Raw genomic sequence first — 576,716 nt, forward strand, 5'->3', positions numbered from 1 at the left:
TACACAGCTCTTTGGAATGATGAAAGATGTATGAATAAAAGCTACCTTATTATGAGGATTTTTTTCAATTTTGGTGATGTAGCTGGAAGATAATGTACTGTCTGGAAGTCACTTGTATGAGTTCATCCACAAAATCCCTATTGTTCTCACAGTAAAGCAGCGGGAGAGGGTTTGTGTGGGTCACTATTGCTGGGTCCAGAGGGACCACTGATGGTCCTGTGTGAAGTGACCAAGCGCTGACCTAGTCTGAGGTGCTACTGGTGATAGTGACACACTGTTTTCCACAGTGACAGCAGAGGATTCAAAAGACTGGCTGTCCCCTCTCAATAGAGGTGGCTGAGAGAAGTCCCTGTGCTGAGATGGCCCTTCCTGGGTTTTCAAAGCAGCACAGTGTCATGCTGGAGACAAGGGCTCTGCTGTCCTTGTGGGATGGCCAGGATGTGCTAGAAGATCAGAGCAGATGTCTGTGAAGATGCTCAGCCCTCCCCACAAAAGCCCACTGTTCTGGAAGCACTTAGCACCTCTGACTCTGGCAGCTTGCCTGCCCCCAGCCTGAGTGTGGACAGCCTTGTAGGAAGTGAGATACAGTCCATGTTTCCACATAAAGGAGCAAAATCAGCCATACCAAGGCCATGAGCAGGGAACAATTTCTCCGTGCCAGTGGTGTGGCTGACCTGTCTGGTGTTACTCTATGAACTTGAGAAACTTGCTGATGCTTTTTGCATTCTGTAAACACTCTCCTGTGGAGGGGATACCAAGGGGAGAGAGAAGAGCTAATTACTCTGACTTTGTGTCTGCCCAATTTCCTCCCTGATTAAACAAGGCTGACACATGCCTTGCATGGAGATTAAAGCTACTTTGTCATGGAAAATTGTAATTAGGGCTGATCATCTAGTTTTGTAGAGGCTCCAATGAGCCCAGTGGCTGTTTGGTTTGACATGCATGGCAGAACCCTGAATATAGTGATAAATCTGACAGGCCTTTTAGCTGCTTAAAAAAAAAAGCAATGGCTAGATGTTTAGCTGGTTAAAAGGCAATGGCTAGATGTTGGACACTGCCTATTCCTTAGCTGTCAGAAGTGGTTTCGAGAAAGCAACATTTTAAAATTAGTGTTTCTACCTTTCTGGCCTATTTTCACCAATGAATCTGAGGAAGATGGATGTAAGTAAGGAATAAAATCTATAGGGACAGAGGTTAGCTTTTCCAAAGCAGTGCCACATACAAGGAAAATAAAAATAATGAGACTTAAGAAATATGATTATTTTTTTTTTAAAGGAAACAGTGCTGGGCTCACCCATGATGGCAAGTTATGATGGAATGGAGCTGAACCGAGGTCCCATACATGCCATGGGGCTGCATTCCTCATTCCTTCATCACCTGTGGTCTGGGAGCTGGCTTCCAGCACTGTGACAGCCTTTTCATGAAGGATCCTCAAGTTCTGGTCTCCAGTCAGGTTGTGACCCAGGAGGAGGATTCGTTTCTCATTTAAAGCTTCACAGGTTAAGCTTAGCTTGTCTCTCTCTAGATATGGGTCACAGCAGAACTCTGGAGTACACCACACACCAGGGAGTCCTGCAGAGACAGGATTGCTCACCTCTTTTGGGCTAGTGCTGGCTTTCCTCCTTTTTCCTTTCTTAGCAGCAGGTATGAAGGGACTGGCTGAATTGGTCTCTACCTTATGGATGAACATTTAGCACAAGAACACCTGCACCTGCCCAATGTAATTTTTTAAAAGCTGCCTGGAGTCTTCTGTGCCCTAGTGTTGGGCTCCATCACAGGTTGACTGTTAGCAAAGAAGATGCCTGTAGTGTACACAAAGCTTTGGGAAGAGAAGAAAGATGAGAGGACCTCCAGGGGAGGTTCAGGCTGGTTATTAAGAAAACTTTCTTTACTGAGAAAGTGGTGAAACACTGGAATAAGCTGCCCAGGGAAGTGGTGGAGTCACCGTCACTGGAGGTGTTCAAGGAACATGTGGACGAGGCATTGTGGGACATGGTTTAATGGGCATGGTGGTGTTAGTTGATGGTTGGACTTGATGATCTTACAGGTCTTTTCCAACCACAGTGATTCTGTGATTCTGTGACCTGCAAAACTGACAGCACTCACAAACTGCGAATGCCTTTCCCACATCTCCAACTCTTCAAAGCCAAGGTCTGGGCTCAATTGTATCAGCAACAGTCTCATCGCTGCCAAATATGGAGGGCATACCTCTTCTGTGTTCAGTGTGCTGCTACGTGGGTAGCAGCAGTGTTCCTTTTGTTATGTCATGGTGCTACTGACACCTGAGTGCTCTTCTGCTGTGACCTCCTATGCCCTTTTCAGAGCTGCTGCTTAGCAGCGTCCTGTTCCCCAGGAAGTGTGCCTCTGTTGTTCCCAGGCACGTGACCTTGTGTTTGTACACATAGATTCTCAATCAAAGGTGGGCTGCTTCTGTCAACCTCTGGCTTTGAGCAAGATGAGAGCGCAGGATAGGCCTAATGCTCATTGATTAAAAAAAAAAAAATAAATAGCACTCTTTTAAACTAGATTGCAGTGGCTCCTGACCTCACTGGGAGCAAAGTCCACTTCAAAAATCAAGCTCCAATGGAAGCTAAAATGAACACTTTGAAGTGTTCCTTTGCATCAAGTCTGTCTTCTCAATATAAAAGCGAGCCAAGAAAACAAGCAAGAGAAGTGTTTTAGGCTCCCATGCAGAAAGACAAGGAGTGCAATCTCCCTCTCATTTTCTCTTCTGATTAGGTTGTTCTGTTCAAGATGTAACATGGAGCCGACTTACAGCGAAGCAATTTCATTTTTCAGAGATTAGAAGGTCTGAACAGAGAGAACCATCAGAAATGGCAAGGTACCAAGTGAGACATACTGAGAATCAAATAAAACATAGGCTCCCTCACTTCCTGTGTGCTCAGTCCTCTACTCCTGCTGAAGTGAAATGGGATAGTATTGAAACACTGAAATACACTGGCCCTTTAAGCCCCAAACCGTGTGCTGAAGGGACTGAGCACTACACCTCAGCCTGATAGGTGAGTACTCCTCAGCATGCCAGGGCTCAGGGTTAAAGTGAATCCAGGAGCTGCCTGATGTACTTGTAAAATCAGCCCCTGTTCCAGTAAGGAATACAGTTCTGTGCTGTTTTATTAAGGAGAAAAGGAGAACCACAAGGTTTGTTGTAATGTTCCTAGTTAACAAAGTTCGAGGGTGAAAAAGGGCAATAGGAAAGGAATGACGATAAGAAATAACATGAGCAGCAGGTGTGACCTCCCAGGCCAACTGGGAGATACCTTGCAGGAGAACAAAAATGCTCACGTTAGACCAGGCTTTTCTTCAGATTGCTGAAGAGCTGTTTACTTGCTCTGCTGATTGCCTCTGGCCAATTTTAATCTTGAGAGTATGCCTGCCTTGTTCTATGCTTTGATCTCTTTCCTTCTGAGTCAAAACACAAAGATGTTATTAAGATAAATTAGTAAAGACAGCTCAGGAACTGGGTGGGAAATACTGATCATCATCTCCCCTGGAGATAAAGTAATCTCTATGCTCAATCAATTCAGCATAGGTAACAGTCCTGAATGACTGCTTTGAAACATGGGAAAACAATGGTGCTCTATGAATTGATTGTATTTGGCCTAATTATAGAAGACCTTTGGATAGGAGTACTTAGAAATAAATTGGAAGGAGTGCTAGAAATGTGTAGTGCTGAACAGGCTAGCATGAGCTGAGTAACATGCTGTAACATTAAATACTCTCTCTCTGTGCAGGCCTGGTTTCATTAAGGAGTGGAAGTGCTCTGGAGAAAAATGCTATATAAAGTCTAGTAAAGAAAAACACATGGGAGCGTCTGAATCATGTGGCAATGTTTGCATTTCAGAGCAGCTCTCAGGAATGATTTGGTTTTGAGCAAAATGAATGAACGGTGCAGTTTGGGCTTTTTGTGCATGCAGTATCTCTGTGCTGAGATAACAGACCCATTTGGGAGCACGTAGGTTAAGCTGGTTAACTTGAGCAGTTGGAGATGACAAATATCTTAAAAAGAGAAGATGAGTTCAGGAGTTATTCTAAAGAGAGAGAAGATTAATAGCATCAGGTATTTAGAAAATTCAGATAATAATTCCTCTAAGAAAGCTCTGACTTAGGCTCAGCCTAGTCATCATTCATATAACAGCTACACTTCTCAGTAATTTCTACTTCTAGAATAATCACTAATAGAAACAATCACCTATTGCCATAATTTCTCCTAGATGGTATAATACAGAATGCTTTGCATATTGCCTATTTACAAAGATCCGTGTAAATCTGAGCTATAAAATAGAGTAATTAAATGTACAGTTGCGGTGATTTTTATCATTTATGAAAGTCCATGAACATTAACGGTGCCTGCAGACCTGAAGGGCATACATCAGAAGCAGCATAAAACACCAGGGTACATTGCAGAAAACAGGACAGGATAGTATTCCAGTGCATATAGCAATGTTCATAACTTTGCATTGAGCCTACCAGAGAATCTAACCCTGTTAAACAAAAAAAAGTGTGTGTTTTTTTGGGTTGTGTTTTTTTCCTGTGGTTACTCCAAGACTCCACTTTGACCTGCAGGCCTGATGGGAAGCTGCTTTCCAAGTGTCAGTGGGTAGAAAGCCTAAGCATCTTTTGACAAGTACCTGCTTAGAAAAACTTGTATTGTAGGGAGTGGTGAGGTGTAATTGTGAATATAGGCACCTGTATTTTTGTTTTAGAGCGAAATAGAAATGACGGTGTAGTTGGGAGCTGGAATCAGTCAGGATAGGGGGAACCTGGAATCTGAGGAAATTCTCCCTGGAAGTCAATTAAATTGGACATGTTTGTGACCTTTAATTTTCAGTTAAACATAGCTGAATTTTCATTGGCTTCAAAGTTCTATTCAGACTGGTCTAAAATGAAGAATAAGTGAACTGAGCGCAAGCAGGATGTGTTTCTGAGGCATAGGAGTTGCTGTAAGAGCATGGTAGGGTTCTGCACAGCAGAAGCTAGTTTGAAACTAGCAAGGTCAGTACTAAGGGAAGAACAATAAAGGAGCTACAGCATGAAATATTATGATTTTCCCCTCCTTCCTCTTTTGTCCTAGGCTTTTCCCAGAAGGATGCTGATGAAAAGCACAGCATCCCAATGCTCACTTCCAGAATATGATTTGCTTGCAGTAGAAAATTGGAGTAAGGAAGGTATGGCACCTTCTTTCTTGCAGCTCATCCAGCCATACACACAGCACTTACTTCAAGTGACTGTTCACTGGGATCTAGAGTTCAGGGCTGATGCAGCATTACAGTGCAAGTTAAAAGGGTCCATGTCAGAAATGACAAAACTGGCTTGGAGGTGACTTTTATAGATAATAAAATATTAGCTTGCATTTAAATGGTACGTTTTACCTATAGGTGTTGAACTGCTTTGTCATAAGGTCTTAAGTGACAATACTGCCCCAGTTTGGCAGGAGGAAGATCAGCCCCAAGTGACAGATTACCAGTGACTTCCTCAAGGTCATGCAAGGAACTGCTAAAGAACCAGCAAGAGAACCCAGTTAAACTGGCTCCTAGGTCTAGGGGCCTATTTATGGCTCAATAGTAAGCCAGGTCTTGCTCCTGAAGAAACACTTTCCTGCATGCTCTTAGCTGGGCTAAAGTGTGTGGAAAAAACAGTTACCAGCAAAAGAAACCTTGTAAGTTTTTTTGTGGGTGGTTTCCACCCCCTGCCCCCCCCCCCCCCCCCTTTAAAGCAGGCCAACTTTCTTCAAGGTAGGAAGGAAACAGTAGAGTCACCAGCTAGCACAGTGGGGTCAGGATAGATACAGCTGTTACTAGTGGCAATGAGAAGTTAATTACTTCAGAGTAAAAATGAAGTGACTACGAAGAGGAGTCTGAATGAGCCAGTTCCCTTCTCTGGCTGTTTGTGAGGCATTGTGACAATGTGGTGGAGCTTTTCAAGGATGGACTACATTTGCAGGCTGTCATGCATCCAGACTTTGTGTATCCCTGTAGCTCAGTATTTACTGTATTCATGGTAGCACACATCATTGCGGTTGTTTCTAACAGGCCAGAGGTTTTGCAGGAGCTCTGTAAGGCCTCAGACCTTGAGGCTTTGTCTGGGCTTGTCTTGGCCTGTCTGGAGCTTTGCTTTAGCTTGTTTAGCTGCAACAGCAATTTCCTAACCACCAAGTGACTATTACACCATTTGTTCTACTTTTGCTTAGCTTTGTACAATTGTGTGAGATAACCATAATTTTTATCTAGCTGAGAGTAACGAGTAGTTATTTTATGTAGAATGAAGAATGTAGGACCCTAGCAAAATGATACAGCATAGAGGATTATAAACATGGTATCATAGCAGAGGCCTCAAAAGGAGAGCTACTGGATGCACTACAGAGGAGTACAGATATGAGATGCCGATTCAGGGCACGGATGATACTTGAGACCCCAGAGCTATCGACAGTGCATCAGTGGTCAATTACTAGTAGTTAACTAAAGGCAGACTTGGGAACTGGGTAAAACTGATTTTGGGGGTAACAAAGAGAACAAAGAGAAAGTATCCAGTGTATGTAAAACCTCATCTATAGTCTGAGGCCAGCCACCTTAGGATGCAGGTGGGCAGTGGAAAGATGAGCACAACAGTGGAGAAGGGGTAGGAACTAAGAGATGTGTGTAACAATTTCACCTGCATCATTATTGAGACTTAATAGCATTCTCTTTTTTTTTTTTTTCTTTTTCTATAACAATTAGATCAGGATTAGTAATTCAATGATCGTGAGTTAAAGTTTCAATTACAGTAACAATATGTTCCTGGCTTTGCTCATAAGTTGTGTTTCTTTGTCCATACCAGGATTTTGACTGTAACACTTTGAAGAAAGTGCATTCAAATGTCTTCCTAAAAAGATTGTCATCACACATTCAGAATACTCAGCAAAAAGCTATGGAGGTGAAATAGCTCAGAAATTCTCTAAAGTCAATACTGCATGTTTTCCTTAGGTATTTATTTACAGGAAAATGAATTGCTTGTTTGTTCTGTAGGAGGTGAAGCAATGTAATCAAATTCTGAAAAGGCATCCCTATGATTTAGCTGTTTCAGTCAAATATATATCTTTTACTCAGGATGTTTGTTACCAGTACTTCAGTAAGCTTTGCAAAACGTTATTTACACCATATGTTTTTGGGGGAAGGGAAGGTGAATGGACTGCTGGTTATTAAGAGAAAAGCTCTGAAGCTGTTTGCTATTGATTCATCCATTATATACAGTAAATATTTCATTCAGATATTTCATGAGGCTGTATCCAAACTATAATGCATTGTATTTTGTTTTGCATCATAACATGGATATGCTACAAGAAACTTGCAATAAAACAAGATTTATTGTTATTTTTAGAATATGATTTGAATCAAATGCCTTTGTAATGAAGTTTGGCACATGTACTGTGACTTTATTTTCCCTGAGCAAGTATGAATATTACCATACCTTATCATAAAACAAGCCTCTAATTAAAAACCATTTTATGTGTGATTTACAACAATATCTGGTGGATTTATAGGAATATGCCCTCATTTTCTACTCCAGTTTAAATATGCCTCTAAAAAATCTTCTAGTACATCAGTCAAATTTGCTGATAGTGAAATTTTCATTTCATGAATTTTAATGACAAATTTGATTCAATATAGTGAGGTCTCCATAACTGAGACTTTGGTTCTAATTCTGATAGTGCAGCTGTTGGTTATCAAGTAATTTTCCATTAAGATACAGCATGAAAATTTTACCACTGAGAAATATGCATTTTGAGCACCTCAGTACTCTGAGAAGTTGAGTTCTGGATTGATTTCTGATGTCTAACTTGCAAAGATCTTGTGATGTGAGATCCTTTTTCCGCATCAGACTTCCTCTTGCAAGCATCTTGGGTTTTGAGCTGCAGCTTAAATTTCTTGCCTGGATTATGGTAGCTGGCTTACCACTTTGTACTGCACTACTGGGACTTTGGCCCAGAGAAAGCAGGAGAAGCAGTGATGGGAGGAGATTTGGATTTACCATGCCTTTGCAAATTGCAGGATGGGACAAGTCAGTGTAAGCGCCCATAAAGATAAAAAAACAAGGTGAGACAGTAGCCAGCCATCATTACCCATTGCTGATGCTGCATAGGAAAATTTCATGAAAGACTGCACTGTGGTAGGTCGTATCAAAATACCTTGCATGAAATGAACCAGTGTCTTTTCTTCCTGCCTTCCCCTGCGGTACTTGTCTGATTGCCTCTGCAAATAGAGTTTATCAGCTCTTACCCAAATCCCATGTGCTGCCAACCTGGACCACAAAATGTAGCTGGAAACGAAGACGTCATTTGAGAAGTTCCAATTTTAATTTTTCTTTCTCTCTCCCCCCTTCCCCCGAAGGTTTATGTGACCTGCAGACATCTTCATGTCTGAAGTATATCTTCACAACATCGATGACCTTGCTGAATGCAAAGGAAAATATGAGTCCTCTACTTCTAAGCAGAGATGGCAGCTCCATAGGAAAGTAATTATGCTAAGGATCCGTGTGTGTACTCTGAAAAAGAACTCAACACATCCAATTAATAAGGTTAAACTATTTCTTTTTTTTTTGCAGTACTTACCATTTACTGCAAAAACCTACAGATGATCAAGTAATGACAGAAAATGTAGTTTAATAAAAGTATTGAAGCTACCTACAAGTTAAGAAAAAGCAGTTAATTTGTATTTTGTTGTCTGCTGTTCTTGATGGCATCCTCTCTATTGGACCACACCTCTCTCCCTCAGGCAGTGTCTGGTACCCTGTCACCTCTCTTTCTTGCTGAGCCACAGGACACTTCTGTTGGTGGGGCAGGAGCTGCATCTCCTTAAAGGCCTGCCCACACTTTAGCCTCGTATCACTGAATCAAAGGAACTTCTTCCAGTGTAATTGGTACTCACCCTACTCGCAGCCGTCCCATGACTTGTCAATCATGCTCGAGACTTGCGAGTGACTTCCAAGGCTACACAGGGGGCTCGAGGCGGTCCTTACCTGGAGGCTACAAAAAACCTCATTGGAGCCTCTAGCCTGCTCTATAGTTTTTTAGGTCAGATGCAGCTGTTCAGTGAGGTGCCCACAGCGTGGGGGCTGCAATACATAACCATCACAGATAGGGGTGTAGCTCTGGTGGGAAATCAGAGTCAAAATAACTGAGCCTCTTGTTGCTGTGTAAAAGTTGGCATTGTCTGAATCCCTTCTTCTGCCAGCTGACTTTGCTCTTTGGACTCCTGTTCTCTTTCCTCCTGCCCTGCCCCTCCCTCTGCCATGGGCAATATAAACAACTCAGTCCTGGCTCTTGTCAGTGGTAGCAGGAGAAAAGAGCTGCTCTTTCTACACAGACCAGCCGCAGTAGGACCATAAGGAAACAGAAAAGGCTGCCTCTTCCTTTTGTTCTGGGCATCCTGTGACAGCCTAGGATTGACTAAGCTGTTGCTTGTTGCTTGCTGTGTGCATCTATCTGGAAATGTGTCTGGGTAAAATTTTTCTGGTCTATCTTAAAATGGCAAAGGCTGGCAGCTTTTCTTGGTCTCAAACAGAAGCTGCATCCTCCTCCAGCATGTGTGTGCTTTTTGTCAAGGAATGTGGGCCCCCTTACTTGCCTGCCTTGTGAATTACCTGAAATACACAGTCAATGGATAGCACCTGTCAGCACATTTCACCAGACAGCTCCAGAGAAAAAAACAGTTTAAATAACCATCTCTCTCCCCAGTGCACCAGGAAAGAGCAATAAAAAACTGGAGATGAAAGACTATTGAATCCTTAGGACATTTCATCTCTTTCCTTGGGGCAAATGCAGGTCTCTTTCCTATAGTAAATACATTTCAAGCCATTCAGTTTAAAATTTATTTAGTGACAATACTTCTGAGGCTTCCCTGGAGAGCTTATTTTGTAATTTAATAGATGCCACTGTTGGGGATTCTTTTTTTGTTCTAATTTACTAAGCACTCAGTGGTTTTCATCTTTAAAGCACATTAGAGACATTAAATAGTCCATAGACAGTTACTGAGAGGTAGCTAAGCCGCCACCTCTCTCACCCTGAGCCTTTCTGTTAACAACTCTGTGGGAACTCCATTCAGCTTAACTCAAACATGTTTTTCTGCAGTTAAATGAGAATTTGTAGTATGGTAAAATGGCAGGTGAGACACAGAAATTTTTTTCTTTCTTGTGTTCTCATTTTAAATCATGTGCAACTTGCGCATCATTTCAGATTTTTCCTAACAGTCAGCCCTAATGATGTTTTTCTTTTGCCAGCTGCATCTCACTGTTCTTAGCTCTATCCCAAATAACAATTCTTCTTCCTTCACCTTTTGAGGTGTGTGAAGTGTGCTTGGTTAGCTGATGTGGCCTTGTCATTGTGGGGCTCAGCTCCCTCTCCTCATTCTGTTGTGCCTATTCTCCTTCTGAACTAGGCCATCTTCTCTGCTGACATCAAACTTGTCTGGCACCTCTGAAGACCAGCTTGTAGTCACATCTGTGTTTTCTCTCTCCTCCCAGCAGCAAAAGCTGCTTCATTGCCCAAGGCAGCTAGAAAAATTGCTGCTGACTCTCCTATGTGCCACTCTGTGTAGAATGGCAATTCCACTGCAGCTCGGAACAACCTCCATGCCTAAGCACGTGAGAAACTTATCAGAAGGACACAGGTCTTAGGAGATGACACCAGTTCCCATTAATGTCCCTATGGGAAGGAAAAAGTTGCAAAGAAACTCTTATGATTTATTGTCAACAGACTGAATGCCTTTTGTTAGCCTGTGTCTGAAATGCCCCAGAGCTGGCCTGGGGCCCTGCTAAATTGCCCTTGGCTAGCCTGTGTCATTGTATCTTCGCCCTGGCTGCTGGGCTGTAGGTGAGGAGACCAAGGTGGATGGGCATCTGCCCAGCTCTGTGCCCTCTGGGAGTCCATCTGTTTTCTGTGTGAACCTGGAGCCAGTGCCAACATGGAATTTAAAACAGATTGGTCAGAACTAAATATTTCAGGTCAGAAAGTCTGGGAGGCTGTTTGTGAGGGTCACGCGGTGGCCCTGTCTCCCCCCTTGGGCAGCTTAAACAGGGCCCCACACAAAAGCATCTATTACACTTGGCCACTCATGTTTGAGGGCATATATATATTTGGACTAGATTTTGACACAGAGATATTATAAAACAGCTCTTGACCGGGATAGTGGTCCTCTCTCTTCAAACAGCAGTTTGAGCGCTGCATGCTTTCAGGCAACAATTGCCTGTGCATTGCCTATGTGACTTGCCCTACATTTCTGCTACCTTGCAGTGTGTACACAGCTAAAAATAGCACTGGCCTTTTAACCATCACATTGCACACTGACCACCTACCTGATAGTAGGTAAACAACCGGCGCATGTAACTAGGAAAATCAAGGTGGTACTCAAAAGAGCATTTATCCGCTTTGTTTTCCTGGTAATTCCTCTTGTGGATTGGGCTGTCATTTTAAATGTAGCAAGTGACTGTGTATTCAGCTTGCACCACTCCAGATGGCAAGTTCACCTGTTTCGCATTTTATAATCTTGTATTTCAGGGCAGTATTTAAAACTGTTACCTTTTTAATAGTTAACTCCAGGACAGAATTACACACTGCCTCAAACCCAATAAATAGCTTCGAGGAGTATTTGCTATAGGACCTTGGCTTTTGAATGTTCTAGTCTGCCTCCTGTTTTCACTTGGGTTAGCCTGCACAGTACAGAGCCATATGTTACCCTGACACACCTGGCAGCGCAGAGCAGAGTTTAGCCTAATGTTGTATTTCAGGTCAGCCAGAAAACACAGTTTCAGTCACTGTCATAAACGTATTCAAGTCAAAGTCCGAAAGAAAAACCCTCTGTATATTTGGACTATTAGCTAATCTTCTCTGCTGAATGCCACAGAACGAAATACTGCCCACCAGCTTACTGACCATAAAACTGGCATTAGAATTTTGGGATGATGATTTTGGATGAAGGCCTGTATTCTGCACAGTTTCACTGATGGCACATGCCTTCTATTGGCACCTCCTCTGGGAGGTTTGCACTCCATTTCGGTTTTGTCAGCGAGATGAACGCCAGCCCTCCTGAGCATCATGAGTCCTGAGCCAGTATGTTCCCCTGACAAAATCCTTAAGTAAGGCTACAGTAGCTGTTGCAAATAGGCTCCCAGAAGCTATTCCATAGTGCCAACGCCTGGGAGCACGAATATCTGTCGTGGGTGAAAGTGATGGCACAGGACAGTTTTGTTGAAAAGTGTCAGAAGCAAGTGGGACATGTGGAGGTGCACCTCCCGGTCCAGTGCTGAAATGCACAACTGGACGGCATGAACAACACTGGGCATTTTACACATTATTCTCTTCGGTTTGGGGCTTACTGAACTCTCACTTCCATCCTTTGTCTTTCCTACTCTCAAAATCTGTGCAACCTGGCAACAAAGCTTCTTGGAGTAATTGGTTTACTTCAGTTGTTTACATTAGCAAACCTACTGAAAGCAAAACTACTGCAAGCAATCTTAAAATGGTCACAAAAAATTGGTTTTCAGTGTTGTTCTGATCTAGGGCAGGCAGTTTCTAGAGATATAAATCAAGGCACTGGAAGTAGCAGAAAATGTATAGGCAGGTGATCATTCAAATAAAATGCATGGTACATATAAAATGATCATAGCAAACTGTTTTGTTTGTATTCAATCTGTATGAATTTTACAATTAACTTTGTAATGTAAACAGGAAAATTGCAGTGTTTTGAATTTCTGTTAAAAGATGCCAGAACTAACGACCTGTCTGTTGCTCTGTGGTGCAGGGCTAGAAGGAGAATAGATGAAATTTTGCTCTCTCAAGGGACTTGACTTTGAATGTGCTTGCAGAATAGACAGTGGTAACAAATGTCCCCCAGGCGGTTTGGCCTGGCTATACCTCTTATTTTCTGGCACAATGTTAAGCATGTTTTTAAGTATGTATCTCTAAAGTATGCCTGCCCTGAGAAGAGCTGCTTTGCTTTTCCTGTCATTTACTTTAATTTTCTTCCCTATGTTTGGCATTCCTGGGAGGGAATAAAAGGGTTGAAATCACCACTACTTAAATTGAGTTTAGCAGTATTTACAAGTACTGTTATAACTAAATTATCCGGCCTTCCAACCAGAAAGGCTAGAAAAGGCTTAGAAAAGTCTCCCTGACACACCAGCTGGGACTGCTGAACTTCACTGAAGGAAGCACTGCAGATGCTTGACTGGGTCATATCTGTTTATCATGTCTGGTTTATCCTTTCCTGAGATAAACATCCTACACCAGCCAGTCTCTTTTCAAATAAAAGTGTGTCCGTGCCTCCAGTTGTTCTCCCTACCACCTCAGCATGTGGTCTAATCTCTGATCATAAAACCCAAAAGAAGTTAATGTAGGTATGAGCGGTATCAGTCAGTGTTCAAACCTGGACCATATCAAAGCTTGATAATCATGAAGACAGGTGTTTACAGGGCTCAACACAAATGAGATATTGAAATGGACACTTTGTGCTAATGTGATGATTGATAGCTAGTGAAGCATGAGAAATGAAGCTACATTTATACAGCACAAAACTGAAACGTTCCCATGAATCTTTAGACCTTTTGTCCTCCACAACCATGGACTGCCACGTAATAGATCTCAGATTTAATGAGAATCCTAAAAACAATCCCTAAAAGCCCACCCCCTCCACAGTACTTCAAGCTACAGAACGTTTCTGTAATACACAACAAAATAGCTCAATCAATATCCTGCAGGACCTACAAAGGGTCTGGAGAAAGAGGAAAGGACTAAAAAAACTAACACTTCTAGTACAAAGGCGCCCAAATTTCATGTGCTACATGAGCATAGCAATAGAACAGCAGAGATGAAGGGTATTGCCAGTGTGTTATATGAGGCATGCAACTTCAAGCATTCTGTTAATAATGTTTCTATTACATTTGGTATTGCAGCTTAAATTTAAGACCTAGATTTGCTCAGAAGGTCAGTATAAATAATTTAGAATATTTAGGGGAGTCATGAGAAAAGTATTTAGTAATTTTTTTAAAGACTATGCAGCAGTTTTATATTTGTTGCCTTGTTAATCCTTCATAAACTTGTTTTCATTAGCATTCTTTTTTATTGAATGCTAAGATTATTGCAAAATGAAGGTCATAACAAAAGTTTTATACCATACAAAATTGCAAAGCAACCCTGCTTATTGTGTGTGCTAATTACTGCCAAAACTCTACTGCACAGATGCCAATGAATAGCTAGCAAGACTATTGGAAAAACACCCTCACAGTCTGCCCAGGTAGACCTCAACATTGCATGTATGGGAAACTAGAGTGTCTGGGGGCTTCCCCATGGCTTGCGCGCAAGTTATTAGGGAGAAGTTTGAGAGAGATGAGAGGAGACAGACTTGACATCACAGAGCACAAAGCTGCCGTGCTCCCAGTGGACCTGGTTAGGATGGAGCATTTTCATCCCCAGAAGCCGAGTGTCCTGTTCAGTGTAAACAGTTGTGTTTTCATTCATTTCAAGCCCTCTGTGTTCCTCAGCTTTAACAGTTAATGAATAACTCTTAGTGAAGTCTATGCAACTTTTCCATGCTCCACCCAGGATTGGGGCCCCGTTATTCAGGAAGAAAATGCATTTATTCCCTCATTACTGGGTGGCCATCTACATACATACACATGTAGAAAGGCACGTGCCTTTTCTACATGGAGAAATTATAGAGGCTTGAACAAACTCCTATTAAAATCCATTTCATTAGAGTGACACAGCCCTCCTGGATGCATATAGACTAGTTAACACCTAGCTAATACTGATTTTTTGGATGTCAGTGACTAGATGAAGCAGGTAGTTTCCTGTCTTGCAGTAGTAGTGTGTGCATGAATTGATTTTTGTAAACCATATTGAAAACCTTTAATAGAATGTGTAATACCAATATATTATTTATGTACCTTTTGCTCTGAGAGTTAAAAACATAAAAATTTGCTGTAAGACCAAAGCTGTAGTAATTATGTAGCTTTTTAGCTTCTTAGAGGAAAAAAAAGGGTTTATTTGTTTTAATATCTATATAAACAGTAGAAAATGTGCTTGGATTGGTACAATTTGCACAGGAAACAGGGACAGTATAATGTTAGCTGGTTCTTAGCACTTGAACAGACTGAGGCATTCCTGAAATTAACATTCAATGTTTAAAATAAATTTAATTTAGCTGGTGCTAGGGATCTATAATGAATGCAAATTCTCTGATGAAATGTGGGCAGGTGTGGATGTTAGGAGGGAGCAAATGCAGTGATTTCCTTTTGGTGTGTGCAGTGCTTCCCTTCCTCCTCGCTCTGGGTGTGTGAGCCCATGGGAATCTGCGTTTGATGCTTTTATGTATGAGCTCTTCAACTTTGCTGGGGGGGGGCGGGGAGAGAGAGAGAATTATAGACAAGGAGTTCTTGCTGAAGGTAAAATATCATGGCCCTATTCGAGTACAAGTGCTTTTGCTTTTCTTTGTAAATCTCCTCCTGCGTTACTAGCTGCTGGCTTTGGCAGTCAGGCCACTTGCTGACCTTGGCCAGACACAAAATAACAGAGAAATTAAATGGCCTGCCCACAGTCAGAAAGCAGAGTGTCTCATTCCCAGAAAGTTCCTGCTCTTCAACCTCAAGACTGTTTTTCTTTTCCAAAGGCAGCTGCCTTCCTGCCTGGGCAAGAGATACGCCTACTTTGATGTTTACAGTCTAGAAAAAGGGGTGTTCAATCTGTGCTCAGACTGCTAGATTCTGCTGATGCTTTCTAATGGATCTGTGACAGGTGTTGAAGAAAATCGAAGTTATTATCACTAGACTGAACTGCACTGTACTGGAATCCTCAGTCCCCCTGGGAAGTTTTAAAGTCCCACATATTTAGAAAAGATGGAAAACCATTGTCTTGAGATCGTAATTTATAAAAGCTGGAATAATAGTTCTTATGAGGAAAACTCTGCTGAGTATGTGTGTCCCCCAGCTACCTCCTAATGCCACAAGAGGTTCAATTCTAGACACTTATTTATATAAATATTGACTGCTTCAATATTAACTATTTCAACCTTTGTAATTTAATATGATTAATATTTTTAGTAATTATTATTTGTTGCATAATCCAATATTGCAATCACATATTGATTAGAAATGCAATATTCTAGTGACAGATTAAATTCTGCATTCTTAGTGATGTGGCTTTGCTATGTCATAATATTACAGTGGCGAAATTTTACTTACTCTCCAAAACAAGCAGCTTTCTGTGTATTTCTGAAGCATGGTCAGCAGTCTTTCGTCTTTCTATTAAATTTTGCTTTTTAAAATTTGTACAGTCCCTAATCTGGGGAGTTTATACAGACCAGGACCCTTAGGAAGTAAATCTCTAGGCAGCCTCACAGACAATGAGGTAAAGTTGGGCAATGCTAATTTCTTTTGTTAAGAGGGAGATGTGTCAAGAAGGCAGCGATTCATTCTTTTACCCCAAACACTGTGTTTAAGTTTCTCGCATTCAGTTGCGTAATAAAATCTCCTCCTATAAAGCAGCACTAGCTTACCATCTCTTCCAGAAAAAGTGGCCGGAGTAGTCAGTGAATGCAGTAAATGGCTTAATTACTGTGAATGCTTTGAAAGTATTTTGAAAATTTTGGTGAATTTTTTTGTTTACAGGTTGGTTTTTAAAAGTTGCCTCTGTCAGTAGAGATCAGAGTAAGAAAATGAGTACAGACAGGCTTGACCCACAGAATCTGAAACAAAAATGCAGCCTTGAATGTCTGGGTTGTTTATATTCAGGGCTCCACATCATCCAGTCGTAGCGAGGGAGGGCAGACACCTGTTTGGGTTTCTTTCCAGATTTCCTTAAATATGAGAACAATTTTAGATCTGGGATTTTGGTTTGGGCCCATTTGCAGTTATGACTGTATACAGCTGTGGAAGAGGAGTGACAGAAAGGGGAAGGTTACACGGAGGAGTAATTATTCATAGCTACAATGCAGGAATAGACAGGGTGTTGGTAAGGTTGCTTAGCAGCTGTATTCACACAGTGCAAGCTCTGCTGTGTTTTCATCGAGGATCTAATGTGCTTTCTGTTAATAAACCTATTCATGGTGTATGAAGATGTATTTAAAGAGAGAACAGCTTACTGGGCTTTTCTCATAACTAAAGCACAGTCACTATCCACTTACTGCTATTCCTAATATTCAAACTGAAAGCAGACCTGACCACGTTAGCCTTCTTTTGAACCAGTGCTTCTTACAAGAGGCTACGTCTTACAGCTTTTGCTCTCACTGGCTGTCTTTCAATCTCGTAGCCTTGGTGGAAGGACTGATGGCCAGATCCAGGCCACTGGTGGCACTGATGTGACTAGCTGTGAGGTGCATGGCAATCTCCACCTGAGTGAAGCATTTGCTGCTCACTGTTGACCTGTGCTCCTCAGGACTCCTGCTTGAGAGGTGCTTAGAAGCAACCTATAGGAATCCTAAGCAGAGGTGTCTGTAGTGGTTTCTGTCCCCCGGCAGCCCATCCTATCCCTTCCATTTCTCCCTACTGCTACTTGTCTAGCAACTGCTCAACAACCATAGTTCACAGGTGCTGAGATAACTGGCACTGATTTAAACTGCCAAGCTGTAAAATGAAATGATGTATACCAGGAGCTGGCTCAGAAACTGCAAAGATGTCCAGGCAGCTGTGGGGCAGGAATCTTTGCTGTCCATCCTGCAGCAGCTGAACCATGCAGCAGGATGGGAACATTCAAGAAAGGAATGGAGCAGAGAACTGGGGCAGAGATTGGTTTGTAATTTCAGTCTCCCCATTTGAAAATAGGGCTAGCAATACCAGCAGGAATTTTAGGGATGGAAAGCCCTGTATTAAAACCACGTATCACTGTAGAACATCACACATAAGCAGCATATAGGCTGGGAGTAGGAAAAAGTTAGTGGTAAAATCACTAGCAAAATTAAGGTTAAGCTGTGTCTTCAGTTCTTCCATGTGTAGCTTTTCAAGGTTCTGATATATAATATTTTTCTCTTTTTCTCTTTGTTTAAAATGAGCTTTTTTTTCCTTTGTTGGCTCAGTTTCTGTGTGTGCATGGAACATTTAAGCGGCATGGAGGAGTCACAGAACAGCAGTAGGGAGGGATGGGCGGGTGACACATGCTGTTATTAATGATGTTTTTCTATATTACAATTCTAACAATAAAGATGACCGTTATCTTGCTTCTGTTGCTAGGTATAATGCATTCTGTGGTGTATAGAGCAGGCAATGGTTCTCCAGGGGAACTGGGCACAGCTCATCTACAGCCTCGATTACTGCTCTGAATATTGTGTATCCTCCTGTGTGGCATCATTGCTCAGTGTTCTTGTGCTGGCTGCACATCACCTGGGCTTTTCTTTATTTTTCCCACACACCGCCCACCAGAGAATAGGTCATACCCACCGGAAAGTGACATGAAAAATGATGCCACCTCCTCCTTCAAATATTAAGAAAAGCCGAGCAAGGAAACTAACTTTAAATCACGTAGGATGTAATTGCTCCCTTCTGCACTTTTAGCTGTCTCTTGTCTTCCACTGTTGTTTGCTACCCATGCAAGCTTTGGCAAGCAGGACCAGGAGAGGCTCTGGATGGGAGCGTGGACGGTGGATGTCTCTCTGTCTGTCATTGAACTCATCTGATGAGAAACATCACAGGGCAGAGAGGGTTGCCTGTGTCCGGGGTGTGTGGAGGAAAAGATACGTCTGATTATGGATCTACCCAGCAAAAACACTGCTCTGCTCTCCACGTGATACGAATCCCATCCAGGCTACTTGTCTTAACATCCCCTCTGCATCAGGAAATAATCTCCTAGACTACCCTGAAATGACTTGGTCTTAATTTAGTGACCCCAGCAACCTCTACAGTGGCAAGGGTAGGTCAAATGGGAAGATTTGTACATTAAGTTTCTCAGTTTCCCAATGCTCTCTCTACCAGGTATCTGCCCTGCTGGGGCCCAAGGCCTGGAATAAACATGTGGGGAAAATTTTAGGGAGTCTTTGCTACTGTCTATATTATGTATCACCGCTGAGACATGTTCAGAGGGTCCGGAAGTAGAATGTGTCTCTTTGCAGCTCATAGGATGTATTAATGAAGAGGGGTCAAAACAGGCAATTTTGGGGTTTGGGTTTGTTGTTTGGTTTGGGGTTTTTTTACAAAAATCTATTAAGAGTCTATTATTGGAGGCAAACCGCATTGTGAACTTAGTTTAATAAATATTTTATTTTGGAAGTCATCTTGCTATAGCAGATGCCACAGGCAGAGATCTTTCCTGGCTCACTTCCAGATGTTAAAATTAAGGGAAAATATGTATGTGCAGAGAAGAGTTTCAGAAGTTGCCACATTAAAAGCTGAAAACTGAGCATTTTTAACAATCTTCTCCCCAGTTAAAAATGAATATTCTACTTCGGCTCTGTTCTGCTGTACTTCACTCTTTGAGAAGCAAACTGCAGAATTGCTATGATGTGTTTTTTGTTTCAGGTAAGAAAGGACATGGGATGTGGCTGAGTGGTCATATCACAAGCCTAGTAAGGTGGATATCTGTCTTCTTTTGCCCACACTGCCACTATTCTTGTCCAGTTACTTCACCTTTCTGTGCCTCATCCTTTCCCATGTCTGGAGTCTTCGCTACTACTCTGTTACGGAAAAAGTCCCCACTTCCCATCAGTGGTAATGGTCAGGTTCCACTCTGAGGTCATTTTGACATGTTTCAATTTTTCCTTGCAAAAGGAAAATATTTACTTGTTTATTATCAGCTGCAAAGTCAAGGTTTTACTGTTCACAGAAATAAATGACTTATTATCAATGCAATTCTTTTTTCCAAAGCCTGAGGAAAACCACTTGTAATGGAAATTAGCAATGGTTATTACTGAAGAGGGGAACAAAATGTTTCCTTTTTAGTATCTGTCCTATTAATAGTTACCAAGAAATGTCAGGTGACAAAGTAGAAAAAGTAGATAACATCAAGTCATGTTTTAATCTTATTTAGTCCCTTGTAATGATGAACCAGAAGAGACCCTAATTATGCAGTTACATGACTTAAATAGTCTTGCTATTGTAGATAATTACATTTGCAGCATGCCTTGAAAGTGTTAGAGGAGTTATGGAGCTGATTCTAAACTAAATTTCTCATTTAATGCTTCCATACAGAGGCAGTGATACATCTCTGAAAATGTGTAATTAATTTCTCAAGTAGTGCTAACAACACTTTTTCAAGTTTAAGGTTATGGGTACTTCAGAGGTTGGTTGTGTCTGTCCTCACATTTTATTCAATTGGGGAAACAGAAAAGAAGTTTTTCATATGTCACCCAAAATGGAGCCAGTTCACCCAGCTGTTGTACCTGAAGAACTTAGTGTTTTCAACAAAATTACATTTTGTAGGCAGGACACTTCACCGATCTCTGGATTGCACTCAGAACTTAGTAATTTCCATCCCAATAATTAGGCAAAACAACAAATATGACTTTATATGATTTTATTTTGACCGTGGCAGAACAGTGATTTGTTGCTTCAGTACTGTCTTACTGGGAACCTCCTCTGCCTTTTGTGTATTGTAGAAAGGATGGAAGTGCTAATGCCTGAAAATTTAAGCAAATGTTTTCCTTCCAATTTTAGCTTTCTCTCCTAACACCCCTGAATATTTATCCGTTTTTATCTGTATAGCTTGAAATTACAGCAGTTGTTTAGCAATTATTGAATTGTATTTCCTGTTTTGCTCAGAAATCTTTTGCCATTTAACCTGTCTATATTGTATAAAAAGATCTTGGAATGCCAAGTATAATATGGAACTCAGAAATATAATGTATAATAAATGTTTAAAAGTGCCTAAGAAGCCATAGGATTTCAGCAGAAATACAGTGGGATACAATGAGAGGCTCATCTCCTTAGCTGAGTCTTGCTTTGTATTTTTTGTATATATTAGGAGTCGGTGTCAAATTACCTTCTTATGCATAGGAATTTGTTACAGAAGAAAAAAAATATTTTCAAAAAATGTCCTTTCAAAACTGTCCCTTGTGGATTGTACACACAGGGAAGTGAAAAATACATCCTTCTGCAAATGCCCCTTTATTGATTTTCTGATGGTAGCAACACCTCAAACTTCTAGTGGATTCAGAGCCAGGCTTTAGTCCTCCCTTTTCTGGCATGCCCAAAACATGGGTGAAACTGGCGGATCAGTATGAAACTCTACACCATCTGTTTTATTACAGTGAGCAATGCTAGGAAAAGGTCATAATCTGTATATATGCCTCATAACTCAGTGAGAAGAATGGATGCAATATTATCCCATGTATTTTTCTTCTATGTGGTGCTTTTCCTCACTGTGCCAAGTGCCTGCAGGTAAAAGAAAGTGACAGCATTGCAGGGAAAGCCAGTGAGATCTAAAGGCCACCACATTCCTGCTCTCATGAGGATGGTATTTAGTCACCATATTTGCTATTGCAAGTAAAGTACTTCCTTATTCTGTCCCTATTCACTTATTTAGCCCATTGAGCAGACCAATATGAGAGGCTGCACATCAGTATTCAAGACACATCACGACATGGGGAATCTGGAAGTGGGGCTTGGTTTGTTCCCTTTTAAATGGGATTGAAATTGCTGAGTATCTAGTTCTCACAGAGCCCTTTTGGTCAAGGGATCTCAAGGGTTTTCACAAAATTAACCACATTTACTGGGTTATAAACATCTGGTGAAAGAAAAGCAAACAGTTAACCATAGGCAGAGGTCCCATGAATAGGTCCCACTCTTGCTTTTTCCACTGGGCAGTGCTGCCTCTCACAAAGGTTGCACGCACCATTTCTTGTCTCACCAGGAGCTGCGGGAAGGAGCCTGTTGCACCAAGGAGTGGGGACAGCAAGTGCTTTCCCAGGGGCTGCAGGCTGTGTGGCCGTGCCAGCCCCCCTGTCCCGCTGGGGTCACTGCTGGAGGCAGCTGGGCGTGCACTTGCAGAGCAGGGATCTGCCAGGTGAGCGGGGCAGCCCAGGCCTCCCAAAACTGCCCCGCAGGCTTCCTGCATACCCAAGCTGCCATCTCTCTGCAGGTCACGTTATTAGCGGGATTGTGTTCAGGACTGTGAGACTTGCAGGCAGTTTCTTTTCCAAGAGGGTGTGATGAATTTGCAGTAGGGAACCTGTGGCAGTTAGTGCGTGGCAAGTGCTGTGCAAGGCTGGGGGCCAAGTGACTCAGGCAAGCTATTAATAGTCTCTGTTGAGAAGCTTATATTGCCTCAATAACACGGATCATTAATTTTGCTTTTTAATCATTAAGAAAATACCTTTGTTTGATGGAATGTTTGGGACAAAGTCAGATGTAAGAAATTTTTCTGCTTTTCTTACTCCTGTTGCATTAGCTATTAACTAAGTCACTAAGCTCTTTAACTAACCTCTTTCTTTTTGATAATTTAAAGCTGATGGAATGATTATATTTGTATGTATACAAATCAGTATGCTGCTAAATCATTATTTTGAGTTGTACATGAGAAATCTGGAGCAATAAAACACGTAATACAAACAAATTAAAAGAAGTGTTATGGGGATTTACCTAAGGCATTTATCCTCTCTGAATACCAGTTCCTAATGAAATTATGAGCAAATAAGTGGAATTTATTTCTGCTGCTAATGTTCATTATTGTCTCCCTTTTAAAAATATTCACTACAATATTATGTCTTCTCCTCAAGTTGACTCTCTCTCTACAAGGCCAGTAGATGATAGTTCTGTAGTTCTCTGCTCAGTGCCATTTTCCCTTTGTTCTCTCTCCTAAAAATCAAACAGTAAAATAAGCAGCTTCAGGCTGTGATTCAGAAAGGATGTAAGCAGGGCACTATGCACAAAAAATTCAAAGTGGCCTATGGATGGGTTTAAAATAGGAGGTGCACCTCTGGCTGTGTTCCTACCACCACCCCATGCAATGGACATAAATAGGCATTGGTGGCCAACCTACATCCTTATTTTGTCTTAGATGCAGGTGGTTGTGCAAGAGTCACTAACAATAGCAGGATTTACAGCTCGTCCCAAGGGTTTGTGTGCAGCAGCTGTGGTGCTTTGCCCACAGCTCTGAACCAGAGCAGCCAGGACTTGCGCCGCAGTCTCCACAAGCCTGCTGCTGCGAGCAGCACTCTATAGGAAAAAATGACCATGCTTATTTTTGTGTCTGTTGTGAATGATAGTCACTGCATCCAAAGATGCACAGATGGCAGCTGCGTATTCCCAGGGTTAGATGTCACCCTGAGCAGATATGAGTGAATGCCTCCCTGGAGACCCTCTCTGCTTCCCAACACAGTACAGGTGCCTTTTTCATGCCCTGATCCCCTGTTATGCTGACAACACCTGCTCTACCACTGCCTGTTTCTCACCTGGATCCCAGCCTGTTCCACCTACCAAGGTCTTCCTTGTGCCAGATTAAAAATGTCTTCCATATGTACTGAGCCCTGCACAGCTTTCTCAAAAAAGAACATCCTGCATTTAGGTAACTGAGGTTATTAATGTAGAAAATCAGTGCTGGTTTGTTATGTTCAGAGCCTTTTAACGTTATGTTCATTAAAATCTCATCATGGTGGATTTTTTCAGTAAAGTCTTTGAGAGGCTTTTTATATCAACAAACCCTAGAAAGCCTTTTTATATCAATATTAATCTTATGAAGTCCTTTTTAATATCAGCATAACTCCTGAAGGCTTTTTTAACCATAAAAAACTTATCAATGCAGTTTCTAAATTTATTATGAGCCGTAGAAAAGTAATAACCAAAGTACAAGCAAGCAGTGCATTGCAAAGTGTGAATTACAAAAACTGTTGCTGTCTTAATAACCTGAAACTCTAAAAAACACCAGTAATGTTGTTGTGAATCTTAAGTACAGCCCCAGAGAATGCAAAATGTAATATTATAGACAGAAAATGTCTGAACAGGGACACAACTGTTACAGGACAGGGATGAGTTTTCTTTGGCCTTGAGTAAGGGCTCACGCTCTCCCCACTGTGTAAACCAGCGAGAAGCACAGTGATGAGTAGGGTCCATTCATATGGTTCATGATTCTTCATAACCTCTTAAATTGGACTTTATCTTGCTGTTGTATTTACTATAGAATATGCTCCAGTGCTGACAGCAGTGCAGATGCAATTACAATACATCTACATCTTCCACTGCCTGTTCTGTTGCTGCTCTTAATTAGGCACTTTCCCAATGCAGTCTGGCAATGTACAGTTTTTGAAGTGGTAAATGAAATCATAGAATCACAGAATAGTTTAAATCAGAAGTGGGTCATCTAGTTCAACCTCTAGTCAAAGTGGGTCCAACTGGATCAGGACCTTATCCAGTGAAGTTTTCAGTATCTCCAGGGAAGGAATTTTTTTTTCTCAATTGTCTAATTGAGATTTTCCTTGAGCCTATCGCCTCTTGTCCCATCACTATTTGCCTCTGAGATGAGTCAGGCTCTGTTTTCTCTGTTGAACCTCTTAAGGCTGAACAAACCTAGCTCTCAGCCTCCCCTTGTTTGTGTTGAGCTCCAGTCCCCTGACCAATTTGGTGACCCCTCACCAGACTTCCATCAGGCAGGCAGCATGCAGAAAGCTTGATAATGCTATGAACAAGCGACATTAAACACTCCTGCATAGCAGAGACTACGGAAGGAAAGGTGGAAACTTACTGTTTCCAGGTTTCATAAAAACAGGAAGAAACTGTGGAGATGATACATTCAGACTAAGGGGTGGTGCTGTGGAAATTGAGTCAAATAACTTCTACTCTGCTCTGCAAGGACACCACTTATATCAACCACTGCCAGCGATTACCTAATTTGATTGTGAAGAAGAAAACAGAAGAGGTGTTTAAGGAGCTTCTGGAGGCCTCTTTGAAGCATGGGAGGGTGGCTTAGAAAGATGAGGAGTTCTTGAGATAAGAGAAGAGTAGGACAAGGGGGGCAGGACTGAATGGGGTACACACCAAATCTTGAGAGCTTTAAGATATATGCTCCCTGATCCACCAGTTTTGATGAAGCCTGAGATGCTTGTGTACAGTCTTGGGGTTACTAAAATGAATCTGGCTGCCACAGGGAGGTAATATGAATGTACAGGGATGTGCAATGGACAGTATGAACAGCCAGCCTGGGCTGCTGGGTGACATACTCCAAAGCTACTTTTGGCCTCCAAACTTCCCCCATTCAAACACAACACCAAAAGGATCACCAGCACCAGGATTAGAGCCTGGTGGGGGGCTCACCCTCCTTAGAGGGGAAATGTCTCCCTGTCAAACTCAGCCTCCTTGCACCCAACTATTGGGCTGTGACAGTGATGCTCAAGACCCCAGTCACCTCAAAGGGAAAAGATTTCTCCCATGGCCTCAGGTCAGCTGCAAGTCCAGCCAGAGCCTTCACCGCTCTTTCAGTGCCCTTTGCTCTGCTTGCACAATTCAGAATGTTTCGGACTCTATTTTGCACTTGTGACCCATGTGCTTTGATGGTGCTTTAAGGACAATACAGTCAGATTTTTATTTGCAGGCAAGCTTTGTTTTGCCAGCTGAGAGACTGCCTCTAATGTACATGACATGAGCCATGCATAGACAAGGAGCCAACCATGGCCTGCGGCCTTGGGCTTTCAAACAGACCTTGCACCAGGCTGCGCTGGTGGTTGACAGTGGTAGAAGTTCTCAAAATCAGGCAGTGCAAGTACCATGGGTTCCCCAGGTCTGTCATGCACAGCTGCCCCCATGGCTGATTGGCACGCACTGCTCTCACCAAAATTCACATGCTGCACAGCTGGGAAGGCCCCCATCCCTCCCCTCCGTGCTCATCTTCCCTGCCAGGTAGTCTCAAGCAGCATGTCAAAATCTTCCAGTTCCTTCTTCAAGGTAGCTGTAGATAAACATGTTCCTGATAGTTATCATTAAAGTGTGTTTAGGATGCTGAAAGTGCTCTGCAAGTCTTTGAGCCTCTGCCTGCTAGCTCTTAGCCCCACTCGCTCTCTGCAGCTGCTGCAGGAGACAGCATGCCATATTAATCCAAGGAAGGTATTGCTCAGCTGCCTCAAGCCTTCTGTGTAGTGCTGGCCATTTACTCCTAAAAGCAAACTCTGCTGTCCTCATGTTTGTATGGTAGTTGAACAGTTCTCCATGAGATGCAGCTGTCCTGTAAGTGTCCTTGGACTGGGTGGTAAAGCTCGTGCAGACTCTCCCAGGGTAAGAGACGGGATGATGAATATTCATGTTACTGGTTAGACTGGCAATCACACTCCCTTCTTCATCTTTCTTTTAATTTAGGGACTCGTTGAATACCCCTGATAATTCCAGTATCCAAAACATTTTTGGGACAAGACATGTTATCACTGGCCTCCAAGGGCAGGACCACTGCTGGAGGCAGTGACCTCTTCCCAGTTTAGAAACCCCATGACATTGTCCAGAGAATGAAGGAGCTAAAAGAGAAGCTCCAATGGACTTGCTTTCAGTGTCTGCCAGTTTGTAGAAGTGGCAGTTCAGGCCCTCTCTATTTGCAACCTTTACGGTTTCACCAGAAGAATTGCTCTTTCTATGTGGCCCAGAAATAGTTACTTTAGTTAGAGTATGTTGGTGGATTTTGAAGTATAAAAACTGACAATCAAATGGAAGGAATATTTCCTTTTTGCCTTGTGTGGGCTTCAGCATGTCTGAAACCTTGAGGGCCACATTTCGATTGCTGTCTATTTGGAATGGGAAATTTGCAGGGTTGCACTTCAGTAAAAATGTCCCAGTTGTGCATTTCTCCCTTTGCAAAGGGCAGAACCACCGCTGCTCTACATCTAGTGAAGCATGTTCCTTCTGCACACGGCACGTCTCTTAGCAGCTGGCTTATGGGCTTGTGTACATCAAAAAAACCCCAAACCACCTAACCATGTAAAAAAAATAACAACAGGTTGATTTTGTTAAAGGGAAAAAAAAAAAATCTTTAGTGGTTTTTCTTTCGCACTCTCCCCTAACTTTAACAGTTGTGTAGAGGTGTCCGGCTTGCAGCTTACTGTGCTGGTGCATGGGTTGTTCCCCACTGAGAAAGACCCATCCTTGCAATCAGAGCGAGATCTTGGGTTAGCACAGATGCAGCTCCATGCTTTCCCTAAAAGAGCCTGTAGGCACGACAAGGCATTGTGTAGTCTACCAGCTTGTGAAAAACCAGTTGTGAAGTCTCTGCCATGACATCTCTGTCAGTAAAAAAGTCAGCCCCCATTTTACAGCACAAAGCAGATTAACTGATCACTGAGATGTAGGTGGATTTTTGCCTCTTTGAGTTCATCTCAGCAACCACTAGGTACGAGAAAATCTGTGCAGTAGTTTGCATGGATGTTCCTGTAAAATTTACATTATTTTATTTGTCAAATAGTTTCCAGTCTCCCCCAGTTAAACTAGCATTATTACTGTGATACGTGTACTGCTTAAGAGATGAGGCTTTTTCCTATTTGATTCATGTAATTTTATTTCAGCTTCAAATTTTTAAACAAGTGCAATAAATTGTGACAAAGCGCAGTGTTCACTCAACATCTGGATGCTTTTGTATATTTCTTAGCTCATTATGATAATTAATACCAATTTATCATGTTTCTGAGATTTTTATAGGCCATCTACATTACTAACATTTCTGCCCTTCACTGGAACGAAGAATTTTTAAATCCTTTTTCCCAGCTAGGTTTACAGATATGTTAAAGGGTTTTATAAATGTTGGGATGACTTTGGCTCATTGTGAGCTCCCAAAAGCTGCCATGTGTTCCCGTGGGTGCTGTGTTCTGCAGCCCCTTGCCAGGGTCCCATTGCAGTATCTGCCTCCCTTCTCCCAGCAGTGGGGGCATCTCCAGCTGGCAGCTGTGCGGGGCTGCGCCAAACACTGCTGGGATTTTGTGCAGACTTAGGCACTTGAATTTGCTCTGTTCATCCTCTTACATCTGAGCATGAAGACAGCACTCTGAATGCAGAAAGGTCACCACTATTTGCAATTCCCTTTGAAACTAATTATTATTGCTGTTTTCTTAACTTCTATGCTCTTGTAGGAAGGACCTCATTGCAATGTTCTGCCTTTCAGAAGCTTGGATGAAACCATAAAACATATATATAAAAGGTTTTTGTAGAAAATGAAGCCTTGAGTCTGTGTTTTAAGCTGTTTGGTTGGAGTGGGGACACCTCTACACAGGTATTAAGGACTGCTTTCAGAAATAGTGCTTAACAAATAGTCGAGTCCCTGAACCTCTGTTGCTTAGTAGCTCAAGACAGATCCAGTACTGTCCTGTGAAAAGGTTCAGAAAGTGGACAAATCATGTCAGAAGTAGAGACTATAAGATTAAAGTCCTTGAAAACCTCATGAGGACTCTCCTTTTCCAGAAAACACAGTGAGATCACCTTGTTTTTGTCGTGCTATCCATTTTGACTGCTGTATGCCTGTTTTCTTGGTACTGTAAAATCCAGATTAGAGCTCTTAAGCTTATTACTAAAAATGAATAGCAAAGAAATACCTTACAAATACAAGTACTCCAGAAAATGATGGCTTTGTTTTCAAAGACAGGCCACGTGCATTTGTTTCCTGGAACATGTGCTCCATGCACACAAAGTGGACTGACTATGTGGACAAGGGCAAAATTAACCTTAGGGACAGTGATGTCCTGAAACAGGAGCCTAATGTTGGCTCTGTGAACTGTCCCATGATGGAGCATCTCTCCTCACTGGCATGTGGCTGTGATCCTGAGAGACCAGCCTCCCCAAGGAAAAACTACTATTTATGGATCCTTCTCTTAAAGTCAGTTGGGACTGTTGCTTTTCTCCTGTCTGACTTTTAGCGAGAGCTATGTAGAACATGTGCAGAGTTGTAGGATTACTACATATCCTTTACTTTAAGCCCGTCCCTTATTTTTGAAGTGTCCCTGAGGATGATTACTTCTTCCTTTTCCTATGAGTCATCACTGACTCAACCCAACTTTTGCAGAACTCTGATAAACATTATATTGATTAAGCCTTGTTTTCAGAGTAGAGAGACCCTGGGTCATAACAAAAACTAAAGAAAAATCTCAAAAATTCTTTTTTCTCCTGAAGCTGTCCTTAGACTTCACTGAAATGCACATCAGTGGGAAGGATGACCAACTTTGTGTTTCTGGTTTGACTATTAAACTTGTTATGAATAGCATTAATGAAATTGTACTCAGAGCAAAAAGACTTATGGAAGTGTTTTCTTTTAGCCTACAAATACTTGCCACACATGAACATTATATATTTTATTGCAAGATGGTTTGGAGGTACAGAAAAAGTTTTTTAAGTCCAATAATGTATAAGCTCCTTCTGGCCTGGCCTTTACGGTTCCCAGGTAGACAGCTCACCAGTGCTCTGTGGAAATTTTCATGCAAATTTAGCAGCTTTGTAAAAGAAGGATAATGAACTGTTACGAGCTGTTCTGTACTGGCAGGAGGAGCACTTTTAGCACTAAAGCTATAGAAGTGGGAAAGGATCTGAGCCCTGTTGTAGAGCTACACAGAAGTTTTCCCTTGTACCTTACCATACTGACCAGGACTGAATCACAGCGGAGACCTGAGGGGAAGAAACTTACAAATAAGCCTAATGTGAGGGGCTCACTAAGAATTTGCTGGAAGTCTGCAGTGTGAAGATTGAAGAGCCTGGTCAGAAAAAGATGAAGATCTGGGAATGATTGAGAGAAGTAGTGAGAGCAGTTCCTCTGGAGGGAGTTCTGATTTATGTTTGCTGAAGGCTGTTTCATGTTCCTAGCAATCCTGTTTGAAATAAAGTTGTATGTGCTGATCTCAAACCTCATGATTTACAGGTACGCACAAAGAGTGCGTCCTAAATTTCTCTGACTGTGTATGTATGTATGTTCTCCTGCCTATGAAACACAAAATGATACATTGGGATGAATGTACAGGAGAGCTGATGTCTACACAAAAGAATTACAGCTAGTATTATCTGAGTACTCCAACCTTTGTTAGCTAAAAAGATCCATCACATATATCATCACGGAGTAAATAGTAGCAGTGTAGGACACAACATTAGGGGCTTATTCACTCAACGTGCAGAGGTACAGAGCTGTCAAAGTGATCATCACCGAACTTTGTGCCCAAATATTGTTCCCGTATGCTTGGTTCTTTGAATTACATTCTTGCATGGACTGTGACTGTGATAATGACTGTGGTGGTTACATCCCATTAATAAGGAAATATACCCCCTTGCATCTAAAAAGATGCTTTGCAATTTATGATATGAATGATAATATGGTTTTGCATTAATCAGTAATGGCAGTGTATTGGGTTTGTGTGGCAATGTTTTGGTAGTGGGGGGGCTACAGGGGTGGCTTCTGTGAGAAGCTGCTAGAAACTTCCCCTATGTCTGATAGAGCCAATGCCAGCCGACTCCAAGACGGACCTGCCACTGGCTAAGGCTGAGCTAATCAGCAACAGTGGTAGCGCCTCTGTGATAACATATTTAAGAGGGGGGAGAAAAATTGGGAAACGGCAGCCAGGGAAGAGAGGAGTGAGAATATGTGAGAGAAACAACTCTGCAGACACCAAGGTCAGCGAAGAAGGAGGGGAGGAGGTGCTCCAGGCGCAGGAGCAGAGATTCCCCTGCAGCCCCTGGTGAAGACCATGGTGAGGCAGGTTGTGCCTCTGCAGCCTATGGAGGTCCACGGTGGAGCAGATATCCACCTGCAGCCCATGGAGGACCCCACACCGGAGCAGGTGGATGCCCGAAGGAGGCTGTGACCCTGTGGGAAGCCCACGCTGGAGCAGGCTCCTGGCAGGACCTGTCGACCCGTGGAGAGAGGAGCCCACGCTGGAGCAGGTTTGCTGGCAGGACTTGTGACCCTGCGGGGGACCCACGCTGGAGCAGTCTGTTCCTGAAGGACTGCACCCCATGGAAAGGACCCATGCTGGAGCAGTTCGTGAAGAACTGTAGCCCATGGGAAGGACCCATGTTGGAGAAGTTTGTGGAGAACTGTCTCCCGTGGGAGGGACCCCACGCTGGAGCAGGGGAAGAGTGTGGGGAGGAAGGAGCGGCAGAAACAATGTGTGATGAACTGACCGCAACCCCCATTCCCTGTCCCCCTGCGCCGTGTGGGGGGAAGAGGTAGAGAAAATGGGGAGCGAAGTTGAGCCCAGGAAGAAGGGAGGGGTGGGGGGAAGGTGTTTTTTTAAGATATGGTTTTATTTCTCATTATCCTACTCTGATTTGTTTGGTAATAAATTAAACTAATTTCCCCAAGTCAAGTCTGTTTTGCCCATGATGGTAATTGGTGAGTGATCTTCCTATGTCCTTGTCTCGACCTACTAGCCTTTCGTCATATTTTCTCTCCCCTGTCCAGCTGAGGAAGGGGAGTGAGCAAGAGGCTGTGTGGTGATTAGTTGCCGGTTGGGACTAAACTGCAACAGGCAGGAGGACTGTCAGATGAAAGACAGCTTGTAAATGCAGATTATAAAAATAATTTTACTTCTAAGAATAAAACTCTGGAAATAATTTTTTTATTTTGCTGCTAAAAACAACATCACAACTGGTGCAGAAGCAAGAAAAGTGCATTGCAGAACACCCGATGTCTCTGGATAACTGTAGGTCTTCATATAGCTATCACTTGATCATGACAGGAAACGAAATAGTATTATTTTCTAAGATTCATCCACATTTAAAATAATACAGTGGAAACTGGAGTTATTGCCAAAATAGATTCTTTATTTTTTTCAACTGAGAAAGCAATTAGAGAGTTCACTGAAAAATGCTTGCTTCCTTTTGTGGTCAATGATTTCTCAAACCATTAAATGTCAACATGTTTTTCATAGCTTTTTACTAAATAGTTGAAATGGAAATCATCCATTGTATGATTGTTTTTAAGACAACAATGAAGCTGGAGAAAGAGAATGAATATTTACTTCCACCCAGTTGCTTGTCTCCCATCATGAGAACATCCTATGGGCAACTCATCATTTGACCTTGAAAGCTTTGCATCAGAATTCTTCAATTGCTTTTCCTTAACTACTAAGGGAATTTTAGAATTACCAGGAGTTATTTTATTTTGTTAACATGAATGCATAGAAATGTTGAGGCATATCCCCTCTACACCCTGTAACTGAAAAGGTCTGAAATGGCTTTTGACTATGGAAGGTAGTCAGTGCATGTTAAGCAAAGATTTCCTGCCTGAGGTTTAAAAATTTTTAAAGAGTTATGTAAATAGAGATATTCATGAAGAGAATTAAGTACCTAAACACTATTTAAATTTATTTCACACTGTATTCAAAATGTTTCAGATACATCCTTAAAATAAGAGGCAACAGATCCCATATACCTCAAAGTTTTTGACTTAATGTGTTTAGTGAAGTATAATTTACTATGGTGAATAGACAATAGGAAGCCAAAGACCTGTGGGATGGTTCAATCACTTTTTTTGAAAAAAAGTAAATTCTTTAGGAAATGAGAGCAGGCACAGAAGGAGGTTTGTATGTGGAATATGGTGTGTTGAGGTTGAGTGGAATGTATGAGTCTGCGTTGCAAGACTTGTCTTAGAAAAAGGTGCAGTGTTTGATCTTTGAAGAATAACTATCTCAATATCAAAAAGCTCCCCAAAATTGTGGCACTTCTATAGGCTTTTGTGCCTCAAATGCAACAGCAGAAAACTTATTTTTCTTGTGTAAACAGAAGCACGTAGATTGCAGAAATCTGCTACATTTTGTTTTTAAGGCTGATCTTTCAATTAAACGATTTCACTTGTATGCATAAATGCTTTTATTAACTGATTTAAGAAAAAAGATATATTGAAATAAATAATATGTTAAAATAGATGTTAAGTGCAATTTTAAACAATGTTCAGCCCAACCGAACACTTTGTGTTGCGATTTCTGTACCATTTCTCCACAGGCACTACCTTTTTAGTGGATGTCACTTTGATAAAAAGAATGGAGTTAGATCTGAGGGCAGGGCATCCTTGTATTGTGTCTAGAAGGATAAAACCCCAGTTTCACGTTACCTAATGTAAAAAACTTAACAACTAAGGTATCTAGGCAGGCTCAGCCTAGGTCAATAGAGAAAGAACATCCTAGAGAGAGCTGAAGAGAGACACCATGTACCATAGCTCATGCTTTTCTGTAAATGGATAAAGCATGAACTGCTTCTCTGTATATTAAGAAGTTAATACACTACTATCTGTGAAATAAAGTTTGATTAGTATATATTAAGCTATTAAAAATGTGTATATAACTACCAGTTTTCCAGTTTAGTGGGAGGTAAAGAGTCCATCCAAACAGTTCAGAAAATCACAATGTAGTAGAAGATGCCCTCACAAGGAGGTTTAAGCTGAAAGTTGGTTTTGGCCAAGAAAAAAGGACATGTTTAAGCAGCCTTTACGTAAGGGAGAAAGATTAAGGTGTGCCTGGATGTCCTGCACTTGAAAGTAATATATTTATAGGAATATATTTTATAGCATTTGATCTTGTGGCATCACTAGCTGTTACATTCAGGTAATTTTCTTACCCTACTGGAGGGAGGGGCTGACATTGCAACAGATTCAACATGAAGAGTGGGCTAATTTTTCAGAAAGAAATACTCTCTCCCACACGACACAGCTGAAAACAGCAGTTACACAGGGCTAGGAGGGGAACAAAGAGCTACCAGAACCCAACAGATGCCAGGTTGGACAGGAACCAAGATCAGCGTAGTCCCAATCCGTGCTGTGATCTAGTACCAGATGCCTCAGAGGAAGGCACCAGAAAACAGCACATGACAAGTATGGGATACTTTCCACTCAGAAATGTCTCTTCCATTTGTGGTGGAAACTGCACATCTGTGTAGTTAGGAATCCCCTTAGCCACAGAAATAGGAGGGCTTCCAAATCATCTTGCCATTAGTTTGCGATAATGCCAGGTATTCTTTATCTAAAAAGCACAAGCCTTCTTCAAATTATCGCAAATTCTTGGCCACATCCTCTAAGCTTTCTCGTTAGCGGCACAAGAGAAGTCTAGCTGAAGCATCTATGGAAGGTCCAAGACACCATGCTTTTTTCAAAGAACAAAATGTAACATTTTCATAATGAAGCTAAGCCTGAAACAGCATGCATCAAGACAGAGAGTAATATTTTCAAGGAAAAAAGTCTTTTTTTCATATATGTATTCTTAATATCTCTTACCAAGCTTTGAATATTTGTTCAGATTTTGTTTGCCGTGACTTATGCAGCTCTATGCATGTTGTCAGTGATAACTGTGGTGACATTTAGGGGAAGCAGTTTCTTTTTCTCATGGATTTAATTCAGTTTTGAAGGCACTTACTTTCTTATGCAGGCGCTGGGATTGCTGGAACTTGTGTTGCTTAGACACATTCTATATTTAGTTTTTGTTGTTGCTGTGATATTCATAGTACTATGAAGAAGACATTTTTTTCCTAACCTTTGGACTTTTCAGATGTGTGTAGGTCTATAAGCACACACACGTATATATTATATAATAAACATATAATAGGCATTATATACATACATTATATAATGCATATGTATAACGTGCATAATATTTCCTAGAAAAAAGCATACTGGACATTTTATCAGGCTGTATTACAGACACCAGTTAAACAATGATTTTCAGCCCTTGTTTATTTCTATGTTTGAAACTTTTTTTGGAGGGAATCTGAAAAAGGACCATATTTCTTGAAGACTTATCTAACTCGTCATTTAGCCTCTATTTAGCATCAGGACTTGTGATTGTAAAGCCTTGCATTAAGGGCTACCTCCTGCCAGTAGCAGAAGCCATTCAGCATCCACTGAATTTGGTGGGAATTTAGGACCTTGCAAGAGTGACCCATAGTTATCACCTACCTTGGTTCCACACCACAAAACCACAAAACATGAGAGACCCTGTGGCTCGGCACAGGTTAATGTGAAAATTTCATAGAATCATAGAATAGTTTGGATTGGAAGGGACCTTTAAAGGTCATCTAGTCTAAACCCCCCTGCAATGAGCAGGGACATCTTTAACTACATCAGGTTGCTCAGAGCCCCGTTCAACCTGACCTTGAATGTTTCCAGGGATGGGGCATCTACCACCTCTCTGGGCAACCTGTTCCAGTGTTTCACCACCCTCATCGTGAAAAATTTCTTGCTCATATCTAGTCTAAATCTACCCTCTTTTAGTTTAAAACCATTACCCCTTGTCCTATGGCAACAGGCCCTGCTAAAAAGTCTGTTCCCATCTTTCTTATAAGCCCCCTTTAAGTATTGAAAGACCACAACAGGGTCTCTCTGGAGCCTTCTCTTCTCCAGGCTGAACAACCCCAACTCTCTCAGCCTTTCCTCATGGGAGAGGTGTTTCATCCCTCTGACCGCTTTTTGTGGTCCTCCTCTGGACCCACCCCAACAGGTTCATGTCTTCCCTGTACTGAGGACTCCAGAGCTGGCTGCAGTACTCCACATGGGGTCTCACCAGAGCAGAGTAGAGGGGCAGAATCACCTCTCTCGACCTGCTGGCCATGCTTTTTTTGATGCAGCCCAGGATACGGTTGGCTTTCTGGGCTGCGAGCACACGTCGTCGGCTCATATCCAGTTTTTCATCCAACAGAACCTCAAGCCCTTCTTGGCAGAGCTGCTGTCAATCCCTTCATCCCCCAGCCTGTATTGATACCGGGGCTTGCCTCCACCCAGGTGCAGGACCTTGCTTTGTTGAACCCCATGAACCTCATGGGCCCACTTCTCAAGCTTGTCCAGGTCCCTCTGGATGGCATCCCACCCCTCAGGTGTGTCAACCACACCACTCAGCTTGCTGTCATCTGCAAACTTGTTGAGGGTGCACTCGATCCCACTGTCTGTGTCATTGATGAAGATATTAAACAGTACTGATCCCAATATGGAACCCTGAGGGACACCACTTGTCACCAGTCTCCATCTGGACATTGAGCCGTTGACCATTACTCTCTGGATGCAACCATCCAACCAATTCCTTATCCACCAAATAGTCCATTATCAAATCCATATCTGTCCAATTTAGAGAGAAGGATGTGTGAAAGACCTTACAGAAGTCCAGGTAGATGACATCCGTAGCTCTTCCCTAGTCCACTGATGCAGTCACTCCATCATAGAGGGCCACTAGGTTGGTCAGGCAAGACTTACCCTTGGTGAAGCCAATTTGGAACTTTTCTGGTGATGGGTCAATAGAGGTCTGCTCTTTATGGAGATCAGAACTGGCCAATGTGTAGTGCTAAGTCTATATTGCCTTTGGAAGCTGGGGTTGAGACGAGGCTTGAGTTCACAGAGGGAAGGGGTTTGAATCATTTGCTTCCTTATTGCCCCTGGGGGGAGCTCAGGGGAGCCTGGAGAGCTGGTTGGGCTCGGTCCAGGCTGTAGATGCTATGCAAGTCATCACATAGGAAATTGAGCCCGGACCAACAGGATGGTGTAGTCATAACCTCACTTATTTCACGTTACACCATGCCACTAACCTTTGGGACTAAGTGTTTGCATTCACCAAAAAGATCAGGCAGGCTATTAAATTATTTTCATGTCTCAGTTTCATAACCCAGTGGTTATTTGGTTTTGAAATAGTACAAATACATCCCCTGCATATGCAATGATTAAGTGGTGAGGCAACTCAGAGGTGAGCAGCCCCACGTCACAGGGCCAGGCAAGGTACGGCCATCTCGCTGGTGGAAGGAAAAGCTCTAACTCAGCCCGGTGTCTGCTCTTTGGTGTGGGTTTTTTTATTCATGTGCAGAGATCACTGCTTTGGAGGTTATCTTAATTCTCTGGGAAGTAAAAGGGCTTTCATGGTCCATGTTGCCACACCACAGGGAACAGAAGTTTGGCAAGATGAGATCAACTGAATAGGGCTACAAAGATGATTAGGGGACTGGAACTTCTTTCTTATGAGGAAAGGCTGAGGGACTTGGGTCTTTTTAGTCTGGAGAAGAGAAGACTGAGGGGGGATCTTTTTAAAGCTTATAAATACTTCAGGGGTGGGTACCAGGAGCATGGGGCCAGTCTTTTTTCAGTGGTGCCCAGTGACAGGACGAGAGGTAACGGGCACAAACTTGGTCATAGAAAGTTCCATCTAAACATGAGGAGGAACTTCTTTCCTTTGAGGGTGGCAGAGCACTGGAACAAGCTGCCCAGAGAGGTTGTGGAGTCTCCTTCTCTGGAGATATTCAAAACTGACACGGATGCATTCCTGTGCAATCTGCTCTAGGTGAACCTGCTCTGGCAGGGGAGTTGGACGATCTCCAGAAGATCTCTGGATGATCTCCAGAGGTCCCTTCAAACCCCTATCATTCTGTGATTCTGAGATTCTGTAATGCCAGTGCCTGGGCAGGGGGGTGATCTGCAGGCTCCAGGGTGGACACAGTATGGGATACAAAATGATGGGGGCTTTCAGGCCTTTTATCTCTTGGCAGTTTCCCTGAAACAGCCTCAGTCATTTCAACATGAGCCTTTTAATTGTGCAGCTTGATTAACTGTCATACCTTTCTAGAGAAAAAATATATTTCTTTAAAAAAAAAACTGAATTAAAATCCACAAGAAAATTCCTTGTAAGTGTGAAATGCTGACAGATGATGCTATTTGGAGTCTGAAAGTCAACAGACATGTGCTCCGCTCTGCTGCCTGGAGTGAGATGGTCGTGTTGGGAAGGGTCAGGGTGCCTGCACTGGAGAGGGGGCTTGACTCCTCCCCTGCCCCACGAATAGTCGTCATGGCAGCTGCAGTGGGGTGGCTGCCTCCGTGCCCTCTCAGATGGGGCTGCACCCTGTGCCAGAAGGAAGGGTGGATGAGCTAAGGAGCCTGACACTGCCTGGCTGCAGCATGTTGCCTCTTCTCCCGCCATGTACCACAGACCTGGCACTGCTCGAGGCTGTCCTCGAAGGTGCTCTCATGCTCCTGCTCTCACGCTGAGATCAGGAGGCGAAGACCAGGCCAGTGCCCCAAACCATCTGTTGCTGTGACTGCTTCTCTGGTTTCATCAGCACAAAATCCCATGTGACGGCACCCTTCAGCCCTTCCCAAGACCCAGGACGCCTGTGCCTCCTGCGCTGCAGCCGGCCTTGATCCAACAGAGCTCTGCTCCTCAGGCTTCTCTTTTTTTTTTCTCATGGCAAATTACTGACATAGGAGATGCTGAATAATTCACTGGGTTGCCTGCAAACTTGATTAGAAATTAAAGATTAGCTAATTCCACATCATTTTGGTTTTCCTCATTGGTTACAGGATCTGGCCAAGCTGGTATAGGAGAGCAGGCAGGCTCCTGGGGTTGTGAGGGGACTTGGGTCGGGGTGGACTGTGCAGGAAGGACTGTGGACACTGGCAGGGTGCCTCATTGTACTGCTGTAGGAGCCTGTGGGTGTGCATCAAGCTCACAATGGAAATATTCTGGGTTAAAAAATGGACACAACTGTCTCCGGGATGGAGTGTTCTTTCAACCCTTGTCTTTTCATGGTTCCAGTTTAAGTGTGGTCCCACAGACACCCTGGCACAACTGAGAAGAAAGTGAGCTGCAGTGCAGAGGTGGGAAGGGGTAGGAACTTCCTAAGCCTGTTTTTTTTTCAAAAAACAGTGTATTGGGTAATTTTACCTCGGCCCAGGGGAATGGGTCAGTGTCAGATTCTGCAGCTTACATCAAGTCTCCTACTCTCTTATACTTTGCACAATCATTGACACTAATGTCAAATGAATATTAAATATTAGTGTAGTGTGTGGTTTAACTGATCATATAAGGGCAAATCAAACTAAAATCAGACCCAAAGTTACCTCCTCCCTCTTCCTGGCATCTTGTTCAGAAAAGTTAGTTTAGATGTTTTTTGGAGAGGTCGTCAAATCTTTACAGGTCTTGAAAAATGGAAGAATGGTAAAATCATTGTTGCTACGTAAGAGTTGTAGTATGGATCCTGAACTGGAGAGATGCTACTGCCTTCAGCTGATGGTGCCTTCATCTTCTCTTCTGTGCAAAGCAACAGCAACTTGCAAATAAATGTGAATGTTTATTTTCTCTTACCAAGAACAGATGGTCTACATTTCTACATTTCTAATGGCGAGGAAAGGGCCAAACAAATGACAGGGAAATTATTCATCTAGCAAAACTACTGGTCCAGACATGCTGGAATAGGAAATGGAGCTAGGAAAGACTGGGTACAGTGTCAGACTTGGGTTCAGGACAGAGACTGGTCTTTCGGGCTCTGGTTTATGGCCGATAAATACATGGTTCATCATAACGCACTTGACTAGTCTCTGTTTATTTCCAAGTGATAGTATGAGTCAAGAAAACAGCCTAAAAATTTACTTTTCCAGCACATTTTCCCCTACCAGGAGTCCTTGCAGTTGACAGGGATGTCTGCAATGGGTGAAGGCAATCTCTTAAGCTGTGGTTAGTGAGGGAGATGATGGCTCAGAAGACTTGCTCTGCCTTGAGCTGCAGCTCCGTCTGTGGGGAAGTTGAAGATGTGAAGTTGCTGATTAATGAAATTTTCAGCAAGAAATGCATCTCCAGCACAGATTCTTTAAAAAGCCCCAACATTTATTTATTCATTCCTTTACTATGTGATAATGTATGCAGTTAACATTGTACTTCAAAGGCACTTTCATGTTTTAAGGGAGAGGTGTCAAATAACGCTGTAGAGTGGTGTTTTTCCATCTGTTTGTACTGTGTTTGTTTTTATGTTGCTTTTTGTGGGGCTTTTTTTTTGTAATCCAAGCTATTTCTGAACTGATTATTTCAGAACTGTGGGATCTGTTGCTACATACTTTGTGTCTGTGGCGATTATTTGTCTGAATCCTTCTACTCTAGTAAAAAGCCAATGAAAAAGTCTCACCAGTAGCAAAATAAGTAGTGACCTTAGCTAACCTCTGCCAGTGGAGCAGCTCAGGGTGTAGCACACTCTCCATAGAGGACCTGGGGAAGGTGGGTACTGCACAATGCTGGTAGTGCTGTCACAAGGGGCTTGTAGTAAGTTTTTCATTATAACGCGAGCATCCCATAGTGATCTCTGTCCTTGGGAGAAGTCATCCCTTTCTGTGCTGTCTTCTTACAAATGCCCAGGAGGAGACTTTTACTTAATACTGATTATCTGTGACAGGGACCACAGGCTCTTAGCACTGTGGAAGCCTGCAAAGGACCTGTGAGGCAGGTGGTTAATTTTTCTGGCCTTCTCCTATGCCTGCGCCATGTCTGGGTCTGACATGCTCATGAAGATCTCTGGTGGTAGAGTCTTCCCTATATTTTCCCTATATTTTACTCTTGTACTGCTACAGAGTTTTTCCTCAGCTGTTCTCTAGATCTTCTATTCTTGCAAGTTAAGTCCATTTTTTTTTTGTCCAGCCCAACAAGGATTTGGAGAAAAGATTGTTCTCTTTCTCTTTGCAACATCACATCCTTTTACATTCTTGAAAGCTTTATTATGTTCCTCTCAGCCTTCTTTTTAGGGTAAATAATCCCACTTTATTCAGTCTTTCCTCATATGACGTGCTTTATCATTCCTGTTGCTCTGCCTGTTCACCTCCTGAATCATAGTGACCATGACCTTCTGCATCTTCAAGCTACAGTTCTGTTTTTATATTTTGAGTATGGTGGTGTCTTTTTCAGAACAGATAGGACATTGTTGATTCAAGTTCAGCTCTTGCTCTGCACTAATTCTTAGATCACTCCAACACAGTGGCTGTGTAACTAATGTTTTCCCATTTTGTATTTGTTAATGATCATTCCTGACTGGGTACGGTAACTTGCATTTGCCTTTAGAGAGGAGCACCTTTTTTTTTTTTTTAAGTGTATCTTCAATTTGTCAGGAAAGCTCTGAGCTTTGTCCTCCACTGCTAGGAGGATTGCAGAGTGTTGGGTTTAACCTCTCTGCAAATTAGTTAACATTGTTTGCCAGAGACCAGTACCTTGGGTATTTGGGAGACACTTCCGTTTCCCACTTGGAGAGGAGCTGACTACTTTTGTCCTGCCCAGCTGTGAATTTTTTTATACTGCTAAGATCCTTTGGGAATCTGCAGTGTGCCACATGGTAACTATTCACAAACTGCAAGCTATACTGTCTATTATTGCTAGTCACCACACTATTTACTAACCAAAGTGTCTTGCAATAGACCTTAGACAGTTACTTTACTGGCTAAAGATAGAAGTAAGTATCCTCCAGACAGCTGGAGACAACAGATGTCATCCTGAGGCAGGCACGTAAATCAGATCAGCTGAATCATCCTCTTGAAAATGCCTGTCCCTCTGAACTGACTTAAAAAAGAGCATGGGGTAACTGTCTCACACATAGTCGTGGCTCAGATGATCCCAGCCCATCTTTTTAGTGGTCATTTTACTCAGTGGAGTGAAAAGGGCTCATGAAGAACCTCATTTTCCACTGACCTGTGAAGAGGGCTGTCTTTCTGGTTGTGTTACCAAAATAAATGTAGTAAACTATCAACTATGGGAAACTGCTGCTGCCTTCTAAATCTGTGACTATAGACTTGAAATCAATGCATCTGTTAGTGCTCTTTACTCCAAAAAAAGGTGGTCTATTCAGTGGAAAGACCACTAAAGTATTTCTGTGGACTTCAGAGGGGACTCAGTCAGTATTCCAAAAGGTTTTTCAGCAGAGGAAAGGCACATGTTCAGACAAGGAGAAGAAATTGCTTCATGAGCACCATTAAATTTGGTTCTTTGATGGTTATTTGGTAAAAGCAAGTTGCATTAGTGTAGCTCACTCCTCTTGTTGATATTAACGTTCCGTGCATTTTCCTGGTGTGCATTCTGCACTTAGGAATGGAAGTTACTCTGAGTCAGTAACACCCTACTTAATGAACAGTTCTGATTTCAATGAAATGGTTCAGGAACTGTGTTAATGTGTATCGAATAATCCAATAATGCAATAATACCATAATTACAGAAGATATTTAATATGTGTGTGTGTGTGTGTGTATGAATCTCCCTCAGAGCCTCTCCTATATTCAGATTCTCTTGCCATCTGTAGTATTGTTGTGTTGGAGTAATCCTGCTGGGGAATGCTCAGACACTGCCTTACTGACAGTACACATTTTTCCTTGCTACTACACTCATTATTCACTGACCGTAGCAGCAGTAAGCCTTCCACCTAACACAGTTCACTAGAGACTCTTGTTTTCCTGTCATGATCAATTCCTCACGAGTCTAGAAGCTGCAAGGAGAGATGCTTTGAAATTTGGTTTTCTTTTTGTCAAAGGGAGTTGTGCCTACCCTATTCACAGCAGTCAGTATCAGCAAATTTCCAGACCTGTCTATATTGTTTCCAGTCCTCATTCTACTGGGAGATGTGAGACCCTGTGAAATGACAGAAATGAAAACGTCTATTTATAATAGTCATAAAGCTATATAAAAATAAAATGGCTTTGCAAGAGGATAACTGACTAATCAGAGGATAGAAAAACTCTCCACAGGGTAGACTGAAATTGTTCCCAAGCACTACTAATGTTACTATGTTTGTGTTTTGTTCTGTAGAGAGCTTAAAGACTCTGTGGCACAAGGTACTCTATAAATATAAGATGTTACCATTGATTTCTACAGGGATGAGGAATCAGTTGGCAAAACTTCATCTATCTTAACTATAAGATATTTCAAGCTGTTGTGTGTGAAGTGTAAAGGCTTGAATTTATTTGTTATCCAGTTCTTGCACAATGCTTGCAAAATGATCTTTGACCTTGAGAAACTCTGAGTTTGGGGTTTCCAACAAGACTGGTGGATATGCAGGTGGGATAGTTGTCCATGTGAAAACTTGCACTGTTCAGTACCTGATGATAAGATCATGTCATCAAGGAAAATTCACTGATATCTGACATCTTCATTTTCATGTTAAGCAATGAGGGAGAACATCAGCCCATACAGGTGATTAACCTTCCCTGCTCCCCAAAGGGCTGGCTGCTCACAAGCAAGGTCAAAGGCAGATGATAGCACAGCCTGAGAAAGCTGACTCTGTCACCACTTGAACTCTACTTGTAAGTAGATAAATGTGTGTTTGGGAATGCAATGTTTTTTATTATCCACTGAAGCGTGCATACTGTTCACATTTGTTCCTGGGCAACTGACTCTAGGTGGCCCTGCTTGATCAGGGTGGTTGGAATGGATGACCTCCAGAGATCCCTTCCAACCTCCACCCTTCTGTGACTCTGTGATTATACCTGAAAGCCACACAAACTCACTACAATTTTTCCCTGAATTGAGCTGAAAAGGGTTCTGACTCAAAGTCCTATAACTGTTTCTTCTGGCATCAGCCTGGTATTAGATTCCACTTTGCGTTGGCATGATGACAACGTGCACAGTGGGTAAGTGTCATGTTGCTTATGGCACCATAACTTTTACTAAACGTGTGACAAATGCAATGCAATATGAAATAATGCGAACCACATAGTACTTATCAGCTTAACAAGCTAAAACGTATTTGATGATGTTATCTGTACTTTTTACTTGTGCTTGTTCATTTGTAAAATTCAATCATTTGCAATTGGCCTGCCTGTTGTTAGTGTAAGTTGGTTCTGCTGAATATTGAACTTAATATAATTTAAGAGAGTTATTAAATATTACGCCTGGTCTATTAGTTTAATTTTAATGTGCTGGACATCTTCATAGAGAGCTTTGTCTTAGTGTCCATTACAAGGGAAGATCAGTTTCTAAGCAAGCTGTAGTGCTGCAAGCTACATTTTCTGAGAGAAAGAGAGAAAAACAGTTTAGGAAAATATACAGCTTGTCAATCCCTGCTTTTTCTAGTCTGTGATGTGAAGATCTTTCAAAGCCTGAACACATCACATATCAGTTGGTATAAACAGGTCATGCTACATGCCATGAATTTTAGATTGTGTGTCATTTTCATTTATTTTTCCTTATTTTGAGTAGCCTCCCTGAAGTTTAAGCATGAAAAAAAGCTAGTTGAAAAAGCCTAGTGGATTTATCACCCAGCAGGTATTCGGTGACAGCTCTTGCCACAGGGATTATAACTCTTCTCTTGTCACTTTCTCCTTGAGCGCAAGCTACACAGCCTGGGAATTTAAAACGCCAGCTAATGAGGGATTAGAAGCATGTAATTTTTAGAACCCTTGTACTGTCAGGAGAAAAAAATAATAGTAGGTTTCCTCTGTCATTCACGCCAACCTGATCTAAATTAGCTGGAGAGACTGCAGTGAAGGACACTTCAGTTTAAAACTCATGTCAACTACACGGCATTTCCTGGTCAACCTTTTTGTCTCCCGTGAGGAGTGGCAGGGCAAATTCAGCTCTAGAGGTGGCTGAGAGCAGACTTGATTGCTTTTTGGACTGCAGGCTGAGATGCAGCACAAGGTGTGGTGCGTGTGTGCACCACTGCGCTTGCTAATTGTGTGCTTTAGGCTCTTCCAATATAGAGCTTGTTAGTGGTAAGGACTGGAGATTGTGGCGTACGTGGTTTCAATTGATCTTAAAAAGGTCTTAGAGATGTGCCTTGCCAAACAGCAAAGGAGATGGCAAAAAGTAAAGGCAGAACAGATGGAAATCTGGCAGGGATGGATCCACAGTGGACATTGGGCCATAACCACCACCTCTGATGTTTGAAGAATGTGAAACCTGCTGGCCCTTTGGGACCAGCTAAAGGTTTTATCCCTTTTTCTTAGTGGTGAGATTAGTTTAATAATGTAGTCATAGCTTCAAAAGACTTCTTCTTCTCTCTCCCCATTCCCACTATCCTTTTCTGGGTCACTCACTGATCTTTCTGGTTTGTGCTATAGATAGAAGTGAGGGTTATCTTTTAGGACTAAACACTCAGCTGCAACAAGAAAAAAAAATGACACTGTATGCAAACTACCATTAGGTACTTTGAACTAAATGAAAAGGCTACATTACCAGACACCATACTCCTTTGGAATATTTTTCTGTCCTGTTTGAGTGTCTCAAATTGAAGGAAAAACTGGTTAAATTTTTTGGGAATTTTAGTTTCTAGGGGTTTTGGCAGACTTTGCTTTACCTTCACATCCCTCTTTAATAACTCACATAATTTCTTTTTGCCTTTTTTTGTAGCATTAGATCTCTTTGCCAAACTGACTGTCTGAAGAGAGTGTATCTGGCTACAGACTGTAGCGCAGAGCTCTTTCAGGCTTTCTTGTTTGTTTCTTAGCAAAGACCAGAACTGTTTTTTTTCTGAAGACTTTGACACGGTCTCTGGATGTGGTCTTTTATTCCAGAAAGTGCTTTTAATGATGAAGTTCCAGCGTGCCAGGTGTGAGGCTGGTCAGGATGCGACCTACATTGCATAGTGTTGGAACTGGTTGAAAAGGATGATTGCTGCTGTCCTTTTCCCCTCTTCTTTTTGGGGTGGAGCGTTCGAAAGTCCTTTCTGGGAACCTCATTTACAGTTTCAGTCTCTTCCTCCTCCTGTTCTTGTGACTGCTCTGCTGTAGAACAGGCTGCCTCTTCTGATTCTTTCTCCTGCTCCCTCTTAGGAGAAGCTTCTTCATCCCTTACTAAATGAGTTGATTCCGCTTCCATTGTTTCTTTTTAGTTATAGGGGTGACTGATAGAGCGCCTGGTTTAGCCACAGTGTCTGTTGGTTTGTTTTCCCTCTCTTCTCCCTGAGAGAGCTGCATAATATCGAGCAATGTTTGGTAGATACCGGCCAGGGCCCAGCACAGTGCAGTAAGTTGTGCGTCTTTGGAGTAGCCACAGCATTTTTTTTTTTACAAACATTCTACCACTTCATCAGGATCCTGTTGTTGTTCGGGAGTGAAGTTCCAGACCATTGAGGGTGAGAAGTTCTCTAGATACCTACCCATATTCTCCCACATGCCGTGCCACCCATGACCATACTCTCGTGGAGCCTGGGTCATATTCCTAAATTGCTTGTTAACCTTAGACAAAACCAAAGCAATATTTCTAAGAAATACTAATGGAAGTATTTTAACTACCCAAGGGTGTTCAAGATACTGAGAAGTTATTGTAACGAGGGAGACAACATCACAGAAGAAGGTAGCAAGGGTGCCGTTCTGTACTTCCTCCACAAAAAAACTCTCAGAGGAAGAAGTATAATGGTTAAGTATCTCCATGAGATGGTACCCGAAGTACAGTAATGGCTTCAGTACAGAGAACAAATACCAGATTAAGCTCAAGGTCAGTGTTTCAATAACAAATGTCCCAGGCAAAACATCACTAATCACTACAGAGCACAGCAAACTGGAAAAGCCAACACCAATCTTTAACAGGTATGGCAAAAAAAAGAGCATGGTGCAGATCAAATAAACTAATGTTGAGAACAGGTAAATCAATATCGTGACCTGTAACTTTTCACAGATAGAAATCCCTTCTAATATGTTCTGTTGAATCTGTTGTTATCTCAAACCCTTCAAGCCCCACGTTGGGTGCCAGAAAGGACATTCATGGTTTAGCCTCAGCCGGCACCTAAGCACCACACAGCCACTCGCTAACTGTCCCCCTGCCCCAGTGGGATGGGGGAGAGAATTGGAAAAGTAAAAGTGAGAAAGCTTGTGGGTTGATAAGAACAGTTTAATAAAGGAATTAAAATAAAATAATAATAATAATAATAAAGATAATAATAATAAAAATTGTAATGAAAAGGAAAATAACAACAGCAAACCCCAAAAAAATAAAAGCCAAGGAACACAAGTGATGCAAATGAAAACAATTGCTCACCACCCCCTGACTGATGCCCAGCCTGTTCCCAAGCAGCAGTCTCCCAGCCAGCTTTCTCCCTACTTTATATACTGAGCATGATACCATATGGTATGGGATATCCCTTTGGTCAGTTGGGGTCAGCTGTCCCGGCTGTGTCCCCTCCCAACTTCCCGTGCACCCCCAGCCTACTCGCTGGTGGGGTGGGGTGAGAAGCAGAAAAGGCCTTGACCCTATGTAAGCACTGCTCAGCATTAAGGAAAACATCCCTGCTTTATCAACATTGTTTCCAGCACAAATCCAAAACACAGCCCCATACTAGCTACTATGAAGAAAATTAACTCTATCCCAGCCCAAACCAGCACAACTAACTATGCTTCTGCTTTTGAAAACAGAGTCTAAGGCCTATGTTATTTCTTGCGTGTTTTCCCAGGGCTCTCTTTACAGGACTGATGCTAAAAGTTATGAAGAGGTTTAGACATAGTAAGAGTTAAAATGGATAAAAGCATGAAGATATGTTATTTTAAAAGAGCTCATCTTCCACTCTGGCAAAGAAGAGTGTTTTTAGCAAAGGAGCAAATGAAAAGGTCTAGTAGCAGTGGCAAGGGGCAAACCACTTTGACCTTGAATTCGTATATCACCCTTAATACCATGATTCAAGCAAGTAGGATAAATAACTCCATGCCCTTTGAACACAGACTGCTGTGCACAGTGGGTACTTTCCAGTAATGCGGTCATTCTGTCCAATCTCCCTAGAGACACAAAGACTTTGGGCAGAGCTCAAACCCTCTTACAAACACAGTCGAGACTCCTTCTTTGGTATTCATCTATTTTAGCTGACATCTGTACTAATTTATCTTTTTTAAAGTCTGTTCCACTGGACTGCTGCCTACATCTGGAGTGCGGAAAGGAGTTACGCAGGAGTGCTCTGAACAGATAGATAAGCAAGTGCAGTCACCAAAGGCAGAGCCCTTTTGACAACTTCAGCATTTCCAAGCACTGATTACTGACAGTGGCAATCATTTCTAATGTACTCCCTGCCTGTAGGTATTGACGTGTTTGTTCTGATTCTCAGCCTTTGTTTAGGGCTGATTATTGTGATCACTTTTCCTGTTTTACGTTTGCACATCAGCAGTTTAATTACAAAGACAGTTCTCTCTTAAATGTCAGCTTGCTATATTTTTGCTGTCCCTGTAGCCATTAACGCCTTTGTACTGATTCACCAGCACAGTTTTACACAGTAGACCTTGCTACCAACCTTGACGTCAATATTATTTGTCTATCTTATTTAAAACAGCAAGAAAGAAAAAGCGCTTCTGTTTTTCCTGCAATACAAAAATGTTTGTCTCATGTTTATGTATGTATGTTTACAGTTGTGTGTGAGGAAGATATATATTCATGAAAATGGGGGACATTTATTTTGATGAATGGCAGTATGCTGCTTAGTGATTCATCGGGTCACATCACATTGTCACTAAGCAACAAGATGTGATCTGACAACACTATGAATCCTTTTTTATGTGTTTACTGGTTTCTTAGAAGTGCAAGTATTTTTTGCCCTGACCACTAGTAATTAACTGTGAAATTCTATTTAATGCTTTTATTTTCACTGTTTCTGTGGTTGTTATTTAGACTGTCTTCAGTTTGTCATCATTGTCCTCATCTCAGATATCCCAGAAGGCAACAATCTCAGTTGCTCCAAGTGCGAATTACAGCTACGTGAAATTAAAAATACTGTCATTTTTATTATGTTAGGTTTTGTGCCCTTGTAGCTCTCATGACTTACACATCAATGCTAAGCAGTGACAGTCATTCACTGTGTCAATTTACTTCTCAAATGACAAAGATATTTTCAGCTTGGGTCATGGTTTATTAAGTAAAAATAACTGTGCTTTCATATGACCCAGACTGAAAAGGAACTAGTGACCCCAGTCAGTAGACGATGCAGGTAGCCAAAGATGCTACTCCTGTGATCCACTTGGTCCTTCTTCCAAGCCACCCTTTCTCAAAAGCTGGGAGATATTTTTCTGAGATGAGTATTTTCCTCTTCATACAAGCAACAGGCTATGTACTTTTTGGAGTGAACAGTTGACTCAGATGCTACTCAGCCTTCCGGGTGTCCTCCATGCCATCTGCAGGAACATCTTGTGACTCACAGGAGTGACTCCAAAGTACAGCCATCCATTGGCTTGAAATCTTTTGAAAATGGAGATCCCATAATGTGGATGATTTGGTAGGAAAGCTAATATAACTGTAACTTGCTTAGAAATTTCCAGTTGTCTGCCTCTGCCTTCCTCTGTGCTGTCCGGAGCGTCAGGACCACAGAAGTGCTGTTGTTCTGCAGTGGAGGGAGACCTGCATGGAGAAGCCCACCCGCTTTTCATAGCTCGTGGGTTTTATAGGATGCCCTTGGCTTTATGTCTTGTGTGGCAGGGAAAAATCGAGAAACAAAAGTGAATGCTTCATGTTTGGGGTCCACTTGGGTCACTTGGCCAGAAGACACTTGCTCATCTTAACTGAGGCTAAGAATAAGGTAAATATTAATTCCAGGTGGCATGCTGATGAACTGTGCATAGAATAGGGATGTGGCTAAAAATAGCATTGCTGCCTTCCAGTAAAAAAATGATTAATAAAAGTTTTGAAGGGCAGGAGTAACCATTAACTAAGCTGGCACCCTCCCAGTCTTTGCTTGCACAGTTCCATTATGGTGCAGTCTTGCGGGCTTTCTGAGCATTATTGGAATATAAATGTCACCTAAATCAGAAACAAATTAGGCAGCTCTTGCCTGCTTAAAAAGTAGAATCAGCTGTCCTAAAAGAAGAAAGAAAAACTCACTTGAAACCAGGGCAATTTCACATTTCTTTCAAAAGTGCAAACATTGGCATTGCCCTTAAACGGTGCTGTCTGCATGGGTGATGGGCAATATATTTGTATTAGAAGCTGCCAACATGATTTCAGTGCTGTGGTCTATACTACTTATCTTGCATACTCATGTGTGCCGCTGTGTGAAGCTGATCCACGTAAAGTGAGTCTGTGGTGCCTTTGTCACATCTCCCCCACCTTCTTGCAGCTGGGTCCGCTGTCGCAGGCTGTGAAGGCGAGGGATGGGGGCAACTGTCCTGAGCACAACTTGTGTTGTGGGGGAGCAAGGACCAGGCAGGGAGCACCATCAGCTCTGATGGGTGGCAAACCTGTCCTGCAGCCTCACTGACCCTGGTCTGAAAAGGTTAATAATTACAAGGTGGTTGATGTCATACCTTGCAGGGGAACAGTGTTGTGAGTGCGTCAAACAGCATGGTGTGGCAGCACTTTCCACATGCAGTCGCTGCCTCCTGGTCCTCCCCGCCCCCCCAGCAACATTTCAGGAGATGTCATTAGGATTTGGCTTCCTCAGTGCAGCACAAGCGAACAGCTTCTTGTGGGGAGGCGCCTGTTTTTATGCATCCCCTCCTGGAAAAACTGTCAATACAGAATCGCTTGTGGTGTCTCATGTCTTTTACAAGGTCGTCTTCACTGTACCATACCTCTCTGAAAAAAACAGGTAATAAATGTATTGGGTATGTAAGCCTTGCTACGCAGAGTGCTGTAAATCTCCCCACAGATCAGAGGGGAAATCTAGTGCAACAATGCTCAACTTGCCATAACCTCTCCTTCCTGCTTTCCCCACCTTCTCTTCTTTTAAAAGAAAAGAAGAAAAAAACAGATGAAAAGTGAAATCCTGACTTATTTTAAAACTCATTTTTTAAAATAGCTCCTTAGCCAGGCTCTGTTGGGCTTCATTTACCAAAGCCCTATATTGCTTATCCTTTCTCAATTTAGCCCACTGATTGAAAGTCTTCAAGGAAGTATAAACTGATATAATTTATATGCTATAAACTGATGCAATTTATATGCAGTAGGAAGCTCTAAGTTGTTCCATTATGGATTCACTCCTACATTTATCTCCAGAGTTCAGAATATACATCTCTGGGGGGAGGACGGGGAATCCAGACTTTGCTCTTTTACACCTGTAGTAGCTCAGAAAGGATTGGATGGGATTGGATTGGACTGGATTGAATGGGGTTGGACTGGACTGGATTGGATGGGATTGAGGGTACACAACCATCTTAAAATAGTAGGGTTTGTTCCGGAAAAGGAACAAGAATGCAGAAGCAGCCATGTCAGCTGTAATCCAGTTCAGTAAATGCCTGACTGATTGGTGATGCTGCCAGGTCACAACCCACTAATACCACACTTGGGAAGTGAGAAGAAAATTCTGGGTGCAGTCTTGGTTCCTGAGGCTCACTGTCTACATTGGTAATATTAAACCAGTGTCAGGCCACAGGCTCCAGCACCTGTAATCACCCATCCTGCTGTGCACAGTCCTTACCACCATTTTGGCCAGGGCCAACTTGCACTCTCTTAGGTCTAGATTTAGCATGGGCTAGGGATTATTCCCAACAGCCTGCTTGTCTGATATCACCTTATCATGGAGGCCAAGTGAGTTGTAGGGTGGCTGTGGGCTACCCAAGGGCCAAGGAAATGTCCCGCATGGATGCAGTTATGGTGTTGGGAGTGCACCTGGTTTCTTGGAATAATTTGCAGATTTCCTGTAATCACAAGTGTAACTGACTTCGGTTGCAAACTCCTCTACATTTTCTGTGTCTTACACACTGAAAATGGCTGTCACCACCCATCTTCCAAGAGGGAGCAGTGTTTTGATGAGCTGATTGCGCCAGGGGCAACAACAGCCATCGTGAAAGACAAGCAATCTGCCAAGCTCCTTCTTGGGCTTGATGGAGAAGATGTTTCTAGAAGACTTTTCAGCAATAGGTTTATACAAGGGTTTTTCTTTCTTTTGGGACTCCTCTAAAAGTTTTAATAAAATGTTCCTCCTGCAAACAGCTTTCTGGCCAGGCATGGAAGTTTCTAGCATATATTAAAAAGAATCAGTCAGTGGAGTTTTACCACTTCTCCTGGGGTTTTGTACTAAAGAGCATTGAAAAACATTTCAGAGGTAACAGCAGAAAAGAAAGAGATGGTCTATTTTGTTCAGCAGCAGAAAGAGCTGCATGAATCCCTCTGCCCTTGCTTCAGGCAGGACTGGTGCCTCTGTCCAAATTCACCCTGGAACAAAGCTTTCCTTCTGTCTGGACAATTTCAAACCTGTAGGGAGGAGGGTGAAATCAAGCAGATCAGCAAAGGACCATTACTGGATGAATAAGGCAATAGTGATTCCAATGTTTAAATTCTTTTAGCTGTCACCTATTCATCAAGTAGATGTGTTGGTCAGCCACCAACTGCTGCGTGCTGCCTATGGACACTTCTTGTCCAGGCGTGAAAGCAGCTTGCTCTGGGATTGCTAATTTGCAAAGGGTTTTCTGTGAAATATGTCACTGTGAATGACATATAGGGATTTTGAGGAAAATGTATCTATTTTAATCTAACTTTCTTGTCTTATTTTTGTGAGCTCAGAACCCTTTCACCTCTCTAATGTCACAGCATTTACTTGTGGTTATTCTTTATCCTGGAGGAACAAACCGATCAAAAGAGTCAGACTGAAGTCCCAAAGCTCTCTGTGCTGTTCTCAAATCTTTATGAATGCTAAATTGCCTCTCAGATGTATCACCTTACTGTTTCAGTTGCTAGGAAATATATTTTCATTTAATTTCTAAGAAGAAAAAATAGTTAATGGAGATTAATTAGATGAGACAGAAGCAATTAATTTAAACATCCAAGAATTCAGAGGTCTGTTAGAGCAAGGATGTTGGTTGTAGCTGATAACATTTTGTGAAGTTGCAATTAGGATAAGACAAAATGATACAAATTCAAAAAGATATTCTTCTTGAATCAGCAGGTAATTTTTTTAATACATACACAACTGTAAAAAAACTTTTTGATATAACCACTTAGGAGGGATGACTTCCCATCTCTTGCGTATGTGTGGACAACTATCCACAACCACATGCACTCCAATCCTTAGTGTTTGAGTCAAACTGTTTGTGTCAAACCCAGAGTTGCTTTTGCTACAGCCTCGAGCTTCCTAGGCTGTGCCCAGCAAGCCGCCAAGGGTGGCAAGATCTCAAGGGCTCAAAGGCTCTGCTTCCACACCTTGCCTTTAATAAGGAATGTGGTGGGGGAATAGTGCTGAGAGACGGACATGCTCCATGTCCTTCCCTACCCACCAAACCTGGTCATGAGGAAAGCCAGTGCTTTGGCCTGGGAGAGAGCAGCGCGGTCTGTAATGGCTCTCCCTCCACCACTGTCTTTTCCCAAAGGAGAGGCTTGGGCACAGCAGCACTGCAGTGCTACTTGTGCCTCTCCATTGATCCTGGTGGGTCTGAGGGGCAAGATGGGTCCTGCCAGTGTGGCCCCCCATGAGGTGTATATGAAGGCCAGTTAATCTGCCCTGATTAGCTTGGTTGTGAGTCCGAGGTTAGAAAAACCTCCTGCTGCAGGGTATCGTATTCTCATGGCAGTGTCTCCTTGGGGTGAGGAGGAAGCCATGCACCACTGAGTCTTGTTCCACTGTTGGTCTTGTGAGTATGTGCGTGAAACGAAACTGTATCAGTAACAAGCAACATTAATCTCTTTAATTTGTGTCTTTGCTTTGTGGAGTTAACAGGTGTATATTGTATTGAAAACCAGAGTATCTCAGTGACAGGAAGAGGGATGGAATCAGTTTTGCTGATGGTAGCTTAGCTTGGGATAGCTGGTACATTTATTGCCCCCAGATGTCTACACACTCCCAGTTCATGGATGTCTGACTGCTCAAAAGTCAGATTCAGAGCTCCTCAGGTTGGTATTTTAAGAGAAATCATCATTGATTTTGGATGTCTTCGTCCATAAATTTGAATCCTGAGAATCTGTTTCAGAAGAAACTCAGACATCCATGTGAGTGGAGCCAATAATTTTGACAGCCTTTCCAAACAGAGCTGTACTTGCTTGGCACTCAGAGCACATCCAATAGACCACTATAATAGAAGACAGATACATAAAGGAAAGAAATATGGATCAGGGTAGAATGCAGAAATTTGAAAAGGGTCAGTGACAGGGAGTGGTGGTGAAGTGCTACTGGGGTAACCACATGTCTCTGGAGGGCTGAATTTAAATCTTGCTTGGGTTCATCACAGGCTCTATTTGTCTGTGCGAAAAAATAGCTGACAAATACTGCCTAGCAAAGATCCAGAGTTGGAGTAGTAGGAGATTTGTAAGCTAAAAGTCCTGAGCACTGGCAAACTTCCATGGACACCCTCCTTGGTGCATACCTGGCACTTGCTAGTATTGGTATAGCAAATGGCCCGTCGCTGTGCCTCCCCCCTCAACCCAGGGAAAATGAATGGGGACTGGAACTAAATTCAAGTCTTATATGAACCAGTGAAAAACCTGAATCAGTCCAAACATAGAACTGGAGAAGGCAGTTTATCCCTGAAAGCATAGCTCATGTTTGAAGATAACTGTCGAGGTCTGGCAATAATTCATTCCCCCAACACTGGAAACGGGAGCCCTCAGTTGCTGGGTCTGAAAGGTTTGACAAAATGTTGCTCTGATGTCAAGGAGCAAGGCAGATTCCCCTCCCAGCTGCGTGACTGTTGATAGGAATGATTTGCTCTCTGTCATCTTTGAATGCTCGTTTTTCACCTTGTTGTATGAATATTTAGTTCTTTTAGTTCTGAGAGGGTACAAATTTGATATGAAAAAGAGGAGGGTAAAGTGATGGGGAAGGAAGTTTCTTCAGCATCTTGCATCTTCCACACACGGTCAGAAACTACTTGCTGTGCTGTACTGGGAGCTGTGAATTCCCCTTGCTGCATCATGGAAGCAGGAATTGGGAGTTCATGGTTCTTTTCTCCCTTGGCCTCAATTTCAGATGGAACTGGTTTGTTCTTAGGTTACTTAGAGCTAATTGATGTCTAAGGCGATGTCATGTGTAGGCTGTTTATTCCTAGAGGGTAGTAGGAGAAAAAGCCTATTGTGTATTAAGAACCTTTGACCTTCCAGATTTTTTAACATACATTCAATTTTTTTTTGCAAGTGCATATATATGATTTTAAAAGTAACAGAATGAATTTGCAACACTCCAAAGGATACTTTCATTTGTAATCTAAAAGGAAATACTTAATGTAAAACATGTTTGGTTTATATTTCTTCACAAGTAGAAGACATTACATATTTTCTGTTAAAAAACAGAGAAAAAGTAATTCAGAAACCCAAGATTTCAGCATGCTGCTTGCTTTATAAGCAATGCAATATTGGTAGTCAAACCATGCCATCCACAGCAAGCATCCACACCTCTCTTTTAAAGAAAGGGACATTGTTTTCTGTTGGCTTTTCTGAACAGTGCAGGAAGGGCAGATACTCATTGATTTCCCATGCCTACCTTCATATTCAGATTATTTGCTGATAACTCCCTTAAGATTTGGTTGAGGTTAGAGATAGCTTCAAATGTCTAACTGCTTTCCCAGAATTTACCCCCAAGGGTGGCTGGAAGTCTCAGTGCAGTAGTATGCCTTGAGGGCTTTCTTGCCTATTTCCTTGCAGATTAAGTTTGGCAGCATACACCAAGAACAGCCTTGGCATTTATGTCCTTGGCATTACTGATTTCAGTCCTAGCTTAAAAACAGAACTGAAATACTGTGGGAATATAAAAAGTTAGTAGGCTTTTCTCCTCCCTGCTGGGTGAAAAGATGTTGTCTCCCAGTCTGAGCATGCACAGCCCAGTAGTCTCTGTGGTCTGAAGCGAGGCTGGGGTGGTTAGGAGTCTCCTGTGTTCTTTGAAAAGCCCTCTAAACACATCAAGCTACACCATGATAAAGTGTGTGGTCAACCTCATACTGCTCTCCATAGGTCAACAAAGAAACTGTAAACTTCCAAAATTGCTGAGAAAGGATGGGCTTGCGGCAACGGTGATGCTCTCTGATGTGGCAGCTTTGAGTTTTCTCCTCTTTTAACAGGGACTTCATGTAAAACCACAGATAATTGCCTATGTAATTTACCTTTGGTAATTAATTTCTATAAATTTCATAGGCTTTAGTAGCCCACACACAAAATAGGAAAAAATAGTACTGCTTTTCTCCTGGCTTTTGTCTATTTTGCTAATTTAAATTGAAAGCCTTCAGAGCTGGGACCATCTTTGCTATTTATGTGTACATGGACTCTAATAAAGGGCTTACAGTCTCATCTGGGATGCAGAGACATTGCAGCACCACAAATATTTACCAATTATTTACAATAATTATTCCTTCATGGAGATGCACTGAAACATGGCAAAGACTATTCTGGGAAAGAAAAGCTTGCTATTAGTTGGCTGAATAGTTCGTACTGGCCTGCGTAACAGTGCAAAGTGGAATTATTTTGCTTTACACAATTGTTCTTGTAACTAAGGAAACTTCAGAGCAGCTGCTGACTTATTGTTAATTTGTTTGCTAGTTAAATTTTCTGGAAGCAACAAAGAAAATAAGTTTGGGGAAACCAGAAGATCAAACTGGGCACATTAATTATTTCTCTCTCTTTTCTTTATGACTGAGATACCCTGCATGCCTCAGCAAATTATTGTTGAAACATCTGAAGTATTAACATAAAAAACTTTAATTGAAAATATGTCTCCTGAGAATTTAAGTTCTTCAGCTGTGGGCTCAGACCTCCAAGATTTTCATACATATTGCTGAGGGCTAGTGCACTGGGACATACAATCTTCTGCAGTAGATGATGCAAGTAATTAATTATTATAAAAATTACCCCGTTGTCAGAGTCCCCTCCCCACTGAGCTTGGTAAAGCTCCAAAACAGATATGTTTTTGCCCCAAAGAACCTTCTTTTTATTAGTACAAAATATGTAAAGAGAGAGAAAGAGATGCCAAATCTGAGCAGAGCAATGAGGATAATTTTTCAGCGAATCCTCACAGTTTGTCTCCGTTATCTAATCTTTTCCAGTTTTTGTTTCTTCTTTATGCTTGGATTTTCTTAAAAAAGTGAGGCTTATGAAATCCTACCGGCTTCCCCTCAGTATGCCTGCCTACAATATCTCAAAGATACCACGTTTCTGAAAGTTTCAGGAGAACTGAGAAAGTCTGAGAAGAGCAGGGACCTAGTTTTTGTCCCCTGTAAAGAGAAAGGCAGGAACAAGAAAGAGAACCTCAGAATGTAGCTGTTGGGAAATTTACCATAAAAACATGTCTCAGAAAAGCTATGCATATTTGGGCTGGGTTTTTCAAAAGAGTTCAACAATACATCTGGACATGGAAATAAAAATGAAAACTCTTATTTTTTAATAATTAGAAACTCACTGGCCTATTTTTTTGGTCTTATTTTATTTTATTTAAGCTCATAAAAAGTTTGGATCCAATTTGGAGTGGAATTTTAAGGGCTGAACTCTGAAACTTTCAACAGGGTTCCCAGCAGGAGCAGCTGGGTTAAAAACTGTTGAAAACCCAGCTGTTTCAGATGACCAAATAGGTGCTGATCTGCTCTAAAAAGTCATTAAGATGACCAGATGTCCTCATTCATCTGGAATGCAGGTCATTGTCCTGGCAGCCCAAAGACTTTTCAAAGGCTGTTTTAAAGCAGATTTTCCCAATTTTCTCCCTCCAATCCTTAGGAGAAGAGCAAGCGATAGGCATCGGTTCCCAACTGGACACAACTGAAATGATCTCCATCATAAAATCTGGTTCAGGAAATATTTTCACAGTGGGACCTTTGATCTCACACAGAAGTCTCTCCCTCCAGATGTAACCAAGACCGAAGCCATGCCCTAGATGTCCCATTGATGTTTTTCTCTCTAATTCGTGTACTTTAGATGATTTCGTAATATCTGAAAACATACCAGTTGTCAGCCATCAAACGATGTTTTTATTAATTAAGTTCCTCAGGAATCAATACTAGCCATGCATCTAGACAACAATTTTATCAGCGTTCTGGAAGTAAACCACAAATAAAATTTAGGTGATTTGTGAAGTTCTACTGGTGAAAGCAGGTCAGCCACATTCAACAATGTGAAGTACTTGGTGTCTGCAGGAAAGGGTCACTCAAAAAACCTGTTTTCTTCTAGGAAATTCAAAGCTTTATAGTTAGAAATAAGAAATTTAGACCATTCCCTCTATATAAAAATAGGAGCTGTGAAAACATTGTGGAAATGATCAAACAGTTGTTAAGGTACAACACTGTGATGAAGAAGGCTAATGCAATTAACGAACATAGGACGGGGAATGGAAGAATGAGGAGGTGATTTTTGTTTTGCATGTGGCGTTATTGAGACTGATATGGGAAGGCTGCATCCTCTGGGCAGTATTCTTAGAGGATCTGCAAAACTGGAAAGCTCCAGAAAGGAGCATGAGGAAAGGACCAGGGGCTCCTTTCACTAGCTTCAGCAAGGGACATTTTGGCTAGTCCTAAGAAAATGGTTTTTTACAGTGGTGATGATCAAACACTGGTACAGGCTGCCTGGAGAAGTGTGGGATATCTGTCCTTTGAGATATTCAGACCTCAGCTGGACACAGCCCTGAGGAGTCTGCTCTCCCTTCGAAGGCCACCCTGGCTCAAGCAGGGGCTGGAAAAGGGACATTTGGGGTCCTTTCCGGTCACAACTCTTCTGTGACGCTATGGTGTGTAGCCTGCAAAAATGTTTTACACCGAGATAGGGCAAAGTTTTTGGACTCAGTATTTAACCAGCTTGTCTTAATGGTCAAGTGAGCGTATCTTCACTGGGAAAATACCTGGTGTCAAGGATGGGATTTGGTAGTATTCAGTTTTAACTTAAGGCACCCAAATTTAGGTGTTCACATCAGTGCCTGCATATAACCTTGCTATCACCAGTCATCACCAATGATAACAGAGGAGGTCTAGAAATGTAGGTCAAATGTGGATGTCTACTTGCAAGTGTTTAAAGTTTGCTGGGGTTAAATTCTACCCCAAAACAGTCCTCAATCTGGTAGAGACTTCAAAAGAGCTGTTGTGTGGAAGCTGAAGCCAGTTAAACTGGAAATAAGGAACACATTTTTAACAGGAAGGATGATTACCCCTTGGAGTCAGTTCACCATGTCTTATATCCTCAGCTCGAAACTGTACTGTTTTAGGAAAGAAATACATCAAACATTCAATAAATCAAACATTCTTGTTTGATAACAAGAATCAACACTGACACATGAGCTCAGAGGAGACAGTCTCATGGTTCCCTTTAGTCTGAACTTCTACATATCTAAGAGTGAAAACATTAGTTACTGTTGTCTTATACAACCAGAAGCACTAGGTTTTTGCAGCCAGCTCCAGCTCCTGTGTTGATGTTGTTAGCCAAACAACATCAATTAAAGACCTCCACCAGAAGAAGATGAACTAAATGAAATGGTCCCCTGCCCTCTCCACCTTGACGTAATTTGTCTGCTGTCCGGCACAAGAGGCTGTGACACATTTATGCCTGGTGGGAAATTTCATTCGAGTAGACAAATCGCTGTATGCAGTTATGACTTGCCTGTTTTACCAACAAACAGATATCTTGGATGTGGTGATTTGAAAGGTAAAAACATGGAGATTTCTGGCTAAGAAAGCACACTTTTCTGATCTGGCAAATGGTATTAACATCTTGGGTAAGATATTCAAACTTGTAACCAGAATATCCTCGCCTACCACATCCCCCTGAAACACAGATTACAAACACTTTAGAGCAGGGGCCACCCTTCTCAGTGTTGGTCCCACTTGCAGAATGGTGCTATCATAAATAATATTCACACTGGATGCAAATTTGTTGACTTCAAATGGCCAGACAGCCTTAACCACATGCTTTTTAGTCTAGTATTCTGACTCCGTTGGTGGCCAAAACCCAGCTTCATGGGAAGGTGTAAATTTTGTAATGTGCCCCACACAGGGAGGCATAAATTCTGTAAGTTTAACTTTCAATTCTGTAAGTTAAACTTGTGTCAGAGTCTCTTCTAAGTCTCAGTAATTTTGTAGGTGCCTTATGCCCTAGAGCATGATAACTCCTATCCCTTTAAAAAAAATTTTTCATCTAATATAGATATGGATATTCTCATTACTTCAATACACCTCTAATCTTATTATATTTTAAAAATCTAATAAATTATTTTCCTCCTTAACAACTTCTGCTGACAAATTCCCCAGTTTATTTATGATAAAGTATTTCTTATATCAATGCAAATGTGATGCCTTTCAGTGATATTAGAATGCCCCTTAATATTGATCTTGAAGGGAGTCCTGCTTTCCCTTCTCTTTTCCCTTCTTCTTTTTTTTTTTTTCCATTGGATATCTGCCAATATTCTGTCAAATGGTAGGATTTAGGCATGACAGACACCTTCAATAAAGTTCAGGGTTGGTGCTGTACGACCCCAGAGATGAAGCTGATTTAAACCTTCCTGTCTCATGCAGGTAAGGATATTTGTAACACCCAGCTCTCACAGGACACTTTTAATCAGCAGACCTTGGAGCACTTTACAAATGACTTTTTTGTCATCTCCTCTGTTTCTCTTTCATAGAAATTGAAATGCAGAGAAGTGAAGTGACAGAGTTTTCTAGGGGCAGATGTGGAATTAGAGCCCGCACTCCCTCAACACCTCTACCCTGAGCTGCCCACCTGACTTTTCTGCCTCCTGCCTTCTCTGAGCAATACCATCTATATTGCAGCAGCTTTCAGCCCAGTCATTATCAACTCATTATTTCCATTTTTTTAAATGAGTGGAGCTCAATTGCCCATTGCAGATCAGTACTGCATCCTAAATAATGTCCCTCTGCAAAATGGGTAACATCGCTATTGCACTGAAAGGATTGTTTTCTCCGAAACCAAAAGCTCCATTTGGGTGAGGTGGACAAATCCTGTTGGAAGGCAGCTCCCAGCACAAATGACAAAGCTCTGATCTAAAGCATCTAGTAGTTCATAATTATGGGAAATATCCCAATTTAATTCCAGCTATGTAGGAGTATGGGATGTTAACGAGACTAGTGAAGATAAGAAGGGTTACATTTAAGGGACAGAGCATAAGGTTTGGACTCAGACTATGCCTGGCTTTCTTTCCCGTTCTGCTTTTAACTTGTAGTGTAAATGTGAACCAGCCTTTTAACCTTCCTATAACTGTATTTTCACACTGAGGAAATGTGAATAATATTTCCAAAGTTTTAAGAAGCTCTTTGCAATCCTTCGCTTGTAAGGTATCAGAGGTCAGTACTTGTGTTTGTTGTTTGGTTGTATTTTTCCACAATGATCCATAGAGAAGCAGTGGGTAATGCAAGGCAGTTAATTCTCATAAATATGTAGCTCATAAATATCTAGAACCAAATAATAAAAGAAAGGTTCAGATTTATTGAAGACCACAGGAAAAATGGAACATGCTGCTGTTTTATATTTGGTGCACTTAGTTTAAAGGAAATGTGGCAGTTTAATTTGTGTGTATGAAGTATGCCTGACATTTTTTGTTCATTTTAAACTGTAGGAGATAAAAGAACGATATTTCTCTTTCTGCTGTTTTTGAAACTTCATTTTCCCAATTTTAGATGTGATGAACTAAGAAACACTGAAGCTATTTGCTAGAACCATTTTGTTTAGCTGCTCTTACAAAACTCCCATCACAATTCACAGGTTTTGTCTATTATGGAAATGTCATTAAAGTCTGTGAGCTTTAAAAAGCATCTGTACTTAAGAAGAAAAAGAAATATCATATAATAACAAATACAACAGCAAAGCACAAAATGGAAATGGTAGAGGTACATTACATACTCTGCAGTAATGTGCCATAGAGTTATGGCTTAATTTCCTGAGGATGAGCTGAAGTTCAACATTTTGAAGATAATTTACAGTTTTCTGTCATTTTTTCCAAGTAAAATCTTAAAAAAGTACCTATCAGGCTTACCAAAGATTGACTTGAAGGCTAGATATCTATAAAATTCCTTTTGCATTGTAGTCAGCGAACCAGGACAAGACTGAGAAAAACAAGTCCAAGAACTGTACACAAAGTGTGTACAAAGTGTGTTTAGCTTCAGTGATTACTGGGACTCTGAACCACTGTCATCACATTAATTGTTAACTTGGGTAAATACATTTCATACTACTTCAAAAATTAAAATGTTTATAGTGTCCTGTTGGACCTGCCCTAAATATTAAAATTCATAGGTAGTGTGTAGGGATGTATAGTGGGATCCTTCAGGATAGTTCAAGCCATGACTGAAGGGCTGTCTGGTTTGCTTTAGAGGCTGTGCACTTCAAGATCACTTTGGAAGTCCCTTGGCTGAGAGCAACATTTGCGTTGTAGAGTGCATGATGCCACATATGGACAGTCTGTTCCTAGTGCCATCACTGCAAGCTTTGCACTGATTTGGGTGGACGTAGGACTGGGGTCCTCAATGAGCTCATACAACACTTCGAGGAACAAATATTTTTGAATCAGTGCTTTGTGGGTGTTCTTTACTGCTACAAAATATACAAGTGCATTTGATTGTTATTTGCATGAACTGAAAGTGAAAATTAAGGTATTCTTTAAGACTCTGTCTTGTTTTCTCTCCTGGGTCAGCTGGAAAGCTCTTGCTGGTACTGGGGTGATAGCCACTGTGCCCAGACCTCAGGGACAGATGCCCAATGTACAGAAGGAGATGCTAATATATGGCTAGGGATATTGTCTGGGAAGCAGAAAACAGCTTGCAATGGTGGAAAAGCATATCATCCTGTTCTGAAACATTTCAACATAAAACTTTCCATACTTGAACTATATAGAAATTGCATATGCAGTAATTTTTACAGCAAGTACACTACAAGGAGAATGATAGATTCATCTTTTGATACCTAATTAACCACTAAGTTAAGAAATCCATGAAGACATAATAATGTGAAAAAATAACATTTCAATTTATACATACAGGGTGTCAGGACACAGCATATTGTAGCTGGTCCCCTCCAGTGTTAAAATCTGGAGTTTAGCCATTCAAAGAAGCAATTATGGTTTAGAAACTGTATACTGGTCAATTTTGCTTGGTCCATCCAGAATACCTAGGGACCTTCTTCATATGTGGTTGAACACTCTTGTGTATCTTCTTTATCATCTACAATTTTCTTTATTGGCAACTTTCTTGTAATCAGTGATGAAATAGTTAATAATTATCGTGTGTTACTTGTTATGTAAGTTTTTCCTTTGCTTCCTTTTATTTTGGTATAGCAAATATTGTTCTACTAGGAGATACAATGTGATTGTGAACAATTTTTTTTTTTCATTTCTAACAAACATTATTAGTATTGATTTACTAATTGTATACTGAATTTGGTCCAGTGAATTTACTACCATGGTGATTCTTGTTCCTTTTTGTTAGGAAATTTATTTCTTTTTTAATTCAACAGTTGAAAAAGTACTCTGATTGAAACCAGTAAATGAAAAAATAAATATATATGGTACTGAAAAATATTAAAAAACACAAGTATTTGGAACAAAGCAATGGAAGAACAATATGAATATACCACAGAAGCCAAATTTTCAAAACTTTTAACTGTATCTTATCATGAAGACTCAAAAATCCTTAAGGTATATTAGTGAAATGGACTCCCTGGTCACGTGGAGGAGCATATATGTGGAATACTTATGTTGGCAGCCCAGCTGGCCTGCCTTAGGTAGCCAGTTTTTTAAATTACTACACAACATCTCTCTAAATTACAGAAAAAAAAAAAGCCTCAACAGCTGAGGGTATCTCATCTTCACCCTTGAAAATGGCCGGAGCTCACTGTTAGAGGCAAAACCCATGAGACTGATAGCTTTGCAGCAGCCTGCACAGGTGAAATGTCTCGATGGACTGTGCTTTGAGGCTTGAGATTGTCCTAAAGATCTTATCCCTAGCATGATTATGGGTGCTTTTTTTCCCTTCAATATGTAATAATTTTAATTTCAGTTATGTAACATTTGTATGAGAAAATAAGAAGCCTCCTCAGCCTTGAGAGTTTTTTCCATGTTACATTTCCCTACTGCCCAGTTAGATAGTGATGTATGTGCAGTGGTCTGGTTTCCACTTGGTGCTGGGCAAGGTGGAAGAAGAGAGAACATTCAAAACTAAGACATTATGAAAAATGTGAAGCCTTGGGGGTTTATTCTTTAATTTGCGTGAACTTTCACTTTTGTTATTTTATGGCAAGCATGGAATAAATTTGTACTCTTATTAAAAGGAAACCTAATTCTAAGGTGAAATTGAAACAAATGCATTGACAAGAAGGTTGGTTTGGCCTGATCTTTTTAGAGTGAAAAGAGAACTGCATGCTGACTTCAATAGGCACTAGGTCAGGTTTTAAATATTTGTGACATTGAATTCTAACCTTGCTTTGTTTGCCATCCTTAATGCGGAAGGCTCCCAAGGATTTTTAGAGTTATGCTGTTACTTTTAATGTCTGCCCAGTTTTTCTAAGAAATATTTTCAACTACTTCCCACAATTTCACTTTTCAGTTTTCTTTAATTCATAATATATCTTGGAGGAATATTAAGGGAACTAGACAGGGATTAGGATTTCACTGTGGGCTCCAAAACCCAAAAAGATGGTTCTTTTGCCCAGGAGACTTGCAGTCCAAGTAAGAAGGACTAAAAGCACGTGACAGTGATCTATGAGATTTCTGTAATCCCATGAGAATCACACATTTCACTACTGCTGAACACTAGCATTAGCCTAACTGCATTCTGGAACAAAATGAGTTTCCCTTCTCATCTGTAGGACATGTAAATGACCTGTCTGAACATTTCTTGATTGTATTCTGCCCCACTGGATTACCTGGAGAAGCAACAATTTATCCTACAAGTCACTTTCATGTCAGGTGATTTTCTGATTTCTTCTCAGACATCAAGACACCAGATGAGAACTGGGGTCTTAAATTTAATCACTATCTGCCCTGGATGTCAAAGTTCCCTGAGGGCCTTGAAATGTTTTTGCTGGTCTTGGTGATTGCTCACCAGCTCTTTTAGAAAGAATTGGTTATGAATCTTATGCTCCCAAGATAGTAAGTAGATCCTTATAGTGCCCAGATGTGGTTTGTCTTCTTGTCCATGCTGACCACTGTTGCTTTTCCCAGTAGTCTTAAGCTTCAGGAGACACAAGCTGAAAGTCTCACCATACTAAGCCATGGTTACACCTGCATGAAGTCCAAGTTTATCAGAACTTGCAGGCCAAATTTCAAAAGCACTCAACACCATGAGACTGAGTGAAATCCAAAAGCATCACAAAAACGGTAACAAAAGTGATAACAGGAAGCTATTTCCACTAATGCTGTAATTTCTGGTATGAAGAGATGCTCTATTTTTCTCATCTCAGTCATCTTTCAGAATAGTTAATCAGGAGTTGGAAGAAGGATGTACACAGAGCCTAGTTTCAAATGTTTAGCTCTCTAATATCCTTGTCCCACGGACACTGAGCATTTTTATGCTTTCTGTGCAACATTTTTTCCAGCTCGAATCACAAAGCAATGGCAATTAGGCTTCACTATTGAATTTTCTCTTCTCCCACACTTGGGCACCAGCACAGAGTATGCAAAACAGAGAACGAAAAGCAGGAATTGTCTTGCTACTAATGGAGCAGGCAGGTGGTAACCCCACTTCCAGTTCCTAATGTGTATGGGTGATGGAGAAAGACTGTAATCATCTAAGTCAGAATAAAGTGCCTTTGCACAAACCAGTCTCTGAATGATGCAAAACGATGGTTGCTTGGCAATCTTTTTAAGCTTTTGATACTGCTAATTTGCTATGTATTTTTCACACAGCACCATTCTTAGATAATTACTGTAGCTGGTGCCATAGAAAGGAATCTTTAAATTGTATATATTAGATGGTTTTGCTAATGAGATTGCCTGCTAGCAATCTTCTTATTGTCCTGTGATGATTCCAAGTGATTGTTTCAGACTGTGAACATGATCTGAAAGCCTGGGAGTTATTGGATCAGAGTTCTGATTTTGGCAACAGCAAAAAATATTGCATGACATTATGTGAATGGCAAAAATCCACTGTGTTCCCATATAATTGGCTGTTCAGTGGAGAAATGACAAGAAACAATGCTTACCTCAAGCAGATCCTGTTAGACTGTATTACTGTAAAGGATGGTAAAAGTTCCTGCAGTCAAGCTGTGAGCATACACAGATGGTTATCTGGACAATTTATTAGTTGTCCTACAGAAGATACTGAGATCCTTGCTTTACTAGATAATTGTCACCTGAGCTACTGTTGCTTTGAAATTCCTCACCTGCCAAATGCTGCTATGGCTGACACACATACTTTTTTAAATAAACTTCATTTTTCACATTTTGTCTCTTGTCATATGCTTCCATCTCATTTTCCTTTCCATTTTGTCATCCAGATCTCAACTCCTCATCTCCTCTTTTTTCCTTTTCTCACACCTCTGTTTTTTCTCGTTGTCTTTCCCTCTTTTATATTGTTTTCATTCTTTTTTCCTTCACAGTATTTTGTCCTCTCTTTCTTTCTTGTCTTTCACCTTCTCTCTTTCTTCTTTCTACCACTACCTTCTCTCCCTCTTCTTTCTTTTACTCAGTATGTTAATAAAACATTTGACCATTTAAATATTTTCTGTCTCTGCTCTCCAGGCTTCTGAATTATTGCTATAGTTCTACCAAAACTTAATTACCACATCAAAGAGGAGCTGTCCTCATTTAGGCAGGATTTCAGCCTTTCCAAATTTTTTTTAACATGTTTGACCTAATTAGAAGGCACATTTAAAATTATACTTCTACAGAAGCAGGAGGAAATCGTACAAGTTGTTGCCACAATATTGAACATGTCTTACACAGAATTTGAGAAATACGAAAATGTCAGAAATTTTATTGAAAACATGTCCTTTATAAAAAACTTAGAAGTGAATTGTAGGTGTTGAAATAATACTGATGGTTAGATATAATAACATCCCATTTTTATGATAATAACACATACTTTCTCTATCGGGTAAATATGATCATTTTAATGTAATAAGCAATAATCTTGTGTGAAGACCTGTAATCACTACACTTTATGACAGCAAGCATTATTTTATGACCTACTTGCAACAAACCCGCTTTTTTCCATCACATACTTTTTATGGCTTCCTTGTTCCTAACGAGGTAAATTCACTTTCCACAGAGTCCACGTAAGAACTGTATATAATAAACTGGTGAGTGCTATGATTTCCCTTCTGTAAGTATAAGTTGTTACATTTTCCAGCTATTAAGTCTTTGTATGTAAGCTTGTGCTATAACCACTTATTATTTTAACTCCGGGTTTAAGCAGTGTGACCAGTACATAATCAGTACTTCAGGTCCCTTCCAGCCCCGTTTCTGAGATGGTGAGTCTACAGTTATTAAATCTTTGTTAAAATTAAGATTGGCAGTAAACTGAAACATTTTGACAGTCTCTCCTAGTAATCCGTACAATAATTCACTTAGGAAAACGGCAAATTCAAAACTGCATGGGAATTGTAATCAAGACTACACATCCTTCCGAAATGCATAGGGATACTCAGGCTGACAGTCGTAGCTTGTCTAGCACAAAGGAAAATTTCTTCTGCAGGCAGGAAACTCTCTGCTGTGTGTCATGTAAGAGAGCAGCATGTTGGGATCTCCCTGACCTTAAAAACTACAGACAGCAACTTCTGCTGGCTTAATTCTGTTGACTTGGATGGAGTTAAATGAGCAGAGAATTTATTACTGCATCCAGTTTCCTTAATCCCTAGGAACATGTGGATGCCTCAAAGGTATGTCTTAAGACTCCACAGCATATCTTTAGTGTATAAATAAGACAGGCTGCTGTGAGAGTGAAGTACCTTACCTGCTCCCTTCTGCAGCTGAGCTCCACAGGGCAGTAAGGATCCTGGCTTGCATATTTGCAAGTCTCTGAGATAATGACTTACAAAGCTGATATTTTTCAGACCTGTTTTAGTCTCTGCCTAGGATTCATTTGACCCTGCTATGAGAAAAAGGTAAAAAGAATTTTTTATTTTTTTTAATGAACAGTTCTATCTTTGAAATGGCTGAGAACCAAAGGTTGAATGTGGGAGAAAATTAGAACCAACTGAATAATGTTGTAAGTCTGCAAACACTAATTTTGAGTAGGCTACGTTAGAGTACATTGTCCATCATGCTTTCTACATGTACAATAACTTTTTAATAAAGAATGCCCTAAGAAGGTCATATTCAGAAGAAAGCCAGCCTGTGCTGTATATGTGTTCATAGCTGATTTAGCTGCATAGCAAATACGCACTTTGAATAGATGGAGATTATGAAGTTACAATGCACATTGCTTTCAGTGGTCACAGTAGGATCCCTGCGTCTTCCAATGTGCCAGATCAATAAATCAGAGATTGAATAAGCCTTATTGAATATGTTTCTTGGCTCTGGTTCATTTTCTCATGAAGTCCTCAGGCATCTGTTTACTGCCTCCAACTCAAGGGGGAGCAGACCGCTAACATGAAACAGAGCACTTTCATGCCAAATAGCCTGAAGCCAAATGGCTGTGGATTATGTATGGTATTCACAAGCAGAATACTGATTTCTTGAACGGTAAAACGTGACAGAAATGGGCCTTCATTTGACTGGGGCCTGCAGGTATAACAATAATTTAAGTGTGCAATAATGCATTTCAAGACAACATTTAAAGTGATGTGGAACTTACCATATAAATTTGGTTCTTTTCAGTTTTTCCTAGCTCTTTTTCCATGTGATGGCTGATGCAATGTATTTTCTGACTAAGGAAACCACTCCAGAAACGGCTGCTTCTTTGTGGTCTCATGTTTTATCTGTGATCACTGAGCTTGCTCTGTATCTTTCAGGATGAGAAGCAGTTAAGTTCTGGTTGTTATAATGAAGCAACCACTATTGACTAGTGGCTGTAGCTGTCTGTCCTGAGGTTGGAAGATCTTTGTCTTATTTTGGCATATAAATTATCATAATCTCCTCTATTCTTGGCCCCTTAGCACAAATGAGTGATATGTGAACTATATGTTCCCTTATGAGTAGCAACTTTCTGACCATCACACATGGCAGCAGGAGCACTAACAGAAACTACCCCCAAAAATATAGGCAGCAAAAATCCTGTAAATTCTTTAAAACCATCCTCCTCTTTTACTGTATAAGATGTATATCAATAAAGGCAGTCCCTCTGCTTGATAGTAGAGTGGCAGATTTTCCAAGAAGTACAGAGCACAACTAGATATCTCTCATTAAATACCATTACAAGAAATGGGTTTTTTTTGGCATCATTTTGTGCAGTAGCAGATTAGCTGTGGGAAGCAAGTTATGCAAGAAATGATACTGCATATTATGGGAGCCATTAAAGTAAATGGTGTTATTATTCCATTTATTTAAATGGGAAATTAGGATTGAGATAAACCATTAAGAGACTTTGCTTGCAGCAAACACACAGGGACACTTCTTTTAGAAACTAAGAATCTTGGACTGTTCCACATTTGGGAAACTAATGGTCATATATACTGGGTACCCTCATTTTGCATTGGCTCACCGTCAGTTGCAGATGCTTAGCAACCCTCAGTGAAGCATTACGTAGCTGTAAAAATGAGACCTTGTGCTCCAGAGATACGTTTGGGACATAAGTCTTTTCAGAGATGAGTCAAGCTATTCATGGAAGTTTCCAGGAATGAGTAATTTTTGATAGTGCGATAATCCTGGTTGCAGAGGCATCATGTTCACTCCTTGGATTTTAACAAATGCCAGTTGAGCAAAGTGGTTTGTGACCTTCCCAGAAGAGCTCACTTTGAAAGATACTGTCTTAAAATATAGCCTGTCTCACAGCGTGTTAAACTTATTAACCAGTATGAAAAAAAGAGATCTTTCAGTGTTGTGTGGATGGACCCTGGGAACAAACAGTGGATGTAACACCACAACAGAGATAGTTCTTAGGCATACAGGGCAGAATTTGTCATTGCTGCCAATTAAATCTTGAGTTTCTCCATAGTAAATATGAGACAATGCAATAGTATTTAAATAATTAATGCAATTGAATTCATTTTACAATAGCATTTCTACTATTTCTTGATTACTTGTAGTAAAGTAGCATCCATACACTAGAAGTGTACTGTGCTAGATACTGTGCAAACATGTGAGAAAAATTTCTTTCCTTTCATATATGCATTTTTTTTTATTGTTTGAACAGGAAAACAGATTGCTCAGAGAGCAAGTGGAATGTACCTCCCTGGAAGTATTCAAAACTCAACTGGACAAGGCCCTGTGCAACCTGCTCCCACTTTGAAGCCTTGAGCAGTGGGTCCAGAGGTCCCTTCCAACATAAGTATTGTATGATGCTACTCTATGCTCTGAGTTATAATTATACACTTCTATTGTAATCTAAAGGGCATATGAAAAAATACTTACAATGTATTGTGTTGCACAAAAGGTGTTTGAGGTGTGTAGGAAAAGAAGAAGAATCATGATTAGAACTCATTTTTCTATTTTCCTAGTGATACTTACCATATTCCTCAACTCCTCTCACAAACTCAGTTCTAGTCAGGCAGCACTAACTTTTACAGAATAAACTTCTTAAGGTGCAGAAAATAGAGCAAGCCCATGAAAAAAAATTCCTCTCAACCACCTCTCAGCTGCAGATGGAAGTTTTTCCTATTTGTGACCTTTGTTTTGCCACGTTTAGGGGTTTTTTTTTGTTCATTGAGGTTTGTTGACCACATGAATTTCCAACAAAATAAAATCAGGGAGAAGAGAAATATCCCCCTGACCTCAGGTATGATGATGTTCTCCTGCTGTGAGGCTGTGCCATGTCCCACAGATGCTTTCTGTGTGTGTTTGCACTAATTGGAAGGATCTGCTCTATTTGCATTCTCTTCACAAGGTCAGGGAGGCAAGACCACAGAAACATCAGACAATTAAGGATACTCTTGGATTTGAAATTGTTGTATCTCCCTGATAGGATACCAATAGTATTAGTTCTGCTTCCGTACCTGGCGGGTACTTGGTGCTGAATGTAGCCAAGAAAATACTGTACAATGCATGGAGAAGATTGCACTCTAAATATCTTTAGGACCATCAGGCTAGTTTTGTGTTAATTCCACAAATCTGTTTTCTGGACTGTTGAGGAAGAAACAGAAAGTAGGTATAGTGTGTGAAAAAAGTAATAAAAACCCTTCCACCACTTCTCAAACCAACTATTTTATTTTAGATTGCCAAAACACTGTTTTGCCATTATTTTTCTCTATTGCTTTGGGGAATAGAAAACCAACTTTTTAATGCCAACTATAGTTTTCATTGACTCTGTTGCAAGTTGAGAAAAACTCTACCAAGTTATTCTTTCTAGTAATTCTCTGTAGTGGAGCAGAGCCGGGAACAGCCCTTTTCTCAAGTGGGTTTGCAAGTCAAACAGTTGCAATGGAAGATATAGAAGCTTATACCCATTCACCATTACTAATGGGAGACTCCCGATCTCCCTTACGTGTTTCCCTACCTCCAGCAGATATACAGATGTGAAGTATGATGTTACACCTCCTCCAGGTCACTGGAAGCCATGGGCTTCACGCTGTTCCTAGTTCAGTCTTATAACAGTGTACCTCATGCCTATTTTACACCAGAGGAGAATCCATATTCTCTCTGAGTGAGGATATAGTTAAAGTTGCAAATATGAGACTTTTTTAGTGTTGTCTTTTTGCTGTTTCTCAAAATATTCCTCTTAATCACTTGCTTCATGCCAATAGTGACTATATTTAGTACCTTTTATTCCACATGGAAAGGAATTTATGGTTCCCACAGCCCTGCAACAGATGGCCAAAGTTTGCCAAAATGCTGGCAAATGCATTAGTTAGACTGGAATCAAATTTGTCTGCAAACACTATTTCTTTGCTATTATTTGTCACAGCCATGGTTTTTTAATGCTTTGATGCATTAGGGAAAAAAGCAAAACTGCAAAACATAATGTAAAACTCTTAAAAAATGCACAGATGCCATTTTAATCTCCAGTAAGTTTCCCCATTGTACATCCAAACAAAACTAAAGAGTTTACAGGAAATGTTTCTTGCTGTGTCTTAGCTACTGAAATTAATGGGACTGTAATACCATTCAGCTGCTTGAAAATGGAATTTATCTTATCATACTTTTTGGGTGTAAAGAAATGTATTAGGCAGAATATGTCTTGCAAAAAGCTTCCATTGTAATGAATGTGGTATTCATTATTTTTCCTAGACAAGTTTATTTTAGAAAAAGAAAATGAATACAAATGGGTTATTGAAAGTCATTTGTGAATTCACTCAATATTTTGAAAGGATAAGAAAAATGTCATGGCCATTGCCAGATAAAATGGATATCTTTAATATTACAGAGAGATGGTTATACAACACAGGCTGATCTCTTTTCTGTCCCTTACTACAATTTGCCAAGTTGCTGAGGACCTGCATTGTGGCTTTCTAACTCGTCTCAGTCATGGAGTGTGGCTCCTTTCTTCAGAAGTGCACTAATAAAAGACCTGTCTGCATTTCAGGTTCTGGTTGGCACAACACAGCCTTCGTTTTCACACACTTGCCTTTTATACAGGCACACAAGGAAGGGAGGGTATGGGATTTCTGTCTGTCACCTCAGTTTGAGCTTTGGTAGGTGGGAGGGAGAATACCTCATGGGCTGGAGGACAGCAGTTAGCTATTTGCTTCCTGGGAGAAGAGGGAAGATAGACCCCTTCCTAAGCCTTCTGCTCTGCGCAGAAGCTCACTGTGCAAGCTCACACACTTGCTCACAGTTTAAAATGCATTCCATCCCACATGTACAAAGGTGCAAAAATAAGGCGGGGGTGGGGGGCAGAATAAGAGGAGTGAGGAAAAGGTAAGGTAGTCAGAAAGTGGCAAAAGCCAATTTTCTGTAGGCAATTCATCTGATTAACATTTTTGCATGATTCTGTGGGAGTAAATGAGGACTTGGGTCCCAGTCGTGTAATACAAAGAATGTAAAGATGGTCCCTGACTGTTAGAGCTTCTTGATATGGGGCCTGCTTTGTGGTGTTGGGGTGAAAAGCTGTGCTTCAGCATAAATCTCTCTAGCAATTCTCACCTGTGTGCAGCCTTGAGAGGTGCAATGGCAGAACTGCATACATTAACCAATCTTCTGGTTCAGGACCATTAAGGTGAAGAAGAATCACTAGTTTATATGAATCAGAAAAAACCCCCATCATTTATTCTTTTGTCACTGAACAGAATGGGTCATGTGTAACAAAATCTAAGGAATGAGGCCATCAATTCACAACATCAGTGAAGGGGACGTGTGCCTTTGTAATGCTCCAGTGGCTGAGTCTAATGAAAAAAAACCAACCCCACCTTCAAAGCCCTCCAGCATTTAAAAGCATCTCCCTCACTCTTCTCCCAGAAGAACAGCTCCAACACAATGCTATTGCATATCCCAGGCAGGCTGCTCTCATCTTGTAAGAGGTGTCCCATAGGGTATAACAGGCACCCACAGCTGCTAAAGCAAGATTTGGAACTCACATATCCTTCCTTTTAGGTATGTATCTCATTTACTGGGTCATAGGGAGAGGTGATAGCTAGGTTGTATGTGGAAGATGGAGCACCTATGTTGTAGTTACTGCTTTGGCAAATGGAAATCTGTTTTACCAAAGTGGAACTGTTTCAACAAAGTAAGATATCTCAACGTTAGTCCCATCCTTTCTCCTGAAAATTCAGTAAAAAGCTATTCAGAAACTGCTCAGTATTTTGGTTAAAAAGCTTCTTAGATACTGGCCTCTAGGCTTATCTCCCTTTAACCATACCACTTTCCAATGTTGCTATTAATAAAGCATTCTTAAGATATCCAAACAGCTCTGTTTATGGGCCCCTTATGTTTGACAGAGGTCCTCTTTTTAATTACACACTTCCTATGTATTTTGACTTCATTTTGAGTGGTGGTGCATAGTAAAAGTTTGAAGTGGTGTGTACAAAATGTTACAACAGTAGGAACAGGCAAAAATGAGCTTCCTGTGAATGGTGTACTATTATCAGACATCAGCTCCACAGAACCCCACTGTGACTTAGAATCATAGAAGCATCACCTCATCCAACCCCCCCCCCCCCCACCATGGGCAGGGACATCTTCCACTAGATCAGGTTGCTCAAAGCCCTATCCAACCTGACTTTGAACACTTCCAGGGATGGGGTATCCACAACTTCTCCGGGAAACCTGTTCTAGTGTTTCACCACCCTCATCATAAAAAATTTCTTCCTTATATCCAACCTAAATCTACTCTCTTTCAGTTTAAAACCATTGCCTCTTGTCCTGTCACTACAGGCCCTTGTGAAATGTTTTTCTCCGTCTGCCTTAGAAGCCTCCTTCATACATTGAAAGGCTGCAGTAATGTCCTGCCAGTGCCTTCTCTGCTCTAAGCTGAACAACCCCAACTCTCTGTTTTTCTTCATAGGAGAGGTGTTCCAGCCCTCTGACCATTTCCGTGTTCCTCCTCTGGACTTGCTCTAACAGGTCCATGCCTGGTGTTGCTACATGATTCTTCCTTCTCTCTATCCTCCTTTGAAAACAACCGTCTCCAGGTCTACCATGATCTCCGCAGAGCCTTTCCTCCTGTGCGAAATATAGAGCTCAGCACATCCAGCTTAGTACTCCTTTCACAGCTCTGCCACCACAGGCTTCCAAGTGCACTGAGCTGCCAAGGGGCTGCTCCCATTGGCATCAACTGCCATGATGCATACTCTCCAGGTCTTGTGACGTGGTGGTATCTGTACAGCTGTTCAGTCCCATACCTCTTTTCCCCCTAAGAATTAGGGGACTGAATATGTTCTGCCACTGCTGAAATGATGGAATTCAAGAGGGCCATTGCTCAGCAGGGGTGCCAGGATTCCCCCTATAAAGGTGCTCTCCTATTCAACCTATTCTCTTGAATGTTAGGGAAAAGCTCTACAGCAATTACTACGCACACTGAGACATGGGAATGACATTTGATCTGTTTGTACATGAACAGAATTAAAGCCAGGACACGAACCATAAAGGTGATAGGGCCAAAGAGATGGTCCTGGTAATTTTATCTAAGTAACAGGAACCACACGACTTCTGAGCTACAGCTCAACTTGTAGAAAAACAAACTAGTCTAGATTTCACAATTGCCATTGATAGTGAACCCAGGCTTCAAACCTGAACAAACAGGTTTTCAATAGATAAAAATTCCATTATTTATTAGGGGAACTTGTCTAGAGTCAGCTTCCAGCAGCAATAAACCTCTTCTTTGCAAGATTCCCACTGCTGCATTGTTGTTGTCTGTGCAGATACTTAGACCGTGATCCAACCACCTTATAACTACTCTTTTCTTTCAGCTATGTAGTTTGAGATGCTTGAGTTTTTCACTCATTTTCTTGTCTTCTCATCCATTTGAATTTTCTCAAACTTTTTGCAGTTAGTCAGCTTCCTTCTTGGACTGCATACACCAGTCCAGAGCTGGATATTCCAGGAGCAGTTCTGGCAATGCCAAACACAGCAGAGAGCTCCCACCAGCTGGCAAGTTTTCTGGACACTGTGTTGGAGCTCAGCCCATTGGACTTTTACCTCCTTAGGTGTTCTCAGGTCTCATGATGCTGTAACATGACCTGTTATTATCACTTGCAGCAGCTATCACCTGTTAGCTGGGCACAGTTATTCAGGTTGTTATTTTTTTCTGTGAAGTACACCCCACCAGCTCAGCCCACTAGTAAGTGTCAGATCCAGTTGACACTGATGAAGAGGCTGATCTCCTGACTCCAGATCCATTTTTTCTTTGAGGAAAACATTTTGGTGTGTGTGATGTACTGCGAGCATTTTAGAAACTTGAGATGATCTATTATATTGCAATGTAGGAGTTTCCTCTCTCCCAGAGTATAGAGTGCCAACTCTTATATCTTTTATCATGAGATACATCGACATCTTCTCTTGTCAAGTTAGTGGGAAATGAGTCCTAGGCACTTTCAGATGCTCAGTGAAACAAACAAAATACAAGTAACAACTTTTTAAATGAAAGTAACAAGTTTCAGTTTTTGTCATTCTGGTACTGCATATCAGGTCATTTCAGATTTCTATCCATAGTAGTGCCAGGAGCAGTAACACCTGGAAGATCCTGCTAAACATGATGTTTGAACCATTTACATTTATTGGCATCACAGATTTAAGCCCTTCCAGCTTTATTCCTGCCCTGTCTATTTCTGATCAGGACACATCATGTTTCATGGAATTCCATGTGTAGGAAGTGTTCAGCTGAGATCTTAAACCCTAAATCCAACCATCTCATCATGATAAGATGAGGTAAGAACTTTCTCAGCTTTAGTTTTCATGGTTAAAGTGGGCTAATAGATGAGTTTTTGTAGTCAGGTACAGCTGCAAGGACGAGGGTTTCATTTCACATAATACTGGTTGTGTTCAGTTTATCCCGAAACACTTTGCAGTGTCACACTTTTGTGCAGTGCAATGCTGTAAGTGAAGGTGAATATTACAGCTCAGTAAAAGCTGGTAATTACTGTTTGTTTAGCCCTAGAAATGTCTGGATTATGGTCAGTCCTGAATGCATTCATTTCTAAAGCACATTCAGAGCTCCAAAGCAGCTGAAACTCCTAGTTTGGAAGTAGTCCTCTTGCCTGTTTGAGCTCTGGGGCCATAAATTGCACTTACCAAAGGACAATACAGGGTAGAATGATAGATGTTGGCTCATACCTAGAGAGCCATCCAAGCAATGGAACACATAGACACATCCATGTTTTTCCCCCTGTCACCTTGTGGCATTACATGCCAAGAGATGGTTGCCAACCCAAGAAAGTAATTAATCCTTAAATGATCACTTTTCCTTGCTTAGCACTTCATTCACAGGTTTTAAATGACACCCTACTTCACAACAAGTTGCAAATGGAATTTTCTTGAAGGGCTATATCTGTATCAGGAATTTAAAGAAAATAATTAGATTCTTGAATGTTTCAACTCCTCTTTGACTCATAACTTGGCATTCACAAGAAAAGCTAATGCAGAGTGGTTTACACTATTCCACAAAGAGATACAGGCACAAACTTGGTCATAGGAAGCTCCATCTAAACATGAGGAGGAACTTCTTTTCTTTGAGGGTGGCAGAGCACTGGAACAAGCTGCCCAGAGAGGTTGTGGAGTCTCCTTCTCTGGAGATATTCAAAACTGACACGGATGCATTCCTGTGCAATCTGCTCTAGGTGAACCTGCTCTAGCGGGGGGTTGGACTAGATGACCTCCAGAGGTCCCTTCCAATCCCTATCATTCTGTGATTCTGTGATCCCCAGAAGTTTATGCACAGTGTTTCCTCAAATTTCTCTATAGTAAGCAAGCTGGAATGATTGTTTACCTTTGAATAAGGATAGCAGATAGTCAGCACAGTCTTTGCACAGGATTCTTAAACAGCTTACTCTTTACTTACATGTTGGGGACAACATACTGACCAAAACAAAGATTTCCTCTCTTTACCTTCATTTGCCTTTCTCAGCCCGGTGATCTGCTGGCTGTTCCAAACTGGAAGAAAAAGAGAAATGAAATCACATTGGGAGGTAATGCAACAACCCTTATAGCTAGGGGAGAAGCAGTGACTATTACCTATCTTGTGCTCAGTGAATATTTGACTCAACCTTACATTCTTTCAAGCAAAGAAGGGAAATATGGTCTAGATAAAATGTCTGTGAAGTGAGTCCAAAAGTGTTTGGTTTATTCACAGAATCATTATCAGTTGTTCCCTGGCAAAGGAGAAGGAGGTAGCGACTGCTGTTCTGCAGTAGGTCTGCCCAGCAACTGACACTCTAATCAAAGGGATAATTGAGCGAAGGCCACATTTTTCATCTTGCAGATGATATCAAGCTTGGAGGGACTGCAAGGCTACCAGCGAACTGGCTCAGGCTTCAGAGTGATCCTGACAAATGTGTGAAAACCATCTGACCTTTCCCATCTCCACCAATTCAGTTCAACAGAGGCAGGCACAAGTTGTACATCTGACTGGGAACAAATGCAGGAATGGAGATGACTGATTTGGCAGCAGCTCTGCAGAAAGCAATCTGAGAATCACAGGGGATGAGAAGAAGAACATGAATCAGCATTATGCAAAAAAGGCAAACATCATATGGAGACGTATAAATAGGAGTCTTAAATATAGGCCAGTTAAAACAGTCCCCCTGCTCCACTTGGCACTTTCGAGGACTTAGCTGGCGTAAAGCTGTTCCTGGGTTTGTAATTACAAAAAAAGATTCAAGGATTTTTTTTTAAATCAAGAGATAAGAAAACTGAAAAGATAATACAAAATTAATGGAATTAAGCAGAATCAAAGGAGTTCAATGTATTAGCTCTTGATGCATGTCGTAATGATAAGGATAGTGAGCACTGGTAGGTAGTGTTGGCTGGGAGGTTGTGGAGTCTCTGTTATTGGATATTTTTAGAAATAGATTAGACAACCTGATGTTAGGCATCTAGCTTGTAGAAAAGGTGATCCGTCCTACCTTTCAGCAGGAGGATGGACTTCAGGGAGTATACATGCCTTCAGGAGCTTTCCCAGCTCTACCTCAACCTTTCTCTCATTTGGCACTGGATGAATGACACAGTACTGAGAACTGGGACATGTGGCTGGGAAGCAACAGCCAGAGACCTGGGTGTTTGAAGGGAGAACAGGAACAGTGTCAACACCTCTGTACTGGCCAGAAGGTGACAAGGACATGTGGAAAACATGAAAATGACTGCACATCCATGCCACATGTGGCCCCATTTTCTTATAAATAAGGAAAAAAAAAAATATGCCAGCTTGAAAATAAATTGCGTGATGTATATTGTCTTTTCTACTGCATCAGTAGTGCTGTAAAAGATAGACACAGGCTAATACCAAGACATTTTCTTCTGGGGCTTGACCTTAAATAACTCTAGGAGAACACATACAACAAGAGACGGCAAGATAAAAATTTAGCAACTCTCCAAATGCCACTTGCATTTCATAGTATGCAGAAAGTCTAAGTCTTCCAAAACCTTTCATATGCAGATTCACTTTTGTGCAAGGCCAGCAAGAAAATCACAAGCTCTCTTTATCCAGCCTGAGTGAAAGAAAAATGAATTTGACAGCTGGCCTTAAACACTTTCTCCTTGATGATTTAAAGAAAATGGAATCCATCTAAAGCTGTTGATTAATTCTTCAAATACAGATGGAGAGCAATACCTTGAAAATCTACCCCTCACAAGTATAATAAATGAATGCATGGAGGGGGGGAGGGCTTTCTTTTACAAGGTTTTCAAACAGCTCTTTTCAAAGGATATAATACCTATTTTCAATTACAGGATGACTTTATCTCTACAGTTCATGAAATGTAAGAGAAAAGCTTTATAGATTCTCATAAAGGTGATATGTACTACACAGACAGAGTCTAGACTTTGAGGAGTTACCATGGATCCAAGCTAAACAATCTCTTCCTTTTCATACAGTCCAAATAATTATCGGAGGCAAGAGGCTAGTCAACAGTGCAGACAAAATATCTTCTAAAATATATTTTAGTAGAATTTTGAAAGAATAGCAATAGCCATGGATTACAAGGCAGATTTCTAGAAAGTACCAGAATATTTCATTAAATAATTCTAACGTTTGTCAACGTATTTGGGGCTATTTAATCAGTATCTCTTTAGGGCTAGTTCCAGCACACAAGAATTTTTTACTGTTGTTATCAATAGTATGGGTTGTAGAGTTAACCAAACTAGAAGTTTAAGAATTCCTCTAAATTCTTACAACTGTATCAGAGTTTGCCACATAGTTATGTGGAAGCAAAACCGATCTCTTTACCAAGACTGAACTAAAATCTGCCCCTACTCTAAAAATATTGCAATAGATTTGGTGAAATGTAATATGTGTTTCTGTGTTTATATGTACCTTTAAAAGAGAGGACAGTAATAAGAATATTATTGAACACCCATATGTACACATTCTCTGTGCTATAAAATATCTGATTTAATCTAATTAAAGGAGAACACTACAATTAAAAAACCCCTCTTTCACTTCTTTTGAAACTGGCACATTTTCATTAAAATGAATGCAGTAGAAATGTACAATTTGCAGGAACTAATTTATCTTCTCTTTTTTATTTTTTGCAAAATCATAGGAGGCTTTTAAAAGTCATTTCCTCTGCAGAAAATAGGAAATAAAATACAGTAACTTTTATTGCATCTGGAGAATATAGTTTCCCCGACTGTGCCATTCAGTGGTAGTTACATGACTCTTCTAGACATGCTGACATAAAAAAACCCCACCAATTTTTGAAGGATGAAGAGAGAAATTTCAGGAATATATTTCTCAGGATGTCCACATTGAAGATTGCAGTATAAAAAACCCAATCTTTTTTTGAGCCATCATTTCTAACATCATGCGAGTAAAACGTACTAGCAAAGGAAAGAAGCAAGTCAAATATATTCTTCCAAGGCAGGGCACACTGTGCATGAAAATGAGATCATATATAAGCCCAACTCTTCCCATTCGGTGAAATATTGCTTTGGAGCTCTTTCAGAATATAAAGTATGGAGAAGTATATATAGCATTCAGATGCCCTCCAAGCAGAGGAAATCTTATTTTCCTTTGAAAATAGGGACTTCAATCAGCAGTGATTAACCCCCAGATAGAAATGAAATTGATATCCACATTCCACTAATTAAAATGGTTCATATGTGCTTGCACTACTGTTGCAGTCATTGTTCAGTAGAGGATCAGAAATGTCTCAGAGGAAGCTGCTGCTGGACACATCCCTCTGGTAGATGCTTCCACGCCTCAGTGCTTCTCTGTGCTGGTGAAGAAGAGGATTCCATGCCATTACACTGAGCAGGACATTGTGGACCACCTGTACAGGACCAGTGGGTGAGCTGAACTTGGGGTTCAGTTCCAGTTCATCCCATCTAGCAAATGACACTGGAAATGAAATCACGATTTGAACTGGCTGTCACCTAAGATACTATCTACGCCCTATAAGATAAGGTAAAGCACAAGTGGTTTCAGAAAACAACACCAGCTCCCCATGCTCCAGCCCCAGTAGCTAAAAAACAACTGGCTTCACCTAACATGATCTCCTGCCACTCTTACTGTAATTAGTTGGTGAATTTACACTAGTGATGGAGACCCAGGGGTGAAGTACATTCCTAGGCCAAGGCTCAGGACAAGATTTGTGCATCATTTAACTCCTTCCTTTAAATAGTATACAAGTGAGAATCAAAGAATCCATAATCTGTGTTTTACCTAGGTGGAGGGGTGCATTTCATTCAGTCAGAATTCAGAAATGTGTTGGTTGTGGCTGGGATACAGTTAATTTTCTTCATAGTAGCTAGTATGGGGCTGTGTTTTGGATTTGTGGTGTGAACAGTGTTGATAACACAGGGATGTTTTAGTTACTGCTGAGCAGTGCTCACACAGAGTCAAGGCCTTTTCTGCTTCTCACACCGCCCCACCAGCGAGTGGGCTGGGGGTGCACAAGGAGTTGGGAGGGGACACAGCCGGGACAGCTGACCCCGACTGACCAAAGGCATATCCCCTACTGCATGAGGTCATGCTCAGCATATAAAGCTGGCGAAAGAAGAAGGAGGGGGGGACATTCAAAGTAATGGCATTTGTCTTCCCAAGTAACCGTTACGTGTGATGGAGCCCTGCTTTCCTGGAGGTGGCTGAACACCTGCCTGCCCATGGGAAGCGGTGAATGAATTCCTTGTTTTGCTTTGCTTGCATGCACGGCTTTTGCTCAACCTATTAAACTGTCTTCATCTCAACCCATGAGTTTTCTCACTTTCACTCTTCTGATTCTCTCCCCCATCCCACCTGGGGGGAGTGAGTGAGCGGCTGCGTGGGGCTTAGTTGCTGGCTGGGGTTAAACCACAACAAGAAAGACGATGCACCGGTTAAAAAATGATCAAAAGACTGATGTCTGGTTGATGAAAGGGGATGGTAAAGGATAGAAAAATGCTATTCTTTACACTGAGTCTAAGAGTCTTAGTGTAAAGAATAAAAATAAATTTATAAGAGGCTAGGTAATAAATAATGAATGTTATAAACATGTTACATGGCTACAGAAAATCAGTATATTGTATTTTGGAAGACAGCAAACAATGTTTTTAAAGCAACCTATCAGGCCCCATAGTAAGCAATTGACTCTAAAGAAATAGTTTTGATCTACTTAAAACCATTTGTAATTTAATTTTTAATATAAAATATGACTAGAATAAAAGATTAACAGCATTATCTATGACTATATATGGTACAAACAATATAGTACATCTGAGAACAACTTTCATGTGTGTTAAAATGAAAGCTGGGTAGGAAATATTTGAAAAGTGTTCTTGCTTTGCTTCAGAATGAACCCTGGATCTTCTACCTTAATCAGACAGAAACCAAGCAGACAAAAGAATTTTAAGTATTGCAGTAGGGAAGGGCTTTCAGCTAGCATCAGTATGAAGACATTAATGTGAAGGTCAGGTGTTTCCGCAATACCAGGTACAAAAATCACATCTGTCATGATAGTTTGTAATGGGAAACAAAGCATAAACTTAGCAAATGTTCATTTATGGCAGTACAATTACAAAAGGTATTTTTGCAGCACTGAAGGAAAGCATGGGTGACCCTTCTCCACCAGGTATGAGGCTTCATTTTTTGTAATAAACTTTCCATGACAAATGTCATATTTAATTTCTGACTGGCTATATGTATTTTTCAGGGGGGAGTGGTTACGTTGCAAATGGATATATGATAATTCAAAGAGTGTGACTTACAGCTTGTTATACCCTTTGCGTAAGGCACATTGATATTTAGATTATGCTATCTACTCTTGTGCCTGGTCATACGAGATAACACAGTCGTTAAGCAAGTCACTTTTATTATCTTGCTACAGCATGCTCTTTTATTGCAATGGCATGCTTACTTAGTAATTTTGAATACCTGGAGAAAATCTGAAATGGCTGCACTCCAGTCGAGAGATAAAATATGTGGTGGCAAAAGCCTCATATTCTTACAGTTCATACAGTGTTTCTCTAGAATGTGTCAGTCACTTCCCTGTCAAGATGAAATACTTTTTCCTTCTTGAGTCCCTTCTCCATTCGTAGTCCTTTATATCTTTGGAATACCATGTTCTCAGGGTGTCTGCTGCCAAGTGTTTTTTCCTGTGTCTGGCTGCAGTCACAAGATGTAATCAGCTATCAAATGGGACAAGGCAGATCAGTGTTTGAATCTGCTCTGCCATATTCTGACCAGAGACATGACCTTTGGTTTCTTTTCCTATATGTTGGTGCTCTCGTCACATTGCATTTTTTTTTGGCAATGGCACTACACGTGCAATTTATGACCACCGGGCTGCAGAGCAAGCCTCATTTTCTCTCTTTCTTGTTTATAGATGAAAAACAACTCATCCCAGCACAGCTGGGTGAAAGGAGTACTTTCCTTGCAGGTAGAAAAAAGATCTTCAAGTCTTCAGGCAGAGTCCTGCACATCCAGAAATCTCATTCTACATTTCCCACAGCCAGATAAGTGAGCCAAGCCAGAAGACTGTTATGACTTAGTCTTCTCTAGCTCTTTGATTTTTTGATATGAAAATTCCATCTGTATCAAAGCTGGTATGTACATTTCCATAAAAAAGCTGTGGTTTTGATAAAGCTCAATTTTCTGACCAAAAATACTTTCTGTTGGAAAATATCCAACCTATCCTATAAAATACCATTTGGATGACACACTCACGAAGATAAAATCGCTCTAATAATAGCTTGGGGTTTAATACATATTTACCAGCAAGAAAGGCTAGTCTCCACAAAATTTCAGCAGTCATTTAAAGAAAGTTGTGCCTCATCCATCTGAACTTGTTTTTAAAGTAATCTTCTGAACTTAGATATTTAATGAGATCCTTTCTGCAGCATCTTTAGGGTCTTGAGCTCTGGAGACAAACCTCTGTTGGAAGCTTCTGATAACCACCACAACAACTTGTATTATTGTAGTGCTTTTAATCCCTTTCCAACGTTTCACATTCACATTGATGATGTCTTCACTCTCCCTTCCTCCCCCAGAGTGCCAAGAAAAACTTTCACTCTAGGTGAAAGTCAAGATAGTTATAGATTGGGGATTTTAAAGAAGCAATTAAAGAGTATAATAAGTATGGCAGACAGTATGTTAGCAACCAAAGTATTGTCAAGTTTTGGGGGGCTTAAAACCAAATTCTATCTTGTGTGAGAGAATCTGTAGGTAAAGTTGCAAATCTAAGCAAGGGAGAAAAAAAAGCACTGCTTTGCTGTATAATGGTAATCTCAAGTTATTACCACTTAGCACCAGTTTTATTGCCTGTGCTTTGAAATATGTCATGTGCTGAATTTCTTCCCTATCTTGTTGATGGCCATGTAACCTTCTCAGAAGTGAGAGGAATAGTAATGTTTGTAAACTTTTCTGAGACATGGTAACTACACTGTTCCTTTAGACCGTGTATATAACATACGTTGATTACTATAATTTTTTCCTTCTCTTACTGTATGCGAATCATAGCTTTTATTTACACTCCTGAGCCCACTAGCAAACATTTTTACTGCATCACCGATGTGCAGTTGTCCAGCTGGCCTGACAAGAACTTTTCTTCCACCTTCCTTCCATTGCAGTTCCAGGGACCATGAATCTCCTGGGTCTCATGTGTCCCAGTCTTATCCCTCCTGTCAACAAGCACCTGGGATTTTCATCCTTGGTGTTTCTGACGCTGAGAAATAGGGAGCTGGGAAGTTCAGTTGCTGTGTGCAGGTTGGCATCACACCATGTATCTTGGAGGGGAGCAGAGAAGGGTAAAGGGGTTACATCACAGAAATAACTGTGGCAGGTCTGTGGGTGTGGTGTCACCCCTTAGGAGGCAGCTGTGATCATAGAATCATAGAACCATTTAGGTTGGTAAGATCATTGAGTCCAACCATAAACCTAACACTGCCAAGTCCACCACTAAACCATGTCCCTGAGCACCACGTCTACATGTCTTTTAAACACCACTTCTCTGGGCAGCCTGTTCTAATGCTTGATAAACGTTTTGCTGAAGAAATTTTTTCTAATATCCAATCTAAACCTCCCCTGGTGCAACTTGAGGCCATTTTGCCTGGTAATATGAAGAATAACAGCAGGTTAAAAGCTGGAAAGAAAAGTTTGTAAGGACTTACATAGATGTTTATACCCATCTCAGAAATCTGCCCAGCATTTTGAGCATGGGCAGATGTGTCCTTTGAATATGAGGTGGTGGACCTCATCAAACACCAGTCGGGAAGGCTAGATGAGTTATGGAGATGTTTTACTGGTTATTGGTGCATGTGTAGATTTAAAAAAAAAAAAAAAAATCGGGCTAATTGCACTTTTAGCCATTTCCATGCTGCTGAAGAAAAGAGAAGAGAATAAAAGAGACTGACTCTTGTGCCTAGGGCTAAGTAGCACCATTTGGCTCAGGTCCACAGTGGTTATGGCTGCTCCCCTTTGTAGCAGATTTGTCTTGCAGAGAGTTGTCCAAAAGCAGAGCCAGAGAACAGCAATTAAACAGTGGGGTGATTAGGCAATGAGTGCGCAAGCACACCACAGCTCTCTTTTATTTACCAGTACAGTTGGACCTGTAGGTTAGGTTAGGACAAAGTAGGTCTGGCAGGACGATCCTTGTTTCATTCCCTATAAGGCTGCTGGATCATTTTACTCAAACAGTGGTCCTGCAGGTGACCAAAGCATTTCCCAGTTCCAAACAGGAATAGAAAATAAATCCTTTGCAAAAAAAGGTAATTTTTTAATGTTTCAGTCTCAGAAAAGAGAATTCCTTCTCTTTTACCAAGTTTGTAAATCCCATTTATTCTAATGTTTATTTTTCTTCTCCATAAGTTTGTCTTCTGCTTTTGGTCCCCCCCCCCATCCAACCTCTGTTTGTATGCATCTGGGGAGGGGTTACTGGAAAAAGTGGTGCATGTGAGAAAGGAGAGAATTGGTGGGATATTAGTCATATAATTTTTATTGCTTATGATTGAAAGAAGCAGGTTGCACGGCTGAAGCAGAAGAGCTGTGTGTTGAGGGGGAAGGCTTCGTTGTGGATGTACAATGGAACATTGTACATTTCCCTTGCCTTCTCCCTTTCCAGTGCTAGCCCCAGAGTTTGGGGCTAGGAATTTGCTTTGCAGGTCCTTATGTGTTGCCTCCCTGGTCCCTGGACTTGCTCCAGTACTGAGAGACTACTGGGGTCAAGCAGCTGTCCTGGGAGCAAGTGGTAGGTGAGAAGGGGTGGCCTTTCATTTAAGGGGTAACAATTTCACAGTTGCCATGGACCAAAAATACCCAGACAGACTGTTACTGCAGATCAGAGGACACTTGCTACCATCCAGAGACCTTCTCATGGATCCAAGCCCCCAGTTAACAGAGCATAAAAGTGTTTCTGTCAGTGAAGATGATTCCCATTTTGGAAGAGGCATAAGCTAAGCCACAGTTAACATAGTTTTATGTCTACACCCATAGCAGAACTTTTACCAATATTACTATTCCATAGTATGTTAAAGAGACTTTACTAAAAGGCTTCACTCTTTTTACACAGTTTTATTATACTATGGTATAGGTGAAGCTGACAAAAGACACTCCTTCCAGGTTACATATGTTTCACAGTAAAGAGCCTTCCTACCTTTTCTTTAAGGAATGGCCACCTGCTCATAAGTATTTAGCTGACATTTGCTGTTTAGAGAGGCTACTCTGCAGCACCATTCAGTACCGCTCATATACAGGTCCAATAAAACACCTGAGCAAAGTAAGCCTGGGCAGTGAATTGAGAACAAAAATGGAAATCCTTAACATAAGCTAAAGCAATAATGTAAAAGCACGTGCAAGGTGCTGCTGTGGAGTGTGATGTCCTTTCGTGAGACGGGTGGATGAAGTGATTGTGTTAAATATGGTATGGCCTGGGACTTAGGTGAGGAAGGGGAGCAGGGCAGGATGCAGCTGAGCAATGATATGTGTGAAATGAGATACCTGATCTCTTTTCATCGCTGTAAAAGAGGAGTTAGAAATCAAAAAATTTTGTGTTAGCCCTGGGAAGGCTACAGAGGGTAGTGTCAACACCTTGTTACAGGAAAACATGAAACGCCTCTCCAGTTAGGCCATGAGTGTGTAAGGGGTATGGCCTGAAGACAGTAAACCAGGCAGAGCCTTTGCCACCAAGCCAAGCCTGTCAGCATTTTTAAGAGACAGGAGCAGTGCTGCAATCTCTGGAGACCAGATCCACCGACCTCGAGGTCTTACAGTGTTGACTGCACCGACAGCTGTGAGACGGGTCTGGAGGATGGCCTTAGCCTTGGGAAGCACGTTTTCCCTGCAGCGTGAAATTTTGCTGAGCTTTTTTTGGAGATACCTGACACTCTTTGAAAAATCACCATTTTCCTGGTTTCATTTATGATCCTCTGGAAACTGCTGCTGGCCTGCTGAAATAATAATAGCAAACACGCCAAGACAAGTCTCGCACACTGCAGGCGTTGATACTCTGCCCTTACAGCACATCCACTGTAAGGGAACATCCAGAAAAGCCACTTCATACAGAAAGGAGACTCTCAGGAGACAATGAAAAAAAGGTACGAAAAATAAGTGGGTGTATTAGTAGATCATCTTCCTCAAAATTTTCAGCTTTTTAAGTTAAAAACTGATTTGAACTGAAGATAGAAATAACAAAGAGAAATGGACACAGATGCCTTCCTTTCAATGAACCTCTGTTTGTCAGCTGAAAGTCTGGCCTACAGGAATTTAAATGCTAAGTTAATTTAAAAAAATTACAAAATTAACTTTTCTTTGTATCTATGACTAAGCTACAGAATTTAGGCAGAAAAGTGCCATTTCAACCTTTGTGAGCATAAACTGCCCAAATGAACACCTGCTCTGACAGTATGACCCAAAATGTGTAGCTCACTCAACAGCTACCCCTTGGTACCTAACAGAGAAATTGGTCCAATAAATGTTGTTTCTCCCCCTCTGCAAAGAGTCCTTTCCTGTTTCAGCCAAAAGGAGCAATTGCTTGATGATGCCTAACTGTAGTGTATTTTTTTTTTATATCTAATAGATTTAAAACTCACTTACTGCTGTCTCCCATGAAGCATGTTTCGTAATGCCAGGGGTCTGCTTTTCTCTCTGTGGGTGGAACTGCCTCACTGTGTATATATAAAAGATTTTTTGCTACAAAGTTTTTTGCAATTTTAAAAAAAATAGGTTTAGATGAAGAATACATGCACCATGCTGGTAAGGGGGTACATTTTTCCAGCAATGAATGCATTTGAATGTAGTTACATGGACTCCAAAGCATTTTTTCAAGCTGAATTTTTGCATGGGTTACATTGTGGTCACATATAAAAGAGCACCGCAAATCAAAGTTTTACACTTGGAAAATGCTTACTTTAGATGCTCGTACCAAACAGTAGATTACCTTCGTACAGGCCTGAAAACTTTAGCGAATTAGCCTACTTAACTTTCTTAGATATAACTCAAACATACATATATCAAAGCTTAATCGATACCTCCTTCAGCCACAATTTGGGACTTTCCTCACAGCCATTGAGCAGACATACCAAACACTTTTTTTCTTAGAATCCCACAAATATTAATATTTTCTGAAGTTACCTGCTGGATGAAGAGAACTAAAACATTGATGTGTCAACATGTGTTGCTTAATCACTGTGGCGTATTTGTTATTCCTACATTCAGCTACGTGCATTACAATTGCTGCATAGCTCATCCTTCCTTATTATATTGCTCATTCTGCTTTGATTTGGAGCAGATATGACTCTGTAGTGGTGAATCAGTGTGGCTGGTGGAAATCTAATCACTGACCTTGAGAAAATTCAGAATAGTCTCATAAACAATCTCACAGAACTGAAGTCAGGACTTCCTGATTTGCCCCCGCCCTCTAAAGAAGAGGTTGTAAGTCCATCACTTAAAGAGGGCAATAAACCTAAAACATCTAACAGTCTGACTCCTGCTCAGGAAGAAGTATTAAGATCCTGACACTGTTAACAAATATTATCCTGTCTCTAATTTCACCCTGAGGATGGGCATCTTATTGCTCAAAAGATTAGACTTCCTGTGATTTCAGATGTGGGTAAAGCAAGGCCTTACATTAATTATGATAGCAGATGTATGATGTATAAGAATGTTATTAATGGCGTTAAGATAAAAATTTCTATCAGAGTACTAGTAGAGTGAGATTCAGTTTGAGATTCAGGCACCTGAATGTCTTCAACAAGAGATGGATGATGCAAAACCCACAGAGGTCCAACCATAGCAGACTGTGTAACTGGAGAGGTGAACAGCCACTATGGTCAGGAGGTCAGGATTCCCATCTTTACACATGGCATTGTGTACCACTCTGAATGTATGAAGGTATCCTGTTTGACTTCCAACTGCCGTTACAGGAGGATGTAGATGTCCCACATTCAGTTGCCCACGGGAAGGTGGATGGTGTCATTTGACCACCGTTGTGTCATGCCATAGAGTCACCATGTTGTCTACCCAAAGCTGATAGATATGGCACAGGATCTACAGGAGACCTGTGTTGTTTTTGAATATTAAGTGGAAGGCAGGTAGCCAAAAGTCATGTCAACTATATGTGGGCAGCTGAAATGAGCCCTCTGTGCAATATCGGCAACTCCCATGCAGACGTGCCAGACACCATGGGCTGCTGGGGATGGAACCAGACATACATGTTTGAGCAGGTGAATCTCTCCTTGGTGCTTACGTTAGGGTGAGCTGAATCACTCTCTAGGCTGCATGTATTACATTGGTTAGATCTCCTTGGACTGTCATGGGCTCAATTCTCTTACCTAAACATAGGCATCTTCTGAGATGCTCTAGGGTCCCTCAGACATTATGTGGAATTGCTGGGTAGGACGCAACTTCTGAAGTGAGAGACAGAGGTCTGACAGGGTACAGTGTCTACAATGACAAAAGATGCCTATGTTTAAGCTATTGAATTAGTTTCTCAGCTTACATACAGAAACCTGTAAGTAGACAACTACATTCAGGTGCCTTAATCCAAAGCTAAGTCCCACCTTTAGTTCATCAGTTTTGTTAATTGTGGAAGCCTACAGGCCAGATAATTTTTGCAGACGTCTGCCTCTTGCTCTCATAACTCTCGATATTTGAGGGATTACTGACTCCAAGCACTGCAGGAAACAACTACTGCTCCCCCAAGTTGTTCCTGACATCCCCCAGCTCAACTCCAGAGCCTATTTCGATGGCCCAGCTTGCTTAGCCTTGCCCAGTCCCACAGCTCAACTGAGCACAGGAATTCTCACAGAGGTTTCTTTGCTCAGAAATGGTAGATGTGTAAGGTAGACACAGCACAACACTGCACTGTGGAAACATAGCACTGATTTCAGCAATCTGAATCCATAGAATCAAAGTCCTCTTTACATACGTTTAATGAGCCCTTCACAGGTTATATCAAGCATCCTTTTATTAGCTACCATATTCTACTCTGCCTCTGTTATGCATTATCTAATTGGCTAATTATTTTTTCTATAAGGTAAACATCCAGGCAAGCTCCAGTCATTACCAGCAACATGTGTTTACTTTAGGCTATATATCTTTACGTGCCGTATGTGGATGTTTTCTGGTCTGCACATCATCCTCCCTACATGATATGCATCTTGTTTAGGCTTCTTAGTTCTTCAACAGACTGAAGACATCCCATGTATTAAGCTAGTATCTGACTGCTTATCAGACAGTCTCAAGCTTCTCATTTTTTAGCTGCCCAGCTATAAGCTTTAAATTCCATAACTGCAAGCCTTCATAGAATTGCTTTAGTCTCTGATGCTGGCCCACATACAGGACCTAGCAAGAACCTGCAAATATTCCTCCAGTCTTTCCATGGAGCCAGATCACTTGGATAGCTGTTGCTGTTAGAAACCTACAGACTGGTGACAGCCACTTTGCAGTGTGAAAGGTAAAAAGCTATTTCTTCAGTGTTCAAAAATTGTGGGAAAAGTACAGAAAAAAAAACCCCACCAGAAAAGAACCCAAAACTTACTATAGAAATTATCTGACTTTCAGTTTTTGAAGTAGTGCACTGATTCTTCTGGATAGCAGCTGTGAAGAAATGCTTAATGCAAAATGCTTTGGCTACTGGCCATGCATCTATGCTTTCATGTCTCAAAAGTGAAATTCCTTGCAGTAATCCTCAAGTTTCTTTCTTTTATTAGAAAGGTCTACTTTTCAAGACTGGACTGTTGCAGCATCCTCTATCTTGGCCTAATCCGGTTCAAATCCTCAACCACATTTGAAGAGGCAGACCCCAAACTATGCATACTTACTGTTTTGGTAATAAATGTCTTGACTTCCCAATAGTTTTGAGCTAATCTTGGAAACACAGAAATAAAGCCTTACTAGAGTAACTGAGAATAGCTCCCAAGTACATTTATGTGAGTATGAAACAGCACTAAAAGACTAAATGGCTTCTCAGTTGACCATATATCACATTTTAGTACTACACACTTCACACAGTACAGAGACTGTGTTTTTGTTATTCCATCAAAATTGATTTTGTATAATACAATAGTTGTGTTTATGAAAGAGCATCATATGCCTGTAGCCCTGAAAAATGTTTATGCATTTGCAGCCAGTGTTGCCTGTACATTTAGTAACGCAGCAGTGTAATGCAATATAGTTTAAATGACTAACTTACAAAGTTTCAGCTTCAGTTTAAAATTATATGTCTAAACTGCAGAAGAGTCATATAGGCAGAAAATCTTAAAAAGAATTAACACACTACAATAGTTCTTAAAACTATTCCTATTTCTTGGTGAGCCAGTCTTTGCTTTGCAGTAAAGGGGACGGATACTGGCATGAGCTGAAACCAACAAGAAATAAGGATCTGAACTAAGGTGTCATTCAACGGCTTATTGAAATACAGATTTAGCAAGCACTAACTTGTCCTGCTGTATGATTTTAGCAGGAGTAATTCTTACCAATTTACATACTGAAAGTGATCTAAAGATATGATGATAGAAGTAATTTTGCAGGATATTCTTCCCTGACTGAATTTAATGCATAAAAAAATTCAACTTTCATGTACATAAAACTCAGCATTGCATTTTCATTTTTTAATAGTAGTGCTTTTTATTTCCTCATTTAAGCCCCTGTGGATCTTTCTTTTAATAGAAGATGTGGCATTTTGCCAGAGGTTTTAAAATAGTAGGAATTTGAAGAGTGAAGAGAAATGCTTCAGCTGTGCCTGACCTGAAGAGATAGGATGACTGTATATGAAAAGTCGCCATACGTGTCTCTAGAGTGCTGTCAGCTCTAGACTGAGCCACAGGATTCAAGCTTTCGAGACATCCTGTGGAGACTGAGTGAAATTGATTTCAAAATTATAACAATGTATCACAAGTAGAAATTAAAATAGAAGTGAGAACAGTGAAATTATGTTTCTGCTCCTTTTCATACTGCATGGGAGGCCACAAACTGGGGTTTTCACAGTTGTGCACCTCTTAGGGTTGAGACCCAGTCCCTCCAGATCCCATCTAAATGGTTAAATCTGTTTCACCCCTGTGAGTGATCCAGTCCCTCTGTTTTCTTGGATTTTCTATCCTAAAAGTGCCAAAAATCATTAGGCAGCTCCCTGTTTGGTCTGTAACTTCCCTGGACACCCACCTTCACCTGTTCGTACAGGCTCAGGAGACTCTGGGGAGACAGGCATGTTTCTTCAACCACTGCAACCAGGGTTCGGTTCCTGCCAAACACAGGGTTGAAGTCTATGGCTCATGAGCTGCATGGCTAGAGTTGGCAAGAAGTACTCTTTTCTATTGTCTCTCCAACACCCCTGACTCTTCTCCCTCAGCTCTGGACCATTCTTGCCAGCCAAGCCCATGTCACCTGTCCAGGACACGAAGAGTGAAGCTGTACCCACCTCTTCACTATCTCCCTTCCTGGGAGAGAAGCCACTTCTTTTCCCTCCTCTTTTTGCCCATCCACTCTTCCACCAATTCAGAAGGCACTTCTGAAGACAGGGGGATCATCTACAAACTCTTGTCTCATCTTCTGAACAACAGGGAGGTGTTTGAGGCCTCCCAGAAGTAAAAGACAGCATTTCCAAGATGTCATTTCCAATGAAATGGTATTCCAAGGTGGTGTTTCAACTTTCTCACCATCTCCCATCACCTTCTGTGATTCAGGGGTTGAAATGGATTTACTGGTTCCCCTGAAGGAGGGTTTGCAAGACTGGGAAGGCTTTGTAGCCCTTGCCTTTCAGGTATGAGGAAGCATCCAGACACTACATGCCCCCTCCCAGGTTACAATGGGATTGTCCTCCTTGCGCTGCTGAATAAAATAGAAATTTTTAGGCTTGCCTTGAAGTTACTCCCCATCATCCTCCAAAGTAAGAGGGGCCAAAGGATTTGGAATTCCACTTTTCCTACAAGGGGATGTTCAGGATTTGTCCACTTCTTGGAGACATGGTTACAAGGGTAAAGAGAAAACAACTGGAGTTTAGGTTTCTAATTTCCCACCTCACATTAGATCCTATGACAGAACAAAGGAGAACAATTCAGAATCCTTTATGGGATAAAAAGAATTTGTCATACTTGAAACAGGAGATGACTAGAGTCCCCAGAATTCAAAAAAAGGCATTTCAGGTTCTCTACCAGCCTTTCCAACTACAAAAAAAAGTGGAGATGAAGAATGATTTGGTACTTACGGCTAGAATAGAGGATTTGACATCTTCGCAAGCATTCTTCAGCACTACACTAATTCATTACACCAGCAAGGATATTTTGGACCTGACGCCACCATGTTTCTAATTTCAATACAGTTAGTTACTAGCTGTCTTTAAAGTCATTCTGAATGTACAGTGAATGCATATAACTAGTGTGACCAAAAGAGAAAGAAAGAATAGGTATGGAAGGCTGCATTTTTTCAAGAAAATTGGACTCATAACTTCTTCTCTGAGAAAATTGAGGAAGAGATTATTTGCCTGGTAGGCTGTGATGTTCTGGCAAGGATGAAGAAGGTAAATCTAGAATGCTGTTGCACAGTTTTCCACGGGGAACAGCTATTCATCAGCAAGTGGAAGTAAAATATGACAGCTTAGCAGTTTGCATTTAACAGACAGAATAAAGAAGTAATATTGTTATGCAGTGATGGAAGTAGTAGAGAAAATACTTGAGTCTAATTCAGGTGGTGATTTTTTTAAGCAGTGTCCCCAACTGGTAGTGAGTACTTTTGTGTCTTGAGATGGAGTGCCGAGAGCGTAAATCTGTTATGCAAGGCTATTTTCAACTGATTGTATGCTTGTATGTGTTTGGAAATATACTTGTGAACAGAGAAGGGGCATTAAAACAGAAGATGTCTGTTTTAGGCACTGAAACAGCTTATTCTGCCATGGTGAGGAGCACAGATGCTACCAGTGTAAGGCTGCTAGCTCTTCTGCAGAGGTTTTACAATGAGGAAGGGGTTTTCTGCATTTAAGTCAATGCATGATGTGACCTCAGGGAAAGCTGTTAAATGAATCTAAAGAAGTAATAGAGTTACTTTACCTAAAATTATGTATCCCAGAAGACTCAGCCTCTTTGGGGTAGAAACAGAAATGCTCAGTCAGAACACTGTTGAATTTGATTGCATGCACTGACTGCATAGCAAGCAAAGAAAATCTCAACAGAGCCTAATGAAAATTATACTGACACTTACTGTATCCATTATACATATTATCAAAAGTTGAACATTCAGCAGTCACCAATACAAAGAAGGCTGAAAGGTAAATCCTGATCTGCCGACCTGGGGCAGAGTTGGAAGTGTGCTTGTTCAGTATCACAGACACAATGGAGCCATGCTTTGAACTCAAGGAGTAGTGAGGGAGACCTGAATGTCTGCAAGTGTTTGACTGACCTTTCTGCATGGTTAATATTGCACAGAGTTTGTTAGACTGCCTGTTAGAAAAAAAAAATATTGGCTCAGAGCAGTGGGTGATTGTGTTGTCCTAAAACATGAAAACAAGGTTTCTCTGTAAGAAAAAACCAAGCAATTGGAGGTCACAGTGCACACTTTCTGACATTTGCACAAAAAAAAAAAAAAAAAAAGTTTTTCATCTGCCAGACATACAGGTGAAGTGACAGCTTTGTGCCAGCAACTTATGGCCAGATTTCATCCCTCAAAAGAGGGCTGCTTGCTTCAGGAACACAGCCACTGTAGGCTTCCCGGGTAGTTTTTGGAGAAGGCAGCCACCTCCAGAAGTTGACAAAAAATGAAAGGGTTTAAGTTAAATGCCTACTTATAAGTGCTGTCTAAGTGTAAACAGGATTGATCTAGGTTTTAGTTAAAAATTACGAAATGAAAACAGAATGTATCAAGATATATTTTAAATCTTTTGTGTCCCCAGACACCCTTAAATGTCAGCAATGGGCTTAGTATCACTAATGCGCTGGTTTAGGCTAAGGTATTTCTTAGGCATGTCTCTACATCCCGGTTTTCAAAATACTTAGGCAGCGAGCTCCAGTGAAGGCATTACACTTCCACTGAAATCAGGTCAGTGCCGAAGAGGAGCCTGGCTCTTCACTCCTTGCACAGGGAGAACTGCAGCAACGCTGCTGATCTCCAGCTTCTGCAAGTAACTGCAGGTGATGCTAACACCTAGCTCTGCTGCTGCAACTCAAGTTGTCATTTACTTAGACTGTAATTAAATTTCAGCAGCTTGTCAGACTGTATAGCAAACTCACTCCTGGCAGCCGATGACCAGCCCTGGTGCTGGGCCTGCAATCCCCAACTCCCACCCCACAAACTTCATGCCCTGGGGAAGGGGTGTCAGTGGTCCCCTGGGCTGCTCAGAGCTTCATGCCTCTAACATGGGAATAAATTAAGGGAAGACTAACTGCAATACTGTACTCTACACCTTTGGTCTTTTCTGTAAAAACACCATAGAACAATGCCCCAAACTGAACCTAATCAGTGCAGAAAAGGTGGAAGTTCTAGAAACAGGCAAAGCGAACGCCCTGCCTGCACCTGCGAGGCACAAGAGCCCATCCTGCGTGCTAGAGGATCAGTGGCTCGTGGTTGGCACTTAAATCCATCAACTCATTATTAGTGATTACCTGTAATTTTCCTGTGAGGGTGTTTATTTTCTAAAAATAAAATGAAATTATCTAAATGCCTTCATTCTGTAGATAAACAACAACTTTTATCTCCTGGGAACATCTCTGTGTCCTTAACAGCCTGTCTAGTAGGTGTGTTTAAGTTAGGACTTCTTAGAAGTCCCAACTCGTGTTAGAGTCCACAGAACTGAACACCAGGGTTTTGCAATGTGTTGAGCCAGTTCTTGCTTCGCAGGTCAAACTGCTCTGTCCAAAGGAGACGAGAACAGCAGCCTGAGACTTGCCTTTAAAGAGAGGTCCATGCATCACACCCACACGGTCGGTTAAAAAGTGTAACTCCATAAACAAATTTAGCTCGATTTGCTTCCTCCCCATAAAGATCTGCGAAGCATTTCTAATTGGAACTTGTTTTGCATGCGGTAAACAACCAAAAACACCAACCTCCTACTCCAGAAAAGTGTTATTACTGGGAGGTGACAGTCCATGAATTACTGGGGGGGCAAGTGCACGATGTCCTTCGACAGTGAGTTTCTCTTTAATTACTGTTACGTTAGTGGGCGCAGCTGCGATGTCTCTTACCAAGGTACCACAAAAGAAATACTGGGTGAAGCAAAAATTTTTATTTCCTCGCCTTTCCGCCCCCCCCCCCCCCCCCCCCGCGAATCGCTCCCTCCCCTCGGCCCCGCCGCAGGCGCCGCTGCCCGCCGGCCCCCGGGCTCCCCGACGGCGGCACTGCGGGGCTGGAGGCGGCAAGGGGGCTACACGCAGCTCCCCAGAGGGGATGGATCCGGCCGTCGAGTCTCTCCGTGGGCTCCTCAGAAAAGCCGTTTCGGGGAAAGGGTGCAGGCAGCGGCGAGGGTCCCGCCTCCGAGGGGGGGCACCGGAGCCGCGGCGAGGTGTGTGCGGCCGGCGGAGCTGGCGGAGGGCTGCGGGGTCCGTCCTGCTGCCCGCGGACGGGGATCTCTGCCCTAAGGAGCCGGGGGTGACAGAGGCGACCCCAAAGGGGAGACAGGGTCCACCTCTCCCCCGAGGAGCCCCCGCCCGCTGCCGCCCTCTCCTCCCTGCCCGCCCCGTCTCACCCCCTGGATCCCGCCCCCGGAGGCCGCTCTCCCCGAGGGAGCCGGGCGGGAAGGATGCAGACGGCAGCTCCGAGGTAATTATTAATAGCCGTGCCCACCGGGGGGGTGGGGGGGGGTGGGAAGGGGCGAGGTGAGATAAAAGGGGGCAGCGGGGGGCTGGGAGGAGGGAACCGCCGTCGCGGAGCCCCGCCGGCAGCATGGCTCCCTCCGCGCCCTTGCCGCCGCCGCTGCTGCCGCCGCTGCTGCTGCTGCTGCTGGGGCGGCCGCTGCTCGGGGCGCCGGGGCAGGGCGCGGGCACCTGGTCCCGCTTCGCCCGGCTGCCCTACCCGCAGGACCAGCTCTTTCTCCACGACACCTTCCCCGACGGCTTCTTCTGGGGGGCGGGCAGCGCCGCCTACCAGACGGAGGGCGGCTGGCGCCAGGGCGGCAAAGGCGCCTCCGTCTGGGACAGCTTCGCCCACCGCCCAGCCATTGCGCCGGGGTCCGCCCCGCCGGGGCCGGCGGGCGGCGACGTGGCCAGCGACAGCTACAACAACCTCTTCCGCGACGCCGAGGGGCTGCGGCGCCTGGGGGTCTCCCACTACCGCTTCTCGCTGGCCTGGGCCCGGCTGCTGCCCAACGGCACGGCGCCCCTCAACCCCGCCGGGCTGGCCCACTACCGCCGGCTGCTGGGCCGCCTGCGGGAGCTGGGCATCGAGCCCGTCGTCACCCTCTACCACTGGGACCTGCCGCAGGGCCTGCAGGACGCCTTCGGCGGCTGGGCCAGCCCCGTCCTGCCCCAGCTCTTCCGCGACTACGCTGAGCTCTGCTTCCGGCACTTCGGCGGGCAAGTGCGCTACTGGCTGACCATGGACAACCCCTACGTGGTGGCCTGGCACGGCTACGGCACGGGGCGGCTGCCGCCTGGTGTGCGGGGTGGCCCACGCCTCGGCTACCAGGTGGCCCACCACCTGCTCCAGGTAATGGCGGGCGGCGGGAAGGGGCCCCGTTGGCTCCTCGGCCCCCAGGTTGTGCCAAGGGGAAGGGTGCGGAGTCTGCCTTCGGCCTGCCCTGTTGAGCGGAGCCATTCCCTGGTTGGCTGCCGGAGTGGAAACCGAATCGACGTGCCCGATGGAGTGTGGGCAGCTGCTTTAGGTGGGCAGCACCTTTAGGGCTAAAGGTGGCGAGGCTCCTAGATGGGAGGCAGGAACTTTGTATCTGAGGTTACTTCAAGTTGGTGGAAACACACGGAGTTAAAGCACTCTCTGTGTTCTACAGGAATGTTCGATCTTGCCCACAGTGCTTGCGAACACCGTTCTGGGTGGGTCAGTGGATACATTCAGCTCTGCCAGTCCAGCACTGGTTTACTGAGGTTACAGTGGAAATGCTTAATATGACTGTAAAGAGAATTCATGCATCTGACAAAAAAAATCTTACTGCGTTAATGGAGCTGGTAGAGGTGGCTGAAATGGCATACTGAGGGATTTTCTTGACACAGGATGGGGTTTTTTGGCAATGGGAACACTTTCTGGGAAAAAAGACCCTCTGCTCCCAAGCTAGTCTAGGAAGTGGCTTAAGTACTTTGCTATACATAATTTTTATGCAGTATATCTATATATGGTATGATATAATGTTTGCTGGAAGCAAACATTGTGGATTCTCAGCGAGAATTAAGCGAAAGCGTGTACAAATATTTCAGTGACAGGGGAAAGGATCCAGCCCGTCTAACTGGAATGGTGTGGCTGTTAAGGTGTGATCTATTGTACCTTAATACACGGTCACAAACTCTGCTAATGCCTGTCTGCTCAGTGTATGCTTACTGGCAGGAGTTATACCCTAATAAGTATCATACATGAGCTGTGAACAGCGAGAAAACATCCAACACATGTCCTGTTCAACTTTTTGCCACTTTCCTGTATTGCCTTTGCATTGTTTAGTGCTACAAATAAGTCAAGAGAAAATATAGGTGGGGAAGATGTGGGTAAAAATTGAGATTAAATTTCTGGTCCTGAAATCTTTGAACTCTTCGTTTAGTACCTTGGGGTGTACTTGGCCATGTTTCACACTGTGATTGTACAGTTCACTGAACTAAGTGAGTCTGCTTACGGGTAACGTTATTGCTAAATTTCAGCACTTGCAGGATTAGCCCCAAATTTTGCAGCAAGGCTTCATCACCTGTCAATGACCATTATGCTTTTCATACAGTCACTGAATAGTTGGCGGTGAGTTGTTTGCTATACTTTGCATAGTTATTCTGAAGGAAGTGGGGCTGCGCTCAAGGGGATGGGCTGCCGGCTCGGTGCCCAGGGCGCAGGAGCTGGGGAGCAGAAGCTCTGTTTCTCTGTCTTCCTACGGATACCATGCAAAAAAAAACATGATTAAAGCTGCAAATTTGAGCAGTCAGGTTGTCAGACCTTGGAATCCTTCAACTCCAAGGGTCGTAGGCTCACTGAGGTGGAGTTCTAACGTTGTCTGTCACTTTATTATTTTTTAAAGCCCCTTTTTGCTGTGCAAAACAGGTAGTTAATGAGTCAGTTCATATTCTGTGTGGTTCTCTCCTACGCCCTTTGTTGAATTTGTCACTTCAGACCTGAATTAATACAGGGCTCTGAGAACGACAAATAAAGATGAACACCTCTTTTGTCCTTGGCTTTTCCATAGTGCTGTCTGTCTTGAGTATTTATATCCCACATCCCCATAGCATCTGAGTGCCTCATAATTTCAAGCATATGCATGTTCTCATAAAAGCCCTATGGAGAAGGAAGATGCTTTTCTATTTAACAAATGAGAAACTGAGGCACAGACTTGCCTATGCCTTGTAAAAAGTATAATTAAACCAGGAAAGTCTACCAATACTTGGTTTAGTGACAGAACCTCAGGTTTAGTTTTGTCCTAGTGACTGTCATTCAGGGTTTTCACAATTAGTGGACTTTTCTTTTTACACAACAGTGTAAGGCAGCAAGGTATCATTTTTTCCACATTTTATGAATGAGGAACTGAAACACAGATGCAATTAAGACCCATAGTGTCCACTGATTGTTAGTCCCCTTTTCCTGGCATGTGATCTTTTTAGAATATTGGTTAGTTATATTATACTTTCAGCTCTTCTACAAGTCAGATCCCAAAATCTCAAATCACCTACAGAGGCAATAAGGGACATGCAGTTTGTGCAGAAGAGGTCCCATCCCTGACTTCTCCAGGTAGGAGTCTTTAGTAGAGTCAGGGATAGAGCCTGACTCTTCAGGACAGAGAAGTGAACTGCTTTAACACCGAGATCCTCCTTTTCCTTCTTACATCTCTGTAAGATGCACCTTTCAACTTGTGCAAGCAATGAAGTAGGAAGCTACAGAGTACGACAGCCTGATATCCATAGAGAAAGTGTATATAATCATGTAAGGAAAGATTAAGTATACTGTACATGGTAAAGAGTGAATTACATTTCCACATGCAAATTAAATTAGTCTCTTACGTAATTCTTGAGTGATTGACTTTGCAACTTGAATAATGTTCTTTAATGTGTGTCTGTGGGTTGCATATAATTTTGTAGGTGAGTTTGGTCAGCTGTTCTCAGGAGCACACGCAACCTTGATTTGGATCAGAAGGCTGTACAGTAGTACCGCTTCATCACATAACCTGGAGGATGTGTGCAGCACCGGCCAGTGTTGCCGGGAGATACAGTCCTCACAGACCCACCAGAAAAGTTGTGGTTGTATCATCCCACACAAAAAAACCCCTTTCAGCTACCTAACCTTTTTCTGCTTATGTTTTACATCATTACCCAAAAGGTCTGGTTGCAGGTTTCTTCCTAATACTTTTTCCTTCTCCGTGGCATACTTGTCGCTCTTTTTTTCCAGGGAAATTGAGCTTGCATATCGTGTTTGGTTTTTAAAAGATAAAGCATGTTGTCATAAATGTTTGATTCTTAGCAAATGAGCAGACTAACTCTTAATATGCATGTTTTCTGACTTTTTTTTCCTTATTTACAACATGCAGTTTGAAGCATCTTCTTTCTGCATTTGTTTAAACCAAAGACGCTCATAAGTGGAAAGCTTAATAGCTAGTGAAAGCTGATGTCTACTAACTTGTTTTACTGGATACTAATTACATTAAAAGACTAAATCATTTCCTTTAAGTTCTTTAAAATTCAACAGATATGCATGTGGATTTTGGGCTCTGTCTTTCTGAGTGAGTTATTTATTATCTGAATAAATAATCAAATAAGAGTTTCATTCAATTCAGGTTGTTCAGTTCAGGGCTGGTGAAAACAGGGCAATGATGTTTGATCTGAATAATGATGTTTAAATTTAGCTTGAACGGATTTCATCCTATTGTACTGAATTTTTTAATTACCTTTCATTTTTCTGAACTTCCACAAGTGAGTCATAACAGATGCTAAATGGACAGAGTAAGAGACACTTTTTATAAAGAGCACATAAAAACAGTGTAAAAAAAATTGTAAGAAAAAACATTTTATGGATGCATCCTTGGTTTGTTATTGAGGGATGTTGATCAGTATTCGGTGAAATCTTCACCCTTTTATACTATTTCCACTGACACTTGTCGCTGTTGATATGTCTAAGCCCTTCAAACATGGTAAGAAATGGAGGAGGCTGTACGTGTTTATTCACAAAATAAATTGAATAGATCAAGTATAGTTCATAAAAGTTGGCATTCTCTCGAGTCAACAGCCAGAAAATGTAATGCCAGCAATCTGTCATGTGTATGATGCATCTCTTTCTCCAGATAGGAGTTGAGAGGGGTCATTGTATTATGTTCTGGTTTTTGCAAATGCATTTTTTCATTACTGGTTCACAGTATATTGTCTGAGTTGAACATACTTGGATTTACTCAATATAAACAGCATTTGCAGAAACAGAAGAACACGTTGTTTCCCCAAAGAAGTGAGTGGAATTGCTGCCTGGAAACCAGTCACGTAGCAACAGACTGATTTCCCTTCCAAAACCCTTTCCAAAACAAAAGGTAAGTACTCTTTTTGTTGACCTTCAGTGCTAAACCTAATAAAGTATCAGTAATTGCAGCACAAGAGAATGGTCTTTTCTTTCAAAATTCAGACAGCCTTCAAACTTTCACTCAGTGCAAATGGAGTGATTCTGGATTTTCCTGAAAGTAACACGGCTCATCGTAGTTGTGAAGATACACAGACTTTTTAGAAAAAAGAAGGAATAATTTGAAGTAATTGTATTTTAAAGTCAAAGAACAAAGAAGAAATTGGTTCTGTTTTTGATTTTGAGTATCAGTTGGGTAGTATATACTTGCAAAGAATTTATTGTAGTAGTGATTACTCTAATCACTAATCATTTGAATCAGGTATCTTTTCAACAAACAAGTGCAGTCAAACCATACAGCAAATTCAGATCTGATGCTGCAGTTTTCTGTGCCAGTAGCTATGGATGGTTATACTATGTTCACAAATTATATTAAAAGCTATAGTGTACCTTTCTCAAGCTTTAATCATTAAAAGAAAAAAAAATAATTTGAGTTTCATTTTAAAATGTGATAAACAGAGGAGTTTGGATTTCAAGGGTGCTCATTTTATTAAAATTAGCTCCAGAGACAGAATATGTAACTTCCCCATTGCCATTTTTACCTGACTGCATATATATTTGCAAAAGCAATGTTGTTTTTGAATATTGTGCTGTAACAAAAAAGCAGTATGTTATCTTTACAGAGTACTTTGATCTTTAATTATAGAAATAATCAGGACTACGTGGAGAATAAGGTGTTATCATAAGAAAGTAAGAGTGGACTTCTCCCAAGTGTAGTGGTTCTATAACTTGAAAAGCTTTTTTTAGAGATTACAGGAAATCTTACTAAAACTTAACAGGCAGGACCTGGAAAAGCTGCACGGCTGACTGAAGTGGGATGGAAGCAGGATTTGTGTGTTCTCTGTGTGGAAGAGCATCAGGTCAAGCCTATAGGTATGTTAAGTCTCACCTCAGCTCTTTTGCTGTTCATTTATGAGGATGGGGATTTGTTAAGGGTCCATGTTCATTATGAGAATTTTAGTGCTTAGTAGTTGTGGTTTTCATAGCCGTGAATCTCTGTATTTAATTCTACAGGCTCTCCCAAATCTGTGTTGTCATATCTCATTTTAAGTGCCACGTGCCTGATTTTTAATTGTTGCAATAGCTGTTGCTGGAGGTACCTAGGTGATATTTCTGGTTCCTATCCAAGGTAATCTAGTATGCTTCCTTTTTAAATAGCATGCTTTTCATTTAAGATCAAAGTTTTTATTTAACATGTTGGGCAGGGCTCTGCTCAATGCCAGAAAGATAATGGCTACTGATTAACAACAGTTTGATACAGATAAGGGCATTTAGATAGGCAACACGAAATTCCTATCCTACAAAGTCTCACTGGGTACATGAGTGTAAAACTGTCTGCTCCTTGATACTCTTTCATTTCGCATTAATAAAACCTCATAAAGTATGAGACGTTCTTGGTTCTCCCGTTCAACCTCTTTCCTCAAGCAGAACAGATCCCGTATTTGTTACAGTTTCAGGGGATCTGAAGTGAAGCGTGTGGAAGGAATCGTGTTACCGTGCATTCTTTTGTATAACGAACTTTTCCAGTTTCCATTTCATCTTGCTTCTATGGAAAGGTTCCAGTACCTAAGGTAGTTGATGGGCATAATTCCTACCTGTACTTGAGGATATTGTTGGGACCTGAAAAATAAAGCCTAGCTTCAGTTTTTGCAGAGTGAAATGTATATTTTAATTTAAGATAGTTCACCATTTTTTAGTCTCTGCCTTTCCCTTTTGATTGAAGGCAAGGAGCTCTTAGAACTTTTCCCATGATAGGTCAAGTAGAAACCTCTATTCAGCAACCGTCAGCAGGTGAAAGCACAGAGAGAGTCTTTTCTGTTGAAAGTGTCGTCTTCTGTGAGGAAGAAACGCTCTGTAACATAAGAGGAAGTTGCTTCACTCATCACATGCCCACCTTCTAGAAGGTCAAATTCTGATCTCTCTTGCTTTGGTAGAAATTAAATCAGAATGGGACTCTGTCAGTTTCTTGGGCAAGTACCTTAGCTTAGTTCCTCACATTTATTAACTCTTTCTTTGAGTAACAGCATCTCTTCCCCAGGAACATCTCCTTCCCCTTCCTGGGGGACAAACATTTTTTTCCCTGTTTTTTAGTATTTCTTCAACTAGACGGAAGCAGTGAATATGTCTCTACAGCTGGTAGCCTATACCGTTGGCAAGCAGCAACCATTAGGACAGTGAATAGAGAGCACTGCAGGGTGTGGGCATTTGGAGATGTTGCATTTTAACTATTTTTGGGGACTATGACACATACCTTACTTACATTGGGAGGAGCAGGAAAGAATGGACAGGCACGTGCATGTAGATGCCTTGTAGTTTGCTTAGCTCTAGTTTGTGGTGTCTTGCGGTTTACAGTTTGTAGCTGGCAGAGTTTGAGGGCTGTTTGCTAATCCTTGCAACTGTGTGTGATTTGTCTGTTTGGTCGTTACTGATGAGCAGTTAAACTGCTGAACTTAATCTGAAGGTGCAAGGCTGATCTTGGCAAAGTTTTAAAAAAGCCAAGAAGCCAGTAATCAAAGTAGCCTGCTTGTAGAGACTTGTAAGTACACAGAAGTATACAGAAATGTACACAAGGACATTTTCTTCTTCCTTTCCATGATGGTAAAAATAAAGAAGAAGAAATTATGAAGAAGTGCTTCTGCAGAAGTAAGGGAATTGACCTCCATATACAATGGTGACAGGTTGTAGAAATTATAGGATGTGTGTTATTTATTTTAAGTACTAAATAAAAACTACTCATGCTTGAGTATTTGCCTGCCAAAGCTTGTAGAATAGCGTCTCAGGTAAAACTGAGAGTGCTGGTTTTAGATTAAGTCTGAGAATATGACAGAACAGAAGAATAAGGTTGTAGAAAACATGTCAGGATGTTTAGGAAATTACTGAAATGAAGACTGGACAGATCTCTGAGGGAGAAGGTGACCCATGGAATATGACCATGAATAAAACATGAAAGAAGAGACTGGCTTCTGGAAGAAGAACTGAATTACAGCACTTTAGAGAAAATGTGCCAGCAGAAAGAGAAGATGGGTTGTCAAGGAGGAAGAGTAACTAACTAAGCACAAGAGGAGAAAGAGATACTGGCCACAGCAAGGAGCTGGAGCCTTTGGTAAAATGGGATGAGTAGGAGACAAATGATAGCAAGGAAGGAGAAGAATTAGGTTCACACCAGTGCTCTCTATAAATACTCCGGGGTATGTATATCAAGGACAGGAAGAAAATTTAGAGTTAAAGGACAATATGCACACACAGAAAAAAGGATAACAAATCAGTATCAATAAAATTAGATTGGCTATTAGAAGTCATCGATAGCCCTTGGAGGAAAGAGTTTGTGGAATGGCCTTTCAATGTTAATGGTAGGAACAAAAATCTTATTTTAAGACAGCTAGAGCAGCTTAAGAAAAGAGACTTTTGGTGCATTTGGTGACAGTGGAGGTGGCAGGACTTGTAAACCTGTATTATTCTTCTTTGCTTGCAAATTCATAGCAGAATGATACCTGGCATGATTTAAACTCTGAGAATGTAGTTAAATGGGAGAAAAAATTAAATACTATCTGTATTAACAGTAAAGAGTTTGTTGAGAATATTAGTGGTAGCAACTTCTGGCTTGCTGTGACAGCTTCAACACTACCCTAAGAGTACAAAACACTTATAAGAAGCCTGGCCTGTTAAGTTTGCGGTATATCTCCCTGGAGATTTGGCAGGGAGGGGCCTTCTAGAAGCACGTATCTCCCTGGACATTTGGCAGGGCAGGTCCTTCTGGATGCACACTGGAGTAAGACAAAGCAATTTAAGAATCTCTGGGTTTGGACACATTGAATCACAATTGTGTTGCTTCATTTTTATGTGTTTAGTCTGAGAAAAGATAGCATTCTGTGTTACGGAGAACTGCAAAAGTTTAAAGTTTAGTTTTGTTTTGATTCTGAAGAAAAATCCATATTCTAAATTCTCCCAGTTACTGAAATCTTTACAGATGCTGTTTACAACAGCTGGTGTAGGAACCAAGGGACTGGGGCCATGGGTAGTTCCAGTGCCACTGGGCAGCCGGGGCTCTGTGACTTCTGCATGGTGGGAAGCACTGGGGTTTTTGCACATCTCAGGATCTGTCCAGCCTGGGATGCTGAAAGGCTGTGCAGTGCTGCAAGACACCCTGCGATGTGCTCTTCAGCAAGAAGGTGAGCTGACAGGGAGCCACAAAAATTTCCAGTGGACTGTCACTTCGATCTGCACGTGATAATTTTGTTACTTGCACTTTAGGTCTCATGATAACAGTTGAGCTTTAATTTCTGTTTTAGTCAGCACACCTCTAAAGACAGCTGAATGATTTAAAATAGGCCAGGAGAGATTATACTATGGAAATGCCTTGTTATTTTGTGAGTCCAAAAGTCAACCCAGGAATCCTTTTGTAGGTTAGTCAGTTTAATGCTCTTACTAAAGGCTAGAAAATGTTGGCACCACTGGGATTATATTTTACAAGCTATTTGCTTTACAGTTGGGAAGATAGTAGCATCTGTTTGTATTGATCCTGCTTCTAGAAAAGACATCAAATGGTCGGGTGGGGAGGGGGGACAGACTTGTAGCTGTTGGTCACACGTTCCATTAAGAGTTCACTGTGATTTTCCAATGCCTTTTCTCAGTCAGCTTTTTTCTTGTTCTTTTGAATATGTAGTAGCTCCACTGGATCAGTTGTTTTTCAAAGCTGAGGGCAAAGTTCACTCAATTTGTTTATTTAACTTTCAGCATTTTAAGGAATAATCTCATTTTTGCTGCAGGCACGGAACTGTTGAACATAGTTATTTAATTATTCTAACTATGGGTTCTTAACTCAAGTATATATGGAAATGGTAGAATTATGCAGCATTTTGTTTTCTTTTGAGAAAGTGGGTTGGGAATATATTGCATTGTCAGGCTGAGTGATTATTTTTTGTTTTGTATTTTGTAAGTAATAATAACATTTTGCTTCAAAATCAATTCAATAATTCTGGCCTCAGGTTTGAAATTTAAGTTCAACTGGCTCCCGACTGTACAGTGATGACATGTTTTTTGTGATACACTCATTTCATTCTTCATTTCTTTACCTGGCATAGTACAATGCTAACTTGGGTACAAGCGGTGTTTGCAGAGAGAAGGGCCACCACAACAAAATGGCCATCACCAGTTACGTATTCCATCAGGAGGTAAGATCCAGGCCAGAAGGAGTTGTAACAAAACATGAGGTGATAGGAAAGACGAGTATTAGGAAAACGGACAATGCATGAGGAGCTGGTGAGATGTGGGGGTGACTGGCCATAAGTGGGAATGCAGGAGCTGGATTTATGAGACAATACTTCATTTTTGTGTGTATATTTAGCATTGAAAATTAAACTTGACGTGAAATGAGATGGCCTGGAGTCTCCCAAAGATGAGTCGTTCTCTGGTTCATTTTTATTTATAAATGTCATATGAATTTTTTTTGAGGAAGCTGACTGGTGATTTAATGAAATCACAAACCATGCTTCACAGTGATGGAGCCTAATTCCAAGAGTCTGTCTTGGCTTATGCTGTTCCACTCACTGTCCTCACATTGCCACCAGCACTGGGAACGGGGGACGCAGTGAGCAGCCTGCAAAAGAAGAAAGGAGAGATGCTACATTAAGGCTGGGTTTCTCAAAGGAGCTTAAGGAAAATAAGTGAGAATTGAATTTTCCTTAAACTTTTTTGAGAATCCTGTCACTTTGAAGCAGTTAAGTAAAGTAGCAAGATGAACAGATGTATTCCTCTTCACTTTAAGAAAACGTGCATTCCCATATTCAAGTAGCACCCCTGCCATGTGACGTGTAAGACCTTGGAAGTGCACTGGAGGAGCTCTTCAACTCAATTGATCATGCTACTTTCCTTCCCAGCCACGGACATGCCTCTTGTTTTGAATAAGAAGGAAATATTGGGGTATACTAAGCAGGGCAAGGAACAGAGCTGCGGGAGTATGATTCAGCTGCAGTTTTGCATGTTAGTAATATGCTTGGTAGTATAAAAAATCCCTCTTTTTCTTCTTTATAGTCAGCTGTGATTACTACCCCCCTGTCATATCAGCTACCTTTTTCTCAGATTCCTAATACCTCCTGTTTTCGCAAAATAATATAATGTAATTAGAGCAAGTCAGAAAGATCTAAAACCTGTGAAACTGGAATTTGCCGATTCATTGAAATTAAAATATTTGAGAGAGACTTCAGTTTTCCAGAAAAAGTTAAGAACTAGGGGAAATAAAAATCAGTCATTTTATTTTTACTTTGTCATGGAAATTCTTGGTTTTCCATTTTGATGTGATACTGAAAAATTTCATTTTGATATAGTGAGTGAGTGAGTCATTTCACACACTGCCTTCTGTATTCTTTCATTGGATGAGTGCCCACTGCTTCCAATTGGGTCAGTTTACCCTTGTGAAATTGCTGTATAACCTGCTGCAATATAAGTGACTTCTGGAAGCTGCAGATTGATGCCTTTTATTCTTTGATGAAAGAAATAAAACAGTCTGAGAGCTGTCAGGACAGAATTCTTGCACCGTAGCGGTTACTCTCTGTCTCATATTTGTAGCTGCACTGCTTGTGCCACTTTTGTGAGAAACTGTAATTACTCAGTCATTTATCCTGCTCCTTTTTCCCATTTCTGTTAAAAAGAAAAGTGGTACTTGAAGGAGGTGGTTGCTTAAAAAGGGGAAAAATTCTAATAAAAGCAGCATCAAATTGGCACAGTCATTCTGAGTCTGGATGTTGGAACCAGCAAACTGTAGCACAGAGCAGCTCAGAAATTGCATTTTTCCATAGCCCAGCTTAGGGTAATGAATAGAGACCACTTCAGAATTGGTTGGTGGTGAAATGGTTATCAAAACAGCATTGTAGCGCTAAGCCATGAAAGGTGAGAACCCTGAACTACACCAGTCAGATCCCACTTTACCCAAGTTGGACTCTTCTGGAGAGCAATGTTTCCTGTATAACTGGTAATGTGGTAATGTGGAACAGGTTTCTAGAAACCAGAGAGGGTGAGCGTAGGTATGAATGAGATACTGGTGCTGCTGGCCTGTGGGATCTGGTTTTGGGGGCTCTAGACTGGTGGTCAGGAAGGAATTTATATTGTCAAGGAACAGTGATGTTTCTTGTTGGGCCTCTTTTTTCTGCCTCTCTGTGCTGTGGAAGCTGGCCAGGTTCCCAGGATCATTAAGGCATTGTACCTAAATAATTTGCCTTCTGTTGCAAGGGTTTAGGATTCTGATAATAATCTTTATTCTTTCCTTTTTATTCCTGTGGCCCATTGTGATGTTTGGAGCATTTTGGTGTTTTTTCTTGTTTTAAGGGTTTCGGGATTTGTTTTGTGGCTCATAATGCCATGAACATGGGAAAAAGGGGACATATAGTGGATATTATTGTGTAGTGCTTGAAGCTAAAAGCTTGCTACACTATTGCAGGCAACTAAACTTGATGGTCTATGTATCTCCATTTTTTTGCTGAGGGGCAGTTCATTTTGTGGGAGTGCTCCTGTGGGAATATTTTTAGGAATGAAGTGGGTATGGAAGAGTGAACTACAAAGAGAGCAAGGAATTGGAATGGGTCAAACATACATTTGAGCAGCATGTTCCCAATGTGGGAAAGGACCTGGAGGGTCTGGAAACAGACTTGTGGGGCACTAGCATTTTATAGACCCAAGACCACATAGAAATGCCTGACTGAGCTATTTAAACATCTAGGGGAAAAAGTTATACTGGGAGGTATACAAGACAAGGGAGTCAATTGGTATGTCAAATCCATAGAGTAATTTACGAAACTAAACAGTTAACTATCAGAGAACAAGGCTTCCTGTGACATGAACATTGACATTGGACATAAGATAGAAACAGTGGCAATGAAAACTGCCCAAAAAGTTGCCAGACAGACTCAGCTTTTTTGTTACATTACTGGTTGCGTAGTAACGCAATTTCAGATTTGGCTGGTGTGAGCTGCTGGTGCAAGCAGCTGAAGATTTTTCTCTGAAGCACCTTATTCTGGAACTACTTCAATGATAATGGGATGGGTTGGACAGCCTGACCCATTTCAGTGATTCTTGTATTCTACTACTATTCTTCTACAAGTGTAAGAAAATACTACTTTCTCAGTCCCCACATTATGTGTCTGGTAAGATTAATTATCGATCCCACCACTGAATAAGTCACTATTGTTTTGTGCAGTAACTATGCATAGGTTTGAGAAGCACCAGCCCAAAGCCTCAGTTTTGTGTCTCAAAATCTTTAAAGGTTAGAAGGTGGCCAGAAGACAGATAGGCAGTAGGTGTCACACTGGAGTGTGTCCAATGAAGCCACTGCAGTTCTGCACTGGTGGAATGACACTGCTGATGTAAATGCTGAAAAACAATATGTAGATTATTGGAACTATAGCATAAGGTTGTAGTTTGGATACAGATAAATACCTTGTGTAGCTGAAAAAATTGTCTTTGTTTTGCTGAATGTGAAATGGATGGGTTAGCTGAAGAGCAGTCTGTGAGATATACAAGTAATTTTTTTATTAGCTTGTCTCTTCCAGATCAAGGACACAGGAGAGCAAACGAGGAAAACCAGTATGACTAATCAAGGGTGGACATGACTGATACAGAAATGGTCTGTTTCCACATCATGGTGCTGCTAATAGGAGAGTTGGATGGGGATTAGAGCCTGCAGAGTCCCCACGTTCACCTCTGTGTATAGCGTGAAAATAATTTGTTGGTATTGGCACTGGGTACAACTGGGACAGTCTTCAACCTGCAAAGATTATCAATAACAAATTATATTTATCCAACAGCTGAAAAAACAATGTTAAACTACCCAGGGTTCATGTCCACCCTGAATTACAGCTGTCAGCAGCAGGCCATTTTGCTGGTTTGAGTGAGGCATGGAAAATTGTTCCTGCCCCACAGTTTAGCAGCATCATCGTGCTGTCTTCCAGGCAGTGTTTGCATCAGCTCTGAGACACAGTTTGGCGTCTGCTTGGCCTTTCAATAGTTGGCTTTTCAATAACCATTATAAAATGTGGTCTAGTGTAAAGATATTTCTCTTAAAGTGGTTTGGCAGCATTCCCAGTGATCCCAGAGGAAAGAGCAGCTAGGACTTGTTCTCCAGCTCTGAGCCAGCTGTCCACTGGGCTGACCAGGGGTGTAGCTGTGTGTACTTTGGCTCTGCACCACAAATAGCAAGTGAAGACATGGACTAAGCTGTCCTTAGCTGCCTGCAAGCCTTTGGCGTAGACACACATAATTTGAAGTGGTGGACCAGGAGCTCAAGAGACATACAACAGTGCTGTATCAGGGCTGGTGATGGCTGGATGAAGATGGAGGAATGCAATGCATGTGCTTTGATAGGTAGATGCTTCATTGCAGTAGAGCCATCTCCCTTGCAGGCTGTGGAAATAGACACGGGGGAGAGCAATCTCACTTGAGCTAATTTTAGACATGTTCAGCAGAGATATCTACGTTTAAGCTCACCATCCTAGGGTCCTTTTACAGGTAATGGAGAGAAGTGAACATGAGAGAAGGGAAGTCTCTCATCTTAAGACCAAAAAAAAAATTAATTGTCCCATTTCTGTCCGTGGGGTATAGACAAAACCTGTGGTGACAAACTCAAACCCAGACTTTGTGTAGACAGACTTTTACACCTAGTCAAATGAGGGTGGGGGGAGGTGAGGTAGATGGCAGAGGAAGGGAGTACTGAAGGGCTAGTTCAAAAATTGGCTTGAGATACTTTGTGTCCGTGTGACTTCTCAGATGGTGGACTCTGGCATAGGATCTGGATCATACACAAATTCTGCCTGAGTCTCACCTATTTCAGGCATGTAATATCTGTGGGGAAATCCTGTATCTCATGCTCTCCCGTGGTTTTCTTGAGCACTGAGCTGAGTCTTCTGACACAGTGAAGCAGCTGATGCATGTCAGTGCAGTTCCCCCCTGCAAGGGCAGTCACCAGCACCTGCTTGGTCCTGTAAAGCCAGAGGAAGCAAATAGCCATGGTTTCCCATCTAAAATCTCATGGGCATTGAGTAGCTCCGTCCTGTGGCTCTTCATTCCCTTTTGCCAGTCAGCTACCGCTGACCCACCATGACGGGTAAAGTATGCTGAAAGCATTTCATGCCTTTTCCAAAAATGTAAGGAGAGCAGTCCTTGGAAAATGTAGTTAAAAACATAAAAAAAAAATTTAAAACTTTAAAATTAACACAGTCTTTTTTCCCCTAGTTGGAACTGATATGCAAAAGGAAACCATATACTAGTTTCCACTATCTCCCTCTGTCTGGAAACAAAAAATGTTTCTTCCCTGTAGTGCCCTGTTATTTTCTCCAAGTTATTTATTGAAACACATTTCAATTTAGGTAATACAACATGTATTTACTGACTATGATAAGCAGAAAATTTAAAATATGAATTAAGTCTTAAAAATAAAAAGTCTAATTATTTTAAAACAAATCACATGATATCCTTCAATCGCCTAAGAAAAAGTAGCATAAGGAAAAACATACAGGTAGTGGGGAAGAAGGTAGGATTAAAAAAAATCTACTTCCAAAACCAATTAATGTTTTTTGTCTGATCTATCAAGAAGGGTGATCATGTTGAGCACTGGGATTCATAGGCAGGAAAGGTTAGATGAATGTAAGTAACTACAGGTGCAGTGGACAAAAAATACTATGAACTTACGGTATCGAAGTCAAGCCACACCCATCTGATAGCTTTCTGTGATAACTAATTGTCTAGAAAAAGAAAATATGATAAGCCTAATAAATCTGTATTTTCAGCTGGACGCTTGAAATGGTGGCACATGGGGAATTACTGTTTCAGTTTAGGAGGAAAGGAATTTTCAGCAGTAGGCAGGAAATTGCTAAAGCAAATATCACAATAAGTTGCACTGAAAGTAGAAGCATCAGGCTCAAGGGCAGTTCCTAGCTGAACTTTTTAATGTATTTTAACTCCCATGCTTTGGCACAGAGTAGGATTGCAGTAATTAGAGCATGAGCTGAACTTTAGGAAACATTGCCAGTGCAAAGGATAATCAGGATAATAAACAGATGAACAGAAAGACTCATAAAATTTTTTCCATAAGATAAGAACTTGCTGATCGCAGCACGACCATCAGATGCCAATATAATCCAGCTGTGACAAAGACAAATTTGTTTCCAGTCTGTATCAGCTGATGTTTCCAGTAGAGATGAGTAATTACCTCACTAGACCTGAGCAAGAACGCTGGGAGAGGATATACTTGCTGTCTATAAATAGATCAATGGTAGAAACAAATGAAGGAAAATAACTGTCTAAATCCAAGGAAGGTTTTGATGCAAGAACCGAAAGTGTTTAGACTGAATATGAATAAATTTAACCTGAAAATCAGGAAAAAAAAAGGAAACAGTTCATTAAGTGTGGTTCTGTAGTAGTCCTCCAGAGAGAATAGTCTGAACAAAATAGCTAGCCAATGTTAAAGTGAATCTGGACGATGGGATTGTGTCATATATATGCTGTGGCAGCAGGGGGTTGAACCTGATGCCCTTGAGGTTCTTCTTAATTTTATAAATCCAGTTTTCCTAATCACTGGCAGATAGTAGACACAGGATCATAAAGATGGTAATGACTTTTTTCAGTAAGGTATTTCTTGTATTTCTGTGAAAAACCTCTGAAGTCAGAATTCTGCTTACACGGTAATATGACTCTCAGTCTTCTGGAATATTGTATCATTTAACAAAGCATTTCCAGTGCCTTGCTCAGAAAGTTTCATACTTTTATGTGAAATCCTTTGTTGGGTCCACAATGAAAATATAGCAGTTGATGAGTCATCATCATGTAGGAACTTAGGGAGATTCACAATTGCAGGACTAACTCCTGGTTTACAGTAGAACAGGCTTGTGGAAGGACTCTGCTTTCATTCACATTTTTCTCCTGCATCACAGTCATCCCTGAAAGGAGGGATTATGGAGGCACTACTCTCAATGTAGCAATAAACTTCTCTTACTTTATATATATCTATTAAGTATATTTAATTAAACTGTGCTAAGCCATATACTTTAAATTGGAAAGGACCAATTAAAGACTTAAAGAGTGTGGTTCATCTCACTTTACTTTAAATGTTTGCATTGCACACATTTACATCTGAACTAGTTACATTATGCTCCCTGTGTGCTCAGTGGAGAGACTTTTAGGGCTTGCCAATGCGGAACAATTTTAGCCATCTACATTAGGGTAAGATAAATTGCAATGTAGTTTCTCCTGTTTCTCTCCATGGAGTATAAAAGAAATCTGGAGAAAACAGTTCAGTCCTTTTTACACAGCGAGTCATGAACTTCAGGAATTTATTGCCATAGCAGGTTCTGGAAGCAGGTTGTACCAGCAGACTCAAAAAGGGAGTAGGCAAATATGTGAACAGTGGGTCCATAAGCAGACACTAAACAAAACAGGCAGGAATGTACTCCCTAATATCCTCAGCAGAACAGTGTGGATGCCTGGGAAGTAGGAGGCTAGATCTCAGAAAGTGACGGGGCTCACTTGCTCTCTTAAAATAGCACTATGTCCTGCTGTTGCTATCAGAGGTAGTACTGGGCTGGATGGACTGTTGATCTGACTGAGCAGAGTATCCCTTTTGTCCTTATATACTGTCCCTGTATTTCCAAATGTGCCCAGTGGCTCATTTGGTAATAAACATCTAATGCATCTAATGCATTTAACTATAAATCATATCCTAATACTCTTGAATTATTTTATGTTTCAAAATATGTACATAAAATCTCTACTCTTTCTTCAGTATTACTTTCCAACATCTCTGCGTTCTTGGATTTCACTAGTATCAGGAAAGTGCTGATTTTGATTGCTATAGATGGAACCTTACTTTTTTTCCAAGTGCTCATTTCTACAGAGATTTTTTTTCTTCCCAGTAAGACAGTAAGAACTTGTGTATATGTCTCTTGCAGAGTATCTTAGCTTTTCTGTAAGAGCGTTCATGTGTAAAAGAGCTTCCAGTGAAAATCAAAGTTCTTTCTTCCTCCCTCCCTGCCTTCTTCCCTTTGTCTCAGCAAAACGCCTGGCTCTGCAAGCCCTTCAGATCCTGATTCAGACCAACAATTTGCTTTTTATTGGTGTTTGGGCAACTAGTTAATTATTGAACTGCCAGCTGCTCTGCTTCCTGTAGCATCAATTGAACCACAATTCCATGTAAGCTGTGTAATCTGTGAGTTTCTTAATATCTAAAGCGTCATCCTGATTTAATGTATCCTGTCTTAAATCCATTTTTTCAATATCCTTTGTATTACATACTCATTGAAGGTTGCATTGGCGTAGCTGTGGCTAATGAAAACCTTTTTCTCTAGGACAAAATGGCTGGACAGCGCTCTCAGTGCCTCATGCACCCTGTGGGATCTCTCAAAATGAAAGATTAATTTCCTGTTTGATTTTGTTAAAAACGCAAAACTCATGCTTTCGTAGTGTTAGGCTATTTAAGTGTGCATCTACGATAACATTACAGTACAAATCAGGAGTGGGTGTGCAACGTGAATCTCCTAATTGCCTCCATTTGCTGTACTATGGTTTGTAGACTGAAGTGGTTTTGGAGTACCGAGCTGGATTCTTTTTGGATGAAGATAACCTGGAAACTGCTCTGCAGGAGCACACCTCGTGTAATCCAGCTGCTAATTGGCTTCTGGTCCATGGGTTATTGCAGCTATTGGCTCCTCAGCGATACTGTTTGCTAAAGCACATGTAGGTACTATGGCTGGAAATTAAGCAGCTACATAATTATATTAGGCACAGGGGTACACTTAGTCTCCTTTTCCATCTAACAAGCCCAGAATATATGTAAGTCATCTGGCTGCTTACATGAACTTGTACTGGTCTAAAAATCAAAGACAGTATTTTAAAAAAATTCAGTCACTGGATTTATTGCTCTTCCTGTCCTGTATTTAAGGCTGAGATGTCTCTGATCAGACTGTTGTCTAGGAGTGGGGCTGTGACAAATACTGAGCCAGTTCACAAAAACCTCTGTGGCTCTGAGAGCATTTTGATGGATGTCTTAATGGAAAACTGTTGAAAATTTTAGCTATACCTGTATAGCTCTTTAGTCAATTACTTAGAAATGAGGCATCTCTCCAAACTCTTTACTTTGAACTGCTCTCCTTTAAAACAGGCAATATTTAAATGGTCTCACTGTTAGATATTGACCTAATTGCCATCATTGTATGTGGCCTCCTGACAACTGCTAACGTACCTACCCTCATGGTAACTGTGAAGCAGAGCAGCGTTACTTTCTGGCATATATATAGCTGGACATAGGAGGATGAAATGATGCCATTACAGGAAGTATGTGAACTTGCATTTCTGTTGTTCTAGCACATTTTGATTTTAAAACTGGGATTTCTCCCAGAATAAGTTATCTTTAAATTATTGAAAGCATTATTGTACTTTGATATTGGATATTTACAAATTACAATGTACTGGCAGAATTTCCAAAGACATGCTTATCCAGAAACAAATGCCAATCCCAGCCAAATTGCTTAAAACGTGTATCCGAAGCTGTGAGTTAACTGCTTTGTTAAGGTTTTAATTTCTCCTTATGTTTCTGTATCTATATTTAAAATGGCCAAGGAAAAAAATAAAGTTTTTAGCCATACCTGGAATCAGTAGGAAAAAGAAAAGGTGGATATACAGGCATTTCATTTTTTTAATATTCATAGTCCAATGATGACTCTCATTCATATATACAAATGTCTTGACATCACTGGCTTTATATTTTGTTGTAGAGCAATTTGAAGTTTAGTATTGCACTTTGAAATAGTAGACAAAAGATAAATTCTATAATTTTCCCCTTGTACCAGTTCCTTCAACTCAGACAGTATCTTTTAAAGACTTCATTCTCCAGCAGTGTTAGCCAAAGTGAAAATTATCTTTTGTAGGTTTCTTATGTAAAGAAAGCACAGTATCAAAGTTACTGTATCTTCTTCAAGAGACAACTATTTTCTCTCCAGAAGAAAATATGAACAGAGGACTGGCAAAGAGCTGTTTAAGGAAACCTGAAACATGCTAAGTTGTTCTTTTAAAAAATCACATGCTAGGCCTCCAGAACTGCTCATTACACTGCCAGAGTAAAGTCTAAACCTAACTGTGCTAAGTATGTTTAAAATTTGTCCAATCGACACAATATTTCTGAATACCTCAGTCTGTTATTATGATGTTCATTCTGGTCAAAAAGTGTCTAGTACTATGGTGGTGAGAGCACAGAAGCTGAAACAAGGATTGCTGAAAGAAGAGTAGTTAATTAGCATTTGCAACTGTATGTTTTAACCAACACATGCCCTTTTCTGTGTGGCTTAGACTAAACAATTACCCTGACAACACTCTTCCTTTTTTTTGCTGTTTTCTATTTTCTTTACATTTTCTTTTTATTTCTCTAAGGATTGGATAAAAGTTGTTTTAGGTCTTTTACTGTGGTTTCTTTTCTTGATTCCCAAGGCTGAGATTGCAGTACATTGATGTAGTAACCCCCCCTGTTCTATATTGCATCGTATAAAAATACAGGATATACTTTCAAAAAGGAAACAACTGTGGCTGGTATTTTTATATCAATGTTATTAACATTTAGCTTCCTAGCAACTCTGTTAAAACATTTATTCAATATTATGTCAGCAAACTAGTTGGATTCCTTGTATACAAACAGGTGAAACCCAGCTTAATTTCTACAGATAATCAACAATATGAAGATTGTGTTGATAAAGTAAGAATTAGATATTTAATTTTAAATGCTTTTTGTTTGTTGCAGTTTTCCGTTCTACAAGATTCCAACTTTAAACTCAAATGGTGCTTTTTATTTACGTTTGCAGACTACAAGAATAAAGCAGGAAAAATTTTATTTGTATGCTTTTGAGTTAACACTCATCTCTGTAGTAGAGCAATTTTATATCTACCATTAAACATGCATTTAGAAACAGACATAAAGGGACTTACTCATACCTCAAAAGTGTATTTTCATGGTTTCAGCACACTTTGGATGAGGTTCTAAATGTATTTCCCAAATCAAAGGAGATATAAATTGAATCCAGTTTAATCTGTGACTGCAGTATAGCCAAAAGCTAGTAGAAAAGACTGGATAAATACACATAAATCATCTTTGCCCCCGAAGAAATGTAAAGCTTCAAATTTTTTTCCCCCCATAAAATTGGATGCCCCATTTTGTCCCTCCATGTCTTGACTGAATTCATCACTCTGTTATTTGAGCCTTTAAAAATGTGGCACCCCAAGAGTTTCTCTTCCCCCAATGAATCTCATTTCCCCCATCTTTCCCTGCACTGGAATTTCTCTCTCCTCTTCAGGGTTCTGATTTGAACAGCTGCACGTTATCTTCTTGGTGGCTGCTGAGGAGTGTGGCGATTCCTCCAAACAAAGGTGTCTGACCAAAGTCTGCTTCCTCCAGTGGCTGTATCCCCACTGATGAGATGTGCCTTTGCTGAGTAACTGGTTTTAATTCCTCCTACAGTTTCCCAGATCTTCCTTTCATAGCCTAACATCATGGAAGCAATAACATCAAGGAAGAATTATGGCTACTAGTAACCATTGTATTAATTAAAACTTGCCAGTTAGCCTTATGGTTCCCTGTGCTTTTGCAAAGATGGGCAGATAACTGAGGCATCAAGACCGTTAGGTTATGAGTCATTCAGTTCTACTTGCCTTGTCCATCTACATGGGCCTATGATTCACTGTGTCCGCCTTTCAGCGGCTGTTGCTGGTGTAAGACTTCTGGAGTGAAAACGCCTAGCTTAGGTCCTCAGTTTCTCTGAATCTTTCCAGGATTTTAATATAGTCTTACATACACAGTATGTATATGTCCACATATATGTCCACAGTATATGTCCTTCTCACAGTCATAATTTCATACAATTGCAAGGCTACCTCTTTAGAAGCCACTAGGGCTAAAGAAGTTGCACACATAGACAAGCATGTACCATTTGAGAAGCCTAGAGTATCCTGCCTTGCCTCCAGCTGCCAGTCCAAAAGACACAGGTTTCCCACAGGTCTTGTGTTGTATCTGCCCATGCAGATGTCTTGAGAGCCCAGAACATCCCAAATGGTACTGGACGCCTGTTTAAGCAACTGAATCTTAGGTCACAAGTGGACATTAGCACCACTACTGACATCTAATGCTACGTGTCAGGATCTGGAGCGGCTTTCTGCTCCATAGGGATTCAGTTGCTTGAGCATAGATGTCTGTTGCCATTCATGTTGTGGAATGGCCGTGACATTTGCACTGGCTCACAGGTTTGACATAAGATTCACAGACGACCCATGCTCTTCTGTAGCAGCAGAATCAGGTTAGGCAGGATCTCTCTCAGACCTGAGTTGTCATTAGCATTGGGATTCAGTTGCCTAGAAGTAGGCCTGTAATATCATTTGGATAGAACCATACTACCACAGAGACGGCTTTATGCAAAAGTGGAGAAAAAAACAAGTCAGGCAATAGTTCCCTCCTCCCCTGATCATTGAGCAGTTTTGCAGCTAAAACAGACTCATGATCACCCAAAGCAGATCCCAGTAAGTCATGACTGCTGAGTCAAGATGAAGTTCATACGCATCCTGTAGCTTGGTATTAGCAATAGCAATAGTGTATGTACTGGGCTATAATCCCCTTTTTCATGAGTCTGCAAACTGTGAGCTATCACTCCTGAGTCTAGCAATGATGTTGTGAATCCTCCTATGGTGTCTATGGATCAGGACCAAGCAGTGGTTCTTCTTGGAGCTGTTAGCTCTTTCTTGCCTGGTACAGCCTCCTGATAAGCTGTATAGTTCTGAGGGTAGTCCACAGTTCGTTCTTCTAGGGTATAGATATTCCTCAACTTGCCTAGCACTTAGTACTCTTCTATTTGGTACAAATTATGAAGTATAAAAGTATAAGTAGGATTACAGCTACAGGATGTAGAGCCAAGTTCACAATCACTGCAGCTGAAGGGGACCACACAGAGGGATTCCCATCAAGAAGGACACCCTGCCTTCTCTATTGCAGTTGTTTGTGAGTAATTTGTTTGCTGTTGCAGCACACTGTAATCATTACTTTTGTGGCTTGTTTTACAACCAACTCGACTTCCAGTATTACAGTTGAATGCTTTATTATCTGCAACAATCACACAAAAGCTACTCCAAAAGTTACTGGATTAAAGTTAATTTAGTATACAGTTTCAGTGATTTTTGCAGCTTGAGCATTACTTGTAAAGGTGTATAATTGAAATCACATCCTTCAGTCGTTTCTGTTACATGCACACAAAACAACATTTCAGGCAGGTTATACACAATGAGATAGTTTGTAGTGATTGCTTTATATTGAGTACGCATGCAAACAGCTGCATCTCACATAAACAGTTGCAGACTGATTAGAAAAAGAAGGAAGAATTCCATATTCACATCTGGTCAAATTGTAATCTAAACAGTTGTCTGACGATTGAAAACTGATACCTTCACATATGTATTGCTTGTACTGATCAGCTGCTTTTTGCATCCATGTAGAGGGCTGACTGGAACTTTCCATCTTATTCTGTAGCCCGTTGTTATTGATGCACAGCTCTAATCTCAGAATGATTAAATTTAATAGCCAAGGTTATAGCAGAGTAAGCTCAGGTTATTATGTTGTGAGTGACATAGCTAGATTTGGGCATGAACAACCCAAATGTTTGGTTTTTAAAAAAAAATCTCTGTAGAGGTTACCTCACGCAAGTCCCCTTAATTCTGGGTTGCATTTGCCTGTGTTACAGCACAGAGCTCTGATACAGTAATTTTGTTTTGCCTTTGCTTAATGATGCTCAGCTTTGCCCTGTGCACACACGAGTCTTGTTGCGTGCCATTGTCTGTCTGACAGCCTGAAGTTTTTGCAGTCATTAAACAATGTTGCTTACTTGATATCATTATTTTTGTTTGATCCTCATTCATTTAGGGGCTGCTGTGGTGTCTGATCTCTGGCAGGTTGTAATATATCAGTTGCAGATACATTAACTGAATTTGTAATTCCTGTGCCAACTATGTAGGACCAAACACCTCCATATTACTCATTGGTACCCTGCACTGGTGGAGATTTCCTCGAATTCCTTCTTTGCTGTTGCTGCCCAGTGGCTCTTGTTTCTCACAGAGGAACTCATAATGGGAAAAGCTATCCACCAGCGCATTCATCCAGAAATACCTTCTGAAGCCATTTGGTGGGTAATACCCAGTCAAACCACCGCTGCTGTGGTGTTCTCATACCTCTGATTGGCATTACCTTGCAGTCATGTACCTGAGCAATGCAGCAGTTACTGTTTGTTGTGAGATTGATAAAGGACCTGTCAATTTATATTTGCAGCCATGAAGCTGTTATCTTTGGGTGCTGAAAAGGGAGTTGGTCTAGTTTATGTAGTAGAAACCTTTACTACAGTACATATTAAATAATTCTCTACCAATTGCTTAATGTCTTCTCCCAGAGGGGGCTGCCTTTCTGTTGTTCCAGCCTCTTCAAAGTGACTTTTCTTGTGAACAAATTGGATGAGATCCCCATGGTATGCTCTGGGGACCACCTATTGTTGTAGTTCATTCTTCTGCTGAGCCCACACTACTCTGTTGATACTCTTAAGTATGTTGAGCTTGGTAATTATGCCTTTCACCCACTCTGTAATTTCTGGGTCACCGTGTGAAGTCTCCCAGGAGGACTACATGCTCCTTTTTGTACAGGGTGAACTGACTGACGTTCCCTGGTTTTGTAATAACATGGCCTCTACTCCTTCTGGAGGGGTAACAAAGTGCAAATAAAGTCGCCATGCTGGAACAGCATCCCCAGTGGGGCTACCTATGCCAGCCTTTTTTGAATGTTGAAGAGGTCAGGTTTTGCCCTCATCTCCACTCCCATTGCTGCACCTTCTTCAACAACTTGGTTAAAGGCTTAATCATATCTGCAAACATGGATATAAAATCCTGGGGAAAAATAAACTCAGAAGAGATCTGAGCTCATGCAGACTTGTAGAGCAAGGAGCTTCCTATTAATTTTGCTCGCTGTTGATAAGGTGATCCGTCTACTCCTAAATATTTCACTCTTTCATGTACCACTTGACCTGTTCATCAATTCACTTAGAATTGTGCTCCCAAAGTTACAGCTTAGGCTTGTTTAATCAACTCCTTCAGTTCTGTTGGAGTCTGGCTGTGGGTTAATACATCATCTGTTCATGAAATTACATGGATTTGATCAGCCTCTGATAATTTTTCCTGCGTTTGGGTGATATGAATATTGCAAAAGGCTGAGGCACAGTGAAATCCTTGGGTGGTGGGTGCATATAAAGCAGGGCTGCTGCCCTGTATATGTAGGGGGATATTCTTCCCAGCTTTGCCCTGATAACAAGATCACAAAGACAGCATATGCTAAATCTGTTATGCCAAATTCCAGCATTTTTGCTACAACAGGTGTGGTTTATGGTGTAACAGCTTTCATTGCTCAAAAATCAACCGTTAGCCAGTAAATCTTGCTGTCTGCTTTTATGATAGGCCAGATTGGAACATCAGAAATTCCTGAATTTGTGCAATTATGTCTTGCTCCAGTAAGCTTTTCTCTGTGGTTTGGGGATATTTTCACTGGTTCTGTGGCTAATGGTCAGGACTCGTAAACACTTTGGCATGAATACTCCTGGAATCTCATTTCTTTTGGGACCATAGTTGACGAAAAATCTCTACCCATTCATCTCTAGGTGGCTTAAGAACTTCTGGGGGTTTTAGGGCAGCACATAAATGTACCTCAGGAATAATTTCTGTCTGCCTTTCTCTACTTGACAAACATTGGTTTGCCAAATCCAGTATCAGTTGATGTTCTTGTAATAATGGTATGGCAGGGATTTCTTGCTATCTTTCTCCTGGGAAACTCTCAGCATTAAGCTGCACACGGAATGTTCCAGTACATCTCCAGGAGCAGATACATGCTTCATTTGGGTCAATTTATTTTGAATTTACTGGTGTGCCCAGGATAAGATTCTGGGTTAGTCATTAACACTGGAGCACGGGGTTTCTACTCTGGGTGGTTTAAATACAGGGACAGGGAGATTGGGTAACCTGGGTTCTTCATTCTGTCATTTCCACTCAAAATCTTACATTGTCTTCAACATCTTTCCAAGCTGGGTTGTTGGTTTAGCTAGTTAGATTAGGCCCAGCATTTTTGTCACTTCCTTGTCCATTTGGCACACATATTGATGATGAGCTTTAGTTTTATTTGTGTTTACCTCTATCTCTTGTTAAGAATTTTTTTCTTCCTAACACACTATTTTGATTATATGGAGTCAGCCTTTTTTGTTTGTTTAGCTTCTGCCAGCTGCTCTGACACTTGCCAAAGGAGTTCTCATATGGTTCCACAATTTTTCCCTGGTATCAGACTACTATCCTGTCTGCGTACCCACTAAACCATCAGAAATACATTCTTTCTCTCTGTGAAACACCTGGGATAGGAAACATAGTTCAGCAGTGTGTAGAACAAGTATTTCCAAGTGGTATGTTGAGGGGGTGAATATGCACAGATGGGTGTTTCGCTTCCCTATATACATCTACCAGAAAAACAGGTGATGCATCAAACACAGAAAAATGGTTGGCATTAGTCACCTCTTCCACAATTTTTCCTCTTAAAGGTATTGGAAATGTTTGCCTTTTATATATTTATTTAGTTCTTTTGATTCTGTGTATAACCAAAAGTAGTTTCTTTTTTTAAACTGATGTCATTAAGAGCGTATACGTTACTGTGATTGTCCTCCTCACTCTATGACTTTTGAGAGCAATAGGTTTATTTGTCTTCTCTTTTGGCTTCTGCCTTAGCGCAGGGGAGAGCCGTGAGTTTGGGGGCTTTTGAAGCTCTGTTCTGTCGTTTGAGATCTTGCTGCAGGCAGTCCTCAGCTCCTTCCTCAGTTGTTTTGTTTCTTTCTCTACGCAGTTTGTACAAACCTTGATGAGATCAAAGGTTTGGAGCCATAATGGATGCCCTCTCCTCGCCAGTACTATTACAAATACTGTCTTCTCCATTTTTTATCATCCCTTTAGTATCAGTGCTCTGAGTGGGCATTATTTTATCAGCTTTATATATTCTACATATATATTTGATATATCAGTTTTATATGAGTTTTATGAGAGTTTTATATGCTTACCTTTTTTTTCTCACTACTGTTTCTAGCACCATGTTACTTCTCTCCAACCAGAGTGTGACTTAAAATCCATTAATGTCCCTTGTGCTTTTTGGGTTAATAATGCATTCAGTTGCCACAACCTTTACCACTGTTCCTGTTAAGGGTTCCTGCAAACTCATGGTGCTTTTTTCATCCTCCTTGTTCAGCACATTTGTCTGATGATTATCAACTCTTGCAAAATGGTGTTATTGTCTTGGTTTGTGCTGTTTACTACAGCTTGTGCAGTTCCGTGCGCTTGCTTTTGTGGATTACAACTAAGTTCTCCATGTCTTTTTCCCTTGTATCTTTTTTGCCAGTATTTTGTGTACTTGAATGTCAGCATGATTGGAGCCTGGCCTAGCCTCCAAGAGGTTCATGCTCTAGTAGAAGGCTTTTCAGGTCAGTCTCAGTTCTGGAGCTTTTATATGCTTATATAGCTTCAGCACACCCAAAACAATTTTGATAGCAATTATTATATCTTGGTCTGCCCCTAAATACTGCGTGAGCATTGTGTCCCAGATTCCAATCAGTCAAATCTTTTATCAGGGTCTATTTTAGCTCACTTCAGTACTGCAAGATTGTCTTTCAGCTTTAAATGACTCAAACTGCTCTGTACTTTTATCTTCTTTTTGTACTCTGTTTAAGAATCTCTCATATCTTTAATATTCACACGGGTCACAACATTCCTTGAACTATTTTTGTTCAGTTCCGTAATTAATCTTTTCTGTCAGAGGTAACGGAAAATGATTAAACACATCAAGTGTCTCAGAAGCACTTGTTGTCAGAAATAAAGCTATTTTTATCTTGTCTCCCATTGCTTCTCAAAGTCAAATGCCGCTCAATTCTTTTCCAGATGACCTTTAATTTTTCAGAGACTGTTACATCTCGGGAGACTTCAAACTGCTTTCCCAGCCCACTCTCTCTCAGTGCTTTGGTTTATTTGGACAGGATGTTGACTCCAGTGGTTGTGCCAGCCTGCCTGTCTGCTGAGTGGAGGGCAACAAGCGCTTCACTTTTCATCTCACTCTCATCTGGGCTTTAAAAACGGCTTGGGTGAATTGTGACCTAGAAGCTTTCCCCTTTGCCGTGCATGTGAATTGCTCAGATGCAGGTGATGACAAAAATGAGGTGAGATGAGTCCCCCCCGAAAGTGTACGCCTTTGTTTGCACAGCCTCTGATGGTGACAGTGGGATTTGCAGAGTGCACTGCACAGTCCAGCTGCCTTCCCTCTGACTGCCACGCCACAGGGTACCTGCCAAGCCAGTGGCCTTTCAAGGCAGGGTGAGTCTCAGGGAGGCTTAACTCAGGGCTTGTGCCATAATATCTAGGCTTTCTGTACTTCAAAGGAGAGGTTTCCTACAGCAGTCACCCGACACAATGAGATCAAAGGGCTTTTGGTTTCCTTCTGTCACATTGCGGTCACTTTGTGTCTCTCTGCTGCTTATATATCTGTGATAATGTTCATTTATGCTTATGCATATAGTATGTGAAAGTACAAGCCTTCCGAGACTTTCATCTGCTATAAAATTCAAAACCAAAGTGGAAAAATAACTCTTATCTGCTTCCTTATCTTTTGGGGTTTTTTTTTGTTTTTTCTTTCCATCTGCTAATATTTTTGGAGTACCTGCAATGCGTGTTGATGCCTGTGGCGTAGCTTTATGCTTTCAGGTTACATTGTCCTTTTTATTCTCGTGCTAGCAAAGCTCCTCTATTTTGCCTGTGATGGGGAGAAATGGTGTTTTAGCTAGCTGCTGTATCTCCAGACAAGTGTTTAACGCCATCTTTGATGCTTTTTCTGTAGAGGTGAGTATTATACCAAACAGAGGCATTGTTCTGGAGTTATTACACTGCCCTACAATTTAAGGTACCTGGTTTAATTTTTCTTCTTCTATGCATGTTGTAATATGTCTGTTCCCAGTTCTTAAAATAGGAATGATATTGCTTCCTGCTTTATGTATGGCAGGCATAAATTCATCTATGTTCATGAGGCATCAGTGTGTTACAATGACCAGCACAGCGTGGAAACCTAAATTGTACTGAGAAAGAAACTGGAACAAAACAGTGTAGTTCAGGTGTGTCATCGATACTTAAAGCTGTATTTGTAGCAAATTTTACATATAGTGGTTATAGACTGAAAAATGTTCACTTGGCATTCTATGTACCATTTACAAGCCGAATTCTGGTCCCAGGTTGCCGAGACTGGTCAAAAATACCAAATATATTGAACTGATTATCTGTGGTAATGTTGGCTAACAGACTCTAAAAAGAAAACTAGAAAAATATATATTTGGGAAGGAATTATAGAGGAAAAATGAAGTTACTACATGACTAACATTATCTATAGCAAAGTCCTGTGCTTTGTACCTGAAGATCTTATCTTACCAGTTTTGAAATATGGGAAAAAAGCAATTTCTAAATACTTGTAGCTGTTACTCAGTATTAAGATTATGATTTGCTTGTGAAAGAGAATGTTTGCCCAAAGACTGTGTGAGTAAAACCTTCTTGACTTTGGATCTAAGGTTACATGAAATGTGACATCCTTTGTTGTAGCTTTTGATTCAAATACTTGCTTTTGATGATACAGGGGAAAAAACACATTATATTTTTCCCCTTTTTGGTACAAGGCACATCCTGACTAATCATATACTAGACTTTCCCATGTCATTCCAATAATTATATCCATTTCAGAAGGGCTTTTGATGTAGGGCTGAATAATGACATTTTTGTTGGTGGTACATCGGCCTGGTTTCTAGTAATCAAAAGCCTTTGCACATCTTTTCCAATTAACTCTTCTCTTTGTATCGCTAAATGAGTTTCAGTAACACTTTTCTATTCGGTTTCATTAACATGCAAATAGAGAGTTAATACAGGATAGTTCATCTGAGCGTGGAGAGCAGGGTATTTGTGCAGTTTATTTGTGAAATGAATGGTATTATTATTGGTTCAGAAGACACACAACTTAAAATTGAGACAACTTGTTCTAGAGGAATGAACACAAATTATGGAATCATGATGTTCCCAATTATAATTCTTGATTTGCTCTTGTGAAGGTTATGCATCATGATAGATTTAAGTACTGAGAACTTGCAGAATGATACATATCAGTGCCAGACTCAGGAAGGTCTTAATGATCTTGGGCAGGATTTTAGAGGAGTAGTCAGGCAAATATCTGTGTATTACTAAATTGACTTCACCTAATCATTCTTGGACTATGTAGATCTGTCCTGCAATAGAGTAGGACTGTGTCAGATTGTGAAACCTGTTTGCCTGTGTTAAATTATTTCTGCTATCACTGTAGGAATTTCAACTTTGTAGGACTAGCCCATGCTACAGCATTGCAGGGGGCTTTTCTGCCTTGGAAATGTGTTTGACACATCATCAAGGCATTGATTTTGGCATTACTGACTTTGACTCACACAGAGATCTCTTTAAGGCTGATCAAACATGACCAATATCAAGAGTTTCGTGAGTTGAGTATAGGTAAAGCATGGTCCAAATAGGTGTATTGGGTGGGAAAGTCAGGGGAAGAAGAACATATCAACTTGAAAAACGAGACTGTGTCAGAGCCTGAAATATAAGTGAAGTACAGACATACAGATAGGCTTAGCTAAGGACAAATTACATCTTGAGCCTTTTTTTCATTTTCATGGTGATATAAAACTTCATTGTTTTCTTAGTGATGAAAGCACTTTAAGGGTAAGGTAAATGCTGTTTGAAAGCTTTCCTGACAGTCTATTCCTGAAAAATAGACACTAGTAATCACAGAGAGCACCCATCCTAATCCACAGCTTTCCCAATACCAGTTTAGCTCAAGTCTCAGTAGGTTCAATAATATAGGCTAGTATCCCCCAAAAAGGTGTCTAACAATACGTGCTACTCCCCGAATGCAAGTAATAAGGACAAGACTACCCAAATTCAGCAGCCTGCAGACCAGCATACAGGTTTTAGCAGTTAGTTCTGCTCATAACATGTGGGTGACTGCACAGCCCTTTCTAGAGCCAGTTTGTAACCAGCCTTTTTTAGTAAGGTTTTCCAGTCAAGTCAAGTGATCTGTCAGCACTACAGACCTGTCTGAGCTAACAAGGAGCAAAGTAAGACCCCTCAGCTCCTTGCAAAACCAGGGCATGGAGTCACCATGCTGTGTGACAGTAAAAGTACTGTAGTATTGTTTGCCATGATCTTAGCCCTAGTCAGCTGTGAAATAAAAATAAGTACCAACAGGTAAGTCACTGAGATCAGGAAGTAAGATTTCAGATAAATATAAAGGAACTGATGGTAGGTTGGTTCGTACTTGTTTTCTCTGCACGTGATCTGGGAGGCTGAACTCCCATTATATGTGATAGACATCTACAAGGTTTCCGTTGTCCCAGCAGAGGTAGAGTGTCATTTGAGCTACCCTACAATATTCTGCCTGGCTTCCAGTTGCTGCTTCAGAAGACCAAGGTCTCCCATTGGGTCGTCAGTCATGTCTGCCAGCCTCATTCAGGTAAAACATCTCAAAAAGGTCTAGGCACCTACATTGAATCCTACTGCTAATCCATACAGTTATTGGGACCTAGGTAGTGGTCCTGCTGAGTGTGACGATCCGGCTGCTGTACTGTACTGGGGAATCACTTGCTAGACTCCATTGAGTAGATTGACTTAGAGTGGGATCCCCTTAGTTCGGTATAAGTAGTGCCATGTGAGACTTCCCAGGCTATTTAGGACATCTGCATGGAAATGGCAGATGTGACCTAGGCCTGTATTGTTCTGGATTGGCAACTAGATGCCTGTGTTCAGGCAGCTGAGTGGAGACTGAGGTCTCCATTGCCTATAGTGGGAGCTTGGGCATCTCGCTCACATGTGGGCAGCAAAATATAAGGTGTCTTCAGCTCAAAACGAGTCCCACCCTAGGAGTGGGATTCATTTGCCTGAAGGTAGGTATAGGTGCAAATTATCATTCAACACATTCTGTAGTATCCTGGGTGTCTCTGTGGAGCTGAGATGTGAGTTAGGATTTATGGGAGACTCACAGCTTTCTGAAACTGTCTGGAATTCGGGCTGGAATACTCTGAAGTCTCTAAAACTGCATTAGACACCGAATTTTAGGCAAAGGAATTATGTCCCAGATTTCCAGAGGCTCTCTGCTTTGTCACTGGCTTTTCCAGCTTTATTTCTATGTGGTTTTGAACTACTTCATTAATTTATGTCCACAGAGCCTGTGGCCTTTGATGCACTATTTTCTATGTTTAGCTGTTTTTTTATGGAAATACTATAATTCCACTTCATGCACACTCCAGAGGACAGACATTTAAGTGGGCTTCTTCTCGCCTCTTTTTCATCTGTCCGTAGAACATGTCTTATCTAAACTTAGTAACAAGTTTTGTCTGTCACCAGTGGAGAGAGATGGACTCCCAAAGAGTGACTCACCCTGTGTATCTTAGACAACAGTATTCTCATTTTCTACAGAGGCAAACTAGATGACTTGCTTAGAAAGTAAAGTTGAATGAGATAATTCCACATTGCTACACTTCATATTTTGTCATTGCAACGAGGGAGTAAACAGCACCTCCTTACCTGTGTAGAGGGATAACCTGTGGGATTCCCTTCTTCCTTTCTTCATGGTAGAATCAAAGCTACTAAAATGCTGGAAGATCTCTCTCCACTAATAGGAATGGGGAGGGCTGAGAGTTATGGGACAAGTCCTCCACAGTCCTTGAGGGGCTCCATGGGTGGGCAGCGTACTTGCAAGTGCAGATGCGAAAGATGAAATTGTGTGTCTGAGAGTGTGCATGGTGGTATCTTAACATTTGAGACAGGAAATCTGGAGATGAGTCAGGTCCAACAGAGGAATAATCTATGGCACCTTTATGAGGGAAAATTTGGGTGTGCAAATTTGAGTTGGAAGTGGTGGCACATTTGTTCCCAATGGTATTTTTAAAATCATATTTAAAGTGTTGGGTGTGTAGCATTTTTGTCATGGTGCATAATGCCTTTTGTTCTTTCATCAGTGTAATGGAGCTTCAGCGTGAAGTAAAATTAAGCCTGTGCTTAGGTCAGCTCTCATTTTTGACATGAGACTTTGAAGTGGTTACTATATTTAGTTTCTCACTAGCATCAAAATCCATAGACAGATGGTAGGACTGCATCACATTTATTTGAGCTATTGATGTATTATAAATGAGAGCATGTACATTGAAGTTTGCAACTTCAGTACATGCACATACGTGTGTACTGTGATTCACAGTTTCCAAGAGTGTTCTCTTTGGATTTTGGTGACCACTCTAAAAGGGCATGAGTCTAGTCCTCTAGAGCTGGTGTCAGATCTGCACAGATGTTTTATATACCCCATGATGACTCAAAGGCAGCAGGCTTCTGTATGGGAGCAGCTGAACTGAGCCTTGATTATTGATCTTACCTTTAGGTGTCCTTCACTTCCAATTGTTTTTCTCCCAGCAGTGAGAATTAAATTCTGCAGGAACAGTAGAATGATATAATTCATTATTTTTCCTGGGTAATTAACAGTGTCTATGTCAAAAATGATTAATAATCTTAATTGCTTAATGTTCCTAGTAATGCTGGCAACTTGAAATCGTTGTCATTCAAAGCTCGAAGGTAAGAGTGTATGAAAAGGAAACTGTGAACAGTAGCTATCAATACATTTGAAAAGGAAACTGTGAACAGTAGCTATCAATACATTAATGATAGAATTTGCCAACATACCAACTGCATGGAGTGGAATTATAAGGCCTTCTATATGGCTTGTATTCCAGGGAGGGCTAAAAATGCATGTGACATTTTGATTAATGATCTGTCATATATATTAATCACACCTGTGACTTTGTGTGGCAAGAATGGAGGTTCATGTGATCACAGTACATATGAACAAATACTAACTGATAAGTCTCAAAATGCAAATGTAAATTGGGCATAGTTATTAAGTAGGCTTTATTCTAATGAATAGATCTCATATTTTTTACCCTTTTATCAATGACCTAGAAAAAAGCATTACAATTTCTACTAATGTGTAGATGACGAAAAGATGGGATGTTGATTCATAGAGCAGTTAAAATTCTTTGATAAGGTAGGTGCAAAGAAAAAATGTGCTTTAAATGGTGAAGGGCTCCGGAGATAAGGTAGTTTAGATGAGCATATGCTCACAGTGTAATGCTATGGCCACACAAGCAGAAATAGTGTATTAAATTGTCTCTGGTTTTATTGCTGTCAAGACTACCACTGGCATATTTTGTCCAATCCTGCTTTTGCAGTTTAAGACAGATGATGACAAATTGGAAAAGAATCAGAGGAGAGCAGTGACCATGGTTAGAGGGCTTGAAGCTATGCCTGAAGATAATACAAGGCTCCAGGAACTTAATCTATTTAGCTTTCAAAGGGAGCATCAAGAGACTGTTTCAACTGACTCTGTAAGACCACGGGAAAGAAATTCAATAGAAAAGATCTCCTCACAGTAACAGATAAAATTATACCGAGACAAGTGGTTGAAATCTGATGCTAGAAGTAAATAGCAAATTTTAATTAAACAAATGAAATTGAATTGTTGGAATAATTTTTCAGGAGCTGTGGTGAATTGTTTTTCACCAGACTTTTTTAAATCCAGATTGGTAGTTTTTCCTATACTGTGTGTTCTTGTTCAAAGAGGAATAAGTTGAAGGGTGTTTCTTTGTCTTTTATTGTTTGAGAGATCTGGCCAGTTTTTAAGAATAGACCTTCCTTCTTTATGTATCTGTAAATCTACAGATAAAGTGGTATTCCTATAACGAAAACATACTTTGAAACATGTTTAGTTAAATGCATTTTCATTTTCGTAAATACTGGAATTGTGTCTGAATTCAATAATAAAAGTTGATAAAGGTGTCTAGCTAACTACCAAATGTGTGTTCAGTGCCTGGAACAGTATGTCATGGAAAACAGAAATACTGTTTTCCCCAACCAACTAGCGATTTCTAGTTGATATATGGTACTAAAGAAAAGTTGTTAATTTAGGAGTTGTAAACTGTTGATGAATGAATAAGGCTAAGCCCTCAAATGCTGTGTTTATGTGGTTACTACGTGACACTGGACATCGGTACTTGAGACTAATTGTGTTACTTAAAATGGAATTTCAGGTACATTAATTACGGTCTTTCTTTTCAACAGGCCCATGCTAAAGTCTGGCATCTCTACAATGACCATTTTCGTCCAACTCAAAGAGGGAAAGTGTCCATTGCCCTTAGCTCCCACTGGATAAAACCGCAACGTATGACTGAAAAAAACATAAAAGAATGTCAAAAATCCCTTGATTTTGTGCTCGGCTGGTTTGCTAAGCCCATATTTATTGATGGTGACTATCCAGAGAGCATGAGGAGCAACCTCTCATCTCTATTGCCTGAATTCAGTGAAGTTGAGAAGAAGTATATTAAGGGAACAGCAGACTTTTTTGCTCTTTCTTTTGGAGCTACCCTGAGTTTCCAGCTCTTGGACTCTCATATGAAATTCCAGCAGTTGGAATCAATAAGCCTGAGGCAGCTCCTTTACTGGATAAGCAGTGAATATAACAACCCCCAAATATTCATTGTGGAGAACGGCTGGTTTGTTTCTGGTAGCACCAAGAGAGATGATGCCAAATATATTTACTATCTCAAAAAGTTCATTATGGAAACTTTAAAAGGTAGGACTGAGATTGTATTAATATGTGCTTGACAAAATCATAATGCAAAATAGCGTACAGAGACTTGTTAAAGAACCAGGCTGAAAACTGATTTTGATCTTTAACATTCATCTTGGCACTTGTGAAACGAGACTCCAAATCACTTTCCTGGGTTTGTTCTTCTTAGCTCTTGAAGACCCTTAATGTTTGGTGAGCTTGATGCTGCTGTCGTTGAAGTCAGTAGGAAAATTTCTGCTGTCTTTGGTGGGAGGAAGTGCAAAACATGTGTGAACTATACTTTCAATGGTCTTAAGGAAATTTACTGTGTTATTTATTAATAGTTGCTTTCCACATCTTAGGTGTATGAATGCATATGTACAAAATGTAAGAATACATATGTGGGAAGGTAAATACTATGCAACAGGAGATCCTCTGAAGAAAATATAAGGCAGAAAGAATACATTTTGAAATGAAAAATTGGAACCTTTTCATTCTGCATCTCAATGTTGCCCTTGCACAAATTTTTCATTGGTACAGCTCTGGACATCAATCACAATAATCTGAATTTACATCAGTTTAAGGGGATCTGTGTTTGAGATTATATGATATAAATTATTGAAATTGTTAACCTATTATTTTTTCCAAACAGTAAGAGAAATACATTATCTTATATGAAAGTTATTTTCTATTTTCCTGTTTCCTCGTGGCAAAACAGATTTTTTTCAATCCTAGTAGTCATCAGTAAGTTGTTGGGGTTCCCATTGCCACTATCATTGTCTTTTAATTTCTTAAGTTACAATTTAATAATTTATTTACTTGTCTACAGTTTACTGTTCTGGTTTTAAAAACAGTATTATTGTAGCTATTTGTTCAGATGAGATAGCCATTGTGTTACATTGCCATTTTTGTACAGAGGATGGGCAAAAATGGCTTTTATTTTATTCCCAGCACTCACGAAGATGCAGAGGTGTCCCACATTTGTTTCATCTACTATTCCAGAAACCTAATTATTGCAAATAAATTAAAAGGTGAATAAATACATGAGCCAGTGCATCCAAAATGGGAAGAATGGAATGCAAAACAGTTACTAACTGTTGCAAATACAGTATTACTAGTTTGTGCGAAGTCAGATGGAGAGCTCATCTTCATGAAGAGGTAATATTCCTGTTACCCATATTTCTGCTTAGTTTGTAAATTTCTGGACATATATACATGCATCTGCCTTTGAATCACAGCTGACTGGAAACAATCTTAATTTACAGACTTTCTTTCCTTTTAATGTGCCACTCAGTAAATAATAATAAAAGCAACAACAACAGTAATCTTGTCATATTAACTTAAGAATACTAGGACTTGGCTAAACTTTTTACAGAAAAAAAAAGCAGAGACAGACTGGATCTGCAGAAGGGACTATGATAATATCCCAGAGTCCTGAGGGAATTGGCTGATGTAGTTGCCAAGCCATTCTCCATGATATTTGAAAAGTCATGGCAGTCAGGTGAAGTCTCTGGTGACTGGGAAAAGGGAAACATTGCACCCATTTTTAAAAAGGGTAGAAAGGAGGACCCTGGGAACTACCAACCTGTCAGCCTCACCTCTGTGCCTGGGAAGATCATGGAACAGAACCTCCTCGTAGCTATGCTAAGGCACATGGAGGACCGGAAGGCTTCACCAAGGGCAAGTCTTGCCTGACCAACCTAGTGGCCTTCTATGATGGAGTGACTACATTAGTGGACAAGGGAAGAGCTATGGATGTCATCTATCTGGACTTCTGTAAGGATTTTAACGTGGTCCTCCCCAACATCCTTTTCTGTAAGTTGGAGGGATGAGTGAACTGTTCAGTGGATGAGGAATTGGTTGGATGGTCGCATCCAGAGGTCAATGGCTCAATGTCCAGATGGAGATCAGTGATGAGCGGTGTCCCTCAGGGGTCCGTATTGGGACCAATACTGTTTAATATCTTCATCAATGACACAGACAGTGGGATCGAGTGTACCCTCAGCAAGTTTGCAGATGACAGCAAGCTGAGTGGTGCAGTTGACACGCCTGAGGGATGGGATGCCATCCAGAGGGACCTGGACAAGCTTGAGAAGTGGGCCTATGTGAACCTCATGAGGTTCAACAAGGCCAAGTGCAAGGTCCTGCATCTGGGTCGGGGTAACTCCTGGTATCAATACAGGCTGGGGGATGAAGGGATTGACAGCAGCCCTGCAGAGAAGGACTTGAGGGTACTGTTTGATGAAAACCTGGGCATGGGCCGACAATGTGCGCTCACAGCCCAGAAGGCCAACCATATCCTAGGCTGCATCAAAAGAAGTGTGGCCAGCAGGTCAAGGGAGGGGATTCTGCCCCTCTACTCTGCTCTTGTGAGACCCCACCTGGAGTACTGCAGCCAGCTCTGGAGTCCTCAGTAAAGGGAAGACACAGACCTGTTGGAGCAGGTCCAGAGGAGGGCCACAAAAATGATCAGAGATGGAACACTTCTCCTGTGAGGAAAGGCTGAGAGTTGGGGTTGTTCAGCCTGGAGAAGAGAAGGCTCCAGGGAGACCCTGTTATGGCCTTTCAATATTTAAAGGGAGCTTATAAGAAAGATGGGGACAGACTTTTTAGCAGGGCCTGTTGCCATAGGACAAGGGGTAATGGTTTTAAACTAAAAGAGGGTAGATTCAGACTAGATATAAGGACGAAATTTTTCACGATGAGGGTGGTGAAACACTGGAACAGGTTGCCCAGAGAGGTGGTAGATGCCCCATCCCTGGAAACATTCAAGGTCAGGTTGGACGGGGCTCTGAGCAACCTGATGTAGCTGAAGATGTCCCTGCTCATTGCAGGGGGGTTTACACTAGATGACCTTTAAAGGTCCCTTCCAACCCAAACTATTCTGTGATTTTATGATTCTGTGATGAAAATTATTGCACCCAAATCTTCTGCCTGTTAGAATATGCAAAATCCAATGTAAATACCAAAGTTCTTTATGCAATACCTAGGGGAATTTAGTTGAGAAAGATCCACAAAAGGCATCATGTTGGCTGTGAGCAGTCTTGTTGGACAACATTAAAGACCAAGGACAAAGGCAGATGTTGTCTCTGTCAGAGACTTAGGAGAGGTCTATCCAGTGCAGTAAAGCACCGTAATGTAGAGATTTGTGAGCTAGTTACCACAAGATTCACTCCAGCAGTCATGGGGCAGTAAAATGGCATTGGAGCTATAGTACTGAGAAGCGAGGGTAATTAATTTAGACCCAGGGCCACAGAAATGTGGGTTTGCTGCTTCCTAGATCTGGCCAGTATCTTTGCCTGATTGTGTATATGCACTGTTTCAGACATAACTGCTTATTTCTATATCTACATTAACAAGTAAATGCAGCCCTGTTGAAGCAAGCCTGTAGAGTAAAAAGAGTTGGTGTTGAGGGCCTGGTGTCCCCACTGTGTGCATTCCTGAAGCCCATTTCTGAATTAATTTTGCCCCAAAGGAACCCAGGTCATGCATCCTGAGACCACTCTGTGATGTGAAACAATGTGTGATAAGGAGGGAGATGTGCTCAAAAGTGTGCTCCTGATTTCAGTTGAAGTGCTGATGTAGATGCTCATTCTGACACTGCATGCTGTAGAAAAGCTCTGTACATCTTTTCTCTTTTTTTTTTGGCTCTGGGAAAGGGTCTGTTTATTTGGGATTCACAGCCCTAAATCCTTTTACTAGTACTATTATTCATCTTTCTTTTTTTTTTTTTCCCAAATACCATTTAGGGTTGCATAGAGTAAATAGAGCTGTAATATAAAGTAGTTAAATATTAATTAGAGCTACTAATTGGTTGGACATGTCTTCTCACATGGGTGGGTATTTAACCACTTACTCTAGGGTCATATTCGCGTCCCTGCTCTGTCTCTGGTGCAACAAATAAATTGATTGTTCCTTGTAAAGTGGAGCATGTTGACCAGGAGGGCATGCAAGCTCCTCTGTGCCATGTTGATAAGCTGAGGGGTTAGGTCATTATCTGGGGAGTTAGCAGGTCTGAATTCAAAGAGTCTTAAGGAGAACAGGACCAGCCAGACCTCTGACCGAGCTATTCCCAGGCATGTCCAGAGGCAAAACATAGATCCTTGGGCACCTTCCACATGGAAGCAGGGGCTGCCGGCTTCACACACCTCACCTTCACACACTGGGGTTGGACAGCAGCTGAGCAGAGGGTTTTAAGGATCTGTATTTGATGCTTATGGGTCTGCCAATTTTCCTTGGACTATTTCTATACTAGTGAGCTAAACAGAGCGTGAGCTGAAGTGCTGTTTAATTTTTAACCCAATTCTGGCAGAGTTTTGGCCGGCACAGTAGCACACTTCTAGGCATGCTGTGGGGGGTTGCTCAGGTCAGGAGTTCTTTCCAGTAGGTAGTATGGACAAAGCCAAACAGTTTCAGAAGCAAGGACAGTTTAGGTTTCAGTCAGCCTGGCTTGCATACCAACAAACATACCAAAAAAGAGGGGAGATAGACAAAGGAAAAAGAAAAAGAAAAAAAAAAAGACAATAACTTTCATTGTGTTTTTTTCAGTATCATGCGATTCATGTGGGATACTGTGGTTGAAACTTCCAAACTTTTTGGAACTTCCAAAATTTTTTTGAGTTGCTTCTTTCATAGGTAACACTTAAAAGTTAATACATTTTTAAAGAAGGATTTGAGGAGAATTTTTATGAGGTGCTCAGGATGTGTGGGAGTGGTGTGTGATGACTTACAGAAGGATGGGATGCTATTCAAAGATAAAATCTCACTGAGACCAGTTCACAAAGTGGACCTGTATTGGCTTTTACTCTGCTGGTACAACAGATGTCATCATGGATGCATGCAGAGGTTAGAAAAATACTGGCATTTGCCAAACACAAAAGAATGATGCCTTTAGGAGGAGAAATATTCCATTTCCTTAGACATTTTCTCATGACCTTTGATAGAGACTGGGCCAAATTCACTGCTTATTTAACCGCAGTTCATTTAATTGATTCTAACAGGGTTACAATCAAGAATCCATGTGGTCCTTCATAACTGATTGTAATGAGGTACATTAATAAAACCAGGAAATGAGGATCTTGATATTCTGGTTGCCTGAAATAACGCTTTCAGTGTTACTAGGCTGGAAAATATTATGTTCAGTCAGTACCCAGTTGGGGTTGATGGAAGATGGTGAGTAATAAAGATAAACTCTGCTGGCTACAGAGCAAAACTCGAGTTCAAAAGAACATTTAAGAATGTGCTTAAATGCATTGCTGAATTAGGGTGGGTCTAATTATGTAATTAAAATAAGCATACTTTTTAGTGCTTTCCTGAAGTCAAGCCTTGACTAGGAACATTTTGCTGAATCTCAGTGTTTAATACAACTACAAGTGAGTATTATTTGAAATCTCAAAATAAAACCGTAAAGCTGGCAATACTAACAGATGCCAGTAGACCCTGATTTTAACCTACAAAGTGTGTGGTGATTCTTAAAAGCCAAAGAGTTGACCTAGAACGTATACAACTTTTTAGAAACCCTTAAATATTTAAGCTGGAAAATGCTATGCCATAAAAGATGTAAGAGACAGAATTATCAAATAAAGATGGTCTTCCTGCATTATCACTTCTACTTAAAATCTGTGGTCAGCACTCCAAAAGCGTTGTCAGGATTTTCTCAATATGTATTTGCAGTGGAAGGGAAGGATCAAAACGAGTATAACGTTTGTTTGCATACAGGGTAGTGCTGCATCAACGGCACTTAAGCTACCCGGAGTGAGCCGCAGTGCGTGCTTAGCAGAGTGCAGTGCAGCGCAGTTACTGGCTCAGTTACTGCAAACAGTTCAAGTGTAGCGTGCGCCGCTCCGAGGCTAAGGTTTGGCTTGCCTGATTAGCAGCACTGCTCAAACCACTGCTGCACTGCTTCTTTTTCTAAATCTGGCTTTTTTAAAGCCAAGCCAGGTATCTCTACTGCCTTGCACAGTGCGCCCATGCCCTGACAGCTGCCTGAGTGGAGTTGAAATCTTCCCTGAAATGGCTTTGAGGCAGGCCCTGACATACTTAGAATCATAGAATCATTTACACTGGAAAAGACCTTTAAGATCATCGAGTCCAACTGTAAAACTAACACTGCCTAGTCCACCACTAAACTTATCTGACCTATTGCATTGTTCTTACACATGAATGCCACAAACATTGCTGATACAGTGTAATCTACAGAGGAAAAATGAGCATTGCGGTAAGGTTGGTTTTGTTCTTTCCTCAGCCATCCGGTACGACGGAGTTAATGTGTTTGGCTACACAGTCTGGTCCCTCCTGGATGGCTTTGAATGGCACAGGGGATACAGCATTCGACGTGGATTGTTTTATGTTGATTTTCAAAGCCATGACAAGAAGTTGATGCCCAAATCTTCTGTCTTGTTCTATCAAAAGCTGATAGAAAAAAATGGCTTCCCACCTTTGCCTGAAAACCAGCCCATAGAAGGGATTTTTCCCTGTGGCTTTTCTTGGGGAATTGTTGACAACTACATTCAGGTGAGTCTGATGATAAAGCCGACAGGCTGTCCAGCCAGATCAGTGCACAAGTTCATATTGATAAATTTGCTGGATAGAGTGTCTTTGCCGATATATATTACCGCAGTGCTGCAAGGAGATGGGTACAAGGCTTTTGTGTCAAATGCTGTGTCTTTCAGTCTTCGCTAGACTTTCTGCGTGTGACAAAGGGGATCCAGTCAGATTGAGATACAATAAATAACATTTTAGAAAAACATACGGAAATTGAAAGCAGTCTGATGCTCATCTTCCCTGGACGTGTTATGTGATCAGTTACTGGAAGTCAGTCCTTTTTGAATGGAAGTTGATTAGATATGCTAAAGTGTATTTCCAAATGTCCTAGTCTATGAAATGGGAAATATTACTGCTTTTTTATGTCCATAATTTTAATGATAATATATTTGTCTGCTGTGATAATATATGTTTTAGAAAACTTCCTGAAAGCTCTTAAAGCTCCGGTGGCATGTTTCTACATCTTACGCATATACATTCTGGTAGCCTTGCTAGAGAGGTTTTGTGTTAAAAAAAGTAAACAATATGAGGTTTAGATTAAATTTCTGTATTCCTTTCTTGTCATTTTGTGCAGTACTGTGTCTGACTTTGAGGCTTCAGTGCCCCTGAACAGCACCTAGCTAGACCATGGATCCAGTTCATAGCTCTCACTCTTTATTTCAACTAGATCTGATACTTGAAAGGAGAACCTTTCAAATTTTAAGACTTCATAGCATGTGTAAAAATTGTAGCTTAGTTATGGTCTCTTTAACAGTTTGGCTCTGTAATTCTCAGATGCTGTTTTGGCTTTTAGGGCTTCTCTAACCACAGTAAAGAGGTGTAGTTAAATTCAACACTGAGACTGGATCCAAGAACAGAATGTTTAATTTAGATTTTCCACAAAGACGTAATCTTTCTTAAGGCTAGCATATAGGGGGCTTGTTGTTTTTTTTTTTTTTCTCGTTCCAAAAGTAAGATCTGACTTGGTTCTCTTGAAAAATCCTGCAACCTCCTTACCTGGTATACCGTTTCCCAAGAAATTGAACACTCATTATCCTCCTAGCTCCCAGATAGATTAAGAATTGGAAATGGAATTGCTGCCTTAAGGATCAATAACAGCTATAAAGTTGCAGAGTCAGACAGCCTAAGACAGTTAAAAAATCCCTCCCATCCCCAAAACCTTCAAAATGGAATATTTTCATTTCAAAAGGCCGTTCAAACATTTTGTGCTATAAGGCTTAGGTAGCATGATTTGTAGATGCATCACAGTGGAAAAACTCTTTTGACAGCATTGCCACAGTATTAGTGGCAATGCATGCTTTAGTAATCTACAAGGGACAATTCTCCAGAAAAGCAATTTCCCTCAGACATGCTGTTTTTTATTACTTTATTCTATAAGCACAGTACTGACCTCTCCGGAGAAAATAGCAACTGATTTTCAGCAGCTTCTTTATACAGTCTGCAGAGCCTCAGCTACAAGTTGAACACTGGTTGTAGGCTGACACCTGCTTTTCAAACAGAGGGCAGGACAAGGAAATCTGAACTCAGGGGGAACCTTGCACAAAAAAAAAATAACGGGGTGGGGGGAAGACAAATAAACACTTGTGGGACCAGTATCTTGTAGTTTGGATCTTTCTTGTAGGAGTTAGGCTAGAGATGATGAGATTTTACACTGTGCATTATTTTAAGTAACTCACTTTTCCATTTTCTAGTCTTTATTGTGTTTGCAATATTCTTCAAAAAGTGAAAGCATAATTCTGTGGGACCTTGAGAAGCTCGTCTTCTACTGTGTCCAGCATGTCACACAGGCAATTCCGACATCTGAAGCCCCAAAGACTTACGGGAAATGCATTAATTGTTGGAGTGACATATAGTGGGTTTATTCGGAGGCCCCAAAAAAAAGTGTTTCAGACATCAACAGCCTGCTGAAATAACTTAGAAATGAGTTCAGTATGAGTTAAATAAAAAAGGATGTCTTTATCAAGAGGAAAAATTTTGCTTGTCAACTGAATTCATGCTAAAAATCAAGTGCAGAGCATTACTCATCTTTCATCATAGTCAGGAAAAGAACTGAACACAGAAATGATGTTGCATTCATTATTTCTTTTACTGCGTTCAGGGAGTGGTCTTGAAACAGAAGCTACTGGGTAATTTACAACAGGCAGTCTCTCTGTAGGCCCTTTGGTATAGCTTCTTAATCTTGAAAGAAAAACATTTTAAAAATTACTGTAGTCTTTGCTGAAGATCTGCTTCTCTGGAGATCTGTTTCAGGTTTAATGCCTTATCCCTGAGCAATCCCTTGTTTCCCATACAGACTGGTGCAATATGGAGAAAATATAAACATGGTGACCATTAGCATAAGCTTGTTTGGAAAGCAGGATGAAAATGATACATAGATTTGATACTTTTCTGGCATCACATGTTAACAGAAGATTAATTCATTCACGTGAGCCAGAGATGTTATCGTATCAGAAATGCGAGAGAGGTGCTAAATGCAATGTTTTGACTTACAATACTCTTTTACTACCTTGTATCTGATGGTTATGATGTTCCCACCTGCCTGGAACAAACAGCTTGAATCTGGTATGTTTCTTATTCTACCTAGGTAGACACGACACCCGCCCAGTTTCTTGACTCTAATGTTTATGTGTGGGATGTTCACCAGACGAAGAAGCTTATTAAAGTGGATGGAGTTTCCACCTCCAGACGCAAACGTCACTGTGTTGACTTTGCTGCTATCAGGCTCCAGATCTCTCTTCTGCAGGAAATGCATGTCACACACTTTCATTTTTCACTGAAATGGTCCTTAATCCTTCCTTTAGGTAACCTTTCTCTAATCAACCACACACTTGTAAATTATTATCAATGTTTTGCTAGTGAACTTCTCAGAGTTAATATAACTCCTGTTGTTGCTTTATGGCAACCTGCGGCTGAGAATCAAGAGCTTCCAGTTTCCCTTGCCAAATATGGAGCTTGGGAAAACCCAGAAACCATTCAGGCTTTTGTTGAGTATGCCAAATTCTGCTTTACAAGTCTTGGGGACCATGTCAAATTTTGGATCACAATGAATGAACCATCTGTGAAAAACTTGACGTACACTGCAGGGCACAACCTGTTGAAAGCCCATGCAAAAGCATGGCATCTTTATGACAAAGAGTTCAGGAGATCTCAGAAGGGTAAAATATCTATAGCTCTGCAAGCTGACTGGGTGGAACCAGCTTGTCCCTTTTCCAGGAATGACCAAGAAGTTGCTGACAGAATTTTAGAGTTCGACATTGGCTGGCTTGCAGAGCCCATCTTTGGAAATGGTGACTACCCACAGGTGATGAGAGCATGGCTTCACCGAAGAAATAGTGTTGACCTGTATAATTTCCACTTGCCTTATTTCTCAGAAGGCGAAAAGAAGTTAATCCAGGGCTCTTTTGATTTTTTTGCCTTAAGTCACTACACTACTACCCTCGTGGGCTGGGAGAAAGAAGACGCACTAAAATATGACCACTATCTTGAAGCTCAAATGATCAATGACATCACATGGCTGCACTCCCCCAGCAGAGCTGCAGTAGTGCCCTGGGGACTGCGTAAATTGCTCAAGTGGGTTAAATCAAAGTATGGCAGTGTCCCAATTTATGTTATGGCTAATGGTATTGACGATGACCAGAATATGGTGCATGATAAGCTCCGAGTGTATTACATACAGAATTACATCAATGAAGCTTTAAAAGGTAAGGAACCATAGATGGTTTGTATGTCACAAGTCCCAATATTAGTATACAGTGTGTGATAGAGTATGTTTAACTTTAAAAAAAGAAATCGTATGTAGAATACTCCATAAATGAGATGTTACTACAGTGTAACAGATAGTTTTTCTTTTGATTTATGATTGATTGGTGTTCCTAAACATCAGGAAGACTGACCTTGCACATATTCTGCATAAGACAGCAGAAGAACTTTTTTGTGGATTCAAGAAATTTAAGTAGATGGTATGTGAATAGCTCCACATGTATTTAGTCAGATTTTCTTCTTATTGCACGTCTACTGTTGTTTTGCTTTGTTGCTTCTCTCCACTGATGTGCTTCAGGGCTGCATATGAGTTCTGTTCCTCAGCTGTCTCTGTATCTTATCCAACAGTGATCTTGGCTTTTCATAATAATTCAGCTACCTACCTCATTATGCCGTTTCCTGGACTCTGTCCTGCTGTTCAGAACCCAAACCAGTCGTCTTCTCTGTCTCAAAGGTTCATAAATTATAAGGCAAAAAAGAAGGCATTTTGAGTCATCCTGTCATACAACACATACTTTTTTTTTAGAAAAGCATAAGACCTGAGTGACGTAATTTTTTTGCTGATGAAGAATCTTCTACATCTCACTTTAAGCTGTTGCAGTGGCTAATTATTTACTGGTTTTATATATAAGTGTATATATAGATATATGAAAATCTTACTTCTAATATTAATTTTTTTAGCTTCAGCTTTATGCCATTTTATTGTGCATTTCCATGTATTTTACTTGTGTAGGTATTCACAAACAGAAAATAAGCTCTTGCTCATTTATCTGTTTGATCAATAGCACAGACAAAGCTCTTTGTGTCCCTTACTATAAAACATCATTTTGAAGCTTTCAATTATTAAGCTTTTTCTCATTTGCCAGCATTCTTCTTCAGAGGTTTAAATCCAGACCTGGACAGACTGTTCCTGCCACAGCCACACCTGTATCTCAGGCAGATGTAACGTAACCTCTTACCCTTTTACTCCTCTTCTGTACACCTAAGCAGCCCATTAGCCCTTTTGGCCGTGGCAGCAGGTTGGTTACACACACTCTGTGGTTATCTACTGAGATTTCAAACTTGGTTACAGATTCCTGCCCCCCAGGCAGAACTTCCTCTACCAAAGTACGGTCTGCTTGTTCTTTGACATCTTCACATTTGGTCATGTTCAAATGCCAGTTGCTTGCTTGTGCAAAGCTTGCTACACTAGCTAAATTATGTCCCTATTCTTTGTGTTATTTGCAGACTTTGTGAGAAATAGATTTACTTTTCTTTCAGGTTGCTGTTGTATTTAAGATCATTAAATATCACACACAGAACCACACAGAATCATTAAGGTTGGAAAAGACCTGTAAGATCATCAAGTCCAACCATCAACTAACACCACCATGCCCATTAAACCATGTCCCACAATGCCTCGTCCACACGTTCTTTGAACACCCGCAGGGATGGTGACTCCACCACTTCCCTGGGCAGTTTATTCCAGTGTCTCACCACTCTCTCAGTAAAGAAATGTTTCCTAATATCCAGCCTAAACCTCCCCTGGCGCAACTTGAGGCCATTTCCTCTTGTCCTATCGCTAGTCACTTGGGAGAAGAGACCAACACCCACCTCTCTGCAACCTCCTTTCAGGTAATTGTAGAGAGCGATAGGCTCTTAGGGCTAAAAGCCAATCTCCATGACCACAGTAGAAATACACCTGCTGTGACACTTACTTACCTGCAGTGACACTTACTTACCTAGTTCTATTTGAGACCAGTTGAAATCTGTTTATTACGGGCTCCCCTTGACCTTGTAACATTCTATTTGCTTGATCCAGACACCATATAATACCAAGTTAGTTGCCTTGTGAAGTTCTATTTATATTACATCAAACATCATTACTTTTATTGATCTGCTGATCTCATGAAAAAGTTGTCAAGTTAGTTTGAAAAGATTTATTTTTCATAAAGCTAAGCTGATCGGCATTAATCGTATATATTCCTGTAATTCTTATTTATCAAGCCTTACATAATCTATTCTACTCTTTTGCTAGGTAGTGAAGCATAGCTGGCAGTTCCATAATTTGCTAGGTCATCCTGCCCACTCTGTTAAGTATTGGCTTTGACTTCCTCCTCTGTAATTTCCACCTCTTTCACGAATTACTGAACATCAATATTAAGTGCCCAAGAGTGCCTTCTCCAGCATTTTGAAGCACTGGCTGCATGTTTTCTGCATCTATAGTTAAAAAATATGTCTTGGCTATATTTGCTTCTCTCCTTCCTACCACTTTAGACCGTAACAGTTCTTGGCACTTATGTTTTCAAAGCGTGTATGGATATAGGCTTTTCTCCCAGTTCCCATTAGCCAGAACACTTGCACATCCCCCTGTTTTTTACAGAACTTTGTCATTTGTACTGATCTGGTACCCGTCTTCCCCAATCACATCCTTCTCCTCTCTTCTATCCAGCCTGGAAATAGGTCCTATGTTTTTCAACTTAACCATCACATGTAAGCCATGTTTTCCTATCTTTCCACCTTCTTTGTCATAGATGAGTATGTCCCTGCCAACTTGCCCTAAAGCTCACTCTCCCACTTTTGACATCACACACTCCTCCATAGTGTTTGGTCCATCAGTAGTACCAGCTTTTTCATTCTCTTTTCATCTCCCGCTCTGGTATTGTGCTTTTGTCCATCTTGTCCTTACACAGGGAGCAAGCTCTTAACCTTGGCATCATGACTGATTCAGGTTTCTCCAAAACTTGCATTTTTTCTGCAAGACCCTGTGCAGTAACTGAGATGAATTACAGATCTTATGTCCTTACCACAGTGTCACACTGGAGAGGAATGAGAGGGGATTTGGTACATGTGTGCTCTTGCCTTAAAGTTCCTATTCTGCCTTCTTTCTCCAGCTGGTTTCAGGGACTGCACGTGGCAGCATTTATGTATGTGATGTTGCTCACCTGCATTGTTCCAGGGGAGCCGACAGGTTTGTGCAGATAAATGATTCCAGAATACAGTACAGGACCCTTTGGACTGAGGCTATATTTTTAAGTGCTTCATACACTGTTTAAGTACATCTTTGCCAATTGAAAACAAAGAACGGCAGTAACCATTTATGTAACACCGTTAAATCCACACGCGGTTTTACAAACACAAACTAATTATCCTGGGTAGCAGCTCTGTAAAAGGGCAGGTAAATATTATTTCATTTTACACATGAAAAGTAGGTTAGAGGTGCTAAATGTCTTGCGTGTGGCTGCAGAAAGAATTATTTTCAGAGATGTATGAAAATTCAGTAACTGTTAGCTTTCAGTCCTGTGTTCATCTGCTAGAAGTTGTTGCTTTGATTTGTTAAAAGTAGTGATTTTGAGAGATAAGTATTACAGTTTGTGTTTACTACTATGGATTGATGGGTTTGGTCAAATAGGACTGATGGCTCAAGGTTAATGCTCCAGCTGCTGGACCTTTTCTGGTAGCCAAGTTAGCAGAATGGATTGTGGACATGTTCTTAATAAAGACTAATCCAGGTCATCTTGGATCAGAAATCTGGGTCAATAATGAGAGAGGACTATGATCTGCATAACCTTTCCACTTGCACTGGTCATACCCCAGTACATGACCTTAGCACGGGCGTGTCTTTTTCTGGTGTCACCGTGCCTTTGCTAGTGAGAAGTGCAGCCTGATGTCCTCCGTTCCTCAGCCGTCCCCGTCAGGAGGTGCTCTGCAAGGGAGAAGGAGCAATCACAGAAACAGGTTGCAGAAATCCAGGTGCAGGAAAACCAAAACCTGTATTCTTTCGTACATAAAAAAGAGAGCCATCTTTTCATGATAGGTTCCATGCCGATCATTAAACACAGTCATGCAATCACAGCTGTGTTTACCAAGCACAAGGAAATAAATTGCAGGATACTCACAGATCACACTGTCTGGCAATGGCTGACAAATTCTTAGTTTTTATGACAAATACTTCATAGATGTACATGTACTTTACATTATTTTGGGGAAGAGAAGTGCAGATGTGGGTTTAACAACCCCCTGCCCCTGCTTTATGCAGTGGCATATGGTACTACTCTTGAATGCCAAACTGACATTTATTCATTTCTTCAACCCATTGTTTTCTTTTGCAGCTTACACCTTGGATGATGTTAACCTGCAAGGATATTTTGTCTATTCTTTTAATGACAAGACTGCTCCTAAATATGGTCTCTACAGTTATGTTGCAAATCAGTACGAACCAAAGCCTTCTATGAAACATTACAGAGAAATAATTGACAATAACGGTTTTCCTGGTCCTGAAACTCCTGAGTTGCTGTGCCCAGAAGAGATTGCCTCATGTCCTGAATGTCACTTCTTCCGAACCAGAAAATCATTATTAGCTTTTATCTCTTTCGTATTTGTTGCTTTTATTGTTACTATATTCTTCATTACTTACTACTCCAAGAGGGTAGAAGAAAGGTATAAATAGAGCTGCCCCTTTGAATACATAACTCACTGCCCTTTCTCTTGCATCCCCTTGGGAAATCTGAAATAAGAGCGCACAGTGTCATGATTGCTTCAGCACTAGGAAGGCATTTACATTGCCTGATACTGCAGGACTTTGACACTGAGAAGAGCTTGCTAGCATATGGCTTCCAGAAATTGTTTTCTCTGGTTTCGTACATTTGGTTTGTGACCAGTCCTTAATTCCTGTGGTTGGAGTTATCTCACAACTTTACCTGGGACCTTTTGCTGAGCAGATGCTTTCCCCTCCTTGGTTTTCCCTCGGTGAGTTGGACAGGTAAAACTATGCTTTGAAAACATGGAGTGAAGGAAGAGCCTGAATGTCAGATTCTTCAAGAGAAGATTGGGGAGCAACAAAATGGTTTACTTTTCCAAATTAGGGCTCAACGCTGATGTTGCATGATCAAAACCAACACCTGACTGAAGCAGGGAACGTGACTGAGCAGAGATGGAGAACTGCACAAAGCAGTGCCGGGGGAAAGGACACCCCCTTTCCTAAAGCAGGTGCAGAGGGAAGAACAGGGGGACACGAGTCTGTGCTGCTCAGAGCTCTTGGTAAATTAGTTAACTACCACTCAGGCTGCTGATGGCTGCATCTGACTTCAGGATGTCATTGGGGAACTTCAGCTAAAGGAACTGTGTCTTTTCCAGTGGGGAAGGCAGCAGGGGTATGTCCAGGGATTGCCGGGGTCATGCCATCTGATGGGAAGAGATGGGAAGGGTGAAGGGCCTTCTCTTTGATTTGCTCAGTAAAAAAGCAGAGAGCAGGAACTGGGATGTCCTTGCTGTCTCAGTTGTCAGAAAACGGGGTGCCTGACCCTGTGCCCTGTTGCCCTGTACCCATGGACACGGCAGGGCTGGGGCACCCCATTTCTGCACTTCTTGCAGCAAGTTGCACAGGGCTGGTACCCTGCTGCTGCCCAGCTACTTGCCTGCTGGACGCTTGTGGGTAATTTAGTAAGATGGTCTCAGCATGCTATTTGTGTTGAGTGTGAAGACTTTAAATCCCAGCATTTTGGTGTATTAATCCAGCACTTTATTGCTGCTTTTGCCAGGGTCTGAGATCTTGGCGCTGTTGCTCCAAGCTTCTTCCAGGTTGGCTTGGAGGGTCTCCTTTGCGCAACCGGATCTGGCCCTGGCAGCATTTCGTCCCAAAGTATTACTGAACGTCTGTGGGCCTCTCATTTTTCTCTTGGCTAGAAAAATTAGCAAAATATTAGCAACATTGCTTATTAGTAGGAATAGAGAGAGAGAATGGAAAAAAACCCCTGCATTATTTTGCCTGCCTTGTGAATCATTACATTAGGAGTGTCCTCGGTATAAAGCAGTGAGGTCATTTTTCTCCGCTCTCTAACTCTAGGCCTGCGTCGCCTTCAGCTGTAATTGTATTTTTATTGCTGTGTGAATAATGTCAGTCACTGGGAAGAATATTTTAAAGGAAATGTGCTCTGTGTTAATTAAGAATTATTTATCTACTAAAGCTGATTATGCTGTATTAAATGTGATGTTTATCTGCTAGATGACTAGTAGATGACTAAATGACCTCCCACGGTTCCTTTCAACCTGGATATTCTAGGATTCTGTGGTTCTATACTGTAAATTAAAACTTGCATATGAAATATGATTTTCATTTGTAACTTAAGATTATATTTTTTCTTAAATAATCTATAGAAATAGAAAAGACTTAGTATCTTATCATAAAGATTAATATATTTGTCCTCTAGTTCCAGTCTTAAAATGGTCTCTCTTTGCACTAATGTATATTTTGATTTCGAGAGTAAGGTGAAAAATTCAGGGTAATTGATGAAGTATTAAAAATATCTATAAAAATTATTTATAGACTGATAGGACTTGCTGAAGAAGAGCAAATTTTAAACTGCTGTATATTTATGCATTGGTGCCTGGCGCAGTGTGGATTACAAAGAAATAGCTCTCCCTAAATGTATGAAATGCCAAATGGCTTTCTCCATGGCATGGCAATGAATCACCTTGCAATACATTACTCCAGTAGTCAGTTGCCTTCACAGTACGTAACAAAAAGTGACATTCATTTAATATAAACTATAGCTATGTCATGCCCAACTTGTTTGTTATCTGTGTGCATGTATGTATGTTACAATTATTTTGCTGTTGGTAAAACAAAAAGAGTCTGGAGCTGATCTTTCTGAGAAGCTGAGCATACGTGCCTCCCCTGGGTTTGAGGGGGTTCAGGGGACCTGGGCAGGGCAAGTCCAGAAGAGCACGAGTGCCGTGCTGGTGGGCACTGACCCACCCTGACACTTCACTAACCATTAACCGTCCAGCGAGTTGCTGCCCTGTGCTATTAATGGCCCAGGCACAGCGCAATGTGAAACGGCAGTCTGAGCACGGAGGAGACGCTGCAGGCTCGTCCCGTAGAGGCTGGGTGATATGTAACCACCGACAGGCAGATGGCACCAGCTGGATATCTAATTTGTAGGTAAATTGGGATTTGTTGCTACGAAGCTGTATGGTCGCATCCATTCATGGTGCTGTGGCCCATAGAAATAATGCAGCCTTTGGCGCAATTCCCTTCAGAAGAGTTTTTAAATATCACTGCAGAGCAGCAACCAGCTCGAGCTGGGCACAGCAGTTGCCAAAGTCTTCTAAGCTGTCTGCCTGCAGTGCTGCCTGCGCACAGCAACGCATAGCTCTCGGTGAATGAATTGCACAGTGATGGGCCAGGGAAAAATACAGGCTGGTCTGATGGAGATAATGGTATGGTTTTGCCTCAGGAATCTGCTTCATTTTATGTAATCAGGGGCCAGAGCGAGCTTCTTGTCAATCTTCTTGGAAAAAATCAACCTCTACTAACAACAGAAAAGCCCTTGAATAGGCAAAGATTAGGTACCTGTCCAAGGAGAATTGTGGTGTGCTCATGCAAACTGATGCAGTAATCACCTCCTGCAATCAGGCCGTGGGATGTGGGGCACTTCTTCCATTCAATACCCACGTGTGAGCGATGATCTGGCACTTCCCCATCATCATCTGTGCATCTAGAGCAGAAATGCCGACAGTAGCAAGGACTTTGAGCGGAGGGGACTCCATACTCAGGCTGCAAAGAAAGCTCAGGGGAGGATGGTATTGTATTTTCTGAAGAGCAACTGGACTCTGCATGTGATGGATGTTAACATGCCGTATGATATGTAGACTAGTTTCTTGATTTTAACTGTGCTTCTAGAATGAAATATTGTTGCCAGTTTGCTCAATGCTTCAGATTAAACATGTTGTAAAATAAAAAAATTATATTTTTATTCAAAATATTTTTGTGATGTGAGTGCAACGCTTCTGTTTTATTTCTTGAAAAGATTGTGCAGCATGACTATGGGAAAGATGTTTTTGCTAAATGAAAGAACGAATGTTACATAGTTTTTATAACAATCTCAGAAATGAAATAAAGATACTGTGCGTAACAAATTGTAGCATAATCTTACTGTTTAATCTGTCCAATTTCTCTGTCTGCAACATGAAGTACAGAGTACATTAGGAGAGGCAGTTATGATAACTCTGCAAGAAGTTTGTGTTGCTGTTTGTTTTTCCAATGCCACATAAGTAACTAACTTTTGTTGGAGATTACTGGGGCCTGTGTCTAAACTGAGGTTTTTCCAACAGACCTAGGGCTTTGGAGGCGTTTTGGTTCTTTGCTTTTTTGTTGGTTGTTTTTTTAGAGTGACTATTGCTATTTAAAAAGCCTATGGAAGTAACCATACCAATATAAGAGTGTTTTGTTGCAATAGCTTATTCCACAGTAACACTGCAGTAAATTTAACAGCTCTTCTCTTCCAGCAGAGTTACTCACAGGCTTGAAGGATTTTGTCAGCGTAGTTGTGGCACTAAGCAGTCAGTTTGTGGCATCCTTGTTAAACATCCTAAGGAAAGTAAATGTCAAGGTTAAAGGAAGTGAGAGCAGAAGAGGACAGTGGCCATACAAGTGTCAGCATGTTTAAACACACAACTTGCCCTTTACTATTCTCCTTGTGTTGTATTCGTTTGCTTTTGAGTCACTTAGAGAACTTGATCTGTTCATTCTGCTTGCAAAAACCCCTTAGGTGAAAATGCCCTTATTCAGGGCGAAGCAGTCGGATTTAGGTGCTAGATTCCAGCTTCAGCTGAGAAAGTTCAGTCTTGTTCCTTCTTCACTCATGCCAAGCTGAGAAGAGGAGGCAAGGAAAAGAAAGGGGAAAGAAAGCTCTTCCCATCTTTGATGCGACACTCATGGATTGCCAAACCACTCTTTGCCAGCCGTCACAAGGCTACGGCTGGTGCTGGCCGGTTAAGCCTGCCCTTTTAAACAGATTGGAAAAAGAAGGAATAACGAGGTGAGGTGAAAGTGGCAGGGCCCAACATGTCAGAGGCTTTTATTTTGTTCTGTGAGTTGAACAGAAACGCCACTCTCTGTCAAACTGTTCCGAGAAAATTAACATCATTAAGAAACGAGAAAGTTGAAATAACAGCAGCCTACAGCCAAGACACTTGTGGGTGCTGACATTTTGCTGGCCATTATTTTGTGATGCTTTGTGTGTTTGTGAAGGAGTGGCAAAAGGGCCAGCGAGGCAGAGAGGCGCCAGGGGAAATACTAACAAGCAGGGCAGAAAAGCCACAGGCACAAGTGGATACGCGAGTTTCTCGCCCTGGGAGCTGTGGGAATAGTCCCCTGCCGTGGGGATGGGCCATGGGACTTTGAATATTCTTTGTTAACAAAAGAAAAAAAAAAATCTACTCTGAAAACTCCCTACCTCCCATATTTGTCCCCTAATGATAATACCTCCTACACGATGAATTTTACTGTCAAAAGCCTTTTCTTTGTTGCAAGAGTTACTCACAACACAACATGGTGAAGCATTGTTATCTGGTCCCAGCTCTCCTGAGCTCATCCAAATATCTTTCTGGCCTGAGACTGAGGAGGCCTATGGGCATCTGAGGTGTAGGACAGGTAGTCACTGTCACCAGCACGCTGATCAAAGCAGTGGGAATGACAGTGGTGATGTTTTCTAAATACTGCAAATTCATATCAAGTTGGATTTGTTTCTACTTTAGTTCTTTTCTATTAGTGGAAAGAGTTTCTTTCTTACTAAGAAAGTAACACAAAAGGGTTTTTTGGCAGGGAGGGATGAGTTTTAACTCTTCCCCCCTAACCTGGGATGCATAATGTACTTCTCACTGATTTTTTTCTGGCATCAGTCCTTGCAGGGAAGGAGAGGACCTGGGCAGCGTCTTCTCAGTCCCACCTCTTTGGCTCTCAGGAGCTGGAGGAGCCTCCAAGCCGGAGCTTCCCCCTGGGGCTGTGCCCTGCTGGGGTGCGCATCCCACCCAGAGCAGTGCTGAGCCCCAAGTGCCTCCTGAGCGGGATGTGCAGCGGGGCCCGGAGGAAAAGCAGCACCGACAGTGTGTCCCGGCGGGATGCTGGCTGAATAGGCGGCTTGGCTCTCTCAACAGCAAGCTGGTTGTTGCATTGCCGCCTTCTGCGCTCAGGGCTCTGTGACAGGCTTTCGGCAGCCCTGTAAAGAGCAGGGCTGCACAAACACACCACCTGACTGAAGAAATCTGATTTTCCTCCCGCTGGAGGGAACCACGAATTGGCCGAGTGTTTAGTTCAAGAGGTGTAACAGTATAAACTACCTGTGCCGTTAAGTTTTACGAGGTGACAAAGTTTTGTAGTTGACCTGGAGGCCATCAGACGCCCTGCCAGGAATGGGAGGGGAGCAAGCCGGCAAGGAGGGTTTCCCGGCAGGCTGCAGGGTCTCTGGTCAGGCCGGAGGGTGCCCCGAGGGGTGCAAGGCTGCAGCTCCTCCAGCCTGGGACAGGCATGATCCAGGGGCTTAGTGCTGCATGAAGAATGGAGCAGGGCCAGCTCCAGCTCTCTCACCACCTCTTCTTCCCTCTTCAGACACATACTTATTTACATTTGGGCTATGAAATGGGAAGCTAAATACCAAGGTATGACATAGGTATGCCAGAGCATATAGTTTATTTAGAAGACAAAATACTGTTTACAGACCTTACGGATGTTTTGTTGATGGTTATTACTTTACAGCAACCCTCTCACCTCCCTCTCTCCACTAGGATCAAATGGGTCTTACTTCCAAAAGCTGAAAAATAAATGCTCATAAAGTAAGCTGCCAGTGTTGCAGTCGTCTCTCCCAGCACTAGCCGAGCCTTTAAGTCCACTTCTGATGGAAGTTTGTGAGTTTTATATACATTTTTAACTCATTTTTCTGCCACATTGCTGCGGGATCTGTGAGCGGATATTGCCTTTCCTTGCACCTCGCAGCGGGAGGCGGCGGGGTCCTGCATTCGGCAGCATGTGGTTGGTCCTGCTTGGTATTCACAGGCACATTCCTCCAGCTCGTGATATATTATTATTGGGTTGGAAGAAAAATAATGCAACAAAGCCCTTATTATTTTCTCCTTTTATCTGTTTGGTCATATTAATGTGGGATAATCATTATATAAATGCACAGGAGATGCAGTCAAGGACACATTCGTTTTTAAAGTCCTCCAATGCTCTTGTAGTTCAGTCATTCATCTTCTGTCTTTAATTACAGCAAGTGATCTCAGAAGCACTTAAAAGATTAAATTACTCAATTTTTTGAAAAACTGAAATGCAATAACTGTATCTCTTTTCTGATAAATACCAGCGATTGCTGAAAAAGATTGTCCAAGGCAAGAAATACTGGGAGGCCAACGAGGCTGTATTGTAACATTTTGGCTTAGACCGATGATCCCCATTTAATTTGTCATTATTTGCAACCATTATTTTTATTTGCATTGATAATAACCACAAACTTCTCTGTTGCTGCCTGTGGTTTCAGCAGTGAGACGAATGTCACTGCTCAGCTATTTGCAAGTGTCCCAGCACCTCTTTGAGTGCAGAGAGAACCACACAAGACAACCAGATGATAACGCCAGCTCGAAAAGACATAAGGCCGTGGTTGCGCACCAGCCTGGCCAGGCAGTAAAGCCCATTCAAGGTCATGTTTGTGGATGGGGTTTGGTCTGGGTGTTTGGGAAGGGTATGTGAATAAAACATGTGGTGGCTCACTCCATGGTGGGGTGGGCTCACTGCTGGCGGGTTCACGTGTGCACTGATGCCATGCTGATGGGCAGTCTGGCTTGGGCTCTGCAACCTGGTGAGAAGCGGGAAAAGTGGCTTGCCAAAAGCCGGCTTGCCAAAAGCCAGCTCTGAAATAGTGCTCTCGCTGTCCCACGGCCCCGGGAGGGAGCTCTTGGTGTGCCCTGCACGTGGGCATTGCCACCAATGCTGCCACCATGCATCTGCAGCAACAGCGCTCGCCTTCCTCACCAGCAGCCCTCTTGCTCACCAGGGATCCCCAAATACAGACACTGAAGAATGGAAAATTTTTCCTAAATCAGCTTTTTTACCTCTTTTGCAAAGCACTAGGTGTGTGATGAGCACAACACCATGAGCCCGGGGAAGGGGCTGGTATCATCCCTCCTCCCTGGGCCAGGAGGAAAGGGACGTGACTCTTCAGGAAAAGAGAAATCATAGAATCATAGGATCTAGACTAAAGAGCTAAATCCAGGCTAAAGAGCTAAAATCCTGCACTTTATAGGTGCAGTTCTGAGTTCCCGTCCCCTTGGGAGCAGGCCAACAGTGAGCAAAACACTGGAGCAGCCGTGAATCCGGGGCGGTTAGCACTTACAGCTGTGGTGGGCTCCTCACTCGTGCTGGTTAGTGACAGCCAGCAGTGTGGCACATGGATGAGCGCTTGGTGTTGATAAACACACTCCCTGCTTTCAGCTAACCCCGTGGCAAGTCTCTAAACTGAAAGAGTCCGGAGGGAAAAAAGGGACTCACTGTTTGTGGTCAAGCCAGACTAGCTGTGGTGCTTCTGGTCCTACTGCTGTGAAGACCAAGCCCAGCTGGAGTTGGCGAGGTGCAGCGGGGCGGCCAAGTGGGCTGGCAGACCCTGGGCTGCTGCCCCGCTTGGGTTTGGGGTCAGGCTGCACACAGGCACCCAGCTAGCATCTGTCCCGCACGCGTGGCGGGGCACTGCTGGCCAGCAGATGCTGCTGAGAGGGTGACTGTTGTCTGCTCTGTCACCTGTGGTTCCCACGTTTATTTAATTAAAAAAAAAAAACCTAAGTAATCCGATATGTATCCTCTGAAGGAAAAGGAGTCATTCCAGCAAGGAGCGGGCCAGGCGAGGTCTGGGGAGGGACAGATGGCCCTGCGGCTAATTTGCTCCCATAAAATCGCAAGCTGTTGCAAATCCTCCCTGTAGCAAGTGCTTCAGCCATGTGTCTGTCTCAGAGCTGCTATGAGCAGGTGAAAGAGAAAGAGCAGAGTCTACAGTTCTAGGCTGAGTTTCCCTGGTGCTCTTTTGCAGAATTGAGTATTTTGATTAAGAAATAAGCCATAATCCTCTAGCTGGCTGCCAGCAGAGCTCCATGCAGCTGCTCTGTCCAAGCCCGGCACTCTCCTGCTGGAGCAGAAGCTCTTGCCACAGAACGAGGTATTTTCTCGTTAAAGCACAGTCACGGCCGGGACCCCATCCTGATCCTGTCTCTTTGCAAACTGCTGCCAATGAACCACACGCTGTGGTTCAAGTCTCTGCTGAAGGTAAAGAGCAGTTCACGGCATTCAAACCGTGGCTGCCTTTGGCCTTCCTGTCTTGCTGGGGCACACGCTCCCAGGGAGAGGATCGAAAGCCCCAACTTGTCGTTGCAGTGGGGCTGAGGAGCACAGGGCGGTGGTACAGGCTCTTGATTATTTTCCTGCTCTTGCTTTTCTGCCTCCTTGGAGGAGAGAAGCAGAAAAGATCTCTCCTCAGGTTGGAGTGTTGTCCCTAGTGTGGGGCATGGGATGTTTGCAGACTTGAGCCCTGGCAGGCTGGCAATACCTGACTCCCCCCGGTTGCAGCTGGGACTGGGATCATTGACTGCTTGGCCATGGCCACCCCACCCTGAAGACCGAACCCTGTGGCCTCCTGTGCAGCCTGGGCTGGGCGAGTGGGGTGCAGGCTGGAGCCCAGCCTGCAGATGGGCAGCGGTGGAAAACAGCTACCTGTGGGAGGTCGGTAGCAAGGTAGTGGTGTCGAGACCCTAGTTTCAGAGTCAAAGGGGTGGAAGGAGGTTAAGTGTCCAGGTTACTTTTTCTGTAAGAGATGCGAACCTTTATCAGAGGCATAGAGTCTCTGGGGTCTGGGTCCTGTTATGGATTAGAAAAGGTAGCTGGGAGTGTGTGAGACCTCCCCAACATGAGCCTATAAAAGACAGGCACATAGTTGTCTACAGTGTTGTAATATTTTCCTTGTTACTTACTCATTAACTCAGACCCACTGCTCTGCTCTGTGTTAGCCTTTGCGTTCCATGTACCTGTGTGTTTGCTGAGCTGAGCTTCTTGCACACTGAAGCAAGGGATCTGCTCTGCACCCATTGTGGCTGTTGGGGAAAATGTTGGCTTTCTACGTAGTATAGCTGAGTGATCCATGATGTTAAGGGTGACAGTTTAAACTGTACATTTTAGCAAGGTCCAAACACCCACCTTGTCCTGAATCTGGGGTTTGATGACCTGTATTCCTGGTTCTGGCACACCATGGCATGCAACTGCAGTTGTAACAATGTGATCTGCCAGGCCTGGCACAACCCCCAAGGGACTGTGAGCTGGTCATGACATTTAAGTGCTGCTTTCTGTCTGGCAAGGTCTGTGTTCGCTCCATGTCACTATTGAGCTGGAGCAGCAGTATCAGTTTTCATCCTCTCCGATTTGATTTGCAGGCTCCAGCAGTCTTCTGGATATTTCTTCCAATATTTTCATCTCACGGTCATTTCAGCATGTTCAGCCTGTGCTTTCGTCTAACAACTGCCTGCCATCTCTTAGGCATGCCACGATCCTCCAAGGCTCACAGTGATTCTGCAGAGCAACTGCATCAGAGGGATGCCTTGCTGGTGACTCCTGCAAGGCATTGTAAAGAGGATGGATGCCCAAGAATTCAACATTATAAAGACTGCACACACTAGGAGCTGAAACATCAGTGCTGTTAGAGTTAAGAGACTCTGTTTGCCCTGACATTGCTGCAGGTGAGTGGGAGGGAGGGATGGGAATGAGAGCACATTGCATCCTGTGTTTTTTTGCAAGAAAGGATGGACTTACACAGCTGACAATCTCTGCCATGGCAGAGAATTGGAGAACAGTGCTTCCTTTCAGTCCAAAGTTTAATACTGAGCTTTCCCTGAATGGTGAGACACAAAAGCTTATCCCCTCCTAGATGGTCTCTCATAGCTGACTCCCTGCTCAGCATCATGTTTTCTGAGACTCTGCTTCTTTTGATAATTCATGAGAGAGTTTGAGAGATACAGGCCCATCTAAAGGGACATTTATTCCATCTGTAGATACATGTAAGACAAACCACAGGAATCACTATCCTGCTGTTGCATCTTTTTCTCTTTTGCAGTGGCTTGATGGATTTGAGATCTCTGAAGTTTGATGATGTGAACCCAACATTCAGCATCCCAGGTCCACAGTCACTCTTAGGAACCCAGACTTAGATTATTAAAAAGAACATAGATGCAGAAACATGGTTGAATTCAGTGGGAGTCAGGGGCCTAAACACAATGGAGGACCTGAGTTTACCTTTCTCAAGCCAGCCACCCTAGCTTGATGGCTTCTTTGGAAAACGCAGTCTTTGCCATGAAGCTCTTGTATCCTTAAGGACACTACAGGATATATATAATGGACAACAATATAATTTTGGACCTAAAATCATTATTGAAGACCCATATCAGAACAGTTTAGTGTACAGCAGGGGCTTAAGTGTTCTCTGTTTCTTGTGCCAATGGATGAAATGAGCACACAAAGGAAACGTGATTCTTTAGTGTATGCAAATTTACTCAACTCTGCAATTATTTATTTACAATTAATGACTGATACCAACAGATGAGGTAAAAATATGAGGTATTGATATGAGTATAACATTTAAAAATGCAATTATCATAATGTATTCTCAATGGCAATGTAACAATACAAAATACTGTGGTAGCTGAATGGTAGACATGGCATAACGTGCATTTTAAAGAAATCTTATTTCATTGATACATGGCTTAGAGATGCCAGAAGCACATGACAGAGCTTCTGCAAGGGTAGGAGGACAACCCTACCTTGCTAATGGCGGCAGGTGGCACAGGGCCCCTTCCAGCTGAGCAACGACTTGTCAGACAGGATAAAACCACTGTCCAGGTTTTCCCTTCTTTTCCTTAAGAAATTATGTACTGTCAGAGAGCTGCTATTGCCAGGGCCAGAAATTCTGCGTCCATTAATACTGAGGCATAATTGTATTCATTTATGCAAACTAATGTAGCAGAAGTGCTCTAATTGCTCGTGTTTTGGAAAACAGCCGGCATGAAACCTGCCACCGTGGCTACAAGCATTTTGGGAGGAGGTGCTGCTTTCTGGGATGGTGGTCCTGCTGGAACCAGGGGACTGGCCTTGCTCCCAGGAAGGCTGGACGTGGGCAGTGGTCATGCCCTGCGGCTGGCTGGTGACTGCCAGACCTCAACACTACCATGTAAGGGTGTGAGTGCTCCTCTGTCTTTAAGACTTAAAAACATGCAATAGTTGCACATTGCAACGATTGTTGGCCGTAAACTCAAGGCAGGAGCTCATGGGCAGCCAACCTCCGTGATCCTGTGAGTTGTACAACAAAATGTGTGTGAGACAGCTCATGGAGGAAGACGACATTGACTTTTTTGGGGTCCTGCTGCTCCATGGGGACACCATGCCGGGTCACCCTGCCCCTGTCCACCCTGAGCTCCCACCGGCTTGCTTCCTCGGATTGCAGGGCCATCCCCCACCAGCACAGCCCTTACATGTATGCATGATGGCATGTGGGGTCATGCTCTAGCAGCAATTGAGGACTGCACATTGTCCGCCCCACAGCCCCCGTATGTGGGGCAGATTCAAAGCACTGGCTTTGAAGAGACTTCCCTGTTTACTGAATCAGGGCACAAAACTGTAGCTTCATGTAGGAAATGTATCCGGCGTAATTGATCTCATACTAAATCTTAGTGGATTTTCTTGGAAGGACTGAGCTAAAACATTGGCTATGAATGACTCAGATGGTTTATGGAGCAATAAATAAAGTCAAAGTGAACAAATGCGATTAATGAAGAACAGTATTAACAGGCTTGTACATTCTTATTGAATCATAGTGTAATATCATTTTTGGTCTTAGGTTAGTTAAAAACAAAACAGAACCCTGCCTCAAAGGTAACATCAACAAATTATTATTATTACTTTTAAAGCATTCTTCCATTAAGCAAAATAATAGGTCCCTGAAAATGAAATGACATAATAGGCTTAAATGGCTCCTACTCCTCATAGTCAGGGGCTAATCCTGCTCCCACCAATGCCTACAGAGGCAGGATCATGCAGATCAGTGCAACATAATATGAAAATGCTTGCTGTTACTATAAGAGCAATCTTTCCAAGCATAGTCTGCATTTAGTCTTTTAAATCTCCAAGATGTGTTTAAAAGCTTAAAAAAAGTTTAGTTATTTGTATAGTAAGAATACTAAAAGGCATGGTGTTCATCTGCATGTCTTTGTGTCCACTGGATGTGGAAAATCTGCTTTGGAGTTTCTTAACAATTAGCCATCTCTATGGGAGAAGGAAAGAACAACACAGAAACACTTACTCAGAACCTAATCAAAATGCTAAAAAAAAAAAAAAAAAAAAAAAAAAAGAAAAGAGATTTACAGCTTTATAACTTACCGGTCTGATTTCAGACACCTCAGTACACACAGCGTTATCTTGTACTCTCCAAGAATGAGCAGTTACTTTGAATGCTGCACATAATGAGGTTCTCTAGCGGCAGATATACCATTAATTAAGGCAATAGGTAAGTTTTCAACACCTTGTACTAAGAGTCACAAACTTTCTGCAGCTGAATATAAATGGCCTTCGAAATGCCTATCTCAGTTACATTTCCATGTATTTTATTTGGTGAAACTGATCCACCCCTCGTTTTTTTTAAACGTACAGTAATCTCCTTCCTCCTTAGTTCTTCTAATTCTTCCTACATCTATTTCTAGGTACCTTCTCACAGCATACACAAACATGAAACATATTTGAGAACAGGTGTTTCTGTTATCACACGGATTATGCCCGGTAGCCCTGTGATAATAGCAAACACAGCTTATGTAGCAGTGACACACTAAGAAACAAATGACAGATTCATTTAAGGTCCAACTGATGCAAGTGATTTGCACTGAGTTATATACAAAATAATTAATTTATACATATACATATATATAGATATCATATAGATAAATATATACATACTGTACATAATTTATTTACAATTAAAATATGCTTCTTAGAAGCCTTTAAATACCAGAGTTATGTAACACACAAGTAATGGCAATAGACTGATTTTAAAGTAATAATGGTAAAAGCTCTCTGAAGAAATGTTTACTTCAATAACTGAAATTAATACAGAAGGGATGTGGTGGGGGGGGAGGTAAGTCACCAGAATAAAAGAATTTTCCTATAAAATTCCTGTTTCACCTTTGTACAGACCCAGGTCTGGTCAGACTTCTGTAGCTTAAATAAGATCTTTGCTTTCAGCCTTCCTGTTCCCTGCCAGACCCCGATTCACGCTCACACGCTCCCAGGAACACTTCTTCAGATTTTCGTTTCTGGTCCCTCGGCAATCAGAGGCTGAAATGAGTTTCTGATCCTGGCAACTTCTGCTGCACACAGATGTCCAAAGCCTTTGTTGTACCACTCTGGGGAATGTCCTCTGAAGAAATGGGAAGACAATTATTGAGAAACTCAAATACTCAAGAAATATGCCCCGCAGGAACTGGCTTGCCATGCTTCCTACTCCCTCCTGCCCATGGTGGTAGTGGTGACTTCAAATACTTGTCATTGTAAGCGTACTCTGAAGTTCTCCCTTGCAGTAATCAAATAAGCAGATCTTATTTCTGTGATCACGTCATAACAGCAGTAGATGCTGAGCGGAGAAATAAGCTTGGTGGATAGAAAAAACTGCAGGAAGACTCCAAAGCAGCAAAGCTACATTGACCATATCCCCTGTTCCCAACACCTTCTCCCTCCCTGCCCTGCTGAACGGACATCTGCTTTTTGCAGGTGGGATACTCACTTTAGGTCAATTCTGCAGATATGGGTCAGTCTGGCTTTTCCTGAACCACATGGCTCTATCAAGTACTGAGAGTCCATCACGATGGCTCGCACAGCTCCCATAAGAGGAGCCTCTTCGTGCTCCACAGAGATGGCAACCAGCATGCACATCCCCTTTGGCAAATCAGTCCTCCATGTCCTGCAGCAACACATTCAAGATGGGATCACTTCAGTAATGAAACTTCTGGGCGTACAAGTAAGAACCTGAACTAAAGTCACAGTTTGCTTGTCTGCCTATCCTTATTGTTGCCTGCAATGCCACTGGACTGTCCTAGGAGTCCCTGGAGGGGTTTTGTGTTCCAAGTTTGTTGTCACTATTGCTCAAAACAGGCCACAGAAACTTATCAAGCTCAGATTTTAGAGCTAGATCCCCTCCTGTAAATGTATTAATGGTGAGTGCCATAATTTTGATAAGAACTGCTCAGAGGTTTGGGGATACATTGGTACCCAAGGAGGCAAATCAACCCTCAAAACTCCCACCTTCTGAAATGACTCAGGGAAAGATCTTGTAATCGATGTTATGCACATTATTTTCCTGAAGGACAATATCCATCTGATGCTGCTGTTGTCCCCCCACCCCAGTTGTGAGTCTGACCATGATGTGGAATGGCCACCCATCTATGTTACTGCAGGTGCCAGATGGAGAAGTTCTGCTTCTCCACACGAGCACTTTGTAACCATCATGTGTTACAGGGCATGATACAGCCTTTCACAGATAGACGGAAGTTTTGGAAAGGACAAAGTGAGCACAAGCTGTCCAATAAAGGCTGAAATGTTGGATTGCACCCATGCACATTTACAGAACAACAAATACAGTTTAGCACAGCAGAAATCCTCGCTACTACCCACACTGACTACTGAAACTCCAAGAACATGTTTCAAGGGCATCTGAATTAAAAAAAAAAGTGTCCTTTCATGACAGGCATTTATTTAATCAATGACATTAATGTACAATACTGTTGGTGGTGATAAGTATAAATGCAGCACATTTTACCAGGATGTTCTGCTGCTTATATCCACTCACACACAGCAGCTGAGAAAAGTCTCCTCAGGTGGCTGGTGGCAATTACATGATGGTCATTCACCACCACACACTCCAAGCAGCAATGGCAAAGTAGAGTCTTACATGGTTTATTTGTTCCAAAAGCCAAAGGCTAAAACTTCATGTTTACTCCTTTAGGAATGACAGTGAAGTTGAGGCTCCCTTTCTTTAGGTAGGCTTCAGTTTGCTACCAAGCAAACGTTTGAATCAACATCCTCGCCAACTATCCTAGAAGGACTGGTCAATAAGGCACCCACAAAGGCATCACTTATCCGTTTGCTTACTTCCTCCTCACTGTCACTCCAAAAAGAGACATCTCTTGGAAAGGTCCTCCTCCTTTCCAATGCCACATAGCAAAAATCAACAAGCTTTTTGCAGCCTCTGCTAACATAATCATGTGCTCATCTACCTCTTCTCCCAACAGGATCTATGCTCCGTGTTCTTTTCCCTTACAGGAGGAAAGGGGCATTTTCTGGACCATAGAACCACATTCTGTCTCACCGCTATTACACAACTATTGAGTAAATTTACTTGGGAAAAAGTAATTTAAGAGTGAAATTTCATGACCATGTCACCATATATGGCAGTTAGCCAATGGCAGGTAGCTGGTTTCTTATTACCCATGTGTTTCTTTTCACAAGCAGTCAGGTTTTGGGCTGCCTTGTTAAGATGTATTTTTACTTTGAGCTCTGTCAGTTATTTAATTTTTTCCCACTCTCCCAAGTTTCTAGCCTCTCTGACATGCTGCAGAAGTTTTCCACCAGGTTCAGGAGACCTAGACTTTAATATTTAACGTTTTGTTTTCTTGTTCTGTAAGCATTCTCTACATATTCTGGTGTCTCACATCTTTCTCGTCTGCCTTGAACCTCACAGGATAGATCTATGCTCTTTTCTATGCTGTGGGAAGAAATGAGAAATTCGCATTGTGCTGTGTAATGTGCATCTTCTTGCAATGGACTGTCTGAGACAGGGATTATGCTACCTTGGGAAGTATCATGTTTTAGCAGGTAAGCTGCTTTCAAGGACTGTTGGAGTTTGAACTCCAGCAGATAATTTTAACATTCTGCATTTTTCTTATATGAAATTGAGCTGTTATTCAACACAATGCAGGAAGATACTGACTTCAGAAGATTTTACATGTGTCTGTACAATAATAAAAAAGATGAGCTATCTTGGCAGATGAGACACATGGAGAGTAGGAAATCACACCTCAGATCTACTATGAAATGCTGAACCATCTACTGTGAATGCCTGCACAGTGCTTAGATGCGACTGTGTCATCTTAGTAAGTACGCGGCACTTACTTGGGCCGTTTGTGAAGTGGAAAACTATGTATCCCAGAGATTGCAGAAGATTTATGATTCCTATTCCTAGTTATACATATTTAGGCCAGTTACTGTACTTCCCTAAATACCTTACAGTAGTAAAAATGGATGTGGCACCTAACTTACAGAGATGCTGTGATACTTAACGAACATTAAACACTTGAGGAATCTTTAACAAAAAGCGATGCCTGTGCAGGGCAGCTGAGAGCCACGTCAGATCCCAGGCATATGAAACACCGCCCTTATCCTCTTACCATTAGAGTCTTCTCAAGGGACCCTAATCCCCTTGTTATGACTGGCAAATTCAAAAGAACCCCAAAAACAACAACCAAAAAAAACCATCTAAGTTTATCCTTTCACAGCCAAAAGTTTGATGGGGAAGGGAGAAATTGTCATCTGTTAAAATATATCAATTCATGTCCCCAGAGGTGAATTATAATTTCAGTGTTCCCTTCCCACCAATCTTAAGGTATCAAATTGACTGTGATATCGCTGGCTAACCTTGCTCTAGACTTAATAATAGAAATCAAAAGAGATAAACAACAGAATCTGACAGATCTGCCTGACGGCTGTTTTCAGCCCTTAAAAACCCACCAGGATTCAGTTTTATGATATGTATTTCAGCCCTTGGGGGTCATTCTGCCTGGGTTAGTGAAAAGAATGAGAACTCGATGGCAAGATTTTTCTTTTACTGATGTGACTGCACAGCAGGTCTTTAAAGAACATAAAACTCCATGAAACCTAATAGTGAACTAAGTGGCAAATAAGAGGACAGAATTACGGTCATCAAAACCTCCCCACCGCTCCCAGGCAATCTTCTTGGTGCTATGTGGAGGGCCAAATTTATGACTGGTTTAAGTCAATAATATTATAGAAGAAAATTAATTATAATTAATGAAAATTAAATTAAAAAAATAATTATGAAATAATTAATTTAGCCCTGTATACTGTGGGAAGGCAAAGGAAATAGAGTAATGGGAGAGCTGGTGTTTTCACATTATAAAGAACTTACAGAAAATATTTTTAAAATCTTTCCCCTAAGAGTTCCAATAATTCTTCCCTTATACTGACAATATCTGCATGTTATAATTCTCTAAGAGAATACTGAAGTCCATAGAAGGGATATACTATTCTAATTATTTTTTACAGCATTCATCTTTTTCCTTCAATCTTTGTTCCCTCTAATAGAATTCTGACTCACTGAACTATTTCCTTTGTCAAAACTGCTTAGTATTTCTCTGGCACATCATTTCAGTCAAAGAAAGCAGAGACCAAGAATGGGAATACACAAAATCATCCTGAAATAAATAACTGTAGGATTGACCCTGTAAGTGAAATATGTCAGCGGCTCCACAATAGCTCCTAGCAAGCAAAGGGCCAGGATTTCAAAGGCAGAAGGTGCATAAGAGGAATTTATTTTGTCTGTTCTGTACAGGCAGATAGACAACGGCAGAACTGGGACTGAATTTAGAATATTGATACACAGCTACACGTTTATTTGAGAGATGTCATCCCCTGGAAGACAGTCAGAATACATATCTACTCCCTCTTTCTGTTCATTTCCACACTAGGATTTTTATGGGTTAGCATTTCTCGGTCTACAAAGACTCCAACTGCAAATCTAAAATAACAACTTACATAGACACCATATAACAACCTTAGCTTAAAAGCATCACTATCTTCTCTACTAAACATTTGGCTCTTAAACATCAAACATTCCCCAGAGAACAGCAAAAGCAGTGGAAAAAACAATTGGGTTCTATTTGCACTGTTTTGACAACAAACAAAGCTAAGAGAGAACAGCAGCTATTATCAGACATCTGTTCTAAGGAAGAAATGATATTCATGGCCTCAGGAGTATGTGCTGCTCAGATTACATCAGAAAAAAAGGTCAGCATGCTCTAGGTGTACAATTTTAATTCAGTTTGAGAAATCAACACTGCTGCCCAAAAGCAGAGTTCTTGAAGCACAATTACACTGATGCAAAGGCTAAGATAAGACCAGATCTTCCTTGTATGCACTGCAGGAAGCAAAGGTACTGGAGAACTGCCCTTAGCTTACCTTAGAACGACAAAATCTCGGACGGGATGAGGAGCCATGCTGTTCAAAACATACTGGTAAACTTCTGTCTGCTTGTCCAGGCTCTCAACCACCTTCCACTGCAAGAAGTCCTCATCCCAGAGGTGACGTTCTCTCAGTACTCGGTTCAGGACAACTGATGGGGGGGCTTCCACTTCCACCGAGGCTTTCCAAAGCCTTAGGGGGTTCCCATCTCCAACCTGGAGTAAAGTAACAAAGAACATAAAACCCCATGATCTATATACATATGTTCAGCAGAGGATAACTGATGACAGAATCTTGGTATGGGTATCTGGCTTTAGCTTAGCGCATGCATATTTCCCCACTAACCATTACTATTAGTGCTATTGCTGCTGCTCTTCTGTACGTGAAAACATATGCATACTAGTCCTGGATGGCAAAATGAAGTGATACATTACTTCTGCTCTCACACCAGTATATATCTGGACCGGTTCCCATAGTGCCAGTAGAGTTGCTGTATTATTTCTGGTGTGACAGACACTTTTTCAACCCCAAGCATCCTAAGTGTAATGAAGAATATGTGTGTGTAGGAGTAAAAACAGATGAAAGGAAAGACCAAAACCCTGGGCTCAAACAAAGCTACCACCTTAGGCAATCTCATGCGCTAGCTGGGACTCAGTGTCAATTAACGCTCCTGGTTAATTGGTGGAAGAGCAGAACACATGTTGATTCAATTATTTGTCAGATACACAGATGTTTGCTCCTCAAAATAGCCACAAGGGAAGTATTGGGAAAATGCCTTTCGAAGAAGGAACACACAAACTGCTTGCTAACTCTTCCCAGCTCACGGCTCCTGTTACTTGTAACACCTCCACAGCATGCAATAAGGGGCATGGAAAGTGCTAGGCTACATAAAAGATGAATATCCTAAATTCCACACGTACAGCATTTCTGCATGGTTTTAGGGCTGTCATATTTCAGACAGCAAACAAGTTAACTCTAAGCACTGGATCTTGCAAGCCCTGCTTTTCTAACCTTTCCCTACCCTGACATCCTCACATACCAATGCTAGTGCTCCAGAAACCTCCAGCACCTCCCACAGACCCAGGACTGTGTCCCCAGAAACCCAACTCCCATTTTAAATGATTTTATGTTGTTATAATTCCTCCTCCCCAAAGCCCTCATCTCCCCCATCCTCCTGCCCTAGAGCCTCAGGGGCTCCCAATCCCCTCTGTAGTCTCACGTGCCCTTAACCCCAGACCTGTGCATGCCCCTATTCATTCCCTCCCCTCTCCCACACCCTACTCCCACCTGAGCCCTCTTACTCCCTCTCCAACCTCCTGCAGGCCCTCCCTGGAGAGGTCACTCACAGAAGCTGGCTACAAACCAGAGTAACTGTGATTTCTTTGCTCTAACAGGGGGGTTGCACTTTCCCAGATAGGGGCAATGCTGCCTCTGGGCCCTAAGACCCCCTGCCCTGTCACTGTCAAGATCTCACACTCCTCCCAGTGCCCTTCCCCTACCTTACTCATGTCACCCACCCCTATTCTACCCCTTCCTCTCGGTAGCCACTGCTGGTTTGCAGACCTCTGTTTTGCCATTGCATTTCCAGGAGTCCTGAACCCCACTGTCTACAAGGACCCTGCAGTACCCTGCTCCTGGCTGCAGTGGTCTGGCCTTCCCTGCAGAACTGATGGAGCCTGGAACAACTTCAGAAATTTTGATAAAGGTTGTAGATATTAAAAATCCACTGGAAACAAGGACAAGAGGATCAGGGATAAAACTGGCCATATGGCTGGCCTGGCTAAGAAAAGCAGCGGGCAGCCTGAAGAGGGTTTTTAAAACCTGTGATCTGACTGTGTTCTCCAAACTGCTGGCAAACAACAGGAGACAGTCAGAAACTTTGCCTGTCCCCCAGTCAAAGAGCTTACCCAGGTAATGTTACCTGTTATCAAACTCTCAGCTCCCTCTCTGGTTGCGTTGTTTGCTGTATCACTTTATCCATTTTGGAGACCTTAGTTTGCTTTGTGTGCCTTTTCCTGGAATCTCATATGTGAATTACTGTTATGTTACATTTTTTAACTGCTTTTAGTAGTCTTTTTTAAAAAAACGTGTGCCTCACCAGACAGAAGCGTATGTATTTAGCCATGCAACAAGTCAGGGTGCCCCATAGCTAGGCTGTATTTTGCTTTAGTTTCTTTACTGCTTCTTCCATGTCTCCCCAAATTACCTTTTTGTAGGCAAGTTCTGTGTTTTCTATACTGGAACACGTGACCCATCCTTTGAATTTCTCTTTTGCTTCTTTCTGGAGATTCTGCATGAGACTTTCCAGGTACATCTGATAGTTCCCTCCTTCCTCATCCACTTGTTTCCCAAGCTCGTCCAGGGTGGGAGAATGCACTTCTGCGTCGACGTAGGAGTTTCGGGACTGGGTGACCATATCGTGCGGGATCTGTGCCACAGAAGGGAGGGAAAACACACAGGGAAAACCTCCTGCTGAGAATTTCTCCTTAAGGCAATGGCTGATGGGCCATTCAGCATCCAATTGCAATGATCCTATGATCTGTAAAATGGATACCTATTCCTGTCTTTGCTTATTATGCAAGATGAGAAATCAAGGTAGTATAATGAAAGAGTTCAGGGCTCAGAATAGCACTACTCATGCAGAACTGTATTAGACTGACCAACTGTATGTCGATACACCTATGTTACTCCTCTAGCCCCCAGAAATGTTGCCTTATGCTTCTGGGGAAGAGAGATATGAGCATTATCTCTCCTCCACCTGCAGTGAAAGATGCAGGGAGACTACATCTCTCTCTGTAATTTTAACTTTACTGCATGACACACAGAAATAAAGTGTATCGACTCTTCTTTTTGAGATGAGTAAGTTTTAAATGAGGTGCTAAAAGCATTATAATAATATGAAATGTTAAACCAGCAGATTTTTATTTTAATTAGAGTAAAATTTCCTAATCCAGAAATTTGGGTTGAAAACTGCCACAGAGTAATTACCCTGCATTTTTAATATTGCGACTCTGAATGCTAGAAGGGAACAGTCATAAAGAAATGAGATAAATAAACTTTAGATGGAGCAAATTTACAAATAAGTGAGGCACCATCAATCTCTGAGCTAATACAACACAGAAAATGTAAGCACAAACATAAATACTTCAAAAGATGCTGCATTATGTGGCCATGAATAATGCCGTTTGAGTCTCTCACTCACCTCAAAAAGTTTGTTGCATTCCATTATCATGTGAGCAAGTCCCTGAGTAGCTGCCAGGTTTTCACTGAGGTCCTTCTGATCTGGCTTCCCTGTTGCATATTTTTTCTGTATTACTCTGTAATTGAATTCAGTGTCTCAGGTAAAAAGAGCTGAATCTTTTTAATATGACAGCAAACAGCAGCAGTATGTTCAGAACACCAGAGAGAAAATTCTATCTAGTTTTCATTTATCACAAAGACTGCTCAGACTGTTGGGCCTTTTTTAAAGGAAAAATGTTTACCTAAAATACTGTTGAGCCAAATGTAAAAGCAGGAAAGGTTATGCGTGTCCTACATTATGTGTTGTACATTTTGGAATGGACTTCTAACAGACATGATGTACAGTGGCTTATGTTATTACTGCCTAAAGCGCTTGCTCAGGTCCTGATTATACACATACATGACCAAGAATCTCAGTGTATTCTGAACCAGATGGGGGGAAAAAAAGTCAGAAGGGACATCAAGTTGGAACCACTAATGTTTAGCAGGGTCTATGCCCTGCTTAGCTTACGCTCACCATGCTACATGCCATCTTAGTGGGACCTGAAATATATTCAGTTTCCCAAGTGGCAGAATGTAGCCAGAAAATACAGCGTGAAAAACTACTCACTGAAAATCTACGTATTAAAAGCCTTTAAAACATGGTCAGTCTTTGACTTCAACCAGAGCAAAATCAGGCCCTTTCCCTTCACAGAACCCAACGTTACTTATGCAAAACTGACTACTGCCCCACCGAAATTTTGCATGGAAAGCAGGCACTGCATATTCACAACAGACAGCCAGAAATGCCTGCTGGGCTTGTGAAAACACCTTCTGTGCATGTACAAGTGTGCTTCTGGATCTGCAGCATGGACTTTCCCCTCTCACTGAAGCCATGCCCTGTGTAACATGTGCTGGAAAGCAGATGCTTTGGAAAATTTTATCCTGCATACCTTTAGAAACACTAAAAGCATCATTTTGTATTAAGGATATGATTATTTGTAGTGTTGAGAAGAAACTTACCTTGGTGAGCTTTCTTTCTTCACTATATTGAGATGAAAGAGAGAAGGGGCCAGACAAACAGCTATGTTCATAGGAGTCATCTGATTCTCCTCCACGGAGGTGACATCACTCAGGAAGCACAGCAGAGTCTGCAAAACCTCCCGGTTCTCATCGGACATCAGCATGATGGCTGCCTGCACCGCCTGCAGCCGCTGCTCCTTGGGGACGTCTGAGGAAAAGCCAGGGACGTTCAGGGGGATCAGTTTTAAGATCGGATAAGGAGCCAGGAACAAGCTAGGGTTAGCACAGGCATTCACACTCTGGGAATGGCTTTCTGAAGAGGCAGATGAGAGGGGATGAGGGGGCGATGACCAGCTGGTTGATGGAAAGCTGTGGTATTTGCTCCTCCATCAAGCACAGCTCGCCTAGCCAGTGTATGACATTTCTCTGCTTGTTTGAAAGGCTCTTCCCCAAGAAAGAGACTTAACTTCATTTAAAGTTTATGAAGGGAGAGTAGTACTCAGTACTCATATCTGTACTCGTACTCAGTGTACTCTCAGTACTGTACTCTGTACTCAGTGCCCCTGTACTCGGCACTGGTGAGGCCGCACCTCGAATCCTGTGTTCAGTTTTGGGCCCCTCTCTACAAGAAGGACATTGAGGTGCTGGAGCGTGTCCAGAGAAGGGCGACGAAGCTGGTGAGGGGTCTGGAGCACAAGTCTTATGAGGAGCGGCTGAGGGAACTGGGGCTGTTCAGTTTGGAGAAGAGGGAGCTGAGGGGAGACCTTATCGCTCTCTACAACTACCTGAAAGGGGGTTGCAGAGAGGTGGGTGTTGGTCTCTTCTCCCAAGTGACGAGTGACAGGACAAGAGGAAATGGCCTCAAGTTGCACCAGGGGAGGTTCAGGCTGGATATTAGGAAAAAGTTCTTTACTGAGAGAGTGGTGAAGCTTTGGAACAGGCTGCCCAGGGAGGTGGTGGAGTCACCATCACTGGAGGTGTTCAAGGAACGTGTGGACGTGGCATTGTGGGACATGGTTTAGTGGGCATGGTGGTGTTGGGTTGATGGTTGGACTTGATGATCTTATAGGTCTTTTCCAACTTTAATGATTCTGTGATCTTTAAACGGTATTTTTCAGGGTTTTTTGTCCCAGGGGAAGACAGTTCATAGAGAAGAAGACTGGTCAGCCCTTCAAGTCCTAGGTAAACATTAGGCAACTGAGAGTTTTAGGGAAATGGAGAAAGTTTCATGAACGCTATGCCATTTAGACTACTACACTAATTATGTCATCCCCAGTCCTCTGCATTACAGCAAATCAAGCCATTCTGGATATATGAAAAAGGTCCTGGATAGATGAAAATGATCTTCAGTGACCCCCAGAAAATCAGAAATCCCTTGCCAACACACTGAGAGAGGAAAAATCCTTCCTAACTTCACATTAATAATTTGTTAAACAGGATGAAGGGGAAGAAAAACTCCCAGCTACAGATTTATTTAATTGCAGACATTATGAAATACAATTGGTATCCCAGCAATTTGCAGCATTTTTCTTTCTGTGAAAGGAGTTTTGTCAGTACTGTCTAAAGCAGAAAAATATATTTGTTGTTGGTTACATGGAAAAAAGCCCACTGCTACTCATTCTTAATCCAAACATTGGTCTCCAGTGTCTACAGAGCCCATCTTTTCCTGTTCCCACCTTGGTTTAAACAGACCCGTCCTCAATGCTTTCTGAAATCCTTTAAAGTACTGGTGCAGTTCAAGAAAATCTTTCCTAGCACTTTTTTTCCTCTCCAATCAGTGTAAAGAAGAGTTTTTCAGACTTCCCACTGCAGTACCATGCAAGGTTACAGAGTCAGCCCATGCTTCTTGTTACAGCATTTTTTTGTTGGCTGGTAGCAATGTTTTGCTGTTCAGCCTTTTGGCTATTGAAAATCCTAATGCCAGGCTCCCGACTTGGAGATTGGGATTCCTACAGACCCAGTAACGCCAATGACAGTGAGATCTGCCATGTCTCTCTTCCTTTGGCAAGGGGGTAGTTTATTTGCAGTCTCTCCTATGGCAAGATAGGACATCCCCAATTTTCATCAAGCGATAGCTTAAAGGACATTTGTTTCCAAGGACATGTCGAACATGTCCTTCTAGTAGATAATCTCCTCCTTGGCCACTTCACTATGGGAACAATTGTGATTGCCATTTTATTAACACCAATGTTGCTTTTCTGAACAAGCTCGCTGATGTGTGCATAGGCAGACAAGACCTTCAACTTGTGAGCAGGAAAGAAGAGGGGGAAATGATGGTCTAGAGCTAGGCACCAACTGTTTCATTTCCCCTGTGTCCCAAAACATCATGTATGACCAAATCTACTGTGCTGTCTCTTATGTGCAGGATCACAGCATTTTTCTACCAGCTACAGACACTGTGATGTTAAACACATTAGTGACTATGTGCCACAGACAGATTTTTACAGTAAAGGGAGGCACAGAAGTAACTTAGATTCTTTAGCACTGGGATTATACAGTATTTAAAAATGGCTTTCTATTGTTTTGGCAGATGAAATGTCTGCAAGTGAAAAGACTAGACACACTTCTCTTTAGTGCTTCCAATTATTTGGCTGGGTACGCTTTTCTGTATCTGCCAGAGCACCAGCTGACTGGCCTTCATAATGGACATTGTCAGGAAAAAACTCTAAGTCCTCTGGCTTTTCAGTGTTTTCGTCATTGTTTGTTTTTCCCTCAGTCTGGAGAAAAGATACATGGTAATTTCCTGATTTACAGGGATTTTCATCATTCTGATGCATTTGAGTCTCAGATTTTGCTGAAGATTGCTTATACTGAAATGAAAAGAAGAAATCCTCTGTTTTTTTTCTTTCTCTATGAGATCTTTACACAGAAGCTGAGGATGTAAATGAAGGCAGCTTGTTGCTTGCAGGTACATTTTATTGACTATAATGAAAAGGCAAATAATCAAAAGTCACAGCAAAGAAAGGGACTGCACAGGCTCATGTTCTCATGGTCAAATACCACTTCTCCATGCCCAGAAGACTCACTTGTATTGAGATGTCTACATTAAATGGGACCACAGTTTAAAGAAATCTGACAAAAACATGAGTCTTCACACTTTTTATGTCCATGAAGCCTGTCCTTCTGGCTTCTTTCCGATTGTGAGGCTGATATTTTCAAAGCTTCTCAAGATTTGAACACTGTCTTTCCATTAAATTTGCTAGTATGCTGACACTGAAACCTTTAGGAAGTTCTAAAAAAATCTCTCAGTGAGAGATTTTGAGGGCAGAGGGGTTCTTTTATACATCTCAAAGGTTGAGCAGAAAGAATCCCGCTCAGTGTTAACATACAAAAATTATTTACAATATATTATTATCTAATATTATATAATTGTTTATAATAATGAAAATATTGCAACTTACATTGGTAGATGTGTAGAAAAGTCTCTCCTAGCTTACTTGTGAGGAGAGGTTCTGGCAAGTCCCTGAAAAATTGCTTTACCATGTCTGCCACATCATATGCCGACTGGTCTTCATAGCTGACGTTTTCTGGAGAGCTCTCATTCATCTGACGTAGGGCCTGGATTCGGGATTTCACTCCAGATTTTCGAAACAGACCCACCTAAAAAAGCACCATGTTGAATTGAGTTAAAAAAAATATTACATAAAGAATAAATATATAAAAAAATCTATTACAGGGGACTTAAATCATGATCAAAGCTTGGGTTGCTTATTTTAGTCTAGGCAAGAACATGAGAAACATGTGCAAATGGGATAGTCATGACTTGCCCACAGCCTTGTAGGCAAGTACGTGCTCTCAGGACAGGACTGTAAGAGTTAATAACGCTGCTGCTCTGTATCCCATCCTAGAGGGAGAGTTCAGAGTGCATGTGGTTTCCCTGCTGCCTGAAGAGTTTAAGCAAGATGCTCAGCTGATATAAATCAGCAGTGGCTTGCTTGGCTTGGGTGACTGTCTGTTGATTTACTCCAGCTGAGAATCTGGTTCCTCATGTTTATTTGGGTATATATTTTGAAGACTAACAAGAAAATATTATGCTCAGCTAAGTAATAAATGCTGTGGCAGAAGATTAGTACATCCTGGTAGAGCTTTAGAATCAAGACCAAATCTATTTTTTCCCCTTCCAGCTCTCTGCTTCCAACAGTTCCCCCAAATCCCACCGAAAACTCCAGTTCAAAAGCGGGGGCCACAGAGGGATTACTTGTGCAGTGTCACTAAGATACATTTTTATCCTGTCTGCTTTCTATTCTGAAGGAAGCGGTAATTCTTCAATTAATGCCTTCATGGCAGTGCTGCCCTTTTACGTCCTTCTTGACAGTGGAATTCCCCTGGGGCGAATTCCTGAGCCTCAACCACACTATTTATTCCCAAGTGAGTTTACAGTGTTTCATTTGCGAAGTGTTAGCGCTGTTTTCCTTCAGTTTTGCAGGGGAAAAGGTGAAATAGTGAGAAAGACCTATGAAAAAGCTGTATTTCAGGTTTGGAGTTATAGAATTCTGTTCCTCCATGCCCGCTGTCTCGCTGGTGGTCTGTTCAGTTTTCTGCATGGCATGGTCCACTAACAAAAATGTGTAGAGACAAGGAAATAATGGCCTTCCTCCCCTCACTTCTGCCAGGATAGAGTTCACCTAGGTCCCTCCTCTCCCTAGAACACTTACCATGCTCAGGAACACGGTATTTAGGACTTTTGTTAACTCGCGTATTAATGACACTAATATTATGCAACTCTTTGAGGGGATATATTTATTTATATGGAGATGAACTGCTACACTGCTGGCTGTGAGCAGCTCTTCTGCTATGTCTTCTTATTGATGAATTTAGCATTGCTCATGTGCTATATTTATGTGTAGGAAGTAGAGAAGTGGAGTGTGCTCTGTGTACATCCCAGTGCACTGTATTTCTGTTCACAGGTGAAGTTCTGCTCTTCGTTCTGACAAGAGAATACAAGAAAGAGCATCTGGCTTTTTTAATCTGGTTTTCCCTTTCCCTTTCTCTTCTTCTTTTTAAATCGCTTTTCCTCTTAGAAATGTGTGCTGAAGATGCAGAAGGACCCATGCTAATTCTATCCCAAAAATACACTTTTGGCCTGCGGTAGAAAAATGTGAAAGCGGAGGCTCAGTTCTCTGCTTTTGATGGAACGTGTCCTTGGTGGTATAAAGAACCTTTAAAAACTTCCAGCTAAGTCTGATTTGAGAGGTCAGATGTCAAATCTCACCTGCGCAATCTCCTGCTGCACATGACTGCTACTCTTGATCTTTGTTTTTGTTTAATGATATTTATCCTATTTCCCTTTTTCTTGGAAAAAATCATAATTAATTAAAAGAGGACAGTTCTTCACTTGATAGAAAAAGACGTTTTTGGCTCTGTTCTGCAATATTACAGGCTTATTCTGTAAATAAAATGGGACTATAAATCCAGTGATTTATCAGAGGTTAGTCTGGCCCAATCTCTTTATTATCCTCATTCTGTGGATCATCTGCCGTGCAAGTAGCCATATGATGCATGACAGAAATAAAGATGCAGTTGACAAAGGCGAAGGAGTTTCTATTTATTTCACAAGTTGAAACTGAATAATATATCCTACAAATAATGGTGAGGCTCCTCATACCATCTTAGACATTTCAGTGCCAGGAGGCAGACCTTAAGATGATTTAGAGCAACCTCTACTTCACCAACTGCATGCAGTAGAAGCTCTGATGCCTGTTCGGGACTCTAGACTGCCTTCTGCAGAGCACAGAAGAGACACATAAGCAAGATGCCGGGGGAGACTGGAGGCTGCTCAGACCTCTGGCCGGGCATTAGGAAACTTTGAATTAAGTGGGAACAAACGGAGTGACTGTAAAGCAGAAAAGCTGAATTGCCGAGAGGGTTTTGGCTTAGAAAGGTTTTTGGTGGAAAGATATTTTAAATGGTCCCGATCTGTACTCCTCCTCCTTCATTTTCTATTCAATATTTTCCCAATTCCACTCTGAGTGGAAACTCAAGCTGAGTTTAAATGGCCCTTCACATAGCTCTGATGCTTCCCAGCAACTAAACACTCCCTCTCGGAGCAGATATTTGTCTGAGAATGCCCATGGACACTCCTTTTGACCACCTCAAATCTCTCAAGAGCTTTTTCTTTCTCGTTGGTTTTACCCTCCCTTTTACTTTCTCCCCGATTTATCCCCCCTCTCTTTTCTCTTTCTTCCTATGGCTCTGCCACTTAGCTGACAAGCCCATCCCTATCCCCACATCTCCTGTTCCTCATACCTGGGCAAGTGTCTCCTCCTCCAATCCCATCGCTGATTGCAGGCTTGCTGCATCACTTGTCTTCTTACACTGGGTTTCCCCACTCAGTACACAAGCCCAGCTTACCCCAGCGATAACCAGGCATGTTCGCTACCGAGTGTATTGCTCCTAGTTGTCTCTATGCCTCTTCCCCTTCCATCCCCTATTAATACATTTCCAACAGGCTATTCCTCCCACCCCTCAACTCCCGTACGACATATAGTAGGGAGAACTCATCTCACCTCACTTTTGACACCCAGGAGTTAGATGTCAAGGTCTGCCCACTACAGGATCTCTGTACAGTCAATAGAGAGAAAGTACAGGAAGGGCCTGAGTCTCCCCACTGGCTGTAAAAGGAAACAGCTGTGATTCACAGCTAGGCATTTAATTTTTAGACTTCCATTTTGGGGAAGATGACTGTCACCAAACAAAACAACCTGAACAGCAACCAGAATGGTGATCAGAAAATGGAAAGATTCAGAACTGACCCTTTTTGTGTTTTCAGAGCTAGGAAAGCAGCAAAGTCTGCAGAGTAAAATGCTGGTTGCTCCTTTTGAACTTACAACTATCTAAAAGCACTTACGGAAGAGGTCATATGACATGAGGTCAGTAATAGCAGAGGACTGAACTCAATCAGCCAGGGTGTTTCTCCTAGTCCTATGTTCATAAAGATACATATCCTCATCCTTAGGGGAAGAACAGTAAAAATATGATTGGTATGTCCCTGCTTTGTAGCTAAAAGGAATCAAAAAGTCTGAAATACTTTGAGCATGAGGGTCTCCCAGCTGGCTTGTTGCAGCTAAGAACACTATAAAAGGAAACGTACCATAATGGCTTTGGCATTGAACCCCTGCTGACCTAACTCTATCTGGATATATCTGACTCTGTCAACAGAATACTTTGAATATTTTGCTGAGTTTGCTCTCTGTTCTTGGACTTTTCTTTCTTTGCTAAGTAAATAAAACCTTTTGTACCATTTCTTGTGAAATGGTGAATGCAGTTAACCCTCAGTGGCAACAGTCAAGCATAAGCAGTGCAGATATGGGTAGAAGCTGGGCGTCCTGAGCTCTGATTCAATAGACACAAAGATCGCAGGTCACTCCCTGAGGTAGGCTATCATATACAAATCAGCAGGACTGTTATAGCTACAAGAATTTAACAGATATTAGCTGGATACAAATCTCAAAATGGCAAACCATTAGTATTGGTGCCAGGTACCAAATCACCAGAGGAGATCTGGGCCCAACATGAGATATAAAAATCTTCAAATAATTCTGGCACTAAGTGCAGAAAGGTTCACCGTTGCTTGCTTAGGGTGGCTTTTCAGAAAATGTCAACCAAGACCCTGGAGTAAAGATCATACCTGATCTAGACAGTTGCTCCGTAAGTAGTGTAGTGCTTGCTGTATGCTCTGGGGAAGAGGCTGTCCTGTTCTCTGGACGTGAACTATCAGAGGCACACCAAAGACACTCTTGTCCTTGTAGTCAGGGACTTTCATCCTCTTCATGAACTTTGGCACAGACCTGAAAATTAACATGAGCAGCCTGCATGTAAATATTAGAGTATTTACACAGTCTCTCAAGTAACACTGCTGGCAGAAACTGGTAACTGGGGCCATGTCCTTTTTTATAAAGATGGTGAAATAATGTTTAATGCATAATACACGGACACTTTACAATCTGTATAACTGATGGATTTCTTGACAACTTTTATAAGTAGATGGCCTCTGGCTCTAAGATATGGCATAACAATCTGTTCTAGAAAAAAACTTTTACTATGCAGTTGTCATCCAGCTGAAGACAACATGGTTTAAAGCATGCATTAGGGACTCAAAGGAATGGCACAGCAAAGCATAGTGGAGAGGGTATCTGAAAGAAAAAGAGGTTCAGTCCTCTAACATGCTGAATGATTTTTATCCTACTAGTTACGTGATTTAGCATTTCTATTGACTAACAATTTACAGTAATAAGTGATGGCGGGAAATCCCTATGTGCCAGATTCATCCCTGGTGTTATATGATTTATTCTAGTTGAGTAATGTAAGTGAAGCTGATGAGCTTGCTTTCTTCCAAAAATGATGGTGAAAATAAGAACAAACCGGATTCCCTTTGTGGGAGTCATGACTGCAGTGGAATTAAAAAAAAAAAAAAAAAAGAAGGATGAATATGACCTGAATGTGACAAAGATTTTTCTCATCTGTGTGGGAAGGAGATAAAGCTTGGATTATATGACCTACTGAAGGACTACAGTATATAACTTTACAGCTATTTAGAGTCACAGAATCACAGAATCACAGAATCACTATGGTTGGAAAAGACCTGTAAGATCATCAAGTCCAACCATCAACTAACACCACCATGCCCACTAAACCATGTCCCACAATGCCACGTCCACACGTTCCTTGAACACCTCCAGGGATGGTGACTCCACCACTTCCCTGGGCAGTTTATTCCAGTGTCTCACCACTCTCTCAGTAAATAAATTTTTCCTAATATCCAGCCTAAACCTCCCCTGGTGCAACTTGAGGCCATTTCTTCTTGTCCTGTCACTAGTCACTTGGGAGAAGAGACCAACACCCACCTCTCTGCAACCCCCTTTCATGTAATTGTAGAGAGCGATGAGGTCTCCCCTCAGCCTCCTCTTCTCCAGACTGAACAACCCCAGTTCCCTCAGCCGCTCCTCATAAGACTTGTGTTCCAGACCCCTCACCAGCTTCATTGCCCTCCTCTGGACACGCTCCAGCACCTCAATGTCCTTCTTGTAGTGAGGGGCCCAAAACTGACCACAGGATTCGAGGTGCAAGAATCCCACTCTTATAAATCCTTAGAGACTGATTATACAAACTGAAGAAATATTTGCTAGGAGGGAAATCCTCTGTACAAACAGCAGGATCTAGAATTTGCTGTATTCTAATCTGCTTATTTGGAGTTGGTTAAGGTGAGACGCATTTCAGTACAGACATTGTCAGCTAGCCACAGGAAGCTGCACCAAAGGAGAACAAAGATCTGGGTGTTCATCTTATTGAATTTTAGCTCTCTAACGGACATTTAGAAAGAGTTAACAGTCCAGACTGCCTCTATTCAAACTGTGGAGCAAGGCATCTCTGGAGGGTAACCCAAACCCTGAGTCTTGGATAGAATGAGCTGCCTTTGGAGTTGCCTGTCTTTTTCCACTGACCACAGACAGCCGACCTGACTTGCTCAGATTAGATTTACAGCTTTTTGGACTGGCTGATGTCAGTGAGGTGAATCTCACATGTAGTCCCTTGTATCTGTTTTTCCATTTCTAAAGGGAAACCTGTCTTATCTAGCTCACAGCTGAATTTAGTGGGATTTTGGTGAAGTGGGATTAGTGGGATTTTGGTGAACATGGAAATTGCAGTGTAAGTGTCAAGTCATATTATTTTTGCACTCAGTGTCTCTGTGTATTAGGGAAAGTTTCTGTTATCCTTTTGATTATTTCTCAGATACTTACAATCTCTTAGCTATGCCCATTTCCATTCCAGTATACTTCAGTCTGTGTGGCCCATCAGGGTTCGTATACTATTAAATATGCAGATTTCTGTAGCTAGTTGCTACAGAAGGAGCCACATTGCCAGCATTCATGTCCATCTGCCCTTCACTCCACTCTCTGAGTGACCAGGTAGCTGTTACAGCTGCTACGGCTGCAAGCTCCCTCTAACGCAAGTCCAAGCCTAGGCTAAAGCTTACATCTTCTGATCTGCAGAGAAAAGTCCTGCAACTGTTTAAAGCACAAGCAAACCAATATCGAATACATAAAGTACCATCGGCAGCTGTTTCTTTTTGAATCACAAAACGAATTCTGGGGAAGACTTACTGTAAACAATTCCTACTTTTAATCACTCTCTCCTACTCCTGTTTATTTTTCTGGAACTGGAGTGTTGTTAGAGAGGCTAGGGTTGTCTCTCTGTTAGAGCACAGGAATGAAGTCAGATCTCCAGTTTCTATTTCTGACTTTGCCACTGAGTCACTAGGCAGCAATGGATTAAAGGGGACAGTTTAAAATTCTACAGCTGAAGTCAGTTGTTCCTCATAATTGCATTTACTGAATTTACTATCAGAATAACAGAATTAGGAGAATTTCTTGTAAAAATATCTCTCTTCCAGTTATCGATGGTACTCACCAGGTCCAGCCATGTTTGTTTGACATGGAGTATTTTTCCATGATGGCAGTGAGACGAAGCAGAGAGAATTTTTGCAGTAGATTCAGCTGGGCTGCTGACTGATTGCTGATGTGAAGTGATGCAATGGAGTGGCTCAGGCGATGAGAGATTTGGAAACTATGCCATCGTAATCGCCTTTAGCAAAGGAAACAACAGAAAAATCAGACAACTGCTTTAACTGGGCAAAAAAGATAGCAAAAAAGATAGTGCTGGGCAATATACAAAACATACATAAACATACACAAACATGCACACACACTTTATGGCTCGTGGTGTGTCAACTGAAAGAAAATGTACCTTGGAGGCAAATAAAACAATTTGCTCAATCTCTTCAATTTTGGAAATGCCCAAGCTTTGTTTTTTTTAATGTTAGATTCACAAGTGGGTGTGGGTCCCGTCCATGTACTCAGGGAAGCAGTGCTGCCTGCTATGCCCTTTAGCCCACACATTTCCAACTGTATGTGGGAGATCCAGATTCAAATGTTCTCTCCCTGACTCAGACTGGGATTTGATGCCTGGTCCCTCACCTCCCAGGGGACCGGCCTGACCACCAAGGTATTTGGAGATGAGGTTCTCCAAATATCTCTATTATTAAATACTGAAGGTTTTTTTTCAGAAGGGATTGAACCCTGCGTCTCCTTGGCAAGAGCTGTAACCACCAAGCTATTGAGCCACTCACGTCTTCTCTTTACTCCAATGCACTTTCTCTATATACTGGATACATAGGAAAAAACCTCATTTCAGTTTCTTGTTTTGCTAAACATGAGCTCTGGCTCAAATCCTAAAAACTTTGGCACAGCTCATTTACTCAGTAGTTTCCTTGAGTTCACTTGCTTGTGATGGTGGTGAGCAAGCACGGGCAGCAGTAAATCATGGCATGGAGGAATCCTTTGTGAGGACGTGACAAGACTGATGGCAGATCAGAAGATACAAGGTATTTTCTCACTGCTTTTGCGTGTAAAAGCCACCCTTGGCTCAACAGGAACTCATCCTTCTGGCTTAAAACAGGTTTGCAAACTATTAACAAAATCCCGCTTTTAACTTTTATTAAGAAGTTAATTGTATACCATCATTTCATCCCGTCACGTAAGGGACTGAGGCAGGGTAGGGAAATTCTCTTTGAGCACAAAGGGACACATTTTTAAAGCAGACCAGTGCATTAAAAAAGTGCACAAGGCTACTGATGCATAAATACTGGGGTGCATAACTTAGAAGACAAATTGAAAATGCATCCCACGACATATACAGGGTCCTACTAGGTAATCAATGGATCAAGAGAGAAAAAAAAGCCTTAGTTTGCTCTATTAAACCAATTCTCCATTGATTCCACGTAAGAATTTCCATAGCAGGATGTCCCTTCTCCCAAAGTCCCACCCTTCCCTAGGAAGTCCCCATCCCCATACAGGATGAGTGCAACTGTAATGGCACCCTGCACCTTCTGACTCCCAGGCTGAGAGCCTCTGCTTCATTATATCGTATTTCACGGTCTATGGATTTGTGTACAAAATTTTGCTACCTACCTGCTTGGCCTTGTGAGCGATGCTCCCACCCCAGAGTCTCTCCTGTCCCTAACACCGGTGGCTTCGGATTCATTCAGGGATGTTCCATCTCTGTCCATGTCACTCGGTGTGGTCCGGCCATCAGAGACAGAGTTTCCTTCAAAATCAAGAGTGATCTGTGTGGGCGACTGGAAAGGCAATGACGGACATTCCCTGACTGACACATCATCAACTGGCAGACCTGGCAACACATTCTTTGACCAGCCATCTACCACCTCCTGGAGTCCATTGACGTGTTGCAAAATGTCATCTAAATGAGGAAAAAGGACATCTTTCTCTAAGTCCAGGAGGTCCCCGGTACTAGCATACAAGTGGGAACCTGGCACATTGTCATAAATACTAATTCTGCTCTCTTTAGGACAGCAAGCCATCAATCCGGACTCTTTTGGAGTAGAGCAGTTCTGCTTTCCCAAAGAGATGCTGCCTGTCCTCCAGTTTACACTGTTACTGCTGTCTGTAGGAGACAGGCTTTCAATAGAAAGTGCCTTTGGGAAGGTCCCCGGCTTGTGATCCTTGGGAATATGCACAACCAAGTTCTCTTGGGAATGAAATTCATTTTTGTGGTTTTGGTCCACCACTTGCCGTAAGGCCGTTCCTGCCAGAACATCTAGGTCCTCCAGGTACATCCCACCTCTCTTGTTTGCTTCATGGCATTTGCGTTCCTTCAAACACGGTGTGCTCACCCCACTGCTGCTGTTTTCGGACTGACTGCTGTCACTGCTGGATTTGACGGAAAAGGAAGGTCCTCTTTTGACTGAATCTTGTCCTAAGTTTTGGAGATCACCGTTGACTATCTGTACACAGTGCATGTCTTTCAAGGACTTCGGCTCATACTGGAGAACAGGTCCACTTATTTCTAAAGGACCCGTTCTTCCCGAGCCTTTTAGTTTTCCATGCACACCTTTTGCTTTTAGTGTCTCCATGCGTTTTAGAAAGGTTTTTGCTTTGGTTCGTGTTGGTTTCTCATTCTTCAGGTTGTCCTTGGGGAACAGGGCAGTGTTTATCACAGTGGAGTCTTGCAGCAGTGTGCTTTCTACATCATTCTGGCCAGAGCAGTCGCAGGTCTCCCTGGCAGTGCTGCTGATGCCAGATTGACTCCTGTTGTCACTTCCCCCACTGCTCTCGCTGTGAATAGATGAGACCTCAGGTTCACTCAGATCTGTAAGGACGCTCTCGCTACTTGTTGTATTTTTCATTTTAATGTCCCCAGAAGATCCATGTCTGTCTGATCGGTGAAGCAAAGCATCAATGTCGTCCACCCGAGACCATCGTCTGCTGGTTCTTTGGAAAGTCCATTTATTACTGATAGCACACAGGTCTTCTTCATCTGAATCTTCACTCTGGAAAACAGCAAGTGGCACATGTTAAAAGAAGGTGCTTTTACTCGTTATTTGAATTAATGTGAGTGTGCTCCATGTGAGCAACAGGTGGTAAAGTCTCCCTGAACCTAGTTTATGAAAGATTGGTCATCAGTCCTTTCATAACAGCCTCTTTCATTTAATTGTAAAGACTGCAGCGAGCATCTTAACAAGTAAGGAATAAAAGCCTACTCTATCTTAGGCAGCTCATGAGTCCCATCAATGCTTCTTGGCTTATGTGGGGTGGATTGCCTGTGCACTGAACTATGTAGGACTGATGCCCATAGTGACTGTTTAGGAAAAAAAAGGGTTTTGAAAGGTCCAAGTAGAGGGATCCTGACTTGCAGGGATGGTGTTAAGATACACATGGTAAAGACTGGGAAGTAGCTGGGTACTACAGCTACGTGAGCCGTTTAAGAAACCAAGACAGCAAATATCTGGTTCTGCACTTAGTTTTGCAGGAGGACTAAGTAAACATCTATAAACTTCACAGACCAGGTACATCTAAGAAGATTTATGTTTCAGGAACATGACTACAGATAAATAGCCACGATGCTTAAAATAACAGTAAAAACCCAATATTTGGAGGTATCACTTAGGGTGGGTCTGAGTGCAGGCAAAGGAAGGCAGTGAAGGCAGCCGTGGAGGTGTGGGGAGGAGGAGCAGCCAGGAGGCTCAATCCTGGATGGGGCAGCATCTGCAGTTGAGGTGAGCTTTCCTATAGTGGCAACTACTATCTTCATTGCCTTTGCCATCAGAGGCACCCCTAACTTGACAACCTCCAGCCTGCCCCAGTGTCTCTGGCTTCCCCTGACCTCTCCCAAGGCAGCAGCAGCCCCACAGCCCTTCCTGGTCTCATCCCTCAGCCTGGGACACACAGAGTTGTGCTTGTGTTTAGGCAGCTCCAGGAGCTACTCTGCAATGCTGACAACATGCACCTTGAAAAAAATTCTCATCTGTTTGCTCAAACAAAAAAGATACATCTTCAGCATGAAGTGTGCAGTCAGTGTCGAACTCGCTATTCTCTAAGGATGCGAAGCCCACAGTTGCTAATGAGTATCCTTCCCTTGACTTTGAACTGGGTTTATACTGCGTTATTCTTGTACATTTGTTTTAAAGCAGAACAAACTAACTTCACCTACATGACATCCAAACAGCTCTTCACATTCTTGGAAGCAGTATGAAGGCAGTAAAATATGACAGGCTGTCAGACTAAAATGAGGTGCTAAACCAGAAAGACTATTTTGGGACTGGAAAAATTCTCATTTTAAGTGTCTATTATTAGAAGTACTTTTCTATGAAGTTTTGATGGTAAAGTTATCTCCCATCTCTGACTAGCTCTCTGCTGGCCTGTCTAATTGAAAAACATAAAACAAATTTTACCAGCACCCCCAAAATCTTAAATAATGCGAAACCTCAGAAGATGGAGATTGGAATCGGTAGTGTGCCAGGTCTCACTAATGCCATAAGCTTTTGCCAGTTTATCACTTCATGTCGGCCAGATGTTGTAGATAGTGTCCAAACCATAAAATAAAATATAGCTATGAAATTTTGGGTTTAGTCATTCCTCTTTTATCTGTTAACAATGAGGTGTGCAGTGCTCCTGCAGCTGATGTTAGTTCACAGGAATGAATGGACATCTTTTAGTTCTGCTGCTAGCTAGAGAGAAAAATTAAGCAGCTAGTGAAGTGGCAGGAAAGGGGCTAGAAAAGGCTAATACTGCTTTGGTCATTTTGTCTGCAGGGAAGAAATGGCATATCAGACAGCTGTACCTTCATTTTAGCTCGCAGTTGGCTGTAGGCATATACAGAGCATAGGACTGCACAGACTCAGGCACTTAAAAATCCATCTATTGTGGTCTTAGTAGTGCCACAAAGTGGATACTTTAAAAACCGCAAGGGTATGTACTTTTAAATATTTAGTAGTGGTAATTATATCTACAAAGCATACCACTGTTGAAGTGTTGATGACACCAGCCAATAGGATAAAAATGTATTTTTTTTATTTGCTGTACAACCCAATATGCCAAAGGGACCTTAAAGAAGATTCTTGGCTGACACAAATTCCTGTAGCTGCACTGACGTTACTGTATGAACTGACAGGATTTAGCCTGTATTTTCTACAAGCTGGAATTGATTAAAGTAGCCAAAGTGGTAGAGACATTGTGAAAAACACCAAGAGGAGAGCACAGAGTAAGAGACAGAAATAAACATAAATTCAGTGGTGAATATACTTTGAATCATTTTTAGAGGGAACTAAGTTTTAAGACTTTTTTTAAAGAAAGTAGAGATGACCAGAAATGGATATTGGTAGCAAACAAGTTTTGCGTCTAACCACAACAAAGATAAGATTACATTCTGCCCAAGAACCAGAAAATACAGAAGGTTTTTAGTGTCAAAATTTGCAGCTCAATAAAAAAAGGTTTAGTTTAGTTTTTTTAATTGGTAACGAAACATGCTTGTGTTTCATCAGAAGAAAAATCAGACAAATGAGATATCTGGATACTGAAATGCTGCCATGGTGACTCACTCCAAATCTGGCTGCACTGCGAATCCTGTGACATAATATGCTTTTCTTTTGATGGAATCAGTAGAAATTCTGGAAGCCACAAAATCCTGAATGACCCACTGTTCTTGTTAGATATCAGAGTGCCCTGACAAAGGAGACTGTCCTAAAAAAAGTGCAGAGAGCACTTTGCCAACTGACATGTCACCGGCTATGGGGACAGTGGATCAAGAGTAGGTCTGAAAGCAACGATTCGTCTTACACAGGTGGAGCAGACATCTTGGAGCAGTGACTGTATACTTCTACTGACCTAGGGTGAAATCAAGTGCACGGCTTTGGAGCATATTCAAAAGTCCATTTAATACCATTATGTTTGGAAAGATGAGAAGGGGCAAGTTTCTTGAGGAGTGACTGATAACATTTGCCAAAGAGAAAGAGGTTTTGATTCACAGATTTGTTACAGTTGATTTAAAATAGTACAGCTTTTTGACTGAGGGTGTACTTGCCTAAGATACAGAGGGATGCTAACAAAAGGCAAAAAGTGGGTTTATTTGCGGTGGAAATCTGCCACATTTTTCCAGCTGGGGGCAGGAATTCTCATAAATCGACAGCTGCAGAAGGCAGTTAATCCAAAGGCTAATCTCTGTCTGTCCAAATTGCTTACGGACGTCTTTGCAACACGTACACAAAAATTTCTGTATGCATCTCGATGAAGCCAAGGCAAAGAGAACAGCCCATAGCGTGAATGTATTGGGTAGGAGAGTGAGTGGTGGGGGACTCTCACCCTGTGCTGGCTTTCACAGTAACCTTGCCTGGCAGCTCGCTTGGCCATATTTTGATGAATCACTCAAGCAGCTGCGCTAGTCCTGTGCAAACCTGTTATGCTGAACCTCCAAAGCAAGTTGATTTTGCATTTCATTGTTCAGATCACCATAGAGACTATTAGGAAAGGCAGTATCTACAACAAAAAAGTTTACTTGATTCAGTGTTCAGTTCCAGACCCAATTTCCAGCTTTTACACTTGCATTTACATTTCCTTCTGTCAGCAGTCTCTCCTCCCTCTTCTTCTCTCCCCCACATTCTCTTCTACTTTCACTTTCTCTGTAACTGCCTCCTTCTCTGTATCAAATCTCCTTTGTCCCCTCTTTGTCTACATTTTTCTGTGCTCTGCTTCTCCCTGGCCTCATGCAGGTATGGACCCAACCAGCTTCTGTCCTCCTGACAGGGTACCAAGTAGGGCAGTCTCACTTCCTTAGCAAATTTATGGTCATCTGCAAGGAGAGCCGCTAAGGGCTTCAATCCATTCAGAACAGGGAGGAGTGGCAGAAAAAACTAATAAAAACAAAGATAACAAGAAAATCCTCCTTTTTTTAACCAAACATAATCAGACACTTAAAGAAGCAAGCAAGGAAGCATACAAATCTCACACCAAACCCAAAATACTTGTTGGAAGAGAAGAAGGACAGGAACTAAACAAAATTTCAAGAGGACAATCAGCGTTCACCTATATGTTGCTTTTTGTAATTCTGTCTCTTGTGCATCTCCAGTATCCCTGCATGAACACAAGTACACGAGCGCATGGCTGCAAACCAGACACCACTCCAAGCAGGTCAACGACACAATCGATTGAGTTAGTTTTTGCTGAAGGACCTCAGCCTCTTCCTATAGTGCCTACCTGCCCAAATCATAAAGTTATCGTGTAGTCAGGGAATTTTATTGTTCCTTCTCTCAGGTGTGATATGGCTGTTTGATGTGGAAAGTGGTGGCATTTATCAAAGACAAGAAAAATCCATCAGGTCTGAAGCAGTGAAGAGGTCCAGTGAATGGACAAAACACATGCTAAAGAGGCTACATACACAGCAGAACAAATGGGCACATGCAGAAGGCAGAATATCTGGACATTAAAACCATTCTTTGTTCAAGTTCCCTCAAACAGTGAATAGAGTATGAACAGACTGAATCTGCAAAGACACCATAAATGCAACTCTCAGAGGTAGGTTTTAAAAAGCATTAGACAAACACTCTAAGGGAGGAAAAACAGACACCAAGATTTCTCAGAGCCAACAACTACCATTGTATGCTACTGAAGGGCTGGGGGACTTTGTGACCAGAAAACCAAACATTCAACAGTTAATGCTGGACATGTTACAAAACTCTCAAAATCAATAGGGAGTTTCTGCAGACCTCGTCGAAACCTTTTAAGCTCAAATAATTCCCATGTTACACAGGAGCCTGTAGGGATGACAGAGTTTATTTTCATATACTTAACCATGAATAAGTCAGTACAAGAAATAAAGAAAAACTATTGTTTTTGTCTGAGCAGCTTCCATTTTTTCCCAAGCAGGATTTTCCATTGTGTACTCACATGGCATTGGCAAACAAGCCAGCGTAATGAAACCACACTGTCTTTTCACCCGCTAACTTGAATTGCACGTACGTGAAGTTTTAAGTACTGCGTGTGCCCTTTTAACACAGGTAGTATTGTTCCTGCTGTATTAGTCACAGTTTTTTTCTATTTTATTTATAATTTCAAGATTCAGCGATTCACATTATCATGTGTCCAGATAATGCTGGCACACATGTTCAAAGTCAAATACACTTAACCTACTTTTAAGACCATTACTGACTTAAAGGCTAAATTGGGGATGTCTTATCACAAAAGCCAGGGCAAAGCCAGCGCGTTTCATGAAGTTTCCTTACCTTTTTTCTTTGGAAGTTCACATCGAGTTTCATTGAGGCGCACTTGTTCAGTGTGTTCAGTCGTCTACAGGGCAAAGCAAATTCAAAAGATTAGCAGCCTCTGATTAAAGGGCATGACGTTTCATAAGTTCAAAAGCTTTTCTCTTATCTGCCTGTAGGATGCCAACTGCATACAACAGGCTTCAGAAACGATACTGATCATATTATTCCAGGCTATAAGACCACTGCGTTAAAAGGGAATCTTAGCTTCACATTAGTTGATAGCCAGGTTTTATACATTGCTTTTTTAATTCATAGACATTTAATTACTTAGCAAAGGAAACAGGTATAAACAAACACCTCTGATGGCTGGGGAAGTGACAAGAAAAGAAGGAGGTAAGTTGCCTTCTGCAGGACCTTAACAAAATTGGTCTAAAATGTGGATTTTAAAGCACTGGTGAAAGACAAAAGAAAAAGATGCAGTTCCTCACTTTAGGCAGTTAGCACCTGCTTTAAAAAGTTGACATGAAGAACTTCTAGCAGTTAGTTAAATGTTTCTCCACAGCCAATAGTTCCTTTCCCATACCTGTGGATCTTATAGACAGGTTAACACACCCAACATGTAACAAATACAACATCTTTAAATAAATATTTTTAGTTATTTTTGACCATGTTTGTAAGGATGTTATCAGGGACTGCTCCTTAAATCCAAGGCTATCCCATGACGATAGCGGGTTGAAATGACAATCTGATAAAGATGGGAAGTGAATGTGTGTGTGTGTGTGTGTGTGCGTGCACCCATGTGCAGAAACAGAGGACAAGAAAACGTGCTCTTTCAATAGAGAACATACCATGCTAATCATAACTGACGAGTTTTTACTTATACTTAAAGGTCCTGATTCATGAAACCATCCATCTTCTAAAAGCAGAGGCTCAGAGTTAAATATGTTTGATTTGGAACATTTTCCAGATTCAGGGCTGAATTTCAAAATAAAGAGAGGCAGAGTGAGAGCCATGTACCCACAACACTCTTCTGTAGGCTGCCTGCATCTCCTCTGTCTCTGCAGCAAGAGTTGCCCCTATTGCTTCTGGGTCTCAGGAAGAAGCTGCAAATCTCCAGAACTGATATCATTTGAAATGTGTGTGATAAGTTACAAGGACACATGAAAAAAAGTATCACATCAATAATATAATCTCTCACATAGCATGAGAACATTATGGCATTAACATATTCCTCCCCGGGACTTCTAGTATTAGAAATCCTTTCAAATTGCCACCACAAATAAAGAACCAGCCCACCAAATGTGGATCTTCTTTAAAAAAAATTCCCTCACGAAATATCACCTGCTCATTTGTAGATAAAATACTCCTCCTTAACTCAAGCCAATAAACCCCTTATGCCATTACCAGAAAAGCCCTGTGCTCATCATATTAATGCGAGTATAATGCATGCACAAGCACACCCTGCATGCATGATAGTAATGTTCTTGCAATAAATTTCAGGCTTTGTGGCTCTGTAGCTATATCTTCAGCCTTCTGCCCACAAATCCTCCTCCTCAGGGATTATATCTATTATTGCAAAGCTCATCTTTTGCCCAAACATGGAATTTCTCAACCCAAAGTTGAGTTTTCTTGGGACCCTGGGGCTGAATAATGTTTAGCACTTCTTTTGAGTGCAAAATGTTTAAATTTGCATATCGATATCAATTCCAAATATACAGTGGCACAGACACATTTTCCTGTCCTTGGAGACAGCGTCCTCCAAGAGGTGAACTGGAGGCTCAGAAAGGAGTCCCTGCTTCCCTGCATTAGCTGGCCTGTGCTGGAGGCACAAGTTTGTAGCCACATTTCCATACTGACATGCCGTTGTGTGCCACCTGAATGCTCGTAGCTGCATATCGGAATCAAGCTGCCGCCGGGTCCTCACACCTTTACATGGTGAGCGGCCAGACCAGGGACAGAGAAGTGCTCCCTGCTTCCTTGACCTAAATGTGTCCTGCGAGGCTGACCATGAGACAGGCGTCAGCTAGATTCACACCCAGAGGCTCAGAAATCCTGAGAAACCACTGCTTCCTTTCAAGCTGCTCATCCACTCTGTAAATCGAGCCATCAACTCCACCTCCCTCGTCCCTGCGAGAGCAGGCACTGAAGAAACTCTCCTGAGAAAGAGGGCTGCGGCGCAACCCCCTGTCTCCACAACAGCCCCTGGCAGTTGATCTCTGCAACTGCTTCCTCAATAGTGTATAAAAAACCTCTATACTTACTGCCTAATTGCAGTTGTTAAGGAGAAGAAGTAGAAGAAAACATTTTAAATACAGGGACCAGTGCTTCTTCCATTCACTATGGTGTCACTTGCCTTCTAAAATCCGAGGAGCAAGCCACGCACTTCAGGAGCGGGAAGACGAGGAAGCAACAGCCTGTGATGTACCCTTTGCCCTGTCTGCACCCGGGTACCTATGCATGTGTCCAGCTGACAGCAGAAAGTGCCGTGGCATTTCTATCAAGATAGGCTGCTTCTTCAGCATGGAAAGGTGCAGAAAACACGTGATCAAACCAACAAGACCGTCCAAAGCCATTGCTTTCCCACTAATGGCATTCGAGAGCGAGATTGTTTCAGCAGGGACTGAGAGGTCAGCTATATAAAAGTGAATATTATTGCTTAAACTGGAGACTTGGGAAGCCATGCCATTGTCCTGGCTGCTTTCTAACCTGGCTTTGCTATGAAGCACTCGCTCCATCAAAAACAAATGGGTGCCAGGGACTCAACCTCAGGTTTTAAATTCACCCATCTACAAAATATTGGCATGCTTTCCAGGGCTCTTCCAATGCTATGTAAAGATTTTCCAGTGAAATTAGAAAACTAATGATCATATTTGTGAGCCTGCCTGGTACTAACAACTCCAATCAAAGCCAGTCTGTTTCAACTTCCTATGCCTTGCTGATGTGCCAGCGGTGGCAGAAAGCTTTTCTCATCCGCTTAAAGTCGTTACATGACTGACAGCATTACTGTCAAGTCCTCTGCAAATCTTTCAAAAAACAAAAAATAAAAGTCTGGCTACAAAAGGCTGTCACTAATGTCCCAGTCGAAGTGAGAGAAGCACTACACTTTCACATCACTCCTTAAAAACATGGGAGAAGCCAGTCTGTAATGTTAACAAAACACAAAATCTGGACTTGAGAAAAGGCAGAAGAAAACACATTAAAAAAACACAAGAGACGTGGCAATATATAAAAACCAAATCATCCTGGCTGCATTTGAATGCTTGTCTGGAAAGCTGTGCAGTGGTCAGGGGAAGCCTGCAAAATATTCACTACAGCAAGTGCTTCGCTGATGTTAATTTTATTTCTTCTCCAGGCCATCACAGGTAAACACTACCTCTATGGTTTAACACTTATCTCTGTGGTGAAACATCATCTCTATGTTGAAAAGTGTCCCTTGAAATAATACTTAAACACCAATGGAGTGATTCAGCTGCCCAAACACAGATGTCTGGTGTTATTTTAGATCCCCCAGAGTACCAAGCCTGGCCTTCAGCTGCTGCAGGTCCTCTTGGTCTAGCCAGCCCGTAGAGAAGTCTGAGATATTTTAGGAGATCTGAGATGGCATTAGACACAGGTATTTAGGGCTCTGAATCCCAACCCCAGTGCTGTACTTATTAACCCTTATGATGGAAGTTTTTCAGAAGCAGGAAATCTCCGACTTTTGCACCCTGTACAGCACTAAGCAGTGTTTACAAATAAATACAAGCTTGTAGCAACGCAGGATCTGATTATCTGAAAAACCTCGTGGGTCATCTGTTTTCCTGCTTGAAGAGCCATCCAGATAATGGGAAGACAACTTCAAAGTAACTTGGAGCTCCATGCATTCCTCTGGACCTGTCTGCAGCCGCTTCCAAGCAGCTGGTGGGGAATGCAGCCAGGGGCACCAACCGGTGGTGCAGGAGGAGGCACCATGGGGAGGGCTGGCATGGACAGCACAGCGTCTCCTGCCTCTGCAGATCTACAAATGTCCTCTCTTATGCATCATGACCAGGCAAACACATTATATGGTTCCATAAACTCCTCTCTGAGGGAAACATGACACTGTTTCTTTGTTTTATCATTATTCCTAGCCAAGTTTAGGTGCTGCATGCACATGCCCCTAGCTGGCTTCTTCTAGTGCTGTGGAACTTGGGAAGAGGATATCTAGCTCCTCGTGCTGCACTCTGCTGAGGTCCGAACACTGAATAAGGGTCTTCCCAGTACCAGCAGGGCTGGTGTGCGAAGCTGGCACCAGCACGTCCCTGCTCCGCCAGTTTTGTGCATGAAGAGAATATACTGTTTTCCAGTCCTATCACTTTTTGTCATGGCTGCAACTGAATGAGTTACCTTATAGGCTACATGCTCACATGAGGTGAGTCAACTCTCCTTGAGGTCAGTCAGAGCCATTCCACTGCCTTCAGAGGCGGGCTTAACTCCTGAGAGCACCTAGAGCAATATAACTCAGCAGACAGTACTGACTATACAATCACCACTTCAAAACTCTAATGGTAGGACGTCCCATGTACAGTGACCTTTGAATTATTTACAAGCTATGTAAGAGACACTGGCTGTGGAAAAAGAGGCTGCTGGCTGCTTGGCACAGTTCAAATTTTAAGAACTTGGTTTAGGGACCTATGTATCAGATTGTTACATACTTCTTCTTTATATTCTTAGTCATTGCATTTACGTGAATACAAAAAGTGCAACATGGCTTGGCTTTTCCTTCTCACCCCCTTATCACAGTGGCCACAAAAGTTCCCAGAGCAGAGTTGGTTGCTGCTATTTTGGAAACGACACAGAGATCCAGCTATAAAATTTTCATGCCCAATTATTATTTTGGCAGGCTGACAGCGTTTGCCTGCAGATTGCATGGCAATTTTCTATTGTTCGTTACTCAATAAAATCTGAGTGGAATCTCTTGATAGATACGCCTCTAACCCAAAGGCCTCAGATTTTCTCTTTACTCTGCCAAATTTTCAAATGATATTGTAAACAGCAGGAGTGTTAGAATATTTCAAAAAGGTCACTGAAATCTTTTACATCAGGGAGTCTTAGGTTCTCTGACTAAAATACTACCAGCTGCCTTAAAAAAAGAAAAGATTCCTCTGCATTTGTACCTCATGTTGTCTTGTATACTGCAATGCCATAAGAGAACAGATTATAAAATGAGCTTGAGAGTCTGATTTCAATCCACAAAGCACAGAAATTCAGTGTTTATGCTAGAAACATTACCATTCAGAGCTAAAAGTCTGCTCAAACTGATTATCCACTCTGGCATTCCAGCTTTAAAATTATCCTCCAAATAAAAATGAGAACCCCAGTTTGTTCAGTACTACAGGCTGAATGCACTATTAGTCAGTGTGAAGGCTTGGTCATGCATAGCTTCGAGGGCAGTTTTGTGTGTTTGAAGAATGGAAGTTTGGCTCCCGACCTGGGAATTGGTGCATACAGAAATAATAACCAACCTTTTTTTTAACTTTGTATTTCATAAAAATGCATCACAGCCTGCGGCTCTCGTATGATATACTGGCATGCACCTTGTAGTAATGCCACCACAGAGCAAAGCAAGGGTAGAAAACCAGCCGCAGTGGTCAGCCGAGCTGTGAGGATTTCCAGTGCACTGGAAAACTTGGAAGATGTTGGTTTGATAGCTAATACAGTAACAAAGCTGGTACTGGGGGTAGTGGCTGGCACTGTTTGCTCTTTCTGATGAACCCAAATCTTGACATTTGGCACAATCGCTTCTTACAGGTCACTCTCAGCTAAAGGTTTGGAGCTGTTGAGTTACAGCAAATTAAATGTCTGCAATCTGAAAACATAACCTGTACATAATAATTCTATTTCTACCTGGCTAGTATATGAGGTGTTATTCCTCTTTTAGATCTAAACTCTTTAAAAACTCCCAACAAAAATTAAAGTCAACAGGTGTTGTCTTCTGAATAAAATAATTACAGAAAAAGTTACTAGACAGTCATCAAACCCTTTGTCTTTGAATAAAATAGTTTGGAAAGATCTGCGTCTATGCTTAGGTACTACAGGTCTCAGCAGTATCACTTGATTTAGGCTAATATAAAGCATTCTGTAACATAAGTGCATCTCTCCAGCTTCCAGTTTATTTTCCAAAACCTCATCTTTTAATAAAAGAGAAAATAACCCAGTCTCTAGCTTTTAAGCTCACAAAGAAATCCTCATATCACCCTATTGTAATTGTTGTAGGTGTATCTCTGAGTCTACAAAGAGGGCAGAGGAGCAAGAGGTGAGCTGTTGCCATTTCACTGTGTAGGTGTTGGATGCCTGGTGACCATGACTGAAGTACTACCATTGCTAATTACTTCTGAGAAGAAAGACTGGGGAGAGTCACAGAGCTATGCAATGACTGCACCTCACTGTTTGCTCTCAGGAGAAAGGGACAGAGACAGAGATCGTACTTGCACTTTTGAATCGTCCCTCAACTTTGTGGGAAAGGGCAGAGTGGAGAGATCTCAATCTCCTACCACTTCCCAAACTACAGCAAAGTATGTCTTTCACCATGCCAGACTGAAGCAGGGGGATGCACGTACGTGTGGGAAGAAGGTTTCTTGGGCATGGGCACAGCAATACCTCCCACCAAGCTGCGTACCGAACAGCAGTGGATCAAGCCTGCAGTTATTCTGCTCCCAGCATCCTTGAGAGCAATCACTCTCCAAGTGTGATCCAAGTCTTTCCTACTGATTTGTCTTCAGACACAAAGGCTACTACACAGAGAAGGAGAATATTCTGATACCCATAACCATAATAGACAAAATGAGAAGCAACAGGTCTCACTTGCAGCAAGGGAATTTTGGTAAAGCATTCTGACAGCTACACCCAGGAATTGCCCGGATCCTCCAGGAAGGAGGGCATAGCCCAGGATGGAGAGATGGACTAGATGAACTTTCTTCCAGCCCTATCTTGTATGATTCTCAGAAACTCTCTCTGCAGTCCTCCATCACAGACTCACTAATCCCTGCAATGCACAGTAGGATGTGCGGTGGAACAGCATGTACTCTCTGATGACTTTAGCCATGGTTGCAGAAGGGGAAATAGAGTTTTGTCCAATTATCTTGATGTTGGTGTTGTGAAAGCTTCCATAACATGTAATAAAGCCTGCTTGGTTAGGGGCCAGATGCTCCTTTGTCTTTGCTAAAGAGGAGAGGAGCAGAACCCAGCTTCAGCTGAGCACAGGAGAAAGAAGAGGGGAACAATGCCTCTGCAATGTGGTTTTGCAAAACTACCACAGAATTACTGCTTCTTGAGTCCTGGGGGACAGTACTTGAGCAATGCAATACGGTATATTCATCACAGGCAGAGTATAAAAAGCTAGATAAACAGCAAACACAAGCCTTCTGGGAGGCACAAACCAGTGATTAGTTGTAGCAGCTGTAGTACTGTGGGGTTCCGGTCTCACTTCTGTTACTGGTGCCAAAAGGAGAGCACCAAGGGAATCACAGCAGCATGAAAACCATGTCTGCTGCCAGAGAAAGTTCTTGCTGAATTCTGTGCAATGCAGTTTCATCTTTTCTGCTGTGCTTGGACATGAGAGTTATTCATGTGCAACTCAAATGTGACTCTCATTTATTCAGGGTTTGCTTGTACTACTGCTAGTTCTTTCTTAAAAGGCAGGTGTTTCAAATCCATTGGATTTGGGTCTTCTCAAATAATTTGATGTTTTCTATGAGTGTAGTGGGCCCTATTCCAGGATTTGCCATAAGCGAAATGAATTCAGAATGGTATCATTATAGATATAATTGCTTAATTCACGCGGACAAGCAAACATCTCTGCTGCTGCTTCTGCTGCTATGCTAACAATAACAAATCAGCTTATGTTTTTAAATTATCAGAAAAGAAACTTTAGGTGTTATTTACCTGCAAAGAGGTTCTACAAGGTCCTTGTCAAGAAAATCATGATCTTTCTTTACTGCAGCAATGTCAATGGGAAACTGGGAGTCTATAAAAGGAGACACAATATTAAGATAACTGCTTGCTATTCAAATGAAAATACATTATCTACGTCTAAAATGCTTTGCATGTGGTGCTTGCTCACCAAAATCTAGTATGACTGATTTCACTCAGCTCTGGTTCCCCTCCAGCTGTATCTGTGACCCTTTCAGTCACTTTATATTTTTTTTCTGTTAAAGTTATAGTTGAACGTCCTGCGCACCAAAGAGAGAGCTAGATTATTTAATTTTGGCTTTAATAAGATGCTCAATTGTTAGATGTTCTTTCTAGCGCCTTGCACAAACGAATGAGATCAGGGAATTACCAACACACTTTCTATATCCACATGAGCAACAAGGTTCTCCATTCCCATCACAGTGACTTAATGGGTTATTTGCTAGACAGACTTTTCCCATGAAACAGAAATGTTCTGCACTTTTTGCTTTTAATATGGGTCCCAGAGAGACAGAGACAGAAAAAATGAGCTGAATTATAACCCCAAACATTAGCTAAAAAGCCAGACTAGTGTGCTGGAAGCTGACATTTGTAATGAAAAGTGACATGGCTGCAACACATTAGTGGGCTCCGTAATGGTGGGACGGGTTCCAGCGCTGTGGCTGCTCTCCAGACTGCTCTGCCATGCTTAGGTACCGCAGCAGGACACTGGGATACAGGAACTGCAGCCAGCATTTTCAGACACTAGTGCTTAATACTGACATAATAGATGCCTGTAAAAAGGACCTTGTTTTCAGAGAAGCAGACTGTCTAGAGTGCATACTGACTGTACAGGAACTGTGGGAGTGCAGCACAGGTTGTTTTTTGGAGGGAACATCCCTTTGAGTCCGGCAGGCAGTGGGGTCTCCTTTCTCTGGGGGAGTTGGTATCTGAGATACTCCAGTTACAAGGCAGACACAAAAGTACTACTGGGCACCCAGGGACTGTGGTAGACACACATCTATGTCAGCTTTGGTCTGGCAGGCTTATTAGTCTTAGCTCCTTGCTGGGTTTAACAGAGCCCACCTGGCTGCTGTGGAGCCACCTGAACATCTCTGCATGGTGCTCCTAGTCCCCGGGCACCCGAGCAGCCTGTCAGGAGCCAGCAGCTGAGCCTTGTGGGACCTCACCTGGCCATCAGAAGCCATGGAGGTGTCCTCGGCATCACGCTCCCCACCGCCCTCAGCCCCACGTGAGGGGATGGATGGAGTCGGAGCTGGCTCTCAGCAGAGCTGGCTCTGACCTGCGAGGTTTCTCGGCCATTGCTCCATGCGTGGAGTTGCGCTGCCTCCAGACCCAAGCTGACCCTGGAAGGTGTCCAGCAGCATTTGGCGGAGCTGCGCTTCAGCTAATAAGCCCGAGTGGGCCTGAGCTGGCTCTGTGTCTCTGGCAGAGACAATATGCAGTTTGGGAAAAACGACAATCAGCTGCATATCCCTCTCAGCATTGGGCTAGGGCGAGCAGGAAAAACCCAGTCCCAGTCCCCAAACTGCTTCTGAACGCAGCAGCAGTGCAACCACTCGCCCCACCCTTGGGGACGCCACTTCCCCGGGCACAAACTTTACAGCTAGGAAGGGAACACGGCTATTTGCTTTGAGTTAGCACCAAAATACTGGCTTTTCTTGCTCTGCAAATGTAAAACACAGCTCAGATTATTCACTTTTGGTAACTTTGCAGAGTTTTAAATTTTATCTTCAGTAAGACTGAAATTTTCATCAACTTTCAGTGCTTTCAATCTTATTTTAGACACAGTTCAGGAAGTTTAAAAACAAAAAGACCTACGTATTTGGATTTTTTGTACTTGTTTTTGTTAACCTTTGAGAGTTACACAAACTATGTCCCTCTTTTTTTTTTTCTTCCCATGGCTATGAGAGCAAGAATCTTACTTTTCTTTAGGCACTCGTATGACTCCAGCAGCTGAGGCTTTGTGAAGCAGCCAGCCATGGCCATAACTCAGTCAAATGTAGAGTTGGCTGACTGCAAGCTCTCCTGGCAAGGGCCCAGTGCACTTTCAGTACCTCACAAAGAGGAGAAAAACCTACTTACCCTCATAGAACTGAGCATATTGGGGAAATCCAGCTGCACGTAACCAGTCACACGCTTCCTTTGCTTCGATTTCTGAGCAGAAAGAGAAAAGAAAGAAGTTCACACTTTGTGGTTTTGCATTAGAAGTTCTTTTAATTACAAGGAAATGGCAAAGATACTTGTCTGTTTGTTGCTTAAAAGTGCTGTCATCGCTCTGAAGTATTTTTTAATAGCATCAGAAAATAAAATAATCCCTCAAAGAAATCCCCCTGCCTCCACAGGACTCTGGGGTTTGCATAGCTGCTTGATGACCAGGATGAACTGTTAATCATCTCCATGCAGCAGGAGCAGTTGCTCAGCCAGGTTTGTGGTCTTGTGTCCTATCGTCCCCCAAGAGTAAGTTGTTGGGAGAGGTGAAGATGAAGCAGGGTGCAAATGAGGTGACAGGGAGCATGCACGGTGTTTTCTCCTGCTTTGACACTTCTTGCAGAGAAAAGTCGCACTTGAAAGCCACTGAAAGCTCTGCCAGGAAAACCCCAGTGCAGGTCTCATGTTACTGAAGGGACAATTGCACAGGTAGGATGCGCCTTCCTGCCTTTAGCCATCTGAACTCCATTATGCAGACTCCCTCCATAGTCAATAGAGAGACAGTTACTTCCAAAGGGTGATTCATTTCACCTTAAAGTCGTGTCTAAAATAGGTGGGATAAATCAACTACTGACAAAGCTTTTCTCTTGTGGCTGCTAACAGAGGGAAGATAAACAGCTACAGTATGTCTGTGCAGCTAAATAAAATAGATGCAGGCAGTAGCTTCAAGCACTGGACCCCAGACTGCTCACTCTTTAATTTTAATCCACTTCCAGGCCTGTTTTGGACTGTTTCAGTTATCTATCAGGACAAATCTTTTCTTGTGAAGGCTAGCACTAAGCAGTGAGGAAAGGAATCAGTCTGTTTTATCTTGTCCCTGCCTCTCCGCTATGTAGAAGTATGGACACAGCTGATGCTGGGCTAGGTTTCCCCTTTCAAACAGCTTTCACTGGGTAAGATGCATCCCACCCCTATGGAAGAGGTGGGGGAATCATCAGCTGGACAAGAGAATAGTCCCTCCTTATTTTGGGGGTGACAGTAGGAATAGGTGAGCGTGAGGGAATGGAAGAAAATCATGTTCAAGAGAGGCACTACATAAGACCTAAAGCTTTTTGCACAGGAGAGGCAGACCCACCCTGTGCAATCACTAAAGCAGCAGTAAATAAATGTCAGCCACACAAAAACAGAGGATAAATTCTGAAGTGTCTCCAGCAAAACAAACCTTGTGCACTCCAGCAGTCACACACACGGTTATGCATCCAACCTCTGAAATGACTGATGCATGTTGACAGTAGGGTACCTCAGTTTTTACCAAGCTCCATGGGCTCATTTTATGGAAAGCAGTGTGCCAGGTCTGGCTCTGCCCAGCACCCGTGCTGCCTGCATGTGCAGCTGCTCCCAGAGCAACTGGAGGAACAACTGAAAATAGAGGTTCACCCAGATAAATGCGGGTTGCTGAGGAAACCTGGGCAACATCTCCTTGCTGCCCAGATCTAGATCAGGATCTACCACTTCAACAGTTTTGGTTTACAAGATCAAAGTCAAAACACGTATCTGCACCTCTTACATTTGCAAAACGCTAAGGAATGGAGTGTGCAGGTGTTGAAGAAAGTAGACATTTTATGTTGCTTATTATTCAACCTGAATGAATGAGTCAAGTTTTGGCACATTTGTGGTTGTAAAATCTAGGCAGCCATAATACAAACCCCTAAATGTAAAACAAGCAGTGGAACTGGAAAAAGAAAATCAGGCTCAGTTGCTCTTTTGCATGTTCTCCTTTGCATGCGAAAAAAATTCCAGTTGTAAATCTGTTTTCTACTAAAATGCTTTTTTATAGATAGGAGATGCTGGTGTGAATTTTCCCCCATGTAATTCTGTTCAGATCACTCATTTTACCCCTAATGACTTTACCCACTGAAGCTCACCATAAAACCTGCTTTGAATATACTCTGCAGCATGTGACCCACACACCTTTCTGACCCTCTAAATACTGAGTCATGCCAGCAAATTTTGTTGCAGAAATCAAAATTCAATATACAAGGTCTACGTATCAGAAGCCCCATTTCCCACAGGTGATTAGACAGCCAGTAACAGCTCCACAATGGCTGCAATCATTAGCAATGCTGAAAAGGATTTACCACCAGGTCTTCATTTGCTTTGACATTAGTTCATGTCAAGGCCAAAAAAAGGAGTATGAAAGTACATTCAGTTCTTAACACTGCACAAAAGAATGAGCAGCTTACATAAAACGTGGCTCTCACTACTGCACATCTGTGTGCTGAACGCACATCTCTATTATGTTCCAGTGAGACTGAATATTTTTATTATATGCTTGGAAAAAAGACAAGTCTTTCTACTTTTTTCTTTTGCTTAATTCAATCTCATGAAACACAGATGAATCAATCCCATTTCAAAATGTATTTTACAACTCAGAACAGCTGTACGTACATTCTAGCTTCATCTGGCCTGGAAGCACAACTAACAGAGGCTGTGGGTGATGGAGAATGCTACCATTTAATGCTTTTATATGCTTATCATATTTCAATGTTTTTTGCAGTTGGCTGCTCAGAGGAGCTTGCTGAAGAATATTCCTGCAGTCCAAGTCAGATCTAAAAAATCTCAGGTTGCAATGGGGGAATAATTGCAGGGAATAACCAAGGGAATAAATCTCACCCATTGTTGGTTTTTTTTTTTTTCTTTTGTATGAGACTGTAACACACTGCAACCAGTCAAAAATAATTGATGGATTAACTTCTGCTTTCAAATCTTTGACTCCATCTCCTCCACAAAAGAATCTATTGGGACTATCCTCATTTTCTAAATGATCATCTCAAACAAACAGATTGCCCCTTGAATAAGATTTGTTAAGTCAGCTTTCAGGATACTGGGTCTCGGACATGTATCAGTCCCCAGCTCCCTCCCTTCTCTCTTTCCGTTTTGGTCTTATTCAGAGGACAGCAGAATGGGAGAAGTGCAATGTGCTGCTGGCCCAGCCAAAAATATGACTTTGCTCATACAAGTGTATTTCCACTAGCTAAAGACACCTGTTCCAGCTATTCCCCTCTTGACCACTCCTGCAGTTTAGGTGAAAAGGCACAACCAAAGATTCACTCCTCAGCAGACACCAAAGGTGACTTCTACTATCTCACTCTGGGTATGTAAACCAAATTATAGTTCAGATATACAGATTCTTTCATTACTGGATATTGTAATGCTTAAAACATAATTTTAGATACTCAGTTTAACCTTCTCTTTCTGTGACCATACTCTAATATTTGCTTTTTGATACTGGCTAGTTAAACATCAGTGAAGACTTCTTTAAGAAGGGATGAGTACAGTGCCAGAAAGACCTCGCTGAGGCTCTCAATGCAGGGTTGCAGAAATATTTTGGCAGTGTTGGTCTAGTTCCATTCCAACATCTACGCTAACACAGGGGTCTGAACCAGCCTGCAGTAGATGCACTGTCTTGGTGCAACTCTGAAGGACCTAGAAAACTACATGTGTTCACAGGTGACTCCAAGGTCAACAGCACAGAGAAGGGCTGTCACGCTGAGAAGAGTGATTTCAGAGAGGACATGGCTCGTAGTTTTGTGCTTAAGGCTGGCAGGAGCCACAGCTCCTCCCAGAAGCACATGAGCCACCACCGACCCACAATCAGCATTTCCCTTGGTGTGACCAAAATGCTGTTCACCCCAGTACACCTGATGGTGGGTTTGCGCTTATGCACTACTGCCCTGCTCTGCTGACTGAAAAAAAGTCAGGGATAATTTACCCACTGCTTTCCACTTGCTTGTACAGCAGTTAATGACAATCGTTAATTGTTAAGGCTAGATAATAATTCAGTCACAAACATTGACAGCCATCAATAAGTCTCACAGTACTTGAATTCTCAGGGTTTTTTCAGTTTTTACTTGAAGCTTGACAGGAAACAAGTTTCTCTTTCCCATTTCACTTTTCTACCAGTAGTGAGTTATAACTGAGATCCACACATGCAAAAGCCCTCCAGCCACATTGCTGGGGAGATCAGAGTGATGACCTCATGGCCTCCATATCCTGCTCATCTCCCAGCTCTTTTCAGGAGGTATGTCCGAATTCCCCTGCGCACAGACGTTGCTGCTGACCTTCCTTGCATCTTGCCCAAGAGGCTCCCCAGAAGTTGTCCCCTGCTTCACCGAAACCTTGCAGTGCCCATATGCGAGCAAGGACTTAAAGCCTTGTCACACAACTCTTCGATCAGCCAAGCTATCTTTTTTTTTTGTTTCTCCCCATGGGATTGTGTCTTAATCTTTCCTCCTAGAGTTGCCCCACTGTGTATTAAGTTAACTGTTTGTCAGAGACACTGATACGGTAGCACAAAACATATATCGCACAGTAGAGATTGAAGTGCAAATCACTGATCCATTTTTTTATTTATTTAGGATGTAAGTGGAGCAAAATAAGGAGGGAGAGGTTCACCCAGGAAATGTGACAGATGTTCAGAGCACAGCTGGGACTTGGCTTTGAGTCCATCTCTAGTGTTAAGAAGGTTTGAGCTTGTCTCCCACAGACCATGTGAGTGGTCTGGCTATTCTGGGGCTGAAATGGAGATGGTTCCTTGCAGTCTTTCTCTCTCTCCCAACATTTTCTCTGATTCTTCACAAACTGCTTTGACGGTGCCCAACACCAGAGGAAGACTCCAGCAGCCAGCTGCCACCAAAGGGGACATCCTGGCCTGCCTGCCCCTTGCCAGAGGGCTCCTTCTCCTGCTTTCCTTCATGCCACACTGGCTCCAGCTAACCCTTCAGAGATCTAGCTCAACCCTCTAAGCTGGCAGAAAACTAACCCCCCCCCCAAACTGGTAATGCTCTGCTGTTGCATTAGCAAGTTGACCCAGTCCTCTAAGGGTCCTGTTTAGTCCACATTAGCTGCATTTTAATGAGCCCAAGAAAACCAAACCACTGGGCAGTCCATCCTCACATGAAAAAGAACTGCCTAAAAAGTTCTTTGGAGAAAATTGCTGTCAAGAGAAAATCATGTAAGTAAATTAATTTTCTAGCTTGGGACCTTATCACTGTCCACGAATATTGGTGCTAAGACCTAGATACCACAGTCCTTTCCCTTTTCCTGTCTAGACATCAGCATTTTGTCTTGTTTCTGCCTTTCTGTCATTCTCCCCCTGTCTCTTCTATCTTCTGTTTTGGTGTTTCTCCCTTTTTTTTAAACTATATTTTTTATTTAAGATTCAGCTATCCCTTTGCACAATGCAGTGAAAGAAATAGCAACTAGAATAAATAAGGTACATAATTACCCCATTTATTGTGTTTATGTCAACTTTATGTGATAACCTCTATTATTCATCTGTCTGTAACAAATCACTGTTTATGCTCACTTTTTATTCCCCCTACATTGCTCACCACTTAAATCTAATTTACTGGGCTTAAGATAAAATATCTGGGAGTATTAGAGAAAATGATTAATCAAGTCATTGGAAAGTAATGTATTTTACTGTGCAGCCGCATCAGTGAGCTCCAGTGGCCATCACAAGCCGGGCTGTTAGGCAGAAGACGTCTCACTCTTGCAAGCGTTGTTTGGGAGTAGAGTAACAGCTTGGTTATAGCTCACAGGGTTTGCAGGTGGTTCGTCTGGTGTTATGCTTTTCATTTTTTGGTCCTTGTCTTACTCTCTCCTTCAAGAGGAGGAAAACTGTTGGGATGACATGGTTTGTACTGCATCTTCCAGAACAACATCTACCTGGCATTTTAGGGTCAGTTTGGAGGCTTAGCTCAACCCTGGGTTTAATAACACCTTTTACTCTCAGGAGCCACTGAGGACCTGTGTGAAAAGTGAACCAGAGAATACTACTGGGGAAGAAACATGGATTGTGTCTTAAACCTGAGGCATGCTCAAGGCAGCTGCAGAAACGGGAAAGTTTCAACCTTGCCTTGCAGGTCTTGATGCATCATCCCTTTTGCCCCATACACCTGTCATGTCACCAACAAGCCATGCCACCACCCAGATGTCTTCCCGGAATAGCACTCGTGAGGGCAGATGGGATCTGTGGGAAAGCTCAGTTCAGGCTGAAGCAGTTGAAGAACAGGTCCAGTGTGTTTCAGCTTCTTCTTGCAGCCCAGTGTGAGGTACTTCGATGACCCTCATTAGTCTCCTGCCCCTACATCCCATAGTCTTTAAGATATTTATCCATGTAACTCTTACTCTTATTTTACAAATGGGAATTTAAAGCACTTCAAAAATGCATAAGCAGGTTAGAGACAACATTGGTGGGAATTAGGTGCCTGACTCCTTTAACTGCCCATAAAAATATGGCTATGTCACTCCTCAGTTACTAATACCCTTAGAAATCTGGTCTGGACAGACCAAATCCCAAATTTCTGAAGTTCTTAGATACCTAAACCCATCACGCCATTGTCACCCAGCTACTACGTAACACCAAAGGCTTGTAGGTTTCCACTGAATGGCATTTGCAAAGCTACTTCGGAGCTAAGAAATTAGACTACAGTAGGGTAGAGGTCCTAAATTGTGGAAAACAGGAAAATATTTGTAAATATGAGAAGAGGTGACTTTCCAAGGTCACAGAGGAAATTCACAGCAAAACAAAAGCTCACATCTATAGCTTGCAAGGAGCAGGTTAATACCTTAACTAGATTATGGTCTTGCTTCACTACTGCAAGCAGGCTGGTGTAGATCATGGAAAAATACAAAGCTTCTCATATTCCCTAAGGAAAAAGTCCCATGCAATTTAATAAAGACAGATACAATTTTCTGTAATGTTTTCATGTTGCATTGTACCCACCAGAATTCTTTTAAGGGGAAAATTTATAGGGAATTTAAAGGGAATATTTATAGGATGGTATAAACTTTTGTGTAAAGGATATTGGTGTCTCTGAAATTATTTAGGCTTTTGGCACAATTTCCTGAGAACTCCATTTGAGGGAATGCTTTTAGGTAGGGGTGTAATGGTTTACCCCATTCCCTTCCACTCTATAGGACTTTTCCAGAAGAATTCCAATAATAATGCAAAGGTAATTGTACCATGCACCTGTGAAATTACCATTTATAGTACAAATATATCATAAAGAAAATAAAACATAAGCATATAATGAATTTCTATTATTTTACTACACGATGATGCATACCCTTCAATAAATCCTGATAATAAGGTTTTCAAAAGTGGAATTTCATTGGAATTATTTTATATCATGCCATATAATTACTATTAGAGGCAAGGTTATGTTTTGCAAGCAAGGAACAAATAAAGCTGTCAAAGTGTTATTTGAATAGACCTTAAGCTTTTGCAGAATATTGTGGTACCAGTAATAATACAATAAAATATGGACCTTTTAAACTACTGTGGCTGAATATAATTCAAATGTCAACAGTAAAAGATCCTTTCAAGCTCATGAGTAGTTTCTTTATCTGTAATTCTTTATACTTGGTGAATAATAGTCAGATGATGTCCATTCATGCTCTGACTTCTTAGAAAGGTTGAAAGTGAGAAGCATGATTATTTATGGACATGAAAAAAAATCTCATACGCTGACAGATGAAAAGATTGGGACTGTTTACCTTGGAGAGCAGATGAATAAGGAAGGGTTATGGTAAAAGGGTACAAAATCAGGGGTAATACAAAAATAGGAAATTGGGAACTTCTATTCACTATACCTTGCAGCACAAGGACAGGGAGATTAATGAAAAGGGAGGAATGAAAAAGAAGGAAGGCAGTCTGAACTGATAAAGTACTATTTTTTAAAGCAATCTACAAAATTCATTGCAAAAGGACACTGGGATCAGGAGATGAGTGGGCTCAATACTGAGCTGGAGTCTTATCTGACTACTCACTGCTACCACCACCGACTGGAAAAGGATTCTCCAGAACAGAATAAACGAAACCAAACTAAAGACAGCGTTATGAGATTATTTTTTCCCGGTTAGATGACCCCTTATATAGCTTTTCCTTCTGAGTTACTGACATTTCTATTGCTCAGAGATAGTCTGGGACTATATAAACTGTTTCTTTCAACCAGTATGACAATTGTTTTGCTCCCTACTATAAGCAAATTCTGCACAGCCCAGCTGGGAGACTTCTTGTCAGCCTTTTATCTTGAGCAAGGCTGCATTTCCAAGAAGAAAGAAGAAAGGTGTGTTATTCCGGCAAGAAGGTAGGAACCTAACTCCCCTTTGGGTGAAATAATGATGCTGAATTCCTTTTCTAAATTAATGGGATACTGCTAAAACTGGCAGGCCTGAAATTTATAGCAGGTTCACCAGGCATGAAACTTTACAGGTCTGGGAACACTGTGCCTGCATTAATATTTTTTACATCTAGATCTCATCGGAGCTAGGTGTATAACACAATGGTTTCACTCATGCTAATAACACGAAGGCAACTATGCAAATAGCATCTCAACAGCGAAACACTAAGAGTTGTGCGAAACACTAAGGGGAGACCTTTGTACGATGTGCTGCATCCCACAAGCTCTTTAAGCTGAGCGGTGACTTGCAGGAGCCATTGAAGCAGCCAGCACAACAAGCCAGCAGGGACACAGGGACACATAAAGACCTCAGGAGCAAGAAATAACCTAAGGGACTCCAAATTCAGAGTAATTAACCGCCCTTCCAGGCAACCATCACTGTCTGTAAGAGTCTTTAGCATACAATCAGTTCCCCAGGGAATTCTCCTATTATGTAGACTTCTAAGTAACTCCCTCTGCTGAGGTACAGGGTGTTCAGCACAATCAGGTACCTAAATATGGGCATGCAATGAGATTTGGACACCAAATAGTTGTCTTAACATTTGAAAGTCTCAGACATAACATTAATACCACAGCAAAGACATTTAATAGAGCCAACTGATGCTGAAGTGTCACATTCATGTTATATGGCTCAGCTACATGATAAAACCAAGTGATTCAGGTCCTCCTTTGAATGTCCTCTCCAGATATTTGGTTGCTGCTTATCATCATGATCATTTCTATTTACTGCTGGTTTCCCTTTCTCCTCATCTTTCTGTATCTTCCACTTCAAAGTCACTTAGAACTAACTCTCTGCCATTCATTTCTCTGACATTTTTGCTACCTGCTGTCCCACATGTCCACTCAGTTAATACAACCTTACTTGATGCTAGTTTGTTTCCTTTTCTTGCCATCTTCCTTTTAAATTCCTAAACTAGGATTTTAAATCCCTCCTAACCCAAAGAATCTCTCCCTATCTTCAAATATCACTTCAAAACCACTTTTCTTCTTAGCTTACAATTGATCTGTACAATGCAGCACTTTGTGATGACACTAATAAAACAATAGCTTGCATCCCACATCTCATCTTGAGGCACTTTAAATGGTTATAAAAACTGATGCGAAAGTTATATATAGGGATCACTTCATCCCTGGGTGAAATGCAGCTGTATTAGGATGAAATGTGGCAGCTGCATAAAAGAACGCTGCAGCAGTTTATGACAAGAAACAAGGAGAATACTTTATCCAGCTGAAACTACTAACGGGATTTATGAGATAGATAAAATTCAAATAATATATATATATCGTGAGCTGACAAGGACACCAGGCTCGCCTCCCTTAGTCTTAGGAAAAAATACTCTGGTATTGCTAATGGGCAGAAGTGACTAAGAGCTTGGTTCCCTTCACATCCTCTCCCTTCCCGATTAGGATTTATATTCCTTTTCTTGCATTCTGACAGCCCTTATGAGTCTTGGCTCATCACAGTCTCTGAGGACAGAGTACCACCCACCCATTCCCCAGTACCACGCTGCCCTTCCCACCTATTTGGCCTGCTGTTCAAAAGCTGAGCACCACTGACTTGAGAATTAACAGGGCTTTGATACATGAGCACCGTATGTCCACTGAAAAATGTGTTTGGATGAAGGTACGGAAAATGTGAGTCTTTAAGGGCTATAATATAAAATATATTGTATTTTTAATGTGGAAGGAACATTATCAACTAGGTAGAGAAGGGATAACAATCCCATCCCTTGGGATCTATTCCAAAACTTCTGGTGACTCATAGAGTCACTATGGGACAAAGTTTGAAAACAGACTCTCATTTTATGAGTTTCTGCTTTTGGGTTTCCAAGTTAAGAGATCTAGGTGGCATCTAAACTTCTACGTAACATGGACCAAAGAGTGGCCTGAAGACCAAAATAGTTGCTGAGCTCCTATTTAGAAAGGAAATGTTGAGTCCAGATGATGTTTAGAAAACCTTCAAGTGTGTGCTTACTTGCCACCCAGATTTGCTATAAAGCCATTTTTACAATGTTCCATGGACACTTCCATCACTGACAGATATAAATAATAAGCAGCGATTGAAACATTGCACCTACATGTATCTATTCATGTTATATGTTCATGTTACATATTCATGTTATATATCTTCTATTGGATCACTATTTTTGAAGAGTGAAAGAGCAAGTGAGTGGCCCACAGGCTGCAAAGCAGCTTTGCAGAAAAGGACCTGGGAGTCTGGTGGACACCAGCTAGAACATGAGCCAGCAATGTGCCCTTCTGGCAAAGAAGGCAGGCAGCATCCTGGGATGCATTAGGAGGCATGTTGCCAGTAGGTCAAGGGAGGTGATCCTCCCCCTCTTCTCAGCACTGGTGAGGCCACATCTGGTGTGCTGGGTCCAGTTCTGGGCTCCCCAGTAAAAGGAAGATACAGATTTACAGGAGTGAGTCCAGCACAGGGCTACGAAGATAATTAAGGGACTGGAGCATCTGACAGATGAGGAGAAGCTGAGAGAGCTGAGACTGTTCAGCCTAGGGAAGAGAAGTCTTGGGGGAATCTCATCTATGTGTATAAACATCTAAAGGGAGGGTGGAAAAAGGGCAGAGCCAGGATCTTCTCAGTAGTGCCCAGTGACAGGCAATGAGCACACACTGAAACACAGGAAGCTCTGTCTGAACGTCAGGAAATACTTTTTTACTGTGACGGTGACCGAGCACTGGTACATGGTGCTCAGGGAGGTGGTGGAGGCTTTGTCCTTGGAGATATTCAAAAGCCATCTGGACATGGTTCTAGGCAGCCGGCTGTAGGTGGCCTTGCTTGAGCGGGGCAATTGGACAAGATGACCTCCAGATGTGCCTTCCTATATCAACCATTCTGTGATTCTGTGACTATTTCAGGAAATGTGTAAAAATAACCCTAAACTGATCCAACAGCGAGGAGAAGAAAATCTCCACCAGCAACATCATACTTCTCCTAATGGAGAATTTCACATTAAGACTTGCTGTAAGCTCCTCTACACCCCTTTTCTTCTTGAGGAAGACTAGCACCATTGATTTTAGGACCCAGAGAGTCATAGGAAGGGTAAGCATAACACCAGGGAGAGGTGTAGCTAATAGGAAGCACATACGTATCAATTCCAACTGTACCACTACTGGAAACTTGCCATAACTTTATACTTGGAATTATAAGTGTTATTATCTTTGTACCTGGACTAACTCTTTGATTATATTGCTAATACTTTAATTACAGGAGCAGTAAATTCTTCGATCTGTACGCCAGGCATGTTTCTTCAGTTCACATAAATTGCACAAGGTGTTTTGTCTGGTACTCTGCCCTTGAGATCTGGTTTGAATTTGGATGCAGCAGATGGATCCCACTACATGCAGCTTGCAGCTACGCTCCGTCCTTGCAAGGTTTTGAAAAATGTCACCTCTTGTAAGGCTAGGGGACATTTGCAGACAGCTTGAATTCAAGCAGCATACAAGATGCACAAGGTCTCTGGAGTGGCCTGACATTCAGAGGGCTCCCAAGAGGATGTAGTGCTGGTCTGAGCATTAGTTTCAGCTCTTATGTGCACTCATAACTCCAATTAAAGACAGATATTTAAAGTCTCTGGAAGTCAGGGTTTTCAAGCTCCGTGTCCTAAACTGGAGGTCAAGTTTCAGACTTCAACGCCTCGCTTAATTTTTCCACAATACCCAACGTGGATTGCATGTGTGCAGTACTGAAGTTAATTGGTCAGACAGTAATTGGAGCTCGTCAGATGAAAGGCACTATGGAATGCAGGAGAATGCTTCATGTTATAATTTGCATGAAAATGTAAACAATACCCCAAAAGATAGGTGTTGTCATCGTAAACTTTCTCTCTGAATTATGCAGATAAGTAGAACAAAATGTAATTCCTTATCAACATATTAATTATTCTTTGATTATATCCTTCATGTGCTGTAGATGTTCAAACTACATGTGGGCAATCAGATATACATCAGAGAATCTCTACCCATCCGAGGTGGTCTTCATGCTGTGAATTTATATTAAACACTGAACATTAATATGAAACTAACTCCCCTTGGAGATAATACTTTGATCTATTAATAAAAAAGACTTCTCAGTTCTTGTTTATCATAAATTAAGATTAAAGAACTTTCTTTTGGAGTTCTGTGTGAGATGAGTAATTTGTAGTGCAAGAAACATCGTAAGATACAGCACATACAGAAGAGCTCAAATATTCAAGACAGAGTTCCTAATCCATGGCTTGTGCACAGTGAATGTAATGCAGTGTGCTGAGCTCCCACCTGGTGTTATCAGTATTATCTGCTGTTATCAGCTGATTAACACTACAAGCAGATCGGCCTTTAGATCTTACTCTTTCCTTATTAGTTCTTTCCATGAAAGGGCCTATTGAGAAAGATGTCCTATGTATTTCTTCTGAAAAAACTAAAGCCCAAACAGCAGAATGGCAGTTGTTCACACAGTTTGGAAGAAGTTGTCATCTACATACAAGCCAGTAACAGGAGGGCTGACGTTATCCTGAAAGTACAGGTAAGAGCTGTACCTACACACCCAGATGGCTTTTTCTGATTCAGAACCGTATCATAATTATTATCATTGAAGTATATCAGCATTATTAACACCATGCGTCAAGACTGCATTGAAAAATCATTTCTAAAATGAAGGTCAACATAATTTGTGGATATCTACTTGTTATTATTTCTGAGAGGATTAAACATCAAAGACCCATATCTGTTTAACGCTTTTTTCCACCTGCTATTTACTACAAGAATATTACTAATGAGAGCTGCCAGGATGTCTTCTTAGGACTGTATGAAGAAATGAAAAATCAGTAAATTAACACTAAGCACAAATACTATTTTCTTTGTCTGGATATTCTCAACTTGGTCCATCTTCCTGTTTGGAGTTAGACTGATAGTATGTCAGTGCCAGATGTGATGCGATAAGTTGGCTCTGCCATGAGCAGGTGTTGGACCAGACGATCTCCGTTGTTCGATGGTTCTACTACCTTTTGAAATTATTTCAGTGATTGAAGAAATAGCACATGTTTATGTAAAGAGGTTATTGTGAACTACATTTTCCCCTTTGCTTTGACTGTGCAGTGCTGTAAAAACAGTGGAGTAACATCAGTACGTTTCAGTGTGATCTGGTCCAGAGCCACTAATCACGTGGTTGCATGCTGATCTTTATAGAGTCACAAGAAAAACAAAGAGATTAAAGGGAACAATTGCTTACTGAAAAAAGAAAATCTTTCCTCACTCTGTCTTCACAAAGGCACCCATTTTTACAAAAGTGCCTTCCAAACACTTCTCTCCACTGCAAAACCAGTATTAAATGTGGGAAAGTCAAATTAAAGGTTCTTTTTTACAGTAGCAGTGGAGCTACTCTTCAGACAGTTTCCAACATCCATCACATGATGGAAATTTTGTTTAATTTTACTGAATAGATACAGATAACTTTCAATATTAAAGCGGTGAACTCAAAGGCCAGAATTTTAAGGATGTTTGTATTTCCTAACTGGTAGGGTGCAGATCTTTGAAGATGTTTGAAGTATTTAACTCTCATTTGCCTTCCCAAGCACCTTTGATTCTGATTCACCCGGTCCTGCCTTCTACTACTGGGTAGACATGAGCGATTAGGATTGCAGCACGTGGATATTCTGCACACTTTGGCACGTACACATCTAAACGCACTTCAAAAACACAAAGGGAAGGTTATAGAGCAAACAGTTTTACCAATGAACTGAAATGCTTTGGATATCTGAACTAAAATACTTCCAGGATTTTTCTTCACACAAATCATCGTTTTATTTTGTTCAGTCCCCTTTGCAATGAAAGCTGTAGTCCATACAGCTACAGAGCAACATACAGAACTCACGCTAAAGCAATTCCTACATGATAGCTGTACAAAAACATTTATTCGTTCATACTGGAGGGAGGGAAGAAGGAACAGACAACTTGGCTATGTTAGTACAGTTATTATTTTTAGCATTTTGGCTGAAGTCTCTAGTTTCCTTTCCATACTTTTTTTTATAGAAGGCCATGGGGGTTTTATGTGCTCCTTCAAGTAGAGAACAGACTTTTAATGTAGTGAAAATGCAGGTTTTCCATTATGCTGCTCACCTAGGTCTGTTTCCAGCTATTAAAACCGTTGTACAAAATAACTGTTCCCTATAACACAAAATTCTGCTATGGCAGAAATAACACTGGGTATCCATAGTACTGACACTTCTCATTTCCTTACCCTTGTTACACCACAGAGCAAATGGAAGCCAGATTCATAGGAACCCTGTAATTACTCAACAATAATCATTGCCAGCAATAAAGCAGAATTAGCAAAGAACTAATTAGTGAACCACCCAGGACTAACAACACTCTATGCTTTTTTACTGTTATTTTTAGCTACAAGCAGGAAAGATGTAAATTGCTCTTTTATCAAATAGCATGAAAGAGCTTAGGTAAGTTAGATGTTTGCAGTTATCACTCTATAAAGCTGGAGTCTGCCCTTCAGCTATGTGGCATATATTACCCTGGAAGAAGACAACAGGAAGACTGGAGACCTACCAGTGCCTGCTCCCTGCCGGCACAGGAAACTGGGTCATTGGGGTAGACAGCGGGAGACACCAAAGCTACTGAAGTACAAACCTACTATTTTCATGTCGGTGTCTCTAGCTGGATAACAGGAGGCAATACAGAAGGGTTGGCTCTGCAAATGTCAGTGAAATACAGTCCCTGGCACTTTTTAACTTGCTGGCTGAATTTCAGCTATTTCTTAATCTTCTAATAGTTGATGGGAAATCAGTTGGACAGTTTTAGTTGCCATCTCATGGACAGAATCCCTTTGCTCTGATTGCTGGAGAGCACATTCCCACTCGTCTGAATTATTACTTGCCTGACTGTGGGTAGAGATGGTTCAGTCAATACGCAGTGCTACCAGCTAGATATTCGGAAAGTAAATGACTAATTCCTTGCTCAGCCAGACTTCTGGTGGGAGATGAGACACATCACTTAACACTTATACTTCAATTAAAAAAGGGAAAAAAGTTCTTCCTTCCTTAGGAAGGAAAATTGTGAGACTCAATATGCTGAAGTGGGTACTATGCTCAAAAATATGCTCCAAGTAAATAAGGACCACACAACTACCTTGCATAAGGTGGTCTTCTTTCCTTTGCAACTTCAACAATCCGGTGGCGTCGATATCAGACAGGAAAGGTTTTTTGGTGCCTTTAAGGATTTGGTTCAGTCCTCAGCTATCTCTAGACTTACTTATTTCACAGGAGCATCTGGCCATAGACAGACACAAGACACTTGCCTCTCCAATGAGTATTTCCCACTTGGACTTATGAGTTGTCCTAAGCCATGACCTGATTCCTGATCATCTAGAAAGCATTCACCAGGAGATCAATGACTATAACTCCATGCTATAGTTTGAGGTCAGTTTAGTCCAAGAGAGAGGCTAGTGAAGTGAAAATAAACAAATAAAGATCATGGGTTTTTATAAAAACTGCGAAGAGTGTTGAAGTGCATACTTGAAATATTTCCTCTGAACTCTGCAGCGCTGCTGGCACGCTGCTGTTTCAGCGCTTGGTGCTTGTTCAACGTGTGCTACGTGGATGCACCAAGTACTGTGTACATACATTTGCCAAGCGGAATGACAGAAGTAATGTGACTATTTCTGAAAAATGAAGTGTTTATGGCTTGCTCAGTTTCAGAATATGTTTCATAATCTTCAGCACTCACAGTGTGTCACTCATGGGCTTGCAACATATTCCCTCTGAACAGAAGCCGCTTTGTGCTCACCACTGAAGAGTGCTGTGTGAGTGCCATACTGTATTTTGGCAGTAGCCATTAGAAGTAAATTTACAGAGGATTAAGGAGATGGAAGGCAGCATGCCTCGTACTGTAATTCTGCAGAGCATTAAAATACTGTTTAAAGACGAGATGAGAGATGGATGCTATTCAAAATCTTGGGGCCTGAGGTTCAATTTGTTGGGCAAAATTTCCGTTTAGTCTTTGGGAAAATAAATCCCTGAACAACAGCAGCTGCCCTTGCCCAGAAGGAGTGTGTGAAGACACCTCCCTCCTTTGGACGTCACCTCCAGCACGAGGTGGGAACCGTCCCCAGGGGCACAGGGCCACCTGGACCTGCTCCAGCTGGAAGCTCCCTGCTGGTGGCTGTGACACCTCCGGGATCAGCTTGGGGCCCTTCCCCATCTCCAGATGTGCTCCACGAAGAGCAGGACCCAGGGACTGCTCTGGCTTTATGTCCTCTCAAGGCCAGGAAAATGTGCTGAGGACATGACCCATTTTTGGCTGTCTGGTGATACAGTAATGGGATATACAGATAAACACAAAGATTGAACATTGGTTGCGTACGCTTTGAAGGAAGAGGCAAAGTACTTTATTTTCCAAGTCTAGCCTTTTTCTAGACTTGACCGTGGTCTGCACTTTTAAGAATCTGACATTTTTTGATGGTTTATTTCACTTCCAGATTTTGGCAGGGTCTAGCCTCAGATATGCCAGAAGTATGATGAGATAAGTTGTTCGCCAGACAGAAACAGAAGCAGAAAGCAGGCAGTTGCCTACAAAAGATGGTCTCTCCCACAGATTTCACTGTAAAAATGCCTGGCTCAGTTTTCCAAAGGAGAAGCCTAAATCTGACAATGAACTCTCCGCAAAATGGAAGTTAAAGATTTTAAATAACTATCTTAAGAGCTCACATGTTGCTCTGAAACCACTGGTTAAAACTGAACACATGATAGAGGTATTTTGCATTAGGAGATGGGCTGTATTTTGCAGTATTTTTTTACACTGTAATGGTTGCTAGAAATCCAGGACACATGGCAGCCTGTGGCTGCTGTATTATACTCCGAAAACTCAGTTAATACTAAGTAATCATACTCATGTACTGAAAATTACAGTTCTTTATTTTCTGGTAGAGCTTCATCTTTAAAGAAGACAAATAATAACCCAAACAAACCAGCCTGGACTCCACTGGTTTACCTGCACTAGAGAATGTGCAGGGAAGGCAACACTGCCAAAAGGTGAAAATTATAACTGTGATGCTCCACTGGCTGATGCTGATTTTGGGAACAGAGCTGAGGTTTTCATTAATCTTTCTGCAACTTCAAGCCAAAGCCAATTGATAAAAGTAGCCTCAAAACTGAGTTTACAAAGCTACTATATGTTTAATGCATTTCAAAGCATTCCCTTCTTTCATTGTTTACCGATCTGGCCTTTCCTCATCAGGGGTAGAGAAACATACTGAACACTTATCACCTGCAAGCTCGAATCCCCCTGGAAAGGACTTTTTCAGGAAAATGTTATTGTGGTGAAGACTTTCAGGGAGTGCTGGAGTTTTAAAGTTTCTCATGGTGTTTTGCATTTTTCTTCTAAATGAATGGGAAAAAACTCATCTGGCTTTCATTTGAATTCTCAATAGACTTTAGAAAGGAAATTCCAACCAGAAGTGTATTCCTACACCTAATATCTATGTGGGAACAATGCTGTATGCTTGTCTCAAACCAACAGCAGCCAGGAGAATTGGAGCTAAGGCTGGATCAGCAGCAGACCTGCTTGTTCCATGTAACGGTGAGCGTCTCAGGGGTTGGTTTTATAAACCAGGCTCAGTAGGACATATCAGAAGCTTAGCATTAAGCATATGTTTAAATATCTAGTTGACCTGTCTTCACAGCAGCCATTTTGTCATCCATGTAGAATATTTATTTATATACATGGGGATTTCTCGATATAAAGGGTGGGAATCATCTCACCTATATGCGACCTCATTGGAACTATTCATCCCAAGTGCTCCTGAAGGCTATGGAGAGAAAGAGGGACTTCCATGAAAATATTCATCTTATTTTAAAGTTAATGTCTAAAAGAAGTAAAATTGCTTGTGCCCAGAAAATGCTGATTCTTCTCTAGGGTCTATACAGAGAATTTGGGAGGAATGGGCATATAAAGCTAGAGATATTTCCAGTGAGATGAAATAAATTTTTCTTTGAGGCATCTCCTGTTAATGTACTGAGAGACTTAAGGTCTATAATTTCACCTATTTGCACCTGATTTTCACCATTTGCAGTGATGGGGTAAATGATCTGTATCCGTGTTTGCAAAGGGATTTGAGATTTATGTAGGAACATTCCTGTATAGGTGCTATGTGTTTACCACAAACAGCACGTATTTCCCACACAAAGCATGTCATTGAATTAGAGTTACTTGACCTCAAAATCCACTAATCTCAAACACAAGCAAGGAAGTAAGTACTTGAGTTGTTCACCCCATCTGTGTCTTATTCAACAGTTCACCTGCTGGTTTCCATAGGATATACATATATTTCACCTACCAGAACTAAGCTATGCTTCTCAAGATTTCCTCTGCAGTTGATACTATACATTCTTCCTATTCAGGTTTTCTTCAAGTATCTTAAGATACTTATAAACAACTCCAAGTACTTCTAATTTTTGGAATTTGCCAGAAGAATGTTTTTCTTTCCCTAAAAATGCGGACTGTCTCTAAACAAAGATGTTAGGTCAAAACACAGGGCCAGCATAGCTAGTTTTAAGTTAAAGTCAGGTGGAGGGTTGGTCTTCCCAGACCTCTCGAGGAGGTAAGCATCTCTACTTCCCGGCGCCCTAAGAGCACTGTTCCTAGCTCTCCTTAGATGTATCAAGTTAAGGGGTTGCTCAGTGCACCACGGAGACTAAAGCGTGAACGTGATGCTGGCAAAGCCTCACCAGAGGATTCTGATAATTGATGTGAAGACAGTATAACTCATCTGTAGATACATAAATCTGCACCTTGCTCACTGTATCGGTTTCCTACAACTGTTGTTGATTGCCTTCTTCCCTGCTCTCTACTTCTCTTTCAGTTTAGAAACTTTGGGAAGAAACTTCTAATAGCAATTTGTTTGTGCCATGCCTATTTGGCATGCTGCGCCGCACTATTACACAAATAAACAGGGAACACAATGTAACACCAGAGCAGCAGATTTAACTAAGATCCAATTGTACTTGATGCCATCTGGATGTGGGAAGAATGTTCCCTTGAATGAAAAATCTTCGACAGAAGAACAAGTTCACCCTTCACAAGTACGTACCATAACACAGAGACAATACACCATCTTTGACTTATGACTTCATCAGTAAGAAACTGGCCTAGCAATGGCATTTCTCCTCCAACAGGCAGACGTGCTCTCTATTACATTGTTCCTTCTGCACAGAACTGAATTTGGGGTATCCTTTAGAGCTAGTATGAAGCCACTGTTTGCTAGGAAGTGGTAACCTGTCTCCTATCACCTCTCAAATAAATTACCTCTGGCTGAACCACCAGTGTTAGGATGGGGGGAGGCTACTGGCTTTCGATTTAGATGATGAGACTGTAAGCAGCTAAAACAAATAGTTCCTATTTCCAGGTGCAATTTATTAATTTAGCTGTCTCATTTTTACTGTGTTCAGCTGACAGCCCGAGAGCCTGAGTAAATGCTTTGACTTGTAATACACAGTCACCTAAAAAATGAACCATGAGTTCTTTTCTCAAAAGACTTAAGGACAAACACATTTCCAACCCCAGGGCCTCTGAAGAGGAAATTCCTCAGGGAGAATATTGTTATTAGGTGACACTGAGCAAATACTTAAGCAGGAGTGATTGAAGCAGACTGTGTACCCTAAGGATTTAATGAGCAGCTTGGAGGAGTTGATGGCCTGAGGCATAGCCTCAGGTCATTAAACCTCAAATGGTTATTAATCCCCAGGAAATGCTTTCCATCAAGGTCATTAATGCTATTATAGAGTGGAAATTGAGGGCGTATTGAGAAATTAGCATGTAGTCTGTTTGCAGGAGAAATGCTCTCAGTAGGCATAGGCAGGTCATTTCCAGGAGGATGCTGCAGTGTCCACGAGCAACCCGGCTTGCCTGAACTTCCATGTCACTCTCTGCACCATTTCTAAGCTAAAAGTCACTCTTTTGCAGAGTGTCACTACAGGAACTTTGCCATGCATGAGCAGTTAAATTAGCAGCTCGGTGTAACTCCAAGGGGTAACAATAGTTGAAGTCCCTCCTGCTGAGTAGAGATTCCTTAGCATATGTTTTTAGGTCGGAGTCCTGCCCTGCTATTGCCTCTTTTTAGAATAAAAATAGGAAATCTGATTCAATTGATGTATAGACTGGTGACCACAGCATTTGACTGAAGGGTGAAACTGTACAGGTGTTAGGATCATTACCCTTTTCTGAGAGTTTTCTAGGATAAAGCTCTCCCTCCACCTCAATGACTTCAAGCAGAAATACCTGGAACCAAAACAAATATATCCACTGGCAACTGCGGTGTTAACACCAAGAGCCTGACCAGCAGGCAGGGAAGGGCAGGATATGGTGAGATCCCAGTTTGCGGCTTTCCTTTTGGACCCCTTCTCTGCATTGGGTGCCTCCTGAACGAAGCCTCAGCTTCACAGTCACTAATATTACCTTCCCATCAAGTATGGAAAATGCTGGTGCATGGATCCCATGACTTTTTATAAATAGGGTCTAGAGCGAGGCAGTTATTTGTTTGGTGCATTTTATGTAGCTAACAGTCAAGACTGGATGTCAGACTTAGTGATTTTTTTTTCCAGATTCTGCTGCTGGTTTATGCTTTGAATTGGGCAAATAAAATCCTGTAATTCTGTTAAATTATCTTTGTGCATCAGCTTTTCCTACATTAAAAGGGCTATAACCATACCTATCACAAGAGATATTTTGAGCGTTGAATTAGATCTATTTACAAGGGACCTGGAGATCTTTGGTTTCAAAACTATTATTTTATAATGATCAATGCTTGATTTTTAAGGCAATACAACAGACTGCAATCGCCTAAATCTGTTCCTTCTGCTCTAAACTAAGCAGGAAAACCAGAAAATCATTACATCGTAGGATCATTTTGTTTACACCCCGAGGATGATTTAGCACCCCAATTATGCAGCTGTCCAAATTAAGAGAAAAAATCTTTCTTTATCAAACATCCTGAAGAGATTTAGAAAGCAACAGTGTATTATACTAAGTAAAAAGAAAGAACAAAAGGACATCATGATCTATTTAATTCTTCTGACAATGTCTGCATTAAATGATCAATGCTCAGACATGCATTGCCATTTACTGTTTGATTAAGTGCCCTAACATTCACTGGCATCGCCCAGTGCATCCTTACTAAATGGAATTTATGCAAATGTTATTTCAATTACATGTCTCTACATAGGTGTCAGGAACACACCCATCTATGGGGAACCAGAGGGCAAATTCACTGTTTTTCTTTAGTCTGGTTGGTTTCCTGAGAGATATTCATTCAATGAAATTGTTAAATTACTGGAGTACAGAAAATATTTTAACAATTATATTAATAAAAAGATACCTTTGTATGATGACTACATAGTTTTTGCATGTATTTGGGTCCTTGATTTTGTGAAGCATGTAATATATATGTTCAGGCACTGATACTGTAAAAAGATGAAGTTACACTCTTAAGATCTAAAAAACGAAGCTATGCTTTTAAAATATAAATATAGCTGAATATTTCTAGAATGAAACTTTCACTTAATTTATGTTAGACAACATTCCAAATACCTGAAGAAGATCTGCATACATGTCACAGTACAGAAAATTTTACTTGGCAGTACTGGCTTAGACATGGCTGTGAAGCCATAAATCAGATAAAATAAGTATTTGGACACTAAATTATTTTTGGACCTGGAAAATTCCACTAATGCTGTATTTTTATAGCAGAATGTTCCTGTAACCTGGATTGCCATCAAGAGATACATTTAAAGTCAACTTCTGAAGAAAAGATGAATTTAAACTACTGCTTCAAGGGATTCAACTGTGTAGTTTAGTGCTGTCTTGAATAAGATTGCTTTCCTGATCAGGATTTTCAACAGATTTGTGTCATCAAAATCACTGCACCTAAGCATGTCTAACATTTACTTCCTTGCTTGTTTTGCTGGATTGTGCCATAAGGCATGCATCATACTATTTATATAAGAAATAGATGTGAAAAAAAAAACAAACCCACACACATCCTTGATCTCACCTGTATTTTCAACAAAACAGACAATTCCTTACTGCTGGGATCCTTTTCTCTTTCTTCTATTTTCATAAACATACCTCTTCTTTCTGACTCTCCAACTGTTTTTTTATTGTCTTGGTTTCCACACCTATCCCACTAATGCTCAGGATACTTCAGTGAGCCTCTGTCTAATTTCATTCCTCCATTTGCTTTGGTCACTGAGTTTAGGAAAATGTTGAACTCCACTGTCTGTGAAGGCAGTCACATTTCCTTCAGTAGATCTTACGCAAACATGGAATAAGGAATAACTTGATAATACCACCATCTGACTCATGTACTTTGGACTGATAATAACTGTAGCCACATCTTGTAAAATGACCAGTTTAAAACAAAAATCGATGGCTTTTTCTCCTCCCAAGAATGACCATGCTCATTTTCATCTTAAAAAGACTTCATCCAGGAAGTTAAAATTAACCACAGAAAATAAGACCAAAGTGGAGAGTGAAAGTTCTTCTAATCCATTCTCTGCTGAAAACTTCAGGACTAATATTTACTCTTCCTTAGAGCAATCCTGGATTCAGGACAACTCCGAAAAATATATACTCTGAGATACACCTGACCAAACAGGTTGCTTTGCTTTGAAACCGGCTAGGTGGCAAATTTACTGCTCTACGCTGTAGTAGGTGTTTCGATGATACAGTTCCAGCTCTGTTCTCAGATGGAGATGTTAACTCGAGCAGTGTTCAGCCACTGTGTCTGGAATGTACTGCTTACTTTTCCAGCCCTTGCATTTAACTACCTCTGGATTGCCACATCTGTAGCTATTCAGCAGAAACTCAGTAAACTTATCTTTTCCTGCAAACAGTATTTTATACTTCTGCTGTATTGCCATCTCAGCATCATTTACATCCTGGCTTACAGAAATGGTGGCATTTCATTCAATGCTGCTTTCCACGGTTTGTAAGGGGTGCTGGATGATAACCTCAGCTGCAGTGCCTGGATTAGACAACCCTCACAGAACCACAGAATCACAGAATCACTATGGTTGGAAAAGACCTGTAAGATCATCAAGTCCAACCAGCAACTAACACCACCATGCCCACTAGACCATGTCCCACAATGCCACGTCCACACGTTCCTTGAACACCTCCAGCGAGGGTGACTCCACCAATTCCCTGGGCAGCTTATTCCAGTGTCTCACCACTCTCTCAGTAAAGAAATTTTTCCTAATATACAGTCTGAACCTCCCCTGGTGCAACTTGAGGCCATTTCCTCTTGTCCTGTCGCTAGTCACTTGGGAGAAGAGACCAACACCCACCTCTCTGCAACCCCCTTTCAGGTAGTTGTAGAGAGCGATAAGGTCTCCCCTCAGCCTCCTTTTCTCCAAGGCTGAACAACCCCAGTTCCCTCAGCTGCTCCTCATAAGACTTGTGCTCCAGACCCCTCACCAGCTTCATTGCCCTCCTCTGGACACGCTCCAGCACCTCAATGTCCTTCTTGTAGTGAGGGGCCCAAAACTGAACACAGTATTTGAGGTGCGGCCTCACCAGCGCCGAGTACAGAGGCATGATCACCTCCCGACTCCTGCTGGCCACACCATTTCTGATACAGGCCAGGTTTCCTGGAGATTGTGGAAGATAACTTCCTGACACAGCTGGTAAGGGAGTCTACCAGGGGAGGTGCCCTGCTTGACCTGCTGTTTACGGACAGAAGAGGGTCTGGTGGGAGAAGTGAAGGTCGGGGTCCATCTTGGGCTTAGCGACCATGAAATGATAGAGTTCTCAATTCTTGGCCAAGTAAGGAGGGGGGTCAGCAAAACCACTACCATGGACTTCCGGAGGGCAGACTTTGGCCTGTTCAGGACACTGGTCGAGAGGGTCCCGTGGGAGATGGTCCTGAAGGGCAAATGGGTCCAGGAAGGCTGGGCCTTCTTCAAGAAGGAAATCTTGAAGGCGCAGGAGCAGGCAGTCCCAGTGTGCCGTAAGAAGAGCCGGCGGGGAAGACGACCGGCCTGGCTGAACAAGGAGCTTTTGCTGAGACTCAGGAAAAAAAGGAGAGTTTATCACCTTTGGAAGAAGGGGCAGACAACTAAAGAAGAATACAAGGACCTCGTTAGGTCGTGCAGAGAGGGAATTAGAAAGGCAAAAGCCCAGCTAGAGCTCAATCTGGCCACGGTTGTAAGGGATAACAAAAAATGTTTTCTCAAATAGATTAACCCTCACTTCTTCTGATGAATGCTAAAGAGCAGGTCTCTCCAAACTATCACAGATTTGTTTGGATCAGACGTCTGCACAACTGTGAGCTTCAGAAGGCAACACAGTGGATTCCAGGAAAGCAAAAATACCAGTGAAGGAAAAGCTAAGAATACACTTCGGATGAAACATGGAAGACAAAATTGCCAATTCCTCAAATAACATTTTTTATTTAACAGTATCCTGTTGGGGGCAAACTATGTAACTGCAGCGACTGTAAGTAACTGTGAGTACTCATGTCATGATAATGTGATGGATTATCATTAAAGTCTACTCTTAAGAGAACAATATTTGTGTCAGGCAACTACTGCTCTTCTAAATAGCCCATGGTTATCCTGTACAGGGCACAATGAACAAGAAGTGTGTCTGACCAGCCAGGAGTATGTTCTTTCAAATAAAGAAAATCTCCAAATTATAATCTTAGTGATAAATACCTCTCCAAAACAGTATTTCACAGCGAACATTTTTGCCAAACACCAGACACTCTCACTACTAGTAAATAACCTAAAGAGTACATTCCTATTTAGTAAGAATGAAAATATCAGAATTTAGCCCTAAAAGCTGTTGTATACAACAGCCTTACGAATAGTTCACAGAGAACGATGCCTGTTTTTCTCTGCTTCTGCAAAGAAAAATGCTCAGTCAAATATATACTTACTTATATATAACTGTTCAAAAAGATTGACAGGATTAGAAGAACCAAATCTATGTATAACTAAGTCTCTACTTTTAGCTGGTGTCTCTGCAATGCTCAGCATACGTAAAGTAGTAAAGAGCATTAATTAGTATTTCTTTGCTGTCATATTATTGTTTTTCTTCAATCTCAGAACCTGAGCAGTAACACTCCCCAATGACCTCCTAAAGCATCAATGCAGAAATCGCATGCCTCCTCACTGCCTGCTTTTTTCTATTTCCTTTCCCTTAAAATATTTCGAGGCTGAGGTAACAGCACACAGAAAAGATGGTATTTACTCCCTCTTCCAATGCAGACAGGTTTTGAAGCAATGCAGTAGGCCTATCCCAAAAAACCAGAGTTTGCTACATTTCAATTTGCACACGTTGAGTGTGAGCGTTACTGAAGGCAACTCCTGTACCACTAAATTGAGGCATATCTGCTTCCTAGCTTAACACCTATTGACTCCGTTTTATGCTTCAGTTTACAGTCTGTCTTGGTAGCTCACCCTATGTGCAATGAACAGAATCCAACTAGATTTTGCAGGGAATTGCATGAAAAAATCCCCAAATGTCCTCTACTATTGTTTCCCATTTTTCATGATAAGGAAGTTGTCATTGTGGTCAGAAAGGAGAGAAATACAGATGTCAAAAAAAACATTTAAAAAAGTAGTCTTAGGAAAAGCTGTTATTCAAGTGTCTGTTGGGGGGATCAGGTACAATTGCTCTGCTCCATTAATTTTTAATCACATCTGGCAACCGGCCTCAAAAGTCTCCAAGACTTTATGATGCCTTGGAAAAGGGCAAAACATTCTCCTCCATCATTTTGGAAGGCATCAGGGCATTAGTATCTGTAGTAAGTGTAAAGACCCTTCCAAAGCAGCCTTGAAGAGCTGTGCACTAATGGAGCTGCTCAAAGTATGGCAGTCAATCGTGAGACCAGTAGCACCAGCTCATTTTTATCACGACGATACCGTACCCCTAAGGCAAACATGGCTTTCAGGAGACGAAAAAATGAGAAAGGGCAGCATCACAAATGAGTCCCCAGGAATGTTCAGATGGAAGATCATCCTTCCTGAAATATAATACATAGGTTTACTGTGGGTTTTTACCTTGGAATTACCTAGGAATTTATTTCATGACTATTTCATCCATAACTCTGTAACATTTCTAAGATATTTAGATCCCTTCTGCCAGCCCCCCAAAATATAATTTTCCTTTGGAAATACCTGTAACAGCCACCAAGACTTAAAAGCACACAGTACTGGGCATCTACCTTGACTCCAAGCTGTGACATATGTAGGTGGTTGTTGCGTACATCAGAGGTGAGGTGCATGCTTTCACAGGACTCACAGGGACTCCTAGTTAGGGATGATTTCCTTTACTAAAAAGCACAACTGGGTATATTTAGAAACAATTTTAGTTTCCAACCTTATGTTTCTCCTAAAATCCTACATCCTAACCATAGTCAGAATCTTTTTCTAAAAAGCAGTCTCCAGACTGCCAAATCTTACTTCCAGGAATTATTTTTCTAGTATCATTGCTGCCTCCTGTCTCTGCCACTGTTTCCTCAGGTACGTGAATTTGACAATCTACACTACAAAAGCTTCCAGGAGCTCACTACGGTAACCTTACAGTCATCTCCTCCTTTCTCCATTTTGGACATTTGCACTAAAATACTTAAGTAGGGAGAGTAAATAATTCATCTGCAATGAGCACATGCTACCTTGAGACTACCAAGTCTCTTCCTCTCTTTAATAATTTTCTAAAGACGATGTTGATTCAAATAGGAAAATGTATACCTGCAACCAAATATAAAAGAGGTCCTGAAAGAATTATCGATTGGCCCACTGTAAAGACAAGACGGCTAAGGGGAAGACACATCAGAAATATTCAAATTTGGGCTCTTATTGAATATGCCCCTAATCTGAAGAAATTTTGATTCAAGGTAGGTACTGGTTCATGCCATCCCTTTTTTAAAACTCCTTCCATCCTTAGATTACAAGAGACTCTCTAAAGTATTTTGTGACTGGAGGTGAAAATGTACTCAGTGCTTTACCTGTTAAATTCCCTGCCCACCCATATTTCTTTCTGGATGAACACTCTGCTGCTTGGAAACCCCTCACATCCCTACCCACACCCAGAGAAGCTACATTTTCAAAAGCAAAGTTTAACTTCTGTCAAGTTTCTGAAGGAATAACATTAGCATTGCTTTCTTAATACTGTGCTCCTTTATTCAGGAGGATTACTTTTCTGCCAGTCTAGGAGATGAGCACTGAAGGGCTTTCAGATTAATGCTCAGGGCCTTCAGGTTAGATGTTTTTCCAGGAGTGCTCTGCCCCCTGAGGGCGTCCTGTGAGATAAGGATACCGCTCTGACAGCCCAAGATGGAGCTTTGCATTTGCTCCCTGAGGAGATCCAGATGGACTCTGCAGCGATATCCACCAGTGTGAAAACACACTAGAAGTCTCATTTGATAAATAATATATATTTATTCCTGTTCTCATGCAGAAACTATATGTCCTGCCGTGCAAACAGCAGAGTACACTCTCCCTGAGATTAACAGTTTGGGTCAAGCTTTTCAAGCAGAGATTTCTCTCCTGAAGTGTATGTGTACACAAGTCCTGCTTGGTCCAGGAGTTGGTGCATATAAATTGGCATGAACTGAGAATCATTTTGCACATGGAGTAAGACAGAGTTCCCCTCCCCAGTACAGTCTAATTCAGAACAGTCTTTGTAGGCTAGACACATCATACGTCGGGGTTAAAAACTTCCAAGTGATGGTGCATTTTAGGAAACTAAAGCAATGTAATGTTAGATTCCCACTCTGAACAGCTTCTCCCCACTGAGTACTGGCGGGACTGGGGAGACGCACATCGCCGGGCTGAAGCCAGTCTCTGGCCCCTACTCTCCTAACTCCCACTTGCAGAAGTGGTGACAGCACGAGAAGATCCGAAGCCAAGTGGACACTCTGAAGGTCTTTCCAAGTGTATTATGGTGAATCACCACAGACTGAAACAGAGAAATGATTATGCAGATTCAGACTGACGAAAAAATACCAGAACAGCTTTAGGAGGAAGCTGCCTGAGGTCTGAAAGCAAAGGATAAATAATCCTAAATTATAAACACTTTGGTGGGTTCCACATGCTAAATATTTTTGGCACTGTAATATATTAAATTTCTGTGACTTTTACTAAACAATTTGTGTCAATCTGATTTTCAAGAAGAAAATTAGTTTTCAAGAGTAGACAATAGCATCTCTAGATGCCTTCCTTGAACTGCCAGTAACTTAATTGCCCTTGGACAGTTCAAGACAAGCGCCAAATCAATGGAAAAAATTCCTGCCCATTCATAGTTAATATTTTTTTATTTATTTTTTTTAAAATATTCTGAAGAATAAACCATATGTGTGAGCCATATTTTTATAACTGTGGATGGGAAGACACAGAAGGAGATGGAAGGCTAAACACAGCATTCATGAACTTCTAATATTCTCCTTGACTGTAGATACATTTTAATATAGTTTGAGATGTTATATGCAAATTTATTTATCTTTTAAATGTTATTTAATACAAGGTACACAGAGTTAATAATACTTTTAAAGATGGCAAAGTAGGAGATGACCAAAATAACTGTCACTTTAGAGGTGCAATGAACTGATACAACTTTAGCCATCTATAAGCTGTATAGTTGTTTACTATGCTTGATAAGCTCAGACCAAATTCATCACTGGCTATCCATCTGCTGGCCTAGAATACATTACGGATGAACTGGCAGAGTGAGTCCCATATTTTCCTCATGATGAGTTGCTCAACAATTTTTCACTATAATAATTCAAAAGATTTTATGGCAAACCTAAAATTGTGTTCCTTTTATGTCTGTCTCCACAACACAACTCATAAAGCTTCACCTACTAATTTCCTCATACTGCTTTTAATTTCTGCTTGTGTTGCAGTGTATTTGTAGTAGCATTGCAGTGTATTTGTACTACTGCTTCCTAAGGAAATAATATTCACACCACCTGTCTCTCTGGAACACGTCCATGCACCCCAATATAATTTCAGAATCTATTGACCATTTTCAGTCAAATCTGACAGGGGGAGCCAGGTCTCAAAGATACTACGTTTTAGAAAAACTGGTGCTGGGTAGAGAAAAGCATACAAACTAGTATTCCAGTAAGGGAAAGGGCATGGTGGTGTTAGTTGATGGTTGGACTTGATGATCTTACAGGTCTTTTCCAACCATAGTGATTCTGTGATTCCATGATTTGTGGGGTGACCCACTATCCAGCTGAGAAGCAGCAGACAGTCGGCTGAAGACTGCACAACACTTTGCATCAGCCACAGCGTATGTACCACTTTCCCGACAAATATTTAAGGGATGGGAGAGAGATCTGGGGAGTGGCATGGAAGAGGGGAAGTAAGGACTTGGTTTCAGTGAGGTGGGGGGAAGGAATCCAAATCCATAGGAAACTAGGCTGCACTGATGCCAGTGCTCAGAAAGCAATTAATTTAGCTCAATTTTACAATATTCTCTAAGATGGGAATAAAGGTCAATCACTACTCATCGGTGGACAATTGGCTGCTCCAACTTTTGGCAGCTCCAGAATGACTCATACAAGGAATATATCACTGCTGCATTCTTCGCCAGTGTTGCAGGAGTGACTGCGTAATGTCCTGACAGCATACTGCCCTCACATTGTCCTCACAGCCCCGTCCCTCCCACCACTTCCTTCTTTAGAAACTTCAAGAGAAGAAGATGCTGAGGGGCTGTGGCACTGAGCTCTGCAGCCTACCTCTGCCCTGAACTATGTGCTTGCCCAGGTCCAAAAAAGCTCCTAAAAGAGTCATTTGCAAGAAAGGACTCCGGAGCACTGTATTTCCCAGTGCTACAGATCTACTAAGCTCCGGCACAAATGTCCCAGAAAAGACAACCAAAAATGAGGAAATAATCATGCCCATAGAAAGCTAACAAGCAGCCAGCCATTCCCTAAATACACATCAAGTCCAACATCACTGGAGACTCATCCTCTGTTCCACAAGCCATGTCACAACCAAAGGCTGTACAAAGCCCACCTTCTACCAATACTGGCCAAAAATATGTAATGCATCTACCAGAACAAAGCTTTTACTCAGCATTTTTTGTGGTGCAAAGGGAGAAATTTGCACAAGCGTTACTGTTATTTATACTTCATTACAAACCTCAGCCAAAATCAGAACCTTGTAACAGTCAGTGCTGCTCAAACGTTCAATGACAAATGAGCTGGTGCCTTACAGAGTTTACAGTTCTTACAAACAGGCAGAAAAGGAAATTATAAGAAACAAAAGCATGGAGACTTACGGATGGTCATCCTACGAAGGAAGGAATTTAGCTCTGCTGAGTTAAATGCAGTGTGAGCTCAGCCCACTCAGACCAAGTAGAGCCTAGGACCTCCGCTCTCTGGGGTGAGTGCTCTAATTCTTGGGTTATTGTGCAAGAGGAAGATAAGTCACATCCATCTTCAAATGAGTAAATAGATCCTAACTCCATGGAGATGCCAGCATTTATTTCCTATTCTTCCTCTGTATTCCCAATGGAAGAGGTATTTACTTGAATGAGGCGGACTGAATCACCCTTGGGTGGGTGGATGGACGGATGGAGAGGGAGAACGGATCTCCCTCCGCAGGTCTTCAGTAAGCAACTGCTGCTTTCCTTAGACTATATAAGGAATTTAAGCAGCTATGACAAGTGGACTGCACCATCTGTTTAACCCCGGGTACCCAGAAGTTTGAATTAAACGGACTGGGTTCTCCACAAGACACATGGCCTCTCTAGTAAATGCCAACATTTCTTGTTTTTTCAGACAAATGCCATAGTATTGCTAATTATAGTGGGCCTGACTTTCATCTGGAATAAATTAGTGTTGTTGCTGCCAAAGACTGGCCCAGAAAAACCATGTAAAACTGCAGGATCCTCGCAAGAAAATGAGGCTCTGTGTTAGGTGGAGCCTTGTTGCTAGGAAGGCCTGTTGTTGAATGGTTTAATCCAGAAGATTAAAACCATGATTTCACATTATGGTCTCTGACTTAGCATGGTAAATAGCCTTCAAAACCACAATCTAGTAACAGTGCCTTTGTCCCTGCTTGCCATCAACGCAGACTCTTTTCTCTTTCTTTTTTCCAAAGTTATCCACAAAAATATAACAGGATAAAACCAGAAACCAAGCGCTTTCTCAAAGGTAGAACATAATTTAATCTTTAAGACAGAGAACAGAAGAGCGTGGGTTTTCTCTGACTGTGGATTTGTAATTTCACTGAAGATAAATATTTAGATTACAACCAATGGGATATTTAATTGTCAGGAACTATTATATTTAAAGAAAGTGCTAGAGAGTTTCAGGCTTGTTTTCCTATGTGTGTTGACAACCCATTCCCATCATTTACACTCTGTATGACATATAAATACAATCACTGCTATGATTTGTAAATTGTTAATATTAAGACTGTAGGGATGGCTATGCTTTCAGTTCTACATAAAAAAGACAGCTTTTACATAAACATCTGGCTGAACTTCCATTACTTTCCCATCCGTATTTGTACTCCTCCTCCTTCTCCAAGGCCTCCCTATTTTTTTCTTGTTGCTCCCTGACTGATTTGATCTGGGAAGCTGCACACCCTGTGATACTCATAAAACATGAAACAAATAAACACAGAGGGAAAGGACAAAACCAAAAGCAGGAGGATATTTGGTAAATCTAACTATGTGGATCTCTCCAGCTGTGCACATAATCAGGCAATGGCACCATCTGAACCGAGACACGGTATCCCGCCTACCCTTTCCATCCTCTCCCCTGCTTGGTTTGTGTGAAAATGGAAGGTCCTCAGGTCAGGACCATGACTTCTCATAAGTGTGACCAGCGCTCACAGAAATAGGACAGGCGATGGGACAATTGGTTTGTTAAATGCTACTGTCCTAAGTCAGGAACTAACCCTTAGATCTGACAAACCCACAGTGGGTAGAACAAGAGTAAAAGATTCTTGAGTTTCAGGAGCTACTCTCAGTACTATTTCAGATTTACTTCTATTTGAGGATAAGTTTTCCATATCTCAGCTTATCTAAGTGTAAAATAAATTCTACAATAATGCTTAGTTCAAAGAGATCCTGCAAGTATTACTAATTGGGATTCGGAATCTCTGGAGGAAGACCACCATGCAGTATCTAATAACTCGAACTGCATAGACAGAGTCTCCCCTTGGTTACCAGTGAAGCTACAGATAATATACTAAGTTAACAGATACAGCAAAAGAACTTTAGTAAGAAATGCATGTATCAGTAGGTAAAGTATTTAATGACTTCGTCAGCATGCATTTGTCAAACATTGTTGGATTTTGTGTACAGCCATAAGAACACCTCCAAAAAGATCAAAAGAATGTTATTTCTCATATCAGAAAAATAATTTTACCCAGAGAATAAGAAAATGAAACCAATTCTCACAGAGAAAAATGAACTTGTAAGATGATGCAGCTCTGAAACAAATTACATATATTCTACTAATCAATAAAATACAGTTGCCAAGGCAACACTGACATCAGAAAGTGAAATACAGAGGTCCGTCTTACATAAACACATACACATACCAATATGTTATGTGAACTTCTGCAATCTAGCAGTGACTTCAAGGAAAAATATGTTTTTACAAAAGAACACATACTTTCCCAGGCTTGATAGATTCTTGTGTAAGAGCTTTTATGAGATTTTAGACAAGTTGTATTTTGTTTGGTAGTCTTTGTTCTTGTTCTTTTCTTACTGGAAACAAAGAAATGTTGGGAAAAAATTGCTTTCAATGAAAATTAATTCTTGCTATTAAAGTGACTTAAACCAGTGACAACTGGATGGGGGAAGAAACTCTACCAAAGCATTTGAATATTGATCCTGAACATAGTTAAAATTAAAAAGTTTGAATTTGTAGATCCTATTTGTATTATATTATGCAGATCTCAAGGGACAAATTCTGAGTACCGCGACTGCAAATAAGAAAGGATTTTTTTGCACAGTACTTACAATTCTCATTATATGTGTCTTTAACCTGAAGCCTCAGTTTTGCCGCCTTATTCAACAGCTATTATTATCCCACCGACCTGAGTGGAACGAATCACAGAGCAGGATGCTATTGAGCATGACTACAGGTGATGCAAGCCAGCCCCTTCTAATCTCTAATTTTGTAATTAATTTCAACAGTTCATTAAATTATTTCATAGCTCACTACCAGAGCCTCTCAGTACAAATGTAGGGTGCTGGTACAGGCTGCTTCTTTTGCTGCAGCTAAATAAAGCCCAGGTTTCCCAGTGATGTTCACAACTCCTTGCCACTTTTTGCAAAAACCATGGACAATACCTGCTGGTCACAGGATACCACCTCATGGCTCCCTAAATTACTGCTCATGTTTCACCCATCTGCGTGCTCAGCCACCTGGAGCTGCCAGATATTTTCCTAACTTGGATGCCATAGCAACCAGGGCTCAGGAATTAAGGCAGAACTATAGCTGTCTATTGAATTCACTCTGGAAGCTCGGGTGGGCAATATAAATGTAATATAAATAAATAATATGAAGCATGAGGGTGTTCGACTGCTGCCTTAAAGGTCTGCCAGCATGCTCATTATCAGTACTGGGCTTTTAAGACTCTATATTTCTGAAAGATGATTTTCAAAAAAATTTTTTAAATGAACTGGTTTAGCTCATTCAGCACCTAAGTTCACTGAAAAACTCCAATGGAGATATCCCACTGAGATCTGGGTCAGCCTCCCAGTTTTCAGTTTAGTTAAAAAGTGAAGTTAACTCATTATGCAGCTGTCTGAAATGTTCTTGTAATGACAAACTCGTGGTGTTTTTACAAAGAACTGAGAAAATGGGATGGTATTTTCAGGTGTGTATAAGCAATTACATTACGGTCCAAACAAAATAGTGTCTTCGTTGCTCATTGGGTTAAGTGATGAAAAGACTGACTATTATGTGTGATTACCTCTTCTATTAATTTGGATGTATAAATCAGACATGTTCCTACAGGCCTATGGAGATTTAATGCACTATGTAAGCACTAAATATTAACATACATCTATATTTTGAATTCAGTGGCTCAGAAGCACAAGAGACGTACACATCATTGCGCCTGTATCTACCACATTCGCTCTTGGTCATCTGTGTGGTGCATATTCCTGTAAACCGAATTAATACAACAGAGCTGCCCAAGTAGATCATTAGCCACTGGTGGAGGGATGTGACAAATTAACATCTCCTGAACTAACAATCTGCTAAACGCTCCTTCTCTGAGAAGTGAGGGCCCATGCCCTGCTCTAGGTGTACCAGCTGGGACACACAGACACAGGAGAGACACAGAGGGAAGGAGTAATGCCTGGATGCCATGCTCCGTTGCGCTGAATAAGAAGACACAGAGGTGCTTTTTGGAGTTGGGGTTTAGGGTGCAGGTATGGGGGCCCCAGGGACAGGGGCAGTAGAGAGTAGGTGCAAGCTCCAAATATTTCCCCAAAACTTATCCAGGTGGGACCATGTTGTGACTTTTCAACTGTCCATCAGTGCTCATGGCTGTCAAAGGATTGCCATTCATGGTTTTCACCCCTGTTCAAGCCTCCATGAGTGCTAAAGCTAATAGTACTCCTATTTTCCCCGAAGTCACCCCCAAATGGAAGGGCCATTTCATACAGAATAGGTTAAGACCAGCCTTCGCTCCTCCCAGCAGCGCTCCATGAAGACGCTCCAGCCACCAACGCCTTCTGCAGGACCACTGGTTCCCATTCACCTTCTGCCCAAATTGTTGGCTGCGTTGGCAGATTTCAAGAACTGAGATAGCCCTAACAAGTGATTTCACAAGACCTTCTATTTCATTTGCAATTCAGTAACTCAATTCCACCTTTAAAAGGCAGCTACCACTGTTTTTACTTGTAGGTTGAAGACCATCTCCACAGAAGTCCCCTCAATCAATCCTTTCCTTTGGCCTATAACATCCACAGATTTAACATGAGCTTTTACGTGATGCAGGATGTTTTACTGAGTCTACTTGCCTTCAAAAGCATCAATAAATCAACAAACCAGAGGTAATTAAGGAACAAAACAATGCTGAGGGCTTGATTTAAATACGCAAACCCCAGAACATTCAGGACTGAACCTCAGCCCATCCTGTCTGTCCCTCTGTGCAAAAATGTTCTTGAAACAGCGAGTGAGCTTAGCTCATCTGGATGTGTTTGGTGGATGGAAATGGAGTTTAATGTAGCTCCCCTGGCTTTTATCTGCTTAAATCATAATCCTATTATTATTTTAGCTTTACAATCACTTAATTAAAGCAACGTCCTAGCCAAAAAAAATTGCCTGGGTGGCCTGAATATTATACCCCCATATTTTTTATGAGGTGACCTTTCTGCTGAGTTCAAGAAACCATGCTTGAACACTAAATTTGGGTGGGAGTTTTGCTTGTGAGGATTACGAGTACATTACAAGCAAAGCCTACTTGATTTATGCATAATTTTTCACTGAAGGTACAAAACAAGTAGCCACGAACTTAATGCCATTTAATGCTAAAGGTTTTAAAGGGTCACACGAAGTCATCCTTTTTATGGGACAGCAAAAATGCATGATTCTAGCTCAGGGTTATAAATGAATAAGTAAAACACTTATGCATTGCATTCAGTTGGCCCCTACTCTGAACTCATTTAGTACGTAACAGCTGTGCTGTTGCCGCATGTCCTGCGCAGACATTCAGTGGGAGGTTTTATAATGTTCCACAGCCTACAGAGCTCTCTTCTTTTTTTTTTTAATCTAATTTTCTGTTTTTAACAATATCTGATAAGAAAACAAGAGGCAGCTGTAGCTCTACCACCCGGCCTATGCCTGTCATGTACTATATCGCAAAGTACAAAAGGACAAAATTTATTAAAAAATGGGATAATGTGCAACGTGTGTAAAACATGTTCTGACATATTTTACCTGTAAGAAGTAGCACACTCAGGAGGGCACTTTTGTGGTGGCCACATGAAGGATGTTTCCAGGTAATGAAGAGACTTAAGAGCTGATTAATAAAAATGTAGGAACTGTGCAGACAGTAGCCAAAATGGCTGGAGCCTGAGCACACCATCCTACAAATCCTTACAGAAAAGGAAGGACTGGGGGCTGGCAGTCCCCAAACGTGCTCCAAATTACCAGGAGAATGCAGTCCCATTGGAGGAAAAAACAAGTTTGCATCAGCTCAGACCATTTTTTTCCCATCCTGCCCAAATGCAAGGTTAAAGGGAGACACTGGACTTACACTGGATCTGTTTACCAGCAGTATATCATCAAGGGTCCTCTCAATGACGAAGACAGTTCCCCTCAAGGACTCCATGATAAAGGCAGATCTTCAAAAAAGTCACCACAGCACTAGATTTGCTCTGTGTTGTAGGGCAGCTCAGTGGCATACCCAAGGAAAAGAACCGGTACCTTCACCTGAAAACCATGACCCTAACCACTGCCCTCCTCAATTAGACCTACCAAAAAGCAGGAAAGGCTCAAACTCACTTAACCAACAGCAAAACTGGCTACCCCTCTGGGAGGGTCCCAACAAGAAACTGTTCTGTGGGAGGATAGCCAAAACATGTAGTGGCTGAAAAGGAGGCTAAGAAAATTAAGAAAGTAGAAAAGGTTATGATTAAGCTAAATTCCTGTAAACTTACAAATCGGAGGTCAACACATGAGTTACAAAGAGATGTCTGATAGCCGTAAGTACATCCTCAACAAACAGACACAGAAAATGAGTGTGCATCAAGACAGCATGATGAGCAGTGAAGCCAAAGAACCTGAGTGGGCTGAACAACACCGCAGGGCAATAGTACAGGATGCTGTTCAGAAGGGAGGTGATGCTGGGTTTATTCTTGGGATACTGTTTAAGCATAGTGCCAAATAGCTCCTATCGATCTGATAAAAATACTCGATAAATATATGAAGCTTCCTTGGAAGTTGGGGTAAAGTAGAAGACATTTCTTTCTTTCCCACTCTGTCAATGAAGAATGTCTTGACTGTACTTAAGTGGTTATGTCTGGGAAACTGGACGTGATGGGAGAGACACAATACCTTTCCCTTTCTCCAGGTTTGTTACATGACCCTGCATTGGACTTGGCATTGTAACTATTAGTAGAGGACCCTATGAAGAGATTGAAGGGAACAAAATGAAGTAGTATTGTCAATTAAAAAATCCATTTTCTCCCCATTTTTGTTAAACCTCAACACAGTAGCAGTGTACTGACTAGGAAACGTATCCTCCCGCTCTTTTTTCATCATATGAAAATGTTGGCACTGATTCCCTGCGACATGAAAGCAAATGTCTGTGGATATGCCTGGAATACAACAAGCGACTGTCATGCCGTGATGTGAGACTAATTGATTTGAAGGCAAACACCTTGACAGAAAGGCAGGCACAGCACACACAAAAATAACAGTAAAGTAAAGGAAAGACACTGATGTACAGCATATCCCTGTTGTCTCTACTGTGCTTGACAAGCTCTTTATTCCTTACAAATAAAGAAACACCAGGAATTGTGGCTATTTTAGTAACAAACGTCAGAAGAAAACTGTATCATCATCCTAGCGTACAGACCTCATGTGCCAAAGTGGGATGAGCTATTTCAGCAAGTCTTGCACACTGAAAACAGACTTTTCCTCCAGACCTTTCACAAATTCTTTCCCCCCTCTTCAACAACAGCACCCACCATCAGCCAAGCTACCAGCAGGCTACAGAGACCTGTACCCATTTCTGTCCATTCCCCTTCAGACGTCTGCAAATCATAATTTCCAAAATGTGCCTGGCGCTAGTGGAAGCAGAACGCGCAACTTTCAGCTCAGTGCGACCCAGAAAGAAGGAGCAAACCTCTGGCTGTGTGTAGTAACAAAAGCAGCAGCAGGATGTACTGGGCTGCCCAGCACGGTGTGGTCGCCTCAAAAGGTGCCAACAACCCTAATAAGAACAGGATGCTGGGATAATGTAAAGAATCCACTTCTTTTTTTCCCCAGTTGTCCCCACCATCAGTCACCATGCCCCCTCCCCCTAAGTAAATGAAATCAATCAGCAGGGATTTCTGTAAAATACATAAAACAGTCATCTTCCAGACTCTACCAGAAGATAAACGGTTCCAGACATTGGACTGCAGCCATTTTCCCACACATGCTACAGTGTTTTGTCATCCATATTGGGCCATAACAGTGAGTGGGTTTTGGTTTTGTTTTTTGTTTTTTTTCCTCAATCAGCAGCCAATGCTCATGCTCCTAACTCGTACATTAAAACCACTGCAACAAGAGTAATTTTTCTGTACAATTTGTAATAGAACAGTTTCGTTCCCAATAATACAGTCTGGGGTCTTGTACAGAACCTTGACACTTCTCTGCTACAGCTAATATCGCCTTATCACTCCCAGCTGGAGCTTCACAAACCTTTTTGGGATTAAAGCATATCACCCCAAATACGAGCCACTGAACTGAGACAAGCATGAAACTATCAGCAGTGCAAACCTTATCTGAGAACCTGCTAACAAGAAATAATAGGATTGCTTACAATATCTCACGTTGGCTTTTGTGCTAGTTTCAAAGAAGGCTACAAATACATGACAAAAGATGCATCACAATGTGAGTTTACAATTAATTTTAACGTATTTTAAAGCAAGTCCTTAATAATCTGTTAACATAAAATGCACTTTGGAAAGAACCATGGGGCTTTTTCATTATTAAGAAATGTGCAACCAAATTCTATCCTTAATTAAATCAGGAGTAATTTTATTAACTGCAGTAGACTTAAACCTGACTTACATCAGTGTAAGTGAGGGTAGGATTTAGCCCCGGGGTGTTTATACACTGTAGTTCCAGTTAGTTTAGATCTATTTGGGTGGGAACTCCTTTCCCCTTTCCAGAAAAAATATTCTTGCCTACCCTTTTTCACCTCGCAACTGGGGCCAAAGCAGTCTTTTCTTCTAAGATATTTTTCAGAAAGGTTATGAACAAATCTTATCCTCAACAGGAGATGACCTTATTCAACAAAACCACCCTCTGCAGTGATGGACACCAGCAGTTTTAAAGTTTGTTTACAAGTTTTTAAACAAGCCACCTCAAACAGATAAGCTTATTTACATCTTAAAAATAAATTTAAAAACTTTAAGTACAAGCTATTTTATAAAGGAGCAACTTATGTCTGTTTTCAAAGCTGAAAAGCCCTTCCAAACAGTACTAGCTTCTGTGTTAAACATCCCTGCTACAGTATAGAAACTTACTGTCCACAGATATCCTTGGGCTTCACTGTACCTTTGAACCAAAATCACTTTCTTCTGTACTTCATTTTCTGCTCTCTTGAAATCGGATTCCCAGTTTCTGGCAGATGGCTCCTCTGTCACCAAGCACTGCTTCCGCCTCCTTATCGCTGCCAGCTAATATTTCCCCGATGCTTAGCTGTTGTCTGTGGAGCTGTGCTCTACATCATTTCTACTCTGATCAATGCTCCGCTTGGTTTTAGGTTGGTTTCTAGTCCCGCCTCCTGCTCTTGAAGAAACGAAAACTCACAGCTGGATTTTCTATAAATCATCCCTTTTAGCAGTGGCTGAGCAAGTATGGCAAATACTACAGCTAAGACCTGCTGCTCTATTTGAAACTTCAAAAACAATTCTTCATCTTAATGATGCACACATGAAAGTTAATCATGTACTAAAATCACTAATAGTGAAAAATAGTGCCCAGATAATTGTGACCTTCAGGGCTTAGAAGCTGATTAATGTAATACAAAACTCCTCTCTGTTCCAGAGGGGGAATATGGTAAAACACACTGCCTTAGTGAACTGCTTTGTATAATGTTTTGCTTTGAAAAGGAGGTTGTCATTCTTACAAAGATAAATTTACATTTGCAATACAGAGCTTTTTGACAGACTAACCCAGCGTACATACTGTTTAGGCTAGCAGCCCTAAGCTTGAAAGAGCCTTTACCATCGTAGCAGCTCTTTTGAAGTGTGGGCAGGAAATACACTTTTATTTTCTGCACAGCACTGAATGCACTATACAGCACTGACCTCATTACCATGTTTAACAAAGCGTGGAGTATAAAAGCAAGGTGGTACCATAAAACCAGCGCTACGAACTTTGTTCCCATGAACAGGGCAAAACAGAGCTGAGTTTCTGTAAACTGTAAATAGTTTTAATCCTCCACCCTCCAGATCTTCTTAAGAAACTGTGCTGTGGGAATTAAAAAAGACTGGGCAGATCTGGATACAGTCTGAATGGGCTGCAAAATCCTGAGAGTCTTGAGTTTTTCTACAGTGAGAGACGCATCCCAGGGCTCTCTGCCCTCTGACCAATGGTTAAAGCTGTTTCCTTCTTCACTAACAGCTGATGGTGTCCTGGTGGCACATGGGGGTCCCCCGACCACTGCCCACAGCTGGTTCAGCTAGGGATTGCTGAAGAGCAGCCGAGCTGCTGCCGTAGGCTTGATCAAGGACCCCTCCAGTTTCAGCTCAGGGAAGGGTGCAAGAGCAGCATGTGCCGGGAGTGGCTTTTCCCCAGGTGTGCCGCTTGGCTCCCAGCGAACAAGGACCTGGGGGCTTCCCCGGCCAGCTGCTGGAGCTGGATGACTGCGTCACCAGTCTTGTATGAGTGGATCTTGACCCTTTTTGAAGTCTCTTCCGCTCAATCCTACTGTGTTCCAAAAACGTAGTGGAAAAACACGGAAAAAAGCACTTCTGGCTGCTTACATCAACTCTCTAATCACTTCACTACATGCCCTGCCATTCTCACAAGTTCAGTTTTTTCACACGATAGATGAATTCACAGGCTCTGTCAGATGTCGTTTAATCGTCTTTTTTTTTTTAAGCTAAAGAATTTCATCCATTTCGTGCTGAGGCTGGTCAGCCTTACTGCCCATCCCTGTACGTACTACTGCTCCCATAAGTGATGCAGTTAGCCCTTTAGTTCCGTGGTAGAAGCTGATGTTACAGCACCCGAGTTCAAGCCTTGTGCCCCATCTGTGACCACCATTTGTGGAAATGGGAAAATATTTTCATTTTCTTTGCTTACAATTCTGCAGACAGTAACTGAGGAGTGTCAGTTGTCATCTTGTGATCCAACAGCTCTCCACAACCACCACATGAACAGCCTGCACACAACAATTTGAGAACAACCATGCCAGACAAATTTTCGAATCGTTACTAGCCAAGCAGCCTAGAAGAAAGTGGTATGGATTAAGTAGCCAGGAATGCTCTGAGCCGAGGGCAGCACCGTTCTGATGCAGCTACTACTCTCTTGATCAGCAGCCATAAGACACGGGTCCTGGTCCCCCGTCCAAGCAGCTGTGACTCAAGATTTGAAGTGCTGCAATAACAGTGCTCTCCTGCAGATGCACTGGTTGATCAGTGCCAGTAACTTGATGATGGAGAGTGAAACAACCAGGGGAGAAGCACCATCCCTGCGCCCGATTCAAATATGTAATGGCAAATATAATTAATCTGCTTTCCAGATGCTGCTGTACATTCAATACTTATCAGCTGTCAAAAAACACGACTGATTAAAATTACTTTCTTGACCTTTAAAATGTACTTGAAAATCCATAAATGAGGCCAATCAGTGGTACACACCCATTTGAATAATAACAGAATTTTGACTCTCTAGCAAAGGCTGTAAGAGGAGATTAAAAGCTCAGTACCACAGTGTGACACGCACTATATGAACCTGGGATGGGAATCTTCCAAGGACTTTTACAGAGCATTTTGTCTACTGCCGGGAATAATGTTTATGGCACATAGGGCAAGATTTGCTCTTTCTCTGCCCTGAGACTGTTGACCATCATCTGAATAACACAAAAAAAAAGCCTGCTGCAGGTGAAAAGAAATATATTTACTCTACATCGTCCCCCATGTGCTTTGGTTCCAGGCAGTCCACTGTGTTCATTAGGGATGAATGGGAAGATCTGCTCCCACCACTAGTGAGCATTCAGTTCACAGGCTCAAACTAAATTAAATCCACAATAAAACAGCAGAATGTGGGAGCATAGATGTTGGTTTATCAGGACTGTTTCCTTCTGCAAATCTTCTCCTATTGGGCCACACTATATGCTAATTGTGAACACAGCCCTGCAGTAGCCCAGGATGGCTGAACACAAGATGGCCATGGAATCAGCTCAGGTCCTGGGAGCCAGATCATCTGCACTGCCCACCTGCAACCTATTTGCTGGTTCTCTCTCTGGCTCTGTTTTGGACCACTCCAGCTAACCTTCTGCTAAGCAGTGTGAACATGAGTCAGTCTACGTCACCTGGCCGTGGGATTCCTGACCTTTCTTGGCTTGGTAGTACAAATGTTGTCCCAGGGATGAAGGACAGTAGGATAGTTCCTCCTGCCACTGTTGTGCAGATACTGCAGCCCTCACTTCCCCCTCACCGGGAGATAGTCGTGACATCTGCCAAGACTGGACACCAGATCTGACTGCCATAAAAAATCAGAGAGCACTTCCCCAACTGTGACTCCATAGGTCAGGTACAAGAGGTCACCTGTTGCTAATTAGTCTCATTATCATTTAAGAAGGGCTTAGAAAATGTCATATGAAGTGAAAGACTTGGAGACCTACAGATTTATTCAATTGGTAGGATGATTCCCTTGCCCAGATGTTCAACAGGTAAGAAAGCTCTGCTGCGGAAGAGCTTAGAATGCCACACAGATCTTCATTTGGGCCTTCTGGCCTGTAGCTTCTCCCTCTGCTGACACTTGGGGAATCACCAGAAGAAACATGAGCAAACATTTTGGTGGGTGGACTTTTATCAGAGAAAAACCTTTTGCCTTGATATAAAGAGCTCCTTTGCAAGGAGCTAGGATTCCATCCAAGGACCATCAGCACTTACAGACCCTGTGATGAAAGTATGGGAGAGGGAGCAACCACAGACCTCTAAGGGCTCTGGTGAAAGTGTGCCCTGCCTTGTCCTTCAAAAAGCTGGATCATAAAATCACAGGACCTTGGGGTAATTCAGGTTGGAAAGGTCCCCAGGAGGTCTCAAGTCCCACAGTCCCTTTGGTCTTCTGGCCCTGCTGAAACACCAAGTTCACAAATAGTTTCAGCTCCCCATAACCGCACTGAGAGGAAAGGAGAAGGAATAAATTACTTGCCATTTCCCCCCAGCAGCTTGTAGATAGAAAAGCTTGACCTTCTCAATGTAACCAGGATGGCTACGCCTGCTTGGCCCTGGACTCTTTTCGGGAGTTGAATAAATTTAATGTGTCGAACTTTCTACCATGAGGCTGTTGGGGGAAAAGTTTTAATAGTTTAAAGGCACTCTGACTGCGGTGTATTTTCTTATAATGTGGTAAAAACCTTATTATTAAAAACCCTATATTTTGCATCTTAAAACTCTTAAGAACACATTATTTCTTCTTACTGTCAGAGTTTGCTTTGCTAAGATAGCATGCATGAGCTGCTAGACAGATTTGGAAACACTTTGAGCCCTTGAGAAGAAGCAACAGATACAAGGACATTGCTGGAAGGATGACCAAGATGAAGATACTCATCTAGCAAGATGAGCACTCGTGCCTCCCAACATCTCTTCCCCACCGCTGCTCTGCAGTCTTGCTCCTCTGGTGGTTATGAGCACCATTTTCAGCTGAAACTTATTCATGGGTGAGCTACACGATCCTTCAGCTCAAAGTCTGTTTTTCCCTCATTTGTGTTTACCCTCCAGTTGCAGGCAATGAGAGCAGTCTTGTTCTGCCTGCTGACAGGAGACTAAAACACAGCCACTGTTTCAGTCTCCTTTGACAAAATAAGCCATTTCGCCTCTACCATCTTTTATGAATCCACCAACACAAGTTAAACGGGGGCTGGATCATGGGGAACAAGAACCGAGCGCAGTATTGCAGACGGGCCACACGCACCATGTACTCACCTCTCCTGTGGAAATACGTCACCAGATAGAGCCGATGGCCGGGCTGCCTTGCCAGGCCACATTTTGGGGGCGACTTGCAATTATTCTCCAGTCTGCAAACACATTCAAGCCTTTGATCTCCTCCATTGCTCCCAACTGCCAGCCTCCCAGATTATGGCAGTATTTCCTGCTGCTATTCCCTAATCACGGTACCGTGCCACTGATAACCACCGTACAACTGCAAACCGACCTGCCCACAGAGGCAGGGCACACAGAGCCAGTGCTTGCCGCTTCCCTTTCATCCTGTTTTATTATTGCACGTCCTGCGCTAACCCTGGCAGATTCTGGAGGAAAACTCGAGGCAAAGGTTTTATTTTTTGCTACCAGGACCAGACAAACCCTGTCTTCAGGTTTCCCCTATAAACACACTCATATTCTTTCCTAAAGATTATGAAATTTTGAAAAGTTACAGAGAGGAGGGAACATAAAGTGCTGGGTAACATGGATATGCTTTTAGCAAAAAAAGACAAGGGGAAAGGAAAAATAATATCTGGGTTATTAATATCTGAAGCTCTGCATCAAAATGGATATTTCAAGGCAAAATCGAAAGAAAGAAGTTATTTGAAAACTTCCCATCTAAAGCAGAAAATCGTAATGATGGGGATTTTTTCCTGGGCAGTTTTCATGCAGTAGATACTCTTACCTAAGATTGCCATTTCTCAAAGGGATCCTGAACTATTTGTCATTCATTTACTATTGCGGTGGTTATGTAAACTAGGACAGTTGTACTATCTCCACCTGATGAGAAAGCCATACGCTTTTGCATTTTAATATAAAACATATTTTTTGAAGGATCCAAATATGTATTACCTAACTTATTTTTCAGGAAAACCTCTCTTATTTGTAATTGTTACTCATTTAGCTTTTGAGAGTCTTTCTCCTGCTGGAAAATCTCTGGAGTTTACATGGCATATCTCTGCGTCACATGTGTTCCCTTTAATAGCCAATATAAATGTTTTTCAACTCTAAACTCTACAGCTTGAGTCTCACTTATGAAAGTCAAGCAGCACCTCTCTGCTTTACTCATCACACAACTGCACGACTGCTGATCTACCCACTTGCCTTGCTGCAAAGCAGGGGCTCCCAGAGCCCACCCCAAAGCAGTTTGCTTTGGTTTGATGAAACCAGGTGATAAATCTCATCCTGAATCCCAACACTCTTCAGAAAGCTCTGTTCCCTGATATTTTTCCCTTCCCAGGGACCAGCAGTGCCATGCTTGATTCAGCAGCATCTCCTCCTTGCCTCTCCACTCCCGCAGGCTGGGACCTGGGAGAGCATGGCCATACGCTCCCGCTAAGGTGATCCTGTGGCACAAAGCATCTCCAGGGGCCTGAAAATGGCACTTACTGCACTTCAGTGACAGGAGCCCTGTTTAACATGAAGTTCAGTTCGTGTATGGCAGAGGCACGGTATTTCATTAGTTCGTTCAAACACTTCAAAGAGCTCAGAAATAAAAATTCTTGGAATTGCTGCATGAGTCAAACTTTTTAAAAAGTTTATATTAAAATATGAATCACTGGCTTGCTTCAGGGCAGGAAAAAAAATCTTGTTTTCAGCAAAAAGTTAACTGCGTGTCCTGAAAATCAGTAATTAAAAACACTACTAACAGAAAATAATCATCTGGAGTGCTACTTTTCTTCTGTACCTAAAAGGCTTAAAAAAGGACAGAGTAAGAGAGAGAAGTTCAGCATCAGCATTTGCCTCAAGATCGAATGCACCCAGGGACTGGCTCAGGATCCCTCCTGCAGGGAAACGAGAGCTAGGAAAGTTATGTTTGTTGCTGCAAAGAGAAGTTGGTTTTCTGAAGCCATACGCCTGCATCGTTTAAAATTACTTCAGTCACAAACCTGAAATGTCATCCCGAGGGACATCATAGCCATCGCTGTCACCCCCCGTGCACATGTCAGAGAGAAGTGCCACCACCCTGGGCAGAAAATGCAGCTGCTATTTGCAGTGCAACAATACCAGACTGGAAGCAAAGAATATGGCTTCTGAATTAAACAGCGGGAGTAATTTCTGCCGACAGGATGTAATTACTCCTCTTGTAAAAGAGCTGTGGAACACTTACTGGTTTCAAGCACTAATACCTATGGAAACAGAGCCTTCCCCAAATACCAAGCCAAGTGCTAGCTTACCGTTGGCTTGGAGAGCAGTAAATGGCCGAGAACACATCCCATACTGCCTAAAACTTCAACGGCCTCCTTCCAAATACTGCTTTAGCTGGACTGCTGAAGTTTCTGAAATCAGGTACAATCTGCCCAGGGTGAAATTTCTTCCATCTCCCACCAGAGCTCTAGTTAACGCACTGACTGTGCCACAGCCCTAAGGATAGATTTTCCACCATCATATCTCAATACCAGGTCTGTGCTATTTCAGGTAATTTATCTAACAAGACTACTGTATTCCCAAACACCCTGTTTAGGAGCAGGCAGGATCTGAGACTACGTGAAATATATCAAGGTAAATGCAGTAGGATATATGGCATCTCAAAGTTGACATGCTACTGATATTCATTTTTTTAAGGTCTGACCAAAATACATTTCCAGATCAGAAAGAAGAAGCAGCATGTAAATGCAGAAATGTTTTAATTATGGCCAGAACGCCCCCAGCATCCAAAAGTCTCTTCGTAAAAAGAGCGTTGCGTGAAGTATGCCAGGCCTTAAATACCCTATGGCAACTCAACTCTTACATTTATATGCAAAAATTCGTAACCATACTTACAAAAACAGACAAGCAGAACTCTCCACAAAGCAACCCTCCTGTTGCAAGATTTTTACTAGTTATAGTAGTGCAGCCTAGAGCTTGGGAGGAAAACAAGTGTCCCAGAACCTCCTCTTTCATTTCTACTAAAAATATGAAGTTTTCACAGCACATCCATATACCTAAGACCTCTAGCCTCCTGCAACGAAACCAACTCCAAACAAGGCTAGAAGGCTTACCTCACCTCTTGCAGATTATCATGCATTTCCCAGAGATTTTAAGGTGGGATTTGTTAAAATAAAGAAAGGTGCTGCTTATCACAGGAGAAGATTGTTTCTAAGCAACAGGAAAAGACAAAGTTTTTCTGTACAGCCCTGCCTCAAACATCAGCAGAAAAAAATGCTTACATGCTGACAATTCATCTGAGGAACTGCTCTGGAGCTTAACAGGCCGTAATCAAGACATCAAGGTTTTATTTTGAACCAGCACTTAGGGAACGGACATGAATTCTCGATGTTAGCGGTGCCAGTCAGTATGTGATTCTCCCATCCTCACACTGATAGAAGAGAAAGCAAAGGAGTCTGCTTTGTGACTATTGCACAGCATAAAATTTCTTTTTTAAAAACATAATGACTCTATTCGAGCAAAATTCAGCATGTTCGAGGTATGAAACCTCGTCTCCCTGACCCTTCAGAAACACAAAGAACTGATGTTTACTTTTTTGGTAAGTTAGGCTATTGACAAATTTGTTTTCTTTCATCACACATATGCATAAAAATCTTTACTAATCATATTGCTATCACCATGGTCCTCCAGATCTTTCAGCATGCTTTACAGTGGGAAAAAAAATGAAAGAAAATCAAAAGCTGGCAGTACGTTAGGCAGCTTTGGACAAAGAAAATGATGGATTCTCCCAAAGTAATTTCCTGCAAAGTGAGATTTGCTGTAAGGATCTTGATTATGTATGTCAGTGCTGGGAAGCTACCCGGACACGTAAGACTATCATTTACAGCTGATGCAGCCGAGACAGAGGCCACTACTGGGTTTTAGAAATTAAAAGCCTGAGTACAAGGGAACAGAGAGAGAAGGGATTTTTCAAAAGAGTCGGAGACAGTGAGATTTGATCTCATCCACCTCGCTCTACTACCTCCTAAGATGGTCCCAATTAGACATATTGTTGTGTACCAAAAGCATATATATGATGCCACACTCGGCCTTGTCCTCCTCTAACTCTCTTGGCAAAAGCAACAAAGACTTCCTAGCACAAAAAGGCCACACTGTGGTTTTGTTTTCAAACATCACTTCTAGGAAAAATGAGAGAATAAAAAAAAAACCTCTGCAAGATATTCTGTACCCAAGGACAAAGCTGAATGGTTCCATGTGAGTCATTTTCAATCTTTGCAGGCTTGGCATTTGTGGTATGGGCTCAGAAAAGTCATTACCAGTAATTTTGTCATTTCAAGTGTTTGTAACACATGAGAAATAAGTGCTTTTAAAATAAGAAGTCAGATCCTAACCACTTCAAGGACACTTACAGATCACCTTCCTACAACTTCAACCTAAAACCGTTTCACCATGTTTAAAAAATACTTTCAGCTGCTCTAAGTAAAGCAAGGCATCCAACATCTGACTTGAGACAGAAGTTTTCAAACAAAGATCAAATGCTACAAGAAGTGAGACATGATGAAGGAGATGATATGCTCCCTTCGTGTTCACTTGAAGGACTGCCTATTTTGTTGGATTAACCCGAAGTGAGCCTGGAGTCCAGTCATATCTTTTCTCTCTTCTTTGCTACAGCCAAGCAAAAACAAGGAGGAGAAAAGGTATCATGCATGCACGCATTTTTCAGGAAAGCTTTTATTAATTTTAAGTAATCTAAAGGATTTATTTCATGGTCAAAGGAATATTCATTCCTTTGTTCTTAGTGACATACGGGAACAGCTTGTCTGAACTCTGATGAAGAATTTATCTACGAGTTTCATTTTTATTTGCTGCATTTTAATGACTGCTGTTATAAACCAGTCTGAATAGGGAAGCTAAAAACAAGAATCAGGGTGTCTTTCAAGCACCCTTTTAGGTTTATAAGCAACAAAGCAGGCAGTGCGCTGTGATGGTCTGGGCAGTACCAGCAACCTAGAGTGTCTCCCCTCTCCCTTCCCAGCAGGACTATCTGACAGTACCATGGAAGAGACATGATGTTCTTTGAGTCTACACTAACCAATTTATCAAATAAAATTAAGGGTCAGGACTTCTATGAGCACATGAACAAATAAGTGTGATTCACAAGGGATTTCCCAGCAGTTTTTTCCATACACGTAATCTCTCTCCAATGCTGGTATTTTAGTGTCTTGTTCTGTGTGAAGCTGCACAATAACAGCCTTTCTGTTAGAAAGAGTGTTAAAAGTTTCTCCTTGACGCAGGCACATCTATTGATACAAACCCTAGAGGCACTGGTTGTGAAATCTCCGCACCTCTGTCAAATTAACCTGAAATCAGGCTCCAGATTTACTCAGGGTGTGAAGTGGAGACAGCGCACACAGACAGAGTGTTTGCATAAGCCTCGTTTCCATAGGGAACCGGGGAAAACATCTACTGGTTTAAAAAAAAAATAGTTTTCCATGGATTTATGTAGCGACTAAGAAGTCCTGCAGCTCTGGCCGTTGCCCGCTAGAGGCCGTGAAGCCCTTACGCCTGCCCTGGACCTGGCTGTCCGAACTCAGGAGATGAAGAATGGAAAACACCAAAAATGAGAATTTTTTTCTTCTGGCATTAAAATCTTAAAATCTCCTTCCTGGAGCAAGGCACCCCAGCCCTGGCAGGCCAGTGGGAGCAGCAGGACCTGCTGTGAGCAGCCAGCACTGCTCACCTGCAACTGGAAACCCAGGAGGAGGAGGAGGAGGTGGATGATGACGAGGAAGATGAGGAGTGTGCAGTGCAGCTGGCTGGAGGGAAGCTACTCCTCTGTGACAAGCCCAAGGTAAACAATGAGTAGTTAAACATAATGGGCCACTTTTAAAATCAGTTCTTCCTTTTGAACATCTCTCACTGGAGTGGGATTTAATGAGCGGAGTTTGCTGGAGAACTACAGCAACAAAGACACGTGCACAGAAACATCATGGTGAAGGCTGGCATGCGGAGAAGAAACCTGAGGATGTTTCTTGGTACGCCAAGAAAAACATAAGGATAGTATAAGCAAAAGAAGCAATACTGGCAGAAACTCGGTTCCTCCAGTTTTAACTGAGTCGAAACTGGGATTCGCTGGGTTACTCAGAGATCGTATCACACCCCTGTGTGAGAGACACAGTGAAATCGGCAAAAATTTGGAGATGAGACCTGCACAGAGCTGCGCCCTAAGGGAGAACATTAAACCCTGACATCCACAGGAGGCAAAGGAACACGGCCTCTACAGAGCCTAGGGCTGAAAATCAGAGTTAAATGTCTTCTTGCAAACTTAATTTGTTACAGGTTATCTAGAAACCTGCAAAGGGTCAATGCAGATCAGATTATTCCTTGCAGTTATGGATTGCTCTGCTTTCTGCAATGTTGAATTTCATCTGCCATTGTGCTGTTCATATACCTGTCTTAGTTATGTCCTGTTTAAGTCCCTTTATCCTCTGCCATCTGGATTAATTAAATACTTCTGTGTCTTCTGCAACCTCTGACATGTTTTCCACACTTTTGCCATAGATCATTAAACAGCATAACTATGTCACACGATTCCTAAAATGAAATTTCAGGGCAGCCCAGTAAAAACCAATGACCTTAATGAAAATGTGTATTTATTCCTCTTCCTTGTATTGCCCTCAAGTACTTGGCAACCCTCTGGTCATATGTTCTATTAAGATTTGGGGACTGTGGGTTTAAATCCCTTCTGGTTGGTGGGCAGATACCTCAAAGCATTAAGGTATTATGCAAAATGTGAGTGTCACTTTGTCCTTTGTTTTGCAAGAAACTAGCGATCAGGTAGTCTGTGCCCAAATATACAACTTGTGCAGCTCAGTGCGGAAGAGGATTTTGGCTTTTGCATTTCACAAGGGTACTTAGTGGTAGCTGTTGATAAGTACCTAGGTGTAGGAAAGAGTGTTTCAGTGGATGCCCCCTCACCTTGGTGGGCTGAGGCTGCCCACCCTCCGTGCGTGGGCTGACAGGGACCCTCCAGCTGCGGCGCTTGGCTTGTCCCCATGCAGCGTGCGGGGATGGCCACACTGGAGCTCACGCTGCGACTGCAGCTCCAGAGTGGGAGGCCCAAACCAGTGCACAGGGAAGCACTGTGCAAAGCAGTGCCTTGAGCTCTTCCTGGGACTGGTCCTTTACCAAAGGAGGCTAAATAAATATAAGACAGATGTGGCTGCATTCATGAAGAAGACAGTTTTTTGTTAGGAAGACAAAATTCTGTTGGTTTGTTAGCAAAAGAAAAATGTGGGAAGTGGCGTGAGCATCCTTCCACCTTACAAAGGAGACGGGGAGGGAGGGGAGTGCCCGGAGATGGGGAGGCACATCCCCTCCCCACACTTCCAGCCCCAGCTCTGCTGGGCATCACGCAGCTCCTCTGGCCGATACTCAAGGAGAAGCTGGGTCCTTATCTCTAACATGTTCCAGTTAGCAGGGAGCTCTGAGAGCAACCCCAGGTGTTCACACAGTCTCTAATCCCATTAGGGCTCTTTCAAAGCAAGTTTTTTTTATGGTGTCACAGAAGTTACACTTAATGGGTTTGCAGTTATTAGGCAGTTAGAAAAGTTATTTGCACTTTGCAATTTGCTGCCAGAAGTGTAGCGAGAGACAAGCACTGAAGTCCTTGTGAATCCCACAGCTGCTGTGACTTTTCCATGTGAGGAAGGAACAGTTGCTTGAGGCATTTTAGAGACATGCAAGAACACAGGAACAGTTTATTAATACTGGAAATGAATTTGCAACTACTGAGAGCAGATGGTCAGCTCGCACAGTGAATGAACCTTAAACCATCTAGACTTACACTACTACTGCAAACATTGAAACAGTACCAAATTCACAAAAAGAAATCCTATGTGCTCACAGTCAGAAGTCAGCTCAGATTTGGATCCTATATACAGTGGCTTAAATCCAGATAAAGCTGTCAATATTAAACTGAGGCGGTGGATTTACCCCAGAGTAAATGCCCTTTCTTTTTACTTGCATACATAACTCTCAGAGCAGTCAAAGATAAGCTAAAATAATAAGGACCTTAATAAAATAACTATATCAGCATCATTAATAAAGCTAGGAATCAAACTAATCCTCCTTTGTACCACTGCAACTCTGCTGTATCAGAGACGTGGCAGTAGCATTAACAAGAATGCAAATACAGAGCTGAAGTTACATGACTAAGTTTTTCATTAGTCTATAGTCTGTTAACAAAAAATAGCCATACACACATTGCTTTAAGAAATTTATCTGTGATGCACTCCAGAGCTTTTGAATTCTTTCCATACAAAAGCTGCTTGTAAAGACTGTGAAATAGCTTAATAGAGATGTGTATCTTGAAAGTACTCCTCAGTGCAGCTCATGGACAAATTAGAATTATTATTGCTATAGGCATGTAATAGTATGTATGTGCAAAGGGAAGGGCTTCCTTAGCACCATGTGCCTTTCAGCCTACATTTCAGCCTGCCAGCTCTTCATTTGCCTAAGCAAATGTAATTATTGAGAGGAAGAAGGGAGGCTATAAGCAAAGAGCTCTGTTCCATGGCTTTTTCTGCATGTGTCCAGGTAGTGAACTCCAATGGGTCGACCAGCCCCTGATAGGGCCATGCAGTCATCCTTCAGAATCTTCTTCCCTGGGACATAAAGTTTCAGCATCCCAGCTGAGTGCCTCCAGACTGCAAAGGTGAAGGATCATTAAGGTTAATTTGACCTGCAGTTTACAGGTCTTTGCGAATGGGTAAACAAGTGCTTGAATGTTGTGTGGCAGCCAAAGGCAGCTGGCAGGGAGAGTTGGGAAGTGCCAGATTTGCCAGTGCCTTGAGTAAGAAGGTAACTGCCCACTGGACTGCAGTAGAGCTCTGAAGACCAGCTGAAAGGTTGCAACAGCACTAATGTCAGAGACAAGACATATCTGATGGAAAAAAGGATGGCAATTGTATTTTCAGTAGGGGAAGGGATGTTGGTTTGGTAGCACTCATGATCAGTGCAACTTGCAGACCAAGGAATAGCGATAACTTAAGACAGATCCCTCCAATCCAGATCAACTGCTAAGAAAGCAGCTAAAGATTTTGCTTTGTTTTCCCTCACATAGCTGAAGGTGCATGAAATTTCACTTGCAAGCAGGATAGAATTTAAATTTTCAGGGATATACGTATGGCATAAAAGCTCAGGTTTACATTGCACAATCAACTTCATTCCCCTCTTAAGCCAGAAATCTGCATAGCAGGCCAGTTTGTTTCCAGATCATGATATAATTCAGCAATTTCATGGTCTGGCTTCATGGCACAAAGTACAAAAAGATGTTGATGCATGTGACAAACTTGTACTGCCAAAAGGCTATTCCTATACCTGCAGTTGAAGTGTTGTAGCCATTTTCAGAATTCTTTCCTTTACACTTCCATTTCTAACACTTGAGCTGGAAACCACAGGATACTTGAAGAGTCCTGCAGTGCCAGCTACGACATTGTTAAGACATTGGTATGTTGACTCAATACCTTAAAACTGCTTTAAAGTTTTCCAAACCCTTAAGAAAACAAAGTTTATACAAGAAGTTATTTTGACAGAATGTGATTTACATATGCATTGCCTTAGTATGTTGAAATTTAGTATTAAAAAACCTGTTGACTATAAAAGAATATTTCTAGCAATAGCTTAATAATCCTGGTTATTCTTGGAAACATTTTGCATTTCCCTGAAATTTATGTGATCCCACAACCATTTTAGTAGCCTACGCTATTGTATATGCCATGGCAATTCCACCCAGCATTGTGCAGAGACCTCCCAACTTTCTAAAAGCCTTTGGGTCCAATTCTGCAGTTCTTCTTGGCCATTATCAATTAAACTGAAATCCTTTTTCTTCAGCCAATATTCATCCCAATGTAGACTGATTAAATATATGGTAGCATTTGAAAACCGTTGTGATTTCTACTTGGACCTCTCCATCAGCAAAGAAAGATCTGGAGCAGACGCTGGCTTACATACTCAAGGATTTCAGATTTCCAGACACATTTCTAATTTTGTATAAACCTTTTTTTTTTTGTCCTTTCTAAATCTGACATTGCTCTTCATTAAGGGCTGGGATTTGGAAAAAAGCAGAAAATCCCATGGGATTGAAAACAACAGATGTTGTCTGTTTTAAGCTTCCTTTACTCCAAATCGCTGAATTTAGTGCTTTTAAGATTTTCCTGCCTCTCTTTTCAGAGGCCTGTGATTTGCTCTTTAAATGGAACGTATGTGAAAAGAGATTTTCAACTTAAAACGTAGCATTTTTCAGGGAAGTTACTGAAAACATACAAAAATATGACAGGACCAATATCAGGGCAGGAGCATTGCATATCCATACTGTGAGCCATAAACCCGACAAATTACCATCCCAGCAAATGGGAGGCACATGCCACGCACTTCCCACCCAAACACCCTCATGTTTCCTGCTCCTCTATTTCAACACTGCTGAACTGTCAAGCTTAAAACGCAGCATCGTGCCCCAAGACAATCACAAAGGGATTTTTAAGTTTTCCTTTGAAACAATTTTTTTTCCCCCCATAATCTGTAACTTTCTCACATCTTCTCACCTGCCCTCCATCACTGCAGATATGGCCAAAGAGCCCCTGCCCTTAGGAGGTAAAACTCATTCCTTCTTCAGGTGAGTGAACGCATCCTTCGAAATGATGCTGCGATCATGATGTCAGTGATTCCAAAAAGGACTGAGTGGAGAAATAGCTGTGTAATGCTGCGGAAAACAAACCCGAGTAATTTGATCCTTAGGGATATGTCAGGGGAATAATAATTAGGGATGGATGTTGGGGTCAGCTTTCACATCCTTTTTGAAAAAACTGAGAGCTTTCAAAAAACAGCCGCAGGAATTATTCAAAAAACAGCCACAGGAATTGGATAAGGTAATGGCATAGTGAGCAGAAGTAATTTCATCTATCTAGAAAAGAAGTTTGAGAAATAGTTTTATCAGAGTGCCGTGGTACCTGACAGTGAAGATCTCTTCATTCCAGGAAGAGAGCACAACAAGAATGTCTGGAATGGGAGGACAGACAAATTCAAATTAAAAGTAAAGTGTATGGTTTTCATACAAGAGAAGTTAACTCTAGATCAAACTACCAAGGAATGTGGTAGATTCTGCTTTTTTTTTTTTTTTTAATTTTTGTCTCCAAGGCAAGACAGGATGAGTTTTGAGGAAGGATGTTGAAGCTAAACAACCAAATTCTGTTCTCAACACAAGCCATGAGATAGACAGGAGGTCAGGCCAAATGAACTAATGGGTTTAAGCTTTACGAGGTCAAATCTTTGTATTAAGTGTAAGAAACTCTATGTTTACAGTGATTATAGCTGTGGCCATTAATAAAAATAATTGGAACTGACTACCCCTTTGATTTAATCAGATTTGCATTGGTGCAAGTTCATTGAATTGCAAATGGAAGAAATATTAAACCTCGTCTCTTCACAGATGGCAAGACTTTAACAATGCCTTCATAAAGCCTCAATTCATATTTTATGCCTTGACTTCCTCTTGTATCCCATTTTTTCACAACAGCAAATGCACTACAGAAGTAATAGAAGTTAAGCTCTAATACCTTTTTGTTGGTTGCCAAGCCTGAATGGATGCAAACATCAGTCCTTGGGGAATTAGTATGCCATTCATGTTCTTTTAGAAATAAAAATCTATTTTTAGTTTAGAAGAGAGGAAAAAAATACAGATTTTCTGGTCTTCAGTAAGGCCATCTCTGCTTGATATTCTGTCAAGCTTTTGTTTTTCCTGAGACTCATGAACGCTGCCATTATTTCTCACATTCTTCCATTTGCTCTGGGGTTGTTGAGCAGCTGGGAAGGGATGTGACTGCAGTATTTGCCACATGCAGGAGATGTAGCAGTTCAGTTTAATTGTCAGCAGGATCAAAAGTGATTTTTCTAAATTTTCTTCCAAACTGAAATTCAAACATATTCATCTTTCAGAAATACCAGGAAAAATGTGTTTGGCTCCAGCCTTTGCCAATGCCTCTTGATTTCCCATCTGAAGGACAAGGATGCAACAACACATTCTTTGGTATGAAATCAAGAGCCAAGTCATTGACAGCAGCAACACCAGCAGCAGCAGTCATGGACTCCGGGCTTGACAGTTTTGAGGTGTTTTAAGGTCACCTGTCTTAAGTCCATGGACTCAGAAGACCCACGTATAAACAGAAGTGCCCTGAGCTCCACATATGAAAGTTGTTGCCGTAATTTCCAGGCTCCTGACTAGGGCACAGGGGATCTGGAAACTTGACCCTGTACCAGCACAGGGGATCCTGAAGGCTCTGGCTCCCCCCACAGCCCACCAGCTATTGAAGGACTCTTTGGTTCATCAGAAATTTGTCAAATCTGGCATGCTTTCTCTAAATGTTTCAAACCCATTACATCACCATAAAAGTCCTGAGAAAGTTTAAGTTTGAGTGATTAGAAGACCAGTATGCCCAGTAATACTTTGGGGTGTGTGTTTGGACTGAGCTGCTGGGACAGCTGAGATGGCTGAGAAGTTGAGTAGCAAAGCAGAGGGGAAAAAGATTTCAAACTTGTGTTGAATCTGTGTACCTAGATTAGTGAGGAAGGAGAAGCACAGACCCAGGGATATGGTGGAATAGTACTGGCAATGGAACAGCAGCAGCTGAGGGGTCAGGGGAGAGAGGTGCACAAAATCACCTGGGATATCTGCTGATAAGGGACTTCAGCTAACCTGCGTATTTCCTATTTTCATTAATGACTAAGGAAATGCTCAAATACATGGCAGTTCAGCCAGTGGCTGCTATCTTGTTACTCAAAAGTGCCTATTAAATGTGGGGTACCAGGTAAACTGAAATTTGGAAAATTGTACAAAATCAAAAATATTGAAGTTTAGCACCTGCTAATGCACTCATTCCTGATGGCCATTCAGAAAGGATGTGTGAGCTTTGACACGTTCCTTCTTTTCAGCCTTTTGTTCTCAAATATAAAATTCATTGTCATAGCTCTGCAAATTTATTGACAGCTCTGACCTGTAAATCGCAAGCTGCTGCTGCTCTGAAATTCATGGTTTACTTCTTAGTCTAGACTATTTTATTTTCTGTGGAATATGAGACAGTTTTGGAAACAGAGCAATGTGCTGATGGTGATTTTGATTCTCTGACACCAGCTCCCAAGAAAATTTTGTGGAAACTGTATTTTTGCCTGACAATCCATGTGAAAAAAACACATCCTGTAAATCTCTGTAATTTAGCTTTATGAAAAGTACGCAAAGATTTCATAAACAGTAAGGGGAAAGCATAGTTGCAAAGAAACAGAATCAAAAGTATGTCCATCAGCTTTAACGCACTCATCTGGAGAAGTCTGCTACTGTGATAAAAGACGTAAAGATAACATGTCTTCAGGAAGCAGCAGCAAGTTGTATCCTTTCAGCCTGTTCCTGGGAAAACTCTGACGAGTGCAAAGAGAACAACTGTGAAACACTAAACATGCTGCTAATGCGCGAAGCCCTGTGTTCTGGGGAGAGAAGAGCATTCAGCAATAATTGAATCATCCAGGGCTGTGCTCAGTGGATACCCTAAGGTGATTATGTTCCGAATAGAAGCTTTCAGAATGTCATTTAGTAAATGAAAACAGAGTTGGATACCAGTAATAAACCAGTGCCCTCAAGCTACTCATTTTTTATAGCAACTTAATTGAAACATACAAATCATTGAATGCCTCCTGCCTAGGAAAGGGGGCAGCACTGAGACCAGAACCACAGACACTGAAATCAAGCAACAAAGTACGATTTTGCTTCCAGCAAAGAACAGTTTACTGATACAATTTTCTTTCTCTGGTGATAAATAGGAGTCTGTCATATTCTGAGTGCTGAACTGTATTCCCAGGATGGGTATAGAGCTGGGTACCAACTTGTCTTCAACTTTCCAGTTGCTGATGAACCCAGTAAAGTGAAACCAAGAGCAAAATTTAGTCTTCTCCTTCTTATTGTAACAAGAAAGCTGTTTTACACTGCATTAGCTCCACAATCACACGATTTCTACTAACTAATTTGCAAGAAGCAGGACTCTATTATCTTTAAGAAGCAAGTACACATTTAACTCGTACTATTGTCATTTAAATGACATATAACCATCGCATTTTGTATTCCTGACTTTTTAAATAGATTTAGTACTTTTTATTGTAAAACTCAAAGAAAACTTCAGCAAGATTTATTCCAAGTTTTTCAAATTAGTAGTACTTCTTGCAGAGAGATGCCCCTAACATAGCTGTTCTATTAAACTGCGAACCACAAGAACTAAATTGGCTTTGGAAATGTAGAACTGTAATTTTCCAAAGCCAAAGCTTAAGAGAAAAAGCATTTCTTTGGATGTAATAAATCATCAGTGAGAGTAAAATATGAAGGAAGCCTCTCTCTTCTTGAGAGCAGAGGACACTCCCTTCCTTTCTAATAACGTACTGTGAGATAGAAACCCCAGCCTGTCATTTTACACACTAACAGTTCAGCAGAGTGGTTGAGAAAGATTTGGACCTGAGTCTGAACATGAGTTTGGGCACTGACACTACTTGCTCAAACCTGAATTACATCATCCTGGGAGGGGCAAAGGCATTGGAGAACAACATCCTCAGCCTCCAAAGGCAAAGAACCACCGCTGGCCTACCTGTGCAGTCCTTCCTATCATACATTGCTTCACTCAGCAGTTTTGGCTGTGAGATTTCTACAATCTGAGCCTCCAGCCAGTGTCCCACACTCTTGTCCTGCCTATTCTCAGCCCTTTTTTCCATTGATGAAGACTAAGCATATCACACGACTGCAGCTACCAGAGGATTTTGCAGCCTGTCTCTTCCATACAAGAGAACTTCATAATTTTGCGCAGAAGATTAGTTAGTATTAGTTGCTTTGAAGATAATTGCTCAACAACAAACTCAGTTCTTAAACCTCATTTACATTTCCTAGTTCTGTCAAACTAGTGCCTTTGGGGCTGACACTTTCTGGGCTTACTCTCAGCCCAGAGGTGATTTTCATGCATGTAAATGTAAATTCAAACTGTTTACCTGTTCTCAAATCAGACACATATATGAGACAATTTTCCCTGGGAGCCGCATACAAAAAGCTCCGTAATTGCTCAGTATTAGAAAAATATTCCACAGATCTCGTTGAGCTGTAAGGAATATGCCAAGTTACAAGAAAATCTGGTTTCAGAGACATGAAGAAATGAAAGGAGAAATATAATTAGTGCAGAGTGACATTGAGCCACCTGATTTTCTCACTGGGGTCAGTGCAGGAAACTCCAGCGACACAGAGTACCCAAAGCAAGCAACTAATGTAAAGTCTGAGACACTCAGCTCGGTCCCCGGCCTCTCCCCTGGAGCTGTGACTGCCTCTGGCTCTGCTCAGGACCCCCTGAGTACTTGCATCTGCCCCAGCGTGTGGACAGCCTAAGCAGCATCTGTATCTGGGGGACGCCAAGCCCCATAAAGGTGCTCAGTCATCACATCGTGTCAGACAGTATTAATTACCCAAGTTTTCAACAATTCAGATCCCATCCTGATATATATATATAAGAAGACAGTTAAGACTTACAGGGAAAGTCTTTACTTTCCCTAAAAGGTGGGAGCTGGGGTGAAAACTCTGGTTTTATTCATTGCACAGCAAAGCCCTGACTGCGCGGTATGCTATCATTTGTTCACACTCAGGAGAGAGAGCCTTAACTTAATTATGGCAACTGGTGTGGGGAAATTAATGATCACTGAACACTGTAAAATAGAAATCAACACTTTTGTGTCTTTCCCAAATGGTCTATTGCTAGACAGATATTCATGGTTACATTTCTCTCATCCTGTGAATATTAATAAGGTAGCAAAGACTGGTTACATATATCAAAGCCTTGAAAACAAGGCTTATTGCTAATGCAGGTCCTCAGCAATAACATATTATAGCTACCAACCAACTGATTTGTGGGATGCTAAGTAATAGCTCTGGTATAATACAATCCTTCATTTTCTATTCTGATTCTTGTTTACTTCTGTCACCATTTATTAAAATACTGTCCTGCTATAATTAAAAAAGACAGGACAACAATAACCTTTAGTACCTCCTCGCCGTGATAAGCGAGATGCTTAAACAAGAGCTCAGACACTTGACAGACGAGTACAAATGGGGCTAAATTCACTCTGATGAGCTGTGTGACAGCTTCTTTCATGAATGAGGCACAACAGAGAGGCAGGTCATTAGAAATTACCCCGCAATGAGATGACTGGCATGTACAGCTTTTGCAATCCTATTAAGCTGTTGCCATCAAATGAAAGAACCTGCTCATTGCAGGGGTAGGGAAGAGATGTTGCATGGACCTGATGTGGTGGGCAACATGTGCCTGAGACACCACAATGGGGTAAATATGCCCAGTACCTCACACAGCCGGACTCTGGTCCTGATTCAGCCTCGGCAGTGATACAGGTCTTAAATGAATTTCCAGGCATAAAACTACTACAAAATGGAGTTAACGCTGAAAGCCTGTATCACTGAAATGGCATCTGTTCCGCTATGTTGTATCGTTACTTAATAAACCAGTGTTTACCTCTACCAGTGTAGAGGTAACAAATGGGTAAGCAACCCAAAGGGTTTAAAGGGTTTAAAGTGTACATTGTGGTACCACCTAACGCATGGGCCCCTTGGGTCCGGACACAGGACCCCAGTGGGAAAGAAGCCCCAGCTCACTTCAGCCTCTGACCAGGGACATCAGATGCTCCACATACAAGCTATTTGCTATGGTAGCGACGTCCTATATGAAAAGCATACAGGACGTAACTTCTGAATTTTTGCAGCAACAGGCTGGTTTTTAGATGCCCAAGAGCATCCATGGTGACCTGTGCGTGCGGGATTATCGGTCCAGGACTAGGCACTCCCAGTCAGCCCTGGGTGTGGGCTTTCCATAAGGCCATGAAGATGATCCTGCAGCATTACAGTAACATAATGAAGCAACTACACAATTATGACTAAGGTCCATTGGTATTTATGACCGAAGAATATTTTTGTCCCTACTACAGTGCAAAGTGGAGACAAATGTTATATGATAGTCTCATTTTACCATCTAATGCAATTATATACCGCTTCTTAACATGAGAAATCTAAATTTCCCACCAGACAATGTTTTAAATTTTTTAATTACTGAGTGGGGAAGAAACGCTGTGTATGTACACATCATAAGCCATATGTACATATCATGTGCCTCTGGCCTTGCTATGTTTTCAATTGCCGATAGTCATATCTTTCTTAGCATGTGCTCCTCCCGTCTGTTGTAACCAACTGTTGCCCCTAAGCCTACACTCAGCTTCCATCCTACGATGACTCACCCAGTTGCTCAACATAACCTCCTTTGTTTGGGTGGAACTACACGCAGTGCATAAAGATAAGGGTTAGAGCCACCACTGTAAGCTTTTTAAGGCAATAAATTTATTTTGTCAAATGTCTGTTGAAAGCCTGGAGCAATGGTGCTTCAGCTGCGGCTGTGATGCAAATAGCACTGTACCCTGAGCTGACATGGGCTGATTTAAGAGACTTACACACTGTGAGCAGATTTGAACTCCCCAAGCAATGCCAGAGCTCCTGGACAGATATGACACCATGAAATGTAAATAACGGCATTGCAAAAGAGGTCTGTGAACTGGCAAGTCAGACGTCCATGTCCATTAGGTGCAGGTTTCTAAGCAGATCCCACTGCCACAGCTGGATGGTTCCTTTAACTGAGCAGGCTCTTCTTGAACAAATACCGTTGTTATGTTTGAGGCCTTGTTTTGGGCTTTCTCTCACACTGCATTTGAAAACTAGGGGGAGGTTCCCATTTATAAGCTGAAATTCTCTTCTACCTATTATTATAAGCCAATTTTTAATTTAAAAACTTGCAGAAAATTATATGAAAGAGATCTAGTCCACAAAGACTTCTTCTAAGAATTTGTTTGTGCAATGTATATTTAGCCTGATTACCTAAGGGAATGCTGCTCACACAACCATGCTTTGCATGTTGGTCGGTCGGTCTGTCTGTCTGTGTCAGGCTCCTCATCTTTTGAACAAATTGGCTGGTTTGAAAGAGAGACAGATGGCTCAAAGGTATTAAGCTCTTACAAGTTTTGTGAAAATAAGCAGCAGGGTAATGGAAAGAGAGCCTCTTAGTGGCTCACTAAAGAAAAGGCTTCGGCACAAATTCGATCCTTACTAAGCCAAAGAAAATCCACACAAAGCTCAACCCCACCGTGCAAACTCACCACAAAGAAGCCTTTGCTGGATCTGGTGTTCATAAACTAGTTCATCTTACCTATTGCTATGCAAACATCATAATGTTTACTGTAGAAACAGCAAGTTAAATTTTTAATAAGGACACTGCTGAGGCAGCTAATATGCAATGCAATGATATTCATTAATAAGATACCCTAAGCCACGAGCCTTGCTGTACTTACACACTGCCTAACTTTGACATTGCATCTGAGAAAAGTATTATCGCAGCATTTAGGGCTCACATTAAGGTATTTGACATTGGCAAGTACATCTAACCCCACGCAGGAGGTTTGGCATTAAACAAATAGCACTCGGCACCAGCTGAACAGACCCTTGAACACTCCCCCCACAACATACACATTGTCCTACAAAGAGCGTAGGTAGAGAAAGTCTGCACTTGAATCTGACAAGAAGCTTTGATCAGACAAATTAGGCCAGGCTTTTATGCGGAGTTCCCGGCTCTACAAACGGTGTGTTTGATGGCAGCGTCCCTGCTGGAGACTCTACTTCCATTATCACCCACCGCTTGATGCTCAGCTTACAAAGGACACTCCACTTCCCCATTTTCTTACCGATTCTGCACCACTTAATTGCTACGAGAACACTTGAAATGTTGGTACTTTAGTGCTTACTTACTTTTTAATCAAATGTTATGACCCAGAACTATGCCAGTCTCTGAAGGCTTAGTTAAGAAAGAAGAGGCACAAACCTCTATGTAGAGCTTTTAGTCATATTTCAGTCTCATATAGGGACACATAAGCAGTAGAAAATAAACAAGATGCGAGACTGCAACATCACACAGCACTGCACTCCTCGCTATAGTGGTACTGAGGGGTGCCACTGGGATAACAGCCTGCAGGGCATCTCTCCTTTCTCTTTCTAGCCTACATGCAGATACAGCGATGAAAACTGCACTTTCTGGCTGCATCTGAAGACACTGAGCACACTGGCTCCTAACGGGCTTTGTAGGCACCACCATCTAGCCTTCAGTCAGCCAAATGTGCACTCTACCAACCAAACCAGCAATGCGATTTTCTTCTTCTGGTTGCTGTCATCCCAAGATGCAGTCTCATACACAACAGCAGCAGATAACTGCAGGCACTGACACTGGAAAGGTAATTATTCTCTGCAAAGCAAAAAGAGATTCCTTCTCCTCAAACAGGTAAATGCCAGATCTTCTGGTCATGTCAGCACCATGCACATTGCCAGCACATCCTCTCCTCCCTGCCTTTGTGGCCTCCTTATGTCTGCAATCCTTTGTATTGATGTGCTTCTCAAGGCAAACAAATAATGCCACCACCAGCTCAACAGAGCTGAACCAACTCTTTCTGAGGCAAATGCTATCTTACATACTAGCCATGTTTATCATCCGTGGGTCCTCTCTCAAATCCCCACAGGGACATGGCTCATTCAGTTTTGCACCAAGGCAGCCACTCATTAAAACCACTCTTTTAAACCTGTCATGATTTAGTGATGGCACCTAACTTCTGAGCTGGGATGATGTTCAAAACCTGCACCTGCACGGCTGCCTCTAGCTAACCTCAAGAGCCTTATGCAAAACTACTCGATGCATTCCTGGTCGTCTTAATCTCCATGACCGTGTAATCCCCTCACTGGTGTACTCCCTCCATGCCAGACATTCCTGTCTGCATGCAGCTGTGCCACAGGGATTGCAACAGGCAACAGCTGCCGCCCCGGCGGTCCTGTCAGTATACAGTGCTCGTGATCTCACCGTCCCTGTCTCGGGTCACAAACCATTTTGTAATACCCCACAAATATCTCCTACACTGTATCTACACCATGCTGCAAGGATGGCACAACCCACTGCAGAACAAGCCATCTCCTCGCGCCGGCTCTACACCTGGCCATAGCTACAACAGTCAGAAAGGAGGCGCATGCACAGCCAAAGGCCTTTCATTTACTGTGTTACCCAAAAGCTCAGTGGGGACAGCCACAGTGCCCCACAATAAACTGCCACACAATTTATTGAGGGGTCAAGCTGACAAGGTGCTAAGAGCCCCCCGGGATACACCTCCTGCAGTGTTGTCCTTAGGTGTCCACAGGGCAGAGCAGGATCTCCTGCATGGGTTTGAGCTGGGACATTCACCGGTGGAACTGGCAATAAACCTTGCAGGAGAGAGGAAGAAACAGATGACTGAGGGATGGCTTGTTGCTAAAGTGCTTCCAAAATACTCATGTGCAAGGTCAACAGTCAAGAGTTTCTTCCATAGGTGTGCTTCATCTTCTCTGTGATGCGTGGAAGAGTAATTCAGCGCATATTGAGCATATATGCTGTGTTTGTAGAGCTGAATCATGGCTTATTGCAAGTGTCTTGGAACATGTATGGGGTAGACTACAATCCTTAATTCAGTCTACCTTCTGTGAGCTTTAATTCCACATTTATTATTACAATGCCTGAATATCTAACATTATAGGACGATGCACTCAAAAGTAAGACATGACAGCATATGGTTCACAAGCAGCCATACTCCTACGGGTACGATCGCTTCTTGGACTGCATCAGGGCAAGGGCACATGAACAAGCTATGGACAAGAAACCACATTTGTCTAAAGCAAAAAGAACTGAGAACACCTTAAATGAAGTAAATCACCCTAACCCGAGGAAATGAGGAAATTTTCCTGCTGCCTGTCTGGTAGTGTCCCTGTAAAGTCAGGCTGTTGCTCAGAACAGCGCATGGCCACCCAAAGGGGCTTCCAGAGGCTCACCTTGAGTTCCCCTCTGCCAGGGAAGTTCTGTCAGTGCTGCCTTGCACCCAGTCCTGCTTCCCCAGCTGCCGGGGAATTTGTACTACAGCCCCCCCAAATGACACTAACTTGGGAACGTGTTATTTTTGCTCATGAATGTGTCTGCAGATGAGTGTTCATCTCTCTGATTTGTAAATGTGCAGCAAAGTAGGCTCCCATATATAAAACTGCATATTTTTAGCTACAGTGGATAATGAAAACATTCCAAATCTGTGATTTTTTAAAATGATCAGCTTATGGGCATATTTCCATTTCATTTTGTTTACAGAGTAGGGAGGCAGGAGGAGAAGAAAAAAAGAGGTGAATGGGGCAACTATATGAGCCAACTCTGTGCAACCAAATTAAAATATGCATAAACACTGAAATAAAATGTACATAAACTAAAAATAAATATGAAGATTTTGTTTAGACAGCTTCTTTTTATTGATCGATGATCTTATGCACAGCTAGAGTTCTGTCAAACATGTAAAAGCACATTGTTAGCATTCTTTGTAAGAAGATTTGGGAGAGGTAGCATGTGTGTAGTGTGATAAGGAAGGGGAAAATACCAAAATGAAAATGGCAGTTACAGAAAGTTATCTCCGTAGGCAGATGCAAAATATAGGGCCAAAATCTGTGTTGTTATTTCTTGTGGTAGAGAGTGATAAGGCAAGAAAGTAAAGCAAATAGAGGAGAAAAATCGGACTAGTAGAAAGATAAGCAATTAAATCAAGAGCTTAGACCCATTTTGAATTTCTGCATTTCCCAAGCATGCTCAAGAGCACTATGATATTACTAGCACATCGCAACCTGCTGATTCACATGAGCTCCCAATATATTTCTTTATGAATAATGCCAGGAGAATCTGTCTTTCCTCTGCCTAAGCACTGTGTGCTTTGCTTGTGCTGCTCTCTCTTGAAATGTCAACTTTACATTTCCAGTATCCATGAAGAAATTCTTAATAAAAAGATATGATTTGCATTTCAGAATGAGACCTTTAAATCCTTTAGCCCTGCCAGTTTCTAGGGAACTTTTGTTAAGAATGAGAGACCCTGTTTAATAACACCACTTTCCGATAGTAATCAAGAGAGTTGCAAACGTCAGTATACCACAGATAATAAAGGCAGTATAATCCAGGAAAATGAAAACAGGATTTTATTCTGCATTTTTGTACACAAATGTGGAACAAAAATTTTAAATTTGTTCTGTGCATAACCTTGCTGTGTTTTAATTAGATTTCCAACTAAGACACTTTGAAATGTCTATTAAAAGTAATTCTGCTGAGTTATGAAATAAGGACACATTAGAAATGTGCAAACAAATCCAATACACTGAGTTGCTTTCCTGTCTCTGTCTACATTGCTTATGTAGCTACAGGCCTAGTTTGCTTTTAATTCAGTAACACTGCTGATTGACAGTAAAAAGGAGCAGTCTCTTCCCTCGCTACATATTCTTACCATCTCCCTTGTAATAAAACCATACAAGCACAATCATTTATTTTCTTTTGGGCAAACAGCCTGATCCGAGTCATCCTGCAGTTGCACTTTTACCAGACTCAATCCAAGGGAGGGAAGTGGCCAGGGACAAACCCACCCCTTTTGGCAAGAACGTGCATTTCAGCTGGATTACGTGTTCAGTGACAGTGCCCAGCGCAGGGGGCTGAACAGAGAGCTGCTCACTTCTCCAGACCAGCACCCTGGTCACAGCCAGTACTGGAGGAACAAGCCCCCAGCCCTTCCCCTGCTCACTCTGAGACTCAAAGCCTGTCAGTACAAGAAGCTTCATTGAGGTGTTTAATGGAGATAATTTTGGCTATAGTTTCAGTTCAGTAACAAGATAGAGGTGTTATGTGCAGTAGTTTTTAAAAAAGGTCAGGGATTGCACGCAGGGTGCTCCATGCCAGCTACCTGCCCCGACCGGTACCGTCTTACTGACGTGCAGAGATGTTATGCACCCAAAAGCTGCCACATCCGTTCACCTTGCTACTGCCATACCAGTAGCTTTGCCAGTTCCTTTGGAGAGAGCTGTAGGTGAAATGCCCCATGACATAAATGGTATTATTTTAGTTACAGTATGCCTCTTGTATGTTTTTCTATTCTGGAAAGGCACTGTGAGCTAGCGTACTTGAACACAGCATTGAGGAATCTGGAATTGTAACTCTGGCTTCGCTGCTCTGTTGCCATCTATCCTCCATCAAAATCTCTGAGCTTTGCTGTGTCTGACTCCTGATCTTCGAATTGCAGTAACAGCTACAGATCCCATGTTACAGAGCTGCCACCAGTGTTTTCAAAGGGTGCTGAACACCCGTCACTTCTGCTTACCTCAAGAGTTTCAAATGGTCTGGGGAGGAGGGCCAGGGAGGTTCAAAAACTGCATCTTTAAAGTCACACTTTACTTTGAAAACACACACCACTACTTATAATAAATGGTAAGCTTAATTATTTCTGCTAGCCAGTGGGAACTCCTTCTAGTTTTTGATGTGGTACAAAGCATTCCAATAAAGAGGAGAGTCTAGTAAGGTTTTCTAGGTTTTCTAGATGCACAGTCACAGTGGACTCCTTATAATCTAAAGTCCTTCAGGCTTTTTTAGGTCAAAATCCTTTAAGCCAGTACTTCAGAGCTTCTTTTTTTTTATGAGTGACTTACTTTATTACTAAAGCCATCAATAGTGAAAACTGGTAAAACTATTTATCTGGCTAAGCTAATTCCTCCAGACCAACTACCTTGATCATAAAAAAGAAATCTGTGATGGCCTTTTAAATGTTTAATAGAAAGAATAAGTAAGTAAATTTTTTTATGCATTTGTTATCTGGGATTTTTATTTTTCCTCTACTGATAGGAACTGGAGCAGGGGATATAAAAAAAGGTAGGTAACAATAACTAGATGCTTATTTTTAGCTCCAAACTCTTCTGTTTTCATAGGAATAAAAACCCATGCAGATTCATTTTCTTATGTGTACATGCCTGCAGTAGACCTGCACATACTTGCCCTCATTTACCTGAGTCATATTTGTAACACTGGATAGGTAACGGCAGTTTAAATACAGGTCTCCATTGCTGCTGGCAAGAATAAGACTCAGAAGTCAGGGTGAAAAACAACTTCTGATTCAGCAGCCCTGGCTGGTTTTGGTAGACTCCTCTATCTCCTGCAGTAGTGACAGCAGTGGCCCACCTTGTATGTCTCCTTACCCCTCCTTTGCTTTATATTTGATCTCAGTTGTGGCTTCTTCAGCTGCTCTGCTGGCATGGCCCACCTCATGCTGTACATAGGAAGTAAGGATACTGGGAAGGGTGGAACAGACCTGCCGCTCCCGTGTTATCGCGCCCTGTATCTCTCCTTTGCCCCATATTTTCTTAAACTAATCTGCACCTCCTCAGGCTGGTATAAAACAATTTAATTCAAATGGCATCAACTCATTGGACTTGACTGAATACACATCAACAGCTTACCAAGACAAATCACAACTAAACAAGGCTGCTGAGTCAATTTATTTTTCTCTGCTTTCAGCATATTTTCCAATTTAAAGGCTGCAGAGGAACTGCAGGTAAGTTTCATTCAATGAATTATGGATACAATACAGAGCACCTTACAGAACTGGAAGGTTTACAGAAACTGACTCTGCAGCATAGCGCTTATGGCACAGATCAGTGAAGTTGGTCTGTGCTGACATATAGTTATTAATTTATATAAAACTGAAGAGGACAAGCGTTACAAGTGAGAAAGGTTTACCGTTACTTATGCCGTAGGAATGTGGGTAAGATCTTGAACTTGGGTCATTCATAGACATAGTATTAAGTACACCATAACCAATGGTCTGTTCTCTGGTGGTTGTTAGGGAAGGAGACAGATTAAGCAGGCTTGTCTTTTACTTTTGGGTAACATAGCATTCTTATAGCCAAACCAGGTAAGTGAACGATAGACAACATGGGTGACAACTGTCTGGACCACTAGTCTCACAGTTTGTGATGAGCAGTACAAAGTCCAGCTCGTGGCTGGTTACTAGCGGCATACTCCAGGGACTGATACTGGACTGATACTGTTTAATGTCTTTATTAACAACCTGGATGATGGAATAAAGTACACTATCAGCAAGTTTGTGGATGATACCAAACTGCGGAGAAGTGGTTGATATGCTGGAGGGCTGCTCTTCAAAGTGACCTTGACAGGCTGGAGAAATTGGCTGACAGGAATCTCATACCATTCAACACAGGTAAATGTAAAGTCCTGTAGCTGGGATGGAATAACCCTCTGCAACAGGGCAGGATGGGGCTAACCTTGAAGAAAAGAACTCCAAGGTCCTGGAGTTTGGACAACAAATTGAACATGAGTAGGCAGTGTGTCCTTGTGGCCAAGGAGGCCACCCTCATACTGGGCTAATGTGTTAGGAAGGATGCAGCCAGCAGATCAAGGCAAGTGATTGCTCCTCTCTAATCCCCACTCGTGAGACTCCTCTGCTCAGTTTGCAGTTCCCCAGTGCAAGAAAGTCATGGGCATACAGAGTAAGCCCTGCAGAGGGTCATCAGGATGGTCAAAGGGCTGAAGCACTTGACATAGAAGGAAAGACTGGCAGAGCTGGGTTTGTTCAACCTTAAGAAGAAAAGGCTAAGGCTAGGAAAGCTTATTGCTGTCTTCATCTACTTAACATGAAAGTGGATCCAGACTCTTTTTAGAGGTACACACTGTAGGATGAAAGGCAATCGAAACAAGCTGCAGCATTGTAAATCCAATTAGATAGAGGGGAAAAGAAAATTCACCGTGAGGGTGGTCAAATACTGGCACAAGTTGCCCAGAGAAGTTGTGGAAGTTGTGGTATATCAGTCCTTGGAGATACTCAGAACTAAACCTGACAAGGCCCTGAGCAATCTGATCTAGCTGTACCTGCTCTGAGCAGGGGTTGGACTAGATGAACCCCCAATGTCTCTTGAACATGAATTATTCTGTGATTCTGCAAAGTCTTTGGTCTTGATGCCTGGGAGGTTCTTGTTCACTGAAGTTTTGGAGGTTTTAATAAGCCTCAGTGAAGTAGACTGTTGTCAAAGCAGCAGTCATGGTTTCTGAACACCAGACTACACCCAGCTGTATTTCTTGTGATGCTACTGTGATGCTCCTGCACAGATTATTTGTCAGCAAACTATAGCTATCTTGTTCCAGCACAGTGTTTTTCTTTGCTGGGATCTGTTCAGGGATCTGAACTCTAGATGTCTGAGACAGCAAAGAAAAACATCCCTTACATAGCCAATGTGAAGACAGTATGTAACCATATGCGCACTCCCTGTTTTCTAGGAGTGAATGTCACCTGAGTCCTCCTTAAAACTAGAATTTGAACTGTATTTCAGTAGATTGTAATTGGATTAAAAACCAGATTGGGTGAAAACTCAAGTCCAAAAGTCAATAATCTTTTCAGTAAAATACAACTATGTGGAGTCTCATGCATATTTTTAATCCATATTGAAGAATTCCTTAAAAAGTCAAGAGTCCAGTCTGCTGAATGTAACACTTCCCTCCACATTAAACTTCAGAATCAAAACCGTCAAATCTCTATCACTCATGTCAACAAGAAAGGGTCTGAAATTGCCTTGGTGCCAATGACTAAACAAAGTATTTTACAGATCACCCGATACCTTTTGTACTTACTTTGACAGTGCAAAATTACAAGAGATCACGGAGAATATAAGGTAACAGAAAATGGAGATAATCACAAATTTTCCAGTTTGGAGAAGATGCAGGCTCTAGATATATTGACAAAGAATCTACCATACCTATGTGTCATTCTGCAGGACAATGAAGCATAAATGTTGCACATCTTTCTTGGTGTCTCAGATTCTGAAGAGTACATTAATGTCATTAAAAAACCAAACTCTACTAAATTATGCAATAATCGAAATGGCAACTTCTGATTTGACAACAGCCACTGCCATAAAGATCTCCACTTCTGCGAACAGAAGGACAACACGTAAAAGATAAAGGTTTCTGTTTAAATCAGCAAACTAATTTGTATCTTCTTCATTGTGATAAAGTTGTAGTAATTGTTACTCAAAGGCAGAAAGTAAAATTTTACATTTATACAAATGCTAAAACCATGACAACAGGGAATTTGTTTCTTTTCAATTAATTGTTAAAAAAGCACCACAGTTCAATATTTTAAATTCCTGCTCCATGCTATTTGCACCTCTTATGCGAAACATTGTGATTTTATGTAATTTTATTACAGCTTAAACAAAGATGTGAACCTAAATTCAGTATGAATGACATCAGTAGTTAAGTATCTAACAAGAAATGATCATCACTATAAATCTATTTTACATTTTACAATGATTGTTTAAGACAGCTGAGCCTCTCATGAGCTGAAAGAGTATGTCAGCATACAGCAGCTGCTGATAATAGCCAGCATGTGTTGGCAAGAGCTTTTTGTTTTCTGAAGATAATTAAAACTTGCTATACTTTTCCAGCTGCTACACAGTCAATAAGGAATACTTTTAAAAAATGGGTGGTCTATTTTTGATTCACTTTAAATGCACTGTGACCATCTCTACTGAACATTGCCTAAAGACAATTATTCCACGATTTCAGTTTTTCGTATGTTTTCTACAAAACAAACTATATGGCAATAGTTTAGATCAGAAAACGGTTAACTGTCAGCTTCAGGTGCTCAGGAGGAAGAAAGCATTGTAATAACAGAAATGTCTTACTGAATCAGAAAACATACGCATGCAACTACTTGCATTCTTATCATTAAAATTTTGTATAATCTGTATTCAGCTTGTATTTTAAAAGCTGCAGTCTCTCTTTATTGGGACCAGTGTGTTTTGAAAAACTTTCTGCTCTCAGAATCAGTCAGCTGGCACCATGGAGCTATAAAAAGCCCTGCCAGTGTGGGGAGTAAATGGCTCTGTAGAGCTACAATTAAAATGCCAGTAGTTTTATATTGGTCCTCATTAAAGTCTTAAGATGGTATATTTCCAGGATTTTAGACTACGGTCTTCCTCTAGTTCTCACATAACTTCATACACGGTGGCTGGTGAAGACTCTCTTCCTGCTTGTACAACAACTTTAGGCCCTATGCCCAACGAGAGTCCAACCGCAATGCAGTATTTTTCTTAACCAAAACGTCTTCTACAGAAGTGATCCAAAACACAACTTTCTAGGACAATGCAACTTCAAAGGTCTGAGCCATTTCTGATTAACATATAATTACTTGGTTAAAGTCAAGTAAGTGAATGGTTTCTTGAATAACCTGTGTGTGTTTAGATATGAAAAAATAACTGGTTTGAATCAAAGGCTCTGATGTCAGGGCATGACTCGTCCAAAATACCATTATTGTCAAGGAAGAAGGGAATGTTCCCAAATCAGGGCTATGATAAAGTAATATCCACTCTTTTTTCCATATTACACATTTTGCAGACTGCTGTTTGTAGAGCCAGTCCAGGCGAGAATGCCTTGAGCAACCCTGGCCAGTGGTCCTAATTGGAGGCTATCAGAGAGCTAATGAACAAAGCTTTCCGGAGACCACCTCCCCCAGTGCCAGAAAAGTGCAGACAGGAGTACTGTCAGAATAAAGCAAGACAGGATGGTGAAATAACAGTTGCATGGGGCAAAACTAGTGATTTCTATACTTTTTGAAATCTTAATTTCTATATAAATCAGTGAAATGACTACAGAATTATATTTATTCCACACTTCGAAGAGCTGACAGGATATTCTGTGGAAAGATGAGGGCTGATTGCTGGGTCCGGTACTGAGCAGCATTCTCTGCGCTCTGGGAGGATGCGACTGTTCTGGGTCATTGCAACTTCCACCAACGGTCAAGTGTTTAAATCTGTGTACTTAAAGTTCCTAGTGCCCTCAGAAATTTAATTTTTAGGCTTATAAAATTATATAAATATATCTATACAAAGATAGATAGATAGATAGATAGATAGATAGATAGATAGATAGATAAAACCAGGCAAACTTTGGCTGCTCAGCTTCTACACCAATAACCTGATATGATCTTATTCTGCTCTCATATAAGGCACGTGTCCACTTGATGTCTCATGTCCATGCACCTGAGCTCCATGCCCCAGAAAGCTTGGCTGCCAGCAGTGACAGAGCCATAGCAGTACTTCATGGGTGGGTTTTAGGACACTACTGGGCTCTAGGCCCCCCGCCGTGTGTCAGGAGTAGCCCCTGGACTAGCGACTGTGGGAGGCAGCAGTGTACAACAGGGCTCACAGGAGCATAAGTGACCCCTCCTCACAGCTCTCATTGCTGTTGGCTTTCCATGAGCACCTGAGGTACAAAGTGGTTTGCACTATCAGACTAAAAATATAATCCAAATAATGGAAAAGGTACCTAATTTCCCTCAACAATCGTCCAGTTCTCTCACCCAGCTTAACAACTCACCTGCGAATGTCAGAAGCCAGGTTACACCCTTGAAATATGGATCATCTGCTTTGTCAGTCTTAAAATAGACTTTCAGAACCCGATATTAGAGAAAATAAGTATTACGGAAAAAAAGTTTAATTTAATTTTTTTCTTAGCAACTGCAATTGTTTTCTCTTAAACTTCAGACGCCAGAACTAATGAATTGATCTTAAGATAAGAGGCCCCTTGAAATAATAAGACTTTCAGCAAATAACGCTGCCATTATGCACCAGGGAGCTGAAATGCTTATTATGTACTTCAGCGAAAACTCAAAAGAAACAAAGCGTTTGACATGACTGGCAGCAGCCCTGTCTAAAAATAGCTCCACATAAAAGAGAATTAAAATGTCACCAGAAATGTTATCCTTCCTTCAGAAGCTGCTGGTGAATAGATCTCTCTTGGTCTGAACAGACAAAGCCTCGTGCCTCATGTGCAAGTGCAAGGCCACCCCATCGCCTCACTCCGGCATCCGCGGCCCCTCGACGAGGATGTCAGGGCCATGAGCTGCTGGGGAAGGGTGGCCTGAAGTAGCTCTGAGATGAACCACAGCCACGCATTCCCTTAGGCAGCACCACTCGCACGATGTCTGAATGGCCATTGGCGGATGAAGACAGCTCTGGCTTTTGGCATGAAGTGCTGGATGAAGATGTAACAATCCTGGCCATTAATCACCACCAGTATTATTCGATCCAGGCTACATCACTCAGGCAGTGGTATGAAATGCAGCTTTTGCTCCAATGGCTCGGGTTTTGGCAGGGGTGTCTGGTTTTAATGCAGAATCAGCAGTTTGAATGATAAAGTGGTTTTGCACAAAGTATTCTGAATAATTTGGAAGGGACTTTTAAACCAGATATAGTCCGATGCTTGCTGAATTCAAAAGAAAAGAAACTCCTTTTAACTCTGGATAAGACCTAGGCAGACCGCCCCGCTTTTAATGAAGTGAAGCTGACAGAATGGCAGTTTTTAAAAGTCCTCAGAAATATATACAAATATAGCTGTAAAAATGAAAAGAAAAAGGAAAAAAATTAAAAGCCAAGGACTTACTGCCTCATCGTCTCTGCCAAGCATTAACTTTTGGATTTTACATTATCCCCCTCAGATAAATGCTTGCAGGAAGAGAAAGCCATTATCTTTGAAGTTACAAAATGATTAGATATTCAGGTGATGCCGACAGATGCAATTAAAGACACAAAACTTGGATTAATCCCACAGAACATTCAAGTTTGCCAAATATATTATGAAAAAGCCACATTGTGCAGCTCTGAGAGTCTTGTCCTGTCCAGACTCCCACTCCTATACCAGTTGGAGACTAGGAAAAACTAATCGTTCTGCCGCTTCCTGAAGCTAAAAGGCTGCAAAAGGACTGTGCCTGTCATACGAGTCCTACACTTGTGCGATGCCGGTGTTGATAGAGACACTTCTTCCTTCTCAAATCTAGAGTTGTCTCACATCTGTGGTCCCTTTCAAATCTTAGGTCCTTTGGAAGGATGCTCGATGATGCTGCAGTTATCAGGGCGAGCAATATGATCTAATTATTTGGAGTAGTCTTTGCAGGTTCTGATTTTACACAAATTTGGGATATTTATTTCAAAAGAAGAAGAAGGAGGTTGTGGTTAGCTAATATGAACTGTCTGCTGCACAGTATGAAATAATTAAAAAGACTGAAGTAGTTGGCTTTTTAACAGATTTTACTTCTGCACTTATGCAGGAATGGAAAGGCAGTTCAAAACAAGACACATTTACTTTTGCATACTTTCTTCAGAAACTTCAAAGCATTAAAATTGTATCACAGCAAGAAATTTTTACCTTTCTTGGGGTAAATACTACAGAAACATCAATGTTTAGATTTTTAGACCTGTGGAGCAAGGTTTCTCCTCACCTTCTGTGGCAGTGGAAAGAGTGGTTACATTTACACCACTCAATGAAAGACTGCCTGTTTCCTGATTTTTTTGACCAAGTGGCATTGCTTGGCTCATGTCCACATTACCTAGGACTAGTTCTCTCTCCCATAAACTTGCTCTGGGTTGAGCTAGCTGGAGAAGGCCAAAACAGAACCAGGGAGTCACCTGTTCAGTGGAGCAGCAGGTACTCCAATTTACCTCCCATCCCTCTTATTTAGCAGTACAGACATGCCCACTCAGACTTAGAGGGACATTTTACTGCCGTAAGCCTAGTACCAACACAGGAACATTATGTGTTAACACCTGACATCTTCAAGCAGGAGCTTGGGGATTATACAGATAATCCACACTGAAGTACTGGCCCTAAGGATGCATGTAGTAAGGAAGGGGAAAGAGTTGTTGGGGATCTAGAGAAAAACCACAGAGTTCAGGGCATGCTAGGAGGTTTGCAGAGGTGGCAGCTCCCTTGTAGAGAAGTGTTAGAGAAGACTAAAAGCTGTACTATCATCCTTGCTTCTGGACACATTTGGCAGTAAAAGCTGTACTGCAGCCTTTAAGGAAATGCCTTTCCTTAATGAGAGGGTGTCATATTTTCCTGCAAATGTAATTTCAAGAAGGAAGCTGAGAAATTGCCCAGAAAGATGGCAGGTTTGGGGGATGGGGGATGCTGCCGACTAAAGAGGAAAAGGGCTAGAATTAAACGTAGAGATTCCACTTTGAACTTACTGCTTTTTTCCATACTCCTAAACCACTCAAGTGATGGAGAATTAGAGATAAACACGACACAATCAATAAAGTAAACAAACCATGAATGACACTAGTGACACATAAAAGGGGAAAAAAGTCAGATACCCTTTAGGCCATTAAGACTAAATGAGAGAGACAACGGTAAATATATATACAGATTTTCCTTCCAAATCCTGAAAACTTTGCTCACACGGACAGACCTTCCTCCAACCACAATCCTATTAAAAGAGAGCACAACTATTGCCAAAGGCCTGTAGTATCTAGCTCATTAAAACAATACCAGTTGACATTATTAGGATTTATTATTTTGCTCCTTTAGTACAGCGGAAGATTCATCTGAGTAAGTTGCAGGGCTGAGTCCTTCTTTGGCAAAGGACTTTGAGTGCAAACCAAAACGTCTGGTATGTCCCAGCAAGGCAGCTTCCACACTTGGCAGATGGTATTTACTCAAGATGTACTGTCCAGCCCATATTTTAAACTAAGTTATTTCTTCAAGTTTGCCTAACTTATCATAAGGATAGAAACTTTTGCTCATCTGCAGGTGTATATTAGTCAAAACCCCACAAAGTCTGAAGCGTTATGGAGTGATTGTCTTCTCCCGGTAGAATTAACCTCCTCAGTCCTGTAACAGATGAGAGACGAAAAGCCACAACGTGTTTTCAGACTGAGTCACGCACATTCTTTTCAGCTAAGCCATAATGCTCCAAAGTTCTCTGAATCATGCTGTCTGCTCTTAAATAGCTTCTAAATAGTCCAGCTCAAGGTGCTCAAGCCCTCTTCTCCCCCACTGTATTACGGTGTACAATTAGTGTTGTGATGATTTGCTCTAGTAAGCTCAGCTGACCTGTTAAACTGAACCAGAGGGGAAACTCAACAGGCTTTTAAGCAAAAGCGCACACATGAGTATTTTACAACGCATGAAAATGAGGGTTTACGGACTTGCTCACATTCAAATACCTGTAAAATAAGTATAAATAAGAAATTACGCAACTAGCATATAGTGGATCAAACCCACAGGCCATATAATTCAGCATTTTACCCTCAAGAGCAGCTATTGCAAGGTATAACAAACTCAACTACAGACAACTGTTTAATAACGTAATAACTTAACTACGAAGGACCTGTTTTCGCAGTCCCTTCCATTAGAGGCTTAGGCACTAATCTAAATATATGTGATGCCCCATATGAAACAGCTCATATAATTGTTTAAATACAACCAAAAGTGTGAGAATATTGTATGATACAAGTAAGATAAAAACAATGGCTATGGCTAAGATGCTATCAATGACTTCATAGTGTTTGCATCTGAACCAAAATGGAGGGAAAAAAAGCCCATAAGGATCTATTGCCTAGAGAGAAAACCAGTATCTGGCTGGAACGTAAAACTGCAGGTTTTTTTAATTAACACTTATGGTGCTCAGGGCACAAATACTGTGCTTTATTTTCAGGGATTTATGTATAAATACAGACATAGGAGTCTCTCAGTAACAAAAGTGCTATGTACAGATTCTTTTAATTCATCTATTTTTGTGAGTAATTTCTATTTTATTCTGTTATGTAGCATTTTATACACCCCAATGTCTTACCACTACTTCTAAACTAAAAAAAAATATAATTATTATCACACTAATAATTCATTTATTGAGCACACATCCTGCATTTATTGGATTAAATGTCTTTTAACATTACTGGCTCTAATTATACAATAGGGTTAATGCGAAAATCAAAAATCTCCTCAGTGATCAACACAGAATATATATAGTACAACTACAGCTGTTCATTTCACCACAATTAATTTCAAAACAAAAATGTCTCAAGTTAAGATTTCACCTTGGCTGAAATCCTGCTTTCAGTGAAATAGAGAGCAAAAGTCCCCTAACTTATAAGAAGAGCCAAGATTTCCTTCTTGGTGTCCAACCTGCATGTGCCAGCAGAAGTGATACATAACACACAGATATTTCTTGATAATTTCAGCTTTTGAACCTCTTTGCCAGGTAGTGGCTCCAGACAAGGTTTCTCCCTCTCAAATGTCCTGTTGTCTATAAAGTACAACTTTGTTAAACTTCAGTTAGCTGGACTGGAATCTTTCGCACTACTATTTTTTGTTTGTTTGTTTGTTTTTTTAATAAACACACCTCAGGGCACTTAGAGTTTATAAATACCCGTCAGGATGTTCACATTTTTTGTGTCAAAGTTTCACACAAATACTTCCACCATTTCATAGTACAAGTTTAGAAAAAAATTATTTTTGAAGAAATCCTACAATTTAATTGAAAAACTCTAGTTTCGCCAAGTTTAGGGCTAAGGACTTGAGGAAAGAGAGTGTGTGAGGAAGGACAGATGATGGTGAAGAAGCTTCATCTGATGTAGGCTCTCAGTTTCTAATGGGCCTTCAGATACTGTAAGAAACACAGTTTTCACAGACTTAGTCAAGTCTTGGTGTTGTTTAACGGACCAAAAGATCCCTCTGCTACGAGCACATGCCTGCCCCACACGTGTCTGACACTGGAGAGTGTGACGGACCATGTCCCAGCTGAGGTCTGCAAGGCAGCTCTGCAGCCGAGGATGTTCCTCCTGGTGCCCCAGGCCACCCCGGCCCCAGACTCGTCCTCTCCTGCGCACCTGGGCTGGAGTGCAGACACGGGGCCACCGCAAGTGGAGGCACCAGGGGTCGAACAGGGACCACAAACTGCTACTGCCAGGAGTTACCCTACAAGCTCAACAGGCAGTAGATCACTGGCACTGGTCAGAAATGACCTAAGTGGGGGTGTTTGTATCATTACCACCAAGACTGAATCTTGTTGGTTAATCTTTTACTTTCCTGGATTCAGACATTGAGGTTTAACGATGTGTAGCTAAAGTGGTCAGCATTCAGAATGTGGGAAATGCTATGGTTCAGGTTGCCTGACCAACCATATTTTGTTCTCTTTGTATGTCTGAACAAAACCACAGTCTTTAATTATATAATTGTATCCCATTTCCCACTTCCAGGGATGGACAAGTACTCCGTACCTGTGTGCACATCCAGAATGTGATCCAGGCTTTTTTAATACAGACTATGACTGCAACATTTTCACTTACATGACTTCCAAGTTCTCCAAGTACATTACAGCTGTCTATTGCTGATACTTGGTTTGTTTCACATTAACAGTTGAAATTTAAAGTCACATAAAATGCACAATTTTTTGCCAAGTCACTCGCATCCCTCTGTAACACTTTCCACAAACTGTACTCATGCTTAGAAAAGAGAAGACTTAAACATGTTGAACTAGCTCCAAAGGGAAGACTGTAGACAAAAAAGAGCATTTGTTTGTACCTCTAATGCTCACTCAAACCAGACAAACACAGGTGACACAGAGGTAATGGTACTCATAAAACATCAAAACTGAACTAGCGACACATAAGAGTATAAAACATCTGCTGAGTGTTGAACAGAGAGTTTGCCTTGAAAAGTTATAATATGCTTTAAGATCGCTCCATCAAATGATTCTCTTCAGCTGATCTTGCCTGTGGACATGAACTGAGACAAATCACACAGCGCTGCTCACTGTGGGCAGGAATTTACTCACTGAGAATAGGAATTTGTCTTTTTTTCATTTATTTCTTCATATAATTTTCTTACTGAAAGTGCAGTCTAAGAATCAAATTCTACTGTGGATGAATGGGGAGATTTCTTTACTGATGATGCCTAGCTGTGCAGGGGCAGATGTGCCTTCATTCACCTTGACTTACATTCTACTTGTGCTGCACAGTCAACAATTTCAATTTAACATTTTCAGAGTATGGTCTTAATTCTTCATTTCTTTTTACCTACAGCTACTTTTTATATTTTCTGTTCTCCACTGAATTTAGCCATGTACTCTGAAAGAAATAACAACTTTGTGACTCATGTAATATAAATTCTTGAAAGTTACCACCTTATTTATTTAAAGAGAACATGAGTAATCATTAATGAATTCTCATACAGTTACTGCATACACAGTTTGAATAAACACCTCAGACCAAGCATGCTACACCCTGTTCCTTTATGCTGAGGCATGTGTCCCCTTCAGCGTGGAAACTAACGGGCTTATGGGGGAAAGGGAATCATCAAAAGATCACATTTTGAAAATACCTATTTAATATCAGACAGATAATTACTACTCGCATTCACAGGCCACCACATAATTCTGCCTCAAGGAGTCGGTGGCGTACATAAACCAAATATTTAGGACTTTCAAAGTATGATCTGATTAAAATAACAGTCTAGTTCCTTTCATTTCCCTTGTGGTGGTTTTCTTTTTAGAAATGATTAAATAGCATAATTCCTCTAATGATTCATTTAGTTTATTTTTAACTAACACCAAAAGAAAATACAAAGGAAAGCTTCTTCAGCAAATGTGTTTTTAAAGGAGGAAGAAAAGTTGTACTGCACAACGTGATAGAGTAATTTAGCATTGTTTGGAATAGTACATGCAGCTAGTGACTGAAAAAATAGAAGTATATGCAACACTGTGTATTACACTGCATTAGTGAACTAGATTCTTCTCCTGGAATGGAAGCTTTGACTGTAAATTGTATACATTGTGATTTTGTAAATCACTCCTTTCACTAAGGAAAAATATACCTGATGTAAAAACTTCAGTGTTTCCTACTGTAGGTGCCTCCAGTTGGAAAACCAGGAACTGAGAAATATCTGCACAAGCAGTAGAGAGCAGGTATCCAAACAAGCCCCAAGGCAGCTTAGCACTTAAAGATGTGGCAGATCTGTTTTCAGCAAAGCAATTAACCAGGCAGGATTCACCGTTCCAGCGATATTAAAATGCAGGCTGGATGTTTTTCTAAACATATGCTATAATTCAAACAATGATCAGATGGGGAGGTGCTAACACAAGAATTGGGGCAGCAGCATTCAAATGCATTGTCTTAATGGCCTTAAAATGTATGATTCAAGGACATATGAATTCAAGGAGACTAAATAGTGATTCACATGCTTCATTCAATTGGGTGACTGAAAGCAAGGTTTGGTTTTCATCTTGCATCTCCTGATATACTTTTCAATACATTCTCAATAAGCTGCTCTGTGGCACTCCGTTAGTAATGAATCCCACTTGCCAGTGGGGTAAAACTCACTCACCTCTAAAGGGACAGGCTGATTCCGCCATCCATATTATAGTACTCTTCCAGTACTCTCTGGGACTGGGACTGACTGCAATACCCTCACACCGCTTACAGTCTGAATAAGGCAGGCACAGAGTGAGACAGGCTCAGCCAGTGAACCCTCCTAAAAGTCTTGTCAGTCACTCTGATGGGTCTAGGGTTCCATCCAGAGTGTAAACTGGAGGTTCCAGATTGAGTTATACTAGCTAGACTTAGCTTTTTTAGTATTACTAACACAGCTATTGTAACAAAATTATTATTCTGTAGTTGGGGCACTGTGGAAAAAATGTGTACCTTGCCTATGATTTTCCACTAGATGTGTATATTCGTACATATGGACTCATACACGGACGTCAGCTTCTATTTGCACACATCATTTCGTTATTGCTAATGAACTGACACGTAGCCAACAGTGGACTCTGTCCCCAGTTTTCCATGAATAAAAGAAGTGAAGGAATCAAGAATGTACTCTTAGTGATCTGAAATACACAAATATTTCATATGCTGAACTGTAACATATATCACATCATCAAGGCGCTATACAAACATCACTTCCCACAGCTCTGTGTGGGACAGGTTGGAAAGCTGTGGCAGAGCAGCAGAGGTTATTCACCACAGACTGACCATCCATGCAACAAGCTGCAGGCAGAACAGTTACAGCTCAGAAACGCCTCCCTGTCCCACTACGCAACCTCTCAAAAGCCTCGGCACCGCTGGGTGGCTTTGGCAGCCCTGGCTGTCCTGGACAGCTGATGGGTTACAGATTACAAGAGGGAACGTTAAACAGCACCATGACAGGCAGAGGAGGTGTGTTAATCCATCTCATCCGCAACTGCTGCTTGAAAATTAAGTTGGTACGAGCACTGCACCCAAAACATTTTCAAATTAAGCTGGAGAGAAATAAATCAGCCTTTCTTTCCATTCAATCCAGGCTGTACACTGGGTACACAGAATGACATAATATCCTTCCTGAAATTACAGCTGCAGTGAGGACCAGTATCCTTCAAACACGACCAGTTCCTGAGACCGCCTTGCAAACAACTGTGTTTTCCTAATTGCCACAGAAACTATCTTTTTCATCTTTTTTAAAAGCTGGCCAAAGAATTATGTATTGTTTTCTTTATAAACACACAAAAAAATTTCATCACTATATCCCTGTACTTCTGACAGAGTTTGACAGCCACGGACATAATCTTACTGGAAAGCAACACACAGAAATAGCCACTCCATTTAACTGCTGCTGCTCAGAAGATCACAGCAATTTCTGTGATATTTGCCAGATATGACAGTAAATGATGTTAACTCTATGCCTGCCCCTAGTTAGCAGAATCAAACATCTTTTTGCAAGCTGTCAAAAAAGTGACTGTTATCTTCAGGATTTTTTTTTTTTTCATGGCAAATAGATGACATACTCTTTTTCTGCATGTAGGACCACATCCACTTCGTAAACCGGTATTCTTGGAAGCAGGATGCTATACAAAACTATGATCAATACAAAACTATGTATTGAGTTGCTTTTTAATCTGGAAAAATCCGTACAGTTGGCTTTTATTTTTTTATCTTTCCATTAACGATTCTGAAGATGATTTTAAATTGCACGCGCAGGCCAAAAGCTTTGTTCTGAGGCCAATGTGCATTTAGCATTAGTGCCGTAGATATATATTCAGAAAAACAAAATCAATACATCTGTAATGACTGCCTAGATAACTGCATAAGCAGCTGCAGAAAGCCAACTCAGCAGTTATTTTTAAGGACATGTGACAAGTTTTCTAATCTTCTGAGAGTTACACATGCTTGTTTCCAAAGCATGTTAGCCCAGCTGCCTTCTTCCAGCTGCTCTGGACTTCTGCTTTGCTTTCAACTGGATGATCATTTGTTTCTCTCTCTGCTTAACCACGGGCAGGTTTTACCTGTAGCAATCGGAGCAGAGTACTGGTGCCAGTAACAGCTCTGCCAGTCGGAAAAGACGAACTTCAGCACCTAAGCTACTGCATAGTTTATGATTAAAAGATAAATTAGTTAAACAGCTAATCATGCACTAGTTAGTGTTTGTCTCTTGGTTCCTGGTGTATGTGTGCATGTGTAGAAACAGAAAGGTATGAATGACTATTTCAAACTCTGACTCTAGCCAGAGTAGTTCAGAACAGAGACAGAAAAAGAGCCTGAAATATGAGGCATTAAAACCTGTTCTCCTACGAGAGAGGGGACCTGCAGACCCTGTGACAATGTCAAGCTAAGGAGCGCTTCTGCCAGTAACTCACCTTGCTGGATTTTCGTCAGTAGCTGGTGACGGGCGAGAATCCTGCTCATCCTGTAGGGAGGGCGCCTGGCGGTTTGATCGAATCGCAAGTACATCTCCTGGCCCTCAGGGGACACCGAGTTTAGGTAGTAACAGCCGGTGCCCGAAGTCCTGGGCACCTGCTTGAACATCTCTGCTCCTTTAAGATCACTCCCTCAGTCTCCGCTGTGGCTACTCCAGATTATAATCAGGGTAATGAAAGGAGGAGGCAACAAGCCCTAGGGAGCTGAAAAGAGCAAGCGCTTTAAAAGAAAAAGGAGTGCCAAAAGCTACAGCTCAGGATTCCTGCTTCTCCCACATGATCCGCGCGGGCCAATCGCTCCGAGTGCAGCCTGTGGAAGTGGAGCCTGCCGAAGCGGGACAGCCAGCCAGCCCCAGCCCCGGCAGCCCCCCGGGCGGAGGGAGCTTACCCAGCACGGAGGGGCTGCACCGGGCCGCGTCCAAAAGCAAGGAAGAAAAAGGTGAAGACACTCGGGAATGCCTGTTTTAGAGCATGCAGGGCAGTGGAAAACCTTTTCCTCCTCCGCTCCACGCCGCCCAGCTGTCGACTCATCTCTGGAGAAGATACCCTCGCTATTTTTCTAAAAATCATACCCCTGCTTGCCAAGAAGAAGTCCGTTTACGGAAAAGCTGTCTGAATCCCCAAAACCACACAGTACAACGAGCGCTGGAACAAATGAAGCCCTTGGGATGAAAAAAAAATCAACAACACCTAGCAGCAGGCACTCAGCAGTGAACAAAACCCAAGAGTCCCTAACACTAGCATCACTGAGAACTGGGCACAGCCTGGAAGAGGGGAAGAGGATGGAGAGATTCTCTGTTCTTCAGGTTCTTCACCATAACATCTATTGTTTTTTTTAACAGACAGAGGGGCATCTGTTTTCATTCAGTCTTACATATCAACCACTGAGTTTGCAAGCGGGCAGCAAATCAGAGTAAAAATACACTGAAAATGCCCTCTTAGTATGCCTGTCAATTAATTTTCCATTACATTTTAAAATACCAATATTTTTATTTCATGCACCCCTAGCATGAGCTGATTTCTAAGAGAGCAGAGCTCTTGCCAGGGAGTTTTGTGATCAAGACAGTTTCTGATACGAGCACCGCTGGCCCACGGGAAGCAATTTCACAGCCCTGGAGATCAATTTCATAGGATCACAAAACTGGAAGTGACGGTGACTCAGAAGGCTCTTCCACCCACCTGGCTGAACGGGCTTCCGCCGAAACCCATGTGCAGACAGCACGGCAGGGGAAGGCAGAGGTGAGGCAATGGGGTGGCCTGCCAGCATGGATCCTGCACAGCTCAGGAACCATGCTGCCACCTCCCAAATCCGTGCCCCTTCCCATGAGGCCAGTGTCAAGCTGGGGGACCGGGAGCCAACTGCTGCTGGAGTGGCTGCAAGCCCCAGGCAGAAGGGGCTCAACCCCCATCCCAACCCATGGGAGATCTTGACCTCCCCAGACTCCACTTGGACATCTGCTTGCGGTGACATTATTGCCTGCGTCCTCTTCTCCGGCCTTGAGGCCAACAATATGTCATGACATGCCTTCGTACGATGGAGCTCTCCTCCCACCCCCAGCCTGGATGAGGCTGCCCACCAGGGCAGGGCTGTGGAGTGGCATTGACTGGGACCTGCTGGCTTGCAAAGGACAGCGTCAGGCTAGCTTGCAAGGGCAGAGGTAGCCACCTAAATGTGGGGGGGAAAGGACAGTTGTCTCATTCACAATTATTCATTAAAATTTCACTCTGTGCAAACACCTTATGGCAGGGTTTTACTGCAATGCAATCTGTTCTCATTACACCTTATGAATTTTATTCCTAATCAGTGTGGGTCTTCTTTTGCAGTGCTGTAAAATAGAGAAATATAATTCCAGGCACTAGAAATTTAAAATTAATGGTCTAGACTGAAAGCCTCCATTACCTGTTATTACCATCCACAGCACCCGCAAGTCCTGTACTTGCTGGTTGTTGCTCCAGGCATGGCTGTATGGTCTTCTCTGAGACTCCCAGCAAGGACTTCAAACTCAAGACAAAAGAGGTGGCACCACTACCATCTATAGTCCCAAACAGGGCCACTCTCCTCCCTGCCTTGCTGTGCAAAGTAGAGAGACAGGATTGCTGCACAGATGTGAGTGGAGAGAGCCTGAGCAGCTTTGAAGGAATGGTTATCATTCCCACCCCAGCTTGCCAAGTCAATGTGTCAGTCACTCACCTGCTGTCTTTTGAAGAATAAATATCCCAAAGACACCCGAGTGTCAATGTTGTGCACAGTATTTATCCAAAGAGACATTACCACCATGCAGGAAAATTCTTATTTGATTAATCTACAGTCCTCCAATCTAATTCTACTTATAAAATGCTATTGCTACTGGAAAAAGCAATTACTAACATTTCATAGCACTCTGTTTAAATTTTCATACGGATTTCTTTTTCTGTTGGAAAATGCATTGACTTTTTCAGCTAATGGGATTCTGCATTCTTCCTTGCAATATTTCCAAAGACTAGGAAGCAGTTCAACAGAAATGTAATGCTTCAAAAGCCAGCTCAAAGGAACAAAAAACAAGGCAAGAGCCTGAGTAAGGTATTGATCAGGGAACAAGTCCATTAAGGGCTCAACGAGCCCACTTACATGTTTGTAACACAGAGCAAAGCACCAGCCCCGGTGCGCTGGTGGCTGCCTATCCTTCCCACGTACCCGCCAGAGGGTAAGCGACAGGGCAGAGCTGCCCTCCCGGCTTCCCCAGCACCACATCTCAGTAGTCATGAAGGGCAGAATGAGGAGCCTCCGTTGCAGGGTGATGACTTTCCCTTCCTCTCGGAACCAAGGGTCCGAACACAACTTCAGAGCCAGAGGGCTGCTCCGGGCTCAGCACTGCCGAGCGCTGCCTCTGCCGAGGCTGAATTCTTTGGCTTCCATCCAGCACTTACATAGTAGTCAAATAAAACAAGAAACAACAAGAGTTAGCTGATCTTGCAGTGCTCGTTTGAAAGCTCCTGTGCTTGAGGTTGCGCACAGTGGTGGAGAGAAGTAGTCCTCATTGCAAACTTCTAAAATGACTGTCTCCTCGTTCGGTGACTGCCTTGACACTCACTGCTTGTTTTCAAAAATGCGTCATTCAAATGCGGAAACCCCTTTGGCAGTCAATCTTTCAGACAAAAAGTACTACAGAAGCCTAAGCTGTTATATAACAGAGCTAATTAATATTTCAGTCTCAGTCTACAGACTGTTTCTGGAATAGTTAATAAAGCAACACTGAACTTCATGCTAATGCATCTCATAAAAGCACTTCAAGATGAAAGCTTCCCTGTGCATTTTACAAAGGCGGGGAAACTCCAGCACACACCTGAAATCGCTGCCTGTCATGACAGCAGCACAGCCCATGAGATGGAAACCGAACCCCACATTCCCATGTCGCAACTGATCCACACAGGAATGGAGATTCCTTCATAAAACCACAGCTGAAATTAGTGATTTTTTATCTGAATCAGAAATGTCCACACTTACATCTATAGTGTAACACCTATGTGTCACAGCTAGACATCTAACAGGACAAACGGTGATTTGATGGATACTGAAATTTTCTGGAAGATCAGGAAGCTTCACTTAAAGGTGTATTAATAAAGCACAGCACTACTGAAACCTGTGCAGTATTTATTAGTATAATTGACAAAGTCAACTCAATGATGCGTACTCTTCTGTGTATACATTCATAGACAGAACTGTAACACTGTTCATTGATTTTTACATCTCTCTTCCACCTTTTCTCCCCAAAATTGCATTTATTGTGAGGGAGAAAAAGTAAACTATTTGCAGAAAAAACTTGCGCCAGGCCTATCCATATACATGGAAGTATCACAAGGCAGTACTTGAGATCCACTTCCATTCACTGAGAGCGGGGTGCTGTAAACAGCTGGAGACAACAGCATGGTATACTCTAGAAATGCTAAAATATATCTGATAACAAACAATCCACTTACGACCAGCTTTTTTGAGCACAACAGTGTGAGCTCCTATACACCACCTTGGCCTTAGAGTATTAGTCATGTAGGCAGTGGGGTAGCTGAGGGTAAATTGAGATGAACAGCCCTTTCCCACTGGTATTCCCATATAGACATAGATATACATAACAGGACCACTTACTCATGTCTTATAATTCACCCCTCCTAAATAACTGTGAGACGGGTCCACGATGTCATACGTGGTGCAGAGTTCTTTGGGCTTGGAAGGAACCTGCAGTTCTCACATAGTAATCAGCCACTTGATCTTCCAGTCGTGATCCATTTCCCTTTTATTGTTAGTTGCACTTATCTTGTTATATCGCATCTAAAATTAAATGGCAACTTGATGGCTTCTCTTCATTTGAAAACACTGGTGCTATGAGAACAACACAGCTTCCTAACCACTGGAGGAGCACAGTTGTTATTAACATTAGTGACATGTAGTTAGAAGAAGCCGGAAACTCTTGTTTTCAAGTCATGAAGAAAAAAAAAACAGGTGTCTGCTTTTAACTTGTTGATCTCTGAATTCCCTTCTATAATACTGCAGGTAGAAGAATAGTTCAGTTTGCTGGATTATGGCCAAAACTTCAACATCCTATATCAGCAACATATCCTATATTGGAGTCCTACCCACATAGCTTATCCCTATCCTATCCACACATCTTATATTTCTTACCTGTATCTGCCTTTACAGATGCCTGCACAGCAGCTAATGTGTTAACAGCAGGCAATTCCTCCTTTCTCAAATTCAGGAAGAAAAAAAGTCATATGTGGGGAGCCCAGAGCTGTGTTTATGATGAGGCTTTCACTTACTTCACCTGTTTTGAATCCTGTCTCTGGGACCAGGACTTTTAAAAACAGAAGTTCATTGCTTGCTGTTTAGGAAAAATGTTTTATGTTTGAACGCAAATGTTTGTTTGAGAGCTGAGCTGGGATTACTACAGGCTGCAAACTCATTTATACAGGGCATGAAACAGCAGGGTCTCCAGAGCAGCCAGAAATGTTTCCCTCTGGCTCAGAGGCACTTTGACCATCTTCCTGAGGCCGTGCTGGGGTGCAGAGGCTCTGCAGCTCATCTGGGGCTGCCAGAAATCAGACTGGGGCAAAAGGAAAAGAGTTATGCAAGATTTTGACATCACCAGGAAGCAAGATGGAAGTGGCTAATAGCTGCACAGCATTACAACAGAGGATCATTTCACTAGAAAGCCCGATACTGATGAGTTCTGGAGGCAAGTCAGCTGCTATGTCAACTGTCTGATAGTGAATTTTAAAAATGAATACTGCTAAGCAAGGCTCAGAGACACCCTTAACAAACTTCAAACAAAGAGAAGAGGCTTCTGACTAGTACATTATACCTTTCTCCTCCGTTCTAGCATCCCCATTCCAGCACCAGAGGATTATCCATTTGCATTTTAAGTCCGACATGTTAAAGTGGATAGTACCAGTATAAAATGTACCTCCTGATTACAAAAGCATTAGTGGCCTGGCCAAACCGCAGAAGGCAAGCAGAGGATTAGAAATTATATGCAGGCTCAGTACAACAGTAGTGCATTCATGGGCACAAAGGATGGCAGAGGGAAGAGGGCAGCCGCCCAGGTAAACTTACAGAAATAAGGGCACATGCAAAAAGCTAAAAAGATGAGGGTCATGGCAAGAAAGCTGAAATGATTCCTCACATCAGTCCTCCTGTAGAGGAGCTCAGGGATGGCAAAGCAACAAAATTAATAGTAACAGATTTGAAAAAGGCTCCTCCAAGATCATCTACCATGAGATCATGAAGAAGCTCAGCTATCACGGAGAAAAAGGAAAAGGCCACTTGTCGCTTAATGGCTGCTTAAAGACAGGAAACAAAAGTAGTAATAAATATTCCATGTTCACAGTGGGGTGAGGTTCCCAGTGGACTCCCACAGAGATTAGTGCTGGAACCTGTTTTGTCCACTATCCATACATTATTTTTTTAGAGAGACTGAGTAGTGAGGTGGCAAAATGTAATGATGATACCAAATTAGTCTGGAAGTCAAAACAGAAATTGGTTGGAAACTGAAGGTTCTTACAATATTGATTGAGAAGGCATTAGAACTGTAGCTTTTGAGTGCTGATAAACGCACCCGAGAAAATGCACCCTAAAGGTACACAGTGCACAGCGCACAGTGATGGGATTTAATGGAGCTATTATCACTGAGGAAACAGATCTTGGACACGTTTATGAAAATCCAATACAAGTGCTCAGTAGGTACAAAAAAAGCAAAGAGGATTTTAAAACTCTTTAGAAAACTAATTGAGAGCAAACCAACAAACATCGTTATGCTATTACAAAGGTCTGCCCATCACTTGGCAATGCTGGGGTCCTTTCTTGCAGTGAATGAAGTTGGGAACAGTAAGTGAAATGATCATGGGGCATGTTCAAAATGAACAAATGTAAATATTTCTTCATATTTGCATAGCCAACTCCTGAAAGTCATTGTCAGAGGATTCTGTGGCTGCCAGAAGTTAGAAGAGTTAAAAAAAAGATTAGGTAAATTCCTGAAAGAAAAATCCAGTAAGGGCCATTAAGCACAAAATTCCAGCTTATGGCTCAGGACCTCCCTGAACCACATGAACGCAGGTAGGATATGTAACATAGACAGCATCACTACATGCTTATCCAAGTGTTATATTTTTCCCAAAATAGTTGCAATTGCCCACTGGCTGACGCATGATACTGGGTTGGATGGAGCTGTGGTCTCACCTTGAGTGGCCGGTCTGTATTCTTACATGAGCTAACCAGCCTGCGCCCACCGCGTGGACTATATAGAAGTGGGATCCTAACAGCATTGCTAGTGCATAAATGCATGAAAATAACCACTCCTGTGGTTTGTGGCTGGAGCCTGCGGAATAGCCAGTATTTCCCTGGACACAATCTCTCTATGCCCTCTTGGCACATTTGCTGGTGAAGTGTAAGCCGGTGGCCTGTTGGCCGCAATGACAGGCTCAGAGGATGTGACCTTCCCATCCCTTCTGCTCTCCCAGGGGCTTAGAAGGGACCAGGCATTCCTGGCCGGTGGGTAAAGTCATTGCAAGGCGTTGGTTGTTTTGTCTAGTGCCTGGCTGCTAATTTAGTCGTTATGGTCTCACTCCTGTTCAGTTTTAAACGTCACATTTTTTCTCAGTCAAACCACACCAGTATATGAATATAGACTGCACTGGCCTTAGCTGAACTCTTCCCAAGCCAAGAATAGCCAGCATCCTGCACTGTGAAGTCTCTAAAGACAGTGGCTCTCAACAGTAAATTTAAAAAAAAAAAAAAGCTGCATAGTAAAGAGAGGTCAAAATAGAAGTCAAAAGAGAGGAAGACATTTCAGGTGGCAGACCTCCTCTGCCAAAGCATTCGGAGAATATTATGACAGGAATGAGCTAAAAGTAGTTTCCATACCCTTAGTGCAACTCCATCTGCTAAATCTACACCCAAGTTCCTAAAACTAAACCCACAGGAACTGTGTAAATATATTTAAGTAGTGGTGGGCTAACACACATCCTAATCTCCCAGTCTCACTAACAAAGTGTTTGGATAACACAGTGATAACACAAGAAAGTATTTAGATAAACTTAGTTTCTTATGTTATCCAAATACATTGTAAATCCCTACTCAGCCCTACTGCTGGTGTCACTCTGAACCACAGGCAAACATTCCTATCTCAGCTGAAGGATCATGCCTTCACAGACTTCATGTGAGGGCTTTGCTATTTATTTTCTTTTCAACAGGACTCCAGTACCATGGTGATGAAATGGGCAAGAGAGGAAATACTCAGTTTTTGATCTGGTTTTGAGAGAGGGATTTTTTGTCTCTCCGTACTAAAGAGACAATGCCGAAGTTAGATTTTGTAAAATTAAAAAAAGCCTGACAAGACAGAACAGAATAGCTCTTGGCAACACTATTTCAAACACAGCAGCATGGGACTGGTGCATGGGAACATGAAGGTTATTTTGTCCAGAAATTCTCCAGGCTCCTTGAAATCAATGAATATTCATTGCATGATTTCAGTCTCTGATCCAGTGAGGCAGACCGACATGATGGTTAGGGCATGGGACTACCTGGCAGTGACTTGCTGTAAGTCTTCACGTAAGCTGTAAAACCTGTATCTGTACCAATTTCCTAACTGTTAACAGTAATCTTTGCCTTGCTTAACTACTTTGGTACCTATATGTAAAAAAAAAGAAAGATAATTTTGTAGACAGATTCATTTTCCATACAAGCAATACCAGTTCACTGGGGGCAGGCTAAAGTCTACTGTAACTGCATGAACCAAGCAGAAAATAAAATACCCTTCAAAATGGTCCTACACCTGTAGTGGGTTCCTTCAGATGAGACGCTTATTGCCTAAACTTGCAGAATGCCACAGATTTCCCAATATATTATTAAACACATTATCTGATCTTGTAAATACTGCATAACAAGGATGTAGTGTTTGTACGTGCGGCTCTACAGAGCAATATGCACTAACCAGTAAGTTGGGTCTTAACTCTAGGGCTGCACTGCAGCCTAGCATGCAAGGAAGTACTCTGCAGGATGCATATAAAGCATTTTGTTCACAGTTAAAATGTCTCCTTTTTTTCTACAGTTCCCAAGCCATCACCACCAAGACAGCCACGAGGTACAGCAGTGCCATCCCTTTGCTGGTTACTCTTCCTGGAGACCCAGGAAAGCTGAGGTTTTGGCTAATGCGTGGTGGGAGTTTGGGCTACATGGGGTGGCAAGTGTTCCCGGGAGGGATGCCCTCTGCAGAAGCTGCAGTGACCCTTTCTGCCTCCACCTCTCCCATCTCCGTGGTGAAGCAAACTGAATTAAGCCTTGTGGCACGCAGCATCCCTGGTGCAGTGCAGGACCATCTGGCCTGACATGTGGCAGTCCCGTGCTGTTCCTGCAAGGCCAAGTGAGGGCACTGAATCCAGCACAGAGCTGAGGTCTGTCCCCATGGCATCTGGGTATGTGCTTGCCCATGGTCTGGAGGGTTGCACATGACGTTTTCTTCCCTCGCCCAGATTACCAGCTTGGGCATCCCAGAACCAGAGCAAAGGCTCTCCATGGAAAGTAATATGGATGAGCAGTGAATTTGGTCACTAGCCCAGCTTTAAGGCTGACCCACCACGTCACTGCAAGTGTGACCAACACACTTGCACACTTAGCTGTCTGCATTATTTTAGCCATACTGGTACCCAAATGGCAACCTCACAAATAAAGAAGCCAGGGGAAATACGGGACATGTATGTGTCACTTATCCCTCACCTAAAGCTAGAATTTAGCATAATCTACATCAATTTCTCTGTACAGTACATTAATTGCCCTGTATGTCTGAAAGAGAACGCATGATGACCATAGCTTTTAATCCGAAATTATTATTTTTTTTCATATCAGAAGATTTAGGAGTATCAAACAGTTATAATTTTATTTAAAGCAAAACAATAATCCCTGGCAGACCTTCCACAATAAAGCAGGAGTGGAACAGTTTACAATATAAATAGATACTCATGAATTGGACAAGTCCCTGACCAGGATTTTCTGTCTCCCAGCAATCAACTGCTCTGCACACAACTTAAGCTTTTAATTTCTAGATTCTGTATTTATTTCTTTCACTTTTTTTTTAAACTCACAGTTTGCACGACACTATATAGACACTTTAGAGTTGATGTGTCTAACTGGATAAAGTAATTTTGGCCAACAAGCTGCAGGTGGTTTTTTTTTTACAGAGTGGAAGTCTGCCAAATAGCAGGAGCCCTGCAGAGGAAAGGGCTTCCCAGAGCTCCCTTGCCAGCCACCACACTGCTTCTCCTGAGAAAGTGCAAGCAGCCTACTCCTTCTGCCCCACAGCCTGCCTTTGGAAAATGCCTCCAGTGAGCAGGAAGGACCAGAGAGAGCCTAAAACCTGCAGCAACGCAGGCGGGGTGAATTATTCTCCAGCAGACACTCCCTCCTCCTCCCCCACTGCCCCCCACCCCCCCCCCCATCAGCTGTCCTGCCTTGGATCATATTCTCTTTCTCCACCTCTCCCCTCTCTAGCTCTGTACACCTACACACTCCCTTGCACATCCTCCTCCCTCCTCCAGCAACCACTTACCGAGGCTTCTTCTCCTCTGTTGATTCCCCCTCTGTTCAAAATAGGCAGACCAAGAGAGTTGGTTGATAAGGTCCATACCAGCCATGAATTTCTTTTTTTACTCTCTCAATTCCACCGTGATGAAAATATTGCCGTCTACCCTCTGTTTATCCTGGCACCCTATCAAGTCCCTCTACCAGGCTTCCTCCCTGTCCCACTTTCTGAACATACAGCTCTCTTTCAAATCAACTCCACTGTGTTCCTCATTTGTTGTTGTCTGCTTAAGGTGTTGCTCCATGTTTATGGAATGTAGTTTTACTGGAAAAATTCCTTGGCCAAAACCTTCAAAAGGAACTACTCATCTTGGGTCGATTTTCCATGACACTTGCAAAGCTCTGACTGTCGGGGAGTGTTGGTTTCCTCAGTCTGAACATAAGACCTCTTTGAAGTATCTCAAGTTGGGCAACTAAAAATTGCAGAACAGAAATTGCACCTGACCTTTGAAAACAGTTGGTCCTGTTTATGTTTGCTGATTTTTTTTCTCCTCTCTTTCAATTACACTTTGACAGGTAAGTGCTGTTCTCAGCTATAAGGAAACGAAATTAATGCAAAACTGGGTCCTGAAAAAAAGAGTTTCCAGGCCATGCTGCTGTGGAGGCCTTTTTCTCCACAGCGGAATTTGCTGATTACCCTGTAAATGTTCAGCATTTGCACTTTTGTGACTGAGATCAGAATTGGCTTTAAAGTACTTTGTATGTACTCTGTACTTGGATTGCAAAAGAATGAACCAGAGATTCGTGTATTTCAGTCTTTATTTTTCCTCCTTTTATGTCCTAAGGAACTTATGACAAATAATATACTCACTGGTTCCTAATATGTTACCAAACATAATAGGTTGGATGATAAATTAAAACCAAATGGAGTTCTGAACGTTTTGCTTTCAAACCACTAGTAAGTCCATATTGCTTTAAAAATAAACTTTGTTCCCACTTTGCTCAGACTAGTGAAAGTTCATGTGACAGGGAGGTAACTCTGGCCGTGACACCTGTGAATGATTTGAAAAAAACTTTTTAAAATAGCAATTGTGATGTGAGGGATTACACATCTCCAGAAGATTACAAACGGGAAACAGACTCTGTGTCTCACCAGTTTAGGTGTAGCTCAGCTAGGAAGTGCACAGTCACATCGTAAACCTCCCTCTTACTTTGTTCCTAATTGGCAGCCTTGTTAACAACATCAGCAAAGAACTATTTACTGAAGTCTGGAAGCTAAGAGGTCATACCATAAACTTGCCGTGTCCTTACACTCTTTCCTAAGTATGCACTAGCAGCTGTTGTGAAAAACAGGATACCTGAGGCTGACGGACTTTTGCTCTGACTGAGGACACTGTACCAAGTATAACAACACACATCAGATAACTAACTAGTAGTTTGAAAAGTGAACCTTAAAACACACTTTAAAGCATGCAGTACGAAATCTGCATGGCTGCTGCCATTGTTGCTTAGCTAAACCAGTTAGGGATCACAAATAAAATCACACAGCTTTTATTATGATAAATTTGGTATGTCTTCTAAAGATGCGTAATTCACAATCTGCCTCCCCAGAATAATCTGGAAATGGAGAAATATATTTATGCGAGGTTCAGGTACACTGGCTGGTTACTGTCGCAACATGTAACTTTAAGTGCACGTTCAAGTGCCACTGAAGTCACAGGCGCCTTGTCAGCTTCATCTCCTGCTCTGCTTACTTGAGCAGGTACCTTAAAACGAAGCCAGAGAAGCTATAAGCAGCAATCTCTAAAATTAAACTTCTGCAATGCTAGTGGCTCACTGATTTCCATATCAAATGCGCTCAGGTGGCAACTGAAGAGGTGGCTTTTTCCCTGCCTGTCACTGACACAGGCGGGTCTTTGGTGCTGTCATTTGGCTATGATTACGGAGAGAAATAAGCACCACCAGAGAGCAATTCATTCCCCTTGTCTCACACACCTATTTCAGGATGACAGCACTTGCTTTCAGAGGTACCTATTTCTGTCTTGACTGTAAAGGACCTCGTGTGACTAGCTCAATCCTTTTAGAAGGCATCCCCACCAGACTCCCTGCTTTCAAGTCAGGGCAGATGCTTTTCACCCTGTATGTTATTTATAACATGAATCAAGACTGTAGATAGAGTGTAACACAATGCCTGTACTCCGAGGACTAAATGAAAAATAAGTGGAAAAGGAATGAAGATTTCTTTTCTCAAGTATTTCTGTCAGTCGGTACAGCTTAGCTGACTTGGCTGCTACATTCTGATTTTGAGATCCAGCCTTGATCTGGTGATCAAGTTGAAACTGGGGCTGACAGGTACGTCAGTGGCTGTGCCACATACCTCAGGAAAGCCAGGGAAGTGCTGACATGGATTGTATTCCCACCTTCATCGGCAAGCCAAGTTTTAGGATGCTGTCCTTGTCTTTGTCTCCTTAGGATCCTTGTCTTTGTCTCTACCGTTTCACTAGCAGGGTCTGCATAGAGAAAGACTGAAAACTGCTATGTGCTAAGGAACCCAGGGAAGAATTAGATGTTAACTTTACAAGAATTACTGTATTCGACGACTTCCTACTGATTATTTCCTACTTATCTTGTTATTGGTGACTGTTTTGTCCCCTCAGATTGTGTGGGCATGTATGTTTTACTCAGGCATCTACTGGCAAAACTAATTGAGAGACACGACTTCTGGTGCAAAACAATGCCCTCTATTAAAAATATAAGTCATTAAATAAGAGCATCCATAAATAGAAAGGGTTGTAAAAACAAATGGGGAAAGCATCTGGTTTGCCACATCTTTGCACAATTTGCAGTAGCTAAATCTGGACCCAATTAATGACCTGTTTATTTTCCAAAATTTCAATAAAATGCCTTGGCAAAAACTTAATCTGTCTCTGGAGAACGTCTTATTTCCTTCCATATGTTGTCCGATCTGTCACAGCAATAAACTTCTTCCCAGTTTCAAGATCCCTAATGATTGCACCAACTGATCCTTTCCATAAAAGAAGAGATAATGGTTCCAGCCCTTTAAAAGTCATGATCCTCCCTTAAGAGAAAGCAACACGAAGGAGTGAAAAAGCGAGCGCTCTGCATCATAGCCTCTGCTGTGACCTAGAATCCAGAGATTTAAAAAACAGCTCTGTGAAGTCTGGTGTTCCTACCTACAATTCATCCCAGCTGTTTTATAATCCCTCTGAATTTGATAGTTTCTTTAAAATGCTGCCATGCCACGATTAATGTGTATGCATTGGCTTTGTAACACTTGTCCTGCTGTCCTTGTTGTTTAGGGCACCTTTAAAAGAAATAGCTTAGGCCATTTTGTAATTACATGTTTATGGTTTTGCATAAAACAAAACAGATGTTTCAGAGTCAATTTTATTTGGTGGTGTCTTGTCTATCCTAGATTCTGAAATGCATTTGATCTCTATTTGAATCAGATTAGGTATAGTATCCTCTATTTTATTATACATCAGAAATATGGATGTTCTGGTAACTTCCCATTTTTTATGAACTCATGCATCCTACCACACTGATTTAATAGATAATATTTTTAAAAATAATATGCTGTTGGTTTAGAGATTAAATGTAACAAAACAGGCAAGTCCACATGAGTCAAACACTTAACCATTTAAATTTACAAAGTATTTAAGTGCTCTGCTGAATTAAGGCCATAATCAAATTATCAGCTTTGTTCTGAAATAAAAGAACATGGAGCTGTTAGAGACATATATAGAGAGCAACTGTAATTACCAAAATACTCATTTGCCAAGCTGGTGTAAAACCATATCCTTTTGACTCTCTAGGAACTAATGCATCTTTATTTTCAGGAGTGATGGAGTGAATCAAGTGAGGATGATAAAAGCCGTCCTTATATCTGAATCCAGAGTGTTTCTGCTGATTTTGGAGAAGCTGCTCTTTGTTTTCCTAAATGTAACTGTCAGAAGAAAAATGGTCCAAATCTTTAACTGATAAGGAAGCTACAAGAGTTCTTCCCAGGAAAGAAACTAGGCAAAACCCCAAACACCTCACCATGTGGCAGAAATTCAGGTAGAGGTTCAGTGTACCTGTGTTGGTTATGCATGTTAATGGCAATTACTGACATTTTGAAAGATGACTGTGTCTTTTTGGCTATATAATTTCCCAGTCTGTTCAAAGGTAGCTGATGGGCTCAGTGCTGTCATGGGGCTTTGAAAATCACAACTGAGAAAAGTTATAGAAGATATGGTAAAGGTGGATGAAGTAATAAATAATACAGAAAAGAGGAATCAGTTGTCATTTTTACCTTCCTATGATACCAGAAATACAGTGATGTTCAGTAAAATTCTAAAGCTACAAATTAAAGTTTAAAAATTGAAGAAAAATAATGTGTGCCACGCACTGGTTTTACTTGAAAGTACATGATCTGAGTCACTAGTTATACTATTACACAGCAGTCCTCCTCCCATCAGTTTTCTTGTAACTATCAACTCCTCTAGTGCTTGTCCATATTGTACAGTTTTCTTCTATTTCTGCTGCTTTATTTAGAGAGCTATTCTGAAGATGTGCATTTACATTCTGTCAGACAGTGACTACCACAAATGGAAAATATTTTTATTTCCTGAAAAAAAGTGGTGCCGGCCTTTGCTGAAAATCCTCACTTCACTACATTTATAAAGACACCCTACCGTCTATGACTTTATTTATAATTCAAAACATTTATTGCATCAAGGCATAACTATTCTGCATTAAAAGCAGTCCTTGCTAAATTGCAAGTGAATATCATATACATACTCACCCACAGTATTTTAAATTCACTCATCACTCTTTTGTTTTGTGCCTTGAGACAGACAGAATTCCATATTTGTTTCTGAAGTAGCATTTGCAAGTTGGGATTGCTGCAAAATATTTGCTAAAAAAGAGTGTGAATAGTTCATGGACTTGTCATAATCCATCTGTTTGAGTCTATTAATGGGTGCATTCCCAGCTGTGGTCTTTCCAATGTCATAAATAAAAAGTTTCTTTCTTACTACAAATCCAATGGCTAAAATCTCCCTGTAAAATTGATTTATTTAGATAAAACCTGTCCTTACATTAAAGAGATCTCTTAAAATGAGCAAAACCATGAGATGCCAATTGCATATTCTTTCAGCAGCCAACTGACACATAAACTACTCACAGTCTCAAATAATTTACTACAGCATTATTACGGATAAGCTATGAAACAGTATGTCATTCAGATCAGGATCAGTGGGGCTCGGATGAGGAAACAGAGGTACATTTACCAAAGAAATGAGAGCCACATTGAAAATAACCTAAAAGTCGGGACAAATGCTCAGGTCCTCAAGTCCTCCATGGAGTGAATCCAAAATAAACTTACACATGTATGCAGTGCACTTTAGGGAAGTCCAAGATACGAACCAATGCAGAAGGCTCCTAAATATTTAGAAACTCTTTTTTCCAATGCTAAGTGTAATTCTTCAGTAGTTTGACTGAGAGAAGTATCATTTGTAACAGTTTTTACTTAGCTCTTTCGACATTCCCTCAAGTTATCCCCTTCCTGGAGCTGGAAGTTACCCTGAATTTCTTCCTGAATTGCAGTGATGGAAGTCCAAATACTTCAAGAAAGTAGTTTGGAAGTCCAATATTTCAAGAAACTCTTAGCTCAGATTCAAACAGATCTACATATGACATAAGGTATATTTGAACTATGCTTCTGTGCTAAAGGTAATTTCCCTTTAAATACTTTCTATAACAAAACCAATACTCCAATTCGTTGTGGTTTTTTAAAATCCTGCTGTATTAAATGACCTGTGAAGGTTCGGTGCCTTCTGCCTCATCACAGCCTGGAACATGAATCCCTCCTCCCCAGAAAACATACTGCTTAGCTTCCCAGGGCACCAGTGCCATTCATTTAGCTCTAGCAACAGAAGAAACCAATTATCCCCGCATTATTTTAAATCTGTGACAAGTAAAATTTGCAAAGTATTGACAGAATTAAGAAAGCTATTTTGGAGTTAATGAACTTATCTTGCTGCTAAAGAAATACAGATTAAACAATTTTTAGCTAAGCATAAATTTTAAATAGTAGTGGTTTTGAAACAGATTAGCAATCAAATTGTTACCACTTAAAGAAATACAATGATTATAAGTTTCAGTGCCTCCTCTTCCACTGTACTACAGCATGTTGCTAGATCTGTAAAAATGATCTCTGGGCACAAAAACTTCTCTATGGACTTACTGCTCAACAGCAACATATCTCAATGAAATTATCTGTTGAAATACAGTTCACTCTGATGACTGTATACAGCAGAATATGTTTTAATTTTGATTGGCATGCTTGCTGAAAGCATCTTAGGTTTTTAACTCTCAAGAATTTTGGTCTACTTCTACATTACTAAGTGTAGTAATTGCTGGAAATAATCTCAGGACACTGTGCCAACGGATGGAGAGTTGGTCTGTGCACACTGCTCCAGACTAGCACCCTGCAGGTGGGAGAGGCTGTATCTGCACTATATAGTTTTGGACCTTGTGTGATTACCTTGGGGTCCAAACACATAGTTTTTGGCCTGTTTTCTTGCTTTAAGTGACCCAAATAATGTAAGAGCTGTGTCACAGTCTCTCCATCTGGGGGTTTTATGGCATTAAACTGGGGGCATGTGTTGCACACCTCTGCATGTAGCATCAGGGCATGTGGAGGTGATAATGGTTTAGTGAGATGAGTACGACTTGCATAAACTCTACTGTAATTAAATGTGATTAAGTCCTGTTGCAAAAGCACAGAAAATAAAACTTCAAGGTGGCAGTCTACCCTTGAGGGACTTAGTATGCCTTGAATATTGTGCTATCCTAGTAAAACCAGTTATTGTGTCTAGTATTCTGTGATGCATGTTGTGTATACACACTAATTGATATTACTGTATGTAAATTACTGCCCTCTACTGGAATGACAGGCAGAGTATTTCACATTAAATTGTTTATTCCCTACATTAATTAAATTCATTTTTGGAGTTATGGGTTTTTCAGAACCAAGTGCCATGAATTGCAGGTGTTCCTGATCCCTCGTACCATAGTTACTTGCTGCACTCATACCTGTATACATTCAATCTTTGCTTATTTGCAGTATAAGCTGCACCAGGATGGTCTGATTGTCAAAATATTTTTATTTTTGTACTGTAAACAGGACATGCAAAGGAGCTACAGAAGTGTAGTGTTCTTGTGGATGCTCTAATGTAAGTCAAGGAGCCTGTTACACTGTCATACTTTTACGTCTGTAATAAACAAAAGAAACCATCACAAATTCTTTATTAATTAAAAAGAATATTCCCAAAACTAAATTTTGAAGAATCGTAAGACAGGCATCACTTCTTTAAAATCATGAGGCTGGCTTAAAACTATGACATTTTACAAAATACATTTTTAATGTTGTTTTCTGTCTTTTCAGACTCTGAAGTTCACATTTTCAAGCTTTTCTTTTCAAACTTGATATTAAAATATGCCTCAGTTGAAGTGAAAGCTGGGTTTCTCAATGAATTGTGACTCAAGGACATGATTTTTAAAGGAATGATGAAGTATAGCAGCACAGGAATTGGCCATGCTATGACAGAAAAACAAAAGAAATCAGGAAGAGCAAGACAGAACATCTGTCTCATAAGAAATGCAAGAAATAAATACAAAATACAGGAAGACAAACATAAGTCAAACCACTGCTGTGAAGTAAGGCCATTGCCTGGCAAGTATTCCACAAATCAAACTGTTAAGTCATCTGAGTTCTCAGAATCATTAAAAACATTACAATATGGGACATTTTTTAAGAGGTTTTTGCATTCAAACAATAAGTAGTAACACAAAATTCAGAACTGAGACTTCACTGATTCCTGAAACTAAACACCACATCCTACTGTAGCTGGGAAAGCAGAAGAGTAGGAGTCCAGTCTCCAGGGCCTTACTGAGTCCAGAAATTCCCCGTGTTTAGGAATTTCCTGGCCAGCCACCAACAAGGCTGTATTGATGGGAATTATTATGCTGTTCACTTAGCAAGTTTATCGTGGATTTAAATGTTCTATATAAATGTTCTGGCATAGTTAATATAAATAAAGTCACTTGCGTGGGGATATGAAAAGTGGTCTGTAGGATTACAGTCATACGAACAAATACAAAACACCTAATAGGAAAGAACTGAGAAGATACATAATTTAATATGCCATGACTGGTATTACGAAGCAATCTTGAGATGGAAAAACATCATTACAGTTTAATGTCAGACACATAAGTTAAGTATTTATATCAGTCTAAATAAGCTCCTATATATATCACAGAAAAATCTGAGTACCAATAAACACTTCTGTCTAAACGTATAGGAACTTAAACAATATTGTATTATATATACCGCTTCTGAAAAAATAGTACTATGATTTGTTTCCAATATTATGGTCTGCAAACATCAGCAATAATTACAATGCTTACAGGAATCCTCCATAAAGGCATGGTGTAGCATACTGACAAAGTATCAGCCTTCTTTGAGTCACATAGGAAACATCTACAGGTGGAATGAACTGAGGCCATGTATATGTGCGGAGAAATAAGGAGAAGTATTTGCTACTGAGAACTGAAAGAACATTGTGGATGCTCAAGGAACTGCGCAAAGTCAGTAGCAAAAAAAAAATTAAAAGAAAGCTGTACTATAAAAAGGACTGACATTAGAACTTTCTAGAAAAAAAATGTTTTTTTTCTAAAGATTAATGTGTCATTGAAATCAGTGAACAGCCAAGCTCCAGAAGGACTAAGACCTATCTAAATAGCTATCAAATAGAAACTGACTGATTCAAGTGGTACCCAGTCCTATTACCAGCACTGATTCCCCATTTTATCAGCAGTTTTGTATCTCATAACGTTAGGAAATTAAGTAATCAAAACTGAATTTCTCTTAGGAAAACAATCTCTGATATAGCGCTCTCTGATGGAAGCAGGACTTGTTCAAATACAGAATTTATGTATTAAATGTAAAACCAGAAGATGAATGTTGTTGTCGCCCCAGGAACCTCTGCTGCTCCTCCACAGTTGCTCCAAACCTTACACTGCAAACAGCAGCGGAGCCACGGGAGTGGGTATGAGAAAATTACATCTTTCTCTGGACTTTGAGACAGTGGGGAGTCCTCCATCACCCCCCTCCACAGTCTCATGCTGATACAGAAATACTTGGCAGGTCAAGCATATTGGTATTTTTGTAATTGTATTTCTGGAATTAACTTCTTGTTGCTGAGGGTCATGAGAACCCGGCAGCAGCAGAACTAACAATGGTGGTATTTTGCCACCATCGCCCCCTTTTCAGATTCAAACCGCTGGTGTTCAGGGAGTGTCTAAGGAAGGAGATGGAAATTACAGAATATTGACATAACATGCATGTGAAGAAGAGCATCTATCTATTTTAAAGAAATTCACCTTAAAAAAGTCCTAACATTAATATAGAATATGTAACATGATTAATATAATTTATGAGATCAATGACTACTTTTTTGGCTATTACATTTTCTTTAGAATTGATACAAGAGCAGGAAATTTCCTGGCATGCCTGACCAAGTGAATCACTCATAAGTCACTTTCTTTCTTCCCTGAAGCACTCCATCCCAGATAAAGAACATCTTTCATAACTTTTCTCCTTGACAAAGGACAGTCTTTTCCCATTGATGGGCTGGGTTAGGGGGGAATTTACGCATATACATCTTATCAACATACAGAAGAATCAGCATCTTGTACTTTCCAGTGCACTGGTGGGGACGCAGACTGTAACATCTCTGCTTTCTGAAAACATACATGTATCATTTTAAACCACAACATAAAAGTATGCCCACGAAACAGGCCACAACAAATACTAGATTCTTCACATGCACATCTCCCACACTCCCTAATGAAAACTGACCTGGCAAAATTATTTTATTAAAAATCCACTATTTTTTCAAATGGCTTTAATTAGATTAACATGCCGCATTTGCACTGTACATAAAGGTCTTAATTAAGAAGACATTTCAGTAATAGAATAATATCAAGATGCAGCAGGATTAAGGTTGGCCCCATATTGGGATTCCTACCTTTGCTCAGGGGTTCTCTGAGGACCGGGGAGCCTGGTACAAGTATTTCCTTTGGGCTCTCCTAACACTGACCTCAGGATACAACACACCAGAAATAATGAGTTCTGCTTCGCAGGCTACAAACCTGCAAAAGCAGTTTCTTAAAAATGTTTCATTTTAACTAAAAACTATGAGGCACCTATAGATTTGATGCTTCTTTAATTAGACTCCAGAAATATGGCTGCTCTTGCCTCCATACAGGCACAACAGAAAACTGTGCTAAAATTCATATCATTCTGGTTGTGACCACCAGTTTTTTAAGACCCACTTTTCTCTTCCATAATCCCCAGGATCAACAGATCAGCTGGGCTGGTGCCAGGAAGCATCATGTTACCAGAGGTGCAGTTACAAACTTAGGCTTAATCATTTGCACCCAATAAAACCACAATAACCCACAAACCAACCACAAGTTACTTTTGAGAGGAGAAGGGGCATTGCCTTGACGTCTTTGCCAAATATTGAATGTGGCAATTACTTTCTGCTGAACAAATTATACTCCATTTCCTACCCTACTTCAGCTAATGTTCAGTTTCACGTCTGACACAAATGCATTTCAGACACATTTGAAGACATACTTGTAGCTACAAATCCGTGTACAAGGTCTTCCTGAACAGTTAAGGATACCCAAGATAATGTTGTCTAAACCTTTCTGTTTAAAGATCTTAATTTTGGCTTCTTTAGACTAAATTTTTCTGTTAATCATGAGCCTGCCTCATGCTCCTGTTCAAATTTTTGGTGCTGCAGGTCATCCATTTCTAAGATAAAATTCGTCCATGGTATGTTGTCCTACTGTACGTTTACATGCTGCTTGATTCAGAAACTAGTGCTTCATCCTTTGAAACAAAAACCCGTAACCACACAGAGAAGGTTCAAGAGTCACTCTAGCATCAGTCTCTGAAAAATCTGTCCAAACTTGGCCAAGTTATAAAACTTTGAAATGTCAGCCTGAGCAAACCACTGGAGACTTGGTGGAAAACTTGCCCCCAAATTCCATTTGCCTGGAGCACAGCCAAGCCCAAAACAGGGTGGGCGCATCCGACATCCTTCCCCAAAATCACCCCAGGCAGTTGCTCCGGGAGAGCTCTGCAGCTAAGTAGGAGCTGCGACAGTGCTCAGGAGTATCCTGTCCTGTACTGCTGTCAGCAGTCTGGCAGTAGGGAGGACGTCAATGAATAGGTAAGAGGAGTTGTACCTGAAGAACTAGAGGAAATCAAATGGGGATATAATCTCTTCAAGAACACAGAACATACAAAGTATTGTGGAACATGAAGCTCACGTGAGAAGAGATTTGGCAAAAAGGCTGAGGGTGTATCTACACTGCAGACGCAGCAGTGGCAGCCTTACAGAGCAGAAATCCCGACAGCAATTGTGGATTGCTAAACCACAGCTAAAAGCTAAACCTAGGAAATTAGAGACAAAACTTTCTATTATTAGAAGAATGTTAAGGTCACAAAGTCAAGTGTTCAAACATCAGGAAGTCTCAGAATTGAAGTCACCTGTTTAATTCTAACTCAACCCTCCTCCCATCAGGCACTAGACAAAGTCTCAACCTCATCCGCACATGCACTTTCTTAGGATCCCATCTGATGATGGACAATGACCTAGTCATGTATCAGAGTCATGTACCCAACTAAGCCAGCTGCTGCAGGACTCCTGCTACATCTCTGGCAGACGCTGGAAGGCATGCAGGAAAGGGTGGGAGACAGCACACAGGAAAAAATCCTGTTTCTGAGACTATGCCAAGTAAATGGTGCCCCTGCGGTTCCATCCCTCTCTGTCTGGTTTTCAGCAAGTCACTTGAAACAAAATCTGACCAGACCGCCAGGAATTGCAAGTTGCTTATTCCCTGAGTGCAGTGCAATTAGATCCTGGAGGCTGATTTGCACAAGTGCTGTGCAACAGGAGTCACAAAGAGCCATAATTTGAATATTAAATTAGAAAATTCAAGTTCTAACACTCACAGTTATTGATACTCCTGAGTTCAATCTCACTGTGCCTCTGGTTCCTATCTGTAAAATAGGAACAACCTAACCTTACAGCTTCTAGGAATACAATTAAAACATTAACGGTACGAAGTATGCAAGACTCAGTAGACCTAAGCACCATGCTCTTGAGGGAATTTGTAGTTCTGTGCTCAGTCCAGGATTTGAGAAGGCTGCAGTACAGCAGGCTCTAGGTTAACAGGTTCAGCAATGGGGATCGTTAACTTTGTGCACTGAATGAGGCAGAAAAGCTCTGTGCAAAAAAGGGGATGTGATCATGTCATTAAAAGACAGTCCTACACTGCAAGTAGGCTGCATAACAAGGCAGCAACAGGCTTCCTTACCTCTGGTGTTTCCTGCCTTTGAAGTACTAAGCTTCAAACCTTAAATATACTCTTTGTGATTTTTTTTTTTAGTATATAGTAACTGAAAGAATGCCAGATAGAGGGTAGCACTTTTCACCTACATACAATGGTGAAATTCACAGAAACTCAGAATCACGTTAGGGTCATCACTTTTAAAGAATCTGTTAAATACGTAAGTCAAATTCCTAAAGCAATGGCTTTTGGCACAGCGGTTCAGAATTACATTAAACCAACAGTATTTTATGTAAGTTTTCAGACAAATATGTCCCCACTCCAACAAGAGAGTTAAAATTCTGGTACACTTCCAGATCAGTTTGTGAATCCCAGCTTAAACCATACGCATAGTGGGAACACAAACAGTGTAAACTATGTCTGCAAAAATTATGAAAAGCACAGAAAAACTAACGCTGGCATTTGTGGCACTGTAGCGGGTACACTCACTGTTTAAAAAACAAAACCCAGTCAGTGAATCAGAAAAAGTGACTAAGAATTGCTGGGCACCATAGATCCATCCTGAATAAAAGACAGTACAGAGGAGCCCTGTCCCAGGAGCACGCCGGGTGCCAGGCTGCTGCTGATCACCTCTGCTGTGAAGGGCGAGGGAGTATAGGAGCACCCGGTAGCAGTCTTTTTATGCACAGCTTACTTTCCACAGCAACCCAGCCATGCTGTCTGCCTCTTCGAGAGTGGCCGAGCCAAGGTTCAGCTCCTTGCTCCAGCTCACACACCCGCTGCCCAACCATGTCCTGCTGCCCTCTGCAGCAGCACATGGACATTGGGGCACAAACTCTTCCCGAGGAGCACTGGGGAAAGCCCTGAGCAACCTGCCCGGCTCCCAGTACTGATCCTGCTCTGAGCTGGAGGCTGGACTAGAGACCTCCCAGTGTCTCATCCAACCCCAATGATTATATCATTTTTATGAATTAAGCTGTCTTGTGCTTACTTTCTTTACAGGTATATGTTGGGCAACTGGTGTCTGAAACTTTAACAAACAGATTAAAAAGTAAAGTAGACCAAAAGAGTAACTATTTAAGTGCCTGCAAAGCTGTGATTACAATGACAGTTTAATCACAAGTCTTTATTTGGCTTGATAGTTGGAATATGACAGCACACTGATGGTTAAAACTGTGTTCTGTTTCAGTCATTGCTCTTAAACACTAGTTACCAGTTACCCTGCTGCTCTGGCTGTCAGTCAGGTGGAACCACAATGGCAACTTTGAGACAACAAAAAGGGAACTTGTACAACTATCTACCTGACTGACTGGGATTGGATCCATTGCGATGGAGGAGAAGCTGGTGTGGCAATCAGTAATTAAGGACACATTTAGATCAGCCTAAATTCCCTGCCTTCTCATTAACGATAGCTGGAAGAAGAGGCGTAGGAATGCAGCTATGGGGGCCAGGGGTACAAATAAATATAAAAACAAGAACAAAAATCCTAGAGATCTAAAAATCAGAACAAGAGAACATGTCTGGAATCAACAGATGTTATTTGTGTACACATTTTGTTCCATTGTCAGATAACTTATTTAATTAAAGGGCATGTTTATTAGTGTCTCACCAGCATATTATGAATAGCACTTAAATTATGGCAGTGCATAAACCCAGGACATTAGTATTCTATCCACCTTAAATAAAAAGTCTGACTCCATCAATTTTAATACCCAGTTGCTTTAAGAAGTTGGCTACAGCTTCATGGCAGCCTGCCCAGGTCCTTTGCTCAATCAAGCAATAGTTGTCTTTGACCAAAAAAGAAAAAAAAATAGCCAACAGTATCCTTGCTGAATGTCTGCTGGCATCTGCTATTAATATAGTAAGTAGATTATACATAAAGACAGATTAATGTTTTGGGTAACCATAACACTACAAAATTAGCTGGTTTAGTAATTCATTATTGAAGCTACCCACTTTAGATTCATTTTTTAAAAAAATAGCATGGAATTTTTAATTGTATGTACATACAAGCTAATGTGCTGTAGACACAGTTCAGAGACCTAGATCATAAACTATTTACCTCCGTATTATACAATACCAGCATGTCACAGTGCCTTAGGCAAGGTCACCAAACTCCTAACAATGCTGTAGGATGAGGCAGAGGAATCCATCTTTACAAATTAGTCTCCACTATACATGATTCTGCTCATAAATCTTGATGCATTGTTTTCCAGTATAATAATTCTACCTTGCACTTGCATGTACCCTCTAGATCTTTTAATTCATGAAGTATTTTGCAAATACAAATTAACGGTATGTTTGCATGCGTACACCGAATGTGCTGCTGCAATAGCAGTGCTCTAAATGTGACGTGACCTACTGGAGCACCCACCCTGCTCTGTGTCCTTCTGGTCTCCACCTGGGGATGGTAAGACTGCAGGAGCCCGATTTTCCAGAGCAATTAGGTGACTTAAAGTTATTAAAGAGCCTGAAACGAAAAAAAACGTTTTTCTTTGGGAGTTGCAGTCCTCCTCACGCACAAACCCTATGAGGAACCAACCTGGACCTGCAACTGACTTAGAAAACTAATCAGACAAGCAGGTGAGCCCGCTTTCCGGAAGCAAACTCAACCCTCTTGATTTCTGAGATACTCAGAAGGTGCCTCCGACGTGGGGCTACCTCCAGGTTCAGCCCTGAGCCCGACTGCGTGTGGCACCAACCCCACCGTGCCCACCAGGACCCGGGCAGGTGCTGCCTGCACGGGACTGGGGCGGGTCCGACCTTCCTGCACCCCGGGTCTTGCCTGCAGCCCGACCTGCCCGGCGACTGCCAACTGCATCCGTGCCGATAGCCGAGGCGGTGCCGGGGAGCTCCCCGGGCTGAAGCCCTGAGGTCTCCGCGCTCCGGCGCGGCGGCGGCAGCGGGGCAGGTGCCCCCAGGCGCCCCGGTCGTCCTCCGGGGCGTCCCCTCGGAGCGGGAAGCCCCCCGTGCCGCCGGGGCCGAGACGTCCCCCGGGGTCTCCCCTCAGACGGCCGCGGGCAGGTAGCGGCAGCCGCGGCGCGGCGGGACTGACCTGCGAGCCGCCGCTCCCGGACATTCCTCCACAGCAAGTCCCAGGCTTTGGCGGTGGAGTCCCGCAGCTGCTCGCTCAGCGACCTCCGGAGCAGCGCCTTGGCCGGGCGGCGCTGGCTGCTCATCCTCGGCGGCTCCGCATGCCGCCGCGGGCAGCCCCGCTCAGCGCCGGCGGCGGTTCCCCTCCGCGGGGACGGGCGGCGGCGGCCACACGGGGCCGCGGGGCAGCCCCGCTGCGCCGCAGCCCGCGTCACCGCCGCTCCGGGCGGGCGGCCCCTTCACCTGAGCGCCGCCCGGCACGCCGCCCGCCCCCGCCCCGGCCCCGGCCCCCGGGGCAGCAGCGTCGCCGCCAGCCTTCCTCAGCGTCCCGTCCCGCGCCTCGCCGCCCTCCTCGCTGCTTCCCTCCCCCGCGCCTCAGACCCCGCGGGGCGGGAAAGGTGCCCGGGGTCCGGCCCGGCTCCTGCCCCATAGGCGAGGCGGGTCGTCGGCCCCGCCTGAGGTCTCCCCCGCTGGTGCCCATGAGGGGCCGGCGGTGGGAAATGGCCGCCCCCGCTCTCAGGCCCGGCCGGGACCACGCGCCCCTCGGGCTCAGGCGCCGACGACGGCCCGGGCCGCCGCAGGCCTCGCGGCCCCGCGCCTGAATTTCGTGACCCTGCTTGTGCCCGAGACCCTGCATTTGGGAACTGTCCGGCCAAGCACTCCCCGGCCACCCTGCTGTCAGCGCCCATCTGTGGGCTGCCGCTCGCCGCCTGCCCCTGCCCGCCTCAGCGCGCCCAGGGCCACCGGCGCCGGCCAGGCTTCGTGCTCCCTGGACGGCAGGTCCATCCACAGGCCGGCCCCGCGCCCAGCTCTGCGGGAGCCCCGCTGCGAAGAGTCGGCATCCGCTGCTCCAGGGCGAGGTCACCCACCACGAGGTGACAGAAAACCTGGCTCACAGCGGGCCACCTTTTTCTCGGGAAGCTACAATAGGTGCTGCACCCATGCCGCGACTTTTGCCAAAAGAAATTATTTTTTTCCGAGCTCTCTATTTAGCAACTCTCCACTCGAGCTCAAGCCACAGTCCTCGCAACACAGCCTCTCCCCTTTCTTTCCCACTTTCTCTGTGTTCCACCCACTTACCTCCCACCTCCCTCCTCCAGCTTCATCCCTTCCACCCCCCCCCGCATCATCTTCTCCTCTCTAACAAGTTCTTACACTCCTAAAAGGTTTCAAAACTAAGCCCTGACAGCCACTTTTTGCACACATTTACAGACTAAAAGGAATCCTGATTCCTCCATCCCTAGACCAGCCAGAGAGAAACATCAGGGCCCTTATCCCATTTAGGAAACCAATTTTGGGTCTATGCTTCCTCTGCAATCTGGGAAATACTGTTGTAACAGTGACCCCTTCCCTATCCTGGCTACCCGCGGAGTGGATGGTTCCCAGCATGACTGTCAGCAGAAGGTCCAATAGCTGAGGACAACAGTGACTTAATTTCATTTAGTCACATACCATTACTTATCGCTTACTCTTTTTGCAGAGTATTCGTGATGTGCAATGAAGAGGCTGATGTTCCTGAAAGTGAGTGCCATACAATGAAACAGCTGAATACCCTGGTAAAGCAGTCATGTTAAACATTATTGATATCCCCATCTTGTTTAAATTAAAACAGTAGCTGCAATGTCAGCAATACCCATACAAGCTAAAAGCAAACAAATAGATGTTTTCCGTGTTACCACTCAGTTTTAATAACATCTTCTGCTTACTCTCTGATGTGAATTTGTTTTCCGTTGTCCCTGTTCTTAAAAGGTTCATCTTAAACCGTTCATCTTAAGCTACTCTACTTTATTTGATATAGAGGAGACGATGTGCTTGCCCAGAACTTGTGAAGATGTTGTATGTCACTCCTCCTCCTGCAATTCCAGCTACAGTATCCTCCAAATAACTGGACAAACTCTTATGAGAAAAGGGATGCTTTCCAGGGACGGATGCATCCAAGATCTGGAAGGGGGACAGCATAATTATGTAAATACTCCCACATCCCATGATCCAGAGCAAACACCTGCTGATGTTAATGGGAGAAGAGAGGATTACAGTTCCTACAACCAGCTCCTCTGCTCCGTAAATCTGCCTCTGACCTCTGCCTCACTTTATTTAATTCCGTATCAACACAGCCATTACCGGTACCTAAGACTTAACGATACTTGTTTTCTGCCATGGGCTCCTATCGGCTTGGAACCACGTAGAGATGATAAATTAGTTTCTGACATTGTACTCAACTGCCCTATAAAGATCAGCAGTGACACACAGTCTAGAGGTGAAATCATAAAATCAGTTTTGAAGGTTTTGTATCATACTGCTGTATCACTACCCGCAAACACCAGTCCATGTCAGCTAGTACTGTAACCTTCAACAGTGCTCTTCTGGCAGCCACATTCGAATGCACCCTCTTACCATGTCCAGCCTGTCTGGAAGATAGATCTCCCTTTCTTCAGTTGCTTTCTGTGATGGCCAGAATGTAGCGATATAACAAAAGATACTCTCTTCCCTTCTATACCATTTTTGAAGGTGTTACTTTATCAAAAATGTCCCTAGACTTCCAGGTTTACTGAAAGCAGCTAATTAGCAACGAGATACTAGCAATTGCTAATACCATGTTATCTCACTGCAGGTTACTAAGATAAATGCCAGTGATAACGCTCTATTTCATAATCTGCAGCAGAACAGAACTGGCAAGCCTAGACCGAACTCTGTGGCAGATACTGACAAAAAACTTACTAATTTCAGGTACTTGCCTTTATTGTGGAAAACTAAATCCAGCAGCAAGATCATATACTGCACTTTTCTCCCCAGAGAAAACAGTGCTATTGAGTAATGAGAAAGTATCTCATGCAGCAACCGGCCCTTTCCTATTTTATGCCTTTAATCATAGTCAGCTGTTCAGAAGTCAAGCTACCAACACAGGTATTTTTGATGTATTACACCTACTAGTAGCAGTTACAATAAGAGCTGTGCTACACAACCTGCTTGAAGAAAGGTATGTGGTAAGGACCATTCACAGGTCAAAGATGTTTCACTTCCTTTTAGGATGGTAGAAAGCATGAATAAGGTAAAGTTCTGGCCTCCCTCCATGCATTTGCATCTGTTGGTTAAGTGCATAAGTAGCCAACTGATCAGTGCTCTTGTCTACAGCTTGAAACATTTTGACATCCTGAAAACGACAGATAATGTTTCTGGGGGAAAGAAAAGGAAAGCACATTTTCCACAGAAACAGCAGTTTTCCTGCTTGATACTAGTCATGCCAAAACAGTCTGTTCAGAGTAATTGCAATAAAAACACTGTATACGATGAACAGAGAGGAGGAAATTCCCAGTTGCCTTAAAAGAAGCTGAACTATGATACTTGTCTTTTCTCATTGATAACAGAATATTGGCAGGAATGAAAGTGGTATTTCTCTGTCTTAAAATCTTGCAAGCATGTAAAACGTTGGGGGAAAATCTAAGCTAATTACACCCATGCTCTGATGCCATTGTGGCACAGAAGTCTGATGTTCTAATTATATATTTAGCAATTTATAGCTCCTCCCAATCACCATGGTAATTAAACGCCAAGTTAATTGATACTACACAATAATCTGGCCTCTAATTAGCAGTGTGTTTTTAATTTGTTACAGATTCCGTTATGCAGCCTGATCTAGTCCTAATAAAGTCACTGTAAAAACTCCTGTGCATTGGGTAAGAAGAGAATCAGGCCTAAGAAAAGAGAAAAATGACTACATCTTGGTTTGCCATTGGTAAATTACTGAAAGACTACGATAAAAGTACAACTTATTTCCTTTTTTTCCTCTAGTCCTTAATAATGGTGAGTCAGGATTTGTTGTTAGTTTAACCACTTCACAATATTTGTCTTCTTGTAGAAGAACAAAACAGGATATGTCTTGCAGAGGAAAATGTGAAAAGAGTACATCCTTGGTTACTGCGTGCTGTTTAGTGGACACAAGCTCTTGCACTTGTATCCCTTAAAAAGCAATAATAAAGCAAAAGAGGAAATTAATTTGTACTACAGGATCACTGATGCAGTCTAATGCTAATCAGTGCAATACCAAATTTTATAATACGTCCAATTCTTCAGGAATTGACTGTAAATTACTGAAGCTTCTTGACGTTCATTATACTCAAAATGGTGTTGCTGTGCTTTTGTAGCTTCAAATAGTAGCTCAGACAGCCTAGATATAAATACATCAAGTAGTATTTATAACTTTGGCAATGATCTTTATCTCTTTGGGGGTCCTAGAGCTCTGGAATTTGTTTTCTATCACAGGCTAAATGTCCTGAGTGTGATGTTGTAAGCCTGGGTTACCACTGGAAGGGAAGAAAAGATTTGAGGTTTTCCATTGCTTGTCTTCCTAATAGCAGACTGCAGTGAATTGCATACTAATTCTGTGGTTGAAGTTATGTGAAAAGCACCAAGGGCATATGAGTAGGTGTCCTCTTTGACATCTAAGTAAACAAACAAACATTTTGGATCGAGAAAAATAAGAATCATTGTGAACGAGGACAAAATGTTCCAGCTTGTTTCCCGGCACTCTCTCCTTGCTTGTTATTTACGTATGCAAATTATCATCATTTTAAGGTAGCTTTAATGAGGATCAATTATAATTTCACTGTTTCACTGTTTCCTGGTTTATCAAGAGATTGGCACCTATCTGTTCACCCTTCTCCATTTCAGCTTTCTGAAGCTCTGGGAAAGGATCGCTCTGGACTTTGCGAACAGCAGAGCACTGCTGGCTTTCATTAGTCGGGGCCAAATTCTTTCACTTTTGTTCACAGTGATTAATGCTGAAATAAACAGGACTTCTTGCAGTATTCGCTGTGAAAAGGCTCTAAGTATGCTCAGATACAGACTACAGTAACAAAGTATCTGCTGTTTGACTGTGCTCCCTCTCCCTTGCTAAAACTGGCATGAAAGGGATGGGGGGGAATTAAGCTTTTCTTCTGTTCATACAGAGGATGGTACTTCATTATTATTCTTATTAATAAACTGTATTATCAAAGCACTTAGAACCAGAAACTGGATGGAGCAAAAGTAGAATCTTTGCCCTCAGGAGATTACAAACTAAATATAAAACAAGACACCAGTGGAGAGAAGAGCCAATTGGGGTAGGAAGGGTGGAGTACAAGAGAACAATAAAACAATACTGGCCAGCATCGTAACTACTGGTGTTAGCACACCAGAATTAGTTTTTGGAAGCACTGACGCAAAGTGAGTTAGCAAGAGGGTCTCCAAGGAGGTTAATGTGGTATCTTTATATATTCAGAGGACCAACTCCCAAGAGTGAGGAGCAGCTTTAAAGAAAGCATGCAAATCTGTATTAGAAAACGTAATGAGTAGACAGTGAAAGCTAGCATCCTGTACAGTCTGTGGGAATCAAGCTTTTAATATTGAACAATGGTAGATAGGTAAGGGCCTTCAGCCTTAAGACAAGTAGCCTCCACTTCATGCAACATAAAGGCAGGATGAACTGCAATGAATAGTGACAGCAGAGAACTGCCAGAGTATTTGCAGTTGGGATGCACTGAAGTAGACCAGATGACATCTATCAAGGCAGAGTAAGTGAGAACAAAGATGAGATGGCAAACATGGGATGAAAGTTTTTCCAACCACAAATTGTCACCTGGAAAACTCCTGACAAAAAAAATCATTTCTTACAGAATAAAAATTAGAGAAAATGTCAGTTTTTCTGGAAAATAACTGCCATTTTCCTGGTTTTACCATGGAGCAGTATTTTTGCATTCTGGCCAGCCTTAACTTGGACTTTTCTCTCCATCTCACATCCTAGTTGTACCTAGCTCTTGCAGATTATTTCTTAATAACCCCTCTACTTCTCCCATCTTGTCTCCTTAACTCAGCCTAAGTTGTCACAGGAGAATGATGAACTCCAGGTGAAAGCACTCTGTGACAGGTAGGAGGATGCTCTGTTCTGTAAGAATGGTGAAAAATCACAGAACCACAGAATCGCTAAGGTTGGAAAAGACCTGTAAGATCATCAAGTCCAACCATCAACTAACACCACCATGCCCATTAAACCGTGTCCCACAATGCCTCGTCCACACGTACCTTGAACAAGTTTTTTTTCCTTGAACAAGTTTTTTTTCCTTGAACAAATGGGACAGGGAGGTAGCTGTGGCACAAATGACCATTGGGTGGATTACTGTCTGAGTAAACAGAGCACTTCTACTGAACAGTAGACAACAAAGCTGATACTTAAGCTGAAATTCTGAAGAACTGCAACCACAAAAGCCCTTGCACATTTCTCAGATAGCAGAGGAGAAGAATGGACAAAACAAACCAAGTGCCAATAAACTTTCACTTCCTTTCATAAGATGCTCTGTGGACGTCTTTAAAATATAGTATGTTGCAGATATGAAAGCTGGGGCTGGGCAAAACCGGTGACTGTAGAAACAGCCAATTCTTCAATGATTGGGCAACTGGGAAAGTGGAATACATTTTCTGTGTGTAGACATAGTGGTTTTTTACTAGAGCAGAGCTTGAAATTTTGAGGTGATTAAAGCCCTTGAAAAAGTGAGCAGCTGTGTTGAAAGAAGAAATGTCTCAGCACAGAATATTGTCCCTGTTCTTCTCATTCCAGCTTCTGGTGTCTGATTTTTCCTCTCCTTTTTAGTTGCTTGACAAAAATATATTATTCTAAACTACATCTTTCTTTGCTCTCAAAGTACTCATTTCCTTAATATTGTATTGGGACCTTGTCTAAACCAAGATATTTTTTTTTTCCAAACTTCCAACTGTTATTACCATCACAGTAAAAATAATTGAAACATTTGTATAAAAAAGCCTTGCAGCAGTCATTGGCAATTTAGCACACACCGTATCTGGATATTGGTTCAGAGACCTGGGAGCTTGTTCTTTTTTTTATAGCTGTTCTGGATTACACAGAAAAACATAATCAATCTTGAAAACAAGTTCTAACAACAATGCAACGGAATTGTTCCCAAAACTAATTTACTTATAAGAGTAAGAACTTTCTTCAGATACACAAATAAACACGAGCACATGCTTCTCTAGTAATCCGGCTACTGACTGATGGGAGCATATTGCCAAGTACCAATATATTGCAAGCTATGGATTTTTACAGAGCTTCCTTCATTACTGGTCATACAGCTACTATTTTTACTTATTGAACAAATTTTAAAAATATATATTTAATAGAATTGAAATGCAATGCTACTAGTGTTTTTGGATAGGAAATAAAGAATGTTGTGGCCAGTTGCAATAGGGGATAGGATTTCAGGTAGGCAGATTATAATGACCAGAATCAAAATTTGTCTCAGGCCCAAGCCAAGCCCTATTAGCCTAAAGAGTTGTACAGGATCTTGAATCATTAAGGCTGATTTTAAATTTCTTCTTGCTTCCACGGTAAAGAAGGACCAATCGGCTGTTCACAGTATTGTCTGAGTCTCATTCGAAGTGAAGGCTGGTGGCGATTCGATTGTAAGCATCATTCCCACAGCCCTGTTGGGAAGGTTTCCCAGCCGGCTCAGAGCCTGCCTAAGCCCACTCCATCACCCAGCTCTGGCATTACAGAACTCTCTGTTCCAGCAGGCTAAGTGGTACGGCTGTTCCTGTGAGTATAAAGGAGCTTAAGCTTAGGAAGAATGCTTGTTTCATGACATTTAACATATCTGGGTATTCCCACTGAGAAGCAGGATATTCATGCTGTGAAGAAGGGGCTGGACTAGGTGGATCTGCAGCTCTTTCTATCCAAAAATGTCTCTGTTGCTGTGAGAACATTTTGGTAGCATCAGGCAGCACCTGTATTCCATTAACTCCAAAAGCATTTCAGTGTTTACAGTAACCAGGAAATGTCAATGTCTGTGTTATATTAACAAGTCAGCAGTAACAACTGCAGTTTCAGTTTTTAGAGCTGAGCAGAGAACGGTTTACTGTGAGTCACTGAGAGTTTTACTTTTTTGGTTGAAACACGAACAGGCCTGTAGTACTGCCCTTGAAACCATTACAGAGAGCTTTGGAGAAAAAAAATATCAAAAGAAGTCCAATACTGCTTCAGTAATAGCTTCATATAATGAGGCAGGCAAAAGTATGGCTGTGAACTGCAAGTCTAAAAAATATTTGTGACACCAAATTTGTAGCTTCTTCAGCTTAGTTTTGCTTCCACTTTTTCTGCCTTTTGTATGTAAGTTGAGAAGGTTCACATAATGGCATAATTTCATTCAAGATTCAGTCTCTTGGAGAAAAAGCTTTGTTATGTTGTTATGTGGATGATACTACATCTATGCACAGAGGTAAGCTATAAGGTGTCACTGCATAGGCAGCAGACTTTATGAGAGCACTGATGTGCTGCTGTATAATTATAGTCTATATAAAATAATTCAACTGTGAGAAATTACATAGTCCACCATGCAAAGCATAACGTATTGTGGTCTTCCAAATAGACTCCAACTTCTGCATGCAAGAGGCAAAAAATCCGTGCTATACACCCATTTGCTTTTCACAGAACTCAGTTTTAATAGTGATATTAAATTATTATTATATAAATAGTAGCATCAAGCACCAGGGGAGAAAGCTAGAAAATACTAAGATATTTTTCTTTTCTCTTTTGGTATTGAAAGCAATACTTAGTAAAGCAACTTAATTCCCAAGAAAGGCAATAGCAGCGACTACTCTGTAGCTGGCCCAGCATACCAAAGGCAGCGAGAGCTTGAGGAGGTGTTTCCCCATCGCCTGCTGCTGTGTACAGCGATGTGGCCAGAATGATGACAGAAGTCACAGCCACTGCTCTCTACTGATAATGCACCACTCGCTTTCCAGAAAGGGCCATGTTGGTTATTTACTTGAAAAGTTGATTCCAGAAAGAACAGAGCAGGCTTCACCTCCCCCTTGTACTCCCTTGGAGCACTGTATTCTAGCTGGACTGACTACCCCTCTTATTATTAATAGACACTTCTGTGAGACTACACAAAAGAAATTCCCCTTGACTTCAATTAAGTGCCATGCAAATGAAGGGAGATAAGCATTCAGGACTGTTCAAGAAGGCAAGAAAAAGTTGTTATTTTGCTTGTATGTATCGCTGGTTCCAAAGTTCGTTTTCAGCGTTGCAACCGTTTCTAGTGAAATTAGTTCCTATGGATGATGCCAGAACACCTTTACGGTGCTGCAGATACAGATGTTGCTCATATTGTTTACTTACACTACTGTCATGCAGCTTTTTGACAGCACTACTGTCACTTCAACAGCTTTTTGTCATTTTGTGCTGAGATAAATCTGCTCAGTAGTAATTACCTGAGATTGTTCTACATTTCAGGGAATTTTTTTGAGTCATTTACATTACAAAAATCCATGTAAATTGCTTGGAGAGTAGGTGCTAAAGGGATTATAACTCAGCAGGATTTTATGCAGTGTTAGTTTTTCAGAAAGAAGATCAGTTAATTTACCTGACAGAAAATATTCATACTAAGTAATCCTTGATGTTAATTTGATCAAAATTATCAGATACATAGTTTCAGAGTTGAGGCCTTAAAAATATTTTAATGAATGTCACTGCTAAAGGGGAAAAAAGTGTAAGAAGTAAATCTGAAAACCAAAACCTAGTCTTCTTATGCCTCAAATTGGAGGCTATTCCAAATTTCTCCTCTGAAATGTTGCTAAATGGTTTTGCAGTGATCTAAAGTAGTTCATTGCTGTCAGTCAAGTCATACGTTATACCGTTTCATCCTCCTTTAGGACTTAAATAGATTTGGCTTTATCCTCCTCCCTCCTGTCCTATAGCTCATCTTTTATAGCTGGGCAGGATAAATGCAAAGTAGGTTGTATGTACTAGTAGGAAGTAACAGTAGGCTCTTACTCTACTTTGTACAAGTATAAATTACCCTTTTAATGCAGAATTGATGAAACTCAAGGTCTTCTCAATAATCACCAGGGACAGCCTCCTTTCCTATAAGAACTGCTCTAATCATTCTTTAAAAAAAAATCCCACAATTTAGACCAAACACTAATGACAATCTCACATTAATGGTGAAATTCTTGACTTGCTGAAGTAATTGTAAAAATTCCCTTCACTGAAAAATTTCATCCAGTGTGGGTACTTCCCTTTCCCTGCTTAGTCCCATCATGCTTCTTAAGAATATCTGAGCATAAAGCCCTCAGTCTCTTGCTGATTTGATGATCCTTGTTAATTGGGGAAACAGGTTGCAGCACATGAAGGTGCTACACGTTCTGTATCTTATGTTCATTGGATATCCCTATGACTTGAAGGTGAGTAGGATTTTAGTGCCACAACATTTTTCATTAGTTAAGTAAAATGATTGTATCTTCCCTGCATATCATCCTTCACTGACTTCTCTGAATGTTTCTTTTTGTAGACAGTTTTGTAATGTTGACAATGCTGGACGTCACTGTAATATAGTTCCTGAATTTATATGATGGCATTATAATAATAGCAATACTGTTCTTTATGGTTCATATAAATCAGCATTTTATTTGCTTTCACAACTAGCACAGCAAATTGAACAGCTGTTTTCACCAAGCTGTTTTAATTAAGCTATCCATAACATTGCCTAGGTATTTTTCCGAACTGGTAACACTTCATTAAGTATGCAGTATCAGTGAACGCTTCAGATCATTCCTGAGCATTACCTCACACTTAGGTAAATTGAAATCCCATCTGCTTTGAGGTTGTCAAATCACCTCCCTTTGGTGATTTGAATTTGTTTCTCAGAAATCTTTCTAATCTTTAGTACCCTAGGAAATCTTGAGTTTGCTACAGATTTTGCCATCTGTTCACTCACTTGTCAAGATAATGAAGCTTTAAATTATACTTGTCCTAGTAAAAATCTTTTAGGCAACCTATTATTAGCCTCTCTTCATTCCAAAAACTGACGAGTTTAATTTGGGTGTCTTTGGATCTTTTTATAAAGTTTATGTTTGATGACCAAAATTTCCTTCCCACACTGATTTTGCTCATTATGTTCTCTCTGTTTTGAAGATATCTGGAATATTAGTTTGGAAAGCCTAGATAAGTTTTATCTCTTCCTGTTTTCCTGTGCAAAAGCTGTTTCTCTTTTCTTTTACAGAGCCATACTGGATCCTACATCTGTATTCTCATCTGGGCGTATTATAACTTGCTTTGTTTTTTTCAGAAACATGTATTATAATTAACATGGGAAGCTGTAATTATTTTTGCTGCCCACAATGACTTCTTTTCACCTTTAAATATGGGTATCATTCTAGCTGCCTTGGACAGCTGAATCTGATGAGTGTATTCCAACACTTCCACTTTTAACTCCATTTCTTCATCTCTTATTTGCAAAGAGGACTCCAGAATGCACTCACATCCGGGCATTAAGTCTGGAAATACTCTGTCCAGGCACAAAAAATTCATTTTAAAAACTACATCCCTAAGTCTTACACCCTAAGTCACTGTCCGATTTTCAGAAGTGGGTACCACTCATCAGCCTGAAATCAGGTGATTTTTCTGAAAATCAGGTGATTTATTTAAAGGCATAAAGGAATCTGGAAGTTCAGCTTTTGGTCCTCAGTTTTAAAACCTTGCTTCTTACTACCCAGAAGGTTGGCTACTCCTCAGCCAGTCAAGGAGACATAACCCATGGGTGATGTCATGATAGTTCATGATAGGTCCATTAACCAGCAGAAGGAAAAGCAAGAAATTGTTTTCATTGCAAGGGTAGAGAGGGAATATTATGCCTGGCTTTAGAGAGTTTGCAGAGCTGTTTGCCCATTTCACTGTGAACCAAAGAGGACTAAGAAGCTCTGGAGAACATAAAGGTATGGGGTGGAGGCAACAGGAGAGGCAGAAGGAAGAGAAGGAAGGAAGGAAGACCACTGTAAGGCATCACGAGCAGAAGAGTAACCAGACTATAAAGTGGCAGTGCCTTTAAGAGGAAACCGAATAGTGAATGCAAATGGTAAGGAGGAAAACTAAAACTGGATTTTGCAAAGAAGGAAATGGAGAGAAAAAGAACAGAGGGAGGGGAGTCCAGAAGACTGTAAGAGGCAAAAACAGTAGGTAGGATATGTGCATGGTGTAGAGAAGTGTGCAGAGCAATGAACAAAGTGCTCTGGATACACTGTTGGCTGTTTGCACTGCTAGTCCAGGTTAACTGAATTAACTGAGTTGACCATAACTCTAAAATGCTTGGGTTTACACTTCATTCATTTTAACTTAATCTGTGAATCATAAATACTAATAAAATTTCAAAAGCAATAGGTGTAAGATTCCCATTCCTTGAATTTTAGGCACCCATTGTTAAAAGAGAACTGAGGTGGGAAGCTGGGAGGGAGAGGCATGTCCTTCAGGAGGTGACTCATTCCACCCAAAACCAGCTGCCTAGAAGAGGTGCTATAGCAGACCTGTGGAGGAGGACTTGATCCAGCTGAAGATGATGTTATACTCTGAAAATGCCACTCCCCCCATTGACAGAAGAGGTGCTCAGAAAGCCGTCTTAGACCGTAGGTAAAGCTTGAGGTAGCAACTCCATCTCATGTTTCCTGTTTCTGTGGACTTTTAATAGGATTTCAGTATTTAACCATTGTAGGCTTTGAAAATCTCAGGTTGAGCAAGTTTTAGTTTCACTCTAGTCTTTTTAAAAGTCTCTCATAGATTTAAAAGCACAGTCCTCATGATTCTCAATAGAACTTGTGTTCTGAAATCCTATGACTTATTTCTCCTTTTGTTCTTTTTTAACATAGGCTACCTTTTGATGTGGAGACACTCGAATTGTTTTGCTGTTGAATAACAACTTTTCTCTTGCTGTTACAGCTCCAGCTGTAAAACATGAACACCTTGTTGGATCACACTCCAGAAATCTGAAATGGGAATCCTGCCAAAGCTCAGGGCTTCCTTTTTGTTTTGACTGTTGCACTGCTCTTGCTTCTGTTAGTATCACATTCCTACCACTTGTGCTTTTCAGACACCTATGGCCAAACTCGTTCCCAGTGTAACTCCACTGAACTCAATGGAGCTGCAACAGAAGTGAATTTGTCTCAGTATGTCTGTAAATTAACCAGTCATTTAAGCTGGAGAGTGACATTGATAAGCAATAACAGCACAGGAGTGGTGAAAGGAAGATATCTCCTAGTTAGTTTTGGACAGTTGACACCAACTCCATTGTCAGATAAGTCTTACTGACTGTGGGAAAAGCCGAGTGGGAAAAGTCACACTCGCCGCCTGCTAACCGTAGGAGGAAAACAGATCTGGAATGCAGAGGAAATCTTGACATTATCTGTTCCCCCAACCCCTACCAGCCAGGCAATCAAAATAATTAGCTGAATATCAGCTGTCTCTGTTCCTGGCCCAAACAAATGTGCTTTCTTGACAAAGTTTTTGCTCACAGGAGAGGAGGCAAAGAGAAGGAGTCTAAAGTGGATAGGGGGAGTGTTTCCTGCCAAAAAACAGGAGCTACTTTTCTGTAACATTTAAAAGGATAACGATGAAATAAGCCTAGCGCTGTAGACAGAGGTGGCTCCGTGGTTTCCAAAGGACAGCGATGCATACTCAACAACCCTGCAGCCCTACACAACAGAACTCCAGTACTTCATCACTCCACTTGGCCTCTTCTGACATGTCAAGGACAGTTTGCCACAGACTTTGGTAAAAGAAGGATCAAACCCAAGGGAACAAAATTGCTGGAAAGGAATTCTGTGTGCCCATGCAAATTGTGTTGTGTAAAAGTAAAGTGTAGCCATTGCAAATGAACCCTTGAAGATTGAAGGTATTTCCTCCCCAGTGATCATAAGACACAGGGTCTATCAAGGAAGCACAATATACAATACTTACATCGATGTTCCATATAAACATCACAGCAAGTTAGAGGCACTCTCACATATTTCTGTATACACTCAGTTACTTACCTATGTGTAGCTTAATACTCTGGATATCATCTCTATATGGTCCTTGTTATGCTTTAAAGATTCCAAGGCTATGGGGCCATAGAAGAGGAGCACAGCAACAAAAGCCACAAATGAAAAGGTGTACTTTAAATTAAGTTACTGAATATTTTGAATTCTCCAGTACATCATCCAGCCTTTGATTGAAGATTTTTACAATGTGTTGGTGAGCAGACAAGAAAAGAAAGAGTGTGAAAAGCAGGGCTATCTTTATGTGCTATATGTTTATAAAATAAACAGATGCCAACATCAGCAGTCTGCTAGTGATGCCAGAGTACCTATGCCCTTGAGCCCAGTTTGCCTACTAAAAGACCCTGGAAATCCAAACTAGTGGCTTCTCTCGATGGAGGCCTGGTGTGGATAGTAAGGCAAGTACTGCTGGGAAAGGCTGTAAGGAAGACCACTCAGTTGTGGGATGTTGCAATGATTCCTTTCCATATTCCCTCTCCACTGCTTTGGGAAGCAGGCACAGTAGAAACAGTTCTCTGAATCTCTCCCTCCAATTTCTGCACCCCAGATCATTCTTTCTTTGGCAGGAGTGGACCACCAATACACTGGGCCTTAGCCACTCATTCTCTGATTTTTCTATACTAGGAAGCCTTGACCTGCTGCTGGCTGATACAATGCTAACAGCTCAAATGAGTGCCCTGGCAGGCATGAGCAGATACAGAGGCACTCCATACAACCACAGTGCTAATGTAAGCTCCTGGTGCTGAGCTCTGCATGAACAAAGGGCACAGCAAAGAGCACCCGGCAGGATGGGGACTGTAACCTGGACACCAATCAGCTCATGGACCAACATGCATAAAAATAAGCTCTTGACAAATGATTTGAATGATGAATTAGAAACAAATGTAAATGTTTTAACAGTCACCTTTCTGTATGAAGAACATCGATGAAAATATAAGGCTGTAAAAGGTTTGTGAGGGAAGAACTCCCATTCTGCCTTTATGGTGCTCAAAAGGACACTACTCCGCGCCTGAGGCCCATTGGCATTACATCAGTACAAACAATTTAAAAACAATAAATGACTTAATTAGCAATCCAAGTTAGTTGTAGTTTTAAGACTTTGCTAAAGAACTATATACATTTTATGAAATACAACGTTCCTGAGCTTTCCGTTTCCTCAGCCACTTAGAGTTGCTTGATTCTGAAATGCTGTGAAAAATCAAAGGCTTTTTTTTTCTTTACAGATATAAATAATTTTCTATACAGTTGTAAATACATCATTAAGAGAGTAATCCTACCCCCACCAAGTTGCCAGTGACTGCAATCAGTGCAGAATTAGGTTCTACAAAGGAGGAATCCTTAATATTCTACAGGATAAATCTGCAAGATTCTATGCTAGGATCAGTTTACTTCTCAGAATTAAGGCAATTTTAAAAGAAATTGATAATTATGGACTTGAAAATCATTCAACCAATCTAATAACTTCAGTAATACTTACAGATGGGCATTTTCCTGACTTTTAAAAGCAAGCTTTTCTCACTAGCAAGTGTTATCTTAGTGTTAATTACATACCATATGTAATCATATATTGCAATAAGGATTGAATTTAAAGTCAGGAGAAATACTTACACCCCTGGTAAGCTAAGAATTCCAGAAAATGGCAATTACTACTAAGCAATATACAATGACAATTGTAACTGTTCAAGTAAGTAAAAAAATACTATCAGTTGTAGTTCTTGGAATAAATGAACTTTTAATCAACTTTGCTTAAAAGTAAATTCAGCATTTCCTTTTACATTTCCACGTAGAAGTTATCCAAACATTGCACATGTCTCAGTCTGTCCTTCCTATTCATAAATTTGCAGGTAATACTAAAAACCTGCATGGAAATCAGGCAGACCTATGCCTTGCACAGAGTGTGCTGAGCAACTTCTTGACTATTTAATCATATTGCTTAATTTTAAACCATCATTGAATTGGTGCTTAAGTCAACTCTGATGTAAACCCATTAGCTTTCACAAGAATTACACCAGGGAAAAATTTGTCCTTTTGCTTTAAAATGAATTATCCTGCCATACATACTAGCCTTACATAACAGAATCTTCAGGAATCAAGAAAAATTCCAGCATAGGTATGTACCTAATATAAACAAAGTTCAAATAAAAGCCTAAAGCCATTACCTTCTCAGACCCCATGTCAAAAGCCAACACTTCACCAAGGCTGGAATAGCAATGTCAGATCCATTTAATAATAGCCATATATAAAGCAACTTTTTGGCCATCTGTTTTCTTGAACTTGCCTTTCTTATTGCTCTGCCTTCATAAAGACACAGAGCCAAAATCACAACTGGCAAATGCCGTTATAAGCAATGGAATTATACATGGGACGGCTTTGGCATGTCTTTTGTGTTCATATGCAGCTCCAGCCTCCTCCTATTGCTGCACTTCAGCTGTGGCTTGACAGCATGGCGGAAATTACTGATTCATTTTTGCCTTGTGCTGAGCGCTCAATAAATATCAGCACCTCTATGTGCATTTCTGTCATAGCAACTTGCTGGCTTGGACAGAATCTAATACAGAGAACAGGAAGGGCAGAGACTGGATGGTTTTCAGTTGAAAAGCTTGCTAAAGCAACTCTTCTGTTTTTTAAGAAGGTGCCCCTGTAGTTGACATTAATGCTACATGGCTCTTTGTCCTCCTCTAGTGGTCCCATTATATTTAGGGAGAAGCTTATGCAGTGATTACTTTCTTCAAGTCATTGTGGTTATTACTCAAGTGCAAGGTGTTGAGGCTCATGCCTAGAGATCGTGCATTCAATCCTAACACGAGCAGCAGTAAAGGGTTTCATCACTCTGGTGCTCATGGAAGTGGAAATGGTGTCACTAACCAGAGACAGTCACAGTTACACAGACGCTGTGTCGTTTTGTGCTGTGGCCATCACCTCTGAGCAGAGGTTGCATCATGGCAGGTTGTTCAATAGCATGAAACACTGGCATGGTCTGACTACGGTCCCACAAAAGGTCCTATGTTGCAAAAGGTCAGAAGCTGGCTGCTTCGTTCAATAGCTTTATTACCTCAATTAACTTACATTAAGCATATGTTCCAGCAAGAAGCATTCCTCTGTGTTTGCCTGTCTGACTTGCAAACAAAGAAACAGCGCAGAATCTGTCTTGTGTCCTGAGCCTTTCAGAGAGGAGCTACCTGTCACTCCAATAAAGCACAAAAACTCACAAGTTACTCCTTAGGAATTGATCCTAAATGGTTAAATAGCAAAAACTGAACCTAGAGTATTGTTACATGATGGAAAAGTTTTCTAACGGGGAACACTAAAATTGCTGGAACTGGTACCCATTAGAAATGCTTTCTGTGAAAACAAAAGGCTCCTACTGTATAGCTCATCCTTCCGTGTGTGTGTCTCTCTCAGAGCTGTAATGCTTAGTTAGCATTATAAAACACTAAAGATTTATTTTGCTACGTGCATCCTTTAAAATGTCTAACCTTCAAACCTTTGAAGCTATACCTTGCCCAGGAAATAAAATGCAAGGATATAGCTTGCATTGTGGCTATCAGAAGGGTCTGAGGGAAAGGTCTAATTGAAACAGAAAACAGGTATACTAGTTTTTTTTTATTATTCAGTGAAAAATTACCAGGCATTAGTTACTTTTGGAATAAATGTTAAATGCCAAAATGTGCCCTCTGCCATGGCTCTTGGAAAACCCCAGTTTAAAGAAAGTTGGTTGCTCTGATGCAATAGAGCTGGATATGGCTGTTTGTCCACAACCTGTGTCAGACATTTGTTCGGTCACAGAAGAAAATTATTCGAGAATCCTATGGCTCTGTGTCTGACCTTAGTTGCTGGAAGCCAACACCCCCTAATTCCAACAGAGGCAAAAATTTAGAGCAATTTATCAATTTGCATTAGATCGCCATTTACAGCAAGGTTCCTGTCATGTCTCAAGAGTAGTTACAAACCCAAGCTCATCTATCAGCTCTTTAGTGTTCAGCTTTCCTTAGGAGTCCAAGCTGTAAACAAAAATGAGTTAGGAAAAATGTTTATAATACCTTCACTCTGAAACCACCTATATTTTGTACAATTATTGACTAGATATTATTTTTAACATTTACCAGCATCTAGTACTTTCAATATTTTTCTTTCTTATTAAAAATGTTGACTGAAAATCAAAGTTACAGAAAGAACTATGAAGCTGGGAAATGGAAGGAGGTATTTAGAATGACACTGAATATTAGTATGTGTATAAAATGTCTTTATACATTACTGCTTCATTGTTTCAGAAGTTTCTTATATAAAATTCAGAGTATTCCTTAATAGATCAAGCTTTTGTCTATAATTCACCTACTAAACCAGTAAACATATGAGTTTTTAATCTACACCTGTGGTTTTTTTTTCAGAAACAGCAATATCCTGAGATACGTATAGTAAGGGTTCTCATTTTCCTCTTGCTTTTGAGAGCTGAGGATCACAGTTTGCCCTCAGCTGCTCCAATACATCAGTAGGAGCTGAGTAGCAAAGATTTGCCTTTTCAGAAGAACAAAGAAGGGGTCTGTTCTATCGTTTCTGATTATGAAAGGAACATAAAGGCAGGAAGAGGCAATCTTCACCGCCTAATTTTGGGAGCCAAACTGGCACCGCACAGAAGTTAGAACAGGAGCCAAATGAAAGGACCCTCTGATGCACTGATGGCAGGACAAGCACTAAGTCTACCTACTTCTAATTCGAGCAATACAGGGCTTAACTAGTTAACAGGCCAAGGACACCAAACAGCTGGGTTTATTCACTAGTTTACTTTCACTATACCACTGCTGAGGAAAACAGCCTGTTCATTTTTCAGTCCAAAGTAAGCATCTCCACTTCATGTTGGAAACATGCCAAAGTGACTCCACTCTGCTTTCTAGTAAATGCACGGGATCATTGGATGAGGATGTTTTATTTTCCCCAGTTATTTAAGGTCAGGTTCTCATCTTGGGTAAACTCTTGTAGCTGGAACTGGAGTAATGACAGCATGACACATGAGTACTACCTAGGTCTTGGGAGGGACCGGAGAATGTCTAACCCAGCTGCTGCTCCCCGCTGCAGAGGATGGGAGAAGGGGGCTCATGGCCACAGCCTCAGCTCCACCTCCAGCACACTTGCCATGCATCCATGGCAAGTGAAAGGCTGAAAGAGATCACCTTCTCCGTCTCCCCACAAGCAAGAGGAAAATCCCAGAACAGGTTATGGTTCTGTGAGCCACAGCCATTTCCTTGTTCACAGTGCGATTAACCTGTAATTCCTGCCCAGGGACTGCAGCAAAGGTAAAATATAAACATGAGCATAAAACGTTATATGACCAAGGAAACACAAAAATATGTAATCAGTGGGAACTACTGTACATGGGTTTGATCTTGCGATGAATCAAGCACCTGCAGTTTCTAACAAGAGCCAGATGGAGTTGCAGTTCCCTCTCAGTTCCCAGAATCAGGCCCTTTGTTGGCAGTTGTTCGTATACAGCTGCTATATAGCACAATTCTGGTTTCTTACACTATGGAGACCTCCTTGAAGTCAATTAGCATTCTGCCTGGACAAATATTGCAGGATCAGGCTATTCATTAAAGCCATGGGACCACAACTGCCTCTGAATTTTGTAATATATCAGTCAGGGATACACAATTATCTACAGAGTACTTCTGAAGTGTCCAAGGTCACATAAGGGTTTTATCGTATTACTGCAGTGCACCATCTTCCTTGCCAGCCCATTGCTGTTCTGCTACAGACTACATTACCATGCATCAGCAAATACACGAGCACGCTGCTATATTTAGTGTTTCATATATACCACTAAAATAGAGGATGTGTCAGCTTTTAATCTGACTTCAAATTTTTGTCAGCAAAGTAAAAGCTCATTTTCCCTACCAGTGATGAAGGGTGCTTTGTGTTAGTCATCTTGAGCAATGTGGTGATAACTTTAAAATACGTTAGGCAGCTAGAATGCTCAAGCTGAATAGAATGATTTTTACTAAGAGATAGTAAGGATGCATAGCATCAGTCAGCCAGGTTTTAGTAGTGACTACCACAGGCTATGTAAAAACCCAGAAGCAATCTGATGGCAAGAGGAGCAGCTAACCACCATGTTCTCTGTGGTACCACAGCAGACAATTAGGACCTCCTGGGTTACGAGTCCAGAATAGAGATAGGTGGTGCAGACTGGGTTTGGTGTTATGTACCTGGCAATATGAGAAGAAAAGCATTGACGATGATGACTTGAACAGAGTGGTCTATTGTATGGCAACGGGACTGAGGCAGTCCTATTAATGACATTGTTTATTCATGACAGCAGGAATGCAGTTTAATGGTTGGAACCACAGTTACCACTGGGATAGCCATGTTCATTCTCAAAGAAAGTAGGGTTCAGTGGATAAAGCTGCTGTTTTCACAGCCACAAAATAGGATATTTTTTACATATTCGTAAAACTTGCTTAATCATGCCATCACGTACAAGCTGTACAAGTGTGAATCGTCTTCCTGTCTACTGCTTCTACAGAAAGCCAACAGACAACTTGTTAACCTGCAGACCAAGGGTAAACCTGTCTACATGAAAACCAGCTTTTCCACTCCAAAGTGCTTATTCTCTCTTGCAACTGTCCCTTGCGCTTTGCTGACTACACCTTAAAGGGTGTGGGTGACACCACGGTTGCAACCTAAGTCTAACTCCTGGTAACGCCGCATTTACTTAGTAGCACACAATTATATAAACACAGAAATCTATACATTTCCAAGTCTTTGTGGAACCCCATTTCAGCGCAACCCAGGACTGTCCATCCCAGTGCCACGATGCTGCAGCAGGGCTGCTCTCCAGCTCTGCCATGGCCCTGCCCAGCCATAGGACCCACCCTGCAGACTGACATCCCATTCCATCCTTGGCCCATCCCTGTCCCTAGGGCCCTGCCTGGCCATCCTGGAGCCATGTCTGACCCTGTTCCCATGTCTGTCCTGGGTCCCCAGGGAACCAGCGGTTCATGCTGCACCCTGCTGCTATTAAAGAAAACAGAAAGCAGAACAAATTCATGCCTCTAGAGTAACATTTCACCATTATTTAATATTTTTTTCCTAATACACAATTTTTTTAATGGTCAGAACATTCTTATTTCCAGTGCATGCACCAGTACCAGTGTTATTACTTCTGGAAATAATGGTACTAGGCTTGTCTAGCATGTAGCAACACTGCCAGCAATACTGGTACTTCAAAAGAGGTTCCCCAGGAGGCCGGGGTGGTCTGTGCAGCTTTGTCTTTCCTTAGGACACATTTTGGGTATTCTGCTTAACATATTGCAAGGCACCCACTGCAAATCCAGGGAATGGAAGCCTCAAAGTATTGCATTTATTTGTAAAAAAAAAAAATACTGTAAAATAAAATGCAAGCAAGAGAGAGAACAACAGTCCAAAGGGCAAAGGTTTTTTCCCTCTCACACACCAATATGGTTTACGTGGAGAATGACTAGAAGCCAAGGACAGCCCGGCCCTGGGAAAGGGCTGTAGGAGCCCCTGCCCCTGGCTGTAGCAGCTCTTAGCTGCCCTGTGCGTCCCCAGCTCCTGCTGGGATGGGCTTAGAGGGGTCATCCCCATCTGAAATGGTTGATGCTGTATGGTGGGAGGGCAGGGTGCTGCCCCACTATGACCCACCAGTACTCCGGGAAATCACTCTTTTGGGCCTTGAGAGCTCTAGTGTGAGAGAGAGCTTTTCCCAAGAGAGAGATCAGTAGAAGAAATGACAAAATGGAATGAGAAAGAATAAGAGGTGATAATGTAAGAAAAAAGTGGTGCAGAAAACGAACTTGAGCAGAAGAGTGCTGTGTTCTGTACATGGCCAATACGGGCAGGACTGGTGTTCTTCTCATGTGAGAAATTCCAAAACTGAAAAAAACTTCTTATCCAGAAAGCAGAGAAAATATCAGAAATGTTTAGGAACTGCAAATCTGGAAGGAACCCTGTCCCTCAGTCCAAGACATAGATTTGGCCATTTTTTAAATTTAAATCACGTTTTCTTTTTTTTTTTTTAATGCTTGAACATAACAAATTTCAAAGCCAAAAGTTTCAAAGCCAAACAGAAATCAAAACTTCTCACTTTGAAAACTGTTAGGTCATTGCATGTCAAGACGTGCTCACCTATTTTACAGAAATTATTTGAAATAGAAATTAATGGATGCTAACCTTTTCCTGTAAAATGGTTCAGTTTGAAGAAATGGGCATTTTCTGCCAGAAACATTTTAATGATAAATTTATCACCAGGTCTATCATATGCTAGATTTCCATCATTAAAGTTCCACCTCAGTGACCAAACTGTGTCAGAAAATGACCTGTCATTCTTCTTTCATGTCTGCAGTTATCAAATTTTCAACCATCATGTTCTACTGTAAAGATGGGTGCTAAACTTTATCTCTTTTGGTGACAAAATCAATGTTATCATAAAAGTAAAACAATTCAAAAATTAATCTTAGTAAAAAATGGGAGCACTGCTAAAATAATCAGTTTTATTTAAAATTTATGTGCTTTCCTTTTCTTTACAAAGCAAGCCTTCAGTGTCACAGAGAGGTTTTGATCCAAGAAATGAAAACAATAAAAAACATTGCTAAAACAATCTCAAAATTGAAAGGATTTGTTTAGCTTTGGAAAAGCACAGGCATATGTTTCATTGGCAAATACCATCATGGAATAAACACACGTACAACTGATAAAGCAGAAAAAGTTAGTGTGCACAGAATTTGAATGAAAATACTTGTATTTATACTATGCTCAACAGCCTTGATGTTTTGTTGACCTGATGTTAAGTACACGAGGGTGAAATTGCTGATGGAGACCTGAGTTTTCTAGGCCAGGGTTGCTGGCATTTTGCTAAGTCAGCACGTTTGCCAGCAGAGCCATTGAATCATCAGTGACATTGACTGCAAAAGGCTTCATTCATCTGTTTCTAACATAGTTAAGGTGGCCCTTGGAAAGAACTGAGGATACAATCTAGAGCAGAGACAAATGCCACTCTGAGCAGGAAGAAATCACTGAGTTAGCAAACTGGCTTAAACTAGTCCTTCAGGCCAAAAAAAGATGCTAAGTCATCTAGGGACAGAGGGATAATTACAACAACAATGTCCAATTGCTTTCATCTTAATTGACACACACTACATACATATTGACTAACGAAACAGAAAAAGCAGTCAGAAATAGGTGACTCCAGAGGTCAGTTGTTTTATGACTGAGATATTTCTAGCTGGCAAAGGCTTTTGTGGGAATGAGGGTTCACTTATACTTTGAGGACATTTCTTTTTGCAAAACCATGGGGCTGTTATTAAATTTCAGTAACCCACATTCTGGGAAGCAGTTTCTTTTCTCTGTATTTCTTAATTGTGCTTCATTACAATTTAATAAGGACATTTACCCTCAATTAAGCAAATCATGCAAGCAGTTGCTTACTCCCCGTTGCAATGAATTGGTTTTGTCAAATGTGGGCTTAATTGCGTGTTAAGTATCTTGCTGAATCAGGATCTCTGTGTGTATCTGTCTATCCAAACCTTTCCTTAGCCCCTGGCATGCTAACGTACGTGGGGTTCAGGGTATCGGTGTCTTTAACTCCACTTACTGCTCTGATCTTGGTGCATCGCAGAACATCAGCTGTAACTAAATAATTTCTCCATAATGGTCAAACTCACCAATGCTGTTAATATTGACAACTGCATTACCTGGCTAGCGAGCTCATGCTAAGGAGTGATTCTGTCACCATGACTTAGCCACTGGGGACGAGGCCTGGGGGGGGTGTTACGTTTTTTGGAAGATGTGCCTCTGTAACGAGCCTCTTCACCAGACTCGGCTGCTGTGCGAGTGCTGAGCCAGAAAATGCACTCAGGTATGCTTCACCTTGACTCACCCTACGCCTGTCAGTGCCACAGTAAACCCTTCTGTCCCACTCTGACACCAATAACAAATACTTGGGTTTAGCCCTGTTATTTCAGAACTCACCTTGCAAGGTCTAAGTTGAAAGTTGCTGAATTATCAGCTTTCCTAAGAAACACGTAAATCCTACACCACTATGTCATGAACAACAGCATGGAAGTGATCGTAGCAACTGCACTAAATAACTTATATAATAGCAGAGATTCCCGTGGGTCCTCCATCAATGCACGCATGTCTACATAAGCCACCAAGAAACTTTCAAGAAGTAATGCAGTGTCTTACCTGCTTTTTCCTTACACAGCTTCGGCAACAGCACCTGTAAGAAATAAATTAATTTTTCTTTAATAATTATACATTTTGTTCCTTCAAATAAGTTTCATATTTCAGGATGACAATGTATGTCATTATTAATCATCACCATCTTACACAAGGCATAAAATCCAGAGCTCATCAATAAAAGTCATGGGGAATATCTAGTTTTGCTTGCGAAGGAAAACCTGGCGCCCATTCCCAAACCAGGTTCACCTGCCTTGCAGGGAGTAAGCTTAGGAGCAGTCTCTGGCACAAGCAGGTATGTGCTGCAAGGATACGTGAGGTCCAGAACACTGGAACATGCCTGAAAGTGTCTCACGATGCCGTTGGGGCTCCGGGAGACAGCATGCAGGCTGCTGGCGAGATGTGTGGGCAGCTGTACCGACAGGTGGGAAACAGAGGACACTGTGGCTACAGCAGCTCAGAGCCGTAGAGTGATGGTTCTTGTTCATCTGTGACCAGGAGAGGGTCCCTCTGTCTGAGGGATGTGGCCAAACTGACTTGCCATATATTCTTCATATTTTTCACCTCCCTGCTTCAGGTCTGCCATGCTAACTGAAATAGGTACTATTAACGTCATACTTGGACACAACTTTTGGTCCATCACTTTTCTCTTTAATAGCTTTCAGTGCCCAAATGAGGAGGTTGTTGACAGTGATTAAATGCATATCACCCATTCTCCTTTAATATGATAGAACCATCAACTCTCCTAGCAATACAGCCTGTAAATGAAACTAGCATAATGGATGAAACTACACCTGATTTTTTTTTTTAATTAAATAGAAGGCTGAACTGATTCTTCCAGATACCAGTGAACTCACAGGTGTGAAGTGCCCAGTCTGCAGCCAGATGAAAAGGCAGCCGCTCCTGTACCTTGCAGTAACATCCTCCCCGTTCTTATTACCTGCTTGTCCCCATATGGACAAACATCTGCACCTTTCCATCAGATGCACCAAGTGCTCCATTATCTCTTCAGTCAATATTGCCTCTGCAGCCTTGATAGGAATCTGTCTATAAAACCATGGTTTTTATTTACCTTTTATTTAGTGAATAATTTTACTGAGATATTGGAAAATTCCTCCTCTAAGCATGGAACTGAATAGGTTAAGCATCTCTCTTAATAATAGGAAAAACACAGCTAGACTGCAGTTGTTTTCCCTTCTGCAATGCAATTTCAGTGTAAAAAAGCCTCTTGCTCCATTTGAAAGTCTGCCTGAGCAGCAGCTGAAGTTAGCCTGTCTTTAGCCAGCAGGCACTAAGTGAGGTGGTCTCTTCTAGATGGGAAAATAACGAGTGGCTGAGTGCAAATCAGGTTTTGTTAATGGCAATCTGTAGCTTTGCTTTACCTCCAAGCCAAGGCCAATTCTGGCTCCTGCACACTGCTGTATGCTTGCCTGGACTGAATTGATTTATATAGATATCATCCAGGCTCCCTTTTGGTTTTTAGCTCAGTGATGGTGAAATGCCCACAGAGATTGGAGCTGAGCCCCCTTCCCCAGTGAGGGCCCACCAGTGCCAGGCTCTGTGGTACCTGCACAGACCCTCGTGCCAGATCTCTTCCACCCTTGCTCTTAGAGAGGCCGGAGGATTCACCTCCCCGTAGGTCTTCTACAGCCTATAGAAAGGGAGAATGTGTTTCTGATTTCCATCTGGCTGAAGAGGAAATTCAACTTATTTCCCAAGTCTTTATACACTGGCCTGTTCTGCAAAGAGTAAGGAGCAGAACTACAGCACTACAAGCCAAAATTTCTCCAGCAGCATCGCTTGAAAAGAGTCAGTGCTGAGCCCTCAGGAGAGGGCTCTAGCAGAAGCATCTCACTTCCATAGAGGAGTGGGAAACTCAGACACATGATGTGTCGATTGGCAAGGGACAGGCAGGTCCCACATCGGTGTGCCAGGTTTCTGGGACACCTTTCTGAGTGAAGAACATCATTCTGTCCCTCCACTGTGCAGCGAGCCGTGTTGTTCTCAATCACCCTGCTGGGGACAGGCACCTGATTTTTAGCATCATGACTCTGGCATAAGCACTCTGGAGGCGGGTGCCTAAATGGCCATACCGAATCTTGGGATAAGCACTTCCTGAAGAATACATAAACGATATGTGAATCAAAATAAATATGTCAATCCTGCTTGGATAGCTGGTTTCTGTGTTCTAGCACAGCCAGAAGGGCACCAGCTATTATAAAATCAAACCTGGGCTATGTTAACTTCCAAAATCTTTTTAGGATGCCATACAAAAAGGATGCAAATTGTTGCTGGAACAATCCCAAGTGGCAACAGAAAGCTGCCAACTAAAAGTGATTTATGGAAATAATAATGATAATGCACTATATGTATAACAAAATATATTTATTGGAGGACTAGCATCCCATTTGAGCAGCACGGCACCACCTAATCAAATATATAGAAACCATGGACCAAGAGAGTATAACTCTAGCCAAAAGGCTGCTGCAGCACCTGCTGCTATGAATAATAAAGAAATAATTTGCTTACAACTCCAGCTGTAGCAATTTTGCAAGTGGAAGTGTCAAACAGAAGCCAAAGACAAATACATTTTGCTGATATAACCATGTTTTATTTGCTGAAGCATGTAAACTAGCATGCAGAAACCAGAAATTTATTAGATACTGGGTCCATTTCTCCTGCCTCAGCAGTCCTGTGCCTCAGCGGGGCCATCTCACATTCACCTACGCAAGCACAGGTCCCCAAGAAGCCTGCCTGTGTGGCACCACCCTTTGCTTTATGATCAGAGCAGGATGAGCCAGTCTCGTGAATCAGGCAAGTCTACTCTCAGCGGCGGTGCAGCTAGTTCAAGAGAGAACTTGCAATAAACTGAAGCTCAGAGGGCTCATCTACACTGCTAAATAAAAGATGGCCATTGATGAGGCCAAAGCACCGTACCTGGGTTTGTCAACCTAACTCAGCAGGTCTGTCTTTGTTATGAACTGCTCTGAAGAGCTCTGCCTGGAGCAAGGCAGCTATTGGAAAGCGTGCCCTTAGCATTCAGGACAAGGGGACACTCGGTGCCACTTGGCCTCAGGCGAGGGACTGGTCCCTGGACCACATTTATATTGCCCTATAGACATAGCCTCCAAGTCCATAGTATTAAATTTATGGGTTCTGTACAGATGAACAAGATGCCCAGAGAATCTGTTAGAAATCATTACCTGAATCTGAACCCCATGGAGCAAGATGAAAATAACGTCTCTGTTCAACAGATATCTAAAACCAGGGACATCTTTAAGCATGTGAGTGATCCCATTAAAGCCACCTTTCACTTACAGAGCTGTGCATGTGAAAAAAGGTATTTGGGGCACAGAGCAAAGGAGGGGAGAAAGGCTGTGGATCTATCACGGGGAGGAAAGTGAATAAAGTGCATTTATAAAGAACCTGAAAGATTTTCCTGAAAGGCATTCTGTGTGGAAACAAATTACTCAAATGGACTCCTTGGATTAAGTGGAAGTGAAGGTAGAAGCAAAACACCAGCATTATAAACTCAACAGGCAAAATAAACATGCTCATCAAAAAATTGTTTCTCTGATGTATACATAATCTTTCATGGTTATAAGTGATCAGGGCATGGAACTCATCAAACAACTGGATTAAATGATTTAATAAAGTCCCAGTAAGCTTATTGTCACATAAAAGCTTTTTTCTGACACGGTAGATGAATATGAAATGGTTGACTTCAATAACTTCAAAACCTTTTTAATTTGGAACAGCACAGGGATTCTGCAATGCCAGCCAATCCCATAATATCATATACCATTTAAAAGAAAAAAAGAAGAGCATTTTGTATCCAAGTCTTTTGCTTCCCTCTTCCCCACCAACTCCTATTAGTTGTTAGCTATTTTACACTAATTTCAAATCTGCCCAAATCTGACACTGATATTTCAGAGTACCTGTCAAACTGTAATCATTCACTCTCAGGAAATCACACCCTTCAAAAAAAAAAAAAGGTAATGAGTGTATCTGTCCAGCATGCAAATAACTCTTCTGAATGTTTAATAAAAAGCCAGAGAATGTATTCAAAGTAGATATGGTATCAAAAATATCACTGCTATCAAATAAACCCTGGCATTTTGACAGGACTACTTGACATCTGCTGTTAATAAAAGAGGCTTTGGATTCTGCAAGCTTACGTTCTGCGGTGAGCAACCAGCAGCAAAACTCTGAAACACAACACTTCCTTCAGAGGAAAAAAGGATACATCTATACGACTTCTTACTGGTTAACTGACACAGAAGGAAAGCACTCTGAGCTGGAAAAGGTCCTGTAAAGTATAAAACTGAAAATCCTGCTGGTTTTTCATTCTAGCAATTTAATAATCTGCTAGGTTTTAATTAAAGCAACATATAGACAGTTCTAAAGGAGGAAACCAGAAATCCACATGCAAAACTCAGTCATCTGATTAGCAGGTTTATTAGATCCTTTCAGAAAGATGTTGACAGAAGGAAAGAAAATCCTAGTTGCTACTTCGAAATAAAATTCTACAGCCCAAAAGGGGAAGTAATATTATGACACTCAGCAATGTCAGCCTTAACTTGAAGTTGCCCGGCCCCAGCAATGAGATCTTCAGTCTGGATTACACTTGCAAGTTCCCTAGAGAGTGCTAGTCAGCCTGAGAATAATGGCAATATTGAAGTTATCCTGTAGAAAACACTGCTGAGACTGCTGTGTGAGAAATCTGATTTCTCTTCAGAGACTTGGCACCGATCTTCGGTACACGCTTGAAACCTCCGCTGGATTTATTTAGGTGCTTATGTTGTATCTTCAGGGGCTGACAACAGGGCTTATAATTTTCCTTTAAAATACAACCACTGCAGAGGTGTTCTTAGAGACCATGTTTAATATACAGCCTGAGCGTTATTAGAGAAGTCACTTGGGGCATGGAAGACAGACCTTGGTTGGATGGGATTCAGCCTCATACATGCTGCATCACAGCGTGTTGGCCACCTTGCCAGGTTAGAAAGTAGGGGGAAGAGGAAATTCTCATTTTTTTCCATTGAAGCTGAGCTATTGCACTGCAAACTATTCATGACTGATGGGGTCAAAGAAAGAAAGCAGGGTAAGCAGCTCCCCACTCAGCAGTTGAGCAAGTCCACTTGCCCGTTCACAAGAAGTGTGGCCAGCAGGTCGAGGGAGGTGATTCTCCCCCTCTACTCCACTCTCGTGAGACCCCACCTGGAGTACTGCATCCAGCTCTGGGGCCCCCAGCATAAGAAAGACATGGACCTGCTCGAGCGGGTCCAGAGGAGGGCCATGAAGATGATCAGGGGGCTGGAGCACCTCCTCTATGAGGACAGGCTGAGAGAGTTGGGGTTGTTTAGCTTAGACGAGAGAAGGCTCCAGGGACACCTTATAGCAGCCTTCCAGTACTTAAAGGGGGCCTACAGGGAAGATGGAGAAGGACTCTTTATCATGGAATGTAGAGAGAGGAAGAGGGGTAATGATTTTAAACTGAAAGAGGGTAGATTTAGATTAGGAAGAAATTTACTGTGAGGGTGGTGAGACACTGGAACTGAGAAGTTGTGGATGCCCCCTCCCTGGAAGTGTTCAAGGCCAGGCTGGATGAGGCTTTGAGCAATCTGATCTAGCGGAAGGTGTCCCTGCCCATGGCAGGAGGGTTGGAACCAGATGATCTTTAAGGTCTTTTCCAACTCAAACCATTCTATGATACTATTCTATTCTATGAAGTGGGGAAACTTGACTCCAGGTTGCCTTTTTTAGACTCTTTAATATTTGGAATAGGAAAACATTATTAAGAAATCAATGTTTTTATGCTGTTTTCATCATGGTATTTTAAAACAGTGTAAGATATTAAGAATATGCACAACACTGATCAACGCAATCTTGCTCCTCAAATGAACGTTAGCTTCATCAGTGGTATTTATTACAGGACTGGACAGAGCCCCCTTGCTGGACCCAAAGCCCAGGGTGCATTTATGAACCCTTCATCATCCAAACTGCGCAACTGCTGGGTCACCTGCAGTCAACTGCTCTGGGTCAACCGCTCTGTTTTGAACTGCTCCAATTAACTATCTACAAATTAAACCTCAGCGTAGTTTAAGACATTGAGGACCACTCCCAAATGGCAGAATGAAGGTAGATTCTGCTCTAGATCTGCTTCTTGCCACCCTGCGGAGTCCCTCCAGCACCATCTCTGCACCCTTTGTACCCTTAAACACCTCCTCGTACCATACTCTGTGGCGTGCAGCATGTGTCCATTCCCTAAAACCCTCACCTCGTGGCTTGCAGCACAACTTTCACTTCACCATGGGTACAAAAGATCCCATATGCAAAATAGTAATTGAGTCACAGGACCACAGGAGACCACAAAGAGCACAGTGGAGAGCCAGGGCCAAGTGCTACAGAGGATGGACATGCTCAGTCTGCTCTGCACGGTCCCTCAGCACTCTCTTTTGTACACACCTATACTAAACAATTTAACTTTAAAAATATTTTCCCTATGTTAGCTTATAGCACAGCTGCCATAGTGACAGATGGCTACTTCAGGTATCCTCAAATATAATAATGTTCCATATTTTTGAAGCTGTACAAATATGTAAAAAATAATTAATATTGTTCCAGTTACTGCAAAAAGGACATGTGTAGTCCAAATACGTATCAGCTTACTTGAAATTAATGGGTACATGTACCCCAGCAAAGCAGAGATTTGGCCGGTTTTATAAATGAACATTTATAAAACTTAATGCAACTTGAAAGGATTTCTAAGGCTCCTTCCCTCTTCTAGCGCAGCTCACTGAGATGTTTGCTGCTATCTAACCTGCACTCCAGTGTGTTGTTGAAAATGAACCGAACCGGTCATAAATGGCTCCAGTTCTGTAGAAGCACTGCAGACACAGTTTCCACAGACATTTTAAACCTCTGACACTTCATCTCATTTTCCTGAGAGCTGTGTAAAGTTTCAAGGGGTTGTCAAGAAAGGAATGTAAATAAAATAAACTGGGTTTCTCTGTAGCTGACATGGAGAAAGTCTAATTTAGGGATTCTAATTTATTTCTTTGCTTTAAATTGGCAAAATCATATAAATTGTCTTTTTCCTGGTTTCTCTGAGGATCTAGCATACAGAAGCTTTTAATCCTGTGCAAAGAAAATTGAAGTCTAATATTTTGTGATGACATTTCTAAAATAACCCTAAGGGATTCAAGCATCCAGAAGAATTCAGAGGACACAGAAATGTCTTTTGAAAACCCTAGACTTAATATGCTGAGTTGTATTCTAAAAAGATGAAATACTGTAAATATTGCCTACAGATATAAAAGCATATTTAATTATTGTGCACAGCTTTAAAGAACATTTAATGAACATTTGAAAATTATTTTCCCTAGTTGAATTGGCAAAATAAGACTTGTTTTTAAAATGCATTTTACTTTATTCTAAATATTTCTTTCAAATTTTACACCAGGAGCAGTGCTGGTTTGAAAAGCACTGACAAAGAAAGAAAGATTTATTCAGTTATTTTCTTCTGTTTGCTACAAATCTGTATCATCTATTCTGTCCATGTAGTATTGATAAAAGTCCAGAATGTAATGTGACATTTCATGTTGCTGTAGTTTTGAAAGCTTTGATCAAATAGAAAACTGGCTGAAAACTATTTTACAGTGAAAACTTTTGAATGACTTACTAAAGAAAAAGGTTTAGAGCAAGTGGAGCAGGGTGATAAGAAAGTCTCTAACAATGAAAACCATTTCAACAATGTTCAAAGTGAAATCAGAGGAAAACTAGCTGAAAGACTAATAGTAAAGGAACATGCATTTTAGTAACTGTAACTTATCATACTTAACTTTAAAAATGTATTATATTAACAGACCAGGGAGAATTTTAGTTCCAGCAGCTGCTAATATGATTTCAAAATGTCAAGCAAGTACGTCACTGGTGGTTATACCTAAATTTTTACTGAGGAGGATTTGGTTCCGACACATGAGGAGCAGCCACCTGCAGTGAGTGTTAGGGTGTGCCTCTACGGTATATGTTATGATATTAAATCAGTCCAGTTGCTCATTTTGCCATCAGATTGGAAGATGCCATTCATCACTGTGGCTCAGCTGGCCATGTCTATTCATCTTGCACCAGCACTGGCACTCATCTCAACAAATTGGAAACGAAAGCAGCAGAACATTAACTTTGTCCCAACAAAGTTTCTGCTGTTTAATTTGCTGCTTTCATCATGAGATCTCTGTTAAATTTCCTCTGTCTGACAGGTTGCTCTGATGCAAGTGCTTTGTTCAATATTCTGTAACATTGTTTTTTTGCTATCACCATTCTACATTACCTTTGCTTCTCCTGTCTTTTCCTCTATGGGATAACATGACACTATTTGCTATTCCGCAGTGGTCTTCACAGGTGGATGTTAACCTCCATCCTTCATGGATACTCTACCCAGCTATGACAGACGACTGACATTGCAAATGTTACAGGCAGTTTGAAGCAGCAGCCCTGGAGAGCTACCTATCTGGTCTCCTAAATTTGGCCCCAGTATGGCTATTTGAAATTTGAAAATGAAACTTTTCCTATTATTTAATGAATAGTGAAAAGCTACTGCGTGGAGAAGAGCCTCTTTGTCGCTGACTATGCCATACAACACATGCAGTTATGCTCAGATACCACCATTCACATTAGGGAAACAAAATGTTGCTGTGGATTGCAACTGATCCTCAAACCCCACAGAAAGATGAGAGCAATGATACCAGAATCAGTAGAAGTGGTAAGTTGGAGACTGCAATTACTGAGGAATTTTCCCACACCTGTTTTCCATTTAAAAATTCAATTGACACAACTTTTCAACAGAGAAAGCAAATCATCAAATAAAAAAGCAAATTATTGACATTGTTGAAATGTTTCTTTTTGACAGCTTTCAAAGACAAAATGCCTTTTTGTGTTTAAAATGTGTTTACTTTAAAATTTAACTAACTATGCTACATTAGATAAGAAATCCACAAAACCGTTGTTACCTGGTCTTGGCCTGTGATCTTGAATTAGATAAGGAAATTTACAAACTGACAAAACTTTTCACAGAACAGAAAAACTGATTCTACCAGTATCTCTATTTCAAATAATGAAAAAAGGACCCCAAGGTATCATAAAGTCAGATACTTTCTTCATTTTCAAAGATTTTATGATACCTGTGATTTTGGAGGCCACTGGAATTAATTTAGAAAATAGCTCTGATCAGTTAAAATTAAAATATTTTTCAGAAATGTAGATACTTAAACCTCCAGAATGTTATTTTGCTGTAGCATATCTAAGGTCATTTTCTTAAATTTTCAGGGATTCTAAATTATGTCCGTGGAAGTCCATGTTCTAACCAAAGAAGGTGTGACAACAGCTTATCTGTTGTCACTATTTTGCACTTTGTGGCCAGCTGGTTATACCTGCAAGACAGAATACAGACATCCCACTGCAGAAACAAATGTCCCTTGTCCCTTCAAGATGACCAGAGCAGCCAAACTGGTCTGGTCCCACCCAGCAAAACACAGTGGTGTATCCCGCTCTCTCTCACTTACACAAACTTCCCATACACTTTCCACTTTTTTGCTTTTAAATAGGCTTTTATAGTATTCAATATTTTAAAATCTAATTAAAATCTAACTTGACAGTTTGGTATTGTGTTCTTGCACAGTCAGGAGCAAAGCAGGTACAGGCAATCTCGAGCATTTAGCCAAGGGAACAGTTTGAGGAACACATAGCCAAGTTTGGTCTATGTGGTGTCCTGAATGTTCAGTTCATCCTGCCTAATTCCCAAATACCCACCCTCTGTGATCATACCCTTACAGGATACAGTTTTGCCACGACTCAGCAAATCTGATTCTGATAAAAAGAAAAAATGTTGTCTTTATGATGCTTTTACCTTTGGGAAGTCCCAGGAGCTCTTAGTCACTTTGAACTCTTGACTCTGCAGCAGGACTAACATCAACATGCTCAGAACTGTGCAAATATCAAATAATGCTCAGTCCTGCATTACGATAACCAGTTATGCTTCTGTATAAACAAAGACATGAATAAAAACTGGAGATAACATAGTTGTCACAATATATGTGAGGGGGTCAGGTGGAAATGTGATGGGGCAGGATGGGGCAGAGGTGGGAGGAAGAAAGACAAAAAGAAGAGCAATGACTGCCAAATGGAGATGAACAAAAGTGAGAAGCGAGAGCAGTCCCTGCTTTTTACAATCCTGGAACAATACAGTGAGTCACACATTGCTATCATTTTTACCCTCTTGAGTAGGAAGAAGTACTATATCTATTTTAAAGATAAAATGAAGTGGAAAAGGTACAAGAGGTCACACAACAACAAAGAGAGGCATGAAAGCTGGGGACTGCTATGGGAAATGAGTGACTTCTAAAGCAAACAGCAGTCAGCAGTAATCCCTGGTAGAACATGAAAACCAAGCCTTGTGAGCTCTGGCTAGAGCTGTGGTGTTATTTTAGCTTGGCCCAGAGTAGTACTTAGCTGGGAATTAACTTCAGACTGCCATCAGCAGCAGTTTGTTTGTTTTCACTATTGAGTGTCCACAGAAATGTTTCGTGATGGCTAGGCTCCAAATGGATATCAGGTATTCCCCTTCACACTCAGTAAAACTAATCGTAATATAACCTCAACCAAAAATGCACTTTTCCCAGTAAACTGGTGTATTAGCAAACAGTTAAAATCTTGGTCCACATTTTATGCTTTTTGAGGAGAAACAAAACAAAAGGAGTTTGTTTAGTGGTCAGTTTTCAGTAAAAGACAAAGTAGAGGAAAGTGAAGAATAAAGTATTTTATGCAAAAGAGTTATTGAAAATTACAGAAATTGTGCATAGCAGAAGCATTCTTCCTGAGAACACATGTGGGGAAATGTTAAGTAGCATTTCTGCTTCTTCTAGTGTCCCAGCAAAGGCTGATGCCCTTAGGAGAAGCAGAGATGCTGATTGGTTTGTATCTGGTAATTACTTTATAGATTTTAATCTTTATATGACATTTTGGTATTGGAAACCTGCTGTAAATCCTTTTCAATTTCTGATCAATTTTCTTTGATTGCCTGTGTGGTTTTGTCTTTGTTTATCAGTTTGCTTTTATGCCAGATTTATAGAAAAATCTTTCCCATGCTTTCTCCTATGTAAATGACAAGCTTTCCCTTTGGGAGGTTTCATAGCTTTCCCTTTCTAAGAAAGAACATAATGTCTTTCGGTATCATCAGCACCAGGTAAGGTGATGCCATCTACCTCACCACCTCACAGTAAACTCATGTAAGGCACTTCAGAAATGACCACTCCATTGCAAACTCTAGTGAAGCTCATAAAAAAATGAACCCTCACTCAACTGTGATATATATCAACTTATGTTGCTTCTTTTCAAAATGAACTCTTCAACACGTATAAATAAAGGACAATGAATTTGTGTGATGGTTGTAAAGTTAATATTTTAATAGAAAAGTATATATTTCCCTTTGCAGTGGGTTCACTGTCTCTTCTGCTGTCAGCAAATGTCCAGGTGCGATTCAGATAACTACTACGTAAACATCTAAACAACTTCGAAGCTCTGTGTTCCCAGCCATTTGCCCTACCTTCTGCCTTACCTGCCGAGATTACGCAGAACAGTATGCTCATGGTAAGAAAAGTTGGGTGAATTTATACTCCGTTAGGAGTTGAGAACCCCTTACGCATATGTGATCTAAGGACATGAGGGCTGTAATGTAGCAAAGGACCAACACACATGTATGGTTTGTAATTATTTAGACTAGGCATGCTTGATGTTACGCATATGCTTAAACCTAATTATTTTTATGCACTAACTGTGGTGTTGGGCCGCATTTGACTCAACTCAGTCTGGAGAGACTGGAGCTGGAAGCCTCCACTACCACACATAATGCATGAACCATAATCACCCCCTCTTCCCCTCCCCAAATAAGTATATACACATATATATACACGTATATATATGTGCCTCTGATTTACCCATCCTCCTAATTTTTTCCCTTCAAAAATTGCTGAGGTTCTGAGAGAGCAGAAATTTGTGTGCCCATATACTGAAGGTGCTGCTGGCTTAATCTGTGACCTCCAGCAAGTCAGTGCAGCACTGACTGAACAAAGGAATGGATGTTTTTCAGCTCGTCATGAGCTTCTCCACTCCTACAGTGACACTTGGATTACTGCTATCCAGACCAAACCCTTAATCGGTTTGGTCTCTAACTTCTGCATCTGTTTCACTACCACTATACATGTCTGCTGGTTTTGGCTGGGCTAGGGTTAATTTTCTTCATAGTAGCTAGTATGGGGCTGTGTTTTGGATTTGTGGTGCGAACAGCATTGATAACACAGGGATGTTTTAGTTGTTGCTGAGCAGTGCTTACACAGAGTCAAGGCCTTTTCTGCTTCTCACACCGTCCCATCAGCGAGTGGGCTGGGGGTGCACAAGGAGTTGGGAGGGGACACAGCCGGGACAGCTGACCCCGACTGACCAAAGGGATATCCCATACCATATGATGTCATGCTCAGTATATAAAGCTGGGGGAAGAAGAAGGAAGCGGGGGACATTCGAAGTAATGGCATTCCTCTTCCCAAGTAACCATTACGCGTGATGGAGCCCTGCTTTCCTGGAGATGGCTGAACACCTGCCTGCCCATGGGAAGGAGTGAATGAATTCCTTGTTTTGCTTTGCTTGCCTGCACGGCTTTTGCTTTACCTATTAAACTGTCTTTATCTCAACCCATGAGCTTTCTCACCTTTACTCTTCCGATTTTACTCTTTACTCTGCCCAGGGAAGTGGTGGAGTCACCCTCCCTGGGGGTATTCAAGGAACGTGTGGATGTAGCATTGTGGGACATGGTTTAATGGGCATGGTGGTGTTTTTTTGGTTGATGGTTGGACTTGATGATCTTACAGGTCTTTTCCAACCTTAGTGATTCCGTGATTCTGTGATTCTCTCCCCCATCCCACTCAGGGGAGTGAGTGAGCGGCTGGGTGGTGCCTAGTTGCCAGCTGGGACTAAACCACGACAACATGTCCAAAGCCTAACTGAAAGCCAGAAGTAAAAGTTGTTGGGATATCCACAACCATAACTATATTTTATAATTTACAATTTCTTGTCATACAGCTGTCATAAAATGTCTGTACAGAAGCATTAGCATCTTGACTTTTCTGCATCATACCATGTTTAAAATTATGGACAAAAATCATAATGAGATACTTAGTTGCCTGCACGCATCCTTCTCTTCCAACAGAAGAGTGCGAAGATCTGTTAGGGACTGCCTTGAATAGCCTAAAGCAGCTTCAAACTCATTTAAATATAGGTACTACTGACTCAAACTATTTTAAAGTAAAAAAAGACATACTTTACTTCTTAAAATAGGATAAAATAACTATAATCCCACAGAGGGGTTTTAAAATTGGCTTGTATTATTTCTCAGCTGTCATGGACAGCCAAAACAAATATATCCACAGAACTATCTCCATACCTTATGGTCCTATAAGATGACCTGATTTTATGCTTCTCTGCAATGCAGACAAACATTTCATTTCTCTTCCTTTTTTTTTTTTTTTTTTTTATTTTTGTAGCTAAGCACTATGACCTTCCTAAAAATATTCAAGGATTCTTTAGTGGAAAGCTCCACAATCTCCTTACAGTGTTACTGTTCTGGGTAGCTCAGTACGATCTCTGAACCGAATTTAAGACTACATAATTTAAAAAAAAGTGGTATTAGGCAAGTTTCAGACAATTAAAATACGAAGAAATATTTCATAGCATTGCCTAACATGTATGACAATATTTGTTGCATAATTTTTATACCGCTTACATGCATATCACAAACTACAACTAAACGCCGACAGAATTAATGAAGATTTTTCTATCACCTTGCATATCTTGTTGTCCTTAATCACTGTGAGGCAAATACAATCCTTCTCTGTTTTCCGTTTCATAATTCAAGTTAATAGCCACTGTTTGAAATTTGTTTTTATAGTTAGATTTAAGGCACTATTCATCTTTTGAGAAGCACTGATTTGACGAAAAACACCATTGCTTCAGCTGGTCTTAAATCAAGGTAGGTCTGATTTATATGAACTGAAAGTCAGGTCCAACAAGAATAAACTTTTAAAGTGAAAATTATTGCTGTCAACTCTGAAAATGGAAAAACCCAACAGTAAAGGATGCACCTACTGATCCACATCTATCCTCTGTATAGTTTTACTCACTCAGCCATAATGACTAAAAAAAATCCTAATTCACAACAAAACATCTGAACTCAGGAAGCGGCTATTGCTATCCTGTTTTTTAAAAGTATTTCCTAATTGGTGTATTCTAACGTTCCAGGAAGAATTAGAATGTGAAACATTCAAAAAGGGCCTCTCAGGGGGCAAAACCTACTAATTAATGCAAGTAAGGAATCTCAGCTTCCTACGTCCTCTGGCTGGGCTTCTGGACTATTGTCAAAAGGCACATCTGTCAACAACCTTGGTGGTGATACCAGCTGCTGGAAAACTGGATGCTGAGATGCCTCTCTACCTTTATAGCTTGAATTCTGTTTCAGCATGGAGATGTACATTTGATTAGTAATTGTTTTGTTATATTATTGGGGGGGTGATGGTGGCTATCCCAAAGTTTCATGCCTGTAAGATAACCAGCTCCCCACTCCTTGGGGACCTCCATGCTGTAGAGAGAACAATAGCTGCCAGCGTCACTTGCACACATGGATGGGGCAGAAGCTGCAGGACTTTTCACCAAAAATTCCATCTGAATAATCAGACTTGCTGGGGAGCACTTTGGATGTGACCAAGATAGCCACACTTCTGGAGACAATCGTGTGAAACAACCATGTGTGCGAGTACTTAAGTTGCCCGAGCATTAGTACGCTTTTATGGTAGATGGTGGAAAACACGTGGAATCAAATCATGTTTCCCTTTGCCACTTAAACCAAGAAAGTGGAAGAAGTTCTACCAAGACTTAGGTAGCTCTCTAAAGAATAAACAGAATAAAAATATAAAAAAGAAACAAAAGGAAGAATAAAAATGTAACACACCCAATTTGCTCTGTTACGGGACCTAAATGTCTTTCCAAGAAAAGGCCTGGAGGACAGCTCTGCTAGCAAGAGTGGCAGACAACAGAAGCATTAGTAGTGGATTTTCAGAGCAGATTTTAGTGGACTAGATTCTCAGCTGTGGTATATCCTAGGCAGATTTCCTACAAGACCCAGAAGTTGGAGCAATCATTTTGTACTTCATGGGGTAATGACATGACAAGAAAAGAGAGATGCCGCATTACTGCCATTCTGCTTCCTGCGCTCCAATTCATAGCGACATGTAGCTGAGGATGTGTCAGATGCAGTAGGACAGGACCTTTAAATAATTATGAGTTGCTGTTTAGCCACAGAAGCATGTAGCTTCATGCAATTGAGTTTTCAAAGGCCACTGGTGGCTTGACAGCTGATGGAAAAAGCCTGAGGTCCTTCTCCCAGGATTAGCTGTACCTCAAGACTGGTGGCTAGGTCTTGACTTAATCTAGGAGCTACCACACGCATGAGATCTTGAAGGAGACCATTAGATACCTAAAACATTCCTATGAGCTGCTAGAGATCTGCTGTGAATTAATTATAGAATGTCTGGAATTTTGATCTGCTTATTATTTAAGTTCTAATGTTGCATCCTTTACAGCAATAGCTGTGACTTAATGGCCACTTGCATTTTCATTCAGGGCCCTCCAGTATTTTTAGGCCATCTTTAAAACCCATCTGTCACTAGAAATACCTATTAATATTTTACTGCTGATGAAAAGAAGAAACATTCAATTAAAACATTGATTTAAAGAGCTAAGTGTTTATGCTAAACCAAATACAACAGCATAAAATCAGATACAAGGATGTACTTCATGACAGCATATTTTAGCTCACCAAGTATAACAGCCATGCACTGTGCCAAGTCTCCTTATCATATATATGACTGAAGCATGAGAACATGTCATTCTGGCCACATGATTTAAGAAGGGAGGAGAGGCCTTACCTATAAAGTAATTTGACTGTGAGTTTAAGGAATTATCGTTATTTCACTGACTTTTTTATATTTCAAGATCTTAGTATCCCTTTAGTCCGAATGCATAGCTATGCAAGCCCAATCAGGCAGCAAACACTGGGCGTACGTATTATCATGACACACTACCTGGAGTCCCTCTGGTCTTCATGCTAAACATTCTTAAGGCTCTTTATAGAAAACAGTCTGATTTCTTGCTGCATTTTCTCTACTACTTATTGCAATATTCACCTTCACTCTACACTAAATCTAATATAATTCAAACCTAATCTTAGGCAAACCTAAGCTCATTTTTGACTAAAATGCATTCTAGCAAGAACACTTCAATTTCAGTAAATAATCAGTCAGACAAATGACAATTCTAGAATGACTTTTATCTTAAACGGTTCTGGAGGAAAGAAAAGTGACTCAAATTACCTTCTACACAAGGGTTGTTCCACATTTGCTACCAGAACATACCCACCTCTCTGATCTCCAACAGTCTTAAAGTTTTAGACCCTGTGTTGTGATTTTGCAGTACACTACCTGCTAGCTTTTTGACAGTCATAGTGGTTTTGAGTACCTATTGAAAGCTTTTTCCATATAAGCTTAAAGCACCAATTCAAGACAGCAGTGTGAGAAAGGAGCAATTTACCACTAACATAGTGTTATTTTTTATTAATTATATTACAAAACACCACATGTTCAGGATGCAACCAGGAATGAGATCACTTTTGTATGGGAACGTACAATATATGAAAAAACTAGGTGAAAAACTATGCATATGTATGGGATGAAAAGACGATCCTTGCCTCAAAGACCTTACAGCCTACTTGAGACTTTCATTCTAGATGCTACAGTGAAGACAACATCTGACATCTGCAACTGTGAAGGGAACAGCATTGCTTAGCTGGGTGCCTGTTCTCAAAAGTGTAATCCAAGCTTGGATCTCAAGTGGATAGAGGATAAAGTGTGTAGGCAGGCACATGAGCTCCAGAGGGGACAAGGAGCTCAGAAACCCCCAGAGCTCAGCTTTTCACACCAGCCAGTTGTAGATATCTCTGCCAGGAGAGAGACTGTATGGATGGCTCTCAAGAACTGGAGTTGTCACCAGTACAGGACGCTCAGGTGCCTACTACAGATGCTTACCATTTCTGAACCAGTGCCAGCGCATAACGGATGCAAAAAAAGAGGTGGTCTTTTTCCTGCCATTAGTTCTGCTTCTAACAATGTTTGTAATTAAAACCTGAAACTTGCCATTTTGCATACACAAGGAAATATGTATTTACAGGTGATTTCAATAGGGAGCTAATTTTCCAAGATACTCTGTTTCAGCAGCCATTCTAGATCATAAAGCAAAATATTTTTAAGAAAAAAAAATGTAATGAATTCCTGGCAAGTTTTACATTCCCCTTTAAAAAAAATTACATACACCCTCCCTTCCTCCCTTCCCTCCAGCAAATACCATTCATGTTTAAGATTAGATTATTTTTCTCCTGATTCCTCTTTAGCTGCCAGAGCGTGACTCATTGTCAGATTGATTTAATTACAATTACAGACCTTGTTCTTCTGGTGTTACAAGCAAAAACTAGGAAACATAAAGGAAAAGGTCAATACAGAAAGACTCTACAAGCCAGGAGATGTTAAACAGTGCCACTAGTGATTACTGTTGATTTCAACTGGGTACTAGTTGCCTAATCTAAGATTTTTTACAATAATGCAACAGAAATCAGCTACGTTTTGCAGGTACCTACAAACCTGAAAGGTTATTTTTGCTTCTGTGCCACACATTACAATTTTTAGATCTTGGGCATAAGAGTGAAACAAGCATATAACAGTTTAATAAAAGGGACATTGCGTAGTTACTGTTAGCAGAATAATAAAGATCAGTTATCCATGTAACACAAGCATGTGTTATTTTGAAAGATTTATAAATTTGGTAGTAGAGGTAACTTAACATCAACTGTTCTTCTAAGACATTAGCCAAGTGGGAACATTTTTTCAAAAGATGTTTGCAAAGTTAATTTTTTTAATATTATTACCCTGGAGGTATTATAATGTAAGTCTAATGTTAAGTTATAGAGCAAGGCATATTGAACATACTGTGCAGTGTCTCAGCAATGGATATAGTTTATGATTATAATTTGAAGGTAAAAGTATACTTAGAAAGAGTTAAACTCTTTTTCTGAAAAGACCTATCTGTTGTTTGTCTTTAAGTTGCTTCTAGGCTTCCTAGAGAAGGTCGAGGCCACGGATCTTGCTTTGTCAGAAAGCTTATTTAGTATTAGTAACCAAGAGCATTAAACTTGTACCTTACTGTAATAACAGTAATAATTTTCATATTTTCATGTACTTCTCATTTTCAGAGAGAACCTAATTAGAGAGTAGGTATTTAACTGCACTATCCTAATCACTGCCTTAATCTAACAGCCTACATTATGCAGCTAAATATTTTACCCCTGAGAGTCTCCTCAATTTGTTCTGAGATGCTGACATGGTTGTAATAAAAAGCACAGCTACCTTAATGGTTTTGCAGGGGAAGCAATTAGTAAACCAGTAACATTTTGTATTTCAGAATCAATTAGCTCTGCTGGAGAAGTTCTACAAATACAATACTGATGCAGTAACACTTTGGAAAACGTTATTAATGCCAGAGAAGAAATAAATATAATTGGAATTAACAAAACAGGTTAAGTTGTTAGGGCTATTTACTGCTTAAATTTATTTACTATGTTTCATTCTGGGGGGAAAAAAAAAAGTAAGGCTTATAATTGCAGATAATAAGATTTTACCTTTTTTATTTTGGAGAAGAGATATTAAGTGTAACAAGTAACATTGTTTGTGAATGGTTAATTAAACAGATATAAATTTAAAGGGGCCTAGGAACATAAAGTGTGGATCACCTGAAAAACTCTGTACTGCAAAGGGACATCTCCTGGTATCTCGAACTCTTTTATCCACAGGGGCATGCCTGTTACAGAATGTGAGTGTCCTCAGCAGTGGCTAAGGCAGCTCCACAGAGGAGACTCAGTTCAAGAACAGAATAGGATAAATGAAAATGAGGAGTCGAGAGAAAATCAGAATTTCCCTTGCAACATTTTGGTCATAAATACTGAAAAATCAAAATAATGTAAGGTATAAAAAAAAGAACAAACCAATGTTGGAAATGTGTGATTAATTTTTATATTTAACTGAAAATAAATGCTTTTCTATTCCTAGTCATCAAGATGCTGGATTTTGGCATGTGGAACAGAACAATCTCTGAGTTAGTCTAACAGTACATTGCACGGGTGGTATTCATTTCATCTAGTAATAGGTGTCTACAATGCAAACAATTACAGCTGAGCCAAGCATTCTATATGGGGTACCAGCGATCTCACTAAACAAACTTCTAAACAGATCACTCTCTAACTGTGCCTGTTTTGGCCTTTGACTGGGATAACCATCATCCCTTACATGTAAAAAGTCAGAAAAATCAACATATGCATCTTGTAGAAACAGCATTTTCCACAGAACTGTAGTTGTGCAGCATTTGCCTTGTCTAACTGACAACGATGGAGAGCAAAATAAACTCCCCATGATCCAGGAGGAAGCAGTTAACGACCTGCTATGCCACCTGGACACTCCCAAGTCTATGGGGCCTGATGGCATCCACCCAAGGGTGCTGAGGGAGCTGGCGGAGGAGCTTGCCAAGCCGCTCTCCATCCTTTATCAACAGTCCTGGTTAACGGGGGAGGTCCCGGATGACTGGAGGATTGCCAATGTGACGCCCATCTACAAGAAGGGCCGGAAGGAGGATCCAGGGAACTACAGGCCTGTCAGCCTGACCTCGGTGCCGGGGAAGATTATGGAGAGGTTCATCTTGAGGGCACTCACAGGGCACGTGCAGGATAACCAAGGGATCAGGCCCAGCCAACACGGGTTCATGAAAGGCAGGTCCTGCTTGACCAACCTGATCTCCTTCTATGACCAGGTGACCCACCTAGTGGGTGAGGGGAAGGGTGTTGACGATGTCTACCTGGACTTTAGTAAAGCCTTCGACACTGTCTCCCACAGTATTCTCCTGGAGAAGCTGGCGACTCGAGGCTTAGACAGGTACACTCTTTGCTGGGTTAAAAACCGGCTGGATGGCCGAGCCCAGAGAGTTGTGGTGAATGGAGTGAAATCCAGCTGGCGGCTGGTCACAAGTGGAGTCCCCCAGGGCTCAGTTTTGGGGCCGGTCTTAATATATTTATTGATGATCTGGATGAGGGGATAGAGTGCACCCTCAGCAAGTTTGCAGATGACACCAAGTTGGGCGGGAGTGTTGATCTGCTCGAGGGTAGGAAGGCTCTGCAGAGGGATCTGGACAGGCTGGATCAATGGGCCGAGGCCAATTGTATGAGGTTCAACAAGGCCAAGTGCCGGGTCCTGCACTTGGGTCACAACAACCCCATGCAACGCTACAGGCTTGGGGACGAGTGGCTGGAAAGGTGCCTGGCACAAAAGGACCTTGGGGTGTTGACTGACAGCCGGCTGAATACGAGCCAGCAGTGTGCCCAGGTGGCCAAGAAGGCCAAAGGCATCCTGGCCTGTATCAGAAATAGTGTGGCCAGCAGGAGTAGGGAAGTGATCATGTCTCTGTACTCGGTGCTGGTGAGGCCGCACCTCGAATCCTGTGTTCAGTTTTGGGCCCCTCACTACAAGAAGGACATTGAGGTGCTGGAGCGTGTCCAGAGAAGGGCGACGAAGCTGGTGAGGGGTCTGGAACACAAGTCTTATGAGGAGTGGCTGAAGGAACTGGGGTTGTTCAGTCTGGAGAAGAGGAGGCTGAGGGGAGACCTTAACACCTTACTGCTCTCTAGAATTACCTGAAAGGGGGTTGCAGAGAGGTGGGTGTTGGTCTCTTCTCCCAAGTGACTAGCGACAGGACAAGAGGAAATGGCCTCAAGTTGCGCCAGGGGAGGTTCAGGCTGGATATTAGGAAAAATTTCTTTTCTGAGAGAGTGGTGAAACACTGGAATAAGCTGCCCAAGGAAGTGGTGGATTCACCATCACTGGAGGTGTTCAAGGAACGTGTGGATGTGGCATTGTGGGACATGGTTTAATGGGCACAGTGGTCTTGGTTGATGGTTGGACTTGATGATCTTACAGGTCTTTTCCAACCACAGTGATTCTGTGATTCTGTAATTTCCCGTGAATGTCTGCTGTGGTACTATCTGAGCTCTCTGCAGTACCGAGGTTTAGGGAAGGTACCTAATAATTGTGAAAAATTTGAACCAAACAAAAAATGTAACAGCCTCATATGAGGTGTGAATAATCTAAAAGACTATTCGAAAGTAGATGCTAATAGACAATACTGCTGAAGCTGAGTTGCTCTCTTCAGTGTAAATACATCTCAGTAAAAAATGTATGTTTGGTATCAAAGCTGCCTCCAAGGAGACTGTAAATGTTTGCGTAAGTTTTTCAAAACACTTTTATTTCCAACAGGCTGAAACTTAGGATTTGATTTATATAGCAGAGCCAACCCTTCTAAACATATTTACTGAATGCTCTACAAGTGAATTAGAGAGGAACCAACAGAAAAGATATTGAGAAGTAAGAGGTGATGCCTTGTAATGCAAACTGATATGATACAGTCTAATTAATAACCTATATACGTTGACACGCATTCTCTGTTGGTTGTGACGTACCGCCTGCAGGTCACTGGCCCCTGCTACTCAGATACTATCCCCCCAAGACTGTGCCCTCCTCATACATACCACTACTCCTCCCCTCTGTCCACCCTGTGCTGTCAGAAGGGTTCTCGTGGGTACGTCCGTCGCCTCTTCCAGCGAAAAGGCAGCGAGTTACCCAAGACCTACCATTAAAACCATTTCAGCTAACCCAGCTGAAAGAGGTTACAGCATCTTAAATGAGCAGCTCAAAAGCGAGACCCACGCAGTAGTAACTGGCCAGGTGGTGAAATGCAGGAGGATATGGAAACATTTGAAGCTGGGACAGCTTCTATTTCCTGAAGAAATGGAGCAGTGTGCGACTACGATAGCTCAATGACACCCCGCCCTCTGGCTTGCTCTAGCCAAAAGAAGCTGGTAAGATGTTAGCATACACACAGAGTGGAAAGGAGAATGACACTGATAACATGGTAATGTCTTTCTGTGAATTAGTGTGCAGCATCACGTAGGACATCATGGAAGCATTTTTGGTCATCTTCTCCCAGATGCAGAATCACAAACTTGGAGAGGGTTCACAGAGTGACCACTGAGACTTCTCAAAAATGATGGAGAGAGCCTGAAAAGAAAGGAATGGTCGCTCCTAGAAAGGAAATTAGCAGCGTGGGAGATGTTCAAAAGTGCATAAACAATAAAAGGTGTTTCAAGGAGTCTGTCTTAACTTCATTTGTAACTCCAGAACAAGGACGTCCAAACCCATGAATTTTAAAAATGGTAATAGGAAACAGTTTTTTCACAAAACAGGAATTTATACTGTGGCATACATTTGTACAGGAGTTTCTGAGACCAAGAGATTAGCAATAGGCAAAAGAACTCAGACACCTTTTTGGATATGAGAAATATCCAGATTTACTATTTTTCAAGCCTCTGGATTTTGGAAATGAAATGACTTGAATAAACCTATTTCCACACAGCAGCCAAGTTCTCAGGGTGGAGGATGAGACCCATACTGTTAGCAGCTTATTCCATGTAAGCCTACTCACCGGGTTGAGTACTGATGCTCTTCTTTGAAATTTCTGTTTCTGGCCACTCTGAAAAAAGACACTGTGGAGCTACGCCAAATGACAAGTCCTATGCCCACCAAAATGTCTAGCAAACATTCAAAGAGGAGTTAAATGTAACACTAGAAGATACTTTAAAGTTATCATTAATTATAACTGTTTTAAAGTAACAAATAACAGCTATGAGTGAAGCACCTTAATTTTCTTTGCCTTCATTATTCATTTCTTTACTTTCCTTAGTAGAAAACTCGAGATAATCTGGGCTGTGCAACACAACCCACTCATCAAACTAATTACAGTATAAATTTCTACTCAATTTGTTTAACTAAGCATTAGTTGGAAACTTTTTGGGAAACCCTTACCAACATAGTGAAAACCTTCCTTTATATAAATCATTTGAAAGAATATAAGAAAGGGAAGAAATCCATTGAAATTTAGCTCTTAGAAAGCTGATGAATAAGCTAATCTGTTACTGAGTGGTTCAATGTTCAATTGTTTAAAAATGGCATAGGAACAAAACCCCAGGATAATGCCATTGTTCTGAGCTATTTTCTTTTCTTAATTAGTCCTAATGCTATTTTATAAAACTATTCTCTTTTTCGTGTATCTTTGATCTCGAACACATAAATATGCGAAATAGATAAAGTAAGTACCACAAATAACTTCCAAAGTTAAAACTTGCACCTTACATTGGAATTGTGGTACTGAGTAAATTACTGAATTTAGGCTTCTTTTAGGATATAAATTGAATATGTTAATTTTATTCATCAAAAACAATGGCACAGTGCACATACATACAAAACCCACCAGAAATAAGGGAAGGTCACCGGGCTAATCACTTTGGCTTATTTCCCTTTTCTGTACTCCCATCTGCCTATTTTCTCTGCACTTTGTATTTAAAAGGAACAACTTGAACGTAGTTAGGCCAAAATTTGACCTACTTTTTTTGTTCATTTTAATTAATTTCTTTTTTTGGCAACAACTCTGTAATTTCCATACCTTTTACTTCACACACGGTTTCTCTTTAAAGCAAACTAAATAATGCCATGAGTCTGCCACCAATGAGAAAACAGTACACTACTGAATCGTCATCACCAGGGATGGATCTTTGCATTCAGACAGTGTCATATGCAGGATGGGTGTCTGTACACTGAGAAACAGGTCACCTTAAGCCCACATGAAATTAGTATTAGCAAGGCAGCAGATCAAACTAATAGAAACAGAAGAGCATAGTTCAAGAACATGGTTACTTGGAAGCGTGTTCTGTTCACATAATTTTGTGCAAATAGATTCACTTCACCTCATATTAAAATGCAGTACTTTGCTCTGAACCATCTCCTCCCAGGCCAGCACAGCCCACGTTACTTATTAATCAAAGATTGTGGAAAAGGAATTTTATCAGTAGTTGAGTACAATTGTTTGAGAGGAAAGAAAACAACCTTAAATACTGAAATCAAATCAAGTGCTACAAAAAGTACTCTGTTCTGGTATCAGTGATGCCAACTTTTGAAAAGGAATATTTAAAATTGCTCCAGGATGGAAATGGAGCCAAAACTGACTGCAGAAACAGACAAACCTGCCAACTCCTTACAACATATCTCAAGACCTAGTAACATGCCAACCTGCAAGTAAATTCCCGCAATTGCTCTCAGATCAGTTCAGGAGTGACTGGGACTCACGGGCCGCAACAGCTAGCGACCCACAAGGGCTTCACATGCTGGGATGAGCAATGAGGAACCCAAGCTAGAGACTGAAATTGCAAGAGATCCTGAATTACTGCTTTCTTCCCCAAACTTACCTCTCCACCCCGTTTTACTTTTTGGGGTGGGCACAGTATAAAAAAGGCTAACAGAGCTTTAACAAGGATTGAATACAGGACAAAGAGGAGATCATGTAGGCAGATTTAGCTGGAAAGGGAAAATAAATAATATATAAGCCAAATGTTCTGTAAAAGAACTGCTTTTAGATTTATGGGCCCCACTCAGAAATCACATCCCAGCACCAATGGAATTGTCTTTCCAGCCACTTCCCGTGCTTGGCAGATAAGATGCAGAGGGAAACAGCTTGGGTGCAGTTGCCAACCTAAATTTTGTGGGACCATGCCAAGCTACCCTAATCACATTCATACTGTCTTGCTTTAGCTTTCCGAGGTCTCTAAGAAGAAGCAGGTTTGCAAAGCAAGGTGGCCCGATGAAAACCAAAGGAACAGAGAGCCTGGAAACAGACTGGCTCTGGAGCAGAAGAGTTGGTATTTCCTGTTATTTCTGATGGATCGAAAGCAAACTCAGGATGTCATGTTAGATTTTCCACTAGTCTCCAGCTAGTCTGAGGCAGTTTAACTCACCTGCTTACACTTTCAGAGCTCTCGTGAGATAAGCTGATGGTGGCAAACTAAGTAATTGGTGCTGGATACAACTTTCAAACACAGGCACTAGTTTCATTTCTACCATTACTGGTGTAAAAAAGAGCCCAGCAGGTACTTTGAAGGGCATTGCACTATACAGATACATTCACATTTTCTACAAGCAGATGACAACCAGCTTGCCTGAAGGCTGTTGTGGTGGGTTCTGAAACCCTCTAGAGAAGAATTGCATGAGACCTCTGGATGAAAGGGAAGGACTGGACAGGACCTCCATCTCTTTTCCAGGCACGTGACTGAAACAGAGACTTAGACTCCCCCTCATTTATAATTCTGAAATTACATGAGATCTATCCCATTCGGGCAGTATGATACCAGATGAGGCAGAATAAAACAGCCTGGCTCTGCCAGAAGAAAGGGAGAGGGAATCCTAGAACCCTAATATCCTCAAATGGTTTGGGTTGGGAGGGACCTTCAAAGATCGTCTAGTCCAATCCCTTGTCACAGGCAGGGACATCTTTCACTACATGAAGCTGCTCAAACCCCTGTCCAACCTGAACTTGAACACTTCCAACACTTCAATCTCTTCCATCCTCCGCAGAGCCATACAGTTTCTGTCCCAGACAGCATGGTTTGGGAATTTGCTATTCTCTACTGGAGAAATGCTAATGAGCACAGCCTTTTATCTGAAACATTTAGATGTCTGGAGTTCTTGCCAATTTGTTTGTTTGTTTATAAAGAAATAAGACTGCTCCTCATACTGAGAAGTTGCAGCAGCAATTGGAGAGGCTGCTGTAGAGGAGAAGGAAGAGAAAATGTGAGTCACATTTGGCAGCATCTGTCATTATATATAGCAGAAGCTGCACTTAAGCCAGTGCTTGCTAAAGCTAATGAACTAACAGAAATACAGTCTTATCCATCAACATCACTGTATAGGTCAGAGCAGACAGATGCAGCATATCAATTTGACCTGGGATGCTGTCCCAAAAGACCTCAGAAGGGCTTCCACAGAATGATTCCAGTAACTCTAGAAAGGCCTGAGGTTATTTGAACTGAACAGCAGATGTAGGGATAGATGATATTCCTCTCACGTACAAAATGGATTGTCTCTGCTGGAAATGCCACTAGATATCAAAGGAGAGAAAGAGTGAAATCAAGGCTATCCTTTCCCTTCTTCCTGAGGCTGCAGCATGGGAGCTGGGGTGCAGGTCTGCAATCAGAAGCATCTTTGCCTTTGATCATGAAGGATTCAGTCACAATCTGGATCGCAATTCCGCCTGTAACTAGAGTCACAGACTGGGAGCCGGGCCAGAAAAAAAGGATCTACTTAAGAGAAAATTATAGCACTCCCCCTGGTGCTCCTTTCCTTTCCCAGGTACAAAGCCTAAACATTCAGAGAGGTTGCTTACCTATCACCTCTCTGGGCAACCTGTTCCAGTGTTTCACCACCCTCATGGTAAAAAATTTCTTCCTTATATCTAGTCTGAATCTACACTCTTTTAGTTTAACACCATTACCCCTTGTCCCATTGCTACAGGCCCTAGACTTGTGACTAGTGTCACAAGACATTAGTCACAGACTTGTGACTGAGTCAAAGCAGGCTGCAAAGCTGACTCACATAGTCACCGCAAGGCGTACTGCAGAAGAGAGTGCTTGTGATGCTCTCGTTCAGTGTCAGGTCACATCCACCCTGCACCTGCACCCAGGTGCTGCTGCGTAGCAGCAAGATGGCACAGGCTGCCAGGAACCCTGGACAACTTCAACCGATCTCATTCTGCCTGGACTGAAGTCACATTCAGAAAAAACGTTGGACCTACAGCTGCCCTGTGGTGCAGGCAGCCTGGAGGAAGCATTGCTGATGCCACTGGTGGCATCTGCCACCATTGATGCTCACAGTGAAAGCAGGTTTGGGATCTTCACCTCAACACGCTCAAGTTCTGCTTACATTTACTTCACGCTAGCTACCTCCAACAAATCTACGGTTAATTTAACTACATAAAACAAGTTTAGTTTTCTGGATGTCTGATTATCTGATCTATTTATCCACACACATATTTATGTCATCAATGGCATGTTTAGCAACCATACTTTCTTTACATCTATACACATATGTACGTATGCATGTATAAATGAGAAATATTTATGTCTCCTGGCCTCCCTTCCAGTTATGTAACTGTTAAGCTATGTATTCAGCTATTACCCCACTAAAACTGTTCTTCTGATCCTAGCTCAGTTACAGTTTGCTGCATCTTGTTTTCATTATTCTGCAAAATTAAGGCCATGGAGGACGAGAGCCGTGAGAAAACCATTTGTTCAATGAAGAACCCCATAAAATTGCAAAAATGTTTTATTGAACTCTTATGGTAGGAGCTATGCTCTTCTTTTAAGATAACAAAGGAAGTTTTCTCTCTCTCCCGATAGAATGCAATTCCATTTTTACACACACAGAAAGATATCAGAAATAGATGCTGGATTTCATGTTAATATAAATGTATCCCAAACCAATTAACCATTGTACTATGTCATAAATATAGTTCTGCTTTTATAAGTGTCATATCTTTTGCTGATGGAGTGCCAAAATCTCTTCTCAAACATTTAACTTCTAAGACAAATTGTCAGTATCCCCAGTGGCGTGTATTAATTTATAGGTGAGTGGAATCTTCATGGAATTACCAGCTGCTCTTCACATTTACATCTTTTGCCAAGATAATCTTTCATAATGTTTTCTTGAACCACTCAATTACATGGAAAAACCTCTGTGATGACTGGGCCTTGGCTCACCTTGCTCTCCTGTGGAACTATTATTAAAGCATAATTCTATGGGTTGGAAAAAATACATGGGGATATAAGAGTCATCTCTGAAATACTGGGCTCCTTGCACAAGGAACAGCAGGCTCTGCATAGGGGCATATCTCTCTAGCACATTTGCCAGTATTGTTATTAGTATTATCATATTAAGTATAGGCAAAACTATTATGTGAAGTACTTCGCATTCGACACATAAAAGATGCCCTATATTCCAAAAAGCTTTCCTTGTAAGTGTGAAAGAGACATGACACAACAGCATGCAAACAGGAGAGAACAAAGAATCATCACAACTGCGCTGGGTCGGTGCACTACTGTGTGCAGCACACAAGTGGCCCAACTCCCACCAAGTTTTTCAGAAACAGAGTTTTAACAAGGTTTTAAAAGGAAGATTGTCACTGAGCCCTGGCTGTTTACAAAGAATTTTTCTAAAGCATGAGGCACCACATAAGAGAAATCACAAAGGAACTTCCTTAAACCTAGGAATTCGGGATTTGGGAATGGAGAGCTGGAAGGTGTGGGAGTGTGCTAAGAAGAGAGTATGACAAGAAAGGAATAGGTTGTTAAGGAAGTTGCAAGTGAAAATAAAGCCCTTATATTTGATACAACAAGCAATGGAGGCATGGCTTGAGAAATGCAAAAAGAATATGGCTGAAGTGACGGATGAGGAAAATGATCTCTGCGGTAACATTTGGTAGATCTGAGCAGCAACACTGCTCCTTTCTCACACTGAGAAGCATTTAGCTCGGTGGCTCTGCTGAATCCGGAGGGATTACTTCTGTGAGTTATCAGTCTCCAGTGTCAGACAGAGCTCCATGAACTTCAGTGTGATTCCTGTTGAACTGCATTCACCGAAGCATTCAGTATTGGGTGATGCATGTCAAAAAGAGCATGAACCAGAGGAGAGAGAGAAACAAAAAATGATCACGGATCTAGAAAATGTGAAATGCAAGGAAAATTTGATGGAAATAGGATTGTTAATTTAGAAAAGAGTGGGCTGAAACATGAGAGCAGTTTTCAAACATATGCCATAAAGAGAAAGAAAATAATCTTTTTTCCACATCTGAGGAGGACAAGGGGAAATGAATTTAATGTGCAAGAAAACTTCAGACTACACTTCAAAGAAAACTTTCTAGCGCTAAAATATAGTGAAGCACTGGTTGCACAGTGAGATTGTGGGATCTCCATCATCAGAGGTCTTCAAGAATAAAGTACACAAACATCTCTCAGAAGTGGCTTAGATCTACCTGTGGCAAGGAAATGAAGCATATAGTTTACAGGAATCCCTTAAAGCCTTTTTATTTTCCTCTCTTATTCTATTAACCTTCAAATAACCAGTTTTAAATAAACCTGTAATACAAGCTATTCTTCATGACTTGATAAATACAATGAGATATTTATACCAGCCTTGAATTTTACATCTGTAACCTCTCTTAAAATACTGTTTCACTAGTCCAAATACTGTGCTGTGTTTTTTCAAGTGTATTTTGCTGATTAGAAAAGGAGTCAGTTAGAGATCTGAGACCTGAAATGGATCATTACTCTTCAGGTCTTTTTTTACAACTGCTTCGTACATTGACAATGGGAGATGCGACACAGAAGTTTTCCTTGCAATAGGGTAAGCAGCAAAGGTACAGTCCCTGAAAGGATAGGTAAGGAAAAGATTGTTACCTGGGATCAGTTTTGTCCCAGAGAGTAAAATGAAAAAAGTACCAGGATAACTCTCCAGCAAGATGAACCACCCCCATAGTAACCATTGCTGGTACAGAACTATCACCTTTCCTATAAATCAAGCCAAAACACATATACAATGTTATTTTAATTTTAAAATTACTTTTTAAAAGCTTAAAGACTACCTGGTTCCCAGTATGTTATGTTCCTATATAAGTATGGCTACAGTTAACGCAGAAATTAGGTTATTTCTTATAATCTTCAAATGCAGCTTTGCATTCAAATTCTGTGGGCACTGTAATATTTTCAAGCCTAATAATGAAGTTTCCTGGACAGTTGGAAGTGATTAACCTTTGTGATACTTCGAGATTTTAGTGAGGTTGAGGGACTGCAAAAAGCAAATACCAAAGGACTCAAATTTGGAAAACACTATTCCCATTCATGTCACCAAACTCACTACAGACACTTGAAAAGCAGTGATTAAAAATAGCTAGACTAGATGCATGTGTGTCAAGCTGCAAGTGTTCCCAGAGGATAATCACACAGATGTCCAAGCTTACACAACGGAAATTGCAAGGCAGGGTGCCTGCCACTAAAGAGACATTTTTCCTTCACACAGAAAATGGGAGACAGTCTTCAGAAAAATGCTGATGCCTTGTTCACACAGATTAAACGTTCAAGTCCCTAAGGGTCCTTATTCTAGCAAGAACTGTGAGATAAATAAAGACAGAGTATCTGAAAAGAAACAATTCTTCCAAAAAACCAAACCAGTATTATTGGAAATCTAAATACAAACAAATCGCAACTGAGGTCAGGATGCTGCTTTTAGTTCCCATGCCAAATCTTCCAAAATCAACATTGTGGTTTGGCTGTATGTTATCAATAACTGCTTGCCATGCATTCATACGACATGAGTCAGTGACACCCAGCTTCCTTCCTGCACTTCCTTTGGCTCTCAAACATAGCTCTGTACTCAAACTTAATTAGTAATGATGTCACACACCGGCCTCGCAAAGCAAGCCCTGCGCTAATGCAGGCAGAAGCCGACAAGTAGGTATGGGCACTCAAGCTGGTAATGTGGTTGGCTTTTGAGAGTCTGCCAGGGAAACACAGAAGAGCATTAAGTTATTGAAATCTGAATTCTAAAATAAATATTAATGCTGGCTAAATTTTTTAAAAGTGTCTGAATGACTGAATCTCTCTGCCCAATTTCCAAATGCACGGACGCAGCTGAGGAGTCTGTGTTAGCAAGCAATGTGGCTCAGACACCTCAATATTTATACTGGATATCCGCATAGTGAAAGTCTTTAGCGCTCAAATATTCTCATTTTAATAAAGAGCACCTGACATACTTTTGGGGGTTTTAAGAACCTCAGTTTATGTCCCAAATAGAAATTTTATGTCATTTCTTTGAAAAAACAGTAGATATCCTGGGAAGCTTGTTGGGACACCAGAAAATACAGGATGTACATTAGTAACTGTCTGTCTTTACCAGTCTGCAAGTCTCATTATTTTGGCAGGTGGGCAATGCTAAGCTGTAGTTGCTTTTTAAAAAAAAAAGCAAGTTAGTGATGAAGACATCAATACAGGCAGTTGCTTTAAGAGAGGAAAGGTATGCTTTCTGAATACTGACTTCCAAGCCACTTTGCTGAATGGATGTTGTTGTATGGACCAACTATTTATTACAGACATGTTTACCAGAGAAGTATAGCAAACATTAAATATAACATAAAAACAAAATAAAAAAAGCTGCATCACAATTTCTATTTCCGGAGACAGCTTTGAACTGACTTTGCTGCTGCTAAATGTTTTATACCAAAAGCTTTTTAGGTTCATAGCTCTTCGCAAACACAAAGTAAAAATAGATGTCTGCCCTTGAGTCTTAAGCCAACATAAAATATTTACAAGGATGGCATGACCACCAGCATGCTTCAGTCTCTGTAAGAAGTTGGAATTCCCCTGATAAGTGGAGCCTCTGTGAAGTGTTATCACACTATTTATATCAGGTGTTATAAATGAAATTCTTATACTGAGGTACATGTATCCAAAGAAAATGCAGCCCACTGAAACAATATTTTTACTGTTGATTTTCACACAAATTAACTTTTTTCCCCCACCTGCCAGAAAATTCTTTCTAATTGTTCTGCAATTATTTATTTCCCTGAAACAGCACATTAACTACACAGAAATAAGTTATTTTCCACTGTGAGTAAACTGGTTCCATGTCTATAAAATCATTTGCAGTGGAGTTAAAATGCTAAGAACTCTTGTTCAGAGTTTTCTGATGGATTAGGTGGATCTCAGTGGTGACCCATGAATATGTGAAGAAGCATGGAGAGGGAATGAACAAACTCTGTCAGATCTGTACAGATACGTGCAAAGCCAACCTGGATGTCTGTGTTATGTATTCCTACATCAGAATCCCATAACACCCCAATGGCTCTGGGTGATGTTAGCCAGATTAAAGTCATCAACACCAAATTGGGCAGGAGTTTTGATCTGCTTGAGCATAGAAAGGCTTTACAGAGGGATCTGGACAGGCTGGATGGATGGGCCGAGGCCAATTGGATGAGGTTCAACAAGGCCAAGTGCCGGGTCCTGCACTTGGGTCACAACAACCCCATGCAACGCTACAGGCTTGGGGACGAGTGGCTGGAAAGCTGCCCTGCAGAAAAGGACCTGGGGGTGTTGATTGACAGCCGGCTGAAGATGAGCCAGCAGTGTGCCCAGGTGGCCAAGAAGGCCAACGGCATCCTGGCCTGTTTCAGAAACAGTGTGGCCAGCAGGAGCAGGGAGGTGATCGTGCCTCTGTACTCGGCACTGGTGAGGCCGCACCTCAAATCCTGTGTTCAGTTTTGGGCCCCTCACTACAAGAAGGACATTGAGGTGCTGGAGCGTGTCCAGAGAAGGGCGACGGAGGTGGTGAGGGGTCTGGAGCACAAGTCTGATGAGGAGCGGCTGAGGGAACTGGGGTTGTTCAGTCTGGAGAAGAGGAGGCTGAGGGGAGACCTTATCGCTCTCTACAACTACCTGAAAGGGGGTTGCAGAGAGGTGGGTGTTGGCCTCTTCTCCCAAGTGACTAGTGACAGGACAAGAGGAAATGGACTCAAGTTGCACCAGGGGAGGTTTAGATTGGATACTAGGAAAAAGTTCTTCACTGAAAGGTTTGTCAGACACTGGAACAGGCTGCCCAGGGAGGTGGTTGAGTCGCCATCCCTGTAGGTATTTAAAAGAAGTGTGGATGAGGCACTTAGGGACATGGTTTAGTAGTGGACTTAGCAGGGCTAGGTTAACGGTTGGACTTGATGATCTTAAAGGTCTTTTCCTAACTAAATGATTCTATGATTCTATTATTTTATTCTATGATTCAGGGCATTATTTTTCAATATAAAAAGCAGCAAAATAGCACATTGACAAAATGTCAGCCAAATACATAGGAATAAAAGGCAGCCTGGGCTCATTCCCACACTGTGCAGCATTATCATCAGAAGTCTGGGGAGAGGAAACACTGAGAAAGGAAACTCAAAACCAAAAGTCATTAGGGTCATAACTCATATGCAAGACAAAGCAAAGTGTTTACTTTAAAAATCATTTAAAGTGAGATACACTTGAACATTTCTCCAGGGATAGCTGTCAGTCTCTGGCAAGTACTTAAACATCCATGCTCCTGGGATAAACTTTTTGTAGACAAAATGCTACCAATATTGATTAGAATGAGAAGGAGAACTTAATTAATTTTCAAAAACACATGATTTCTGAAAGTTCAGGCTAGTCAAGAAAAGAGGGATGATGTGCCAACTGCTCCAATGGACACTGTTAAATGATGTGGCCCTGTCTTTTAGGATTCGGTTAGAATTTAACAGGAGCAGAATTAGTGAGAAAATACATTATCCTGAGTCATTTTCTGCAGGGAAAACAAAACAAAATCCGAAGATAGCAAAAAAACAAGCCCCTAAATGCCCCTTTTTTTGCTCTTTCCTCTTCTCTATTCATTATGCACAAACTGCACAACTCCAAATAGTTCAAATAATTCAGAATCCAGAACCTGTTTTTCCCACCCTCAACTGCAACTCAGTCTTGTTCTGGATCTTCCCAGAAGGAAGGCCCACGACGGGTCTTCTCCTCACATAGCTCCCCTCAAAGCCCACTGGGAGTTTCCATAAAGGCAAATCTGCCAGGTATGTGGCACACACCATGCGACAGGGCCATTTCGTCATTCCTAGCAATCCGCTGCCCTTACTTATACCTAGAGGTGTCTATGGCTCCTCCCCAGTTATTTTCACCATATTGTTACCACTAAGACCTCCAAATTTCCTACACAGATTCCAGCTCTTCAGGCTGTCACTCTAAAACTCAACCTTTTTCGCACCTGAGGAATTGTGTAAACTGCTTTTCCCAGCCCATTTTCCACACAACTGCATCCTGCAGCAGATGTGGGAGCTGAACATCCTGATCATGATATGGTAAAATCTAATTGCATAGTTATAGCCACCTTAAACGGAAAGCCAAACTTTCATATGCCTAAGGGGAGTGGTTTAACAAATTTATATGCAGATGGAAGCATATTAAAAGCAAACAAGCTAGACATTGACAGAATAAATATTCCCATAATAAGTGTATAACAAGGAGCGAAGGTATAGCGTGCAAAGCAGACAGCTGATCTGTGCAACCAAATGTGCAGGTCCCAGCAGCCTCATTTAGGCTTGCCACTTTCTCTTTTTTAGACTATTTGGGTTCTCTAGACAATGAAAATAACAAAAAAGAAAAAATAAAGAGGAAAAAAGAGGAAAAAGAGAAAGAACAGGCAATTCTGGCAGATTAACTGCTGATCCAACTGAATGAGAACCGCCTGACATACACACTGGGAATCAGGATGCCCCAGGATCTGCTGTGTTGAAATACCTGCCACAAATACGTACTTTTCAGTCAAACCAGGGGAACTGTTACCCTTAAGAGCCTCAGCGGTGTGCTCCAGCTGAGTGAGGAATCTTCTTATTTGCCAGAGTCCTTGCTTTGCAGCCTTTGCAGACAGAGCAGGGTGTAAACTGGGAGGCTACTGGATGTCAACCATGTTATTGGCATGTTGAGTCACTAAAAAGTGCAACTACAGCAATTTTACCGGCACATCTGTCAACAGTACCCTAAATGCCTCAGGCAGCAGAGCTCAGGACTTGCCTCACTATAGAAAGTTTCAAGGAGTAAATGGTATTACAAAGAATGTTATTTTGTATATTCTGTGCTAGGTAGGAAGGAGCAAAGCAAGTGTTGATGGCAGCACAGCAGGGGAGACAGTCTTGTGACTGATGGTGCAGGACTAAAGATCAAAAGATCCAGTCGATCCTTTCAGTACTGTGAGAGACCTCATGTGGGATGTTGGGCAATCATTTGCATTCTGCCCTCCTGCCTTCCAGCTGCAAAATGAAGACAGTGAAGAACATGAAGTGTCCTTCTTGGGTCTGAAAACCTAAATACTCCAATCCACCTCTTTGCGTGTGGCCATTTTTCTCCTGACACAAAAAGCAGAGAATGCAAAAATTACACAGGCAGATGAAATGTATTATTACAGAAATGCCCATCAGGAAATGCTGGATGTGAACTCAGTCATGTTTTCAGAATGCTTTCAGGTCCCCACACTAAAATGCTAATCATCATTAGAATTTAGAGTTCGAAAGGTCTCATGAATGCTTTTGTACAATAAAAAGAATATAATTGTTCATTGATAAACGTACATTCAAGAAGCAGGGCAGGGTACACATTTTGTCCCCTTATTTCTTTCATGGTGATTTTTCAAAGCTATAGAAAATTTACAGCTGGTTTGCTGTAAAATTTGTTTTCAGCAAACAGTCTCTTCAAAATACTGAATATTTCAGACGTGCCATATGGTACATAATTTTTCTTCCCACATAATGACCCTGAGGTCTTCAGAGCTGGAGAATGTCTGATACCAGTAATTCATTCCAGAGCTAGGGTGACCTTTTTAATGTAATTGTTAATATCTTAGAGTAATACGTGTCTTAGGGGGAAAAAACCCTCCCAGTTTGATAAATGGCATATTCATAGTTGCTGTCAACCAACTAACCTCACTGTCCAGTTGTTAGTATTGTTAGGTAAAACATACTCATAGTAATGGTTCTTCTGTGTACTTACACAAAGCTAATTCTTACTGGAAGAAAATGAAGCACCTGTGACAGTGTAACCAGGAGATGGACTTGTTTAATATATGCATGTCTACCATGCATATGCACTTCCTATCAATGCCCACACCCCATGCCGCCCCCCCTTCCAGACTGGACCAGAGGATTTTGTTGTCAGAGGAGGCTGGACCTCCTCTAGTCCTTACTGCAGGCTTTTAGTTTAGTCTGAGAACATGCATTAAGCCATAGCATTCATCCCTACCATTGACTTTGTGAACCTCAGATGTGGTGAAAAATCAGAAAATTCATCTTGAACTTCAACCATGGTGGGCAAATTTGCTGGGAATGATGACTATTTACTTCTCAGATCACATCATGCTTACACCTGCTGTGAATAAACCAGAAGTACTTTCTCTGAGACCACTCCCAGGAAGCTCACGCAAACCAGGGACGGACACTCCTTGGACACCACCACCACAGCCACGGGGAAAAAGCTTGAGTCAGTCATTCCGCAACCACCTTTGTAAGACTCGCCATTAAAGATCAATCTTGTCCCATATGCAGTGACTGGGTAGGGACCTTGGCCACACACTTCCCAAGGAACTGTAACATAAAAAAGGCATTGTCCCAATGTACTTTGTGTGAGACAATCAACAAAACTCACCACACTCTGCTTTCCCACATCCTAAGAACAAATGAATGGCATTGCAGGAGGCTGCTGGACAGTGTGTGTGTGAAACACTTGCCAGCCAAGAAGAAGGGGGCCACAGGAACTCTGTGGGCTAACCAGGACTGTGGGGAGCAGGAAAACACTCTGATTTCCCAAGAGGCAAAAGCTATTCTTGCTGATGAGATTTCAATCAGTTCACAGGAGCTGGACCTCCACATCACAGAGCCATACACAGCTGGACAGTTGGGCACCAAGATCAGTCTCTCTCAGTATAAAAGAACAGGCCACCCAGTTGAGCATGATGAGTATATTCAAGCTAAATGTCCTAAGAACCACTCTCAAAGAGGTACATATAAAAACTAGTGGTCAGCAGAGAAGGTAGCACTTCTGATAGACCTTAATAAAAAAATTCCCTATGGAGAGAAATGTCAATAAATTGACTCAGAGCTACCTACCACCCAAAACTCCCAAAGAGATTATGACGAAAGGAGGCTCCTCAATTAAACAAAACCAACAACTGTGCAAACTTCCATCAACCCAGAACCAGACAGTCCTGACGCTGGGCTGAATCCCTGCTGTGAAACAAGGACTCAAAGACAAGTACTTGGTGAAGCTCCAGGTATGCCTTCAGAAAACAACACCCAAAGAAAGCAGGCAAGAAGTCCTTGAGGCTTTGGTACAGTTACAGCTTGAGGATTAAAACTCATTATAACCATTTATTGCCAAAACTTCTTTTTCTTTTCTTCATATCACCACAAGGGCTAGGACTGGAGTGGACAAGACACCCTCAATCACCCAAACCAGGTTTCCTGTGAAAAAGGGTTTGTTAAAAATATGGGGTTCATTCATACAGTGTTAGACGTCAAGTTTAAATTAGTTGTCTAAGTTCTCACTAAATTCACTCTGTGAACAGACTGAATGACTGGTTGAAAACCCGGTGCAACACATCAGAAAACAGTCTGTAAGAATATGAGGATTTGCATCTCAAAATGCTCAGACTATACAGACCAGAATCACCACTAGTCTAGAAAGACGTTTATGTCTGACATCAAAGCACAGTTGTGTTAGGGCTGCACAGCTTGAACAAGGAGTGAAGAATAATTTACAGAGCCAAAGCTATAGATAGTCATCTCATTAGGCAGATTATCTGAGCTGAAATTTCAAGAACCTTTGGTAAACTATTTTTATACATGAATCAAGGCCGACTCCATAAAAAAAACAGTGATCAAAAGAGGTCAAGGCTTCGGATTTCACACTGCATCCTGAACTGGTGTGTCAGCAGAGCGATGCTGAGCACTGACATGAGCTGTTCCCTCACTCGCTGCTGATGCAGAGGGAAGAGTGCCACCTGCTGAGTCACTCCTTATGCTTCTGCCTGTCCTTGCTTCTCTCTGTCCTGCTGACCACCTCTGATCCTCCTCTGGCGGTGGGGTATTTCAGATTGCTCCCAGACACCATGTGCCTGCCATCAACAAAGCTTCCTGCTGCACTGTAATTACTGAAGGGAGTGAGGAGGCATTCAGCCTGGGAAATTAAAAGAGAATAGGATTCCCTTTTTACTTACGCTGGGATAAAGCTAGCAGGAAATCTGAATCGGGCTGCAGATCTCTTGGGAATCACTGTCTGGCAGTAACTGCGTTTTGATGAATTTTATATTTATCTGTACAGAGATCCCTTGTATAGTAGGCACAACCATGGGTCAAGTTTGGTCAAATAACACAAACAAACTACAACAAATTTCTTAGGACATTCTAGGACTAAGGACATGCAGGCTACAGGAATGAATACCGTTAATAGGAAACATGTAACTTTTGCAACCATGATCGTGGAGAAGATGAAAGTGAATGCTAAGAAACAAGAGAGAGGTTCTCTGACTTTTTGTCTACCTGGTTATCTTCTTTGTTCCTCTTCTGTTCTTTCATTTCATCATTGTTATGAAGCTTTGCCTTTGTGCTGAGAAACAAGTGGCGTCCTTTCAACAGAAAATGTTAATGATTTACTCAGCTCTTGGATTTCTATACACTCAGAGTACTGCACATTCTTCAATATGGACCATCAAATTTGCAAGTCCACCTCCATCTGAAGTTCCTTTCAGTTATCCCTAGGTGGGCCATCACCATCACTGCACTATCCTCCTCTGAGTTCCAAATTATTTTATTTTTCTCTTTTCTTAGTACTGGTGATGGCTGGCTTATGAAGGATAGCATGCTGCTATCCGCTTCAGTGTCTATGGAACTCACCAGTCAATGTGCATTACAAAGAGCCCAGATTTTGCTACGGCCACAACTGCTAAAACTCTTTTTTTTTTTTCCAGACAAAACTGTAAGACATGTAACTAGTTCTGGACATGCTCAAATTAACATTTAGTGTGCAGGTCAAGACACTAGATGGAACAAGGAGTCTGGAAACCAGGACCTACAAGAAAAAGCTAGATGAACTAGACTGACCTGAGGAAGGAAGGCAGAAGGTAAAGAATATGAACATAACAACTTGTTCTGCGTATTGATGATGAACACAAGACGACATTTTACTGCAAGAAAGCACAGTAAAACTTTCAAATGATATGTGGGCTACTGAAACATATCATCTGAATGGGCTCTGTAGTCTGTCAATGGGGTCTTAAAAAAGAAGCTAGACAAACTTTTGTCAGGGTGACATAGGTATAGGTGACTCTGATTTGGTACAGGGGAATAGCTTAGAAGTCCTTCTGAGGTCTCTCAGACCATAGGTTGGTCCAGTTTCTCTCTGAGGCTGTGCCAACTCTGTTTCAGTCCAGATTCACAGTCCTAGATGCAAAGTCCCATTTGTTAGCTCGAGTTTTAAGACATGAAAGTACCTCTGGAAATTTTCAGTTCAATTTGCAGCATGCTGGCTAACCTACAACATTCTCAAGCTCTACTTTAATGGCTCATCTGAAAATCCACATTAGGACATTTTGCAATACAGAAGTTTCAGGCACTTTTATTTTCTGAGCACCTTGGTTTTGTATCAAGTGATTAGTCATTGTAACATTTAAGCCATGTAATGCCAATTTAAAGAAAGTCATAACTATGACACTTGGCTGCTTCAAATAATGTGTGACGTTTCTCCTACTGTGGATTATCAGCAGGCCCCATCTAGCAACTAGCAGTTCATCTCAAAATCACTACTTTATCGCTCTGTGTTCAGTTCTGGGAATTTACCAAACTGCCATCCAAATGGTAGCTACTTAGAAACCTCCTGCAAATAATTTTTCTGAAGTTGTACTTCCCTCCGTACACCAATAAATGATAGGAGAGAACTTCTTTTCTGAAGCTTTTGCCTGTTTTCCCATGTATACCTCAGGCGATTATAGCAGCAAGACTTCCATGTCTGAACTTTCTCCTGCCCAGAACAGGAAAAATTGGCTTCTGTAAAAATGAATGGGAAAATGGAAACACTGGAGAATATTAACCTACCTTCTCACCCTTGCTATGTGTTTTGTTGGGAAGAGCTTTTTGGTCTGGAGCTCCATGAGAGCAAGGGTGAAAGCTGCTGAGGAGCTGAGCTCTCACACTATAGCTAACGCATGGGGTGTAGAAGCCCTGCCCCTCATCAGGTTCTGGATGTGCTTCATGATTCTGGGTCACCGGGAGACTCGGGCAAGTACCACTGCCCCATAATTCCTGATTCCCATGGGACACATGCATGGGCTCCACTCTGGATAAGGGAGTAAGTCCTGTGTGGCACTGATCCCTCTGTAAAAGAGCTGAGGCTTCTGGAGAAGCTATTTAAACACGGTTCAGTGAGGCAACAGTGCCCGGGGACTGGCTGCTAGAACCATACAGCAAGCTACCTGTGTACAGGGAGATACTGTTAAAAAACCTAAAGTCCATCAAAACCATACACATACAATGTATATATACATAAAAGGTACATAAACACATATATACATGTATATATATAAAATATGCATCCAGATCTATCTTTTTCTTTTTTCGTTTTTTGAGGAAAAAGGAGTTACAGAAACTTGTAAGAAAAGTCCTGGGAAATGATTGGGTACACCTGAGAGAAAAAAAACCACAGAGCTGTCTGAAAAAGCTGCTCAAGTCAAGTAGAATCCTGAGCCTTCCCACACCTACCAGCTTTAGCGCACATCACTTACACAAAGGGCTGCATAATCCCATTTCAGTACTGTGAGATACCATACATGCCAGGACAAGGGGGTGACAGTTGGGCAAAGATGCCTCCGTCCAGCAGAAGCACAAGAGAAAGTTGTACCTTGAGAGGGATTATCTCTATTAGAGAGACGGGATGAATGATTTGCTATATTCATTTGCATAAAAAATGCTCTCCCTATGCATTGTGCTGGCCTCTGTCTCTGGTCTGTTATAGATGGAAGTCCCTTCTTCCCTAGCGTGGGAAACGGGAGAGAGCAGTCTACAAGCTCTCCAGAGCACAAAGAGCCTGGAGGCTTGTATTATGAGAGACCTTTGCACCTCTGCTTAAGTGGGACTAGGGGTCTGACTCTACCCAAGCTCCAAAGCACCACACAAGCACTTCTGCAGTCCAGGCAGGACACATTTTTAACTAGTAATGTTTGAATCTCTCTGCTTTCCTCTTGCCGTGAACAACTATTATAAAAGTCAAAGGCTCCAGCTCAATCATGTGTGCCATCTGATCAACATGCGACGTAGCCAAGAGAACCCTGCCTGAATAAGAATGACACAAGTCCCAAAACAGGGGCCAAGACGGTGAAAATGAGTAATAGCTACACTGGAAGAGAAATTACTTTGATAAAACTATACACATAGAACATATTCACTCATATTTTTTCACGCTCTTGTAATGAATATACTACTGGGCCAGAATAAGAGTAAGCAAAAACCTGACAGATAGGTAGACAGATAAGGTATGATTGTACATACCTCCCTGAAGAAAACTGCGCTCAACAAATCTCACAAACAATACAACAGACAGCCTGCTAGGGTCCAATCCAGCACACGCCTGCCAATCTCACCCATAGGAACTGGTGTACTCTTATCGCCTGTTCTTTTCTGTGGCTGCTACAAAACATAGTAGAAAATTGTACTGTCACCCAATTAAATAAACGATGTGCTGCATCTAAAAGCATGAGCCCAGCTGCTGGTATAAAATATGCAAACAGAAGAAAAGACAGATAAATTGTTTCCCTTTTGCACTTCATTGATTATAAAGTTAACTGTAGGGGAGTAAGGTTATCTCTCTTTACATTTGCACATGCATGGTATCATTTACTAGTATGGTTCCCGATCACCTCTTGTTACGTATTTATGGAGATTCTTATTTTGACAGCTTGCATATCCCACATCTACTGACAAAGAGTCAGGACATTTCAGTCTGTCCTTGAAAAGCAATGCATTTCTGAGGCCGTGTACTAACGCTGAAATATAAGTCAGCAATTTTAGTGTCTATGATTAATAAGATTGCATTATCATGAAATGGGATTGTGTTCCTGCTAACAGTCAGTGTTATCAGAAATAAAACACAAAACCCAGCATTTAAAATTACAATATAGTTTTTGCAAAAGAATGCAGCTAGAAGATCTGAAAATTAACATAACAACACATGCCATTCTAGAATATTGAATATTTCAATTCACATATGATAAATATGTCTATAAAAGCCAAGTAGCACATGTAGACTTTATTTGGGATGTATATGTTAATGAATCCATGCCTGCCTGCAGCTCTCATTTTGTCACTACAGCTGGACCTAGATGGCAAATCTCACTGAGTGAGCTTGGGACAGTTATGGTGAGACAGGGACTGGGCTGGCTCAGAAACGTGCTCACTCGATATATTTCATTGGCAGTCTCTGCTCACAGGGTTTTAGCAGAATCACCACCAAGCTCAGCTGCTCCGCTGCTATAGCCATCCCTGATGGACATGCTGGCTGCTCCTGCAAAGGTGGGTCACCTCTATTTCCCAACTGTTCCCATGGTCGCTAGCTCATTCAAAGCTTTTCTTACAATATAAACAGACGTTATCAGTCTGAACTACATAAATAGCCACGTAATGCAGAGCAATAAAAATAATCAATTTAGTCTCCTCCCAATACAGATTTGGACTTCGTACACCTTTTGAACTACATCAAATGAACTTTAGTCCAAAATGAGTTGGAAACTACCATTTTACTTTATATTGTATGCAAAAAAATGCATATAAATTTTCTTGCCCACATCCATCCAAGAATAATTAATTATTGTTAAACTATTTCTCAAAGCCATTTTATGAAGATAGAGAAGCTTTCTTTCCTTTCTTACACAGGTAACTCACTGAGCTTTTTTTAAAAAATACACAAATCCTGTCCCTTGCCTCCAAATATATAATCCTTATGAAAATTAAATTAAAATAATGAATCTGATGCAAAATACTGTGTAAAAAGGATATCATTATTGTTATTTAAAATTAAATAAATATTTTCATAGACTGAGTGATTTAACTGTAACAGTTCAAGTTAATATTAATTGCTGTATAGCTCTATTAGGATTATCATCTGCAGCTGACTTCAACATTTTTGTCAGGAAAAAAAAACAGAATTGCGCTAATAATTAAGAAAAAAAGCATGTTAAATATTTTATTTAAGGAATGTTGTGATATTTGCCAAACAAACTATCCCATAAATACTTTTCGGTCAGTTCTGAAACACACCACAATTTGCTCCTAAATGAATCAGAATGATCTAAAAGATTTCATTTCCTTGGAACTGACACTAACATCTCAAGAGTCTCATCAATCAAGACGACAGGGACTTTTCAGTCCATTTGGAGTTCAGGATTACTACCACCAAGAAATAAAACAACCCCTCCACTATCCAACCATCTGTATGTAGAATAGTTAAGGTGCAAGATGTTGGAGTCTCCTCACTGAAATACTTTGAGCAAAATTTAAAAGGTACATGGTACATCAGAATAAATAAGATGATCCATAAGTGTGCATTTGGAAAAGCTTTTTGGGCTGTATGTGTTTGGGACGACTTCCGTTTCTCTGGTCTGTTCTTGTACTAGTGAAGACAGGGCTGCTCAAACACACAAAAGAAGGAAAGTAAATTCCAAATAAAACAACCCCTTTTTAATTCTAATCAGATAAATGCAAAAGCAAAATTCCAAGGAGAAGCTGCAATAAAATTAACAGGTAACAGTCCTGTCCTCCCTCAAAAAAACATTTCCTAATAATATGATAGCATTTCTTACTATTATACATAAACACTGCAATGCCAAGTTTCAGTTTAAATTTTCTGAGCATTGTTAAAAGGTACCCATACCTCAAGATGCCATTTCTAAAAAGAAAAGGCAGTGGCCTACCAACTGGCCCTGTGACCTCTTTATGGTAATTTTAGATATAAAAACTCAGTAAGAATGTGTAATGAAACAGTTTGTTATTAGCTAGTGCTGATAAACACAATAATTGTACACTACTCACCTACCTTTTCTAATTCAGGGCCTCCTTCTGCCACCATCAGAACTGAACCCCTGAGACAGTCAGTCTTTGGCATCAATCCTGCAAATGCTACTCAGATACTCGATCTGCTCAGTGAGATGGATTTAGAGTTTGCTGTTTTGGCATATTTACATCTTCTTGATTCACAAAGCCTGATCGTATTTCCACTGAAGTTTCTGATCTGCAGGGATGGGCAGACTGAGAATTTAGACCCAGAATTTAGGACTGTTTAGAAGATGTATTAGACGAGATTTTAATCTGCTAGTTTTCCTTTCAGAAGTTTTTGCAAATTTATCCATTCATGTACAAAATATTTACATTGAGCAAAGCTAAAATTTATACTGAGCTTCCCCTGTTCTCCGAGGCTCATGATGGCATCATGATATCAGCGTAATACGTAAGCACAGTGTTGCCAGGTTCACAGGCAGCTTTGTGTGAAGGAGCTGACTGATGGGAGGAGGGACTAAAGACAGAAGGGAAAAAAGAAGGCTATGCTGGGCTCTTATGTTTGCAACCTCTCCTTGCCGGAAGCAGACTTTCTTTGGCCAGAGTGCTGTCAGCTGCACTAGAAACAAAGTGGATGAGAATGCCTGGAGTATTAGTTATCTATATTGGAATATATAGCTCTCACTGTTAAAAATGTGAAGGAAGGGAGGGAAGGGAGGGAAGGGAGGGAAGGAGCCATATGCCTTTCTCTCCCTCTTAGCCTCCTTGTTTTTTCCTGGAGCTGGTACAGGCTTTTCCTGGGACAATGAATTCCTCTACTACCAAGAAACTAGTTCATCTCAAAGTGGGGAAGATTCTGTCTTTCAGGAGCACTTGATTGTCTCAGAAATGCCTGCAAGTCTAGAGTGCTCCTGGGCAAGAAGGGTAATCTCCTCACCGTGTGGGCAGAGCAGGGGAAGAATGGAAACGCAGCCACCCTGTTCAGAGGTGAGAAAGTCCACCATAACAGTGTACAGCTGGAAGCAGAGTAGGTTACTTTACCTGACTATTTCACCATGCCTCTGTCCCAGCGGGATACTGGTCGTATTAAGTACCGAAAGCAAGAAGAAAAATTCTGGAAAGACGATGGTTCAGGCTACCTGCATCTATACCGAAGAGCTAACTTGCTGACATGATTAATATCAACATTAAGGATACACAGGACAGCAATTCGCATGACTAAATGACACGGTTTGAAATTTGTTTTTGCAAGAATGGGAACAATTGGAGTTAGCACTCTTTGTGAGGAAGGATGGTCTGGAGGCAAAAACACAGGCCTAGGGTTATGTGTAGGTTCTGCTCTTGACCATGCTGCAACCAACCAGTACGACTTGTAGAAAGTCAATGAGGACCTGATTTCTACAAAGATTTTTGCATCTCTTATCTGCCTGAGCTACGCTACTCATATAAGCAGCTGAAGTATAGACAGAAATCTTCAGCTCCAACAAAGCCAAATAATTGTGTCTTCAAGCACACCTTTTCTTTGAGAAAATGGAGCACTGAACACTAAGTCTCCCTCACTCAGGTCTAGGCGTCTTATTTCATCTTCTTGCACTTTGTGGGTTGTACAAAGTGGCCTGACAACAGAATGGGCAGAGTTTTCTCTGAGGTAAGAAATCTTTGCCCAGAGGTTTCACAAGTCTTCTCGGGGCTTTACTATCAACAGGGTCAGAATAAAGCATGATCTGCCCAATCTTCACCTAGGGAAACACACACTACTAGATAATGGACGTAACTGCTGCTGTAAATTGTACCGTGAACTGATAAATTCATGACTGCATTCAGCAATGATAGTGTGTGAAACTTATTTCAGAGCCAGGTTATATACACTTATCTTCTCATCTGCGATGTAAAATGAAGACTCTGCTTACATATTTCATGGAGAAATGAAGGATCAGCCTAAGGTTTGTAAACACTTCAAGATCCTCAAATTCCGAAAGACTGCTTAGTAGAAATACAAACTGTTATGAGTTGTCACATTTTAACTTCCTTCTGCACTGGATGTTGGCAGCTATTTGATAAAAGGCTTGTCACACACACCCACTAATGGAATAATCTCTGATTCCTGTTGGCCCAGGGGCAGCAATATTGAACAAGTAGTGCATGAGAAACACAACAAATTGATTTTCCTTCAGCTGTTTTTACTTCTGAATTTCTTTGGCCTCAAACAATGTCAGAAGGTCAGGCGGGCATCACACTGCCTACAGAGAGAGAATGACTACTATAGTCATAGTTTACGGTATTATTAGTTTTACATTTCTCAACAATGTCGGAAGATATCAGACATCTTTGGAACCTTTGCCCTAAACTCTGAGACACTGTATATAGCATCAAATAGCATTTCTCAGGAAAAAAAAAGAATAATATCTTCTTAAAAGAATCACAAACACTTTCCAGTCATGTGGGTTACAAGGCCCTGTTTAGCTTCCCATTTTCTGAATCAAGTAGCCTAGCACAGATAAACTGTAGTTCTACAGTTTAAGCTATCAGAAACTGGCACTGATGCTGAAAGAAGCAATTTACCCTGTCTCATCTCCAGCCACTCTGACCCTTTCTTGCACCAGCCTACATATTCATGTGGCTACGCAGTGAACCAGACTGAGAATCCAGGGTAAAACAAGCCCGAAACCTATAAAATTATTAATTTTAGCCCTCTTGGTTCAATGAACTCAAGCTATCTGTGGAACTAAAGCATGAGAACTCACAACTGTGCTCATCAGCTGTACTTAAAAATAAAACATAAAAGCATTCTTACCACAGATAAAGGAAAAAGCCCATTTTGTTACCAATATACAAAGTTTTGTTTCCTTACTAATTCACAGAATGCATACTGCAGAGTATATTGCGTTACCTGCAAGAACTAAAAGGTGTTTACTGATGGGATTTTTACACCACCTGGTATTAGACTCGTAAGTTAGACCATCCGGGTCTCAAAGTTTCCTCTGCTCAGTGCATGGAGAGGCAGGCACTGCCCATCAAATGCCAGACCGTAACTTACAGGCCATGGGAGGGATTTAGCTCACCCAGTTCTAAGCATGTATGACTCAGCCAGTCACTCCAGCCTCTTCGAATACGCAAACAACCAACATCAGTACTTTGGGGGCACAAAGCACTTCAACCAGGTGACCTACATTCAGGCAACGACTTCAGGGTGTGATGGATCTTGCTGTAGAAGTGCTTTTTTCTCCCCATTAATGGAATCTCTATGATGTAGACATGGACTTACAAATGCCAGCATTTGTCAGGTGAAACTTTGCTGTTTGTCTCTCCAGCACTTGACTTCCCCACCACCTTAGGTACATATCTCCTTTAGCACCTCACAAATAATGTTTCAGTGAAGCAACTTTTTGGGGGGAAGGAAGGAGGGGAGACATGACATGACACATCATTGCCCTAAAACCATGATTTTCACTTTTATTCTATCAAAATGTTGTAACAAGTGTGAGTCATCTTTTAAAGGCATATAAACAGAATACCTACTGTGACACAAGTTTGCCAAAGAAACCTTCAATGCACCTTTTAAGCTGTCAGCCTAGTTGGTGTCCATGAAAGTGTGCAGCTAACATCACTGCCTTGCACTGAGAATTGAACAACTGTGTCCTGCATAATTATCTGCGTATTATTCCTGAATTACAGCATCCCTGCTATTTCTAACATTGGTCTTCGCTATATTTGCTAATTTCAATACATTATGGAGTATTTGATTCTCTAAATGCCTGGGTATATGAGCTGCTGGGGAGTGGAGACAGATAAGCTCTTTTTGACCTCCTGACTCATAAAATATTGGAAGAGAAGAAAAACTAGCTCATCAAAATACAACGGGTTTGATTTATCTCTGTGTTACTCCCAAGTTATGTATTACACCACTCAGATCATGGGAGTTAAATGGATGCAACCTGGGTGTGACACAGAAGGAATTAGGCCTTTTGTCATTTGGATCTATCCCCTTTACTCTAATAAAAGTAACTTTGGCATGCCCTTTTTAAAAAATATGGAAAAGTCTGTATCTTAAGGAATAAGCAGTGAAAATTTGGGTATTGGAGAGGCATGACAGACTCAAGCAGACTGCATGCCTGAAGCTAGACATGGCTTTATTTGTATTTGCCTGAAATATAGCACATACACCAAAAGCAGCACTTTCAAGGAAGTAAAATGATCTTCTCTCCTGAATGAAATTTGCAAACACCCAGTTTCAACATTTACCTCTAATTTAAAGCACCGGCCAATTAAAAAAACAGCCCAGTAATTTCTAAAGAAATTCTGTGCCTCCAGTAGGTTTCTAGACTAGATGGTGCCCTAAGCAACAGGAGCACTTTCTGCATTACACTGCTGTTACTACAATATTACAAATGTTTGATACAATACATGGACTTACTGATGAAGATTCGTGGAACTGCTATTTATTGTACTAGTATTTCCTGAATTTCAACAGAAAGAGAAATGCAGACTTCAGAAAAGAAAAAAACCCAAAAGTTACTTTCTCTGCCTTCTCTCCTACACACTTCTAGCCAAACAACAGTATTATGGCAACATCACTTCAAAAATATTTACATAGTACTAGTGGGAAGGCAGTTAAGCAATGATACTTATACATGCCTGAACATTTGGCCAAGGTAAAAAACAAATAAAGTTAGCAAATATCTTACTTTTTACTGAATTCTACTATCTATTTCAACTAGAATAAGCGTCAAATCAGAACAAATGTTTGTGCTTTTGCAGAAATGGAAAACAGCAAACTTATTTTCTAAGGAAAGGAAATAGCTGGTGGGAAGACAATAATGTTTTCAATTAGTAAGCAAGTGGAGCCAACCTTCCAATTTCCATTTCAATGAACGGGAGTAGGCTCATTTAATGAAATACAGAATTTGTATGGTGGCATGTATATCATTCTTTGGTAGATGAACAGTATGACAGTTTTAAAGATACCTTTAACATAATAGACTTTGCTTTCATCAAAATTGCGTAGATAACTTGAAATAAGCACCTCATCAGGAGAAAGAGAACTGCTGAGCTACTGACTTAATGTGTAATTATTGCTATAATTGGCTTTGGGATCGCAGAAATGGAGGGTAGCATATGCAATGCCAATATTTGAAAATGCCTCTGAAGCTATTTGTGGAAGAGATGCTAGTAGGACTGATATGCATGGCAGAAAATTACCAGAAAGTATGCTTAACAGAATAAACACAGCAATAGTAACACAGGCTAACAGGGAAGCGTAAATGTGGCTTTTGGAGGCCATGTCTCAATAATCTAGACAAATTCTTTGAATGATCATGCAGATATGGGTGATTTGGCTGATACAATGTACTTCCATTTCAAAAAGCTTCTGAGGAGGTTATCTATCAGACTCTTAAATTATGCTGTCAAGGAGGAAAAACAAAAAAGATGTTAAGAAATAAAAATGTCTTTGCATTGCTAACTAAAACAACAACAAAAAAATGTTAGGAATAATTGGCTGCCTTCTTTTACAGTGGATGGATATTACCTGGCAGTCTTACAGATATATGTTGGATATACTCATAAATGATCTGGAATCACAGAATCACAGAATCACTAAGGTTGGAAAAGACCTGTGAGATCATCAAGTCCAACCTTAAAAAAAAAAAACAAACAAAAAAAACCCAAACCCACCAAACAAAAAAAAAAAAAAACACCAAAAAAACCCAAACACCCACAAACCACAAAACACACCACAACCCACACCAAAACAACCCACCCAACACCACACAGCACCATGCCCATCAAGCCACATCCCACAATGCCACATCCACACGCTCCTTGAATACCTCCAGGGAGGGTGACTCCACTACCTCCCTGGGCAGCCTGTTCCAGTGTTTCAGCACTCTCTCAGTAAAGAACCTTTTCCTAATATCCAGTCTGAATCTCCCCTGGCGCAACTTGAGGCCATTTCCTCTTGTCCTGTCACTAGTCACTTGGGAGAAGAGACCAACACCCACCTCTCTGCAACCCCCTTTCAGGTAATTCTAGAGAGCGATAAGGTCTCCCCTCAGCCTCCTCTTCTCCAGACTGAACAACCCCAGCTCCCTCAGCCGCTCCTCATAAGACTTGTGTTCCAGACCCCTCACCAGCTTCGTCGCCCTTCTCTGGACACGCTCCAGCACCTCAATGTCCTTCTTGTAGTGAGGGGAAATGGAGGAATAACAAGGGACAGAGATTTCTGATGATATTAAATTATAGAGATTAATAAAAACAAAAAATGACTGCCAATTGCTACAAGAGGACCTCATGATGCTGAATGAGCATAAGATAAACAGGTAGAGAAAATTCAATACCAATAAATACAGTCAGACACACTGAAGAAAAAACCCCAGTCCCAGGTATTCACTACTTCCTACAAGATTCCTAAGATTCATTTTTTTACAGTACAAGAAATACAGCCAAATAATAATCTAGTAGCAAATTTAGAACAAGAAAAAAGTGTTTTTTCACATACTCCACAGTTAAACTTTGGAACTCATTGCTACAAGATGCTGTGAATATCAAAAGAACAAATACATACAAAAGACACAACTAGCAGCAAAAAAGACCCTCGGGGGCTATTAACTGCAAAACGGCAATATAGTGTCTGGCTTCAATGTGTCTGCATGATAAATACCTCAAAGGAAGTTGAAATGGCATACTGCTTACCCTGTTCTTACACTTCTTTCCTGAACATCCAAAGTTGGCCACTGCCAAAGAAAGGATACTGGACTAGAAGTACCTTTGATTCAATCCAATGCAGCCATTTTTACGTTGTCTGATGATCACAGACGCTGCTGTCACCCAAGTAATTTACAACTGAGAGGCAAAACCATCTGCATTTTTGAACCAAGACACTGATCCTAAAATAGCTTACTTTTACATGTGTAAATATAACAACATTTGGCTATTGATGAAGTGAATCAAAAACTTTTGGGGAAACCCTCTGATAGGTTTTAACAGACCTCAATTGCAGACTACAGCATCACCTTGTAAAAAAAGAAACAAAATAAATGTTGCTATTATCAATTAGAAGTAGGGCTTAACTACCTCCAGAGCTGAACATTTCTGCTTACAGAGAATGCAGGGTGGAATCCACCCTGAAGTGGGCCTAACCAACAGCCAAATTAAAAATCCCAAGAGACTAATTCTAAAATAAGCAATAAAGAAGAAGATGCAGAGGTTGATCTGATGCCTGGAATCCATCACATCTAACCTCCAGATGAGATTAATTACTCTTTAAAAATAGCTGTTTCTTTCCATTGTGTATAAAGGCAGTCCAAGTGACCTGTTCAGATCTAGAAGTTGTCACTAAAGTTATCTAACATCAGATTAGATGAATCCCACAGCCCTGGAGTCTCACTGAAGACCGACTTAACTTTTATCTGTACCTCTTTTGCAAACCAAACTCCTCTGTACAGGGCAATATTTGCAGAACAAATTACTTCGAAGAAACGCAAGGACAATTTTAACGATAAATAATAAATCTTGAGGTTACTGAACCTGAGAGTCAGAGAATCTTGTAAATACACTGTAGCTACTCACATCGGTTTTAGGTCGTGCTCCAGTTGACACTGGGTATGGTAAACAGTCTAGATCCTGGTATTCTGCTCTTCTATTTTTCCAATATCCCTTTCCTTGATGATCTCCATAAAAGCCTGTCTCCACTTGAACAGGGAACTGTAAAAGAATTTTTAAAACTCTGTAAATAAAGGCAAGTCATAAATATTTTTAATGTGAACTGCAAGATAAAAGCATTGGAATTTTATCTTGTTAAAGCTTTTTTTCTCTGCTGTAAGGTAAAAATTTGGCCTCAATCTTTTATCTTAAAACCACCTGCTGCATCATTTTTACATTTTGCTAAGTTAGACATCCAGATATTATGTGAAGTGGTTTCCTTAACAGCTAGTACACACAACTGGAGAACTAATAAACACTAGTATACCTTCCTAAATATCAAGGAACTGAATCACCTCTACCTTAGAAAGAAACATGGTTTTATTCAAATTATTTAAAACTATCTTTTCACTTTATTTCATGTTTGTTTTTCTAACTTAAAACAGAGACCCTGCAATTTCCTGTTTTCGAATCACAGACACTGAACTTTCCAAATCCACTTTTCCTTGTCCCCCAAACCTGGGGAGATCTCACTCAATTGCTCTGCTCCCACACCATTTTTTAAAAGATGCATGTCCTAACTCTGGGCCCACATGTACGCGGCCACACTGAGTTCAGTGCCAGGAAGAGACCAACAACATTCCCCCACGTATCCTGGTTTGCCTCAAAAGAACAACGAGGTGTGCAAGCAAGGAACAAGCTGTGCTGCAATCTAGCAGGATCCATGCTGGGAACAATCAGGGAACTAGGATCATGGGTGCACTGCAGAGCAGTCCCAAGCTGTTGGGTACAATCAATCAAAATCAGCCCATTTTCTGGCTGCTCCCCTTCACAAGAGGACAAATTTGCTGCTGGTCTTTAACAGCAACTGCCTAGTTCCCAGTTAGTATATTTTTGGGGCTGTAAATTGAGGAGGCTTTGCAAAGTTGACAAAAGAATCAGTATGTGGCCCAAAAAAGTTTGATGATAATATGCTATTGCAAAAGAATTAAGAGAATGTGTAAGTTAAAGACAAAATTTTGTTCAATGAAAGTCATATCTCTAATAGAAGACAGGGTAATTATAATCAAACAGGATTTCTGTATCACTATCCATGAATGATAAAGGACTAAAAAAAAACCAAGTGTGATTCTCATTCTTCAGATCTGCTGGTTTTTCCGTACTGAAACTGAGTACTAGACATCAAATGGCAATGAAGCAGATACATTAAACAACACTGAAAAACACTGTTTACAGTAAGACCGTTTTATCTCTGCTATCTCATTTACAAAGTACCTCCTTCTACATTGCTAGGAAAGACTTTTTTTCCATAGGAAAGGTACAGGTTTTAGAGGAGCAGTACTATTAATTGCAGTTTTCTGAAGCTAGCAGTTTTGTTGTTAGTACATTCAGATAGCCCAGCTTTTTGTAGTTATAGCATGTATTTATAGCATTGGTGAGAGAATGTTTCAGAAAATAATTTGATGCCAGGTTTTTTTTTTTTATACCTTTTCTGAATCAGATATGGAGTCATCCAGCCACTGCTACTGCACAGTGCTATTTCCCAATTAAAAAATGACCAGCAGTAACTTGCAGTTTACAGAGAAGACTGACCAAGGGAAGTTAAACCTCTTAGCATTTTTTTAGAAGTTATTATGTTTTGGAAAATACCTTAAATTTGTTCACCAAAATACTACAAGACCCCCTACTCTAACCCAGTAAGTCCCATAACATTTATTCACCCAGTCCATTTTCATTAAACTAGCAAATAATCAGACTTCTTCCTGCAAAATTTTTGTCCAGTGGAATATTATTAATGACAGATATCTTCACAACATGAAAATGTAAAGAATAATAAAATATTAAAGAGTTACTTCCATAAAGAGATGAAAAAATCCTTAGTAGAAAACTGACTGGTTCAACCCAGTGATTAAATTACAGAATGTATCCCCGAGTCACAGCATCTGCCATACAAAAGAAATACTCTGTCATCTGTTAAAAATTGCCCACACCCTCAAGAGACCAGTTTTCAGAGCAGCAGCTCCACCAAACATGTTGCCACTCATACAGTAGTCACCTACTTTTGAGACCTTGGATCTACAAGTTGGCTTTGCATCTGTGAGCACTTCACCCCAAATCCTTTTCAATCATAATTTCTTGTGTCAGTTCCCAGTTTACATAATCAAAGTAGGATAAAAACATATGAAGAACCCATAAGCGGTTCATCATTTTATAGAAGCCAAATTTACACAGTTACTAGTAAACATATGTCTGAGATAGATCTTCTTCCTATTCAAGTTTCATTGTGAGTGACAAGAATAAAATGTTTGGTATGTGTGCAACAAATTACAAGCTATAATGAGAAATATGGACCAAATGGGATGAACTGATAGAAGATAAATTACTCATACAACTTGTATGAAAACAAGAGTTTGTTCATTTTTTCCGCTGCAACTGTCATTTTGAGATTTTTAAAATCTGTTTCTTCACAGCAAACTCATGGACAGATTTAGGAGGATGTATTTTGCTGCTTTGACTATACGGGAAGCCTAAGGTCAACCCATTTTTGAAGGCAAATTATTCTTAAATGTTTAAATTAGGGTAGATGATTCCCTTGTTCAGAAATGGTTTGACTACAAACACCTCTGCAGGAGACAGCAAAGGGCGTCCCATCATCAGTCCCACAACAGATTGTCCCTGACTCTTTTCTTGCTCTGATCTTGCTGGTCTCATCGGGAAGACCTTTGTGTTAAATGACCTCTCCAGCTCCTGTAGTGAAATTGGCTTTTTGAGGTTTAAAGGACATTTCCAGTCTGTCAAATAAGGCCACAATAAAAATATGGCTGATTCACATTATCTTTGCCTGTCCATAGACAATTAAAATGAAGCAAGCTCTCCTGCTTCAGAATGGGAAGAAGACGTGACCTGATAAAGAGGAGTGTAACTGCTCAAATATCATAGTGAGGAAAATGGTAATTATGGCACTGATGTTAGAAACATCCTTGAAATCTTTTTGGACTTATCCAAACAGATGCAACTATTGGTAAGGGAAACAAGTGTGCCAAGACCAGTGAGACTGGCTTGGAGGTAGGTTTTATCTGTGTATTAAGCATGACCAGCTCTGTATGGCTAGCACAGGCTTTTGGTGGGGGAATATGCCCCAGGAAGAAGGCTGTGCCTGAAGTCCTGGCCTCTGTACTCAGATGTCTTGCCACTAGGCTTCAGCAAGTGCAAGCACTTGGAATGCTGGTGTTGGCATTCTCTGTGCAACCACTTTTGATGATGTTGTCCTTATGTATCAAAGGGCATTTGAAAACATTGTCTATTTGGATTTGTTTTTCTGCTGTCTACATGCTACATGCCCTTCATTGAATGCTCCAGCAATAGATTTGAAGTCCAGTGTCCTATGATGTTCAAGTCATCATGGAGAAAGAATGATGCCTAACCAAATCATGGTTTTTGCCTTAGTACAATAGGCACAGCCATAAAATCACAGGCGTTTGAATCACTGGTTACCAAAACCAGACTGCCTCACAACGGGAAGTGCTCAAACTCTGATGGCTTGGATTTCACTTTCAGGCAGAAAAGCAGACTACACTACCACAGCATTTTGACAGAAGACATTGAGCAGTCTCCTACAAGAAGACAGAACACTGTCCATTAATAGACAAGTTAATGATGAAATTAATTCAGTTGGACAGACCTGGTTCTGACTTGCTGACGTATACAATAAGAAAGAAACGAGACACAGTCATGGCCACTCCATTACTACCACTCTCTTTGCAGAATATGAAAATGCATACTGCAAAGCCCAACACCAAGATGCAAGATTCTGAATGTCTCACCTTGAGAGACACGAACATTTACACTGCGATCTGCACAGACATTTACTTAAAGAATTTACTTTTACAAAATGAAGCAGCATTGAAACAGCAGCAATGGCAAAATCATTCAAACAAGCTCACCTTCTGGGAATTTCAAGCCAGCACTAACATTCAGAGCTGCAAATCCAAACAACTCTATCTTAAGAACTGACTTTAATCATAGCCTAAAGCAGAGAACAAACACTCCTACTTCTCACGCTGTTCACTCTCCAGTTACTTGCTTCTGTAAAAAACCTTGCTTATTCAAAAATTACAAAACTAATATCATTGCTCCTTAATCCCATTTGCCCTCAAAATAAAAGCTTGAGAAACTGCATGTCACAACTGATGACACCTGCCACCACGAAATATTCTTAACTAGAGGAATGCAGCTCTAAATCAAATATACAGATAAAATAAACAAATATTAATTCAACTCTTAATGAAGATACATAGTGTCTCTCTTGCTGCTATGTCTTTAAATAAATATAACAAGTGTAAACAAGGTAGCACTGGAACTTCAAATTAACAATACTCTACCCTGAAAAACTATCAAATGCAATCATCTGGATTCAAATTCCCCTCTAAAAAAGGTGTTTAATGATTTTAAGCCATAATGACAGAAAACTTACAAGTTTCATCCTATGACATTTCTGTTTATTTGGCCGTTAGTTGTCTAAGCAGTTAATGAGATTTTGTTATTATTGAGTGAAACACCGTAACTTACTTCATCCTTGAACCTGAGCTCCTCAGCCTATCCAGAAACACAACCAGTTCTGAAAACCATGGCTTGATGACGATCTGATAGCTAAGTGCTAGAAAACATATCATACGACACACATTCTTACCAGTTGTTTGTGCCTTTTGGTAGAAGGAGTACTGGAGGGAAAAGAGCCAGCACTCAGAGCTTCTTCAATATCTAAATTCAACTGTTCCAATTTCTTCATAAGACATGACATAGAGTCTGACCATTCAGATCCTTTTTCTGGTTGGGTCTAAAAGAAATCAAACATATATGAAGTCTTAAAACATTCAAGCTTTTTGTAACTTGAAGACTCCCATTTTTCTTCTAGCCCTCAAGCAAAAAGCTGACCAACTCTTTCCCTGTCCTTGGGTAACTTTCACCATTTAGAAAGCTTCAATTATCACTCCAATCCTGATGACACATACTCATAGCTGTTCTTCATACTCAAATGATCACACTCCTCTTCTGTATATCTGAATGGCTTTCTAACACTTCATCTTGGGTGAACTACTGCCAGCTCAAGCTAAGCACAAGCAACACCAAAACCAAAGTAACTTTAATGTCTCCTTCTTAAGCCACTTCTATGTCAGCATCTCTCCACTGACTGCTTGTTGTCAATAAAAATAAGAACATTGAAGGTCATCATGTGCACTGTATTTTGTTCCTAACTATAACTCCAGACTACATCAAGTCTTGCAGCTTTCTTCTGCCCATCCATTGGGAATACTTTACTGGTCTCAAATGCTTTCTGTTTTCATGGATGTATCTTCCCCTTTTATCTGAACTGCTTCACTGTATAATGAAAACATTAATCCATTGTAGTGCAACTGCCAAAACTACTTTTCTTGTTCCTTAGTTTCCTCAAAGTCCTTTCCAGTGACTCCCCTGAAGCATATTCTCATGGCAGTCACTGTGAATGCTGCTGCATTATGCCTCATTTTCCTCATTCAAATCACCTCTGAAGATTCACAAGAGAAATACAGTTGCACTGACCTCCCTGTCATCACGGGCAGCTACAACTCCCCAGACTAGTCTCTATCCTGAAGCTACTTCAGTTCTTTCATCTGTCTTACTTTCACAAACAATACGTACCTTTGCACAGAGGACAATTTCACAGCAAACAATTCTAACGGACTGAGCATATAAACAGTAATAGTGTGTTGCCATCCTGCCAAAATCCTAAGAGCATCATACCAATACTCCACAATACCTAGGGGAGCTAGATGAATGTTGTTATTATTCTTACCTGTTAAACTTTTATGGTGATTATGTTTCCTTATGAGATTTTTACAAGTGGGACAGAGAGATAATTGTAATTTGCTTGCTATCATAGAAAAAAGCTTTAGAAATAGAATCCAGAAGGCTCACTCCAGTATTACACTGACGTATATTTTTACTAATGGAATTGCTCATCTTCACCACAGTAACTAAGAATAAGGCCCCAGCTCGTCAGACATCTGGTCCCATATTACCAGCAGAAGCATGTTCCCTTCAGAGGGGCTAGTATTATCCTTGTAAGAATTGTTTTGAAACACAGAAAATTAAATATCTGGTCTTAGTTTTCCAAACCGTTATCTGGAATTTCCCAAATTTTTATAACCTCTGAGTATTTTTCCTGAAAAGCTGTTAAAAGTGCTAAGCTGTATTTCAACTCTGTAGCTATTAAAATTATTTAAACAGATTCTTTGATTACTTCCCATTGTCATCCCAAACATTTTAAAGTAAAATATAGGAAATACAGGATGTTCCACAGAAAGTGAGTATCAAAAGACAATGCTCATGTTGAATCCTTTCTGAGTGAGATGATCTTACACAGGAAGTGTGCATGTTGATAAATGTCTACGACACTCATTTCTAGACACAGGAAAGATTCTACATTTTTCTGTAGTTATCCTTCCTCATGTATGGATCTTTCCAATACTAAAGAATGCTCAAGAAAACCAACAACAAGGAAAAAACCACATAACCCAACCCAAATTCCAGCAACAATGAATGTAGAAAGTCCGTCAAAATCTAATAGGAAGATTTTAGTTCTCAACACAGTTAAGCTGCAATTTAAGAAAAAGGAGCTGTAAGAATGTGCTTTCTTACTGATTAGTGGTAAACAATTCTGAGGCAACAATTACGTACAGAAATGAGTAAAATGTGTTTGATTTCAGTGAGTTATGCAAAAATTGTACTTGCCAGGTGACAAACATTGAAGGTTACAAAAGAAGTTAGGATTTTTGAGTTTAATGAAAAGTAGGAGAGATTTACACTAGTGCGAACGGTCTGTTTTCTGTTCCATGACAGAAAAGAGCACTTCGGGGGCTGGAGGAGTGTCTCTAATTTAGCATTTTCCATAGAAAATGGAAAGATGAAAATGCACGGAGACTTTAAGAAAGGCTTCCAAATATTTCTGATGAAGACACTCCAAATGCATGTACTAATGCACATATATGGTATAGAGTTACAGTAAAAAATACAGCTCCATGCATTGGGAGGCATGCTTTCCCTTTATCTCAATAAATATTTACCTACTGGAACAATACTTCCAGCATTCACCAACACTCTGCAATACATCTGTACAAGCCAAACCCCCTTATTTTTATAAATTCCTTGTTTTACTTTAATGGAACTCAAACCACAGTCATTCCTTAAAAATACAAGTCCTGAAGAGTTTCCCCAAACTATAACTCTCCTAGCTTTCTCCACTCAGTTCTGTCTTTTTTAGTTCAGTAAGACTCTACATTGTGTCATTAAGGGGGTGACGAGAAAGATGGGTTTTCATTATCCTTCAAGATAAAGCCAAATGGACCTAGTTAACAAATGCTATTCACTAATTGGAAATTTGGCACAAAAGTGCCATTTGGAACAAATGCTGATTGGCTACATATTTCAGAGGTTGCCTGAAATTCCTGCCGAACAGCAAAAACATGATGCTACTTACATTCAAAAATATACAGCCTGCACAGTAGGACTTCTAACCAGTGAATAAACTCTGCCTAAGCCATTCACAAGGAACACAGCTCCCCAGTGTTCAGCCCTAGGAACTAGGTTTGATGCTATCAAAGTGCTCAGAAGAGCTGAGTATCAGTGTATCCTGCCCATAGCAACTGCAAAGGCAGTAGGGTCAGAGCATCTTAGGAAGCTTTTGGGTCTTGCCCTTCAGGAGGAAAAAAAATCTCACTCTAAATTATCTAAGAATCATGGTCTGCTTTATTAATCGTTTTTTCCCTCAAAAGGTGTACAGGGAAAACACTTGTTTCCATATACTCTCAAGGTCTCCTTTTTTTGTTGGAGCTGCAGTCATTCAGCAATACATAGGAATACTGTTATCTTTTGAAGAACCTGAAAAGCTTAGAGAGAGAAGTACATTACAGGAACACTTCTTCTATGTTACCTCAGAATATAGAATCATAGAATCATTTAGGTTGGAAAAGACACTTAAGATCATCAAGTCTGTTAACCTAGCACTGCCAAGTCCACCACTAAACCATGTCCCCAAGCGCCTCATCCACATGTCTTTTAAATACTTCCAGGGATGGTAACTCAACCACTTCCCCGGTCAGCCTGTTCCAATGCTTGACAACCTTTTCAGTGAGGAAGTTTTTCTTAATATCCAATCTAAACCTTCCCTGGTGCAACTTGAGGCCGTTTCCTTTCATCCTATCCCAGACAGATGAGCAGTAGCAGAAAGTGAGACCAAAGAATCCCTTGTCAAACAAATCTTTCAAGGTGGAGCAACCTTGTCTACGAACACCACGTCATACATTAGGCAGAGAATGACATATTGGCCTTCAAAGTGAACTCATTTGCCATATGGTTTTCTCAAGTCCTATACACTCAGGTTAGATAAAAAAGAATAAAAATACCATAAAACAGAAGTATCATCCTCTGTGCTAAATATAAATTTAAGTGGTATGCACTTCCTTAAACTTAAAGCAGTTACAAATGCTGCTATTATGCTTCAGATAGTTATTGTATATTAAGAACTAACCCAACTATTTAATATTTACTAAGACACATTTAGCAATCAGTCAAACATAAAATTTACTTGTAGGTTGCTACTTTCTACAGCAACCACAGCTTGTTTTAGAACAGCAACCTTAATGTTTTTGTTACATGTACACATTCATTTCCAGATTCTGTGTTCACTTACATAGCTGAAATTTCATTACTACCAATAACAAATTACAGAGGTAAAATAGGGCACAAGATTATGGCCCATCACCTAAACAATTACTTGCTCTTTCCTTAGATTGCGAAGTAAATACATTCCAGACATGCAACTATTTGTGCCTTTTGGACCAAAGTCTTCTGCACCCTGTTTTTCAGCTTTCAAGTGTTCTTCACTAATCTTATTCAGCAAAAACATCTGTGATAAAAGGCATATTTGTTTCAATGTTTTGCCCATGAAGCTTACTGCAATAGGCATAATAGCTGCCAGCAAATCTAAATTTAAACTGAAAGAATGTGGCAGAAATGAACAAGTCCATATAGAACACTCAGAGGTCAGGGTTAACCTCACTGCCAGACCTCATCCTATACTGGAAGCAGAAAAGCTTCCAAGTGAAGGGTTATGAGAAAATTACACAACTCTAAATTTATCTGATAACTTGTAGCTTTCACTTCAGAAACTTTCAATAGGTCCAATTGTTCTGATAATTAATGTATTGTAAAACTTTGAGTGATAAATTACTAACCTCCAAATAAAAAAAATACCAATGCTATTTAACCCTCCTCCCTAATATTAAATTGGTTTAGGTAAAATTCTCTCTGATGTACAGCTTAGATCCATAAAGAATGATTTTGTGGAAATATTTCAGAGACCAAATATCGTATTTTGCTCTTGCAGCACTAATGGGGCTCCTCTGTTCTCAAAAGAAGCTCTGTGTAAAAGAAGGTCTCTCAGCCACGGGTGGTTTTGCCTGTTGGGCCTGGGGGAGGAAGCCAGATTGGTTCCTTATACAAAATCCTTCTGAAAAAAAGTATTTAGAATACAAAGAACTCTTTCATTCTCAAAATAGATTTATGCGTGCCTTCTATATTGAAGATAAAATATTTCAAACGGAATTTTCCCTCACATCCCACTATAGTGTTGCTTAAATATTTACAGAGCTTTTAGATGGATGACTAACTTGTGGCACCTTCCTCCTGGAAAGCAGGTACAGTAAACTCTGCAGTCAGCAACCTTTCCACTTCTAAGAACTGTACTGCTATCTATCTGAAATGATCAAGGAAAGTCTCCTCAATCTCTCAAGTCAGCAGGCAAAACCATGTGCATAGCTAGGTTGCTGGGAAAGAGAAAGGTCTTCAGGGACATCGCATAAAATTCAGAGCAATCTGGATCCTTCTGATCCCCAAAACATGGAAGCATTCACTTATGATGGGCTATTAGGATCTCAGCAGTTTTCCCAAAGAAAAGGTACAGAAATACTAATATGAAGATGGCGTTAATTTAATAGGTTTTAAAGGAAATGCCTTTTCCAGGATGAGCCCTTTCCCCCCAAACCTAGGATATTTACACTTCTTAAATACATCTGTGTATGGAGCTTCATTTTTCCTTCCTGTCCAGTTACCTTCTCCTTTGCACTTTCCTGCCTGAGGGTGTGCAGCCCCAAGCTACTGATTTCTTCAAACAGGTTTTCAGAAGTGACACAAGCTGTAACTGAATGAACCCAATGAAACCTTCTAAGTGTTTGATGCTCCAAAGCAAATTAAACTGATTTTTAAACATGCTTAAGGTTGTTTCTGGCTTTTCTCCATTTCCCCTCATAGTGCCACCACATAACTGACTTCATCTTCTTTCACTAAGCTTAACCGTGCATTTCTATAACCTACATGTTTGTGCTTTAGTAAACCACTAGCTATGTCTTTGAGGATTAATACAGTACAATATAGAAAAATATTGTGGAAATGCTAACTTCAAGACATAGAACAATAAGGATATACACTTGGGATTTTTTTTATGATTAAAAGGTGCACAACATGGGAGAAAAGGGAACGCAAAGATGTGGTACCATGAGAAAATAACGTAACACAACACTTACCTCATTTCATATATTTGACTATTTGACTTTTTAAAGGCAAACTCATACCAGTTCAGAAATAGACTCAATTACTTTTTACAACAGCTTTTAATCTCTCAGACAGTGAATTGGTAAATTTGGCCTTTAATTTGCAATCAACACATTGATCTTGCACAGTGATAATGTCCATCGTATACAAGAAAGCAGAATCCTGAAGTCCCATCTCTCTTTCAAGTGTTCCTGCATCAATTCTTAAGGACTATTGGTCTAAGCTAGGCAGGACAGGAGCCCTGGTACCAAGAGAGTCTTCCAAATATTAGTTTATGGAAATGCTTCCCAGATGAAGAAGCCCGAGCTAATTTCTGGGACTGAAAGCCATAAGCTGTACCAGCATGGTGCTTCATTCAAGACAAGAGAGAGAGATTGGAAAGGGAAAAGAAATGGATTTTGTTGAAGAAAAGGTGTGGGGCAAAATGCTTTGGAAAACAAGTGCACATTACTGCAGAAGTTTTAAAGTGCAGTAGCCCATTGCCACAGCCAGCCTAGTATGAAAATTCTGTGGCAGGTTTGTTTTGTTTCTAGTAAAAGCAACTAATATCGTATTGGACTTCTCATTTGAAAAATGACAACTTAAAAAGGCATGTAGTTGGTTTTAACATCAAATTGTAACTTGGTTTTGCTCCAATGATTAAAAATCCCCTTTTTGATTTTCCCAGTTCACAATGCCTACAGCAATTCTCCACCTTCTAACAAATTATGATGTCAAGCAACACCGAATTTCACAAACAGGCTGTCTGACAAGCCTATACTGCCGAGACACGCTACAGAACTGGCACCCAAATGGCCAGACAAGCTGTCTTAATTGACATCTGCTCCGATTTCAGCACACAAATTATCCTCTTGGGTTATCCCATCTTCAGCTGCTTCAGAATGGATGCCAGCTCATCATTTATCTATTCTACCATTTCCTCCATCTTGTGAGGTAGAAGAAGTGAACTGTGCTTCTTGTATCCCAAACACCTGCTCTAAGCAGCGAATTCCTAACGCCATCCACTTGCATTCGGTTTGGCACCGTCTGCAACAGTGTTTGTACCTGCACATCACAATTAGCGAGCGTGAATGTCAAAATAGTTTACACACATAGGTATTAAGATGCATTAAACTTCTCCACCAAAAATTACTAACTTCAAAATACAGTAACTCTTACCATGACTACCTTGGAAAACGTAACTAACCTGTGCCTGTTTACAGAGGGTATCTTCCTGCAGTGCTTGTTGACTAAGCAATGGTGTGTTTCAGACTGGGTTTCACAAAAGCTGAGAGGTCTCATGCCACTAAAGCAACAAAAAATTACATACTGGAACAGGTAACTTACAGCTCATTCTCCCCAGTGTGTTCAGTTGCACCTATAGACTATCTTTTGAGATTGGATAAGGCTTAATCTGTTTTCTTAAAAAAGGTTTATCTCTTTGTAAAAACATTGTGGTTAGAGCCATCCAGGACATAGAAAAGCTGGGCTCAGCTTCATCTTTGGCCTAATGCATTTTATATCAGCTCTCCCATCATTTTAAAAATCAGCAGGAAGAAGAAAAATGGCATCACTTTAGCACTGAGTACAAGTGGCTGTGCAGGAAGTTCCTCCTCTCCTTCTTCCCAAAGAGGAAACAAGCATGAAAATCTGCTTTACCAGATGTGGCACCTACTTTGAGGGGAACAGATCAGAATAGTTTTGCCAAGTTTTAGCCAGCAACTATGCTCTACAAAGTAGATAAACACTTTGATAAGACTAGTGTATTGGTCTTCCTAGTCCTACAAGCAGGACTTCATCACCAGGCTACACATCTGAGTTGCTTCCATTACATGTTGTTTCTCTTATTTGTCCAACAAATCTTGAATTATTTTTGCACAGGCAAAGCTACAAGAGGACAACCTATGCCCGTAAAAACTTACCATCAGAAATTCTTCTGGAAAGTAGAAAACATAGACTAATGTCTTTCAAACAGTTGAGAAAGCTGAATTCTTCTCTTTTGGGGAAGATAAACCACTAAATTATGGAAAATGGTAATACAGCACCTCTTTCTTTTACAAAGAGAGCAGCAGCCCCCATTGCATTTTGTGGAAACCTTCATCCTCAGGATATACATGCAGGCTCTGTGTCCACCAAAGTGACTCAAGAGCAACCAGTCCCACCTGTGTGCTGCCTCCCAGTCAAGGTTAGCTTCAAGCTATAAGCATCAAGCTGTTGGTCTTAGAATGAATTGTACAATTTTGACACACGCAGGAAAAAAGCAAGCAGGAGATCTTAAATTGAGAAAACATCCCAGAAAGTAACAAAACCAATGCCTGGCTAGCCTAATAGCCAGTCTCAGATAGTGGTCAGCAGCTGATGCCTGAAGAAAGGGTGAAAGAACTGGGCAATAATAACCTGGTATTTCACACCGGATGCTCTCCAACTTTTCAGTACCACAAGCTGCAAGTTGTACCACAACAGTAGCCATTAAGCAGCAAACTAAACAGGACTTTCATGCCAAGCAACCAAATTCTGCCCGTGTCCTAGATTCTTCTGGATTTGATCCAAACACTAAAAATTCAGTGCAGTTCTGGATGAATTCTCAGATCATAACCAACAAAACCATGACAAGGGCAGCTCTTCAGTTATGACATTTTGACTTAGACATGCACACTACAAAACGCTGCGAAGTCCACTGCTTCATCTGAAACCTCCATCTTCTATTAAACAACGTGCATAGCCTGATGGAGCTCCAACAGAAGTAACACACTATTCTGAGTTCTTCTGTGGTAATGTTTGAGGTCTTTGGTAAAGAAATGGTCTAGTCTAAATACTAGACCATGATAGTAAATAAATACTCTAGTTTGATCTAGGTCTTCCAAGACAAATGCAAACTAGGTCATGCTGCATCTTAACACAATGAGTAAGGAGAAAAAAATTTCTTCTCCAAAGCATAAATGACTGCTACCTTAGCAGTTTTAAATGCTACAAGATTTAAAGCTCTAATGCTGTGCTTGCATGCTACATACAGCTCCTTCTTATGCTATACTAGTAAAAGAAGAAAATCTTTATGCATATTTGCTTCTTTCTCACCAGATCCTTGTTCTCGTTCTTCTTCTGTTCTATGTGGGAATGAGAACATATTTCTCCTATATTGAAAGTGATTTTCATTTAGAAGAGTGCAGGGAAGACAAATACCCATGTGGAGTCCACAGAGGCCTCCCCTGGTGACATGACCTTGCTGGACACAAATGTGTATGTAGTAAACTACACCCCTACTGGCTCTAAGTAAAGGAAAATGAGTGTGACTGATGGACACAACACAGTCTTTGCTGGAGACTAGTAGCAAAAAAGTAACATGAAGAAGAAAACTGTTACAGCAGATAAAAGGATAGTGATAGGATGATGCAAAAAATGATTTTGTGACCCATGTAACATTCAGGAGGTCCCAGACACAAACCCTACAAAGGGTAAAGCAAACTTTGGGAAAAGGCGTTCAAAAGCCCTAGAGGAAAAGCTACTAATAGGCTTTTCTGCAGTGTAAAGCACTGGAGCCTCGAGAGGAAGCACTAGTGCCTTACTCTCACTGCTGGACTCAGAACAAAGGAAGCTGTGTGGCATGCCCCAATTTGGAGCCGGGGCAGCACTACCCCACCCTGAGCAACACGAGCCAACATGGGTGCCCTCCCCGGCTCACCTGTTGGGGTGTAGCTGTGGACAGCACATAACTGTCAGCAGGTCATCAGTGCGTGCTGTGTTTCACTTATTTTAACAGCTGAAGTAGGGTTATGCTTAGCATTAATAAAACAGTAACTGAAATTGGTAAAGCAATAATCTTACCTAATATAGTAGTTGAACTAAGCAAGGATTTGTCTGCTTCCTTGGCACACCACCACCCATGCTAATCAGACAACTGTCAGAGTGCACCTTGATGAAAGTTGGTGCTCAGTGTGTAGGCAAAGGGCACTACAGGTACCGAGAGCTGCGAGCCAATCCCTGCCTGCCAGCGCCAATCTAACACACAAGTTGAGTCCTTTTTCTAAAAATACCAATATCGATGTTTCCTTGAAGAACTCTGGAGCAGATTCTAAAGATTAAGATGGTAAAGGATAGAGACAGAGGTCTAGTAATAGCTGGCAAGTTTCTAAATGTAAATATAGAACCTGTCTTGCAACACTAAGGGCCAGAATACTTTAAAAAAAAAAATCTCTGTGTAGGTAACTATAACCTTAACACTTTTCTTCTTAAAATACCAATGTTCTTATGTACCTAACTTTCAGTTATTTTAATCTTAAAAAATCATATATACAGAATTTCCAAGAAAACTGGTAATAGAGATTGTCTCCATGTATTATGGAACTTAAGCTATTCACTAGTTTCTGAGTAAGTCATACAGTGCTTCTTTGGTGCCTACATTACATACAAAAACATAACTCACAAAAACACTATCTATAAATACAAAACTGGTAAAAGCACTGCAATACTATAATTACATTTAGGACAAACTACCAAAAAAACCTCTGCACAGGGTAAAAAGGATACTCTTTCCAAGATTCACTAGCATTCATGGAGTTCTGTCAAACTTGACGTTCATTGTTCCCTCCCCAAAGGTTACTGCAATCTACTATTAAGAAAAAAAATTAACGTTAGCAATCCACTTCTAAACACAAATCAGAAATTAATGGAGAAAATAAAGAGTGAAAGGCACCTTCTGGAACTGAAGAGTACTCAAGGACAAAGAAGAGAAAGCTTGGCAGAAGGAAAGATATTTTTGGTGGCTAAGAATAGGTGGTGATGGGGAAAAGGATGGAACATGAATTATGAGCGAACAAGAGAATAGCAGATAATTGAAATAATGTAAACCTTCTAAATTATATCCTGAACTGATTTTCATCAAGCTAACAATAAAGAGAGGACATTAATCCCAGGCCCAGAAAAGTAATTAGGCACGATTCCCAGATCTTTGCTGGAAGTTTGACACCCAAGTGTCCAGGTTTAACTACTAGGCTTCAGTATTATTCAAAAATAAGTTAAATGCAATCTATGGATTTGCTGAGAATTAAGTCTTTATTGATATATTTAAACGCATTTTAAAAAATCCATTACTCTATTAACCACTCTTGAAACTTTTAGAGCAACAAAAGAAACAAGAGTTATATATCTCATATCGCCGAAATTATTTAAAAAAGCTTATAAAATATAAAAACCATGTATCTTTTTCTTCAAGAAATTATAATGGTTAAAACATCCCTGTATTATTTCACACTACCTAGCTTCATGCCAAGTTATGCTTATCTGTTAAACTAAAATAACAAAGAACACTTTGTGAAAAGTTAGTTTGTGTATAATGCTTCCCGCCCTCCCCGCCAACAAGAACCTGGACTAAGTTTCCCCATATTATACCAATATAATACCACAGAAGTCCTTGTGGTTGTCCCAGTGTAACACAGACCTGCAAGAATGCCTGGGTATAACCACACCAAATTAAAGGCAGCACATACTTTAATTTATGTTTATTTTATGGCAGGCACACTCGTAACATCACATCAGAGTGAAGAAACTTCATTTTGAAACAGCAGTGCTCACAGCAGCAAAGAACCCCGGGATTTTGGACGCAAGACAGTAGAACCATCCAGTAAAAGGCACCACACAAAGGCTTTTTCCTCCAAAAATCATACAGCAGAGAAAGAACAAAGAAAGGTTTTCTCCACTTAGGTCTAAAAAGCAATTTGTTAACATTGTGATCTCCAGGCCACCAGATTTCACCCAGAACCCTGGATTATTAATTATTTAGCCCAAATAATTTGTTTGGCAGTAGCATACTTTATAAAAAAGTGTTGCTTTTTCCCATCCTTCACTTGGGGAAGATTTCTTTCACCAAAAAAATCACGAACCAGGTTGTGCTGTCTCCACACCCTCGTGCTCAAGGGCACTGCACAATGCCACCCGCACCGAGGCCGTGGTGGCACCGCTGAGGCGCACGAAGGCCAGGCCCATCCTGACAGCGCGTACAGCGCGGCCTAGCCCGGCCCTGGTTCCCCGGGCCAAGGCAGAGGCCGGCACGTCCTGCCGAGCGGGGCTGAGGGGAGGCGCCGGCAGGGCTCGCGCTCCCCGCTGCCGCCCTTCCCCCGGCAAGGGCGGGCGGGTTCACGCCACATTTCGAAGCTGACGTGCCCCTTCCCGCTGCGGCGGCGGCCTCCTCGGCCATTTGGCACGGGCGTCCGTGAGGCAGCCGGCGAGCGCCCTGGGTCCCCCCGGCTCCGCCGCCATGCTCGGAGCGGCCGCGGGGGAAGAGGAGGTGCAGCCCTGGAGCTGGCTGCGGGAAAGGAGACGGCGCCTCCCTGAAGAGGGGGCGGAGGAGCGGCTGATGGGGCGCAGGCCCCGCTGAGCGGCTTCCCGCCCTCCCCGCCAACAATGGCCACGGCGCGGCCGTGCGCGCGCCCAAGGGCCCCCAGCCTGAGCCCGCCCTTTCCAGGAGCTCGCGCCAGCTGGGGGAGGGGAGGGGGGAGGAGAGGGGCGGGCGGGGCCCCCGCCTCGGCCAGCGCCCCGAGGTGCGCGCGCAGCGCCGCCAGCTTCCTCTTTTCTTTCCGCTCCCCGCCCCTGCCAGAGCGCGCGCGCGCCACTGTGACGTCCCCGGCGGACGGAGCCGGCAGGGGAGGGCGGGCGGTGGCCGCCGGCTCGCGGGGCAGCAGCGCCACCTGGCGGGCAGCGCTGTGCGGCGGCGCCCGCGGCCCGAGAGCGCGCCCTAACGTCCCGGGAGGGAAGGGCGCTCCCGCCGAGGGGCTCAGCGGCGGCTGGGTGGGCGGCTGGGAGATGCGGGGCCGCTGGGTGAGGGCACGGGGAGCCAGCTCTGCCTTGCCCATGGCCCCCTCCGCGCCCCGCCCCGGCAGCTGTTGGCCTGGGGGCCGCCCTCAGAGGCTCTCTGAGGAGAACCGCCGTGCCGGCCGCGCTCCAGTCAACAGGGAGCCGTTCCTCCAGAGGGCGAGGGTGAGCACAGGAGCCGCCTCCCGCCGGCCCTGCGGGAGCGGTCGAGCCGTCCCCATTGTCTTCAGGGCCGCCGGGGGCCGCGGCCTGAACGCCTCCAGGGGCGGCTGTGAGGAGCCGCCGGGGTGCCCGCGCCGTGAGGGGGACGCCGCGCTGCCCCCTGCCTCGCTCCTTCCCCGGCAGCCCCCCCCCGTGCTCTGTCTTAGTACAAAAACTGTCACAACTGGGGCCGGCTTAGCTCCTTCGTAAAAGGACTCTTCCACAGGGCTGTGCCTCAGTTTGCCCAGTATGAAAGAGCATTTCAGCTAGGAAGACCTGCTTCATGCAGAGCTAAGCGTGCGGAGCCTACTACTGATGCCTTACCTGCACATCTAAGCAGAGGTAGACAATGCTTGAAAGTAATCTAAAGAGAATCTAATTTTCAGAAATATTCCTGCAACTGCACATAGTGGTAGCAAGTTGCTGCTTCTACAGTCAAAGCTACAATTACAGCACTTAAAAATGGCTGCCTGGATGTCTAAATACTTACATACACACATTTCTGAACCATAAGGTTCTACATGGACAATCTGCCCTTCTGTCATACCTGACATATCAGAATAAATTGCACTGACTCTGTTGAGACTGATTCTGTTCACCCTCAGGAAAAGAATTATGTTAAATCTGAGATTTGATTAAATTGCCTTGATTTCAATAGTTTTAATGAATTATAGGAACTTCATGGATAATGTCAGATAGTTACAAATATAAAATTTACCCAAATTCTCAAAGCTAGGCAACACTGGATGTCAGAGGCACACGACTAAAATCATACTTGTGTTTGAACCATTTGATTGTACCTCAGTTTGCCTTGGGACAGTTGATTACTTTTGTTAGTGGTGAGACAGCCTGAGCTCCGCTCTGACATTTGAACACAAAAGGAGACTTCAGACAAGAGAGAAAATTCTTCAAACTCCTCGATTTCAGCATAGCTCAAGAGAATAATGTCTAAAATTAAGCATTTCCGAAAGCATTTAAGATTTCCGTATTTGATTTGACATATTAAAATGAGCCTGAGTGGGCAGATTTGGACAGTCTCATTTTTTGATCTTTCTGGTGATATGAAAAGGTTTTTCTTCAAAGTTCATTACATTTCAGGGCATGAAAGGGAAGGATATGGGGAGGGCAGGAGGGAGGAAGACTGGAAATCCTGCATGCCAAAGTCAGGCTGTAATCACCGTTCCTTTAATTACCAAGAGTGAAGTCTGGCAAAGCATCAGATCCAGATTTGGAGGATCAGCCTCCTACCTTGACATCACGGCACTCAGGAGAAACTGGTAGAACAGGGAATCAAGGCTCTGAAGCCTGAAGTTGAATCATGTTACAGTACAGCTCCTAGTGCCAAGGGAACTTCATTTTAATTGTAGTCCTTTGTCTTTTGGTTCAATACAAATACTAATAAATAAAACTCCAATCTCTGTTCTTCCTTAATAAATAAACATATTGGACCATATCAGTTGAAATATTTTTAAATACCTTTTAAAAATCAGTTCTCTTAATTTTTCCTTCAGGATGGTCTAGTTTAATTTACTTTTTGTAATAGCCCTTTCCTAAGTGTTCATTATTGAAATTTATAGTTTTAATTAAAATGCTAAATGTATTTTTTTCTCTGAGTTTCTTCCCTTATATTTTAATGGTACGTATATGTAAAGTAATTATACTTGAAGTAATTCTTTCATATTGTCTCTCTCTTTTTTTTTTTTTTTCTTTTTTTTTTTTTCCTTGGTGTTTTAAGAGAACAAAGTCGTACTGTTCTGTCTTGGTGCTTGCTCAACTGCTGTGACATTTCCCCCACAACATGTGAGTATTTTAGATAGTTTCAAGCCAGTTTGTAAAATGGGAAGAAATATCAGAGAGATCAAACTTCAAAGTTTAATCAAAATTTGTGTCTGGACAGACACAAGAGACTCGGATGACGGCCCACTATTAGCTAAGGATGAGATATCAGCCCATACAATTTCTGAGCAGCCGCCGACGAGCACATGTGTGTTAACTGGCCAGGCAGTGAAAAGATACAACTAAAGCACATCCTGTCTCTTGCCAGAAGTTTTTTGTTTCTTGCCAGGGGGTTTGGGGAGATTCTGGGGAAAGAGAAATAGGGGAGACATGGGCAGGTGTGGAGAAAATAGCGGGAGGTGGAAACCAGAGACAATGCGAGAATGCTGGGAGAGGACTGGAATATGGTGGAAAAACACTGAGAGGTGGGGAATGGATCAGGGAGCAGGAGGTGCTGAAAGGTGTGAGCCAGGAGGCCGTAGGAAAGCAGGATGCATTAGTTCTGCAGAATGTCAGTGTGGTAATCTTAAATCTGAAAAACACTTTGGAACAATTCTTTACTTTTCGGAGATAACCATCATGGGGTGATTAGCTGAATTCTGTAGAAACAGTAGGACAATAAATTTTCACTTCCTACCCTGAGACACTTGATTTTATAAATGACATTTTTTTCTGTCATGAAGGGCAATTAGTCCCTGATCAAGAAATCGAAGAAAAATACATTGTGAGGGAGGTGATGGGTTGTTCAGTTCTTATTCAATGATTTTATAGGATTTGTGTCACTCATCTCACATGCTGTTATATTTTTTCATAAGGAGGAAAGGGTTTTCTCAACAGCTTCTGTTTAGGTGTCAGCCCTGCCAAGTTGCTCCTCGCAGAGCCTCGATGCATTCAATGGACTTCGTTAGAAGCCCATCTCTAGTGGCTAAGGATCAAGACAAGGATGTAGTTAGTTCCTTTCTGAATGTCAGTCAGGGGGAAGAGTATTGCGTTAAGAACAGACACATAAAAGAAAATAATTATCTTATGTGGCAAAACTGCAGCAGATAAGTACATCATTGAAAATCTTTTCTGGGAAAAAAGTCATTAGGAGTGAGGAAGTAAACTAAAGATGTCTGCAACTAAAGATACAGTTTAACACAAATAGTAAATTATTTTTTTTTTTAAGTTTTGAATTGGCCAAAGTTAAAGGGAGGTGGGAGTAAGTCTGAGTATGCTGTTTAAATCAGAAATATCGTTATACTTGGTTACTAGATAAAACTAGCTCCAGGGATTATTTATAGTACATGTACATTGTTCAGTTTTAATGTTTTGTATCCCCTGTTTTGAGAGGGCTTATGAGTTACAGCATTTCAATTATAAGAAGCTTGTCAAAATGACATAAGGATACTGATCATAGCAACAAATAAATCTCCTTGTGTAAATTTTTGGAAGTGAGAGAGATGAGTGAAGAGGCACAGTTTTCTTTTCATTGTCTAAGTCTCTTAAATGCCTGCACTTAATCAGATGGGATCTCCCTCTGGAGCTCTTCAAAGACACCAACGTCTTCTCCTCTGACTGTATAAGGAATTTATGTGCTTCATTTGACAGACTGCTTTCTCTATAATGTGGAAACTGGATACATTCCCTAACACCCAGATCCAGATAATATTCTGCTCATGTCTTAACTCTGTATTGAGGCAAGACCTGGTGTGCACCATCTCCACTCCCACTCCCTCTTGTCTTCCTCTCGCATCCCTCATTTCTCTGGGAAGAAAATTAAACTATGAGAGCAGCAAGCCTACTCCACCAGGCCCAGTGGATGATCAGGAACCATAGATATTTAAATATCTAAATTTTCGATGAAAATTAATTGCCTAAATTATAGAGATCAGATTTCACACACACACACCCACCGCTAAAACCAGCAAAAGCTTTCAACCTGGAGAAGCGTATAGTCTTATACATGAAGTTTTGAACAGGCCACAGGCTCTATCAGTGACACTTCTTGCAAGTCACTTCTCTGTGTTTCTGGATTTTTTTTTCACCACCCTTTGTTTGGTAAACTGAGATATATGTTCCTGCTACCTGCCTATGCTAAAAGCCACAATATCAGGCATGCTACTGTAATACTCTGCTGTAGGTTATGCTCTTTCTTTTTCCTTTAAACAGTAAGAATACTCATGGCAAATGCAGAAACTAAGAAGCTGAAGGAATTACGTAGAGTTCAAATGCTGAATGTAAGATCATCACCTGATGCACAAGAACAATCATCTGTCTGTGCATGCATATGCTCTTTATTATATCCCTTATTAATTTATGTAGTAAGTATTTTGTCTTATATTTTGAATTGTTAATGCTAGTTATCTGCTTAAAGCTTTCAGAATTTTAACTACTTTTCTTCTTTCAGAGATCAGAAACACATAAATACCATGTGACTGATAAAAACAACTTTCAGAAACTTAACTAGTCATGGTATTTGTAATTCCTAATGGTATTTGTAAACAGCTGAAGCCTTGTCTTGCTGGGAAAAAAACAAAAAACGTAACGGTGAAGTATGTGGAAATGTATTATTACAGCATAATGTTGACTTGCGTATTTTGCTCCCCTTGGACATCTTACTTTATGAAGACTCTTTCATGGCTTTTTTAATCATAAAATGAGAAACAGAATAGTGATTACAGATTTTAGCATGTGCTTTTTGTCTTGGGAAAAAGATAGCTCCGTTAAAAACCATAAAACACATTCTGTTAAACAAATCAGCTTGATCTCAATTTTGAAGAAAAGTTGCCTTGATAGATAGCCTTAGGCATCATTCTTGGAGAAAAAGAATAATTTCTGTATCCCCAGAGCATGTAAACATCTTGCTTATACCATATAAATATTTCTGTATAACAGAAAGTTTGGAGATTGTGGCCTACTGCTCAAAAAATCTGTCTTATTTTAAGAGTATGATGGTCACTAAACAACAATGACTACTGTTACCAGAACCTTAAGGCTCAGACAAATTCCCTGTGCCCTTGCTTCAGACATCTTCTGTTGGAATGAGCGGGGTTGAGAGAGAGGTGGTCTGTAGCAGCTGCTTTTATAACCTACAGGAGTTTTGCAAATCTTCAAGACACAAATGCACTAAAGATGTTCTGAGGCAAGTGAAGCTGTAAGCATGAGCCTGTCCCAGCGTTTGCACTGTCAAGCTGAGGTTTAGCCTACCCATTATTGACTTCCAGTTTTAATATACATTATATTTTGAGTACTTTAGTGTTATTTGCACTTGCCTGGCTCTTTGTGAAGTACAATAACTGAAAACATTCGAAAATTCTGTTTATCTATGTTAAGGTATTTGGTAAGATTTATTTATATTTAGAAAAGTAATGGTTATTAGAAAGAACAGGAAAGCATTATTGTTTGGAATTACTCAGAGAATTATAAGAAAGAGAAAAAAAATGGCTGTGGGATGATTATCAGCAGTGATATTTTCTATTCACAAATATTTCGGTTCCCTGTGATAGGAAATATTTTAGCAAAACCCCATCGACCACAATAATCCAAATAAAAAGATCTATTGACATAACTCTGGCAAATAACCGAAAACAAACAATTCCTAGCCTAATTCAAGGCGGCTAGGACTTCAGCTAGTTCCTCCAATTATCTGCCTCTAACAAGGTTTAAAAAGTGTATTTTGAAATGCAAGAGACTTAACAATAGAAATAATAAGCAAAATCTTCCTAGCAAAACCCAGCATAATGTAGAATTGCAAGATTTGCGTGTTTAAAAGGCATATCTAGATACCCTCGCGGAGAAGGCTTTATGTGCTGCTTTCGCATTTCGGCTATAGCCAAACATTCTGGGATAAAAGTTGGAAGGATCATAGTTTGTATTTTAATAGTTTGTTTTAATGTAACACTTGAGGAACTTAAAAAAGTGACAAGCTCTCCCGCTTGCTCTCCAATCCTGCTCACCTCTGTATAGTCCTGTCGTGATATTGCCACCTTTTTCTAAAAAAACCCCAACAACATGGGGAGATGGGCTAGAGCACACTTAGAGTGAGAATGTGCATAAACTGATTAATAAATAGTTTAGCCCTGCGGGAAAAAAACTGAGTAGACAATGTAGAAACCAGCCTTGTTGCAACCCCCCCGATATATGTTTAAATTTAAAATTTAATATGCCGAAGTGATAGCAATTTCCTTTGGAATCTAAGTGATTTTTTTAAAATTTAATTGATATTTGTCAATTCATCAAACTTGAATTACTTTTCAAAGACAGCTTAATTTTGACAACCTTCCTCTGGGGAAAATACCTTTACCTGCCAGTTAAGCTATACAAGCTCCTTAGTAGCCCACCTAGCAAGCTGCTGGAGGCTCCTAACACATCACACACAGGCTGAGGAATTATTCACTGTCATGGAGAATTTTGAATCTTTGGGGAGTTTTTTTCTGAAGTGGAGTGACCCCAAACTTAAAAATAATTACTTCCTTTGCAACACTGAATGCTTTTATTTGCCATGACATACCTAGGAGGTTTTTCTGGGGTATATACAGCCAATTTTAAATTGGATGCATAAGCTAAATTTTCCCTCTTAATTTTGTCTAGTTTTCAACCTCATACTTGCTGCTTTTACACATTCATTCTAATTTGCATTGGAATGAAATGCTGAATGTCCTGAGCTGCTTGTGTGACCACTCCTTAGCATTTGCAACCATTTGAACACAATTTCCAAATAAGAAAAGAACACCTATCAAGAAGGTCTAGCCTTTTTTAGCTTAGATATCTGCATTCCATTTAATGCAACTTAAACTCATCTTCCTAAGAACTTTATACAAAATGGAAACATTGAACAGAAGAGAAGGTGATCTGAGATAAAAACTGTAAATGTATGCATTCCAACTTATAGCAATTCTTACTATTGTAGAGTTTGCTGTTATTTATTGTTTGTATTCATGGTAAATTCTTTTATTTAAAAAAGTTTTATATGAGAACATTGAAGTGGCAATTTCAGAGTTTGCTGTCTGTCATTCACATGCAAAGTGCAGGCTTTGTCATGTCTGAAAAGTTTGGTTTCAAAAGCATTTTCTGAGACTGTATAATGCACTTTGGCCTTCACTTCAGAAAGAACTGAGTTTGTCCCTGCTTGCTTGGAATACTGGGGGTTTCCCACTAAGGCTTTTTAAACCTGTTTCTTTCTTTTAGCATTCCTTTTCTTTTTTTTTATTTACTTCAGTGCCATTATATGTCCCCCAAGATAAGACTAAAACCATTAAGTCCTTACAAGGCTTGAACAATTCAAAATAGTACGTGATCTATACTATACAAAACACAAAATGGACGGCTATCTTGCTAGCCCTCTTGCATAAGAGCTACATGATAGTATTCCAACTTCATTTCAAAAAAAACAAGGTCTGTGGAATATTTTTATCTTCCAGGGGTAATCTTTTTTAGTTTAATCATCTTTCATCTCCCAAACATGATTTTTTCCATATATCTGTATCTATAGTTATTTGTAATATCTGAGTAAACTCTGATAACACAGCAGATAAAAGTATAGCTTGAGACGAACTCTGAGAGTCCAGATCCTTAGTTCCACAAATACTCGGTACTCCGCTTTCTGTCAGTACAGGCACTGACCTTGGTCAGGCATGTTGTTAATAAAAAGCAGCTTATTGCTGACTGCTCACTTTTTATTGCTATCTTGGCCAGCCTGTGTATTCTTTCTTCTAGTTATTGGCTTTGCATACTTTTATCTTGGTCTTGATGTATGATGTACTTATAGAATGGAATACATACAAGTTGCAGTGTTACATTGTCTTATTTCTTGGCAGGTTTAGCAGCTTTTCTGACATTTTAATGTAAGTAAATCAGTCCCTGACTAACTGCAAAGGCTTTTGCCATAGCACAAAACCATCATTACATAGCTACTGAAATTTCACCATTATACTGTTAGAATAGGAACAATAAATACTAACTGCAAAACTTACAATAGATTATACAGCATATCACTAAATACTTCATCACAAAGATTAGATTAAGGACAGACAATGTTTATCTGAATATACAGTATAAATAAGCTGTTAAATCTTTGACACTAAAACATTACCTATTCCAGACCCGATTTTTGAAACATTGGATTAAAAGTCTAAATGTCAGAGAATTTCAGAATCCATAGAAAGCACAGATAAAGAGAGCCCAGTAATACAATCCAAAAGTCTGGTGAGATTTTACTGAAGTTAATTTCTGGAAGAAAAATATTTCAGATGAAGTATTTGGCCTCAATGTCCTGTCTGTTTTATTTCTGGAGAACTCCAGGCTAATTCAGAGGAGGTTTCCCTTCACTGCACTGCAAAAGTCTTAGCTCTGAGATAATTCAAAACTGGGCAGTACTTTTAATTTGGACAAAAACTTGGATAGGTAAGAGCAGTCTATTTGCATTTTTATTAAAATGTAAAATACTCCATAGTTAGAGTGATTGTTAAGAAGAGTCTTGAGGGTGACAACATTCTCTCCTACAGAAAATAACCACGCAAGAATGTCATAAAATGAAATCTCAGATCCATCATCCTAAAACTTCTATGAAGGTCACTACATTGGAAAAAAGTTTTTATGTTTCTCCAAATTTTTTTCAAACATGGACCTCAGTGTTTGCACAGATAGCTGGTTATATGATAGCTGGTTATATGTCAGTACCAAAATGATCATAGATCCCTGGGCATGTCAAATCATATGACTGAGTCTGTGGTCCCATGGTACTACCAAGGAAATATGTCCATTGCGATACCAGGCTAACATTATTTTATCGGAATTTCACACAAAGAACGACCAAGGGATCCTAGGTATATCACTAGAATCTGATTTTATTAACTGGTCTTATGCTACCTAGGAAGAATATTCAAAAGCACCTAAATGCCTTATAGGAAGTGGCACAAACTCTCAGTGGGACTTTTGTGTGTGTGAGGAAATTTGTAACTAATTTTTCTTACTTCCTACTCAAGAACTTTGCCATATTATGAAATATACTTTCAAGGTTGTTAATTCAGTAACATTCTGTTACTTTTTTCTACACTGCAGTTCTATTGCTGGACTTGAAAAACATACCAAATCCTCACCTATCATCCAAACAAGCTTGAAAATGTGACCCAACCCCATCCCCTCACCTTTTGCGCAAGTTTCCAGTCTCACAAGTTGTTCTGCTTACTGCCCATCCCACAGTTTATCCAGAATCTCCATCTGCACTTTGAAGGAATATCTTAATTTCAATGGTAAGCAGATTAACAGATTTCTACATGTTTCTTCTGGTTCCCCGTACCTAAGACCTAGTCTGTAATTCTCGCAGGTGCCTATTCCCATGCTTTGACAGAGGAATGTAGTTCATCAGAGCATTGAATTAGACAGGGCTTATTTTCTGTTTACTTTTGCTCTACTTCTGTAGAAATAGGTGAAACACTTGAATGGCCTCACATTGCACAGGTTCCAGATATTTTCAAATATTTGTAAAGAAGAATCTTGTATGATGAATACTTTTCCCTTTTAGTATAATACACCAATTATGTTAACTATTTATTCTCCTAAAGCTTTAAAGATAAATATAAACCACGCAGTAATACTTTTGAACAGGCTAAAGTAGGAGTTCCCAAAATGTTGTTTGTGGGACCTCTTAATGTACATGTGGGACCACAATGAGGCTGTGCAACAAAATTTGTTGGCAGCACAGTATCTCCTCAGTAGGATAGCTACAGCTAGGATGGGCAGCATAAAAACTTTGTCAGACCCTGGTAGCAGATAGTTGCACTTTGGAAACTGCTAGCCTAAATATCTTTCATAATGTTATGAAAACTACTTAAGGGCCAAAGTTTTACACATTAACTTGAATAGCCCGAGGGTTTGACACTGTGCAATGTAACTCAATAATCTCACCTTCTGTAATTTCATATTACTTAATCCAGCACCAAAATGAAATATACTTTGTAAATTTTCTGAAGGAGTTTGAACGTCAAAGTGAGTTGTCTTTTTTACTAGTTATCTGATTTTCTTTATTATTTTGTCCTGGAATTTTAAATTTCTCAGAATCTCAATATATAGGTAACATAGACCATAGAGTATACATTTTTGGAGAGTGATGGTATTCTGCAGCACAAATTATTTCAAACTGCATAAAGGGTCAGCTGCAAAAAAGCCCTCTGAATTTTTTGAGTGCTAGTCCACCCATCACATGGAGGTTTGTTTATCAGCTTTGCTTTTGAAAAAGGATAGATGTTGTCCCCTCATATTATTACTTCAGGAGGATTTTGGCAGAGCCCAAGCTGGGACTGCTGACAATAGTTTATAGGATACTTCTTACAAAACCAGAGTGCATATGTTTTCTCCAGTCTTAACCCAGAAGCCATTGATGCCTGCTGAAGACTATCTCATGATTTGAAAGACAGGTATCTGCTGATGGCAAGAAAGTGCATCTTTTCTGGGGGCACATACATATTAATTTTTTAATTCTCTAGCAATGAACAACGAGTCACACATGTTTATTAATGCATGCATGCAAGTAGCGTGCAAGTACACTGAAGAGATAAGAGACAGTCATATTGATAGTATCTACATGTTTTCCTATGTGATTCCAATATACCAATTCTCTTCAATATGATCTTTCAGCATCTCCTTAAGTTACTATTCCTGACTTTACTGTTATTTTCCAAAGTGCCTATAATTCCACAGTAGGAACAGCCACGCAGGTAATTTCCACAGAAGTAAGATGCAAATTTGAATTTACTGCTCCCTCCATTCACAGTAAGTAGGACACAACAAATGCCATATCCTAATGGGAAATGGTTACATTATTAGGAATAGTGAGATTAGAGACAAGTGCACTCTATACAAAATGCTATGTTAATTGTTAGTCCCTCAAATTTGTGAAATTAATAAAATACTCTTTCTTTTAACTTAATAGTTAAAGTCCCTAAGCCAACATCTATCTGACTTTATTATTAAGAGCTGATTGTGCTTATTTATTGACTGATTATAATGCATCATTGCTAAAGTAATTAGCTGTTCTCCAACTCCTTTTCCAAGCAGGTAGAAAACAAGCATAAACGCTAGAAACTTTGCAAAGTTCAACTCACCGTGTCTCCACCTATCAGCTCTGGAGAATGTACAACTGAAATATAGAAAGTGCAAATCTCACAGACACACAAAGGAAATTAGAATGTACAAAGCTCAGTGCATCACTCCTGTCTTAGACAAGTCATTTCCCATTTCCCTCCCCTTAACTTCCTACTCTGTTCTCCCTGGGTATTGTTATTTCACCAGTCGGCTCTCCTACCTGGGTAGACATCCCATGTCTGCAGAAGATGAACAAAAAGGAGATGATAACAGTTTGCAACCATTCTCCTCCTCTAGTTTTGGAGTCTCAGTTTCATAGGGTGAAGAGAAGAGTAAACTTCCAAAGTATGGGAGGAATGGGAGAAGGAATTTGTGCTTCACTCTAATATGTTCTTTACTAGTTTTTCCTCTTATACAACTGAATTACAGAAGAAGAAACTATTTCAGGGCAATTTTCAGATGACTTAAATTCCACCCAAGTTCCAGTGCCTCATTAATGAAAACAGCGAAGTACCTCTCAGAAAAGTGCTTCAGAGTGGCACTGAGCAGGAATACAAGAGGTACAAGGATTTAGCAGAGTTTAAGCCATCCAAATATAAGGTGAGAAGCTTACTTTGGCAGGCCCAGTTACTGATCATAGTTGTAGGCTTGACTGCTGCTCTGTTTTGATTATTTAAATTGAATGAACTCAATCTAATCTGAATAAAGCAAATTCATTGTCAAAGACTTAAAACTTTCTGATTCCTTTCTCATTGGGTATGATTATTTGATTAAAATATTTACAAGCCACACAATAGAATACATATTTTTCAAGGAATCATAAGTAACTTCAAAGACTATGGCTTTGAATAATTTTTTGTGGATTTATCTCTCCCTGCATGTCTTGTCTATTTATCTTGTCTTGCTCCTTTGGTGAACTTCTGGTGTTTGTGAATAGAAGAATGAAAACACATGCCAGAAGCAGACAAAATGTAGGACAGATGCTATGGAAACTTCTGTATTACATCTCAGCAAATTATTGCAGCCTGAATCTGAACTCTCGTGATCTAAGCTGATACAATGATTATCAAACTTGTCACTCAGTAATGATTGTATAATAAGGATAAAATTTACCTAATTGTAGTACAAGGATGGAACAAGGAAATTAATGAAAATAAGTGAATAATCAAGGAAAGAGAAACTGGAAAGACAGATCATCCATCTTCCTTCCAGTAAAGGACTGTTTTCTGTAACCATGTCCAGAGTTCAGCTGGCTTAGCTTTAAATGTCAAAAGCAATGGAACTCTCACAAATCCCCTTTAGAACACTACAGTTTTACTTAAAACAAAGATTTACTCACGGTGAAAGGTGATGGCACAGCTACCCCATTAACACTACCCAGTGCTGTACACAGAGACTGGGTCTCCTGACATTGTACTGGCCACTCCCATGATGGTCCAGCCTCGTTCAAAAGTCTTTGAGTTTACAGTCTGAAGGCCAAATCCTGACAAAGATATTCATTGTGAATACTACCTTAATTACCTAAATTATCTGCTTGGGTCATCTTGTCTCCGTTACTCCTAGGGAGTGGTATCTCACTCTTTGTTTGACCCAGCTGAACAAGGCAACATTCAATGCAAATATTAGACCATCAGCGTCTGGCTTTAAACCAACAAGCAGGTTTGGTTTAGATCTTCCTAAATGTGTTGAAAGAGGCATGATGTAAATCTGTGTGAAACTTGAGGTCTCCCAGGTTCCTGTGTAAGGGTTAGCAGATTTGATGCTCTGGACCTGACACGCTGCTCACCAGCTTACACAGCAGAGATGGCAGAGTGCACAGGAAAATAGTATGACAGAGGCTTCCTTAATGGATTCCTCCTGAATTAGGAAGGACTCTTGTTTCTTTAAGGACAATTACTTTTCTAGGATTCTCCTGGAAGTTACACCTATATGCAACACTTGCCTACAGTTAATTCTTCAACCTTTCCAGATATTTTAGAGGTGACCTTGTTTCATCAAGCAGCAGCTCTAAGGAGTCCTTTGGAGAACTTTGAATGTCCAGTGGGGAGAGATACCCAGTATGTGGTCCTGGTGCAGATGCCGGGAGGCTGCAGAGGGGCTGCTGGAGCACCTAGCACGTCCTGATGGTTAGCTTTAAGGAGTTCCTTTCCAGCCCGTGGGCTTCCTGGCTTGCCTCCGTCTCTCTGGTACAATAGAGGAAGCTGTGACAACTCACTCAGATGCCCTAAATAAAGTCAACAGTGACAGAAACCTTTTTGGCTTTTATAATAGCTAAGATGGGCACCCCAAAGAGATGCTTTGAAACTGTCCCAGAGAGGATTTCCAGTTTGCTGCTGTGTTGGTAAGACTATGCTTGCCTTCCTGCAGCAGCCAACAACATTAGCAGGATTTCTGCAGTCACAGAGGTGAGGGAAGATCCATGATGATTCACTTTGTCAAGGGTATGATTTCATAATACTTCTTTTTGCCTAATACCTGTCAAAAATCTTCAATTTTTTACTTGACTGAAATGCTATTCCTGGAAGTAACACATATTGTTTTGAGACTGTGTAAGGATAGGATAAGATTACTGATGTAAAGTTTTATTGCAGTTCCTGCTTAAATATGGTTATCAGCTGGGTCCTGTTCAGTACAGTTTGCAGAAATGGCAGGCTAGAAAAATGTTATGTTTCAGAAGCTATTCTGAATAATTTATTGCCACTGCATACTGAGCTGGCTGCATGCACAAAGAGAATATGTAGTTTAATATGAAGACTTGAAGTAAAGCAAGCAAGGAAGAATGGCTCAAGATACCACTTCAGAATTGCTGAGAAAACCTCTGAACAGAACAAAAAGCACAATCATAAATAATATTAGAAGGGCATGAGTCATGTGAAAAAAAATCCCATTCAAGATAAAAGGGGAGTTTTCCAAGGAAGGTGGGCAGAGAAGACAAATCTATAATGAGGGCAGAGAAACTCACTGGTGGTGCTGTCTTAGCAATGATGTCACCTAGATCACCATCCCCAAATGAGAAATAACATTAACAATATTTCAGACATGTATATAGACTTGGTTTTAAATCTTCAAAATCTTGTTTCCCCAGTTGAAATAAATGTTATTTTTAATTTAAGAGCTCTATTTGGGCATTAAATGTACCACTGATTACAGACTCCTGACAAGGAAAAAAAGGTTGCCAAATTTAGATTTGATGAGAAAGCAGAGGAAATCTATGTGGTCTAAGGGTGGAAACTCAGGGACCACACTGAATTCATAAATTGAACAGAAGTGTTATTTATCTTGTACCACTCAGAACAGGCAGATGCTGTATGCTGTATGCCTTTGGAAAAAAAGAAAGAGCGGTTTTTTAATGGGCACCATTGTATGAATTGTTTTCAGCAGGGTTTCTTCCGCTTGTAACAGACTTGGCAGCATACACAAGTTGTATTTTTTCCATCTTCCCTCTACTTGTTTACTGTTCAGTGTACTTGGAGATTTGTCTCTGCTTACTAATTGGACTAAAACAAGAAGTTCAACAATTATCACTTAAGTGTGTGTAACAACTATTGAAGAGATTTGGACACTGGCTTTGCTCATCGTGACTGCCTGCAAGGGCCAGTGCTCCCCAGCCTGGAGAAGGTGACAGCCTTTCCTCCTTTCTATACATAAAATAGGAGATTTGCAGTCAGTAACAAGTACGTTTACTTAGGAATGTCCCTGCAGGGTAGATCGTAATCACTATTTCACTGTGAACTCTAGCAGCAAGGATTTAGCCAGGATCTCTGTCAGGGTGCTATGTGTGATAGCCTGTGTCTGTATGGCCGAGGTGATTTGTTTGTTACACTATTTTCAAGTCTAAGGCTTAGCAGTAATGGTTGATTTTGACAACATTTTTATGCCATGCTGTCTTTATTTAGTTAATTTCTTTCCACTAGAAAGACATTTTTCCACAGCCCCATTTTAAAGTAATAGAAATAAGTAACTTGACAATGACAAACATTTGCTTCAACCAGAGTCATCAGGGGAGTTTTTAGTCTGAAAAGTAATGCATGACTGCTGCTAAAATTTGAGAGACAAGATAATCCTTTTTTTTAATTCTTGGAGGCTTTCCTAGAATGATACATACTTATTTACATAGAAAAAAAAATCAAAACCAGGACTGCATCATTGCATCTGTACAGTTTTTGAAATGTTTTGACATATTCACTGAGATTTACTAGGTAATTTCACATGCTTGTCTGGCAATTTATAATCCATTATTTTGCACTACAAGCTGCATCCTTGAGTTTATTTTACAGCATAGACATAAAGTACACTAAATGACAACAGCCCCTGGCCTCTCCCTTTTATCTATGGGAATGACCTTCAGTAAACAGAATCCAAGGGATGTTGCTCATGCATTTTGATATATATTTATATTAATGTTTCTGAGTAAATGAGGAGGCAAGCCTTGGCTTAGGGTAGAGTAACAATACAATTATTTAATAAACCATGTGTCCCAAGAATCTCTCAGGGTCAGTGTTGCATCAAAAGGTGCACTGTTTTAGAACCATCTTTGGGCCTTGGTTTTCTAATATTAGCTGCTGAGAAAAAATTGTAACAATCTGGATTATTTCTCTGTGAGCTGATGGGTTTCCGCAGTAAAGTTGGAATATGTATGAAATACAGCACAAAACTCCCACTCAGTTAAGGGCAGAATTAGTCCCCCAAAATTGGACATAGATTAGTATTAAAGGAGAGAAGTAATTAAGTATTGTATACCATAATTTTGATGTTAATATGGGTATTATAGTCCAAATTCTACTTACTTTCATTTAATCAGAAATCAATGAAGCAACTCTGTGTTATAAGCACTAGAAGTAAAAGGAGAACTGCAGACAGAGAAAAATAAAACACACTCGGTAAAAGACTAGGACTCCACCCTGATTTTCAGGGCTTAGAGAAGATTTACGTGGAAAATAACTTTTAAAAGCTGGAGGAGAAGAGAGAGGAAGGAAAGGTATGCCTGACCTGCAGTTTAAGATTAATTTGTGCTGCAAGGTCAGGAACGCTGGAATTTTAAGGGTTTGTTTTGCCCACTATTTGGAGTCACTTCATATTTTTGTACTAGAGCTGAACTTCTCCAACGATAAACATTTTTAGCTCCAGGCATTTGGTTTGTCACCAGCTGGGAGGAGGGGGAAAGCCTTACTTATTCTCCAGACTAGGGAGAACTCACTTGGAAAGCTTCTGTTCCTCCAGTTCCAAAAAACACAGCTAATTTACTCAACCCTTTTTTTCTGGAAAGGTTATAGTTGGATGATTCTTGTTACAAAGTATTTTTTATTTTGTCCTAAATCTTCTTGTGCTTTCATTTTGGACCTTGGTCTATAAAGCATCATGATGTGTACCAGTACAGATACAAAAAAATCTATTTGTTTTATTTTCACAGAATCACAGAATGACAGGGGTTGGAAGGGACCTCTGGAGATCATCTAGTCCAACCCCCCAGCCAGAGCAAGTTCACCTAGAGCAGATTGCACAGGAATGCATCCGTGTGAGTTTTGAATATCTCCAGAGAAGGAGACTCCACAACCTCTCTGGGCAGCTTGTTCCTGTGCTCTGCCACCCTCAAAGGAAAGAAGTTCCTTCCCATGTTTAGATGGAACTTCCTATGACCAAGTTTGTGCCCGTTACCTCTTGTCCTGTCACTGGGCACCACTGAAAAAAAACTGGCCCCATCCTCATGGCACCCACCCCTTAAGTATTTATAAGCTTTAAAAAGATCCCCCCTCAGTCTTCTCCAGACTAAAAAGACCCAAGTCCCTCAGCCTTTCCTCATAAGAAAGAAGTTCCAGTCCCCTAATCATCTTTGTAGCCCTATTTTATTATAGACCAGATTGTGACCTGTCCTCCATATTATTTTAGTGAAATAAGAGTACAGAAAATACTGTTATTTAGAGGAAGCAGCGCTGGGGGTTACATGGCACAGCGCTACAGTGCCACTGCACTAAAAAGGGCCATTTTTCAGCATGAAGAAATATACTTTGCTCTCAGAGTAAACCTGAGCTCTATCCCTTTGGAATAGTCCATAGACTCAGGGAATATATGCTGTACATGGCATGATATATGATCTTGTAGGGGCAGGGGAAACTGAGCCAATGTTCCCATTTTAAAAATTAAGGGAAAACAGAAAACCAAAGTTTGAAGTTCAGGCTAATAGAAGTGTGGCCAATCTGAAGTAATAGATTTGTCCTCTGTAAAAACCTAGTATACTTTTACTGTAGGTTTATATTCTTAATTATGCAGTTAACATTAATTATCACTGTATAACAATTTGCATAACTACTCCTCCTCTTGTAACCAACCTTAAATGATGCCACTTATTTAAAATGCACTTGGAACAGAAGAGTAGCTTGTATTACCTCCAGCTCCATGTGGTTTTCTTCCTTGTCATGGTCCTTCAATTCCTTTTCAGAGTGATCATCGCAGTCTTCTAAATGACAAATGTGTTGATATTTAGTAAGTTCGTGTTTAGCTTGCCTTCTTTGAGAAACATTCCTTCTATGGAGACCGTTGAAAAATGCCTCATACAGTGGCAGTTCTGTAAACACATCATCATCATCTCTACCATCTGCTTCTTCCTCTTCAGATGAAAAATCTTCTGCTTCTCCCGCCTCACAAATATGGAGTTTAGTATTAGCTTCATGTGATAAAAATTCAAAATCAGAAAATGTGATAGCACTTGGTTTGTGTTTTATGACTCTGATCCCATAACTCCTTTCTGGTTTCTTGTCTGAATTTTTTCCTGTAAGGACTGGCCATTCTTCGTGTGAGGGAAGGTTTAAAGGATCTTTCTGTGGCTTGTGCCTTGCAGAACAGAGTAATTCTTCACAAAGGTGCCTTGTCTCAGACTGATCAGTGGCACTGACACACCCTGCAGCTGTGCCAGGTTGCAGGGATGTCTCATTGTGGTCTAATAAGAATGACGCAGACAGTAAACTCAACTCAGGCTCCAGAAAAAGATTCTGACATTCAGATGGACTTGCCTGTTTTTCTATCTTTCTTTGGTATTCTTCATACTTTGCTTCCTTTGGAGTTCCCAGGCACTTGGCAGATGTAAGATAAGGTGAGCCCTGTTCTTCTTCATAGATGTTAGTTTCCATTCCAATGAGTTTCATCCATCAGAGATCAAAATTACTTCATTGTTGGTTTTCTTAAGAAACATAGCTCCACATATGTAGCCAGAAAATGTCTTCTTATTTTTCCAAAACTATGATCACACAATCATTATTAATGCCTGGATTCTCATACAAAATATCTGAATCCTCTCTGCTCCTGAAAATTAAAAAAAAAAAAAAATTATTGATGGTAATACGCTTGCATCAGCAAAAGTAATCCGGAAACGTGAAATTCCTGTATCAAAGTTACTTAAAGGTCTCTTCAAAACAATTTGATGTATGCGGATTAAATGAACTTAGAACATAAGAACCTTGACTTGTTTACCTTAGAGACTAGGAAAGAACTGGCAAAAGCAGAAATGGTTTTTAAATATTGACTTTATGTTGATTATTGACATAATGGTTCAGAATCATTCAAAGTGATGTTAGCTATAAGCTTGTTATCAAAACATGCCTCTGTTCACTATACTTTTATTGTCTGTTAAATAATTGAAAACTTTTACACTGTTTTGATAAAGCTAGTGAAGTGTCATAGGGAAGAGCAAGGAGCCAAAGTAATCAACAGAAAAGAAAGAAGATTTCAATATAGGTATAATTTTCTGTCTCTCGGCTTCTGTGAATTGTCAATGCAGTCCAGAACCTGTCCATTTCCAATAAATTTGCAAAGCAAAAAGAGAAGGCTAAAAATACAGAGAGCTTCAGTGCTACATCAGAGTTGGCCATGTCTGGTTTAAATCAGTCTTAACTTCTGTGCTTACATCTAGGCTGTGCACCTCCAACACACGGGAAGAAGAGAGCAGCTGAAGAACCAATCTTGCATCACTGAATAGCTTACATCCACCCATATATGTAATTTACTTTTTGTGACAGATTGAATATTGATAGTATTTATTTTAATGATTGTTTCAGTACTCCATCTGTGAGAGAGCGAAGCAGAACAGAAGCTTTTAAAAATAAAAAGAGAAGCTTAAGCCTTTGATGTATGTGGCAAACCTGTCAGTGATGAGGAAGACATGTCAGAAGGCAGCACTGTGATTGTCAAAGTGGGAAGCAAGCAAAGTAAGATGCTGGCATGGGACCTGCCTCTCACTGCACGTGCCATAAACTGAGCAATGCACACCAGCTAGGCATATTTTAGTGCCAGTTAGTGTATATTTTAGTGTTATAGACATACATTTGGTAACAGAAAGAATACTGGTACACATACAGAAAATTTGGAATTATTATATTACCTTTGTCATTTGAACTGCAGCTGTAAAAGGTGTGAGCATGCAGGTGCACACTGTTTAGCTAGACTTCCTCTCAGCTATTGCTAGCTATTTAAAAGTCAGACATCATTGTAAGCAACTGTCTAGCCTCCTGCTGGAGTCAGTGGAGAGAGAAAAATGCTTCCGGAAGGTAAATGCTCTCACTTATCTTGGATACCTTTTTGACAAGGGATGAGCCTCCCTCCTGGCATGACTGCCTTATCCAAAACTATGGAAGAAGTCTAGTCAAAAAGCTTACACTGATCACCCAACTTTTAGAGGGACAAATAAAGGCAAGAAGAATCTCACCCCATATCTTTGTTACACAACAATAATAGATTACATTGTCTACATGTGAATAAGAAACCTACTTTTGAAGCCCTTCTTTTCTCAGCTTCAGGTTAGCCATCTACACAGCAATGACTTCACTTTCAGGAGTGCCAAACACCCTTGGTTATCCCTACCATTAAGTGAAGTAATTGAGCACAGTGTCTTTGAAAAAGCAAACACATTTCCACATTTGTAGAGAATGATTGGAATAACTAACATTTCACATAATATTTTGTACAATTTGGGCAGAGTGCAAAAGCCTCCTGCCATTTCAGGTGAATATTGAGTATTATCTGTGCTTCCCTATGAGTCATGACCTTTGTTTTTCAGTCCCTGGCCCCCTCTGATATAAGGCATGCTGCTAGCACCCACACTTTCACCATGCAGACCAAGGTATAAGTGGAGAAGATTCACCTAGAAGACTCCCCAAAAGGCAGCAAAAGAGCTTTGGCCTGGCTGCCCACACCAGCCTGTTGCCATCAGGTGAGAGGATGGGTTGTGTTCACCAGCCATTGCTGCTGGTGGCTGCCCTGTTCCTCACCTGTTGGCAGTTCCAGAAGAAGTAACAATGCTCAGGTCTCCAGGTCTACCCCACAGGCTCTCTTTCACAGCTTCACCTTTTCCTATTGTCACTCTTCCCTTTCTGGCAGAAATTGTCCATCCTTGGCCTGTTCCCTGGACCCTCTTTAGTTCTGGTAATGCTGTCAAGCAGGCTCTGCTGTGATGACACCTGCAGGAATACAGCTCTGTGTTCACAGGACCATCTTTGCTGTAGCAAACCCAAAATATAGCAAAAAATGCTCCAGAAGAAGCTACAGAAATTCTAAAGTAGGCAAGCATGGGATAAGTGAATTACATATTTTTTATTTCTAATATTTTAGCACAATGCTTTAGACTCCAAAACATGAATTATCATCCCTGCAAAAATTTGTATTTTTCATTATCTCTGTATATTCTTAGCATTTAAAATAAAGGTCTAGCTTCTTTTAAAATTTTCCTAAGTTCTTTCTCTCAAATGATTTCCAATTTTACAGGATGTGGCGTGAAGATATAATTTTTAGAGTTTAATTACAAAAGGCATGAAAAAGATTTTCCATTTGTTAGATTTGCTTACTCTATTGGACTCTCTCTTTTTTTGATTTTTCCTGTGATGAGACTGGAACAAAGAAAGTATGCAAGAGCAGGCTGGTTTTGTGCAAGTATGGCAAGAAATCTCTGAAGAGGAAGTAGTAAGAAGTGAGAGTGTGAGTTTACCCTTACTCATCCTGTGGAACACACCTCTTTACTCAATCTAGCAGTAACTGGGAAAAAAAAACCCCTTACACAAAATATCAAATTCCGTATTTTATAAAGAGTTACACATAGACATTTATAGCTCCTAAAAATGGAGCATTTTTGGCAGAGCTGTGGATTGGGAAATCCTGCCCATAAACCTCAGAGAGGTCTGAACATTCAGAGCTAAATCTGTACATGTCGTAAAAGGCCTGTAACACAGCCCTGCAAAATAAGATAATTCTCACCATGATTCTGAATGTATGCACTTACAAGTTCTGAAAAATAATAATCTTTCTGGGAAAGGTCTTCAAGACTTTATAAATAGGGAAATTACTTTCATGTGCATACGTAATTCTAAATATGTACTGTAGCATTAGCTCTACTGGTAGGCGCTGGTGTAGGTAAAGATGTTGTTGAATAATAAAAGTCTCTTGGGTATATGTGTGGTTTTTTCCAGCTAGAAGGGAAATCTGGGGGCTACCACAGCTAACTGTCCAACCAAAGCTGACTCCAAAACAGCTTAAGAAAGAGCACAAAAGAAGATACACAGGATTATTTTTTTTAAGCTAAAATGTGAAATGCATAACTGGGTGTAACAACTTCAGCTTTTTACACACATGACTTTCAAACTTACAACCTGAATTTTATTTTCTAAGGAAAGCTCCTTACAAATCAGCAATAAATTAATACTGATTTGTGATACAGCTAGTGAAATGCTATGGAAGGAAAGTTCTTACATGGTCTGGCACAAGCAAATGCGTATGTGCAGAATCACAGATAAATTTTTATGTATCGTTCTCTATTGGCTTGATTCTCCTTTGCCCAGATGACTAAAATTTACATTAAAATTCACCAAAATTTGCACAGAGATCACACAAAAGGCATGTATCAGCCTTAAGCATTCAACAGGAGGATTTTATAGAGACTTTAATATTCATAAACTCATTTCTATTTTCTTGAGTCAGTACAAGGAGGATTATTTTCTGGGGCAAATGATTATGCTTTATTTCGTAGGGTTACTATAATAGCAAGTCACCTAAACTAACTTTTCAAACATTGCTTAAATTAGTGCCTTTCAATTCCCATTATGTATTTTGGCATTACAGAGCATGTGAACATGTGGAATTTTCTTACTTCTTTAAATTAAATTTAAACTTGAACTGACATAGTAAACCAGCAAATCAAGTCCTGATCTTGGCTGGAACAGTACACCACTGATCTAAAATAATTTTTTACCCCTCAGCCCCTAATGCATTTGTTTCCCTTTCACAATGACTTTGCTTAATATTTCCCATTGACTTAAACAATCTTCCCCTCAAAAATTAAGCAAACAAGCTAAGAGAATGTGAGACACACAGACTAAGAGCAAATTAGGAGATTAGGATTTTTTTTCCTGATGATAATTTTACCTGTTTTGTAAGGTAACCCCATATTTTTCAATTCAGTTAATTTCCATAAGCGTAACAACAGGAACTCAGTTAGTAGCCAAAAGATCCTCCAAGCGTTGGGGCAGAACAGAAAAAGAAGTGAGCAGATCCTTAACAAAAGGCATTTCAGCTTGCTTGCTGCACAAGAACTCTGTCAATAGAAGTATGTGTGAGAATCCCTGGGGCGAAAACAGCCTTCTGCAAGCACTGGCCAAATTATTCACAGAAAAAGACAGGAAAAAAAGGAAAGGGAAGAAAAAAAATAAAAAGAGAGAGTGAGAGCATGCTTCACAGGAACACCAGGGACTTCTAAAAATACAGTGTGACCTCATTCTTCACGTTATGCCAGACCTTAACATTGTGCTTTGCTTTATCACCTGGAGCACCTGGAGTCAGGTTCCCACTGCACACACTCGACTTTGGATGCTGTCAGGTTTTGAAAAGGTAGGCTGTGAAATGCCTTTTGATGTAGTATAAAGCCAGTATAAAGGAACACCAGAATTAGCTTTCCATGTCACTCGCAAATTCTAATTATTGTTTGCCTATGTTTCTTCAAGACCTACATTTGCTGCCAGGGCTTCATGAGTCTTCTCTTTTATATGTATTAATAGGATCATACCTTGCAGACAGACTTCTGCATACGCTGCAAAGTGTAGCTATAGCGTAGATTACTGGACATGTGAGATTCTGAGTGCAATTATAAATCAGTTATTTGCAAATCTAGCCTGGAAAGGAAAAGGATGAATTGTCATTGCAAATATGGGGTGAGAAGACTCTGAGTTATAGTTTAATTTTGGAAGTGTTTTTCTGTTTTGCTTTTGATTAGAGCAAACAGCAAAAATCGAAAATCTGCAATAGCCTTCTGCTCATGTAATGGGTCTTGCATGCTAGTAGTAGTAGCTTACATTTTTCACCTTGAGGTATCCAGGCACAGATATTTGGCACAGATGCTGCCAAATCTACGTCCCTCCTGACTCATTTCAGTGAGTGAGGGAGGCGGCACTTAGATGCTGATTTCTCTTGCACCTCGTGCACCTGATTGCCTTCGCTGGAGTTAAACAGCACTTTAGTCAGCAAAGAATTTGGCATATTTATGGATGAGTCACTCAGCAAATGAAGCCACATCTTGAGGCAACCATTTTACTGGAATTACTTTATATGACAGTTTAGTGAAGCTTGTCTCAACTTAGAAGTGTTTATTATCCCAGGACAGCTGTACTACCAAGCCTCTCCTTTAGCTTTGCCATGTCTGTCCCCGCCTCCACCATGGCAGAAGCTCATTTTACATTGCCAAGGAAAGTAAAATATCTTCTCAAATACAATAAACTACAATGAAAAAGAGACAGTTTGCTAATTTATCTGTGCTTACATTCATGTTTGCCTTAGGTGCAGCTGTTGGTCACAGATGTGCTGTTTTCCAACCATCATCTTAACTAACGCAGCTATGTCAGCAATTTATTTACAGCTGGACCTTCTTGCAATATATAAGAGGGAAAGACTCTGCTCCAGGAGGGATCATTGATACATTTTGTGTGATTAGCTGAGCCTGAGGTTGAGTTTAATCCAGCCAAGGCACTAACATCCTGCCAGTGTGCTGACTCAATTGTGTTTCGGTGTAAACCACCATTCTTAATAGCACTGTTATTGTCACCTTACCACCATGTGGGAACAGTGGTTTAATTGCAAATAGGGTGAGAAAATACCCTCTGTAATACAACTATTGCCATTTCTGAGAACTTAGGTCCATGGGCAATATTTAGTCCTAGTTAGTTTACAGAAAGTGGGCCTTGACTTTGCAAATCATTCTGCTCTGTGCAGCCCATGAATAGTGTGGTTATGATCGTGAGCAAAATCAAACAGCAGGAATGTGTGAGCACCAGTACAGCGAAGGATTAGACAAGGTTCTTCACACTTGGAAAAGTCTCACACTTGCATACCTGATTGCATCCTTTCAAAAGAAGGTACCGAAAAGGAGTCAGATACAAATGGGGAACTGAGGATATATGTCTTTCAGCATGTCTCTGAGAACATGAATGAAGCATCTTTAAAGAATAAGATTTGGCTTTCCTTCTGCCACTAGGCTTCTTTTAGCATTGCATTCAATGTATTGCTTTTGTATTCCCTGTTTTGCCTTACATATTTTGTCTTGCACCTATGAAATGCAGCATCAAGCTCCTGATGAGGTATTGGCCCGAGGTTGTTCAACTACATGCTTTTAGAAGACAATTTCAAGTGATTTAAGATTACAGTCTGAACTACTTAAGAAATCAAACCTGATGTGAAGTTGCTGAAAATCCTAATACTCATGGGAAAGAAGGGGTGAAAGGGGTGTGTGTGTGCATATGTATTTACCTAAAATCTGTGGTATTAAATGAAAACCAGAATTTTTTTATATATTGCCCCAGAATACTTTGGCTTTGTTTTTATATGAACGGTGCAATCAACATGAAACAGGAAGAGTGGCCAGTCATACACAGACACTGTTCATAAATAGAGGCCCCAAAAAGAAGCAACACCTAATAAATATTTTTAAAATAGCACTGGATAAACCACATAGGAAAAAAAAAAAAAAGTCTGTCTCCCTTTAAGTTGAGGATCTTGGCATTGGTAAGATTCTAGCTCTTCATCTAAGCAGCCAGTCCAAACCAAAGTCAGGAAACAGCCGTTCTGCAAGCAAAGACACACAGGTATGAGCTGCTTCTCCCTCCGGTTTAAATACTACCACTGTTTCTTCAGCCTGTAAAGTGAATTCCATTACATATGTTCAAGGGATGCTCAATGGACTGCTTGGAAATTAATCTTAATTTTGCACAAGAGGAAAGAGGCTGGAAGGAATGGTTTTCTCATATTGAAGGATATCTATATTAAGATGGATGGCTTAAGGGTCATATTCACATCTTTTCTTTTCAAGCTCACGAAGCTCACTTTGGGTGGCTTCCAAAACTGCATGCAACCTCTGCTGAACCTGTGACACCCACCAGCAGCCAAAGACACTGGACAAAGGCAGTTATTTTGGCATTTCGTAGGGGCAGAGACTGGTATAAATCTGTGTTTATTGTATGGTTCGTAATTCCTTAAGAATGAAAGAAATTAAGTTCTTTAAAGTTATTTCCTTCTTTGAAGAAGGAAAACATATCACTGCCTCGGGTGCCTTCATGAGAAGGTATCAATTCATATTAATTTCACTTATAATCATTATTATCCACCGTCTGCATATAAGGAACTGGACATTTGCGTCTACTGTGAGCACACAGCCAGAAGAGGAGATGTAAACAGGAATCCAAGTTTTTTTATTGCTAAAGCCACGTCTTCATCACATCTCATCTTCCATCCATAAGAATTGTTTTGTTTGATTTACTAATTGTCATGATTGAATTTACATAAAGAACATAAGAGACGGAGGCTTCAACGGGCATCATGACTGAAGATCAGCACTTATTTTAATAGGCTGAACTCTTCTTGCTAATTCTATTTATAGAGAAGAGCTGCATTTCATTAGAAATGTCCATCCTTTTCCCCTTGAACTGGGCTCTCTTAAACAGGGATAAACCAATGATCTTGACCAAACCACCACCCCCCAAGCCCTTGATTTTCCCAGAATCTATTAAATTCCCCCAACAGCTCCAACAACCTTCAGTAACTCCTTAGTGCCCTGCTTTTGCTTCAAGCTTCCCTCACACCAGCAAGTTAAATTTCAGTCCTGATCCTACTCTTCAAAGCCATTTCCATGCCTTGACTCTTGCTTCAGTTCTCTCTGACCTTGCAGTCTGTGGCCATGCCCACCGCAGGGGTGAAAGCCTGGCACTGGGGAGAGAGGCTTCCCAGCAGCTGCCAACATCTGCTGCACTCAGCTCATGAGAAACCACAATAAAAACAAATCTTTCTTGCTGTTTTCTGAGCAAAGTATAAACAAAAAAATAACTCACAGGACACTGGTGTTTGGGTAAGAACAGGCTCTGCCGAAATTCCCAGCTAGTCGGAAACCAGCCAGCCTGGGGAGCTGGAAGCAGCCGGACCGTGGTAGCTGCTGAACCCTGCACAATTTTTTATTAATCCTGCTTACAGGATTGGGCTGTTTCTGATAACCTGAACCAGCTCACTGAATATCTGAAGGAAAAATAGGGAAAAATTCAATTGCTTAAACACAGGCTTCTAGTGCCTTGTGAGGCATCCCAGACTACCCCAGCCAGCCTTCAGCTGCAGCTCAGAGGTATGAACCTCCTCCAACTCCCCTGACATATCTACTGTGTGGATGTCGTAGGATGGCAGGGTATCTCAAAGGGCACTGCCAGGCACACGCAGGTAGGCACTTGTTTAGGCCAATGAATTGTACCTTCAGTTTACTTAGCAGGCTATTCAAAGAATTTAACTTCAGGCACTTAATTTTGGTGACTAATTTAGGATTCTTAGGTAAGAATCACAGAATCACTAAGGTTGGAAAAGACCTGTAAGATCATCAAGTCCAACCTAAAAGAGCCTCAGCCTCTCCTTTGCCTATATAAGAAGTCTATGTTCTTAATGGGCGCACCTAAATTCAGCTGGCATAAGTACTGTACTGCTTAAAAAAGAAAGTATGTACGTGTCTCCTGATTAAGCAAAGAAGTTCCTGTAGGAAGCCAAATTGATCAAAATTGCCAGCAGCTCTCTGCTGTGTAAGGACCTGTATCTGTGCTGCAGTACCTTATTATGGAAAGTTTCAAGGCTAGATCAGAACATACTCAGAAAACAAACGAGAACAAGTCCTTCAGTGCCATGTGTATTAAATCAGTTTGTAGCATTTCGGCTCCCCAGTTTGTACTCCTATCAATCTTTTAAAGTTTCTGCAGTGTTTTGGCAACACCCTACATTTCTCAGTTGAAATATGCTGCTTAATGCAAGACTGGTAAACAGCTTGAATAGGCAGGGCTTTGATTTATGAACTGCATCAATATGGTAATGAGGATGTTGGCTGGGCAATTAGTTTTAAATTGTATAAGCTCACACTAGCTCTTGTTATTATGAGTACAAAGGTTTGTCAAAACACCTCTGAGTTCAGTATTTCAGAATCCTCTGGTGTGTTTATACCTATTAGACCAGAACTGCAGCAAATTAAAGCCTCTGCTACACCTTCTGAATCTAATATCACTAAACCATTTGTATGAAAATGTCGGCAGTAAATAGATGCATCCATTTAAAATGCTACTTTGCGGGTATTTTTTCTTTCATTCCAAGATGGGCTTTGGACTCCAGCAATGTCTTTATCACCCTCTCTAATCAGTGTCTGTAATGAATGCTAAAGAAATGGTGACCCCTGCAATAAATGCCTATTACTACAAAGGCCATGCTGGAGGGCCGACTCCTCCTCTCAGGACCTGCTGGTTGCATGAGATATAAATGGCAGCAAGGGAGGACTGTGCCAGCCACAATGAAGATAAATAATTTCAGAGGGAGCAAAAGTTATTCTGGAGGAACCTCTTGTGATCCCTATCTGTATGTGTGATAAGGCCAAGGCGAATCCTGCTCAATCAGTTTTGGTCAAGCAATATTTTTTGGTAAAAGAACTCTTCCCTCAAAACCAACATATTTTTGATGGATGACCCAATGCATTTTTGTTTAATCTGAAAAAAAGAAATTCATTTATGTTGAGGGATATTTCCTCCTTTTGATTAATCTATTTAATTTTTCTGAGCTTTCAGCAGAAAGAAGTGTTCAAATATAAAGTGTTCAGATGAGTATTTCAGTGTTTTCAACCTTTCTATCTCTTGCTTCCCCATGAGATTTTTTTTGTATTATTAAGTATTCAGTTAATTTGACAGAAACTCACCGTTCTTTTGAATTCTTCTTTTTTTGGGGTAAGTTTATGGTTTGTTTTTTTCCCAAATATACCAGGCAAAATCAAAACACCCAGCAATACTTTAGTGACAGCTGCTTTAGAGGTGTCCAAACCTTTATTTATGTACAGAAGGAAGTGTTTCTTAAGCCAAGGTGCATATTTGAGGCCTGAATAGCTATTTTGAACAAACTTCCTGTTTGCTTTTCTGCTTTTTTTTTGCCTCGCCTTTTTGAGAGCTTCCAATAATTAGTTACACTCATCTGTTTTCCAGTTTCAGTTCTTAAATTCCAGATTTCTATTTACTGAGATTTCTTGTTGTGTTTGCTAAATTAAAGACACTTACGGTATCAGATGATCTTTTTCCTATAGAAGGGCTCTTTCTAGACTTTTTGTCAAATAACAGCTCTCCTTTTTGGATAAACTCACGCAACTAAACATTTCAAATGGTGTAAAAAATGTAGTCTAAAAATATCTAAACTAGCTTTAACCTTACTGCTTCGGGTCTGACAAATAATAAAGCAGTGGAGCTAAGGCATACTGCTGTCATACACCTTTTTTGAGCTAACTCAAGAGATCTTTACGTGGCATCTTCAATGAATGTATGTCAAGTTTAGAGGACATTTTCGAAGCTCTCCTCTGGACCTTCCATAAGTTTGGTTTCTTATAGTATAAATTTCTCCTGTGAGACTTCCTCAGATTTTCTCTACCCATGATGTCTTTCCTCTATGCAGAATAAAACTGCTTTCGGCATGACTTTGTGCAGTAAAGCAGCAAATAACCACCCCGTCATGAAAAACTGTGCAATCCACTAGTGGATGCTGCTAGAAATTTTAAAGGGTCTACTACACCTGAAGTGTAGTCCATAAATAAAGAATGAGCTGGGTATTTTTTTCCAGAAAGAAATTTGGAGTAGAAAAAAATATCTGAAACTCTCACTTTACGTACAGACTGAAAAGTATATGAAGCAAAAGTGCAGGAAATATATTTCTTAACTTCTTCTATCTTTCCTTTCCTACATAAGCCATTTCTTTCCAACCTTTAATAAATAAAACCAAAAGATAAGTAGAAATCCTAATCAAAGGGGATGTCCAATGCCTGGCAGGATGAAGTTCACACAGAACATAAAATTCAATTAATCTGATTCCCATGGAAACACAGTATTGATGCAAACTCTGTTACAGAGCCCTTTAAAAAAGCAGAATGGTTATTTCCAGGTTCTGTGCAGTATAGAAGCATTCAACCAAACGGTCAACACTCTCCTCTTTCTAGCCAAGGGCCTCTGCAGCTCTATTCAAACATATTAACCCCTAAGAGAGGTGGTATCTTTCATCCTCTCTTTTACAAGTACAAAGTGTGTTGTGTTAACGTAAGAGAGATTTTCTTTCCTTCAGAGTGCTGCAGATGAATCGTTAATTCAGACATCAGAAAGGAGCAAAAGTAGTCAGTTTTTTTCACTTGAGACAAGACTAGTTGCCCTGACTGAGCTTTAGAAGTGCCAGAAATTCAGTTTCACTCTTTGTTTATTAAAAATGCCAGTGTGTTCATTTGTGCATATTGCACATACTTTTATAGAGACTCTATTATGGTTCAGGATGCCTGTACCATCATAGCATGAGTTAAAGATCTGTCAGCAAATGAGTTTTTTGTGGGTATAAAACTCAGTCACTGTAAACCATACCAGGCTAAAGTGTTGGTGTATATTTGTCATGCTAGATATAGAATCTTTTTTAACAATGAGGAATAATCACCACATTGGTAATTTTTAGTGAAAAAGCAGAAAAACAAGTAAATGTGTATATTTGACAGTTTCATTAGCTTCCTCTCCCTTCCTGTCAGTACCCTAATGCTCCATATAGTTTAAGGCCAACATTTGCGGTATTTTCGTCACAAAATGTCTTAAGAGGGCTTGATCTTCAAAAAGCCATGGGCCTCTCCTTTTCTAAAATATCAGCCACTTCTGAAGTCTGCCTCTCCAAAGGGATCCTTTGTATAATGATAAACATTCTGATTTCAAAACATCAAGCTCTCTTTGGCTGGTTTCTAAAACATGTTTTAGTCCCCACTATTCTTAAGAGAAGCTTAAAAATTGCAAGAGACTGTAACTAATGCAATCTTGGCTCCCTGAGCCAAAGCGATGACAGGGCGAAGCAGTTCTATGAAATACGGCCTTCCCTGTACACTTCAGCCAGGCACAACTTGCAAACCACCCACGCCAGGAAGAATGGCAGGGACAAGAAACGAGCAATGTCACCGCCGCCGGCCACCCGCACCAGGGCACTTACTGCTGACAGGTTTCTCGCTGCCACCTCTCTCTTTCTTTAAACTGCAGTAAATGAACACTCTTCGTGCTTTTTGGTGGTGGGGAAACAGGGAATTCACCTTGTTCATCTTTCATCACTGCAAGTTGTGTGAACGTGTGGCGGTGCCTGCAGCCACAAAGGCACTGTGTGTTATTAGCCATAGGGCTGCATTGCTTTAGTCAAGCCCTGCTTTGCAAGATGATGCCCAAAAGCAGTGAAAAGTGGAGTTTCTCTCAGGCTTTCTCGGAGAAAATAGAGAAATGTAGGAAACAGCAAAACAATTGTGCTAAGTGGGAAATTAGCTGTGCCATTGCCCAAAAACTTACATCCTCAGGGCTTCAACAAGCCCTGGAACAGCCACGCACTGAGCTCAGAAAACAGGTTGCACACTAAGAAATAAATGGGCAAATGAGGATTTGTATTTATTTAAAATTTCTGTTGCTCTAGCAGATGAAAATTAACTACGTTGGTCAGGGTCAGATTGTGTACAGATATGCAGAAAATTATAACACCTTCCTTAAATTGTTTATATTCACAACTTACAGAATATGGGCACATACGCGAATACACGACAACTCTGCTTATTAGAGAGTCTGGGACGTACTCCACATGTGTTTGTTATAATGCACTACTGTCATCATCCCTTTAGATCATCAGGAGGGCTGTGATTTTAGATTCTTCGGCGTTCCCATTACACTGAGAGATTGACAAGTCCGAGACCAAGAGTTGCCTACACACCTTCATCTTGTTCCCATTGAAAATGTATATTATAACACAGTTTTTAATTACGTGATCCTACAGTTTTGTAGCCTGTGGTTTCCTGCTTCATCCTGCACATGAGACAGGTGACCAAGGAGGTGTCGATATAGGAAGGGCAACGATAAAACAAGACACGCTAATTTTTGACTACATGCTGTGATAAGTAATTAGTGTTGTTTTAGCACGCTTCTGTGTGAGATATTCATGTGTATTTGTGTAATTGTGCAAAAGGCCAAGTTTCCCTTTAGTTTTAATACAGTACCTACCTGACAGCATCTCATTTTTAGTGAATTCTTGTCATAGATACCCTTCAGTTAAGTAAAGAAATGTTAACTTACATAAACAATTCCAAAGATATTTGAAAGTGTCCTAAACAAACACTACACCATTGAGGGTACAGGCAAGTAGAAGGTTTTTACGAGGTTCTACCTGAGATATTGTTGAGTTTCCTTTTCTCAGAGCAAGATGTAGAGTGCTGGTGAGTTTATCTGCTCTGTGTTTACTGCTACAAAGCTCCCTCACCACTCTCCATTTGCCTATACAACACAGAACAACACAGAACCTATACAAAACAGAACAGCAATGTCCACCATTAATTTGCACCAACCAACCTCCAGGCTGAAGACAGTGTCAGTATTCTGGGTGCCCAAAATAACTCTTTCAGTTGCGAACTTCCACCTATGCAAGTAAGATAAAACGCTGGCCTACTAACTTCCAGGATTTGCTTTGGGAGAGTTTTTACATAGTGGCGTCAGTCAGACACTGCATATGGAAGTTCTACTTCAGAGACAGTTTAAGTGCTACTGTAGAAATGCCCACCAAACTGAGGAAGTTGTATTTTAAGGGGTAACTAGTATTGAGAAGAGAACTGGGAAGGGTCCCTCAAACGTGTGTACTATGTTCATAGATGGCAGTGGCAACTAGTTACATACTGCCCGGTATAAATGTTCTTTACCAAACACCATTTTATCTCAAATTAACATTTGTGTGGCAAGATTTCCATTTACTTTGATGGGTACTTCACCAGGTAATTAAAGACATAAAATGCCGCCAATTTCAAGATTTTCAAAATTCTCATTTTGCATTTGCTTCAAGAAGACTTTTTAGCTTTATTTTGTGCAGCATCTTCTGTGTGGGTTGTGCCCCATTAGCACATATTTGAGGAGCTCATGCTAAACAGAAGACAACTGAAGATAAGCAGTCACATATTTGCATGCCTGTTGTTACAAATTCAGCAACGCTGTAAGCGCCTCTTACTCTGTAACAGCTAGTATGACACCTAGGAATTTCTAAACACACGGTACTTCTACATTTAACCTGGAACAGTGGCGGAGGCTGAATTAAATGTTTTTTCCTCTCCCAAAAGATACATGGCAAATCACTTCCCATAAAAGTGCGGAGGAGCTTAGAAATCCCTTGAAGAAGCACCTGACAGACAGAAGCGTTTCTGCCCTGGGGAACTGGCTGGGGCAGCAGAGATAACCTGGCCACTAGTGATGCAGAGAGAGAAGGCAAACACCTTCAGAAGCTGAATTACGGGTGAAAGATGAAGCATTGTATGCTAGGTGTGCTGTAAAACTGAGTGTTCCTTGGAGTTAACTGGAGGTTTTCCAATGTGCTGTTTTTGAAGCCTCTTCATTGGCTCCTGTGCATCTCCCTTGATACTCTTCACCCTCTCACCCAGGCTAAAAACCTTTCAAATTGAAAACATTGCCTCTAGAAATTCAGCAAATCTAAACATAACGATCTTGCAGAGTAAGTTCAAATAGCCTGCTACATTGAAATGAATGTCTGGTTTTAGAGCTTAATTTATGCTGTCATTTCTTCTGATATTTGCTAAACATTAGCTTTCCCTCTCTTGCAATGTTGTTTTTCTACAAACTAGAGCACTGTAGACATTACAGGTAAGCATGTACTGAATACTGGAAGGGACTGAGACCTAGAAACATTACTGGGCTGAAGATACCACAGCTGAGTATCTAACAAAGTTAGCTGAAGCGGGAATTGCAACTGTCTTCCTTCTATCAAAGTAACTTCACATCTTGAGAATAAAAAAGAGACTTTTAAAGGAACTGTTTGGAGAGGAAGAGCATAAATGCAGCCATTATTCAGTAACACGTCTGCCAACTTACCAAAAACTTCCGTTTCATAGGCCAGTAGAAGATACTGAGCCATAGGATTTGTATACCTTTTCTATCAGTCCTTTGCAGCCTCTGGAAAGCTTTTTTCTGTATGATCACCATTATTAAGCTGTACTTTTCTACCCCTACTCTGCCTAACAGCGATAATGGTCTCTGCTCAAGGGAAGGTTAAAGGCCAGAAAGGTGAAGCTATTATGGTAGAAAGGGTTATGGCAGTAAGAGTTGTAACCAGATGTCTGTCTGCTACAGAGGCATGAAAAATCATGGAGTCAGAATAAAAGAGAGAGATCAAAACACAAAGGAAATGATTCCAAAGCCGCCCCCAACAAAATCTAGTTGTTCAGCTCCATCTGCCCAAGGCTTGTCCTCTGCCAGAGACTTCTCTGCCAGTCCTTAGCACCCCATTCCCACTTACTTCCCCCTTCACATTCCCTGCATGCCCATTTGTCCTACCTATGCCAAACACAAACACGTAGGTACTCCTGATGCTCCCCGTCTCTTGACGGATGCTCTGCAGTGAATGATACCTTGCACGCAGGGACACGACTGTCTTTGTAGCCTTGGATGGGCAGGCAAGAGAGAGCTGCCCCACTGCACGGTCCATGACCTCCCATCGGCTGTAGAAGCACGGCTCTCAGGGCAGCCTGCGGGCAGGGAGGAGGCAGCCCAGGCAGCTCTGCCTTCTGGCAAGCCCAGGCAGCTCTGCCTTTTGGCAAGGCAAGCTGTCTGACTCTGGTGGTGCCTCCAGCATGCATTTGTAAGCTTATTGTACGTGAACAACGCATCTGGTATTAGGCCTTTTGTGTCAGTATCTTGACTTGTAAAGTGAGGATCAAGATTAAAGGAAAGGACCTGATTAAAGGAAAGGACCAGAATTGGCTAGTACAGCAAGAGAGGGATTTGGGCAGGGCTCACATGGACCGAAATGAAGGCTCGCTTTTCCAGAGAGCTGGAAATGCTTTAGATTTAGGGTGAAGGTTGGTATTTTTAAGCTATATGTTACTCTGAGTGATCTGACCCCTTACTGGCACTGGTCAGAGAATGGGTGAGCTCAGACTGTAGTTACCTCTGGAGCCATAACTGAGCCCAGCTTAGAAAGACTGAGGCTCAGTGTCACAAATAAACTGCAAAAATCAAATAAGTGGGAGCAAGGAGCAGGGCCTGGGACTCTCCCTTCCTGGGGAAGTTCCTCTCACAACAGGCCAAAGACCCCAGTACCGTCTTGCTTGCCAGCTTTTGCCCTGTAAATCTCATCTCCGTTTCAGCAGGGTGTTTGATGCTGGCGGGAGAACTGAGCCATACAAGATTCTGTTGCAGCCTGATGGCTGATGGATTTCCCTGAAAAGTAGGAGCAGTATTTCAGATTGAGAGTCTAGAAAGCAAATGTGCCAGCTCCTGGGCAATCAATGAGAAGCCTCTTCTGCTGCTGCCATTAGAGCATCATCTCTTCTGGGTTAATGGATCCATCTGCCATAAATGCCATTAAGCAGAAAAATCTGTTCCCAGGAACAGGTCCTGCTTTACAGCCTGGGGTACTAAGCACAAGTCATTATGAGGGTCTTGCCATGGGATGGGTCAGGAGGGTGTGGAGGGGAGTGCAACATCCCAAGCTCCCACACTTTTACAGGACTGTGAGTGAGCCAAGGCCACAGTTGCTGCCGGCCTTCAGTCTTTTTGCTAACCAGGCCTGGGTTTCCATACCAGGCAAGCCAGAAGGTCCGTATTTAGATTTAAACCAGAACAGAAGCCAACATATAGGCAGCACAGGTGAACCTGGGGGTCAAAAGGGAGGATATGTAGAAGCTGATTTAATCAGTACGCATACAAGCACAATAAAAAGATACTGCATCTGAACAAGAAAGAAACTGCAGAAAAAGATCAAAAGAGTAACAGTAAAATACTGGAAGCATATTTCTCCACAGCCTGGTAAAATCACTGAATTTCAGTACTAACAGCTAAAATGTAGTGAGATAAAAACGGAAAAGTAAAAAGTCTTCTTAAAGCAAAAATTCAGAAATGCTGATTAGATGCAAAGATGGCTCACATGCAGCACTTTGGATTTAGCTGGCATGCATAAGGAGCTTCCCTATTAAAAGGAGCTAAAAATTTGCCAATGCCAGAGGGCTATTACCACAGAAGAGTTGCTTTAGCCCCAAAATGGTGTTTTCTAACAATGCTCTGCCTCCTGATCAGGGAAGACCAAAGCTGACTCAGAGAAGAGTTGGAACTCTGCCCAGAGGAATAATATGAATCATCTAAACCACTCTTACAGCTCCCTCTGTCAATTTACTAAAAGCATCATATCTGCAGTTGGATCTGTGTTTTAGAAAAAGTGCCTAAGGCGGGATTTTTTTGTGCCGCTATGTCAATAGCTTAAAAGATCCAGAATGTGTTTGATAGTAGGGGATTAAAAAATATCACTAGAATTCTCAAAATATAATTCTTGCTTTCTCTGGATAACATCTTACAGAAAGACATGCCTCAAAAAACATGATTTTAAAATGATGAAATCTCTGCTTCTTCACTGCCTCTTTCCATGACTTTTCCTTTGACTCAAAGGAGTTATGCCAATATAAAAAATGTTATTTATATTGCAGTAGAGTCAGGGTGCTGTAGAAAGAATCGGTTCTTTACTGTGCAAAGTGCAGTAAATTCACAGGAATGAGTCCCCGCTCAAGGAACTCGGAGCCTATACCTCTGAACATGACATGACACAAATAACTATGGAAAGCACAAACAACCGTACAGAAGGTGGGTCGTGATGAGCGTATATAAACACAAATATTGGCCAGCCAGCCCGCAGAGGCTCATGAGGCTTGATGAAGGCTGTAGAAATACTGATACATCACAGAATGCTAATTTTACAGTCACATAAGGGTTCATTTGTAAAAAGCATTAAAAAGCATTTTAAAAAAGCATAAAAGCATGACTGAGTTTTGCCTCAGTACTAAAAAGACATTAGAATGCTGTGGGGTTTTTTGGCACCTAAATTCAGATGGAATCCAGAAGCAAAGGATAATTAAAAAATACAGGTGAAAATATTTTCAGTGATCTTATTGGAAGACCACTTAGCTAGTTGCTGGCTTTATGCTTTCTTTATAGAAGTTTGACTGGAATTGTTTTACTCATCCAAACTACTTCAGCCATCTAAAATAAGTATTTTTAAAGTGCTGATAGGTCAATGCAACCCCACAGTTTTCTGTTGTGCACTTAGTATCGTTCTTTCTTCTAAGTGGATTATCAGTCTATTTTGATGATTAATGGACCATTTATTCTCAGCCAGAAATTAATTAAAACCCATTCATTCAAATGACGGTAATTCCAGCTACTCAAGGCCATTTTCCATGTTTTTCCAAGATTTCATAAAGTATTAAAAAAATAAATACTCTATCACAGCCATGGGGAAAAGACCATGTAGGAAACAAGAGAAGTGAGATGTGTATATAATTTTTAGAACATTTTGCACCTTACAATTTCTGGAATTAAATTTTACATCAAATTTCAAGACAAAAGCCTGTGCATTTTACACTTCATCTTAAGTAATGCGTTGCTAAAAACAGGATTGATTTTTACCCCCAGAGGCTTTTGTGAAGTAATGCTCAGTCTGTCACCATGTTTACTCTTAAAAAAAAATTTAACATCCTGGAGAACTGCTCTCCGGAGAGGTGCAGCTTGTTTTAGCAAAATAAGTCCCCAACAAACTTCTTTTGCTAGCATAACATAAAGTAATTTCCTGAGTGAAATAAGCTATACAGGCAAAGGGAACTGTTTGCTGTAATAACTGAATTTAGAATGTCTTCCATGAGAAATCTCTTTGTCAGAGATGCGATCTCCTCTATTAGCTACTCTGCTCTTTCTTAATGCGGTGGTATCAGATGATACCACACCAAAGAACAACAACAACAACAACAACAAAGGATTAAACGTAGTTGGTGGTTTGCTCCAAATGACTGACTGAATCAGAGCAAAATAGATTGCTGAGGTGTGTCTTCTGCTGAGGCTCAGTCTTAGTTTGTCATGTTTATGGCTGTGCCATCTAGTTGTATTTTGTTAAAGTTGATTAATATAACTAGATCTTATAGATATATCATCTAATAAAGCAATCCACAGCAGTACTCTGAACTTTTTGTAAAAAATGTCATTGCTGCATTATTCATTTTATTGACCAGTGCACCCAGGGAATTAATCAATATCTGAGCTGCAAAATAAAATAAAAAGTATTAGGTTTTTTAGTATAGCTAGAAGACTCAGCTGAGGAAAGATGTGAGGAGATGGGATGGAAGCAAAACTAAAGCTCCTCAAAGATGTTTTGTTAAAAAATTGTTCTTTTCATTAAACTGTGAGCAAAACAAAAACTCACCTATTTGAAGTAGGAAAAATTTAGAAGTGTTGAAAGTGAGTTCATGTTTGTGTACCATATGTGTACACATGTTTGTGTACTCTGACATGCTGTAGTATGGCATTATAATAGGTCAAATACTCTAGTTCTTCTTCTATTTTTGAATTAATAGGGAAGTATTTTACCAGCATTAATAAAATGCTTTTTCTGAAATAACAGAAAATAATTTGAAACTATGGAAAAAAATAGTTTTTAATAGTAATTCTTTCAGGAATCCCTGTTTTGAAGAAATTAACAAAGTTTTTTCCATCCTGAGCTGCAGTGAAATATATTTTAAAATGCTAAAATTTCTAGCAGGATATAAACTATGATTTCTGTTATGCACAGTCCAAACCCTAGAGAAAATAGTCTCTGCTCTAGAAAATTCACAAAAATTGGCAAAATTGATTAAGGAGGATTATTAACCTCATTTTAAAGATCATTATTTCTGTCATAGACACTGGTCTAAACATATACAGACGAAAAAAATTGAAGCTAGTAGAAGGCAGCCTCAGTTTTACTTACTGAAGCTGTCTTGGGATAGAAGTGGCAAGGAAAGCCCTGGAGAAGATAAAACTGTTGAGTTTGGGTGGGTACAATTCTGGTAACTGGGATAAATGTTTCATAAAGTTGTGACCATAACTTGTGAGAGGACCCCAGGAGCCCAACCAGCCACCCAAGACTTACTCCATAATCCAGGGTTAGGAATAGGGCCTGTTAGGCACAGTCCATGTGACCAGTTCTCAACGTTTTTCTCAACATGAGCTGTATGTTAGAAGAGTCTGTCACTCTCCAGGGACAGCAGAAGGAGCATAGGATGACCACTATAGATAGGTTATCTTTGCTGCCCAGATGAATCTCACCAGGACTATCCAGGCCAAAAACCACACTCTATCAGGAGAGACCCAAAGAGGTCTCCTGGGAGCGTCTGGTTTAGCTAGGAGCATCCTCATTGCTAGAGGGGACTAGCACAGTGCTCTGACGTGCTGTGGGAAGCAACCAAAGTCTCAGTACTTCACAGCAGGGACCTTTGAAGGATGCAGCAGTTCTAGGCATGTCCCATCCCCAATTAATCTACATGTGCTATAGACTTGGGATTAGTCTATGTAACTTGTTAATAGGATGTTTCCCAGCCCTAATAGGATGTTTCCAGCCTTTCAGTACCTGAAGGGGGCCTACAAGAAAGCTGGAGAGGGAATTTTCACAAGGGCATGTAGTGATAGGACAAGGGGTGATGGCTTTAAACTGAAAGAGGGTAGATTTAGATTAGATATAAGAAACAAATTCTTCACCATGAGCGTGGTGAGGCACTGGAACAGGCTGCCCAGAGAAGCTGTGGATGCCCCAACCCTGGAAGTGTTCAAGGCCAGGTTGGAGGGGGCTTTGAGCAATCTGGTCTAGTGGAAGGTGTCCCTGCCCTTGGCAGGGGGGTTGGACTAGATGATCTTTAAGGTCCCTTCCAAACCAAACCATTCTATGATTCTATGATTCCCATCAAAAAAAAAAAAAAAAAAGCGCAGCACGTGCACGGAGTTATTGGCAGAAAGAACTGCTGCCTTACCTGTTATTTTCTTGCACTTCTGGTGGAGTAAATAAACCAACTCTAAACATTGTTTAGGAAACATGCAGCACGAATGTAGATTGTCTAAAATAATAAACTGTTTATTGGTGCCCCATAAGTCCAACTTAAATCTCACATTAACCCTTTATCTCAGTAACTTTTTCACCAGCATATGATTTAGTGATTGGAAATGGGTGAAAACAAAGCTACTCAGCTTGCACAGGGGCAGACCAATGTCCCAGTTGCCTCCACGTGTCCTGATATTTTTCAGAGTCAGAAGCACCAGCTGAAACTGGGACTTCTCCTGCACAAACTGATTCAAAAACCTAAAAGCAAACCATTGCAAATTAGTGGAGAGACACCATTTTTTTTTTTAAGAGAGCCTAATTTCATGCTTCACATGCTGTACTCAGTTTCCAAATTAGATCTTTTATTTTCCCCTACTATATAAACATGAAAAGGGTGAATGAGGTGGAATGCCCATTTATGCCAGTACCGTATTACTATTTTTGATGTCACAGAGACCTTACTTTTCACCTGCCAGAAGTTCATCAGAATTGCGCAGTATTTGTTGTGTTCTTCAGCAGCACCAGAGCATAGAGGGAATCAGGCCATTTTGCAAGACCTACAATACTATGTACATAAACCTTCAAAGCATTTCATGAAAAAAATAGTTACATATTTCTTACCGTTAGCCTTTAAATATTGCTTCTATTTTTAACCCCTGGAAGCTTAGCTTTGAAGAACCGCCCCCCCTGCCCCAAATAGCATAGTAGATTGAAACACCAAACAACGCCGAAAAAGAACAAGTTGTGACTGACAAGAACCATCAGCAGGGCAACCTGATCACACTGCAACAGTAATAAATAGGTTGTTACATCTACTACTAGTTTCCACTACCTTGTTTGCCAGATTATTACATACACATAGTAGCCTTCTGCTGAGAGAAATACACTTCCATTTCAGCCCATGACCTCATATTTTACCTTTTTGCTATAGATTCAGACCTAGTTCTGCGTTCGCCCCCTTAGGTACTTGTACACTGTAATTAAATCCTATCTCACCTGCTCCTTTTTCACGGCCCAACATGTTAAGGTCTTGGAGCCATTTCTTCAGAAGACATATTCTCCCATCTCCTAAATTAGACTTGTTCCCTGGACCCCTTCCAAACCTTCCTTAGGGAATGCACCAAATTACAAACCTCTTGAAAGATTTAGAGGTCCAGCGGGGCTGCACGTGGTGCAATAATTGGGGGAGGCTGGCTTTAAAGGATATGGCTGAGCAGGTTCAAGTCAATGGAAGTTCAGCCCGTGGAGAGATTAGAGAGGATCAAGGCTTAACAGTCTGAATGCTGTATGTGACCTAAAGACGTTAGCAGGGATTCAAGTAGTGTCTGTTCAAATCCTAAATCTAGGGCTAACTTTGATTTATCTGTGTGCATTTTAATACCAGGTGTAAATACTTACGGCTGTGGGGAAGCCCATGGAGTAATTGCAATTTCCTCTAAGTGGTGCATAGCTGGAGGGAGACACCTGAGTGTGTATAAGATGCTGCAGGGAAGGAGGACAGCAAGGGTCCCTGCCCCAGAGGATGTGGGGAAGCAGTGAGGTAGGAGCAGCTCTGGAAGCTGCTGGATTCCCATCCTGCCCAGGAGACTGCCTAGAGCTGCCAGACCCTGTCCTCCAAAACTGCTGGCAGGGGAGAGAGGGGGACCAGAGCTGGAGCACCAGCACCCCCACCTCCTCACCCCCAGCCACGCTGGGGAAGTGCGGAGGGCTCTGCTCCCCGGCTGGCTTGGCCGGCTGCAGGAGGCTGGACTGCTGCCCGTCCCACCTGGCAGGCACTGTGCTGCAGGTCTGTGCCTCCAGAGCTGGCATAAAACAGCTCCGTGGGATGCCTGAATGCAACGAATACATCACATAAATAATCCGTAAGTGTAATTTGTCCTGAAAGCGAAAGAAATGTTCTGTTTAACTGTGCCTGGTTGTTCAGTGATTGCAGCGAGTGCAGTGACAGTCACTATGATGGATTGTGTTCTGCTGAATAGTCTCTTAATAACAGCTGTGTGACAACTCATAAATGACATTTCTCATATACAACACCTGATAATGTCAGCTTCACTACGCAAATACACCCATTTCTCTAAGTCTTCCAGATATCTGGAGAGCCATGTCTGCCTAAAAAGCAAAACCATTTTTGTGCTATTTGTCAGAAGACTTTGCACTTTGTTTTCCACAGAAAATGGTGATGTCCTTTCTGTGTCATAGGATAGTCCTAATCCCAACAGGAATATAAAACTTTAAATAAAAAATAACAGTAGGAAAGAAGATCACAGTATTTGCCCATTTGTTCCATGTAAATGGGTCTATAAAAGGAAATTATTTTTAAAAAGCAATACTGAAAATTTTTCAGGGAGTGGGTCAGGAAATTCTGAAACATGTTACTCAAAGGCCTTTTCTGTAAGAGATGGACTCGTAGGGCTAGACAGCACATTTCAAAAAAACCGTGGAGCTCCGTGAATATCAAGGGTAGGACTGTTTCTTAAAACCCTCCAGTGTATACTCTGCTAGGGATCCCTATAAAATATGTGTAAAATCTAATATTTTGTGTGTCAGTCATGCCTCCTCTATAAAAGACCCTGGCTAGTCTTGTTTAGTCTTTATCTGACAAGCCTATACTCAAACTTCTACAATCACTCCTTTCTTCTATCTTTTATTACACATCTTTCTGTGGTTTTCTTTTTTTAATTTTGTCTCCTTCCTTTATATTATAGGTGGGATGAAGAAATACAGTGTAAATCAATACCTGTAGAGTATTTCCTTCCAGAACCCACACTGAAATGCTGTTCATTTACCCATGGTCTCTTATACTTGGCAACCGGCTAACAACACGATTTTTAAAACATTAAGGGAAAAAGTTCAGGTACTGAAACAAAGTCCAGTTAGTGGGATTAATGTTAAAGGGTTAATGTCTTTGCAAGGGATTATAATGTTCACAATACCAGAACTGGCTTTATTTACGTTAGACAAACTGGGAGGGAACTGCTGAAACCTCCAGCACGAGTGGCAGCCATCGATGGTTGTTTGTCATACAACACAACCACAGACAACAGACTACAAATGTCTTGTGAGAAATGGACCTTGTCTGAAGGAGCTTGCAATTTAAACATGCAAAACAAGAGGCTGGAGGAAAAAGAGTCACAAAACTCAAAGTCAGGCAGCAGGTGTGTGATAAAGTCAGCAATTGCATAGATCCTGTTCCCATTTGGTTTCATTGAAGGACTCCAAGTCTTAGTTTATTCTCAGAACAGTACAAGCAGAGAAGTGGCAAATTAAGGCAGCCAATGTCATTATCACTATATCTAAAAAGTGTTAAAATGCAACTGAAGATTTTTTTTCATGATTTAAATGAGTTTTAAACAGGCCTTCAAATAGGCTCTGCAAGGCTACCTAGCAAGTGGGTGGCAAATCCAGGAGTACAGTTTAGGAAACCCAGACTGGGTTACAGCCCATGCTGCTGGTGAATCGGTCTCACCGCCACCTTCTTAACCTAGTCTTTCACTGCTCCCTCCAACTTAAATGCAGGATTCGAAAGGAGAGCACAATGATTGCATGCTACATTGATGTAAAGCTTTCTCCTCTCATTTTCTAAAACTACATTTTCATTTTTATTTGTTAAAAGACAATATTTAAATAATTTATTTTAACAAACAAGAAAATGTGTTCTGTTAAAATATTCCTACAGTGTATGTATGGCCTGTTTAAATAACCTTTTTCCCCATCTTCTCTGTAATCAGAGTATTTGAATTCTAATGCAACACATTCATGCTAGAACCTGATTATATCCCAGAGCTACAATTCTGAGTGGCATCAGTCCATGGTATCTGACGGTATTTGCCAAAAACATGTCAGGACTCCCCTATAGTTCAAATCACCCCATAAATTCTACACTTACACAACATCGGTGACCTCATACTCAAAGCATGCCTTAATGATCAAGCAAGTGGAAACGTTCAGTGAATACATTGAATGTTTGACATTGTTATCAGTGGGTGTTCCCTGGGTCTCTTGTGAAACAATCCCAAGATTAACGCAAGGCCAAGAAGTGTCAGCCAAGTGAAACCCTTAAAAGTTACTTAAGAAATTTAAATAGACAACAGTATTTTTCTATGCTAAAGTTCAGCAAAATATTTCTTAAGAGAAGTACTGGCAAAACAAAAATTTATTTTTTGAACAATGAATTATCTTTACTGCTTTGACTTATTTTCTTTTAAGTTATTTCTACTGACATTATGAAGCTGGGAGAAGTATGCCAGCCTCAAGAGGAGTTCTGAGAAATTAAAGATTTAAAAGTCTACAAAATCTTTGATAAAATCCATTATAAAAATGATGCTTAATATAGATAACTATTTCAGCCTTTCAACCTCTCTAAATCTAGCCTTAGACATACTCCCAAAGAAAAAAAGGTCGATTCCAAAAAGCAGAGCACAGTGCCCCTTCTACAGTGCATGAAGGACTTGGCTACTTCTGCTGATTTCCATGTCAGCAGAAGGCATTGACATGCTGTAGCAACATAGCAGAGGGAGAAAGGAATAGAATCAGAAAGAAAACCAGATTTTTTTATTCTTTTTATTACTCTTTCCTCCCCTTTAGAAACGTACTGACTTTACATGGGTGCTTTCCCATGCTGAGCATCAAGTGACATCCTACATCAGACCTATGGTGCAGTCTTTTAGGCCCACACAGACTGCGGTGTCTATCCACACGGCCTCAATGGCCTGAACAGCAGATAAAAGAAGAAACATTTAACAATTTCATGTCACAACCATCATGCTTAGCATTGCCTTTCCTTTGTAGTCTTGTTAAGAATTAAACCCTGACCCTGTAAATATTATACACACCTGATTATGTACCTGATTAGCCTTCTGAAGTGAATGGGACAACTCAAATGCTTTAAGTATATGTACAAAGGATATACAGGGCAAGGTCTGAGTTTGGAAACTTCAGCTTAATATATCTCGTATACATACAGAGACATAAAAGAGACATTAAAAAAAAAGTCCCATAGCTAAACCTATCAACAGCAAGAAGTGCAAAACTGATTTCCTGACTTGCTGGCTGGCACTCAGTCAAAAGCATCGCCTAGTTACCTTTGCATGAAACGATTTCCATCAAATAATTCACATTCATAAACCAAGGAACATAAATGGAACACTACAAATGACAGATTTGTGATGGCCTGAGCTGAAAGGAACTTACTGCCTAGGATTACAGGTACCTGTATGACCCTACAAGTTGGCTATAATCCTGTTCAAGGTGGTGGTAAAAATGATGGATTACAATCACATGTATGTGCGCTACATTACTAAGTAATGAGCTGCACTGTACTACATGTTTTGCCTCCAGGAACATCTACTTATGTCATTCTTTTTAGTCGTCTTTTTGCAGCAGAACATCATAGTTTGATAACCAACATCTTTGGTTTCAAGAGTGTAGTATTGTGCCAAATCTTTAGTCTCAATTACTGTGTGTAAAATGAAATATTTACAACAAAATAGTCCAAAGATTCTGCAGACAAAAAAAAATAATCCAGTATGAACATTCATTAGCAGAAGTTTCCCACTTTCCCTCCTTACCTCTGAATTCAAAACCTCGCCGTGTCAATGAGCACATTCACAAGGAAACACATGTGAGAGCAAAAGCAGTGCAATACCCCTCCCAACAGCATCTGTGTTCTCAGCTCTGTCGTAACTCTTGCGTGGCGTTAAACTAATCTGATGGCCTGACTTTCAACAGTGTCTAAATGCCTAAGGAAATAGAAAATCATTTAAAGGGATGTACCAAGCACCTAAACAAATTAAGATTGTCCCATTTGCTTGTACACTTCAGGAATGAACTTGCAAACCCTGGTGGTGAGGGAAAGCTTTAAGGTCTTCCTTCGGAAAAGAGCTGAGCCTCAACCGAGAAATGAGTGGGCTGACATTTGTTCTTGGGCTGGATCCCACGGCACTGAAGAGGCGTTATGAGCATCCTCATGCAGTTCTCTGGCCTAAGGTAGTTTCTTTATTCCTCATCAAAGCTTATTTTCATTTTAATCACAGATTTTTTCAACTTAGGGACTTCACATGGATAGCACCTTACTGGAATAAGTGATACCAGCCTTTTTGTGATAGATGATGGCTCAGCAATGATTTTTAATATGGGTAAAAGGCTGTATTACAATAAACAGAAAATATGTTTATCCTATTACAGCTAATGCCAAGGATAAAATCCTCTGTGACTCCTCCGTGCACACACAAACCAGACGCTGACAGGCCCAGCTGCAGGCCTCATTTTACCAGTTTATCCATTTCGTCCTCAGTGAGTAATTGCATCTTGTCTTGTTTCTAATCTAATTCCATCCATTACCCAAGATGGATAATTTCCAGGGATGCAGTACAGGGGCGGAAACGTCTGCAAAGAATAAAAACTGTGCAAATCTATTTTCTGATATATGCAGCCTACAACTCTTCTGCCTACACTTCTTCCATCTGAGTAGGTCTGCATGTGCAGAGAAGAGGAAAATGAAAGGCATAAGCCACTATCTGAATATCCAACATTTATGCACCCCACATGGCAAAAGTGAGAGTATAGCCTGCCGTTGGTGATGGCATGCTAAGAACACTGCCTATAGCATGAACCTATAGATGAACTCACACTCTTTGCCTGTCCATGCCTCTGTTTCTTGCCTTGTGTTAGATGGGAAGCTTATTCAGGCAGCCGTCACCTTTTTGTTGTGTGCCCGTATGGCAGCCGAAACAGTCCTATGCCAAAAGGTAGCACAAGCTAAAATGCCTCTGTGTAAAAAGGACATCTATTAGGTCATTGTTTACATGAGGTAAAGCAGACGAGCAGGATCAAATTGCCCACTTCTGGAGAGTCACAGGTCTTCTCTCTTCAGCACTCATCTCTCCCCATTTTTGTCCCTACAAAGCCATCTGGGGACAGAAGGGGACTTCTCAGTAAATGCCCTCCATCACAGCATCTCAAAATTCAACCCAGTGTTTTAACTGGGTAGCGACTTCATTTGGACATGAACCTGAGGGAGAAAAAGGTAAGATAAGTCCTTGTCTCCAGGAAAAGAGCAAAATGAAAAAGCAAGGAGTCCTCTTTTCCAAAGGCGTAAATCAGCCTTTTAAACTCACAGCCCCAAGGGAACTGCACATGCTATCCATAAAATCAGACTGTTTATGAAATTGGATGTTTGTTTAATTCATCGGAGTTCATGTGCCTGGCTCATCATAAATCTTAATATGTAAATCACCCAACTACATAGATTTCAGCACGTTCAGAGTTCACACTGATATCCATACATAAGACATTAAAGAATTCCTGGTTTAGTCATTAGCACTGTTTTAAAGGGTATTTACACAGTCAGAAACGTGTCTCCTGCTCCTGGTCCTTCACCAGTGGCCTCAAACCCTGCGAGATGAAGGTGGGTTTAGGGCCCTGGGGCTGCACTCCAGCTGTGAGCCTGGGTGCCAGTATGGACCCTACTGCCCTCTCCCCAGCCAGGGGGGACACAGAGCTCTAAACCATGCCCATGCAGTGCTTGTGCTTTAAGCCCACATCACATTTTGGGTCCCTCAGGAGACTCATTTGGGCATTTAGGTCCCTCCCTGCCGATTTCTGACTCACAGAGGGGCTCTGGTGGCTAGCAGCACCAAGGGCATCGAGCAGATACACATCTCTGGGCTGCAAGGAGGATCACGTAGACATGGGAAAATTTAAGGTATCACTGCCTCAGCTAATAGATGGTCTGAACTGGTCTCTTCGAGTTTGCAGCTCAAGTCCAACCCCGGAGCCCATGTCAGGCACCAAAGCAGACAGCAGAGTGCATTTTTAACACAGAGTTCATCATGCCAGTTTATGTGTTTTAAGGCTGTCAGAGCCAGGGTGCTTTTGAGCTCATTTATCTCACAGAAGGCAGCACCATGATGGAGCATAAAACCACACCACTGACACAAAAGCAGACTGAAGTTAATTTAAAAACAAAGCTAAACATCTGCTCCAAGAACCAGCTCTCTAATGCATAGATGGGAGCACTAAAGTTTGAAACATTACAACGTGTTTAACTAGTACCACACCAGCTGTTAGACATTTTTGGCAATGGTGCAGATATTATCTGGCAAGTTGTCTTGAGCAGCTGACAAGAATGAAGAGTGACAGATATAAGGAACAGAAAATGCCAACCATATGGCATGAATATTATGCTAATGTTTCAGGTGTCAAGCAGTAGTCGCTTGTGTTTAATTTGAGTGCACAAAATTTATATGGATTTTAATGATTACACAATGTTATACACAATTACATTTACATCTCCGTATTGTTACAACTGTAATTTTGCCATTTAACAGTAACAGACACTGCACTAAATTTGTCCACTTAGGAGCAATGTTGTTATCTTTATGGCTTTAATAACACATTTCCACCTCACAGGTGTAATATTTACTCCTAAAACAGTGCCACTGCAGTCAATGCATACGCTTGTAATCCAGTCTGCAAGACATCGCTGGCTGATGCTGTAGTGTTAGGTTGTTTGGTAAATGCTAACAGCCCACGAGAACTGCAGCAGCCAAGCTATTTGTGGGTATGTCTCCACAAAAATCAACAATGCTGATTTGATGCCCAAACCTCTTCATGCTGCTGCTGGTATTGTGTTTACTGTGCGTTTTCAAAGAAGGGGTCAGCCCCTGCCCTGACCGGGAGGGAGGCCTCATGTCAGACTGGGTGTCTGAGCTTCAGGCAGTGAAGAGGAGCCCCACAGGCAGCTCAGCTCTGCCAGGTTTCACGAAGGGACCTGCTGCTAAGCTTTTTTACAGACCACGCGCCACGTCAGAAATTGATTTTCTCCCTAAGAAGTGGAAATAGCAAAGCCCGGTGCCATAAAACTGTGTGTCTCACTTGCTCTGCGTCTTGCACTTGAAGAAGCTTAGATCACCTTCACATCTCTGATGACAAAGGGAAACGAGAAGCAGCCTGAAGTGCTGGGATTGTCAATAGCTGGCTCACATAGACAAGGCATAAAAACATCTGTTAGGTGAGAGCCGACTTGTCTGACGGTTCATTTTGGGCTGAGGCTGCCTCTCCATCATGGCATAAAGTAGTGCGTAGCGTGTGTGACACCTGCACTGAGGCACGGGGCAGTGGTCTGACTGACTGCAAAGAAGGCCAGCACTACCCCTTGCGTCCATTTTACAGAAGGAATGAAAAAAGAAATAAAAAAAGAAGGATAGGGATGTTAAGTAGGCAACACAACGTGGAAAACACTCAGTGACTGTTTTTTCATGATCATAAAAAGGCTTGTGCTGGTAATAAATGTCAGTTCAGGAACCAGCCCTCTTTCAAGGAGCTGGAGAAAACAACAACCACTAATTCACTCTGGCAACAGCAGAAAATTTCAAACTCATGAGTTGATGGATGGCAGCAGGGAATTCATGGAAAATTCTGAATCAAACAGCAGCAAAGCTCCTACTGGAGATGAGGAACCAGGTGCTGGTGGACCACTTTGCCAGGAGAATGGACTTGATGCAGAGGTTGTTTACTTGACTTTATTTGCATCCATGTAAAAGAATGAAGTGGTGTAAAATCTTTTAAACACATTTGTGGGGAGAGTCTCCACTCCTCATGGCATTATATGGTGACAGTATCATGCAGATACAATGAGCATCACCTGAACTGTGTTATGAAGAGTCAGACAAACACACACAGCAACTGGCGGAGCACGCCTGGGAAAGATGCAGGTGGAGCTGGGAAGTCTGGACACTCCCCGTCTCTGAGTGGAAGAGAGGCATTCCTTCATTTTGCAAACACTCCTGGATGTTTTTGTGATTCAGCTCTTTGCTGTGCTCTTGAACTACACTGAAGATTGAGTAGATAGAAAATGTCTGCCTGGACCCCCCTGCCACAGTTGCAGTGTTAATATTAAGCTAATGGCAGATATATTTGCTTTAGCTGGAGTAAGCACTTTCTGTCATGAAAGCACCACAAGACAGCTCAGATGTTGCAAGATGAAGCCTGAATATTTGCCTGGAGATAAAAGTCGTGCCATTCTCTGGCGAGTTCCTCATTACAGAAGCTCGCTGAAGCGCAGGTTGCCCCCTGCGTGGCTCTCACTGTGCCCTTGCTGGCCTGCCAACGTTTCCATTGCCCTTAGACGCAGCTCACGCTTTCCAGGTTCTTTGGGAGCAGCATCTTCTGCTTCTTCTAGCAGGCCTTGGAGTCGGAGAGTCTCCTGTAAGACTTTGAACCCCACTAGGGCCCTGCAATTTACTACCTACCTGTCACCCTAATATCATCTCAGCATGTCTGCCTACTCTTGACTGCTCTACTGGTACTCCTATCAGCAGAGAGAGGCAGTATTTTTCCCTGTTTTTCTAAAGGGCATAACCAAGTATTTTCATAAGCACAGTCTGGCTTTTTCCTCTTTGAAAATCTTTGGGACAAGCCTGCATCTCATTTTTCTTTCCTATATAGAGTTTCGCACTTCGCGAGAGTTAGCTTACAATGTTTTCAAAGCAATATTCAATGTATAATTCATATTAACACAGGACTGATGCTAGTCCACACACCCAACTTTCAGGTTAAGCTCTGGAAACTGCATTTTTGTATGTAGACAACAGCTCTGGTCATAGTGCCAAGCACAATAGCAATTACAAAAAGGAGGAAAAACATTGCACTCCAATTATCCCTTAACTGCTGCAAAGGCAAAGCAAGGGTAGTGTTTAGGCATAGCCAGAAGTGAGATCCAAGCCCTGTAAGTGAAGGTAGGATGCAGCTGTGCCATAGTATGTCTCTGTGCTTTCAGTTTAGTACATTGTCGGTCTTTCTTACTGTCGCACCAAAGATATCTTGCATCTATATCTAGGACTGCAATTGTGTTCAATTACCTGTTTTATCTTGCTCTGAAAAGGCATGAAGCCATCCGATCTCAGTTTGGAGGTGATAACCAACAACTCTGCTGGTAGCAATGACTGTCAGGTCAATGGTGAAAAAACAATGGAAAGAAAATAATTTCAGAAGCACAGCAGAAGCAGTGATCTGCGTGGGCACCACTGCAGCTGCAGCGCCCGTGCGGAGGAGGCAGAGATGTGCAGCCTGGCACGCTCTGCCTGATTTCAGGCCACGGGCAGAGGCATGGCGAAGCAGGAACATGCCATCCCCTGCACAGCCCCTGGCAAGGAGGTCGTGGAGGAGCAGCAGACGGCAGAGCTCAGTGTGGACAGGGGCGGGCAGGAGCCAAGGGATGCGAGCGCTGCTGCTCCCTGCCCTGGTACTTACTCTTGGGCTGCCTTTGGGAATGCATTTCACATCTCTGGGTTTCTGTTCCTCCTCCCACCTTTTGTTTGTGATCTTTCTGGAGCAGGATCGTGTCCTAATACATGTTTATACAGTGACTAGCACGATGAGGCCCTGATCTTGCTTGAGGCCTCTAGGCATGACTGTAATACAAACGATAAATCATCATCATAAAACAGGACTGCACAGATCCATAGCTTCTGTCATAACTCACGGCTGAAGTGTCAGCAGCTCACAGACACATGGCAAGGTCAGGGAGACCATGAAGGGCCAGAAGCAGTGAATCCACACAGAAGAGAGGAGATGCTGAATGGCTTTGAAATATTTTTAATATCTGTCAGTGTTATACCCGTGTCTGTTCACAGCTGATTTCCTTTATTGATGCCACCTCCTGACTGCAGCGATGTGGCCAGGAAAAGGATTGAGCCACATATCACAGCAGAAGGCGATGGTGGTCACTAGAGTGCAGCCTGCAAGAAAACGTGCATGTACAGTTAGCAGGTGCTTCCCACCCATGGCTTTTGTGCTGCACTGTCCTCTAAGCTGCACTGAGTGCACCAAGCAGGCAACCAAGCTTCAGCAAAAGCATTTCTTTGTCCTTTTATTACTTATGGAGGTCTACAGACCCTTATTTGTATCTCTTGTCTTTTTCCCCTCTGTCCCATGGAAGAAAGCTGTGTGGATATCTCATGCAGAAGACTTCAGCAGCTCTGGAGACTCTCCCTCCCACCCATGAGTCAGCTCAGATGTACACAAGGCATCGCTGGCCAGGGAACCGCTTCCCTAGCAGGCCTTCCTGGGCAGCCTCCAGGCACATGGCTAAATTCCCCAACAGACCCATCGTTGCTCAAATTGGCACCAGTCAACATGCTTTGCAGAAGCTGTCATCACACTCTAGGGTTACACATTTTTTCAGTGTCCCCTAACCTGTAGAGGCAAGGAGCTTGGGAGACCCGGAGCATAACAGGAAAGAGTTCGCTGCAGGAATGTAAGGAGCTGACGGTACAGAACCCAACAGTTATGTCCATTCAAAGCAAGTCAAGTAAGCATACAAATACCTTTAAATCATTATATCTGGCAAGAAGCCACACTGTGTCTTCAAATAAAGTGTGATGCTTTGAGAAAATGTAGTTTCAGTGAGCTGAATATCAGATGAAGAAGCACTAGGGAAAGTTCAAGCTGTATTTAATGGAAAAATATTTTGTTCTTGATGAACTGAAAGATTTATACTATTCCTGTCATTAGCATCACATCTTCCGGATAACAATGACCAGTCTCTTCCTTATTCCTGAGATTTGAAGTTTCAAAATATTTTTAAATGTTTCAAAAGAAATTTAGTCTTTAAAGACTTCCCTGCTGTAGGCTGCTGAAGGCTAGACTGTCTGTCATGTTGGTTTGATGGCTTACACAACAGGGAATACCGTCTTATTCCCAGTTATGACTGGATGCTTCTTTAGTGACTCCTGTTTGCCAGATGACATCATTTGTTACACCGACAATTACAATAAGAAGGGTTTTTTTCAGAATTCATCTTCTAAAAATTTAAGATTTGGTATTGAGTACTCTAAAGGAAAGCAGGTTATTATCCAATTATATTGCCAAAATCATGCATACTATTGAAGGAAAGAAATCAGTCCCAGATTCAGATCCTGGTGTATCAGCAATGCAGAATAACTCCTCTTACTCTATCTTTGTGGAGTAGATCTCCATAATTGGGACAAATAGCTTTGGCAGAGCTGACAGCGTAAATCCGATGAACACATAGAATTAAAACAACGGAGCAAGACGGAGAAAAGTAGGAAGGGCTGAGAAGTGACATCAAATAAAGGAGATGTGAAACAGATGTGTTCGAACCTGGGTGAGAATGTGCTTTGGGATAAATGAAACAGACAACAGCGCAAGAGGCAGTTTTCCCTGGAGAGCTACCCGGTAGTAAAATGCTTTAAAGAAGAATTAATTCAGAGAATATACCATATTCGATATGATAATTCATGCATTAGGCACTGAGAGAGAAAAGCCAGCACAGAAAAAGATCCAGAGGAAGAAAAGGACAAAAAATGTTAAAGCAACTGGAAGGCAGACAGAAAACAGAAGTTTTGAGAATGTGCAGGAACCAGACTTGGGAAGGCTGGACACCACCTGAAGGCAAAAGGCACCTCAGTCTTCCTAAAGAAAGTAATTAAAATAATTTGGACTGCCCTGCAGTACAATGTAAGTGGGCTACTGACATGCTTAACGTTAGATGCAATGCCACTAAAATGTTGCTTGGACATTCTTGCCCCGCATTTTACTGCTGCCATGGCAATGCAACAACCTGCAAAGCATGACCAAAAGGGTCCTCCCTCCACAAGGCATCACCAAAAGGGTCCTCTCTCTAGGCTGACTATGCCTGTTATCTTGCTCTATAAAGGCCAGATCCTGGTAATGGTAGGTCAGCATCCCATCCTCATTGCAACATTCAGACACCCTCTGAACTACCTCATTTAAATCCATACAAAACAAAGCTGTTTGCATCCTGGTTTCAAAAGATCACCTTGTCATCCTCTCTCATCCTCCCCACAGACACGGATTTGTGGTCCTCCCTGTAAGGTCCTTCCCTTTGAGCTCACCTTTTCTATCAAATCTTACAGCTTATGAGACTGACTATTCCTCACTTTGCCCAGCTAACAGCAGCAGATCAACTTCCAGTCTATCATCTGCCTCTCTTGCTTTCCTTCCACTCACATGTAAAGTTGACCTAGTAAACTTTAAACATGGTTTTTAATATAGTCAAAAACTTCAAATATAGTTAACTTTTAATTTTTAATATAGCTAACTTAGAAAACTCATCTTCAAAATCTCTCCCTGAAACCTACTTCTGTTGTGGTGCCCTGCAGCTCACGCTCATGTGACAGTGGTTAGGTAAATGTGGACTTTTGTTTCTACTTCTGCTTTCTACTTCTTCTGCTTCTACCTCTTGTTTTTTCTTGCCACCATCTCATCTCTCCAACCCCCAGTGCAGGTAAGTGTGGATCAAGGTGGGGCTGTGAAGCCATCTGACTGTCAGTGCAGTCACTGTACCACGAAGAAAAGTGTTCCTAACACAGAAAGTCTTCACTGCAGGCAGGGCTAGGGACTATTTGCTCTCATTACCATCACCTCCAGGAAGGCTAGGAGACATGTGTTGGATCAGTGTAATAGCTCTGACCTCCGTTTGCCCTTTGTCTTTCCAGCTATAGAGACCCACCCTGATCTTTCATTAACGTAATAATAAACCCACCAGATGTTTTGTTTTCCCACCTCCAGGCAGCTGCAGAACCTTCCCTGACCAGCCATAAGCCCTGGAGTCCCTGGAGTCCTAACGCTTGGGAAACCTGCTAAGCGGTCTTGGTTTGCAATCTGTGAAAAGCAGCGTTTTCCCTCGTACTCTGTGCCTTTCAGCTCACTTAATCTGGGATCAGCAGCAGGGGGAGACGATATGGGCTGAACTCATGGCAAAGGAATGCAACGGAGAGAATGGCAGTGGCAGAGGAACAAACCAGATACTAGGTTATTTCATTCCTCAGCTGTATAATTCGATATTTTAGATGAAGACTAGCATTAGTTACCCTTCCTGTTCTGAATCCAGTGTTTCTGTTTCCTTACTGCGCTGGCCTGCAAGGCTTGGGGTCCTCAGAAGGCTTTTCTTGGCTGTCTCGGCTCTACAAGTGTTGACACTGACTCAGCCCTAGAGCTGTTAGCCAAATAACAGCAAAGGCTGGCCTCCTTGACTAACTTGGCCAGAGACACCTCGTGTGCAGGAAAGAAGAGATGTGGGATTTACTTATGGGTGCAGCTCTACCAGGAGAATCAGGCACATGGTCTCTAACATTTTTGCATGCTTTCTAAGCCCTGCCAAACTTCTGCAGAGTTTCCTATTGCAGTTCTGTCCCCTTCGTGTCTCCTGGAGGAAAGACATGGAGCTGGCCAGAGCGTGGAGAATAATATTCCCCCAGCTCACAGTCACATTGCCTGAGACTGCCTCCAGCAGGCAACCTCATGGAGAAAGGGGGAAAGGGACTGGGAGTCAGTCACTCCCACTTACACCAGAGCTACATCCCCACTGACAGGTGTGGCCTGATTTCCATCATTTTCTCAGCAGTTTGGAGGGTCGTCATCAGATGGGATTGCTGGCCAGATCACGCGTGGGTGCTGCGGTTCTGCAGTGCACTCGGAGGCTCAGCACCAGGAGTTCCCCATCCTTGCTCCCGCTGAGGTCGGGGCAGAGTCCCCATCAGCTGCCACACACACAAGGACATGACCCTGAAAGCACAACTTTTTAAATGTTTTGGAGGAACAAAGATTGCTGCCAGAGACTTTGAGGTAATCTAAATCTTAGGTGAGGATGAAAACTCTGTCAAGCTAGCTTCAAAGAAAGATTTAGTTTGGCCATATCTTTACTCTGGGGATTGATTAAAAGAAGAAAAGTTTCAGTGACTAATTTCTACAAGGTCTGAAGCATAGCAGGTTATTAAACACACAACCCAACAGCTCCAGAATCTGACGGAGACATTGCTCTCCCTCAGCATTTGGTAATAGAGTATTTCAGATGATTAAACAGCTATGAAAGTCAGAGTCTTTGCTAAGTAGATGGATACCAGCATTATTGCAAAGGTAATTATAGATGTCTATCAAAAATTCTTGACCCAAAATATTTATTCTCAGACTGAAGCTAATATGCTGGTCTCAGTTGAAAAGACAATATTTTAGCCACTATTAAAAGGTTTCCACTTTGCTCTACTGTAGTGGCTTTCAATTACAACCAGTTTCAAGGTGTATGTTTTCAGATTGAATATTTCTTTTTTCAAGGTAAATTCTCAGCAGCTGTCACATGAAACTATTTCTTCCATTAATCATGATCTTATGCCTTTTTGGCAGCATAGGTATCTGCATTTTTAGGTTGTTTATTTCTTTTGCTCCTTCACAGGCGTTAGACAGTTATGATATCTGTACCTCTCTGAAGTTGCAGAGTGGTAAGAAAGGGTCAGAGGAACAGTAAACAGTGTTAGGGACGCTTGCAAAAAAACACTACAGAAGAGTCCTGCATGCACAAAATCATTCATTTGCTTCTTTGCTGCTATTTCAGCCTGTCTTTTTTTCTGCTGATCTTTTAGATTCTTTACTCCTTCCCTGTGAGGGCCATTAGAAAACCAGGGTATTTTGTTGTATCTTGCATACACAGCTATGTTAGCTAATCCACAGACTGCAGAAAAGAAGTTCTTTGCATCAGTAAATTATCCCATTATCACAGAGGAGCATGCAGCAGAGCTTGTATTTACACTGAAGCGAGTTCAGTTCTACCTCTGATTATTTTTGCCTGGTTTATAAAAATGTAATAGATGCTCATTTTCATTTAGTTGAGCCAACACACATCATACAGAAATGCCCATGTCTGCTTTGCTTTGCATTTCTTGATGTCGTCTCCTATGTCTGCTTTACCAACCCCACCTGCTGCCTCAATACATTTTTTCCTCTATGAAACCCTCTCTTGAGGACTCACTCCTATTGTAAAAACAGCGAGATATTAAAGGGCAATGGCTCAACTGTAGAGCAATAAAAGATATTTTAAATATATACAAAGAAAACATGTTACTGCATTCATCTCCTACCATTTGGGCAGCCCTGCATTTCTCAGACAAAATATTTCCAAGAAGCTGGGAGCTTCTGGGTATATGTGTACAGCACCCAGGCTGGAGGAAGAGCCCTGAAGAACAGCACGCTCCTGCTGCAGATGTGGCTGCCTCTACCACCTGCAGCTCCAGCATCACCATCCGTGGGGTAAAGGACAGCCCATGCTCATCCTACCTATAAAATGCAGCATAGAGATGGCTGTGACCACAGCTACGTGGGCAGCTTAACCTGCTCTTATGTTGTTAAGAAACGCCCTCACAGATTTCATGTCCACACATAGTAAAACACACGTAAAGAACGGGTGCCAGACCCTGAGCTCCAACCCTCCAGAAAGATCCACCATGGTCAAGAGAGGATTGCTGGTCTACTCTATCATGCTGATGAGTTGTAGTCATAGTAGTCATATCAAAACCACGAGCAGGACTGTCCCTTAGTTACCCCTTATTCACAGGAAGATCAGTCTCACAAGCTAACTTCAAATAAAGGATATTCAGCAGGATGCACGTGGGATGCCTGCACAGTCGGAGGAGGTTGTTGCACCACGGATGCAAGCACGGAGTGCGTTACAAATGACTGAAAGCTGTAGAGCTTGTAGCACACCTGCATAAGTACTTGAGTGTACAGGATCCAGCAGGTTTTGGAGGCTACTACAACACATATTAAACTACTTATTCTTCTGCATTTAAATATGGTTGCCAGGTAGGTTCAAGCCAGAAATTTGTATCAAAAGCTCAATTTATATGACCAAGTTCAAGGAGCCTCGTATCTTCTTTTTTTTTTTTTTTTATTACCAGCCATGGAAAGAAACCCTAGCTGCTAAACATTTGCTTACGTTTTCAAGGCGCTTATACTTCATGCTGTGGTTGGATCTAGGGTTTCGGTTTATTCCCATTTCTAGTGAAGTTTGAGTGCAATAAAGAGTATTTTAACCTCTATTTACTGCACTGACCATCAGCTAGCTAGATCTTTTATTTCTACTGTCAGTGACAGTAAGAAATTGGTGACAAAAATGACTGTTGTGGTTGTAACTGCGGTGTTATTTATAAACAGCTAGATGCAGAAAAAATGCAATTTAAATTTCATTGTGAGCAATATTCACGCCTAGAGCTCCCTAATGCACAATTCATAGCTGCTTAAATTGCAGTCATTACTTTCATACTGCAATACTGTTTGTCATGATAAAGGAAGATTACTTTTCTGTAAATTACTCCTTCAAGATTAGTTAATTTACATTTGCAAGGGGTATGGAGCAGCATCTCAATTCCATGGAGATGTTTCTCAGAAGCATTTGGCAATTTAAGGTTTCGGGGAAAAAGTAAATGGAAGTCAACTTCAAAATGTAAAAAAGGGACAGCGCATCCCAAGGTCTTTGTACCCCAATGAAAAGCAGCAATGAAGAGTAGATATATCACTTCCACACTGCCAACTTCAAAGGTGCAAAAAATTGTATCGAGGACCTGGAAGAGGCATGCTCCTCTCTGCTTCAGTACTGAGCAGCTAAGCTGGTGGCATTTGAAATCACTGCTCCTGACTACACGTGAGCTGTGCGTGCAAATAATCTATATAAAACATCCTACCCTTTGGCATACCCTTCTGCTAACATCTCTATGTTTGTTTAATCCATGTTGGGATGGAGATAGCAAGAGCTGAAAACATGAGGAGGAATGTTATTTTTACTTACTTGCTTGGAAATTCTCAGTGAGTTTTAGCATGCCTGACTTGGATGCTCACCTGAGGCATCACAGCTCCTGATCCTAGCAGCATAAATTAAGGTGTTGAAGTTTGGTGCCCGAATTCGTTGCAGGGGCGATGGAGTAATTGAGTGCAATGATGCCTGAGGGACAACACAGCGCTCTTCCACCAAGACCGAGAAGCTGCTTCAGGAAGGAGTGCTGGAGCATTCCCTGGGATCCCTCTCACTAAAGCCAGGGGCGGCGTGGGAGGGAGAAGCGACGTGCCTCCTGCAGCCTGTGCAATGCTCCCGGGGGTGAGGGCACTTGCGGACGTGGCAAGACACGGTTCTGTCGCTCCCCAGCCCACAGGGATTCACACCCACATGTTCCAGACAGAGAGAGTAACATTTTCTCTTTCCTCGGGGGAAATTGTGGAAAGGCCTTTGGAAAACACAGTGCTCAAGTGAGGGCTCAGATTTAGCACGGCGAGTGGGCAGGGTTACAACCTACCTCTGCCCTGCAGCCAGGCAGAGTTGCTTAAAGCACCTTGAAGCTGAGGTCACAGGTATTTTTTTGTGAGTCAAGCAGAACCGGTGGAGTGCAGACACACTGTGTAGGTGTACTGCCATGGACTATATGTAGCTGGCACAGCGGGGCTTAACCTCTAGGTATTATTGCAATTAAAATGATGAAATACCAAAAGCGCAGGCATCCTTAACACTGACGCTTGTGTTCAGGCACGTCGGACTATGCTGATACCAATATCCCAATCCTATACTGGCATCACAGCTCTGTTGGCGTTTTGCAATGTTTTAAATTTTAACCCCTGCCAAATTCCAGCAAATACAGTCACAGTCCTCCTTGCCGATATTGCTCTCTTGATACAACAAGGGGTAGAGTATCCTTATCTTTCTTCTCCAGCCTGAGCTGCGTGCGGTTGCTGTTGCTGTGCTTTGGTGCAGAATGTTTCGAAGGCAGAAATTACAAAGGAGGGAGTTCTCTGAAGAGTTTATGAAGTGTTTGAGGGCACCTTAATTATATGTTATTTCTGTTCCCATTAGGTTCAGTGGATTTGCAATGCCGCTTAACCCAAAATTGGACTCTGCTCCAGCCACCCATTAAAAACTTCACAAAGTGGTTAAAAATCATGAATGTTTATGTTGCCTTTAATTATTTTCCATTTCAGCTGCCTGGATTTTCTTTTGAGATGCTTTTTCTTGGTTAACATCAAGGCTAGAATCCTACCTTGCACAAAAGGTAGATCCACATTTGTTTCCAAGAATGAGTGTTTTAATTAGGTGGGCCTAAATTCTGCCGGCTAATAAAGATAGGTATGAAGACATGAAGGTAGGTGTAAAGATATAAAGGTATAAAGATATGTATCAAGGTATAAAGATATAGATTGGAATTTTTAAAGTTTCAGCTTGAGATGATGACAGACAATATCCAAAATTATTTTCAGACTTTTTTTCTTTGGCTAAACTCCGAAATATTAGAGTCAGTCCCACTGGTTTGCTCACAACTTAGATCTTTAAATGCCTCCTGTTTAAAATACACTTAATTCCTCCATTTGTATCACCGCAATAATAGGCCAGGGAAAAGGCTCTTAGCCCTTTATTCATAGAGGGACAGACATATCTTAAACCATAGCAGTTGCTGGTTCTGTATGATATGTAAACCGTTGAAAAATGTAGGGGTTTTTGTGATGGCCAGATACGCCCTTCACACCACTGCAATTTCAGGACATAATGCAGTGGCACTGAAACAGCTGGGGTTTAAACATTGAAAAATCCAGTTGTGATTGTAAAGGTTTTGGGATCAATTGCGTTTAGGATCCCTCTAATTTATCTGGATAGAGCCGGAGAGCTCGTGGTCTGGGTTGCTCAGCAGTGCACCTCCCTCCCGCCCTGCACATCCCCCTTACCAGTGCGTGAACCCAAATGATGCTCCTACCTTTGACACATGGATACACCTTTTTTCTGAGAACCCACAACCAGCAATTTAATTAAAGTAATTTAATTTGTCTTCAAAACATTGTATTATGCATTAATTAAGGTAACTTAATTTGTCTTCAAAACAGAGTATTATTCATTCACCCTAAGGCACGAAACACATAGCACAAAGGGTAGAAAACAACATCAGAGGTACATGACTCTTACTCATACCCTCATCTTTCCCCTTGCCAGCTTTTGTGCTTTCTCATTTTCAGCTTCAAGAGGCATTTGTGTAGTATTAGCACGAGTCTGTTTTTTCAGTGCTTTCCCTTGCCCTGTAACGCCCTTCCTTTCACACATTGCTTCTGGACAGCTTCTCTCAGGTGACTCAAAGGCCCCAATTTCACAAAGATTTTATGAGATTGTAGTGTGATACTTCTCAGGCCTGAAAAAACAGTGATATTAGCAGTGTTGCAGCCAAGGTGCTATCTCTTATGTCCACAAACCTCCTTGAATTTGTGGACTCTTTTGTATGTGCTAAGCCACTGCTTCTCCTCTTCTGCTTGATCCCTTTCATAACCCTTACTGACTAACTGCACGACAAATATCCCCATCTCACAAAGGCGTATGTGGAAGCAGAATATTAATTTTAAAAATAAAAATATCAGGCACATTTTTCCAGTTTCCTAGTGGAACTACTTATTCCAAAATAACAGCCTGTGACACATTCTTGTCATCAGCACCAGATGCAACAGAATGCTAAATACTTATAAAAGGTATGATTTTAGAAAACTTTAAAATTTTGATAAAATATTATATATCTTTATAAAAGTTTTGTAATTAGGCTGCATACAACATATGAATATTTTGTGTTACAGGTAAACCTTGTGCCCATACAGACAGAATTTAGTAAGTTATTTTGGACTAATAGAGTGCTGTTGTTGAGAACATGCCCACATAGCACAAAAATATCTGGGTAACGATAAAAAGTACTTCAAAAGAAACTATTTCAGCTGCAGTTCAGCTGTGCCTTAGCTTCATCTAATCCCCACTTCAGTGGTAGATATGACCACACTTCATTCCAGGAACTTGTGAAGCACCAAAGAAGAACAGGCACCCCCCTGCCTGTTGGCTTCATTTGTGGTTTTTTCTTGGTGATGCTGAATGTTTAGAGACTTGAGTGTCCCTGGAAGTCCACACAGCAGGTAGCACTTGTAATGAACTCCTTAAAATCTGAACATACCACGTTTTTGTTTCCCGTTCAGAGTAACCAGGAAACCAGCCTCACCCCAGACCCTATGCAGAGTCCTCCCCTTAAGATCCTTTAGTAGCTTTGGCTTTTCCAACTAGCAGAGATGAATTGCTATTGGTAAAAATATCACAGAATTCAGTTCTTTAGCTGCAGCCAGAGAGGTATAAACCAGCCATTTCTGACCAGCAGTAGCAGTATGAGCTGGCTCTCCCATCTGAAACACAGCCAACTTACGCCTTTGGGATGAATTTCAGGAGACAGGACAGAGTCTGCAGATAGCCACACAAAGCCTCTCCTCTATTTAGGGCAGCAGCTCTGGACTGTCCTAGCATGCAGAACAGGGAAATCAAAGCGGTCGTAAGGAAGCCCCACCTATAGTACAAAATAATCCCATTAGTCTCTCCACGACAAAGACCTGGGAGTTATTTTGCTGGATACGTGGCCATGGGAACAGTGTCGTTATCATCACCAGAGACGGAAACAGAACTTTCTCTAGGAATGGGGAAGCAGCTTCCAGGAGGTCCCAGAGTATCACAGAGAGCAGCACTTTCACTGCAAGAAGCCAAGCTTCCTAAAACAACATCACCAGTAAAGAACAACAGAAACCTTAAAGTTATCAGGGAAAACCTAAAATCTTTCTGAGCAGGAGGAAAGAAAATAGAGTAACACATGCACTTCATTGCTTGACGTATATGTCAAAGGGTTAGACAAGGTATGATGGCAAATAGTTGGATTTAGCACCTTTCTGCAAAACCATGCGTAGTTTGAAAAGACATAACTGAAGTTGGTGGAATAAAAGTGAGACTGTGCTGTTTAATCTTTTCTTTTGGAAGAAGCTGCAGGTGAAGGCACAACTGGAAGCTGGCAGGACCACACCATCCTTCTGCTAGCATACACGCACAACTGCAGTAGCTCTTCGTTTACCTCCTTGCCCAGCCTGGCAGGTATGCCAGCTGTGTGTATGGAGCCACATTCCAGCTCCGGTCACGCTGGAACGAATCCAGGGTCATGTCATTGACTTCAGTGAAGTTATTCTTTATTCACACTTGCCTAGCTGAGAATCTGGCCCATTCTATCTAGGTAGCAATAGAGAAAAGACTGCCAAATTAAGGCAACAAGAAGAACCAGAATATGTCACATGAAAAGGAAACATTTTATGTTATAAGGATTATAGAGGCCCTTTAGTTTAAGGACTTTATCAGCATTTAAAAGCCACTGAAAAGCATTTCTGTATGTGCCTAGATTATTTTTTTTAACTCTCATTTGCTATTTTAGAAAATGGAAAGAAAATTGACTGATTTTAACATTATTGAAATAAAAATACTGCCATTTTTTCAACACAGAACACTAATTCATTTTACATTTATTAGCAGTTTGGGTTAAGACATCTTCCATTTAGGATTTCCTCCACATCAATTAAGAAGGCCTCTCTAGTTGAAATATATTGAGTTTCATTTTTTTCTCTGTGGGAGCATTTTTCTGTCAGTGCCAAATTCAGCTTTGGGAAAAACACTGTGTTTTGCTCTGCTGGACAAATCCAGAGTGTCCCTGCTGTAGTGACCAACGAAACATAGAGGAAAGGAATGAAGGTAAGGGAAATTTATCATCACTGTATTATTTCCAATAAGTTCAGATTCACTCAGGCCATGGCTTGATGATACTCTAAATCTGACTTTAGAGGTCCCAGTGCTGTAACAAAAACTCCGCAACCAATGATGTAAGGGTAGCAAAATGGTACAGATTTACTCTAGCAGTTCATTTGTTAAAGAAATATTGACATTTACTTTGTACCAGGCAATGGACTGAATTGCCTCATCGCAGTTGTACAAAGTTGGTATACATTCCATGCCATGTGCTCTGACTAATTCAGCAGAAATGCACTTGTATGCCCACACCTCACCTGGATGCTGTTTGTGTTGCTGCGTGATCTGGAGGTGCCCCGACGGAAAATGAGTGGTGGTGGATCCACCGGGGATGGGATTTCTGCCACACTTAGTTAGCAATAACACGCCACTGATTTTTCTTTTCATATCACCTTTGGATTTCACCTGGGTCCACCAGAATATAAAAGTATAAACTGGTGCAATGCACTTGCCAAGGCACAGAAATGTGAAGTTGCTTGCTTTCTAAGGAAAATATATGTTAAATTGGGAAGGGTGTTGGATTGTTTTGCGTAGGTAGAGAGAGATGTGGAACAATCCAGACAGGATTAGAAACAATTTCTTTTTTTAAAGCATGTATCTCAGCTTTTACTAATATCTAAGTGCATCAAGAAAAGTTTCAACATATAGCTCTTTTCACTCAAGATGGTATATAAAATAGCATCCTCGGGTGACAGGTCATCCTAGACGATCCTGGACAGTTCCCATAGGAAAGCAAAAATATCACAAGCTTGGAGTTGCAAACTGCCTGCTCAGGTTTGGACTTCTGACCTGGACATTGGCCCCTAGAGCTCTCCCACAGAAAACCATTTCATCATTCCTATTCAGACACATGCAAGAAAGAGCAGGTTATTAATGTTTCAGCTACAAGAATGATCATTCTGTGCACTAGTAAGTGCTATGTATCTGTTAAAATTATTTCTATAAATCTGCATCATAGTGGACAATATTCTCTTAAACTAATTTCCCGTAATCATCATTAATTGGTCAGCTTGCCAACACCTGGTACCAACAGATTTTTCATCTAGAGAGTACAGTGCCACATAATGGCAACAGCAGGTTTTAACCTAATCCCTCTCCATACACAAGCAAACATCAAACGACGCCCGTGACAAAGACACGCAGACCAGCCTGACATTTGCTGATAACTCCCAGGAGATTCTCCCTCAGCACAACTAGTCCTGCTCAAACACATTTTCCAGTGGAAAAGATAATTTGAAACCATTTCTAGCCACACTAATTGCATTCACTGAAAAGAGCATCCTCCTCCTCCTCAGTACACATTTATTAGTCCAGCCGCAAATGCAGCTAACACTTTGTGAAGTTTTCCAAAGCAGTAATTATTTCATCTTATGAGAATTCGCAACAGCTTACTTGATAATGAAAAGTTATTATGCAGATATATATACTTCATGCAAAGTTGCACACACACACAAAAAAAGGTAAAAAAAAAAAAAGTAGGCGTTTAAAACTGATGTTTAAATTCCACTCACAGTTTTGAAGTCTAAGCATAAAACTTCGTACTTTGCAGCTGTAGCTCCAAGCTGTCTGGAAAGATAATGCAGTCCATCAGATATCCTGGTTTTGTTTTCTTGCATAAAAATATCATCTGTCATAGGCACAGGAGCTGACTTCAAGGCCCGGCCCCTTCTGCGGAGCACACCAATCGGGAGACCTTGGGAGCACATGTGGAAAGCCGCTCGCTGGTCACAGGCAGCATATGCTCTGCGGGACCCAGGTGCCAGACGAATGTGGGTGTCAGCGAAACACGGGGCCGGGGGTGCCCTAGCCGGGGGTGCCCTAGCCGGGGGTGCCCGGCCCCAAGCCCAGCCGCGGGAGGCGAAATGGAGGGCTGGCGGGGGAGCGTGACCTCGGCCACGGGAGCAAAGGCTGAGCCTTTCACAGACCGCATCAGTGCCACTGGCCCTGCAAAACCAGAGCCTGAGGCCAAGAACTGTGCTTTGCTCCTTTTGGCCTTATTCTTTACTGTTTTAATAAAAGCCATCTTCTTTACCATTGTGTTAAATGCTTCTTCACTTTTTTTCCTAGTTGCTATTCTAACCCCGTTTATGGCTTTTTATTCCAAATCTCATCCCTGCAAAACCATGCCTGTGGAAAAGTCCTGGGCGCTGCCAGCCCCTTGTAACAGGAGGGCTAGCAGTGCTCTGGACTCAGCGGGTCAGCCTTGTCTGGGTTTTCCTCCTTTTCCCCAAAAGCTCACCCTCTCCCCCCGCCGCAGGGCCAGCTGCCCTCAGGCTCTCCGCCGTGTAAGCTCCCCACGCGCTGCTTTGCTCCGCACCTGTCAGTCAGAGAGGTCGTTTTCTTCTTGCATCTGTTTAACCCGATGACATGCTCAGAAACCGTATTTAGAGACGTACGCCCACAGCTTTCTGGCTCGCTGCATGCCCAGCCCTCGCATAGAACCAGGGGTGAGAAAAACGCATGTACGTTAACGCGGGTTGAAAGTGCAGCAGTAACTCAGTGCACGAAGTCAAAAATCAGACCGTACATAGGTGAGCAGGATGAATAAACATCTGTAGATTTGTTTTCACTCCTGAAAGCATACTTGCAAGTCACAACATGCTGGGAAGGGAAACCAGTAAACACACCAGTGCGAAAGCCGTGCCTTTTCGAGCTGAATTACGAGACCTAAAGGCCTTCCCATCTTGCACCTCATAAGCTCAGTGCTGGCTTTATTAATTCAGAGTAGTAGTGTTATTTGATCAAATAGCTTTACTTTCACAGACACGGTGCGGGTTAGAGTGGACTGGCTGTAATAAAAAATGCTAGCTGTAGTCTGTGAATAACTTCCTGGCTTAATTAAATTAATTTTGCTTCTAAATTCTAGCTTAGTGGATTAGTAAGTCACTAGAGGCTCATTTTACAATGCTTTTCCTATGGCGGATATAATCAGGCTGGTTAAAAACTTCAACAAAGCTCCTTTTTCCACCCCCAGAACCCACCGGTTTCTCAGAGGAAAAATTCCCGCAGAAACACACTGAGACAGGACGGACTTCGGTCAGTGAAATGAGTTCCCGCTGGTTTCACGGTGGAATTTCCCATTTCCAGAGGCCGAGGCCAGTGTGCCCTGAGCAGGAAATAACTCTCCGTTAGTAAGAGCCAAGAGCTGTAGTGGAAGTAATTTCTTTTATCGGCCGCCGGTGGCGTGGGGAGGAGCAAGAGGGACCGTCTTTGGGGTGTGTAAGGTCTTTTTAAGATCTGCAACAAGGAGCAGACTTGTTCCCACTTCCCAGCTGGGAACATTTTGTTCAGAGGTTTCCGAGCTGGGAGCGGCCAGGGCAAGGCTGGCCAGAGGTTCTCCTGCCTGATCCGGATCCCGTGCCCGGGGCTGAGCAGGGGGTTGGAGCTGGGTCAGCCTGCCTGGCTCTCCCTGGGGCTGTGCCTCGCAGCACAGTGGGACAAACCTTCACCCTCTTTTGCTGCTGAAGAAGATGCACCACCCAGCAGCACTTTGGAGGGAGAGGCAGAGGAAAAAAATGTTAAGCCTTGTAAAACGGTTATTTCCGCCGAGTCTGAGACCTTGCTGGGGCGATGCAGAGGAACCCAAGGAGAAACCTCCCCTGTATAGCCAGGGGATCAGACCACGGGCTCTGTTACCCCAACATCCTCACTGGCTTTCCACAAGCTTTAAAAGGGTCTGGCTTCATTGTTCCTTTTGTGGTCCCATGCAAGGTGAAACCTCCAAAAGAGGCAGTTCTGCCCCATCCATCCTCATACCCACCCAGCAGTGACAAGCGGCACTGCAAGTCTGCACTGGCACACCTGTGACCTGCCTTAATCTTCCACGTGTCGGTACCAGTCGTAGCCATGGAGGGGGTGGCACAGCTGGCCAAAATTCGCATTGGGCCTGGGAAACTCAGCCTGCCAACCTCTGTTCAACACACAGCCAAGCCAGCCCTTGAAAGCTAAGCATATATGCATTAATGGCTGAGATTTAACAAGTCACCTTACCACAGCAGTTCAAGATGAACAGTCCTGTCATCTTTCTCAGCCTATTTACTTACCAACATATCACGGCTCCCCGCAGGACATGTGTGGCATCTATTAATTCCCAGGTCTATTACATCTCACTGGCAAGCCTTTTTCCTCAACTCTCAGCATATATTTTTTTCCTCTCCCTTTAGTACTGATTATGCCTGACTGTGTCACACTAAATTCCTGTCCTCGGTATTTACAGCCTGCAAATATTTGTAGACTTATCACATCGCCTGTGAGCCACCGCTTCACCAAGCTCTATGTATTTTTTTCCTCATTAATCAGTTCCTCCAACCCCTCTATTTTTGCTGCTTTTTCCTGTAGAGTTTACAGGTTTTGTTTATTTTTAAAAGATGGCAGCTCTTTTCTTTAAACAAGGGCAATAGCTGGATGAAAATAAAGGCATATTAAGGGGAGTTTAAGGCAAATTTATATTTGAGCTGACCAACTCTAAACTTCACATTTGTTTTATTTGTCACATTTGTTTGGATGACTAGGGTTTTATTGAAACCTTGACGTTGCAAACTTTTGCATTCTCTTTTGTCAAACACATAATTCACTGTCTTGGATAAATCCATTGACTTGCACGAAGGCACCTGGACATGCAGGTAAATGTGTATGCCAACAGTTGTATGGTTGCAGCCTCAGGATGAGACCTTCAGAGGTCCCTGGGAATCCAGTCTGCACCGTTGCCAGAGAGGTGGGATCTCTGCAGATGAAACGTGGGGCCCAGGAGGGGCTTCAGCCCTGCCTGAAATACCAGTCACAGGCAGCGATTTAGGAGCAGGCTGCTGGGTCAGTGGTCAGCTGAGAAGGTCGGTACCCGCAGCAGCCTCTCTGTCTCTGTATCTCCCCTACGCTACCCCACGGCCAAAGTGCAAACAGGCATCTGAGTGAAGAGAACCATGTTGCAACATCCTGTGAACACAACATGCGTCTCTCCAACCTTTGCCACCAGATGCTGCGTGGTTGCCTATGGCACAAATAGTAATTTACTCTGCTAAAGATCCCACTGGAATCTCCTATACTTACTAAGGCTTAGTGGGAACTGAAGGAGAAAAAAATAATCCCCAGACAGTTTAAATAACATTTGATTATTCATGGGAGCAGCAGGGGAATGTTAAAATTCTCCTGGGTTTGTTGGGAGCCTCTGGCATTGCCCAAAACTGCTGTTGTCCAACCGCCCCTTTTGCTTGGATGCTCCTAAATCCAGAATGTAACTTTAGATATGGGAAATTCCTGCATAGACGATGGATGAAGAATCAGAGGACAATTTGGGGCTGCCCTCTGGTGCCCTCTGCCTCTCTCCATCAGGGGCTGTTTCCTTTGGGCCCCAGTCTGTCTGTGCAATGCAGGGGCCGGAGAGAATGAGGTCTGTAATTTTATTCTAGTTATATTAGGGCTTCTTTTTATTCACATCAACTACAGTAAGCTGGAGCAGTGCTGCTGATATCACTTCACTGCAGTGTTTCCATTAAGACTGCTTTACTGTTCAAAGGCAAACAAAAGCAACCTAAACAAATGCAAGATAAAGGCAACAAAATAAGTGCTTTAACAATGATAGATAGCTGCCTTTGCAATAATTTGCATGGTCTTGTGGTTTAGGTCTGTTTTATGGTCCTTTTAATTTAATGAAATGTCTGGCATGCTTTCAGTGTTTTTTTCAGCTCTTGAAATGACTGATAGACAGAGTGTTTCACCAAAAAACCTCATAGCAATGATTTTTAATAATACCTGAATTGAATTCAATCCAATCACGTTGCTCTAGAACGATTTCTTTAAGACTCTGAAAATGGGCAAAACCAAATTTCTACCTAAAATTCATCATAACTCATACCAAGAAAAGTCAAGAATGCCTTCTGGCTGGTCTGATTAACAGCTAGTATCTCATATACTGATACCAGGATCATAAATACATTTTCAGAGAATTTCAGTTAGTAACTAGAAGTATCACCCAGCTCAGAAATTAATTCTAAAAAATAAACATAATTAACTGCTGAACTCCATTTTTTCCCCAGAAACTAAGGTCTACGTTGTGGTTTAAAAGATTTTCATTTTTTCAGTAAGGTTAGCAGGTTTCAGCCCCATAAAAACAGTACTTTGAGAAAGAATCCAAATATTCTAGACTGAACTTCTGAGGGCAACTGTTTATATAAATCCGCTCAACCGGCTCCCCTCAACAATACAGCACTTGTAAATGTGATAGCACCGTCCACTTTCCATTAATATGCAGCTATCAGTTGGTGAGTCACACTATAAAGCATTTAACAACTGTTCTCATAAATACCACACACCATCTGTTAACTGAATCAAAAGGCTACATGCCAATTTTACTTTTGGATAGAAAGGTCTGTTTTAAAATTACTCCAGCAGTCTCAGGGCATACAGATATTGTAAAAAATGAGTATAGAGACATGTCATTCCACCCAATTCCCAAAGACAACAGCTGAGAAAGAAAATATTTTTATCCAGTGGGATACTTTGACATTTCACCATTTGTTCTCATTGCAAGTCGGAACTACAGGACTTGAAATTTTCTTTATTCATGGCAGGAAATACTAGCCTGATTTTTTTAAAATCCTTAGGAAAGATGTCTACATTACGTTTCTTACTAACTTATATTAGAATGAAGTGTTCTGATGTGGCCAAAATACAAAAAAAAGTTTTTATCTGAGTTTGTTAGAGTGGCCTGAGATACTTCATTTCACAGTACTACTTCAGTTTAAGATTCCATGTGGTGACAACGGCATGTCACCTTACAGGAATGCTAGCTCATGCCATCATCCCATCCCTCAGGCTGGACACTGATAAGGTCACATCTTCTCTAACACAACGGGGCACAGAAGTCCCCTGATGCAGCTCACTCAGGTTAAGTTATGGGAGAGTTAACGAGAGGAAGCTTTGAGCATTGTAACTGCATAGGCAACCATTGCACAGTTGGAATTCAATTTCTATAAAACTCAGATAACTCAAACTACTATGAGGTTTATTGTCCTGATACAGAAAGCAAGGACATTTTAGTGGGGAAGGGTTTAAATGCCTAAAAGATTATTAATTAGTCTAATGAAATGTACTTGTCATAACACGCTTCTCTGCTACCCATACATTTTTGAGTTTTTGTTTTTCAGATATAAACCAATTATTATCTACCCCCTTTCACCGAAGCTGCCTCCAGTCAGTTACAGAGTCCGAACTTAAAGTGGCTATACTCCAGAGGTCATAGTGGGAGGGAGGAACAGTAGAGATGATGGAGGGACCAAAAGTGACTGAAACATCACATGGAGAGCTGGAGGTGAAGGGTCATTATAGTGTGTGGGCCCAAGGGAGTGGATCTGCAAGAGGTAAGCAGGAATAAATCAGTATTTAGACTGTAAAAATAAAATCCTACCAAATTATGTATATCTCCTTTTCTCAAGTGGATGCTAGAAAAAACATTCAGAGAGGTTTCCCTGGGCACAGTTTTAGAACAAGGGCTACAAACTCCAGAGAGAGAAGAACATAAGTCTGTCCTGCTCAGAGGTAACTGTGAATTTCAAAGAGCAAATGTTGCCTTTTAAGACCAAGCAAAAAACTTTACCTCCTAAATGCCCTTCTTTCTCCATCCTCACTCTGTCAGCTGGCTATAGCACTATCCTATTTCTGAAGATCAGATTGACATGGAACAAGGTATTTCACAGATTTACATCTAAAAGCCTTCTACATCCCCCAAACACCAATGTTGGCCTTGAGATGTCAACCCCATCGGGTTTGAATAATTTTGCAAGGCAATGGCACTGTTTTCCAAAACCAGATGCTTTAAAAAAAAATACTGAAGTACTGAAAGCTCACAATGAACCCTGCAAAGAAATACAAAATGGAAGCAACTTCCCTCCATAGTGACAGATGCTCTGTCACTGGTGATAAGATCTTTCTTGAATTATAAAACTCCAGGCGGCAACATTCTTGGATGTTTCTTTTCTGCACTACTCTTGATGGTTGTGTTTTTCTGATCCACAAAAGCAGCAATACACATTCTGGCTTATTTGAGATTGGTGGTTCTAGCAGTAAGAATGAATATAAGGTCTAAGAGATCATACTGTGCAACCATGAAAAAATGGGACAGCCCTTTCGTTCTCAGACAATTTTTGCACAGGGTAAAGCTCTTAGAAATGAAAGTGGGGGAGGATACAGAAGAGAAAGATACCCTGTTTCTTCCCTGTCTAATCACAAGTTATACTGAAAGCAGAGGTGAGAGAAAGTGACTACACAGGGTCTACCAAAACAGGGCCCGAACATCTGTGAGGTCCATACTGCAGCAGTTCTCCACCACCTCTGGAGGGCTCTTACTATTATTCTTTATATTCCATGATCTACTATTATTCATTATCCCATTTTATGTAGTGTTCCTGCTTCTTACAACACCAGCATCTGTATCTAGCAGAAACAATCTGGAAAGTAACTATATTTAAAAAAATCACTTGAATCAATTTGATTTATGAAGCTCTGTTTCCATTCATCTCCTCCTTCATCTTCTCTGTCCTAGAGGAAATGAGTCACTGTTCCCTGTCATGCCTCCACATACCAGTTTCCACACAACAGAACAGCTCTGACCCTTCAAACTCCCTGCCAACCTAGGCCTTCTTGGGGACAGACTTTTAGCTTGGTGCTTAGCTTCCTTCAAGCCTGTGCTGGTTTTGGCTGGGATGGGGTTAACTTTCTTCATAGCAGCTAGTATGGGGCTGTGTTTTGGATTGTATGGGGCTGTGTTTTGGATTTGGGCTGGAAACAATGTTGATAAAGCAGGAATGTTTTAGTTACTGCTGAGCAGGGCTCACACAGCACCAAGGCCTTTTCTGCTCCTCACTCCACCCCACCAGCGAGTGGGCTGGGGGTGCACGGGAAGTTGGGAGGGAACACAGCCGGGACAGCTGACCCCAACTGACCAAAGGGATATTCCAGACCATATGACATCATGCTCAGTATATAAAGCCGGGGGAGGAAGAAGGAAGGTGGGGACATTCGGAGTAATGGCGTTTGTCTTCCCGAGCAACCGCTACGCGTGATAGAGCCCTGCTTCCCTGCAGATAGCTGAACACCTGCCTGCCGACGGGAAGTGGTGAATTAATTCCTTCTTTCGCTTTGCTTCTCCGTGCAGTGTTCTTTTGCTCTACCTATTAAACTGTTTTTATCTCAGCCCACGAGTTTTCTCACTTTTACTCTTCTGGTTCTCTCCCCCACCCCACCTGGGGGGAGTGAGTGAGCGGCTGTGTAGTGATTAGTTGCCAGCTGGGCTTAAACCACGACAAAGCCCCACTCACAGAGCAAGAGTTGAGTTGAATTCCGGAGTTTAATCACTGAGCCCTAGGTTGCTACTCGTGCACTCCCTGAAGAGCAAGGGCCCCAGCCACATATCTTCATTCTTAGAGCTAGACTTCTAATCCTATCACAGAATCAAACAAAATTTGAAATTCTCAATTCTGGATGTAAAATTAAAATCTCCTTGTTCTACAAGTATTTTAAAAACACTGAATGTGCCAGATCAGTCTCAGTCTCATCATCAGTATGCATACTGTGAGCAACACGTTGTCTTGCCATGGTCTGGGCAGAGCTGAACTACCTCTGCCTTTGATTCAGACAAAAGAAGGGAAAGTGGATGCCTTAGGAGTGTGCCAGGTCTAGGTTCATGTGCTATGCTTGCCAAGGTCATATGGCTTTCTGGTTTTGGCACAAGAGTGTGGCATGCTCTTTCTTTTTGCCAAGTGGACACATCTTGGCAATGGCACATTTCAGGCTTGTGTGTGCTTGCAATATACAGGGAAAATATACTGCCCCAACACCCTCCATGACTACTGAAGGAATAATAATAATAATCTTCATTTTCTTGCCAGAGGAGCATTCTTAGGGAGATATCATAGGCTCACAGAAATGTTGGTTGGAAGGGACCTCTGGAGGTTCAACCTGCAGCTCAAAGCAGAACTATTGCCAGCGCTTGGTCAGGTTAGCCATGCTTTTTCTAGTTGAGTTTTCAAGACCCGTTCCAATGATGGAGATTCCACCACCGCTCTCATTAGTCTCTCAAATGGTTTCCTTAACTCCAGCCTGAATCTCTCAAGACACAATCTGTGGCCATGGCATCTTCTGCAACCGGGCCTCTCCCACTTCCAAGAAATAGTTGATTCTGTAGTCTTTGTAATACCCCTTTGCATAGTTGTAGGCTGCTATTTGATCACCTCCTGGCCTCCTCTTCATCCCAGGCACCTCAGCATCTCCTTCAGGTAATGTGCTTTAGGCCCAAAACCAGACACTATTGCAGATGGGCCAGTGTCAAGCAGAGGGGATAGTAACACCCACTATGCTGGCCATGGTTCTTGCAAAGGAGCTGAGGAAGCAGTCTGCCTCATCTGTGATGAAAGCACACTGTTGGCTCATATTCAACCTGGCACCTGGATCCTTAGGTTCTTTTCACTGGGGCCAGCCTGCTACTCAGCCAGTTGTTTCCAGCCTGTACTGGTGTAGAGGTTATTCTGCCATACATGCAGGGCTTTGCCCTTTGCCTGGCTGAAGGAGAAGTGGATAGTTCATAGTATTTCTGTTGGCCCCGTCCTCAAGTTTCTCAAGATCACGCTGAACTGAAGCACACCAGTCAACATCAGCCGTACCCCTGGTTTGCAGATTTGCTAAGGGTGCATTTGGGTGTCGTCATTGAGGTAGTTATGAACATGTTGAACAAAATAGGCCCTATGCCAACCCCTAAGGTACTCTGTGTGTTACAAGACTGCAGCTGAGCATCAAGCCACCACTGATTACTCCTCACGAGCCCAGTGGTGCAGCCCAGTCTTCTCTTCCAGCCCGTATATATGTCCTCAGCTTCTGAGTGAGAACGTCACGGGTATCAAAAGCCTCACTAAAGTCAAGCTATAGCACACCCACCACATTCCCCTCATAAAAAAAGAGAGAGGATAACATGACACAATGAGACGTGTTTAAGACTGAGGAGTCTGTACTATAGTGCCAGCACAGTTTTTCTGAACAAGGCGATTCAGGCACTAGAGGCAATATACTCTGTTAACACAATGTTCCCCAAAAGTGAAATGACTCTGCTTAGGAAAAAACTGTGGAGGGGGGAAAATCTCTAATATGACTGTTTTGCTGCTGATGTCTTCATTACACAGGGCATGTGCAGGACAACCAAGGGATCAGGCCCAGCCAGCACGGGTTGATGAAAGGCAGGTCCTGCTTGACCAACCTGATCTCCTTCTATGACCAGGTGACCCGCCTAGTGGGTGAGGGAAAGGCTGTGGATGTTGTCTACTTGGACTTTAGTAAAGCCTTCAACACTGTCTCTCACAGCATTCTCCTGGAGAAGCTGGCAACTTGAGGCTTAGACAGGTGCACTCTTTGCTGGGTAAAACACTGGCTGGATGGCCGAGCCCAGAGAGTGGTGGTGAATGGAGTTAAATCCAGTTGGCAGCCGGTCACAAGTGGTGTCCCCCAGGGCTCAGTATTGGGGCCAGTCTTCTTTAATATCTTTATCAGTGATCTGGATGAGGGGATCGTGTGCACCCTCAGTAAGTTTGCAGATGACACCAAGTTGGGAGGGAGTGTCGATCTGCTCGAGGGTAGGAAGGCTCTAGAGAGGGATCTGGACAGGCTGGATGGATGGGCCGAGGCCAATTGTATGAGGTTCAACAAGGCCAAGTGCCGGGTCCTGCACTTGGGTCACAACAACCCCATGCAACGCTACAGGCTTGGGGACGAGTGGCTGGAAAGCTGCCCTGCAGAAAAGGACCTCGGGGTGTTGATGATAGCCGGCCGAATATGAGCCAGCAGTGTGCCCAGGTGGCCAAGAAGGCCAACGGCATCCTGGCCTGTATCAGAAATAGTGTGGCCAGCAGGAGTAGGGAGGTGATTGTGCCCCTGTACTCAGTGCTGGTGAGGCCGCACCTCGAATCCTGTGTTCAGTTTTGGGCCCCTCACTACAAGAAAGACATTGAGGTGCTGGAGTGTGTCCAGAGAAGGGCAACGAAGCTGGTGAGGGGTCTGGAGCACAAGTCTTATGAGGAGCGGCTGAGGGAACTGGGGTTGTTCAGTCTGCAGAAGGGAAGGCTGAGGGGAGACCTTATCGCTCTCTACAATTACATGAAAGGGGGTTGCAGAGAGATGGGTGTTGGTCTCTTCTCCCAAGTGACTAGTGACAGGATAAGAGGAAATGGCCTCAAGTTGCGCCAGGGGAGGTTCAGGCTAGATATTAGGAAAAATTTCTTTACTGAGAGGGTGGTGAAGCATTGGAACAGGCTGCCCAGGGAAGTGGTGGAGTCACCATCACTGGAGGTGTTCAAGGAACGTGTGGACGTGGCATTGCGGGACATGGTTTAGTGGGCATGGTGGTGTTGGGTTGATGGTTGGACTTGATGATCTTACAGGTCTTTTCCAACCTTAATAATTCTGTGATTCTGTGATTAGCTTAAGTCTCCTTTGGCTCCAGCACTGTGCTGCATAAACATATTCGAAGAGTTGAGTATTAGCTTTTCAATTCACCTCCAATTCGCATATTGTGAAGTTTTATGTTAGTCATTTCAGAGCCAATTTTCAGAATTGAACATGTAGTGCTATCCACAGACTTCAACTAGAATTATGGAGGCTTAGTATCTCTGTAAAAGCTGCAAAACTGAGCCTTATCTTATGGATGAGCAGAAAATAAAAGTTTAAAAAGATATGTAAGCTGGCTACTAATTTGAACAGTTTAAAATCCTCTGAAATTCAATGCTTATGTCAAACTGCCAACAAAACCAACAAAACTGAGATGAAAATTAAAACCTCCAAAATTTAACCAGAAGATATCTATTCCCCAGAAGAGTGAAAACTGTGCTTTAGCTTTCAGTCCATACACTATTGTAGAAGAGGGACTCTAAAAGCATCTACAGAGGCTTTTACATCTTTATAACTGCGCAGTGTCATTATCTTCAGATCACATCCTCAGTGACACCCATGCAGGAATCTGAACATTAATGATGGGAACATAATATGGAGATTCAGGTGTTTCCTGGGGTCTGATCTGTGATGTGGAAAGAGGAGAGAAAGGCTTGATTGTAGGGTCCTTGGTGAATGTGAAGGACTGGCATTCAAGAAGAGAAACAGAAGAAATTACGTAGAGAGGCTAATGAGGGACCCTTAGGTGGAAATCCGTGATACTAAACATTCAGGGACAGTCAAAGTCATGGGAGTGTACTACTTGTACACATGTACATGCCTGAATGCTGTAGTCTTTTTTATGAAGTACCACCTTAACTTGGAATGCAAAAGTGGGTGGCAGGATGCATCAAAATTCATGATATATTATTTGAACTTTACAATCATACTGAAGAACTTCATTACCAACATACACTCAATTTTTGTTTCAACTGTATTTTCAACATTATTACTGCAGGCTGCTTTTGTCAATATAGTGGCATTTATGGAATCCAATAGATGGTAAAACAGAAATGGCATCATCATTAACATCGTCTTTCCTCGCAAGTAGGGAACATGTTGTGCACAGCTCTTTCCAGTGTCCTCACAGGATAAGATCACAGAAAATACAAGCAATTTTTTCCTTCAACTAGAGAAAGCATTTCACAAGAAGACCGTGCACACTGTCACACTGGTGTTAAAACCAGACTGAGGCGGTCATAAGAATAAGCAATGCTATTGAGTGAGAGAGAAAAGCTGCTTTGTTCTTAACATATTTCCTTTTATTTGCCAGAATGCCACAGCAATCTCAAACTTTCTCTGTATTTCTTTGAAGCAATGTTGTCAGCAACGGCTACTGCAGTCATTTTTTACCATACAAGACCTCGTACCACACTTGTACAGGTTAGCACTATTTTTATTTGCATGCATATGAATTACTGGCGCATGTAGTGGTGACAACAGCATCATTCCAATGTGTGCCTCACTTCACTGAACTGATACTGAAATACTCAAGAAATAGCTAAGAGTTGGGCATGCAGAATTTGTTAGAAAGTACGGAGCACTAAACACAAAGAGGGGAGAAAATTTTCGAAGAGAACCAGAAGCAACAAACAATGGGTTTCTCTTTTCCAGTATGTAGCTTAAAACTGTAGACCACTGACCTTATTACAGTACAATTCAGACCTCTTAGTAATGTGTTATTTCATGTACAGAGTAATGTCTGTTGGACACAGCCTATTACTTGTAGTAAAATTGATGTGCAAAGAGGGGATGCTCAGAGAAATGTGGAGCAAGAGATGTTCAGTTCTCACTCAGATACACAATGAGCAGCAACCACAGTAGCCTACTTGGTAATCCAATCAACCTTATTAACTACAAGATTGCTGCATCCTCCAATCTCCTGAAATAGTCTCCTGCAGCCTCATTATAATAAGAGACCTGCTAGATTTGTAGAAAAAGTGGATGTTTTATCTTCTTTAAACATAGTCCAAGAGCTGCTTTCCATGTACAATCTCTCTCTTGCTCTCTGAGATACCATCTTTGTAATGTTTCTGGCGTCCCGATATTAGATATGTATGTACAAGGGACCTTTGAGATATCACAAATTCTTTAATGTGTCCTCATTACAGCCAAGAAGTCTTGGAGAAAAGCCAATGGATAAGTGAGAAATGCAGAAAGTAAAATACATAGTCCAGCTTGGGTAAAAAAGATGAATACTGTGTTTTAAATGGGATGTATCACACCTGTATGAGATGATACCAAAATATTTCATTTTGGAGAGGAGTGGTGAGCTCAGCTTTATGGGGATGGAAAGAGATAGCTAGACCCTTAGTCTACAGAACAGATCTTCTGGGTCTATTTCTCTTCCCACTGGAGAATTGCAAACATGAAGGAAGCATTCAGCCCAGATTTTATGACATCTGCTCAAGAGAATGTCTTTCGATGAGGCACCAAGAAGAGATCGCACAGTATCGCAACACATACCAATCCTCTGAGCGCGCAGCATTTAATCTTTTCTTGCATAGGGAAGCACAAGATAGCCATCCCTGGAGATGCTGTTCTCACCAGGCATCTCTTCTGGTATAGCAGGCGTGCAAGCACCACAGTGCTGTTTAGTTCACCTTGTCATATGTAGCACAAGGTTCAGTGAGAGCCTCAGGCACCTCAAGTGTGGCTACTGAATTAATTTGCCATAAATACAAGAGCACCACCTTGTGATACCTGAATCACAGTGTGCCAACTGGAGAAAGAGAGTGGCAGGAGTGAGTGGGCTCCTGTCCATTCCTGAGGGTCCTCTGCCTCCCGGAGTCAGCATCATGCAAACCTGGATGTGCTCCCTCTTCATTGTTTACTGCTTTAGCAATATGAAAGACCACAGAGAGAAATGTGGAACAACGTACCACTGATATTTGAGTTGGGGAAAGATGTAGTACAGCTAATATTTTCTGGTGTGCATGTCTGGAAGCAGAACAACTTCCAGTGCAAGTAATGTTATACATCCATCCAAAAGGATGCGGCATTAGTAGTAGTAAATCAGCTGGCTATAGCTACAGCCACTAACTAAATGCCCATACAGCACAACAGCATATAGGATTTATTAAATTAGACTGCTGTAAACCAGGTAAAATCTTAGGCTAGGGCAACAGATATATTTTTCTGGGTTTTCTAGTGTAAGACTGGTTAGACAGCACAGTCTTGCTCTGCAGAGTTGATCAGCCTTTGTCTTTTGCTCTCTCTTCAGTAGGAGCATTAAAACTGTCAGCCCCAAGTTACAGCTCCAGGTCCTAGTGAAAAAACTTCATATGAGACAAAAAAGGAAGCTACTTTCTAATTTTTATAAAGCAGCACATATATATATATTTTTATAGCTAAATTCCTATTGCTGTTGGGAATTTTAAAAAAGTTTGTAGAAGCTGAGGGTGCTTGTCTGGTAAATAAGGTGTAAAGGTCATATATAAAATGCAAAACAGTGCCTAGATGCTATCTGAAACAATATTCTGGGATAACAAAAATCTGGTGTCAGAATCATGTTTGCAAAAGAAAGAGTTTGGCAAAGCAACTTAAGAAGTCCTGAGATACTGGCTTAAAATTTTAATGTTGTTCGACATATAGCTGTGGTCAAATCAATGCAAGCTTTGGAAGTGCTGGATAAATTTAAATCCTGTCCTGTAATTGTGTTAGGAATATGAAGCAATATAGACAATTTTAAAACATCACCTCCTACTCATTTACATAGCAAAATGAGATACCATTTGAATCCTTGCCATATTTTTGAAACAAGACATTTTTATAAATTTAAATAATTTAGGAAAAGATTCCAAAAGCCTTTAGGTGCCTATGGCATAGCTCAAGCAGAATTTAGATGCCTGAATTCAAGTGAGTGAGTCACAAAAAATCTGCCTGTGGAATGCATACCTGAAAGGCACCTAAGCTGTCATCAGTAAAGTTATTTAGGCACCTGAAGTACTTCTAATGCCTATTCCCAGCGGCTTTCTTATCTTGGATGAGAGGAGTGTCTCAGCAGATATTTTGTTTCATGGTGTGTTTAGGCATTCTCAAACTAGTTCTTCGGATGCCTACAATCCTTTGTAGATCAGGGATGGTTACACAATGGCTAGCCTGTACCAACCCCGCTGAGCTCAGCATAAAGCGGAGAGTTCATACACCTATTACTCCAAAAGCATTTGAATGAACATCCCTGTGGGATGATGTCTGTCACTTGCACTACGTAAAAGGTGAGGAACAGTATCACTACTGCTAGGCATCTTCTTTTAAAAAAGTAAACGAGTAATTCATACCCAAGCAGCAACTGAAGTGGCTAAGAGGCACTTCAGAGCTGTAAATCCCTCTCTCTCATAGGCACCTTAATCCCAGAGAGAGGGAATTTCAGACATATCCCTTGTTTCAGCATTTTCTCTGCATCACTTTGCTTGGCACCCTGGCTGTTGTAAATCCCACAGCCTGGTGCCTGACTCTTTCCCTCAGCTGTATGGGACAGTTAGGTGAGTAACTCAGGACTGCAAATTTCTGCCTCTGAGCTGGGCCCTGGGAGGTCGGGTTAGATGTCCTCAGACTCTGTGCATCTGCGCTTTTATGACTTTTCTTTTTCATCCTAACATATGTAATTGTAAACCCTGATTCTGGCAGCCACTTCTCCAGAAATGCTAAATAAAGAAAAGACTTCTTGTATTGCCATTCATTCTCTGAGAGAGTTTTGGAGGCCTTATAAAATGTCAATATGCATGAAATTTTGCAATCAAAGGAATGATCTGAAACTTTGTGTTCTTATTTAAAAAAAAAAAAAAGAAGAACTTTTGAAGCACAGCCCTTTTAAGAATGAAAGACCCTAAATAAAGCACCCTAGATCACAGCAATCTTACTGAGTATTCCTGCTGCTATACTGAAAATGTCCTTATGAGTGTGAAATCATTGCTAGGATGTTTTTAGTAAAGAATAGTATATTAGACAGCATGGCAGTGTTGTCTGTAAATGTGAAATACTCTAAACATAGATCAACACTGCAACCAGCAATACAGGAACTGGGGCTACAGCGAGAGCCAAACATCGTGGAGCATCTCTGTATGTCAGTATCTTGGCACTATGGCTGGGAAAGACCAAGTGGACTTGCCACTCTGCAGACCCACAGTATGTGATATATGCAGCGAAAGGACAAAAAAAAAAAGGGCAGCTTGCATCTGTCATCTGACCACCTTAGGGCTGAAGGTTTTTTCCCTTTCGGAATTAAAATAACAGCTAATAGAAGAACATACCCAGAAATGTGATTAAAAATAGCATATCCATAACAGACAATTTAAACAAGTTTTTAACGCTGTAAATAAATAAGTTCACATCAGTTGGCCAAATGTTTTCTTTACATGAAAATGCATTAAAAGGATTGTGCTTGTGCTCCAAAACATAACCTATGGAAAATGTTCATCTGTTGAGGGCAAGATGAGAGAGACAGTAAAATGAAGGTCATTATTTCTTTAGGTATCTACTGTAAACAGCCAGGCACCTGGTAGATACTTGTTTTTCTCTGTGCTTAGAATGTACTATCACTGAATGAAGGAATAAATTTCTTTATGATTAACAGAAGTACCAGAACACTAATTTCCTATCAATCAGTCTTCTGTGCCTTTACATTTTTTAACTGAGCAACCCCAGCCCTCCCATGTCTTTGTAATATCTTCCCACAGACTCCCTAGTGCTGCCACATGCTCATGATCCTCCCCGCATTTCCCAGTTCCTCTCCTGCTTCTAACTCCTGGATGGGCAGGGATTTGCTCAGGCCAAACACCATGGGCACCTGCAGAGCCAACACCACTGCATTTCTCCCAGTGAGGGAAGGAAGGAAGGAGAGGAGCTATTTTTCTCTTTTTCTGCATTGATTTTAATGAAACTGGTGGGAACTTATTTAACATTGAGATGCTTCTTTGTCAAATCTGGCCAGAACTGGCTGGAGGAGACATATCTGTGGGCTGGCATTTAAAGAAGAAAGTATATGATTGCTGGTTAGTTGCAGTATCTTTGAAAACTGATACGCTATCGATAACCTAGGTAGCTGTCTTGTCTCATTTTGTTCAGTGTGGTGTCCATTGCTGCTATAAATCTGAGCGTGTGTGGTGCTGTTCCCTTTTCACATTGTTTCCACTGTTTGTTTTGGGATATTTCCCTGCTATGGGCCCGTCTACAGAAACTCAAACCCACCCCAGTGGCAGATGTCCAGCAGCAGCCTCCTGTTCCACACTCTCTCAAAGCCCACAGTCCCAACCGATCCCCTCGGTGGTACTACTGCTGTCTGGGCAATCATGCACTGCCCCATCCTCCTGATAAGTGACTTCAACAAGTCTGGGGACAGAGGTTGAAATTAAAGTTGCAGTTAACTTCAGCTATGGCACAAAACCAGCTTCCACCAGTACTTTAAATACTACGCTAATTATAACTCTGTGTAGATCTGCCTCCCAGTTGCAGTTTCTAGAGCTCTTTACTGCCATTAATGCTCACAAATATTTAGCAGTAATAACCCGCCAGAAATGTCAAAGCCAGGAAGTAAAATGCTACACCCACAATTCTTTGTGCATTATATTTCACTTTCACTAAAGCATAACAAACCAGAGAAAATAGCCTCAGAAAAGTTCATTCAGCCAGTTAGAGAAAGATGTGATTTTTTTGTGTATGATACTGGCTTACATATGTATCCATTTTTTCTGCCTGACCTTTTCCAGATCAGCCTCTGTTGTTTAGAAAATAAGCTGTCTTTGATTCATGCCGGATTTCCACCCAGCATCAAAGGGGTTTGCATACAGGGATCAGGAGATCAAAGGTGCTGATAATCTCCTGAAATCTGCTTGGTTGTGCCAGTCAAACTAATAGACTGGTAAGAGTTAGCTTCGATAATTATTATGTTGAAGAAAACAGTGAGTTTGGGAAGTTTTACTTGCAACGTTCATTGCCATTCACAGTTTTGAGAGAGGCTAGTTTGCTAAATATCCCCAATTATCCTAACTCTCACTTGAATTCTGTCCTTTAGCAACTGATGCTACATTTCACTTCTTTTTCAAAAAGTGAATTTGCAAGCGAGGAAATGTTTGCAGTATCTAAACTCTCAGTCCGTCAAGGCTTGAACAGATGAACAATTCATGAACTGAAACTACATGATATAACAACTCAACTATTTATTGACTTGATGAAGCAAAGCTTGTTACTAACAATAGCCTATTCAGACCAACCTTTCTTTTCTGATCAACACACTAAACCAAGAAACTGTTTGGAATTCTGTTTTTTTTAAATACAGATGAATCTGGTTTAGTTCGCATCATAGATGGGAAACATTTTCTGGTTTATTCTTCAGATAATTTTGAGCTTAAAGTTTTCCTTTTAAAATACTTCTGCAGCTTTCCTTAGAGAAGGATATTCCAGACCTACAGAAAATACTTTACATTGATTCATATTCTCCATCAGCTTGCTCATTTCAAGGTTATAACAAAGTTCATCCCAAAATGATGTCAATAATTTATGGCAGTAAACATCTGTGTTCCTAATACACTGAATAGTTCATAATGCACATGACTCATATTTAAATCATTCATTCCAAGTCTTTGAATTGTCAAGTGGAAAACAAGAAGAATGGAACAAAACTACTGCAGTGTTTTAAGAGCAAATCAAATTTGAAAAGCTGTGATATTCCGAATAATCTCATAATCATTTAAAACAGTATGCAGCAACAGCAAAAAAGCAGTAATTGGGCATCATGTTGTAAATTGTGCTGTAATCCATGTTAGATTCTCAGTGATGCTGGAATAGCATGTCTTTAAATATGAGAAACATGTCAGCTGGAAGAAAACAAGTATCAGTCAATACTGATACAAATTTTGACCTCCTGATTTCACTAGCAAAACGGGAAAAAATGCTGTAATCACTGCATTAGAGAAGAACAATGCACTGAATTTATAGCAGCTTAATATCTCCTATGGATGTAGGTTTTTAATGCAAAGCAGACACTGAACTTCTTTGCATGATTAAGAGGCATTTTGTGATGGATGCAGCTGCATAAACTAAGAGCATTCAGCCAAATGTCTCAGGAGGTCAGTGCTGCAGAAACATGTTTTTATTTGGGTAGGAAGCCATTATACATTTGGTAAAAAAGCTTTGAGGCTCTTGATTTCCATTTAATTTGAGTATTTAGGCACTTAATGCAAAAGCAGAGCCGCTCCAACAGGAAGGATTGGTGCATAGCCATAAGAAAGCTCGAGGTACTCCAGAAGGGAGAAAATTCAGTTGGGAGATCCCAGTACAATCTCACTGGAATAAATGAGTTGTCCAAGAAAATTATATCGAAGTTTTTACTTTGTCAGCAGTCTAACTTCATTACAAGCCTCTAGATTACCCTTAGGTGGGAACTACTTTAGTCTTTCTTGTGGGACTTGGTTGGTTTTGTATGACATATCTAAACAGACATGGAAACACAAGGGTGAGTGTCAGGATGCATCTCTAGCCCAGTGGGTTGGATGACCTCCTGGAAATCTGCTGCCCTGCGTTCTCAGTAACGTTTCCATGTGAAATCATGTCATCGGGAGCGGGAGACTGCTTTCTCCTTCCCTCTTGCCACACTCAGTTGGCTGGGATACTAGTCCAGAGTATGGGAAGATTTAACTTGGCCCCCACACCCAACGTTGAGCCCTGAAACCTCTGGGTAAATTCAGCCCAGCTGAGGTGATATGAGCGGCTCCCATCCTGTGAGGCTGGTTTCTTGGATGGCCTTGCAGAGGTTGGTTAGTGGGTCCCAAAGGCCAGCCAACCTGCTGGCTGCCTTAGCTGCAGAGGGGAGCTTCGATGGCTCCTGGGCAGCCTGTGGGCAACGCTGCTGTGCCAGGCACTGATGGTGCTTTGAGATCTCAGCTGTGGACAGAGTCTCAGCACTGAGTCCTGGGGCAGGTACCTCTGTGGGGAGGCAGGCGTACGGTGCTGGGATTGCTGTGCACTCCGGATGGCAAGGGCTTGCTAGACAATTGCCCTGCCTGCCTGGATACTGTGCTTGGGTAAGGGGAGTCCGCTGGGAAACAAAAAGCCATGTGCAGCTCAAGGCTCCTCTAAGTAGTCACCAAGGACAGACAAGCCATAGGGTGCCTTGCTGTATCTGCTGCTCTGACATCCAAGGTCAGCCAGGAAACCTCCGCTAACAGTCCCTAAATGTGAACACGGAAAGGCTAGAGGCACCATCTCCCAGAAGATTGCTGGGATTAGTTCTCTTACTCATTCAAGGGATCAATTCTTGTGATTATCTCCTCTACAGCTCCAGCTTTTTGATGTGGGATTGCACATATTTTGTGAGGAAGATCTTTATACTTCAAATTAGCAATTGTGATATACACATTCCTTTAAATACAGCATATAGTTTTTGAGATCTTGTAATTAGACACATTTTATAAAATAGAACATAGGAATGCTGTTATTTGTAAATGGGTATTGCAAAGAATATGCAGGTACCAAGGAGAACACATTGCTACTGCAGATCCTGTACCAAATATTATATAGACATAAAACTCCCTAGAAGTATCTTTTCAAATTATTATTGTTTTCTGCCTTCATCAGTTCATGAAAGCTCAAAAGAGCTAACTAAATTTCTTTTGAAAGGAATTACAAATTCTGAAGACTCAATAAATACAACAGTATTCCCAGCAGAACATTTTTATATTGTGCTAGACAAGGATGAAGATGCATTTCCTGTAAACTTTGTTATGAAAAAGACAGCTCAGAGACTACAATTTAATTATTAAGATATAACAAGTCATCTGGGGAAATTGCTAGATTGGCAGCTTTTAAAAGAGTTTACAAAGTGATTTTACAGAAAAAAACGAAAGGGGTTTTTTTGGTCTAGGGTACTTTTTGCTATGGAAGCTTAGAAGTTTATGTGGAAAGGAAAGTTTGTCAATATTTTAAAACAGGAAACAAAAAAAATATTAAAAAATAAAAGCCAGATATGAGGCAGTAGAAGTATGCCACTTCACAAAAACAGAGGAGTCCTTTCACAAGCAGGTATTTGTTCTTCCCTTATTGTATGGATAACATTTATAACAAATTCTATACCACAGTGTTTGCTAACGTGAAGAACTAATAGTAGAAATTATCACTCTCTCAGCCTTTGAAAAAATTACTGAGGAGTGAGTTTATCTTCAATGGTATTTCTGTATAAATAGCCTTGCTGATTTTTCTAGCCTAATCATTTAATAGCTTTCCATGTTCCTACAGTATTTACTTTATTATCAAAATAAGCAAGCTAACCCTTGATCTTATTTTCTCTTTGAATTCAGAATAACATTTTTTCCATTGTGTTTTTCTAGTTTAATGCTGGTGAAATTCCATTGAATTTATGGGCAGCTACTCTGCTATAAAATTGATATAGTAGAGTATTAAGCTTTTCTACTCAGTTTTTCTTTTATCACCTCAGATAAATAAGACCTTTTATAGAAATACACTCTATTTTTTATAAGAGCTCCCACTTGTCTAGTTTGTTGTTCAGAAGCTTTTGCAGATGTTTATCCAAAGTTGGATATATGGTTGTTCACTCCACATGGACAGATAAATAAAATGCCACCAATTTCCTTTATCCCCCAAATTCACTTCTGTTCTTCAAAACGTGCAGATACTTCTCGGCTTTGCATCACACCCTAAAGGTAACTTTGGAAGATGCATGTCACTGGCCAGAGTTACCAGCTCACCTTGCAAGAGTTGTCCAGGTCTTTGCAACACCACAATTATGTGCTTTAGTTATAAGAGGTCTTCTAAGAGGCACCAGTATGAAACCAACAGATTTTCTTCATTGCATCCCTCCAGATACCAACAGCACTTTTTGCTCAAATGAATGAAGTGGCAATCAACTGGCATTCAGACAAACTCCAAGTTTGCTGACTTTTTCATAACGGTGCCATGGGCAGACGCGACGAAGGCACAGTCACGAGGCCCATCAGCCTACTAGAGATGCTGCTCTCAAGTCTTGTCGTTAAACTCCTGTTTCCCATCTTCTGCACTGTGGCTTCAGATGTCTGATGACCCAGAGGAGTAACAATATAAAACCCAGTCATGTCTAGAGAGAACCACAGCCATCACCTGGGTCACATCAGCAAGGGAAGCATAGTATACCACTTAGGAATAATTTTGCTCCTTTATTGCAATGAGAGGAGTATTATGTCATCTGGCCAAATCCCTTTATTGGTGTCATCAACAGGTGTGGAGGGATCAGAAATTATGACCTTTTCAACATAGCTACAACCAGCCATCCTCAAGAAAAGATGTGATGTAGGAGTGGCAACAGCAGCTTTTCAAAACCCCTGCAGGTTCTTGATTTGGAGACAATCAAGATCGTGCTGGAACCTCTGTGGCACCTCAAAGTAGCCCCAAGTCATGCTGGGCTTTTTGTCTATCAGTGGCTTTGCCCTTACACAAGCAGCTTGCCTATGCAGCCAGCCAAGAAAACCTCCTAGCAGCTCTGCGCCATCAAAGTAGCACAAAGTAGCCAGAGTGTCCTGCTGCGTGAGGCAGTGACCCCCTGGCCTGCCCAGATACAGTTTTGGAAAGATCTGATACACTCATTACTCACATGATACGCATGACTCATTCTGAGTACAATATAGCAAGTGTTACTCCATACTGGGATTCCTGACACTGTAGTAAACAGAATGTTATAATAAATCTTCTTTGGCAATAGCCTGTGTCTCTTTTAGTGACAGTATCACCATTAAAGCTACGTCTGCAGGTTTAACCTCTCTGGCTGCTCTTTTTAGGCTGGCAGTCTTTTCTGAAGTCCGTTTCCTTCCTTGCTATGTTATCACTTATTACTGACAATGGGCAAATGGCTCAAACATTTGCAAACAAACATCATAAGACCGTCCCCACCCTGAAGAGAATGCAGTCTACTTTGGATACAGACAAATTAATCATTTATTCTGAAACTTTGGTTTCTTTACCAAACCTTTACCCCCACTGGTGCGCAGCCAGCAGTGCCAGACCTGTACAGTGGGAGCAGAGCAAACCTCAGCCCGACCTATGGAGCAGGAAGGGATATTGCTGCAGTCCCAGCCTCGCACCACGGACTGATTTTCTCACCTGAAGGGCGGTCAATGGGAAATGTATGAGCAGTGAAGGAAGAAAGACCCCAAGATTTTCCCCTACCACCTGCACTCTGTGTTGTGTTGGGCCTCTGAGTCTTACATTTCCGATGCACAGTACCCTGGCTGTAACGGCAACGGTGGAAGAGTCTTCTCCCCCGTTCCCCCTTAGCTTACCCATTAAGGTGATCACATCCAAGATGGAAGCTGCAGAGCCAAACCTTTTAGGGCACAGTGCACCCAGAACTAGGGCTCCTGTCTCCTGATCCCATGCTCAGGTGCACCCTGTCAAAGACAAGGGGATGGCATCAACTCTGCTAGGGTTTTGAATAGGTCCACATAGTTCCTAGGTCAGCTATAAGCTAATCACAGGGAAGAAATGGCTGTTGCAATGCCCTAAGGGCTAGAGACTAGAGGACAGCCAGGATTGCTGCTTGGGACTTACGAACAATGCCCCGGCCTTTTCCAAATTCAAGAGATCAGGATCTGTCCCTGATGGCATTTCACACTGAAACTGCTTCTGTTTTAATATTCTCACCATAAGCCAGAATGAATGCCTCGATATAGAAAATAACTTGTTTTCTCAAAATCTGGCCATGCTGACCTAGTGATGTGATCTTCCCCAAAACAAAAGGCATCTCTAAATAACTCAGACTTTGTGAGGAATTCAGAGTGAACCACAGGTGAAACCTATTACTTTAAACTTCCATATTAGCAGAGAAAGATATTGGCAGGGAAAAATAAAATAAACCTCCCTATAAACTTGTAGTTCGAAACCTTTTTTAGATAGCTGGCTTAACTTTCAAACAAGTTTTATAAGAAGAGCAAATAAACTCAAAATATTTGATGGTAACCGTCCAAAATGCTTGGAGTTTTTGACATGCTTTCACATGTACTTCTTGGCTGCTATAAGCAGCAGGTTAGTGTCTGCGTGAGTTTCTCCTGTCTGTTGCCCTTCTGAGTCCCCAGGAGGCAAAGGCTCTTCATATCGGCCTTCCTGAAGGTCACATTTGCTCCTGCTCGCATGTTCTGCAAATGCACAGCTCAGTTTCGTTATCAGTCAAGACAGGGACATTGGTAAATGTACATGTTTTACAACACCAGATGAGCTGTTATTATTCTGTTACTATATTGAGATTTACTCTCTCTGTGTCCTAACTAATCAATCCACTTATAAATTCTTTTCTGTCTTCAGCTACTGTGATTTTAAAACTATGTAGCCCATTTGGATTTCCTGTATACTCTCAAGAAAATAAAATCCAATGTTATTTACAGGAGGGTTTGAACCCTTATCCTGGACTCATGTGCTCATGTAAAGCTTTTTTCCTCTTTTTTCCTTCATGCCTTTGCCCTTTAACAACTTTCTACTTATGACTGCACAAATATTACGCTTTCACTAGGGCCACTGCTTGTGCAGACTCAGTAGTTCAACCATTCAAATGGTACATACAAAAGCAAGAAGTGATGCAAATGCTTACACCTGCAACCCGCAGGTGCGGGTAGGAGCAACTGAAATTTTAGGCATGCATAAGTTGAGGCCAGTGTTGGCAGAACAGGTCCCACTCCTCACAGTAGCTGTTACATTTACATATTCTGACAAGCTTCTGGCAGTAGGCAGCTGAAAGTGATGAGCTGTCTCAACAGATTAAAATTAAATTCTATTGAAGAAAACAACATACAAAAATTATGTTTCTGTATAATCTGTGTGATTAAATGTTACTTGTTTCAAAGCTAATGTTTCTGTCACTTTCAATTACAGCTTTTGGAAGCTTTATTCTGCATCATTTAATCTCTTTAAATAACTCTCCTGTTCAGCTTTCTTATAGGGATTGGTGCACTTAGTATGAATATTACACTCCTACTACCTCCTACAATAACATCGCTGACTCTAATTTAGAATTACGTTAATTATACCTGGTCTCCCCTAACGCCTGGAAGTTGAAAAAAGAAAAAGAACAAAATCAAATGGAGTCACACTCTGGAACTTTTTTACTGGTCAAGTTATATTGAGCAGGCTCACATCACTTTTCTGTGATGAGCAGATGAAAATTCAGTAATTTCTAAATAGTGACAGACATTTCTTGTTGGAGAATGGTTTTCGAAGCATCCCAATTTTTTGTTATTAACTATTCCAAAAGCTGAAGCGTTGAACAAATTTTTCATTTGGTTTTACCATTTTCAGGATTTCAGACGAACACTGAAATTGAGTTAAATTGTAACGGGGTTAAAGAAATTACAACTTGTTCAACTAGTTTGAAACTGTTGACGTAAACGAAGTTAGACAAAAATTCCTGTTTTGTTGAAAGAAGAGCCTTTGAATCAAGAGCAATATAAAAACTGCTCTCCATGTCTACATTTGGCTGAATATTTTTCCTTTATTAGTCTAAGGAAATTATGATTTATGTGCAAAAAGGAAGCTACACTTGCAATTAATGAGTAAGCGGAAGAAAGCGGGGGAGGGAGCTTTGCTAGCAAAAACAGGGGGTTGTCACCAAGCGCTGCTCTCCAAGGCGAGCTCTGCCACCTCCTGGGCTGCCGCCGCTTACAGGGCAGAGCCCGGAGCTGGGGGGGAGCGCAGAACAGCCCGTAGGAGAGTACAAAACAGTATAGGGAGAAATAGGTCTGAAAAAAAAAAAATTTAAAATAAACCGTAGAAATAATTTCGTTAACATGAGGGCTTTGAATCACAGTTCTTAAAATTCAGCCCTCATTATAAAGGAAAGCATGTCATCAGGGCAGCAAGGCATATTTTTCTAGCTGATTTTTCCAATTGGTATTTCCAGATAGTAGCTTTTTAACCATCACGAGATACTGTGCAGCTATTCAGTGTTTGTATTACTGGCTCTGGGAGTGTTTTTCAGCTCCCGGTTCCAGGTACAAGCTCCATACATGTCCCAGATCCCTGCAGGAACACCACCTGCTGTGCTCCAGCCACAGACCCCAGCACCCTGACTCGCAGGTAAATGAATCTATACAGACCCCAAAGCATCACAGATTGCACCCTGGCAGGCAATGCTAGATACAGCCATAGTTCAGCTTTGTGACCTAGATATACCTCTTTTAGAGCTGTCATTTTTTAACGGAAGTTCACAGAACTATGCAAATCATTGATTTTTCAATTTGCTGACCTAAACAGAAACCTGAGTTACAAACAAACAAGAAAAATAGATTTTTTCATGTCAAATGAGAAGCGGGAAAAACAGTTTGGTTCAACCAACAAAATTTCTTTGACCGAAAAGAATAATCACTAAGCAGTTGAAAATACAGGCTCAGTGATTTCAAGCTGAGAACGTTATTTAGTGAATGTTTCCTTTTTAGAAATGCTGTGCCGCTTTGGTTTTTCTTGCATTTTCAGGAAGGAATAAAACTACTAACAAATTGAGGCAAAATCAGCAAATTCTTTCAGTTGTCCCCAATTTTTGCACGCTCCTTATTCAACAGCTCTACTCAAGGTTTTCGACCTGAGATCCTAATTGTGAACTAGTAGCACCAAACTGGGCAGGACTGCTTGAGAAGTGCGGGGAGACCCCTCGTTATACAGCAGTTCCAGCGTTATCTCACGTCTCTGGCTTCCTGACCTTGATCAGGTACAAATATGTGATCCATCACTGAAACAAATTACTAAGCCTTGCAGTGGAGAAAGTCTCTGCCTTGTAGAATGTGGCAGACACTCAAACAATGATGTCATCTTGTGACATAAATACAGCTGTTCTCCTCACATATATGCTATTTTAGCCATGTCATCTAACCAACAGTTTGCATGTAAAGTATCAGAGGAGGAACAAAAAGATTGTTAATATTTGATTTAATCAATTGAACTGAAAAGCCACGAAAAATAAGAAAGAGGAGGATGTCTGTGAAAATGCCACATTTACGTGGATAAATTTTTGCATTACAGAGTTTGACCATTCTTAGCTAAACAAACATGCTCAGCTCTTAAAGGAAGTGGTTCCTTTGTTATTTCTCTGTGACAAAACTAAAAAAAAAAAAAAAAAAAAAGATTGAGCTGGAAGAAAATTATCAGATATATCCATATGGCTTTGATCGCATTTCCAAAGTAAGCTGAGTACTTAAAACATCACGTGCTTTCAGGAATTGTAACTACTTTTTATAAGATAAATCTCTGAATTTCTAGAACTTGACAAATTGTTAATGAAAACAAGGAGCTAAATGAGATGTGTACAAAAGCTATGGTTCAATTTTGTTTCTCAAGTGACCGAGCACATAGACAAATCTACCTAAATTGCTGGAAGTCACTGTTATAGAGTTAAAAATAAGGAGGAAAAAAATGTGTATTTCAATAGATTTTAAGCAGTACACTAGGAACAATGTTTATATATTATATATTTTTAAAATGATAAATGAATCAAATATACTGCAGCATCAGAGATTCCAGGTGACTGCTGTTGTAGCTGCTTTTGTATTGAAGGCATATACAATAGTTAAATAGATTAACAATAGTTAAAGAGTAGCAGTAGATAGGTAGATAAGGAAGATGTCATTCTACTTCATTTATTGATAAATCATATGCTACAATCATATTTCCTTGACAGGGGCTAGAAACTAGCCATACTTCTATGATGATCCAAAAAAGGAAACTATTATTCTACTAAATGTTTTTCAATGAGCAGTGATTTTTTTAATAAAATCGTCATACAAATTCCTGACGTAATCCAGATTTTACTGTGGGGAGTTTACATGACAGTTCCTTACATTGATTTTTACTTTTATGATGTTCATTCAATAGTATCAGATTGATGACATGGTGTGGAAGCAAAAAAAATCAAGTAAGTAGCCTGGATGAGGGATGCAGATATCTTGTTTACTATTAACCAATGGCAGCAAGACCAGAAGTCTCTAAAGTGATGAAGCAGAAAGTTAAAGATCTTCTGTAGGAGCTGACAAAAACTTATAATTTGATTCCATGTGATGCAGAAAAAAGAACATTCCTGAAGAAAGCTGAGCTCTTTTCTTTTCCGGGACCATTAGCAGAGCATTTATTATACATAGGACTACCAGTGATATTTTTAATAAGCACTACACACTGCATTTGTAGTCACTTAGATTTAAACCAGGGAAATAATCTGACCCTGCTAGCTCACCAGATACATAGAAACAGCAGGCAATACAGTTTAGTTCTCCCTCTGCATTCCGTCAGCTGTTGTGTGACTCCTACCTTTCTCACTGAGGAAGGACTGGCTGCTCTAAAAAATATGATGTGTCACTGGACCCTTTGAAATGTGGTCAGTACTCACCAAGACTATCGTAACGGTCATATCATAATGAGATTATTTTAATCTTGGAAGCAGAAGCACAGCAAGGCAGATTATTTGCATCTTTTCAGGGTAGTTTAGGACCAGGAGCAACCTAGCTCGAAATTACTGAAATTCAGTATTTCTATGGTCGTTTTAAAAAGACCTTCCCTTGGTTGTTGACAAGAATCCACATCATAAAACCCTCCCCGAATCATACAAGTCCAATACCTTAGTCCACAGAGAGGACAGCAAAGCAATACAGGAAAGGAACTCAAAGGGCCCACAACACACTGCCTTCTCCAATTTTTAAGAGGGTCTACTCAGTTTGGCTTGGCAATGCTTGCAAGAGGTAAGGCAGAGACTAGAGGAACACGCACAGTTGCAGCTAGATTTGCAACACCTTACCTATGGGGAAATGACCTGATGATTCAGGCCAGTGCAATAAAATCTCCTGCTGCTTTGTCCTACGTGTCCTACTTGAGTTTTTGTTAGCATGCGAATTCAGCCACAGTAAGAAGCTGCTCATGCTGCTTATTATTTTTGTGTTGGCCATGGTTAGAAAACATCCACTTCCTGATTTTTTTACAAGCAATTATTTATTTTTTAAAATAAAAAAAGCATTTTAGATTATTTTTAAACAAAAACAAACCTGTGAGTATGTCAGTAGCAGCAACTATAGCAGAAGGACCTAATTTGTTTTTCTCATCCAGAGCCTCATGCAGTGTCATTTTTCTTTTTCACATCCCTGTGCTGTTCAAAACACCAGTTTGAACACAGCTCATAGGGCTTACAAATGTGCTTTCCTTCAGAGTCTGGTATGTATTCTCCTGAGGCTCTCAGACAATTACAGTAAAAAATAGAAGCATCAATTGCAATCTTTCCACACAGCATGGTATTACTCCTGCTGAGGTTTTAATTTGTCCTGAGACTGTACATATCAGCAGTTTTTCAAAATTACATTATAAACTGGTATTTCATTCGGCCTAAAATTCAGCTTATTTTCTTGTTGTACCAAGGTTTCCCAGACAATGAAATCACCGTGGTTCCCAGGCTCATGGGCAATGGGACTTGGGATTTAAGGATTCAAGAGTTGCCCAGATTGGTAATTATGGAACCTTGCCAGGCCAGGGCGGCAGCAAGGGGCTAAGGACCTTCCTCTGCACAAAACACTACCACCTCGCAGAGGAAGCAGCAGAAAGCATTAGCGTTAGCCTACGAGACTTTATATCCTAGAATATGGGGGAAGAGAACTGCATGGAAACTGGTGGAAGAAAGGATGGAAAAAATCTCCCACCTGTATCTCTGTACTTTGCTATCTTGTCTAAGTCCAATTTTTCAAAGCCATCTCCTGTTCCCCGCAAAATCAGTGGGACTTCTCTACTTACAATGACACACAAACTGCTTGAAACAACATCCATTCAAATCAGTGGGAAAATTTGAATTTACATAGATTTGCATTAGATTGTACCTTCACATTAGTTTTTAAGAAAATGAAGAATCCCTTTTCTACTGAAGTGGGACGTATTTATCAAATACAGCTAAAAATCATAGTCCAAATGAATCACTAATGCAAGTTAATGATAGTGATTCTAAGCAGGACCTGAATGAAGAAAGCCGCATCATGCAATATAATCATAAAAGCTGGGAAAAGTTACATTGTTGGTTTTCTTCAAATAATTTTTCTGTACTCTGTCTTCTATGTGATTTTCAAGAAGTTTTACAGAGCAATATTGAAAGGTTCCACAGGTTTCACTGAGAAGTGATATCACTAACTTTTCTAATATTGAGTATTTGACTACAGTAACAAGGTTTCTAAGGCTATACGTTGTTAATGCAGACATTTTAAAATCCAGGAGTTCCTTATATGACATATAAAAATCAAAGATGACATTCAGCTAGATAAGGAATAAAGCATCATTTAAATGGAACACACTTTGAAACAGAACAAAAAAGCCCAAGAGCTGCTCTAAATTACTTTTAAATAGGAAAAATAACCCTTATTACTTCCTTAACTTTTATCTTCCACTTAATACCTTCAAAATATTTCTATATAACCTTGTAAGTAATTTTTACAATGCTGACAAAGTGCAACTTTTGCTAATTGCATCTGGCCTCCTTCTTGGCAATCCTAATACAGAGATGACTGAATTGCAGAGTAAGTTATTCTGTCATGCCTGTGTATTTCTTAGTTACCTACAAAATAATTCCAATGTTTAAGAAAGATAGATAGGTTTCTAAATTAGAAAGGCAAGAGATCAACAGATCAAATCCTCTTTAGAACTCTGATCAGTATCCAATATTGCAGGATGAAGAAAAAGCCCTGTTCTTAACCATCCACCTATTTATCAGTTACTGCATGTGAAGAAAGACATTCTTTCTGATCTTTACAGGCAATCTGCTTATTCTTTGATGTATAAGATTGTCAAAACCCTATTTTTACCTTATTTCATAAATTTAATAGGAAATAATTAGGTTTACATAAATAATTCATCCACAGTATTTGATTGTTGGAAACAAACAAACTTTGGACAATCCCTTTATTCTGAAATCACAGGATGACTGACACCAGCATGTACAATAGGGGAACAGAGAGCATTGTATTATATTGATGAATGATGTCAAGGACATGCACCATATGGTGTTCAATGATAAACAGAAGTTGGAAAAAAAAATGGGAGAGGAAACCAATGACTCTTTACCTGAGGGTGCTTCTGTAACATTTAGAACAGCTGTATGACCAAGAATGAGTATTCCACACTAGCAAATATGTTGTAAAGTTAGTAAGATTTTAAATGTAGTAAATCAAAGTTTGTACATTATAGACAAAATCCTAAACCTATGGAAATCAGCAGCAAAACAACCATTTCCTTCATTATGATAAAATTTCCCAGTATTTCTATAATGATTTAATAATTAAAGCTTTTGATAGTACCGAAAACTTTAACAGTGTCAGCTTTTAAACTTGCATATCTGACTTTTCTCAGAGGTTGACTACGGATACAGTATGGGCTTCACAGGTATCCAAGCAGCTATTACAGTAAAGCTGATCAGCTGCCCTCTGGAATCAGTGGAAGGTCTCGGAATTGTTTTGACAACCACCAGTTTGCTGAAAGAGTAGTGTACCTCCTAGAACCAAATTAAGACTTTAGATGTCTTTTAGAAATAGATGAAAATTTCTATTATAAATAGAAGCAAATTTTCTGGTTGCATCTTTAGTATTAACAAGTTTAGATATGGTACAATACACAAGATAGGCCCAGTGATATGGTCCTGAATGTACCTCCACGTCTATGTCTTTGTCTTCTTACACAGTCTTAAACATCTAAGAAAACCCTTCCTTGATCTTTTAGATACCTTGTTCTAAGGCACTTCTCCTGCAATGCCTATAGAAGCTTGTGAGTTTACACTTGTATCAATGCTTAAATAAATCTTCCTATGTGATATTGCTATAACTCATTTACCCTGATCATGTCCTCTCCTTGCTGTTTATTAGTTCCATTTGTTATGTCGCATTTGAAATTAGATTGGGAGATATTTGGGGAAGGAATCATTAGCAGGTTGCAATCAGAACTCTAATTATGTTGCTACTGGAGGGTGCTGAGGAAGCCATAGCTGAGTGAACAGATGTACTCATTTTTAATAGGGGAAGTCATGTCATAGTAAATTACTGCTCCATTTTCTAGAATATGAGCCAACTGAAGGACTTGCAGGTAAAAAGTGGTAACAGAACTGAAACTGAAAAGGCATGACATGTCTGACATACTAAGCGCAGACACTTTATGCTTCTGCTCAGACACTGCACACTGCTGCAGAATGCAAATAGACCCAAGACTTCTTCCACCAGTTACCAACAAAGCAGCAGAAAGGCAGAGTTTCTGGAAAAGATAAACAAGGTGCTGACAGGAAAAGGTACAAGAGAAAGGAAGTGTTTATTGCCTGGCAATGTTAAAGAATCACGGTAGCTTTTTCTGGGGGCAAGATAATTTACCAGCAGAGGCACTAATGGCCTAAAAAGCCGAATTTCTGTTTCCTAGAAGAAATAGTCTGCTCTGGCTGAGTGGAAGAATGACAGAAAAGATAGAGAAGCTAATTAAGAGCTTACTAAGCTAAGTAGGAAGTTTAAAATGACTAAAGGACCTAGGTTTGTAGGCCCTGAATAAATACATATGACTTGATCCTGTCTGGACTAAATCCCCACATAAAACAGTGGAAAAACATGAACACTCCAAGCTGCAGACAGACACCGTATATCTGAGTTCACTAGACACATGCACAGTGATGGGGATGAGACTGAAGATAAATGTGGGAGAACACAGCAGCTGGACCAGACAACTCTAGCTCAGTATCCTGTCACTCGCAGCAGCCAAAGATGCACAGGACAGAGTAGAAAAGCAGGGCAAATATAGAGTGAAAATTTCTCCGGACATTCTCACAGCCTTCAACAATTATGTTCCAGGGGCTCTCTGCGCCAGATGTAGCTTCCATAAATTTAGTAAACATTACAGATTTTTCTTCTGTGAGTTTATGCGACCTCCTCCCTGAACTCATGTAAACTTTTAGCCTCCACAGTATCCTGTGGCAAGGACTTCTACAGCGTAACTATGCCCTGAATGAAGAACCACATTCTTCTCCTGTTTTGAACCTGTCAAGTGCTACTTTGAGTTCATGCCCTTGGTTCCCACAAGCAGCATAAGCAATCAGCCTCCTGTGCTCAAGGTTTTCCAGGAGGCAGTCAGCATGACCGGTCAGTGAGTACTGAAGCTAGGACCAGGAAGTCATACAACACTCATGCTTCTTTATACTGGTAAGTGAGAAAGGCCAAGGAATGCACGTCAGCACTGTATCACTGGTCATCTACACTACCCAAGACTAAGCATGTTCCTGGCACAATTTTGGCCCATCCTCACTAATGCTTTCTAAGCCAATGCCAAAGCACGCTCTGGAGAACAGCACGTGCTAGGGATTGTTCCTAACAGGCAGCATGGAGAAGACTGCATCACATCTGGCTTCCTCGCCCTTACCCAGTCCTCCAGCACTACGCTAGCAGGCCCTTCATCCTCCAATACACGCCATATGCACCCATGTCATACCCCGGGATATGTCATGCATATGTTCAGTGTTGTGCTATGAAAACTTCACTCTGGTGGGATGCAAATCAGCCCTCACATTATATCAGACACTCAAGATGGAAAAAAACAACATAAAAAATAGTTGTTACGTCTTAGACGCTCTCCATGGGGACCAGAAGAGATTGAGGGCCAAGTGTTACGTAGTCTGTAGGCGAGACACACCAAAGTCTGTATCACTCAGCTTCAGGCCCAGAGAATGGTCCCTAAACCTAGTTTGATTTAGTAGCACACATACAGCCTTAGTTTACGTCTATAGTGATATACCACACAGGGCCAGGGCCCATATCATTAAACTGTTTACATGATCCTTGGCATGATTTTGGCTTGGGCCAATGAATACTCACTCCAAGGGAAACCTGGGTGTTGCCTGGGGAATAGCAAAGGGCAGGAGCTATTCTCAGTAGGCCCCATGGATGGGAACAAACATTTTGGTGTCCTCCATAACATTTGGTGACAGCCTGCCTCATTAACAGAGAATGGTCACTCTCTGGTTTTATTTACTAGTACAGGTGTTTGTTGTGATTAGTAAGTAAAGGACACTTGCACAAATAGAACTGTACAAGTTTATGTAGCCTTTCAGACATGATCTGCAATGTAGTATGTCTACAGCACTCAAGTGGAACCCATTGGCCAGGTCCAAAAAGATGTGCTAGCACACAAAGAGGCAAGATATGCTGCTCTTGCTCTTTACCTCTTCACCTCTTTCTATAAAGCTTGTTAGCTTATCTTTTATGTACGAAGAACTCATCTCAGTCCTGACCTCTGATACAGACTTCTAATTAGCCACCACACGAGGATATTACAAATTGCTAAAAGGAAAGATGCCTAAGTGCAGAGAATGTAATAGAAAAAGAACAGGTTCCAGAAAGGAAAATTTTGTAGGATGCAGCAAAAGTGACAGTCTGTGCACATGTACTTTGAATGCTACTCACAGCCATACGATCCCTGTAAACAATTGCCTTAATGAACAGCTGTTTAGAAACAGGGAAGTCCCTTATCACCCAGATCAGAAGCTATGAAATAGAGGCCATTTATAAAACTATCAAGAGTGGTCTTAGGTCTCTACATGGAAATGAAATGAAGTTGAGGACAGGGCAGCAACAATAGCTCTAATGCATCATTCTGACAATGTGGCTCCACAAGATTTTGAACTGACTGGAGGTGGCACAAGCATGGTCTTGCCAACCCCTTACACCCAGCTGACTCTACAGCAGGAATTCCAGGAATCTAGACTGGTGAAAAATAATGGCTTTTATTGCCCATTTAGCTCACTAAACCAGCTTTTAATGGAATTAGATGAGCACAGTAACAGAAAAGGGTAAAGGGTAGAAAGTTGTGGAGGGGAGAGAAAGAAGCATGGCAAGCCACAACTTAGGCCATTTAAAAATGTTATAAAGTGCTAGCTTATACAACTTGTTTCTCTATAACAAAACTCAGTGCTGTCACATACATGCAGCTAGAAAACAATCCATAAATTTTAATAGCTGCACATCTGAAGGATGAACTTAATGGTTTTTCAAGGCCTGCATATCCTGATGGTTTAGGTTGATTCTTCCTGATGACAGACACCTGAGGCAAAATGAAACAAGCTAACAGCTTTGCCATGAATACAGCAAATTATTCATATGAACTCAGTCCTACTTGCACTAAAGTTTTAAAAAAGAGGCTCTTCACCCAGTTGAAGATGAGTTCTTCTCTTCACTGTAAGGAACTGTAAATTCAGACACCTATCTGAAGAAGTAGAAGCACAAAAAAAGATGAAGAGAATGCAAAATATTTACTTAATCTATTATGTCTAATGACAAGTTATTCTTGATTTTTTTTCTCTTAATTTCCACAGCATAGCAGTCTGTTCCTCAAGGTGAGTTTAACATTTAATGCTGGGTTCTGCATTGCCTACTTTAACAAAACCCACTAATTTTGAAGTGTCCTTGCCTAAGAAAGATAAGAACCACAGGATTGATCAGAAGAGCTTATGACACAGTTTTCCTTTTTGTCCGACAATAAGAAAAGCAGCAGTTTTTGTCACTATAGAGCTGTAACACTGGAGAACAGGAAGTCAATCATCTAATCTCGGCTGGTAAAGCTTTTCAGCACAAGGAGCTCTGGGACTGTGGTTCATTCCAATCCACATCAATAGCAATACAGCTGTATGAAGATGCATCAATACTAATAGCTTTTCATAGTAGGTATTGCTCTGTGGTAATTCTCCAAGACCACTGTTATGTAATAGTGTTATGTGCACAAGTCTACTGTTACTAAAGGCAGATAAATCTGTGGTAAACATTTTCCAAACCAAATTTCTATTCCTGATTTCTTTTGTCATTGCACACTGGACATTTTAATGTATAAACCCAGGAAGTGCAGCATGATGTAGCATGTTTTGTTGTTATAGATATGTTTATAACAGAAACACATTTACATCGAGAGTATGAGAATACACTGCTTTTAACTGAAAAGGGAAGTGGGAGTATAAATTGTTGTTTGTCATACACCCTACCTTATTTTTCATCCAGATTACAGAGAACTGTTCCCATCTCAGTAAGCAGATTCCACCTACATACATATGAACAGGGCTGGCCTCAGATTAGCTAGTAAATCTGAGTAAACCTCCAATGAGTTTACTGACTGACTAAAACATGAAAAGTCAAAAGATTAGCAAACTGTACTGAAACTGACAGTGAACTTCAGATGAAAGGTCTTCTGAAAGTGAAGAGTCTCAGGAGAAAATTAGGACAGTCAAAAGCTTCAGTATGTCCATTGATCCAATAAAAATGGAATCACTCTACAAGGGAAAAGACACATTAAGACATAAGAAAGACTGATGAGGCCTGAAAAACAGAGATCCTTCAAACATAATTTGATAATTTTATAGGAGATGAAATTATGGTAGTCAAGCTCTGAAATATGACTGGATTCATAAAACACAGTATGTGCTATAGAATCTTCAAGTTTCAGTAAAAGTATGGAAAACACGGTTAGGGACAACCAATGTGTTCTGCCAATGGCACAGCATAGATACAGGTTTGGGTAACATCAGATTATAGCAACTTTCTTCATAGGAATGCAATGGAAATCTGATTTTTATGTCCCACATTTATTATCATCTTTGGAAATACACCAAGATGTGTTCAGAGGTGTCTGGATTTCATTTATTAATATTCTATGAATTCAAAGGAGCTGGGCTATTTATCATCTGGAGGAAAGTTAAAAAAAAAAATTAAATTTTTAGATGCTAGAAATCTAGAAAACATCTATTATCTTATCCACATTAGGTAGAATATTACAGGCAGAGCTAGCTAGGAATTTTTTAATGTAACTTCTTTCCTGTATAGTCATCTGACTTTTTGCTAAAATGTATTATTTTTCATTAATTTTTCATTGTAAAAGTAGCTTAAGTCAATAAAAACATTTCTAGTTCCAGTACTGGTGAGAATGGAAGCAAAGAACCCGACATTTCAAAATACTCCATAGTCCTTCATCAACGACATCTATCCTTGCCCAGAAAGAGACAAAAAATGTCATATGTCAACATCTTCACAAAATTAATTCCAGGTCAAGCACCAATATATGTTCATATATTTAAATATCTGACAGCATGTCATTCTTTAAAGAGCTTCATTATTAGTTTCCATACAGAACTTGTGTGTCTTATTTAGAATACACCCAGAAAAGAATATTGAATATTTCTTAACTTACTGAGTCAGTTTCAGAATACCTTTAAATTCAAGTCTGCAATCCTAAGTGGACAAGAGCTTCCTTTGTTCCCGTTCTTCTGTTATTGCAAAATGCAGGCTGATGGAAAATGAAGAACATGGCTATATCTTTTAGTCAGTGACCTTGTAAATCTCAGGAGGGAAAACCTAAATTACGAAAGAAATAGCCTGTATTTTTTATCAAAACCTTCAGCAGAAAATAATAATGTATTCTACATAGCTGTAGTTCATCTGAAGAATGGATCTGTAACTCTACATGTCCCCAGATGGGTGTTTGAATTTATGTTCAGAATATTGAAAAAATTTCAACTGTCTCCCTAGGTTTTTCTATCATGACTAACTGTGCTGCTTGAATATGTGGTTGGACAATTCCTAATGGTAGAAATAAAAGGTTTTAGGTTTGCACAGCTATGCACAATTGAGGCCACAGAGGCCTAAGAACAGCAAAACTTATCTCCTTTTCTTCTAATTCTCCAGGTGCACTAGAGACTAGGGAAGCTGAGCAGGGTCTGGCCCTTAGCAGCAGGACTTGGAACATGAAGAAGTAATAATTAAATCAGAACAGTTTATAATGCTGCCAGGTGTCCTAAGTGACTGAAAATGTGATATTTTTGCCTTTTTTTTTAAATACACCTATTTCTTTTCATCTTTCCACTTCTTTGGTAAAGGGCTTTTGCTTAATTTTATCCAGGTGGGCAAATGTACAAAAGCTTTTGCAGTAATGACTGATGGACAGGATGTATCCTCCAATTAAATGTTATCTCTGTAGCCTTTTCCAGAATACACTTTTGGTGGTTGTGAAAATGTATCTTCTTATATCTTTTTAGTTTGCCTCACCCTTGCATGGAAAACTTCTATGATATTTTTATTACTTTAATTTTCCAGACTAAATAAAGGATTGTAAGATAAACCACTAGACTCTTGAAGAACTAGGATTTCATGGTTTTACATCTCTTATAAAGAAGCAGCTTCTCCAGTGCTGCAAATCTGTATGGGATATATTTATTTTAGATTTTTATTTGGCTATCATCATTAATGTTGTTTTTTCTGCTGTCATATTCAATCTGCATGACATTAGCATGTCACCAATAGAACAGATGTCACTTTATTAACGTCTTTTTTTTTACTTTTTTTTTTTTTTTTTAATTGTAATCAGTGATCTGGTCTTTCTTGATGTGTTACAATTTACTTTCAGCATTATAGGCGCTCTGATGGGGACAGGGTGATATAACATAGAGTGACAGCCAACAGAGCGGCAATAATCTGCTAAAATATTTGAAACTGAAAAGAAAAATCTATCTTGCTCAGCCAAGCAGCCTGAAGGATCAAAGGATGCCAAACAGTCTTCCATCTGAAAAACACAAGTTGTTGTACAACAAAATGGTACTTGGATTTGTTCATGGCTACTTGGATTGCTAGCAGCAATCACGCTGTAAAGACATTTCGGAGGTCAGTATAATAACACTCTCATTTGTTCTAACACTGTTTCAATAATCAGTTTAAAACTGGTTAAAAACTATACATATATATATTTAAATACTGGACTCCGGTCTTACAATTTTACTTCAATTTGGGTATAAGATGAAGCTTCTTTTATAGTGCCTGACATTGTGTCACTTTCTCCTAACATGGCTGCTGGCTGTAAGAGGCTCAAAATGCCATTTGTAGTTAAAATCTCTATTTTCAGATACATTGTCTAGTTTATTCAAGCAGAGAAGTAATTTTACCTTTTGACCTTTCTGCTGGACTGAACAAAATGAGTGAAAACATATTTTAACACTCCCTATATTTGAGTGAATTGCGACTGCAGCTGAAATTGCCACAGTCTCCTGTACTATTCACGTTAATCTATTTGTAATACACTTGGCCAAACCATTCCATTTTAGATATTTACTTCTTTTTGTTTAGATTTATAGTGAAGTTAAAAAATTAATGAAGTAGAAAATCAAGGAGTTCTAGAGCATTTTAATCAGATATAAAGTACCACAACTGCAATGCTTCATGCAGGCCCAGGTTTTAAAATAAGATTTTTACTTAAAAAACTAATTTTGTTCATCTGCTTGATTACTTTATTTTGTAAGGAATAGTTTAACTGAAAGCTTAAGTGTAAGCCCATGCTTAAACGCATTGCTGAGGTAGGGCACAACCAACATTTTCTCCTCAGGATAACAAGAAATCTTATGGAAGTTTAATGACCTAATAATAAAAAGAGCTTAGGGCCCATTTAGAGATGCGACATGTCCTCAATCCTCCTTGATTTCTTCATGAGCTGAAAATATCTACAAACCTACTGGACTGAGTCCTACCTGCTTAAGTCTGACTTCATCCAAAAAGGACTTGTTTTCACTGGTACCTTCGAAAGCCTGGAGTATCTATCAGAGCACTTGCTGGAAGCTGGCATGCATTAGTAAAAACAGTATCTCTGGGGACTGGAAAAACTGAGTAGGTTATAAGAAGTTATCACAGAAGTTGCAATTAAGTTAATCATGACATTGATAGACAGAAGATGAGTAGCATATCACTCAGAAATTATTAAAAAGTCAGGCAAATGAGCAAACGATCTGAAAAAGCTTAAAAAGGCTAGTCATAAATATAGCTAACCAAAGAGAATACCAAAGGAATTAATGGTCAAATTCAGAGATTACTCTGAAGAACAGCAGGTGCTGAGTGGAGAGAACAGCCACAAATGAGTAACTGTAGACCCAGAAAATGTAAATTTAGATAGTGGCAGAGGAACAGGTCACTCTGTGGTGCTAAGTAGAACAAAGGGACTCGACGGTAAGCACTGGGCAAGATAATGCTGCTGCAGCTTTCACAGACACAATCATGTACAAGGGCAATGCTAACAAAGCAGTACAAGGTGAATTTGCTAATTTATGGCAATCTGCAAATAAAACTGATTCATGAGTGTCTGAGAGGAATGTAACTATTTCGGATAAACAGGTAACATGGTACTAACTGATGTGCTCTTTCTTTGCCCCCACCAGGTTTATGTGACCTTTATGAGTAACTTGAATGTCTAGGTTAATGAAGCTATTACCTGCATTATGGCTTTCTGACTATGTGAAAAAATGTGAACACAGAGCTGAAAAAATATCAACAGTCACATGAACTTTTCATATAATTGTATTTTATTCACAGAAATCATGTAAGTAAAAAAAGTAGACTGATGCATTTTAGCCTATTCATGCGTATAGTCATGTTTTATTACTTTACAAAATTCTTCTACTTTCAAATAGTATCATTTGTGCATGATGCCTCATTTATTAGGGCTATAACACAAGGAATCAAAATGAGAATGTCTCTATTACACACACAGTCTGTATATAATTCTGTGTATACATATTCTGCATGTATATACAGAAGCCAGACACATAGACGGAGCTTGCAAATTCACAGTGTGATACATAGATTATGGGCAACCCATTGATTCATAATGAGGCTGTGAGTCCAGGATGACACCAAAACAAAGAACCTAAGTGCCATATGTTCCCCTGACACAGAAAACCGGCCTCTTTTTGCTGGCCATCTGTAGAGGTCAAGAGGTTGAAGGCACGCGGATGAACCTCATCACAGGCAGGGCGGGCAGAGGCCATGCCTACCTAAAGGGCTCTTTACTGTCAGCCCCTTGGGGCGTTGGGCCATGCCAACGGCTGCTCACCTCAGATCCCACCTCCCTCGCCTAACATGCCTCCTGCCAGGAGGTCAGCCCGCACCGCTCGCGCGCCGTCGCCAGCATGCCCCCGCCGCCACCACCGCTCGCGTGCAGTATCTGCGTATGACTTGTATAAACAAAAGCAGAGTTAAGATTAGTAAAAATACTAAGTTTGCCACAAATAGGAAGAGACCCGCTGCTGTAAGCAGGCAGCAGCAGGCCCTGGCGCTGGTGCTAGCACTGCTGCTGCTCCCTGGCCCTGCCGTGTGCATCCCCAGCGCCATGACGGTTTCACCTGTACGCATGTAAGAACGCAAGGCCCCGTCACTAAACGCAGTGGCAGGTGCTGCCCCCCGGTAGCACGAGCTTTGCAACGTCACACACAAAACCTGCCAGGGCACAGTGGGTAAAAATGTCATTTGGGAGGGGGCGAAAAAATCCCCAAAGCTGGCGAGGGACCGAGCGGGCGGCAGGGACCCCCACGGCCGGGTCGGGCCGGGCTGAGGCGCGGCCGCCGCAGGGGCGGGGCAGCAGCGCGCTTCCGCACCCTCCGCGGACGCCGCTGAAGCTTGTCCCTCGGCGGCCGCCGTACCGGCTGCTCCTCCCGCCGCTGTGTGGCGGGGCTGCGCGCGCGCCGGGGCTGCGGCGGCTGGCGCGCGCTTTTCAACCGCCATGAGCCTGTGGGTGGACAAGTACCGGCCCGGCTCCCTCGGCAAGCTGGACTACCACCGCGAGCAGGCGGCGCAGCTCCGCAACCTGGTGAGGGGGCGCCCGGGCCCGCCGTGCGGCCCTCGCGGCCTCCCTGGCGGGCTCTGCTCGGTGCCGCTGCGGCCTTCCAGCCGTGGCGGCGGGGGCCGCCTGAGGCGAGCCCGCCACCGGGCCCCTCTCCTCCCCGCAGCGGGGATCCTCCAGGAGTCGGCATTCCGCGGCTCACAAGCTGCGTCTGAGGGTCTGCAGGGCGGGGCTTGGGAGCTTGCCCTTGGTGCAGGCCCTAGCCTTCGGAGGAGCTTCCCTGCGGGGCGTCGCCGGTGGGAAAGTGGTCCGCTGGCATGGTGCCCCGTTCGGGAGCACGGCCTTTACCCTAAGGAAAAGGCTGCGAGGAAATAGGTGGCTTGACTTTTTCAGGAGTGATGTGCGTCTGTGCTTCCTGCTGGTTTGGGCTGAGAATGGTCGATATCTCTGAGAATAGGGCTTACCTTGTTTACTGAAAGTTAGCTGAAGTTTTTAAGGTGAGCAGCTGGGAATGAAAGTCAGGACTATGTAATTGCTTGGATGTTAAAGGACTGCGTCCCCTGCCAGATGTGCTGATTTCACTAGAGGACTGGATTGATTCACTCTTCCAGTGTTTCTCTACGACTCTTATATCTCACTAATGTAAATTCTGACTGGGGGGTTTACTCAGATGTTCTCCAGGTCATGCTTTTTAGCTTTGCAAGAAACAAACTCCTGACTTAATTTAAATAGAGGCTATCTATTACTTGTTTGCCCAGATTCAGGGTGTGCAAATGAAACAACAAAGTAATTATACACATGTAGAATTACATATATATATCTGCTTTAAAGTTTGTTTTAATCCTTTTTACTGTGTGTTTATTGCAGTTTTCACTCTGGAAACCCTATAAAGCATGTAAATGCTGGGGTGGCTTTTTTTTATTGGTTTTTGGGTTTGTTTTGGTTTGGGTTTTTTGAGGTGTGAGGTGTTTGGAGTTGAATGAGTTACATATGATCTTCAGGAAAATATGATGTTCTGTAGGAAATACTGCTGCAGGAAAGGAATTCAGCTGTTTAATTCTAGGTACTACGTTGTGACTGAGCTGGAAAAGTCATTCTTTGTAAACTTGGGTGAGAATGGAAGGATGAATACTGTCTTATAAGGAAAATATCATTGTAGCTAACTAATCGTTTTGCTTTGTGTTCAGGTTCAGTGTGGTGACTTCCCTCATCTATTGGTGTATGGACCATCAGGAGCTGGAAAAAAGACAAGAATAATGTGTTTGTTAAGGGAACTATATGGTGCAGGAGTGGAAAAACTAAGGATTGAGCATCAGAGTATAACGGTAAAAAAATAAATCTCCCATCTGCTGCGAAGTAGTGTGGATATTTATATACTAATGTATTTCTGTTGTGAGGCCTTTATATAAATTAAGTGATTTATTTTGCACTCAGTATCTCAAGCTCTTTTATGTAATTAAACAGGCTATTTTGGTTACGTGAACAAATACTTTTGCCAGATGTTCTTGTTGCTTAGGTCTTCATGGGTGGAAGTATGGGGGGTTTTCTGTTGTTTTATGTGGCTGGTTCATTTTTTTTGTGGTTTGGGTTGTTTTATTTTTGGAGATCGGTTTGGACAATACCATGTATATCTCAATTAGATGTGTAGACTTTCATTTGTCTGTAAAAATAACCCTTATTCTTAAAATTATTAGCACTGCTTTTTGCATGTGTGGAAGTTTTAACTTGTTTTCTCATTCCCATAGTGATAATTTCAACATTAGCAAAAAAAAACCCCAAAACCTCTATCTGCCTTGGTCTTAGGCATTTAATTATTTATTGTTAAAAGGTTATATTGTCCATTGAAAATCCTTGTTATGGAAGGCTCAACCAGCAAGGCGTTATCAGGCTTTATCGATAAGGAGGTTATTTAATGCTTGCTTTTTAATTCTCGGTAGTGGAACAAATACAATACTTGGACTGGATGATAGAAATATAGGATATATTTAACAGTTCAAACCCAAATTCAGTGGTGCTATAAATACTAGTGTTTTCTTTAAACAAAGTATAGACTTGAAATCCTTTGCCAAGAGAAGTAAACAGCTTCTTCATGCTTGTCCAGAGGTTTGTCCCTCCGAAGAAAACTTTTGAAGGGAAAAGTATAGCTTATTTTGAACTGCTGATTCCAATAACAAGATCTCTTGTTACAAAACTCAATAACCAGAGTATGCAGTAATATGCACTGTGTGTTCCTATAATAATCATTACTGTTATTATTTTACAGGCTGGATGATGTGTCAGTACTCCTCCTTTGGAGGTGGGGTTGGAGGGTAGGAGATGCATAAGTCTAGTGTCTCAGCAGTTCTTTGATCTCTGAGACTTTTGGTTTGCCTGTGGCCTAGCCAGTTGTAATCTGCAAGATAAATTTTTGCATCAGATTTTTAGAACACTCTTTCTGAAATTTAATACATTTGCTTTCTACATAGGCACCTTCTAAAAAGAAAATTGAAATTAGTACCATTGCAAGTAATTATCACCTTGAGGTTAACCCAAGGTAAGTGTACAGTAAAAATGTCCCACTTCAAATATAAGCCACTGGTCATATTGCCAGTGGTTTCAACCTGGGTATATAAGGGCCTGATTGCCCAATTTATTGCCTGAGCAAATTAGATAATGGTTTATGGGTTTGGACTGCAGGTTGGGGCAGGGTGAGAATTTGTAATTGAACAGCTCTAAATGAACAAAAATTTGGATTGCTGTAATGTTCTGCTTAACTAGCCACGTAAGCGTGCTGATGTTGAGGACTGGGTAACAGAAACAATTCTGGATTCATAGATTTAACCATTTAAGTTGAAATTGAGAACTTTTATTGGAACTAACACCCCCATATTGTTAGTTCTCTCGCAAATACAAAAATAAAGTGATTTGAAAGTAAGCGAGGTTTACCCAGTAACTCTTAAAATAAGAGTTTAGAGCACGGGAAGGAACACCACCACAAAATACTGGGAATCCTGTTACGAGTGAGGTCAGATGTTGATTTAAACGACAGAAGCTATAATGGTGTACTGTATGTCTTCTTTGACAGTTGTGAAATGGCTGGTGATAGCTCACTGACCCAAAGTAAATACTTGTATTTACCTGAAACCCTGTAATGTGGGTTTAAATCACATCAGAATAAATGTCATTGTGCGCTGGGAGGCTTTGTTTATGTTGGCTTTGTTGTCTGGTTTGCAATTATAAGACAATGTGTATCTTGAAGTAACTTTAAACTTTGTGCTTATTCCTAAACTTTTTCTCATGTTGCTCTGCACTTTAGAAGCTATTCTCATGTACAATGTCTCCTTTAAAAGCTTGTTCTGCAGCTAATCTCTGTGTATTGATTAATGAATATCTGCTGATATTCTAATACAGACCCAAGTAATTAAAGCTCAGACTTTTATTGGTAATTAATTGTTTGAATATGTCATTTTGGTGATATAAAATGTTTGACCATTCAATCTTCTGCTCTGATAACCTAATACTACTAATACTTCTTCTGTTACTCTCCATAGAGTACTTTTACCTTGAAAAACATAAAATAATTATATTTTACGTTAAATATAAAAATCCTGAAAGTGTAGAACTGCTGTATTGGTTACTGTATATAATAGTGGTGCTGAGTTTTGATTAAGAATTAATATATTGATCCATAGGCTTTAAGTGATCAAGTGATTGTCATGTTTATGTCTGACCAGACAGTGAACCTGCACATGCTGTGCTGCCGTCTGTGAAGTTTGATTGAATTACAATACTGTGAAATCATGTTGTGCATCTTGAGTAACATGGAACATGATAAATAGCTAACAGGGAAAGGAAATTAACTTCTAGGAAGGACTCTGCAGACATTGAATTTACTATGGAACTTCATTAGATAGAGCTGTTCTTTTTCATACAATCATTTAGGTTGGAAAAGACCTTTAAGATCATCAATTCCAACTGTAAACCTAACACTGCCAAGTCCACCACTAAACCATGTCCCTAAGTGCCTCATTAACATGTCTTTTAAATACCTCCAGGGATGGTGAACTCAACCACCTCCCTGGGCAGCCTGTTCCAGTGCCTGACAACCCTTTCAGTGAAGAACTTTTTCCTAATATCCAATCTAAACCTCCCCTGGTGCAACTTGAGCCCCTTTCCTCTTGTCCTATCACTTGTCACTTAGGTGGGTGCTGGCCTCTTCTCCGCTCTGCAACCTCCTTTCAGGTAGTTGTAGAGAGCAATAAGGTCTCCCCTGAGCCTCCTTTTCTCCAGGCTAAACAACCCCAGTTCCCTCAGCTGCTCCTCATAAGACTTGTGCTCCAGACCCCTCACCAGCTTCATTGTCTTTCTCTGGACACGCTCCAGCACCTCAATGTCTTTCTTGTAGTGAGTGGCCCAAAACTGACCACAGTATTTGAGGTGTGGCCTCACCAGCACTGAGTACAGGGGCACAATCACTTCCCTACTCCTGCTGGCCACGCTGTTTCCTCCAAAAGGAGGATATCCTCCAAAAGGAGGGTATTGTCTGAATTCCAAAGCGTTGTCTGCTGGTCACTTGAGTAGCTTGGGTAGATGCTTTAAAATGGGTTCTTCTGAGTAAGTGGGTAATGAAAGAATAAGGAACAATAAAAATTAAATGTCTGTGTGTTAACTGCCTTTGTTCATTGTTTTCCTGGAATGTTTGGTGTGGTCGCATGATATCAAGGATGATCTTCCACCATGAACTTATAACTCCGGGTTCTCTGTTACTGCAGAGAGTGATTTATCTTTAAATGTTAGGAAACTTTTTTAAACATTTTCCATTTCCAGAAACTGACCTAGTTCATAAGTAGAACCTGCTTGTTTTGTTTTGCTTCTTGGTTTTTTGCACTGTAATCACAGGTCTTCTCCCTTGCTGAAGGACAGATTTCTGCAGTCAAAGTCAGCGTAGCCGGTTCAGCAGATTGTGAACTGTTGAGCTAATCTTCTTCTGTAGGTTCTGCTGCCTTCTCCTTGGCAAGAATAGGAAGGTCTGTTTGAGTGGTGACTAGAACAGGACAGACAAATGCCTTTTTCATTTGCTTGCCAGTGAAATACTGCAGAGCTACTGCTGCCTCTGTGGAGGCAGTAGTCTGGGAGTGCTAAAGATTGTGGGGTTTTTCCCTTCTTTTTCTTTGCTTTTTCAGTAATCTAGCTTCCAAGTAAGTCCCCAGTGGCTGTCAAATCTGAGTCAAGCTGGCTGAGCTGCTAACCTGGGGACTGAAAAAGCTGTGGTGTGTTACTCTAGGGGATAGAAAGGAGAAGAGGCAGGAAGGAAATCTAATATTTCCCCATGTTTTCCTGCCTTCTAAGAGGAAAAATGTTAACCATCTGTGCTGTAATAGTATCTGAGTATCAATCTTTTACTAGTGACTCTTAACATCACTGTGTCTGCCATTCAGGTTTACGTTAAGCATATAGGTTGTTCATAGCATGACATTTAGTTTTCAGGGGAAAAAATCTTATGCATTTACATCAGTCCTTGCAGTCATGCATCCTATTATGTGGTTAGACTGAATTTTTCTTCCCATAATGGGTAAAAATGTTCACATTACGTGTCTCTGCCCAGAACGCAAGTAACAAAAGTTTAGGTTTCTCATACCAGAAAAATAAGTTCTATTTTAAAGAGTTAATAAAACATTTGACAATGATTTCACTACTTCCCAATACAGTGCTACTAATCCAGCTGTGTCTGCATAAGCTTTGGGTTGTTTCTATTATTGGGAAGGTCACTTTCAACAAAGTATGTGTGGTGAGCTTAATTCTAACCTCAACAGCTTCTGAATTCTATTGGCCTTCTTGCTTAGTCAGTTGACCAAGGGACTGCTTAGGAGGATGTATTTTATATGCAGTATAAAGTTGTTGTTTTAAAACAAGTTTTATTCAAACTCCTGGTACAGTGATGCAGGAAACAATGACCGTGTAGTAATTCAGGAACTTTTGAAGACAGTAGCACAATCCCAACAGCTTGAGACAAGTACTCAACGAGATTTTAAAGGTGAGTAAAAACAGTTAAAACTAGTCAAAGTACTTTTTAAACTTGTTTTTTCAGAGGTTTCAGCTGTTTTGTTTGTTTGTGTGTATTGCATGACGGCTTACATGAACCTTTCCAAAATTAAACAACCTCCCATTTTTCTTCCACTGTGGAAATATCTTGAGTAGTTAAATACTCAGTATGATGTTCTCTTGTGTTGGTTTCTGAGGAGGACAGGGTGTAGTTGCATCACTGTGGCTGGGCAGGGGGAGCTGGGATTCTTGCTGTCTTTTCCCAAGTCTACCATTGAAATGCACTGTAACTTAGTTTAATGATCTACAGTAGTAGTTGAGTTATGAGCTACTGGGGCTTAATGTTGAGTTGAGGGGCAGGATAACTTTATGGAAAACGGTGCTGTGTAAGTTAGGTGTTAGCCCCTTAGTTGTAGCGTTTTGGGGATAAGGTATCTTAAGCAGAAAGTCTAGAAGCATTTTATCCATAGTCTACAGAAGGACACTGGGCAAGAAAATGAAGAAGGCTTTCATTGAGTCTACCAAGACACATGTTGCTACAGCTGGCTTATTTTTCCTTCCCATGACTAAATTGAAAGCAAAATCAGAACTATATAACAAGAGATTGAAGGAGGAGGAAATCTTGACAAATAGGGTAGAGCAGAAACTAGTTGAAAATGGTTATGGATTTAGTATTTTGTCTCATTTTCCTCACTGTTCTCAGGAAATACTATATTCCACCTAAGCTGCTAGTCACTGATTTGGCTCTACCATTTATTGATGTACATATCCTTACTTGGAAGTGCATGGTATGACTGCAGCTGTATCTGGTAAGCTGTCTGGTCTCCTTAGGCTGTGTATATAACAAGAAGAGAAATGGGAGAAAAGTAATGGGGTGACTTGTTCCTCCAGGCTGTTCTCACTGGACCATTCAGAGTACTGAAATGAGCCATCTATGAGTTGCCTGTGGAGGAACCTGCAGAAGGTAGATGGTCAGGTTAGCTGCTTCATATTAGGTGTCTCCTGGTTGTTCTGAAGCATGAAGATGATCAGGGGGCTGGAGCACCTCCCCCATGAGGACAGGCTGAGAGAGTTGGGGCTCTTCAGCCTGGAGAAGAGAAGACTCTGGGGAGACCTTATAGCAGCCTTTCAGTACCTGAAAGGGGCCTACAAGAAGGCTGGAGAGGGACTTTTTACAAGGGCATGTACTGATAGAACAAGGGGTAATGGCTTTAAACTGAAAGAGGGTAGATTTAGATTAGATACAAAGAAGAAATGCTTCACTGTGAGGCACAGGAACAGGTTACTGAGAGAAGCTGTGGATGCCCCAACCCTGGAAGTGTTCAAGGCTGGGTTAGACAGGGCTTTGAGCAACCTGGTCTAATGGAAGGTGTCCCTGCTTATGGCAGGGGGTTGGAACTAGATGATCTTCAAGGTCCCTTCCAACCCAAACCATTCTGTGATTTTTTTTTTTTTTTTTTTTTTTGAAATATGTTTTTCTTTATAAGACCGTGGAAAGGTGCTGCAGCTACAATGACAGCTTTCTACTGCTCCTTTGTTAAGCTAAGACATTGGCTTTTATATATAAACGTATAAAATGTATTGAGGGGAGTCTTCAAGAAATTTTTGCTTTTTTGGTATGTCCTTATGCCATAAATCATTTTGCATTTCTTGCTTAAATTCCTTTAAAAAGTTACTGTACTTATTTTAAAAAGTTACTGTACTAATTATCAAAGTGAAAGCTTCTACACCTACCTGGATTATTTCTTGGCACTGAAGTGTTGCAGGCCCTGCTCTGAAGAAATTGACGTTCCAGGATATGAATATACGGTGTGAAGGAGCAGAAGACTATACAGTCAAAAAGGCACACAGGTTATCTTAATCTTTATTTTCCTGCCTGTGGAACCATGCTGCCTTTTTCTGCTTGCATCATTTATTTTGGTATTATTGCTTGTATATCGAAGTATTCATTTTCTTAGAGAGATTTGATATTAATAAAAAAATCCTGCTATTTTTAATCCTTTTGCAGTGGTGCTGTTAACAGAAGTCGACAAACTCACTAAAGATGCTCAGCATGCTTTGCGAAGAACAATGGAGAAGTACATGGCAACCTGCAGATTGATTCTGTGCTGCAACTCCATGTCAAAAATTATAGGACCTATTCAAAGCAGATGCCTGGCTGTACGAGTACCGGCTCCCAGCATTGAAGATGTATGTTGAAACAGAAGCAAAAATAAGTTATTTAAAACTTCTTACTAGATAAGTTCTTGCTGTGGACTTAAGAAATACTTTACTTCCACAAAGTGACCTGTTTTTTTTTTTTTGTGGTGGGTGACTTGTCAAGCATGTCTCATGAAAGACTGGTCCATCTCTGGTCCAAAAATGTTCCAAACAGGAGAACCTGTAGATACTAAACTGTTTGTTAAGTGTTGCACTCCCTGCTCTCTGTTTCCTGTCTAGATCTGCCATGTCTTGTCCAGTGTGTGTAAGAAAGAAGGCCTGACTCTTCCTCAGGAACTGGCTCAAAGGCTTGCAGAGAAATCTGGCAGGAATCTTCGGAAAGCACTACTTATGTGTGAGTCCTGCAGAGTACAACAGTAAGTCACTGCTAAAATGTAATGTATATTATACTCTGACACATAAATGAACTTCTGACACCTTGTTAGAATAAGTGACAGTTTGCTTTGATTTTAATTTTTAAAAATATTATTATGTAGGTATCCTTTTACTGCTGATCAAGACATCCCTGAGATGGACTGGGAAGTTTATTTGAGAGAAACTGCAAATGCTATAGTCGGTCAACAGACACCACAAAGGTGGGTGAATACACTTGCTTGCAGCTATAAATTATGTTTTTGCTATACTCTTAAACCTTAAAAAAAATGTCATCTTTACTTTAGTTATATGTGATTTTTCTGGCATTTCTACTGGAGCTGGTACTTTGCAGCCAGAGGAAGTGAGCTTTAAAATTACCAGAGGAGGCTGAATGAGCTTCAGGAACTGAAACAATTGTTGGTTTTCTCTGAAGCTTTGTAATAAAAAGTGAGCATAAGCTTAATTGCATGTTGTGCTGTCTGTCTTTTGCGGGGGGGGGGGGTGGGGTGGGATGTTTGGGGGTTTTTGTTTGTTTTTATTAAGGCTTCTCTTTCACTTTCTTTAGCATAACTCACCTTTGTAAAAGAACTGGAAATGAGAAATCATTGCTTTTTTTTAAGCACATTAGGAGATGCCCCCTTATCCATCTTGGTGTCATATACACAGCCTGATCCTTTTAGTCTGTTCCATATATTACATGAGATGTCACTTAAGTTTTTGTATTTAATTTAAATGCTTGTAGCCTCTGACCTCCTGATATCAGAAGTTGAGAATTGATAACTGTGTCACTTTCTGCCACCTAATCATCTCGCCCCCTCTTGTAAACAAAGAAGACAGAAAAGCAGTGTAAATTAATCTTCTCGCTCTAATAAATTTTGTGGTGTCTTCTCACTGATCTTAAGCATGAATAATAATTTCGATATGAAGAGGAATTAAAAGGAGACAAGCCTGAGACAAATTCTGATAGCCTTGTAGCTTCTAGATTAACTAAGACCATTGTAGCTAGAGTATATGTAACTTATCTTACTGTTTTGAATAAAAGGTGATATGTAGCATTTGAATTGAAACTGACTGACTTGTGCAATGCTTTCGGGTTTAAAATAACACACAAACCCAAAAACAGAAAAAAAGCTTTGCTTGGGTTGACTTTTTTTCCTGCAGCATATTTCACAAATAGTGAAAACACATTAGTATGCTTTGGGGACATACTTCTGATATTTTGTGGTGTCTTTCTAATAGGCTTTTAGAGGTCCGTGGACGGCTTTATGAACTCCTGACACACTGCATTCCTCCTGAGATTATAATGAAGGTAATTCGGCTATCTACCTCTTAATGTGTTATAAATATTAATGCTATGACCATCTCAATGGTCAAAAAACCCACACCAAAACATCACAAATTATCCAAATATTGATGAAAAGCTGTGTCCTTTCCAAATAGACATGAGTGACCAAAGGATACTTTTCTCTTGTATTTCTTTCTGCTGGAGTAACCAAAATAGTCCATGTTATTGCTTTGAAGCAGTAACTAAAGACCTTGTTTCTGCAAACACAGATACATAGCATTCACTGCTCATGAGCCTCAGTCGATTTAATATTAGACTGTTTACTTAGGTACATGTCTAAATATATTTAGGCATGATGGTTTTGAGTTGTGTAGACTTCCGAGACAGGAACATTCTGTTCTCTAATTTGGAAAATGTAAATGTCTATTTTTGTTGCAGGCTTCCTTGTTCACACCTCTGTTGAATGGTTTACTAACATTTGTTCTGTGATCACGGAACAGCAGTATCATAGCTGAGTAAAAACAAAGGAGGACATGCTTTGTCCCCCTGAAGACTTCTCAGGCCAGTTTCTGTATTGAAGCATAGACGTATTTGATGCGCTAATTTTGATATGGTTTGTTTTCTTTTGTGAAAGTTTTGTTGTTATAAGTTCAATATTTGCTATGTCCTAGTGGAGAGGCTTGCTAAAGGATGCTAGACCAGTAGGTCTCTTAAAAGACAGAAGTCATCTTGGGAGAAAAAAGCAAATGGGACGTACATGTTTTTATTTTAGGGGGGATGAAAGGATGCTGAAGAAAACTAGAGCAGAAAAAAGATTAAAGCTAACGTTTGCAACTTACCCTAGGTGGACTTTTCTATCAGACATGATTACAAGATAATAAATTTCTTTTCACAAAAACTGATTTCTGCTTTCTGATAGTTTTGGTAGTTAGACATTTCTTTAACCTTCCTTATGGTAAGTTAGTGGATCCTGCATTGCCCTGTTTGAGGACTGTTGTCGTCAGGCCAAAGTTGGATGTTCTCTACCCACTCCTTCATAAACTTGAAATGGCCTAGAGATAATTCTCACTTAACCTGACAGTTTTAATAGAGATGGATTTGCAATGATTTTATTGCTGTCTTGGATCTAAAATAACGCATTTTTGGTTTTTGTAATAACTAAAGTATTGTTGTGAAGTATCTTGTGTGTGTCTACACTACATAAATATAAACAGATATACGTAAATTTTAAATAAGCCCTTTCCTTGTTATTTATTAATGTTGTTTCTCTTTGTGCTCAATGCTGTTGAGATAGAAAGTGTATTAAAATCACTTCCTATCTTGGTAAAAATTCTCCCCAGGGCCATGTGCCTGCATGCAGTAGAGGTTATAGTATTTGGATATGAGCTTAATTAATTTTCTTTATTAAGGTATAAGTAGTTCCAATACATGATTTTTTTTTTTTTCCATCTAAGAACACAATAGGTAACACCTATTTTGACATTAGGAATTTATCTTGAAAGAAGGTTCTGAAAAGACATGTTTCCATGAATCGAGTTCTGTCAAATAGGTGGTGTAATGATTCTTGAATGTCTTTTCTGTTGGACTCATGAGTGACCTATTGGTCATAGCTTGGCTATTTTCAGAGAAATGAAGTTATCCTTTAAAAAAATACATAATTTTTCAAATACTGTCCTGTTTTCTCCCCTTTAAGGGCCTCCTGACAGAACTTCTAAATAACTGTGATGGACAACTGAAAGGAGAAGTTGCACAGATGGCAGCCTTCTATGAACACCGCCTGCAACTGGGCACCAAAGCCATTTATCATCTGGAAGCATTTGTAGCAAAGTTTATGGCAATTTACAAGAAGTTTATGGAGGATGGACTAGATGACATGATGTTCTAACTCCGATGCCCAAAGTCGTACACAGAATGTTGTGTCATGATGCCAGTAATGTTGCAGATGTTGTTCACTTGTCCATGCTTGATTTGCATGTGGGTCTAGTTCAAAGTTAAATTTTATTTTGCTATTAATATAAACCACAGTGAACTAAAGAACAATGTTTGTTCAGTTTTAGAAACCAGATGGATTGTTCTTTAGATCGATACAAAATACATTAGCCTTTCAGAAAGACAAGACGTTGCCTTGGAGGATGTGTAAGATCATAGATGCTTTGCAGTATTTGTAAGCTGACATTAAAGAAGAGAGAACATGGATGCTGTGTGCTTGCTTTTTGATTGTTTATGGGCAAGGCTGTAAGCAAAAGATGTTTCTTCCATGTTGTGGTAAGTTCCAGTTTGAACATGTATGTTCTGCCTACTGATTTACATATCTCACCGTTTGTCTGGCTTTTATTTTAGCTACACTGTTTTCCCACAATGTGCATAATGCTGTTCAGGTAAAGACTGTTCCTTTGACTGTGGTTTAACCAAGGGTTGAGGTTTGAACTTTTAACAATTATTCTTTCACTGCTTAGACTGATATGTGACATTTTTAAAATGGCAAAATAAATTGTAAAAATATGACCAACAACTGAAATGCTGAATTAGTGTTTTACACTGTCTGTGACTACCTAGGTATGTGCATTCATTTGCTTTGATGTAGACTGTCTTTCAGAAAAGTGGGATAACAACCACCATTGTAAGACTGAAGGGAGCCACTGAAGTTTAAAAAAACACATACCACCACCAACAACAAAACCCTAACTCTCAAAATACTAAAAAACCCAACCACCACCACCACCTCTGCCACTTCATGCTGCAAGTCTTTCACGTTATGCCCACGTACTATAGTACCCTAAAAATGACTGAATTCATGCTCTTTGTTACTTCACTCTGCTAATTTAGGCTATTACTAGATAGTGTTTGAAGATAAAGTGAATTAAATACTGTTCTCCCCCCCTTTTTTTTTTAGCAGGGAAGGGTTTAGTATTTGGGGATTTCTGTCTCAGACCTAGTTATGCATAATGGCAGTTTTTTGGAAGCTAGGGCACTCCCTCTAGTAATTGATAAAGAAAGAATTCACTAGTTATTACTAACTGTCATCCCCTTTAATCCTTGAAGAGGTAGTGTCACTGCTGTTCTCAGGAACTTCACCATCCCACAGCTTGCCTTCAGATTCATTCTCAGTAAGACCTCAACTGGTCTCCTTAAAACTGAGGAAGTCTAGAAGATGGATTTTTTTTTTCTATTTTTTTTTTTCTTTTCTTCCATCTGCTCTTGTCACCCAAATCCACAGCACTGGTAGCTTGTCAGAGTGTGAGTGTCTTGATTGTCAGATAGCCTAGAAAACCATTAAATTAGTCTGTGAAAGTGGAAATAAGTACTTAAATCCATTACAATGAAGAGCGCAAGAATGGCAGAGGGGGCATAATTGCATGTGCGAATTGCCCGCTCTTTCGGGAGCCTAGTCTTATCTACTCACTTTTAAAAGCTGAACAAACTTTACCATTTGCCTACAAGTGTAGTGTGATGAAGCAAAAGTGTGAGTTCAAAAGGTAATGAAACACTCCCCATATCCCTCCCCACCCCCCCAAAAAAAAACCAACCCCAAAACTAATGTAGGAGAAGAGGAATGTATGTAGGCATTTGTGAAATACAGTTGAAATGCACAGGGGCAGTATTGATGCGGAGGGTGGGGAGGCAGGAGCTGGATGGTAGGTTTGTCAGCTGGAGGAGGCAGAGGAGCAGCTTGCTGTTTGTTTCAAAAGATCTCAGCAGCTTTGTCTAAGAGACTGAAACCCCAACATAAATCTCTCTGTAAGTATTCTTGCTGCCTCTTCTTGAAGTTTCATTTTTATCATTTTCTACCTGGGATGAATCAAGAATAGTCAAGGATGGAAAAATGGGATAATGACCAGGGATCGCTGACAGGGGAAATGGCTATCACTGTTCCCGAAAGCCAGCATTTCCCCCTGCTGATCCTGCTCCTGCCTCTTTGTCTTCCACAGTCTAGAACACACAAATTTAAACACATGGGACTTATGAGTATCTCATACGTCTCTGCACACATTCTTCCTTCCTACAGTAATTTTTAAGGCAATTTTGCCTTAGTATCCATAACAGGTTTGCCAGGGAAGTGGTCATGACACCAAGCCTGTCAGAGTTCAAGGAGCATCTGGATGACACTCTTAGTCATATGGTTTAGTTTTAGGTTGTCCTGCAAGGAGCAGGGAGTTGGACTCAACGACCCTTATGGGTCCCTTCCAACCTGACAGATTCTATGATAGTGACCAGTAAGTGTTGTGCTTTTTTGGGAACATTTTAAGAGGCTGCTAGCCACCTTGGATGTGGCTCCCCCTCCCTTTTGGGTAGCTGTTGCACTTGCTTAGAGGCAATGTGGCACAGAACTGAGCTCCCGGGCTGTGCTGGAGGATGCAGGGGCCATAAATGCCCAACCCTCGTGCTGTGCGCTGACAAATGAGGCTGATGGGAATGTATGAGCAGGTGGCTGTCAGAAACAAAAAGGAGTTTTCTGCCATTTTTTCCCCTCCTGAGGCTACCATGTAACCCGTTTACCAGAAAAGCAGAACCTTAGCCTGGTAAGCAAGGGTGTCCCGGGCTGGGCACAGGCTGCCTCCACAGTCTGCATGCACGCAGCCCAGTGACAGTGCTGTACTGGACCTACGCTGAGCACTGCACACCTGCTTCACAAGTCAAGTGGGAGAAGCAGTGCAGATAGACTTTTAAACACTGAATAGCACAGGATCAACCTCTAGATGATCCATTTCTTCAGCTGATTTCATCTTTTGAGACCTGCTTAGAATTGCTTGAATTGCACGCTGAGAGGCTTATCCTTGCTTTCATCCAGCATCACCTCCTGCTAGTTCCAAATCAAAACTCCAAGCTGCTCCCACCCTGGTGGGACTTAAGCCCTGAACAAGTCTAAGAGGTTGCAGAGGAGTCAGCTTCACGCTAGCACAGAAAGCCAGAGGTGAAACTTATTTTAAAAAAATGATCAAGAAACTAAAGGCAGCAACTACTTTAGGTAAAACTTCCTCTGCTCTGCAAAGATCAGCTGTGCAAAGGGCGAGTCATGCATTCAGACTTTATTCCCTGTTTCTGAAGTCCAAATGTTAACTTCTGTGGGAAACGTAATTTTTAAAATTACATTATTTTTAGACATCCATGGTAAGCAATTCTACTTGAGCATTAATCATAATAAACATATTGGAAGATTATTTTTAAAATGTATTTTGTTAAATAAATTCATACGAGCAAAGCTGACATGAGGAATGTCCCCTTCTCTACCAAAGAAGTACCCTGATTATCGCAGGCTAGAAGGTAAGGCAGATAAGAGTTCATTATCACAAATTTTCCTTCCAGTGCAGGGAATTCAAGATTATTACAGTTCATTGATACAAAATAATAGCTGTAATTTATCTTGTTGGAAAGAGGTTTGCTATGCCTGAGCAGCCTTTAATCCTTCTTGCTTAACATTTTTTGCCTGCGCTAACAATTAGTGCTGTATAAATTTGTTGCATTTGGATCAATGACCCAAACCAAACCCCAGAGTTGTAGTCTGCTAAACAAAAGTTGTCTTAACGTGACAGTGAAATGTGCTTCTAGTTCTTGAAGGCCAAAATCCTTCTTGTGATCTTTATATTTCATAAGAAAGGAAGGAATGTAAATACGTAAGCATGCAAAAGAAATTAACCTCTATTGCCGAATGTGCCCTGCAGGCTAATCAATAGTATGTCGTGCAAGTTGCATGTCAGGAATTAGTTGCACATCACAAAATGACCAAGATTAAAAGAGTTTGCCATTAACATCAATACACTGGGGAACTGACTCAGAATTTTCTCTGTTATCAAAATTGAAATTATTTTCTGTCCAAATTAACTAGGACAACTGGGGCCTAACCCAGTATTTTTTTTTAAAAGCAGTGGCTGCTTTGTTTTTCTGAAAATTGAGCCTATTAGCAGTTAAACATTCCTACTTTTTTCTACAGATTTTTTTCTACAGTTGTGAACAGCGTATGTGCTGAACTTCTGGAAAAAAGTGTATACTCTGTTTCACCAGTCCTGGAGCTAGTAAATATTGTCCCAATCATTTGAGCATTAGGTGGTATTTCAGTGGGGATGGGTTTGGCATCTCTTATATAGGAGTGAGACATAAACTAATACAAGCAGAAGGAGCCTGAAGCACGTAACTTCATCACTGACACCACTGGCCCACCTGCATTTTTCCTAGCAGAGGTGCTGGGGCACCCATCACCACCTCTGTCCTGTCACCTTCTTGGAGCTGATCTTCATCCCTGTCCTAAGACATGGAGTAGGTGTTAGTCTTTCACCATGGAGCCTGTCTTAGGAACAAGATGCTATGAGATGTCATCTAAAATGCTGGGCAACAGCTGAGGTTGCTGTCCTCTGCTTCCCTGCAGTAACGCAGCAGTGGGAGCATCCTTGCTGCCACACCACAGTCCTCTGTCAAAATCAGTCCTGGTCCAGTAGCGATGTGTGTGGGTAGCTCGGCAAGACAGGAGTATGGGCAGCTTGGAGGAACCTCTGTTTTGCTGTGTCAAGGGGAACCTATGCCTTTGATACAATGAGGTACTATATCAGAAACATGTCCCTGATAGTCCTTTAAGTGACATTCAGCTCTTAATCAAAATTACAACTTCTTAGCCCATGGAAGTCCTGCAGCTACTTTTAACTCTTTCTCAGGGAACATCTCAGAGAACTTAGTCAATCACTGTTACTGTTTTTCTACAAACCTCTCAGTGTTACTCCCAAAGTAGTTTCATGCCATGATAACTGCTGGAGTGCAGGTTCCTAGCTCCACCTTGTGTGTGCTTTCTTCTGCCCAGGGTCCCTTCAAACCATGCCTGCGCTGCCCTTGAGATTTCTCCTCCTTTCTCCTTCTTCAGGTCCGCTTCTCACCTGGTTTGCAAAGAGGCTGGAATACCTGAAATTAATTTCCAAGAATGAAGGTGGGTGGAAACAGCAAAAGTCAGTTTGAGAGTGGCTGGAGACAGGCAGAGGTCAACTACCAGAAACATGAAGACAAGGCAGGGGGTGGCTTTAGACACTTGAAGGACAGCTGCAAGGGAGATATGTCTCTGCCTGGGACCCATCTACCCATATCTACAAATATTCTTTGTAGGAGGTGAGCAAGGCTCATGCTTTTCCAAACGGTGGAGTAGAGCTCCGTAGTGCAAAGCTGGAGCACTCAGCCAGAAGTGGGAGAGCTGGATTCTGCACTTACTCCATCTAAAGAGATTTAAATTAGGGTGATTCACTTTGTTTCCAATTAATAGGTTTATTTTAATATTACTTATTAATGCATTTTACAGTTACCTAGCAGTGCATTTAGGAGGGAAGTTAGAGGTTAAAAATAGCTGTCAAAATTCTGCCTCCTCCATGATGGAAATAATTTCTATTGTGTATCAGTGGTTAAGCTGCTTGATGGTGTCCCTGCCTTTCCCACCCAACCTTTCATTTGAAGCCCCTGCGAGATTTGCTGAATCCTTGGTCTGCACAGCTGCATTTGAGGGAAACAGGAACAATGGAATCTCTTAACATAGTAGTAAAAGGGCAAATTATAATTTCTGAAAATGATGGTCAGTGAACTAGGCACTGCCTAATGTTTGTAATTCAAATCCAGCTCTCTCACCTGCCTTCCCCATCAGCCCATGGGGTTGGCAGGGCTCAGGAGGGAGCAACTCCGCCTCTTTCATTGATGTGGTCCACTGCAGCCGAGGTTCATGGGCTAGAAGGAGAGCAAGCAAAAGAGCCTGGCTTGGTATGTGAAAAGGCACTTGGGAGAGGACGATTGCTGGGATATATCTGTGGATATTGAAAGAAACAAGAACAGAAAAAGAAAAGACAGTTTCTGCATGTTTCCCTGCCCTAAAATACAGGATCCTCAGGTAGCCCCAGCACTTCTCCTCCCCGAAGCTCCAGGCTGCTTTGTCCATCAAACCGTCCTGCTTTACAGCCACCAATGCCCAAGTCCTCCTGCCTGGCACAATGCTTCCCAACCCAGAGCGGCTGTCTTCTATTCCCTGGTGTCCCAGAGCTCCTTTTTAACAAGGACACCCCAAATTCAGTAGCTGTAATCCTCCGACCAGTCTTAAATCTTCCTACTCTTAAACTTCCTTACACCTCCTTTTCTGCCAGTCTGGCACTAAAGTTGCCCCTTTTTGCCCCCAGGCTCCAATATGTACCTGTTCTCCTTCCCATCTCTTTGGCTGTGGCCGGCAAGGCTTGCCTGGGATAACAGTTCATCAGTAACCTTTCCTGTGAAAGACAGGGTCTGCCTCCTGCCTCTGGTGCTGTAGGTTGGAAGGGATGTCTGGAGGTCACCTTGTCCAGTCCTCTGCTCCCAGCAGGTCCAGCCACACCGGGTTGCTCAGCCCCCACCAGTTGAGCTTTCAGTATCTCCAAGGTCACAGAATCCACCATCCCTCTGGGCAGCTCTTTTCACTGCCCTCACAGGGAAAATAGTTCCCTAATTTTCTAATTTCTAAAAATTTCCTTTACACATTTGAGCTCAGACAGGAGATCCCCACTCAGCTATGTTGGCCTTTTCCCACATCTGCTCAACTTTCTGCATGTGAAATGGAGCGTTTCTCTGCTTGGGAAGTTATGCTCCAACACGTAGTAGTAGATCATCAGGCTGCAGTAGAAGACATTTTCAATTTTTATTTACAAAGCTGTGTAGAGTCACCTGAATATGGTGGTGAAGGGAAAGTGCTCCTGGGGAAAAAAAAAAAAAGCTGCTGGGCTCTATCAGTAGGAAGCTTGCATTTTACTAGCCAGACTGGTTTTGTAGAAGGTGCCCTTTCTGTTCAGGTTTCCATAAAGGCTCTATGGGAACTCTGGCAAGGCTTACTGTTAAAAGGCCTTTCTTGGGTATTTTTAACCTCTTTTCAAGACACTGTATACAGTTATAAAGAGCAGAGTTTGGGTATGGGGCAATTGAAGATTGAGAGATGGAGACCCACTGTCCTACTCCCTCTCTTGGCCAACCCAGTGTTTCCCCAGATAATTTTTCCTGGTTTTGCCTGGGACAACTTACTTTGCTCTATTAAATGTGATGCTTTTAGTTGGAAGACTGTGACAGCCAGTGAATGGCACAGTTTCACTATAGCTAAATGTTGCCAGTGTGGGCTTTCATTGCAAGCAAGCTGGTGTTCTTTTTTAAACTTGCAATAGTATGTTCATGTCAAATGATTTGTTGTGCCAAATTATGCAGGTGACACTTCGCACAGTCCTGGTTGCAATGAGATCTGAAAGGCATGCTAGTAGAGCACATGTTTTGAGAAATCCATGGAATATTTTCTGTGCTTTTTCCTGCTTGGAATTGTTCTGCAAAATGTCGTTTTCAGTCTTGAGTGAGAGGAAGGAAAGGAAATCAGGAGCCCCATCAAAGAGAAGAAGGAAAGAATTCAGAATGACAAAGCAGACAAGGACAGATCCCGGGGGAAGACAGGTATACTCATTAATTGTATTTACATTTCAAAGACGAGTTAACTGCTGTGTTCTCAATAATACCCTACACTTGGGTTCCCTGCCATGAATAATAAATGCACTTTGGAGGATACAGTAAGTGACCCAATAGGCTTCTTCCACTTTTAATTTCCTGGGTGATCTTAATTTGAGAGGTCAGTACAAATGCCTATGGTAAGTGACAATTTTAGGTCAGTAATTACCAATTAAGACAGAAGGAAAGATGCTGTCTAAGGCACTTTCAAATAGATCATAGATAACCTTGCAGGAGCTGATTAACTCAAACAGAACACCTCCTTAGGTGATAGCTACCAAATAATACTAGGAACAATTTTCAAAATTAAAAGGGATGAGGGAAAAGGGTTTATGAAACTCTTGGCTGAGTTTTCTCTGGAGAAGGAATTTTGATAATAAGTGGGATTAGCTGTTTGCCAATTAGCAGACAATTAGAAGAAAGACACTTACCCAGTGGGCAAAAATCTTTTATGATAGACTCAGACTCATCAAACCTGTTTATGCCAAAGGAGGATAAACACTGACACGCTCACAGTGTCTTAGCTCTAGTGATGTGAGCAGCACTGGCTGGAGCTACCATGCCAGCTTCACATGGGCTGTGTGGGACCTGATGGCACGGTGCTTAACGTGGCAAGTACTGAACAGAGGACCCCAGGCTGTGCTCGTGGATCCCCGGATGGCTGTGGATGTGAATGAAGGGTTAAATCACTGACGTCCCTGGCTGAGACCCTACTGAGATACATAAAAGCTTTACTTGCATAGTTTTAGTTATTTGCTGAGCAGAGTTGCTAATAGGATGTTTCAAGACCTGTAACTCCCTTCCTGATAAGATCAAATGGGCCTCGAGGTAGCTCATTATGCTTCCCGAGTATATCATTGATAACAGGGACCCAGGACCTTTGTGTCAAGATAAGTGCCAAAGAACTAGTTCAAACTGACCTTTTTGTAACATTCCGAGGCCAAAGGATGGATGAGCCAATTCCATGACCATGAATGGAGAAAGGAAGCCCGAAGTTCAACTAGCGGACAGTGTGAGGAAGACTATGAACGACCACTGGAGGGTGAAAAGACCCTAACCCTAATTTTACTGCGCGTGCTTGGACTATGCAAATGAATTCCGGGAACTCATCCACATAAGACTGCCCTTTTTAGAAATCTGATGAATATGTATGATTTTTCTGTATACGAACTGAGGTGCTTTGCTAACCCGTTGGAGCACTTGTGACAGATCAATCCCCAGTGTTGCCCAGCGCTGTATTAAAGAATGCCTGCTTAATAAGGAACTAGTTGTTATTGAGTTATTAATCTCGGACAACCGTCCCGATCATGGGCTCGGTACCGACTTTGTTGTTTCAGATGACTTCCAAGGGGTCCACGAAAGAAATTAGGAACAGCAAACCAACTGTCTGTGGAGAAAATTAAGAAATCTCTGACACTGGGGAATTTTTAGGGACCTGCAAATCAGAAAAAGTGAGAAGACATTGGCTTTATTAATATTAGTATCTGTAAAGATGATCATCATAGGTAGATCAGAGATCGTGTCAGACATTGGAAGCTTTTCTGAAAGTGTCCCTTGGACAGGTGAGGCCTCAAATGGCCATAAATTCAGAGTGGCAGATGCTGTAAAGAAGAGCTGAGCTAGGCTGCTGCTTTTTGTCTTTTTTTTTCCCAGCTTAACAATAAATTTTACTGCATGGTTCCTACAAAATAGGGATATGTAGGCAGCACTGCTTGCCCAAAAGGTGGGGTGGGGGAAGTCTCTCTGATTTTGCTTTTGTTTGTGCTCCTCTTTTCCATCCTCAGAACTTAAATGATTCCTTTGTACTTCCACAAGCCACAGAAAGAGATGAGCCAGTGCAGAACGTGAACTCTCTAATCCAAACAGTTGCTCAAGGTGTATTTCATTATTTGTCCTCTAAAGGGGCTATTTCTTGCCATTAACTCCACAGGCAATACGGAGCACAAAGCTAGATTTAGAGATCTGCATTCTAGATGCCTAAACAAGGCCAGAAATATTGTATCCTTCCATTTGAAAATCCAGCTCAGAAAAGCAGAGAGCACAAGTGGAAAACAAATTAGGACCAAGCACGGCTCAGGAGCGCAGAGCATTTCCCTGCTATATGCCTTGGCACAAGGTAGCGCCTACCCTGAGGACTATAAATGCAGACTGTGATACAGAAATGAAGGAATGAACTCAGTCCTGGTTTTGCTACTGACATTCTGATCACAACGAGAAATTCAAATAGAGCTTATGGCTTTATAACATTTGTGACATGCATAAATGTGAGGCAGTATTCATACATGATCCTTCCAACCAAATCCATGTTTTTACTTTCTTTCCCTGCATAGTCAGGGCCCTGTCCTGGGGCAGCTTTTTTTGTAAGAGGCTGAATTTACTCTGATCCCAGGAAGTACTCGAGGCAACTGTCCTGAGTGGAAGCCATCGTGTGTGGAAGCAGGTCTCTCTAACCCATGCCTTAGGCAGCACTTTGCTACACAAGAAGTGGGCCTTTGCAGTTTGTTTCATTCAAAACAAGGACATCAACTCCTTGTTGAAGGGGAGGGTTTCTTTTAGAGCCACTGACAGTTGTCCAGAGATTAAAACTCCTTCCAGTTAGGCTAGTACTGTCCCTGGGACATGGATCTTTTTTGGGAACACCTGACCAGGAGCAGGCAGACCCGCGGTATCAGCATTAGGAGAACGACTCATTGCACCCTAGGGAAGAACTGGAGATGATGAGCACCTTTTGTTCAGGGCATGCTGGAGCAGGCTAAAACCCTCCAAGAGGACTAGTCAGGTTCAGTTAAAATACCTGTATTTGTTTCCAGGAAAACTAAACATCAGGTGTGCTTGAGGGCGAGGACTGGCAGCTATGATCAAAGGTATTTTTCTGGTGCATTGTGTGGGTTAACAGCCTGTTGAACCCGAGGCGCAGGCATGATGGAGAGGCTCAGAGCTGTAATGTGCTGCTGCTGCTGCTTAGCGCAACCTGAAGCTGCACTGAAAAATAGGGAGATACTGTCAAGTCCTTGTGGTGATGGAACAAGTGTACAAAATGAAGGGAATGGTGTCGTCAGAACGGCAGCAACATTTTGTGAGTGAAAATTCTTTTCTTCATTTGCACAACGATACTAACATTTAGGGGGAAAAAAGGAGCACTGCAGAGGCAGTCATTGCAGATGGAGGAGACTGATTAGCCCCTCTAGCTTTTCCACCTGAAAATACAAGATGTACTACGATACCGCTGACGTGAACTCCATGGGAGGAAGTAAAGGAAATGTGATTACAGATATTATATCCAAATTGAATTAAAGCTGCATTAAAAAGTTCAGATTACTGTACAGTTCCATGCTATGTTGGAAAACATGATACTGAGAGACATATAAAGAATACGCAAGGGCTTATTTCTCAGAAAACAAGTTTGATCTCTGACTTGCTGATTCACAAATCCACAGAAACAAAGGTAGGAAGTAAAATTACGGGCAGACCTCCCTAGGACATAAATAGTCATCAGCAAAGCAGCCATGTTGCTTGGAATTTTTGTTTGTTTTTCTTCCAAATATTTACTCTACATTGCAACCTTAAGCAAAGTTACATACCTCAGTTTCTTTATCTGTAAAAATCGGACAATGAATCTGATCTTCTTTGCAAAGGCAAAGCTGTAGATAAAAGCATTAGTATTGCATGCTGCTCTTAATAAATATTTTCTCAGTTGACTAGCAGTCACTGGAACACTTTTCTGTGCTGTGCTCATTCACTATACAGATTTAAATGAGTTATTAAATCCTTCTGACTCGTCCTAGTTTTGTGACAGGGAAAAAGAGCAATCCAGGCTTAAGCATACATGTCAAGTTCACTTTTAAAACTATTTTTTTGAGGGGGGGGGGTGTCATGTAGTGGTATATATGGAGGCAAATGTCTCTTTTCTTTCTTGGCTGTGCCTGCTACAAGGCAATGAAAAAGATCTCTAGACTACATCAGTGTCATGAGTTACTGTCTCTGCCATGAGAGCTCTATACACCTAGTAATTCTTATAAAACACTGTCTGTCTAGTATGACTAGAGGTATCCTATAGGCTGACAAAGAACTATAATAAAATAATGCATCTTTCCATTTCTTCCTGTGTTATGTCACATCAAGTGGCAGAGTACAATAAATTTTAAAATAAAAAGTTGACACAAGTGATTATATAGTTATAAATTAATAACAAAGACTTTTAATGCACATGTAAAAAATAATCCAGCAATCACCCTCCAGTTGTATTTTACCTGTTTTCAAGCAACAAAGCACAGCTGGCAGATGTTTATGAAAAGGGGTCAGTGTGCTAAAATGTGCTCAGTCTTAAATAATAACTCTAGAAAAAAAAATTTTCAATAGAGATGTATTTTAAGAACAAAATCAAAGAAAACAAAGTCACAGAACCTGAGAGTTTCAAAGCAGTCTCCTCCTTATATGTCCCCTTCTCCCTCAAAACAAACCCAAGACTATAAAAAGCTTCAGGAAAGATTTTCAAAGGCACTGAGCTTTCAAAAGGAAGAAAGCCCCTAAGTATTCTTTGTGCATTTCAATAAGGAAATTTCCCCTAGATCTTCCACACTTCAGTCTTTTCTGCAATCATGCACCAATTGGCATAGTCAAAGTATGAATGAGTAATATGTAGCTCAGGAATATGATGCTCTATCAGCTCAGCCAATTCCCCTTCTTTAAAACATGGTAGTACCTCAGCCAGGCCCCACCAGGACCCATCTGCTGCCAGCTCTGTGTGGCCAGGGCACGCTCAATGTCTGCTTTCTACAGAGAAGAGCCTGTTCTCCTTCTGTTCTGAGGTTGGCAGAAAGCTCCTTGCTTTGGGTGGTGGTCTATTTTAAGTTGTTGTCTGACAGCTAATTCTTTCTGCTGTGAAATCAGGTCAGGTAAACACACTCTGCTGCAATTGTGAAGAGTATCTGGAGCCATAGGGAGCTGTATAGTTGCTTGCCCTAATTCTGAATAGCAACTTCTGAAAGGCTTTGAGCAGCATGACATGGGCAGCACAGGTTTAACAGCCACTTCAAAAGCTGTATTTTAAAAACTTGGTTTGCAATGTAGAAAAAAGTCGAAAGCATGTTTCAGAAAGCCATGCTTTCTGTTTTTTTCCAATTTTTTTTTCTCTGTTTAGTTAATTCAGCTGAAGACTGTAATTGCAGTATCTAATGAGCTCTTCTTGGTGCCACTGATCACCCACATCTAATACCGATTCAAGTGATCCTGAGAACAGAGACCATCTCAGAGATTTCTCTAACACTGTGCGCGGGGCTTTTTTCTCCCCTCCACAGGATGGGCTCCTTGCTGTCCTGTGTACCTCTGAAGACCCATCCAACTTATGACAGGGCTGGTTTAAAGCCAGCTCTTTGTCCTTGTGAAGAATTGATTTTTGTCCTCCATGTGAGCGAGGCTCACCCGAGGAGCAGGAAGGAGGTGAGGATTCCAAGGAACAAAGACGTCTTGCTTTTCAAATCTTCTCTGTTTTTGCTCCATTGCCCACACATATATCATTATCTGGCCTCCTACTCTCAAGATGCGGGCCACCTCTTTTATTGCTCTCATGTGCCTCTCTTCCATTGAAAAATAGCGAATCACTAGAACAGAACAGATAAGGTGAATAAGTATCCCTCGAGGCACAAATGAATTCAGAATATAAGGACAGGGACAGGCTCTGACACACTGGCAGTCAGTGGTTTGCACCACAGGAATACATCATTTATCTTCCATTGTGCTACACATTATTGTACTATCTCTAACATGTGAAAAGAGTTCATAATATGCTCACTTATTTTAAAAACACAGCAGAATTTAGAAATGTTGAAACAAGTGGCATCTTTCAGATTGGCAATAAACAACACAACAGTCTTGTTTTCTCGATGAAAGGCTACCACCTGGTCAGTGGCAAAGCAACTTCTTTACCCTCACCTAATGCTCATCTGCAGCCTGAAAAAAGCACTTCTGAAAGACCCAGGCCATACATGGTCCTTGCAACAGCCGTGCTAGTGATCCTGCTGATGATATCTGTTAAAAATGGACTAGGTTAAAACTGCCTGACCATTTCTCCTCCTTTATTGACAGACATCAGTAACAGAGCAGGAAAAATGAACAGTCACTATCAGCCTGGGATGCATTTAAATCATCAGCATATGGGTGAAAGACACTTAGTCAATTAGCATTTGTCTACTTCTGCTATTAACAAGCATTTATCACGATAATCCTACTCTTGCTTGATAACCCCCCCCACCACACAAACACGCGTGGCATGGAGAGCACCTCATCGTTATGATGGCGAAACTCGAGCAGCACAGCTTTGCTTGCGTCAGAACTGAGTTTAAATTTGACTCTCATTTCAATAAAAATTTTTGCCCCCAAAACAGCAGTTGTTCTCCAGATTTGGCAGGAATTTACCAAATGGCAGCTCTGCAGGTTGTCTCCTGCTCTCAGAACACGCAGCTCTAGAGCAATTCACAATAGACACGGAGGTTTATCAGGTCTTGCTGCACAGCAGGGACTTCAGCAAAGTTTCAGCTACGTCAAATGAATGTTACATGAGAAATACGAATAGGATACAATCCTGGAATAGTGCTGGAAAGGGCACATATTAAAGATGCTGAAAATGAAAAGCAACAGAATTAGTGATATTTATCCAACCTTGTATTTTCCTCAGTGAAAATGCCTGTGCCAGTTTGGGCAGATATTTCTACACATACCACTTCAGGTTACAACGATAAACCAGTTTTTGGTTAAGCTGTTGAGGTGTTGGTTTCCACAGAAAAATAACAGATATTTCAAGGAGAAAAAAAAAAGGTGCAAGCTTTCGATTCCTTCTAGAAACGTAAGTATAGAAAATGCTAGCAGAAGCTCTGTATCTGCAGCCTCTCTGTGTCTGTCAGGGCGGCCATTCACCATCAGATCCATTTTGCCTGAGAAAAAGGACACTTTACAATTAAAAGAATAACAGCATGCAACCCAGCTGAGACAGGAACACACTCTCCCTGCAATGAATGATGCATTCAGAGCCTCAGCAGCAATGTGAGGATCAAAAGGCAAGCTTTGAAGAAATAGGGTCTTTTAACATTTAGTTATTCAGCTGCTCTGCCTGCAGGTTTCACTTGTTTGAGATGAACAGAAATCAATTCCAAAAGCTCAGGTCCTCTAGCACTAGTCGAAACGTTGACATTGAAACATTATGGCTTTTTTAATTAAAAAGGCATCAAGTATCATTACAAAATAAAAATTTAATAAAATCTCACACTGAACAAAACTTTAGTCTTGTCAAGAAAAATTTGTCAGATGATAATTTTAAAAGCTGTGAGTGATGTATTCAATTTAAAAATGCATAACTCAAGGAAACAGAGCATCCGCACAGGGCAACATCACACTATCCTGAAATCACTGATTATCACGCAATTATTGCACATGATTGTTTTTAATCAAAGCCAAACCTGTCAGGCTCCAAGATCACCACGCAGCCACATTCACCTAAAGCAGGTGGCTTACAAAAAATCATTCCTTTCTTTTCCTTGACATCAAATTCCTTGTATGTTGAAACTGTGTTTAAACTGAACAATCTGTAATGTGCAGTAAAGGTGCCGTTTCAGAGATGGAGCGGCTCACGTTAACTGCCAGTGAGGCGCAAACACTCACCAAGGGCCTGATTGCAGCCCAGCAGCGACATGAGCCTGCTTCCCTCCCCTCCGGTGGAAATGGTTCAGATCTGCCTCTCCTGCAATTCCTCTCATGCTGACAAGTAGATGGCACTGGGGGTGATATTTCATAGAATCATAGGATGTTTTGGGTTGGAAGGGACCCTCAAAGATCATCTAGTCCAACCTCTCTACCATGGGCAGGGACATCTTCCACTAGATTGGGTTGTCAAAGCCCCATCCCACCTGGCCTTGAGCACTTCCAATGATGGGTCATCCACAACTTCTCTGGGCAACCTGTTCCAGTGTCTCACCACCCTCACTGTAGAAAATTTCTTCCTAGTATCTAATCTAAATCTACCCTCTTTCAGTTTAAAACTGTTGCCTCTGTCCTGTCACTACAGGCCCTGGTAAAAAGTCTCTCTCCATCTTTCTTACAAGCCCCCTTTAAGCACTGAAAGACCACAATAAGGTCTCCTTGGAGCCTTTCAGTGCTACACCCCTAGAACAATATTTCACTAGCTGTTCAACATATTTTAAGGTGATTTCTCACCATCCAGACACTATAAAAAAAGGGTCCACATGCTTGAAAGTGCATTTGTCATGACTGGTACTTTAAATGAAAATTAGTTTTGTCCTAAATTACAATAAATACAGAAGCTTGCAGGTGGTAAAAACCGTATCAGGGCAGAGGAAACACATTCTGAGTCAGACCAAACATCCCTCCAGCACCACGCTGTGGCAGCAGTCAGGACCAGATGTTCAGGAAAGAAAGAAGGGAAGAAGAGTGATGCTGTCTGCCCTTTCCTCCTGCGGTCGGCAGCCTAAGGGCTTCCTCAGCCACAGGCCGGAGCTTGTATCTAATAGCCAATGATGGATCTGTGCTCCATGGATACTTTCTTGGACTCACTTGTTTTTCTGATTACACAAATTCACATTGTCAAAGGAATCTGCAATTTAATTATATATTTTTTAGAAAAATGGTTCCTTCTGTTTTAAATCTTTCCCTGTGGTTGTCCTGTTGTAAGAAACCACATATTCACTAATTTAATATAATTTGTGGGTTCCAGGATGCTATCTCCCTCTCCCTCAGGAGCAGTATGGTGTATACATTTCTTTTATGATACTTTTATGATGATACTTTTTTTATTAGGCCCAAGCCCATTAATCTATCCTCATACATAAACAGTTTGCATCTTTGATCATTATAAGGACCTTTACTAGTACATCTATATCCTTCCAGAGATGGAGAAAACCTGAATTTCTTGCAGTATTCAAGATATGAATGCACCAGGTATTTATCTTCTACCATTCTTCTGGATTTTCATTTTTGTTCTTAATATTTGAATACTTTTTTGACCAGGTTTGAACACTGAGCTAATATTTTTCAGGGCAATGAAAATGAGTCTGATAATAACTTCAATATCTCTTTCCTGAACAAGAATAGAGGGTACCACTGTGCCTGTACACTACGTTATTTTTTTCTATGCACATTACCTAGCATTTATCCACAAGTACTTTCCTGCAATTTTGCACCCAGTCATTAGTTTCACATGAGACTTTTTTTTGCAAGTCTTTGCCATCAGCAATCCTGAATAACTCTATGTCACCAGCAAATTTTATCACTAGCCTATTCATTTAATTTGTAATTATAAATTACATAGGAATCTGTTGAATTTTTTTTTTTTTACACGTGCCATACACCTACACTAAGCATTCAACATTGAGTCTTTCAGCACTTTCCCCACTCGTCTGCTAGCATTTTACCCTTCTGGCTTTCCCTTCCAATTTCCCTTAAGAGTTTCCTCCTTTTTGGCAGTAAACTTCTATGCAGTGGATTTTTTTTTACCGCATTTTTGTTCCTAGCAGGAGGTTCGATTACAGTCACATTACGGGCAGTGAAATAATGTGGTTCTTTCACAATTACTTAGTAATGTGGACCTGATGCACCGTTTCAGACTAATAAGAGTTGTTTCCCTTTTGTGGGTTCTCAGATTAATCTTTCCAAGAGGCTTTGAGCCCCTGTGTATCATTTACACAACCTACATATGGATAATTGCAGTTTCTCAATATTGTGTTTTCTGCTCTCACAGCCCTTGCAATCGCTCTTAATAACCTGTGGTCATTTTCCCCAAGTTTATCAGAGAGTTAGTGATACATCCTTATTATTACACTGCTCTCCCCTGTAGCTGTCTACCTACTATTGTTTCTTCCAGAATTTTATCCTCATACTTTTTTCCACAGAAGAATATTCAGAGCTTTTTAGCTGTTATGTAACCCTTGTAACAAACGCTAGAAAAAATCGTTAAATTCACTACAGAAAGGGCTTTAATGAACATTATACTGTTATCATACTGACCAACACCACGCCATGGTGATGAGGCAAGTAGGACCACATTCAATTTTTTAAACATCCAAACAAACCATTGCAAAAAAGAAATCTAATCACAAAAATATTTGTTTGGGGTGAGCACAGGGGCTTGTCCAAAACCCCTGACAGCTCTTTGCAGCAGCAAGGCCTTGCTTCATGGATTAACAGTTGTTATAAATCAAGCATTCCTTTTCATTTTGGCCATACATTCCCCTAGTGTACCTAAAAGTCAATCCAAATTAATTTTGTGCCATGTACTGCTCATTCCCACTGCTTTTGTTTAAATCGAAGATTGAAAGATTTTCCATAACTGAAAAATACATAATGCAATTTTAGATTTCAAAGGGAGGGGGTGAGGAGGAAAGGAGAACATTTCAAAGATTCTTCCCTTCTTCATTTCATAAGAATATAATTAATTCCTCCTTCTCTTAATTTAATACTATGACTAATCCTACTAAAAGGGATTATTTAGAACAAGCAGACAATGCAAGATACGTTTTTGAGTCATCCAGCTGTCTGCAGAGAACAAAACTGAAAGCATCAACAACTTTGTCTGAATTTTTTTTTAGAAGTAATTTTCAAAATTAGTATTTTAGGTCAGTGATTCAATTTCAACCCTGTTAAATGGCAAAAAGAAATCTGTGTAATCAGAAATTGCCTTTCTCTGTCAAGTTTCTTTATTGAAGTTAAATCCCTTCAGAGACATTTGGAAAGTATTTAAGGATCACAGAATCTTTATCTTGGAGACTCTTTTGTATATACTGTATATACACTTCAGATGTCACTTTATCTTGTCAGCTCTAATAATAGGAACAATTGGAACATATATAGAAGGCATGATTCTAAGTTAAATATGATTTTATTCTTTTCATTATGGTGGTATCAAAAATAAAAAGGGGAAGAAAAATACTATTATACCAAAGAATTATTTAAAAGAATTACAGAGTAAACTTCAAACAGTGTTTCCATTATAAACTTTTTCCTATTAAAACATAACTTATTAATTACTTAGGTTGGAAAATTTGTTCCTTCTTTAATTTTCCCATGTTTATGGTTAGCATTAGCAAATGAGGATGCAGCCTTTATAAAAATCATTATAATTAAGAAATTTAATTAACTTATTAAAGACTTGATTCAGGAATATAATTATATGCTTAATTTTAAGCATCTGACTAGCTACACTGGTTTCAGCGGGATTACTTCTGCATTTATATTACAGACAACTCTGAAATGCTTGTCACAGCAGCATAGAAGTGGGGACACCTAGAGCTAAAGCCAGCAGAAGAGGGTAATAAAATAAGGTCAGGTGGAGCAGCTCTTTTCAAGCCGTTCCCCTCCTTTGCTTCGCGCCATCCTTGAGGCACCTGCTCGAGGCCTGAATTACTCCTCCCCTCTTCCCACCCAGAGCAGCAGGGCTCTGCCTGGACCTGCTGCCCTAGTTTCGCCAGATGCAGAACCTCTGGGGTTCACCCGGTGGGCTCTTGGAGCTGACTCAGTCTGCTCTCAAGCAACATTTAATCTTGCTTGTACACTTTATATTAGTCAGTCGCTGCATATAGAGGAAACAATGCAGGCAGCTGCCTTCTTTCCTTCCCTCCCAGGTGTGCTCCCATGTGCTGGGCTATAGGATTAGGCTTCTCTTTCATCTCCTTTGGGCTTTTTGGCTGCAGGTTCCAAGGGATGGTGGTGGTTTCCTCCACCCAATGCAGCTGGGTGTTCGAGGACCAGGGCATGTCCCCAGGTATTGGAAATGTGGGTTTGAAACCCCTCCGGCTGAGGAAGGAGGGGAATCGAGCTCTCCTGCTTTCTGGGTGAATGCTCTGAGGACTTGGCTGCACTGGGAAGAAAAAAAAAAGCAAAATCTCTGCAATGCTCTGTCAGACACCAGCCCCAAAAGAGACCTTGGCACTAGGGACCTTTATTTAGTGAAGAAGGTTTAAATGTGCATCCAGCTCAGGTGCCTGTACACTGTTCTCAATGTCTTACTTGTCAGCAGAATAAGCTTTTGGTAGTACAGAGTGAAAACCCCGTGCTCAGGAGCCTGCTGTTGGGTGACAGCACAAACCTGCCAAAACCATCATGTGGAAGCTGCTCAGCCACCCCTCCTTCCAAAATCACAGCTGCATTGCTCTGCACCCCGAAAGAGCAGGGGACAACAGCCGTACATGAGCAAGTTGTGCAGCCGGTGAGAAGCTGTCACCTCTTTTAATGACACCCAACAGCTGGTCAAGACCTTGCAACCAGGTAACACGTTGTTAAGAACATGTAGGTAAGATTTAAAACAGATATACTGTCAACACAATGACAGTGATAAGACCACAGATAGCCGACTGTGGTCTAGAATAAATGATTACATTTAAAAATGCTGAGCAGGCTGCTCGCTGCTACTGTGAAGATTAAACTTAATATAAGGGTGTATCTGGAGTTTGCACCAGTTCTGCACTCCAGTAACTTGGAGCAATAGAAGGGACCATAAGGGGTAGAGCTCGTTCTGTTGTGATGCACGTTTTTCTAAGAAAAAAAAAAGAGAGTCAAGTTTTCTGACCTGACCCAATCCTGAGATAACTATGTATCATCCACTGGAAATAAACTTAGGGTATTTTTGATAAATCAGTTATAACTTGCATGAAAATACCAATGCAAGGAACACAAAGCTTCTGGTTTAATTAAGTGAGATGATAGAAATCAGGCCTCTCGCTGTTGGTGAAAGTTGCACCGATAGACAAGACTGCCAGCTGACAAGCCCAGTGAGAGCAACTGCGTGAATGACAGATAAAGCCTGCAGGTGTTAACCACAGGCTCTCACTGCCCTATGGAGCTTCTCCACATCGCTAAGAATTTGTGATTACTACCTTAGAAATAACTGTATTATTCGCTTTAAATAAAACACTAACAGTGGTGAGAGCGAAACTGAAATCAGGTCTTGCAGATGCCTCAGAAGGAGCAGAGGTACTCTGTGGGTCATCTTGTTGAAACCAGAAAATTCCACTATGGGTGGCATTTCTCCTCTGTCTCTGAGAGCTCTTGCGAGGTTCAGATTTTGTTAGTATTTTGCACCTCTCACTTCCATCAGGGGAGAGAGTTCACCACTCTGAGAAGATCCGTATTAAACATTAGGCAGCAACTGGTTATAAAAGAGTCAATGGATTTTTCTCAAAAAGGCCAGGTGGCCTTTATATTAAAATAGATGCAGAAAAATAGAGGTCGTTCATTTTCCAGCTCCAAGGCAGAATTAAACACTTGGCCCAAATGTAACCCAAATAGATCTAACCTGCTCTTAAAAGCCTTTTAACATCTGAGGTAAATAACCTTTGCTGCAGGGTAAGATGATTATTTTTTTTTCTTCCTACATCAAATAAAGACCAGCTTTCTGTAAAAATAATTTATGATTTGAAAACTATTATGTTTCCTTCAGTCTTTTATTTTTTTTCTTTCTTGACTAAACAAACCCAATTCCTTCAGCTTTCTCTAATAATTCAGATTTTCTAAACCTCAGTTATTTAAAATGTCTCCATATTGATTGCAAACATTGGAAGCCATGGTCCCCAAAAGCAGATATGATATTCCACCTAGGATCAAAAAAGTACCAAGCGCAGGAGGGTGACTCATTCTTCTGCCTTCCATGAAACTGCTCTGTTACCATATCCCAGGCAGGTATTTGCCTGGTTTTATAATAGCGTGACACTGTTCACATGTATTTGGCCTGTGGTCCATCTTGCCTGGCCATTATTTCTCCCTTTGTTCATTGAACGTTTCCTTCCCAAGCATGCTATGTCCCTCTCGATGGTTTCTGTATCTCTTCTTGTTGATTTCAGACAACTCTCCATCATTTGGATGTCAAATCCCATCTTCCAAAATAATTTCAACTCTTCCTACATAGGAGCCATTCACAAATGTTGCGTATGCTCGCTAGCCTGCCATCAAAGTTATTAATTAAAATTTTGCATAGAAACAGATGTAGGGTGTGTCCCAAGAGCATCCCATTAGAAATGTGTCCTGATTGGATAGTGAACCACTGATCCATTTTGAGAATTTTTTTTTCCATGTTCTTAGCTCTATTTACTTATTTTACTTGCAACAATGACATGAGAGTCAAGATATATCATGTCTTCTCCTGCTACCCTGTCTATTGGGATGATTACCCTGTCAAAGACAGAAAGCAGATTGGCTTGCTCCTGACAAATACATGCTGGCTCTTTCCCATTACGTTAGTATTCTGTAGGTTTAAATAATTTATTTTATTTAAATTAGATTATTTAAATTATTTATTCTAGTGTCCTTGCATAAATCTAAGTTAGGCTGGCTTCCTCTTGATGTCCTTTCTCTCTCTTTTGGAAACAAGTTTTATGTTTGCTTTTCTTCACTTGCTGGAGATCTTAAAGATAATCTGCTAGTTCACAGTAGTTTAAGATTAATTTTATGATTTCCTAACAATTTCTCTAACCTAATTTATCTAAATATTCTTTAAGACGTTATTTCCTTTTTATAGTCTGAACTCCTGTCTTTTGGTTAAAACTCTACTAACTTACTGATGACTACTATTAACTTTTTGTAAAGATCAAAGAAAAATTCAGCTTTGCCTGTCATCTGTTATTTGCTCTTCTTTCCTTTTTGTTTTCCTCTTGCTTTGTATGCTTTTATAAAACTTTACCCTAGTTCTAATTCATGTTATGCTGTAGCCATCCTGACTTTGGTTCTTCACATCATTCCTTATAATTATTGATAGCCATGGTTTTTGATGATTTCTTTTCAATTTCTATCAAAGAGCATCAAAGAGCTCCTGATACTGTCATACCAGACCTCATTATACTCTGCTTTCCACTGGGACAGGTTGCTTGTTGTGCCTTTAATATTGCTTATTTTAGGGAATGTAATTTTCTGACCACAGTGCCTTTTTGTTGGAAAAAGTTAAAAACCTGTTAGAATGTAATCCCGGTTGATCCTTAGGAAAAACAGAATTTAGGAGAACTGGCAGGTAGTGATGATATACCTATCTGACAAAACTCAGTGTTATACAGAAATAACCAAGGTTGCACAGAAATATGAGGTTTCTTTATGGGTTAAAGAAACTATGTCATGATGGCATTGCAATGTTGCGCCATATTAATTGGCACAACAGTGCAATATAACTACACTGATATGATCTGATACTAACACTTGGTTTCTTCTTGCTCAGTGTCTCATTAATTTTTACCATAAAGATAGAACCTTACATAGTAAGGAAACTCTCCCGGATCTCTTATCTGGACTTCTTTTTTTCCCAAGAGACTCTTCCACCTTGTAAACTTTAAGAATTATACTATTTGCAATTACACAGACCATTTTCTCAGACAGTGTAAATTAGAGGACTAGACAGGTTTACGTCCCTTAGGTTCTCCTCAGTTTCTCTGTTAAATTACCACATGACTAAAAGATCACTGATTAAAGTGAAGTTAATTTTCACATACTGGTATTAACACTGAGGAAAGCCATTTGATGCTCTTCACTCCAGGAGCCCTTTTTTCCCCACTGGGATGAAGAGTCTGATCAGATATTTCAGTAATATAAAATAACTTTACTGACTTGAGCATCTGATTCCTAATAGGAGAGGAAAATGTGATGTCTTCAGCTTTGCATTTGGAGGAAAGAACTTACTTATCTAAACTAATAGAAAAAGCTGCTTCTTATCCCTTGCCCATCTCAGAGTCCAAGAGCTCAGCATATACAAGATTTTATTAACACAGAACATGACCTTTCCATACAAAGGAGAAAGCCACCTTGACAGAGGTAAAGCCATGCTAAAAATCAGTTCCTGCATTATGATTTCGAACAATTCCTTAGCCAAAGTGGAAACATGAGTGCCAGTCCTCTTTCCATTACTGCAAGTGGCAGAAATCCTACTTATTTCAATAATACAGGAATGGCTTCATCATGCTAACAATAACAAAGCCATCAGTATACGGCAAAGCGGATGATTTCTGTTGTTCAGTGATACTAAACCTCAAATAAACTTGTGCTATGAATACACTGGGAAAGTGAATATGATTTCTTTCTTAAGGCAGTCAAAACATTGTGGAATGAATTGCACACTCACAGGGCAAATTTGTCTCTTTGAACAGACAGTTAAGCATTTGAAAGCAGCATATTCTAAACTTTTGCTCATATATCATGTCTAGATTTGTTTCTTGTCAGTATAGGTTATTCCTTCTATGGAACTGGCAAAAATCCTTCATTATATATGCATATGCAATAGGTGTTGAGTACAAGGGAAAATCATCAAGTTAGGCTTGACACTCCTCTTCTGCCAGTATTTCCTACTACAGACCTGGCTTTAGAACACCTACAGAAATTTCTTGCCTCCTTTGAGGCAATCTCCTGAAGATTAAGAGAACACATGGTTACTCAAACTATAGTGTATATGTACTACACTAGTATTATACTATATACTAGTATATATAATAATTCAACTTATTATTTGAAGCTTTATAATGCATCTGAACCGTATTTTTCAGCAATAATAAACAAACATGATCATTGCTACGGTTCATGTATGATCTGTGATGGTAAAGGCTGTAACAGAAATAACTTTGTAATTTACAGCCATATCATAGTGCTGAAAGGGCCACAGTCCATAACCACGCGGTTCTACGCGTCGCCCAAGTGTCCTTCTGGATTTCTCACCGATTCTAGCTTCTCTCACAGCAGCCATGCAAACAGGGCTTTCAGCTTGCTGTGGATGGGAAGGTCTATAGTTACGCATCTCCAGCAGCAACCTCAGGCCAGCTACTCTGCTTTTCTGCAGGCTGTTCACAAGGACTCCCGGGGCACAGACTCTGAGTCACACAACTTCTGAACGTTGCTACACACTCTTTTCAACAAATCTGCCTTGTTCTTCACTTCCTTACACTGGATTTCCAGAGAATGCCAAATGACCTTTGGGCACATGATGATTGTTACTCCATCTGGGCAAGGGATGTGAAAACCCAATAATAAGGACTGTTAGCTATTGGTCACGTTTCTTAAATCATGACTGAAAGATTCTCAGATGGTGTAGCTGAGCACGGTTCACAGCCCCGTACAATGATGTGCCAGTGACAATAATGCAATCTCAACTTTCCATCAAATGTCAAATTATATGATGTGGACCTGGACTTGAAAAGTAAAGTCCTTCAGGGCTTAAAGAAATGTCACCTGCGACATGGAGAAGAGGCTGTGTAAGGCTACTCACTAACTTCAAGAGATGCGAGGTATTAACATTTCACTTTGATTTAACAAGGCTTAGAGACCTTCACACTCCTTTGGTTGAGAAAAGGAAAATCAAGTTTGCTGAGCACTGTAATTTGTTTTTTTTTTACAGTAATGTCCAACTTTTGATCAGTATAAGCTTAAGACCTAAATTTTAAAAGGTGGTTGAATAATTTCAAGACTTCCAAAACAAAAGAACCCTCAAAATCTAAAAGAGAAAAAAGCAAAGGCTAAAGCTACTATTCAATGTCTGCTTTAAAAGTGGCAAAGACGGGAAGTTTCTCCATCATTAAGTTACATTGAAAAGGGCAACTAAACAAAAAGGAAAAATCTTACAAGAAATGAAATCTGGGGTTATTTGATGAACATTTTAAGGCAGCAGTGCCACTGAAACAAGCACTTCTGCTTGCTTTGTCATCGGCTCCTTGATCTTTCTCTGCATTATCCCCTGCTTTTGCTGAAAGAGGTCTCTCTGCAGTGAAACAATGGGTAACTGATTCAGCTAAAAGCAACTTTTCTTTTTGTTGGTTACTTTTCAGCCGGATCGGTGTCATGGTCATTCTCATCAGCACAAAAATGATTGTGTTGGCTGAAAAACCATGGAGTATGGAAGCAAAAACAGCATTTGGAAAGGTGCAGAAGGATTTAATACTGAGCTTTGAATACGCCCAGTGTCCCTAAGCAAGTTTTGTTGTATTGTCCTCCTGATAGAGCCAACATTTCAAATTTCTGCCATGTCATAAAGCAAAAATAAGGTGCTCTTTTTCTGTTCTGTACATTGTACTTTAGTTGTGCTTGGACCAGAATAAAACAGCTCACATCTGTGTGACTTACCCATTTTGCAGTTTTTCACTGAGTTTGCAATAATATACATTTCTTGTGTTAATATAGATTTACCTCATCTACAAACCCCAAAATATTCTGTTGGTCGTTGAAAAAAACCCCAAACCTCGAAGAGACTAAATGCTTTAGACCCTTTAAAGGTCTGACCTACAGACACTGGCAGAATGCAGAACTGACCAGCAATGGACAGGACAGCATCAAAGCACTCATTTCGATAAGGAAGATACAAGCTATGGCATACCATTATTTCATGGCCTTCATTTCATGCTGATTCCACCAACGGGAAACAGTAGTCACAACCCAGTTTATAGACTTGAGAATTGATGTGAAGGTATTTGCCATTTCTGCAGCCTGAAGAAATAATGAGGAGGAGAAAGAAAGGCGGACATTTGGTATTTGTACAAAAGAAAATGTGTTCCTGACATAAGCCATGATGTACGCCCTTGGCTGGCCTAATAGCTTGAAATTCTCCACCCATTTTAAAGGAGATGATACAATTGCAGTGGAATTCAGGTTATTTTTTACCATCACAGTACAATGAGCACAGACTGCTCCTTTCTGTCTAGCAGGCTCTCTGCTGCGTGACAGGAGGTGTTCGAGTGGGATTGCTAGAGAGCATTTACCTTGGCCTTCGCACCACATACGGAACCAAAAATATTTATGGTAATGATGCTACTGCAGTTCTGCTTGTAATAGACTCAAAATGCTAAATGAAAGCGTCATGTAGTGGGAGCACAGCATTGAATTATTCCTGTGTATTGAAATGCTGATAGACAAACTAGACTGCTAAGTAATTAAGTCACTATTAGACCAAACTATTAAATCCATTGTTTGCTGTTTTAGCTGCTGCTAATTGCTGTCACCATGACAACAGTGGAGTTTCTTTTTCTGGTATCTCCACGCAGTTTCCTTTTCATAATGGAGCCTGCAACACAGAAATTTACATCTTCCCAAATTGAAATACTTCTTGTGTTGAAATAAAGGCAGACATCTTTAGATAAAAACAATTTTAATGTCAGCAGTAAAACAGATCTTATCTAAATTTTTGATAATTTGTTTGCAGAATTATCTGGATCTTAACACAAAGTGTGTTTTAAAGTAGATTATTAATTTTAAAAACCTAACTTGATCATAAAAATCACAGTTCAGATTAAGATCAGGGAGGTAAATGCATTGGGTTAGCATAATACCCTGTACTTTGTGTAGACCTTAGTTCACATCCTGTTTATGGCTATGCTTACATCAAACATCAAGCTTGGGTCAGAGCCCAGATTTTAGCTCTAATTCCTTTTTTAAAAAAATTATAGTTATTTTGGAGCCTTCCAAATATTTAAGTCCCTATATTTAGGTTACAGTCATCCCATAGCACCTATTCTGAAACACTGTTGGGTCCCTATGTTCAGTATGGAGCCTCCCAGCTGCATCAACCTGTTATGCCATTTGAAAGGGAGATGAATCATTGCTGAACTGCAGATAGAAATCTGCTCGTAACTGCTTGTCTAATATTAACTGCTGATCCCATCTCCCACGAATGAAGGAAAGATATTCAGGGAAAAGCTGGAGCTCTCTCAGTCCTTCCCAGCTGAGAAGAGGTGGCTAATATTAGACTTCGTTTTCCAAGGAGAAAGAGCAGAAAGAGGACTACCCTGGAGGTCTGACTGGAAGAGAACTCCAGGACTTTTTCTGGTTTTCACTTTTGGAGGGAAAGACTCCAGTATAAGTCAAACAACAGCTACTAAATAGATTTCCTGTAATCCAACACCAGAGGCTGCTTCCCAGGGTTGGCGAGGCAGAGAAGAGCCCTGCAGATAGACTCCTCTCCAGCCCCGTGGCACTGCTCTTGTTGATTGTGTATCACATGAAATTTGTCTCTGGCCACAGACACCACAAAAGCATGCCAGCAGCCTCTGCAGGCCAAAGCCCAGGAACCAAGCCTGAGCTTAAATTACAGTGTTAACAAAGTCCAAAGACTGTGACATCGCTAAAAATTCTATGTGCTGGTTCTTTGTAGGCATTTTATTTGTTCACATTAAAAACACTGCAAAATCTGCCAAGTTCTGGTAGGAATATAATGTGCAGCATTTAGACTGTGATAAACTGGGAAAAGTATATGGTAAATTTGAACAACACCCAAAAAGTTAGTGTGATTAGCCCAACCCTCAGTCATTTTTCTCTTTCATGAACGTTCCCATGCTATAGTGGGGAGACTACATGTATGTGTTGCTGGAAAGTGTTACAGGTCCAAAAAGCTGTTTAGAAGTCTAGCCTAAACATGTAGAAATGATGAGTTAATGCCCAGATGTCATTTGGGCAACCAGCATGCATCCACTTCTGGTGCAAGTGCTGAAGCCAGTACAGAGGCTTCCCTCATACCATTTAGACATTTTCAGACCTTTGGGGAATTAAAAACTGTCACACATTGTTCCCCAAAGCACTCAGGATGGTGTCATGATACTTGCTTCAAATTTGCCACACACAATACATGTTCTAAGAGCTAAACAAGACTTCAAATTCCAGAATTATCATACCAATACACAATATTAGCATCCACTAACGACATCTTAATTTAGCTTCAGTTTAGTGCTTCAGTTTAGTTGACCTACTGGATACTGGGAAAAGTCAAATTGTCTTCATGTACCTATGAATGGTGGAGCAAAGTAGGAGGCAAAATTGATAGTGAGTCTGGCCATTTTGATTCCCCAGTTTGATTCACAAGCTCCAAATTCTACTGCCACAAATATTGCTTGATAGAGTACATACTTAGACTGTCATTAGCAATGTGACAAACAATGGCACTCACCAATAACAACAATCAGGCTGCCTGGTTCCTGCTCTGAAATGAACTGCTGCACCTTTGACCATGCTTTGTAGCGTGTGTCATTGACGTACGGAGCAATTTTCTCATATACACTATGAACATGGTCCCTCTTGAGTTGGCTTGCCTCCTTCTCCATCACAACCAAGGCTAGGCTAACTCATTTAAGTCAGTGCAACTGTCCTACAGAAAGGGAAGGGAGACAAACAAGTGCTGAAATTCTTATTACCAAAGTACATTTCCTTAAGTTAAGCAGTATGACATTGTTTATTTAGGAAATAGTATTTCCAAATACTATGTTGCCATTAAAGAGAAATTGCTGAGGCTTTTAAAGGAAGAAATGTCATCTATTCCTTGATTTTATACAATGTATTCGTTTCTTATATAAATCTGAAAGGAATTTTATGACCTACCACTCAATGTTTATTAACTTGCTCATACTGTTATACTTTGGAAGCTGTTAACTTTTGCTTCATAAAGTCTTCCTCTCTTTTTCAGTCTACCCTTGAAAAAGATATTTTCTAAGAAGTCCTCTGTTTACAGACACATCTTAAAAAACAGCAACTGAAAATGATGATGAATACCAAAAGCTGCTCAGTCTGAAACAAAAACTCTGAGGGGCATCATTTCTCCTCCACTTCATTTAGCACCCAGAAAGATCCATGCCTACAGACTTCCCATTGCACAATTCATTGACACCATGTGTTACTGTGAACAAAAATCTTTCCAAGCATCCTTTTTTTTCAGCTGTTCTGGATTGGCATGGTACACTGGTATTAGCAATGCCCCCAGGAAAACCCTGTGATATTGTGAATAGCCTACTGCATCCTAAGTCATTGTTCAGTCCACCATGAAGCTTTGTACAGAAAGGCTGTGAAAATTGTGAACTTCATTGAACATATGCTGTCCACGCCAGGATTGCCATTGATTTATGTGAAGATTTGGGCCACCAAGACAGGCTGCTCCTGCTCCACTCGTATGCTGCAAAGAACTCCATGCACAATAAGTTCTCCTCTGAGCCAAAGGTATCAATGACAGCACCTCACTCAAGATATCTGCACTGCAGGCTGGCCATTAATCTGACTCCTGGTACAGTCCTTACCTGGTCCTTATTTTCAAACTCATAAGCATTTAAAATCCTGTCAACTCAAAAGACTATTGTTCTGTGATTTCCTAGGAAATTACATCAAACAGAAACATTGGAGCAGACTAAGCCCACATTCCATCCTGCAGTAACAGCAAGAAACTAAGCCTGGAAGGGTTTTGGTTATGTATGTCATTTATTAATCCGAAAAACTGTGCTAGGATTAAATCCTGTAGCCCTTGGTGTCTTCTGTCATATCAGATATTCACCCAGCATCATTGGGAAATTGCCCAGACCGCAAGTTTCCTGAATATCCTGCCTAGATCAAAGTGTTGATAAGTATGGGAGTGGGGTGAAGGAATTCTTTGGAAGACCATCGCTGTTGTCTTTGTTATATATGTTGCTAAATAACAGCCATTTTAGAAACACAGATAATAAAAAAAAAAAAAAGACAATGAATGTGAGTTGTCTTGGTTTAGTCTCTACTGCACTGCAATGCATATCTTTTTAGCTTCTAGTGAGATTTAAAGCCATCACCTTGCAAGCACTTACACAGGTGCGTAACTCGGTGTGTGCAAACAATACCACTGACTGAATCCAGTGGGGATATTCCAGGCACAGAGTTTACCACATGCATTAGTGAGCATAAGACTGGCTCTCCAAGGCAGAAGGATTTTTTTTATTGTCCTTCATTATAACCAAACTCTGCTGTAGAAGCTAGTTTTTAAAAAATACCTTCAGAAAACCCCCAGCTGAAATAGCTGAAGTGCTCTACTGGGATCATTTCAAGAGGAAGCTGATGTACTATCAAATATACAGGGAAAGGCAGAAGGAGGCGAGAGAAGGAGAGGGAAATTGTTCTTTGGAAAAGCCGCAATGCCATTTCAAAGCTTTGCTATTGCTTCATTTGACAAGAGGAAATAATAACTGGTGAATTGATGTAAGATCACAGGAGTTAAGAGAACAGAGCTGTTTCTGTTTAACTCTAGGCTTGCACTCAGGATAGCTCACTTCAGCAGAGGGACAGTCTGGAAGTTGCTACCAGCGTGAGATACTTAATTATGAAAGCACCTAGCAAGAGAAAGCGTGCAGTAAGACACCCTTTCAAACTAAGGCAAAAAATGTTTAAATGCAAAAATCCCATCACGAGTCGTGTGTAAAACAGTCTCTCCTCTGGAAAAGGAGCAAAAAAGATGTGACAGAGGCTATGATTAAATCCCACCCATTTAAAAATGGTTGCTCCAAGTGTGGGGGCAACAGTCTGGACTCTCTGAAATTTTGAAGTCCAACTCTGCAAGGCACCTTTAAAATAAGTTTTCTATAAGGTTCTTAGAAGAAAGTAACCCTTTGTTGGGGAGGCTGGAGGAACAGACCAGTCAGGTCCGTCCCCAGCAACCACCAACAGTCATGTTATGGATATTTCTGCCTAGAGGAGTCCAATGAATGCCCATCTCCTATGCTGATCAAGCCATAAACCACAAAATGCTTGTCAACACTCCATTTAATGCTTTTAGTAAAACAGACTGAAAACCATATAAAATACAGTCTGCCAGAGGAAGAGATCAGAGAGACGTTTGAAGGCACAGCCACTAAGTATACTAAATAAAAATGTTCAGACAATCCTAAGAAGCTGGTTACGACCCACATTGCAGAAGAAAGAAAAAAAAGCAGAATCGAAAACCACAGGGATGCCCACCAATCTAGCCTGGGGGAAAATAATTTCTGATGGATTGACTCAGGTTCAAACATTGGAACAGGCTGTTTGGTCAAACATTGGAACAGGCTGCCCAGGGAGGTGGTGGAGTCACCATGACTGGAGGTGTTCAAAAAACGTGTAGACGTGGCAGTTTGGGACATGGTTTAGTGGACATGGTGGTGTTGGGTTGACAGCTGGACTTGATGGTCTTACAGGTCTTTTCCAACCTTAATGATTCTGTGGTATGATTTATAGATGCCAATCTGAACTTCAAAGACTTTCCAGTTTCTCTATCATCCCCAACATCCTTTCTCTAGTCACAGGGAAAGCCAGAAAATAACTTAAAAATGCATCAGGAAAAAAAACATTTTCTGCCCAACACAAAACTGGATATTTAGTGCTGCAAATGTCACACAGTGGCATTTTACACCGGTGTTGTTTGCTTACTTACATAACAAAGGCTTTGAGGAATGCAGATATTTTCTTCTGAGCACACTCACCCCTACCTTTATGCAAATTTTTTTTTAAAAAAAGTAAATCTATTCATCTGTGGCTGGCAGGAAAGCAAAGTGAAGAGGTACAGAGCAACAGCAGTTCAGCCTGACTGCCTGTCACCTAATCTTAAGCTAAATTTGACACAACGTGATTGAAAGTGAAATTAAATTTGAGTTTAAAAGCCATTAAAAACTTCTGAGTTCATAACTGATTATTAACTTCCTGAACACTGTGAAGCCTCTGACTGTTCGTGCGGAATGCGAGCCTCGTGCAGGCTGCGCCCCGTGCTTTGGGGAGCCCTGACACCCCACAGCATTGCTCCCCAGGGGGTACCACAGGCAGCTGGTGGAGGGGGCTCTGGCTCCCGCATCCAGAGCAGGAGCTCATCCTCTGGCTGCAGGGTAGCAGCTTCTACTGTGTTAAGAGTGCCTTAAATCTATCTTTGAATTTAGAATGAAATTGTTTGGGAGGAGAATAGGCTTTCTAATTCTAAAAAATTTAATTCTTTGGGTAATACCCAATGATGTCAATTTAACTCAGCTGCTCTGTGGTTCAACCTAATAGGAGAGAATAAACTGAATTGGTAATAAGCTTGCTTTTGACAGGGAGATTCTTCTAGAAGGACATGGCATCAGAGAGCTCCCAGATGTAATGAGTAATTCCTGATTTTAAAAAATGCCTATTCTTTCACTCTGCCCCGGAGCACTTGCAGCTGGGGAGGCAGCTGCAGGACCGGGCTGCCCGGGGCTGTGCAGTTGCTCTCAGCAAGCTCGGCCTGGAGAGCTGACAGCAGCTCTGCCAATGCTCCTCCGGCCCCTCCGGAGCCCCTTGCATGGGGGTCACCCCATGGAAGAGCTGGCGGAAGCACAGGAGAAACAGGGCTGGCTCGGAGACGTTTCCCGGCACCACCAAGCCCTCCCTGCTGCCGGCCAGAGAGACAAAGCTGGAGCTGCCCAGCTGAGCTGGGCTTCTTCAGAAACACGATCAGCTTAAGTCCTGCAGTAATTAGCGCCAGCAAATGACATAACAGCTGGCCTATCATAGCTGAAAATCGAAACCAACAACTCCAGGAACATGCCATTTCAAATATCTATGAAAGAGATGGCGTTCCTTTCCTCCCCTCGGTTAAATGAGTATTTTTGTGATGATACTTTGGAAAGCCTGCTTAATTCTTCTCCCTCTCTGCCCCCCTGCACCATCATCGTTCTGGCCTTATACACAAACATTACACTGTGACTGCATTGAAACAGCTTTTCTGTGAAGCGCGTACTCTGCGTGTGAAACACTGAAAATATTCAGCTGAATCTTGGTAGGGTCCCTTCAGGGACCTTCAGCAAGTTTGTGCTTCCACCACCAGCAGCAGCCACAAGAAGAACACTCTGCCACTCAGACTACAGTCCCTACCCCTGCAAAGCAGATAAGAAAAGAACAAGAGAGGAAAAACTGTAAAATCTGCCTTGAAGCCCTTGAACGATGGTTCCCATGAGGTATCAGGATCTGGGGAAGGACTGATTAACAGAAGGGGAAATGCAATATGGGTCACAGAGAGGCTAGGAGAAAAGGAGAAATGAAAGAAGCTAGATGGGAAGAAAATGATAAAAGGGAATTTTATAAATAAAATAGAGGGAAAATGAAGGGCAAGGATGGAAGTGAAAAGGAGGAGAAAAAAACTGAGGAAAAGAAGAGGGGATAAAAAGCAAAGACATGTAGAGAATCTCCAGGTTAGTACTTTAATTAGTTTGCCTTGCTGCATTTTCCCAGATACCATCATGCACGGGCACAGCATTGCAATTTGACAGTTAATCAGCCATTTGGGGATTCCTCATAATGCTGTATTAGTATTACTACAGCACAGTGAAACCTTCCCACAGCCTCCCAGTTCCTGCAACACATCCTCCTGGCCTTATCCTCACCCTTTCACAGGGCTGAAAGGCAGCAGAGCTGCATCTCTTCCACCTTCCTAAAGCCATTGGCAGCTGCAGTGTAAAATCAGTACGTGCCTTTCTAAATCCCCCCTGTGTTGCAGGTGCTGCTGGGGAGGTGGTTATGTGCAGAAGAGAAGCCGGAAGGAAAAACTGGAAGAGAAGGATGGGATTTGTGAGACTGAGACAGTGCTCCCTCAGAAAAAGCCACAACTTTTGGAAAACCTGGCATGGGGACAGGCTCACCTAATCTAGGAAATGAACCCCGAAGGGCAGCCTCAATAATTGCCAAAGACCAACACCGCTCCCAGCGCCGCAGGTGCAGGCGGGGAGAGAAGCCTGCCTGAAAAGGCCCAGCATATTCTGAAGGGAAGATAAGGGTAAAGCTAACTCTGGAGAGGAGATGGTGGTGCTTTCTGGGTGTCCTCATAGAAAGCTGGAGTGTGGAGCCTGATCCTTAGTCCTGGAGACAGGAGAGCAACCCAGAGCAGGGTCGGATGCAACGGGAGAACTTTGTGGCCCTTCAGACCAGAGAAGGTGCTGAACCTCGCAGACCTGTGCTACACACTGAGGCCATCTGTGGCTTTTAAGATTTGAACTTTGGTGCCGATATAAAAAATAATTTTACCGGTACTTCTGCAATGGAGACAAAACCTGTTTAGGGAATTTGGGACACTGGATACCTGAGTGTTAAAATAAGTATTAACCCACTTTGCCTTAAGTATCGATGCTATGTTCTTAGACTTCTGTTTTGTTTCCATGGTGGCTGCAATACCCTGACCTACTCAGCCATAACCAGTTGTAAGATTCCCCTCTATCTGTTCTTGTTGCCTTCACAGATGGACAGAATATCTCTTCCTGCTCACTAGCTCAGATCCCAATGATACAGTCTGCTGATCCCAGCCCTTTGGAGGTATAGCACTACAGCACATCTTTTCCTAGGAACCCCTTGCAAGTCTCTAAGTAAACACAATATATGGAAGGAACAACATCTGTCTCACAGCAAAGGAGGAAAGAGACAAATTTAGAGCCTGAAAAATAACAAAAGCAGCGTTCTTCCCCCAGTCCTAATGTAGAAGGAAAATAAACTTCACAGCATTTGAAAAACTACTGGTGGAGAGGAGATGTCACCTCTAGAAGCTGTGCTGCTGTGACGGTTACAGCTCACTCTCCTCAGCTGCAGCTGTGGCACAAAATTCATGTCTTGCCCTATTCATCTGACATCCGAGGACAATTTTTACAAAGACATGTTGGCAACAACTATGAGTAATACACCAAGCGTACACCACCATCACAGGTTGCTCTTCCTGATGCGGAGCTGTCACTGCAAGGGGGGGCTTAAATAATAAAACCTCCCTTGGAGATGCATCTGCATCCCTGAGAATGCTGATGCTGCTCAGGGGGTATCACCCTAAGTGGGGGCAGAAGGAAAATTCCCTCAAAGAAGAAGACCGACCCTGCAAATTCTGGTTTGAGACACTGGAAAACTTGCTTGTAACAAGTGCACCCCTTCAATAGCTTATGAAATAACCTTTTAGAACTATTATCTTCTTCCATGTCACAGCACTGAGACAGCCTCTCAGCAACAGCTACATGGGAAAACAAAGGCAAATATCACAACATAGCTTACTTACAGTACCAAGTGTACATGCGAATCCATAAAATAATCACATTTGGTGATTTTCTCCTATCTAAGAATAAGACATGCCTGAGAGAGCAAAATAGTAATTGGATTATGCTGGATTGAACGTTTTAGTGCTACTTTATGCCATTATAAAATTGACACGATTATACAAATGGAAAGCATAAAATTGAAAGTATTAAACTGAAGTTCTTGTAAATTTAGTACTTCCCTCTCCCTGCTCCAGAGGAGGGAAAATACGTATTTCTCTAAGTCGCATTATGACCAAGTCCTCCCCCTGCAAGCCTGAGGTACTAAGAAGGGACTGTACCTGGGCACAAAGAGGAGGGAAGACTTCTAGCACTGTGCTTAAGGTTTTATGCATACAATTTCCATTAATCAAGCTAATATTTACACTCAGAATTTCAACCTTGAAGAAGTGAATTATATTCAGAAAGATAACAGTTTATAAAAAAAGTCAGTAACCAATGAACCACATTTTCATTTTCAATGTTTTATTTAAAGAGTTATTTAAGGGGAAGAAAATAATAAGATGAGCCTCTGGCCACTGAAGACTGAATAATTTTATAGATGTAGATGCAGTTAGTCAGCTGAACAAAACAGTACACGACACCATTTTACATTTCAGGGACTGATGGGAACAGAGACATCATGTAAAATAATTTTCAATATATAACTTTCTGTTTAATAGCAAAGAAACAAACAAAAAAAGCAAACTATGAATAAAGGCAAATAACCAGATAGTCAAGAAAGCACACATTGACCACAGGCCAGTAACCTGACTGTTGCAATGAGAACTCCTAAAAAATTTTCAATAATCTATGGCATTTTCAGAGAAAAATGTGGTTTCAACACTTCTTTTTGCAAAAACTCAGATAATTTCCTGAGCGCAAATGAGTACCAGGCTTTATGATTTGTAGCATACAAACAAAAGAGATGCAACCACCTGAACATGGAGCTGTAACACTTGCACTGGAATTAACCAGTCACCAGGTATTTTTCTGTGGCAGAGCATCAGGTATGCCACCTTGATATGAACAAGTCAGAATAAATTGCTTACACGTTGTAAGTCTGAAAAGTCTGATAGTCTGTTCAAAGTGGCTAATTATGTGCTTGGAAAGACATGTGTTTGTACTACCTTAATCCCTATACTTTCCAGTTTGGATTAATAGACATGGAAAGTTCTTACTCTGTTCTCTTCCATCCTTGGAGACCCTACAGGTACAGTAGAGATCCTAAGTAAAGATAGATTTCATAAAAGGGTCTGAAGAGGGTATAAATAGGCTTGCTTAGGTTTTATTTAATAGAAAATCCAACATCACTACATCTCCCATGGGGAATTTTTTTCGAAGGTACCACTGAAGTATCACATCTCAATACTTTCTCCTGTTGCTTTGGAATAAAGGAGACGATGGAGTGGGACTGGCAGCTTGTCTCGCTTTTAGAAATCTCCATGAAACACATTGGCCTTCACATAGACCCTGGCACAGAAGATGATGGTAGAGTGTGGGCAATGCAGATGGACTTGCAAGATTCCCTACAGACATGATGTTATGTGCTTTTTTTCCTCCTTCACCTCTCCAGCTTGGGCTCAAGGCAGCGACAAAAGATGGGTTAAAATGTTAATTCACATGGGAATAGCTCAACCGTCTTCACTGATGTAGCTGACAATGAACTAGGCAGGAAAATATTGCCAGTTGCTCGTATCAGTGACTTTGCTGGCTGGATGGCTGAGCCCAGAGAGTTGTGGTGAATGGAGTGAAATCCAGCTGGCGGCCGGTCACAAGCGGAGTCCCCCAGGGCTCAGTTTTGGGGCCGGTCTTGTTTAATATCTTTATTGATGATCTGGATGAGGGGATAGAGTGCACCCTCAGCAAGTTTGCAGATGACACCAAGTTGGGAGGGAGTGTTGATCTGCTTGAGGGTAGGAATGCTCTGCAGAGGGATCTGGACAGGCTGGATGGATGGGCCGAGGCCAATTGGATGAAGTTCAACAAGGCCAAGTGCCGGGTTCTGCACTTTGGCCACAACAACCCCAGGCAATGCTACAGGCTTGGGGAGGAGTGGCTGGAAAGCTGCCTGGCAGAAAAGGACCTGGGGGTGTTGATCGACACCCGGCTGAAGATGAGCCAGCAGTGTGCCCAGGTGGCCAAGAAGGCCAACGGCATCCTGGCCTGTATCAGAAATAGTGTGGCCAGCAGGACCAGGGAGGTGATCGTGCCCCTGTACTCGGCGCTGGTGAGGCCGCACCTCGAATCCTGTGTTCAGTTTTGGGCCCCTCACTACAAGAAGGACATTGAGGTGCTGGAGCGTGTCCAGAGAAGGGCGACGAAGCTGGTGAGGGGTCTGGAGCACAAGTCTTATGAGGAGCGGCTGAGGGAACTGGGGTTGTTCAGCCTGGAGAAGAGGAGGCTGAGGGGAGACCTTATTGCTCTCTACAACTACCTGAAAGGGGGTTGCAGAGAGGTGGGTGTTGGTCTCTTCTCCCAAGTGACTAGTGACAGGACTAGAGGAAATGGCCTCAAGTTGCGCCAGGGGAGATACAGACTCGATATTAGGAAAAATTTCTTTACTGAGAGAGTGGTAACACAATGGAATACTGCCCAGGGAAGTGGTGGATTCACCATCACTGGAGGTGTTCAAGGAACATGTGGATGTGGCATTGTGGGATGTGGCTTGATGGGCATGGTGCTGTGTGGTGTGGTGTGTTTTTTGTTTTTTGTTGTTTTTTTTTTTGTAATGGTTGGACTTGATGATCTTACAGGTCTTTTCAACCTTAGTGATTCTGTGATTCTGTGATCTCCGTGTGATGGGTTTCACTTTCCTCATGTACAAAATCAGAGCCTTCGCTTGTTAATACTATTACATCCTTGCTCCACTGCTATAAATGAGCACTGCCATCTGTGCTTGGTAATCCTTTCTTGCATGCATCCAGCATCCCCTTACAAATCTGTGTTTTTCAGATAGAAGCAATCTATAGTAGCACTGGTCAACTGCACTCTAACGCATGTTATCTGATCCCTGTTTATTTAATAAGGAGTTTGTATTTGGAAACCACTGGCAGTAATTCAACAGTGAAGGACTATGGATTTAAGTATTATGGATTTATGCAAGTGGAGAGAAAACCAGTCTGGTTCATGCTTAAATGATTATGTTGACTTCTGCCAGTTCAGCTGCGGGGAAAGCTCCCGCTTCGTAAGTCCCCAGCTTAGTCCATAGGATATTTGCCACAGAGGGGAAACTGGGGCTCCTTGCCTCATATTCCCTCCTGAGGACAAAAGTGCAGAAGAGATGGAACTAAAATAAATTTGTTTTCATTAAAACATCAGCATTGTAAACAAAGCATCTGAATAATAAACTGGATTAAGCGGCACAATTTTAGCCAAATGGAATGGTGCATTCAATTTTGTTACTGGCAGCTGCAGTTTTGGCATTGTAATAGTTAATTTCTTAGCTTTTGATTTAATACCATTTTAACAAGCTTCTCCTTTCCCCACCTCTATTACTACCCTCTTTTAACTGTGGAGCCTGAAAAAAACACAGAGAAAATGAAACATCAAAGCAAGTATGGAAGCATCATCAGGTCCTGAAGCAGAAGTCAATAACCTGATTTCACATTAGTTTAGACCATCATTAAAACATCACAACCATTTAGAAATGACACAGCTGCCTAGCTTGGAGGAGCCATTCTAAACTGCCAGAAGCATCTCTCCCTACCCCTGCTTCTTCTGCGCTACTGCGCGCGCTTACACAATGCATGCCGAGAATCCAGTTCAGAAAAGGCAGCCAAAAAACCGAAATGGCAGAATGGCTACTTGGCAGCAGGTGAGAGAGTGAGAGAAAGGAAAATTGCATGCATAAATACAACATCCACAGACAAAGTTCAGGGAGAGATGCGTAATTGAATCTGTGTAACAGCAGGAAAAAAACCAGTTGTCCAACAGATAAGGGCCCCCCTCAAAAAAAACTGGTGCTAAAATTTTGATGCTATAGAAATCTTGAAGAAGATACGGGTGTGAGAGCGGAGGCAGTGTGGGGAGAGCTGTGCAGCAGCCCAGCCATGGGATGTAGAGGAACCTGCCACAGCAGGCAGGGCTAGTAAGCAGGCCACAGCCCCTCTGCTATAGTTCTGCCATCTTTGCTCAAATTTGTCAGTACTTGAAAAACACCTCAAATACAACTAAGCAGAGAGTATAGTGGTGTAATCTGGCCTAGCCTAAGGAGACGACTCACCTGAAATGAGATATAGGCAGATAAAACCCATGGAAGTCCCAGTAAACAGACCCCTGCCTCCTTTCTTGGCCTGCTTAATGTTTTGAACACAAACATTAGGTGTGTCACTGTTTGGCTGGAAACTACCACAAATTCTGAAGCTCAGACATCCATGGATGCCCAGAAATCTCTCTCCTGAGATGATGACGAATGCCATCGCTTACAGCCACAGAATCACTGCATCTTTGAGGTTGGGAGGCACCTCTGAAGATCATCTAGCCCAATCCCCTGCTCAGAGCAGAGTCAGCCAGGGCTGGTTGCCCAGGACCATGGCCAGTTGAGTTTTGAATATTTCCGAAGATGGAGACTCAACAACCTCTTTGGGCAATCTCTTCCAGTCTTCAATCACCCTTACAGTAAAAAAGATGTTTCTTATGCTCAAGCAGTTTTTCTGAGAAGAGTCTGGCTTTCTTCTTTACATTGTCCCATCTTGTAGTAATACACATGAATCAGATCCCCCTCTGAACTAAAAAAACCACACAGAAGTATCATCACAGTGCATGGTCATAGAAACACCACCCAGGAGTCAGAAAACAGCTAAAGCCACGTGCTGTGTGGATGTGGCCAACCTGCTCCAAAAGAAGCTAGCCCTAAGCAGCATGGGCTCAAGCCAGACTGTGCCACTTGGCCTATGGGTCAGGGACTACTCCCTTGATCACTTCTCTTTAGCTCTAGAGACATAACCTTCAGGTACATCGATGGCACGTAGCCATTGGCTCACTCCCTGGCTCTGGGTTTCAGTGCTCTGACTATTTTCTCTAAGTCTTACCTGCTATAAAGAGGTGGCCCATAACAGTGGGGGTACAAAACAGTAGGTGGTGGTCTCAGGGCCAGGGATCAGTCCCTTGCCTTTTATTTAGCATTATAGACACAGCCAAAACTTCAAAAGGCATGGTGTTTTCCATGGATGCCCTATTACCTTGTCATTAGGAGACACTCTAGGGCAGAGGGGCTGAGTAGAACCATCAACTCTTCGATGAAGTGCTCTGAGAAGCACTGTAATTGCTCTGCTGAAGATGGGAACTGACATTTCATGTTGCTCTGAAGTCTCCTCAGAAGGAAGTTCTGCAGTGCGGATCCCAGGGAGATGGAGACACCTCACATTTCCTTCTGGCTCCTCATCCTTTCCCCTCAGACAGCCAGATACTGGATTTAAGCAGCATGGATCACCCCTGGAGGTGGTCATTGGAGAAGCATATTAAGCAATGCAGTATTAACACAAGAGGAGTCCACAGACTCTGTACAGTCAGTGGAAAGACAAAGGCACTGAAGTTAAATAGCATGTATCTCCACATGAGGGTCTCTAGAGAAATCCACTTTTCCCCACTGACACTCTAAAATTGCAGTTCTGTTGAGTTGACTGACCCACCCCCCTTCCTCCTTGCCCTCCCAACCTCCGAGCAAGTAACATGGAAGTCTGGTTGGCGTACCAGTGCTCCAGCTAAGCAGGGAGGATTTCATTGTAAACAACTACAGCCCACTGAAATACGTACATCCAACCCCACTGAAGTTGGCAAGAGTTTCCACAATGAATTCCAGCTATAGCCTCCCCTAGCTGGTTTTACAATGCTCAGCTCATCAAATTTACAGGGGTGGTATATACAATGTGTTACATTCTCACAGGTACTGTGGGATCACAGTGGGACCTCCAATATTTATAAATTTGGTTTCACAGATTTAATACAACTTATACTTGAGGGAAGAACGGGACAGAAAATGTAGAAGACAGTGCAAAATAGCTTCCAGCCTCCCAGAAAGGATCATGAGAATCTGAATTGCAGTACTAAAATGTCCCAAGCATCATTTACTAACTAACCCCTGGCTGCAGGACTTCCTCTCCTGCAGCTGCTTTCAATAATAAAGTCTCAATGCCTATTGTTTTGGTCTTGACATACAAACAATTCCAAGTGGTTGCTTTAATTATGCTGAATACAAAGCTGTGATGTCTCTGGCCAGAATTACTTCTGACAGCTACAGGGGTTGCAAGGCCCCAGTCTTGTAGGGCCTCCAGAATTTAACCTGTCTGCAAATAGCAGCTTGCGCAGCCCCAAGGTTCTTCTTGCTGGGATGAAAACAGACAAAATGATGTTCGCTTTGCAACACCTTTCAGCTTAAAAAGGATAAAACTTTAAAAACCCTTCAGAAATCCAAAGAATGTGAGCTCTTGACTGCTAGTTCATAAAATACAAAGAAAAGAATGGCAGCTTGTTTGCTATTTCTTTTTGTCTTCAGAACAAAACAAAACCCTCTACAACTGACTTCAGACCAAAAAAAGTAAGGAAGGACTGTGGGTAAATCCTGAATTATTTTCTTAAGCCAAAACAAACAAACATGATATAAAGATAACAAGTGACACAAAAGGGAATCCATAAAAATTTCAAAGCAATATGGAGCCACTTGTGAGCTAAGGTTTGATCTGTGTCATGATAATGTAATGCCAAAGTAACTCCAATGACATCAACAGAATTACTCTGGCTTTATACCAGCATGACTGGATTAATAATCTGGCACTGAACACGTTCTTATTGAAGCCATCACTGCAGTTGCTACACTCCTCAGGTTTATAGATGTTTTAAAACTGTTCAGTGAGCCGTAGTTATTTCCAGGATATGGATATAGTAAAATATATTAGCCAAAATGCTATGGGCCAAATCTTAAACTTAAACAAAATCTAAATCAGTTACTGACTGACATGAGCTGTGCATCTGACCTTCTGTGTGTTATGTGTATCATTTAGGGCAAGATGGATCTATAGAGTGTTCTCATCTCCTTGCCAAAGTGCTAAACACCATAATGAGAGCAGTCAAAATTAAGTGTGAGGTCACCAAACACTCAGACTTGGGACTGTGAATATCCCATCAGAATCCTGGTAAAGACCATGTTTTGCTCAGTGAGCTTATGGGATTTTTCTGCACTTCATGCAGCAGAAGTCTGGGCTTGACTTAGGGGGTCCCTTACCTTCTGATGAGGGTGAGGGTCCTGTGTCCCTCAGCCAAGAAGGTGATTGAATTCCAGTCTGTGAAAGCCTTGATGTGCAAGAGATGTGGAAGCCATGCCAAATTTATAAATTTGCTCTATGTGGTAAAGGACCCCTGGCCCCAGCTGCTGTTGTGGAGGAGTGTGGTGGGTGGAAGTGAAACGAGATACCAAGGAGGATGAAGTGCAGGATAAAATGGAGAGGAGGGAACTGTGGGAAGTCAGAGATTTGTTTTCTGCATCACAGTAGGAAGAAATAAATCCACTGTTTGCATTTTTTAAAGCTGCATAAAGGACCTGGCCTCCCAGTAGTAAGTCAGCTTTCAAAATCTCTAGGGAGCCCAGAAAGAGTCAGACTCTCCAGCTATTGCCTGAAGAATGCCCAATGTCTTCATCTCATTTCATCTCATCATTTTTTCCCTAAAAAACATTTAAACAGAGAAGTTCCATGTCATCGTCTGTTAACTCTGCACTCTCTGTATCTAGTCCAGTTTCGTCAAGCTCAGCCAGCCATGGTCATTCATTCCATAAGGTGGACTCACTTTCGTGGTAGCTGCATCAATCTCATGGTCCTATGTCACCTATTTGCCGCCTCACTTGCTACTGTAGTTAAACCCATAATCTGATTTCAAATTCTACTTTCCTTCTAACTTCTTAATTTTTTTCTAACACTGTTTCACCTGACACCCCGCTGACTCTGGAAGACTTTCTACCTCTGCTGTCCCAAGTAACTTCAGCTGAAAGCGAGATGGAACAGGGTTGGATGGCCGATACCCACTGCCAGCAGTGGGTATGGCATGACAGTCCTCTGCCAGAAGACGCTGTCTTTGCATGTGTGTGTGTCCACTAATGCACAAAGACACCTTCATACCTACATGCTGAGTCTTCTCGTTAGAACGAGAACAGGACGATATGTTTCTGCCACAGAGAAGGGCCAAAATCTCTCAGCCACGTCAGCAGAGATATGAAGTAATTTTACATTGGCATAAAACCTAGAAAGTGTTCCCCCTTCCCTTCTACCCAAATTCAGTGATGTTGGCAAAATTAGTCTAAAAGATAAAGAATTTTATTTATTAGAAAATTCACAAAGTAGTCCTCATAAATAGACAAAGGTGATCTGTAAAAAATATATTTGTTGATGTATGAAGATAAAAAGTTACAAGTCATATTGCTCTACAGCATCCTGAGCATTAAGTTTTAAGTCAAATGAATGTTCTAAAAGAGTTTTGATACACAAATAACTAAACAAAACAAGCTTCACAACAGGAAAGAGAAAAGAATTAATAGCAGTTATTAGTAATTTACTTCTCATGAGTGAACTTGCTACCAGTTGCCCAGTCACTTTATATAAAACAATATAAAGAGTTAAAAAAAAAATATTACAGTCTGCTGAAGGAAATGCATTCTGGAATAAATATGGGTTTAAAAGTAAAAATAAAGAATGTTCTTCAGAAGCCAAAGGAAAATTTCAATGTCCCCAACAGGACTATAACTGATGACAAAGAAGAGTAATTCTCCTGCCTGTGCAATCTGTCCTACTCAGTGTCCTTGGCCTAAGGAATGAGATAGGATGTAGGGTGCCAATTATTCAGTAACTTTATATTCTGAAATTAAAGGAAAAATTGGTGAAAGAAAATCTCCCATCATTTTTCTCTTCATTGGAATAAGAAAAGACAATAGAATAATGACCAGCTGGTGAATAAAGTGGCCTATAGCTTCTTGTATGGCAAAATAATCAGAGAAGTTCAAGGTCAAAGCATCTGCTCCATGCAGGGTGACATCAATCCAAGCTTCTAAGGGAAGGGAAAACCTTTGCTGCTTAGACAGATATTAAACCTTCCTGGAATCTGAAATATATGTCCCCTATTAGAACAGTCATTCATGCTCTTCAGAAGCATTGCCTCCTACAGTAGCTCTTAGATGAAACCATGACAATTGAAAATGTTTATAAAAGTTGGATATGTTTGATACCATGACCTATAAGAACTTGATAAGTCAATAAAACTTTCAGAGTCCACTCAGGAGATGAAACTCATGGTGAACTACAGCAAGACATGAAAAAAATATTTTTGTAATAATAGAATATAGAGGTTTCAGATCTGTAAGTCACCTGAAGGGTTCTCATTTCTGTTGAAAGGACTCTGGAGAAAACAGAGCTTGGCCTTTTCGCATAAGGGGCTCCTGTAAGCAGTTTGGTCCCACCCTCACGGCTTGGGCAAATGCAACATACCTACGTCTTTATGTCTCTCATGGTACAAGTGACCTTCCATGGCAAGAATGACCTTGGGGGATCAAGGTTGTATATGAGGCCACAGACAACACCAAATAAAGCAGCTGCAGAACCAACTCATTACAGAGACTGACCAATTTGCAGGATGGTAAGTCAAAAAGATGGAACAAAGATACCTTTTTCACCCCTCCCTTCTATCTATATTATAGAAAAGCCTCAATTATCTCTTAGCAGTAAAGATCCTGAGACACATAGATGAATGGATCTGATTCCAGTAGCACAGAGTACTAGTATGCATGTAAATTAGTGTTAATTATAACACATTCAATCTTTCAGTATAATTCATATCTTGGGAGGCCCAAAAAATTATTTCATACAACGTAAAGGTGCCTTTCTTTTAATTACAAACTCTAAGTTATGCATTTGGAAAACTGAAAATACTTAAAAGCATAGTTATTCTCTACTGACTACCGAATTTTAAAGTACCATTAACTGGAAGAGATAAAACAAGATTAACTTAGATCACATTATGTCAGTAATGGCTCATAAACATCTCTGCAGGCCCAAGTCTTATCCCAGAAACAAAGCAAGTGCTGCACTGGCAGAGGCCAAAGGTGCCTCCTGTCTGGAGGTCTGGCTCTGGCTGCAGCACACACCAGAAACCTTGGGGAAAACCTGTATGTGACACCGTGACAGCTGGGTGCCCCACAGCAGGGAGGGGAAGAACATCTCCTGTCGACTGAATTCCTGGGAGTGATAATCTCCATCATCATCTGATTTAGAATAGATTTGGGATTGCTCCCTCTCCTTCCCCCCAGTTTGAATGAAACTGCAAACAACTACAAAAGGTAGCCACATGTTAAATGTCACAGAATATGCCTACTGACATATATATTAGTATATATGTATTATATATGCTTTTAAATTTTAAAAAAAGTTTTATTTGTTTAAAAATAATGTTACTATTTTTAGATTAGCCTTTCACTTTTTTTTCACACTACATGGTTGTTCCTCTGTTTCAAAAATATTTGCCACCTTTCTAGAAGAACGGGCTACTTCACTTCTATTTTATGAAATACTTTCTGTTCTTACCTTCTTTCTAGCTGTTCTATGTGACTTTTGACTGTGTTGTATCCTCTGTATCTTGCTGTTCTATTCTTCCCTGGAATATAAATGCCAGCTTTATTAAATCTGCTGTGACACCAATCCTACACAGAAGTATTTGGGGCCCTAGTCCGATCTCATTGATGCCAATGGGAAAATAATTGTCCTCTAAACTAATCAATGTTGGCCAGGCAATAGGCTTGTCACGTCAATAAGGGGAAAGCTATTGCCCAGCTGTTAGATTTAGAATATTAATACAGAAAGAATTCTAACCATTTGCCAGATAACTTATTTTTCCCCCACTCCCATCTCCTGCCCTGTGCTCCTGCAGTTTGCTGCTTCCCATTACAAGTGCTTGTGTGATGCTGAAGAGGGCTAAACCAGGTTGCCTGCATGTGGTCAGATCCAAACTCTTGCAAAACAAACCAACCAGACAAATCCCGCTGTTTTGACAGGTTATAGGAAGACTGGGCACACGCTGACCCAGTCTCAGCAGCCAAAAAACCCACCGGTCCCTTTACCTGTAAATGTCCTGCTTTCTGAGGATTTGGCTTATGTACAAATATAAACTAGAGAAGAGACAATTCTCCAAACTGCTCAACTATTTAAAAAATAGGTTAAAATTTTAATGGAAATGCTTAGTCTGCCTTGTCACCCAATTACTTATCTGACAGATTACATTTACTTCTATATATGTCATTAGCATATTTGCCTACTGGCTATTTAACTTATGACTACATTTACCATTGTTTCAGCTCGCAGGACAACACATCATGAGCTCATCTGCCTGCTAGAATGGACAATATATTACTGCGCCCATTTTTTTTCTATGTATTAGTCCATTTTTAATCCACGACAAGACTTCATCTATCAGTGTGTAGTTTCTAAGTTTACTCACAAACTCCTGTAAAAAACTTTTATCAAACCTTTTCAAAAGGATAGAACTATATCCATTTGTTCTTCTTCCCACACTAGCTTGAAGGTACTTTCAAAGAACACTAATATGTTAGAGAAACATCATTTTTAGCAGCTGGAGGTATTCTAGTTCTCATTTTACTACCCCCCACTACTCAGCAAAGTTTTTGTGAGCTGTGCTTTCCCCAGACTGGAAGCATACACTGTGGATTCCAGGTGGGTGATGGTGCAGGAGGACCTCAGAGCATACATCATGACGAGCTTACCTGTTGATCAGAAATAGTTATTTTTTACCACCTCCCTACACAAATACTTCTTTACAGTGGAGGCCAAATGAGAACTCCCTGGGCTCCTGCTGAGATACTTGGTTAAAATCATTGCAACCCTGCATCTTCTTTGTTTGGGGGAAATTTCCCATTTTCCTACTGTAGAACAATTCTTAAGAAACCAAGTGGCCATTGCTATGAAGGAATTCTCTCTGAGCGGACATAAGCCCATCTTTTTCCACCTCCTGCTCCCTTCGAAGCTTGCCTTAGGCCCATCTGCAGGCTGATGTACAAGGACACTGAGGCAAAAGGAGGCAGCAGGGGATTGCAGAGAGTATCAAGTGACTTCCCAGCCTTATCCCTGTCTCCCTGACATGCAGTATCCAACTGTAGGCTGGGAAATGGGTACAGAATCCATCTCGACACCACAAAATACTAGGCAGTGTTTAGGCCACTGTCTGAGACTGCTGCTGACCCAGAATTGTCTCCGTTTTCTTTACTCCCCTGCCTGCCAGCAACCCTGTGCTGTTTCTTGAATCACAGCCCAGGCCACCTCTGTGGTAGACATGAGCATACTGCTCTCTGCTCATGTTCATTACAAAATATTCGTTCTGATGCAGTTATACAACGGTAATACGATTGTACTGGAAATTAAATAACTGCATTAACTGAGCTAGTAGAGTTTTCCTTCTTTGGGCACAGCACCGTGCCAAAGAAAGACCCAGTCCCTGGAGCAGGGGCATTCCTGTTCACGTGCAAAAGACTACAGAGGTGAACTGTAAGCTCTTTTGTTCGTGGCTTACCACTGCCTTGCACAACAGGGACCCAGTCCAGGTCCGGCACCCTAAGCACCCCAGAAGTGCTGCTGCAACTATGCCACAACAACCACTAATGCTAGCAGGTAAAGTATCATCCATTTTAAGCTCTGATTTTACATAATGTTCTGCTTCGTCCTTTTTTAACAGGATTTAAAAAACCTAAAATCATACGATTCAACCAAAATCAGTTAAAACAGTGCTCAGTTATCTTTGGAATACACATGCAGGAGCCTGCGTAGACAGGGACCAACAACCAAAAACTCTCCTGTTAGAGAAGAGGGCACCCCATGCCAAGGATGAACAGCGCCGATGCTCCAAAAAGTACTTGCACTTCATCTCTGAAATACTGCAGAGCCACTTGCAGGGTGCATGAACACAGTGAGGTTGTATCTCAACAAACTGACTGCATGACAGCCTCTTCACAGACACCTAAATTTCATCTGAATACTAATGCTGGCATTGTGTTGACTTTACAATGCAGAGTTCTCACACTCCCACTATCAGCTCAACCACCGTACAAATTTCCTTCATTATTGCTGCGGCCTCACATTCCAGAACCCTCCCTTGCAGGAAATTACATGCATTTCAACACTGACAACAAGCAAGATCTGACAAGTGAATATTCTGCTGCAATGGGATTTGAAATCTGGACTTCAAATGCTTCCATCTCCAGATGATATCGTATCATAGGCTTTTTCACACGAAGCTTTAAAATGACGTGTCCCCTTTGCAAAGCCACAAAAAGAATCACTGAAGAGTGTGAAATTTCAATTAATACTGGCTACCAAAAGTTAAGCCAATTAGAGAAAAATATTCAGTATATATACACCTTTTAAAAAGGCTGAAGATTGGACAAATCTTAAAGTATTTCGAAAGAGAAAGAAAAAGTTCCTGTCTTCTCAATTACACAAATTAAAATCCAAGCGTGTTAGAGTTGCTACTTCAAGTTGTACAGGTACTATGAAAAGCAAATTATACGGAATCAATACCAGCCCTGTCCTCATTATGCAATGGTGAGAATTTACCCCTCACAACCAAATCCAAATCCAAATTCTAATTTAAGAAACAATCCAGCTTGTCGCAGATTATCTTTGTTAGCGCTTTATGCATACCAAAAGCCCGTGTGGGGGGGAACTGCCATCTACCAAAGCAGGGAAGGAACGCAGCTGGAACGTGTTGTGGTTTGCCAATCCCAGGCTGAGAAAAATTCCCTTTAGGGTCACAGGGCAGGTTTCAGCAGTTTTCAGGCTGAAATATACTGCAAAACTACTAGAGCCCAGCAGGAGGGAGATGCAGCTTACTCCATCACGGCCTTCTCCTCTGCTGTTTCTGCAGTTCAGCACCAATTCTAGGCAACAGAATAAAATGCAGCTCTATGATATAAGTAGGTGTGATTTCCATCCTTCAGACTCTTTCTGCCATTACTCTTTGCCATTATGCCTATAAAGGCCTGAGATCAGTTCAACAAGCAGTAAGCTGTGCCTGAACACAGCCACAGACACAAGTACTGTGCTACGCTTACCTTACATCCCCCTTTGATGCTTCAGCTATTATCTGTGTGTGTTAACAACCAGCTTTCCACTCTGTTTCTTATGAACCTCATCATTTCAGTGCTCTACGTGTCCCACTGCATCACACACATCTACATCCACGCCCTGGTGGGCAGCAAACACTTGAAAGAGCCAATTGTCAGCACCTGTCAAAATGGTAAAAGGCTCAACTATAACCATCCGTCCCTTGGTGGGTCTGGATTTCTTTCCTCTACCCACACATGCATGTTGGAACACAGTACCTGTCAGCCTGGTACCTGTCTGCCGTTTTGGTTAAAATCAGCCAGCATTTTAAGAAATTACTGGGGAAAGGAGTGACTGGCAGACAAGGCAACACAGTTGCATGAGCTGTGTATCCTTTGGAAACCAGGAAATGAAATAAGTAACTGGATTCTGTAATAATTGACTTTGTCTAAGTGGGTCTTAATTAATCCAAAGGATTAATATTTGTGAAAAGAAAGAAGGAAAAACTCATGATCCCATTTATTTTTCCTCCCCAGCTATCTGCCGCCAGCACAGGTTAGTGTTTCTCCTGTCTTTGTTTACTGCAGTTCATTTTATTTTCAGGCAGGCATATATTTTAATCTGAGCTATTCCAGGAAATTCTGTAGATGTTGTGGAGTTGCTGCAGATTTTCACCAAGGTAATTAAACTCAGAAGATATATAAATACATATTTTGCCTTTTTATTTTGCTTGTTTTTCAGTTCTGTGCCCAGCCTTTCAGTTCTTTACATCTGCATTGCTGCATCAAGTCTCCACTTCAGAGGAATATTCCCCAAAGTCCCTGTTCCTTGAAACACAGCATTTTCTTCAAAAGGCAAAAATGACTTTGTGGTCTGACACTGGAATACCTGAGGGATTTCTACTGAACTTACCGTGTGAATGTTGACAGAATCAGCAGGAGACAAATAGAAGCTTTACTCTCCTAAACAGGGTTGTGGAAATGCCACTGTATTTATAACGGAATGTATAAATCCCCAAATCTCTTTGTTCATTGTTCTGCAAGAACTTGCTTAAACTAAACTAAACTAAACAAAAAACACTTGTGCAGCAATTCTGTTAGATTACACCAACAACAGAGGAATAAATGAATATGCTAGTCACAGCCTATAGCAGTCTCTTTCCAAAATTTCTTGGTTTCCACCGTACTGATTTATGCCTAATGCAGAAGATGACTTATCATGCACAAGTGTATTATTAATGTTATGTTACAGGTAATATATGGCAAGGTCTGCAATAATAAAACAGTCACTGGACTTTGGTTGACAAAATAGGAAGAATCACTACCTGGGAATACTTCCTGTGTTCGACTTCTCATTGGCAGAGATCCCACCAGTGGGAATATCACTGGGACACAATGCTCCACTTGCTACTAAAATACTCTAGTCTCATCTTCATTTGGAGTGCACGTGGAGAGAAGAGGTAAAACAGCCACATCCAACTCTATTCATTCTTAAGTAATTAAAAAAACCGTGCCGAGCAGAACCTGAAAGACTCCAGAAAACTACACAATAAGGGTGGACAGAGAGTGAGAGGACAGGACCGAGTGAGTAAACAACTAAGATTAGATTAGGATAGATTCATACCTCATTCTGACCCACTTCTCTTTATCAAATGGGGTGAATTACTTCAGACATGTTTTAAGTTATATGTGTGCACTCTCTGTCATGCTGCACACTTTCCTCAATCTTCTTTTTTCTTAGAGAGAAAAAAGATACAAAAATTGTGAAGAAACGTATGCTACTCCCTTCTTTCTCAGAAAAAAGGCCATGGGACATAGTGAGGTATGCAAGACCTTTACCATTTATTCTAAACTGGTAACATGACCAAATTTGCATTTGACATCTACAAGCACAACAAAACCCAGGGCACAGAGGGCAAGAACTCAGCTGCACACACAAAAAAATAGGGGGAATATGCAGAAGCCGAGTCCTACAGTTCTGAGGACCGCATTAAGGAAGGGTAACATGATATGTCTCTCTCATCCCTTTCTGGGTTGCATGTATAAAAATATCTCTAGCCCACTTCTGTTCTTTTGATGCAAAGAAGTTTGCAGCAGTGTAATTGAGGGTATGTCAACACAGCATTCAAAGGCATAATTTTGGATTGTGTGGATATACCCAACTTTTAAAATATCTAGCTTGTGTACTCAAAGCACTGTAGCTGTGGATGCAGTCCAATACGTTTTCTGACAATGTTGCCAGAAAATAGAAACTACTGAAATTTTGTCCAGACTGGGTTCCATTCAACTCCATTTTCCTTCCAAACCCAGGATAAACTAGCCACAGAGATTTATAAAAAAATAGGATATAACTCTTTATTTGCATTTTTCTGACCATAGTACTGTGACACCACATCTAGTGGCATTAGTATTGCAGCCAACAGCAGTAAATTAAATGTGCTTCGGACCATGCTGGCACCGAGGCCAAACGGAACATAACAACCAACGGAGACAGAACAGCCATGCAAAAACCTCTTACCCCTCCGTACTGGATGGCTGCACCCATACTGCCCACTGAGAGAATCCCTGCCCCGTGCCTACTCCTGATCCATGGCCAGGATTTGTGTACAAGTACCAGCACGGTCAAAACTGTGCCAGCACAGAGTTGAAGTGAGCCAGAGACCAAGCTGAAGGATTAGATCTCTGCTCACCCACATTGCTGAACTCTTAGAGCGTGTTTTGGGCTACTCTGGGTCTTTCCAAGACACCCAGGGCCAAGCTGGAGGAGAGCTCACTCCAGGGACTGTCTGCAACAGGCAGTAGAGGTATAAGTGCAGCAGGGGTGACTTAAAACAATCCCAGCTTCAAAGTCGTCAAACTCTTCCATGTATATTCCTGCTGCATCTCAGGATATGCTACGTACATTGTTGCACACTGTGCAAACAAGACTGCAGAGAGCTGCAACACAGGTATCACATTATTTCGGGCAATTCAAGCTGAAAAGGAAAAGAGGCACAAAATAATATTTATTTCTTTGGGCCTCAAAAGCATCACTTGAGACCCACAGGGGGAGACCCACAGCCAAGTATCATATCGCTTGGAAGAAGTCAGTGTACTAGATAAAGAGCTTAACCTGAGTAATCTGGATGTGAGCCAGCTTGCCCCAGGTTGCTCTGTAGCACTCTCCTATTAAGCAGTACAGAAACAGCTTATGAGGTATTGCAGAGATGCAGAATAACCAACCGATTCTTCCATTCCCCCTTCTACATCCATTACATCTAGAGCCCTCCCTTCCTCACCTTAAAATGTCCTCTCTGCAACTTTCATAGCACAGACAATATGAACTTCAGTTTAGTGGTCCCTTCAAATGCTTTACAGACCTTCTTGTGCACTGCGCATTTACAGAAGGGATGTGATGCCTCTTGAACTGCCTGGTACTTTGGGTCAATTTTAAAGTGGCCCTCAAATCTAGGTCTGCAGGTCTATCTATACTATATAGCTCTGTATTTGCCCTAAAGCAGTCCAGTTTGAAACCACCATGCTTCCAACTCACCCCAATCCACCCTTTGACTACCTCTTCCTTCGGTCTGTTCAGTTTAGGCTGAAGGTTTGAGAATGGGCAGTCAGTAAGTGACTGTCCCACAAATTCCCTCATATTCCTCACTTCCAACCCCCAGTTCTCTGGTACCTCTCTCTGCTGTCCATATGAAGAGACCAGCTGGAAAAAGAGACAAGAAATTCACACACCACTTCCAAAGAGGCCTCTATTTTGCAGCTAAGAAGCACAAAATGTGGGCTGCTCTGCTGCGCATTATGAAGAGAGATACAGATGGTGTAAGACAGCTCACATGGCTCAGAATAATTGAGAGGGAACCTGAGGATAGACCTTACATATCAATGTAGACATATTATACTTCCTTTGCAGATGGTGCACACCACGGCAGATAGATGTACCAGAAGCTCTTCACTCCACAAAAGTAAAAGCTGCATGGTTTTTAAATAAAAAAATCCACCACCACACAGCTAAAATGAAGCAATCAATAATCTTGCCACTAGGTCTATTTCTTGAGTTTGACAAGGTGCCTGACTGATGAAAAATAAAAAACATTGTCTCTTTCTTAAATTATGGACACAAAGCAATTTTGGTTTTGCTGGGTACATGCAGAAGAGAGGATTCTCTCCCTCCTTTTTGAATGATACTGGAGATATTTTGTTTTAATCAATTAAAGTCTGATGCTGCTACACTGCAATCAGAATGAGAAGTTCTGACTATATTATACTTTTTCCCCTTTCCTAAGCGGTTTCTACTTTCTTGATGCAAAATGCTTCTAGCGGTAAATTATTTCTGCATTTCAGATTTAAACAGAAATATGTATAAACCAAATGAAGAAAAATGAAAATATATTCATGCAGCTGTTTCTGCCTATCACCTTTAATCTTTCATGCACTTCAAAATATGTGCTTCCCACAAAGGGAGAGAGAGATCTATTTTTGCTTTATGTGAATATAAAAGTAATTTGTTGCCATAGCAATATTTTTCCACCCAAATGCTCTGAACACCACAGTTGCTTCAGGTTTTGGGCAAACTGTAACTATCCCAAAACATCATGTAAAGCGTTATGCTTCAATAACCTCTTCAGTTCCATTATAATCACATCTTTCTGCTAGACATTATTAACAAAAAATAATTCAATACAGATGTTTATGTCTATACAAGCGTACTCCCAGAGACCACTTTCAAAATCATTTGCTTGCATCTTGTTTCATTCAATTTGCATTATATTTCTGTAGAATGGACTGAACCACCACCCCCCACCCCACCCCCCCCCGCCTTCAATCTCTATCCAGTGGGCCAAATTCTGAAGCCCACAGGAACGGTGCACAAATCTAAAGAAAGATTTTAATCCCCTGCACGCTCTACTTTCTTAAATTCCCCCCACCCCCTTGCATAGTGCTCTTTAGTAGGGTTCTCAGAGATGTTAGCCTTGTTCATTTCCATAGCAACCCTCTCCGCAGAGTGGAACAATTTGTTAAAATTGTTGGGGTTCAGCCTTTGAAAACAGCAACAGCACAAAGATGGTACGAGAAACCTCCCAGACCATGGGCTAGGAATCACAGGAGCACCATTTTTTTGGTCTTAATTTTGACCCTGTCCTGGGAACAGCGATTTCCATGGCTCTGGGAGGACACTTCATACAAGTTGGAACTATGGATTATGGTACACAAACACAGTGCCCAGCTGAAGCTTACTATATATTCTTATTGCAGTATTACATAATGTTTAAATAAAAATAAAGCAGAAACCAAATGAAACATACAATCCTCAAGATCTTAATAAAAAAACCCCAAAACCAGAACGCAGAGATGTTGGCAGCTTTCCACTCTCTTCCACCTACACCCTAAGAGCGATTTTACAACACAGAGGATTCGTGCAAGTCGAGGCCAACTGCCCCAGCCCACTGACAGTGCTCCCAGGCATGATGCCACATTAAACTCCATCAAAACCTCCACACTGGCCACCTGGTGCTCATATGTCCGGTGAAGTTCTCCAGATGTGACCAAATCCGAATCACTGTGCAGTTCATTTGGAAAGAGGGCATACGTGTGCATGTCATTTTTTTACTGTTTCGGACTGGATAGGAGTTGTGCACAAGTAACTGTCCTTGTTACCTTACACACAATCTCACCAGCCCTTGACTGCTTGTTTGTTTGGTTTGCTGCACACTCTTGAGCCTGCATAGACTTGCTGCACACTCAAGAGGCTGTAAACCCTTTGGGGATATTTATTATACATCCCACAGGGCCCCAGCCTGGTATGCTTTTCTGTAAGACTACAATAGAAACACTAAATAAACATGCTTGTTATAGTCCAGACATGCTAACACAGTATCTTATTTCTTAAAAAAAATCTATCGTATGCTTTCTTAATCCAGATGTAAATCATGAATTACTGTTGTATTTAAAATTGTCACCATCTGTTTAAAGTGGACATGAAATGAAATGGTCTTTTTTTCCACTCTCTCACAGCCAACCTGAAATGCAAGATGCATTTTATACTTCTGAATACAACTGGCTCTGCTGCAGACAGCCCTTCTTCCGTGCAACCATTTGCACCGGTAGTGCCAGCATGTGTCTTTTATATAGCAACACAGAGAGGGAAAGGAGACAGCACAAAACGGCAACGTAATTGCAAGCCTGTGAAAAGTGATCAGGGAGTCTTCAATAGGTAGATACTTGCAGTATATAAACTGCCATAACATACTTGCCTTAAGGTGAAATTTCATGGTCAGCTTAAGACAAACTAAATCCACACACTACTGCAAAAACACGAGTGTTCTTGCCTTCCCTTTTGCCCCAGTCTGCAAGTTCCTGTCCAATCCCTTCTGCCAGCACTAAAGCAAGACCGGGAACTCAACCTAGCCAAAAGCATTTTTCTGTTTTTGAGTTTTGCCAGGTCAGTTTTCAGTCAGATCAGTTTCCAGACCTGGCTGATCATGCAACCAGCCACGTAAACCCCAGTGCAGGAGTGAAATTACCCCTTTCAAGGGCATCATACACAGTGCAAATGGAGGTCAATTAATCCCTGTTGTGAAAGAATACTCTTAACTGACTAGATTTCATATTGATAGTGTTCTCTAAGGGGTAATACACAAAAGAACTATCAATCAGTATGTGTCAGGCAGTTTACTGCCAGAGGAAACAACTTACCATGAACAATGTTTCTGCAAGACAGGTGCATATTTAGATCACTATTTTACAGATAAGGAAAGAAACTGAACCACATTAACTTTTATCCTTAAGGTCAAAGGGAAAAACACATAAAGCAGGACAGAAGGAGAGATCTGCTGCCTCTGAAGTCCTGTACCTTAACTACAAGACTACCTTTCTTTGCATGTGCACCCCTCTTTCATGTGTGAGGATACATACATATACACATATAGATTTACGTTTCATAAAGAAATGTGTCTAACACTGTGAAAAATCGATTTTTGTGGTCAAAAACAAAATAACAACTAATTCTATAAGCTCTGCTAAATTATAGGAGCAAGAGAAAATTAACAAGTAGAATGTGCACAAAAGAATGTTATGTAGCATCATACATAGTGAGACTTCATTCTTAGTAGCAAAATTGTTAACTGGTTTTTACACCTTGGAATAACTAATAAAGACCCATTCCATATTGTGTTTTGAGATGCCTTTTTTCCCCCAAATGTGAAATTCAAATAATTTTGGTTTACCACGAATCAACAGGTGTTAACAATATCATTGCATCAGGGCATAGTGCTTATTACTATTATTTTATTTTTAAGTTCAACTAAATACCACTTGATAGGTAGCGAACATAAACTACTTTAAACAAATGGCAGATGATCTCTGGTTTTGCTTGTATCAACATCATAGTTTTAGAAATGCCAGCTAACAATGAGCTTTATTGTACCGAATGGGATAGGTGATCAGGCACTGAACTATTTTCCATGTGGCTGCCTACTTTCCCTCCACAGTCAGGCAGTTCCACGACTGGCAACACTCCAAAAGGCATGGAGATTCATAAATGCAAATATGTATTAAATATGCAGACATTATGGATCAGTGTGCCCTGAAATATGCATGTTTTTAAAACATAGCAACATAGTTTCCTGATAATACGTAGTGACATCTGACAGCTCATATTCTAAACAGATTTCCTTCTGGAAGAAGAATTAGTGGGGAATACCAATAGGGGAATACAAGAAAGTAAAGTAAGTATCTCTACAGGAAGAAAGAAAATGGAAGGGCAAATATAAAACTCCCCAGTGTCGATCATGCTACAGAAACTCCTGACCATATTGCAGTACACAGTGCAGAAGGTCTGTTCCCCAAATCACATGGCAGAGGGCTTGGGATAGTCTAGGAAAGGAGGGAGGTTAACTTAGGAGCAGAGGTATGCTGATGAATCTGCAAGCATGCAGGCTTCCCAGACAAACTCCTCTGGAAAGAAGGATGAAGCAACTGTAAAGGTACTCAAGGGCGCAGATACACAACCCTCACAGACCTCTCCACCCCACAGCTCATTTATCATGCTTTAGGTCAGGGCTTTACCCTTGACGAGGTCAGGGATTCATTCCTCCTTTCACACAGTGAAGCATCCATCAAAGTTGTGCAGTAAGCAGCTTCACCAGCTGGAAATAATGTGCCAGACAAAGATTTTATTTAAATAGGCAAAATACTGGGAGGGCCGATTCTCACAGTTGCCTAAGCGCCCTTTATGCCACCCTGACAGCCAAAGGCAGGCATGCCGTATTATGATCCCGAGCAGAGAAGGCGGCTTGGTGTCGGACTAGCATGAAAAACCACAGCTGCAGCCCGTGTCCTTGAGAAGCCCGAGGAAAAGGAGCCATAGGCAGGGCAAGGCCCACCGCCGGCCTCAGAAACTTGCACCTGAGGGGCTCAGGAGGGTGCGAACCCCCCCTGAACGACGGACCCCCACTGCCCGGCCCCTGCCGGCTCCTTGGCGCGTGGCCTTGCCCCCTGCAGTCGGTTTTACCCCAAGGAAACAAACTTCCAACTCCCGTTCCGCGCCTGGTTTACGCCAGGATGCAGAAGACGGGCTGTAGCCCCGGGGAGGGCGCTGCCGGGCGACGCGGGACCCAGCCCGGGGAGACCCCAGCGCCGTCCGACCCTCCCCGCGGGCGGGAGCCACCGCCCAGCCCAGCCCGGCTCCAGGCGGGCCTCCCCTTCCCCGGCCCCAGCCTCTCCGCCGCCCTCACCGCGCATCCCTCTCCCTTCCTGCTTCCCCTGCCATCGGCGCGGCCCGGCCCGGCGCGGCCCCCCGAACACTTGCCCCGGCACCTCCTTCCTCGGGCGGCAGCGCGGCCCCTCGCCCCCCCGCCGCCCGCCCCACAGGAGCTCCGCTCCCCGCCCCGGCCCGGGCGGTGCCCGCGCACCCTCCCCGCCGCCGGGAGCAGGGCTCCTCTCCGTGGCTCGGCTGCCCGCCCCGCCACCTCCAT

At 41.4% G+C, this 576,716-nt stretch overlaps 4 protein-coding genes across 7 annotated transcripts; 2 read left to right on the forward strand and 2 right to left on the reverse strand.

Annotated features, from left to right (window-relative positions):
- The first annotated feature begins 96,030 nt into the window (after window positions 1-96,030).
- KL (klotho) lies at window positions 96,031-147,144 on the forward strand. The gene is made up of 6 exons (XM_059826056.1): window positions 96,031-96,069; window positions 96,749-97,558; window positions 131,927-132,437; window positions 138,658-138,926; window positions 141,541-142,657; window positions 146,807-147,144. The coding sequence occupies exons 1-6, from the start codon at window positions 96,031-96,033 to the stop codon at window positions 147,142-147,144; spliced, it is 3,084 nt and encodes a 1,027-aa protein (XP_059682039.1).
- Window positions 147,145-159,889: 12,745 nt separating this feature from the next.
- Window positions 159,890-465,088, reverse strand: STARD13 (StAR related lipid transfer domain containing 13). Of its 4 annotated transcripts, XM_059826737.1 has the most exons (18): window positions 465,044-465,088; window positions 418,060-418,972; window positions 387,897-388,043; window positions 383,135-383,269; window positions 331,805-331,838; window positions 198,599-198,670; window positions 196,487-196,568; window positions 188,603-188,666; window positions 182,001-183,379; window positions 180,442-180,615; window positions 177,662-177,821; window positions 173,436-173,634; window positions 170,035-170,242; window positions 168,995-169,109; window positions 167,999-168,220; window positions 165,790-166,007; window positions 161,324-161,500; window positions 159,890-160,960 (listed from the first exon to the last, which is right to left on the reverse strand). In XM_059826737.1, the coding sequence occupies exons 2-18, from the start codon at window positions 418,813-418,815 to the stop codon at window positions 160,843-160,845; spliced, it is 4,260 nt and encodes a 1,419-aa protein (XP_059682720.1). In that variant the 5' UTR covers window positions 418,816-418,972; window positions 465,044-465,088; the 3' UTR covers window positions 159,890-160,842. The 4 variants fall into 4 exon arrangements, with proteins under 4 accessions (XP_059682720.1, XP_059682738.1, XP_059682729.1 ...); XM_059826755.1 differs by lacking the exons at window positions 331,805-331,838; window positions 383,135-383,269; window positions 387,897-388,043; window positions 418,060-418,972; window positions 465,044-465,088 and adding an exon at window positions 307,719-307,842; XM_059826746.1 differs by lacking the exons at window positions 331,805-331,838; window positions 383,135-383,269; window positions 387,897-388,043; window positions 418,060-418,972; window positions 465,044-465,088 and adding an exon at window positions 282,127-282,295.
- A 41,396-nt stretch (window positions 465,089-506,484) lies between these two features.
- On the forward strand, window positions 506,485-518,954 carry RFC3 (replication factor C subunit 3). Its single transcript, XM_059820160.1, has 9 exons — window positions 506,485-506,594; window positions 507,755-507,892; window positions 509,033-509,100; window positions 512,483-512,580; window positions 514,597-514,778; window positions 515,028-515,164; window positions 515,285-515,383; window positions 516,402-516,471; window positions 518,141-518,954. The coding sequence occupies exons 1-9, from the start codon at window positions 506,508-506,510 to the stop codon at window positions 518,330-518,332; spliced, it is 1,071 nt and encodes a 356-aa protein (XP_059676143.1). The 5' UTR covers window positions 506,485-506,507; the 3' UTR covers window positions 518,333-518,954.
- Window positions 518,955-530,476: 11,522 nt separating this feature from the next.
- LOC104256635 (probable tRNA methyltransferase 9B) lies at window positions 530,477-546,956 on the reverse strand. The gene is given in 5 exon segments (XM_009811137.2): window positions 530,477-530,604; window positions 530,607-530,652; window positions 531,334-531,512; window positions 544,180-544,353; window positions 546,803-546,956. Coding segments are annotated over 5 exon segments (681 nt in total).
- Between the last annotated feature and the right edge of the window lie 29,760 nt (window positions 546,957-576,716).

The sequence above is a fragment of the Gavia stellata genome, chromosome 1, assembly GCF_030936135.1.
Source record: "Gavia stellata isolate bGavSte3 chromosome 1, bGavSte3.hap2, whole genome shotgun sequence".
NCBI classification, from domain to species: domain Eukaryota; kingdom Metazoa; phylum Chordata; class Aves; order Gaviiformes; family Gaviidae; genus Gavia; species Gavia stellata.

Coding starts and splice junctions, on each gene's coding strand:
- KL (XM_059826056.1), top strand. CDS start 96,031: ATGTCCTTCGACAGTGAGTTTCTCTTTAATTACTGTTAC. Junction 132,438..138,657: donor CATTATGGAAACTTTAAAAG/GTAGGACTGAGA, acceptor TTCTTTCCTCAG/CCATCCGGTACGACGGAGTT. Junction 138,927..141,540: donor TTGTTGACAACTACATTCAG/GTGAGTCTGATG, acceptor TATTCTACCTAG/GTAGACACGACACCCGCCCA.
- STARD13 (XM_059826737.1), bottom strand. CDS start 418,815: ATGAAACTCATTGGAATGGAAACTAACATCTATGAAGAAGAACAGGGC. Junction 198,671..331,804: donor GCTGTGTAAGGAAAAAGCAG/GTAAGACACTGC, acceptor CTTTCTGCTCAG/AAATCGAAGCAAAGGAAGCG. Junction 168,221..168,994: donor AATGCAACAAACTTTTTGAG/GTGAGTGAGAGA, acceptor TCTGTGGCACAG/ATCCCGCACGATATGGTCAC.
- RFC3 (XM_059820160.1), top strand. CDS start 506,508: ATGAGCCTGTGGGTGGACAAGTACCGGCCCGGCTCCCTCGGCAAGCTG. Junction 514,779..515,027: donor CGGCTCCCAGCATTGAAGAT/GTATGTTGAAAC, acceptor TTTCCTGTCTAG/ATCTGCCATGTCTTGTCCAG. Junction 516,472..518,140: donor CTCCTGAGATTATAATGAAG/GTAATTCGGCTA, acceptor CTCCCCTTTAAG/GGCCTCCTGACAGAACTTCT.